Raw genomic sequence first — 530,697 nt, 5'->3', positions numbered from 1 at the left:
CCAAGTATTTGGTTGTTATTGTTTACTTGAATGTCCTTTTTTTGTTTTGTTTTGTTGGCTTCTTGGATTTGTTTTTGTTTTTAACTCTGTGTTCTTTCACTTAATGAGGTAACTCTTCAGAACGGAGTGAAATTTCTGAATATGAGCAAATGGTTTATGCACAATGTGACTCTTAGTTGTGATTTTGAACATTTCTAAGCACGTTGTTGACTTGACAACCAGGTGATAATGTGGGATTGAATCGGTACGTCTTGGGAGTAAGCTCAGAAGGAAGTACACTCCTCTACAGGGCAGACCACTGTTTATATCCTGTCAGCGCTTGTCTGTCAAAGATACTGTTTCTTGTTTTATGCATGAATCTAATATTTAAATGTCATAATATATCTGACCAATCTAAGCTTAATGTGTGTTGAGAAATAATAATTTCTGGTTGTTGGGCCTGGATTAAGTACTGGTGGGGAAGAGTTGTAAGCTAGGCTCGGCATGCTGTGTTCTGTAACTTTTACATAATGTAAATATGGAAAGGTTATGTCAGTGCAATTATGCAGGGTAATTCTTAAGCTTTGTATTTCAGTGTGTAGCATTCACATAGATTGTTTTTATTTAAGAGCAGCCACAGTTTTAGGGCTTCTATTACAAGTCTCTAGAAAGGTACTAAATTGTTAGTGTTTTCACTGTCAAAGAATAACTGATCATTTAGTTTTGGTTGCAATACTTATTTGCCTGTTGTACCAAACTCCATTGTTTGTTCCCTTTTTGGTTTTTTGCACTTCTGACTGTGTGTTCTTAACACAGGTTTTGTACCTGTCTCTTCTGTCTCTAGTGCCATGTTTCTTGGGTACTGTAAGTGTTTTTAAAACATCTGAGTAGAACTGCTTCTTGGTCATTGATCGTTACATTTCATGGTACACAGTTTCTAGTTTTACACTACAGGCTGTAGTTATGCTTCTGTTTGCAGGGTTTTTTTTAATTAAAAAAGGGATTCTTCTTGCACAGTTCTTCAAAGAAAGATCTGGTCCTAAATTTAAATTCTGTTTTACAGATGCTATTTTATAGTTCAAAATACTTTGTTGGTTTTATATAGTTATTTGCTATATAGAGAGAATGTTTTGAACTATAATACATAAAAATATATATAGTATTTTATATAGTATTATACCATACTATTATAATACTGTATATATATAAATGAAAAAGGAGGAAATGGTATGGATGAATTACTAGTCAAAGTACTTCTCATGTGAGTTGTTTTTTTTTGTTTACCTTGTTGTTTGGTTTTGTTTGGGTTTTTGTTTGTCTTTTGAAGTCTGAGGTCAGAGTAGACTCCAGTGGTACAACTGAAACAGACAGGTACTGTTCTGATATGATTTTTCTGTACTAAAATGGAAATGTCACTTTGTATCAAAAAAAAAGAAGTTAAAGAAACTGATTACTAAATAAAGGTCAATTTCTGTAACTTGACTTCTGTGTAAAAGGTGCATATAGCTAATGTTCTCCTTGATTGTATTTATTTTCTGACTACAACTGGTGCATGCAGGTTCAAGTGCTCGCCTTGAGAAGAATTACGTTTCAATTTTGTGGTTTTGACAAGCCTTTCATACATAGATACTGAAGATGCTCAAAAACCATAGGACAAAAGAAGGGAGATGTTGGTTTATGTTAACGTATTTTTAACATTCTGGTCCCAGTGGTTTTGAGGATTTCAAGTGGAAACGCAAATGACTGGCTGGAGGCTTCAACAGGAGAATGAGTCTACCACTGTTATTTTCAAGTGTCACTGGAAACCAGGGAAAACCTAACAGGCTAAGACATAATCATTAGCTTAAAGGCACATTGTAGAAATTTGTGTCTTAGTTTTTTACACTTCAGACAGACCAATCTGTTCTGTTCAGTGAGTTATCTGAAAGCTTAGGAGGGTAGTTGTTCTGTATTGACTTCTCTGCTTCATTACTTGCTTTATTTTCAGATGCCGATTAGTCAACTTCAGTATTAATTAGGATTGGTGGATGATCAGTCTTGTAATCTGCATACCTAGTAACAGCCTTCAGGCATGAGATGGGACTTGCACCTTACCTACTTGTCTTGAAAAAAAACCACTCACTATGGTGCTATCTTCTAATGAAGGATGAAGAAAATAGGCATGTTCTGGCAGGTTAGTAACAGCCATACCTTGTATATCTTCTGATCATAAGGAAGTAGAATTCTTTAGTGAGCTAAACAGTTTCCTGATACACTGTTTTGTTTTATAATACTACCTGTGGCAGCTGGATTTGACCATCATTCTGAAATGAGTAATTTTATTTAGATGTTTAAATAAAGCATATACTTCTGTGGGCATTTAAAAAATACTTTAGAATAGCAAGGGAACAAAAGTCTGAAATTTCACCCTCATGCTCATAAGCCACCGTGGGTAATATAAAGTGTTAGCTGGAAATCATAATCTTTTCATTTTATTTCTCCATAGCTTAACTGGCATAAAATGGCTGAAGCTAATTGCAGCCCCTCTGTTGTTAACATGCTCACAAGCATCTGTTTGCTTTCGAACCTTCCATTCTGTTCACATTGACCTGACTTGCTGGGCAAGTTTTTGCCACATCCAGAATCACACTCTGACAGCTTCCAACTTCTCCACTTCAGACAATGGTCCTTTTTCAGTGTCTGGTGAATTTGGAGGACATATCATAATCCTTTAGTGAATGCACAAGTTATCTTAAGAAGTTTAACAGCTTTCCTAAATACATGTATGTATGGTTGAAATACAGTCTTGTAATCTTTTCTGGACTTACGTTTAAAGCTGTATGTCATTGCTAAGATTCTTCACCTCCACTTCACAATGGATAGTTCTTTTTAAAATACACTGGCATTGGAAAAATGTGCACTGGTTTGGAGACTGAAGAGACTACTGTGAAAAATACAGATGCTGAACAAGGCAGACTTTGGTCTTGTGCAACAACTGGTAATGGTCCCAGACCTACAGTAGAAAACAAATGATATGAAAAAGGCAGCTCTTCCTGTAAATTCTCTTACAGCTCCTCTGACAGCAAGAGTAATGATTTCTTATATAGTAGGGTGCTCTTAAAGTGATCTTTTAAAAAAAAAAACCTTAATTCTGTGTAATTTTGCTTAGAAAATGTCTTGGTGTTCTTCACTGAGAAAATACACTTTTGATGAATGCTTGTCAGCAAACTTTATAACTATTCAATTTGACTTCTTTCTTAGAGATGCACAACCCATGTGTTGTGAGTGATCTAAAAACCAGTTGAGTAAAGGCTCCTTTTACTTAGGTGTGAACATACCAGCTGAATTTGGGATTGTTCAATTCTATTTTAACAAACAACTCCTTACAAGCTTTTGTAAGAATTGTTCATTTTTACTTTGTAAACTTTTTTCAGATGAATGTTGTGATTTGTGATTTTATATTTAAAAGCTGTTCTTTTTTTAAACTATGCATAAAAAGCATATTGTGACTAAAAGAATTCAAAACATTTTCAGTACTGGAAGCTAACTTGTTAGACCTCCAATAGAGAAAAGGTTGGGGTGTTTTGGTTTTTTGTTTGGTATTGTTGGTTTTGTTTGTTTGTTTGGATTTTTTAAAAATATATTTTATATTTAATCTTGTAACTTAGTTTAAAAACAGTGAGGAGTGTTGATAGTGTTCTGATTTCAGTAGATCTCATTCAAGTAAATGTTTGTAATTAATTTTCCTCTACAAAATGTTATAGGTGCAGTAAGTTTTTTCCCCTATGTATAATGAACTCCCTTGTGAAATTTCAGATTTCTTTAAACACACTCAAGTTCTAAAAATATTGTTTTTTTTTTTTTTTTCTAAAAATGTAGGAAGGAAAATGGCAGAGGTCTAATCATTATTTTAAGAAGCAAATAACCAAAATCTTTGTACTTCATAACTTAGTCACTTCATATTATGGCAAATTACCTGTTACTGCTGTGTTCTGTGGACAGTACATCATATGCTCAAAGTGTGTGTTCACTATGTCACTCGTACTGCAGGAAATGCCAGCAGTGGCTGGGGAAGCTTCCAGAGATATGGTATCTTGATTTATGACCCTTTCCTTTGCTTGTTCACAGTATAAAGAGAAGGTCCAATACTGCTTCTTCTAATTAAGAAAAATGAACAATCCAAAGCTGAAACACCACCACCTCTCCCCCCGCCCAAACCCAAAGCACAAACCAGAACTACCCTCTTGCCCCCAAACTCCCAAGTGTCCAGTTTGCTGTTTCTTATGATTTTCAGTTGTTCCCATCTTCCTAAAGACTGATGGCTCCTAAGTTGGAAACAAGTCTGTACTTGTTTTTTATTGTTGAAAGTATTTTATACTTTCAACAGCTTGAGAAAAAATATTTCTTGATAAATTTTCATTTATATTTGAAATGACTTCCTTCTTTTAAAGTTTTTTTTTTTCCAGTACAAATGTGAATGACATTTTTTATGCAATCCTCTCTGTGCCCTTCCTCTAAGGCAGGAGATGATTGGGTTTCTGAAGATGGTGACTTTGATTTTCAGAGAAAGTGACCTTTTCCCCCCAACGTTGCATCTAGTTTTGTTGCAGATTGGTTGTATCTTGTTAGCAATAATGCAAATCAATTAAAATCATCATAATTCCTTTATTTGCCAAGTGTGCCTGCTCCACACTTCCTTGGTATTTGAACTTAGTATTTAGATACTCTAATCATCTGGTTGTTTATCCTAATTAAGACTATTTGTGGCTGACCTATGGCAAACCTAAGATTTTATCTTTCAGCTTGTTTGGCTAGTGTCAGCCATAAAAGGCTGAAAATGCATTGAAAGGAATCTAAATGCAATTGTAAGTCTTACAGTCCTGTGATGAAAAAAGCTGGGTACAGCATTTTGTAGGGATCATTACAGTGGAGTCAGGCAGAACATCTGAAGGCAAAAGGTAGAATGATGTTTTATTAGACTGTATGACATGAGAGTGCCAGCAGTTGTTCACATCATTATAGTAACAGGTAGGTTTGTGATGCAAAGATGAGTAAGTGCAGTTACTGAAGAAACCAAACAGACTGAGATGAATTCTAGAACAGTGATACAAGCTGCATGTCTTTGGCAGCCCTTAAGGTTGGTCCCATAGTGCAAAGTCTGCGACTTCTACCTGGAGTTGGCTGTACTGTGTGGCCTTGCAGAGCTTCTGGCTGCAAACATGTTTCTAAAATCCAAACGAATACTCATACTTTTATATTCTCACTTGTACTGGAGTAAAAAATGCATGTTTAATAGCTGCAATTATGGCGTGATCTGCTGAGGCTTGCTCTGACTGATTTGCAGTTAAATTATTTAGAATTCATTTTTCTGGGTGGTACCACATATTTTCTGCCAGAGACTATTTTACAGCTGCAAAATAATTGAAATGAAGTTGTGAGAATCAGTTGTATATCCTTCCCCTCCTCCCGGCCTTGCATGTCAGAGATTCCTTCATAGCTGCAAAACTGGAACTCCAAGAGTGACTTAAATTCCTGTCTGACGCAGATGCTGCTGTGTTGTCCTTGCACAGGATGTGATCAAAGCTGTCTTCTGACAGCATGAAGTAAGGAAGTGTTGGGACTGCACTGGCTCCAGTCCACAGCTGTGATTCTCCTTGGAATGCTTCATAATGATTAAGTCCTGGTGTGAGTTAACCCTAGCAAGATGGTTCCAGTCCAGGCTCCACTGTGGCAGTTCTGTGCCTTCCAGGGTGAAAATGGGTTTCAGAATCACAACTGCTGCCACATTTTTCCTTTCAGTTATCCCTTTTCTTCTATGTAACCGCACACAGACATACAGTTTGGGCAAGTGACATTTTTCTCAGCATAGGAGTAAGCTGCTAGTTTGTGGAAACAAACCTTCCTGTTCTTTAACTGTGTTAGGTTATTCAGCTTTAGTTTCCCTTTGCTTTATAGTTTCACTACTGTTAGTAGATAAATCTTTCAAGGTGTCTCCCATCCAACTCAGCCTTCCTGTTTGCTCCATTTCCTTGCTTCATGCTTCACCTGTTTCATTGCTTCTTAACACCTTGCACATCTAAACTCTGAGGTATTTTTTCCATTGCTGATGCAACCTAATCACCCTCTTCCTTGCCCTGTTATCTAATACTGAAGTATTTTGGGATATTATGTAAAGTCTGTCTGTTTGATAAAGCACACTATGCAGTTGTGGAATAATTACAGATTTGATTCTGTATGCTTGTTATGATCATTGTTGACGATCTTATGAACAGCGGTGGCTGAACCGTTCAGTAGCCTGCAATTTCAGATAATGTTTTCATAAGGATTCTACGTCCGCAGTTTCTGAAAGTGATGCCTCACTGTGTTTCCAGCAGTGTCAGCGGTACATTTGTAAAAGAACCTACTTTGTAAGCAACAGAAGACGACTTGAGAAAGTCCACACACCTGCTGCAGGATTTTATGACCTCTTGCTGGCTTGCAGAGGCTGTAATCCTCCAATTAATTCAGATTTCCCTTGGAACTGTTCTGATTCTGTGATAACACAGCTACAAATTACTGAGATACACAAATGGTGCTTTACCTTCACTGGAAATCAACTGTCATTATTGGAATTTTAACAGGTTTTGCTGTAACTTGGGATGCAACTGAAGTTGCTAGAGATGAGTTTTTATAAAACGAGTTTGGGAACACTGGAACTCGAAGTAGCCATATATATTGTTTCTTTCCCACTGTGCTATTGCGCTGAAGCCCAATTTTAATTTTATACTCTCTGTGCTGTCAGTCATTTGAAAATGTAAGCAGTCTGTCATGCACGTTACGATGGAAAGAACAGCAACAAAGCAGTGCTGCATATTGGAAGTCATGGGCCCTTAAAGTCCGTCTCAGATCACTTACCTACAGCAAGAGATATTCAGGAAAATCCTTATGTGAAACAAGTTGGAGTTTAAAAGTAGTTTCCTTTCTTGCTGTCAGTACTCTGATAATACTTTTTATACTTAATACTTTTTATTTGAAAATATAATTTTAACTTCTCTGCCTCAGTAGATTTACTTCATGATGTGCAGAGCACTTCCAGCTTTTATTTTTGCTAGACTAAACAAACGTAACTTTTTAAATAGCAGTTTATTAATTCTTGCTACCTCTTCTCTGCATCTTTTCTAGATTGAATCAAGCTACTTTGCATAGTTAGAGTTTTACTACCACATACTTCCATGAATACATGGAAATGTTGCTTTCCAGGAAATAAAAATAGCTTTTTTTTTTTTTCCTCCTATCACAGAGCAATGAAATTTATTAGAACAAAAAAGAGTTTGTGTACAGATAGTTCCTAGCTCTGCCACAATCTTATCTTACTCTTACTCAAAGAGAGATGGTTTGTTATTTTTTCAGTGAATTCATACAGGAGGTCTTTAATCCAGAAACAACTTCCAAGCATGTTAGATGTAAGCCTGGTCTATTTCAGCCATTTGGGTTTTACAGCTTTTTGTCATGTCCTGTTTATTGGGTATGGATTTTGTTTAAATAAGGGTTTGTTCCATCGTAACCCATAGAGTCACCCTGCTTTCAGTGTGAATTTGTGGTCCTGTAGTCGTTCCAAACCAAAGCATCCTATTCCTAAATGGGGAAAGTAAAAACAATAGGTCAGCCAACCTATTCAGTGTGGGGTGTCCCTGCACTTTCCTAATGTGGTATTTGGGGTTGGTGGTTGTTTTGTTTGTGTAAAAACATTTTATTCTGCAAATATCGCCACAAAGACTGCAAATCAATGCTACTGAAGTAAGTGAATGACCAATGCATGGCTTTTAGTCACAGTGTGAAACAGAAATAGCAAAACCATTCAGAACAAGGCTGATGGGTTACATAAAACAACTCTGATGTTCTGGGTTTCAGTTATTTAGCCTTCTGTTTGATTTTTAATATACATAGCTGAAAAACGTGCTTCGAGGGCAAAAGTTACAGTTGGAACATGTAAATGAATTAGAATATAATATTTTATTTGATAAATGAGGCATTAAGTTTCAGTGAAAGGAATGCTTTTTATTTCCTCGGATTTCTCAGTATTTGCAATTTTCAGAAAAACATTTTAGTAATTTCTGGAAAATAATGTGCCTTTTAAAAGGCATCTCAAATCAACCAGTCAGCAGAAAAGTTGTAACTATGTAATTATTCATTGTTAAAACTTTAGTTTGGGGATTTTTTCTGGGTGTAGTACAGAATTTAATGCTTTAGAGGAAAAAAAATATTTCTGGTATGTGATAGAAACTAAATCTTTCATTTCCTAGTATGCTAATAGGGTCAGTACAAAAACATCAACAGGTGAAAAATAAGACATGAAAAATTATTTCTTCAGCAGAAACAATAATGCATGGAAGATGACTTGCATTTATCAAATTGTTCTTTTAAAATTCAAGAAACTCTTCCTTGATGAAAAGTGACACATCAAAGTATCTCTGACACTCTATTTTTATAGTTACAGTGTCTCATTTACAGTTTTGTTGTGTATAGCACTGACTGGGTTTTCTTGCAAGTTTAAGAGCAGAGTTTTAAATTATTGTCCTCAGGGTCAAAAGCATGGCAGAAAATACATCTCTTGGTTTTGTCTCTCATTAAGTACTTCAATAATCAAAACCACGGAAAAACTAGCCAATCATGTTTAGGTTTATGAAAATAAAAGAATATGTATTCTATGACAGTTTCTTCCATAAGACAGAAAATATTAGCAAAATCAGTGGTGAGAACTTGCAGCCTTCATGATGATTGTAACTCCACCGCTGTCAGACAAGACATGAAAAAACAAAGTGACTGTGTCTCAATGTATACTGAAAAGCATTGCATATTTCCAATTTGTAAATCTAACATTTCTAGTGTGAAATCCAAACACTTATTCAGGGATATTTTGTAACAATTGGTGAAGGCATACTAAGCCTTGTATGGCTGCAGACCTTTAGTTGAGACTAGACAATAATAATCTAGTCTCTAAAGTATGCAAAAAGCATGAGAGAGCATCAGGCTGGCTGGCTTGGTGTCAAGTCCTACTTGTAAAAGGTATGACTTAAAATGGAAAGCCTTTGTGACAGCGTATGCTGACTGACTCCATGTGTGTAGCCTATGCAGAGAGTTATTTTCCACCTATTCATGACTACAGAAGCAAGGAAATTGGCTTTAAACATAGAGGGGAACAGGTAGTTCTTTTATTTAGTCAAATATTTTTTGATGGACATTTAACTAGTTCTAATTTATGGGCAACAGATGTTTTTTCTTCATTAAAAATTGTGTTTTCAGAAGATAGGCCTGTAAAAGTTTCTGAGGATTCATGGGCTCTTTTTTCATAGGTAAATTTGTTCTTGAAACCACACACTTTTTTTTTTTTTCCTAATAAAACCCCCTGACTTCTTCAGAGCTCTGAAGTTTATTACTTTATTATATTCTTTTTCTTATAGGTAAAGGCTGTTAAATGTACTGTCCTGCTTTTTCCTGTGCAATAGGCACAATAGAAGTTCACTAATACTGCACCTGCTTTTAGTTCAGAATAAGATACAATGACATCAGATCAAGATACCAGATGTAAGTACTGAAAACTGATTTGAATCCATCTGTGTTCAAAAGTCAGTATTCAGAAGTTCCCAATAATGAAAAAGTTTTGGTTTGGGTCTAGTGAACTGTTTGGGTTTCGTCCCCATCTTTGTTCCAATAAAACAGACACTGCCCCTTGCTGTAGGAACAGGAAACTGAAGCCTTTCACATTACACATGTTCCTGCCAGAAGCATGTTCCTGCCAGCACATTTGAAACTGTGGTGGTTTGAAACTGTCTTTTTAATTTTTCCTTGCAAAGTTCAGAACAGAGAAAGTGAAAGAATGTAAATAAGTCACTATTGACATTCTCTTGCAAGCTGGTTTTGCTATCAAGCGAGACAAGGTGAAAGGACCTGCCAGAGAAATCCAGTTTCTGGGAGTGCGGTGGCAAGATGGTCGCCGTCACATCCCAATGGATGTGATAAACAGAGTCTCCACCATGGCAAATCCCATCAACAAGAAAGAAACTCTGCGTTTCTTAGGCATAGTGGGATTTTGGAGACTGCACATTCCTGGATACAGTCAGATTGTGAAACCTCTCTATGATGTGACTCGAAAGAGAAACAGTTTCCAATGGGGTCCTGAGCAACAAGCAGCCTTTGACCAGATCAAGCGAGAGGTAGTCCAAGTGATGGGCCTGGGACCTGTCCGAACTGGTCCAGACATTAAGAACATTCTGTACACGGCCGCGGGTGACAATGGTCCAACCTGGTGCTTATGGCAAAGAGCTCCAGGGGAGACACGAGGACGTCCTCTTGGTTTCTGGGGTCGTGGCTACAGAGGCTCAGAGGCAAACTACACTCCAACAGAGAAAGAGATTTTAGCTGCTTATGAAGGAGTGAAAGCTGCTTCTGAAGTGATTGGAACTGAGTCACAACTTCTTCTAGCTCCTAGATTGCCAGTTCTGAATTGGATGTTCAAAGGCAAAGGTTCTTCACCACATCATGCAACAGATGCTACCTGGTCTAAGTGGATGGCTCTGATAACACAGAGAGCTCGAATGGGAAATCTCGAAAGGCCTGGTTTGGTGGAGGTGATCACAAACTGGCCAGAAGGCACAAGCTGTGCTAAGCCTCCAGAGGAGAGAGTAGCTCATGCTGAGGAAGCTCCTCCTTACAGTGATCTGTCTGATGATGAAAAGAGATATGCTTTGTTCACAGACGGTTCCTGTCGTCTTGTTGGGAACAAGCGGAGATGGAAATCTGCAGTGTGGAGTCCAACGCGCAGAGTTGCAGAAGCGAGAGATGGAGAAGGAGAATCCAGTCAATTCGCAGAGGTAAAAGCTGTCCAGCTAGCTCTTAACATAGCTGAACGTGAGAGATGGCCAAAGCTTTATCTCTACACCGACTCGTGGATGGTAGCCAATGCCTTGTGGGGTTGGCTGAAAGACTGGAAGAAGAATGGCTGGCAGAGGGAAGGAAAGCCAATCTGGGCTGCAGATCTGTGGCAAGACATTGCTGCTCGCATTGAGAGAATCCCAGTGAAAGTGAGACACATCGATGCTCACATTCCTAAGAGCAAAGCTACAGAGGAACAACACCACAACCATCAGGCAGATCTAGCTGCAAGAGTTTCCCAAGTGGACACAAACTCTGATCCTGATCCTGATCTTGACTGGAAACACCGAGGTGAGCTGTTCTTAGCCCGGTGGGCCCATGACTCGTCAGGACATCAAGGCAGAGATGCAACCTACCGATGGTCTCGTGACAGATCCATTGACATTTCCATGGATGCTATCACACAAGTCATCCATGACTGTGACATTTGTGCTGCTATTAAGCAGGCAAAGCGGATCAAGCCCTTGTGGTACGGTGACCGATGGTCCAAGTACAAGTATGGTGAAGCCTGGCAGATTGACTACATCACTCTACCTCGTTCTCCATCTGGTAAGCAGTATGTGCTGACTATGGTAGAGGCAAGCACTGGATGGCTGGAAACTTATCCAGTTCCTCATGCAACAGCACGTAACACCATTCTTGGCCAGGAGAGACAAATCCTGTGGAGACACGGAACTCCAGAGAGGATTGAGTCGGACAACGGAACTCATTTCAAGAACAATCTTGTAAAAAACTGGGCCAAAGAGCACGGCATCGAGTGGATATTCCACATTCCCTACAGCAGCTGCAGGGAAGATCGAACGCTACAACGGTTTGCTGAAAACCACTCTCAAAGCCATGGGGGGTGGATCTTTGAAAAACTGGGAGAAACATTTAGCACAAGCAACCTGGTTGGTGAATAGTAGAGGTTCAGTGAATCGAGCTGGACCTGCCCAATCAGATTTGTTGCGAAAGGAGGAAGGTGATAGAGTTCCTGTTATCAGAGAAAAGAATCTGTTAGGCAAAACCGTTTGGGTATTTTCTCCTTCAGGAGAGGCCAAACCTGTCCGAGGGGTGGTTTCTGCTGAAGGTCCTGGTCACACCTATTGGGTGATGCAAGAAAATGGTGAAATTCAGTGTATTCCACAAAGAAATCTAACTTTGGCTGAGAGAGGTTAAATTCAGAGTGTTGCGCAGATACAGCATCGCGCCCAAGAGGAGAGTTCATGAGATCTACGGTGCACGAACCCTGAGAGCCCTGAGTCGCCTGAGAGTCCCTGTTCCTTTCTTCGCTCCATCTGCAAGGAAACAAGCTGTTTGCTGTTTTTCCTGTGATTTGACTCTTTTGAATCATCTACATCTGAAATAGCCGGAATGGACTATGGTCTTTATTCACCTATTGTTGTAGATATTATTTTAGATTAGATAAATGATAGTAGCAGCCAATGGAATTGTTTAGAAGGGGTGGACTGTGGTGGTTTGAAACTGTCTTTTTAATTTTTCCTTGCAAAGTTCAGAACAGAGAAAGTGAAAGAATGTAAATAAGTCACTATTGGGTGTAAGAAAGCAAAATAACGATTGTTCTAAACACTTCCATTGGATAGATAGAAATGTTTAAGAACTATTACCCAAAACAAAGTAGGCACTCTGCACATTCTGCGTTCGGCAGTGGGGGCAGTTGCTGGGCTGTCTGGCTGCTGTTTCTTCTTTTCTGGCTGAAGATAACACACTGACCTTGGCAGCTAAGTTAACAACTTTCTGCTCTAACTAAACTCTGCTTCTCTGTCCAAGGGGGTCTGGGGGGAAGCTCCTGGGAGAGGGAGGCCCCTTTGGGAGGGTCCCCTTGGGGGGAAGCAAAGGGAGATCGATTGTGCTCTTTCTGTTGATTGTATATATTTGTGAATGTTGTGAATTTTGTATATTTGTATATATTCATTGCATTTCATTGTAGATTTTAGACTCTGCTTGTAAATACAGCTTTTCATTTGCTTCCAGACTGGGCTAGCCTGGTTATTGTCGGTGGGGGGGGGAATTTCAGCTCACACCGACACAGAAACTTACTCAGTTTTGAGTTATTGGAGCAATAACAGAAAGTTTTAACCTTCATAACTGGTATGCTGGTTTGACAAGGCTTTCATAGCAGAAGTCACTGTTGTAAAAGCCTTCACAGATACAATGCTTTTCCCGTCATAGAAACATGTACAGCTTAAGTAGCATTCCTTTGATGACATACAGCTCTCTACAGTCTTTTAAGGTATAGTCACACAAATTCATGGAGGAAGTTCTCTGAGATGCAAGTAATTGGAATACTATGATTTAGTTATGTTGACTTTGGAGCATTGTATCTTAGAGGTTCAGAATTCAGTGATAAAAGCAGGGTTTTTTCTTGCTGATGGATAAATATTTTTAGGTGCCAAGTTCCAACATTAGACATACAGAGCTGCCTCTTAAAAAAAAGTAATGGCTTTGCAAGTTTTTGTTTAGGCACCAATGTAAGTAATACAGCTGTTCACTTGTCAACAAACTCCTCTGCCATGTGTTGCTGTCTTGTATGCAGCATATGTAAATTGTCTCAGTCCCTCACGAGAAGTGGCTACATATCTTTACTTTGGCAATCCATGCATTGGGCCATGACCTTTCTCTTCAAAATTTCCTTATTCAAGTTACAGACACCTCTCTCTACAGGTGGTGAAGTGATCTGTGTTGTGTTACCAGTGTTAACTTGTACCATCAAAGGACACAACGAACAGTCACTTTGGCACAAGAAGGAGTGGTACAACTTTACCTGCTCTGTGCTTGCTCTGGTTTGGGTTACTGTTACGTGAGGGACTGAGATGCTGGCTGTGTCTCTTCTCTCACTCTGGGGCCCTGGAGTGCCTATTTGCTAGCTTTTTTTTTTTTTTTCCCCCTTCACTTCTATCTGCTTTGAGACCATGGGTGCACTCTACAACTGTTTTAATTACAGGTGGCTTACCTGTTTGTACAAACGCTAGCAATATATATATAGAGTGGGGCAGGAAGGGGAGTGAATAATTAACTCTTATTTCAAACAGGAAAATAAGACAAACTTCAAGAGTGATCTGTGAGAGGCAGACCACCATGTTACTGGGCATTTTTTTGTCTTTGGTTCTTGAAAGAGCCCATGTTTTATCCCAGAAGATTATAGAGTTGTTTCTGTGCAGCTTAGCATCTTTTTACAGATGTCTTACAGATACAGAACTGTGTTCTGCTTTACAGATAGGAAGATGAGAGGCAATTTTTAAGAATTCATAAGGGATTTAAGCAAAAATTACTAGTATAATACTCAGTGTGGTGCCATAAAGAAGAGATATTTAAGTATGTAGCTTAACAGAACTGTGCTACATGACACAGTGTAAGGTGTTCAACTACCTTAGCATCGCCGATTTCAGTGCACTCACTGAGGCAAATAATTACTCCAGGAAATAACATTTCAGGATCTCACAATCAGCATTTCTCTGAGTTTACTTCTCACATGTCCTCTTCCTATTTCTTCTGATCTGTCAGGAGGTACTTTGCACTCTTGTTCTAGTGAAACTGAAGGCAATAGACTTTCTCCTGCAGCTCAAAGGCAGAACTTGTTACAGCTTTTTGTCATTGTTTAGCAGCCCAAAAATTTTTACCTTTGAGGAATGGGGTGGTACGGGTACAAATATGCTTTTTTTGTGTTTTAAATGCAGGAGAGACTGATGAAAGACAATTGTGTTGCTCCTAGGTTTGTAGTGGGTTTGGTGGCTTTTCTCATTTTTGGGGTTTTTTTTTTGGTGGTTTTTTTTTTTTTGGTTGGTTGATTGGTATTGGTTTTAGGTAAAGTTGAATTTATACAAGTATAAATCTGAGCAGCCGACATGAATGGGTATGGCTATGGCTTCCAGCCAGAGTTGGAGGAGTCATCAGTGAGTTCTAACCTGATGAAGGGCAGAGATGGATATAAATTGGCCTCTCCAACAAGATGTAAACGTTTTTCTTTCAGATTGCTTTGTTTTCCCTTTTGGAAAACTTGAAGAACAAAGGCAATCCTTTGAAGGAGAAAGACCTGGACCACATGAGTGCTTAGTTTCTTAATGGAGTTTGTTCTGATCTACCACTCTTTGGTCCTAGATTAGTCTTTGTTATGTATCCTCTTGGTATTTCTAGTTTGTGGTGGTTTGGCCCTGGCTGAGGGCCAAATGCCCACCAAAGCCGCTCTCTCACTCCCCATCTTAGACGGACATGGGAGAAGGGAGAATATAACAAAAGCCTGTAATAAGATAGAAGCAATTTGAATAATGTGAAGCAAAAGCCAAGTCTGTGTGTGGAAGCAAGAGCAAACAAAAACGTTACTCTCTGCTTTCCCATCAGCAGATGGGGTTGGTCACTCCCCGGGAAGCAGGGCTCTAAGACCTGTAGTGATTGCTCAGGCGCCATCAACGCATGTCCCCACACTTCCTTCTTTCAGTTAGCTTACATATCTGAGCTGACATCATGGCATGGAATACCCCTTTGGTCAGTTTGGGTCAGGTGGTCCAGCTGTGTCCCCTCCAAAATTCTCGCCCACTCCTCAGTGTACTCTTGGGGTGAGGAAATGTTGGCGAAGCACAGCCTTGGTAATTGGTCCAGCAGCAGCCAAAACAGTGGTGTGTTACCAACACTCAGCTACATCACTGCAAAACACAGCACTAGAAGGATGCTCTGGAGAGAATTAACTCCAGCTCAGCCAAACCCAATACATAGTTTTACACACAGGAAAGCTGAGAGGCAGTGAGATTACAGCCTTGATTGCCAACAAGTAACAGCAATATTGCACCCCTTCTATTAATGATGGAAAGGGATTCATGACTAGGAAGCCGCATCATACTATGCAGGTCACTACAGGATGAACTCTCCAGTGCTATCCTCACTGTGCTTGAAAATGGGAGGTACTCCTCATTGAACCTCTTTGGTCAGTCCTTTGTGTCCAGAACAAAGTGCCAGATGCTCAGCTGCTGGTGTGCAGCAGCCTTAAACACAGGCTCAATCTGGGGCACTTGTGACAATATGAAGGGATGTTGGTGCCTCTGTTACTGACATTCCCTACAAAGTCATTGTCCCTGTAATACAAGGATATTAAATGCAGATAGAAGCATGGTGACTCCAAGGTCAAAAGATGAGAAAAGGTAATTTGGAGTTTCCATCACAACTGATTATGCTTATGCTTCAGCTATTAAAAGTTGCAAGGTTGCAAGGTGGATGCTTGCTTCTAATTAAAGAAAATGCATGTACTTTAAGAACTCAAGAATATATTCCAATTTTTGTCTTTAACTTAATTTCTTAATTCCTTTCTAATGAGAATGCTAACTTATTTTCTGTGCAAATGTGGTTTGTGCATTTATTGGATGAATTTAAGATGACTTTTGTACTTACCTGATACCTTGAGAGACAAACCTTGCCCACAGCATGAGATCAAATGAGTCTTATAGTCTGTCCTTTTCTTCATCTCTGATGCATCTCTTTTCCCTTTCTTGTTTACTGCCTGCCTGTATGGAGGTGCTTCAGGCAGTTAATCTAGTCAGCTGAATTTAACATTGATTACTAAGACCAAAAGGGACACTGTGGATACACTCACTGAAGAACAGAGGCATTTTGAAATCATGAAATGAGTTACACTGCAGAAACAGAAGCTTCTTGAATTCTGATGAGAGCATTCCTACTGCCATGAAATATGCAAACACTTCAATTAAAAATAAATTATTTTTCCCAAGTGACTTTGCAAACACAAAGGATTCAATTCTCTTAACTCTGGCATCTTTGATAAAAGAATGAATCCATGCATTTAACTTTCTACTCCAGTACTAATCTCTTATAATGGAAAGATGCACAATTTCCCTTTTGCAGAAGATACCCTCTGATTTCACCAGTAACCTTGCTATTTTATTTGTGTTTCAATGATACCACTTGTACTCCTTGCCTGCCTTCCTTATTGCCCTCCTATTTATGTTTTCATTATTTACTGCAGATTGCATGTACTGCTTGATGGAGTGCTCTTTCTTGACGCAACTCTTTTATGGTGTTTATTGATGAGACATTTCTGAGAACAGTCTCGTATCCTGCTCAGTTACCATTTGTGTTTTGCCCTTAATGTGCTGCTTTTCAGAAGTCTGTAAGCTATATAAAATGAGACACCCAGCTAAAAGCCCTTCAGAACATCTTTTGGCATACCAGCTTTCTATTTTAATTAAGTGAGATTTAGTGAATGTACTGAGACTTACATGAATAAGAACATCTGAAGCTACACTAGCTTAGGATGAAGACCACAAGGCATGCTTTCAAAGAAATGCTCACCTATGGCTGTACATAAGGAAGACTCTATCAGCCACATGGTTTTGAAATAGTTAGCTTCTATTCTTTTTGAAGTTCTTGATGTGTATCATGAGGGAGGAAGGATAGTAGCTTACAGACTGCCGTTCGCTCTGTATATAACTGATATTTCTGCTCAAAGCTGAGGTTGCATTCAATATACTGTGTTGTCGGAAGAGGCAGAAATAAGGAAGAAATCGTAAGTTACTAGGTATGGGCTCAAAAATTATCTCCCACTTCTGGGAAATTGTGACTGTCTTTGATACTCCTAGGCAACTCAGTCTGGTTTGACATTGGGTATCACATGAAAATCTCAGCAGACTTGAAGGGAAAGCAGGAAAGTGCTACAGCCATGATATCCTTGGTATAAATCTTAGCCAACTTGGTTGAAAAATAATGCTGTCTACATTTCCTTGCCAATTTTGTTGACTTTGGGCTGTAGCTTTTGCTCTAAAATTTCTTATAACTATGGTCTCATTTGTGACCCCTGTGTTGTAGGCTGAGAATAGGAAAAATCATAGAACTGCTGTGCATGGAAGAAAATGTTAATGTAACAACTTCTATATAGTATGTCTGTCTGGTGAAAGGGGATGGTCTGGAGCTGCTGAAACCGCAACTGAGACACAAAATAGAGGGTGTTATTTGCTTGTCACAGGATGTTTGCTGCTTTGCATCACCCAGCTGAGTCTCAACAGCAAAATGACATGAGGGAATCAGCAGTTTACCCTGCTTTCTTCTCAGCTTTGCCTTGCTGCTTTGAGTCAAATGGTCAAATGTTTTTTCATCATTGTGAAAATTCCTTAGTCAGTCTGCACCCACTATCTGTCACAAAATCCCCTAGGTTAGGCAAACAGACTTAAAAATAAAAAAGGGTGCATGTGCAGCAATGGAATTTCTGATGTATAGGGAATCAAGCTATGCATTTTGCAGACACGTAACAATTTCCATGAGCTAAGCTGCAGAAAATTGGCTAACAGAATATGTATAAATTTAGTGCATACTTCCAAGCACTTAGCACAGTTAGCCATGTGTCTGCCCAAAGTTTTGCTTCTAAAGAGAACTTTAATGATTGTGGAGCAAATGTGTGCCCCTTCAGTCTTTCCCAGTAAAGACATGGCATTTTGTGACATGAGAGAGAGTGAAAGTTGATGTTTGAAAAGATCTCAGAGTGGTAAAGGCAGAGGTCAGGCCTGCAGAGGTAAGCTTTCCTGCCATCAGGCTGTCAAGTGACTATTAACAGCTGCAGCATCACTGGAATACACATCTTTTTGGCTATTTCTGCCAGCATCGTGAACTCACAGAGATGTTTTATAGCTGCAGAAGATGTATGCATGCACTGGAAAGAGCCCAGGGATTTCACCTGTTGACATTGCTATTGTGTTGGCACTTTGCCCATCAAAGTCTATGTTTAAAAGCCTATGTTGTTCAGAAAAGTGAGCTTAACTGCTTGGGTGAGGAGGGTGAGGAAAAACCTACACTAGATGAAGACCATCTGTGTTCCAAGGGCTTTGTAAGACAAATTAATATGATCACACTGCATATATTTGGCATCTTGCATGTAATTTTGGAAAGTAAATTATTTATTTCAGAGGATGTTACCTACTGGGAAACCCAGGACATTTCAGGAAGGAGCTGCGAAAGTGTCCTACGTAGCTCACTCCTGAGCACAGGCCCCAGGCTGTACCCATAGGTACAGATGTCTCTTTATTTGGTGGGCTCCTGTTCCTTGTTTACTTCTATTACTGACAGCTGTTCACTTCTGCAAGTATGATATCCTGGCTGATATTCTGGCCAAATTCTAACTATAATCCTTACAGCCTGCTTGACTTAAAATAGCCCATACATCAAAATTTCTCTTCTAAGAGAAGAGGTGGGTTTTAAAAAACAATTTCCGTTTTTCACCCCAAATATGGGTCTTTTAGCTTTGAATGTTTCTCTATTTCTAGCTTGTTAAAGTACTTGGAAGGCATTATGCATTGCATGCATATGACAATCTACTATAAATATTTAGCTAGTCAAAGCATTTGTGTGGTTTTTTTTATCTTCGAAGTTAGAAGTAAATGGGATACTTGTAAAGACTCTTGCATTTTTTATGGAAAGTTATCTATGTAAATCCTTCACAATAGTTTGGAACTTTTCATGGTGTGCTAAAATACATCGTACCTCAGTACCACTGGGATTCAGAAACTAGACAAAGTGTCAGAGATACTAAGACAAAGACTTGTACCTAGAATATTCCTAAATGACTCTGACAGCATCAGTGTTGAGTGACATTCAAAATGCTATTGCTTGTCTGTTCCTTTCTGCAGACCCTTCTCAGGTATTATCCTGTAACCTTCTAGGGAATGGTAGATGCAGCTTTAACACCCCCATATCTTCTGTTTCTTATTTTCAGATTTCCCATTTTCAGAATGAGAATCCTTGATTCCTGTGGCACAAGAAACATGACTTTCTCTTCTACCTTAGCAGCCTTGTTTTAACAGCCAGACAGTAAGGCCTGCTCAGTTCTTTCAAAGAACAGCTAAAGAGTTTACTTTGGGCAGGCAGTGGAGGTGGGGACACACTACAATATTTTAGACTTCTGCTGAAACCGAGTAAGCAGGACCCTGCAGAACAGAAGGACTTCACTCCCAACAGGGTGTTTAGTTCAAGAAGCCACCCAGACATTTGACATTTTTTTTTTTTTTACTGAGTAATTTCAAACAACTCCCTTTCTAGTGTTCAAACATGCTTTTTGAAGCATCTACTTTCCTAAAGCATTGTGTCCGTTCTGGGCGCTTAACTACACAGAGACTCATATCATCTGTGCCTGATCATATATAGCCATCAGACTTCTAAAGTGTTAGGAGCCTGTTCCTGGCTCCTCCTATTAGCCCATTTGAGCATTTGTCTATATTGTCTCTGTGTTTAATAGTTTTGACCTTGTTTTGAAGTAAATAGTATGACCGTCGTCTGGGTTTTCAGTTGCTTCCCTTTTGATGATTTTGGCCCCAGATTCTGGTCTGGCTGGGTCCCTATTTGGTACTTGAATTGTATGTTTCCTGTTAGTCTGTGATTTTTTAAATTACTACACCAGCCTCGCTACTGGTAGTTTACCAATGGCAATCTGTTTATATGCAAGTTTTTTGACAAGAAAAAAAAATTAGTTGAGTAAAATAGTTTTCCTTTTTCCTCAGGAAAGAGGAGAAATTCCAGTAGAGGCTGGGGTTGTGTTTTCTTTTCTGTTAAAACCTCTGGGCATCCCTAAAAGGCTGTATAGCCTATCTAGGCTTTGATTTAAGGCCGTAAGATAGGAGCATCAGTACATTCTTTCCTCATAGAAACATTTTCTGCATAAGATTGAGGTACTTAAGTGCAACAGTACTGGATTTTGCACAATAACTGGGTATATGTTGGTGGGGTTTTTTTAATTAATATCCTATTAACACAGATGGACAAATAACTGAAAGTACATTTTGTCTCTGTTTTAAGAAAATGGAAAATACTATCTATGAGAAGTATTCTCAACAGAGTATTTTAGCCAAGAGGTTTGAATAAATCTGTGGCGAAGAATGTTTATGAAACAGCTAATCCTAGGCAAATAGAAGTAAAGTATTTAAAGAAGGCAAATGTTGAACTCTAAGACAAAACTATTTGCTAAAGGAGCCTGGCTTCACTCAAAGTAATGGAAACAGCTCACATGAGCTATTTATCAAGAGCTCTGCAAGGCTAGGGTTTAGAAAAAATTAAATTGCTTAGAGTCTTTAGGTCAAAAACTTACTGCAGAAGTTACTTAGAGAATATTAGTAAATGGGAAAATCATAAATGTTTGAAGGCAATTCACAAACAGATTTTTCATTTTAGTACCTTTATCTCCTGGATCATTAATCCTGTTCATTTTTCCTTTGAGTCAGGCACAAAAAGAGGGAAAATGGAACTAAGAAAAGTATAGTGTTCAAGGTTATCTTTAAGAATATGGAAAAGGATCCCTCTAGAAGTGATTTTCAGACTATGTTTAGACCATAACCCACATACCCAGGATGGCTTTGAGCCTGAGCAGTGCTCCCCTCATTGTGCACCACAAACCACTGGAGAGAGCGTTACGCATTTTCATTGTGTTTTTATTTAAATAGGACTGCGTTTAAACTATGTCTAGATGTGCTTTCAGTAAACTGTGGCTTTCATTTTTTCATTGAGACTAATCATAACTAATAATTTATGGTTTGTAGAGCTGATGACTTAGCACTTTCCAAGTTAGATCTGGAGCCAAGCACTGCAGTAATTATTTGGCAGTGTATTTCTAATAAGCTTTTGAAAGCTCAGCCTGTGGATGGGTGAGGCTCTGAGGCAGTGCAGCAGAGGCACTGACGAAACAGCAACAGGGGGTCACTACCAGTTCATGTAAAATCTGAATCTTGCTGTTGTGCTGCTTCTCCAAAAGAAGCTTCCATTCTGTAATGAAAGTGACTGATACATCCCAACATGGATTTAGGAAGGGCAGGTCCTGCCTCACCAACCTCATCTCCTTCTATGATCAGGTGACTGCCTGGTGGACGTGGGAAAGGCTGTGGATGTAGTCTACCTGGACTTCAGCAAGGCCTTTGACACCGTCCCCCACAGCAAACTCCTGGCCAAGCTGGCAGCTTGTGGCTTGGACAGCAGCACTCTGAGCTGGGTTAGGAACTGGCTGGAGGGCCGAGCCCAGAGAGTGGTGGTGAATGGTGCCACATCCAGCTGGCAGCCTGTCACTAGTGGTGTCCCCCAGGGATCAGTGCTGGGCCCCATCCTGTTCAATATCTTTACTGATGATCTGGATGATGGGATTGAGTCAATCATCAGTAAATTTGCAGATGATACCAAGCTGGGAGCAGGTGTTGATCTGTTAGAAGGTAGAAGGGCTCTGCAGAGGGACCTTGACAGGCTGGACAGATGGGCAGAGTCCAACATGATGGCATTCAACAAGTCCAAGTGCCAGGTGCTGCACTTCGGCCACAACAACCCCATGCAGAGCTACAGGCTGGGGTCAGAGTGGCTGGAGAGCAGCCAGGCAGAAAGGGACCTGCGGGTACTGGTCGACAGCTGCCTGAACATGAGCCAGCAGTGTGCCCAGGTGGCCAAGAGAGCCAATGGCATCCTGGCCTGCATCAGGAATAGTGTGGCCAGCAGGAGCAGGGAGGTCATTGTACCCCTGTACACAGCACTGGTTAGGCCACACCTTGAGTACTGTGTCCAATTCTGAGACCCTCAGGTTAGGAAAAATGTTGAATTGCTGGAGCATGTCCAGAGAAGGGCAACGAGGCTGGGGAGAGGCCTTGAGCACAAACCCTATGAGGAGAGGCTGAGGGAGCTGGGACTGTTTAGCCTGGAGAAGAGGAGGCTCAGGTGTGACCTCATTGCCATCTACAACTACCTGAAGGGAGGTTGTAGCCAGGAGGGGGTTGGTCTCTTCTCCCAGGCAACCAGCACCAGAACAAGAGGACACAGTCTCAAGCTGCGCCAGGGCAGGTTTAGGCTGGAGGTGAAGAGAAAGTTCTTCACAGAGAGAGTGGTTGGCCATTGGAATGTGCTGCCCAGGGAGGTGGTGGAGTCACCATCCCTGGAGGTGTTCAAGAGGGGATTGGACGTGGCACTTGGTGCCATGGTTTAGATAGGCATGAGGTGTAGGATGACAGGTTGGACTGGATGATCTTTGAGGTCTCTTCCAACCTTCTTGATTCTATGATTCTATGATACTCCTCTGTGGAAAACAAAGCAAACTGTAGTACATATGCTATATATATATAGTTTACTGAATAATTTACTGAAGTAATTGCAATTTAATCAATCACACTTTCCTGTTCCTTCCCACAACCGAAGATCCATAATCACATTATTCAACATTCCTGGGATCTCTAAGTGTATTAAGTGTCACTTCTTGATTATTCTATTCAGATCAAAAGGCAAACTGAGATGAAATTTATTTCAGAAGGGAACAAAGGTGAAAACACAAAAGGGTGTTAAGGTACTGCTCAGACTCGGAGGTTATATGGATATTGCATGACACGTATCATGTTTGTATCTGTCAAGAGTTTCCCTGGAACACTGTATGATCCTTTTCTGGTTGGGAGAAGATGAAAACAGAGAAGCAGTTTCTAGATATACTTGCATATAGGAGGTAGTTGCCTGCCTTTCTGCCTCTACTATTTGCATTATATTCCATAGTAATTCTGCCAGTTTAATTTGTCCCGTATTTCTGTTTTGTAACGTAATGGGAACATTATTTCTTTTATAATGTGACAGCTTTGAAAATAACAGTTAAAAGAAAACTTCTCTGCAATTAGAATATGAGTGCTGCCCTATCTCTTCTTTCTTCAACTTAGAAGCCAGCTCCCACACTGAGTTAATAGCCCACTGACCTGTGTGCAGTTACCCCTGGAGGGTGCTATCATTTAGTGTGAACAGTTTCCAAGTACTGTATATGTGCTCAGCATGTCATCGTGGAGTTTAAGTGTTCTTAAGAATTCTAGTCCTCCAGAGCTGTTCAAACTTCACTAAAGTTGCCTACTATAGAGCCACGTTAGGAAACCAGTTATGAGATCATAACTTGCAACAGCACCTACAAAAAAATCTGAGATGTACTTAATGTCATAAATTGCATTGAGAAAGCTTAGAGGAGCGGTGTCACACATATTCTAAAATAGTGTATGTATGTGCGTAGTTATATGTGCAGCAGGACTGAAGTGCTCTGTGGCAGAGCCTTGGCATAGGAAAGTCTTGAGCTGCATGAAATGCTTTCTGAAGCTGGCAGAACCTTTTACTTTTGAAACAGATCTTTCCAAATGTCAGGTGCAATTTCATGCATTTTAAGGTAATGCAGGGTCTGCAAATCAAACTGTGATTGAAAAAGTCTTGAGCTGCCTCTTTCCATGAAGGTCTGTATTAAAGTATTCCAACTATAAAAATAAGGACAGGAGGAAAAAAGGGAAAAGCTACATAGTGCTTTAATTTCAAAGCCACCTTATTTCTGATACACTTTCTGATATACAGCCAGAATCAAAAAATGAAAGTTGCCATCAAAAAATCCAGTGCTTTTTGCCATATCTACCAGAGTTCTCTTCAGCTCCCTCTCATCAATGCATTGCTTCACTTCCCCTGCTTGCAGTGTGTGAAGACTGTCTCTGAAGCCTCTCTTCTAGTGATGTGTATAGATTGAATTACTCGCTTAGAATTGTCTTGATGTAGAACTTTTTCTCAGAAATACTTTTTTTTTTTATACTCTCTTTTGAACTTCATGGCTGCTTTTCATTACTGCGGGTTTGGTTTTTGTTCCCCCCTCCCCCCACTGAAATAAGCACTTTAGGGTTGGGGGGGTTTGTTAGTTCTAAATTTCATCCCTCCCACATGGGGTGTTTGCTTCTGGTTTTCCAATAGCATAGCAAAAACAGTCTCATTCATCAGCTACTGTTGACCCTTATTTCCATCCGTCCATGCTGAACATGGACTATGTATAACGTGTCTTTACCTGTAACGTTCTTCTCTTGAGCTTCCTTGTCTTCATCCTGGGAAGATCTGCTAATTTATTAATCTTTACTCCCTCTCTTTTCTGAGCACACAAGTACAGGAAGTGGTTAATATTTTTACCCCTTTCCTGAAGGATCTTGGTAGATAATGCAGAAAGCAAAGATTGGGTAGAGAGTTTAACTGCATCATTTAACTCTATTCATTCCGCAGGTATCATGCTTTGATTCTTCTTCTGGCATCTACTTCCCTGTGCAAGGATACGCTTTTGAAGAGGAAGATACACCTGTTTGGACACTTGTTTGGCATAACTAATTGCATGCAAAGAGTTGGATATATTCTCCCTAAGTTTTCCTTTCATGTGGATTTTTTCAGTTAAAGCTACCACCTTTCTAGCCTCCACAGTGGAGCACTCTTATGTCAGCTGTCTTTGACTATTGATCAATCTTATTTTTGCCTGCCCCAGTCTAGGCAGACCAAAAGGCATCTGAGGGCAGAAGAAATTCAGTCATTTCCAAAGTTGTGACGAGGATACGCTCCACCTCAGGTCTCTTTCTTACTAATTCTTGAATAGTTTATTTCCAAAACCATCTCTTTTGCTGACATAGGGCAGGAAGAAAAAAAATTTCTTGTATTGGTTCAGGGTCCTCCGTATTTTTTTTCTGACTCTCATATTGCAGACTGTTTCTTTGCTGCTTCTCTTGGCAGTCTCTTTTCTTGTGTTGTAGCTCCCACAGCTTTTGTTGGCCAGTACTTCTGAAATCTCCCCAGCTTAGACATGGCCTTTCTGTCTTTTGTTTCATCTCCCACAGCTGAAACCTGTAAATGCAAATGAAGGCCTCTGTAATCTTGACACAGATACCACATCTTAACTTCTGGTTAGCAAGGCTACACTCAGAGAGCACTGCTTTTTTTTTTTTTTTTTTTTTTCTGGTGCACAGCAGGACCTTACTGCTACACCTGTTCTCTGACAAACATGGAAGTGTACTCAGTCTTACTAGTGACCTATCTATTATAGCTCTTTATGCCCTTTAATGTGGCACTTTAATTACATCCATCTATCAAAATATAGCTGAGAATTCTTGCTCTTCCACATGCACTTAGACTGATGGGAGGGTGAATGTCACGCACAGGCAATGAAGCTGCCTTGCTCAGTGAGCTGAATAATTAGTAATTTACAAACAGCAAACGTGCTCTTGACCTTCCACTTGCACCAGCTGCCTGATGAGGCACCCAGCTGACACGTCCAGCTGCCTAATGCCTCCTCCCCATATGAAGCTGACACTGCCACTGGAGCTCCTGCTTGCTCTGTGCTGGTGTTTCAGAAGGCAGCGTGGTGCTGCCTACACTGCATTGTGCTTTCTGATTCATACTAATCCCTTCATCGTCCTATGGAACATTAAACATAATCATGATATTGAAAATGAAGGCATTGCAGATTTAAAAGTGGGATCTGCTTAACTAAAAATAGCATTAAAGCAAACCCTGTCCTTCTGTGCTGAAGGACTGGCTGGTATTTACAGTGCTGTACAGTCATCAGACTCGAGCATAGGAATAGGAAAGAATGCCAGCCAAGAGGAACTAGGCATTATAAGCTTGTCCTGTTTTATTCCAAGATCTACTGCTCCTTTGCTATGTGACCTTGAGCTTGACACATAGCATGCCCAAACCACCATTTATTCTTCTATAATGTAGGCATAAGGCTACTCCTGAGTGTGAATGAAAGAATTCATATCTGCAGTGTTTGAGGATCCTTAGAGCTGTAGTAGTGATCAGCAGGATACCACAGATATATTTGCTAGTCAATTCTCTGAATTCTAAAATAAAGAGATTTTTATAATAGAAAAGTTTATTCCTTGGGAAGAACACATCTTTTGTCATAGAAGATGAAGACACAGCTACAGTGCACCCTCCAATCTCTATCCCAGACTACCATGTTTTTTAAATTCACGTTGGATGTTGCTATGTAATTTGAAGCTAGTTTTTTACTGTGTACCAAGACGACTACAAAGGAAGGAAACAATAATATTACTGTTTAGCTTTCTGCTCCCCGCAACCTTGCTTTTTCCCTATATACTTACATGTGATTCTGTCGAAATAGTATTGATCCTCAAGACCATATTTACAGTAAGAAAGTTTTTGTTAAATTGTATAAATTACATGTCCCCTGAACTCTTTCCCCCTTTATAAAGGATTCACTATTTTCATTAAACTGATGTTTAAATTCAGAGAGGCCATTACAAATTTAATGTTGAAATGACCTGGTCAAGAGCTAGAAATATTTTAATATTAAATCGGTCTCGCTCCTTAGTCCTTAATTCTAAAAGCTGAGGCCCTAAGGAAAACACCAACTGTTACAAGTCTTGCCAATCTGCTTATGCATCTCACAATATCAGTTTTCCTTCCCTTCACTCTCCCTATTCTCTGCAATTGACTCAGGCTTTTTTCTAGGTCTTAAAGCCTATTTAAAACTCTACTGCTTGCCTCCCACACTCTCCTCTCTATAGTAACAAGCAGCTACAGTCTGCATTCAGATATCCTGTGATCTGTTTAAGGCCAGATCTGCAAGCTGGTCTGGATATTGTGCATGTTCAATATGGCAGTACAACCTAAACACCCAAACCTTTTTTTGTTCATATCTAGTGAGATTGGATTAAGCTAATTACCACAGGTGTCATTAGTGCTAGTGAAACAATTAAAACCCTCTTCCATTAGTTGGTTTTCCTCCTAACATTCTTTGAAGTAATTAAGAGCTTAAGGAGGAGACGTCTTTCCCTTTTATGAACGCTAACCAGTCTTTGGTAGACACTTGTGGTTCTAGGACTTTTAGAGTATTTAAAATACTAGGTCACCTTGGGCAAGTCTCATGACTGATTGCATCACCTTAAGCCAACAGGGTATTTCTTGCATTCTTATCTCTCAGCTTCCAACTGAGACTTTAACCCAGGAAAAATTACAATGTTAGGATATTTCTGCCTTTAGAAATGCTTGGTAAAGAGGATTCAAAATGATGTAGAATTATTATTTTAACTGTGTAGTCATGGAAAACCCTGCACTGTGAACAAATGAAAATGCTATAGTTAACTTTTTCATTATGTAAAGTCAAAAGAAGTGAAGGTTCAGGCCTTAACTTGTTGTTGTGACTTGTTGGCTATTATATTTGGTATGTCTGCCCAAAACTCAAGAGACAGTATGGTAAACAAGACTGTATGTTTCCCTTGTCATTCTTACTGTACATATTAGACAGGGAATGATTTCTGGTGATCATATGGGTTTGGTTTCTATGTGTGCTTGAAGTTGTCATTTGCTGTGTGATGCTATTGCCTTTTTGTTGTTGTAAAACTAAAATTTTTGAGAGGTCACATATTGTTTTGTCTTCTCTGCTGAGATTTATTCTGGCTTAGGTATTTTTTAGTCATCTATCACTGCTGTCACAGCTATAAAAGAGAGAGAAAAATAAGCAGGCTATAGGAGATGTTTCTGAACGTAATGGAATTAATATTTTTCCTCCTATCATACCGGATCTGCTCTTTTGGTAACACAGCCATAGTAATAAATCTGGTTCTATATCTAGTTGTAGATGGCAACAGCTAAGTTGCATATACACAGCACTGGTGATAGAACCCAGGATCCTCTGTTAAAAAGCTATAGGTCTCAACTACTGATGTTAAAGAACAGCTCACAGTACTCCCTTCCCCATAAAGGGGATGACTGTCACAGCCACATGGATATGCACATATTTAAAGTGATCTGATACCTTCTAGCAGAAGTACACATAGCTAGACATTTACATAACAGAAGATGGTAGAACTCTTGTAAAGTCTGTGTTTTATCTCCAACAGAGTCAAGCATACTCTTGGATGTTGCTAGTGGAAACTCAGATTTTCTGCTTATAATTAAAAGAGCATCTGTTTTCCATTGCCTAGAAAAATTATTCCAGGTTTAGAGACGCATCTAGAAAATAGCTGCTCCTCTAATTAGTATGCTGAATACTTATCTAGGAAGAAGAAATTAAATGGTTTTGTTATATTTGGTGTTCATTTGTGTCACAAGCTATCCAATGAATAAGAGATGTCAACCTGTATCACATAATAAAATCACGTTTTATGTATTAAAAAGAAAACAATGTGCTATTTCATGTCATATCATGATGTTTTACATAAAGGGCACGATGAGCACAATGCAGGATATGACATTCCATGCTATGCTATGGCTTCCCATTTTGACATGAGATATACTAGTTTAAGATCTAGCAGTAGCAGGGACAGTCTATAAAGAACGGTATTTCATGTAAGGAGAAATACTGAAACAAATACACTGCATTAGCATTTTATTTTAATGACCTTCAAAAGCTGATAGGATTGCACAGCAGTTGAAAGGAAATAAGATATTTTTAAAAGTCTTTCCAAGTAGGAATTATTTCCAAGCAGGCAATCATGAATAAACATAACCTTTTGCTAGTTAAAACTGGAGCATCCTGTTAAGAGATATGAAAACTAGTAACAAAATTTTGGTTTATCACATCAGAAACTGGGAAGATTTTGAGAGGTGTTTGGAACATACTTGATCCAGGCACAAAAGGAGCAGTCAGGGAAGATAAAAGCCATTGCTGAAAAGCTAAATGTATTGGTTGCATCAGTATTCAAGGAGAAGGTGATTGACGCTCTTCCAGCAATACGTTTTTATTTTTTTAATGAAATATTAAGTGGTGAAATCTTAATCTGAAGAAGCCATAGAAGAGGTGTGTTTTAAAGAAATCTGCCAGACTTGGTATTAAAAAGTGCCAGGATCTGAGATTATTTAGCTTCAAGTTGAAGAAATTGCTTGTGTAGTAATGTTGTACATTGTGTTTCTCAAAACGTTACCAGAGGCACAGAGGCTGGAATGTTTACAAGGATGGATCCAAGGATGACTGCAGATTGTCTAACAGCAGATGCAAGTCTGGTTTGCATATTAGGCAATTTAGTAGAAACTGCAATCAAGAACATACTTAGCAGACTCGTAACTATTGTACACTAGAGAAGAGCTGAGAGAGCCTTTCTAGATGTCAATAGCTCACACCTCTGTTTGTTAACACTGTCAAAGACCTTATGAGGTAAGGATTCTTAATTATTATTGTATGCTAGGGTTCTCAGAAAGCATGGAAGAAAGTCCTTTGTGAGGTCTATAAGGGCAGTTTTATTAAACTGGAATGAGAGGCAATAGTCCACTTCAAGATTAAGAGCCCAACAGCAGAAAACAAAGGGGAAGACTAAATGCTTCAGCTTTCACCAGGAGGTTGCCAGTAGCAAATTTCTATGTACTCTATACAAGAGAGAAAAAAATAGGGTGACCAAAGTTATGAGGTGTTCCCCTCAAAAGTTGACTACAGGGAGTTTTAGGATGGCAAATGCAAAGCAATATTCCAAGGGGGAAAAAATACATAGTTGTGTAGCTAGTGATTAATAGCTAATAGTTTAAGTCTGTTTATGTGTGTAGACTCTTTAGCTATCTCTACCTTTCTGAATACTTTTTGAGCAGTGCAATGTTTATTGTAGTTAAAATATAAGTAAGGAAATAAAATAGAAAACATTTACTGTACAAATCCATGAAACAGTCCTCAGTACTGTGTGCTTTGTCAGAGGCTCTGAGCCTCTTAAAATGGTAGATATAAGAGTTTTCTAGTTCTAATAAGGTATGCAACTACTAAGATGCAAAGCAGATGAGAAATCCATAAGGGAATACTGATTGCCCTGAATTAATGACTGATATAGAGAAGGTGAATAGAAAGAAATTATCACACATCTCAAAAGAGACTGATTTTTTGTGTGTCATGTGAACAAAAGAATTTTTTTTTTGCCTTTTTTAATATATATTCATTGCTGCAGGATTTGTGGGGGTGAAGAGCATGCTTGGCTTTGCAAATGGATCTGTGGATCTGGAGTCCCTCAGTGATTGCTGAATGTGAACTGCATGCCCTAAATCAAGCATATCTCAGGCTGTTAGTTATTGGTAAGAAAAATATAAAGAAGGAAGCCCCATTCTGGGCAGTGCTCTTTCATCAGCATTCACTAATTGCACCTGTGAGAGGAGGGAGGATGCTGTCTACAGCGTGGCTATTGCTCTCATCCAATATAGCCATTCTCAGGTCAATACTTCTGCAACAGAAGTAACAAAACAGCATCAAATACTAGAACACTTTAAAAATTAAAATATATATTCCACTGTGAAACAAGACATTAACTATTGTTTCTTGGAGCAATTTAGTTCTTCAGGTTTTTAATGTCAGGAACTAATGTGAATTTCTCTCATTAACCACTTCTCAAAGCAACGTTTCTGACAAGAAAACTGCTTCTGTTTCTGACAATAAAACTCTCATTCTACTTCCATTCTGGTCACAGAATTCTTCTCCTACCAATTTCATTCAGGTATGTGTCAGTATGTGCTAACATTACTGCCATCCTTGTGGACCTAACAAACTTCACAATTGGGCTTCCTGAGTCATGTATCTTCAAGGCTTCTTGTACTTATTTTCATGAGACAGTAGACAACTTGTTTTCTAGGTTCTGCAGAAACAGCTAATGGAATGGGAAGTAAACAAGGCAAGTAAATACAGTGTTTTGTTATTATTAAGGGATATACTCTGTAAGAATTCATAAGTTTAGCCCTTCATAAACTGAATCCAACAATTTACATACTGCTCTGCATAGTAGACAATAACACTTATGAGAATTACCTGTGTGTATCAAAAAGAAAAGAGCAGCTATTATGTGTAAATACTCTGTGAGTAGTATAGCCATCAATGTACTAAAACAATTCCCTGCATACTTTGTCAGCAGCCTTGTCAGCTTGATAATATGTTGGTTACAACATAAAAAAATATTTGTCCCAGGTACACTGTCATTACAGACTTCACTGGTAAAGCTGTGACTGTCTGTTAATGATAATAAATTCTTTCCAAAGTAGAGGAAGTTTGTTGATATCAGTTGTTACGGTTTGGCACACTGAACGCACACCTTATTAAAAGAGACCGAATAATAACAACAATAATGAATGCGTCTTTATGGTTGTGTTTTGCAGCTTTGTTGAGTTTTTCCCCTTTGCTTAATAGCACCTTCAGCATCTCCAGATGGTGTCATTATAAATGATTCAAGTTATAAATGATGACCCATATTTGCAGATGGTGTGAGCTGAAGAAGGCTGTAAACTTTATCACTTCTTTGTAATAAGGAATTTATTGTCATCTTCAGCTTCTTCCATTTCTCTGTTTTCAAAAGGCAAAATGTTGGCTATTTCGCTCAGAATAACAAATGAAGAATGCAGAAATTTTAGCACAGAAATGGAGAAAATCACTTATGTGAGGGCAAGGGATTTGCTATAATCAGTGCTGTGCTGTGACAGGGCTAACTAAATGAGAAACACTGATCTTCGTGGCCAAAAATTTGTCAGAACCCAGAAAGTTATTAGCATTATAGCCATTTTTTTTCTTCGCAACTTTCCCTGTATATAGACAGATCCCTGCATCTTCCTTTAAAGCAGTTAATTCAGACCACAGCCTGAAATAGGATGTACATCTATATCCATCAGTGGCAGCTTGCAAGAGATTGCAAATGGCAATTCCCCTGTAAATTTACATAAAATTTTACTACATGTTTTTATTTAGAAGCTTAGGAGCTTTTCAATTCAGAAACACCTTAAGGGGAGTGATTTAATTTTTAAATTTTTAATGTTTTGAACTCCAGGATCTATTGCATTTTAAAAAATATATGCTGGTTTTTTTGTCTAGCTGTGTTTGGTTACACAAACTATAATATTGTGATTATCTTCTCAGAGTGAGTGACCACGAGAAGGGAGAAATTGGCACTTTTGGAAAGGAACTGATGACGACAGATAGAAGGTTATGGAGTTCAATATCCCGTTCTTCATACTCACAGAAAGCAAGTCATCTACTGTCCTATGCCCTTACATGATCTCATTCTGTGACTGGGTGACCCACCTGGTAGGTGAGGGGAGGGCTGTGGATGTGGTCTACCTAAACTTCAGCAAAGCGTTTGACACAGTCTCCCATAGCATCCTCCTGGAAAAGCTGGCAGCCTATGTCTTGGGCAGGTGAACCCCTCACTGGTTTAAAAACTGGCTAGATGACCAAGCACAGAGTGGTTGTGAAAGGTGCCACATCCAGCTGGTGGCTGGTGACCAGTGGTGTCCCCGAGGGATCAGTACTGGGCCCAGTTCTCTTCAACATCTTTACTGATGACTTAGGTGAGAGATCAAGACTACTGTTAGTAAATTTGTGGATGACGCCAAGTTGTGGGGAAGTGTTGATCTGCTGGAAGGTAGGAAGACACTTCAGAGAGACCTGGACAGGCTGGGTTGATGGGCTGAGGCCAGTGGTATGAGGTTTAACAAGGCCAAGTGCAGGGTCCTACACTTTGGCCACAATAACCCCATGCAGCACTACAGAGTGGGAGGTGAGTGGCTGGAGAGCGGCCTGGCAGAGAGGGACCTGGTTGACAACCAGCTGAACATGAGCCAGCAGTGTGCCCAGGTGGCACAGAAGGCCAATGGCATCTTGGCCTATGTCAGGAATAGTGTGGCCAGCAGGTCTAGGGATGTAATTCTGTCCCTGTACTTGGTGCTGGTGAGGTATCACCTCATGTAATATGTGCAGCTCTGGGCGCCTCACTGCAAGAAAGGTGCTGGAGCAGGTCCAGCAGAGAGCAACAAGACTGGTGAAGGGACTGGAAGGAGTCTTATGAGGAGAGGGACCTGGGCTTGTTTGGTCTGGAGAAGAAGAGACTTATCCCACTCTACAACTGAAGGGAAGCTGTAGTAAGGTGGGGGTCGGGCTGTTCTCCCAGGTCACTTGTGACAAGATGAGAGGGCATGGTCTGAAGCTGCACCAGGGGAGGTTTACATTGGATGTTAGGAAGCACTTCCTCGTGGACAGGGTAATTACACAGTAGAATGGACTGCCTAGGGAGGTGGTGGAGTCACCAGCCCTGGAGGTGTTTAAGGAAAGATTGGATGTGGCACTTAGTGACGTAGTCTAGTCAGTGTGGTGGTGTTAGGTCATAGGCTGGACTTGATAATCTCAGAGGTCTATTCTACCCTCAACAATGATGTGATTCTGTGATGACACTTGATCAAAACAGATTTGAATCAAATTAATAGCTTAAAACAAACATTGCCTAGTTTAAACTCGTAACTACGTTATTATTTTGTATTTCAGTAATTAATCTTGATTTAGCTAAAAGAAGCTTGTCACTGGTCTTTATTACATTGATCTACTACCCCAAAAATTAGTCTATGCAGAGTTGTTTACACCTAAATATTGGTGTTAGTTCCATCTTTGTGTTGGCATAAATCAAGTGCTGAGATTAGTTATTAGATGGGAGGGAGATGACAATTTGAACAGTGGAACGTGTGTATTTCAGATGTGACCTCCTGGAGCAAGCCAACTGGGGACATCGGCAGAGTGTCATGCACTCAAAAAAAAGGCTGAGCACTTGCTAGCAGCTGTTGGTGTGGCAATGGAAAATACTAAGGGTTCCAAAGATTACAGAGATAAAATTTCACCTGCAGTAAAAGTAAGCAGAAATGCTCACTGAAAAGAGCTGCTCTGGTAATCAATGAGGTTTTGCCATGGGCTGTACTGAGAAAAGCACTAACACTATTGGGGGTTTGTGTACATTATTATTTCTACAGTATTTTAATAGGAGGCTTCAATGTGTAGCAGCATGTGTGCTTTTATCAAGACAGAATCATATCTGATGAGCAAAATTTCCCATTTTTGAGCTGTAGATATATCTTAATTTCATTTAGAATGTATGAGAATATAGTATGTAGTAGAACATAAGGGGTAAATGTTCTATATATGTAGAATATAATCAGGTGTTTGGAATGCTGTTAAGTTTTTAATATTTTAGTTTTAATTTTGAGTTCATTTCACATTCAAAGATGCCATTGTTTCATAAAGCCTTAATAAGCCCTCTAATTCAACATTTCATGCTATGTAAAACATAGTATAATTAACAGGAAAATATTATTCCCAGTAGGTGTAATCTTGAATTCTTTTGAAATCAAGAGGGAATGTCTTGTTGTGGCATAATTAGATGTCACTGCTGAAGGATCCAGAACAATGATAGATAAGGGGTTTCAACTTTACATAATAATTCTCATAAATACTAAATTGCAGAGCTGGTTACCAGGAGTACAGTCCATACGAACATTTAACTCCATAAGCTAGGTGGAGCAAGTCTAATTCTGATAGGGTTTGGAGGGAAGGGATCTTATCATTAAATATAATTTCTGTGATATTTTTATGAACAATTCCTTGCAACCAAAAAGGCCTGAGGGTAAAAAGTTAGATTTATTCCCCCACCCAGTTAATTAACCACACTGAGTAGTATCTTTAACACTTTAAAAAAACTTAGTTTGATATGGCTCAAATAAAAAATTCACTCCTGCACAAATGTGTAATAGCATAATTTATTTTGACAAAATATTTGACAGGCTGCTGTCAAATATTGATGTGCCATCTCTACATAGCTGTATAGGGAAAAGAGGTTAGCCATTATATGATGTATTCTTGTTTTACTAATTTTACATATTCTCCACAGGATCCCACTCCTACGTTGACCCTTCTGAGCAAAACAATCAGTGTGACTTCCTGATACATAGAAGTTTGCTAATGGTGTAGTTTTCAAGAACAGGATCTTGTCAGATATGACAAGGATATGTTGTTGTGTCACTCCTGTTTTCTGTGTCTTAGCATTGGTGTTGAGATAGATCAGGCAACAGACCTGTCCAAAATCAGTTTACAAGAGAAATTGCTCATTTCACGGTCACTTTCCCCAACAGACATGTGATAATGAAAAATTACTTTTTCTGTACTACATTGGCTGCACCTTTACTGTTACCTTATCATGACGGCAAAGTAGCAACATACCCACCTACCTTATCATTTTTATGTGTGGACTCATCCTTAAAATACATTAACTATGTGTTTATATTAATTTATCCTGCTGCTGTCACTATGATATGAAGTGAATGCTATCACTCGTAATGGTGAAGACCTGAGAAAGTAGTTATTCATCCTAAAGCTGTTCCCTGGTTATGGCAATCTCATTTTATTTAGGCAGGCACAGAAGGTTTTTTTGAGAGCACAATGTTATGCAGCACTTCATAGGCTGACATGAGAAACAGATCAAATCTGAACTGTAGACCATGATATGTTAAATTCTAGATGAAAATAGCCTCTGCTTTTAAAGTAGCCACTTGGAGAAGAGGTCAGACATTAAGAATGAAAAAAATGTCTCTTGATATATCTACACTTGGAAATCTGTCACTGAGGTTTATAGAATTTCTGAGAGCTAAGGAAAGAGCTTTATAGAGACAATACTAGAAAATGAAAGAATGGACCCAGTTCCCTAGCTGAAATATAGCATCATACTTTTACATTTTAATTCCAGTGGATTAAAACTGTCACCCCACATGCTACTTTGCAAATGCCATGTGGTAAAAGCATAAAACAAAGCCTTGCGACTTGGCTGAGAATATCTGCATGATCATGCCACAATTCACTTGTCTTTATTTGGAGTCAAATAGGATCATCCCAGAGACACACAGGATTGCAATGGAGGAAGTATTGAAGCTAGTCAAAGCACCTACTTCAAGCACAGTCCAGTTTCATTCAACATAATGAAATTTTGCTGGCACTGCAAACCATCCCCATTCAAATGAAGAGGAAGGTTCTTGTATATCAAGAAACTCTAAACATACCTTAGGTTTCCTTTCCCTTGCTCCTCTATTATTATCATGAAGAATCATTCACAGACTAAATTGTCATAGTAAATAGAAGAAAGCAAGAGAGAAAACACTTTTTGTGTAGTGAGGTTTCACATGGCAGATAGAAATTTGGGAGTGGAGCTCTTTTCCTCACAGATTTCCTGAGATCCTAGGTACAATCTTAAGAGCCTTTTGTCTCTGTTACCCATCAATAAAATGTTTGTTTTACTGGGTTGCACTGAAGATAAGTGCTTCACAGATACTAATGGGCAGTACAGAAGAATGAAAAATATCAACTACCTCAAGAAAGATGAAATTTAAGAAGTCTAGCCAAGGCAAATTCTTAAGCAGTGAGTAGACAACTGGAAGACTTACATCAGTGGATAATCCTGAAGTATACCAGTACCCTTATGTCATTTGCATCTTTATGCTTTGACTTTGTTCTGCAAAGTGGGTTGTACTTGGAAGTTTTCTCTTTACAGAGATATGTACCGCAAGTGAAAACTCAAAATATTTCTTATAGCTGATGTTACTGTAGCTCATTACACCTAAAGTGAAGGCAAGAGCAAGTTACAAGACTGCTGGTGTGCATTGCGTATCTGCCCTACTGCATAGAGGTGGTTTAGGACATAACTAGGTTACCATGGTAAAGGACGAAGAACAATAAAGAAAAGTACAGAAAGACATTGATTTTTTTTTTATTCCTTTTTTTTTTTAACCTTTACAGAAACAAGTTTTTGAAAATCAGGAGGTTTTGAGCTTTTCTTTGCGATAGAACAGAAACGTCTTACTGTGACATGGAGCAAGTTCTATCCAGCCATGCTCCTGCTTTGTTAAATTTCATCTCTCTATGTCCTTGGGAATGCTTTGAGAACATTATCTATAATAAGTTTAGTTTTTGAGACTAAGAAAGGACAAAAGTTCTGAAAAAAGTACTAGTGAGTTTTTGAAATTCACACTGAGTTAGAGTAACTTCACTCTTTGACTACCCCTTTTTGTTCCTTTTAGATCACAGTTTCTTTTTAAAAGTAACAGCATCAATAAGATCACAAAAATGGAATTTATCCTGTCCAGTCTGGTTGATTTCTGGTTGGTGTCAGGTTAGTTTTAACTGATTATTTCCTGTGTTATTTTACTAGTGATTGCTGATAGAAGAAAGAAATCTATTTGGCCTTGCTAGACTGGTGCCAAGCTAGAAATGTACTACAGCTACTGTCCAGAAAGATGAACAGAAAATAAGATCTTTACATGACATGCCACAGCTAGGGTCCTGGGAAAGTGCGGACAAAACTAACTTGAAATCTATTTCCAGGCTGAACATCACTGGTTAGTCAATTTGGGGTTTGGGTAGTAGAGTACTTTCTTCTCTGTCTTCTGCTGAAATCAGGTTTATATGCTGTTTAGCTAGAAATCTTTCAGCTGCATCTTTGAATTTCACATTTCCTATTGGCCCAAAACTCTAGTGATGAGAGCAGTAGCAACTCTCAAGGGCTAAGTTATTTCCTCAGGGTTGCACACCCTCTGCTCTGCCTTTGCAATTGCCACTAGATGAACCTTTTAGTTAAAATAACATGGGAAGAAAGGTTATTAGACTTTGATTCACAATTTGAAGTTCGTGATTCTCCATAGATGTTGATCTGAAGGTAATGATGGCAGCAGAGACTTCTCTAGGACAGGCTGTGTGCCTGCTCAGGTGGAGCTGTGTCCAAGTCCATCTCTTGCACAGGTGGCAGTACTGCAAACACCCAGCTTTGTGCTAGCCTTGGGCAGTACATGAGGGAAAGGGATTGCTGGTGTTTGTTTCCAGTAAAAACAGTACATTATGGGATTTGATAGATTGCTTTTGTAAATCTTTGAAGCAATTTCTTTACAGCTTTACAAGAAAAAAAAAATCTTTCATTTAGTCTGTGCTTAAGAACTACTGATATTAAAGGTGTTAATTAATAGCTTAAACTCTCTCTCCATTTAATCTGGATTTTTTAGCATTGCTTCTAAAGGTGGGGATCCTGATTGCCATGTGGAGCAATTAAATAATTTTTGTTATAGTATTTAAGATTTTGAAAAATCAGAGTCAAGAGTACTTTCAGTCTTCTATTTTCTACTCAGTTCCCTCTAATTTTGCAAAGGGTCCTGTTTCTCTAAGCCTATTAGCCTGACTGATATTTTAATGGGCTTCATTCAGTTTGCTTACACCTTCCTCAGTGCTTTGGTCCTGGCTCCTGTTTTAAGATTGTACTCCATTCAAAGCTTCATCAGCACAAAGCTAGGTGGAATACTTTAACATGTAATGGATCTGGTCATTTCATGCATTTAACAGAGCCCATATCATCAAGTTCTGCTCACCTAGTTGTCTTATTTTAATTCTGTTGTATTTTAGAGTTTAAAAATAAAACATTCTTAAGCTCTGATTTATATTTCCACAGGGCTCATGTTGCCAAGACAACTATAATAAATGTTCTCTTCTGGAAAAAACTCTTGTAGACATAAGAAGCTTTCCCAGATATTCTGCTCAAGCTGAAATGATTGTAAAATGAAATATGTAGTGAATTCACTAGCATTTTTCCATATGCTGTCAATTTAATTGACGTAGTGGGATTGTTCCCCATTCTGTGTTTGCAGTTCATGCTATTCTTCATCCTCAAATGATTAGTACAAAGGAAAGCTAGCCAATACATTTTTTTCTGATGTTTACTGAGATAAAAAGGAGCAGGAACTATTTCTGGTAAAATATTTTAGGTAATAGAAATGCATGTTCTCTGTGTCACTCTGACATTAATTGTCAGTATCTTCATGGGGAAAAAGTGGGGGAGTCTTCAGGCAGAAATATGTTAGCTGCTAAAGCAACTAAAGAAATTAACGTGATTGTTGTTAGGGTTTGTATTTATTTCTGGATTTTTAAAAAGGATTTTGAATTTCACTTTCTCACCACTATATAACATAATCTGTGTAGGGGCAACAGTATTGACCTCGTGGCTAAGGTGGCAAATGGTACTCTGTGGTCTATTAACAGTGTGGCCAGCAAGTTGAAGGAGGTTCTCTGCTCAGCCCTGGTGAGGCTGCACCTGGAGTACTGTGTCCACTTCTGGGCTTCCTAGTTCAGGAGGGACAGGGAACTACTGGAGAGAGTCCAGTGAAGGACTACAATCATTATCAGGGACTGGAGCATCTCTCTTATGAGAAGAGCTGGGAAACCTGGTACTCTTTAGCCTGCAAAAGACAAGACCAAGAAGGGATGCTTGTAAATACCTAAAGGGTGGAGGCTATGAGGTTGGGGCTGGGCTTTTCTCAGTGATGGCCAGTGATAGGACAAGGGGCAACAGGTACAAACTAGAACAAGGAAGTTTCACTTGAGCTTAAGGAGAAACTTATTTACTTTGAGGGTGATGGAGCACCAGAACAGGCTGCTTGAAGAGGTTGTGGGGACTTTCAAAACCCACCTGGATGCGTTCCTGTGCAACCTGATCTCGGCATACCTGCGATAGCAGGGGGCTTGGACTGGATGATCTCCAGAGATCCCTTCCAATCCCTGCCATTCTGTGGTTCTGCAAATTTAGAAGACCTAGAATAGAGTGAGTGGCTGCTACCATGATTTTAACTAAATTGATTAGACCTGTTCTTTAGTTCATTAATAGTAATTAGTCATTGATTTTTAGTGTGTTTAAAGGTTTATATTTGTGATAGAACCAAACTCATATCACATGAATTGGATTCCATATCACAACATCCATACTGAATAATTTCACCACAGAACATCTTGTTTGGCATATGACCGATGAGAAAATTTCCATAGTGAGTGCTAATGAAAGCCATAGGAAATAACCCATGCAATATTTTGAATGAAAGCAGCTCTATTTCTGTCTTCAAATGGATTGGTGCACTTTTTGTACAGCTGGCACATACAGCACTGGTTGCACACCGTAGTCACCTCTTGATAAGGAGTCTTGGCCGTTCTCATGAGTATTGGTTGTATGAAACACTGGAGCAACTCTTTAGAATTACATTCAATGCATAATTACATAGATTTCATATAAATCAATGTAAAATCAGCATTCTTGAAAAAATCATGTTTAACTGGTTATCTAAAATTTCCTGTACAAAGTTGTTTGAATTGGAAAATTTCAGCAACTCCTCTGTTTTCAAGGTAGAGTAACCTGAGAAAAATGGACTAAACTTGTGTTCACAGGAACTATTTTTTTTAGTGGTTTCCAAAATATAATATTTCTGCGAATGGGTTAGGATGCAACTGATAAATGTACAAAAGGCTCCAGGTCTCTGTTTGCTGGTTGGTTGGTTGGTATGCTGCTGAGGGTTGTTCTGTTTTACAACAGTTAGTTCACAAAGGTACAGAGAGATTTCAGAAGTAGAATAAGGAATTCAAGGCAGCAGCCAGGAACGCATGTAATCCTTTCCTCCCACCGGCCCTCTAGAAGATGCAGAGTGCTGAGAAGCTGATTTAAAAAGCTATCATTAGCTATGACTTTTCAAAAAAGGCACAAATCTTTACAATTATAGCCCTTCTTGTTCTAAACATGTTTCAGTCATCAGAACTTGGGAGATAGAGACATCTGAAAAGCTGTATAACATAATGGCTGATCAAAGATTCTGCATCCCCAAGAGTATTTGAATACTGCTAAGAGAAAATTTTCTTTCTTTTATAGAAACACATACACGAGTTCTGTATTTATGTAAAGTAATCATTGAAGATGAGTAAAAAGAGTTTCCTGGCAGCAGCGAAGTCTTTGCGGAGGAATATGTTGCTTTCTGTAGAGTGCCATTAACATATTCAGAATCAGTTGCTCTGCACAGTTCCCATTTATAACTGATATCTCATGAGCTTCATTAAGACTCAGAGCAGAGTCTGAGCTGTGGCATAAATGGGCACACGTTTTCTTGGTAAATACTTTAGAGAATTTTAAATAATAATTACTATTAAGAAAGCCTTTCTATGCGAAGTTAAACTGCACCCCAAAACTGAAATAAATGGGGGTCTTGAGTCTCACCAGGATTTTTCTCCATCGCAGATGGTCTTGGCAGAGGAATATGGATGCAGTTTCCCAGAAAATTGTCAAACGCTTTCAGCCCCCCAAACTAAGAAGTTAGACACCAAACTCAAACTTGTTTCATTGTATCTTGTACTATTATTTGTAGGTAAGAAACCATTCTTCATTTAAAGTAATTTTCTTCAGTCAAGGTTAGGAGGACCCAGATCAAGCTGCTAAGTTTCACTGTAGATTTCCATTTCTGTCTCTGCACAATCTAAAGTAATTTACAAGTTTCATTTATTAAGCTTTGTGTTTTCGCTTGACCTCTCCTGTTGCCTTCATGAAGCACATGACAACTGACACTGTCTTTTACTGTGGTACCTTTCTGGTGCCGTCCTGTACCTGTGCCATAGGTGTGGAACAGATGTTGTGTGGGTCTTGAACTAGACAGACAGGTTGCCTGAAAGTGGGAGTCCTGGCTTGAGTCATGTATAATCTATGGTTAGAATCACAAAATGGCAGAAGTAGGAAGGGACCTCTAGAAATCATCCAGTCCAACCCCCCTGCTAATGCAAGTACGCCTAGATCAAGGTACACAGGAACATATCCAGGCAGGTTTTTTTAAGTCTTCAAAGAAGGAGACACCACAACCTCTCTGGGTAGCCTGCTCCAGTGCTCTGCCACCCTCAAAGTAAATAAGTTTCTCCTTAAGTTCAAGTGAAACCTTCTGCATTCCAGTTTGTATCTGTTGCTCATTGTCCTGTCACTGGCCATTCCTGAAAAGAGCCCAGCCCCAATCTCATGATCACCACCCTTTAGGTATTTATATGCATTTGCAAGATCCCTTCTCAGTCTTCTCTTGTGCAGCCTAAAGAGAACGTTTCCATGGTCTCTCAGCCTCTCCTTGCAAGAGAGATGCTCCAGTCCCATAATCATCTTTGTAGCCATTTATTGAACTCTCTCCTGTAGTTCCCTGTCCCTCTTGCATTGGGGAGCCCAGAATTGGACACAATACTCTAGGTAAGGCCTCACCAGGGCAGAAGTAGATGGGGAGGAGAACCTCCCTTGATCTGTTCTCTGTACTCTTCTTAATGTACCAATGTACCTCCTTCTGTGTATCCTCTGCCACCAGGTCACACATCTTGTCCAGCAGCAGGGCTACATTTTTCCTGGTATTCCTGTTCCTGCTGATGCACTTGAAGAAGCACTTCTTGTTATCTATTACATCCTTTGCTGGATTTAATTCCAAGATTTCCTGCTCCTCTACAATCCTGTACTTCTATGCTCTGTATGTCCCTTGAGAACATTATCAACGCTGCCGTGACTGTATCTAACACACAAATAATGAAACTACCTTTAAACTAGACAAATGAAATACTGCTACCAACACAGCTGTGACAGACTGGAGCTCAGTGTGGGCTCACTACCTGAATATTTATTTAGCTTCCCAGGCAGGTTTTCTAGTTAAATCAGTCTGTAGCAGCTACATGGCTAGGAGAAGCTGAACTTAGCTGGGTGAACAATTGCATTAACTTAGAGGACAAGCCTAATGATTGCAAAAGAGCTGCAGGGAATGTAGAACAGAGATGATTGGCATGAACACAGGAGTGTTGGAGGTTCTTGGATAATCCCTCCCACAAAGTGTTCTCCAGTAATTTACTGCATACATTAGCTTTATGAGGTAGAAGAAATAACTTTCAACCACAGCAAAGGGACTAAAGCAATATGAGGGACTGGTGAAATGATGCAACTTTTGATTTGCTCTGGTGGTTGCAAATCTGCTTTTCTGTCACATACAGGGTAAAATTCACAGCTTATATCCCCAACGAAATGTTGAGAATGTGAACTACTAGATCCTACAACATTAGGCAAAGGAACTAACTCCCAAAGCAGCTGTTTTACAGGAAAGGGGAAGAAAGGAATACACAATTACCTACTAGTGTCACAAGTGTTAAAATAGATTACCTTTAATGAAAAAAGCTCAGTGCATTCTAATAAAAAGGAACGGCATTAGCAGAAGAGATATATGAATGGGAAACTTGCAGATAGTGGTAGATTCCAAAAATCTTACAGCTTGCTAGCAGCACAGTGCTAGGTGGCTATCAAATACATTGTGATACAAATTATAGACTGCAAGACCTGACCCAGGAAGCTATTTGATTACCAATGCTAAAAGGAATGGACAAAGCAGCCTTTAGGGCAATTAGGATCTCCAATACACTGCAAATTCCTGTTTCCTCAGGAATTCTTCTCATTTTCTTCAAACTTGGGTAAGTAAAATGTTCATGCAAGAGCAAAGCCTTTGTGATGCCTTTTGTTCCTTAGATATACCACATAATGTATGCCAATGTTAGGGATTACAAAGATTAGTTGACACATCTGTCACTTTGACACATTCTTGTGTTTTTTGAAGTTTTCCTTCTAGATATTCCAATACAAAATATTTACTCAATGCAAGAGATTAGAGTGATGAAATATAAACACTGTTCCAGATGAGTGTGGAAAATCTCAGCTGCTTCACCAATGTGTGTATATAAGTATATACATACAAACATATATCAACAAAAAGAATGTGAAATGTAAGCCAGACAAGGTAGTGTGAAATAGTTCTTTAGCTGTATTGCCAGTTCTTTAGCTGACTTCAAAGAATGGACTTTCTTCCTCTTTGACTTTCATTTTTCTCAAACCTCTGTAATTCACCATGGTCTTCTTCTTACTCAATTAATATTGTGTAAGGTGCTTTTGGCTCTGTACCTGTATTGTTTGAGCTGTTTCCCCTTTGAGCATTTTATGTTTTGATGCTTTTACACAATGAAATCTTAAGTGCTTAAGTAGAATGCAAAATGCCACCTAGAAAAAGGTGAAACAATGCTACCTATACAGTTAGCAGTTTATGGATTCCAAGGGGCATCAGATTGTGCTAGATTATATATTTGGACTGCAGGGCAAGTGGAAAGTTTTGAAACAGCATGTACATCTGGATAGTTTCTTAGAAAGTCAACTCTGTAGAGACCAAAGAGCTTTTTCTGTTGTAGTAAGTCCACAGACTATTGTTTTTTAGATGGCAGAATGTGAAGAGTTGTAGAGTGGTCTCTTTTGCTGGTACAGCAACAGGATCAATCAACAGGAACATTTCTCACATAGGTTATGCCGTAGTCTAGAAAATGTAAACTTTTATTTTAATCCAAATGAGTATTACTCTCACAGTTCAGAACTGGAGTTGAAAAGCAACTCCCCAGGCTAAAGAATCTAGAAAGAAAATAATTCTATAGAAAAATGCCATCTTTAAAACTAATCTCATTTTGCATTTTCTTTTTAATCCATACAGAATTTGTGAAGCACTCAAACAGTTGTTAGAAGACAGTGCAAAGTGCTACCCAGATTTTGTGGAGCAGTGCTAGCTTTTTCATAGAATTGTTAGGGTTGGAAGGGACCTCAAGTATCATCTAGTTCCAACCCCCCTGCTATAGGCACACTAGATCAGGTTGCTCAGAGCCACATCCAGCCTGACCTTAGAAACCTCAAGGGATGAGGCTTCTACCACCTCCCTGGGCAACCTGTTCAAGTGTCTCAGCACCCTCATGGGGAAGAATTTCTTCCCAACATTCAATCTGAATCTACCGTTTCTATTTTTGTTCCATTCCCCCTAGTAATATCATTACCTGACACCCTGAAAAGTCCCTCACCAGCTTTCTTGTAGGCCCCCTTAAGATACTAGAAGGCCACAATAAGGTCTCCTCACAATGAAAGGAAGAGAAGGAGAATCTCATAACCAAGTCAAGTCAGAGATCTCAAGTCTTAGATACTCATGGCTCCTGGCATGGCTCCCATGACTGGCCACATTGAGAGCTGTGAAAGAGAAAGCAGAAAGATTTACCATTATGTTTCTTCTTCTACTTCATTGTGTGAGTCTTTGTTTCATCTCAGAACTAAACTCAGCTGCAGTGGCAGTGAGAAAGGGTATGCTTTGCTAGACATAGGCCAAGTAGGAGAAAGCCCTCAGAGTTCATTCACATCTGGTGCCTTTGTGAAAACTTGAACTTGTCCTCGATAAGCCCTGTGCCTCACTGTCAGCAGATCTCCAGAGCTTTTCCCAACAGAATGTGTAAAGTGGAGCTTGAGCCACAGATAGGTTAATAATCAGCAGCAGAGAAAGCTGTTTGGGTTGCTGCCTTGACTTCTGTCTGCCTTTGGACTGGTTTTTAACCTTGTAACACGTATCTATACATGTATAACTGGAACATACTGATGCAACTGGCAGAAGAAGGTTTACTGAAAGTTTGTCTAATTCTCACACATCAGAGACTTCTGGCAGTGCCGAGTCCCGTATGAATTACACAGATTTTCACTACACAGGGTTAGAACTACATCAGCATACAGCTATTTCACATCCTAGTAGCCTTTAATATTCTTCTGCCATGTTTCACAGTCCAGTTATGCATTTATTTAGCAAATCAAGCTAAAAGGGAGAGGAAAAGCATTATGTTGTAGAGGATCTTAGCCAGTATGTTGCAGAAACTACCCTTTTCTCTTTTCTCATTAACAGCTGGTGTCTGGTATAAAGCTTTTTAGGGCTTTGTAGGTTTTCCTGCCTTGAATTCCTATACCCTGGTGGTTTTACTTAGCCAGCTCCTTCCATAGCCTCTGTTTTCAGATCCTCCCCTTTCTGTATGTAATGATGCTAGCAACATTTGTGCAGGCACACTAGAGGGAAAAGAGGAATATCAAGTAAAGCTCAAAGAATACCTTGCAAATGAAAACAGGAAGAAAAAGAACAAGACCATCCTGTTATTTCCCTAAGATGCACCTCCCAAGCAGAAGGCCAGAGAAACATGTTTTGATCTAATCTCAAAGTAAATATAAAAATCTTCCTTCGCCTTGCTTGTCAGCTTTTTAGTGGTAGAGGAAGAGAAAGAAATAAGAAATTTCTTACATGTCTTTGTTGTGTATTGATGCATGTGAAAAACAAAGAACTAGAATGCAGAGAACAGAAAATAAAAGATGAATGTAAGTTTTATAGGATTGGAGGAGGAAAACCATACAAGCATTTTCAAAGACTGTTGATGATTACTGTTGTTCCTAGTTATTTCTAAGCACAACCTGAGTTATGCCCATTGTTTGAATTCTGCTTTTGAATTAATCATCACTTTTACAGAAAATAGCTACTTATGAAGTCTTTGAGCCTTTTATTTTTTTTTTGTTTGTTTTCTTTTTTCCCCACTCAAACATGGAAATCTAAGAAGGATGTCAAGATTTACAGAGATGTAACTCCTCCTTAACCTTGCCTAATTAGAAGGCAAATTCTGAAGTATGCCTGTGATTTTAATATGTTACTGTACAGTATAAATGCGCAAGAAGGTTAAGAGGGCAGGAAAAAAGGCATGAAAAGTGTGGTTTGTTAAAGATCTTGCTACAAGACAATGTCAAGCCTAGGAAGAGTACATAAGCTTGAGACAATGACTCAGTGTCTCAGTAACTTGCATGTGCCTCCTCCTTGCGCTTCCTGCTACTGAATAGTTAGTGTTAAACTATGAAATCTTTTTTTTTTACACCTATTCAATTTTAAATTGCTATGAGCAAAATGGGGTATCAGAATTAAGTGAACTATTTTATACGTTTTTCATGTATTTTGGAAAAACTTGCATTAGCCTTCAAACTTTTCCTTGTGCATTTTCATTTCATAACTCCACATATAAGCAGTTATTGATGTCTCGCAGTCTTCTGGTTTGCAGAAAATGTACTGTCATTCACCATCCACCTAGTGATTTCCTAAAGAAAGTTGACTTACTATGCTATGTCGTTCCTGCCATTTCTGTTTCTTTCAAAACAATTCTTAAACAGTTATGTGATTTCATCTTCATTTGATAAAACTGAAAAAAAAAATTAAGCAAATGTAATTTTCAGATTTAAGATCAGGCAAAAATATAGGTCTACAATGACAGTTGTTTCTCTGGAGGAGAGACTGCAGGACTGAAGTTTTGCTAGTCCTGCTACCCATGGAACTATTCCCCTATTCTCACCCTCTGTTATTCCTGGTAACTCCTTTCTTACTAGTGAGAAAGAAAGCCCATGATGTTGGTGCTTTCGACATAAGCAATCACTCTAGTTGTCAGAAAACATTTATGGATTCTCTTTAGGTCAATTTTTTTCTCAAACCCTGATTTTGCTTTATATATTTGTTTGTTTTTCATGGAACTTCTGAGCTCTTTAGAAGAGCAGTATTTTTAGCACTTAGGTTTTTAAAGCTGTTTGTTTCCTTTGTCTTTCTTTTCTATGAGTGGAAAGATTAAATAAATAGAAAAGGTGAAAAGAAGCAGAAAAAAATTCCAAAATTAATTTTTTATTTTCTGTTATTTCTATTGAGATGTTCCCCCCAAAGTGTTCTTGTCATTTATGGAAGAACTTTTAGTCTCCTCTCATGGTTCAACCCACTAATTTTGGGAAGCCTGTGTGGCCAACCTAGCTTCTTCATGAGAAACAACTATTATTAGGAAAGGTTAAAACTTTTACTTTTCCTCTGAGACATAATTTGGCGAACTCCAATAATCTGTCTTGACTATATTGATTTGTACTTCTAATTTGAGAACAGTTTTTAGTTCAAGTATCTGTTTTGTTTCAACTAAGATATATGGTAAAAGTCACTACATTTTATTTTCTGAAACTAATGATGAAGTGTCCCTAATGTCTGAAATTTTTCTAGCAGAAATGAAATCTAAATCTGTCAGCTAATAATAACTCTCCCAGGGATTTGGGACTTTTGAATCCCTTTACACAGTTTTCCCTCACATTATTATTTTGCTCTTCTCTCTTGGCAGGTGCTCCAAGGCTGATATTTCACTTTTTAAGGTACTGTGAATAGTGTGAAGTGAATGACTTCAGTTTGCTCAGCCAAAGAGAAAGCTAAGGGCACTGAGGCATCTTGTCATATTTTAGAGCCACAGTGTTTACTATGAGATACCTTTTTTTTTTCAAGATGGATAAGATGTGACAGGGTTTCCATTAGGGCTATCCCTTTTCAGCTGCCTTTATTAAATTAAAATGCTGAATGATTTTAACTGCTGTTTCTGACAGGGGCCTAGAAATCCAATATTACGTTTCAGACTATGCACACAACCCTTTTCCAACATATGAAATGAACAATCAGATGTACCTCTGAAAAGAGAAAGCCATTAGCTTTTGTTTTCTGGAGGAGGAATGCACTCATATGTCCCTGTAAAGATTAAAGAAGAAACTTTTTTTTTTTTTTTTTAAGTTAGATCCATTACTTGAGTAGCAGATGCTTTAGAGTTTGAAAATAAATGGAGCAAAGAGCTCAAACATAGTGCCCAGAACACTACCCAAATGTACAAAATGACTGAGTATGGTGTTTTCAGCTCTATTTGTGATGACATAAGAAACCTTGAGAGAAAAAAATCTTTGGTTTGCTTTAGGGAGAGCATGTGGGCTCAGTGGAGGAGACGATTGCTGATCACAGATAACACTGTAATGACTCTTGCCAGAAAGTAGCTGGCTCCATTGGATAAAAGGATTAAAGCCTTTCCTTCTGGAAGAGCAAGCAGTGCACCAGAGCTGAAATGGCCTCTGCAAGCATGCAGTAAAAATTCAAGACTGGGAACAACTGTGGCACACAGTTCCTACTGCCACAGCTGAACAGGCAGCTTTACCCTCTCAATACTTTTTATGTGATCACGGAGTTTTTTGTAGATTTACAGAGAAGCACGGTGTTGGCTGCTAAGACTTATCTCCAGGTGCCCCCTTGCTTTGGAGCAGGACAATAAATAAGGCCTATAAGTGAAGAGACTTTTCTCCCACAGCAGGTGGCTCATGACGTAAGCTTATATTGCTGACCTGAAGGGATTTGGTGATGGGATGTAGAAAATGTCATTCTCAGTCACTGCTTCAACTCTGGTCTAACAGTTATTTCGGAAGATTTGGCATCACTGACTCAGTAGTTTATGATCTGAGGTGCTCTGTGAGATGATGTTGTGGTTAAAGTTTATTTCCCAATGTAAGGGAAAAAAAAAATTAAAAATCTGTGTTGCCTCTTTCAAAAGAGGACCTTGAATGAAGTGGTCTTAGAGTACTATTTCTTTTGTAGATAATATCTTTCCACGGTTATTTGCTGCATCCTTTCATTAGTTAAAATAACTTACTACACATATCAAACAGCATGTTCACAAATGTTGCAAGTCACTTTAGAAAGAAATTTGCTTGAAAATATTTCAGAAGCTTTTCTTATATTGCAGTAATATTTAATATAGTAAGGAAAGCGGCAATCAAAACATTCATACCAATAATGCTAATAACTTCCATTTTTTTCTTAAAAAATATATGTGGCTGGACATCATTACTACTACTGAAATCATTATGAGAACTTATTATATGTGAAATCACTTTAACCTTGTAAGTCTGGGGCTTCAGTATGTAAGTACAAAGTGGCCGTCAGACCCCATGCACATTTTTGCTTTTTATCAACTTGTCCCCGATTTAAGAGCTTGTAGTAAGATGGAGTTAACTGAGTCAGCCAAAGTGTTCCAGACTCTTCCTATAGAACATGGATTGTCTTTTCAACTCAAAACTCTACTTCTTCATTTGCTGTTCTGTTTTATACCATGTTATATGAAGTAATGGGATCCACACTTCTCAGACACCACAGCATTACTGGGATTTTTAAAGCATTGCAATGTCTTCTGAGGATCAGGCATCTTTAAAAAGCAGTGCCTTCTGTCTGCTACCTGGTCATATTTTCTGCCTTCTGATAAAGTAATGTTTTCTTTATGTTACCATCTGAGAACAACATTTCTTGGCGATCAGTTGAGTAAATTAATGCAAGCAATATAATTTGTCTGCCTCAAATACTATTTCTTGCACTGATTATGGAAGGAAGAGAGTTAAGGGAGGATTAATTCACAAATTCCCCCAAATTAAGAAATAGGGAAATGCTTTATGTTTACAATAGGAAATCATTCTTTCTAGGCAGTGATTAACCTAAATACTCTAAATTTGTGATATAGATTGTCAAATAAAGTCCTTGGGAGCATATTTTGAGCAATTGCTGTAAGTGGAGCTCCTTGTCATTAACCTGAGACATGCTCTTTGGTTGTTATGGCTGATGTTTCAAATGGTTACATAAATTTCCTGATGCTATCCTGTTTTGAAGGCAATGCAGTCAATAGCTGGGAGAGAGCCATGTGGCTGAAAGCAGTAACTGCCTGCCTGGCAAAAAATTATTATCTTTCCTTTAGTTCAAGGCACGCAGGGAAGAAGCAGCACACTGTAAAGAGTCAGAGAGAAAGTAGTCAGGGATATCTTTGCCTGAGAAGATTCAGGTGAATCTGGCCAGCCGAAGCCAGACTGAGCCTGCTTTTTCTTTATACTACATGGATATATCATGCCCCAGTGCTACAGCTACGTTTGCTTTCCCAAGCATGGTGGCTGAAGGGAAAATAAATGATGACAGCAGGTGAGGAGGCCTGCTGTTCCTACTTGGAGCCTTGCTCATAGGGTAGAGTAATGCACAATTAGAGAATGGATCAAACGTTGCAGGGCCATCCCCATTCTCTGTTATGAATAGACCTGTCACCATTGCTTATGCCATGTGTGAACTACCTATCTATCACACAAAGACGACTGGGGAAATGAGAGCCCTAAACCTGCACAGATTAAAAATAAGTTACACACCAGGTTATTTGTCAAAAGCTTTTTTGGTCTTGACTGTGAAACTGCACAGATTGTTATGGATTTCACTGTTGACAATCTGGACTGTTAGGCTAGCAAAATTTGGAAGAATAATCCAGGATATGATTTAATTTCTTTTAAACAACGTAACTAATCAATGGTTAAAGGAAATTGAATCAATGGATTGAGATTTGAAAACTGTCTGAATTAAGCAAACCCATTTTTAATGTATAGGTTAGTAAGACTACTATGAGCACAGTCCAGCTTATTAAGGACTCTGATTTTGACTGAATTTTATCTTACTCTCTGTACGCTGCAAACCTTGTTTGGCATTTCATTTAGCACAAGCTGATTCTAGTCTTTTCCACAAAGAAAAGACAGTTATATTTTAAATGCAAAATGCAGGTTTTTGTTGTTGTTTTTTATTTTTTTTAACATTTTTTTCTGCCTAAAGCAGTGCTAAAACGTGTATTAGGCTAAGTTTGTTTGAGATTTTCTGTAACATGTTTTAGTTCTAGTAAGTTTAGAGGCTAAACACATTCACATCAAAACTGAATGTTTAAAAAGAAATTGACAAATGTCTGTGCTTCACTTGTAAGCACTATGTATAGTGATGAAAACTATTCTTAATTTTTCAGGGCTTAAAGAAAAGGGAGAGAGATAAAGTTTGTTAACTTGCTTTGTGTTAGCATTGCTGCTATTCGCTTGGTTGCATTTTTGACTAAAATATTTTTGACTGAAATATGCTAGATGCTGCAAAAGAAACAATTCCTCACCATAAGGGTTTGAAATCATTGTATTTGTTGTATTATTGTATATATTACATTATTGTATTAGGGAGAGAACCTTTCTGTAGCTAAATACAGGTTTCAATTTTAGTTTTCTTGTTAGTAGTTGCAGTCAAATTCACTCAATTTCACTGGAAAGTGAAAATGTACATTTTATAGTAAAGAATCTCTTTTCCAGTCCAGCTCAAAGAATGATACAAATTACTCTTACTCCAAGTCCTTCTGTACACATACAGTGGTTTTTTTGACTGGAAAGAAAAAAATATGTGCTGTTCTGTTCATATTACTTGTCTCCTATGAAGACAGGCTGAAAGAATTGGGGGTGTTCAGCCTGAAGAAAAGGCGGCTCTGGGGAGACCTTATAGCTACATTTCAGTACCTGAGGGGACCTACAGGAAGGCTGGGGAAGGACTGTTTAGAAGGGCTTGTAGCAATAGGATGAGAGACAATGGTCTTAAACTGGAGTGGGGTAGTTTTAGGTTGGACATAATGAAGTTTTTTACAATGAGAGTGGGGAAAATACAGCAGCAGGTTGCCCAGGGATGTGGTGGAGGCCCTGGAGATACACAAAGTCAAACTCACTGCAACCCTGGGCAACCACATCTAGTTGCAGGTATCCCTGCTTACTGCAGGGCAGTTGGACAAGATGACCTTTGAGGATCCCTTCTCACCCAACTGAACCTGTGAATCTCTTAATTATTTCACGATATATTCAACATATATGAATATTTATCTTAATTTCATATCAAACTTAATTTGAGCTTCTATATAAAAATGTAAAGGTAAGTTGCAACAAAGAATTGATGACAAACTAAGCATAGGCATAACTCTAATTTAAAAAAATACCATGTCATAACTTAGTAGTTATAAATGGCTTTCATGTAGTAGAATATATTATCTCTCCTGCATGAGTTTATATTTTTCAGCAGACAGGCTGTAATTTGATACTCTCACTTTCTTGGAATAATGTGTTGTTATTTCAGAAATCGTATTTATTTTTTTAAAACTCAGTCAGCTAAGACATATTGCCCGCTCCCTATTATAATAAAATTTAATTCTGTATGGCTCAAGCAGACAGAGTATCTTGCGTGTAGGGAGTGGGTTGATAGCCCAGTGCCTCAACTGGATATTCTTCTAGTGGAATTATGTTGACTTCTTTTACCCCAAAAAGAAAATGCACAAATCACTAATTATAAAAGTCAAAAAATACAGAAAGGACCACTCAGTTGGGCTGCTTCTTATTTTGGGCATTTAGTACACGACCACTTGAATTGATTTCAGAATAATTTACTGGAGGAACTGTCATGTCTAACAGTGTCTCAGATTTGGCATCCTGAAGTGAGGGCATGGAAAACCTAACGGCAGTCATTAATGTTAAATCTGTACAGTCTCTGTTCCCGTTTCAGATGGTGTCCAGAGTAAGCATGCTGTTTACCTTCATAAATGGACTACTTTTGTGATACAACTCACCTACGTTAAACACATAGGTGACGTATATGTTGTACATACAACCACTTCCTCCCAGCTGTGTATCCTTGAATTAGCATACATTGTGTGTGCCAAATGCAAACCTCGAAGTCTTGTAGAAACTCCACCTCTATAGCCATGCTGTAATGTAAACCTCTTGGCATTTCTAAAACAGCAGTTCCAAAGCTGTGCTTGTCTCGATTTGTTTTCAGATTTTGTCATCTGCTCTAACAGCTGTCTCTTAAGTAGCACAGAATAGGCTCTGCAGACCAGTCTCACCATGGGAATTCTCCTCCAAGGGAAATCTTGTGCTGTGGCAATTAACAGCTCACATGCTTGGAGTGATGCATACCAGACATGTCACGCTCATGAGATGTTAGAGGGGCCATGGAAAGTTAACTTGCTTCAGTAATGGGTGTAGAACGGCATGTGTATACCTCTTCTACATAGTAAAGTATGCCAGTGCAGCACATAGAAAGATCTTCAAATTTGGTGTCATTGATTGGGAAGGAGATTTGGTGTTCTTAATTGCTTAGCTCACATTTGATTTTGTTGTTTTGTGTTGGTTAACCTACCTGTCTCAATGTATTCCAACTGTGAGCAAGAGCATATTTTTCATTTTCTACAGGTGTTGGGGGTCACAGTGAGGTCTGGATGCACAAAAGCTCTCTTAGAGTTATACTGAAAGCTCTACTGCAGGGAGCCTGATTGAAACCTTTGATGTAGGAGGTCTAATTTCAGAATTACTTCAACTCCTGTGTCATAATTCCCATCTGATAAGCAAGTGGTGTTTACTGATTTATTTATTTACTACTTTGGTCAGAAGTCCCTGTCATAGCAACTTGACCTTCAGCTATCTTTAGGTAGATACTTTTCATTTTCCAGGTTATGTATATTATTGTTTTGATTTTGTCTTAAATACTAAATGAGGACTTACTAACCTCTGACTTAATAATTGGATAAATAACTGAGTATGACCATCTTATTTAGTAAGCTGTTATACTTTATTAACATAATAGTACAGAGTTAATGTACACTTTTTTTTCCAGGAAGTGGAATAGAATCGAAATATAGTCATAATACATGTAAACAAACCAAGATGCACAACACAAAAATCTAATAATTGTTAAAAACAGTAGCTGCTTTAAAAATAGGACAAACATAATCACCCTAAGATAGCTCTAAGCTTCAAGAGAGCTTAAAACAGCTTGTAAAATTCAAGGGTTCTCCTCCTGTCCCCCCACCTACTGCTATTGCAGCTGTTCCTGTAATAGGTTTGTTCTGAGAAGTTAGTTTTAATACCAGTTGGAAAAGGAGACTAAAATATTTTTGCTGTGATCAGACCAGATGAATTTCACACCTCTGTAAAAGAACTAGCTGGGCCAACAGCAGTCAAGTCACACTTAATCCTTGTTTTGAAGGTTTAAGGGAAACATAAGCCCTGTGCTGGTTCTCGGCTGAAGAATAAATGCAGCGAGATTTCTTTCCCTTCCCTGTAGCTATAGGGATGTCTTGCAATAAATAGGAGGTAATAAAAGGAAATGCAATATTTAGCAATTTGCAGATCATTGAGGCTGACTCATCAAGGGCTCTCTCTGTATTACATTGTCATTGCTTTATGCCATGTCCTTTCCTCATCGCTTTGCAAAAATGAGTGTTCAAGTTACTGTTCCTGCTGCTGCACTGAAATGGTGAAAGAGACTGGCAACATCAAGTGGCCATGGAGTTCCCCAGTCCTTGGCTAATGTACTTGAGTTGGTCTTACAGGGAGGAGGTTTGGCATGTCAGTTCAGGCTAATTGGCTTGACAGCTAATTGGAGCTAATGAGCCTGAAATACAAAATAAATATGACATCTCTGCTCTGCCTTTTATAACTCTGGTATTTCTGTCATTTTGGTGAAGCCTATTCACGTCACATAGATTGAAATACCTAGTTGATCTTGTTACCCATATGATTGCCCTGAGCACATGGTAATGCCTCTCTTAATGCCAGGAAACATATGAATAATACAATTTAAGTAATTGTATTGTTAACATGGATCATCCCAATAGAGGCTCTCCCATTTATTCAGAAATATGGCTGAAGGATTGAACTAAGCCAATAATTATTGCTAAGTGGAAGGAAGCACAGAACTGTCTTCCACAAAATAGTGACGTTTTGAACTGGATGCAATAGGCATTGTAAAGGAAATATCTGTTAAAAATGGTGACTAAAATTATTAACTTCAAATTCACATGAAAATATGAATGGCTGATGTGCTGTGGAAAGAATAACCTTAATGCAGCTGAGCTGATTCTGCTGCACATTATGAAAAGATGTGCCAAGCCTTATTCTATGCTGCTGAAAGAGAACCATTGTCTTCAGTGTTATTAGCAAGTAAAATTACTACCAACAGCACCAAAAAAAAATTAATATATAAAAAAAACCCTGTCTGTTGCTTCACTCATAATTGAGATGCAGTTTTCCAGGTCTAAACAGGATGTCTGAAAATGAAAAGGCTTCCCTGAGATCTCCACATCCTGTTCTGGTGACAAAACCCAGAAGATCCACTGCATTACTACAGTATTTGTAAGGTGTCATTGAGTTCCATAAAGTTTTTAGGCAAGCATACTGCTGCCAGTCTTTTCCTTCTATGACTGATCTCCAGGCAATAGAATCTGAACACAATTGCACAGGCATTAAAGTTGTACATAGGCTCATTTGTTCTTTTTGTGGTTTGAATTTTGCCTTTCGGGGAGGCTTTGGACATGTGATGTCAGCACTTTGGCTGAGTTCTTGATCTGTACAATGAGGGTGGTTATTCTTCCTTATTCAATCAATTATTTAAAAGGCTAGACAAAGTGGAACTCTCTCTCCAAGTGTCACTTTTATTGCCACTAGTGAAAATAATGCTACCATATCAGGTTAACTTTAAACTCATTGTTGGTATATAAATGACTACAAACACTGCAGATGAATTAGGGACTGTACTTTAACTGTTTATGAAAGATACCACAATGACAAACATCACAGAAAATGTTAGAAACAGCTCTATGACTTTTCTGAACTTCATCAGGTCCATCAAGCTCTATTTTCAAGGTACTCACTTTATTAAGTAACCTTTTGAAAAGAAAAGGAGATGCAAAACAAAGGTTTTTGAATGGACGATAGTTATAAAGCATTGCAGTACCCAGAGCGATGCAACTGATCCTGATAAGGACATCCAAGTTCCATGACCAAATGAATAACATAACTAGATATGCTATTTCTATAGCTATGTTTAATGTATCTTTTTAATCAAGATTGTAGGGGAAAATCCTCACCTATATCCCTGTGTATCAGGGATGTACACACTCAGAGGCCATAAGGGAAGTATTAAATAATTTTTAAATTAAAAACCCCATTTCTTGTTTTAAAGGAAATTACTGCAGTTAAGTATGAAACAGCACTTTCCATGCCAGCAATTCACACTTCATGAGTTCACTTGGCCGGAATAGTGTAGTATTTGTTCCTAAAACTATAGCTAGAAGAGTGACGTGTTCAGTCTGGAAAGATTTCAGCAATATATTGATAGGATAAAGAATTCTAAGGTTAATAGGACCTTTTCAGGGGAAGGGAGGAGAGAAGTAGGTGTAGTTTTCCTGGATAATTGTTCTATTCGTAAAACCAGATTTAAGCAGCATGTGTAAGAACTCGAGAGATGAAGAATAGGTTAATCCTGACTCAGAAAACATTTAAAATCTTTTGCAGGGGAAAACCTTGCCCCAGCTTTCCTTGAATTTGTAGTCGTGGTTCCCATGAACTGGCTTCATTCTGTCCCTATAAGCAGGGTAGGAGGTATTTGAAAGCCATTGATTTGATATTGCTTGCTGCTGCTTTTTGGAGTTATTCAATAGGACTTACAGTACACCCTACTGTCATAGTACCACAACAGAGGCTATTTGGCTCACAACCATGAATGCAGGATTGCTTGTTTCTGATGACATAAAAGCTTTGATGTATTCAACTAGTTCCTAAGTAAATGAAGGATGTTTAGTGTGTCCTTTTAAAAAGTATGACAATATATTAGTAGTTGTACATACTGAAACAAAACTACCATTTCCTGGGATTAAATATGTAAAGAATGGATAGGCCTGAAATTAACTCATTATTTCTAGTGAACATCCCTTCCTTAAAGTAGTAGATGCATATTTCAATGTTTTATATGGCATGCTTAAATTATAATAGTTTTAAGACTAATTTTTACAGTCTGCATTATTTCCCTTTGGTAATTTCATGCTCATGAAAAATGGTAAAATTCAGGCTTATGATATTTCCCCCCCTGACCCTTCTATTAAGCTGCTTCGTCTCAAGAGGGGGGAATATTTTGTATTACACGAATAGGAAGATTTCAGAAATCTGTTTTGGGGTCTGTCATCCACCTGCTAGCAAATGATGTTATTATTCAGCATTGTCCTCCAATGATTCCGCAGTGCTTAGTTCATAAGCAAAAAAGACAAGACTTCATGCCAGAGATATTAAAGGAACTAATCTGTACGCCTACCTCATTAGGAGGAATTGCTCAAGAACACGTTGTCCTTATATACAGATTGCCCCTGTAATGCTGCCAATGTCAGCAAGACCTTGGGTGCATCTGTCATCCTCGTGAATGTCGACTTGATACGTTTTCTTGTGCGTATTTGTGCATGAGTGAAAAAGATTTCTGAACAACTTCGTTCCTGTGAGTTTACTCCCTTTGCTTCATGGATGATAAAAGATCAAGCATCTGGAATGAGGCCAAAGCACTTTTTAAAAACAGGTTAGATGGTAAAGTCTCTTTTCTCCTCTCTACAGGTACCTTTTCTGATAAATAAGTTCATGCTGAAAATCAACTTTTTGTTCGAGATTTCAGCTCTTGCATGTATTGTGTAAGTCAAAAAATAAATTCCTTTAAATATATTAGCTGAGCAAAAAAGGATTTCACAACTACAGAAACAATAGCTGTGCACATTGACAGGTCTTATTATTTTACTATCTTAGTATACAGATGCCTTTTGGATACTTTGCTAAAATGACTTCTTCAGGACAGGAGTGTTCTATGGTACTGGTGGTTGCTTGCATTAAATTATTCACTGGTTCTCAGGGTAGTCAGTGACAGTTGTCTTCTTGCTGCTGCTCTGACTATCACTGCAGCAGGCTCAAATGCTCAATTTTGTGCAAGAGTGATTTCACATTAAGAATGTTGACTCTGTCCAACGGATCTTGTGATCCTTCCTTAAATGGCTGCAGTTGCCTTTTGCCACCTCCTATTTGTTTTTAATCTGCTTAATGTATGCCTTATCCTGCAGTATTCCCAGAGCTAATACTTTATGAGACATCTTATTGTAGTAGGACTACATGACTTGCATAAATCTACTAAAATGGTAGTCTCTTGCCTTCAAAATCTAATAAGCATTCAACTTTGCTCTTCAGCCAGCTGGCAGACCTTTGTGATCTCATTCTGATTTTATGATGAAATACTGATGTAAGTCACTGATAACTGAATAAATTGAGATAACAAAACTGAATCAAAAACCAAGCAAAGGATTGCAAAGGGTTATACAGAATGTCTCAAAAAAACACGCAGAAAATGAGGGTGACAGCACTGATGAGGATGCTGCTTTGGGATCCCAGTCTATTCTGCTGCATTTGTGTGCATTCATGTTCATTCTGATCACCTGCCAGAAAATACTTGAGCACTGACATTGTTTAATATCAGTGTTTAGGACGGTAGCCGGTGTTCGCACAGAAGCGTTGCTGTGGACAAGACATGGAAGTTGAAATTGTTAATCCAGACTCCAATGTCTGTGTTGGAGCTCAAGAAATAATCTTTCAAAGTGAAATGCTTTCCTTCCACAGAGGATGCTCTTAACCAAGCAAAGTATGAGTTCTGCAAAGCATACATTTTAAAATGTGTGAAAGGGAAAAGTCTTCTTCTTGAAAGCGTATATACCAGTTGACCTAACAGATATTTTCCCTTCTAATTTCTGGATTTAATGAGAATATGATAATAATATTTTTTCAATAGGCATGCTGCTGTAGGAAAGAACTAAGACCCTTTTCAAAATTAGAGAAGCTGAGACCTTTGCAATCAATGATAACCAGCAAGTAATGCCTGGAATACTGTCCTTATTTTCCAAAAGATTAATAGAAGAAAGCATAATAACAAACGGAAGAAGATATCATGCCTCTCTTACAAATGTAAATTCCTTCAAAGAGGGCATTTCAAAAGGGAGCCCTCAGGATGGCAGGCATGTGTGCATTTTAATCAGAGCTTAATGGTTAATCACAGAAGTGGTTCATGGACATTGAAGGCCTCAATCTGAGTCCAGCTTCTACTGAGAAGCTGCCTTCCTAGCTAAACTTGGGCATGGTGGGTGTAGCTTCTGAATCTGTCAATCATAAGATCTCCAGCCAACCTAGTTCAAAAACCCAGACAGCTACCAGTAAGGACTGGTGTTAAGATAAACCTTGCATGTTTCACAGAGCCAGCTCTGTTAAAGGGGGTTCTCAATCATAATGACATTTCCCTGTGCTAAATCAGCAAAGGTAGAGAGAAAATACATTATCATTTTGAATTTAAGAGTTAAGCCACAGTTTTCATCAAACAACTATTTTGGGGATAAAATTTGGGTTTTGTCCTTTTACTACAAAAGAGAAATGGATGTAATTATGTCAGATGGTGAGATTGTGCTTTGCTGTATAATGGGAAGGTGATGCTGGATTTGGTATTTGGTGAATGCAGTTTAAGTTTATCAGATGGTTGACCAAACTGAATACCTCTACTGCCACCATCTTTTAGAACAGTGATACTATCAGTCTTGGGATTGAATGCAAGAGTATTCCATCTTTGTCATTGTGTCTAACACCAGTCTGCAAACTACTGTGGTCTAAAGTGGAGGGAAAAAAGGCATTGCCATGGTATTTATGGGAAAAGGGCTCTTAGTGATATTGATTTACTTCTGCTCTGTCACAAGATAACGTTTTGAAAATCTTCTAGCAGTGAGATGTATTCAAAGGCCTGTCAGCTTGTTTTAATGCATGTAGTGGAGGGAAGAAACTAATGTCCCTAATGGGAAAGAATTAATTATCTGAAAAACAGTAATGTAACTAATTTCTGAATATACCTCCAAGATTGAACCATTGTACACCTGCATAATTTTATGCATCCAGAGGCAGGCAGAGGCCGGTGACTCTCGACTTAGCATTCTTCCTTTCTTCCCCCCCCTTACTCCATCTGTTCATATAGCACCTGTATTTCTATGCCTCACTGACTCTCCATCTGTTTCTATAATTTGTCTTTCTCTGCTTGCAGCCCTTAACATTCATAATAGAGGTAGGGAGACATTAGGAATGAGTGCCTCAACGTGTTCATCCCACAAAGTCTTTACACTAATGCTTTCAGTTCCTGCCTGCTGCAACATCCCTCAAGCCTGTTTCCTGCTTCTCCAGGGTAGCTTTAGACTTTACCTAACAGCCCACCATCTGCTTCCAATAAGCAGTTAAATCTTATTTTACCCAGCTGTTGCTGCTGATGCAATTTGTACCTTAGTCCATGTATGTTCTCTGTTAGAGAATATAATCCATCAGCAGGATTGCTGTAGACCAGTGAGAACTTGTTGCTAGCTGCCAGTGACTGAGTGTCTTAGCTCATGGTACACCAACAAAGTAGATTTTCTTCTCAGCTGGATGTTACTAGGCCTAGAGAAAAAATATTCTTCTTTCTACATGGATACTGGCTAGTTAGAAATTTATTCTTACCCCTTACCTATCTTTCACAAAAGCCAAGCTAAAAACCCATCAACCAACCAAAACCAAACAAAAAGACCAACTGCCATTCAGTCTGAAATATAATGTTGGAAATTGATCCTGTAATACATTACAAGTGCAACACATTAAGTGAAGATTTAATTGCATTCATGTCTTTCATTAAAAAAACGTAAAATACACACACATAGACATACTAGAAATTTAATATAGAGTGAAAATTCTCATGCTTAATAATCCAGTAATACCACTGATACTTTAACAGTTAGAAACATCTCCCAAAATCATACATTATAAGCAAATTGGTACTTGCTTAATCTTCACTAGAGAAACCCTTGCAAATATTTTTGCTCATTTTGGGAAGACAGCCAAAAAACATGGAAAAGTAACCTGCTGTACAAACATAAAAACTCAGTGAAGTGTTTGTCTTTTCATTCTGTTTTTCTTTGGACTGTATTGTCCTGTGTTTGTTTCTCTTCTTCTAAAGCTGTCACTAGCAGCTTTGTCTGCTCCTGGGTATTTTCCATTCCTCTCCTTGTTTCACCTGTACCAATAGAGCACAAAAGGCTGCTTTCTGAAGCGTGTCTCTATAAATGCTATTAAAGTGACGCACATTCTCAGGTCCTGCTGCATAAATGCACAGTACTGAGGCCTCAAGAACCTCGGAACTCCAACTGTACTTTTAACACACATGACCTTAAAAGTCATACCAACAGTTAATTATAGGCTGCCACTGCGAGTATCCTGGCCAGATGTAAGGCCATATTCCTATATCATGCATGATCTGGTACAATGAGTGTTTGGTTACAGCTGCTGTTGTGCCACTGGTGGGAAATGTAAGGATTAGATGATTTTTAAAAGAATGATCCGGGATTCCTGAAAACCAGCATAACTGCAGATTGTAATGTCATTGTTGTAAGGGTAAAACCATGTTAGATCACAAGGAGGCTTTTTTCCAAACTAAAAATCATAGCCAGTTTCATAATGGAACCCTCCCATGTCAATCAACTGATTATCAAAATGGAAAATCTTCCAAAGGACTGAGTGTCTCTGCCATTTTTAGTTTATCATAATGCAATTCAATCTGTCACTGAATGTCACTTTGCTCATATACACTTTGCTTGTAATGCTTTCAGTGTAACAAAATATAGTTGCTCCCACCATTTCTTAATCTTCTGCTGGTGTTCAGGCCATTTTAAGAAGGTGACCTAGTATCATTTGCTCAGGCATTCAGTTAATCTGGTGCAAAAGAATTTTAAACAAGTAGTTGCTATAATCTGCTTTATTGGAGAAGACCTGAAGCTTTGTACAAACACAAATCCCCATGCTGGATACTTGAGACAAACTGGAAAGTATGTGTGTGTGTATATATATATTATTAATGAGTCGTGCTTTGAGCTTTTACAGTGCCTTCCATGTAAAGGTGTAAAAATGCAGTAGAAATATTAACCCCCACAAATACCCTCTGCACAGAAGTAAACATGAAACCCATGGAGAACATGTGGTTTATTCAAGGCCACAGAGCCAAGGTTGCCTGTACATCTTGGCTTTAGGGCTTTAGGGCTTCTGCTTTAGAACTAAGCTATGATCCCAAACCCTCAGAAAAAATTCCCAAATAAATAAATAATAATTTTCAGTGGTCAGGTAGGACTGGCTGGAACTCAAGTGTAGTTCAGAAGACTGCAAAATAGCTGTACACAGTTGTGTAAATCTTAAATTCACTTTAATTTCATATAGAATTATAACTGTAATGAAATGGGATTAAACTCAAATGAATAATGAGCTCTAAATTGAGAAATGGTGTGATAATGCTTTCCATGGTTCAACTAGTCAGCCATCTGTAGTACTTTCTAGTAATAGTTACACTGCCTGGTTTAGAAGATCTCTAAACACCCCTATCTAGCTTTCAAGAACATGTATGCATTATACAAGAGATATTGGGCATCGTGAGGAAAAATATAACAGGAAATGTGTGTGCATTGACCCACATCCAACGGAGTGAGGTTTAATAGAAAGCCAGTCATGAATATTCAAATCATCAACTGGTAAAAAAAAACCCAACTGAATAGAATTGAACAAGCACCATCAATTTCCTCTGTAACCAGCTACTAAAAAAAAAATATCTTGGACTTGCATATCCATGTCCATTGTGGAGTCCTTGACTGAATGTTGCCTGGTGTGTCCCTGCTCAGGAGGGCCAAGTCTAGAGCTATCTTCTGTCATATTGTAGAATGATTGAAAAATATCAACTCCTAATATACAGCTTATCCTCAGTATATTTTATCCTCAGTTTCTTGAGTTAAAAATAATTTCATCCTTCATCTAGGAGAGTTTAACAAGCTACAGAACTGGGATATTTTTATTATACTCAGACTGAGATGATAAGAAAAGATGTTTCTGTAGCACACTGACTAAGGTCAGAAATGGGTAACATGGGAGTTTTGAAGAAGTTGAAGCAAGGTGAACAAAGTAAAGAAAACCTGAATTCACTGTCCAAAGAAGAAACAGCTCTACCTTTAGTATTTCATGAGACCCAGTATTTATTCAGGGACAGTTGGAGAGATGACACTCCATGTTTCAAAATGGATAATACTGAATTTATTAAAGTCTGGAGGGCAAGAGTTTTTTTACAAAAGGGAAGGTAGAACACTGAAGAAGCTTGGCTGTATGTTTTAGTTGCTATTAGACAGCAGTTGCAAAATCACCTGGGAAAAAAGAGTAGTGGAAACTCTCTTTTTAAAAAATAAAGTTTAATATAATCTAGGTTATGTCTTTATTGATAATGAAAAAAATCTGGTTGAATCTATTACTTTGTATTTCTCGCAATGCACACAGATATGTATTGCATTGACACATCAATTAGGATTTAAATACATCCTTATTAGTCGACAGTGCCTGGCACTGAAAAGGCACTGACCTGATGTACAATGAATGAAGTGTATTGTCTAAATACTGTTTATTAAACCAGTGTTTATTTATATTAATGTTAACCTGCCCTTGACAAACTTTCATTGTCCTATTGCTCTTCTGCAGTTAGTAAATAATTTGCTCATGATTACCTTTCTCTACATAGCTGAATCTTTCGGCAAACAAAACAGAAATTGTTTTACGAACTTTCTGTTTAGATAAGGAAGGTGAGTTTCCTTCAAAGCAAGCAAGTTATCAGTGAGCCTCTTTTTTCTATCAGAGTATGTGTAACCATCCCTGAAATTCTAATTTAATTTTTCTTATTTTAAATTGGAATGAGTATCACATGACAAGAGTTCCTCCAGGACCATACTTAGACCACTGAAATACTGTTGATTCTATATTAAGGAATTTTAATGTGGCTGAAGGGTTCTCTAGTACTTAAAGTGTTGTCCTTTTAATTGTGGGTGATTAACGCCTTAGACATCTATGCATTTCACCTGTCTCGATCCTAAGAGATATAGATGCTTATAAAGCTTCATCAATTTATAGACCTTAAAAAGTTCTAGGTTACCTATTTCTTCACACAAAATGAAAATACTTGAAATACGATATTTTGAAAATTCAGAGGAAAAAAAAAAGTATTGATTACAAACTTAGTAAATGTTGTTATATTAAGTAGTATCTCATAATATGCATTTATCAATCACTATAATTAATGAAAAATCAATTATGTGCAACTACCATAAAACTTGCAACACAACCCTTATGTAAAAATGAAAAGTATTTTAACTACTGCAGTTGTCAGTAGACTGTTCGTATTTGTTTCTCACCTACTGCGGTTAGATGCACAATAATGTATTATCACATGTAGAGCAGTGAACTTCCTTCTAGTAAAGGAGATGCTGGAAAATCCAGTTGTGTGAGTTAGAGTAATATAATAGACAAGAGTTTATTGTCAGGGACTTTGAATGAGACTTGACTGAGGTGGTGACTAGGTGGAAGGTTTGTGATTAATACGTCTCAAGCTTAAATACAGTTATTACTCTATTGCCTAGAACCGCATGCTAATAACTAAAAAGTATCTGCAGGATATCTACCTGTGAATGTTTATGAAAATAGATGTTTTATTACGATTTTCCCCAAAGATATTGCTACACCGATTACAAATTAGCCTATTATTAGATAGTACATGTAAATTATTATTAGATATCTATGTGTGTCTTTCACTGGTGCAGCTATAGAGTTGTATTCTAAGGCAAAACTGCACCCACCACATGAAACACAAACAATCTATGCCTCTTCCCATATAACTTGGATAAGTTCTGACCATAGTTTAAATTAGTAACAAAAATTAACATCTGCCCAAGGATCAGATTAAATTAAATCCATGAATATGAGTAGATGCAGCATATGAGACTATTCAGTTAATAACTTTTGATTCCACCATCATTCAGAAGCAGTAGCTGAAGGTCATAGATGAAGTTTCATTTTGATTGCCTTTAAATATCCAAACATCCCACTGAATTTCACATTAAAAAAATTATAAGCTCTGTTGAAAATACTGCCTTTTTAAGGCAGCCATTCATTGTGGTCTTGACCTCAATTAGTTTGAATTCATCCTGAAGGTATTTTGGTTTATGGCCTGCTAGGGGCTTAGTACTGCATATGAGACTGCCACATTAGCAGAGCTCTGACATTTGACAGGTATCTGTGACTATTGGTATTTATTTGATCCTTAGCAGCACCACTGACACGTGAGAAGACATACTTTGGATCTATCAGTGAGAAATCAGAAAGTTATGTCTTTAGAAGAGTATTCTAGAGGTTCATCTTTTATCAGGAATACAAAAAATAATGTCAGTTAATCACTGATCCTTCCAAAATTGTGGCTAAATTGGGCATTATTTTTTCATGATGTTGTTAATTGAAGAACATATAGTTCCAAACAAGAAAAGGACTCCTAAAGCCATATTAATTCTGGAATTAAAGGTCACCTTTATGTTGCACACTAGCAAATACAACCTCAGTAAGATAGAAGTGCTGATGAAGTCAACAAGCAATTAAGGACATGACTTATACACAACCTCTCCAGCTTACTAGTCACTTAGTCATACAAGGTGCTGAGCCTTGTCACTCTGGACCTAAAACACATGCCTAATTTTAAACATGTGACCCGGTTATAGGATTCTGTCAGATTACTTGTGCATAACATTAGACACCTGTTTAAAGGCTTTGCTGGATCAAAGCAGAATGGCGTCTTAACTGGATTCTAGCTTTTCCTCCTATTGGAAAAACTCTTTGGTAGATAAACGCTTACATAGTGGGATGCGAACGAGCGTCTTCTGATTATGTTGAGATTTCAAACCTTACTGTATAGGTTGATGTTTGATAATGAAAATGGTCCTGATTTATTTCTGTTCTAATTTATTTTCAGTTGCAAATTTCCAGTTTTCAGCTATTCAGTTTCAGACATGGGTGAGAGACAAGAAAGCAAAGCAGATCATTGCAAATACTGCTCTTCCTGAAATGATGTCATTGTCAAAACCACCAAGTCACTAAATGTGAATATATTCCGGGGAGAACAAAGTGCAAGTGTCACAATAAACTGCAAATAAATGGAGTGACTGCTTGTAAACTTATTGTCTCACCTTTATGGTTTCAGTATGTCTGCTGTCTGATTTTTCAGGGTTAAGCAGATTTACACTATTAAATTAGCTAGTGTTCAGAGCTGATTTTTTCAAGGACTGGTTTCAGTATACATATATCTTCACATTTTTCTTTGTTCTTCACAATTTTCTTTGTTCTTCACAATTAACTGATTTCTATGAAGATTTCCATTGGCCTAGTTGGAGTAGGGCAGCAGTGCAGTCCTGCTACTATTACTTTGCTCTCCAAGTAATTTTTCAAAATTGTGCACCACAAGTTTTGGAGCCTTACAGTATATTAAGGCTGGTCTTCTGATTGCAATAGCAGCATCTCTCTGCAAGTGCCACATGGCAAAGCTGGCACTGGACTTAAAAGTGAATTGCCCAATGCAAATGGGCATCTTTCGACTTATGTTTTACAATGACGTTTCTTCTCCCACTCTTCTGTTCTAATCATGTCTTCTCCCACTTTTCTCTTCTAATCATGTCTTAGAAGGGGTTAGAGTCAAAGCTGAATGGTTCCTAGAAACAATTAAATAAAGATATCTGCCCTATGCACTTCCAGCATACAAGATAGCAAGTAAAATGAAAGGGAAAGTATTAACAGATGAGATGATAACCATTTATTCTTCCAAATTTATTACATTTTTAAAAATAGTATTGATCTTTGCAGTCACTATGGCAATACCTGAGTGGTTCTGGAATGATTGGCTTGTAGCTAATGAGTCATAGCCACAGTGGGAACACCACTGCTGTAAACTGCACAAAAGTATGGGAGACACTGCTTTGTGTTTTCATGATAGTGGTACATAAAGGACTTAAGTATCTGCTGTACTTCTATAATATTTGCTCTATTACTCCATTGGAAATATCTCGTCCTCTCTGGAAGGACGAATGCAAATATTTTATTAAGAACTGAAGAGCATCTCCCATAAAACAAAGTTGTGAAGTGGTGCTGAAGAACGTCCTGGTATGTTTGTAGGGTGATACTGTGGTCCTGGTTGGCTACGGCTCCACGAAATCAAAACAAAACAAAGTCAGAGAGTTTTACTTCTGGGTTGGCTCTCTGTGCACCCCTTCACATAACTTATTTCCTGGTTCTCTCACTATCATTCAGTACTGTGTGGAGGGTTTGCTGCTTCTATGGTTTGGATGAATGTCAACGACTACTGAAAAAAAGGGGAAATAATGGTTTGAGAGACATTTTAAAGGTCTCTTTATTTGATTTGCTTTGATGCATTGTTTAACTGCTGTTTCTGTCTTCTTTTTTACCCTACCTTTCTTTTAAAAATGCTTGCTACTATGTCTTCAGAATATGTCCTGATATCTTCCTGCTTTCTTCTCTCCAGTGGTAAATTCCCTGACTGGAAGGAAAAAATCATTAGTACAAATGCTAATAAACTGGCTCTGATTCACAGGACTCAAGAGTGTGTTTCAGTGTGTGGATTGCTATTTATTAAATACACGTACAGACCTTGGAGGCTACAGTATGGCTAATTAATATTGTTCCTGAAGTCATCATTTCAGCTGTCACCTTTTTTCATATCTTAGCCATGTCTTCTTAACATTCTATTAATGCATAACCCATACTCATTTTCCAATAAGAAGTGGTTCTACTGGCAAGAAATATCACATCTAACCAAACATTGTGTGGTTCAAAACATTTGGTAAGAAGAAAATTAAGACAAGGAAGTATGGTTAGGCCTAAGCATAAACAAAATACAAGACTATCCAAGAATCGCCTTATAAGAAAAAAAAAGTCAATACTAATCTTTATTAAATTTCTATGCATACTGTATGGATTAACATGAACAAAGGATTTCTTTAATATTTTATTTGGATGGACTGAGTGCAAAGGTTCCAGTACTCTGGAGATGATCACTTTGAATGACTGGGTGACCCATTAAAGCATTCTGCTGAGAGATGTTGTTGTCCTGCCAAGCTGGAAGATTTTGGCAGGGTTAAGTGCCAACATACATCTCAATATGAAAGTTTTAAGTAATTTAAGGAAATCGTTATGTAACCACACTGCCAAGAATAGTGTTCATATATACTGTTACAGAGAGATGTGATGAAGTTCAATGTACTCATATTTGCACAGTTCTTTGATAAGGTGTTACAGAGTGCAATCTATTATCATGCTAAATAGATACTTCAGTGTTTGAACAGTGATTGGATAAATGTGAAATCTCTAAACAGCATTTTCAATTAATATGCTTTGAAATAGTTTGAATTCTGTGAAAAGAACAAATGCTAAAGATAACAATTTGTCATATGCAAATATGTTTTTTCTATGCAGCCATGCTACTCTTACATGCGTATTAGTATCACTTCCTGAAAATATTTCCTCTTTAGAGTCTTTAAGACAAGGACAGCAGATCCATGCTTACACATGTTTTACATCAGCAGAGGATCTTCCTTGGTGTCTCAGAGAGCAAACGCTTTGCATTACAATAAAAATCTCTCAGAATTATTTCATGATACAATTTTGTTTCCAGTACCCATCTAATTACTACAACTGTATTATTTTTCACCCTTCTCCTAGAACAAAGTAGGAATAGTGAGGTATAGTAAAAAAAGTGAAGCTTGGAGTTAATTATGCAAGATATCTGTGATTATATATCTGGTTTATATTGTGTCTCCATCATATGAAGTCAGGACCAAATATCCCACTGACTCATGAAAACAGACCTAATCCCTTGACTACTAAACAATTTAAATTATTTTTTTATTTTACTTCTGTGTGTAAGTTCCTACTCTGGCACTGCTACTGACATTTTCTGCAGAGACAACAGCAATGTACAGAAGGAAGCTGTTCACAAACTAATTATTTATGCTGGTTAAACTATTATATAAGGTAACAACAGTGCATCAAGAAGCAGTCTTGAAGCCTGGTGTTGAGAGAATAGATACCTACCTAATTGTTGGAACTTTGATTTTTTTTTTTTTTTTTTACTTTGGAAGAGTATTTACCTTTAGAAAACCTTAAGCTGCTTGTTCAGCATTTAATCAAATAGGAAAGTTTTATATATAGCTACTGAAAAACGAGTTGTGGCAAAAAAGTTTGTTGTCTTGGTGTGTATAAAGGCTTTTAGCCTTTTCAAATATAATTCCTTTCAAGATAATGACATGTAATTATTTTCTATCATTTCTCCAGTCTCAGACCAAATGCCTTTCATCAAAACTGGGGAGTATATGATTAGGCTTTCACATTTAATTTCTTAAGGAAAATAATAATTGTATAATGTAGTCATTTAGAGGAAATATAAATTTTACATTATTAGTCCATCAATATATTTTTAACTGTTGTGCCAAATTAATCCTTGGTGCAGTATTTTGTAACCAGTGAAGCTATGCCACTTGCTTGTATCTTCAATTTTAATCGAAAGAATTACAATTCCAAAGAGTTTCTCTGTCTATAGTAGTTTGTACATGGATCCTTGGAAATCTTGTCTGTTTTACTGTTCTTTATATAGTGGGTTGTTTTTTTTGGAATGTGCAGAAGGTTTTCTTATATAAGCTAAAAATAACCACTGTGATTTATACTTGACTTATACAGGTACATCAGGAAACTTTATTTAGCTTTGTTGTGCTCATTGCCCTTAATTAAATAGTTTGCTATTGAAAATGCAGCTAAGTTATATCTGATTAAATGCAATAGCTCACTCTTCCGTAATTGCATATTTGATTGCTAAACCCAAGATTGTCCTGTCGTAAATGTTGCTGAATGGAGGGTGTTTTGGTTTTGGTTTTTTTTTTTTTTCACTGCAAAGATACAGGTTTGATAAATATTTTAAATATTTTATCTGTACACACAATATCCACAAGAGGGAACTGTTTTACATAAAGAGGAGTTATTTCCTTGCTGCTAAAACACTGCTCTATGTACCAAACCCTCTGGATTTATGTTGAACTGGCATGATTGCACCCTGGACTATACTTTATGGTAACAACAGGAAAACCACAGGTAAACACAGTAGTTGTTATGTTCTGTAAATAGCGTGCAGTAAAAGAAGTAAATTTTGAGCTCTTGCGTTGAAATGTTAAATAGAAAACTAATCTGAAAATGAACCCACCTAAGTTTTATATTTGCTCAGAATAAATCTCTCCAGGAAACAGAGAAAGAAGACCTTGTTTGGCTCAAAAGCAACATGAAATGCAGTTGTTGCCTCAGTAAACGAAGCATGCAGCCCCTGTGTGCTTTTTCAAACTCCACTTTATAAAATCTGTACTAGAAAGCAGGCCTTCACTTAAGTCATAAAGGAGTAAGCTCTAATAGTACTTTACTCGAATGATACTCATTGATGTATCATTTGTATCTCTGTCTACAAATTGGTGAAAAAAAAAATTACCTACCTTATATATGCTTTGTCTTTAGCAGATAATTCTGATTTAGCTAACTTCTCACTGGTTACGTAAGTCTCAGCAGTTGATATCACTGAGTTTACCTTTGTATGTGAGTTTAATCATTAATATTTATACAACTAAAACCTGTTTGTATAAATAAGATGAGTTTTGTTTATACAGGTAACAGCAGCAGATAAGTTATACAGATAGCAGAAAGGACTTTTCTATGCATATATAGTGTGACATCTATAAACAAGAACTCCTAATGTGTATGTTGGTTGATTTCTGAGCAGCAGTATTTTAAATCAGCTTTTTACAAGTGGTCATAATAAATCTCCTATCCCTGTTCAAATCTGTGTGAAAATGTTGTGTAAATGTATTCAAATTTATTTTAAAGTCTATATCCTGTGGTACACTTGGTTTGGTTTAGTCTGAATTTTTCTTTGGGACCATCCTTTGTATTTGTTGGTACAGTATTGCAGGGATGCCTCATGGTCCTTTTTGCATTTGGAGTGCTCATGAAACCAATGTCTGCAGTGCTCAGCTGCAACAGTACCTGGAGTACTTGCTATTTCATATCTTCTAAATGTATAAAGTGGGAAAACAGACTTTCAAACCACAGCCTCTCTGTCAAATCTTTTAGGCCTTCTCAAACTACAGCAAAAGAAGACATATGCCACAACTGTGGATTGAGAAACGCAGACATTATTTATCTACCAGACCAGAATACAAAAGAAACTGCACCATGTAAAAGCCTCTGAGATGTGCTATGCTACTGCTGTTCATTGGCCCAGGTCCCCATTCACTGCACAGAGCTTGTGGTGTCCATCAGCTGGAAGAACTTCCAAGTACTTGTGTTACGATGCTCCTGCCTTTGTTCCACTCCTGGTGTTCACTGATGGATGAAAGGATCTGTAAGCATGCGTTCAGATGTGAGAATGGTGCTCCTTGAACACCACCCCAGGAGCACAGACTGTCAGAACCAAGTTCTATGCCCATGTCCCAGGGGATGTAAACCTGTCATAACACTTTCATGACCCAGATGGCTTTGTAGCTCTGGGGAGGGCTGGCAATGAAAGACATGGGAAGGGGGTATAGCAGATGTGGCAGCACAGTTTGGGGTTGCATGTGGCAGCTGTAGCCAGTTTCCTTTCAACCTGATTTGTTTTCTGCATCAAAAAATCCTCTACTTAATTCCTTTACAACAGCCTCCTGGGAATGGGCTGCTTCAGGTGCACTGTGTAACAAACTTATCTGTTTCCCTCTGGAATAAAGTAAAGTAGTATTTTCCTACCTCCATGTTGTTGTCTAAAGCTTTCTCTATTCACAGAAAAAAAAAACTCCCTCTTGGAAAAAAAAGAAGCCCTACCTTGAAGGAAGGGACTGGAGGAATAGACAGGAATGAGGTGATAAACTCACAAAGCTGGACAACTGGTAGTATTACCGCACAAAAAAGTGGAGGTGGTGAAAATGAGAGTGTTAGAGAGCCCCATAAAAATACTTTGAGAACTCATAAAATCTCATTATGATCACTTCAGTAGAAAACAAAAATAAGCCAACCCATGGCAGATGTAGCAACAGGAACTACTACTAGTAAACGTTAAGAGATTACTATTTTATAATGGTGGCTCTTTGCATGTGTAGTGACCAGGTCAGATGGAGAAATGTCACACACACATAGGCTGTTGTTTTATTTTACCCTTGGAAAGATGTCAAGATGATCTGCGTAACACCTTGTTCAGACAACCGGGTGAGCAGACCATGTGGCAAATGGAAATTTTTGTAAATAAATAAATAAATAAATAAACACCACTGCTTTTCAATAGGAATTTGAAAAACACACAGGAGCAAGCTATCTAGATTTTCTTGCTGAATTTCACCCTCTCCCACCCCGTGTCATTTTAAGCGGCTATTTATATTTCTAAGGGTTTATTTCAGGAACGTTCTTGGGATGTGCAGCAATTTACGGTGCGTTTCAGTATGTCAATTAAAGACAACCCGAGACAGCCTTCAGCGGAAAGACCCTCGCCACAGATCCACGACATTTATTTCACGCTCCCTTACCGCGTTTCCAGCGCGGCACATCCCGTCCCGTCCCTCCCCGCCCCCCCGCCTCTCCGGGCACCTGCTGCTGCAACTCAGCCGCCTTCTGCCAGCGCGACCGTGCCACCCCCCCCACCCCCCCCCCACTGCCGACCCCAGAGAGTCGCCCTATCTCTCTCCGCGGTGGGGGCGGGATGGGGCACTTGGACAGCGGGGGGAAGCGGCGAGGCTGCGGGGGCCGGGGCCGTGACAGCGCTGTGCGTTAGCCGCTGCGTCATGACATCCGCCACACCGGCCGTGCGGGGGGGCCGCTGCCGTCCGCCCCCGCCCCACCGCGGCTGCGGAGAGCGCTGCGCGGCGGCGGCCATGGACCCGCCTGGGCCAGCGGGACTTGTTGGACCTGCAGCTCCCCGGCGCGGCCGGGCACCGCCTCGCCGCCACCTGTGAAGCGCTTCGCCACCACCTCCCCCCACCCCCACCCACCCCTTCGCAGCCCTCCGGAGCCATCGCTCGGTGCCTCGGCGGCCCCGCAAGGGGGACCGAGCGGCCGCGGGGTGAGGAGCGCGGCGTCGCCGCAACGGCGCTGCTAATGGGGGACCAGGAGCCCGCCTGAGCCGGCGCCCCCACCCTCAGCAGCAACAGCAGAGCGGCGTCCCGGGCCGGCCCAGCATCCCCTGTCCGCGGGGAGGGCCGCGGCTGCGGAGCCATCGCGTTCTCCGGCGGCAGCTAGGGAGGGGCAGGGAGCCGGTGGCAGAGGCGCCTCTGCGCGTGTGGGAGCAACAGCCTGAGCGACAGCCTGCGCCCTGGAGGGAGTTCCTGAAGGATGCGCGAGGAGGCGGCGGCAGCGGCAGTACACGCACAGATGGGCCAGCGGAGCATGAATTAGGAGCCACAGGAGGCTGCTGCCGGCACCGAGGGGGAAAGACGAGAGGAAGGGGCTGGACTTGGAAGAGGAGGAGGAGGAGGAGGGTGTGCGGGGGTACTGAGTATCGCTCATAACAAGTTAAAGACTATTAACAATAATAACAGACCACCTCGGGGAAGATCCGCAGCGGAGGCTGAGGAGATCCCCGCTGGCGCCAGTGGGGTTGCAGCGCTGGGTATCTTGGAGAGACGCTGCGAGACATCAGTTTGTGGTGGTGGTGGATGATTTTTTTTGGGGGTGGGTGGGGTGGGGGCTGTGTATACGGGAGAAGGAAGGGGTGGGAATCTGAGGAGGAGACCACCTTTCTATTATTTTGAATTTTTTAAATATTATTTTCGCCGTTCAAGGAAGACGCTCGGAATTCACCGGCCTGTCGGTTCCCGAGAGGGACCCGGGGATTGTGCCGTCGCTTTTCTACATTTTTGTTTGTTTGTTTGTTGGGTTTGTTTGTTTTGATTTTTAAAAAATTGCTATTATTTTTTCTTCTCCGCTGAGCAGCAGCAGCGGCAGCAGCAGCAATATGGCTGGTGATGGGTTTTTTGGGGGGCGCTGGCGGCGGGAGGAGCTCTCGGAAGCCCCTGCGCGCCCGGCTCGCTGTTAGCTATGGCAAATGGCAGCGGCGGCGGCTCCTACCCGGGCGGCAGCGGCGGTGGCGGCATTAGAATGAGTAACAATATCAACGCCAACAATCTCAACACAGACTCGTCCTCCTCCCCCGTCAATGTGCCCAAGATGGATGCGCTCATCATCCCGGTGACCATGGAGGTGCCTTGTGATAGCCGCGGACAGCGCATGTGGTGGGCTTTCCTCGCCTCATCCATGGTCACTTTCTTTGGGGGACTGTTTATCATCCTGCTGTGGAGGACCCTCAAGTACCTGTGGACTGTCTGCTGCCACTGTGGAGTCAAAAACAAGGTAACTCCCCCTCCCTTTTGCCTCTTGGTGTCGGTGATATTTTGGTGCGGTGGTGGTGGTGAGAAGTAGTAGGAGTCCAGCCTCGTAGACCAGGACGTTTGGGCGAAGTGGCTCTAGAGGAGACGCTGGTAGGGTAGTTGACGGATGGCACTGTGCTGTCTGCCGTTGCGGTAGGGTCGCCACAGGCTGTCGGCAGCCACATCTTGGGGGAGCGTAGCTGAAGGGGCCAGATGTTGGGTGCAGCCCTGAGACGTGTCCCCCTGTTCCTCCCCTCTCTCTCTCCCCCCACACAGGGACACACTCGTTTTCATACGATGGCACGAGAGTTGCACTCTGTGTCAGCTCATTCTTCGCGAGGTACACGCTGACATGGTGGGACGGTGTGGTTCAGAATTGGATACGCACCCCGGGACCACATTCGGTGACGGGGTGGGAAGTGTGTATTTGCTGATCAGAACTCTTAAGTTCTCTTGTGGAATGAGAAACTTTGGACATTTTTTATTTTTAAAGCTAGTTCCACTCCTTGAGAATCATTGACACTTGTGTTTGATTAAATTCATTGTAGATACCTAGAAATACTTAGTGCATTTGTAAGTAACACATTAGATGAGTATTCTTTTAGCCTAAGTGCAAAATCTTTGAGGCAACCTCTCTGCCCCTTTGACTTGGAAAAAAAAACCATAGTTAGTACCTGAAGTAAAGTTGGCTCCTTGTTTGAAGCGTCTCTTTTCACACCATGAGCTAAGAATACTAAGAACTTTCTTGGGTCCAGACTTTGATTTTCACTTAAGACAAAAGGGATAGAAAGTGTTAAGACTGTATTTGTGAAAGTGTATTTTGACAGACCCCAAAATAGACCAGCAGCTGGAGTTTCTCCCCTTGCCTTTTCACATTTTTTGGATTACAAATGGAATAATATCTGCTTCAGTTATTCCTGGCACACAGACACCCTCAAAACCACACCTTTTAATATATGGTTGCTAGGTTGCTGGCTTGCTTTGACCAGTAAGCTGTCATCTTCTTTCTCCGGTCCCCTCCTCCCTAAAAACACTTGATACAGCATATAACCCAGCTGTACAAAGGATCTCGTGTTTAGGGCAAACCAGAGACATGGTTAAGAGTGTGAGAAGTTATGGTACTTGTTTGTTGTTTATTTGGGTTTAGTGAGGTGAGCATTCAGTTCAAACTGCCTAAACAAACCTCATTCCAGTTGGAAGTAAAACAGTTGCAGTGAACTTGGCCTATATATGGAATAAGTGATTGCTAGAGAGAAGGAATAAATAAAAGCTTTTAACTTGGCCTTAAGTTTCATAAAACCTACCAGGCAGTATCACTTCTCTATAGGCATTTCTTTATTTCATTCAAGACCAACCTGAACTTTCTCAGAGAGGTGTTAGCCAAGTATGATGACAAAGCTCAAATGGATTTGTGATAATAAGCGTGCCCAGTAAAATACAATTTCCTACAACAGTGAAAGGTGATTTTGAAGAATGTGTGGATAGTTAAAATTTATGCAATTTCTTCTATCTTTATTTAGCATTTTTCTTTCCACATAATGAGACAAATCTGCAAGAACTATCAGGGGTCTTGATGAAAAAGAAAATCCTACAGGTTATTACCTCATGCTTCTTTCCTTGAGAGAATAAAAAAATTAGAGACTTGTACACAAGCTTCTTGTGTAGTGTCTTTGCAGGTATTGTTGGTCTTACAGTCCGTTGTTGGGACATAGTCAGTTGAAGCAGATCATTCACTTCTTAACCAGTACCAAAAGGCATATCCAAATTGTCTTTAAAACCTTTGCTAAATCACAGGTATCTTTGAGGGTTTCCCACACTTCCAGTTTGAACAATTTGACATACTGCCCTGACAAGTTTTGAGAGTTCATTTTGTTTCGTGTTTGAGACCTGTGTCCATCATTCCCTGGGGCCAGGAGGACTTGAAGGCAGGCGGAGATGTAAGTCTCTTTATAGACTGTATTTGTTCCACTTGTAAGGGTTTTCAGACCTCTGATGAAAAACAACTTTTCAGGGCTAGTTCTGCATTCCTTGTATGCTAAAATGAAGAATTGAAGGGAATTTTGTGTATGTAAGGTGTAACTAGTTATTCCAAAAGACTTTTCTAATGTTTATGGTGTACAGCCTGAATAACAACTGAAAATGCCTTAAACTTTGCTGTTACCAAACACCTGCTTTGTGCTGCATGTTTACTTGGGCAAGGCTGCAGGTGAAAATGTGAATGTAACTACATCAGACATGATAGCAAAAGCAATTTTACAAGAAGTAGCTCCTCCCACTGCAGGACTGAAGAAGTTTTCTGCCTGTTACGACCTTTCCTCCCCTGTGCTGCCTCATCTACTCTGCAGATTGTTAGCAGAGTTGAATTATCCAACATTTTCTCACTACCTACATAAAGAAAGGTCCCCTTGAGTGAGCAAAAAGAAATCTTTCCCATGTCCACTCGCTATCACTTCTTAGTAAATAATTTACAGTTACTGTGCTTACACCTGTGTCCATATATGTTATTGCAAAGAACTGCAAAAAGTTGCATTTTTTCCCCCTGCTATATTTTAAGCACATCAAGGGATTCCTCAGATTCATCAATGATTGCCGACTTGATTTTGGGATGTTACACTTTTTAATGGCTGCGTAGAAGGATTTAGACTGTGGGTTGTTGTGTTTGTTGGTTTGTGGTTTTTTTCTGCTCTCCTTAAGCCACTGAATTTAAGGTTGGAATTTAAGTCACGATATAAATAGTTTAACACTTTGAGATATGAAATGTTATTACAGGTTGTTTTTTGTTTTTGAGATACAGGCAAGATACTGGAAGTCAAGAATATAAAAACTTTTGGGAGCAAAATGATCGTTGTCCCTTAAAATTCCATATCCAATTTATGTCATATATGAATAGAACATAAATATTAATCATGCACTAAAAATGATTGGTGATGTTTTAGGGGTTTTATGCTCCATGCATGCTTTTTGAGTTAACATTTTGAAAAATCTGTCAAAAAGAAAAATGTAAATCTTGACTTATGTTGTCATTGTTTCATGTCATATGAGTCATTACAGTTGAAGTCCTTGTATTCATTTATTTAATATGGTATATAATGTCAGATGTAATTTTTTTAGGTCTCTATAATCACATTGCAGAGACATAACAAATACTAGTTTTCTCCTCAATGTTTACATGTACATTTTGAGGAATGCTTAGATATTGTTAAAGAACTTCACTTCTTCTTTGTGCCTTGACCAACTCGTTCCTCGTTTTTATGAAAAGTAGAATGTGAGACTGAAATTCAGTGGTCTGGACTCTGATGCCATAAGTTACATTTGTGTCTGGAAGTAGCAAAAATAAAATAAATATACGTGGTGAAGTACAGGGTACACAGAGCGGCTAAATGTGTATTATATAATCTGTAGTTCTTTTGATTATATTGATCCGCTACTGCCTTTCTTATACTTCTGAAAGGCATTTTCCACTGACATTGTCTGGTACTGTGATAAGCTGATACTGCTTTGAAGAAACTTATCATAGAATCAACCAGGTGGGAAGAGACCTCCAAGATCATCCAGTCCAACCAATCACCCAACCCTAAGCAATCAACTAGACCATGGCACTAAGTGCCTCATCCAGTCTCCTCTTGAACGTCTCCAGCGATGGCGACTGCACCACCTCCCTCGGCAGCCCATTCCAATGGGCAATCACCCTCTCTGTGAAGAACTTCCTCCTAATATCCAGCCTATACCTGGCACAATTTGAGACTGTGTCCTCTTGTTCTGCTGCTGGTTGCCTGGGAGAAGAGACCAACCCCCACCTGCCTATAACCTCCCTTCAGGTAGTTGTAGACAGCAATGAGGTCACCCCTGAGCCTCCTCTTCTCCAGGCTAAACAGTCCCAGCTCCCTCAGCCTCTCCTCATAGGGTTTGTGTTCCAGGCCCCTCACAGCAGCTTTGTTGCCCTTCTCTGGACACGTTCCAGTACCTCAACATCTCTCTTGAATTGAGGAGCCCAGAACTGGGCACAGTACTCAAGGTGTGGCCTGACCAGTGCTGAGTACAGGGGAAGAATAGCCTCCCTTGTCCTGCTGACTACACTATTCCTCATACAGGCCAGGATGCCATTGGCCTTCCTGGCCACCTGTGCACACTGCTGGCTCATGTTCAGCCTACTATTGACCAGCACCCCCAGGTCCCTTTCCACCTGGCTGCTCTCCAGCCACTCTGTCCCCAGCCTGTAACGCTGCTTGGGGTTGTTGTGGCCAAAGTGTAGAACCTTGCACTTAGCCTTGTTAAATCTCATCCCATTGGCCTCTGCCCACCCATTGAGCCTGTCCAGACCCCTCTGCAGGGCCCTTCTACCCTCCAACAGGTCAACACCTGGCTCCTAACTTGGTGTCATCTGCAAATTTACTGATAATGGACTCAATTCCTTCATCCACATCATCAATAAAGGTGTTGAACAGGACAGGGCCCAGCACTGATCCCTGGGGGACACCACTAGTGACTGGCTGCCAACTGGATGTGGCACCGTTCACCACCACTCTCTGGGCCTGGCCCTCCAGCCAGTTCTTGACCCATTTCAGAGTGAATCTGTCCAAGCCACGAGCTGCCAGCTTTGCCAGGAGCTTCCTGTGGCAGACAGTGTCAAAGGCTTTGCTGAAGTCCAGGTAGACTACATCCACAGCCTTGCCCGCATTCACCAGCCAGGTAACCTGATCGTAAAAGCAGATCAGGTTGGTCAGGCAGGACCTGCCCCTCCTGAATCCATGCTGGCTGGGCCTGATCCCCTGACTATCTTGTAGGTTCTGTGTGATTGTACTCAGGATGACCTGTTCCATAACCTTGCCTGGCACCAAGGTCAGGCTGACAGGTCTGTCATTTCCTGGTTCCTCTTTCAGGCCCTTTTTGTGGATGGGCATCACATTGGCCAGCTTCCAGTCATCAGGGACCTCACCTGTGAGCCAGGACTGATGATAAATGATGGAGAGTGGCTTGGCCAGCTCCTCTGCCAGCTCTCTCAGCACCCTAGGATGGATCCCATCAGGTCTCATGGACTTGTGAGGAGCCAGGTGGGTCAGCAGATCCCTTACTGCTTCCTCCTGGATTACAGGGGGACTATACTGGTCCCCGACTCCATCTGCCAGTTCAGGAGGCCAGTTGTCCTGAAACCAATGGGAGGGAGCAATGGAATAGGAGAGTAAAGGTTTGGGCCACAGCTGGCTCCTGAAGCTGTCCAGTACAGAATGAAGTGAAATTGGGACTGTTTGTAAGAATGTGATACCAGACCCTGTGTCATTGCTTCTTGCTTCCCTAAGAAGTGGCACCCCTTAAGTGCCTTATGCCTTCAAGGCTCTAACAGTTAGAATGTAATCTTTATTGCTATGCTCCAGTTGGAACGACTTCAGTGTTTTGAAGATGTTTTCCTCCTCACAACCCAGGACTTGTATACATAAGAAATGAAATTATGTTATTGACCACAGACAGCAGTTGCTAGCCTGAAATTACAAGCCATATTTGTCTTCTTTTATATTGGTCTACATATTTGGGGAAGTTTAATGAAGTACACAGTGCTAGATTTGGTCAGCAGAAACCAATCAACATTCCCATTTGTTTGAAGAGGAGCATGCATTTTTTCCGCTGGAAGTATAGTATTTGCAAAACTCTTCTTTGAAAAGGTAAGAATTCTCATCCAGACCTTTAAGGCCTGAGAAAATTGTAAGTGGAAAAATTTAAGTTTTCCCTAAAAGAAGCATTTCTACCAAACTGGCTGTCATAGAGCTAGGTTAGTTGATTTCCTAGCAATACATTTCCTAGCATTAATGTCTATATATATATATATATATAGACATATATATATATGTAAAGGGTGAGTGCCAAGATGATGGAGCCAGGCTCTTCTCAGTGATTCTCAATGACAGAACAAGGGGCAATGGCTGGAAGTTGAGGCATAGGAAGTTCCATGGAAAACATTTTTCACTGTGAGGGTGATGGAGCACCATAACAGGGTGCCCAGGGGGGTTGTGGAGTCTCCCTCTACTCAAAACCAGCCTGGATGTGTTCCTGTGTGATCTGTTATAGGTGATCCTGCTCTGGCAGGGGAGTTGGACTGGATGATCTTTCAAGGTCCCTTCCAACCTCTAACATTCTGTGATTCTGTGAATACCTGCATAAATGTCCTCTCCAAACAAAATCAAAGAAACAAACTCAGAACAAGGCAATACTCTCAATATACATGTTGAGAAAAGTGTAAGAGTACATCGCAGGGTGCCTGTGGACACAAAATGCAGGGGATCCCTTCAATTTGTGTCTGGAAACCTCACCTTGACTCTTGAAGATGTACTGAGCAGAGACACATGAACAACTGCAAGGCTCAGGGGATTAGCAGCAGACTGTAATGCATTTTGCTCATTAGTCACATGCACAGTCTGGCTGAAGGCACTGGATTGTTCCTGTCTCATGGTCTGTATGCAATTACTCGGAGAGCACCCTGTCAGACAGGTTGCCAGTTGAGAGATAGACATGGTGGAGTGGTCAAAGACTGAAGAAAAAGCACTCACAGCTCTTCGCAGGTGGTATTTTTACAAGTGAAAAAAGGCACTGGTATGGAGAGGTGTGTGCTGTTTTCACACTGAAAAATAACACACCTTTGGGTTTCTGGAGCTCAGAATGGATTTCACATTTTGCAGACACATGCTAAAATTGGTTATGCATGCAGAAGAAAGAAAATGTGAGGACAAGGATTTAAGCTGTAATCCAGAGTCTCTACCAGAATGTTATTTTGATGCAATATCATACTTATTTTTGAGGCTTTGCAACACATATATTTAAGGAGAAAATCTATGCTCAGAAAGAATTTGCAACTCTTACATGTTTGCAAATCTGTAAATGCTGGTTGTAAACCGTTAGATTTCACATTTTTTTCCAGTTTAGCTCAATAGAAGAAATGCCTGTAATACAGAACAAAAATCTTTTAAATAACAACGATCTACTGATGCAGTTTTGTTGTGGTGGAATTTCTGAATGCAGAATGGGGGCAGTTTATGGCCCTAGATATAGAAACACTGAAAATTTGGAGAGTGCTAGTCCTAAGCATAATCTCCACAGGGGCAGAATGTAATGATTATAATTAAAACAGCAATGGTGGTGCATGTCTGTCCTGCACTATTGAAAGAAAGTGGATTGGTAATTTTAGTCATTGAGTGTCCTTCCTGGGACAAATCTGAAAAAGCAGCAGTAATCTCTAGTCAGCAGGGAAAATACAGAGCACTGGTCAGTGTTCCACCAGAGACTGGCTCTGCTATTCTGTGGAATACAACTCCGACTCATAAAAGTTTATGTGTTTCAGAATGCCTGGTAATAACGCCTTGACAAGATCAGGATGGGTTCATTCAGCAGCAGTGAGACATTTTGTAGTGTGAGACTGTACAGCAGCAGTTTCAGTGAGCCTGGTGAGACTAAATTAGGGAATAGGGTATCCTTTTGGTTCTGTTATACCATGTCACGTTGCATAAAATCACATATTTCACATATATTAAAATTACTGAATTATCAGAAGTCTGAGCAGGACACAGTACTGCTGATGGAGATTTTCTAAAGGAAAGATTGCTGAAATATTATGTGTGGGTGTTAATGGTTAAAAAGTAGTTTTCTCCCCCACATATCATTTCAGTGACAAAAGGAAAAGGACTACGCTTTACAAAGCTATCATAAAATACCATGTTTCTGTAATGAGTTCATATGCTGCTACGTATCTCAAGTTGAAGTGAGCCATACATAAGGATCAAGTTCAACCAACTTGATCTTCTTCGCAGGACTACAGTGCCTGATTCTTCCACCCAGTCTGTGAAGCGAGTGCAAGGCTTCATTAGATCATGAGACTAGACTGGCATCTATGCTGACTTCACACAGGGCTAACCCCACAAATTCCAGATTAGATGGTTTGTATGAGTGAGCACTTAGCGGCACATAGGTCATTTTGGGTAACAATGGAAGATGGAAATGCAGCAGAAGTTTGTTAGCACTTTTACCACTAATATGGCTGGATGAATAAATAAGAAAGAAAGATACTGATCTTCCAAGCCTGTCTGAGCTATACTGGTCAGGAAGGGCCCATTTTGAATCCCGGTGTATTTATAGCCTGAGAACACATGGGCTTTGCGTCTTTGAGAGGAACGCTTTATTTCCATATATAGTATGCATGGCTTTGTTTAAATGAATGTGCTGCCACTGAAATGTGTTGAGCTCAGTTTGCTTTGAGATGATATATTGCATGTATTTGTTTGAGAGTTACAGAAATGGAGAGCATAATCTTAAGCCTGTTGAAATAGAGGGAGGCAGTCCTAATAACTGTAATGGTTTTGGAGTCAGGCCTAAATGTTCACAGTGTTCTAGATGAATCAGGTGTTTTAGTAAACAGAATCTTATGTTAACGTTTTTAGCTTTTAAAAGCTTTTTTTCTTTTATTGTAGGAAGGTGTATTTATTTGGCTTGTGACCTTTATGTCTGAGATTTCAACATTAGAAACATAATATTTAAAAATCATAGAAGGTATGTTTCCATTCCAGTCAGGACTTAAACCTTCTGCCAATTAGAAATAAAAAATTGAGTAGTTGAACTGCTGATAATATACTATCATGGCATCTTTCCTGCAAGCTGATGTGCAACAGTAAATATTGGCTCTTTTTTTAGAACTGCAGTACATGCACATTTAGTGGAACTGGCAAAGGTCCCTGGCCCCATGGATCACCTGCAGGACAGAGACACATACAGCTGCAGCCCCAAGTCCTAGAGATTATTCTGCATGCCCTTTGTTTCACTACCTAATTTGCATACCATATCTGTATGAACTAGAGAAAAACCCACCAAATCTTATCACCAGGCTGAAGAGCTGGGAAGTACTGTATCATTATCAACAATTGTGGTGTAACTGGGCCAGATTTTGAGTGGCTTGTCCCTATAACTGTAAGATATGAGTCTACTGTGTTGCATTTATTGCTTTTTATATAGAATCATAAAATCAGCCAGGGTTGGAAGGGACCACAAGGATCATCTAGTTCCAACCCCCCTGCCATGGGCAGGGACACCTCACACCAGATCAGGCTGGCCAGAGCCTCATCCAGCCTGGCCTTAAACACCTCCAGGGATGGGGCCCCAACCACCTCCCTGGGCAACCCATTCCAGGCTCTCACCACTCTCATGGTGAAGAACTTCTTCCTCATGTCCAGCCTGAATCTCCCCACTTCCAGCTTTATTCCATTCCCCCTAGTCCTGTCACTACCTGATATCCTAAAAAGTCCCTCTCCAGCTTTCTTGTAGCCCCCTTCAGATACTGGAAGGCCACAATAAGGTCACCTCGGAGCCTTCTCTTCTCCAGACTGAACAGCCTCAACTCTTTCAGTCTGTCCTCATAGGAGAGGTGCTCCAGCCCTCTGATCATCCTGGTGGCCCTTCTCTGGTCACGTTCCAGCATGTCCATATCCCTCTTGTAATAGGGGCTCCAGAACTGGACACAGTACTCCAGGTGGGGTCTCACCAGAGCTGAGTAGAGGGGGAGAATCACCTCCCTTGACCTGCTGGCCACACTTCTCTTGATGAAGCCCAGGATGTGATTGGATTCTGGGACAATACTGAGGAATAAATATATAATAGAATTTTGTTCCCCTTTGTCCAAGCACATGCTAACTAAATATTTGTCATTTTATTTCTTGTTATATTTAATTCATTTTCCATGATACCTTTTACATTTTTATGTAAGGGTTTAGCTTTTATTTGTTAAACTAAAAATCTGACTCACTTTAAATTTGCTGGTTTTAATGAGATTAGCACTGCTGGTGTTGGATTGATTGTATGTTTTAAGTATAGGGGAATCATTATTACAGCTAAGTATTTTAAAAAAGCTAAATAATTCTGTGGTGACCTTAATATTACAAAAATGAAGTGAACTATATTAGACTGATTCTTTGTTGTCCTGATTTGAGTTAGAACAGAACTAAATCTGTTCGGTGGTTTTACTTTTCAGCTCAGTCTTTACTAATGATCTGTACTTTCTGCAGTTAACAGCATGTTTTCACAGATAGTGTCTGCTTCTAGGAGTGATCATGCTTGGTGTTTCTAACTTGTGCCAAGGATTGCTATACAGACCAAATTCACCACTGAATCTTGTGTGTTACGACGAGGGTGCAGAAAGTAAAAGGCTGCACCTACAGGGAGGAGGGGAGAGTTCGGATGACCCTAAACTGACCAACAAGGTATTCCATTGCATATATGTCAGTATAAAGCTGAGGGATCAGAAGGGGTTACGTTCATTTCTTCAATGATTGGCACCAAGGAGTACTCTGCCTCTTCTGCCTTCAATCCCAATCCACATGTTCCTGAATCCGTTTCGCAACTGTTGCCAAATACAATTTTACAATCTGGGACTTCCTCGGTAGCTGCCCACAGCAGCAGTGGTAATGGTGAAGTAATTGCCATCAGAGGAGTTAGATTCAATATTGGTTTTGTATGTATTATTATTTTCATTAAAGTAGTTTTAGTTTTCTTTTCCAGTTCATACATCTCTTTCCCTTATTCCCTTTCCTTCTGGGAGAGGAGAGGGGTTAATCGCATATGTCACTTGTTTAGGGGCCAGCCCTGCCCTAACCTTTGGCATTTAAGTATCTTGTAGTTTTTTCTAGTATGGACTCTGTTAAACTCATTTTAGTTATGATTATGCATGGGTAAGTCTGCTGGACAGAAATTACTTGAAACAGGTTACTAGCTTCTTTGACCTATAATGGTCATAGTTGGCGTAGAGCATTTCAGATGCTTTCAGATAGGGTGAATCCTTCAGCTCTGGGTGATTTAACATCACTTTTTTTGAAAGTGAGTTTGCTGATCAACAGGCAGATGTGTGATATTTTTACATTTTCTATGTTATGCTATAAACATTGTTTCATAAGGCAGCTGATAAACTCTTTTTGGGTTTTAAGCACTGGAGGAGAAATACAACCTAGAAGAAAATATTGCAGTGTCTTTCTACATGTGATGCAAACATTTTTTTCCCATGAGGGAGATTTTAATACCTTGATTATACACTTCTGATAAATAGATTTGTTATGTGGGAAGTTCTTTCATCTTTTTGTGGTAGTTTTCTTCTATTCCCAGTACATTTATATCCAAAGGCTTCTGATTCTTTCAGCCTCAGAAAAAGAGTGGACTGCTGGTTTTATGTTTGCATTGTTTTGATATCACTCTGGGCTTTCAGCTATAATACATACTTCTCCCTTTGCATTCTTTGTGGTAATGCTATTTTTCTGCTGTCTTCAGGATACAGTTTTAGTCACTGTTTATTATGTTGTGCCTTTTCTAGAGAGACATGGATTATATGCTTAAGGAATGATCTCTCTGACCGAGAGAGGGTTGGGGTTTTAGTTTAAGGCCATACAGAATTTTACTTGACTAATGCTGGTTTCCTCCTCTGAATCTGCTTTAAATGTGTAAGTTACGGCACTGTCTTTTCGTGAGTCGGAAGAGCAGATTTTGTATTACAGATCTGTTGCCCTAAGAGAAGAAAACACAAAAATCTTCACAGTTCTGATATTTGCTAAAATAATTATAGTTACTCTGTTGGAATGTGTGATAAAATCTTAATGTTAACCTAGATGATAGGTACTATAGGAAAACCTTGGTGTCTTTGAGCTGCCAACTAAATGATGAGATGTGAGATGAAGAAAAAAAATACTGATTTTTCTGATTTCCAGTTGATGGCATTATGCTTGTTATTAAGTTATGCATAATTTTAAAAGAAAGGTCACAGAGTTGTTGTTTAGCACTCAGTATGTGGAACTTAGGTCAACACTTGCACAAACCAGCTTTTAGACGCTAAAATTTATATTTAAGGGCTGAATAAGGAGTATATTTTTCAGAATCAGTGATAATTTTGAGTGGTTTAAGCAAAAGGTATTGCTGTTATTGAAAACTTATTTCCTTATTTAGATGTCAGTGAACCTAACAGCTGAAATTCAGTCTCATCCTTTTTTCCATTATTGCACAATTTATATATGGTTTCCTACAACTTCTTCTAGAGAGCTCTTTCATTTAATATGCCAGAAGTTTGACTTCACCATTAAGCTTGTGCTTGTGGGTTTTCATTTGCCCCAGCTGTGCTGGCCCTGGTCAGCTGCTTTAGGCAGGCTGGCTGGCTATCTAGCTACTGGGTATGTGTCAGGAAACCAGAAGGTTGATGAAGATGATGGTAAGACTTTGGATCTTACTGCCTTAAAAATATCACAGATGTGGTGTGTGACAGAAGTATTAATTAATTTCAGAATGACCATATCAAAATGGTTATTATTTTTTTTCTTGTTTTTTTCTGAGAGTTTTGGCAAGCATATGCAGTCTGTATGGATAAAGGTATTATCCATAGGTCCTGGCTAAGGTAAGGGGGGAGAAAATGGATTTGAGATAGGTAGTTTAAAGCAGTTGCCTATTTGATCTAGTCAGAGACAATAGGTAATAAGAGTTTGGAGACGAGACTCTTTTCAGAGTGCTTTTCCTATCACTGAGAACTTGAGTTCTGGAGCCTTTATTTTCAAAACATTTATTAGAAGGGGAGTAAAAGGCAATGGTAGCTTCAATTAAAGGTAAAAATCTTAGAAAATATTCTGGTGAATGTTTATGAACAAGAAGTAAAGGAGTTACTTTAAATGCTGGAGTGGTTTATTTATTTATTTTAAAAATCTATTTATTTAGTAACTGTTTCTCAGATTGAATTTTTTTCCCCTTTTGACAAATAGCTTTGATTCTGGGAATGGCTTGTTTTCAGCAGTGAATATAACACTGTAGTTTCTGTCAGTTTGTAAAATACTCTTAGGATTTTAAATGGAATGTAAATGTAGAATATTGTGTAACTCCGACAGAAAAATATAATGCATGTGACTTTTTAGAATTGATGGCTCTGAGGTTGTAGGTGAATGAGAATGTGCTCCAAGAGCTGATGGAAATGCCAGTTCACTTAATCTCAGAACACATTGTGTTTTAACACTACAGTAGGGTTTTAGTCATTTATATCAGTGATAATAGAGGGTACTTCACCCCTGTAATTTAATTGATGTTGTTTCCTGGATGTCTGCATTTACATGATCATCTTATTTTGGTTTATTTGGGTTAATTTCAGTGCAGGTTCTGTAGAAAATGCTGTAGTGATGTAAAGTATTTTGAAAACAAATCACTAGTTGTTTCTTCAGAATTTAATTGCAGGTTGTTTCTATTTGTCTTCTGGCCTCAAGTTTCTGATTCGGTTTTGTAGTCTTGAGCCAACACTCTAAGTATGTCACCAGACTTCTGAAGGTAAAACCTGATATTCCTGTCTGTTTGTGTGACACTTGGAGGTAAAACTTCATGAAAATGTTTTAATATCAGATGAGACGCAGTGCATCTATTATGGAGACAGGCTTTGGAGAGGTGGCAGCACTTGTTTGAAGCTGGTTCGTATTGATATGTTTCAGAGAAAATTCATTCCTCTCTGTGTCAATGCCTCTGCACCATTTAAATGCCATTTAGAGGGCTGAAAGGCTTGTGGTTTTTCTAGACTTTTCACACTTGGAGAAAATACATTAATAGGGCTCTAGAATACTGTTTTTTAAATATTCCACTCTATACAAGGAGAACTGTGAATTCAGAATTTGACTTAGCAACTTAAAAGTTCTATCTGAACTCTTCTTACATTGTGGTATTCAGAGGCCATAGGATTTTGCAGGCATGGTTATGCCAGATCCTATTACCAGCTTGACAGAGGGGTGATCCTCTGCCTCATGCATCGTGTGATCTGAAAGCAGATAATGAGGAGAAAGCCAGGGGAGGGAGGAGGACTGTGAAAGAGCTGGTTTGCCCCAGTCCATATAAAGCAACCCAGTGATCAAGATAAGCAGATTGATTTTGGTAATGTACATCCACTCACCCCATTTTTTAGATTTATGAAATGAACATGGCTTCTGAGTCTATTAAAGCAGTTTGTTTTTTTTTTAAGGAGCTACAGGGGGTTTAAACTTGCTGTACCATAGTGAGTTCCCTTCTTGAAGACTGATTTATTTCTCCCTCTCCCCCCACAAACGAGTATAAAAGGAATAATAAAAGAAATACTTATTTTGGATGAAAAGAAATTTTAGCTGTAGTGTGTTGACAGATTTCTAAGAACAGCAAAATAATGTAGTGGAGGGAACGAAAACTGATTACAAGACAGGAAGCTGTCTAGCTCAGTATGTGGTGTGGAGTATTAACTGTATCTATATGCTGGCACTTTGAATGTGCTCACTACATTGCCATTAGAAATAAACCAAAGCGGTGTTTGGGAACTCATATCCACACTGGACTTGAAAAATAATGTTACTTTTAGAACCTAGGAAGGTTTCAAGTTAAATATATGCTTGTTGATTGTACTATTTTTAGCTTCTTTTAACAACACATGGTCTCCCCAGATACTCATGCGTGAATACTCTATTCAGTTATTAAAGGAAAATTGTCTCTGTGTCTAGATTCTTTTTTGGTATCCAAGAAAGGAAAGAAACAGTTCTCCTTAGTGCTTTACTTCTTTGAAAACCTGGGATATGGGGTAAATTAATTCATCTAAAATAGACCTATCTAGTGCTAGGAATGCCAGGGAGAACAGGTGAAACAACGTGAGCCAGAATAAACATATAGTGCATTATATAACCTGTAATGACACATCACAAGTATAAGATTAATCTTAGTTAGGCCATTTGCTTTTTGTATAGTGTTGCTTTTAAGGTAAAGGATTGATGTAATAGTTTGAAATGCTTGTTTCTGTTGCATTGCTAAAAAGCATTATTAGTAAGAAAAACGTATTTCATCTAACCTATAAACAACATAAAATTCCTCATGTGGGTTTGTTTGAAAGCAAATGTGTTGACATTGTTTGAAACAAAATGAAACAGTCAGTATTTCAGGAAAATACTATACCTTCTTAAAATTTGGAAAGCTATTATCCAAAATAAAAATCAGGAAAGGTACGCTGCCAACTATGTTTTGCCCCTAGATTTATATTTATGTAAGAAGAATACAAAGGTCCCTACACAGACATTTTTGTGGCCAAAGTTACCTTGTTCTTTTAACTTTTCTGCAGTTCTTTCAATGCAGTCATTGCATTACTGGGAATAGCAATGTAAAAATGACTGTAAAAATTGAATTGTATTACCTACTTTGTAAGGCATGCAAAAGGTAAACAGTGTAAATGCTAGGAAGAAGTGAATCAGATTAGAAAAGAAATGGCAATGAAGAGATTAAAGGGCGGTATCTATTTGCAGTTCAGGGTTTGTAGTTTGGCAGGGCTCCTTAGCACACATGCCCTTTTTATTATGGCACCAGACATGATTTCTTTGTCGTTGCCTATGTTATGGAGCATGCATCTGATGGAAGACTTCTAATGCATTGTCTTTGAAGAGATGTATATCATCAGGGCAGAGCAGGTGTCTGGGCCTTCTGGCATGACTTTACAACAAGTGGAGACAGTAGGCCATGGAGCTTTCTGTGAATTTAGGAGCTTAGTAGCTAGATCTTTATCCAGCTTAAAAACAATTAATTGATCTCATTACCAGCCTTTAAGTCAAATTCCATCCTTGTCTATCAATGGTTTTTGGCATCCTCACTGCTTTTGTTTCTTGCTACCCAAGTTTCACTTTATTTTTGTAGTTTAAAACAATCCTAGCAAACAAAACAAACTGCGCGGAGAGTATTTCATGTGACAGTTGGAAGACACATCTCATTGGTCTCACTTGAATTTCTAACTTCTAATTGAAAGATTCTAGGTAGTTTGTAAGGCTGCGTAGATGTTGATTGTCTTTTCATACTGCAGAGTATTGAATTCCGATTTTGATAAATAATTTTCAGAGTAAAGTATAGAATACTGGAATACTTACAAAAACTGTCAGTTTAACTGGATTTTTTTTAACTGAGGGAAGGGAAAAGATGGTACTGAAGCTTTTTTTGTTTGTTTGTTTTTAATGGGAAATAAATATTTCACTTTTTAATGTTATATTTTTATTTCATATTATAAAGTCAAAACCAAAGCTTGATTCACATTCTTCTTTCAGAAGTCTTATTTTGACAAGTCCTTACAGTTTTGACAATTTTTTCATATGTGTGTGGGAGTTCTTCCACATTAGAAATTAATTGGTTTATCTTAAATTCTATGCAAAGCATCCATACTGCTCTCTGACCAGCTGTATTCTCTGGATGTTTCCGTTGTTATGTTATAGCTATATAAATATGTACATGTAAAACATTTATATATATAAATATGACCAAATGTTACAAACATCTACACCAAAGTTAGACTTTTTAACAATGTGCTGGTATATATTAGATAAATGCGTTATGCTGATTTTTTAAAAATCTATATTAGATCGTGGAAAGCATGCAAGAGTAGGCATTAAAATATATTTTTTGTTTGCAAAAAATCTGATAAATTCTACACCCACCCTCAAATCAATTGATTAGATGACAATAAGGAAGGTTTTAACAACTAAGTGACTGTAAAAGCCATGGTCAGCCACTTAATATGTTTCATTATTCTATTTTCATGTAATTGTATACTTGTTAAGAATTTCATGTTGTTTATCTGTTGAGATAGCTATTATAGCAAAGACATGTAAGTATTCTGTAATGGGTATACTTACTGAATGATGAGTCCCTTGGAGATTTAACACAGATTTTCAAGACTGGAATGAAAGAAAGAAGTGAAAAGAAAATGTTCAATGTTACATAATTTTTTTAAGTGCTTGATACATTCGTGCTTTTCTAGGCCATTCCTTCACTGTTCTTTATCAGTGCTTGCTGATGTATTACAGAGGTCACTTAATGTTTCAGTGTAGTGTTTTTGAATTTGACTTTTTAATTCTGTTTTCTTTCATCTCATCTGAAGGTTATGCTGTCAACACAGAGTGAGGTATTCATGGCAGTATACCTGGAGACTATCATTCCATGTTTGGAAATTACTGTTTTTTTTTTTTATCCCCAGAGGTGAACATTAGAATATTGAAGCCTGTTGCTATATTGAGTGTAATTACAGAATCACAGACTGACAGAATGGTAGGGATTGGAAAGGACCTCTGAATATTATCTCTAGTTCAATCACCCTGATAAAGCAGGTTTACCTAAGAGCTTGCACAGGAACATATCCAACTGGATTTGAAGTTCTACAGACGAGACTCCCCGGTCTCTCAGGGCAGTCAGTTCCAGTTCTCTAAATCATAGTTCCTGGATAATGGCAGAATTTTGTCAAAGTTGATTACCAGAAGTTACAGAAACAGCATCAAACCTTCTCTATGTTTATGTGAGAACTAGATGGATGATACCCCAGGCTATTCTATTTTGCAAAGAGAAGTCTGAAAAAGTTATTTGCAATAATGCTTAGTGTCACTCAAAACTTTGGTATTCCCTGTTGTTTTTCAATTGAGTACAAGAATGCATGATACATTAAATCACACCAGAATATAGCAGTCTTACTTTAGAAATATGTGCCCTTAGGTTTTTTGGTCCACAAGAAAATAGCACATCTCACTTTTTGTCTCTGTTGCCTTCTCTATATGTCTCGTGAGTACTTCACTGAGCGTTTTTGTCTGAGCTGATCTAAACCAGAGAGACATTTAGGCTAGGAAAGAGGCTTCCAAGTTGGAACTGGTTGATCAGTGTAGCAGAAATAAGCAGAAGCCCTGAAGTCTTTGGCTGTGGAAGTGGTGAGGTGTTTGTAGTCTGGAGTGCTCAGTTTTAGTGAGAAATTATACTTTAACTGTTTAAATTTATCCATATGGCTTTCTGATTACCTTGGTGCTATACAGTGAGGTCCTGTTACCCTTTTGGGAAGAAACTTGTTTCTATAGAATTTAAGAAGTAAGCATTCTGTGTGTAGGTGCTTAGATCAGTGACCAGGTAACGTTTAAACCAGAAATTTTCTACTTTATCCTTTCCTGTAAAAAAATTGAGGCTAATCAAATTCTTATTTTACACACTGATAGTAGTAGCAAAGCTACATTAAAAAAGCTGATGCATTAAGAGATAGCATGTAAAAAAAAAATTGGTGTTCTTGTTCTTCCTAGTTTTATTTCTCTTTTAGTGCTAAGCACATCTCTAATTTTCCAATGAAATCTGTATATCACCACAGATTTGTGCCACCAAGTATCAACTCAGTTACCCACACTTTTCCTCTCATTTCCATGTTGTGCTCTGTTCCTTTAGCAAAGAAAACCATTTGTGGCTTTGCACAAATAATTCAAACCCAGCATATTAGAAGCTATTTTAAATGACTACCAGTCAAAGCTGGGGCATACTCAAAGTATTACATTACAATATGCTACTTAGTACCAGCACATATTCTTTGGTGTTCTAATGGTGTTGCTGCCCTGGGGTTAAGTGGTGAGTTCCAGATAATACGTGCATCATACAGGAACTGGAATAAGGTGATATCTGGCTGCAGGATTTTGGGGTGTGATTGTGGGGATCTATCTCGCCTTGGGTGCATCTTCCTTGGCAGTCTATATATTACTTTGTCTAAAGATTATTTTAGAATTCCTAATTATTTCTTCAATCATTACTCAATAATGGGGTCCTCCTGACACTTTGTTATGAAGTCTTCTTGTAAAACAGACTTAAAATAGGTTTCATTATTATGACAGTAGATTTCCCAGCAGTTCTTGAGTTGAAGTTCAACTCGGTGCAGGTTTCAGTAGAGGAGCCCTGCAGAAGCAGTCCTAGAGCTATGTGGGGCTGTCTGGCTGAAGGTCTTTCCTGGCAACTGAAGGTGGTAGAAGTTAACAGGGCTGTCTTCCTCGTTCCTGAAGATAGATAGCATTCTGTAGATTCAGAAGTGTCATCTCATTATTTTTTTTTCTTTTTTAATGCACTTATTAAGTATTCTCAATCAAAATCTGAACTTGTACTTAAGTAATTTTTGGCTGATTAGAATGTAAACATTATTCTGTGATATTCTGAGAACTCGTGGTTTGTATTGAAACCACTGTCAGTTGACATTCTTACAGCAGTATGAAATTCTTAACTGCATAATTTATTACTGTTAGGGATACAAATGGGTCAGTGCCAAAGCCTGAAACCCAAATATGGGGATTGAGAATGCAGTCCAAGTATTCTCTGTAAACTCAGTAAGTCCTTGTCCAGAACTAGCAATTTTCCAGCACTCCAGGTCCAAAGCCATTTGATGTCATCAGTGACATTCCAGCATTTGAAACTATTAGCTGTTTAGTAATTTTAAGTATTGGAAGTCCCCTGATAATAGTTGTAAGGAGGTTAATGAGTTTAAAAACCCAAGAATGATAGGGGTTTTGTGTTCCCCTGAGAAGACTCTTTCCAGATGAAATCTCTTCATTTTATAGAGAATTTTGGACTAGTAGAAGTTTATTCCATAGAGATGAATAATTAAAGCAGGAAAAAAAACAAACCACCCCAAACAGAAGTACTAAATATGCCTTACAATTACTGGAATTCTATAATACCAGAAATACTGTTACTCAGTATTTTATTTTTAGCTGTCTACAGATCCTGGAGCATAGTGTAGGATTACATAATGCTGGAATTTTTATTTAAAAAATGCTTCATATTGAACTTTGTTAATTTCATGTTTTTCTTTATTTTCCTTTAGAGAACATTCTCACTGAAACAGGAAAGCATGTTCAGTAAGTTTAGGAGAGATGTCCAAATTTTGAATAGCTGTATTTCTTTTCAGATTGAGTTCCTGCTAAGAAATGTGGAAAAAAAAATGTTTTACATAGTTGCTCTAGGATCACTGTAAAATACAGATATAAAATATCCACATGTGATCCAAAAGCAGCTGCTAAATTTTCAGTGTTACATAGGAATAGGAAGTTAGAGCTGGGTAACAACAAGTATGGGGGAAAAACATATATGGATGTGAAATACATCAGTCATCAGTTGAGTACAGCAGCTGTGTTAAGTGCACATGGAAGCACTCCAGGAAAGAAAGAGGAGCAAGGAATATTATACTTAACACAAATTTGGCTTCAGGTACTCAAAACTGTTTACCCAAAATGAAATTTGGCAAGAAGCTCAAAATAAAAATTACCTCAAACATAAGTACATATACACAATTGCTGAGAGTTGTGAATGAACCTAGAAAATAAGCCAGTTCTGTATTTTGATGGAAAGTTGAGTTTTGGAGAATAATAAAATGAGAAATGTCAGACCACATAAGAGCCTACAAAACACTTCTTTTCTTCTCCTCCCACCCCATATACGTCTATGATCCTTGTTGCATCCCATTAACTCGGCCCCTTCAGCTTCTATGGGGATCTCCCTTGTTTATATTGCACAAGTAAGATGGCATTTCTTCTTTACTTTTCCTGTGTCTGTTCTTCTAAAATTGTGCATTGTGTAACTTTACTCAAGAGGAGGCAGAACAGCAAAAATGTGCCTACAGAAAAAGAGATCCAGGGAGTTAGCTTTATCATCGGGATATGAAAGTCACCCAAGCAAAGAAGTTGTATATCTGTCATCCCAGAAAATGGAAGGGTAGAGTATTTGTGTAGGAGAGTGGTGAATGCTGAAGCCTTGGATGGAAGAAGCAGAGTGTTGAATGGGTACAACAGTAGGCCTGAAAATAATCTTCAGGCTTCAGCAAACCCAGCAATATCAGAAATTAATATTCATCACAGGCCTGATTTATAGGAAGACAAACTGCAATATACAGACAAATTAAGCAGCTTTTGTTCTTGCTGCCTAAGCAAAGAAGAGACTGAAACTTCAGTAGAAAAGGAGTGAAGAGTAATATCTATGAACATTCATGGGTGGAGTCTTTTCATGAAAGGAGTTTCCCTGAAGGATGAGGAGCAGACAGGGTGGGGAGGGGGGGGGGAAAGGTACAACATCATTCAGGATGAATGATTCAGTAAGGAGGGTGGGAGAGTTGGAAAGTCTGTAGGAAGGTTGCTGCTAGAGAAGAACTCTTTTTACATTTGCTTGGTCAGTGTCCAGTGCCCTCTTTTTATCCAGTGTAAATAGGAAAAGATTGTAGAATGTCACTATTGGTCTTGGTTTATCATCCAAACACTTCTTTCACTGACTTCAGTGGGAATTTTGCATTTGATCCAAAGTTAAATTGCTTCTCTCTGGTGTTAGAAAAACAGATCCTTAAATAGATTGCCGTTTATGTTTCTTTAGAGCATTTGAAAGCATTTAATGGACTGCTGTGAAAGTTGTGGGTTTTAAGACAGGCCTGGGATACCAAAGAAAACAAATAGATGTAGTGAAATGATAATAATTCAAGCCCACCAAAGGAACCAGAAGTTTACTTTGTAAAAATGGAAGCTGAAATTACGGAGTCATTGTATGTATCTTAGAAGACGCAGCTTTAAAAATTACTTTTTTATAACCTTTGAAATGGCAGCAGTATAAGGAGAGTATTTTTTCAGTTTGGTTTTGATGAAAGGATTTCCTAAATATAAATGACACATGTAAATTCCAAGAAAAAAGTATGAAAAAATATTGCTTGGCTTTACTGAAGCTTTAGGAAAGAAGCTAAGAATATAGTGGAATATTCTTAGTGGAATAGCTAAGAATATCATGGAAAAAGGAGACACCTCTCTGATGCCAGAGTACATTGATGGTCCTACTTGCAGCTGTCTCAGCTCTACTAGGTAATTGGCATTTTAATAGAAGCAGGTAAGCTTGGCACAGTTGTGGTCCTACACTGAAATACAGGCATCACAATAACTTTCCACTCCATTCCCCCCCATATATGTTAATGGCTTACTTGCTTTTACTTTGAAGTAAGGTAATTGGAAAGTCTGGTATGCTGTTAAAATATCACATTTTCTGGCAAATGGTGAGTTGGAGCACTACATAACGATTTTTCCATGTGAGATTTCCACATATTTCTATGAATCTTGCACCAGTATCACTTGGACATCAGCTCAGAGTAAATTAAAATCAACCCTTACTTAGGCACAGGCTTCAAGTTTTTAAAGCATTGTGGTCTGAGAAATGAAAGGTGTACCATAGAAAATTTTGAAGCAAAACCCAGCCTTGTAGAGTCTTACTATATGGAAGTTCTTGGGTGTATCGGTGTGAGCTGAAATTCCCCCCCCACCGACAATAACCAGGCTAGCTCAGTCTGGAAGCAAATGAAAAGCTGTATTTACAAGCAGAGTCTAAAATCTACAATGAAATGCAATGAATATGTACAAATATACAAAATTCACAACATTCACAAATATATACAATCAACAGAAAAAGCACAATCGATCTCCCTTTGCTTCCCCCCAAGGGAACCCTCCCAAAGGGGCCTCTCTCTCCCAGGAGCTTCCCCCCCAGACCCCCCTGGACAGAGAAGCAGAGTTAGTTAAGCAGAAAGTTGTTAACTTAGCTGCCAAGGTCAGTGTGTTATCTTCAGCCAGAAGAGAAGAAGAAACAGCAGCCAGACAGCCCAGCAACTGCCCCCACTGCCGAACGCAGAATGTGCAGAGTGCCTACTTTGTTTTGGGTAATAGTTCTTAAACATATCTATCCAATGGAAGTGTTTAGAACAATCGTTATTTTGCTTTCTTACACCCAATAGTGACTTATTTACATTCTTTCACTTTCTCTGTTCTGAACTTTGCAAGGAAAAATTAAAAAGACAGTTTCAAACCATCACATTGGGTCATAATGTGAAGGCAGATGACGCAACTTTAGAAGGATGTGGTTTACACAGAAGGTGAGATTTACACCTTAATAGTCATTTACAACTTGAGCACTTTTTCTGAGTGAACCACAGGTGGCAGAAGCTTTCCCAAGTCCATTTAAGGCTTGGAGCATGTAAACTAAAGCTTTAACTGTAAATCTACAATGTCATGGGCCTCTAGAGATCAGACTCTTCAGCATACCTATGTACCCCAAAACAGATGAGTAATGTAATTCCTAACCCGTTTCCCATAGTAAAATTTCTGTTGTGGTGGTGTCTGCTGTTCTGTGGAGACCAGAAAATAAAATATTGGTGCTTTTGACATCTGTAGCCCCACATAACAGACTTTGCATATATGAAAAAGCATGGAAATGTGTGCTTTCGTCAAGGTCTTTCACAGCAATGTGTGCCACAAAGAATTAACAGAGATTTTAGCACTGGTTTTAGTGGGACAGTAAAATGGCACACTATTTTTCATTTGTTATTAATCTGGAAGAAATTACCAGCCTTTAAATTTATAGTTGTTATCTCTAATAGTTCATTTATTGAGTCACGCAAAAACAATACCAAGTCTGACACAGGTTAAGCTGTGGCATCCCATGTACGTCAGATTATTTCTATGGAGCATCTTCAGATGGGTTTTTCTGCCTTCAGTCAGGCTGAAACAATAGTGCAGTGGGAAACTGAAATTGCTTGTGTGGGGTGAAAATGTGATTTTAATTAGAGGAGATGGTAGTACACACTTATCAAACTTATAACTTGCCTTGTGACATTTGACTGCCCCTTCCCCCCCCCCCCAACCCCCTCCCTTTCATCCAGTTTAATGAGAGGAGAAGGGGCTCGTTTAAAAGAGAGTGAACCTCTGAGACCACACACAGTTATACTGAGAAAACAAATTTGAGGTCTGAGTTCCTGCACTGGTCTTTTAATTTGTTCAAAATATGACTATCTCAAATATAAATATGGTTCAAGATGGTAAGCATGTTTTGACCACAGTCTACTAGTGACCAACATTCATCATTGCAGAAAATTTCCATTCCTGCATCAAAATAAGATGCCACCTAATGAAAAGTCTAAAGGTACAAGTAGGGCATTTTTGTTGTTTTTTTTCACCGCCTCTGCCAATGTGGTATATTGGACAGCTATGGGCAAGTTGCCCTGTAAGACTACCTGTGTGACAGCTGGCCCTGCCTAAATGAAGTGTGTCATCTACTGTAATGATCTCATATGGCCCAGCATGGATCAATAGCAAGCAGCTTAGACCCATACCTGTGAAAGTGAAGTCTCAGTGTTAAAAAAACTTCCATGATGTAGATGCAGGTATGATGCAGAAATTCCTGGACTATCTGGTTTATCGTGCACAGAGATGCTTGGTCATCCAAGCCCCAGCCAAAAGTGATCCAAGATAAGCATGGATTGTGTGGTTTACTGCTTCTGTTTTGAATTCTTTCTGGCTTTGAAAAGGAATACAGACAATTATGGCACTATCATTCCCATTATGTTTATTTTGTCTTCCATTATATATATGTATATATTTTTCCCAACTAGTTTTCTAAATTCCTCAGAGTTTCAACTTCGTGAGAGAGAGTTTAAAATTCCTAATCAAGTTCTACAAAATATGTTAAGTATTGTCATTTTATTCTGGTGAACCTAGTTAGGAAGCATAGCTTGTTTCTGACTTTCAGGGATCCTAGAATTGTAGCATTTCACAAGCAAGCTTTAAAAGCAACAAAGTCTGTGAAATCTCATCTCTGACTAGCATTGTATAGTATTCCTTTCTGCATTTTTAATAGCATCTGAATTGGGCTTTTTGCCAGCTTTATGTAGGAAGATAACAATTTAGGACAGCAAATGAAGCATGATGTTACTCCTGTTACTTTTTATGATCTCAGAAACCCAGGCCTATCACTTGCCTTCACAAACCTGTAAGGATGTTCCTTGTCTCTGAACCACGTGCACATTCTGTCATCATTGCAGCTGACAGAGGTGAAGTGCAATAGGTGAACATCGAGAAGGGACGTGACAAGCTCACTTGTTTTGCTTGCCATTTTGATTACTAAACTTTGACTGTGTTTGAAGTTCATGTCAATTCCAATGTTGCAACAGAGGCACTCGCAAAACAGACAGCAACAGCCACCTGAGAACTTTGGATTTATTGCAATTAATCTGCTCTCTTTCCAGCAGAATGAAATTACAGATTTGGATGCTAGTTGGGCATATACTGCTGCATAACTAGTTAAACCGTTTGGGGAGATGAAGCAAAATGTGCACACACTCACTCAGAAAAGGAAAATCTCCCAAAGGGTACCCAGGATATATGCATACACATTAAGTGGGGTGAGGACGAGGTCCTGAGTGGAGAAGATGTGACTGCCAGGCTGCTTCTGTGTGGAGAGAACTCAAGTGTCTCCATGGCAGGACTCCATTTATACCCTGCGAGCTGTTGTGCTGTGATCAGTTTCTTAATTAGTCGAAAGCCGAGTCCTCCAAGTAACAAAAGGACTTCTGGACCTGGAGGCACCAGTTCCTGTCTGGGGGCATCGAGGTGATCTTTACCAGGCCCTAGCAAGCTTCAGCCTTTGGTGCTTGCTGGGGAACAGTCATATCTGCCACAAATGTGAAACGCTTGCAGCCTACCATAACTCTGTTTCCAGATATTTAAATGCTATATGAATACTTGTCTACTAAATTTTGTTTCTTAAGTACGAATTGTTTAGAGGGAAATTAAAAGTTTGCAGCTTTGCTTTACAGATTTTGTTGGCTATATTTTGTAAGTCTTAAGGCTGCCTCTGTTAGCTTGCACTGAGTTAGCTATATTTGGAAGGTCTGTCCAGCACAGCGAGATGGCTTATGAAGTGTGTTTGTCCATTTATCTAGATGTTACATGCTGGTATGATGCCACTCTGAAGAGATATTTTATTTAAACATTAGGAAAGCAGTTATAGTGTATCAGTGTATAACAAGGGAAGTGTGGTCAACATCATACTTCTGTAGTGCAAGGGAAGACAGTTTTTAGTGACATGGACTAGATTTGACAATGAAAGGTGGCTTGAGAGGAAAGTACAGTAGCCAAATGAGTTGCATCAAGGATACAGGCTAGTACTGGTAATACTGGAGAGGGAAGTGATGAATTGATAGGAGGCTGATTTTAAGAGAAGGGAAGAAAAAAAATACTAGTGCTACAGCTAATACAGATCTTCAGAGTTTGCCAGTGCAGCAGGGCATATGTGAATGGATGCATGCAAAAGGCAAACAGGGATGTAATGCTGAGCAGGGATGAGAGGACTGAGTAATGGGGTGATTTTGCAGCTGTCATAACAAAAGATATGCTGGGTAATGCTATGAAAACAAAGTAATGGATAATACAGGGCTGCCTTTTTTTTTTTTTTTTTTTTTAGTGTCTGCATAGTCTGGTTTCATGTGTAATTTTTACTGTTTTATGGTAAATTCTCATATGCTTCATGGAGGTTCTTGTACAATTCTGGCTAAGGAATTCTGGCCTCAAAAGTGGATCTTAGACTTTAAAATTAATTGTTCAAGCTTTTGTAATTATGTGTTTAGGAAAAAGTAAAAATTGTGGAGAACTTCAGTACGCAGAATATCACCAGTAAGGCTATTTAACTGGATTTGATTATTAGCACATGAAAATAGTATTAGTTTATTTTTCTTTGTGTTCTAATTTGTGTCTCATTTTTGCTTTTGGAATGTAATCTCAAAATGCAGAAGCAATAATTAAAAACTTTATTTTAAAATGTCAGTTAAAATTGAGCAGGTTTCATATATGACTGTGGAAGCTAAGTAATTTGGTAGCAGGGGAAAAAAGGGTGCTGCTGTGTGTTCTTGAACTTGTGTTGTGGGAAATACATGTGCAACAGTATGCAGTCACTTCTATTTTTTTTTTTCTGTACAGTCTTAGATTTTTTGATCCTTTTTTCAGTACAAATCTGATACTCAAATATGCAGATGAAGCACAACTTTCTTAATATCATCTAGGGAGAATTTTGCAGTGTTCTGAGTGTGTTCCTGTTTTTCTGTCATGCTTTTTCATTTGATTATATGCCATGTTGCACATATCTAGGGCTCTACACAAAGTCTTGTTATGATGAGGCAGTAGTTGGATACTGAAAACAATAACCTACAACATTGCAAATAGCAGTAGCAGCCAGGGCTCAGACATGCTGTTAGTTTCCACTGGGTTGTGAATACTCACTGTTGCGTTAAAAGGCTCCACTCAGTTTCTCTTGTTGTGTGGCTTGTTAGTGTGCCTGTTAGTTGCAGGAGGTGGAAGGCAGTCCTCTTGAAAGGCTTGGAGTTCAGCCTGTGTTGCCTCCAACTCTGTCTGGACTAAATTTGCACTAATATTTTTCTGTATAAAAGCAGTCTCTTGAGTCATCCCTTGTATCTAAATGTAAACATATTTTTAGGGGATAGACTAACAGCATTGAGGTTTTACTCATCTATGCAACTGGAAAACCACATCCATTCTGGCATGAGTTTGGGGAAGCTATGGGCTCATGTCTTCTTGAGCTTTGAGTAATTGATCAAGAATTCATTGTTTGCTTCCTTATTACACTTGAGGTGGGTACTTGTTTTATTCATCCTTTTCCATTAGATCCTAGTTTGAGTCAGAGGGTGTGCACAGAAGTGCTGCCTGTAATCAACCCTGAGACAGTGAGGCTGCACAAATTCTTGCTCTGTATTTCCAACGACTTATTTCAGCATACTTTCCTAGTTGCAGCCTATTGTAGTTAGAGGGGTATGTGAAGGGTGCTTTTTCTCTTTATTTTTTTTTTTTACTTTAAACTGTGGTCATACATCTTTGGTCATACTGCTGACCACTCTTCTATTGTCGACAGCCGCTGTTGTATTCACTCTCTGAGGTGTAACAGTTAGTTATAGTAATTTGGAAGAAAGAGCAAGGTTACAAGGATGCTAATCTAGATACCAGGCTTTGCACTATAGAAACTACCATGACCATGTGTAAAACATATAAAACCACAGAAAAAGAAGTTCTCCTTTCCGGTATGCCTATGCATATATTTTCTGTTTGAAGGAGATAGTGTAATTTGCAGTATGCAGCATAATAATTTTTCTGTTGCTGTGTGCATTTTTTTTCTTCATAGATTAGTAGTTTTGAATATATGGGTGCAAACTTAACAAGAAAATAAAGTAACAAGAATAGGAAAAATACTTAAGTAAATTATCTTTCAGAAAATCATGAAAGTAACAGGAATTTTGCAGGCAGCATACATTTCTGTCTGCCTTTGTAGGCTGGCCTGCTTTTTGGAAACAAAATGGAAGTTTTTAAGAAAAAGAGTTGCAGTATTTCAGAGGTGTAGAGATCTGTTCAGTAGTTGTACACACTTACATATAATGTAAGTTGTGAGTGATTGGCAGATGGAAATGGTATTCTTAAGTAACTTAAATAGCATCCGTTGCTCACTAAAGGATATAATGTGGACCACAAGTAAACTAAAGTGATATAAGTATCTAGTCTGTAATTCCATATATGGGCTATAAGTCTTTACCACTGACAGCAGCACAGAACGTATTAGCTGTTTAGACTTCTTTTTATGGCATAAATGAGCAAGGATCAGTAGGAGCACTGGTAATTTATGATTGTAACCTCAAATACAGCAGAATGTAGAACAGGTGTTAGGTAATTGATTTATAGTCTCACTTTTACAACTGTGATGGTATGTCACAGATAACCAAAGGCATTTTTTGAAAGGACTTATGATTAAATATCTGATACCCATGTGTTTAATTACTGATTCTATATGAAGGCCATTTGGAAACACATGGCAAGCGAAAATCTTGTTGTGACAGGATACCGAGGGGGACAGTGATCTCTACTAATAATTTGGAGTCTAAATGTCTTCCCTGTGCATACTGGTAACAGTGACTACAGACCTGTTTTTCTTTTCTAGAGTTTTCAGCACCTTTTGTGCCTGTACTTGGTTGGTCAAAATGCAAATAATCACTAATCTTGGATCTTGGGGGCAGAGAGTGGGACAGTGAGGAGTACTGTAACAGCAGCATTATTAGTTCCATACAGCATGCTTCCTGTTATATGCAAATATGTATGGGGTAATGCATTGGCAGCACTTTCTGGGCTTGGACATTTTCAGCTGTTCTGTATGTATGCCCTATGCTTCTACCTTTTCACAGGTTTTTATGGTTTTCTTCCAGGAGTTTTTGCAGAACCTTATAGGAGTTTGCTCTCTGTGGGGTTTGTGTGGGGATATTTTTTTAGTTGATATTCCCCCCTTTCCCTCCCAATTTTTTAACATTTTTTTAACTTTAAAAAAAAAAATTACATTCTTGGTCTCTGCTTCAAGATTCCTTCCTATTGTCTAACAATAGAGTTATTCCCTACTAGGCAAATAAGACTAATCTATGCTAGGGATAAGTCTATAGTTAGTGAGTATAAACTGTATACTGCTGGACTTCTGGCTAGCATCATTAACTTTTTTAATGCTATAACTAAGATAACATTTTCTTGGTACTGAGATTCAGCCTAATGGGTTACCTGAAAGTTTTCTGCAGTGTTCATTTTGTTATCTGTAGTTAGCTGAGCATATTGAAAATGAGAGTTTAAATGCTAAGAAAAGGTGTTCCATTGGCCCCCAGAAATAGCTGGACAAGGCAAAACCAGGAAGGACCAGGGTTGTGGGAATAGTAGTGGTGGAACAGTTCTGTCTTCAGAGCTCACCTATGCAATACAGACTGGTGTGGAAGAACACTTAATTCATTCAGCAAGCAGAAGTCCCAGTGTAGTCATCTGGCGAACTGCTTGAGTTAAGATGACTGTGCATTAATGAGTCACCAACACTCCGTTAAGGGACCAGAATAATGGAGAAGAAAGTGCACTGAAGGTGAGTCACAAGAGCCCCACCAACAAATATTTTTGAGTGGAAAGAATGTATGTGGTGGTGAATCACCAAGAGCTCCACCAAAAGTCTGTGCCTGCTTGTTTTAGTGCTTGTGGGGTGATGAGTACAGGTAAAGAAAACCTCAGCAAGTAACAATCAGCACCTCTCTATACAATAGCCTATAAGGTTTTGGGCCAGTGTTTTAAACCTACATATGTTGTTCTGTCCACAAAAAAATACTTCGAAGAGGCATAATGTTTTGCTCTTTTTCTTAAGACCTTTTTGTTTTATTTAAGAGGTGTAGTATCTGGCCAGTTTCCTGCCTGTAAGCGGCTTTTGTGCAGGATGGATGACACTTGAAGTTTGTGAAGTAAAGTGCGGTTTTTGGTGTGTAAGGTGCTGTGAAAATACGAGATGGACTTAGGGACATTTTGAAGAGAAGGGGTAAAAAAAAAAAAAGCCAAGGTCAATGTTTTATTGGTTTATTAAGTAGAGTAAATCAATAACGTCATCGAAACGTTTGCTGTAAGAAATGTTGCTTCAAGATTGATACAAATTATATAAATCGTGATGAATTTAATGGGTGGTGTAATTAATTCTCACATAAACCTGTATCAAAATCAAAACCAGACCTGAGTAGCAGAATTCCCTAAGGAAAGACAGCATTGGTCAGATAAGTATATGAATTCAACCTCCTCATTTGTCCTTTCTCCTTCATAGGGTAGCAGTATTGCTTCCCTAATAGTGTTGCTTCTCCTCTGTCACTTTCAGTGGGAAGCTTCTGGTCTTAACAAAGGTTTGATCCATGAGAGGTTTGCTCTCTGTCTTTCTGCAATCTTTCCTTATGATGATTTCCAAATGCATAATTTGCAGACCTAACTTAAAATTTATAGTGACTTCTAGAAGAGTTGTCTAAAGAGTATGATGGATTTGCTCCTTAATGAGTGGCAGTAATGTTAATTTTTTTTTCAGTTTCCAAGAGAGTTTTCTTATAGTTTGTTAAATAGGATGCTGATGCATGTTAGCCTGTTCAGGTAAGTAGAGAGTTTGGAGGGTTTCTTCAAGGTAAGATAGAATACCTTAGAAATGTGAAACATCAAATATGCCTATTAATTATTGTGAAAATTGAATGGGCCTTATTAAATTCAATATATTATTAGAAATTACTAGAAAACCTGTGTGCTACACAACATTTGTTTCACAAGGAGAAATGGCAATTCTTCTTAAAATAAGGACTTTTTAACTGATGTAACTTTTGTGGCAAGAAATGAATAAAAATGAAGCAATGCCTGCATGTAAAACCAAACGCAAAGAACCAAGAAAAAGAGCACCCACATCATGACCAGAATCAATCTCCTTTGAAGAACAATGTGTTCATTATGATGAAAGATCAGATTTTCTGATCTTAGGGATCTTCTTGGACTTCAGTAGAGGGGATACAAGGACTTTAGGAATATCTAGAAAATCAGGAAGGAAGGCTTATGAAGGAGAAAACTTTTGAATGTGCATTTTAAGGCAAGTAACTGTGGTAGTAAGGAGTATGCATTGTTACCCAGTACGGTTTCTGATAATCTTAGGGGCTTTGTAGTGTGATGTTTGGGCAGCTAGTGTCCGTGTCCTGCCCCATTCAAAGGGAAGTTCAGCTTTTCTGTGAAGGTTGGCTATTGGATTTTTAGCTGTGAGGAACTGAGAAGATGCACTCGTGAAGTGTGCTCCGTTTTAGCCAGACATACGGCAAGTGCTAATAAAATTGAGATCGGTTTTATTCTTTTATTTGCAATGTGCCAAATACTGCTTTTACATCAGTTGGTTGGAAGCCCCTTTCATCTTGGAACTGACCTGTTTCAGAGGCAGATGGGTAATGCTTTCATCTCTTTCAGCACCCATGAGCTTGTGTAAGCTGATTCGGGTTGGAAGCATTTAGTCAAAATAATTAGTAGTGAGTTTCTGGGTCTTATGTCTGGCAAGTGGATTACACTTCAGAAGAAATGAACCTACTCTCATTGCATCAACTGTTTGTGGCAAAATGAGGGAATGGGAGATGAACAGAATTCCTTTACTGTACACTTCCTTAAGGTGATTCCACAAATGTGGAACTTTTGTTTCAGCTGCTCTTAGTATTTGAGTAGTGACTCCATAGCAAGTACTTTTATGAAGGTCATGATATAAGCATAGCATGCATGCACACACATATGGTAACTGTATGATCATGTATGTATGCTGACTTCGTATATAAAAGGTATGTGAACAAGTTATGGATGTGCTTTACTTGCCTAAAGACTATGTAGTATATTAGCAAGAGTTAATCCTATTAAATTTGCTTAATTTCTTCTGAAGCTGGGTTTTGTGACACCATTCTTAAACATCTTTTGAATGTTTTTTGGGAAGAGAAAGCTGAGGAAAACCAGGAGTTGTTTCTATTCACTTTTTAGAGCATAGTTGTACAGAATAAAGACTGTTTTTTCTTAAAAATAAACCAAAGAAACAAATGAGCAGTCACAAATTCCTCTTTCCTTTTGATCCTGTTTCTCAGTGATCACAGCTGAACTTATTTTAAGGAACTTACTTCAAATACCTATTATATTTTAGAATGACCAGCATAATAAATCTCTTAACTTTGTATATCAGAAGAAAATAGTTTGTTTTCTGGAAATAGGAGGAAAGAAACCACAGGAGGGGTTTGTGTGTGAGAGATTCCTGTAATGTATCTCTCACCTATATATGTTATTGGAGAGGAAATAGTATTTCTAATAAAACTTTATTTGAAGAGAGACAAGTTAGAGAATGGGAGAATGGAGGTAATTTTTTTGAGCTTTCAGTGACACGTAAAGCATTAATTTTTATTTAGCATTTTGTGGTTCCTTTTTTTACAACCTCCCCCCCACACTTTGCAGTAAATTGGGATTTCAGCATACCAGTTTTTAGCATTGTCTTTGTGTCCAGGTAAGCTTTTTTTGCAGGTTAATCCAGGCTGAAACTCACCGTTAGCAACTGGAGAGTTCATGTTGAAATTCTTGTTGAATAGACTCTAGGCAAAACCCCCAAATGTAACACATTTTTATGTATGTGTGCACACATATTAATGAAGGTCATTTCTATTAGTGAAAGCTTTTGAAATGAGGGGAAAGAGGGAAATCCTGATGTGAGCTTTTTAACTACTGTGGAATGTGGTCATTTTCAGTGATACTGGCGCCTTTCCTCTGAAATTACCATGTTTTTATTTCTAAGTGATGGGAGTTTGTTTCATGGAAACGGATTTTGCAACGTCATGTTGTTCAACTCAGGTGCTAGACCAGAGCATTGTGGACAAGACGTGTCACCATTGATGTGATGCATTTTCTTTGTGGGCACATTTCAATCTCAGCCTACAGTAAAACTACTGATATATGTCACAGGCTACTAAGAGACAGATGCCAGATAACGATTATTAGTTGTTGCTGCTGGATTGGAATTGATAATTTAATCCTGATCATGTTTAAAAAGTGCCAAATACTACTTTTCTAGAGAATGAGTGCTTATTTATTAGTGTTGCAGATCTGAAGAAATGATTGATGTAAGAGATGGAAAGGATTTTATGAATTCAGAAGAAAGAAAAAACATAACAGTTTCAAGTAAAATACAGTGTCTAATGTTAAGTTCAATTTTATTTCAGCAGTGTTTGATTTTTGTCCTTTTAACTCTAATAGTTTATTTTTATTCCAAGTGCAACTTAACTAATTATATCCCCAAAATCCTAATATAGGGTGCTGTAACTAGGATGTTTGACACCAGTGGAAATGCCATTCCCATCTTTTCACTCCATCTCATCTAACTTACTTCTTGAAGGTACAGTGTAAGATGGGACACAGAAGCTTCTCCACAGTCCCTGCTGTTTCTGGTTTCCTGCCAGTGGCTGAAAATCAGCGATTCTAAAGCTGGCCAAAAGTCTTGACTGAAAGAACTTCTAAAAAAACCCAAAAACTTTTAAAAAGAAACAACATAAATAGTTTGGATTGCCTTCACTGGAAGAGCTGATTTAACATATGAGCTGCTTTAATTTCAGTGTGTTTTAAGTTGCTTTGAGTCCTTGTATCAGATCAAACTGGTTGTCCTTTGGATAGTGCTTTGATGGTACAGAGGTCTGTTTGCAGCAGCGCTGTTATTTTATGCTTTTGGTACTGTCTCTTTCAAGTACATCTTGGTACTGGAGTGCAAGTCAGAAATCTAAGTTCATTTAACAGAGCTGCTGTGAAATGTCTTCTCTTCATCCTTAGCTGTAACATACAATTTGCATTCAAGCTAATTTAAGAATGCTTTTGAAGATATTTGTATATGTGCAGGTCATTTGTGTTAGTCCAGCTAGTATTTAAGCACATGATGTAATGAAAACAGTGAAAAAGGAATGAAATTATGATTCAGAATGAGCACACCCTTCACCAAACCAAAAAAGTAAACACAAAATGAAGTTTATAGGCACAGTGGCATGTGGCTTTATTTAAGGAGAAAGAAATTGCATGGTGTATCTCATGCATACAATATATCCTTTAAAGATGCAAAGAATTGGTAATCTAAGAAGCTGACTGGGTTAAATGCACTTAAAGCAATTTAAACAGCATGATGGAGCCATCTGTGTTTCTGATGTTAAGAGCATGTATTTTATTAGACTTGAAACACTGAAGTACAAAACACATGAACAGTTCGTACTTGTGGGATGCTTATGAAAAACTTGGTTTGAATGTGAGGTACCTATGAAGTATGAGAAAAGGGAAAGCAGTGTTGTAAAACAAAGGCTGCATCAGGATTTAATTACCTCAAAATGAATTATCTAAATACTCATTCAAGAAAAGCAGGTTGCAGCTTTAGGGAAAGTGAAATGCTGTTCGTTTAATGGCTGTGCTGTCAAAGATTTGGTTGTGGATGAGGGTAATGCTGTATACTTGCAGCACAGATCACTGTCAGCCTATGTAGAGAGGATTCTAAAGCATGTTGGTTTTTTTTTTTATTTTTTTTTTTTTACACCTTTTAATTAGATTCTGTTAGTATTCTACAGGTTACATTGAGAAGCATAGTGCAGAAATGCTGACAGCTTGTCCCAAATGCCAAGATGGAAAATAAATGTTAGTAAATTTTTTCTTTCTTTCTGTTTAATAAATTAGTCTCACGTAGTCATTAAGGAAACTGAAGAAAATTACACAGGTGTCACTAGGACAGCAAGGTGAGATGGGCAGACTGGATAGTTTAGATCATTAAGCTGCTGTAAATTATAGCATGCAAGTATAAAAAACAATTAAAGTGAGTGCCTCAAAGCTAGTGAAGCTTCTGTTTTTTCCAGTTACCGCAAAAGAGCGTTGGGTTCAGTATCACTGATGGAGTAGCTGTGGAAGTGAAGTTATTCTGTACCATAGTGGCTATAGATGGATCTTTGTGCTGCCCTAGTTGCCTTCAGTTTGTTCTCAAGAATTCAGCATTTCTTTACATGCATGATTGTTCTGAAAGTGAATTGTCTCTGATCAGCCAAAGGCTGACTCTAGGTAACTTCTGAAAGACTCTACCTAGGCAATTAACATGAGAGGTATACAATGATCTTCTGAATTGTTGTTGTTATTTGTAAAGCATTTTATTTTATTGAAAATAAGACAGGTGATCTGTTCAAGGCTGGTCTCTTACATATAACTGTTGATCGCAGTCATATTTTGATGATGAACTTGGCCCAGCTCTTGCATTGATTAGAAGATCAGGCTTGATTTAGAAGAGGGTTTCCTAACTGTCAAGCTCATCCTGTTTCATTGTGTTCTGAGAGTTAAGGCCCCCATCACAGTAACTGGTGTTTGCTTTGGGCTCAGTTCCCTTGCACTGCTGTCTGCCAGTCAGAAAACTGCCTTGGCAGCCTTTGCCCTTTCCTGGTCAGATACCACTGAGATATTCAGCTGGCCTTATCAGTCCCATATGGAAGGCAGGATAGAAACACACAGTAAATATTCCTTGATGAGGTACGTTTCTATAACAGTATCATTTCAGACTAAGTGTTAGAATACCGCTCTGGGCTTGGATTTACCTAATTTATTGTAATGGGAGTCCTTGAAATAACAAACTTGTCATAGCAGTAGTGCCAGCCTTCTCGAGAGCTGGTAACCTCTAGCCCGAGAACACTCAAATAAATGTTAATGCTTGAATATCAGGAGACTTTATGAAGTCAGAAATACCATTCTTGAAGATCGCTTCCAGGATCCTATTCTTTGTGCATCTTATGAACTGTTACCACTTGAACTCTTATGGGACAATGGAAAGGCTGATCTGAATAGAAAAAGAAAAGATGATTATTTTGAAAACTAAAAATGTTGCTATTAAGAAAACAGGCTTAAAAACACCTCTACATACATTATCTTATTCTATGTAAGGTGAAATAAATCTGTATGTTCAGAAGTAGTTACAGGAAATTTAATAGCAGCAGCATTTTGATGGGAGTTATGAAGAAGATAGTCTAATCAGTATGCAAAAAGTCAATATTATGTATTAGTCTGAGTGGCTTACAGACTAATTGGAATAGGCAGACACCCCATAAAGGAAAACATGTAACAGATCAACAGGACAGTGGGGTGGCAGGCAAGCACTCTGTTACTGACACTTTTAGAGTGAACTTGTTTATAAGAGTGTAAGCTAAGGGGTAAGAAAAAAGAAAGACAATACAAATAAAACATGTGAAAGAACAGGCTGGGGAAGAGACAAAGGACCTGAATCCTGGCGTTCTGATGAGGAGATGAGCCAGAGCTTTGTGGTTTGTTTTGGGGCTGAGGAGAGGAAGGAGGTAGAAAAGGCATGTAAGAGTAGGCCAGCAGTGCTGCTGTTGACAAGAGAGCAGGATCAGACAGTGGCTACTGCTTCGTGGGTCATCTCAGCAATAGCTGCTGCCCTTTGAACTCGAAGCACTCTAACAGATGGCAATAGCTGCCTGGCTTTGCAGAGTCAAGCGGTTAGTAGTGATTGCTCCCACGTGTTTACTATGCAGTTTGTCTGCCTTGTCCTTGACTAGAATTGACTCTGGTGGAAGAGGTTGATGTCCACATTAACTTGGACACTACCAGAGGCCCACTGATAAAATATTAAGGTTTGTTTTGAAATAGTGCTGACCCTCCTTTAATAAAAGCTGTAAAACAATGTAAATGGGAAATTTACAAAACATGATGGGAGTGTGCAGTGTGGCTAATGTGTGGTTGCTGCTGCTGGAATTTGAGTGTCGAGCACTGATGGTAGTATGACTAAAAAGGCATGAATATTTAAAAAGTATTAAATATGACTTGTAAGTGCAAATATCTTGAAGATGAAGCAGCAAGATTTTCAAAAAGCCGAAACAGTATTGCTTAGATACCAAATTCTCTGTCTGAGAGTATGCCACTTCCAGATTTTCATGAAAAGTTAGAAGATTCTCTTGAGGCAAAGCTACAACATCCAGGCTCGGCAAGTGAAAAGTAGTAATTTATTTTCTGCCATCTTAAGAACTGCCCTGTAACAGTGAGTGTGACATAATGAACCTGATCTGAGAACATGGTGACTGTACCTTCTTTCACTTGAATTTGTATGAGATTCTGGATAAGAGATTGTATTGCCTCTTCTGCTCCTAGTTTCTCAGTTGCATCACACTTACCTGTTGAGGAAGAGTTGCCTTTGGCTGACAAGGTGAATATACACATTGTACAGCAAACCCGCTGCAGGGATTAGTTAATACTTCTGCATATCCATCCTTAAATCTTTGGTGCCTTTACCCAGGCTACCTGAAACAGGAATATTACCAGTCTGGCAGGATACCAGCTGAGGCAATGAAATACATCATCAGATACTTACATAATGCTGCCACTATAATAGCTAAGGGTTTTTTTCTCGTTATCTGACCTAGCTCCTTGCATGGCATATAGATTAGTTTTATCTGCAATGTGTAAAATTAAAAGTAACAAAACCTGAAACAAAAGTAGCTTATCAGCTCCTGTTCCACAGAGACCAAAGTAAAAATTGTGTAAATATTGGCTATGTTTCAGCATCCGTATTACAAAACTTGTCATCCAGTGTGTACAGGAAAAATGAATGGGGGATTGTACATTTAAACACAAAAGGGCTGAGGGAAGAGGCACAGCTCTGAGGGAGTACCACCTGGGAGATGCCACCCGATTAGGTGGGTGTGCTTATCTGCTTGAAGGAAGTGAGGCACTACAAAGGGATCTGGGTAGCTGGATTAGTGGGTGAAGCCAATGAAAGGAGGTTCCATGAGGTCAAGTGCCAGGTCTGTACTTGGGTCACAGCAACCCCATGCAATGTTGAAGGCTTGGGGAAGAGTGGCTGGAAAGCTGCCCAGTGGAAAGGAATTAGAGGGGCTTGATGGAGATCTGGTTAAGTATGAGCCAGCAGCGTGCTCAGGTGGCCAAGAAGGCAAACAGCATCCTGGCCTCTGTCAGGAACCGGATGGCCAGTAGGACTAGGGAAGTGATTGTCCCCCTGTACTTGGCACTGGTGAGGCTGCACCTCAAATACTGTGTTGAGTTTTAGGCCCCTTACAAGAAAACACATGGAATTGCTGGATCATGTCCAAAGAAGGGCAGTGAAGCTGTTGAAGGGTCTGGAGAACAAGGCATAGGAGGAATGGCTGAAGAAACTGGGATTTAGTATGAATAAGAGGAGGTTGAAGGGAGACCTTCTTTACAACTACCTGAAAGGAGGTTGTAGTGAGGTGGTGGTCGGTCTACCAATCTATTCTCCCAACTAACAAGTGACAGGACAAGAGGCAACAGCCTCACGTTGTGTCTGGAAAGATTTAGTTTGGATATTAGGAAAAGTGTCTCTACTGAAAGGGTTGTAAAGCATTGGAACATGCTGCCCAGGGAAGTGGTGGAGTTGCCATCCCTGGAGATATTTAAAAGATGTGTAGTTGTGGTGCTTAGGGACATGGTTTAGTGGTGACTTCTCAGTGTTGGGTTAGTGGTCTCTTCCAGCCCCACAATTTCTTGATTCCATCCCTGCTAGGGCAACGTGGCACCTACTCTTGAGCTTGTGCAATTTGTGCTGTGCGTTTTTATGTCGGTCCTGAACTTTCTAATGATCAACGGGTTAAGCTCTGTGTTTTCAGAAATTATTCCCCTCACAGTTCTTAAATTTATAAAAACTACTAACATTCCTCAGTAGTGTTCTTTAGGGAGTATAATTGTTTGCTAGAATGGAGCTTGCAGGGAGGACTTGGGCTTCTGTGTAGCTGTTGGATCAAAGATAAAATTACTAGTCAATGAACTGGAAAGTTAACGTTGCAGCACTGGGCTAGCCTTCCACTTGTTCCTCTTAATAGGTTTTGCAGTGTTGGGGGATAATGTTTCTGAGCAGTACTAGTTACTGTTTGGGCCTCCATGGTTCAGTTGTGATAATGGTACATAAAAGGATGCCTTTAAACACATGGATCTATTGGATCCTGGTTTTGCCACTACTTAATTCTCTGTGAAATGTATGTGCTAGTAACCTTTATTGTGAAAATTCTGTGTAAATATAGGATGTTTCAAAATAAGGGAAGTCCTTTAATATTGTTAACATCTGTGGAAAAGCCCATGACTTTTTCTTCCTAAATAAGACTTAAAATAGAATTTTTGAAGATGGGTAGAATTAGTCACTAACAGCAAAATGGAGCTAGACCTATGGACCAGATAATTGCTTTAAATGGAGGTTGCAGGTTATGAAAATAGCCCTTGGGCCTGATCAAATTGTTTTCCATTATGGAAGACAGGCAGCTAACTTCTTTTCACCCTTGGGAATTAACTGTATCACACTGCTTTCAGAAAAAAATCTCATATGATCTCTAATTATTTTTCAAGTTTGTATTTGAGTATCTCCTTCATAGTTTGAAAGTAATTTTGAGTATACATCTCTATCATTCTATTGACTATTGTTCTTCTGTGTTGTGAGTTAGAGTGAGCCAGTTTGCTCCATGAGATCTCATTGTGCCAAACCACTTCTATTTATACATGTACACCGTCTTTAGAAATTCAGTAGGGTGTTTTTAAGGAAATGCCTGCTGTTTTGGCAGCTGGGTGGGGAGAAAAGGAGGAACTGAACCATGTATTTCTGTAGATCATGTGAAAATTACTCCTTGTGGGAGACCGGTGTGTTTTGGATAATCAGACTGTCTCCACAGCAGTCATAGGTGGGACTAAAGCTGGTGGGGACAGTGTTGCTAACTTTAGATAGTTTGAGTAATAACAACAGTGAAGCTTTGGCAGCATGTACCTCTGCTTGGGCTAGCTGCCAGGTCTGGAGCCCTCAATACAGGCAGGATATGGATCTGATGAAGTGGACCCAGAGGAGGGCCATGAAAATGATCAAAGGGTTGGAACACCTCTGCTATGAAGACAGGCTGAGGGAGCTGGGGTTGTTCAGCCTAGAGGAGAGAAGGCTCCAGAGAGACCTAGTAATGACTTTCCACTACCTGAAGGGGGTCTACAAGAAGGATGGAGAGGGACTGTTTGCAAGAGCCTGTAGTGATAGGACAAGGGACAGTGGCTTCAAACTAGAGAAGAGTAGATTTAGATTGAATGTTAGGAACAAATTCTTTACTGTGAGGGTAATGGAACACTGAAACAGGTTGCCCAGGGATATAGTTGAGGCCCCATCCCTGGAGATATTTAAGGTGAGGGCTCTGGGCAACCTGATCTAGTTGAGGATGCCTTTGCTTACTGCAGAGGGGGTTGGACTAGATCACCTTTGGTGGTGCCTTCCAACCCAGAATACTCTATGATTCTATGAAATGGTTATTTCTGGATACATTTGTTACATATTTCATTCAAAATCAATGTTGTTTTTTTTTCAGAATAAAATATTTGGCCTTAGTTATTGATAAGCTTAATGTTTTTACAAAAATGCAAAATTCAAATGAAAAATGTCCTCTTTGGGAATGGGGAGTAGTTTCTTAATAATTACTACTACTCAACACATGAAGAGTCAAAAATAGTTGGAGCTAAGCAGGTCACTCTGAGCTAAATTAGGGGAGTTGACTGTATAAATGTACATATATATGTATATTTGGCAATAGATTGTGAAACATTACTTATATCTATTTCTAACTTACTACATTTATTGAATGAATTTTTGGAAAGGTATGACTGACAAGAAGACAGACAGTAGTTCTGTGCAGTGCAGCCTGTGGTAGCCTGGGTCAGATCAAACAGCCTCTTCAAGGGAGGAGGAGACTTCCCTGGAAGCAATGAACTTTTTCAGGTAGAAGAGGCTTTGGGAGTGCAAGGAGGGAGTGAAGAGACTCACTTAAGAGGCAAGAATTAGGGCTGCTGACAGCAGGAAGGCCAATGAGGAAAAATTGTGATAAAGAGGGACCTTGCTTTCCCTTAGAGCCAATTGTAGAACACTTTAGTGGGAATGTGAAACTTGTTTTTGCTTGAGAAATAACTGGTAATGGGTCAATTAGAAAACAGGGCTGGCAAATGGGTTGTGTTCTTTCCTTTTTTCCATCTGGTGCAGCAGATGCCAAGTTACCATCTTAAAGGGGCTACGTTTTTCCAGTTGGTTTCAGTTATATTGAATCATTGTTTTAATAGTTTTAATTTTTGTAGCTACTTTTAGCATGTTCACTTTTGTAAATGAAGCAGAATCCATGGAAGCAGACAAATCTTGGTTCAGTTATATTTGCTTTGGTTGTGAAGTGCTGCTAAAAGCAAGGAAGAAATTGCTTATGGCCAGTATTTAAAAGCTGTTTGTGATTTCTTGGGAGTTTTGGGTCAATGGTGGGAAACCTGACTGTGTTTGCTGCTGACAAGGAAGAAATTGGTCATTCTTAAACTGCTGGTGTTTTGCTTTCAAGAAAAGCTGGTGCCATTCTGTCTGTTTTTCTTGTAATAGTCATGTCGTCTGCAGAGTTGCTCTAGTGTTACCTGAGAAATGCATAGGTACAGTAGTTTTTGAAAATATTCCTTTGCATACCAAAATGGAAGGTCCCTGGTTTATAACTACCTTCATTTTATTCTGTCTTCTCAAGGGACGCATGTATATTTTGTTTTACCTTTTTTCTGCTCAACTGGGAAACTAAAGTCTCATTACTTATTAATTTAGTTTCTATAAATTAATCAGGAATAATTGTGTTTATGTGGGCCTCAAGAGGACATTAAATGATAACTGATTTTTAAATATATTTATTTAGAAATCAATGGTAGTGATTTGAAGCTACTCATTGACATGAATGTGAATGGCAGTAGTGCAGCACATTGTAACTTTCGTAATAAATCTGACAATAAATCAAATGTTATTAATCTAGTTTAGTGAAGAGCAAGCAATTAAGCATGGTAAATTTGATAATCCATAATACTGACACTTGATGAAACTATTTAATGAAATTCAGATATGTTATTTGCCTTAAAAGGAATGTAGGTGGATTTTTGTCCTTTCAGGACAAAGAGAAAATGCAATCCTAATTAAGACCACAGCCTGCATTACAGGAGTCCCAGTCCCATGCCGAGAACAGTTTTCTGTGGCCATTTTTTGCAGTGTGATTGTCTTGTTGGATGAGCATGTATGTATGTGTATGTGTGAATATACCTTCTCAAGGATGTAAAGCATGCTTCAAGGTGTCAAAATGTGATAGAGCAGCATTATGAGAAATCTGGTTTCGTGGCCTTGGTTCAGAGAATTGAATTGCATCTGTTACCTACTGGTTTGCCTCTCCCCTACACTGATCAGGTTGCTCCTGTTCCATCTGACCCTCGTGTTTTTCTGCTCTTCGTACTGGTTTTACTGTTAGTCATTTTCACTGTACTGGGCCTTTTTGCTTGGCTGATAGGACACTTCTCTGATATGTGTTTTCTATGCAGTAAGTAAAACTGAACCCAGCTGAAGCCAGGTGGATTGATTTGTATTACTTACCTTGTTCTTGTGTGCAGTAAATACCCGTTCTAAAATATAGCCATCACAGATGTTTTTGTGTGTTTGTTTTCTAAAATTTCTCTAGTCCTTTGCCTTTATTAGAGATACTTAAAACCTTCAGTGAGGAATTGTATACTGGAAATTTGTTTGTGCTTTATTTCTTTTACCTAATATTACTGTTAATATATCTTATTAAAAATACAGGGCAAAAATGGGACAGATAATTTGATTATTACTGGTTCATCAGGCCTGAAACATGAATTAGAGCTAACTTCACTTTCAGATTCATTCACAAGGCTCACACAGAAGTCAGTGAGAGGCACATGCATATTCAGAAATCCAGATTTTGGCTCTTTGCCCAAGATTTTAGTAGAGCAATGTTCAGTGAAGGCTCTGAGGTAGTAGATCCTTTATTTACAGCAGATCATGAAACATTACTGTAAATTTACTTGGAGCTTTGTTACATAAAATCTTTAAGTTGATAGAGTTAAAAATACTCTCCCAATACATTTAAAAAGAATAAGGTAAACTCTGTGTCCTTTAAAGGAATTTATGTTTGGGTTTTTTTAGAGATGTTTTAAGTTAAAAAAGGATGGCAAAATGATTGCTTGAACTTCAGATTTTTTTGGAGTTGCCTTGAACTCTGGCTGCATCTGTCACATCTTTCTTCCCAGCAGCTCGTTGCTGCAGAAATGCCTTGTGGAGCTGGAAACTTTCAAAAATATTTCACGTTTCTTGTGGTGGGAAATGCTCCTCACCACATGTAGTTTTTGGATCATTGTGTTGAAAGGAATGACAGGAGTGTCCCTGCAAGGTAATACTGCCCTTGCTGATCCCAGAAGCAGCACTCAGACTGTACTGCATGAGTGGTGAAACCTGCTGCTGTTATCCACTCCCTGCATGCAGCTGCCCTTCACCCAGACCGGAGGCTGTGTCCACCCCAGAGAAGAACAGAAAATTTTATACATGCGTAAAGCATCATTTGGTGAGAGGCTAAACATTTATTTTTCCATAAAATGGTGTTATTTAAGAAGTTGGGTTTCTCTCCACTTTGCACTGTTAACAGAGGGAACAATAAGATTTGAACCAGGGAGGGGAAGAAGTACATACATTTTGCTGTTCAGTGTAGAGTTCCTTAAGTGATTATTTTTGAAAGGAGCTGTTCCTCAGTGAATAAAATCTAAACTGTTTTTCTCCTTGGGTCAGCATCAGCTTAAAGAGCAATAGAGCTCCCCCATGCCAGGTATGGTTGCGCCAGGTATGTTTTGATTCATCTTGAAGAGGTAGTGCAGTATTTCATCATCCTGTTCTGTGGTCATGTTATCCAAATAGGTGCTGTATTATGAATAATTACAGTCCAGATATCATTACACACTATGCAGCCACATCAATAAAATTACATCATGATGTCACTGTGCAAAATGTAGCAAGTCTGATGTGATGGCTGGGTTTGGCCTCCAGCTCTTAGGCAGGCAGTTGAATTATTTCCTCAACAAAATGTAATGTCTCCTTTCTACATCCAGAAATCACTTTAATGCTGAATTGCTTTAGTCTTCAGGAGGTTTTCATTTAAGGAATTTCCCCATTCTTGCCTGCACACTGGATAGAACAAAGCCCCAGAAATTAAAAGTCATGTCCAAAAGGGAGTGTTTGTCTGCCAGTGGTATGAATGACTGGTTTGGTGGTGAGTGTTTTAGAATTGTGAGCATGAATTTGATTGGAAAAATGTAAAACCTGGTATTTTCTTCTAACTTTAATACTGTCCCTCTTTATTTTCATTCTTGTATTGTCCCTTATGACTTTTAATAGTTTTAATTTACATCCTGTGGCAAGTGCATCTGTGGAGCTTCTCACCCTCAGTTAGGTTCTCTGTTGCAGATGTTGACAGACATAGCTGTTTGCCCCACAGAGATGTGTGTCCTGCTATGCATTTATATTACAATTTAAAACATCCCTCTTGGATGCTATCCTCAGTGCAGCTTTTAAATATCAGCAAGGTGTCTTGAGATCTGAGAAATCACAGAAATCCCTAGTTCCCCTGACCCCATGAGTATTTCAACTGAAAATGGAAACATTCTCTACCAGGTTGAGCTTGTGACAGACTGAAGGATTCAGGGAACATGTGGGTTTCTTTAAAAAATGTTTATCTTCACAAAATACGAAAAAAAATATTTTGTATGGAATGCTTATTATTTCCTTAACTTTCCTTATATGAAATTGATTTTAAAGTCTGTGATGCTGTGTGATGTAAATACTGTTGTTTTGTTGTTTTTTTTCTTTCCACCATTATAGCAGGGATGGCCTCTTACTTTAAGAAATAAAGTGCATCTGTGTGTTGTTTTCTTTTTTTATTCCATTTTGAGGGTTATCTGACTCAGTATGGGTGGAGAGGCAATAATGCTGCCCTCCGGATGTATGACATCCTCTGTGTCCCTCATTAGATTAATGGTTGAGTCCAAACTTTGTAGAGAGTGACAGTAACTGAGAAGCAGTGCAATGTGATAGAAGTGCTGGATGTCCTCTGTCTTCCTTCAGAGTACCATCTTTCAGCTTATGGCTGGAGGAGAGAGGGGAAACAAAGCAAACAACAACTCATAGCAGGACTTCTGCAGAAACATGCATGATACCTGTCAAGAAGCAGGAATGCTAAACCAGTAGGCAGATGCAAAAGTTAAGTTCCATAAATCCAGCTGGTACCTGAGAAGCCCAAAAGCACAAGAATACTTTTAGTATTTTCTTTTAAGTTTAATTTGATTTTAGGACTATGTACATTGAAATTTTTGAATGGTACCATGTTGCTACTCTGCTAGTTGCTGTAAGTGCATATCTTACTACAATGGACAAAAATCTGTAAGCCACCTGTCTGTGTTTGTTTTTGCTTAACTGGGGTGCATAGGTAAACTCAAAAGAAAAAATCCCTCCAAAGCTCAGCTTTTGAGTGGAAATACTATTCACTCAAGTGCTCTGAAGGAATGTAATGTTTACTATAGCATAGAAGCTGATAAATAATTTAGATTCAAAGGTAGTTTTGGTTTTGTCACTGCAGCTGAAATAACACTTTTTAAAATTAAAAATTTAAAACTTAAGACTTGTAAGACTGATCTCCTCCTCCCTCTCTCCTTATCTGAACATAAATTGAGAAGATCAAGTATCAGTTACAATTCAGGCTATCACTAGCTAATGCACTGTGTGTATACGTGCAACACTTCCATCACACAGACAAATCTTACATTGAAGAGATTTACTCATGCAAGAGCTATAGATATATGTGTTTGCTTTATGGAGCTCTAGGTACAAGTATTTGCTTGATGGTATCTTTACACTCTTAATAGTATATTTTTCTGGTTTCTTTACAGTTGTGTTTGTATCAAATAGCAAGAATAGAACAAAAATCTGTCCTAGGTATCTTTTGTATTAAAGACACTGATTTCTTTCACCTTCCTAGGGGAGAAAAATTAGAAAGAATTCCTGGAAAAACTTAATATAAGTTCATGGCACCATGAAGAGATAAATATGTTAACTCAGACAATTAAATAATTGTAATGCAACAACAGAATAAGTAGAAGAAAGAATTAGGTCATTTACAACAAAATTTTTAATATTAGATAACCTGCCAGACCAATAGTTTGGACTCTTAGGTTATTTGCTGTAGACATCATCACAATTATACCATTCCACTACTTCCTGTGGTTTTCAACTGACTATTAAAAAATTACACAGTTCTTTTGCATATCTGTCTAAATTCTGAGGTACTTAAAGTTTTATTATGTTATTTATTTTTTATTTTTGGAAATGTTTTCTTTTCAAAGAGGTGATTGAACCATGAAATAAAAGGAAAGACTTAGAAAAGATGAGATCTCAGCTTCAGCTAACTGGCAAAGAGCCTGCACATTCAACCCCAGTTTATAGATTATTGATTGGAGAGGAGATGCAGTGCAGCTCCTATTCTCAAGCCAAGCAGACTGCCTTACACAGAGTGCATATTAACTTTCTTTCTTAATTAATATGGAGTACACAATGTGTGCAGAGAAAAGGAGGTCTGTTAACAGGTCAGAAGAAGTTAGGTTAGCCTTCGTATTGCCTGTACCAATGAAGGCAAAGTGATAAAAATGAACCTAGAAATTTTTTCTGTTAGAAAATTATGTGTGTATATACTGTGTATACATGTATTTCCGTCTAGTACTTAATCAGGCTTAAAAAAACGAGGATTTTATAACAGAATTCTAAATTAACTTCAAGAGAAATTCAAAGCACTGAAATCTTCTAAGCCAAGTTGGTTCTGCTGAAAACAAGTGCTAAAACCAGGTTAAAAAAAAAATCCCCTGAACAACCACAAACAAAAACCCCTACTCCACCAACCACGGGCAGTTCATCCTAGGATATTGCAATCTGTTATTCTATTCTATTTCCCTGTATTTCTCTATTTAAGGGAGTGTACAGCCAAATCTCTCTCTCTCCGCTCTCAGGTTGGAAAGTGCGTGCTGTTATCTTACAGTTCGTGGGGGAGGTGGTTTTCTCTTGCCCTTGACTGGCAGGGGATTTCTGAGTCTGGGGGAGTGGTGCAGTTTTGCCTGCTCTTGGCCCTGCTGAGGCTGAGTGGGGTGGAGGTTTCTGGAAGGCTCTGGAAATGTTTTGTCCTGCTAGGCTCAGGTGTATGCCTTTTGAGCAAATTTGTAACTAGAATTTCCATTTAAATTTCCAATCCAGAATGAAGCATTTATTATTTTACTCGCTGGAAAGGGGTAAAGTATCTTTTCTGTCCTTTTGCCCTGGCCAGCTCGTGGCTCAAAACCAGGACAAATAAGCAAGTGTTAGATTGTTAATTAGTCTAATAACGTTTACAGTAAATGCACAACCTGGAATGACTGAATTCTAGTGTCTTGGGTCAGTTTTGCCTATTCACTCCATAAGCCACTCTCTTATTTTGCTTTTACCACCTTTTATCCCTCTATAGCCAGAATACTATGTCTTGAGTGGTAGCATCTCTGCTGGATTAATGCTGTGGTAGTCAGCAGAATGTGTTGTTTTGAAACCTCTTTTGTAAGGTTAAACTGCATCACTGACAAGGATTGACAGCTGCAGAGAATACAATAATGAGGATTTTATTCCCAGTGTCTGTGCAAATTTATCACTGAAGTTTATTTTCCTCATTAACCTATGGAAGCATTTACCTCTGATCTGCTCCCCTTGTGATTTACAGCTGTGCTCCTTTCCTTATCAAAACAACACTATATTAATATAAAATATAAAAATACATAGCTTGTGCAAGAAATCATGGTTATAAAGTGGAATGGCAAAGGAGACATTCCTTAAAAATAATCATGATCTTGCTGTCTGTTCTGCAGTGTTTTCCATAGCTAGATGTGGCCTGTGCAATACGTTTTGAAAAGGTTCAATGTATTTTGTGTATCAGTTGTTATTTATTGTTTCATCAGCAGACTTTTTGCTTCTTCCTCTCACTGATACAGATATTGGAGAGAGAGACATCAGGAAGTGGTGTTTGTAAACAGGAGAATTGTTCAAGGCTGAACCATTGGGCTGTTCCAACTTGCAACATTTTGCTAGGAAGCATCCCAGATGTGTTTGTATCTGCATTTCCTACTGTATGAATATGAATTTATTCCTTTTTAGGTAGTTTTTAACTATGAACTTTATGAAATATTTTGAAAAGTTACAGTACTGCAAAGGTACAACCAGTAACTTGAATCATCCTGCTGGTCAGTGCTGGTTTTCTTGCAGTGGGAGGCTGCCATCCATGCAATTTTTCCATTTCCTGGATTATTACTTCTACTGTCCCACTGACTACACAAAAAATGTGCAATGCTTGAGTTCTTTTCTCTTCATGTAGTTTGAGCTGTTTATTTGAATAAGGCACCTGTAGTATACAACAGAGAAAATAGCTTTTATTTTACTGCAGTCATCTATGTTAACATAAAGCAGGATAGCATACTTCTTTAGCACATGCTGTATGCTGTCCAGAATCCTGCTAAGGCTTTATATGGCATTACCTAAGAAATCACTCTGGAGTGCTAGGAACATGTGTGACTTAATTATACTACATGGAACAGAAACAGTAGCAATGTATGTAGAATTCTCAAAAGGATGAAATTAACACATTCCCAGAGTGGCAAAGCCTTATTTAGCACTTAGACTCATCCATGTAAATGACTCATAAGCAGGAAAGCAGAATAGGAATCACAGTGAAAGGAAATCGGTTTTGGAGTGGGATCTGGAGCCATCCTAACTCTAACTGAGCGGGACTTGCGGATTGGGCTTTTGTTTGTTTGGGTTTTTGACCATGGCAAATTCTTAGTTTTGTTTTACTTTGTTCTTATGTCAAGAGGTAAAGAAAAAAATTTCCCCCAGTTTTGATCCTCAAACACAAATGAAAAATTCAGAGAACTCACCACTCTTCCCTCCAAGTAATTGAAGTGTTATGGCTTTTTTGCTGTAAACTATGTAAAAAAATAATACATACAGTGTAAATCTTCTGAGTCTTATAGAGAAGTTCAAAAGCCCAGAGAGCTTTTCTTTTGTTATCATAAAGCATATCCAGGCTGCTAATATACATCCATATATTCCTATATTTCAGTCCTGCTGGCCTACTGATAGAAGACTCCTTCACACTGTTTACTGCTCTTTCTTGTTCTGTTTTCTAGTAGCTTGACAGCTTAACTTTACTTACATCAGTTTAAGCTAGTTTAGGTTAATATATTTGTTATAAAGAACTCCAATGCCTACTCAAAATCATTTAAACCCTACCAAGTATGAGATGACCTGATCTGCAACATGGTTGATAAACTAGCATAACTCATCACTCTGCTGCCTGCTGCTCTCAGAAAAGCAGTGAGTGGACAGATTCTCTGGGTTTTCCTGAGCTTCAGAGAGACATTGTTTGTAATGATACTTGTTTATTCATTGGAGGTCCCTGGTTTTAGATTTGGTTGGCATTTGAATGGTAGATTGGTGGGAATAGAGGTGCTGCAAGAAAAAAATGAATGCTGACCTTTCAGGAGAAGGTATCTTGTATCTTATATGATAATACTAACATTTAACTGCGATCTTGAATAGTGTATATATTGAATATACGTGTAAGTTGTTACCCAGCTGCGTGGATGCAGAGACTGCTTTCTCTGACTATTCTGGTGTGAATCTGCAGTCTGTGTGATTACCTCCACCTTCTTCAGTTTCTATTACTTGCAGAATACCAGCAAATAATTTCTGTTCTGTAGTGAATAAAGAGAGTGTGATACTTAGTGGTGGAAGGTCCTTGTGCACCTTCCACTTCACTGTTATCGTGGTCATCACTTCTTTCCTCCTGAAGTTCCACCTCTACCTAATAAGCCATCTTACTGGAGCACTTACTTTCTTTAAAAAGAATGTCTAGTTTCATGTGACTTGGAGCAGATGTACAAATGCCACACAAAACTAGCATAAATAAGAGGCAGAAATTTAATACTCTCAATTTCATTGAATGAAACTACAGATGTCTTAAAGTCAAGTTAAATGAAATTGTTCAAGGATGAGCTATTACTTAACATGGCCAAAGGTGGTATAATCTAGCCCAAGAGTTAGTTTGTGGCTTGTATCAGCCAAACATTAAAAATGGAATAGCTTAATTGGTACTTCTGGGATTTGCTGAAAATATTCTACAGAGGGAGGAATTGAACTGTATTAAAAATAATAACAAAAATGTCTGTGCTGTCATACTTACATTTGCTATGGTTAGATTTGAGGGACTACTTTTCCCCTTTTTTTTCCCCTATCTTCTTTGCTTTTCCCTCTGAAACAGTATTTGGGTTCCAGTGGGAAGCATGTACTTTATAATGGTAAATATGGTTTAGTGTGTCTTGACATTTTTTCCGGGAGATAATGTACCCAGGAGTGTCTCCTTCCTGGCCCAATGACTCAGAAAGCTCTGAAAATATACCACAGTGTGGGAAACTTCAGTAGCGTTGCAGGAGGAATTGCTGGTGACTAATTCAGTGACAAAACAGTGGGCATAAGCTGCGTTTTGTGCGTGTTGTTCATCCCACTTTAACTTGGAACCTAATAGTTTATTTCTGATGGACATCAGCGTGATTTGGAATTGCTGCTACCTTTCTTGCTATTTGTAGCCTGCAAGTACATACCTGATATTTAGCTAATATTTATAATCTTTCTTTCGGTTTCTTTGTATTATTGTATGTTTTCAAGAATTGTATGGAAACGAATGGAAACTGACTTCTGTTGGCTGTAAAATCTCTCTAGTTCGTTCAAGATCAGAGATTCTTTAAGCTGTTAAATGTGAATAAAGAACAGGCTGTTAAAATTTCGATATATGTTCTCTCTCCCTAGTTTTCTTTAGGCATGCAACTCATAGGCCAAGCTTAAGCACCAAGTTCTACAGCTCTAGACATAACAAATTTTAAGATAAAGGCTTAAGTACTTCTTAGCCCTGTTGTGTTTCAGTAAATCATGTTGTAGCAGTCCAGACATTAAATTATAATAGTAGAATATATTGTGGCTGTCAGAAGGATGAGAGGGAAGAGGCAAGAGACTGAAAAACTCAGCTGCTGTAGTGGCCCTCCATAAGGTAAATTACTGGAAGGGAGAGGGGATGATTCAGAGAAGGGAAGATGGGGTAACAAATGGTATGGAAGAAATTCTAAGCAGGCCAGAATAAAATGAAGTAGTGGAATTTGTACAGAAACCTCCTTTGTAATTTTTCACTTTAACCACAGAAAATCTAGAGTTGTTCAGTTTCCTACCTGTAGATAAAAGGTTGGATTAAAAAATAAGGATCATCATTTCAGTGGAATATAGTAACTCGAACCCTAGTTACTTCAGATTCCTTTTCTGCACCTTGGGCTGTGTGACAATTTGGAGAAGTTTTTGCTTTTCTGAGTTACAAAGATCCCAATGGAGAGAAACTCATGTAAAGCTTAAACTTTTTTGTGTTTACAGAACTTCAGGACTGTTGATAAGAGAGGAAGTTTGGCTTACCAAGTTAATATATTACTCACTTGTTCAGTATCTAACACTAAATGCTAACATTGTAAGATTTGTGCCTTTATACTATAAGTATCCATGTAAGCTCAGATTTCAATTCACAGCAGTTAGGATTTCAAGTTCTTTATTGAACTAATGCTGAAAATAAAACAATGAGGATGAAAGCTCATGAGCTTTTGTAGTTGAAGAGTATTTGTCTATAGACAGCAGCTCCATCAACTACTTGTTAACTACTACTTTTCCGGAGGAAGCCATTTGCCTAGCATATAGAAGAGTTAGGTACCTCACTTGTCAATGTCTTGATGAAAGAGAATGTTTCTTAATGTAGTAAACATCTATTATCAGTTATAGTTGGTAAGAATTAAGATCCAACTTGGATTTATGCTGTGTTTGCACAGCTTTAGCTGATGTTTGATAGGTTTCTTTTTCTTTCCTGTTGTTCTGGAAACAAGAGATGGCTACGGAAGGTACTGCTGATAAGATGTAATGCATGTTTAATGTGTAACAAAGTACTCTGCCAAACTGAAGGATTTAGAAAATGTTTAAAGCCATACAGGTTGTCTGTGGGACAGCTCTCAGCATGGGAGGACACAACACTAAATTAGCTGGATTTCCAGCTACCAGTGTAACCAGGCAGGCAGGGATTAGCTCAAAATAAAAAAGGGGAGAAACCATAAATCTTCTTTCCAAATTAAAACTTCTGCTAAGCGTTCAGAGAAAGATTGAGAAAGGCCTGTTACAGATTTCAGAGGTGAGAGTAAAACTAGCATGGTCTAACACAACTGCCTGGCTTCCTGTGCAGACGTGCAGCAGGGCTTGTGGTCTGTGTGCTGCCTGAGCCCTGGGGGACTGAATGAGAGCTGGTGCCTGGGCTTGGTGCTCTGTTTCCTCTTCATTCTCTCCCGGCTCCTATGATTAATTAAACTTTGAGAGAGCAGAGTGGTGTTAACTTCATCATCAAATGCTAAGAAAAGAGTTGTTGGTTATAAGCTGTATCCTAGTTTATAAAACTAGCAGTTTTCCTAGGTGTAAATGTCACAGAAATAGATAATAATTTAAAAGGTGGTTTTCTGCTAGCACCAGATTTCACCTTAAATCCATAAAAGTGGCTGATAATTGATGTCAGAGGGAAACCTACACATGAAGAAGGCCAGAAGACTGCCTTTTGCCTGGTCCTGCATTTAGCAAGTATAGTAATTTGCTGAAATGTTGAGTTCTTTCCTAGTGCTTATTCTTTTGTTACCATTATTGACAGAAACTATTTGTTAAAATTTTAGTCATTGGCTAAGCCATCATTCACCACCTGGGTAATTCCACTGAACTTAACTGAAACAGGAAACTTCTTATCAAAATGCTGTATCTTACAGCAAAGGTTAATTATATGTAAGACACCGAACAGTGGATTATTTGCATACTAGAAAAAAACCAAACTATGATCTATACAGAAAATTTGTTCATATTAAATTCAGAATGTATTTTGTTCTATTAAGTGTAGGGGGTCAGAATTTTTATTTCTATTTTATTATATAGCATGTTCTAAAACCCTTTAGGGAAAAAAAAAAAGTAGTATCTTCTTCCTTTGGGAAATTAAGAATGTCATTTATATCAGTTCTTACTGTTAGCCTTTCTTTTTCTCCTGTAACAGTAATCTGTTTTTCTTTACTGTGTAGTTAGTTCCTTGCAAGGAATTTTCCCCTGTCCCCCTGTATTAACATGTCTCTTAAAGATTGTAAATAGGCTCTTCAGACTACTTTCTTCTGGCTTAAAGACAAAGCATATCAGACATAACTATTTTTCCTTTGCTGCTCCTTGAGAATACTACTTATTTCCAGTTGGAATAGCTGTAAAAGGATTCCTGACAAGTTGGTTTATCATGCACTATTTCATCCTTGACTTTGAGAGAGCTACTTTAAGATTCAAACCTCTCCAGGGCATTTCACACATTCAAATGAATGATGTGGACTGTTAGGCTGCATAACTTCATGGTGCTCAGAGATGTAAATTCTGCTCTGAATTTTGCCTTATTTGTTTGATCTCAGTTATTCTTCATAAGCAGCTTGAAGGCTGAAAGTTGTCTGAGCCTTTTTTTTTTTTCCCTTTAACATCCTGTGGGTTACAAATTGAGTGCACAGAGGCTGATGGTTGGGTTTCTAAGGCATTTTCTGTGTTTGTTTGTTTTTTTTATGTTGCATTTATGTTCCTCTTTTTGATACGACAAAACTGTCAAGACACTGGTTAAGAATGTGAAAGATCAAGGATGAAAAGCCTAATTTTGATTTAAGAAGAGTGAAAAGTTATCTTTTTATTATCTTGAAGGAGGGATTTTGCCCTGCCTTGCCCTAATTAGACAGTAAGGGATGAAATATTTCACTTTTTATCCCTTCCCTTATTTAAAATAAATAATAACCCTCCATGCCACCAAAATTATTAGGTCACTCATAAATACTCAAATCTTTCCAAAGCCATATGATGGTGTGTTTCCCAAGCATTCCAGTTGTCCAGAGAAGACCGTGTCGATCTGGTGCGTACACCAGCTCCTGCAGCTGATGGGAGTATTTTTGCCTCCAGCAATGCTTCTGCTGACTCTAGGGATAGCTGCACAAAAAGTATTTCTTACTTTAGGCCACAGAGCAGGGAAGAGAACAGGAACGGCCTCCTTATCCAGTATTTTGACAGGCATAGCCCTTGTCTGAGGATTTATTAAAGTATTTTGTAAAGGGAGAGAAAAGTTATAGACAGTTTTATTATCCTAGGTCATGTAGGAAAATGCTGAACAGTAAAGGGTTTTAGTTGTTGGCTTTATTTTAACTATCTCAAAATAACTTGATATTTGCTCTGTGTCTGAAAATAGATGGCAATTATAAGCGTCTGTGAGCTCTGCAGGCAATTGCTATGGACAATAGATTGCACCAAGAACTTTCCCTTTTTTTTTTTTTTCTCAGTGTTCTTTTTCTGTATCTGTTTGCATATTGCAGAACAAACTGCTCAGGGGATGCAGAAGGTGTGATGCTGTATGCTAATGACTTCACCTTATTTAGTGTAGGCTGCGGTTAAAGAGACTGGAAAGAAAAACAAGAGGTAATTTTTAGCTCATTTTAAAATTTTAGGCTTCATGATCTACTGCGTGAACAGTAATATGTGATACCCACACTAGCTGGAAAAAAGTGGAATTGACCTAATTTTGATTCCACGATTGTGCATGTCTGAACTTGGCCCACAGTTTCTCCCTGGGATGGGGAAAACAGATACAAATATTTTCTTTGTTGTAACTTCATTTTCAAGTTCATTTTATTCAGTTGAAATATGTTTTTGTTAGGAAAAATAGTTTGCATTTAAGTATTACCTTATACTGTAACATAACAGTTGCAATGCTAAGCCCCTGTTTTCTTGCAGAACGCAACGTACAGTCTTTTGTGAAAGACTATGGGTGAAAGGTCACCCATAGTGCCCAAGTGAGTTTACATGTGCCAGTCTGAATTAGATTTAGGTGATTAATTTCTGATTTATACACCTAATATTGCCAATTCTCACTCTGATAATATTTGATGTGTATCTTTCACAAGTGATAACTGTGAGCACCCTTAATAAAAACATCCATACAAAGACTGCTTTCCAATGTAGCTCTAAATATTGTTTTTTTTTTTGTTTATTTTGTTAGCTGGGGAAAAAAACAGTGCTCAGTAACAATGGCCAGTAGTTTAGAATATAGGGAAATAACAAGTCTTTGAGGCTAAAAGTGAGTAATAAGGAAAACTAGGATCTGCCTAGATTTCACAGTTCAACTGTTCATAACAATGTAAATGGAAGAGAATTGTGCATTGTTATATATCTGTGAGTATTTGCTAGGAACCTTGGCTGTGCTCCTATTAATGCCTATTGGCATTTTGATGAGATCTGCGAGATAAAAATCTCTTAGGCCACATCTATAACAAATGTTTTTAGCCTTCTGAGGTACTGGTGTGGTTTACTAACAAAACAATAACAAAGCAGATGCCGTTGTACAGCACCAGCCATGTTCTGTGCTTACCAAAGGCTGTACTGTCTAGCTGCTTTCTGCTGGGCTTCAACAGCAGAGGCTTTCCTGGTACAGCATGTTAAGAACTCTTCCCCCCTGCCCTGCCATCACTTATCAGTGCTGATTTCAGCGGTCAGGCTGCTGTAATACAGATATTGCTGTTGTCTCAGCAATGTGTCCTAGGCCTCTTTTAGACTGAGCTAGTTGAGTTCTTTGGAGTTTTTTCTTTTTCTCACCTTTTTAATCTACTATGCTAACCCAGTGCTTTCCACTACTCAGAGATATGGGAGCATTTGTCCTAATTTCTATTATAGGTATGTGGTATTTCTACTTGGGTAAGCTAATGCTTCTGACTTTCTTTGGAACTGTTAATTATGGTAAGGAAGGAAGGAAAGAAGTGATGTTTACTATAATGGTGCTAGCTAAAACCATAATACAGAGTAATCTTCAAACTTTTGACAGGATACTGAAGTTTTTAACGGAGCCATATGCTAATGGTATCATTTGTGCTTACTAGTTGTTTCGGGTTCCTTATTGTTTGATGGCTACTTAAAAAATGTTGTATGCTAGGTATGTTGAAATATTTTATTCTTCCATAAAGATATCACCTACAGAAACGGTTACATGGTAGAAAAGCCAAAGTTTTACCAGGTTTGAAGCAGTATTAGAGGTCATATTGTGTCCTTAATGTCTGCATAGAGCTTTGCCTATGAGTGAGAACTGGCTTGCAGACCAGGGCAGGAGATAAGTGGCTTAATAAGGAGGTTATAAAAAGTGCTGCAGCGTCAACAATGCACAGGGGATTTTGTGTGCGGTGAATGCAGAATGCACCTTCAGACTAGAGAGGCAGGCATGGGCAGGTAAGCCGATTGTGGCAAACAGAGTAGAGCTGCTGCTGAAGCTCCAGGAGGTGGGTACTCTGCGGCCAATGCATTTCCCTGCTGGCAGACTGACTAAAGATGGGAATGGATAGATCTCTGCTGGCACCATCTGTGATTCACAGCCATTTCATGGCATTCTTGTTGCAGTGTGGGAGTATACTCAAGCTGGCCATTTTCCATGTAAAAGGACTGCAACATGAGGGCTAATGCAGAACTTTGAGTCAATTCAGCTGCATAACAACAAATGGCATGCATAATTACTAATCATATCAGAAGAGAACGGCTTCTGCCTTATTCTCTGACTACAGTCTGTTAGATTATGTATCTTGTATGTTTTTAATTGAGATAATAAATAAATTGCAAAATTGTGTTATTTTAGAATATTGGTAAGTGTGGACTTAACTCAATTTCCTTCTGTATACTTTCTCTCCCAATTTGTGATAATTTAGTGTTCTTGGCATCGACAGATTTTAGCTGAAAAGCTCTTTGAAGTCTTGTAGGATACTGTACTTGTGGTGGTCTGTGGTGTCATTTACCATTCACATTTTCCAGTTGTCTCCAAAATACCTAATCAGTAGACAGTTGCTTTACTGTTAGCAAGTCCTCTCTCAGCCTTACAAGAAAATTTCTCTCTTCACAGGATTTTTAATAATGTAACTTCCAAGTCACAAAAATGGGCCATCATATTTCAGGAAAAGGACATGCTAATTTTCTCTATTTCATGTGGTCATGAAATGAATCATAAGATGCAATACAGATGGAGAATTCCTAGTGGCATTCTGTCAATGTTCATTAATTTCACATATTTATTTTGAGGGATACTAATTTCCCTTGTTTATTCAGTGCTGACTTCTGTCTTGCAACAAATGTGCTAGTTTGGCTGTGGGATGATCTTGGAGATACTTGTAAGTATGTACCCTCTGCATGCTGAGTCCTTCTCAGGGGTACTCTCATCTCAGAAGCCAATACCTAATGACACCAAACCTCTAACTTGCTCTTGCGTCTATGCAGGAGGTGTATACCTCCTCAATTCTTAAAACCCAATTTGAGTTTTTTGGTGTCCCAAGGTTTCCCCCAACATCACACAGTGGTTTCATTACTACTGGAAAACTTTGGGAGTATGCCTTGTATGCTTGGCTTTACTTAAGCTATACTCAGCCTTAGACATGCTTAAAGTTAAAAACGTTATTCTGCTTTAGTAAAGTAAAAGACTTAATTTGTAAAATTTTGTGCAAGGTGTGTGAAGTTGAAAACAAGATTGCAGTAAAATGGAGCCTCATCTCAAGATTTTCATTATTGTCTGTTAGGATTCTGGGAAACTAATAGAACGACCTAACAGCAAAAAGTATATCAGAGGTTGGAAGGCACCTCAAGAGATCATTGGGTCCAACCCCCCTACCAGAGCAGGATCACTTAGGGTAGTCTGCACAGGAATGCATCCAGGTGGGTTTTGAAAGTCTCCAGAGGAGGAGACTCCACAACCCCCCTGGGGAGCCTGTTCCAGTGCTCTGTCACCCTCACTGTAAAGAAGTTTCTCCTCATGTTGAGGTGAAATCTTCTATGTTCAAGTTTGAACCCATTGTTCCTTGTCTTATCACTGTGAACCACTGAAAAGAGCCTGGCCCCCTCCACTTGACACCCACCCCTCAGATATTTATAGACATTGATCAGATCCCCTCTCAGAACTAACCCCTATTTAGTTCTCCAGACTAAATAGCCCCAGGGCTCTCAGTCTCACTTCATAGGGGAGATGCTCAAGTCCCCTATGTTTTAACTCCTTTTTCTTTATAAATTATTTCAGAAGATGACTAAGGTAGTTGAAGTAGTTTACGTCCCTTATATGTAGCTATACATTGTACTTTCTTGCTATTCAGCATACACTTATTGCTTTATCTTGTGCTATTCAGAGTCTGCACAGCTCATTAATACCCATGTTTATTACATAGAGCACTTCATTGAAGCTACTCCGAACTTACTGGTATAAGGCTTCATAGAATCACATCTGGACAATAACTGTCCTGCTCATACAGCCAGCAAGCAAATACATTTTGCTTAAGCCATCTATGAGAAACCAGCTTGAGACTGCTGAGTTTCTGAAGTGTGAGTAACGTACATGTAGTCTTCCAGTATATGGAGGAGAATCGTTTATAGCTTCTGAATAATTCAGTGCCTGATAACAGGTATTAAAATCTACCAAGTAATTTTAGAACAAGTATTTATAATTTCAGAGACTTTTCAATAGTATATGCTTAAAATGAGTATGAAAGGATTGAACTGATAAGCTACTAAACATTTTGATCCTTTTGTACTGAATATTTAAGAATAATTTCCTTTTTACTCAATAAAAGATGTGCTAGTACAAAAAAAGTTAGACAACCCACACTGAGGCTGGATGATTTTGAATCAAGTATCTGGCAGAGATAATGGTCTTAACTTCAGTAGGGGGCTGCTTCCCCTAGATGGTAATTCAGACTTACTTCTGTCACAGCTAGCTGAATGGCAATATAATTTTCAGTGAAACTATTGTAATTCAAACGAGTCTATGTGTATGGAAGAATTCAAGGTGAAAAATGCATATCTGTTTTTGAGATAAGATCAAATAAAAGATGACAAAAACATGAGAAGAGAGGAGTACTTCAGAAGATGTTAGATGTTACAGAAAATGCAATGAGCTGAGATAGTTTTAGTTTTTCTATTTAATGTAAGCACAAACTGCTGTGTTAAAGGAAGTATGTAGTGCATTTTCCTAAAATCTTTAACACATCATTTGGAGTAAAGATGTCTCTTTTATTTCTGAGAATATGTAGCTACATTTCTTTGAGTTAAAAATCTATTTAAAAAGTACTTGAAAATATTATTCAATATCTTTCTCTATGGTTCTGTTTTTAGTGGTTAGTGTCCTTCTTTCATACATTCCAGACAATTGCAACTTGCTGCCTGCGTTAAAGAGTTATTTCAAGAAATTGGACTAAAATTAGTGAAAGGCATTGCTTGTTGATTTGCTTTCTTTCCCATTACTCTTGCTTCTCTCCCTTCTGCAGAATAGCATTGATGGTGTTTGACTTATTTATTACCTTGTTCAGGGAAAGTTTACTCCTGTTAAGTTAATTCTGGTCCCTCTCCACTCGTGTGTGATCTACATACTGCACAAAAGTCAGGTCAGACTTTATTTTTATCCAGCTGTATGAACTAGTTCACTCATCTCTTTGTCATTTATTCTTAAAATGGCAGTGCTCTCTTCCCACCTACTTCAAATAGATTTGTGCATACTTAAATGCCTTTGACCTAATATATAGCAACCCTTTGAGAAGTATACTACATAAAGCTGAGCATGTTCTATAGCCTATAGTAAGCTGAAAAAAGTTTCAGGTACATTCAGTGTAGCTCTAGTAAATGAAATTAAGTGCCACGAGCAGCTGAGCCTTGTGTCCAAGACAAATACCAGAAAACAAAGTATGCACATAAAATAATTCACCAAATCTCTCTATAGGCATATAAATATGACATTACTTTTGACAGGATTATTTCATTTGAAGCATAAGTGTCCATCCTAGTGATGAACCTTTCATGATGACAAAGGAGAGAAGTTATAAATATTTCTCTGATGAACCTGCCTTATTGGGCAGAAAAGGGTGAAAGAAGACTATGTTCTGGGAGATCAGATTAGTTGTTTGGCCTTTTTTCTGGAGCCCCTCATTATGTTGGAGGAATGCATGAAGTTGACTTGTTTTAAGAACCATAAAATCATTGTCGTAGTTATCCTTGCTATTATCTGTGCAATTAGGAGGCTACTGACATTAAGCTCACTCTTATTTTTCAGACATCTTTATAGAGGCTATTTGAGAAGTCTGATTTTTTTTTTTTCTTTTTTTTTAATGCTGCAGTGGTTGGTACCTATATTAGTCTGGCAAAAGTGCCACGTGGTTGAGTAACACAGAAAGCTGTTAAATGGTTTCCCTCTCTCTCTTCCTTTTTTGCTGTGATGATGGTAATGTAGGCACACTATGTGCGTATGAATTTTAAGCAATGCCTGAATGTGAAAGATTTTGGAAGAGAAACAGTTGGGGACAGGAGCACACATTACTGTTCCCTAGCAAGTGTTCTTGGAATAGCTGTCAAGGACAAAGCACAGCTCCTTCTGGTGTCTGTCTTCTGTGGGGAAGATTTAATTTCAAGCATTCAAGAGCATGGTGCTTTAGTGAACAGTTTGTATTTTTACTGATGGCATTATCATTTGGTATGCATAAGTGGGATGTTTTAAGTGGGATCACTGTTAAGTTTCCTTGCTGGCTCATGACCAGTTGTTGCTAAGAGATGTTCACACATACTTGCTATGTGAGGGAGTTCATTTCTGTTATGTAGATTTTGATAGCACGATCCAGAAAGTATGAATATGCTAATGATTGAACAGTACAGAATGGGGAAAAACATGAAGCTGGAAGCTCTAAATGTATTTATTTATTTTTAAAATAATACTGTGTTGCAATTTCAGCCATTTTCTCTAATGTTTCTTCCGTCTTCTGAAGCAGAGCTTTCCAAATAATGAATGAGATGAGGCCGTGCAAACCAGAAATCATACCTGCATGAGAAGATGTCATCCAGAATGGCAGGTGTGGTGAGCCTTCATCACTGGTGTGAACCAGGCTCTCACAATAAAATAGTTCCAGGAATGGTTTAGTACCTGTTTTGGTAGGCAGTGTTGGATAGCTGCAGTGAGGTTAGCGGTAAAGGTAGTGTTTCTCTTATCTAGGGCACAGTGTTTAAGAATGGTGAAATACATCTGAACCCCCACTACTTCAGTGAGCAATGCCTGCTGATTTCCATGTTGCTATGTTTCTTATCAGTGGGTAGCATGGGATGGTTATAATATCTAATCAGAGAAAAACTAAGACTTACCTAAAAGGAAAATAGACCTCTAACCATGCATTTCAATGGTGTTTGAAAAAGGAAATGGATAAATAATACAGTATAATATGGTGATATCCTTCTTTCCATGTTTTTTACCTGATTAACAATAAATAAATTGAAGCTGTGAGGATGTTTTATAACAAAAAACATTGTTTACTTTTCTAACTTTAAATCTATCCAGTGCTTGTCATGAATTCCAACAGGATTTTCTCTGTTCCTGTAAATGTTTTTTTCCTATGTTCCTCAAATCTAAGATGAGTTGAAATGCTTTACTTGAACTGGAACTACCATCCCTGAAAAAATATTTATTGTAGTAATACTGATACTTCATAATAATAATGTTATCATAATGAACAACAATTTTACTTCTGACTGTTGAGGTGCATGAATATTAGAGTCTAGAGAACTAACAAGAAGGTTGCCTAGCATTGACCTTGTCTAATTTATGTGAGCCCTTTCTTTGTTTAGTATTTTTTTCTTAATCATCAAAATATCTTTTCAGTTCTCCTTTTCAGTTGGAAATGCTTTTGTGCTGTTTTTATTAATATAAACTCCATCAGTTCCACCAGTCTATCACAGTGCTATATCATGTCTGTTAGTTTCAAGTAGAGAAAACAATCTTTTCATTCAAGAAACAGTTTTCAGTTTCAAGCTTTGTCACAAACTGTACAGATATTGTTCTAATAGGAAAAATTACCTTGGTTGTCTGTCCTTAATTATTCTCAGAATGTTAGATAGATAATGAACAATTCAATATAGGCGTAAAAATAACTTTACATTCCAGTGGTTTGACTTTGAAATAGTCCTGAGGTACTTTGACTCTGGAAATCTTCTAAGTAGAAAAGGTCACTGAGGAGCTAGTCAATGAAAAATACGCAATAACTGCAGAAGAAACAGGGAAAAGAGGATGATTTACTTAGGTAGGAAAACATTCCAGTGTAATTTAAAATTGGGCAGTAATATTAAAAAGCAGATTAAACTATCTCCTTCTGGGCTAATGGTGCTGAAGTTCCAAAAAGGTTTTATGAAATTGTCTTATTTTCTTGTGAAGTTCTGTTACAGTGAATAGACTTATGGCTAAGTGAACAGTAGACCTGTTAGTGGGGCAGTACTTCAGTGGGGCTTACTGATGGGAATTGTCCAACAACATTTTGACTTTGTTTAGATAACTGTAACAATAATACACAGAAATACTTGAAGTACTGGTTTTTTTCTGTAGAACTCAGACTTAAAGATCGGTTTAAGCTTTGTTCTGAAAGATGGTTGTCATCTTCATCTGTGTTGCATGTTGGACAACATAGAGTTGTGGTCTTATATCTAGGGAACTATAGATTGTTTGACTTTTACATAATCACTTAACAATAAGTACACCAATCTTCGTGAGCAGTCAGAACAGGGGAAGTGTGGATTTCAGTCTTGCAAATAGTGTGGAAATAACTGATGTGTTCACTTGAAGTGATTGTAAGGTAACAGGGTACCAGTAGCAAGGAAGCATTTAGTCGTCTTCAGTCAATCATATTGATTCTAATCTTGTGGAACGTGTTCAAAACATCTGCTGTAATTCTGGCTTAATGTTAATTTCAAACCATTTAAGGATATTTCAGAGCTTGAACATTGTCCTTGGTTCCCCTGGTGTCTCACGTGTTTTTGTTCTCTCTGCTAAGTGATTTGTTTGTATCTACACAAACTAATGTCTAAGAACTATTCTGTTACGAGCACCAGACATGCTAATTGCTCTAAACTCCATTTTGAGACATAGTGTGGTTTGTTTGATAAATTTGCAGGCAGTACAGAAACTGGGATGCTTTGGCTCCAGAATCTCAGTAATGCAAGATAGGTGGTGTTTAATGAACAGATATTTGAGAGCAGTTCAAGGCCAAACTTCAAAAGCTGTCAAAGGCCCTTCAGTCTAGATTCCTAGTAGAGAATTCCCAGCGTTCCTCTTGGTGTGTATAGTAGGTTTTGGATGATCACCGGCACAGAATATTGTGTTAGACTGGACCAGAGAGTAGTGTTCTTGTTTAGTAATGAAGCTCTGCTCAGGTCTACCAATACAACAGAATATCCCTGTTAAGTAAGTATAATTAAAAATGGTATTTGAAAAAGTAGGTTTCTTTCTCCAAGGACTAAAGAAAACACTGTTCTGTGAAACCTGAACAGTACTTGTTCAATGTTTTAATCTTGCAGTGTTTCCCCAAGAGAGGAGAAATAAAATAGAGGCAATCAGTGCGGTCCTATTATATCATGCAGAATAGATTCCTAATGCTGGAGTGTCTTTATTGTTTAAAAAATTATAACCACTAGATGCCTTTATTCCCAGTCTTAAATCAGCTCTTACAGCTGTTAATATTGTTTGATATTTTGGCCAAGATTAACCAAATATATCTAGATATGAGGAAAATAACTTGAACAGCACCACTGAGAATGTTAGTGAAGATTGGTTAATACAAACGGGATAATTCAAGCAAATGCCTTTCCAAGGGCAGCTCTGTTTATGCTTAATACTACTTTTGTAAGCCCAGTAACATTATGGTAAAAGACCAATTTACATCAATGTAGAAAGGTCTGGCATTTTTATATTTGTGCTTTTAGGTGCTGTCCTGAGTTCAGCTAAGGATAGGATTAATTTTTTGGGGTGTTTTTTTGATGTGGGGTTTTTTGTTTGTTTAGTTGGTTTTGGTTTTCATTTGTGTATGTGTTTGGTAGCTGAACCAGACAAAGAAACATGGGCTATCAGGGTGCTTTGAGCAGGTGGCTGTGGTGTGGAGGGGCTGGGACAGGATGGGCCATTGCTGTCAGTGCTGCATTTTGTATCACTTGCTGTATATATTATTTCATCAGTGGTATTGTTCTCCCCTGATTGTTATGTCTTCAGGCTGTTCTGTTAACCTCTTCTTAATTCAACCTGTGAGGCTTCGCCTTTTTCTCTCAATTTTCCTTCCCATCACAGTGAGGGATGGTGAGCTGCTGGGGGAGGCTGTATGGGATTTGGCTGTGACTAGGCCTGAACCATGGCAGGTGCTTTGCTGTATGTGCTTGTGCTAGCAACCATTCTATTATTGTGTTTGGTGGCCTAAATTTGCCCAAAGCTAGTCCAGGGCTGTAATTAGCCATCACCAAGAATAAATTATGCACTTGGTAACTTCAACTGCAAATCATCAGTGTGTGTCTCTTCGTGAAAACTAGTTTTCATATCTTTGCATCCAAATGTTACAAATGTCCTCTCAGAAAACTAATGCCAGTATGCCTCTAAATAGGCCACTTAACAGTGGCAATATTTTTGGGGGTTTTTTTTTGGTTGTGTTTTTCTTTTTTTTTTTTTGTTGGTTGGTGGGTTTTTTATGTATTTGTTTGGGCTTTTTTTAACCAGTAGTGGAAAACTTCTGTGGGAATTTATGTATCTGACAGAGAAACAAATTAAGTGGAAAGGGCAGAAATAAAGAAGGAAGGGCACAAGGTGCTACTGAAGTGGAAAGGAGGGAAATGATGGGGGAAGCTCTACTAGACAAGAAAATTGCATTTCAAACTGTCTTAAGCTTTGCTGTGAACAGCTATTACTGTGGGACTGAAGTTCAGCAGAGTGAGAAGTCACTGCTCCCAGGGCTATACATACTTTCTGAAAGTCCTCCTTAGTTTTGTATGGCAGTTAAGAAATAGCAAGAACTATTTATAGTGTTTAGAGACCTGAAGATAGTATTTGGGTCCTGCTGAGCTAACGATACAAATCCTACTAGATCAAAATTGTGGCAGCAATTAATTTAATATTCTTGCATCAGGAGGAAGAATAGGTATGTGAGGGAGCAAAGCTGATGTAGCTAATTGCTTAATTCTCTTGCCGTATCCTTGAGTCTCTGCGGAGGTAAAAAGGTGGAACGTAAGTCATTGTGCATTTGTGGCTCTTATGCAGTTTTAATCACGTGAACATCTTTACAAAGGAAGCTGTTTCATTGTTGTGTTAAAACTTTTGTCTGAGAATACAGTACCTAGCTACTTCTGTCTTCAAAGCGCTGCATAAATGGAGAATTTATGCTTGCTCACCAAAAATTTATTCTTTTAACTTATATAAAAAAAAGGTAAATGAAAAAATTAGCAAGTAAGTAAATAGCATCTTGACTACTAAGTAAAACTACAAGTTTACTAAAGGACATCATGTCATATATGTCTTCATGTCATCGTATTCTTGAGTGGAATTCAGAAATTATGCGCCATCATATGTTCATTTCTCTTTTACGCTTCAAATGACAAAATTACATAGAGAAGCTGTATTTATAATGTATTTTCCAGCAATAAAAGTGTTTTCAGACTTTCTTCCTAATCTGCATCGTTATTCGTAACCAAAGCATAAGCTGACATAAAAAGTCATTAGGATTTAGAATCACAGAATGATTAAGGGTTGGAAGGGTCCACCTAGATCAGCGTTGCATGCAGGTAGGTTTTGGAAGCTGTCGGGGAAGGAGACTCCGCAACCTCTCTGGGCATTCTGTTCCAGTGCTCTGTCACTGAAAATAAAGAAGTTTCTTCTTAAGATCTCCTTAGATCATGTTTTTCCATCTGAGACTGTCATTCTAGTTAGATATTCCAAAACCTAGGTGAATTTCACAAAGAATATGTAACTTAATCATTACTAGAAAGCAATAGAAGGCAATATAATTCTAATTTTGTGCAGAATGCTCTTTAACACTTTTCAACCTTTGGTCTGACTGTCACATCATATCTTAGGATTCATGTAAGATTGTTTTTGTGGTGTGCTCATGGAATATATACAGGCTGCTACCTTCAAATTTTCATATTCATACAGACAAAAATGTTTTTCTAGTATACTGTACATACCTGCAAAACTGAGTGTTCTTAATCTCTGACTAGCTTGTATATTTTAAACATTGGTATAATAACAAATACCAGGCAACTAAGTACTGATAGTATGAAACTTTGCCTTTTATTTCTAACTGGGACAAGAACAGAACTGCTGACATAAATTAGTAGATTCCTTGGCTGGTGGTTTACTGTCTTCTGTGGTCATTTTTGACCTGAGAGTGTCTGCAGCAACGCTTTCCAGTTCTGTGTGTTTTGGCTCTTCCAAGGAGTACAGATGGATTTTTCTGGCGCCTGTTACACGTTCTTCCTCAGCAACATCCAAAAGGACTGACGTAACCTACTTGAAAAGAAGTAATGATGGACTGTGTTTCTCATCACATCTTAGCTATCCTTTCATTGTGATCCAAATGTGACTAAGGCTGTGGTACTAGTGTAACAGTACCAAGGCAGGGAAGAGCCTTTCAGTGAACAATGAACTACTTCACAGTTATATGAACAGACTACTTATTTTGTAATGGAAGGTTTCAAACTTCAGTTAATATCAGGCCCACATGCTAACTCAGAGGAAGGGATCTTCTGTCTCAACCCCACAAGGCTGGTTATTACAACTCTTAAGCATTTTGGTAAAGAATCCACACTTTTATCTTGAGTGGTCTGAATTTTTCTTTTTCCCTTCCCCTGAATGAAAAATGGGGGCTATGTGTTAGTCTGATTTATCTGTAATTTATCTGATGTCTTCAGAAATGTCTATCTTATAGACCCAGTCTGATACTGGTGTACATAAATTTTTAATTCTTACAGTAACCCAGACTGTAATGAATAACTCATTTACTGCTGTCTTTACCACAGAGATTTTTCTGTATCTGCTTTTCTGTTTTCTCCTTTTTCCTCATTGTTTTTTTCATAGCAACTGCTTAGTATCTGGCTGACTGGTCAGGAGCTGTTGACTTAAAAGCCTGTATGATGGTCGTTCTTACCATTTTAATGACGCTAGCAGCAAAAGCAATTACAGATTTCTGCCTGTAGGACCCTCTTTAACTCTAATTTCCTTATGTCCTGTCCCAATGTTAACTAAGATCCCACTTCTACTGAATTTCCTAGTTAGCCATATTTTATTCTCTGAGGTTAAACATCCTGCAAATACAGGCTTCTTTTAATAGGAGGAAGAACAGTGGTTTTAAACAGCTATTTGTATGAAAGCTGTTAGTATGATTTCTGTGTTTGTTAGAGGGTATTTGGGGTTGATCCTCACAGTTACACTACACATAAAATCCATCCTGGAAAAGTTTGTTGTCCTTCAGCTGCCTTTTATTTTAGAGATGTCTGTCACATGCAGGACATTAAAAATAACCTAGTGGTTAATAGCCCTCTCAAAATAACAGCCAGTGAAGTATTTAGGAGATGAGAACTAAAATTATGTTTCTGAAAAGTGTCACTTAATTACTGATTTATTTTAGCTTCTGGAATTTCTGCTTGACTGCTCATATTTGCTCTCTGTTAACCTGTATCTGTTTTAGCCAGTGGCAGTATGTCTAAGACTGAATGTACATTTGTATGTTAGATTGTGCTGTCTACAAAGAAGCATACCCCTGCAAAAACATTGGTCATGTTCTGTTGTACCATCAGGCACAGCTTTTCAGTGTGTACTGTCTTCTAAAATATCATATAGGATATTTATTATATACTACTGACAAATTTTGTGATTATTGTATTTCTGCAAGTCGCAGTAAACTTGAATATTCAGTAGGAGCCAACATTGTTCTGTGTAAGAGAACTGTAAAACAAAATCTGGGTTTGGTTCTTTGATGACTATAATTTGTTGGTAAGGGACAGAATACCTGTCTTGAAGAGATAAGGTAATCTTTGGCAGCAGGCTGGCTAACTTGATGAGGCTGTCTTTTAAACTGAAGGGCTCAAGGGGTGGGGTTCAAGGTGGCAATCCTCATGTCATTCCATCCAACAGGGGGACAAGCCAGGCCACCTGGAGCAGCAGTGTGTGTTCCTTAGCTGCCTTCTAAGAGGAGAGTCACAAGGCTGACTACCTCAAGGATTGTATGACTATGGTGGATCCTCTTGCACCCCTCTAGGGAAATCTTTGTATTTGACTACCCCTCTAAAATGCCTGTACATCATGCAACATGGGGAATAAGTAGGAAGAACTAGAGCGTGTGGTCACAGTGTCGTATCTTTGCAATTGCAGTGACATGGTGGGATAGCTTGCATGACTGGAATGCTGTCATGGACAGCTATATACTAAAGACAGATCAACCATCAGGGCAAGGTGGTGTCATTGCTCCTTGTGAAAGCAACTGGAATGTATTGAGCTCTGCCTAGGGGAGGGAAGAAGAAAGTTTTGAATGAGTATGGGTAAGAATTAAGGGACAGGCTAATATGGGTGACATTGTAGTGGATGTTTACAACAGACTATCTGATCAGGAAGAAGAAGCTGATGAGACTTTCTACATACATCTGAAAGTAGCCTCATGATCGTATACCCTGATATTTGATGGAAAGGCAATAAAGCAAGGCACAAACAGACCAGGAGGTTCCTGCAGTGCATTGGTGATAACTTTCTGACACAGGTGGTGAAGGACCCTGAGAGAAGAGGTGCACTTCTGGACCTTGTGCTAATGAACAGAAGTCTGGTTGGGAATGTGAAGGTTGGAGCAATCTTGACTGTAGTGGACATGAGATGGTTGAGTTCAGAATCACATGAGGAAGTAGCAGGGTACTAAGTAGTACTGCAGCCCTGTACTTCAGGAGAACTGAGAACTTTAACCTCTTCAGAGACCTACTTGGAAGAATCCCATGTGTTAGAGCTATAGAAGAAAGGGTTAATATTCAAGCACCACCTCCCACAAGATTAAGAGTGGTATATCCCCATGAGTAAGAAGTCAAGCAAGGAGGCAGGAGACCTGCGTGGATGAGCAAAGAGCTTCTAGATAAACTCAAGTGGGAGAAGAAAGTTCACAATATGTGGAAAAAGGGACTGGCCACTTGGGAGGAGTGTAGGAGCACTGCCAGATTATGTAGAGATGCAGTGAAGAAAGCTAAGGTCCTCATGGAATTAAATCTGGATGATCCCTTCTAATCCATACTGTTCTGTGATTCTGTGAAAATCCAGGCTCTAGAGTTTGAATGATATTTAGTTCTTGGATGTTTTTCTTTAGAATGATTTTTTGCTGGAAAATACCAATATAAATTTAGAAATTGTGGAGAAAGAAAGGCAGTTTACATGCACTGACCTGAAAAGCCTTCCATGAGAAAAGAAGTTTTGCAAGGTTCAATTTATTGCAGGCCCTACACAAGCTGCAGTTCCTGATGTAACTAACAATCTTGTAGCTATAGCTGTATTTACTTTGTGAAAGTTCTCCTGTGGCTGGGGTAAGAGAAATTAAACTGTAGTTTGATACAAACAGCAACTCTAGCCAGAATTAAAATTCAGTGACCTGTTTTTCAGTCCATAGCTAATTCTGTAGGGATGAGAAGGGTTGCATTTTTTTATTTGTCTTGTCTCTAAAACTTGAAACATCTTGAAAAAACATATATGAATTTCAGTGAGATGCAGGGATAGAAAATATATTTCTTCCTCTTTCCTTGTTTTTTTTTCTTTTCCTTTTTTTTTAATTTAGATAAACTTAATGCTGCTGTTGGTATGTGTGTGAGAATACGCTGTGCATCAGTCACAGGGTGAATGTGTTAAGGTGCTAACTGGAAAATACTTCTCTGCTTCTAGCTGAAAGGCTGTCAGAATACTAAAACTCAGGTCATGATGATGTTTAAATACTTGACTGGAATCTTAAGTTTGTTATTTTTTGATTTCTTAGATCATGTAACGGTTGTATGTGCACTGAGATGCATGTTTGTAAGCCCTTTGTTAAGCTAATTAGACAAAGACAGAAGGATGGAAATGCATGTAGTGCGAACTCTGATGATAGATCCTTCTGCATTATCAGTTGTGAGGGTTGAAGACAAGAAGTCTTCTGATAAAACAAAAAGCTGAAGTTTTCAACAGTGAGTGATAAATGGGATCCTTCTCCCACCTGTAACTTTTTCATTTTTTGTCATGTCTGACATCCCAGCTGCTTGAACTGATTAAAAGAAAGATGTAGCCAGTATTGATTGGTGTTATCTATTACTTGGTAAGTGCAATGTGCACAGCTTGCTATGCTCTGTGTCCTACCTTGTTTCTAGTAAATTAAAGTGTTGTCAAAAGCCACTTACACATATTGGGTTACTGTCTGCTTGTTAACATGTTTAAAGAAATAGTTGTTAAATGGTGTTCTAAATGATATCTGGATTCCACCTTCATTTGAAAGTATCTTAGAGTAAGAATGAGTGCAGTTATTTCTTAAGAGTGTTGTCTGTGGACACAAGTGGAATGTGAATATGTGACTTATATCAGTGCTGCTCTTGTAAGGTGTTAATTAGCTGTCAGAATGGGGCAAAGACCAACAAACCTGATTCAAAAATGGGAAGACAAACTAAAGTGTTACGCCTCTGCACTTCAGTCTTCAAATGCTCTGTTCTTGTTTAAAATTACCTACTTGTTGTCTGACTTGGCACTAAAATGAATGGCTTGTGTTTGTGTATTGCAAAGACAAATGCAACATAATCTGTTCTTCACGAGAAGATGTGGCCATGCATGTGAAGCCACACTGTAAAGGTACCTCTTGAGGCTCTGAGAAGATAATTTCATTTCCTCATCCCACTGGTTCTTGGCTTTTCCACTGAGGTTTATCGCAAAATTGTGTGTTGTTCTATGACCTGGACCAATTAGCTATGGAGGTTTAATAATCTCATGTTACTAAATAGGGTTATAATGAAACTCAGTGATATTCCTTTTAACAGTTTGCATATCTTCTAATTTATTTGTACATATATATTAAAAATTATATAAAGTTTTTAAGTAGGGGTGCTATAAACATTTGGTTGTAGTGACATGGATTGCACATAGTTTTCACTCTTAGCACTCTTGGGAGATATGGTGCTAATTTCCCCTGACTGTCTATTTGATGCCTTTATAATTATAGTAATTGGACAGTAACAGTTCAAATAGATTGAATCCTTTATTGAAGCAAAAGGAGAAGGCAAAAACTTGAGCAGAATGTCACAGATCAGCTATTTTTAGTATTACTATACATAGGCTCCATTAATGAGGAAAAAAATCAGTTTATGAACTGGATGTTTCCTTCATATCCCACTGTACCACAGGCCATGAAATTCTATAAACCTAATGCTGCTGGAGAAACTGAACATATATATCAAAACAAGACATTGATTATATGTGCAAAAATCTTGGTATGATGCTTTACTCAGATGCAGTTCTTTTCCAGTAATCCATCTGTTACTTATTTGTTGGTCAAAATATACTGGCACTGTTAGGGCTTTCAAAAATGGGATAGCATAGTATGGCCCAGATTCGTCCAGCCTAAATGCCACCTAATTCCAGCTAAGTCGTTTTGTCTAATGTTTCCTACTGGCTATATGCCTTTGGAAGGCCAGAGACAACCAATAAGAACCAACAGGCATGGGTCCTGTTGTGGAATTATGTGGGATTAAAACTGTGTAAATCTGAGCCATTGCTGTGCTCTTCTGTGTTTTTTTGTGGGGTTTTTGTTTGTTTGGCTTTTGTTTGGGATGTATCAAACAGTGTCAGCCTTATGCAAACCACACACTGTGCTGCTTCAGTGAAAATGCTATGGACTCTTACAGTGGCTTTTAAACCACTATTCAGAGTTTGTCTACTTCTCACCTTGGGAGTGTGGAGAAAGATTTGCTTGACTGCTTTCAGAGGATACAGGCACCTTGGGAAGGACATTGTTTAGATGTACACCTAGCTGGTGAAATATATGCAGAAATAAGCTGTGTATAACAAGTTATAAGATTCCTTTATGGGGTATCTTTTGAAAAAAATAGAAAAAGAAATACAGAAATCTATTTTATCGTACTCTGATTCTGTTCTTGAGCTTCAGGTCTTCATACTTTCCTGTGAGATGCAAGAAGTTTGCAGGAATAGCTGGACTGTGGGTGGGTTTGTTGTTGTGTTTGGAATTTTGTTTATTTGTTGTTTGATGGTTTTTTTTTGGGGGTGTTGTCTTTTGTTTTTTGGGGACCTTGGTTGTTTTTTCTGTTGTTGCTATATCAATGAGGTAAAAATACTACCAGCCTGCATTTTAAATATAAGAACAATGTCTGGGAGCATATTGTGCTTCAGTTTGGGATGTAATTTTTTGCCATTTTTCCTCAGTGGATGGTTCACCTTGACTTGCTCATTTCAGTCATTTTTGAGCATCCGCATTTCTGTCCTGTAGGTGTAAGTTTACTGGTACTTAGTGATGAGATGTTCTTCAAGTATTCTCATTATTAGAAAGAAATCCATTATAGGTTAATTATTTTTAGAGGAATGAGTAGTTGTTGTATCTGATGTCTAGTATCTCTTTATGACCATCAGAGACTTTGCTGCTTCATCTATACACACATTCGCAATGGGTACTCAAGTGCAGTGATTGCCAAGAGAAAAACGTTTTCCCCTTTTGAGTTCTAAGAAAGCATTCTTACTTCTTCTGCATGTTTTCTTGTTTGTTTTCTGTTTTAGCTCAAATAAGATGTGTAGATTTAGTTGATCTGGGTTCAAAACCAACCAAATCTAACAGTTCTGACATTGTCCCTGAGCAATTCTAGTGGCTGTTTCCTTGAGCAATCTTGCTTTATTCTGAATGTTTGTTTTCTCAAACACTTTACTATTGAATTAAATCCCAATACCTGTTGTGCAATTCACAAGTTTACATACTAAAACAAAGACCCCATTCTCTAGTTTTTCCTCATAAGGGAAATCTTCTAGTCCCTTAATAGTCTTTGTAGCCCTTTTCTATACCCTCTCCAGCAACTCCCTATCCTTCTTGAACTGGCGATCCCAAAACTGGACACAGTATTCCAGATGGCCTCACCAGGGCAGAGTAGAGGGGGAGGTTTCATCCCTTGACCCGCTTGGCACACTCTTCTTGATGCATCCCAATTTAAAATCTGCAGCTTTGAACACATGAAAATATCTCTAAAACTTTGGTCGCCTTCACAAAGGTGGATGGCATCAAAAAGTTACAATCTGACACTGAAAGTATAGGTTCCATATGTAATTTTACATGTTTTGACTGAGACTTGCTCTTATAATTTTTTGATGACTTCTTTGAAGTATTTCAGTTCTGAACAGAAAACACAACTAGATAGCATGGAGTACTATTTTTTTCCAAACATGATTTATGAAATGTGTATATTTGTGTAAGGTGGGCTGAATCTTTTATGAGAGTCCTAGTTTCATGTGTGTAGCAATTTGCTGGTGATATTGAAGAATTAGCAGTGTGAAAGTCACTTTTGAATTGTCTATAGTAACGGTTCTGTTTTGTGTAGAACATAAGCTATCTATAGTCAGATATAAATATTGCTCCAGTTGGGCAAGCCTTAGGCATTGGAGACCATCATGTTATATCTTTATTGTACTGTGAAGCCTGGCAGATTCTCCTAATTGTTCACAGACACATAAGTTTGCTTTGTGCTTTACCTTTATTATGAACTATGAAGAAAATAGGAAAAAAAAAAGTTGCTAGTTTAGTAAGAGTTACAAGCAGACTACATTTAAAATCCCACTAACAGTGCAAGGCAATGAAATACCATTTTTCTTCCTATTCATTACTAAAATGAATGCAGAATTGTGTGAACCTGATATGTAAGTGGATCCCCTCATTAGCTTTGTGATAAATTGAGACAGAATGAAATGATGATTGTGTTAACTTGCCTACTTCATAAAGTAGCTGTCAGCTACAGCATATCCTACTGTATATTCTGACAAGGATTTCTGATGCAATGGGGAGAGGGAACACCATCCAGGGCAGGGAGCCATGTTTAAAGACCTGATTGGACAAAATCCAAAACAACCTCTTTTGAATTCAGTATTGTCCCTCTTTTGAGCAGGAGTTTGGATGAGGTGACCTTCTGAGGTGCTTGCCAGCCTGAGTAATTCTGTGAAATTTTTTTGGGGGGAGCTGGGATTCAAAACTTGGTTTTGATGCATTATTAACACAATGCTTAATTTAATAGGCAATAAAATTTCACTGTCTGCTGACTACATGCATTAAAAGAAAAGAGGTGCTTTTTGAGCACTTGGTCAAATTAATTATATAAATGCTGTACGGAGTTTAGTGAAACTGGAAGCTCATCAGAAAAAAGTCACACACCTACCTCTGCTTCCTCTTCCTGTTGTGAAATGACAAGGCTATTTTGGGAGTGTTCAAGAAATTAAAATAAATTTGTCTCAGTTGGGATACTATTTGCTTTTTTATGTATTTGTAACAAAGAAGGGTTGACTTTGCAGTAAAGATTTGGTTGACAGAGCTACCAGGTGTTGTGAACCCTGTAGCAAGAACGTTTAGTCAGAGTGCAGTCTATGTGACCATGGGTGTCTCAGAACAAAGTCTGCAGGAATTTTTGGGGGATGAACAGATGAAACAGTAGAAGACAAAGGTTAGAAGCTTGCTTTGTAGAGAAAGTTCAGAAAAAAAAACAAGGTAATTTTCTGAAATGTTTAGTCTTGGTGGAAAAAAAACATTTCATGACCGAAAATGACTGTAAAATATAAGATTGTATGTATGACATACCTAATTTGTTGCGTCTGGAATATATAACAAAAATTTTGAGGGACAGACCCTCAAAATTGAATCTGGCTATACTGTTAAGAAAGTATGATTCCTGGATTCCACTCTTTTGATCGTAATCAGAATATAGTATGTGCAGATGTACTACTTAGTGAATATTCGTGCTTAGCCTGAAGCTTTGTGAATGGTCTAATATTCAGTATTTTAAACTAGCTGATATTTCTTCAGTGCCAATGCCCTTCAGTCTGGCTGATAGCATGGAAATGGGGAAGGCATAGGAGAAGCAAGTGAAAGGGCTATTACACTTCAGGTCATTATGTTATGAAAAATTTAACTATGGCTTATCAAAAATTTAATCCAGTTTGACAAATGAACTGTACAAATCTAAAATGAATCCTCTGCTTTGATTAAGTAAAATGGAGGGACTTAAGAACTCATTCCAGTACTGTAGAATAAAGTGCTTTTGGATTGTTCTGTTAACCTTCATTGCTATCATTCTTTCTGATACAAGTGTGTGAAGGACATGCATGTTCTTCCTGTCTTAGATCAGATCTGTCTAAATTAGAGTTGAAATACTGTCAGCAGAGGCAATTGCTACTAGTCTTGTTTTCAGTGTAGTATTCGAAACTCAATATAAAAAATGTTTAAATTACAGTATTTGAGGAAGGAGTATTGCATGCAGCTTAAAAATAGTTTAGTTTTAGAATTTTTCAATTCTTTAAAATTCAAGGACCTGGTGCAATTTTTGTCTTATACTCTTGTGTGTGTATTTACTATTACGTTTGCAGACTATTGATTTGAGGTAATTTCATGAGAATGGTACACTAATAGCTGTGTTAAGTGCATAGTAAACCTTCAAAGCTTAACAACACCATGGAAGGATAAAGCTGATTATACACACACTTTAAATTGATAATTACTTTAGAATTAAACAGTTGAATATGGATACTTTGAAAGCGTTGTGTTTACACATTCTTCAAAGGTGTAAATCATTAATCTGTCGTATCTTTTTGGTATGACTTGTGTAGAATGATTTGGTGCTGTCCATTGAGTTAATGTAAAAGTCAGCAGAATCACAACCACCTGTATTCTTTTTTTTGTCCACAAAAAGTAACTACAATCATAGACTCAAGGTTGGGAAAGACCTTTAAGATCATCAAGTCCAACCTGAACAGTCTGAAGTCTGCCCTCTGGAAGTCCATGGTTGTGGTTTTACTGACCCCTACTCCTTACTTCACCAAGAACTGAAAATTCTGTCATTTCATGGTCACTAAGCTCAAAATGGCGTCCAAACACTGTTTGTAAACAGTAGCTCTAGCGATACACCTTCCCTGGTAGGCTCATTTACCATCTGTGTCAGGAAGTTATCCTGTCAGGTGTCATTCCACCACCTCTCCTTCCCTGCCTATCTCTCCCTGCCTATCTCTTCTGAAGAGCTTATAACCATTCACTATAGTGCTGCGGTCACGACAGTTATCCCACCATGTTTCTGTGATGGCAACTATCTCATAGCTGTCCTGCTGCACAATGACTTCTAGTTCCTCCTGCTTGTTGCCTATGCTGCGATAGAAGTGCTTGAACTGGGCTGTTGATTTCACCCCTGACGTGGGCACTCCACCCCAGGCTTGTTTCTAGTGAACTTGGTTTACCGCTTCCCCCCTCAAATCTAGTTTATAGTCTCACCAATAAGCCTTGCCAACTCACGCACGAGAATCTTTCTCCCTTTTTGAGACAGCTGAACTCTTCTCTGTCCCCAGCAGACCTGGTCCCATATAAATGTTCAGAGAAACCAAAATTCCACTTGTGGCAGTAGCCCCTGAGCCACATGGTAATCAGCTGTGTTTGCCTATTCTTTTCAGTGTTCAGTGCAGTCTTCCCTGCCACTGAAAGTACTGAAGAAAACACTACCTGTGCTCCCTATCCTTCAATCAGTTGCTGCAGTGACTTGAAGTCTTTTTTGAAATGGGATGAAGTAGAACTTTTCTCTCTCACTCCTGTATTTTTCATAGGCTAAGGTGCATTTGAAAACTGCTGAGAGGTAAACCTAGGTTACCTATGTGCTTATTAGATATTGTTCTGCAGATAATACAAATAAAGTAGACTAAACATTAATATCTGCCTTTTGCTATTGACATAAATGGGAACAAGACTGTTGTCATGTTGTCTGGAGTATTTTCTCACTAGAAAATAAACTACATCATCGAAGGTATAAGAAGCCAGTGCCTTAGAGAGCAAGGTAAGGTAACATACACAATTACTTTAAAAAGAGATAGTGGATGGTATTTGGATAGTATTCAGATGGTAATGAACAAGTCATGCAGAGCACTGAAAGAAAAGGAAGCTCTGGGCTATTTGAAGTATCGCTGCTTCACCTTGTCCTACTGCTTGATCCAGTTAGATATATCTAATAATCAATTCCATCCACTTTGTACTTAACTGAAATTATGTGAGTTTTGCTTTTTTTTTTTTAACTTTCTTTGATGAAGATCACAAAGAAACATTCTATGAATAAAACTTTTGCAGTCCTAAGGATATTGCCATATCTGTCCATTCTATTTTTCTGTGTAGAAATATGAGGATTTCTGAATGCCCATTGCTTCTAATGAAACAAAAAGGAAGGAAAACATTCTTGTAGTACTATATGGCCTTTCCATGCTGAACTGCAAAACAGAGTCTTGAATTTTAGTGGCTTTGGGGGCTGGTCTCTTTGGGAAGATGAACTCTATTAGTTGCTAGTTTACTAACAACAGTATTCTAGATTATCACAGTATCAGAGAATGCTAGGTTGGAAGGGACCCCAAGGATCATCTGGTCCAGCCTCTTTAGTTGATAGTATAATTTAAATGAGATGACCCAGCAGCCTGTCAAGCTGAGTCTTAAAACTGTCCAATGTAGGAGATTTGTCCAATGTAGGAGATTTGTCCAATGTCTAACTGTTCTCCTGGTGAAAAATTTTCTTCTGGATATCAATCGGAATCTCCACAGGAGCTGCTTGTACTCATTGCCCCTTGTCTTTTCATGTTCTTGTAAAGAGGGAGTCTACATCATCCTTGTAGCTACCCTTTATGTACCGGTACATGATAATAAGGCCTCCCCTAAGCCTTTTCAAGGCTGAACAAACCCAGTTCTCCTATATGGCCGGTCTTCCAGTACTCTAATCATTCTTGTGGCCCTGCTCTGGACACTTTCCATCCTGTCTGCATCTGTTTTGTACAGAGGGGTACAAAACTGCATGCAGTATTCCAGCTGTGGCCTGAGAAGTGCTGAGTAGAATGGGACAATGACTTATTTCTGCTGGTGATGCCCTTGGTGCAATCCAGCATCCTGTGGGCTTTCTTTGCTGCTGCAGCATGTTGTTCACTCATACTGTGCTGCTTGTCCACCAAGGCCCCCAGGTTCCTTTTCACAGGGCTGTTCTCCAGCCAGGTGGATCCCAGTTTGAGTGCACTCCTGGGTTATGTATTCCCAGGTGCAAGACAGTTTAGTCTTTTTTTTTTTTTTTTTTATCCATTTAGTCCTGCTGTCAGGAGAACTCTGTTTTGTTATCTGTGGTAGTGAATGAGTTTCCCACATTGCTAAAGGGATCCCTGACATATTGAAGTAATCTCTGGATTACTAATACACTACTGTGCTCAGGGGACAAAATTAATCAATAAATAACTGTAGATAATAATGGTGGGGCAGTAGAAAAAGGTGCATCAGCACATGGAGTGACATGACAATCAGAGTTTACAGGAGAAAAGATGACTCCTGGGAAATATCAATGTTTGGGGAATGAAATGGGATCAAAAAGGTGAATCAAACGGCCTTCAGTAGTCTAGAGGAAAGGGTTTAGGATTATGTAGCAGATAAGTATTGGAAATGTAGTGAGTGGATATTAAATTCTAATGACAACAGCTGAGTTTAAAAATACCAGTCAAGGTAATTTCCCTAGAATTCATAATTCACACTATTTTTCTGCATATTGCTGTACTTCTTGATATGTGATTAAAGTAATGATAAGAAGACTTCGATGGATTACATTAATTCAAATATGAATGTATAGTCCACCTAGTTGGAATGGCATAAACTGGCTTTTCTGCTGAATGTTACTGGCAATAAGGTCTTTGTTGAGAACAATGCCTTTTGATCTAGTTTTAAGAGAGATCTTTCTGTGCAATACAAAGTATATTTATCCTTTAACATGATTGAGCAATCTGCGTGGCAGGAGAAGGGGTTTGTACCAATACAATATTAGTGTTCAGATAAAGCAAGTACGAACAGCTGCTTTCACAGTCTGACTTTGGGATGCTTATTTGATCTTGACCTTTAAACAACAGTTCTTTGATACTTGGTGATGAAAATAGAGAACTTGGAAAACCTTTAGGTTATTTTCTTAGGAAATTTTTGTTCCTGACATTATTCTTCACTTACCTCTAAAGTTCCATTCTTCTGAGATACATCAATGTAGAGGTTTCAGTCTTAATGTGATTGTTTTGGACTTTGTAGATGTGAGAGAGACTTCAGATATCTGTAGGAAAAACCCAGCCATGAGAATTTTGTAGGATTTAGTGTATATTGGATAGAAACGTATTAAAAAGGAACAAGCAAATCAAACCTGAAGAATTGTAAAAGGTGATATTTGTATAAGAAAGCTTATGACATAAATACCAGAAATCAAGTGCCACTTGACAACTACTTCAATAGTTTATTGAATGTATCATGCTTTGCAATCTGCATGTGTCCATGTACACAGAAGCTTTGTGAATTCTGATCTTGATGAATAATTTCAGTTATGTCTCTTGTTGGAAACAAATTGCTCTAATGTATGATGAGTTATTGTGCCTGCCAGCAGCCAACTTCCCCCATACCTAAAGACATCATTTGAGACTTTTGATCTAAATTGAATCTGTAATAGCTTGTCATGCTTACTATAAATATCTCCTTAAAGGCCAGCTAATATAATGATTTTAATTAGCAAATAGTTTTAGTATGATTGCAGTCCCTTGTTCTATTAATTGCTCATCACCGGCAGAGCCAACTCTGCTTTCCTGCAGTCCTTAATACTTTTGCTTTCCTGTTTTTCTCTTCCCCCTACGTTTACATAAGCTCCCTTTTCAGAAGTTAGAGGCATTACCATGTTGGCTCCACAGGTTTTTTTTTTTTTTTTTTTGTTCTGGGGGGGTGGTGGGTAATTTTTTTTATATCTGGTCTTAGCTGCTATTTTCTTTCTTACCCCTTTGTCATTCTCTCCTGTATTTCCAATTTTGGTTGTGAAATGGGCAGGCAAAATAAACTTTCTCTCCTTGCCCCTAATGTGTGTTACTTCTCCTCAGGTGGGCCTGCTTTATGTGTCTGGCATTTGTAATTCTTGGTCATACCAGGAGAGGTCATAGGATGGGCTGCTATTTACCTCCTGCTTCAAGAACTGCTTTAAAACATAGTGGTTGATTTTTATAATGTATTTTGTTCACAGTGTACTATTACCTTGTGTACTGTCAAAATCTGTCCAAACAAAGTATGTTATCTAAATGGGTGGCATGCTGCCTGGAACATCTGTTGGTGTTTTAGAAGAGGCAGCAGTATAGCTACAGAATGACAGTGGTGAGTACAGATAACGGTCAGAATTGCACTTTTCTCTCCTTGAAGTCCATATGGGTTTCTGTTAGATATTTAAGAAGAAAGGATTTAGTTTGTCTCACGCTTGATTCTGATCCTCTTGATGTTTCCAGGGAGGCAGTCCTTGTATCGTTGCAATACTTTTCCTCATTCTCTTCTTACTTGACTTCATTCTAAATTAAGGGTATTAATGCTGGTAAACCACATACGTTGGTAGGGCTGGAGAGAGAATGCAGAGCAAGAAGTAAAGGTGACCCAGTTCTGCGAAGGGTGATTGTGAAAGTAACCTTAAGGCCTTAAGAAGGAAAAATATAATCAGTTTTTATAATGAATACTCATGCTCCAGCAATATTTCCATAGGGTACTTAAACTTCAGATTTTGGAGCTCTCTTTGCATCTTGTGTAAGGGTGATATGCATGCTGTGTATTTTGTTTAATGCCTAATGAAAAAGAAATTTCAACACATGAAAATATGTGGAAATCTTTGGGGTGTGTGTATATATAAATATGAGCATGCATTGAAAGATGAAGGGTTCTGGCGTATATTTGGAAAAAGTTATTATCATCAACCCCCTTCTGCTGTCTGGTCTTTGCAGAGGAGTGCTAAAAGAGCTCACTGACTGAACTTCATGCTCTGGAGCTTTTCTCTCTAAGTGGAACGCTGAGAAATACCGTTACAAGAGCATGAATGTTTAATTTTTCTTTTTCAAAACTGCTGAAGACCTGCATGTATGGATCTGAAAGGATAAGGATAGGAGGTTTACCTCTTTTACCTGGAAGGAAACTGAATTTTCAGAACAGCTTATTCTTGATTTAGCTCAAAATGATGTCAGCATGAAAGCGGATGTTAAATTCTGTATTTACTGACTTAGGTTAATTTTTATAAAACTCATTCTGATTTACTTTAAAAGCCTTTGAGGCTGTGGAGCAAAGAGGTAAAAATGAATGGAACTCCAGAAAGAGGAAGTTGGCTCATACAGAGCAGAATTTTCCCTGGAAAATTGCTGATGTCTTTAACTATATAACCTGCATATTATTTTACTGAAACATGATTATGATATTCCTGCTTGTTTGATTTTCCTACTTGCTAGAACTTACAGAGTGGTCAGTCACACTTGAAGAGTCTGTGCAGTTTGAGAAGGAATTATAAGTAGTCCTTGTTGCTTAATGTCTCAGGAGCAAGAAAGTATACTCTTTTACCATAATCGCATGTCTTACACTTACACACCTTAAGCGGTTATTCTGCGTTTAGTGTTATTTAATTTTACTCATTTTTGTTGAAAGCAAAACGTGAAAGATGAGCAAGTCTAGTAGTTACAGTTTTACATGTGGGAGACCTCGGAACCTCTGTCATCGTCACAGGCTTCTTCATTGCTACTGGGAAGATTTCTATGGATTGGTGGCTCATTTGCAATTGATTGATATTATGATTTTGTCACGGTTTTATGAAGAAACATTCATGAAGAGGTCCTACCATAATGGAGGACTTCCTAATGCCCCAAATAAATAGAATTTATCAGATAGTTGGACAAGTAATTAATAGCGGAAACATTGCTTCCAATTTGCTTCTGCCAATAGTTATCTGATAACAACTTAGAACAAGTTAATTTGCATATCCTGTAGATTGCATGAATCTTACATGTGCATTAGAATTTCTATATCTCCACTGTGAAATGCAATCTTGAATATAGCTGTTTGTGTGCTTCTCGTAACTGTAGACTGCAAATCTTTATAGAATGATTTTGGTATGTTTTAAAGATGATGTTAATAACTACCAACAAGCCTTTAAGATAGATTATCTCCATGGGATTTTTTTTGTTGGTTTGTTTTCGGGGGGGGGGGGGGGTGGGCAGAAGGGGGGGTGTTGTGTGGGAATTTGTCACTGATGAGTTCTACCATGGTTTCTACAAAGCAGTCTCTTCATGACAGGCAGCTAAAGATAAGATTGATAAGAAAGATACTGGCTGGCAGTTAAGGATCATACAATTGCTGTGGTTGTCAGAAGTCAGAGCTGAGGAAGGAACCCAGTTTACTCACTGTGACAAAATGTGGACATATCTAAGTTCACTTTAAAAAGAAAAAGGGCAGGGAGAGTGGAGTGAATTTTGTTTCTATTAATCCTAAAAATAAGGCAAAACCATGTAAATTGTGTGTAAATACAAGGTTAATTTATTTATCTTGCATTTTTTAATTAATTTGCTGTAATCCAGAACTAGTATTATGAGTGTTTCTGAAATCCTCAAATGCAATGAAGTTTCTGAATCCCTTTCCAGGAGGAGTCAAATATTGATCAGGCAGTATATGTTATTTTGTGATCTCTTTAATTAAAGTGCTACAGAAAGGAGAAAAAAAATAATTGCTAGGCTTGGCCTAAGAACCAAACCCCACATTCTCGTTTTATTACTGGTAACCATGTCTTGTCGTTACTGAAAGGTATATGCAATGCTAGTGCATTGTTTTTCTCTTTCATAATCTGATTTTCGTTCTCCTGTTAATGTGTTTTTTATTAAATACTCAACAAGAGGTTAAAGTGACCCAATACCTCTAAGGGGAACCATTTTATGTTTCTCCACTATGTGGGTTCAGAAAACACAGAGCCCCTTTATGTGATGCTACTATATGAACGAACTACATTTCTGACAGCAGTGATGATTGCTCTTGGTAGCTGGGCAGCCTGCCAATGGCCTTTCCTGATCAGGTATTTCAAGGTGTTATCAACATGTAACCACACTCTGCCAGTCCTTTTGGGTCACTGCCAATATATTTTGATTGCTCTGTTCTTTTTCCTGATCTCATTTCCTCTCTCAGTGCTCTTTATTTCATCTGCCTCTGTAGTGTAATGATGACATTGTCATAAGTTTTGTGAAGGGTAATTTTAGGAAGATCAGTGAGGAAGCAAGTCAGTTGCCATTCATGCTGGGCCAGATCTCCAAACTGAGGAAGAGACAAAGAATCGATCTATTTTCTTCTTCAGCATGTCTGTGGTTTAGCATTGAGTCAATACTAAAGCAATTACTTTTCCCTCAGTATTAAGTACTTGGTAAACCTCCCCTTTGCTTATGAGAATAAATGCACTGACTTCCTGTTACATAAATTGAGTTCACATATTTTGCAAGAAAGTCATCTAATACAGTTTTACTAAAAACCAGCTAATAAATAACTGGAAAGAATTGCTATGGTCCATGAGTTCATGAACTGAAGTAATTGGGATTTGCACTGACAACATAAAGTGTAATGAATGGAAGGCTAAGAAAACAGAGCTAAATTTCAGGGATTGAAACATCTCACTTTTAGCATTAACCAAACTAAACTTACTAATAGCATCACTATTCAGTAACCTGTTTAGCATAAACGTGCTTCATCTGTGCCATCCCTTAGAACTTGGTTTCTAATCTGGTCACTTCAGCAACAACATGAAAAGAAATTAAGAGACACAAAGTAACTTCTGGTCGTTTTATTTCAAAAGGGTTTGAGAATTATGTCTCTTAAAACACTATCATCTGTTCTAGGAGATGTAACTTTTGCTCTTTTTCGGGCTGTTTATAAGCTTTCTTGCTAGCTAGATTGCATTCACAGCCTTCTTCAGTATAGCACTAGTTGGGCTCTTTTGGGGCAAAAAAGAAAGAGATTTGCTCTTCTTTTTCCAAGTCAGATTTGGTTTTGATCTCTCACAGTCTAATGGGACATGAGCCAGTAGGTAAGATAAGCTGAACTTGGTGTTTTAAAGTTGCCACTGGAAAGGATTCTTGGTACTTCTCTTTCAGCACTTTGGCATCTTCGATAAGACTGAACTTTTTTAAAACAAGATTATTTTCATATATTTTTCGATTTAGTAATGAAAGTAATTTCTGAACACTGAGGCTAACCTTGCTTATATTTAATTTGTATGTTTGTCCTCCTGCAAGTCAAAATTACTGTTTGAGTTCATTTGGAGATACTAAGCATCACCAGTCTTTAGGTAGTATTGCCTGAGAATCTTGACTGTTGATAGAGTACGCTTTACCCTTCTGCTGGCCATCAGTGGCTCAGCATTAGGAAAAGATCTGAACATACACATAGAGATGCTTGGATCTCTGTAGGAAATTGTTTTAGAAACATGAGCTATTTATGAAGTTATGTAGCATTTCGGTTCCTGCATGTATATGGCATAAAGTACATCTGTTTTTAAATACCAAGTGACAGTGCTGTGGCAGTATAAATGACAATATAAATTTATCAGAATTTATTTACGGCAGAATTAATTTCAGATGTTGTTCTTTTTAAAGTCTCAGTAGGCAGCTTGTCCCATTCCTCTGGATACTGTATTTCATAATTCTTGTTTATATCTTTCATTGCTTCCTTCAGTCTTCATTAAATCTATACTTTTATACACTGCCTCTGTTCCCACTGACTTGAAAAATTATTTTAAAAAAATCAGTGTATAATAATTATTGTTATTTTTAAATTAGATACAGCTAAGCCGTACAGGTCAATGATGCCTCCCATGCTAGCACATGACATGGAAATCTCTTAAATCAAGCATTACTGTGTGTTTAATGCCTGCCTTTACCTTTATTTCTTTTTTTCAAGTAATAAACCATTCCTACTACTAACTTAATTCAGATATAGTGAGTTATTCTCATTCTGTGTGAATTTTACTGTGAGCTGAAGAAGTTGAAACACCTTGTACATACAAGTACAGTAATTCCAGTGTTAAAACCACACATGTAACAGGCAAGAGACAAGCTGTTTCTGAATCCACAGGCATAGACAAGTAGTCTTGAAACATCCATACAGTTTATCCACTCATGACAGTGAGGACTGTTTCCCAGCATTCTATTTTGATATACATATGCTGGCAACCTATGTAATGCAGGGAAAAAGCTCAAATAGGTCTGTTCCTGGCCACCTTTCTAAGGCACAGAAAAGTTTTGTCCTCATAACCAGTATGACTATCTACTTTCCTGTGGCTGAAAGCAAACTCTATTTTGTTTATTTTTTCTTTCCTTAAAACAACAACAACAAACCCCAAACATTGCTTATAATCTGATACTTTTCTGTCATGTTTAGTTCAACAAAACCCCTCTTGTTCTAACACTTGTGTGGGGAGCTGGGTTGTTAAACTGAAGTTGAATGGATGAAATACATGCATGTTAAATCAGGAAGTCTGTGTATTCATCCAGTTGTATTATTGATTCTCAATCAGCTTTTTGAAAAAAATCTTGTACTAGAGCTCTGATGAGCAAGTGAAGCTTGCTAAGCAGGCAGACAGTACCGCAAAAGCAGTCCGTGACTGAGAATTACACATACATGTGTTGGTAATGAACTGAGGAACACGAAAAATGGGTATAGTCCATGGATGTAGACTACATTGTGCACTCAGTCAATATTTCATGTCCTTTCCTGTTCCTGTGCAAGGACAGAAGTTTCACAAGAACCTGTTTTCAGGAAATGAAACCTAGATTATTAATTCAGGCTGAGAGGGCAGGGAGAGAGAGAATGCTGATATTTGAGTATTTTCCATTTGAGGTCTGTCTTCAGCATCAGAGTCTAAAACTTCACAATTCCCTGTCTTGCATCCTAATTTGTCTCTGCTGGATGTTTGCCACTTTGCGTTTGATTCTGTGGAGCTTGCCAGTCATATCACCAGGTGCCTGTAATTGGATTAGATGGTTCCACTCAGCCCTTTTCAGAAGAAGAGTTCTTCTGGCTGCCATTTCAGAGTATAATTTCTAACTATTTTTACTTTTAGTTAGGATGAAAGGTATGAGATACCTGCAAAATGGAAGGGGCTTTGATCCTGTCTCCCTTAAAATATTTATATGGAAGAAAAAGCCCAGTTTTTAGAGCTTCTGAATCACAGAAGCCAAGATCTCAGTGGGTTGCCAATTAAATCTCTCCTGGCTTGCTTTCCTGTTTGCCATTTGCCCTTGTTTATGTGGACAGTACAGATAGTCTTGCTGCTTAGTGAATAAGCACTGTTATTTTATTTATTGTGGAACATATATAATTTATTCTGTGGTTAGAAGTATCAGAGTAAGGTGACCAGAAATTAACTTCTGTACATTTGTGATTGCATTATTTAACCCAAATATATTCTCACTGCTGCTAAGAACAATTTCTTCTATGACTTTTAATATGTGAAATTGACCTACACTTCTAGGTTAATGCCCATGCTTATAAATTCAGCTATGCATTTAGTTTTTTCACTTCGTAAGCTTGCATATTACTTCAAGATCTTAGAAAGCTCAATTACATTCATAGCTATTTAGCAGCAGTGGTACACATTTATTCTGCGTCAGTCCCCTAGATTTTTCTTCTTTGTATCATAACCAAGAATAAACTTTTCCATCTCCTACCATAAGGTATAAATCTAGGGAAAGTGTTTGTGGGGGTCTTTTTGCTTAGTTGTTTTTTTGTGTTTGGGTTTTTTTGGGTGTGTTTTGATTTTTAACATTCTGTTGTATTAGTTCTAAAACCTGAATAATTTCCACCCAGTCACTAAGAAGTTTATTTCGTATCAGTCCCTGTATTGCACTGTCAGAATATCTGCCAGGATAGCTACAAGCTTTTTCTGTCTTGCATTTTTACTTCTGTTTATGTAAGAAGCAATCTTTAGATAATTCAGGCAAACACCCTGATCTTTCTTTAGTGATCAATTAAAAATACAAATTGTATGTTTTTAAATCTTGCTCCTTAAGTAAATCTTTCAACCAGTTGATGATGAACATTTTTCTCTGAAGGCCCTTTCACTTTTGTCCCTGTGTAGAAACAGCCAAGACAGGTAAAATATCTGCAATTGAAACAAAATAAAAAGCAGGCTCACAAATGGCCAGGATTTTCTAAGTTACTTGAACTTTTTTTGACTTATTTTTCTTCTACTGAAGGTATATTCTTAGCTGTTTCAGTTTCTGGTAAACTAGGTCATTACAGACTAAAAAAATGACAAACTGTAGTGTACCTCCAGAGGTAAGTGTTTTGAAAATCTCAGCTAGTACTGCTTTCATGGCATTATAATAGCAGAACTCTGTAACTGACCAAGTCTGTCATCTTCAGAGTAATCTAAAGTTTAGATGTGTTATCCTCAAGTTATATCTGATAACATCTTAGGAAGCTAAAGAAAGCATGAAATTTTCCATTCCTTTGAAACCTACAAAGCACTAATGATCCCAGAGCACTGTTCCAGTGTCTCACCACCCTCATGGTGAAAAATTCTTCCTAACATCCAATCTGAATCTACCCATTTCTAATTTTTTCCATTTCCCCTAGTTCCATCACTACTTGACACCCTAAAAAGTCCCTCACCAGCTTTCTTGTCGGCTTCCTTAAGATACTGGAAGGCCACAATAAGGTCTCCTCAGAGCCTTCTCTTCTCTAGACTGTATAACCCCCACTCTTTTCAGTCTGTCCTCATAGGAGAGGTGCTCCAGTTAGTGGTTTTGTGGTAGGTTTGTTCGCTTTCCTTTGCTACTCTAGCATCTGCCTTCAAATCTCTTTCAGAGCATTTTGTTTAGAAATACAGCTTATTTCATAAGCTAACAGATTTGAAAAGCAAGTATTCAGTGCAGCTTTTATTTTTTGATGCATGACCCGTTTAGGATAGGGTGGTTTGTCTTTAGTTGTACCATTTATTTGAAGATGGAATAAATGTTCATTAATTAAGCCTTGTGAAGTAAGAGGTTTAGATGTATTTCTGAACTGAGTGGTAGTTTAAATCTGTTTGAACTATGCTTAACAATAATGAAAGTTTTAATTAATGTTGTGTTCTGCAAAAATAAGTTGCATTTACAGTAAAAGTGACATAACAGTTTATATTTTATTTAATACTTGGGGTTTTTTTTTTGTTCATTAGACAGAAAGAAATCAGTGAAATTAGCAAGAACATGGGCAAAGTTAAGTGTGAAAAGTGATGCCATGCTGTAGCTGTCTGTCATAAGAAAGTTTTTGTTTGTTTGTTTGTTTTAAATTTCCTTTTGTTCTGATTCAAACCATTACAGAACAGGTCAAACCAAACCAGTGGGTTAATCTGTCCGTTTTCCCAACACAGAAGTGAGGGAAAGGTAACACACAAAAATTTGGGATTGAGACAAAAAGAAGAAAAGTGTGATAAGAATAGAGTTTACTGATCAAAATCAGAAAAACATGGTACAAAACTGTAATTACCTTAGCCTATTTACAGAAATAGCACGGTGCAAAAGCAGCAGCAAGCAGAAGCAAGCGAGCCAAAAGCCCAAGCCAGAAAACTACTCCCTCATCTTTCCTTGTCCCACTGCCATCCCAGTGGAAACAAACAACACCCCAAAGAACCCAGAACCCGCAACTGGAACAGGAAGCCTCCCATGCTGCGCTCCAAACTTCAAGCCCCATAACACTTTGCTCCACTCAACACTTTCATTTTTTGAGGCTGACATGACTGCAGCATGGAATGAATAGCAGCAGCAGGTTCAACTCAGTCCATGACACCTTTAAATGCTTAAGCAAATCCTGAAACTCTTATCAACAGGTCTTTTGATGGAAAGTTCTGACTATGAAGATCTAGTTTAGCTTCAAAATTGTGAGGTGATTCACTTTAATCTTTCTTAGCGTCGTTTCTTAATTTTTTTTCTCAAGAGGAGAATGCTAGCAAGTAGAAAGTAGAATCTTACTCTGATTCAGAAACACCTATTTACTGCGAACCTCTCCCTGCATGTTTGGTTTAAGAGGGCTTGTTCTTAAGCCACTCACACAAAGTTTTAGAAATATAAATAAATCGAACTGCATGGTTCTGAACAATTCCTTGAAGTAATTTTTCCATGGTTTGAAGCCACGAAAGAATGAAAACTGAATGGAAAGAGAAAAACAGAGTTACATGAATGAAATTACATGACTTGACCTAGTTTTCATAGACTGTACAAGCTTGAATGACTGAAGTAACAGTTTAAAAAAAAAAAAAAAAAACAAACCAGTTTAAATGTGTAGAAGTTACTTGATTTTTTTTTAAAAAAACTTGTTTATTTTAACACCATCAAAGGCAATAAATAGTGTTTATTATAGGTTGAAGTTATTAACTTTCAATATCCTATTTATTATATAGTCCTCTTGTTTCATTGAAAAACATCTCTGTTCTTTTTATGGCCAGGTTTATAGTCAATTATAGCTATTGGTCAACTCGGAGCCAGCTACCAGTGAGGAACGAAGTTACCATTTCATTGCCTAGCTAGACTGGAATGGAGAATATTCCAAGGGGGAGAATAGGAGGAGATAAAAAAAAAAAAAAAGAAAAAAGGAAACCCTAAACAGTTATTCTTCATTACTGACTTCATGAGATTATAATTTGAAATACAGATTACTAAAGCCAGAAGTTTTATAGCCCCCTTGGAATTTATTTTATCCATGTAACTTGTAAAGACACTGGGCTGCTGTTACTTGTGCTTATTCTTCTTTTTTTTTTCCCCCTAAAATTTTGTTTGTGTTACTCCTCATTTACGCTCCTATTACCACACATAACAACATTTGAGAAAACATGTCATCAAAGGAATCTAGTCATGAATAAACCGATAACTAGGACATATCTTTGGAAAATAATTAGGTGGTTTGAGGACATTTTATCTTTTTTTGATGACTGTTGGAAGAACAGATCTAGCATGAGCGATAATAATTTGCAATTATAATAATACCCAGAGCTCCAAAAGCAAACCTTTTACTTTAGGAGATATTCAAAACAATTTTTGTAAGTTAACACATAGCCACTGAGTATCTGAGCCAGGAAGAAATTTTGTTATATCATTAGACTTCTTTTCTTCTGTTTGGGAAATGATATTTTAAATACTTTCATTACACCTGCATGGATGGCATGTTTTAGAGATCTGAACTTTTTGACAAGACTTCTCTTTTTTAATTAAAAAAGACAACAAAACAACATGTGCAGTAGTAGCTGTAATTTTGCTAATAAGCAGTATAGAAAAGCAAAACACAGACCAGTGAATGAAGAATATTTGGATGTGAATTATTTCTTGGCTGATAGTTTTCTTCTCTGTGTGGGCTTATGCTTTCTCAGGCTCTCACTTGTTTCTGTTTTTAACAATTTTCTGTTCTCAAAATTCAAGTTCTTAATGGACAAATATTATAATAATATACTTTTACATTGGCTGAATTTTTCAGAAACTCTGATTGTGCTTGGAGATTCTAAACACCATTGGTAAAATAATGTTTGAGAAATTCTCAGTTGAGGGAAGAAAATAAAATTTTGCCTGCTGTGTGAAAGTAAGAAATTTGTCTTGCCTATGTCTACTGAAATTCTAATTAGAAATTATTTGTCTGTGTTTTCTTTGTCTTCTTTTCCTTGTCTCTGAGTTTTATTTCTATGCTGTTTCTTACAGGTCATTTTTATATAAGCATGAGGAATATGTTATTTTAATACACTGTACTTATTTTAGAGAATGCTGTGTTAATATTTAGTAAAACCAGTGAGGCTAGCTGTGGTTTTACTGACCCACTGTACTGGAGAAGGAAAAACCGGACATTTAAAGGATCAAATTACACTCACATTTTTTGCTTTCATATAGGTCCATAGATTTTTCTAAGGAGTTATAATGAAATGTGACTGTGATTCTTAGGCAACAGCCTGTTCTTCCTCAAACAGCGCTTTCCTGGAAGTGCCATAGAAAGAACTAAAATTCCAAAGGAAAGATCTGAGAAATGCTACCTTGCCTAAATGTGTTTCTGGGGAATCTCCCACAGAGTAAAGCGACTTTACAGGCCTTTTTAGTATTTTAAAAAGAAAATACCTGGAGTTCCTCAGTTTCTAGACAGTGAATACTTTGTGTGTCTCATAGGTAAGAAACAATTGCAACTGCCTTTTGATTTATCTCCAAATATATGTGAATTACTTACCAAAGACAGAGAAGGAAAAAAATTAATTATTAAATTAAAATTAGTAACATTTTCTTGATTCTATTCTGTGTAATCTTCTATCCACTCACATTTTTGAACTGTAGCACATTTAAAAACAAGTGGGTAGTTTTTGCTCTTGGAACGCAGCACTGAAACTCAGTTACCCTAAAGCTGGGTATGTCTGAACTTCCTTGTGTTGCAGTTTCCCTGTTTCTAAGACAAGGATAATGTTTATATGAGAGGAACCTCTTGAGTTTTTATTGCACTAATTTTCACATTCTTACCTCAAGAGAGTATAGAAGATGGTTGTACACTGTGACCAAACTGTATTATTTGGTTGGAAGTGGTAACCTTTCCAGGAGTGTAAGTTTCTGTAGATGTCATGTCTCTATGTATTATTTGTTGAAAATTGTAGGTAAATGCTGGTTCATCTTTCTCTCAGAGATTTCAGTCTTGTGCATTTTCAGATTATATGTTGACAGCTCTTACTACTTTTCATCACGAGGATTGCCATAGAGACATGTTTTTACCTTCTGGTGGTATATGGATTCATCAGAATTTCATCTTTCACTTAAACCTATGTATTTCTAGTCTTCTTGATTCTGATTTTTCAAAAAGTAACCATAGAACATGTTAAAAAAAAATATAAACCTGTATTCAAATGTACATGAGGATATCTTCAAGATATCCCAAGCAGTTTGAATGTGCAGGACCAAGTCTTTTGAAACCTTATTTCTCATACCTTCCTTATAAATATCAGGGGTGTTATGATCACATAATATATCTAGGCTTTTTTGTTGATGGCAGCAGGCTTTAAATTTAAGAAAGCACTATAACTGTAAAAGCACTATAACTCCCACTCCTTCCTCTGTCATGTTTGTGATACAATTCTTGCAAGGGAACTTCAATTACTATTCACTTGTTTGTACAAAATCCCATGATAATAATACTCACTCCTAGTGAATTTTGTGATTAACATGCAACACCACAGTTTATAACATACAGGGAATTGCCTTTTTGTCCAAAACTATCCTGTTATTACGCATCATTACACAGCATTAGCTGCACAGAACTTTTCTTATTGTATCAGAATCTACAGAAGGTTCTGAAAATAGGAAACAATAATAAATAAATAACAATAAACCGTATCTAGAAAGGTATCTATAAAGAGTGTTTGCTGAATTGTGCCCTTTTCTGTCACTTAGAATGTTCCTCAGACTTGCACTTTATATGCTGAAATTATCCTGACTTGGCTTCTGTGAAGGACTGATTTTTGTGTTTAAAAAGTCAAGAGTATTGGAGGGATAGATGGGGAGAGATGAGACTTAAGTGGTTGTCCCCCCAGATCTCAGTGAAGGTAACTTAAATGTTGAATTATCACAGTTTGTAAAAATAGCTGTGGTTGCTAGGCAATGATGAAGATTTGTTCTATAGGAAACTAGATTTGTGTTGCCTAGGATCTATAATCGTATGCTTGTCCTGCCTGTGTTTATTTTTATGTATATACATGCATTTATATATATAAGTATTTACTAAATTAATAAATAATTATAAACTCAAAAGTTTACATACACTAGGATATGGGGTTTTTTGCATTTTTTAGATGTCATACATAAGTATGCCAAATACTCACTCATTCCAAGTCCTTTCATTCTGGACACATCTAGAGTGTCTCAGTTCCCCTAATTTTTTTCTCATTTTTCCATTTCCTGTTTACTGCCTGGCTTTTAGGTCCTCTCCTTTATTGTGCAAAAATCCCTCCTCCTTAAAAAAATCAAACCAAAATAACTCTTCAGGAAAAAAAAGGGGGGAGACACATAACTTAAATATGGGAATGCAACAGTTACAGGTTCTTCCACAGCTAAAATATTATAGATAGTTCCTGGTATATTAGTAGTGTAAGAATATGTTACTGTAGTGTCCCAGTGGAAAGAAATATGTATTTGAGTTAAACCAGAAGGATTTGTCTCCTTAGACTTGCTTTTCAGTTTTGTTCCTTTCGTTCTTGATTTTTCAACTGTTTTATTACAATTGTTCTTGTATAATCCACTGTTATGTATGGATTTAATAGATTTCAGTATTCTTGTACTCCTTTTACTTCTTTCAAAGGTGCCATGAGAAACATTGCTTTCACTTCACAATACTCAAATAATTCAAGGGTTAGCCAAAGCTTTAGTTTTTTCAGCTACCTTCTTACAGTTGTTCAGAGCCCAGGTAGGTTTTAAATTAATTACAGTAGCCATTCTTGCTGTTCTTAGAGGGAATATGAATCTTAGTTTGAACTGGAAAGTTCAGTCATGTATACAAAATAGTGAGATGTCTTCAGTGTTTATTTGTCTCTCTGCAGAGAAATGTGCTGCTATTACTCTCTTGTAGATTTATAGAAATATACAGCAGTGTGTACCCCTCCTCAAACCTAAACAGACACACCACAGATTTGTAAGATGATTTCTGTAAACAGGAAAATTAGAATTCCTTTTTGCATACAGAATAAGCTAGGAGCATGTATAAATTGGAGCATGTATAAATTTGGCTTGACAATGGCAAGACTAAGAGCTATAGTAAGGGACTGTTTTAGACTTCGTAAAAGGGAAGAATAACAATGGGTGAGGAGTGTGTTAAACATATTGCAGAGGGCTGGAATACATATTTATCGGTCTATTTGAAGGGGTTACTAGAGCTTCATTTTGCTCTGCTGCTATAAAGAAGCAGTATCAGACCGTGAAATTAGCAGTCAAGTAATACATATGCCATAGCCAAAAGCAAAACAATTAGCTGCATGGATCCACAGAGTTTATCTACTGATTCTGTTACATTTTCAGCTCCAAACTTGATGGTTTTTCATTCACTGAGCAGCAAAGGCAGTAAACAAAATTCATTTGCTGAAAAGGAGGCATTATTCTAGCCTGCAGCAGCAACTCAGCCTTGTAAGTTTAGTGGGCAATATGATGCATGTAGCATCTGTAATGAATGGTAAACATGTGGTGTTTGTGTACACCAGACTAAAATGAACTCCTGTTAAAATCAGTTGGAACTTGTTCTCAAACATGGATCTTTGTTTATATGTTATAGAAAACCATTCAGAAATGTGGTTCTGTATTTGAGACCAAAGCTCATGAGCGCTGACTTGTGGTCTTCAGTTACTCAGTGTGAACTGCATTTAGGTCAGGATTGGAGTTTGCTGCCTTTTAGACCCAGGAACGCTATCATGCACTGTTGGATTTTATGTAGTATCAGAATATGTTAAAAACCACAGTTCAAGTTAATTCTTTTTTTTCTGTGCTTTTGGTTATTGCACATTTTTGATGGCAGAAACAGTTATACAGTAATACAAAAATAAATAAATAATGTCAAGTGGCATAAAAAATGGCTAAGAAATAATTCTATTGCTCAGATGTTTTAGATTAAGTAAGGAAATCTTAAGGCTTTTGGTGTTTTTCCAGTCACAGGCATTTTGCTAGACTGTAATAAGGTGCATGGCATGCACTGTATCTCAGTTAATAACTATTTATAGTTTAATGATGTTCCCTGTAACCATGTTTTTGTTCTGGTTGTTTGCCTTTGTGGGCAGATACGGAGTAGCATCCACTGTTTTGTTAGAACAGGCACATATGGAAGACAAGTCTTAAGCTGAGGCTTTCAAATCCTTATGAATGGGGTTTTAATTCTGGGAATTTAACCTATAATCAGGGGTAGCAACATATTCCAGTGGAAAAGATCTTCATTTGACACATCATTATTACAGTAACAGCCAGCTGTCTCTCGATTACAGAATGAGACTTTCTATTTCAACCTTGGTAAAATGATGTTACATTACAATGTTTCCCCTAATGTTTGTCTAAGAGTTTTAAAAAGGAGCATGTGAAGAATACCAAACAAAAAACAGAAAAGCACCATATTCAATGCACGTTTCACATGACTTTTTAAAGTGATCAGGAATGTGTATTTCCATTCTGGTTTTTGGTGGTGTTCCGTCCTCCCTCCCCCCAAGATGTAGCAACAGAGCAAATGTTAAGCCCAGATGTGTGCAGGCCACGTTTTTGTTCATAAGCTTGAAGTCTCCAGATTTTTTTGAGTTTTTGTCTGTATTTTTTACCTCTTTTTTCCTTCTACATGTAAACTAGCTAATCCAAGGAGCATATTCCTTGACATAGCCATGTGTATAAATAACATCTGCAGCATCAACATTCAGTTTTTTGACTGAGTAGACTGCTGTCCAAATCCTTTTAAAGTTTTAAAACTTATCTATTATGTAGGGGTAAAGTTTGATACAAATCCAAAAATTATGCAATCTAAAATTTACGGCAAAGGTAATGTATACTAATGTTTCTGAAAACAAAATTTAAACATTGTGAATTTAAGGTTGTTCTCAAAAACTTGTATTTTGTAGGTGATTAATAGGTGCTTGAATTACCACGTATGAAAGGGTAAGTTTTTGCTTTTCTTTTGTTCAGGCTGTGGAGGTGCAGAAGCTTTATCAGTGTTACACGACTGCTTAAGAGGTGCAGATTGATGTTTTCTTTACTACGCAAACCCAAATCCCTGAGGTTACAATCAGAATGGGTAGGAAGTTGCTTGCATCCTGCCATTTTCTACATACATGTCTATATTTAGTTATCACAGAACATCTGTTACCTAAGCAAAGTAAAACTGGGTGGAAAGCATTCCATCAATAAAATTGAGCTGTTCTAGACTTTGGGTTTTTTTCCTCATCCTGTATGAAGGACTGGATCATTTTTTCTTTATGCAAACCTAAATGAGAATTAAATATTTTTCCTCTGGTAGTTACGTAGATATCAATACATTTATCACACTGTGGTATACTTTCACTTCAAGTTCCTATTTTTCAGATGAAGCTACATAGGACCTTTAGGTTATATTTCTTTTGATATGAACTCTGACCATACTTTGTTAACGGAGATTAAAATGGTTCTGGTAAATTCTTAAGTATTTAACTTAGTGATTAGTTAACTAGCACTTAACTATAACCCAATAACTACAATGTATTATATAGCAATTTGTTAAGACTTGGGGCAACTTAAAACTCTTAAAAAATTTTTATATGTACTTATGTTAGTATAGAAATAATCCTTGGTGTGGAAGTATGTTCAGAAAGAAGCCAAGGTGCAGCTAATTATAGAAGAGGGAACTTTCAAGAATGGATGCACTTGGGTGGATTTTTTGGTTTGTTTCATAATACAATCGCTTAATTGATCAATGAATTCTTCCTCAGAGATAGAATTAAGTTGAATCACTCTCACAGTTCTGTTTTATAGATTCTAAACAGCACAATTTCTTTTTCCATTAAAAAAATAAATAAGATTGCCAGCTTACCTATTGAGTGGAACAGCAATGTTAGTGACAAAGTAATATAATAATAATAAACCCCAAAACCAAAAAGCAAACAAAAAACCCCCACCCTCAACAAAACTAAGAACAACCCCCCTCAAGTAAAATTCTTTTGTTCATTAACTTTCTGAATATTGAATGAATACTATTTGAATTCAGTGAACCAAATCCTAGTGTCTGTAATTCAGTCTGATGCAGATGCATTGTATTATTAATTTAATCCAACAGCCAAAAAAATTGATGAGAAATTTAAAAAAAATATTTGAATAGAATATTACAAAAAGAGTACTAATCAGCACAATAAGAATTTAAAGATAGAAGCAATCTAATGTTCATAGAGCTGTTTTCCACAGTATGTTGATTTAAAAAATGTGAAAGTACTCAGTAGTAGATCTTCCATGAACAGCCTTCTCTGTTCTATAAACATACCTTTCAGAAGTGTTGCTGCTAAATATTAAATGAATTACTAATATAAGACTGTTTGGAAATTTCTATGTAACTTCTTATTTGTTGCTGTTAACATAGTAACTGTTAAAAAACTTCTTGGTACCATTTGAACCCTGGAGTAATGCTTCAAAAAATGCTCAAGGAGATTTTTACATTTTTCCATGACTAAATATCTCTTTTTCCTGGCATGCATTAAGGATTGGGCATATGCCCCTTCTGCTTGCAATTCTGTGGTTAAAACACTTAGCTGTTATTACACTGGTTGATGTAGGTAATAGTTTAGCTTATCGAATGCTGGATGTTAACAAGGCTGAGACATAAGGTGGGATCCTAACATTCATGGATCATAACAGATGGAAGCAGTTATTGCTTCTAATTGGTCTTACTCTCTAGACTCCCCAGAAGAATAGAACACATACTACTTTTGGATAGTTCTCAAACATTAAGCTGATCTTAAATTAAGCAAGTGTTGCTTTTATAGACACCACAAGTCTCTGAAGAAAAATGTTGCAGTACTCTGTAATTAATTCTGAGTTAAGTTCTGCTTTCTAAAACTCTATGTGGAAAAATAGATTATTATTTGGAATGCAAAGTTTTTATTCTCTCATCTGTGAGGCTGAATTTATTTTCTTCACAGACTGTAGTGATAGTTCTTTGGGTAGAAAAAAAAATATAGTCCTTGGCTGCAAGGTGATTGGACAAGATGACCTTTGAGAGTCTCTTCCAAGCTGATGTAGTCTGTGAATCTGTGAATTGTAGTACATAAGCAAAAAACTAGGTATTTGTATTATATTCAGTTTTAGCCACTTGAAATATTTTATAAATGTTGATGATGATCATAGTATGACAACTCTTCAGTTTCAGACAATACAACTAACCAATTTCAACTGTGTAAGTTATGTAACTGAGGGTGGCAAATTACCCTTTAAAAATTTTTTTCTCCAGAATTCTACTTCACCATGAATGAAGGTATTATTATAAGTAAATTTTGCCACTGGCTCCCAAGTAACTGTCTTTGGATTTATTTTTTTGGCTAGTGCTAGCTGGTTTATTTGCTCTGCTTGTGACTAGTTGAATGAAACACAGGCCTTAAATTGTTACCCGTTTTGACTGCACCATTATTTCTTTTCTGAATTAATTTGTTCATTGTTTAAATACAAACCAGCTGTGTTTTCATGCTAGAGACAACTATAATTATGCAAACCTATTGTAATGTTATCAGTGTTGTAAAAAAAAAAAAAAAAATTATGGTAAAAGTAGTCATTGTCTTTGCAGCCATGCTATAGTGAATAGAACTTTTTGATGGAATGAGTAAATCTTGTTAATAATAGATCAGTACTAACTAGTAGCTTATGCAATGTTTTGGAATATATATTTATTATTTTTTAATTTTAAAGTTAGTACGTATGTCTTTATACTTGAAACAGATGAAACTTTGTGTGAAATAATCATAAAGAGTTTTATGCGTAAAATTATGCTTACATAATTGATCACTTGACATTAATATTGCATGGTAAAAATGTCTGTAGTGTTCTGGAATATGAATCAGCAATGTAGTTGATATAATAAATGAACTGTAGAATTGTGGTTTTAGATTCCTGGAAAGCAGAGAAGTGGCAGTACAATTAGCACAAGATAAAAGGGGAGTTGCAGGGACTGAAGTCGAGAGGCAGCAGATATAAACCAGCAAAGAAAATTACATTTCTTTGTGCTTTTAATTCTACTCAAAGAGGAGAGGTATCCATCCTTAACTCATCTTTCCCTTGACCTGTAATGATGCTGATCTTTTGTCAGTTCATTTGTACCCAGAAAATGTTATAAACTGTCTCATCTGTTCACTGTACTTTGCTGGATTAAAAAAATAGCCAACAAACAGAAGAAATGAAAACCTCTAAACGATAGAACACCACCACCCCCTGCCCCCTCAAATAATATAGTAGAACTGCAAAAATCAAACATTTTTGGTTCATATACTGTAATGTTTTTAACTTGTACCTGGCAACAAGTTCAACATACTGATAAACGTAAAAATGATTGATCTCATCTCTAGATGATATAGGTGATAGAGATGATATAAAGGGCATGGTACTTGTAAAAGCATTGGCAGTATTTTGAATTGGAAAATAATCTCTAATTTATACTGTTGCAACACACAGACTGGCACTGTCCACAGAGCAGTAGATGCTTCTCTATTAAGTGTGTTTGGGCTTGAAATCATATATAAAATCTAGCAGAGAAAGACAAAGCTTTACATAAAAGAACAGCCTCAGTGACTGCAAGCCTACAACAGAAGGCTTTGCTACGTCACCATTTCTAAGACAGAATAGCTGGGGGGAATAGACAGCATTTTATTGCTAAGTGCATTTTGATAGGCAAAATAAAAGTTTCTGGATTTGACTCTGACCATGGTGGCATGCTTAACTTCCTTGCACTTGCAGAAACATAGTTTCTGTTCAGGAATTATAAGTAGCTGAATTTTGACTTGCTATATGCCATCTTAAAGTGTCTTTAGGAAACACTGAGATAAATGTTTCAAACTTTGCTAACACTTTAAACAGGTAGTGCTACCTACATCACTGGTTTCTTGGCACGTGCATTGGCCTGTATTTGAACTGATCCAAGCCCAAAGCTACCCTTACTGCTGGAGAGATCTTGATACATGCTGAAGCTGATTAATAGCTTCCTTGTGATCTAAGATTCTTGTGTGGAAAAATGATACTGACGTTGCAGAACTATTTTTTGGTACACTTTAACATAGTCTGTTAAGCCATGTCCCAAGGAATTATGGGGCACCAAATAAATTAATGTTTATAAATACTTTCTATTATTAACAGGCTTTCTTTTAGTACCTAAAAGAAACGTTGAATTAGCATTCTTGTGGAATATAGCTCTTGTGTTTTCCCTGGAATTTAAGTTACCTTTTGTGGTCTGCCCTATTACTGTGTTCAAACATTGGTATAGGCAGCAAAATTCAAGGGTAGAAACCCAGATAATTTTCCTTCCATTTTTTCCCATTATTTCTCTCCCAAGGAGAACTTAATGCATGATGGGTTAAGCAGAGTAAAGGTGAATGCACAAAGTCAAGTAACTAACTTGTTTACTTCCATTGAGAAGCAATAATGTACTTATGGTGTGTTATAGAGGCTATACTCTCCTAGTTGTGGTTAGTAGCAAAGGTGATTACATTTCAGTGGATGTGAGAGTGTTATCAAACATAGCTTTTACAATTAACTCACTCTTTCACATATACACACTCTCCACTTATTTTTTTGAAAATCCTGATAAAAATAAACTAAGACATAATTCCAAACTCCCACTGGAGGAAAGAGGCAGGGAACAATTTTGTTACAGTAAGAATTGCATGCAAGTTGTATGTAATTCTAACCTTAACTTTTTCTGTTAAGTATTTCATTTAGTGCTATATTTTTCTACTGTTTTGCTCCAGCTATCTCATAAACACCCTACCTAACAGCAGTTTGAGTCTGGTGTCCAACAGAGCTGACATTCTCATAATTGATACCCCTTTGCTGATGAAGAACTTCCCCCACTTGGATTCCAGCAAAACTCACTGATTACAGGGAGTGCAGAGCACAGCAGAAAATCATACATTTTTTAAAATGTTGGGTTGGTTTTGCCTCCTTTTTGTTGTTGTTGTTGTTGTTTGTTTTGTGGGTTTGTGTGTGTTTTGGGTTGTTTTGTTTTTTTTGGTTTTGTTTTGTGGGTTGTTTTTTTTTTTTTGTGACTGATGATAATTTTAATTGATATTACTGTTACTGGGCCTCTGAGTAATGAAGGCATTCTTCTGAGCTCCAGGATCTGGAACACAGCAAGCCAGTGATGCCACCATCATTGGGATGCTGGGTGGCTAAGGTGTCAGAAAGGAGTCTTAAAGCTGCATTCTAATAACCTAGAATTGATTATTAAAAGGTCTGAAAATTCCTTGCTAGCCAGGAACATGATTTGTATTCATACCTGTGATACTCCTCTTCCTACAAAGTGAGTCATGTAATATAGTTAGGAATCTCACTTGCAATGGGAAGCTTGTCCTACTTCTAACATAAATTTCTGGGAATTAAATAATTCTATTTCCCTCCATTCTTCTAGATGTATATGAGCTTGTCTTAAAGCTATTTTAAGTACCACTGAAAATGAAGCTTAGGATGAACTGAATAGAACATTGGAAAGCACTATATGAAAATGAAAACTGTGTGGCCTTTTTTTTCTAAAAAAAAGAAAAAAGTAGACATGCTTCAGTTTGCTTTTAGAATAAAATTGTTTGATTATTTGTTCAAAACTTATTAACACAAAGTTTGTCATGGCTTGGAAAAGTTGTTACAGTGAATGAGAAAATTATGTGTAATTTATTTTCTCTATAATTTAAAATAATCACTATATTGAGTCTATATAAAAGTTTTCAATTTTAATTCAAATTTCTTCCTGGAACTGTCATAATTTCAAAATACGTTTTTTTTTTAAAAATGTTCTCTGCTGGTATTAAGTTTATCTTCAGAAAAGGAAAACTTCACTACATAAACTAGAAATATGTGACTAATAATCTGTGAGAATTCCTGTATTGTTCAAATTTCCTTGTGTGAAAGAATGCAACTTTCATGCTCCTTCTGGACTCTGATTCCTGTATCTGGTAGCTCTTATTATTCCAGTGACCCAGCTGTGATAGACTTGCTGAATGCATTACTGGGTTTAGACCCTGTCTAATTATATTTTTAAATTGCAATCATATTTTTGTTTTGTTTTATTAAAAACAAAACAAAACAAATTAAATATTTCCCAACAAGCTGAAAGGCTGTGTAACTGTTTTGGTAATTTGGCATGTGTGCTCTTATGGATGCCTTTCTTAGTTAAACAGTGACCTCAGTGTCCATTGGACCACAATATTATTCCTACTGTCAGTCTTGCTTTCAGTTTTTGGCTCCTTCCCTGAGTTAGTATTGGCTCCTACAATATGTGAGGAATAACAAAAACATCTGCTGTCACCCCAGGAGGCTGCCTGAATTTCATCCAGAAGGATGTGTGCTGCTGGTGATCCTCTTTTCAGTACTCAATGCTGGCACACTGAGTGGCAATAGTAGAAGATGCTTAGACAGTGGAGGCTCTGAACCAAACTTGCAGAAATAAAATTGTTTTATAGTTTTTGAATCCTGAAAAAAAATGAGAACTGAATTAAGGTAATATTTTTCATTTGATTTTTCACAACTTTTTTTTAATTGACCCAATCAATAATAAGGAAATGTTGTTTCCACAGAAAGCCCTTTAAAATGGATTTGAAGTCAAGTATCAATAAAACACAGTACAAAAATCTGATATATGACTTAGTCTTAAGGATGAAGCTTTCTTCTTCACAGGAATTTAATTCTATTCAGTGCAAGCCTTTTGCAACCTAGGATGAGGATCTCTAGATGCTTTTAGTTAGTAAGACAAGGCAGCAATTGTGGCCAATATAGGCATCATCAGTAATTGGAAGTACACATCACTTTTAGCATCTTGAGCACTTTACAAGCATTAATAAAATCAAACACTTGAATTCTGCACAGTGCATCTTGTGACAGTGAGGGTTTAGAGAGTGACCAGGAAGAAAAAGGTTCTTGAAACCTCATCTTAGAGCCAAGTATCAGCAGACAAAATGGAAATCATGTTATGTATGGCTCATACTTTTTGAAGCCTGTAGATTTACGCTAAACTAGTTTGTGAAGATCAAAATCATACTTTTAAACTAGAAAATAAGCTGTTCTTACAGTTCATACTTTTTTTTTTTTCTGTTTTCAATGAACTGAATCTGAAATGTTTCAGTTTGTTTCTCCAAGTGCATTTCTCAAATGCATCCTCTGGTTGTTTGTCAAATCTCTATGTCTTCTAGCTGAAGAAACTGAAGTCAGATAATTTAGAAGATAAGAATTGCTGATATATGAATAATTAAATAATTACTAGATTTTCTTTACTAGAGCTTTATTCGTCATTCTATTTTTTTTCCCTTGTAAAAACTATTAAGGGCAAAATTTTAAACTTCGTATGATGCTTGAATGGGATTGTCAGTGACTCTTATTCACAGAAATTATGGGGGGCACCTGCATCTTAGGAAGCTATTTGAGCAAATTAGGAAGCCCTGTAAATGAAGACTTCAAGTTGAGGGGGTTCTGTAAAACACAGCTTGCAAATAGCGTGAAGTGTGACAGCCTGTTTTGATAAGCTGTTTGATCTTTATGCTGCTGCAAACTTTTTACTCGAATAATTTTTATAAATTCTAAAAGAAAAAAATGGAGTTCTGGGCCCTGTAATTACCAAATTATCACAAAATTACAAGATATAAACAAAGGTCATGGTTAATTTCCACCTGTCTTCAAGATTGCATTCTCTATAGTACCATTAACTTTCTTAGGCTTTGTTAACTTCTGCTCTTCTGAAGGTTAAGCACATTAAGACTCAGTATTGTCTGATGATTTGACAACTGTTATACTTCAATTTTATTTTTACTACTATTTAATGTGAGCAAAAGAGCTAAAAATTTACCTATCTTCTTACCTGTTAGCTATCTTTCCTGATCAGTGGACAATACCTGCTTGCATGATTTTATAGACAGAGTTAGTATTCAGAGATAATGCTTTTGTGATTTCTGCAGCATTTGTTAGATAAATCTTAAAGCCAAAACTTGCAAACTCAGGAGACAGAGCAATGTCTGCCTTTAAGCACCTCACTTGCCTCATGCTACTAATGCAACTGTGCTTTTAACAATTCAGGGCTCTGAGGAACTTCAAAGAGTTGCTGTTCTCATTTAGAAAATGATTTGTCAGACTAGGAGCTTCATCCACAAATTTTGGTACAGGCAGATTCAATCCTGCCACAAGCAAGACGACTTAGATAAAATTCTTTGTGTTATGACAGTCAAGAATGGAGACCATGTATCTTCATTTTCCAGTAGTCCAATTTCTAATTGCTCACAAAGGCTGTGTTCAATGTCACAGTCATGCACCAATTCCCAGCAGTTTATCACTGGTACACCCACAAGAGGAGTAGATGTTCTCTGTTATTTCTGTTATTTGAAGTGATGAGGTTCAGAAAGTCAAAGAGAATTCACTGACCTTGTCCTCATTCTGTATGGCATAATTAAAAATTAATGGAGCTATAGTATGCAGGCCAAGAATTTGACTTTCCTTTCTTCTCTGCCTTAGATTTCAGTTGGTGACTCTGAATTTGAAGGAACTGCACGTTAGTTACTTTCCATCATAAATGCACCAGCTGTGTTTGTAGTCTACAAGTACTGATGTTTGATAATTTGGATGCTGATATTTAGTGTCTGGGAAGTGAACCAAAGTATTGCATGTTACCTAAAAGAAATTTATCTACAAGGACTTTTACTTCTTTTAGGTTTTAAAACTTTTGTCTGCTGAATCATTTATGCAAGGGAGTTTTGAGGCTCAGATTACACAAAATTGTTTCCATTGCAGTAAGTAATGACTGAGATCATAGCTACTTGATTAAATAATAGCACTTATATATTTCTTACAGTGTGACATGGCTGGTCCTGTAGAGGGAAATGCTTTAGTATTCAATATTTTTGAAAATTAGAGCTGTATATTCCTCCAAATTCCTGCACATTTGTGTGCTCTCTGTTTCTCTTCTCCCCTCCTCACATAATTCCCCTGCCCCACTAGATTTTTCAAGTCTGAAAGATGCAATACACTCTGTAATCACTGAGGTGAGAACTGTTGTGTTCTGTTAAATATTTTTAATTACTTATTGGCTAACCTACAGCTCTTCAAATATTTGTGCTGCACACTGGAAATTAATTTCCTGTGTCAGTAAAGACTTAGATATCGCTTTATGTCCTACAGAGAGTTGCTTTTAATTCATTGTGATTTCCTTTTATTTTTTATTACAATCAGTGTAAGTATTTTATACTACCCTTGAATCAAAAAATGCCTTAGAGATGACTGGTCTGTCCAGTTTGGCAGATAATAGAATGATTCTCCATCAATTTTCAAATCATCATTGATCAGTGTGCTTTATGATACTATGTTGCCTATACTCCCACACAGTACTAATAATTTGCTATTTCATGTAAAAGAGGGATTAAGTCCAGACCTTACACATGAAAATATTTGATTTGAATCAAATGAAGACCTGAAATTAATGTCACTGAGTTTTCTAGGTTGTTCTACAGTTCAAGGAAGTGAGTTTTGAGTAGTTATTTTACTTTGTGCTTAGAAATTCTCTTAAATTATGTAATGCCTTTCCATGGAATCTTTGTGATTTTTGGGCATCACAGAGGTGATTTTGAGCACCAATTATTGTTCTGTAATACACAGAAGAGGAGAAGAATTTCCTTCTACAATGTAGTTTGCATCTCTTTCTCTCGGATACCTCTGATACCAGAAGTGAGAAAGTAAAATGAAGTTAATATAATCAAAGCAACATGCTGTTTGATAATAGGTAAAAGCTTCATCTTCTGTAATTGAGCAGAAGGAAGAAAAGTCTGCAACTGAAAATCCATTGCTAAGTATCCTCTCACTGACAAAGCGGTTGGATTCTTGTTTTCTATGTTGTATTTGTATACATATCTTAGTGAAATAGACCTTCTACTTTTGGAACCTTTTAGTGACCTTTTTGATGTTGAATATGCCTAGTAGAGAATAGTGGTTTTTTTCAGCAATTTTCTCATTTCAACTTCTACCACATAATTACTTTGTAAAAGCTATTCTTATAATTTAGATCATAAAAGATTTGCTGGTAAGTCTTCTCTTAAATTTGAGCAAAATCAAATGCATTATTTTTCGATGTATTTCTCATCCTTTCAGAGTAGTAAAAAATGTGCCAAGAGGTGATGATTGATAAACTTGAACTGGAGTTGGGTATTAATGTTAACAACAACAAAATTACAATCAATCATCTGAAGTACTTCCTGTAATCAAGATAAACAAGCTAGGTAATTTCCCCATTACTTTCCCCCTTATATTATAAGATCTCTTTCTCATATTCATGGAGTGCTTTGAGACTTTTGGATTGCAATGAACCATGTAGCATCACAAAAGTGAATTAAAAATGTAGACAGTAAGTGAAATGTGCTTTTACTCCTTGTGACAAGTTTTCATTGAATTACTGATATCGTTTTATCATCTTTGACAAAAGAAATTTCTACTGGATAGATTAGTCAATAGGATGTAGGTAATTTGGCAGTGTTCATTTCATGATAATGTCTGTATCAATTTTATTTTCGGTTACATGCTTTGATTTGTCTTCTATTAGGTAAGAGGAAAATGCACCCTTTCTCCCTTCTTTGTGTTTTACCATTAAGGATGTCTTCCCTTTCTACACATTCAATAACTCAGCCCTATGTGATATTATTTAATATAATTTTACAAGTTCAGTTTCCATCAGATTTCAGGTTAGTGATCTGGCATAGATACTCTAAAGGTCTTTTAAAAATACGTTTGGAAATACTCCTCGAATGACAGAAAAAATCATAAATTTTAAATTAATGTTCTGTCTTACATAGTAATTGTCTAATTTTCCCAATGTACATATTTCTGTGTTATGTAGGGACCAAAGAATAATGACATCTCCTTTTGATTTAAACTTAGTGTCCCTATTAATAAAACAAAATGCTTGTTTTGCCCTTTTGTCAGTACCTTTATAATTGAATGGGTTCTTTAGGGAGTATTTTAATGTGATAATAATTTGGTCTTCATAAAGGAAATTAATAAGAAATGCTTTTTTGACTATAGAAATGGAGAATAAATTTATGAATTTGAGCTAGATTGAGAGGAATGTTTTTAGTTAATACTACTAACGTGTACATCACACATCACTGACTTGTGCTGTTCTAATTATTTATTTATTTACTTTTTGCAGACAGTAATTTACCTTCTTATGTAGTTCTAGGCCAATTTCACCAATCACTAATAAAAGGGGAAAAAAAGGATTTTATTCATAAATCAAACTATTCATGCAAAGTTCTGAAATTAGGGTCAAAGCTTGTGTAACTCTTCTTAGAAAGCTTTGCTAACAATCACAATGTTTTAAAAAATACTCTGTTTGCATAAGTACATGTGATTTTAAAAACAATTGCTGTTGAATGGTCATATTGTGCAATCCTTCTATGTTCTCCTCTGTTTTCTTTAACTTCAGTGAGCACTGGTTTTATAATCTATTTTTGCTTGCCTTTTCTCATTACTAAGACTTTGGTTTTCAAGTTCATGCCTTGAGTTCTTAATTACTTTCCTTTTATACTTATATCTTTAGTTATTTTGTATAGCTACTCTTAACAATATTTATCAGTATCTTTTTAGTGTGTGTTATTTAATGATCCCCTGCAGTCGTATGGCCCACATCATCTCCCATTTGTGTAATAATGAAGCACTTAAAATCCTAAATATATTTGTCTTTATTAAGATCCCTTTTCAACAGAAACTGCTCTTACTTTTGTGGTATAGCTGTGGAGTAAAGACTTGAATGCAAGCGAGGACTTAAAAAAGCGTGGAACAGGGACTTAATATATCTTCCAATTCTTTGGTGTAGAAATCGCTCAGCCATCTTTCCAGTTAATCAGAAATACTGCTTTACATCAGTGGAGGAGTTACATCATAACATCTCCATTAATGTGTAGAAGTTTTTTAGCTTGGAACTGAATCTTTTTGTGTTTTCTTTAGCTTTCAGATAATGTACGTGTCTGCTCTTTCATGTTCTTGAGAACCATACCGAGGAACCATTCATTTGACAAACTGTTATACTGTTTGTGGGATCATGACTGGAACACTGTCTTTTAATAACCTAGTTTCCCTTGCTTCTCAGGTCAAGGTTTTAGAATGAATTCTTCTACTGTAGCGATTTTTGTCTGTCAAAACAATGATATGAATAGGGGATTTTATACAAGTAACCCATACCAGAAATACGAAGTTAGGACTACTGAAGGAATGCGTAAATACAACAAAGAAGCTGGTCACTTTAAAAAAAGAAAATATATTTGCTCTTGGAAACTAGGCATTTCATAGGGAAGTTGGGTTTTTTTCCAGTTTTGTTTTTGGGTTTTTTTTTTGTGGTAAGCACAGAAAGTATGGGTCTGGTTTTAAGTAAGAACTGGCAAGCATCTTCTCAGAATTTTTGCAGGTCTGCAGAGAAGAAAAAGAGTAGTTGTCTCACAGGAGTGTACTATTTCAGTCTTAAACTACTAAGAAAAGTTTCAGCGTTTATTTTGGACTTAATATTTTCTTAACCTGCCAGATTTGCAACTACCACGTTATTTTCCATTACATAAGACTGGCCAGTATGAAAGTGCTGTTGATCTGAGCCTAAAATGCAGGCTCTTGGAATGCAGTACTGTTAATTGAGAGACATGTAGTAGAGAAAAAATTGCAAGTTGCAGGCATCATTATCTAAAACAACTCTTTTCTACCTTCCCTAAACTATGGTTTTTTTACTGTATATTTCAGACTAGGTGCAACTGTCATTTGTGTAGCCTCTTTCTTATTTCATGTTCTTTAAGGATGGAATTCCAAAGCCAATACTGGGCTTGCTTCATTGGTGTTACTGCTTCAATTGAGTGTACTGCTTCCTCTTGTGTAATGTGGACATGATTTGTTAAATATAATGTCTGTGCATTAGTTCTAGGTTTGTATAGGTATTCTGGAGAGAGATACAGTTAAGCAAGCAGGACTACGTTTTCCAAAATAACAACTGGTTTTCAGTGTCTCTTCCTTTTTTGAAGTCTGCTTTTCTAATGTTCCAAGTGTCCCATCACTTCTTGTAATCTTAATCAGTATTTATTGTTGAAAATCTGAGATAAAGCATTGAAATTTCTGTTCCAAGTCCATGTCAAACCATTGCTAAAATAGCGAGGCCTCATTTGTATAAACACCTTTTATCATGCTTTATATTCCTGAACTTAATTATAAAATGGAAGTACACATTTCATAAAATACAACTTTTATATTCTACCAAAATGTTCCTGTCATCAAGTAATTAAAATAATGAACACTTTGTGAAACAACAGGTAAGCAGAGTTGATAAAGATGGTATTACCTTACTTGTAGCTGCTGAATCTATAAATAATTAAACAATTACCATCACAGTCGGGTTATTTTTTTAGGCCTTTTTCAGGTTGTGTTGGTTGCTCAGTGCTTAGAGTTGAAGAAATAACAATTGAACAGTACTCTACACAGTTAATAACAGGACTGATTTGTAAACAATAGCAAACAGAGTAAACAATAGCAATGTTTAAATCTCTGTTAGTGGTCTCTGCATGATGACATAGTGACTTGGAAAGAAACTTTTAATATTTAACTGACAACGAAGTAAGCTAAAATGCTGCCATGTAGATAAAAAAATAATGTAAAATATTCCAGCTGCATACAAATGCTACATAACATCAACTAATCTGTAGTTATTGTTGCAGTAATAGCAGGAGCTAGGCTTGATAAGTAGCTGATTATGAGAATGCTCCAAATGATGCTTTGCAGGGGATGATTGTTTAACTTTTATTTTAATTAAGAAATAATATGGCTGGGGGATTTTAATAGAGGTGAAACAAGTAGTATAAATGCAGAAATACAGCAATTCAAACGTATTACAGACTTCAATACCTTCAGAAGATCAAGTACTGAAGAGGTCTGTCACATCTTACTGCTCTATTCTATTTGCAGACAAAAGTCAATACAGCAAAATCTCTAGACTAATAGAACCTTTCGAAAATACAAAAGCTACCTTTTTTTTTCTTCAGTGAAATAAATTGTCTACTATGTTATTGAGTGTTTGGAATTCTTATTTCACAACCTTGTGAGTAATCATAACATTTAAACTCAGTTTGATATAGTGACAAAAAGGTTGAGGGGAAGGAAGAAGGATGTAAACAGTAACAGAATTTTCCAATTGTAATACTTTCAAGTTCACTACTGTAAAACTGACTTTTGTTTGATGTTCTGTTTAGTTTAGTGATCTGTAGTCCTTTAATGCCAAAATTCATAATTATGAATGGTTTTACCAAGATGTAAATCTCTGAAATTTTAAATAAGGGTGCTGGGTGTAAAAAGCAAGAAATTCTGTAGTTTATTTTCACTCTGATGATTTCTATGGTCATTGAGTGAGGCATTTAATCACCATCTCACTTCTAATCTGAGAGGAAGAGATAATTACACCTCCTTTACTATGAAAGTCATGTTAATACTTTTATTTACTATAAACTTGTACAAAGTATAAAAGTCTACTGTGCCATGTAGAGCTGGATCATGCAGTAAAGTCTGGCGTGCAGAGGTTACAATCTGAAAGAAAAGGTCTAACAGTTGTGAAAGGGGACTGCACTGTTACAGCTGGGTGAGACTGCACTCTAGGGAACTGGTGGCCTTGGTCTGGGCTGGAATTGCGTCCTGGGCCACAGGCAGGGTTGGGGTAGGCTCTAGGGGAAAGTGGCCATGGCCAGTAAAGCCTGTGAGTGTACCCAGGGTCTTGGAGATATATCTAGGTTGCCTAAACCTCAACGTTCTGTTACGTTCCAGTGTCTGGTATATACACTTGTGCCATCCGCTCAAAAACCCCAAAGGAACTAGGTTTCTCTTTGCTGGTTTATAATCAAAACACTAATGGTGGTCGAGGCTAATCTATGTGGGAACTGATCTATATGACTTGATGATGATGTGGGTCATGAATTGTCCTTAGCCAAGTGTTAACTCTCCTGCAAACAGCTTGTGCTGTAGCTTTTGTCCCTGCAGTAAGCAATAAGCTAATTTCTGTGGGTTGTGATCTGTGTGTGTGCAATACCACTTTCAATGCTGAGTGCAAAATATCTGATTCACTGTATTCAAATTTGTCAGGGAATGAAGTCCAGTTATGCAAATACAATGTTGCCTTTATATTCTGTCTGGTTATTTGCTTAGGGATTACTGTTGTAACTAAATAATTTGTTATTTTCAATGTAGCCACATTGCACACTGTGCTGTAATAATGAGTAAGAAGACAGATCCTGCATTTTGGGAGGGAAACTAACAGATGAATCTGATTAACTAATTAAGCTGCAATGCTGAGATTTTCTAACATCAACTGTTAGTCTCCGTATTATGTTTTTAGTCTTGCTCTGCTGTCCTTTGCTGATAGATTCAGTTAAACTGCTTTATTAGTTCAATATTGCTCTCAGGAAGTACCTTTATGTCCAGCTGGGTGCTCAAGGCTGTCTCACAGCTCTGTGTTTTGACCATGATGGTGTAGTATTTCTACTGTAGTAATCATCACTGAGCCAGCGTCAAACATCTTTGCTTGTGTAACGGATATCCTGAAGGGAATTAACTGCAATTCATTTCCTGCTTAGTGGCCTACAGGCAAAAATGAAAATTTTCCAGCTTTTGGTGTATGCAGAGTACTTGAAGCCCATAGGTGCACTTGAAATACTCAGTAGTTGCCTTAGCACTGGATTTTGCTGTCTCCCCTATGCTTGTTTAGTATACCTTGTCAAGTATTCAGGAAGTCATTAGTATGATGCTGTCACCAAAGGCATACTCATGGCACAGGCTGATACTTTGCATATGATATCTTTTAAATGTTGTACAATGCAGGCTGGCTTTTACTATCATTTCCCTTGTTTTTGTGCAGCATCCGTGACTAGCACATAGCAGGCAGTTACAGAGCACAACATCCTTGCTGCAGCATCCGTGAGAGACTGATATGAATTCCAGTGCATGTGACTCATCAGGCAGCTTGGTGCAGCTGAGGCACCTTTTTAATTTCCATCTCTCTGTTCTATGAGAGCCACTTGCTGACAGAAGAATTCCTATGATATATTAAGCGCTTCTTTGAAACACTGGTTCACTGATAGCATGGAAACTCCCTGCAGATGCTGTGGTGTATTTTGTTCCTCTCACACTTGATAATTCTTGTCGTGTTCCATTATGCTTCTCAGTGAAGGTTTACTCAGATAATTAATTCTAGTGATAGTAAATTAAATTTGTACATAAATTATGTTCACAGTATACACATTTTCAGCTAACATATCAAAAGGTCCTTCAGTGTATGCTGACAAATTCATTTATATGTAGCTCTGTAGCTGCCTTCATACCTCTTGACAATTATGCTGCTTACAGGAAAGGAATATAGAGCATATTTGATGCCAGATATGTGTTTCTAAGATGTAAAGTAAAGGAGAGTACTATTATCTAGTTGTTAGTCTGGCACCTCATAGAACATTTCTTTTTCTATTATTTCTAAGAAAATATGGCCAATTAGGAGCTTAATTTCATCTAGCAGGAATCCAGAAAGACTTATTTGCTTTTTGTTCATAGCATTTCTTAGCCACAACTGTAAAGTGACTATCACAGTCGAATTGCTAAACATTAACTAATCCAAATATGTATTTTGCAGGAGGCCCAGAAGATCAATGGTGCAGGAGATACACAGGCAGATGGGGCCTGCAAAACAACAGATGAAAAAGAAGAGAATGTGGCAGCAGAAGTGGGTTGGATGACCTCTGTGAAGGATTGGGCAGGAGTCATGATATCTGCCCAGACATTAACTGGCAGAGTACTTGTAAGTTTTCTTGGATTTTCTACGTTCTTGTTTTAAAGAACATTTTTTAATGAATGCCGTGTCCCAGCATTAGTGGTGATTGGTTTGTTGCATCACTCCCAATTTTCCCTTTTAGAAGTAAAATAATAGAGTAATTCCTGCTGCAGGGGAGAAACAGAGACAGCAAGTAAGAAAACTAACTGACTTTCAGCCCACTTCTCAGCCTATTTCAGAATTCTGGCACCATGATTTTGAACTGTGCTTGGCCTATTTTTCTGGAAGTAAAATTATGCTAGCAAAAATGGAAGCCAACTTGGACAATGAGCACAGTGTTAAAAACGTAGGTAGTAGTCAGAATATAAAGCAAAGGCAAATTTGAGTTGACCATGCCGGGGGATTTGTGATACTTTTAATAGACTAGCAAAACTTTTATGTTCTCCTTTTCTTTATTAACTTAAGAAATCTTTTAAACTTGTGAACAGTTTTATGTATCAAATAGAGTCACAGATCAGATACTGATAATCTGTGGTTTGAAGTTCCACTGAAAAAGCTTTACAGTTTTCACTTTATTTGAATATAATTATTTTATAGCCAGGTCAAGTCATACTTAAGTGATAAAAGTTTTCTGTGGAGTTCACTTCAATAAAATCTGTCTCCTATGTGATTATGATTAGTTTTGATGTTAGAATGCATGATCTTATAAGCCAATAGCTGCAGTGATTTATATCCCATTTAAAATTTTTGAGAATCCCAGTGAGACTTCGTTTCAGTTTAACCCAAGCTAGTTCCAGAATTTATATTCTTGATTTTTTTTTTTTTTTTTTTTTTTTTTTTACTTTGGTTAAGAGATATTTCACTGTGAGTCAGTTCTCATCTAGAAAACACAGACATTTTTTGCCTTTTTTGTTTTTGCTTAGGTGATTTTTATTTTTTACTTTAATTTTTAAATGTGTGAATTGGATGAAGATCTGTTTTCATAAAACAGTGAAATAGTTCACAAAAGTTAAAGCAACACTGGCGTTTCTCAGGATGTAGTTGAAAGATTTCAAAAGATGGACTAAAGTTTCAGTACAAGGCTTATTATTATCCTGTTTCAGGAGGGAAAGTGTATTTTTATTTTTCCACTTGTTAGTGCATCTGCTTCCAGTTCCTAGCATAAAAATGAGCTTTTACCTGAGCATTTGGCATTGTTAAACATTTCAAAGATGTTACAATGATTGCAAGCTAACTATCACAATGACCATTAATTTGCCTTTCTGCATACATCTAACTATGACAGAACAATAAGTAGCTGTTAATAAATTAAGTATGCAACTGTTTCTCAAGGCAGGTGACTACTTTTATTTCGTGGATGAAGAAAGTAAAACACAAAGCTTATGATGATGTCAAAGTGTAGAAATTAGGCACGCTCATACCTATGGTAGCAAGTATGTGGCAGATGAACTTCATTGTGTATAAAAGTATCAAGGGGAAAAAACAAATCCAAACCAGACTTAGATTAATCTGAAGCCAGAACTGGTAGATACAGCTGAGAAAGGATTTTGGTGTTATCACAGATAGTTCTCTGAAAAAAATGCTGACTCTGGATATGGTCAAGAACCAGACAGATCACATAATTTTGCTGCTTCAGAAATATCTTTATGTACCCCCATCTTGAGTAGCATGAAGTCCTTATTTTTATGTCTTAAAAGTGACAGAATAAAGGACAGAGAAAAGCAACAAAACCAGCAAGGATGAGAAACAACTGCCATACAAAGTAAAAATTGTGAGCTTTCAGTTTGGAGAAAGATCTGGTGTGGGATACTGGTCAGCATTCACAATAGAAGTTTTTTGACAACCTATGCTGAACTGTTACTAAACAGATGCTAAAAAGAAGGGTGGTTTATCAAACTTGTTAGAGATTAAGAGAAATTTCCTAAAAGTGGTTGTTTTTTTCTTTTGTGTTTGTGTTTTTTTTTTTTTCCTTTGTAAAGAGACACTGTGTAGGCAATATCAACAAGTTCAAAACATGGGTTGGACAAATGGGCAACAGATGCCTAACAGCTGTTGCAGAGTATGGGAAGGGGTAGTCTTTCTTCCAACATACCTATTGCAGACTGCAAGTGGGGTGGGCTACAGAACATTACTATTCTTTCCTGTCCTTCCTAGAAAGTGTCTCATATTAGTACAGTCAGAGGTTTGTCTCTGGGCTAGATAGACAACTGCACTGGCTCTGGACAGCTTTCTTAATGGCTTGCAGTCATACATTCTAATCACTAGATCAAAAGTTTACTCACTCTAAGTTAAGAGTAGAAAAAATTTTGGAGGCATTTACCTAGTTGGAAGAGAGTGATGGGAAAGCATCTTCCCTTTAATACACAGTCATTCAAATGTACATGAATCTTGTTTATTTAACAGTATCGGTTTTGGTTTTGGGTCTTCTGAAATGGCAAGAGTTGTGGTGTATATATTCTAGATTATATCTTACATATGCATATATAGTATATATTTCTATATGTATAGAAGTTTCCATTTTTCTCACCCTGGTAAACAAGAAAAATGTCATGAGGACTAAAGGGTGTATTCTGATCAAGGCAGAGGACACAAAGACAGTACACTCCTTTTCAGTGTCTTACTGCAACTGTACAGATCTGTTAATCACAATTATTCACAGGGTATGAACTGCTTGCTGATGTTTGTTACCTACTGTTCAGAAGGAATAGTTTGGATTCTGCTTCTCACTGTTGAGAAATGGCCTTTGTTTAGTTATTTTGAATCACTCATTGGCCTTGGTGGCACATCCAAGAGGTGTGTTCTAGATTGCTTTAATCTCCTGTGACAATGATGTGGGCTGTTTCCATAGCAATAGTAACAATGCTTCTCCATTTAAGTTCATGAGATACTGAATGATAATGGAATAGAGTAGGAAGTGTTGAGTAAGTCTTGCTGGTTTCTATGGTAACTGCAGCTAGTTTAAGTTCCATTTATGCATTTTCTTTTTTATGAATATTGATTTATTATTGACAGTACTAAGGATTGTTTTACAAGATTTTTGTTGTAGATCAAAGGGCGAGCTTCCGCCCACAGTCCTGTGAGAGAGAAAGTTCTTTTAGTGTATGTATTTCTTTATCATTGTACTATTCAATATTGCAATGTAGCTCTACCATTTTTGGTTATCAATACACCTGTAAGACAGCCATCATGTGTTTTGTGAAACTGCTGTAATTTCAACAGACCTTGTTTTATCAAAAAAGAAAGCATAAAATCAAGAACACATTAATTTCTTCATGTGAGGCAATATCAAGAACTGAGAAATTATTATCACCTGTAAGTTTGTAATATGGGAAGAAATTTGGCTGAATTTTTCTCTTTCAGCTTGCTTTTAGTGTTAATATATACCTTACTTTTAGTGTTAATACGTACCAAACTTAAACACTTATTTCTGTTAAACTTTCCATGAAGTGGCTAATCTAACATAATTAATATTTTTTTTTCTCCTAGATTTTGCCAGTTTTAAAACCTGCAATGTGGAAATGAGTTAGGTGAGCCTAAGGTAGATGTAAATGTTAAAATCAGATGAAGAAAAATGATAAACATATTTCATGAAAGAATGACGTGAACTATATTAAGAACTTGGTCTCACTTGGTTTTTGAACCTAGCATTTGAATTCTTAGCTCACAGAGTGAGGAAATAGAAAATGAAGTGTATAGGTCATATACAAGTCATAGATCTTTATCTTAATTAAAAATGCTAATTTTTAAAAGCCTTCTTTTTGTAAGCTGAATCTCAGTGTAGTCTACTGTCATCACAATAAATGAGGAAGTCGTCAGTAATCTGCTATGCTGCTTAGATGCACACAAGCCTGTGGGGCCAGATGGGCTACACCCAGCAGAGCTGAGGGAGTTGGCAGATGTGCTTGCCAAGCCACTTTCTGTTATTTACCTGAAGTCCTGGCTACCTGGGGAGGTCCTAGTGGACTGGAGAGTCACAAATGTAACACCTGTCTATAAGAAAGACCTGTCAGTCTGACCTCAGTACCAGGGAAGGTCATGGAACAGATCATCTCAAGCACCATTACAAGACATATAGAGAACAACCAGAGGATCAGACCCAGACAGCATGGATTTAAGAAGGGCAGGTCCTGCCTGATCAACCTCGTCTTCTTCCATGACAGGATGACCTGACTATTGGATGATGGAAAAGCTGTGGATATTGTCTACCTAGGCTTTCGAAAAGCCTTTGACACCGTTTCCCACAGAATTCTTGTGGACAAACTGGCTGCTCATTGCTTGGATGAGCACGTGCTCTGCTGGATAAAGCATGGGCTGGGTGAACAGGTCCGAAGAGTGGTGGTCAATGGAGTTAAATCCAGCTGGTGGCCAGTCACAAGTGGTGTTCCTCAGGGCTCAGTGTTGGGACCACTTCTGTTTAACATCTTTATTGATGACCTTGATGAAGAGATAGAGTGTGTCATCAGTAAGTTTGCAGATGACACCAAGTTAGGTATGAGTGTTGATCTTCATGAGGGTAGGGAGGCTCTATGGAGGGACTTGGATAGATTTGATCAATGGGCCAACATTAGTGGGATGAGCTTCAACAGAGCCAAATGCCAGGTCCTGAACTTGGGTCACAACAACCCTAAGCAATGCTACAGGCTTGGGGAAGTGTGGCTGGAAAGCTGTCTGGCAGAAAGGGACCTGGGAGTTCTATTTGATGGGCAACTGAATATGACCAGTGTGCCCAGGTGACTAAGAAAGCCAATGGCATCCTGGCTGGTATTAGAAATGCTGTGTCCAGCAGGAGCAGGGAGGGGATTGTCCCCTGGGACTCAGCTCTGGTGAGGCCACACCTGGAGTATTGTGTCCAGTTTTGGGCACTTCAATACAAGAGAGATGTGGAGGTGCTGGAGCAAGTGGAGAGGAGGGCAACGAAGCTGATGAAAGACTGGAGAATAAATCTTATTGAGGAGTGACTGAGGGAGCTGGGGCTGTTTAATTTGGAAAAGAGGAGGATGAGGGGAGACCTCATTGCTCTCTACAACTACCTGAAAGGATGTTGTAGAGAGGTTGGTGCTGGTCTCTTCTCACAGGTAATTAGTGATAGAACAAGAGGGAATGGCCTGAAGCTATGACTGGACATTAGGATTTTTTTTTTCCTAAAAAAATTAGAAAAGTTAATAAAAATTACTAAAATTATAAAAGAGTGGTCAGGCATTGGAATGGGCTGCCCAGGGAGATGTCCAGTCACGAACCTTGGATGTATTTAAAGGTGGTTTGGATGTGGTGCTTGGGGATATGTTTTAGGGGTGAACTTTGTAGAGTAAGGTTATCAGTTGGACTTGGTGTTCCTGAGGGTCTTTTCCACCCTGAATGTTTCTGTGATTCTGTGATCTGTTTCTGTGGTGTTTCAGTCAGCTTGTAGCAGCTGCTATAGAAGTTACCTACTGTAAGGTTATCTTCAGAAACAGTAAATTCTATGACCTCTTGATAGATGGCCATGCTTGAAGCATCTCTATGATAAAAGCGTGTGATTTTTTCTACAGTGGGAATAATTACACTATGCTACATCTTTGATATTTGCCACTCCTTTATTTCTAAATTAAGGCACCTGTGGCATTCTGTAATTAAAAGGGAGAAGAACAGAGAAAGTCAAGAACATTTAGACAGTTACAAGAAAACTAGCTTAGGAAAACTACTGTTGTAGAGGGTTGCTTCTGTTATACAAATCTGCAATGTTAAAAGATATTTGAAGACTGTATCACTACAATTATGAACATCAAACATAAGTTAGAAGTTCTTTCTACTTTCTTAGATACAGCTAGAAGGAAGGTATGTAAATACAGACGTGTGCCTTCTGATAATGCTGTGTTGCATCCTCATGATAAGAGTACGGTGCTGAGGAAATTTACCTTCCATCCATGGGCCACTGACAGTAGTCAGATATCAAACAAAAGATATTGTGACAACTGTTGCAAATAAGTTGCAAAGCTTCTCAGAGGAGACAAATGTCTTCCTTTTAGGTGTTTACACCATTCCCATGTTAAGGGCTGCTCTGATGATGCAGTTGATAGTATTTTATATTTTATCTTTGCATTTGCAATCAAAACACTGATGTAATCATGCACATTGTAAAAGAGAAATCTGCATATGATTTCTGCAGATTTTCCATCAATGACTTGTTCTGGGGTGTGTAGTAAATGGAACAAATTATTAAGGTAGTGGTTAAAAAACCCGAAACAAAAAAATACTGCTTTGAGTTAATAGTTAATTGCCATAACAAATATTGTCTACTAAAATGAATTCTTTATGCTTCTTAAATATTCAGTAATTTTTTTTAAGTTAAATAAGCAATGTTTGTGGCATATTCTGCTTGGCTTTCATAGTTTTACATGGCTCTGTAAATGTGCATTGCTTTGGCACTGGAGGTTCCTCTCTGTTGTAAGTAATGCTTTGTTTCAGCTTCAAATGCTGTAGCTGAGAGAAGTTCACAGCCTACCGCTAAAGTTGCTGAAAGTCCTGATTTTAAGTCTGATGTCCACTGGAAGAAAAGTATGTTATTCAGTCACAATCAGTTAAAATACTAGCTATTGACATGAAGTAGTCACAAGCCTAATTTTACATATTCCCTAGATAATTTTAAATTATTTTTTAAGGGTTGTTCTGATTGTTAAGGTTTGGAAGGCATGGTTCAGTCTGAAGAAACAATACTCAACTTATTTGCCTTTCTAAGAAGGGAGCAAGAAATCACAGACTACATCCAGTTGAAAGAGACCTCAAAGACCATCCAGTCCAACCCTCGACCCAACACTGAAGGGTCAACGCTAAACCATGTCCTTAAGTGCCAGGTCCACACACTGCTTGAACATCTCCCAGGATGGTGACTCTTGGTCACAGGGATGGTCTGCTCTGGGCAGACAATTCTAATGTTTGTAATATTTCCTAACGTCCAGCCTAATCCTCCCCTGGTGCAGCTTGAAACCAATTCCTCTAGCCCTGTTGCTTGACATCAAGGAGGAGGGGCTGGCCCCCTCCTCTCTCCAGCTTCCCTTCAAGTAGTTGTAGAGAGTGATAAGGTCTCCCCTCAGCCTCCTCTTCTTCAGACTGAACAACCCCAGCTCCCTCACATGCTCCTTGTAGGTTGTGTGTTCCAAGACCTTCATGAGCCTCCATTGCCCTTCTCTGAACACACTCCAGCACCTCTATGTCCTTCCTGTAGTGAGGGGCCCAGAATTGAACACAATACTTGAGGTGTGGCTTCACCAGTGCTGAGTAGAAGGGGATGATCACCTCCCTGCTCCTGCTGGCCACCGTGTTTCTAGTACAAGCCAGGATGCCATTGGCTTTCTTGGCTACCTGGGCACACTGCTTTCCAACCAGACATCCCCAAATCTGCATCTTACTGTGGGGTTGATGTTACCCTAATGGTATAAATTAGGATGAAATTGAGAAATCAAAGTAAACATCAGGGAATATTCACTGCCTGTTCTGTGTTTCACCTAGAGGCTGAAAACTCTCAGAGTCTTCTAGAAGTCTACAGCAAAGTCCCATGACTTTAAGGGAAAAACTTGTATGTCTGCTTTGTCTAGTCCTGCTCCCTTCTTCATAGTAAGACAGTCTTCATCCTGCAGACAATTCTTCTCAGGAGGAGAAGATAAATGTTTGAGTAGGGAAGATGGGGAAAAAAGGAAAGAGCTATTAATAGTCTCAGAAGTGGAAGGGACAGGAGTTTATAGAATTTTGAAGCAGTACTGTTGTGTTTTACATTGTTAAGATTGCTTCTCTTTAGTGTAGCTACCTAGGATAGATGGGTGAAACGACAATTTCTGCAACGTAATTCCATGCCTTCTAATGAGCTATAGAACCACTGACTGTGGTCATGGAGAGGGACTCACAAAATACATTTAATTGAGGCATGGTAGATACAGGATGGAAAGGGAAAATAATCTGATCCTTCTTGTATTTCCTATCCAAACTTAAAAAAAATATTATTTCAAACACAGTGTAATTGTTACTGCTTTTCAGAATGGGGATGCCACACTGGGAACTGAGGTGAAATACGAGACCCAATTGTGCTTTGTGTAGACAGATACTCGTCACTGATCTCAAACTAAGCAATCCAGTTCAGTCAGGTGCCCACAATCCTCTCATCTGAAAATATGCAACTCCTACGTACAGTTAAAAGAACAGTTTATGCCTGTCAGAGTAAAATCTTGCAAAAATTCTTTATACATAAGTAGATCTAGTAAGCCATCTTATTGCTGTGATGTACAGAACGTGATACTATCATGAGCCTGCTGCAGACAATAGCAGAACACTAAGTTTTTGCACGGAGATGCACCATCTTCTTTGTTATTGTCAGCCCTTGTATTTAATCCCATAATGTGCATTCTGATGATACTGAATGTACAGTGAGATAGTACAGCTATGTATCTTGGTAACAATCAAGAGTATATTGTCTGCATTTTAGTGTCAATGCAAAATGCAGCATCTCTGTGGGCTGTTTAATTGTGTAATTTGTCCTTTTAAAATCAGGAAAACAGAGTAAGTCTGGCCTTGTGACTTTGGCTGCTTTGTTTTTAATTTTTAAATCTAACCAAGCCAAATTCTGTAAAGTTAAACCTTACATGGGGAATTTTGAACTCAAGAATCAACAGAGTGTGCCATTAGGACAGTTGATCAATGTTTTGGATGTATTTTGGCTGTCTGAAGTGTTGCATGTTACCATTTTTACTCCATGCTGCAGTTCAGCAACCATGCATATGTGAACAGAATCTGACACAGTAGGTTCTGTTCTTTTAGCTAAATCAGAGAATTCTATGCTCTGCTCTAAGCAATGTAAAAAAGCTCAACTGTCACGTATGCCTACCCCTCAAAAGCCTGGCATAGTATTATGTATGGAAACCCATCACAGATGTGAAAAAAAGATTAATTCATCTGGATCAGTTTTGAATACAATCACAGTTTTCTCACTTTTTTTTTCCCCCTCCAAGACTGCTTTTGTTCTCAACTAATGCCTGAACAAATTTGTCATTGATGCTTATGTCTAAAGACGTTTCAACGAATGTGATCAAGCTGCACTCTGTCAGTGTAGATTTTTTGAGGGGTTCTTCAGCCTGGAACAGAATGCCCTGGGAGGTCTTACTGTGGCTTTTCAGTATGTAAAAAGGGGCTTATAAGTATAAGAAAGATGGGGATGGTCTTTTTTAGCTGGGTGTGTTGCAACATGACAAGACGTAATGATTTTCAATTAAAAGGTGGGAGATTTAGACTAGGTAGAAGGAAGAAATTTTTTGTGATGAAGGTGGTTAAGAACTGGAACAGGTTGCCCATAGAGGTGGTTAGAAACCCTATCCGTGGAAATATTCATGGTTAGATTGGATGTGGCTCTGAGCAACCTGTTCTGCTTCAAGATGTTTCTGCTTTCTGCAGGGAGAGTAGACTTAGGTAATCTTTAAAGGTCCTTCCAGCCAAAAACAATCTATGATTTTAAGTCTTTTTTTCTGCTATACTTAAAGGATTGCGCAGTATTATTGAAAATAATGAAGTACATGCAAATCAGAAGTTCTTCCATAGTACAAAACAGCAACATAGAAATCAGCATGTGGAACATAAGTCTTGCATGTCACACTAGCAGATGTTTGGGAAACATCTGCAGGTATTTTTCTGTCAAGCTCTAGAAAATTGTTGGAGAAAGGTTTTTGTATAGATTACTGTTTCTGAACTTGTTTCCTTTCATTGTAAATATGACAGTTGTTTCGGGTGAGTTTGATGCTTTTCATATTGCTGCTGTAGACAGCTCTGGAAAGTAACTGAGAAAACCATGCCAGCAAGTTTATATGTTTACAGTTGCTGAATGGTATTTTTAAGTACAACAGAAGATTTTTAGGAGTCTCTAGACCGGAAAAGATTGTCAGCCACTAGCTTAAATCCATTGGAGGAGTTAATTGGGCAGAAAACTGTCCTCTCTTTGAAGTGTCAGCTAGAGGACATACAATAGATGGTACAGTCCCTAACAGTGCCTCTTAATTTCCTAAGCATTTTCTGTCATCCTGGAAAAATAATATGAGCAGTGTGATTCAATAAATGCAGCACAGGACTGGAAGTTTGGTATGGTTTCTGTTCTCAGCTGTAATAGTAACAAGAGATTTTGAACTTGTAATCAAATTTGCTATTCTCCCTTTGTTTCTGTACGATCTAGGATAAAGAATTGATACTCAGGATTGTAAAAAAGTATTAAAGTCAGCTTTAAAAAAAAATGCTGAATTCAGAAATTTACTTTTTTTTCTTTCCCTCTTCCAGTGCACATTTTCATATCCAAAATACATTTTTGTCATATATAGTCAAATCCATTTATTAAATATGTATTTGTTCTCCTTATATAAATGCATATATCTATACACACACATATTCTATGTCTATAGGTATGAATTATTTTGACTTCCGTATTTTGAAATGGGACCATAGCATATTCATGTATCAAAATATTTTTATACTATACAGGTTCTATTTCTTTGAGGTTTTCTTCTGCACTTCTGCTTTTTTTTTATCCCTCTTGGGCTTGATAGGTGCAGGCAGATAAACAATCTGAATTTTTCCTTGCCATTAAGTCCATTAGACTCATTATGTATTCTCTTTTGGAAAGAGCCGTGGGCATCAACATTAGTTGCTCATAGTCTCTTTATAGATGATGGCTCTTGATATGAAAGACCTGTTTTTTAATCATACAGTTGTCTTGCATATCTGAACCCACTGTTTTACGTCTGCAAATGAAATGCCTGCCCATGTGAGATCTTTTCTTATTTCTTGTAAGAGAATGTATCTTTGGGTAAAAAACTGCTAAATCTGACTTAATCACATGAGTTAATTCACTGGTATGGAATTGCAGGTATATAGAGAAGCTGAAGTTTGAAAACTTTTTTTTCCCCCAAAGTAAGCATTGGACTGAGAGACATTCAGGTTTGTCTTACCCAGTATCGTGAAGAATATTGACATTAGCTACTTGCGCTTAGAAGGGAATTCTTTATTCTCTTTCTGACTGAGGAATAGGAATTGGAAAATGAATCTTCATTTTTGTTACACTTTCAGAGTTAGCATGCTAATTGTAAACAGCTTTATGACCTGCTACTAGGTTTCATTTACAGGTACTGTGATAAGTATGTAAGAATCCCGTCTCTCATTTGGTTTTAAATGTTTGATATGACAGCAATATCTGCCTTGGCATGAGAAGTGGCATTTCACTGTTTCTTAAGCAATTATGTAAGTTTACCTTTATATGGAATACAAATATTTTACAAATATATAATTAGCATAAAGTATCTTCACTGCAAATTAGGCATCACAATTTCACATGGCTTACAAAGTTGTAAAGAATATAGTATATCAAGAATAGGAAGATTTTTAAAAACAGTGTGAGATAAAATACAACACATTAAATAGAGCTATGTATAAAGACATCAAATAGATCATTTTACTGAAATTCAGATGCCCATTTGGTAAACCCTTGTGTTTTTAGTAAAAATGAACCTGTTAGCAACCTTAGACATGAAAATGACTCTAAACCCCAATAGAGTTAGTTAATAAACTGTGTCTAGCCCATAACAGGTTTAAATAATATTTCCATTTTTGTTAGCTGATGTCAAAGAACTGTTTCTGTGTCAGATGAGCCACTTTATTTGTAAAAGTGGTCCTTTATCTTATTTTTCTTACCTCAAATATATGATGGGTAAGAGGATTAAATTAGCAGTAGAGATTTGGTTTTTTAAACACTAAAAAAACATGGTTTTTATAAACATTAGGCTATCTCCAGACTAGGAGGGCTGATTTGAGAGATGAAAAAGGGATCTGCTTGCCAAGGAAACTTTTTGTAGGGAGTCCTGATCCACTCAAGAAGATAACCAGAGTTGTCTTCAACTGAAAGGCAATAAAATACAAGAGCTAGATCGTGTCTATTTTACTGTTTCCAAGTCCTCAGTAGGATTGTGAGGGTGGGGCTGGCAAGGACTGAACCTGATGTTTTATACATTGGCAGACTCTATGTGAGGACAACAAAAGGCACCTTTAGCCTTAAAGATGCAGTTAATGTATGTGATTTGTTAGTATGAAATGTGCTGTCATCTCTTGTGCTTTACCCATAAGTAGAAGGAAACAGTAAAAAGTGTACTTTGAGAAACTATGGCTTGCATAGTTTTTTACCCCCTTGGTAAATGACATGAAATAAATAGTGACCTGTTCCTTTTCCCATTTTTGTAGGAAGGTGACGTGAACCAGTAAGTGTCAGAAAAAATACAGTTTCATATACAATTGTCTGATAGTGTGTTTTCTGCTTACAGACTGCTGAACTGAAGGTCTGTTGAGTGTACAAATCTGGTTATGTAGATCAGTATAATAGTTATTCTTCAATAAGTATATTCTCAAAAGACAAAGGAAACACAAACTCATGATTCTGTGTGTTTTCTGTTTATTCAATGGGAGAAGAGTTGGCCACAGTATTAAATTATTTAAATGGTATGTGAGACTTTGATTAGTATTCTGAAGCAGTACTTGCTCAGTTGCACTGCAGTGACAGAAAGATATCTACTTTTTAATGCAGAATCTTTTTTTGTCTTGGTCTTACTAAACATTACACGAATACAGGATTTCCTTGTTTCTCAATCTTAGCATAATGCAAAGATTAGGGTACTTGTACATTTCTGTAGTGGATTTACTAATTTGATAATAAAATGCTGAACAGAAAATTTACTTGAATGACTAAACATTACTTTGAAGTCTCTTCATTTTAGAAAACTTGACAGTAAATAATTGAATTTTTAATTCCATTTCTCTGTTTATGAATGAGTTGAAAGCATGGTATTGCTTCTCACTTGAAACTGTTAAAAGTATTGACATGAAATCACAGGAAGGAAGTGCTTTTGGAATGACTGTGGTGATCTACATCTTGCATTTACAATCTTCCTGTTCTGTATCCTGTAGCACTTGACATAGGACAATAAGGATATTTCTCGTTGTTGCCACACAGATTACCCTTAAACTGTCCCAGATGAATCAATATTAGACAATAAATAAAGTGAATTTTAGTCTTGGCATTTAAGTCACACACATGCACAAATTAGATCTCTTGACAGATCCAGTGTTCTATAAGAATTTTTGTTGAACTGTTGCCTGCTTTCAGGTATTATCTCCTGGTCTATAGATAATTTTTTTCCAGAAAACTTTTTAATACAATCATGTAGAGATTTCAGTAATAAAGTGTAATAAAGCAAGTTGTAATGTAGAGCATAATACTGGGGTTTTTCCTTTCCTCAATGTATTTTCTTTTTGTAGTTACACAAACCAGTGTTTTTAATGTGACTATTGCAGCAATGAAGTCTCATAGTATTTCGCTGAGTAGGCACTTCAGAAATGAAAAGATTTTCTTGTGTGGGAGGCATATTTCAGCTTTATTAATGTCAGTTTGAAAAGCAAAATGAAGATGTTTTGTTTCTTGTCCTACTGTGCTTGAGTCTCCCCGGTTTATTCCAGGTTTATTCCAGGTTAAACCAGTCTTCTGGAACAGATAATACATTTTATCAGGAAAGCATTGTATTAGTGTCAGCATTTTATTTTAAAATCAATCAAATCTGGTAATGTATTAATTAACATAGTAAATTGCAAAACATTTCTTTAAGAGAAGTATTTTGAAACAGTAAAATGAAAAGTCTATCAATCCACTGCTAATATTATGAAATGTCTTGACAACATAATGGTTTCACTTAACTGTGATTGGAAATTTAACTTTCAGTGATGTGAAATGCCACAGAAGAGAAGTGGCATAACTTAACATTCTGACAGGTATGTAACAGTACTTTATCTGAGTTGTGTGTATGTCAGACACAACCTGGAAAATTTTTTCTAGAAGGCAGCAACATTTGACTTTTCAAAGCTACATTTTATGTGGCTGTGTGCCGCCATTTGCGGAAGACAGTAATCCACTGTGTGTTGTTCAGTTGGATGATGACTACAGACCACTGAGGCATGACTTTGGAATCCATGACTTGTATTAATTTCCTCCCCCATCCCCAGTATAGCAGGCAGGACTAGATGGCTAAAATATCTGTGCTTAGAGATGGACGTCCTCCTGAAGGTGCAGTTACTTTAGACAAAAGTTGTCTGTTTCTAATAGGAAAACCTGTTGCCTAGTACAAATGTTTTTACCAGCAAGAATTGCTATTGCATGGCACCTTCATTAGGGTAAGAATGTTTCATTACATAACTTTTGGATGTTAACACTGAGTAAATGATAAAGTTCTTTTGCATTCTTCAGTTTTAACATAAATACTCAAGTTAGACTTTGAAAGAGGCTAAGACTAAAGTTCTCAAGAAAATCAATTCTTCCACATACTTTTTCATATGCTCTGAGATGTAAAGGCTTCATGTGCAGGTTTGGAGCCCTCAATATAGAAAGAACATGGACCTGATGGAGAGGGTCCAGAGGAGGGCCATTGAAACGATCAGGGGGTTGGAGCACCTCTGCTATGAGGACAGGCTGAGGGAGCTGGGGGTGTTCAGCCTGGAGAGGAGGAGGCTCTGGGAATACCTGACAACAGCCTTCCAGTACCTGAGGGGAGCTTACAGGAAGGATGGAGAGAGACTGTTTACAAGGGCCTGTAGTGATAGGACGAGGGGCAATGGCTTCCAACTAGAGAAGAGCAGATTCAGATTGGATATCAGGAAGAAGCTCTTCACTATGAGGGTATTGGAACACTGGAACAGGTTGCCCAGGGAGGTGGTTGAGGCCCTTTCCCTTGAGATATTCAAGGTGAGGCTCAACGAGGCCCTGGGCAGCCTGGTCTAGTTGGGGCTGTCCCTGCTGACTGCAGGGAGGTTGGACTAGATGACCTTTGGAGGTCCCTTCCAGCCTGGACCATTCTATGATTCTATATGTGGTTTTTTTATGTATTTATTAATTTGCTATAGAGCTGCTCATTTGTCAATTCAGTCTTAACAAATGTTGAATTTAATTGTGCTTCTAATACAATATATTTTAAGTTCTTCGTGTTTTATTAATGCCCTGGGCAAGAAAAGATCAGTAAAAGAAGCCTTGACTAGGTTTAAAAAACAAATGTATAAAGAAACTGTAAAATTTTCATGATGTCTCATAAGTCAGAGCTGTGCTTTGCTAAGCACTTCAAAGACAGAAGCACATGATCAGATGCTTTCCTAGAGAGCTTTCAGTTCAATTAAGTTGGAAAGAGGATATAAGACTCAAACCCAGGAAGTCAGTATTAAAATTCAGAAAGGAATATTAATTCAATACTCTACCTGATCATTAAAAAAAGTTAAATTACCCGTTTTTAATGATCTTACACTACAACAGTTCCAGAAGCTCATGACTGCTGTTAGTCATTTAGCCCCTACTGTTGGTGAAAGTAGCTGGTAAAACTACTTAGCCAAGTTGTGCTGGTTGAAAGAACTCTCAAATTCTCGTGATTTCTCTTGTAGTACTAAGGAAAAGGGAGTTTATTTCAGTTTTTATTTTTCAGTCCTAGGCTTCCTTAAATGTGTTGTACCCACTATCTGGCTTTGCTTGGCAGCAGGATAAGTTGAGAGTAATTAGTATTGTCTCAGTTTGTATCTCAGGTGGCTAATTGATGATTAGTGTGGCAGGAAGCTGACTTGGATGAGAGAAGTTATCTCATGACCCATAGCCCAGGCACATTATCATAAAGGGCTTTTTCCTAGCCTTTTCAGAAGTGGTAACCTACCTTCAAATAGCGTTCCCTCTAAATAACATGCCTGGCCACTTCTGTCAGATGCTATCAAGAACCTTGTTTCCACCTTTGTTTGGAATAGAAGAGCGATATTATTGCATGACTGTAGATGTGCCTCCTTTTTGTCTCTGTGTGTGAAAAAGCAGTATTGCTATTCTGACTGCTAAAGCAATATTTTGAGGTTTTGAGATACACAAATTTATCCAAAAAGTTGCAAAAAAAGACAAATAACGCAAATAATAAAAAAAAACCATCAAACACCACCACCCCCCCAAAAAAAAACAAACCCAAACCAAAACCCAAACCAAACCAACCCACATGTATAATTCTTCACTTGTCCTTTTTTGTGGTTTTGACCTCATTCAGATTTCTATTTTTTTTTTTTTTTTGCGTTTATTGCAGGAGGATTGTTTGGGTTTTTTTCTTTGTGTTTGAAGATTTAAGTTGAAGAACTAAGTGACTTTTCTCATCAGAAAAAGGCATTTTCCATGTATTTTTTGCCTTTGATATCCTGTGTTGGAATGATACACAGATTGAACCAGATTTGGTGTTGGATGCAGTTATAATAGCACCCCACCAAAAAAAAAAATCCCCACCAGACTGAGATTGTTTAGAGCACTTAACTAATTCATCTGCCTCCTTGATACAGACACACAGATAGTAATAAGAGAGTCACTCTCTGCTGTCATACCTGTCTGTATGCCCTGTAGTAGTTCACACTGGCTTGTCTAGTCCAGCTGATCAAACGTCTACATTTTGTTAGGGAGATAAATCTATAATTTATTAAGCTGCAGCCATAAGGATGGACTGAATTTTATCTGCTGGCTAAGAAATGTATATATTGTCACTAAGCAGATTAAGGGTTTTTATATATTTTTATCTTTACATTTCTTCTATCGTGTTTAACAGTGATATGGGGCTGTGTATTCTATAAGTCTTAAGATTGTTGCAACTTCTAAACCCGTGTTTTTGTAAGAAAAGTTGCACTGCTACTGTGCAGAATGCTGCTCTGCTAACTACTCAACTTTGAATTAAGATGTAATAACAGGTGGAGGATGAATACATCTTTAGAATGGCTTTTATTACATAGTCTTGGTGCCACAGCAGCATAAAATTAATTTCCTGAACTCAGAGAGAATTTGGAAAAGGTGATACATGATTTTTGTAATCTAGCGGTATATTTTAATGCATAAGTGCAAAAAGACAAATTAAGGATGTAAAAAGCAATAATATAAGTAAACATTACAAAACACTAGATTTATTTGGTGTTTTTTTTTTTTTTTTTTAGTTTTCCCTGTTTTTAATATTTAACAATAGTCCTGTTGTCATTCTGCGTGGCAGGATAATAATTTGTGGAGTTTGCAGAAATCTTTGATGAGGTCTATTCCAAATGTGTAACAAAACTTGAAAAATCTTAGCAACTTGTCAGTTTTTTAGCAGTCTGGTATTATCTTTAAGGGATAACCAGTGTGATTAGTTTAAAACACTGACAAAACAGCGAGGAGGAATCTGCTAGTTTTACAAGGAGGAGGCAGGTCAAGGAGTTCTTTTAATATCAATACCTTCTTTTGCAGCAGTGACTATCAGAGGTACTTCCAAGTGGCTTTCTGCATAAAGTGGTGAGGCAAAGTGATCAGTACTCAGAAAATGAATAAACATGCCTAACGTATTCTGATACATTAGGGTCAAAAAAACTCCCTACCAAATTTCAGTGACTAAAAATTACAATTAAGTATATTCAACATTCTCATGTACATGTAAATACTATATGTCATGTATTCTTTAATAACAGTAAACTGGAAAGAATTGATTTTAACTTTAGTATTTGGGTTCCAGTTAAGTAATTAAATAATATTATGTATTGGGTTTTGCTGAAGTTAATTCTCCCCAGAGTATCTTTCTAGTGCTGTGGTGCACCAGCAGTGGTGTAGCTGGGTGTTGATAGCACACCACTGTTTTGAGAACTGCTGGGCCAAGCACAAAGTCTCTACTTCTTCAACATTTCCCCCTCCCCAAGAGTACACTGAGGGGTTGCAAGATCTTGGCAAGGGATACAGCTGGGCCAGGAAATTTATGATGGTAGCTGGTGTTATGACAGTACTATTTGTTTATCTGTTTAACCACATATTCAAATACTTCATTGTATGCAGAGAGTTATGTTGAAATCTTTGACAAATTTCTGCTAATTTTGCTTTTAGAAATACTGCACTGCATTAGTATCACAGATTTGTGCTCAAAACGAGTTCCTGAGGCATCAAGTCCTACTGCCTTACATTAGCACAGCTATCAGTCTCTCTACTAATCTAATTTCCCATCAAATATCTAATGACAGTTGTTCCTGGTCATACTTTTCTATTTTTTCAACACCTCATTTACTTTGCTGATTTATTCTTTTGTTTCTATCCATTCATAGTTTTCATGTGATTTTTTACTGTCAGGTGAGTCCCCATCTTGTTACATTTTATCTTTTTTTGGTGTACAGCACCAAAAAATCTCTTTAATCTGTGTAATACCATTTTTTTTCTACACTGTTTCTCTTCTATTTTTGTGTTGTTTTGTTTTTTTTAATTGCATAGTGGAGACTCTGGACTGAAATGCACTGAAAAGTTGTAGCTGTGAAGCTGAATAAATTTCAAACTTCCAGACTGAAAAAGGCTTAAAGAAGTCAGAACATTTTTAAACGTTTGAAATATCGTCCTTGTCTCAGGGGATTATGTACGTGGGAAGATACAACGAGGAGAGGTGGTTGTTGGGATGTGCTAGAATGGCAAAACTTGATGGCTTAATAAAGACAAAACACTAATGCTTGAGGAGAGGTGGTTGTTGGGATGTGCTAGAATGGCAAAACTTGATGGCTTCATAAAGACAAAACACTAATGCTTATAGGAGGAAAAGCCTAAGCTTATTTCTCTGGGCTTCTTCATGTGCCCTTTCATTGTGCTTTGCTGACAGCCACCACTCACATCACTGAGCTGCAGTGATCCTGAGATTGTTTTGTGAGGATCAGAAACAGTTGCGCAATAAAAGTTGTCACATTTGGCCCTTACGGATTTTTGATCCAATCCACTTCTTGAAGGTAAGGAAAAGGGGGATGATGCTTCTAACTGAAAATAATTAAAAAATAAAAACGTGGTCCCTATCCTAATCCCATGATGATTTTCTTTGGACTACATGTAAGTGATAGTGGAAGCACCTAAACCACGCACCTGTTTCTTCCCATTTGGACTAATTTAGAGAATCCTGTGCAATTTCTGGAATACACTGCTTTATTTGCTCTCCAGTCTGATTCACATCCTCAGTGGAACTAATTTAAATATTACAGCTTATTTATTTATTTTCCAGTTTGTGAACAGCTGGAGGATCATATCAGTTCCAGCTCCTGTATTCTACCTTTTTTCCCAAGCTCTACAAATTTGTAAATATTTTCAGTCTATTTGCTTAATTGCTCTTCATATTAGAGGAGGAAGGTAGAATTTGAGGTAAGCTCTTAATAAGAGTCTTAAATTTGAAAGCTTATACTGTCACATTATATTTCAGTTCCTAATTAGCATTAAAAATATATTATGTTTCTGAGGTGGCAGAAGATTCTCCCATTATGCTGAATTCATCAGGATCTTGCTGCTTGCTGTGGTGAAACTAAATTTGGCTTGATTGTTTTGATTATCAAAGCAGAGGTGATTGTTCTTAACAAGCAAATGCAAGGAATAGGTACTGTACTGAAATTCTTGAGTAGAAAGTGACATCAAGATGTGTTAGTGGATCACTAAAAGAATATGTATGTGTGTGTGCATATTTATGGTTTATATATAAAAACATTGGAGGAATATCTGTGTCTATATGTATACATTACATATATATTACACTTGTTAAGAATGTGTCTGTGGCTTAATCCTGCAAATTGGGACTGAGTGTTCCAGATGTGCTATGCAGCACCAATTACAGATCTTCCTTGGCCTTAGTTCTGGCTTTAGTGCTGCCACCTTCAGCTTTGTTTTGTTGCTTATCTAGACTGTAAAATGTTTAGAGGGGAAGGCTGCTATAATGTAGTATCTACAACAGTATGGCTTCCACATGGTTAAATAGTGCAACATGTGCTAAAAAACTTTTAGCTAAGTAAGTTATGGACTTGTGTATAGAAGGTTATCCACTGCTGTAGGTAGAAGTGGGTGTTTCATCATAGTATCTTCCTTGGCTACTGGAACTTACTTAGATAGGAATAAAAACTTAATGTTTTCCATATGAAAGAGTATATTTAATGTCTGAAATTCTATTTTACTTGAAAGCTCACTGCACATGTGAACTAGACATGTTCCCATTCCCTCTTAAATAAATTCAACCAAAAAGTTTTATTATTGTGATCATGTGCCTAAAAATATGTCTGAAATCACTGAAGATGATGTGTCTTGAAAGTATAAATAGAGTCATGGTTAAAACCCATTTGCACCTTACTTTGTAGTCATGTCTGAACATGTCTAAATATTCAGAAGAATCTCGGCTTGTCAAAATGATGCAAATTACTTTAGATTTTTTCCTGTAAATCAGAAGGAACACCACCTCTCTAATTTCACTCTGGGCAAAATGTAAGATGTAATGTTATAAAGAGGATAGATTTCAGATGGTGATGTACCTGGTAATAAGCCTCATTAGTCTTCAGTATATTATTTTCATGTTATGTGGCATTTATCAAGGTGGAATGATCCAACTGTACTCCTTCTAATCTGTAGTTTAGCTCAGTTTATTTAACCAAATAAAGAGGAAAAAGTGCAAGGCATTTTGCTGTGCAATGAAAATCCTATTTTTGTCCAGTTTTTACAGAGAAAGGTTACAATGAAACATCACTATGCTTTGTCACCCTTGTGAGAGAAAAGAAAGATGCTAGAAAAGTACAGCTGGCATTATAACTTGTCCTGGGATTTATACATAAATCCTATTAAATTTGATTTGACTGTAGTCTAATTAGTTTTGTTTATATCTTGTTTATATGCCATATTCACCTCTTTCCGCAAAACATGAATGATAGAAAATAGAAATAAATCTTAATTATGTATGTTCCTTGCATGTAAGGAACTGATGTCGATTTAACTTACTTGACATTTAGCTTAATTTAATTATGCAAAGTCTCTCTTAGTAACTATTGGGGAGTGCATGTGGATGCCTCATTATCTTGCTGTGAGAGTGTGTGGTGGTTGTGTTATTTCTATTTGTTCATTCTCTGATTGCTTGTTTGCTTATGGCCCTCAGGGAAAACAGTATTAAATAACTCTCCAATCATTTTTCCAGAAACAAGAAAAATGTTAGTGTTTTCCTGTGTTCAATGCTGATGAAAGCCACTGAAATTGAGCTACTTTATACTATAACTTCAGCATAGCTGGATATATATTGGTTTGTATTGGATTTGGAAATCCCACCTTAAGTTCCTATGAAACAAGGTTTTCTAGAAATAACGCTATGGAAGTTGATTTTTTTTTTTTTCATGTAATGAAATAGCATTTGAACAGTTTTTGGGAAGTCACTAAATCACAGTAGCCATCTGCGGGTGGTATGATGTGGGAACAGAAAGCTTTAGCTAATGAAAAAGCTAATGCTGCCTTAGTCCCCATATGAGAAATCTGTCCCTGTGTACCTCTAATAAGTTGCTGTTAGCCTGCTGTAACTGCTGTCATTCCTGTAATTTCTCTTGGGTTGTGATACCGAACAAAACCTTTCAATACCTGGAAGATGGTTGCTTGGTGTTCCAAGATGACACATAAACTGGTTAAAAGAGATATAGATCTCCTGATGTGATTTGAGTTTCCAGGTATTGCAGCTAAAATTCACATCATCATGACATAATTGGAATGGGTTATTAAAGAATCCTCTGGTTTTCAGGTAAATAGTACCACATCTTATAGAACAAATAGAGGCACTCAAATCTCAGCATTTGCTGTACACACATCTGTATCATGTGGAATATGTTTACTGTGTATTAAGATGGATATTTCTAATTTCATGGTCGAGACATGAGGATCTGAGCTTCCTTGCATCTTGTGGTACTATAAATCTGAACTTAATTGATTTCAGTGGAGTCCCAGTTGCATGAAACTACGTCAATATAAGAATGTGACTGAAATACTAAAACTAAAAGAGCCATATACAGATAGAAAAGTTCAATATATGTAGCACACTGAACATACAGATCGTGGCTTGAATTCAGATAGAAAATATAGAAAACAGAGCATGTTTAGCAGTTTGCTTTGGAGGAATGAAAGCTTTCTACTTTGCTGATCAGAATGTCACCTGCAGCTAGCTCACTTGCTTTAACCCCTTCTTGAACGTATTGAACTAGGCTTGATCTACAGTAGACATTGTGCTGGGTTAACACAGCCTGCTCTCACAGACCCCCCTCTCTCACTTCACAGATGAGAGGGAAAATAACATACTCAAAAATATCCCTTTGGGTTGAGATAAAGGGTTTTACTGGAAATGATACAATGCACAATTACCTTAGCCTATTGGCAGAAAAGTGCAGGAAAAAATGCAGACGCGGCAGCAGAAGCCAGCGACCTCCCCCCACGCCCCAATCTGCAGCTTGCCCAGCAGATTCTTCCCCCATTCCTTACCCCCCAACAAAAGCAAACAACATCCCCCCCCAGCATACCCAAAACTCAAACAACTTCCTTATTGTTTCACGTTAGCATTGGGTATTACAGTGTGCAATGTTTGAAAAGAGAGGTAATCCTAGCTCTTGCCTGATTTCTTCCTTGATGATCTAGAGTGTACATATGGACTACCTTCTGGAAGAATACCTGTGAGCATGATGATCACAGGATACAGCTCTGTGCCCTTTTTGTGCTCCTTAAAGGGCATTCATCCTCTGTGCTTCTGGCAGCTGGGAGGCCAGGAAACTAAGAAGAGTTTTATAGTTCTTCGCTTGCTTTCTACACCCTTAAATAACGTTTTATTGTTTTCTCACACAACACTATACCCCATTTTGCTTCCTACGACAGGCTGCAAAAATGATTTTCAGATTAAAGTTCATCACTAACATAATGCATTATCCTGGTAAATTCTGTTTCTTGTTAAAACGGTAGAGAAATCCTGAATTTCCCTACTGGTTCTTTAGGATTAGCATTTGTACAGTTAGAAGCAGTAAGTTGATATTTAACTAGAATGCACAGCAACTACAATCATGCTATCATTTGAGTACTTTCAGGAAGAATAACTAAATATCTATAGTTCAGTTTACCTTTTTTCTTTATTTGCAGAAGCTTCAAGAGCCTCTTTGGTAGTTACTTTGGAGATGCAAAATTCCTTGCTTCTATAAATACTGCCTTAAAACAATCTTTCTTTACAAGGAATTCCAGATCTCTAACATAGATACCTACAGCGTAGTGGATAACAAAACAGAAATAAATGACCTGATTGAGGCTAAAAGCAATAAAATTTTGAGTTATGTACCTCTACTGCCATTTTCTAAGCCTCCCAGTATTTCATGATTTATTTATCAGATAAAAGATTCATAGATTCATAGAATGGTGTGGGCTGGAAGAGACTTTAAAGATCATCTAGTTCCAACCCCCCTGGCATTGGCAGGGACACCTTCCATTAGACCAGGTTCCTCAAGGCCTCATGCAATCTGGCGGTGAACACCTCCAGGGAGGGGGCATCCGTGATATTCCTGGGCAACCTGTTCCTGTGTGTCTCACCACCCTGACTGTAAACAATTTCTTCCTGATACGTAGTCTAATCTGCCCTTCTCAAGCTTAAAACCTTTCCCTCTCATCCTATCACTACAAGCCCTTCTAAAATAGGAATTTTTAGTTTCTTCGTGGCTTTCTTGTAGGTCCCCTTCATATGTAAGGCTGCTATAAGGTCTTCTTGGAGCCTTCTTTTCTCCAGGCTGAACGGCTCTGATTCTCTCAGCCTGTCCCTATATGGGAGGTTCTCTGGCCCTCTGATCATCTTTGTGGCCCTCTTCTAGACCTGCTCCAGCAGTTCTATGTCCCTTTTATTCTGGAGGCACCAGAGCTGGATATAGTACTCCAGGTGGGGTCTCATGAGAGCAGAATAGAGGGGGAGAATTACTTCCCTTGTCCTGCTGGTCATGCTTCTCTTGATGTGTAGCCCAGGATACGGTTGGCCCTCTGGGTTGCAAGTGCACGTTGCCAGCTCATGTTGCCAGAACTTAGTAAACTTCTAAGCTTGAAAATACCTGGAGATACTATGCAACTGTATGCTATCGATGAAGGGACTGTAAATGATTTTTATCTATCCCACATTCTTATTTGATTAATGAAAACAGACTGAAATGTTAAGGGACTTTCAATGCCTCATTGGTCCCACCCTCAGGGTGTATGTATTTAACTCACTATTTAAAGCTATATTACTTCTAAGAGAGGAGTGTTCCAATCTCAACACACTGGTAGTACATGTGCAAATGATCAGATGTAGTGGTTAACTTGGGGAAGGTTAAGCAATGCTTAATATTCTTTCTGAAGATCTTGAGCAGAAGAAGAAATATTTAGTTGCTGAAAAATCTTTTTAAGAGCTAATCCTTTGAGACCATGCTGTAAAGCATTGAAAATACTGGTAAGACAAGACTTACCAAAAACTCTGTGATAGTGAAGCAGGCTTCCTCAAATATTCAATCTTCCACTTCTATCTTCAACATTAATTCAAGGCAAGACTGGTGTTCCTTGTGGAGAGCAAGGTAAGCCAAATATATTTGTTAAGCTGCATACTAACAAGTGTTTCAGTATTACATAACATTGTAATGGTAATGAAATATTACCTAGCTGCAAGGCAGTGTTTCCTTACCCTTGATGTTATATTAGAGTCAATCAGGGTAATATCCTGTTAATAAGAGTAGGAAATTTTAGATAATACCGTTATGAAGCATACAAAAATGTCAAAAAAGTAAAATCAATGGTGATGCATAAAATTTAGAACCACCCTTGATAAGAAGTCTTTTGTGTGTGAAAGTTCTCAGTAACTGGGCTGGGTTCTGAACTCCTATCTCTAATTACAGGAAGATTAGAGGACATGGAGTGAGTAAACCTATTTCAAATAATGTAACCTTTTCTGCACTGATTTCAGTATGAAAGGCATGAAGCAAATTTAAAATACAGCAATTCCATCAAGAAGCCTTAAAAAAATGTTTAGCTAAGCTGTGCTAGTCTATATACTTATATATACTAGTGGTGTGTGCTCAGTGTATTATGAATAGTTCTGATTGTGTCACCTATAGCCCTTCCCCCCCAAATTTAGCAGAAATGTAAAGCAGGGGAAAGGAAAAACAACCACAGAAAACAACTGCCATCGGCCTGAGGTAAAAAAAAGCCCAAACTTTTCAAGGTTAGATATTCCTCTGTTGTTTTCAAAGTTCCCCCTGAAGACCTTGATGTTGTCAGACATGAAATAATGAGGGAGCTCTGAAACTGCCCACTAATCTAATCTGATTAATAGCATAGTCCTTTGTTTAATACAATCTCTAGTTTTACCTGCTAGTTAAACTGACACAGCAGTGTGTGTGAATTGTGAAGCAAATGTGAAGTTATTATAGTTTAATAATGATTAAAGTGTCAGCAAAGAGTTAACTGTGACAATTCTCTATTGTAAATTTGAGTGAACAACAAATTTTACTGAGTAGAAAGACAGACATTTTCACTACAAGGTCATTCTTCTGTTAATAGAGAACTAATAGAATTTCCAAATGAATAACTCTTCTTTTCATGTTTGAGGAGAGGTGAGAGTATGAGGTGATGGAGCTGAGGTTGAATCGAGAGTTTAATTTATGTATCAAGATCCTTTGTCACTGAAAAGATAGTGAATGGACGATTCAATTTACAAACTGTAATGAAATCTTATTGAGAATTAATTATCTTGGGACTTAGCTCTTGAAATCAATCTTTTTTTTTTTGTCCCTCAAATGGCCATAAACTAGACACAGCTTCATACATTCAACATAATGAAACACAGAATTACTATTCTTAAGAAAAACATTTTTTAATGTATTGGAATAAAAGCATGGATGTTGTTCTTTTTCCCTTTTGAGTTTCAGTACATCTGAATTCTCATTGCAGTTCTTGAATAGCCTGACTGGACACTGCTGACTCTTGAGTGGATGTATGTGATGGTTTATCCTTTTGGGAGATGGAAAGCATTATTGAACTCTAATGTGCATGAGCATGTGGAAATGTAAAGGGAAGTGCCAGGGATGATCTAGAAGTTAAGGCAAAGAACAATAACAAAAGGGTAAAATCCTCAAATATTTTCACAAATAGGAGGAAAATCACTTCAGAAGCAGTGCCTGTCATGGACACAGAGATTCAGAATGACAGACTAATTAGCAAGGGAGATTACATCACTTGTACCGTTACATACATTACTTAGGCCTTCAGCATCGATTTTACCTCTGCTTTTCAATCTGTAATTCTACACTTAATATATGTTGTGGAATAAATCTGACCTTTTCTAGAAGTTACAGATGAAAAGTAGAGTTACTGTTCTCTGAAAGATGTTACTTTCATGGAAGAAGCAGCATTGGTTATAACTGCCATTTCCATTTTTGCAGGGGATCTCAGAAGTCCTGTTGCATCACTTTTTTCTTTATCATATATTTTTATATTACTGGTTACTGAACAATTGCAATTCATCATACATGGTGTGAAAACTGGAGAAATCTTGTGGAAATCAACAAATCCATCTAGATGACCTGTCAATATGTTCATATTTTGACATCTAAAATATCTTCTAAAATCTAAAATATCTGCTAGAAGAGGAAAGCAGAAAGATCAGAGAACTAAAGATCTCCTGTGGTTTGAACTTTGTTTTAGTTTGAGGAAAAAACTTTAAGGGGAAAAAAATGGGTTGTATTTCTCAGGGGGAAATTATTGTCAAAAGCAAAAATAGTTGGTATTTCTCCATCCTCAAATAAGTATAAATTTAAATGCTGGTGTCTATTTGATTTGAACATCGCAAATGTTGGTGTGCCAAGAGCATTCCTTTTCCACTTGCAATGTAAAAATAATTTTCAGTTGGGCTACCTAGAATTAGGTATATATTCTGTCTCCTTTTGTATTTGTGACAAATAAGCACCATACATTCCTACTCCACAAAGGTTTTGAAGGATTTTGACTAAATAAAATTCAACAACCTTAAATCACGTAAAGCAACAGGAAAAGTAGCATGAGAAGACTTATATATTTATACAGTTTTAATTTGGAGATAACACCTGCACATTCTTGAGTCAGAGAGATGAGGGCAGTGTCATTCCGGTAACTTAAAGAAAATAAATTTGAAAACCATATGCAAATGTGAACTAGGATAGGACTTGCATAGCAGCTTAATTGACTTACATGGACAGTTCCTATTAGCTTTGGATGTTTGTATGATCCAGGCAGTTTTGATATTTTTGACTTTAGAAAGAAAGGTAGTATGGAAAACATTGTTTAAAAGACTGTCTTTAAATCTCACTTATATAATTAAAAAAAGGAAATGCCAGTTGTTTTACACTTACCCTGCCTTGCATTCAGTTTTGTCACAAGTGTAGAGAAGAGCCTTTTTAAGAAGACCTTAAGTGTCTTTTTGTTATAGATAATTCAGTAATGTAACTGTTTCAGTACATTTACAATTTTTAATTAGCTTTCTCAAGGTAAATATCAAGGGAACTTTTAAATTCAAGGTAGAATGCCAAAGAAAAAACATCAGGCATCGTTTTTATGTGCTTGCCACATTAAAAGAACTTGATTTTGCAGTTTCAAGCCAATATAATCATACACTTTTGGTGGTAGAGAAAAAAAAAGTCTTAGTTTTTCTCCCCCCCCAACTCTGTTCTGAGTTGACATCACAATAGTTAGGCTTCAAGTGGATGTGCAAAATAAAGCGTTTTATTATGTGAATTCTGAGTCAAACAGCCTGAATTGGTGCCTCAAATTATTATATTGCCAGGATTTATAAGGGAGAAACTTACATTTTTAAAGAGTTAATTTATTTCCTGCCTGCCAATTCATATCCTTGCTTTCTCTTTTTCTCTCTTGTGACAATACTGTATTAGAAGAAAATTATAGCTGAAATTGCAGTGAATTCTGTATAACCTGTTTAAATTCTTTTAAATTGTTTAAGTTTAAAATTGACAGTCCTCTGAAATTTATTGGTTTTTTTCTAACTTAATCATATGCATAGACTTTAACTTGTAAGAGTTCTTTAACCTAAGGAGAGAAAGTAGAAATGTGTACTTGCTTTGGGAAAAGTTTTGTCTGGTAAGACTATTTTTCTTACAACCTGGTGATTGAAGCATTGGATTAGGATGTAGAAGACAATGCTTAATTGAAATTGCAAGCTGTCACTGATGTGATGAAAGGAATATAGTTTGTGCAGATGCTGAAGTTTGCTGTTCAGAAACTGAAAATAATTTAGCTTAGTTTTTCAGACCTCCTAGCATCACTTAGTTTTCAACAGGTTATGTGGTAAATGCATCTAACTTCCTATGGGCAACTGTGAACCTGTGGAGCTCCTCCTTCCATTAGCCATCTGTGATAATGCTAATAGGTGCTAAAAGGAAATTAGTTTTAGTATTAGTCTGTTTTATGGTGCAATTTAGCAGCTAGAATGGAGGAACCACCTTCTGTAATTGCTGAATCCTCTGCAGAATGTCTGAAATAACTGCTAGAACTCGAACAAACTACAGGATAGAAATGACTGATCTTGCAGGTGTTCCTTTTAGTAAGGTTTAGGTAACGAAACCAGTTAACGGTGCAGAGCCCTTATTTCAGTGTTCATGCAACAACCAACCAACAAAATGTCTTAATGGTATCTTTCTTTCACCTTTACAAATTGGTACCATTGGAAAAAAAAGGTGCTAGTGCTTAATTTTTTAGTAACTTGTTCCTAAACCAGTGTCATTTTCCTTTGGGAAATAAAATACACCATGATTCTAAATGGCTCTTGCAGAGGACTGTGCATTGACTGATAAATTCTATGAAGTATCTGATCCCCTGTATCCTAGTCCAACATCTGGGGACAGTTTTGCAACTATCTATGTCATTATTAACAAAAGTACTTTGAGTAGTGTGAACTGTAGTTGGGAGGTCAATATTAGACAGATTTAAGAGCAATAATGGAAGTGCTCTCCAGAGTCACAGCAGCAGACTGGAAAGTAATGGTATTGTAAATAGCAAATACTGCCACTCTTTTCTAGTAAGCTTAGACACTAAGTTTCTTCAGAATCAACAGTTATAAAATATATAAGGTAGATTCTAAGTGTGCTGTGTAGAGACTGTTTGTAAGTTATGTAGTTGCATGGTTTGGGTGAGAGGCCTGCAAGGACTGATGTCTCTAGTGGCTCACACGAAGAGGTTGTCATTAATGATAGCACAGGAATAGTTGTAAACTGTAGAATTGTATCTGAATATGCAGAAAGTCCAACTCCTGTCATTGAGCTGAGTCCTTTTCTTTTAATATTACCCTCCAGCTGTTTTGAAGATACAAACTTTAGACAATTTTAAATTCAATACCACTGAATTTATAATGCTAACACACAGCAGACTCACTTGCAGCTATCAAAATGTCACTTTTTTTACCTAGTTCTGTTTTTAAGAGAAAAAGAAACCTCCTGCATTTGTACCTTAAGTTTCTGAGCACAACAGCAACAGTAGGAAAGCAAAGTACACAGAAATTCCAAATAAATAAGAATTCTAGTGTAGAATCATAGAATAAATCATAGAATGGCTTAGGTTGGAAGGGACCTTAGAGATCATCTGCTCCAACCTCTCCACCATGGGCCGCAGACAACTCTCAACTAGAATTGACTGCTCAAGGCCTCATGCAGCCCAGCCTTGAACACCCCCGGGGAGGAGGCATCCACAACCTCCTTGGGCAGCCTATTCTGCAGTCTTACTACCCTCGTACTGGAAAACTTCTTTCTAAGATCTAGTCTAAACCTACTCTCCCTCAGCTTAAAACCATTCCCTCTTGTGCCATCACTAAACACCCTTATGAAATACCATCTAAACTACTAACTTAAAAATTCAGTAGTCATGCCTTTTCTGTTTTGGTGTATTTGTGGATAAAATCTTTATATATTAAAGGGAAAACAAAAGCTCATGTCAGCTTTCCTGACTCTCAATCAGTGATTGCGATCAAAGAAGACCAAATTGAAATAATAATAATAATAATAATTTAAAAAACCAAAACAAAACAACAGAAGACTTTTTGGTATTCTACAAGTCTATCATCAACTGTTAAAAGGTATCTCAGCATAAAGTATGTTCATTTTTAGAACGTCAGTAGCCATATATTGTTCCTTCAGTATTGCTGGCATTTCCACACATCAGATGGAAATTACTTTAGATGGTAAGCAGATGTAAGTGCAGTGTCTTTCCTGATACTTGTTTATAAAATTCTGAGAGCTTTCTAGATTTCTGAGCTTTCACAGTGCTGAACTGCAAAGCACTAGAATGTGAGCACCCATTTCAGAATTTGTATCTCCACAGATTATTGAACCCCCTCAACAACAAAGGGAGAATATTCCAAGTGTAATCCACCAAACTAAGTATGTGCAGAGTCATGTGTGGTGGGTTGAAATTACACTCCAACTAATTTGAGAGAATTACCCCCCAAAATAAAATTGCCAGACCAGCTCAGTTGGAAAGCAAATAAAGCTATGTTCACAAGCAGACTAAAATCTAGAAATATGAAATGCAATGAATATGTACAAAACTATACAATATTTACATGTATTTACAATTTATAAACAGCACAAGAACCCCTCTGAACAAAACCAGGGGGTTACCAGGAGCTTCCCTCTCCCTGCTCCCTTCCCCCACCCTATACAAGGGAAAAACGAAAAAGAACAGAATAACTTGTTAGTACTTAGCCACAACAAGAATGCAGCCCATGTCAGCAACAGCCAAGCAAAAGCACCAGCTAGTATCTGCTAGAGCTACCTTTGTTAGTTATCAGACCAATGGGATTATTTAGACCTTACTGTTATTTTCCCCTTTACATCCATTGGTAATTTATTTACATTCTACCACTTTCTACTCAATCTGTGGAAAATTTGCCTAGGCATCAGCCTAAAACTACCACAGTCATGTTAGGAGTTAGCAGCATGATCAGGAATTGAATCTGCAAATCATTTCATGACCTAACAATAAGTACTCTGCTCTTTTTGCAACGCAGGAATTTTATTACCACTTTAAAATTCCATTAAATTTAAGGCCTTTTCAGAGCACCAGAAAAGGGGTTGAGTTGTCCAGAAACAAATACCAAGTTTCCCTTGTGTAGTGTCTGCTTAACCTTGCTGAGTCTTTAGGTCTCTTGCAGCTGTGAAACAGACTTTTCCACCTCTGCTTCTAATTGTCAAATAGTGGTCATAGCTGGTGGTTGAAAAAAAGAATGAAGATGTTCTCTCATCCACTATGTCACTGGAATTACTGATTAAGTTAAATTAATTTGAACATATTTTTTTATATATATATATATATATAAAGAATACCTGTTACATTGTATTTTATTGTATTCTATTATACACATATATTACATGTTATTTATATTTAAATTTATAGTTATAAGCAGTGCTCCAAAATAGGCCTGCTAGTCCTTGGTAGTTGACATGATAGATCAACACGCTGCACAGAATAGGTGTTTAACCCAATATATTCTAGCTGTCTTGGGAATCCTGCCTGGTGTGATGTGTATGCCTTGCACAAATTTATCCTTTAAACTGCTCCCTTGGTGACATTCCAAAGCTTGTTGCACTGTGTTTTGGAATCTGCTTTTGCCAACTTAATTTCCATTGAGAGGAGCAGAAACTGATAGCAAAGGGGATGAGCATTGGCGCAGTAAATCCTGTGTTGTTGTGTTCAGGTTAATAAGCATCACCAGCAGAGATCATTTTATTAAAGCAACATCTGTTACAATTGCAGTGTTTGGATTAGGGTTGAGAAACATTTGCAGCCAAATGAATTCATAAAAATAGAACATATATGTTTGACATGGATTAATGCGTTATTGGCTTCCTAAATTCTTAAGGTTTGGCATAGCACTTTCTGGATGCTCTTTGTATTTATTGTAATGTAAATATGATCTGAATCATCAGTTTTCTCAGCTTACTTTGTAATTTTTACTCCTCTTGCTGCCTCAGGATCCTTTCTTTACTAGCTTTAATTGTGAATGGGTTGGTAATTTCTGTATTTATTTGAACTTATTTCTCACACTGAATCGAGCTGATAGGACATAGCAGTTGACTCCAATGACAACATTTGCCTATGGACAAGAGAAAGCAGTTTATTTTGTGTTGCTCCAGAATCTACTCCTGTAGCTTTTTAAACTCCCTTTCACTAATTGGAAGAGGTCCAGATCAGCATCTCAAAGCTTCATTCATATGAGTAGACATTTTAAGTGCTGGGGGAAACTTTTACCTAGGAAAAATATAAATAAAATAATCAGTGCATGTCAAGAAATGAATGCTGCCATGCATCACATAGAGAGAAACCTTGTGGTCTATGTTGCTGGTCATAGTGTATTGATTCAGTGTGTTGGTTCATTTGGTGATAAATACATATATTGAAGGCAAATCATTGGCACATTTAATAACTACGTTGCAGCTCAAGAGCCCCACCTGAGACTGGTGTCAGACAAATGCAGAAAGCTGAGTACTTTGCTGGTTAAGAGGATCTTGCAGCAAGTACAAACAGAAAATTAATACAGTCCTATCTGACGTTTCCCCCAAACTAATTGAAACATATCTGTGCTGATAGGGATGTTTGCTCTACTCACAATTCCTCCGTTTTCAAACAGCAAGGCAGAAATCTTCCCTTTCTTACCCAAGCTGCATTCTTGTTCAAGGGAGATCTGCTAAGTAGCATTTATTTTATTTTTGGTGAAATACTGAATGAATGTATTGTTAGCATGGATAGGTTTTTTTCTAATTAATTGCTTCTGTACACACCTATTAAATGGCTGACATTCAACCATTTGGAGAATAGGTGGATTTTGTTAAGGAAGAGATGTTGCAGGTATTTTGCGGTTTAATCTCTGTTCAAACTTTGCATAAGTTTAGAAAAGAAACAGACTCTTGCCATTTTCTTGTCTCATGGTATCTTTGATAGCCTATACGGGAGGAATTCCTAAAATTCCTCCTGAGCAGGTGTCTGTATATAGATCTTCCATGTTAAATTGGCATTGTTCTACTTCAGTCATCCATATAAATCCCAAGGCTCTTAAAAAGTTAAAAATCAATTGTTATCAAGAAGATGTTTCTTGCAAAGTGGAATATTACCGAGAGGTAATGATAATACATTCTATGTCTCAAACAGTGCAACTCGCCCTTGTTATTGGGCATTAGTTTGGTTCTTCAGCAAAAAATAAAATTTCTCCTTTTAATGATTATTTTTTTCTCACGCTGATACCTTCAGATATCAATTTTATTTTAACTGAAGGAACATCACTGAGAAAAAGATTGAGCCAAAGCCGTTGGTATCCTTAGTATTTGTTCACAGATATTCCCTTTCCATTTCAGATGGGGAGATGGTCCAACACTTTATAAAATGGTATAGAGTTTGTGAGACATTTATTTTTGTCACTTGCAGTGGGCTTTGTAAGAGACCTTAGATGAGATACTCAACTGCTCTGTGTGCCTTCCCCCCTCTGAAGCTTGTTTTACAGCATTTTCTTACCTTGTGGAACCTGCTGTTTCACATAACTGGTGGTTAGATACTATGGTAACGGGCTATAAAAAGTAAGTAGGATACTTTAATGTGGAATTTCTGGTGCAGAGCAAAGTTATAGGGCTAAAAGAAAGATATGTCAGAATCATCCGCAGAAGGATTGTAGATGACTCCTGGGGTGCTCTCCCTCCTTTACCTAACAATGCTGCCTTTTTTTTTTTTTTTTGCTTTCCTTGACAAACTCCTTAGACACTTTACTATTATTTTGCCGTAAATCCAAGAGTAGACTGCAATTTAGTCCAGAAATATTTCTCTCTGTTTTTTCATGCTATTTAGCTCTGCTCTGTCCTCTGTCTTTCCTCTGTCCTTCCAGGTCCTTCAAATACTTATTGTAAAATGATAATCTTAACTGTAGAAGAATCCTGAAAAGTGAATACACTTGTTGATTCAAAAAGTTACTCAAATACTGACAACCCGCCAACCTGACTCACCCTGTACCACTGTGATTAAGTGTTAGAAAAATGATGGATTTTTCAGTTTTGTGTTTATAATAACGCCATGCCTGTAATATAGTCTAATATCCATGCTACAAAAAAAAAAAGAAACCCAAACCAAACAAACACAAAACCCCAAAGCAACAACAAAAGACATTTCATTAAATGTTTTTGTCCATTTCAGACAGGAGTGATGTCTTCATAGTACAAGTATTTTTTATATAATCACTTGATGCATTTTGGTTAATTGCTTATAGAGAGTAAGAATGTGTGGCTGAGGAGTCTTAATAGCAAATGAGACTCTGGAGTGTTTAAAGCTGAGAAACACAAATATTGTAACATTTTGGATTAGTTTTACCTAAGTGTTTCAGGTGTTCACTGTAGATGGATGTATCTGGATCCTATACGGGATTAGTTCTGCAGTCCATACTTGGTTTCTGTAAGTCAAGTACAAGTTACTGAGCACTATACAGGAATGCATAATGGATGAAGCTTTTATGGATTATCCTGATGCTTTTGAATTTAGAACATACATACTTGCATAAAAGTTGTTGTATTAGATACAGAAACTGTGTTTTAACCTGTTTCCAAACACATTTCCACTGCAAAATGTATGGGTGTTATGAAAATTGTTTAATTTCTAAACAATAAGGCAAATATGGATAAAAATATTAATAAATTTTTATTAATATGAAAATTTGCCAAAAACATATTAGCTAGGTTCGATGTACGGTTAGAATATATATTTACAATGGAAATGTACAGTATTTAGGCAAATATAACAATTCTAACAATTTTCTGCAAACCAGGAGGAAGTCTCAGGGAAAGAGAGAATCTCCGGGAGCGAAATGGTGTTTGGCCACAGTGTGTGGGGGGATGACTTGACAAGAACTGTTAAGTCAAAGAGGCAATGAATTAGTTACTCCAAGTGGGGAGTGCTGCTGCTGTGTATTAGTTGTTGAGGCTTTTGGGGCACTCTCATGTGCCAGGCACAGCAGGCTGCTGGCAGGAAGGCCACGAGGTCTCAGGACTGGTTTGGCTTCAGCAGGACAGCGGGCAGTTCTCAATGCTTATTGCAACGGGCACTTGCTTCGTCCTGGGTAAACTGAGGCACAGCAAAATTGTTTGCAAGGGGAAGCAGGCTTGGCTCTGGCTCCTAAGCTCGTGGCTTCTCTAGCTTGCAGTGGGTAGGCTCATGGCTTTTATCTGAGGCTCTGGACCAGGCAACTTGAGGCAGCTTCAGGGAAGACGGGTCCAAGACGGCAAGTCAAACAAGGCAATTCAAGCGAGGCTTAACCAAGACAAGGTTACTAGAAATCAGCCTCTATATATATCTTGTCCGAGATTCAGTTGGGCCAATAGGGCAACTGAAGCCAGCACATATTTACCCAATGAGAAGGGGTTCTGCCAGGCTGTGGCCATAAAAGGCAGAATCACAGGCTTGGTCAGGGATAAGCAGAGGCCAGTACACGTGCTCTTACCCCAGAAACAGGCTTGTTTACCAGACACCCATGGTCCTGTCTCCTTTGTTCTTTTTCCTGCGTTACGCCAACTTTCTACAGGAAGGAGGGGAAAGAGGGAAACCATGTCTAGACAAATCAGAGTCTGTCTGGGTTTTGTGCTGGGCTCGTTTGGCCCTACCATGACAGTAGGTCAGGGTAAAAAGTGATTTTAATGTGAAGAGTGTATTTCTTCTTGCAACTGTTAAGAGCCAGCCATTGGTTGCAATCCTAGGAAATGTATGTGTAAAGGATGGCTCAATTCTGAAGAGAATTTGACATAAGACTCTGAAAGAAGGACAAAAATAATTGCATATCTCCTTTCAGAATGAAGGTGTTAAGAAAATACAATCTATAGAATGTAAATCCTTAACATCTACTATTGTATTAATTTGTTTTAAAGAAGATGTAGTTAAGGCAACATTTATTGCTTCTTCTCTTCCCCCTCCCAGTTCCTCTATGCTAAAGTATTTTAATGCTTGTCATCTTTTGGTATGCTAGTAAGTGTGTGATATATGAAATTACTACATTGGCCATTATAGCAATCAAGAAATTAGTACCCAAAAATTGCTAATAATTTCTCAGTTAAATAATAAATTTAATTGATGACCTAGAGAATTTTTTTCAAGTAAATTTAGTGGTGTCAATAAACTCACCCTAATCTGGTAAGTGTACCTCAAAGTATTAAAAATATAGGTATTTTATAGTAATATTTTCTATTTATGAAATGCTGCAGTCTTCCCTGGATTTTTTGTTTAGCAAGAAGAGCAACTTCTCTAGGGAAAAGTGTTATGCATCGTTCTTATGTAAGGCACAGGATTTGGGCTGTGAAAAGCTGATTAATAATGTAGAGTTTTATAAGCAATATAAATAAATGTTAATTCTGTCAAATGTAGGAATGCTTGTCATACCTGGGGGTGAGGGAAGGAATATGATTTGCTGCATTTCTACTTTTACGTTTGTGAAATTTAGAAGCAAGGATAGGCTTACCTTAGCTTGTAAAGGAAGGAAGATTGATAGATTTCTCTTATGATTTTTAGAATTTTTCATCATTAGGTGATTGCCATTATTGAAAACCCTGAGGCAAATACATGCTCTTGAAGAAATAACATATGAACTACTCACCTGTTAAGCAGATTTTAGTCCATATAGGAGGAGTTGTGTTACATTCATAGTTTGTCTTAATGTGTACTTTTTCCTGGACCATAGGAAACCGTCAATTTTATTAAATAATAGCAAAACTGTTATTGTCTAAAGTCAGTTTTGGTTTAAACATAGTATCTTTTATCCTGTGGCAAACATAAACATGGAATATGAAAACTGCAAAAAATGTGTTGAATAGATTCTCCTAGCAATCGGTGATAACAGGGAAAATTAATGAATGCGTTGTTACAGCCTGCTGTGTTGGCAAAGATATAAGCATTACACTATTTCATTATTGTTCACTTAATCTGCATTAAGGGTTCTTTTTTTTAGTTTATAAATTCTTTTGTGTTTATAGAGAGACATAAGCCAGAGTTCTGAGATAGCTTAGAAAAATAGAAACAGAGTAAGGCCTCAGTAGATGTTGCATTGAATGTGTTCTTGTAGAGTTAATATAGCCCTCCTAGTGGGTATTAAGCCTCAACCATGTAATACAGTGAAAACCCAAGCTTCAGATCGTCAGAAAAAGATTGTACTCAGTGTCTTAAGTGTTGATGCCTTGTAAAATAGTTAAGTCAGTCCACTAGACTGAAAGGCATTACTTCCTAACACTGATGCTCGTTTCACTCTAAATGGCACATGGTTCTCTCACAGGGAATGTTTTTCAGAGTCTGACTATATCTGCCACGGTGTGTAGCCTTGTGAACTGGTCTTGTCCTCAATCTCAGATCCTTTTTGAAGATGCAAACACAAAAGCTGTGACTTTTCACAGTAGTTGCCATTGTACGGGGATGACTTGGCTGAAATGGAGTTCAGAAAGTAATGAACAGTGGGCCCTTCTGCAGCTGAATTTTTTCTCTGTTGTAGTTCAGACACACGCCCTCAGTATCTTATGTTTTTTAATAGCCAAATGACGGGCTGAATCATGAGTTGACTTGAATTATACTGAAGGGAAGCCCCAGAAGAAAATTTGGCTTAATGCCTTCCACAATTGACAAGGGAATTGTATGGAATATATAGCTGATGTAACAATAATTTTTTTAATTATACACTTGTTTCAGCAGATGGATGTACTATTTTGGAACTGAATAATAACTGAACATTGACTCTAGTGTCTTGGTTCATGGAAAAAAAGCTTTTTCAGTAATGACAACCTGACCAAATGTGCTGCAGCTTCAAGAAGCTAATGCAGCTGATGGCGGCAGAGCTCACTGTGGGCTGGAAGCTTGCTGTGCTCCAAGCCCACACCTTTTTGTGTGACTCACTTTTTGTTCCTGCTCATGCCTAAAGCCCAAGGCAAAGCATTGATCTGATTATGTAGTAGGAGTGGACAGAGTAGGTTCTTTCTGTTTTATCTGCACATCCAAAATACCAGACAAATGATCAAATGTAAGAAAATCCACCCATGTATAAGTGTTGGGTGGACAACCCACACAGCCTTAGGAATATTTGCTTGTATGATAAGGCTATCTGGAGTCACTTTATACAGTTTCACTTAAATCTGTCCTCTATGTCAATCATTTTTACTGGTGAAAAACAATACCCTTTTGAAGCTGTTTACAAATTGCAATGACATCTGCACTGTAAAATACCCACTTACTTTTTATCTGATCTAGATACCGGTTTCAGCCCTATGTCTTACTAATCTAAATTTTTATTAAAACTAAATTTAAATTTCTTTGAATATGCTAAACTACAGTATCAAGGAGGATATCAAGTTCAAACCAGTTTTCTATTATAAATTCTGAAAGCTCATAATTTACCTTTTCTTTTTGACTTTCACTTAATTTTTCTTTCGTGGATTCAGTAGTGTATGATAGTGAAATTCAGGTCTGCTCTGCAAGCAGCAATATGATAAATCAAGATAACATAAGGTTGTACTTAGTGTCTTAAATGTTGATGCCCTGTAAAACAGTTAAGTCAGTTTACTAGACTGAAAGGCATTAACTCACTTCCTAACGCTTTGCTATTGTTTCTGCTCATTTGATGCTTCAGTAGGTTTGGAATTTTACATGACTGAGTGACTTCTAAACAATAATTAACCTAGCAGGCTTGAATAAAACTCAGAAGATGACAGCCATGATTGTAACATATCTTTTTCTCCATTTTTTGGGGGTGATGGTGATTCACTCTCCATTAAAATAGTTTTGAAACTAAAAGTTCAATTCAAAGTTCTACTTTCAAAAAGAATTTTTTTTTCTTCTAATTCAATTTTCTCAAAGGAAAAATTCTTCACAAAAAAGTGAAAAGAAGATCTTCCAAAAGAAGATACTAACATAAATTTAACTACGAAACTATTTATTAAAAGCACAATTTGTAGTGTTTAAATTTATCTATGGTCATTTATACTGAAAAAAATTTCTTGCTGTTTCAGTTTTATGAATGTTATAATATTTGCTTGTACCAAGTAGCTTCACCTAAATATTCAGGTTTTCAGTGATTTGCTGCTACCTCTGGCAGCTAGTAAGACCACAAGGCAATACTAAATATCTATTAAGGATGGCAAGAGAAAGAATATGTTTTTTCACACTAGGAATTTCCCAGGACATCCCTGTCACCACTTTATTTTGCACAGAAAATTGCATTATCTTTTTTATGGCAACAAGTAGTCAGAGTAATTTTCAATTCAAAACAAGAAGTTGTTTAATAGGAATTTCAGTATAATAATGCTGTGGGGGTTTGGGTGGTTTAAGTTTAGATTTGCAAGTGTGTGCCCTCCTATCAGAAACAGAAGGTTTATTTTTTTACTGGGTTAGTTTTTGAGCATATTATTGTGACTGAGCGCTCCAGTTAGCATATAGATGTAAAATAATTTTAAAGAAAAACAAACAAAATATTTTATACAACATTTTCTGGACAGAAGGTCTACCTTAAAAGTTTTGAAGTTTATGGTTCTCTTTCAATTTAGGTTTTAAAAAGTAGCATTTAAATATATCAGAAAAGCGTTCCTAAAAGACATCCATTATTTGCTTAAAGCCTTAATTTTAGGTGTGAGATGGATTTCTGAATTGTTAAAATTCATTAGGTTCTTTTTTTTAATCTCCATTTTAAAACTTTGTTGTGGTAGTAGGTGCAGCTTTTTGAAATTACAATCTATTTATCATCATTCTGATCATCTGTTTTGATCAATCTATTTATCATTGTTTTGCAAATGTTACAGTCAGGACTGAATTGTAGCAGTGTCTTTTGTGAAATTCTTCTTTGTTGGGTTTTGATGGGTAATGATTCACACACAAATGAGTTGTCTGTTTTTTTTCTTGTTTTGTTTGCACTAAAAGTAGAGTCAATCTACTCAGGAACAGACGGACTGCATAAGAAGAAAACACATTTCACCTTTATTGAATATCATATGAAGAGTGCTTTAAATGTTTAATGAAGCTTCTATTCTACTATAAACTGTTGTCACACTACTCTTTTTGTTAAATGCAAAGTACATAATTTTGCTTGCAAATATACTTTGGTGCATAAGCAAGTTCTGTCTACAAGTATTGACTGTGTGAAGCCTAATCTTTGAACTAGTGTTGCTTAAGAAATTAAACAAGCTACCTGTAATGGGGATTTCTAGGATTTCCAAATCAGTACCTCCAGGTATGTCTATTTTTTAATTCAACGTTTGGCATTGGCATTCATTACACTAAATTTAAGTTATTTTTGTCTTGTCACCATACTTCAAGGGACAGCAACGTTACAGTGTCACCTATACATCAGTCAGTCAAATTTGTGTTCTTAGAAGTCAGTTAAACAGAGATGTCCTGAGTTTCATCTAGAGTTTGAAAGTTGGCTGTTAACTATGAATTTGACATTGCCTGGAATATGTATTTTTTTGTGTATATAATTGTTAGTGAACCTCAATTGAATACCTAATTCTTTAACTTAAAGAGTTGGTGAGAAATGGAAAATGATGGTATTAGGTACTATTCTTATAAGGGAAATAAACTCCAGTTATTTGGTCAATAATGCTAGACAGCTGCATCAAAAGTGATTTACCAGTCTTAAGCATGCTAAAGACAAGGCACTGGGACTCTTCCTGTCAGACACTTGTCTGGAAGGTCTTAACTGCTTGGGAAGAGCTTTCAGTGCCTAATGTGAATTAAATTCATTGCAGTTAGCCATAGCTCAATTTTTCTCATCCATAAATCATCATAAAGATTAAAATCAGCTGATAAAATGGAGTACCCCAGTTTTTCTTGATCTTAGGTGCTTAATTTTCCAAGGTACTTCAGCTTTTTCTTGTTCTGATTGACAGTAGTAATCTAACTTACAATTTTTCTTTGTTAGATGTTAATGAAGCAGGGCCCCACCAGCAGCCTATTGTCAAACCTATTTTCTTTATGTGGAAATTATTTGAAAGTTAGAGTAATTTCTAAATCCACTGATGAGTATTCCGATTGTGTTTTATTTATAAGAGGAAGTATCCATAATTTCCATGTCTATACTGAAGTGCAGCCAATATCTAAGGACAATAATAACAAAAAATAGAGATCTGACAATTAGAGCCCAGTGGTAGGGATATTCACACACACTAGTAGTTGCCCTTAATGGATTAAGCCTGAAATTATTATTCAGAGATAACCCACTTAATTCATTTTTTGGCCTGTAAATAAGGACTGGAATTCTAATGCCTGCAACAAAAAGATCCCACAAATGTATATGACTGTGAATGCATGTTTATTCACGAATCTCAAAAACACTTGTTAGGCTAGAAAAGTACTGAAAACGCGTGTAGCATTCTCTATTATGTATGAATAACATGAAGTTCAAAGAGACTAAGGATAGAACTGAAGTCATTAGTGTTTATTTTTACCGATTTTTTTTTTTATTTGATTCTTGTGAATCTGGAGGGCAGCCTACCTTTCTTTAAGTTTCTGCTGGGTTCAGGAAAGACAGTTTAATGAAGGGTTTGTAAAAAACATATATCTGAATGCCAGCCTCACAGAAATCTTTATTTCTGTATTGTTTTCTCTTCCTGCCCAGTCTACTTGAGCCAAACTAAACTGTCAAGTGGATTTTGCAAAGTTGAGATACGCCACAAGCAGCATTATTTATTTCGGTGTCAGGGTGGGTTTGTTTACTGTACTTGAATGTATGATAATACTTTTCTTGTATGATGTAATTTAATCTGATTTGCATGAGATGAAGCTTTTGATAAGCAGAAATCTATTCAAGTATAAATGTGTATATATATATATATATATATATATATATATAATATACATGTATGGTGGCTTGCTCAGTAGTTTCACTGACACTGAGGAGGCTTTTGTTTGCTTTTCAGTAAATAACAATTATTTGGTCTGATGATGCTGACTCCAACCAGAAAGCATAGCACTGAGGTGATTCCAGTACTATTTAGCTTCACTTTGATTTGATGGAAAAGAATGGTAGGGGGAATTTGTTTCAAATGACTGACAACTTGAAGATGTGGATCTGAAACTGAATTAAGTACATGGAGTCTCCAAGTGTGAACAAAATGGAAAAGAAATTACTGTGGAAGATGCAAAACAAGTTGACAGGGCTTCCTTCACAGGGCAATCTCTGCTTCTTGGTTTGACAGCAACGTCCCCGGGCTCCCACTGAGACAGTAAAAACTCCCAATATAGTAAGCCCTGTCAATTTAAATACAGCATCAGGATGTTTTGCATCCTATTACAGCATCCAGACACAGTGGCTGACATCATGCATTTCATTATATAGGTCTGATGTTCTTTACATGAAGTGCAAAAGTCGTTGCACTTGCGTTCAAAAGTCATGAATAAGACTGGGCTCCTGGTTCTGTTCTGCACATGAACATTTTGATTCAATTTGTGACAAATCCAAAATCCAAAATCTTCACAGATACTTATTTTGACTTAACAGTCAGGTCTTTAGTGAGATATATAATTAGGTGCATGTTTGATCTCAGGAAGTTAAATGCAGTCATGATACTATTTTTCATCCTTTTTCTTCCTTGTAATTCTAGAGAAGAGCACAAGATTGACTGTTGAGAAGACTGAAGGCCTGATATCACAATACAAATGTAATAAGGACACTGAGCATATGCTGCTCAGGAACTGCTTTCAACCAGTGCTGTCTCATTTTCATGGTTTGTGAGGACACTAGCAAAAAGTTTGAGCATTAACACATAAGCGAAGATGTGATGCAGATGGGCACTATGTTATACCAGAAGAGCTTCATTTGCTGTCATTCATTTGCTTCATCCAGAAGAGCTGAATGTGGGTTTTGAAGGTGGAATACTGGGTTGGAAGTTTCTCAGTTCTAGATTTTTTCAGCTGTTGAATTGGTGGTAGAGGCAAAACTCCTTTTACAATAACTATAATTTTCAAGAATCGCGTTGAAGTTCTCCATTTAATCTTGTTTTATGTGTCTCAACTTCCATAACTGGTCAAAGTGTCTTAAAACACTTTTTGCATTGACTATAAATTCCAAAACCTTGCTATTCTGAAGGGCTGGGCTTCCTTCATTCTTCCTCTCTCTGTCACACACATGCACTGTCTCTTAGCCTTGTCTCTTGATACTTACTTTTTTTTTAACACTTAAGGATGGAATCTGTCTGTCATATTTTACAGTCTTTTAATTACATCCAGGCAGTTGATGCTTGAAAAACTGTCTTAATATAATGGGAAACTTGAAATTATACAATGAACCGTATGCCACAGTGGAGGGCAGATGAACGTAAGAAGCCTTAAAGTGAATTATATTGCCTAGTATGAAGAGGCAGAAACTTGGTGAAAATAAACTTTGTAATTTGTTCTGTGGGCTAATATAAAAATATTTAGGACATACTTAAGAGATTAGGTGTCTGCTGAATGCAAACAATTTGAATTATCCATGAACAGCTCTTAAAGCCCCTCACTAAGAAATGTTTTACATGTCTGAGCTTGCAGTTCTAAAAAGTAAATTCTTCTCGAGGTTGTAATATAATGAAAGGGAGGAAAAGTTTTTCTTTGTGATTCTTCCACACTACCACCTACTTCATTCTGTTCTGCTAGAATCTGACATTAGGTTTCTGGGGTTTTGAAAATCCAGTTAATAAAATAAAAATATGTCCAGTGTAATACTAATATTTGTAAGATATGCTCCAAAGGGGTACAGTACTGTTTCAAGTAAAGGCAGGAATGAGAGTTTAGTGAGTGGGATCTGATGTAATTTACTTTCTCCATATACTGGTTGTGCATTTAAAAAATTGCTTTCATCTATGGATAATGACTAGTGGAGAAGGTATGGTTTGTACTAGATTTTTGGTGATTGCATATGGGCAGAGCAGGTGGTTGCTAGAGGCAAATAAGTTTTTATTGGGCTTTCTGTTGTATGAATGATTTTTAGACTGTGCTTGATAGATTTCAGCTTGCCTTGGGCTTTAAAAATCCTTGAGCTGGCAACAGTGGTGTTACCACTGTTGACAAGGCCAGCCTCTTCTTAAGTATTAGAAAAAAACAACTAAGAAACTTTTATTCTTTAAACATGAAAACAATATTTGGGGAGTATTTCTTTCTAACGTTATTTATGGCTATCTTGTTTAAATACTGAAAGTCTTTCTTACCCAAGTTTTATATGATTAGCATTTGCAGCTGCCTCTGTGTTTCTCTTCAAATTCTGCTAATGCTGTTTCCAAGAACAGAGCCATCAAGTACTTTCTGTAGAACTTAGTATTTTGGGACTCAGCCTTGTTCCTTATTTTTCTTGTGAATTTTTTGCTGTGGGGTTCAATCCATGATAGGCATAATCCAATTATAAAAGTAATTCTGCTTGAACTTTGAAAAAGTGTATCAGCATACTGAATTTGAACTCTTCATGAAATTTTTGTCACATTTTTGCTTTGGAAAACAGATTGCTGTTCATATTTATGCATTTATTTGTGGTTAAAGTCTTTATGAAGTAGTAGATAAAAAGGAAGGTAGAATGTCTTCGATGTATTTTTTTAAACGTATTTAAGCGTTTGAGACTTACCGATTTTTATGAAAGTTCTTACATGCTTCTGAAAAGCCCAGTCCTTTTTCCACTGAAGTCCAATTTCATATCCATCCATGTGTGTGCTTGTGTATATGTGTGAATGTTTGGTTAGCAGTTAATAATTAGACTTCCGTAATTTAAAAAAAATATGTGCATTGGCTGATTGTCTCTAAATGGAGTGATATTTCCGTAATTTCTGTGGGCTTAAAATCCAGAGGTAGCCTTTATCCTGTTCTGTTTTAAAACATTCCCTGTTTTGTATTCAGGAAGTTGCCTGTTATGAACAAGAAAATGATAGTTTATTTGGCAGTGCTTTTTATTTTTATGATGATGTGAAAATGGGAAGTAAGTCTATGAAGTATTTCCCTTTGCCACTCTGCTCCCACCTCACCACATCACATTAACGTTGTTCAAATCAAATGCTTCAGGGGTACAGTGGGAGGTGATTTTTAGAAATAAAACCCACAATGACTGAAGTAACTGGTCAAAGTGAAACATAACACCAGCACTGAGAAGATAGTGTGTATTGTTCAAGGTTCTATGTACTCATTTCCATTAAAGGGGAGGCCTTTAATAGGAACTGTTAGTAAGACGGATAGCATTGCATCCTTTTTTTATCTTTTTTTTTTTTCCCTAATTACTTGGGCTGAATTTATGAAAATGAGTGTATTTAGTAAAAATACAATATAATAATTAGTAACAGGAAGGTTTGGTTTAAAAGGCATTTTTATTTTCTTGTGTTGCTCGTTATAGTAGCATTGTGGTGCATGGAGCCTGGGAGACAAAAACTGAGTGAAAGGGCAATCATTCTTGGACTTACCTGTTCTAAGTGTAAAATGGAATCTTGCCAAAATGATTTATTTATTAACTTCAGTTTAGAAAGCTCATTGGTTTGTGATCAATAGTCTTAGTAAAGATGCACTTTCTTTAGTGTAATAACTTACCCAAAATAAGACTCGTTATTACTGTATTTACAAGATAAACTGGTTTCATATGTGCAGGCACATGGGGTAGTCTTTTAATTGTTTTGTGACTAAATCGTTTGTTGACTGATTTACCTTGCAGTGATGCCCCTCAAGTCTCTCAGCAATAATACCAGACAGGTTATATGTGTTTTCTTTAGAACTTCTCTTATGTCTAATCACATACTTAATTCTTTGAAATGTTTAAAGTAATAATAATTAATATATAATCAGTTACTATCTTCAATTCTTATCTCCTTTAGGGAAACAAATAGAAATAAAATAGAAGAGCAGAATTATAGGATACCTTAAGAAGCAGGAAGGATTTTTTTTTCTCCTCCCTGTCATATTCTTTTTTTAGTTGTTTCCCATTCAGCATTAGCTTTGCTAACCAGACATAATGAACTTTCTAGCACATTTCATGGTATATAGTGAACCAGACAGATGCATGAAGGGAAGAATTGCCACGTTAGTAGAATAGCATCTGCAGGAGGCCAGATTTATTAGTTCTTTAAAGGCTGAAGCTCTTCTGGGCACAGCTCTCCCACAAAGCAGTGTTTCCTTTCCTGTGAGCTCTCTCATGTTTCACTCTAACCTATATAGCAGGATTTATTTCTGGATCATGCAGAGAGTCTTGGAAGCACCAATGCCAAGCTTACAGTGGTTTGAAATGAAGATAGGTCTACAATCTGCCTCACACCCAGTTATAATTGCTTGTGAGGTATTAAAACTTCCAGGATCACTAAGTTGCTATTTTGTGGAATAGATTTTAGAAACTTTTTATACATTAACTCTACTGACATTTAAAATCATTATATAATTTCTGTTCACAGATAAAATACACTTTAAAGATACCTTTTTCCCTGGGGGTTGGTGAGAGTGCAGTTTGCATTCAGTGTTCCCAAATTTTGTGGAGTCCTTTGTTGCTATTGCTTTGTTCTTGAGTACCCAGATAAAGAGGGTGTGATAGGCAAAAAGGACCACATAAAGATAAGAACAAAAGTATAAAAGAAGGAAGTCCTTTATAGGAAAATAAACAAAATTCAAGAATTCACCCTATTCTGTGTCATATTGTGCATATAAATAAAATATGCATTATAAAATTTGACTTCTATAAGCTAGGATTTTAGAGATGTTTGGAATGATTAGGGGATGTTGCAAATTGCCTTGTTTTAGACTTGAAATTCTTAATGGAGTTAAAGCTGTTCATTTCCAAACACTAAGCTGCGAATTAAAAGCCAAAAATGATCTCATTTGTGCTAGCTGACTAAACCAAGATGTAGCTGGAATATATTGAAAAATTAATACATATACACTTAAATATTTCTACTGGCAGTGCACTTGAATATTTCTGTTGGCTATCAGGGTTTGTTAATGTGAAAGTCCATCCATTTTCTGTGACAGGTTGTATGGAATCAGTGGAATTGAAGTGATTGGCAGAGAAAACACAGGGAGTAAGTCAACAATTTAATGATTTCTGTCAGTTTAGGACCTAATCCAAAGCCAAATGACATCCATGGAATGACTTCTATTGAGTTTATTGGGTTCTAAGTCCAGACTTTTATATTTAAATGTAAACTGTGTTAGACAATTCAGGTATTGCATGGTGCATGGATTGTTTACAGGGAGGGAGGAGTGTACTTGATGGTGTATTTCCAGGCTTTTAGAAGTTTTTGCTGTCTTTTGAACACATTGTCTGACTGTACCTCAGAACTTCAGCAGATCAGGAGCACATAAAAGATGGAGGTACACAGACTGCATCACTGAAATAATTTTGAGAAGTAGCAAGAATTTAATGGCAATAAGTTTGTTTAAAAACAAAACCTGATAATGCAGATGAGCACTGAAAAAAGGAAAGTACATTCTGACAAGAACATCACTTTCAGTAGTGCAAATACTTAAAAGAACTATAGCAAAGAAATATAAAAGAACTATAGCAAAGAAATATAAAAGAACTATAGCAAAGAAATATAAAAGAACTATAGCAAAGAAATATAAAAGAACTATAGCAAAGAAATATAAAAGAACTATAGCAAAGAAATATGAACAGAGAATGATAGTGTGTCAGTAAGGATTTTAACTTGCTCTTCTTGTTTGCATATGCATACACATAGGCACAGTTTGGCTTTGAAAATGATTTACAGTTGCTTCTAGACCACTGAAAGGGACAAAAAAAATCAGAAGAGTTCAAACAATGCAGTTGAAATAGTATGTTAAAATAGTGTGTTTGTCATTAAGGGACATCTATTAATATATATTCTGGATGAAGGACAATGCTATTAATTTTTTGTGATTCTCTATCAGTAGTATGTAAGATCATCTGTAAAGGAGAACAGTTAAATGGTGAAAGTAACTACAACCCAACAGTGCTGCATTTTTAGTAAATCCAGGCATATGCATTTGTTTACTGGAGGCTGTATAGGATACATGCATGTTAAGTTATTGCAAGAGACAGGCATTTGAATTTCTTGCTTCTATTTGATGAATCACCATTACCTTGGGAGGAACCTGTTTAAAACTCCTCCATTATGTTTTACTTTTCTCCTGAAATTTGGTTTTGTTCAGTTGATTTTTGTCAAACGTGAAAATACGCCCACATATGCAGAGAAGACATTCCTCCATATGTATGGAAGAGTGTAACTGTTTAACGTATTTTGATTTAGTTTTTGAGATAGAAGGCTGGAATTTGAAGGCAGTAATGGCTAATAATTCCAAAACAGCAAACCCTCTCCCCATATGAAGCTGTTCTCCAAGCCAAATTATAATAGCAGGTATGATTCAAAAGATGCCTGAGTCATAGTAGGGTGACATTAGACACTGTGTCAAGAAGTTTCTGTAGCTCTCCCAACTTATTTCTTTTAAATAGGATGGTAAGCCAGAATGTCCACATCTGTGCTATTCAGTAATATTCAAGCTTATTTCCAGGTAACCAGTGCTTCTCACAGTTGGTTTGTTTTCTTTGTCACTAACGTGATGACCCCATCTAATTTTCTGTTCCGTTCTCAGTCCTGAAGCAGCTTCCCTCATTTAGCAATGTTAGTGATTTTTCTATTCTCAGTTTCATTCTGCTGAGAAGTAAACCCTAGATTTTTCCAATAAGAAACTAAGCATCAGTGTAAACTCTGGCTGGGCAGTTGCAAATGTTTGGTTTTCCCTTAGCATATTTCAAAGTATTTGTTTAAGTTTCTTTGGTTTGGTGGGGGTTGGTTGTTTGGTTTGTTTTGTTGGGGTTTGTGTGTGTGTGTGTTTTTGTTTTGATTTTTTGTTGTTGTTTTTGTATTTAATCATGTAACTTTGATGTAGAAGTATTTCACTCTTACTGGTTTAGACAGGTTCACAGATTTAGACAAGTATAGTCACATTTTGCACAGTTCTTCCGTGAAGTAGTCTATACCAGAAGAGTCTTTATTTGGTTTTGATTCTTTCTTGCTGCTACATTAGCCACCACTAGAAATTCTCATTGCACTTCCTTCTCATTTATCAGGCCAGTGTTTGGGACCTCACATCTGTTTCTTTTATATAGTCATGTCACAGTGTTTATGTCACGGTGGATTGCTCATGGACTCCAATGTGGTGATTGAAGACAAGTTTATTAATGCATCTGAGGGCCTTATATATGCCCAAAATAGCTGATGTAACATATGGGCAAGGACACCAAAAGCAGAGCTGTACTAATTTAACAAACACATACTCTTTTTGCTACTCAAAATGTTTTCTACTTTCTTATCTACAAGGTCAGGTTGATCTTGGATAGCTGACTTTCTTATACAGCATTCCAGAAATTTCATCCCACAGTTTTGAATTTACAAGCACAACACTTCTTTACCTGCCTCATCCCTTAAAGGGGATTTAGATTACGCTAGTTCCAATTCCTACATGTTTACCAATCACCTTATGATGTTATAGCAGAAGTGCTGAATGGATTTTTAATGAGGCTAGATTCACTGGAGGAAAGGAAGTGTTAGCTATGGAAAAAAACATAAGGTAGTATTTAATCACAAATATGCAGTGCAGTGAAAGATACTTTGCCTGAGCTGAAGCACCTTATAATAAGGCAGGAATGCTATGGGGAGAAAATGCACATGTTCCTGTCCATTCTCTGACTGCCACTGCTTTTTTTTTATTATGTAAAATAGAGTAATAGTTTATTTGTACATTTTACAAAAGATAGTGTAAAAATATACCATAAAAAATTGATCCTTTATTTGCAGATCTTATAATCTTTGCTTGCAGGTGTCTAAAAAATTAGATGAGTGATACCACCACAAAAATCCTTTTTTTTCAGTCTACATATCGAGATTTCAGAAAGTCTTATGGATACTTGTAAAATAACTGAATTCTTCCAACAAACTAGAATGACATACTGATCACTCCATATTAACTCATTTTTTTTATACACAAAACTAATTATCAATAGCCATGTTGCCCTTGAAATATTTTTTGTAGTCTTGTAATTTGCAGTGTTGGGAGTGTGATACTTTGGCTAGCTGGTTGCATTTTGGTTTAAGATTATTTCATAAGCCATGTCCTTGACCTCTGTGTGTCTGTGAACAGATAATGTGAAGAAGATAAATTACACAATGAAGCTGGGCTAATGAATTAGTAAGTTTTGTCTTGAAATAATATAAAATATACTCTTAAAAAATATAGGACAAATCACTTACCTTTTAAATAGTTTACTGTGGGATAAATAAGGAAAGTGATTCCCATAAGGGTTTGCTGACTGCTGATAATAAAACTAAAGATTGTTCAGTTTTTTTTATTAACTAATATTAGCATAGCTCTGCTGGTTTTGACTCTTATGTTGTCGCCAAAAACTGAACATGTCAGTTCTTTGGTCTGTATTGGCCTGTAATAATTTCCCTCCATTTTGGAACTTTACATGTCAGTATTAACTCATCTTTGATCGAAGGAGATAATTGTATTACCTTTTCAAGACCTGATCTTTTAGAATACCTGGGTGATGGATTGTTCTCATATCAGAATGATTTACTAACGAAGACTTTACTTAAATACATATTTGTGTAAAGGCCATCCTCAACTGTGTTACAAATATGACAGTTTTATGTATCTAAGAATATTTTTTCCTCTTTTTCTTCTTCTTAAGATGTTCAGCGTAATTTAAAATACAGTGAAGAATCTCAGGGCCAAGCCTGAAATCATGATCTCTAGATAGGTAATTCACATGAGAAGATTACTAGAAAGAAAACTGAATTTTATTTTAAAACAAAGAATTGGTAACTGTAACCATGTTCAGCCAAGATTTCAGATTCTCAGATGAGCTATGAAGCAGATTGGAGATGAAGCTGGGAAATGTCAAATCTGTGGGGCAGGATCAGGTTTTGGTCCATGATACGCAGAGTCAGGCATAGATTCAGCTGCAGCAGAGCTCAGGCTAAGACCAGAGCAGGGATTGTTCATTCTGTATAAAAAGAATTCTAGAGTATGCAGTATGCCCTTAATTAACATTTTGCTTTCCTTAACCTGATAAGCTAATATTATCATGTTTAATAGCCTACAAGTCTCACCCATGAGTACAGTTTCTGGAGGCTACAATAAAAATGAGCCAAATTCATTTTAGAAAATACATAAAGTTCACTCTACTAGAAAATAATTTGGTACTGCTGTTTTGGTTTTCTTTTGTGTCTTTTGTGTTTTTGTTTTTTTGTTTTTTTTTTAAGAGCAAATAATCCATACCCACCCCCCCTATCCCCCGATTAATTTTGTCATTTTAATGATACCAGATTATAGAATTCAGCATTATGTTACATTTATCTTTTACCACAGGCCAATTATAATAATTGGTGCTTTTTACTTAATGAATATGTTCCAAAACAAACATCATTCTGAAATTCATGAGTTTTCTGTCTTTCACTTAAGATTAACTAATATTGTCTGAGACTGCAGAAAAATGCAGAGATGAAGGAGGTATATGTAATATTCAGCTGCTGAGGCAATGTTACCATGTTCCTTTAAGTTCCCTTTGTGGTAATTGGTTGAGAAAGCTCTCATACCAAGATGTTTTTTCAAAAGTGTTGGAAGGCTGTACATGATATTTTAGCTTGAACCTGTTAGGGAACTAAGTAAAACATTAATTTTATATCATCCATGTATTATTACAAAAATATATGTATTATTAAAAAAAAAGTTTTTTTTTTCTTTCCTAAGAATGTTCTAAAATCAGGTGATTTGTCATATGCTGGGCAGGAAGTCCTCCTGACACAGGAAGAAAGCAAACAAGCTGATGGGTGCTGATGTATGCGTGATATATGTAGCACATTCTTGCTTAGAACACCTTTGCTATAGTGTCCTTGGAGTTCTGAGGAGAAGAAAGGACTACTTTTAGCACTGCTTGTTGTTTGAATGCTAGAATATGTTTTTCATTATAGGAGATCCCTAGGCCCAAAGCATTATAGAGACAATGTAACTGGTTAATGGATGTGCTTCTGTATATGCCAGCTCTGGGTTTGGCATGTGTATTTCCTTTATTTAGGTGATTTACTGTGAGTATGGGAATGTGGTCAAAGCTTTACCAAGCCCAGGAAGTGATAGAAGTATTTGAATTTGGACAGAAGTTGAGTCAAAAACAAGCTGTTGAATGAATAGACATTTTTCTTTTTAACTTTATCAGAACGCTGACATTTCAAACATTTTCTGTGATCTTATAATATATAGGTAGCAATTCAGATATTTAACAAGGTGAATTTGCTCAGTCACCCCTAATTTCTCTATTTATTTTAGCTTATTTTAGTGTGATACAGTGTTGTTTTCCACAGTGCATGTTAGAAGGCTAGTAAAAATGTACTCAGGAAAATAGTTTCAAAGAATCTAAGCTCTGCTCGTCATTCTTCCGTTCCTAGTTTCCGCAGTGGTATCCTTGATCTCCACTTAGAACAAAGGGAATTTGTAATCACGTTTTGTTACTCAAATTTCCATGTCTCTGTGTTTGAGTGACATTCTTTCCTAAGAAACTATATGTATTATTTTAGCTAGGTTATTCTTCTGGTTCCTATCACTGTTGCTCTGTCTCCTTGATAATGTGCTGACCTCTAAAGGCTATTGCCAGAAGAATGAACTGGTGTGTAGTTACTGAGAAGCTGGATGAAATAGAAAAGAAACAGAAAACAAAATGTTAATGGACTTGGCTTCAATATCGTATGAATTGTAGACTTCTAATAAATTAGAACTTATACATAATCCTGTATTTACAGAATAGAAGTATTTAGAAGATAGTAAGATTTTAACTATATTGAGCTAGTTTTGACAGCTTGTATTTGTCCCAGCAATTTTTTGATGTTGTGTGCAGTGTGAAGCAGATAGCACTGTGCTAATTTTCCTGAGTAAATGGCAATGACAGTTAAAGAAATCAAAGCTCAGACTTTGGATCTCAGTTAAGCAATAAATGATGCTAGGAAGCCATGTAATGCTCAGGTCCTAGTTCAAACTGATAAATTTGCAAGTATTTTCAATGCTATGGCCTCATTAGTATAAAGTAGAAGACTCTGCAAGTGAAAAAATAGGTTTACCTTAATCTGTATTTAAATAGTCGAGTCCCTCAATAACCTTATTTTAAAAATAATTTCATTTTTAAAGCGATTTCATAATGGTAGTAGCTTTTCTTTCTGTAATACATTTACTGCACTTGTAGCCTGGCTACATCTTTGCAATTTCTCATTATAGAATATTTTCTCCTCTTCCTCCATATGTAACTAGTGCTTCACATTATACTTGATTTATCCCAGTGCCTTATCAAATGTGCTGCCCATTAAGGGATTTGTTTGATTTCTGCACCTTTTCCATGGTAAATTAACTTGATTTGAAGCAAGGTGATTATGCTGCTTCTCTTCCAGCAGAAGCCTTATGCTTTAAAGTGATACAGTTAAACTATGGGAAAAATACATGCATTATTTTCCCAACTCCTTTAACCAGGATAGAATAGGCAACAAAGAAAGGCAAAATGATTTAATTTAAATAAATTATTATTAAATTTAATTTAAAAATGCAAAAAAAAAAAATCAAATAATATGGAGAGAAGACAATTGTTTCCTTTTGTGTGGGCTTTAGGTAGTGCTGCATTCTAAGGCCCAAGTCCTGTTGCAATCAGTAAGTTGAATAGGAAGTGCTGAATAGGCTAAGGAGTGCAATTAGGTGTCATTAGGAATGGCAGAAGTTATGTGTGCATTAAGAGGAGAATACAGCCCTGAGTGTTTGTCTGGCTTTCCATTCAGTGGAATAGAACATTGCAAAGTTTCGTGAAGCACATCCCTGTTACATATGGCCCTCACTGACTGAAATCAAATATGCTGAGCCACACAGTTTACAAAAAACTGGTTGAGAGGAGTGCTGTTTTTCTTGTACAGATACCTGTTCTAAATTAACATGACGTTTGTGTTAGATGAAGGTCATAGTTTGGTATGAAATGTTATTACTTGTCTACTCTAATGCTTTAAAGGTAATGCTTTTAACTGTAACCCTTTAAGGGCTTGCCTAATCTCAGAATATTTAGGTCAAGGTCTATTTATAAGAACTGCAACAAAGACCTCAGGGCTTCCAGCTGAAAAGACTAATTAAAATTAAAATAGATTTTGTGATCATGTATCTGCCAAACCCCTTGATTTTAAGGGAATATTACTATGAGAAATGACATCATATAATTCGAAAATACCAACCCACCGATGTTATCATTACCTTGAAAAGGAAAGCCTAAAGAGTAATTTTCAGCCATTATATTTTTGTTTCATTTTGTAGTTTATCTGTAGAGTAGTGAATTGAACTTACTGTATTTTATTTTCCAGTCATTTCAGTTTCTGCTTTTATCTTACTGATAGTTCTATTGGTCTCAAGTTTCAAATTCATGTTGTAAAATATATGCTGATTTTCTTTACCTTTTCATGTAATAATTGTTTTCATGTTTTTTTCCCCTCATCATCTTATCTAAAATAAGATTGTTCTGCACTTAACTGTGCAATTCTCATGTCTTTCTGTTTTGCAGTTTTGATAAATAAAATAATGTCATAGCTCTGATATAAATTTTAGTTTACTCTCCAGGTTAACAATGACTATTGTCAGCCGTTCAGACTCCTTCAGTTAGTGACTCCCCAAGAGATTATTTTAAGATGTACTTTAGAGAACTTTGTAAAGTTTTTGCATGAATGAATCCTTGCCGTGGTGAACTACAAACCAGATTAACTCAGCTGTGGTTTTATTTAGCTGAGTCTTTAAAACCATAATCTCTCTGGGAAGTTTCAGTGTTGCACTGACCTCCTATGGATTTTTTTCTTTTTAATGGCTTGCAGTGGATATCTTAGAATACTATTCAGCTTCCTGGTAAAATTTTGTTTTTCAAACAATATTTTTGTGTTTAAAAAGTAAACACAATGCAGTAAGTGCCTAATTACTCTTGTGTCTTCCTCCTCGTATGTGGTCTGATTCTTTTAATGTAAATGTCTAAAAAAAACCACACCAAAAAATGAAGTAAATGAATTGAATAGGAATTCCTACCCTGATTAATGCATATTTATCCCTTCACTATGTTTGTGTACCAAGTAAATTATCAAACTGCAGAAAGCTAAGACACTTCCTTATTCCAGAGTAGTTCTATTTACTTATTTGTTTATTTTTCATTTCTTTTACTGTAATATGAATTAACGAGTTGTTGAATTCAGGTGAATGTTCTGAGTATGGAAATCTGACTCAGCAATTCATGCCTTAAAATTCTCATGGCATTCCAGTGGCATGAATAGCTCAATAAAGGAGGAACTTTTTTTAAAAAGGTGAGATGGATATTGGAAGAAATGACATAGACAGGAAGCCACAGCTTACTCAAAACTGTATGTCATCATTTGCATTACTGTCTCTGAACTGTATAGCTTGCAGTGAACAACCACATACAGTATTCATGTAGGTTGAGTAGCTTTGTGTGTGTGACCTTTATGCATATCTATCCCCAATTCAGGTATTACACACTGTATTCTAAATCTTTCTGATTTAGAAATTTGGTGTATAAAGTAGTATTTAATATGAAAGGTGACAGTATTCAGTAGTTGCTTGAGCAATGCTCTTTGATGCTTTTATTTTATCCTGTAAATCCACTGAAACACATTGCCATTATTAATTTTAGATTACAACAGTAGAATGTTACTTGTACATCTATGTTATGCATCCATTAGCACAGCACAGCTGTTATTTTCAAGGTTGTTTACAAGATATTATCTGGTTCTGAATGAATCAGATCTGTTCTTTAAAGTCTAACTGGTGATACTAAGGCATCAAAGCTAATTTTATGAAAACCAGATGAGGTATTTATGGCAGTATAGAAAGTGCAGATAGAGCTTAATATATATTAGATGCCTGGCCATTTATCTGGTTTCTTGGGAAATTTTTGCCTTATGTGCCGTGCTGCCATAGACCTGCTGTCATCTAAATGAAATAAACTTCTGTGTGCTGTTAATTAACAATAACAAAAAAAACCTATACTAATATTATAGTTGTCTTTGTCAGTAATTTCAGACAAGTCAAACAAACACTCATCTGATGCAGCAAAGCACTTGAAGAGGTTTTGACACACGTGTGATGGTAAGATTTTTGTCTCCTTCAGTTTGCAGGCTGAAATACCAGGAAGCTTGGAGGTTTAGACATGCTCAAAGGAGATTATGCTAATGCCCTTACATGAACTTTCTTTTAAAGCAAGTAGATCTCTGTGTGCCAAACCAGAAAAACAGCTTTCATTTAATCAAGTTCTTATGCAGCATCCACTGCAAAATAAGTTCAAATGCTTCCTTACTGCTTCATAATCAATTAAACCAGGTCTCCAGGTAATTTTTTTCTTAAAGTTTGCTTTGTGTCTTGAGTATGTGCAATAAAATAATCCTTATCCTCCAGTATTCTGAATAATAATGGAATGCTGAGTCCTATGTTTATCCATTCCTTCACAGAGTGTGAAACTGGGTAGTGCTTAAATCATTTGCATTAGGATGAAGTAGACAAGACTCTGGTGAGATTGTTGCAAAGACTTTTGAGTAGGCTCTCAGCTGCTGACTTTTTGAAAAGGGAAGCTCTTTGACTATTTTTAGGTCAGGATATGGTAATTAAATGTTTTAAGGGTAAATAACTGCATTCAGATCTCAGACTCTAGTGTGATGTGTCTTATCCCAGATGCCCGTCACTCCACTTTTCCCAACCAATATATTAGTCTTTCCATCCACCTTTAGGTTTTTTGCTTCCTTGAGCTATTGCTTTTGTCATTAATTTTGTGGACTTTCTGCTGTGAAGTTTTATTGGGAAGTACTGTAACTGATGATAAAAAAACAGTTCATCTGAGATTATTTTAGCACAGCTAATGATGGCTAAATAGGAGACTTGGAAACGTGACTTGACGAAATTCAGAATAGTTTCAAATAAGGAATATCAAATGTAATTTGCAGGGAATATCTCATTCTCCTATTCCTGCAAACTACTAGTGAACTCACCTATTTACCCCAGCATCTTATTGCACATCTCCACATACTGCATCTTTAAGGTAGGGCCCTAAACTATTTCACTCAAGGCACACATGGTTTTCCTTCCTTGTTTTCCCTTTGTTGCTATGTCTAATGCGTTCAGGTCCTGCTTTCCTGTTTTCTCCAGCCATTCATGTGCTCCAGAAATCTACCACTTCTCAATCCAGGTCTAGTATCTGTGTAGTCACTGATCCATGGCTTAGATAAGTGTCTACCCAAATAATTACTTTGGATAGGAGGTGTTTTCCATGTGGAAGCTCTTTTGTGAAAGTTGGAACAAGCATGTTTGCCACAAGCGTTTATAGCCAGTTAGCCAACGGTGGAGAGGCAGGGAGGCAAGTGAGAATCTTCATGCTGGCAAAGTCAAGCACTGTCCCTAGTCATGCCAAACAACCCAGGTATACCTATTTAAAGTTATTTGAATGCATAGAGCACCTTCTTACCTAGAAATCTGAAGAACATTATTTGTGAAGAACAAAATGTCTATGGGAAAACTGTGGGAGAATGTAAGGTGATAAAAGAAAGGAGAACAGAATCTAATAGAAAAAAAATATTTATGGAAGTGAGAATAGAGAATAGCATGTGTACTGTAGTTTATGATGACAAGAAAGTTGCTAAAAATGTATTATATTGGTATGGGGGTAAAATTCTGTAAATATTTTTGCTTTTTAAATTTTCATACAAGTTTAGAAGATATTTGCTGGTGTAAGATAAATGAGATACTGCTTGACATTAGCATTACGTTAGAATAAAGATACAGTTTGTTATTCAGTCTAAATTCAGGTTGGATCTTGTAACTTGGACTTGTAGCTTTAATGTAACTCCAGACATGTCAAAATCAAACAATATTAGTTTCTCCTTACCCCTGTAGCAGCTATGCGGGTTTCACAAAAAGACATACACTGTGACAGAATTCATTTGCATAATGGAAAGTGATCCTATTACTACTTATGCATATACATAATTAGATTGTTATGCTGTGACACCATATTGGAACTAAGAACAATAAGCTAAACCTGATAATGTACTTTCTGTTTTGTTACTTACTTATTGCATACTTCAGAAGGTTTATTTATTTTCCTTCCCCCAACAGCACTTTCCAATGTTTACTTTGGGACAAAGCAGTAAACACTTTAAAATGTGAAATCTAATGAGTGCCTTTGCAAATGGGAAACTCACTGAGGAAGTTGGTTATTGTTAGTTAGTAAATCAGCAAGGCCCTTGAGAGGAAGATGCATTTCCAGACAGATAATACTGAAACAGTAATAAGCAGCTGCACTTTGAAACAAAGTAATGACTGTAAAAGAATAACTAGACTGATGGAAACAGATAAAAGGTTAGGTTGTTTTTGTGATATCTGACAAGTTGGTGCAATTTAGGTTACATTTGGTACTATTTTAGGTTTTGCACAGAGCGATAATTTTCTTACTTAGCAAATGACATCTATTAGAATACAATAATTTCTGAAATAAAATTTCAAGTCAATTTTTTTTTCATTCATTGATATAATACTTTGACTTTCCTTTTCTACTCCACATAATACAGAAAAAAAAATACATGTTTTAATACCAAATGTGTATTTTTAGAATGAAAGTATACTGGATGAAAACAGCATATTCAGCTGATGAATGCAGAAGGTCAGTAGTTGATGCCATATGATTTATCCTTAACCATAGTTGAAATTAGCTTTCTGAACTGAATGATGCCAATAAATCTGTCTTTATTTCTAAGTTGAAAAAGTAGCATATAAAGATTAATATTTTTAAAATTATTTTTTCAAGTGTTTTTAGTCTTGTTGAATGTTGTTTTCTACTCTCCGTTTGTGTGCAGCAGTTTCTTAGAGGTTTGGGAAACTGATCTGATTGAACAGGTGTCTCATTTTAACACTGCTGAATGTGCATGATTTCCATTATCTTCAGCATCCAAATTTGACATTTTTTTTTGTATCTGATTTACACTTCTTATTGTCATATCGATCAGCTTTACAGGCCTCTCCAAATTTTAAGTCAAGGAAATCATACAAAACTATCAATGAAAGCATGCAATATAATTTAACCAAAAAGAAGGGACTTGATGAAAAAGTTCAGTCTTGGTTGATTGGTAGAGTAGCAAGTTGCTTCCATATGGTGCAGAAAAATACACAAGGATTTATCACAAACTAGAGTCCATGTAATTGCAACTGAAGAAGCTCTCAAGCTCATAGCTAACACAACGTTATTGCAGTCATATCAACAAGAAGCTCATAGATAATGCAACTTCATTGCAGTGCCATTAAAAAGCTGACTAATGCATGCGGCTGCACTGTTGATAATTATAAGTACAGAGCTTGAAGTTGTAATACCACTAAAAATAGGATCATGAAGCTGGATGAATGAAGATGTTGGTTCAAACTAGAAATTTATTTACTGCAGGGAAAAAAAAAACCAAACAGGTTCTATCAAGTTCATTGTTTGAAGTGGAAATGAAAATTGGAGTGGATTTTAGCCAAATATGCAATGGACATAAAAAATAAAAAAAATATTAGCTTTATATTTATTTTAAAAAATAGATGTATGTGCTTAAATCAAATTCTGTTTTCACACAATCAAGAGTAATTATGGTCTTCCAGGAAGTCCAAAGCACATCTTGCTGCACAGGTACCAGCAGAGGACAACATGAGTCTTTTTTAAGTACACTATTCATGCAAAACTTGTATGGCCTACTTTTCAACTGTGTCAGCCCACATGGTGTGAAAGCAATAGTGTGAAGAAAATGCGTATGTTATAAACAAAAATTTAAGAGGTGTGGGATTTTAAAGCCAAATAGAAGTTAATGCATCCACTGAGCATATTCCATGACTCCTTGTTTAGCTCTGCCTGTGCTTTGCTTCCTGCCTCCTGTGCCACAAAGAGGGCAGTAGATTTAAAGTACAGGGTAATCAATCCCCTTCCAATAGGGCCACACAACTCTGTGGGTAAAAATATAAACTGAAAATTGTAGAATTACTTGTGATACTGAACCTCCAGTACCTATAATGTTTGAACAGAGTTGTTATCTATGGAGAACTGAATAATACATTGTGCCTAATGTTCTGCCTTGTGCTAGAGAAAACATCTAGAATTAAAATACAGGGAAACATATTACAGTAGTCTGAAATCTAGATACTGGAAGATCATAATCTCACAGAAGTAAAGTTAAATGCAAAGGAATTGAGTTGTTTCAGGTTTTTTGGTAAGTTAACCTTGGCTGGACACCAAGTGCTCACCAAGCCACTCTATCACTCCCCCTCCTCAAATAAGACAAGAAAGAGAAAATATAATGAAAGGCTTATGGGTCACATTAAGGACAGAAAAATCACTCCCTAGTTACTGTCATGGGCAAAATGGACTCAGCTCAGAGAAACTAATTTATTGACAATCAAATCAGAGCAGGGTAGCGAGAAATGAAAGCTAAATCTTAAAATTTTAAGTCTTTTATGTCTTCCCCTGACTCCTTCCTTCTTCCCAGGGTCAGCTTCACTACTGATTTTCTCCATATTTTCCTCACCAGGATTGGCACGCTGGGATGGGGAATGGGGGTTGCAGTCAGTTCATCACACATTGTCTGCTGCTCTTTTTTCCTCAGGAGATGTACTCCTCACACTCCACTCCTCTCCAGTATGGGTTCCCTCCCATGGGAGACAGTCCTCCACAAAATTCTCCAACATGAGTCATTCCCATGGGCTTCAGTTTTTCATGCTCTAGCATGGGTCCACTGTGGGGTCACAAGTCCTGCCAGCAAACCTGCTCTGGCACAGGTTACTCTACTCTCTCCATGGGTCTACAGGTCCTGCTAGGAGCCACAGGCTTTCCACAGCCTCCTTCAGGCATGCACCTGCTCAAGGTTGGGGTCCTCCATGGGCTGCAGGTGCCTATCTCCTCCACTGTTAATGTCTGTGAGTTGTCAGGGGACAGCCTGCCTCACCACAGTCTTTACTATGGGCTTCAGGGGAATCTCTGCTACAGTGCTTGAGCACCACCTCCCCTTCCCTGTTCACTGACCTTGGTGTCTGCAGAGTTTTCTCACATATTCTCACTCTTTTCTCCTGACTGCTGTTGTGCAGCAGGTTTCTGCTCCTTTCTTAAACAGAGGCACTACTGTGCTTGCTGGATGGGCTCAGCTGTGGCCAGCAGAGGATCTGCTCGCAGCTGGCTGGCATTGGCTCTGTCAAACATGGGGAAACTTTTAGCAGCTTCTCATATAAAACACTCCTGCAGTCCCTCGCTCTCCACTACCAAAACCTTGGCACGCAAGCCCAGTACAGTTTTACAGCAGTCTAGATCCTAAACTAACGTGTGGTGTGAACTTGGAAATCTGAAAATTTCCCTGAAAGTGTTTGGTTTTCACTACCACATCAGAGCGTTCTTGGAAATAGTGTTTCAGATTCTCTTTTCAATTCTGCATCACAGTCAAGCAGCTTCAGTTTTTTTAGTTGAAGGCAAGAGCTTTAGTCCATTAAAATGTTTTCTATCATTGTGAAAAAGATGAAAGCCTGGACTATTCATCGGTCTGCTAGAGGCATTATTTTGAGGACATGAACAAGTGCAGAGTAAACAAACCTGAGATTATAAAACTCTCGTATGTTTAGTCTGTCAGCATGAGAAAATGCTATTCGTGTGTTGAAAACATGTTGGTGTAACAGAGTTCTAAAAAAAATTCCAGGTTATTTAGTGGTAGAGGTACTATGCTACTATATTAATTATAAAATTTTATGTGACGTTTTAAATTATAAACTCGGAATTTTGTCTAGAGCAATTGGATTTACCTAATACATTTTTTAATGGAAGGTTTGCATAATAAAATAAATTTGACTGTGTAAAGAAACCACAAAAATTCAAACCAGCCAAATAATGCAGTTTGCACAAATCTGATTAAAATGGACAACTACTTATCAAAGCTTTATGCTGGAGGCACTAGACTCTTCAATTTGTTGCATAGTAAATGGAGGTGGGCTTAAGCTGACTGTCTTTTGATGTGTAATGTATCACTGGGTTTTTTTTTGGCAGTCTTGTGCAATTTGCTTTCATGAAATGAAGTCCTACATAATTTGCTAGCCTCAGCACATTATCAGTGCTTATATTTCCTTTGGCAAAAACAATAATATTTTTCATTTCCAAAAAGAGATAAATGAGCAAAAATGGCCACTGCAAAAAAAAAAAAAAAAGGAACTATTTCTTCCTGTCATCTTACATAACACCCAGAAGTTACTCTTTGCTGATTACTTGACTTCAAAACCTAAATGCATGAAGACCTACATTTATGAAAGACCAAATGCATGTGAATGTTACATATTTTTAAAACTGAATTTAAACAAACTAGTAATGTTAGTTCAGGGATTTATCAGAGAAGAAAAATAATCTTTCATGGATGTGGACAGAGATGTTTTAAAATGCAGAACACTGAAGTCTCAGCAATAGCTTTCCTGACACAGAATTGTCCTGCAGTGCAGCTTGAGTCCTTGAAGCAGGCCAAGGTATAAATTACTTGATTGTTCTCATATTTTGCACAAAACTGCTAGTTAGAAAATTCACAGGAGTTCCTATTCCTGTTTACACCTGAATGGTGCAACTCCCCCTATCTATCCTCGTATAGCTCTTGTACTTAAGAAAAAGCTGCAGCTTTAAAATCAAGTATGCAAGCAGGTATGGATGTGTATTTGGTCTTCCTGATGCCTAAGACACCTGGAACTGTGATATGAATTCAAGCTATGAATTGAGAAACTGCTTAAACAAGAGATCTCCAAGGAATACATCAGTGCTGTTGGCAGTCATGTTAATGAATCAGTAGGTGGACTTCCTTACTGACTCAGCAGTGTTCAGTCGCCTTGGCAGACTTTTGCAGAGGTTTTTGTTGCAAGATTGTTGTGATCAGAGAGGCATTCTGAGGTTTTAGGCAATCAGCAAAAGGAATTTTAATTTAATGTTTGGAATTATGAATACTGAGGCATCTTTCATCCAGCTCTGTCTGGGAGTCAGAAAGAAAGCATGCCAGCCAAACTTTTGAGAAAACAAATTAATTGTTAGTATTAGGACTTGATAGTGTTTATTCATGTGCAGTGTTATCACCAGAATATAAATGTTTCTGAGATTTGATATAAGCATTTTTAAGTGTAATTGGACTAAATTTGATTGTCTTGTTTATTTTTTTTTTTTGGTCTTGTGCTGGAGGTTCTGTGAATATTGATCTGGTGTGGTGGAAGGAGGAAGTTGTTGGTGGACCCCATTTTCATTTGATGCAAAACCAAATAGCCCACTCGCTGTTGGTACTACTTTTCTTTCACTTACTACGTTTTCCTTCAATGTCTTTAGGGGAAATTAGGCATCAGGGGAATGAGTTTTGTAATGCAGTGCAGTGGAGGAAAGAATCTGGGCCTGTCACTGGGAGAGAGAAACTTCTCATCCTGGGCTAAAGGCTTAAACTGTTGTTACTCTAAAAAGCATGTGGTAAAAAGGTGAGTTCCTCACATATGGCCATCAAAATTTCTGCCTTAGAACAGACTCTAGAAAGGTGACCTATTTAAGAACCTTTTTTGAATAAAGCAACCTAGGACTGAATCTGTAGAGGAGATAAGCTGTAAGTAGTTTCGGGAAGGAGGGCAGAAAAGCATATTAAAAAAAAAAGGAAGAGATTTTATACCTCATTGGCATACTTTACCTGGCCTGAATCTTGGCCAGATTCTGTACTACTCATTCAGAGAAAAAAAACCTTTTTCTTTCACAGTTTGCTGCTAGATTTCCTTTAGTTCACACAAGATACACTTTTTCTTTCCAACACACACACACACACTCTCCTTAAAACACTATATACTTTCAACCTCTACCCATCCCATTATATGGTAAAATGTGAACTAAAACTGCATACAAACATAAAGACATTGTGTTGCAGCAATGCTTCTTACAAATCTCTTTGGCCAGGATATTTCTGTGATGAACCTAGTGGTTTGTCCAATTTTGGTTTTTGTTGGTTTTCAGAATAAATGGTCTTATAGCTTCTCAGAAGAAGAATATAGGAACATAAGCTTAAGTTATGTGTTTCTCATTCTCCACCCTCTTTTTTTTTTTTGTGTTGGTTTTTACGGTTGTTGTTTTGTTGTTTTTTAATGTCTATGAATAAGAGCACTCCAGAATGAAGCACAGTAGTCTTGCAGTCTTAGACCTTCACAAGGGATCATATAAAATATGCAGGAAGACAGGCAATTTTCTAGGTCTCCACTCTCAAGAGAGAATCTGTGAGAAGAAGGAGGCTAAGGGGAGATAGCACAGGCTAGCAAAGCCTATGGACCCAGAGGAAGGGATGACTTTGAAAAGTTATCTTTGAATTAAACTCTTCCTGTTATGTAAAGCAAAACAAAACAAAAGCAACACCACCAGAGGGTCGAAGTTAAAGGACCTGACATAGTGTTTCACTTGCAAGAGGAAAGGGTCAGCTGAGGTAACATTTGGGTTCAAGGCCACGTTATTGGCTACTGCTGTAGGATTTTAAAAGCTGCGGTAGTATACAAGATAGAATTACACTTGAAGTTGGTTCTGCAAGCCTTTAATCATACAATTTTATCTTTAAACTACATTTAAAAGGCTCATTAAAAAGTTTTCACTTTTAGAATTATGACCACATAGCAACGCAGAAAAACTAATCTGCAGGAAACATTTGCTGAATAAACCAGCTTTTGTGTCCTCATAGAGAAACTGCTCCTCAAAACCCAGAAAAAACATTCATCAAAAGTAAGGGTTTGTTCTGTGAAAACAACTTATTTCCCTTTCCTTGCCACATTTATTGCCTACCTCTCTGCTTACTACATTGTTTGTTTTCTGCATTAGTCTTTGGTGATAGTTGCAAAGTGTTGATTTCATTTCAAACCTCATGTGAATTCCTTACTTGGTACATGATGTTGAATCATAATTCCAGATTAGCAGTACTGACAACATACCGTCAGCATTTCCTTCGTGATTCAGTATGGAAGTCACCAATGACTGTGATTGATGGTATCGAAGGCTTCTATGCCTTTTTCTGAAATACCAAAGTGTGAAAAACCCTTCCATGTATCAAAGCAGCCTTATACCAGACTGTGAATCAAGATTTTGCCTGTAGTAGCATATAGCCTGTATAGATTTTGTGTAAGATGAAAGGAAAATTTATACTCATGTGTTTTAAAGGAGTAGAATCCACTTACTATATGAATATTTGTCCAGTTTACTTCCACAGCCCATCAAGAATGGCTTTCCTCCCTGTAAACCAAGATCACCACAACCCTGAACATTTGTCTACTTTAGGTTTAGCTGCTTCAGTGAATTTGCTAAATTTTATTATCTAATTACATAGAGATCTCATGTCACATGACTAATGACTATGTCAAAGAGTTAATTGGCAGGCTTTTCAGTTAAAATTAGTCTAAAATCAAAAGGGCTCTCATTGTCTGTATTTCCCTGGGCAATTAGGAGGTCTGATTAAAATTTTATTTGGAGGTAGCCCCTGGAAAAGTTTTCTGGTTTCCAGTATGATGAGGTGTATGCTCTTGTGTAGAAGTATCAGATATCTTAATTTAGTACAATGACTGAGATTTAGTCAATGCTACAATTTACAGTGATTGCTCAGATTTGCTCTCTATATAGCTTCCTGCATGCTAATTAAAGGCAGCTTTTTGTATTCCTTTTAGACATTTCTTATGACATCAAAATAAAACTTGAAGTTCCTTTAGCAGCAGTGTTAATATCTATAGTATGGTAACAACAAACTATGGATAGCAGAATCAGGCCTAAATACTCGTAAGGTCCACGTTTGCAATTTTGTTTGTTCCTGGGAGCACTTGTTAGTGTTTGTTTTTACCTTGAACCCTTACTTCTGGATGTACATTTCAGATTTCATAATTCAAAAGGCACAGCATTTTCCTTACCCTATTATAGTACTTTTTCTGGCCTTTTTATCACTGTTTTTAATTTCCATCTTTTTTTTTTTTTTTCCTTATCAGTTTCTTACATGTTCTCTTATGTCATTGTTCAGTTAAATTGTTGATGGGAACTGATGAACAGTATACTATATTGAACGGAAGAGAAGAGCAGTGAAATTTGTGTGGGGTTTGGGTTTTCATTTGTTTTAAACAAATACCACTTAATAAATCGAAAACTGCTTAATTTAAAAAGATGACATTTATCAGCACTATTTTTTAACAGTTTATTAATTTTCAGTGCTGTATTGTGGTATTGCAGATACAGGCTTGGGTTAACTGTTGGCAAATGATTATTTTAATGGTATAGACCTTATTTGATTTCCTTTTTGTTTCTGGTGATAAAATTCCCTGTTCTTGAACTATTGTCATTAGATTTTTTCTAAATAGAGTATACAGATTCTGGTTGTGATTTTGGGGGCATATGTTAGTGGCACTTCAGTGCTTTTCAAGATGTTCCATGCTCAGGTGGAGATGTTTTTTTGTATAGACACTATACCAGAAAGTGCATGAATCTTTCCTTGCTTATTCATCTCACTTGCCTTGATCACCTTCTTATCCAGAGGTGAGATGAGGTAATATTAGAACAGAGTTCCTTCTGAAGTTATTTCCTTCAAGTTCTTTATCTGGATGTAAAAAGACTTTGTCACAACTGAAAAATAAATACAAGTAAAATATATAGAGAAAGTGCATTATATGGAGGTTTTTTTCTACCTTTAATGGTCTGATTTGGATGACTACTAAGTAATCAGAAGGAAGGATCTTTTTGGTTGGAGGGAACAAAAATAAACCCCAAAACACCACCTTCCCATATACATAATATATACATGCACACACATATATATGTGCACATACACACATATTTACATACATATAATGCTGTACAGTTAGCTTTAGAAAATAGCACATTGTGATAGGAAGTATTGCTGGTTTTTTGACTAATGGAATTAAATACTGAATTGGAAAAGTTGTGTGCACTTTAATTGGTCATATTGCCAGGCACTCTCCCAACAAACCTAATTAACTTCACGCTAGAGAACACTATTAACAGATGGGACTTTCTGTCTTGTATTTTTTCACTAATTAGAAAATCTCAATCTTTTCAAATTTATGGATTAAACAGAATTTTTATTTTGTTGTCAGTATGACAGAGGAAAGCTGAGGGAAAAACAATAATATTTTTTTTCTTCTAAAAAATAAGAAAAAAGCTGAAATACTCATAGAATCATAGAATCATTTTGGTTGGAGAAGATCCTTAAATCATTGAGTCCAGCTGTTGTCTAACTCTAAAATGTCTGGTGCTAAACTATATCCCTTAGCACCACATCTGTGTGGCTTCTAAACATCTCCAGAGATGGGGATTAAACCACCTCCCTGGGCAGCCTATGCCAGTGTTTGAGAACCCTTTCAGTGAAGATGTTTCTTCTAATGTCCAATCTAAACCTTCCCTGGAGTAACTTGAGGTGATTTGCTCTCTTCCTGTCCCTTGTTACTAGGGGGAGGAGATTGGCACCTAACTCACTACAACCTCCTTTCAGCTAGGTGTAGAAAGGGAGAAGGTGTCTCCTCAGCCTCCTTTTCTCCAGAATAAACAACTCCAGTTTCCTCAGACACTCCTGTTCCCCTGACCCTTTGCCATCTTCGTTGCCCTTCCCTAGATATGCTCCAGCAACTCAATGTCTTTCTTGTAGCAAGGGCCCCAAAACTGAACACAGGACTCAAGGTGTAGCCTCAGCAGTGCTGGAGTGGGGTACGGGGCACGATCACTGCCTTGGTCCTGCTTGTCACACTATACCTGATACAGGCCATTGGCAAACTTGAGGGTGCATTCAGTCCCCTCATCCAGACTGTTTATAAAGACATTAAAATGAACTGGCCCCAGTACTGAGCCCTGGGGAACACCACTACTGACTGACTGACAACTAGATTTAACTTTACACTGGCCTTTGGGCCTGGCCATCCAGTGTCCACCCATCCAGGCCATGAGCAGCCAGTTTTTTCCAGGAGGATGCTGTGGGAGACAGAGTCAAAGGCTTTACTAATGTCCAGGTAAACAATATCCACAGCCTTTTTTCCTTATGCGGTAAGTGGGTCACCTTGTCAGTGAAAGAGGTCAGGCTTATCAAGCAGGACTCGCCCTTCATGAACCCATGCTGACAACGTTTTGTGTTCTAGCAAGCATGGCTCTTGACACAGAGAGCAAATTCACTGCAAAATCTGTTTCCCTCTGTTTTTCAATAAAACTTAAATGACAGGAAATTTCCCAGTTTCTTAGAGTCCTTCTTTGAACTGTTCGTTTATTTATTGATGCTGGGAACAAAATGGAATGTTATTTTGCCTTTTCATTATTTTTTCATTTTATCTTGCTTTCCCCATTCACCCACTTCGGCCCTTGCCCGCATTTCTTGGTTTTCTCCTGTAAGGTGGCTCATGAGTACTGGCACATGGTTAGATAGTTTCTTTTAAAAGAGAAGCTGGCATTGCATGCAGTTGTTCTGGAAGGTATTAAGAGAGCATTTCGTGACCTTTTAAGAGTCTGTGGGAGTAAGGTGGTGGATATTTTGAACTTTTGCCTTTGTTATTTTTAGTTACTTATATATTGGCCTGGGAGGGACCAGCTAAAGAAGCAGAAGCAAAAAAGACTGGAGATGGGGAAATGTGTTTAAGCCCAGAGAAAAGTGAGTGTACAGTTCCATCCGGAGCATAGCATAAGGCTCTCCTGATGGATTTTAGAGGTCTTCACTCCTGCTTTACTCCTGGGTATCAGAGTATGGTGGGAGTTCACTGTTGATTGCTGCAAAACCATGTATAACATTTACCTTGACAATCACAAAGTTCTGAAGACTGTGTTTTTGGATGAACTAATATGAATTGCATAATTTAACATCACACAGCTGCTTTAGTTTACTGTGATATATTCAAAGGTAACATTAATAAAAACAGCTTAATGAAGTGCTACCAAAAATAATCAGTGGAAGGCACTGATATTTTAGATCAAGAATCTGTATTGTGTCATAGTAAATAGTACTTACTCCATTTAATTTATAGTAACCTAAGAGATATTAATTGCTCAGCTGCTTATAGCAGCTGCAGTGCATAATTTAGTAGCACTTACATCCTTGCCTACATGGAATGCTTTCTGAATTCTGTTGTTTGCATAAAGGGTACCAGTTAATGAGATTTCAATTTAAGTAAGCCATTTTGGCTCTTCTGTGGTCTATACTTGCTAAAGTCTTACTTTTGTTATACTGCGATAATTTCACAGATTCTGGTGCATGTCCTAGAGTGAACTTGCAACTGGTGTGTCCTTAGTAATGATTTCATTCCTAACAGTCCAGACAAGTAAATTCTGCTTCTATGGTAAAGAAATAGCCATAAAAAGGGGAATCAATTGTAAAGGAAGCTTTTTATTTATATTTGAAGTATGTAAATTTTCATTCAAATTACACTGAGATCTCAGGCTATTGACATATTACTAAGGCAAACTGATGTTAGTGGATTCTTGAGGATGTAGCTTTATGGTCATAAATAATTTGTATTCTCCTTAAATATTTTGAAATATAAAAGCTAATAAAGCCTTATTTGAAATCACTATATGAAAAAAATAAATAGTTCATTAACAGAATTTACTGTATTAATTTAGAAAATTAAATTGACATTCTAAAAACATGAATAATGAACAACTTAGTATATTCTAAGAAGTATAGAAGGCTTAGGGTTGAAAAATTTAACCTTAGAATAATAAAAGTTTCATACGGACATTTCTGAAGAACAATACACAACAGATTGTCATCAAATAACAAAGGAAAGACTCTCTGGAGTTACAGGATTCCTGAAAGTTGCTTCTTTTTACTGTGTACTTCTTATTTTAATACTTAATTTTAAAAGGAATCTAACAATAGACAACTTGGGTTTTTATTTCCTACTTTACTTCTTGAAGTCTATGCTCTTTTATATTAATGACGTTTGTATAGTTCTATATGTATAAGGAAGAATTTGCTTTTGATACTTAAGTGAATTCTGTTTCATGTTCCACAGAACATTCAGACGTTACAGAGTAACAAGAGAGTGAAGCTTCTGCTGTAGTGTTCTTCCATTACTCGTTGCTGTGGATGTGTTAACTGTAGCCCTCCTCTAACGTAAACAGCCTTTCCATTTTCCAATGTTTCTTCAATAATGCCGGGACGAGTGCAGTGCAGTTGTAAAGGGAAACAGTGCCACCCGTTGGATTATCACTGTCATCCCTTTGTAACGTAGACCTAGTAAGGAAATGTGTGCAGACTTAATTCTGATAGTGTTTCCTCAATGCCTATACTTCTTTGCAACCCAGGTTTTGGGTTGCCTGTTCTTTTGATTCGTTTAGGTTTTGTTTAGGGTTTTTGTTTAGTTTGTTTCTTTGTTTAGTTTCTCCCTCCTCCTCCATCCCCACCCTCTTTTCTGTCTTTAATGTGGATGCATAAAGCTTTTACTGCAGTTTGACTGCAACAGAGCAGTCAAAACTTTTCTGGAGCAACTTGCTAGCAATGGAGAACAAAACATTTTTGCAGTTTCCTTTAAGTAGCTTTTACAATTTATCTGACTCCTGCAAAAAAAAAAAAAATGTATAGTTTTGTTGTACTCTGTGGCTAATTTTAAAATATATATATATTTTTTAAGCAAACATTTAAGGATATACAGAACTATTCCATGGTTTGCTTTCACCCTCCTCTTTCCTTTAATCAGATTGGTGTTTATTTTTGACTTGATACTAAGTGTTTAGTCAGCATAGCTGCTAGTATATGACTTCGCATTTCTCAGGCTTAAACAAACAGTAAGTTATTATAAATTAAAAGATTCTTTCCTGCCAGAGAAGTTATAATAGATATGTAGCAATTGCAATGTTGTGCCAAATGCACTGGAATAATAAATGGAGCAAGCAACTTCTCCCCATGGCCTACTTAAAAAGGCAATAATTCGCATGCATATGTGCCTTTTTCTTCCCTTAGATTCTAGTTGCTGGGAGTTTGGGCTATCAGTCTGTTTATGTTCATACATTTCTTCAAGCATCGTAAATTCCCAAATTAGATGTTATCTCCCATGATAAGACTCTGACAAAGATTCTAATCCAACTCTAGACCTAGACTCAGTAATTATCTCTCGTGGATTAGAATAACTAGGTTGCATTCAGCTCTTTTGGATGGGAACATGGGAAAAATACTGCATCTGGGGATCATTTTGTATAGCATGAAAGCATATTAACTATCTTTTTTATTTAATTTTAATATTACATTAACCTGATTGGTTCAGGCCCTGCTTTTCTTCATACATTTGATGTATTCAGGTTCAGCTCAATGCCTCTGTCACTTCACAAAGGAAAACCAGCTTTCTCTGCCAACAGGATAAAAATAGAGTTCACGATTCCATTCTCTTCTGATGCTCTTTCTGTGATTTTAGATGATGTGAATTGTAATGTTAGGTATGCGTTTTAGGGCACCAGAGGAGAAAACAAGCCTTGATTTGAAATGAGGAAAGTTACAGCAGAGATGTGATACAATTTTGCATACATACCTACCTCACTGTTTGGTGTACATTGGTATTTGGAGCTTCTTGCAAAATGTATCTCTTCGTATTTTAGTGGCAATTATATGAATTGTCATAGATGTGTCTTGGAAGATTTTACCCAGAGTCTATATAGCATTTGTTAAGCAGCACAGTGATGATTATTAAGGGATTGGATATAACTAAAATGTAAGGCTTGTACAGAGTTATACTATTTTTTTTTTCTAGAGGATTGCTTTGACTAGTAGGCAGTGACTGAATGTTATGATCTGAGACTTGCTATGTGAAATGGAAAATAAAAGTTCAGCTTTACTTCTGTGCTTTGCAAAACTTGAAAGAATGAGTAGAATGGAATGCTGGTGGACAGCAAGTTCTTCATGAAACAACAATATGCTCTTGTGGCCAAGAGAGCCAATGGGATCCTGGGATTTTATCAAGAAAGGTGAGTCCAGCAGGTCTAGGGAAGTTCTTCTACCTCTCTACTCTGCCCTGGTGAGACCACACCTGGAATACTGTGTTCAGTTTTGGGCTCCCCAGTTCAAGAGAGACAGAGACCTGCTGGAGAGAATCCAACAGAGAGCTACGAGGATGATTAGGGGACTTGAGCATCTCCCCTATGATGAGAGACTGAGAGCCCTGGGGCTGTTTAGTCTTGAGAAGAGAAGACTGAGAGGGGATCTGATCAATGTCTATAAATATCTGAGGGGTGGGTGTCAAGTGGAGGGGGCCAGGCTCTTTTCAGTGGTTCACAGTGGTAGGACAAGGAACAGTGGGTTCAAACTAGAACACAGAAGATTTCACCTCAACATGAGGAGAAACTTCTTGACAGTGAGGGCGACAGAGCACTGGAACAGGCTCCCCAGGGGGGTTGTGGAGTCTCCTTCTCTGGAGAGTTTCAAAACCCACCGGGACGCATTCCTGGTGGACTACCCTAAGTGATCCTGCTCTGGCAGGGGGGTTGGACCTGATGATCTCTTGAGGTCCCTTCCAACCTCTGATATACTGTGAGACTGTGATATGTGGTAATAGAATCTGAAACACTTTATAAGTTTACTTTCTCAGATTTTGTTTTCAGAATGTATGAACATTTCTTCAGCTCAAAACTTCCTCTATAGGGTGAATCTGTTCTGGTTTGGGGTTTTCTGTGGGGTTGGGTTTTTTGGTTGGTTGTTGGATGATTGAATTGTTTGCTGTGCCTTTTTGTTGTTTGTTTGGGTTTTTGTTGTTTGGTTGGTTTTTTGTGGGCTTTTTATTTTTTTTAAGATATTTGTGTTTTATAATGGTTTTGATGGAAATGTCAGTATATGAATAATTCTGCAGAATATAGACTAAAGCATCACCACAGTACTTTACTATGAAACATAAAAGATTGAATAGCTGTGTTAAAACCAGATTTCAGTAAATCAAAATTTTCACCAACATGTAAGTGCTGCATTTCCAGAATGTGTGGCACATTGACTATTTTTAGAAATATAAAGATTTCCCTTGAAATGTACTGATAATAAATAATTGTAGGAGCTAGGCAGCATAGCAGATTTGACTGAGATCCAAACTGATTGTGTGTGGCATGGTATACTGCAAGGGGTGGGACAAGGTGTGTACTGACAGTCTCATTCCCCGTAGCTTCATCTGTATTAAAAACGAGCCTTAACATCACTTCAAATCATAATTTGGGGTATATTGCTAGAGAACAATCCACAAGTTCTATTCACCACACTAATTTCTTAAGAGTTAGTGAGACTCTTACTAATATATATGCATTTAATAGTATATTTCATCTTGCAGCCCCTGTACACATCTGATCAATAATGTAGTTTAATGAAAGAAGATTCAAACTCTAGTTGATAACATTATATTAGACTTCAGCAGTAAAAATATTATTTGAAGAATTTCATTCTTCAGTTCTGGAATTTGACTGACAGATCTCACCGATTTTGGTGGTAATGCATCAGATAAGACAACAGATACCTGTACTCAGGAAAAAATACTCTTTCTCAGACACTGACAAAACAAAAACTTATGCAAGATCTAAAAGGAATACGAAAATAATTTACAATTTCATTTGAATAGAAATTTTTGAACAATTTGTAGTGATTACATAATATTAAGCAATCTATGAGTGTACTTTATTGGAACATAGGTCCACATACCTGCAGTTTGGTTATATGATTGTATATATTTATTCAGATATTGCCATTGCAGCACTGCGTGGTAGCTGAGATTAGAGATTTTCTACATTGTTGTTTCAGTAAGTCTGCTTGGAATTAATACATTGCATGTTCCCTTGTATTGATTGCGTTATGACTGTCAGGCTCTTTCCTGATACAACAGCTTCAGAAAAATGTCTGAATCCTGTACTGAATGAAAAAAAAATCAGTGCTCATCTGTTGCTTGAACAGCTGATATTGTCAACAAAATTAGTAATAGTCTGGGTAGTATATATTAAGTATGATATTCATTGAGATTAATCGACTTGTTCAGAACTTAATTGACACCACTAATTTACTTCACACATGCAGTTGTTCAGATAGTGTCTTAAATTTTAGCTACTTCTGACCTAAGAAGTTGTATTTTAACTGGCAGTTTGAGAAGCTGCAAGTCTCCTTAGTTCCCTGGTTTACCCAATCCTCAGTGATCAATTCTTTAGGTTTACTTTAAAGGATGTTCTTCTAAGCAGCTAACTGACACATGCTTAGCAGAAGAGTAAGGGACAATTTGGTTTGATTCTGTAAACCAGCAGGTCAGAAGATTCGCAGAGACATAGTTTCCCATTGTGTTTCCCATCTTAAGTGCAGCAGACATGAATCTTTTCTGATTTCTTCCAGAAGAATTGCATTCTAACATGCAAAATACAGCTTGTGGGACTTTTGTTTTCAGATTCCAAATTACCCAGTGCATGGCATTGTTCAAGAGACAGAAACCTAGAACAAGGATATTGAAAATCTAAATCACAGTGGGTGCAGAGACTATTGTGTTCTTCATGATTCCTCAAGCCAAAATTTGAGTGCAGAAATTTCATTTGTGCTGTCCTGTGCAAATGCACGATGTGAAACTAAATCTTCCCAAAATGTTGAAGCATCTTTGGGAGCCAGTAGAACAGACAATTGTATTCATTTTACGTTCAGAAAAAAAAATAACATTAGAGACAGATGGAGATGTGATTTATCCAAGTTCTGCTGCAGCAGGCAACAAAGCAAGTTTCTACCTTGTTAATAGGGGCTGAATGCTAGACCTAACAATATTATTCAGTTCAAAAACTTCAGATTTAAAAGGGGGAAAACGTTGAGACTGCAAGGTGCCCAGGGTGTATATCAGTATGTGCTGCATCAAACTACTGTTTTAACCTGTTTGAAAGCTAACTATAGTGTCAGTAGACAAAATGCGGAGTAAATACATATTTGTATATAGCCTTACTTTTATTCTATGGACTTCACAATTATGTATGTAAATGGAAATTCAGTCTAACCTGTCCGCTTTCTTGGCTTACCTAGCAATGAGCTGGGGCTTACTGCAGTCCTGAAAGGTATATCTGATAAACCTATAGTGTGATTTGAATGCCATGCCATAGGAATTGCTTGCTGTTTGAAATTAAAGAATATAGGTTAACAAAGGTTAGGATCTGAAAGGTAATTGTATACCAGGTTTCCCAGAGCTAGAGGTCAATTTATGTATCTTTTTCAATGCAAGAAAGCATTCTATGATAATATATGATGTTTGAAATTAATGTAAGAGTAGCTTTCTAAAGAAAATGAGAGCTGAAATAATAAATAAATAGTGATAATTTATTATTTATTTTCATTGCCTTTTTTGATTTGTTAAAGAATACATATTTCACTCTAACAGTGTTAAATAATCTCTTCTTTTATTTTGTAGGTTGTCTTAGTCTTCGCTCTTAGTATTGGTGCTCTTGTAATATACTTCATAGATTCGTCAAAGTGAGTATTCTACTACAACTTCCTTTCCCTTCTTTCTTACAGCAACTGCACATCTTTAAATTGCTCTATGCATCTACTTCAAATCAAAGCTTGGTCTCATCACCTGAGTGCGAAGAGCCTTATAATAGTGCATGGTCTACCAAAATAACTCAATAATGAGAAAAAGATCTTATATAAACTACACTGAACACAGTCACATTGGATTTGTGGAATGAGTAGAGAGACAAACAACTTTTATGTGTTGAGAGTATGCATACTGTTGCAAAATTATAGTTTTTATGTTCATTGGGTATAGGTAGAATCTTTCAAATTCAAGACTAGGATAAGAAACAAAGGAAAGAATATTTGCCTAAAAAGTACAGTTTGCAGGCAAAACCAAGTCTTAGGGGACTGACAGGAACATCTCTGGAAAACTCTGAATGAATTCCACCGCGTGAGCATTGTATCTTGCATGTCTGTTCACATTTCCGGCTCCTGGGTTTGATAGATTTCTCACAAGATAAGGTGAGCCAGTAAAAATCTGCAAAGCATCAAAACAGTTTTTTTTTTTTTTCAGATTTCTACCATCATTATCATATAGTGTTATAGTTTTGGCCAGGGAATAGGAAATTTCATCCTGGCATTTTGAGCTATGTGGTGGTTTGAAATAAACCAGTGTAACTCAGAATATCCTCTCTTTGTTGAGATTCATACTCCAACCTTGTTTTCATATCAAGCTCGACACTGTCAGTGGTGTAATAGGCAGATCAGTAGCCTAATGCAGAAGAAACCATTAAAAAGGGACTTAATGTTCTTCTTTTGAATCCAGTTGTTGTTGGGAGGATGATTTTCTGAAGATACTTCAGAAATAATAGCATTTTAAAGCTCTAGCACTACATACTGGCTGCTTTTTGCCAAATTACTTTTAGTATTGCCGATAATGCAGAGGTTAAGATAGTATGCTGAAGTCGCTAACCTAGGTGTCTGTAATGGCAGTGGTCATGTTCTAAAACAATCCTTTGTGACTCAGAAAACCAGACATTTCACTGTGGGCATCTGTACATACTGGTATTTACATAGGTGCTAGCACTAGTAAAGGCATTCTTGAATACCTGAATGCTAGCTCTGTGTTGTGTGAGTTTCAAGCAATACCATTGTAGCCTACATGTGTGAAACATAACACAAATATCTGAGGCAGAGATTTTGTGAAGAGGAGCCAAGTGGTGAGAAAACTCAAGGTCTATCTTGAGCTCTCTTGAGGTGCAAACAATATTTTTTGCTTCTTACCATTATGATGAGTGTTCTTACAATTTTAGCAAAGCTTCTGGGTGCCCAACATTTCTAGGTCAAAAGTGTCAAATAGAATAAAACCTATTTCTACTTCCGTTTCAGTTTCAGACCAACAAATGCAGCTATTTGTTGGAAAAATTGTCTTTTGTGAAACTAATGGATTATGTGGTGATTTTAGGTACTGCATTGTGGAAATCAGGAAAACTGACAAGGGACATTTCTCTGGTGTGCCACCTAATCCATATACTGCTACCAGCTTTTTGGCTGATCTTTTAATGGGGGTAGAGCAATATTTTAACTACAGGTTTCTGTGGGGTTTCAGCTAACATTTAACTCCTGGATGCAATTTAAGTTCAGCAACCTCAAGTTAATATACTCCAGTTGCACGCTTTTGCTTTTTTTAAAAATCCTTTCTCTTACCCTTTCTCCCCACACATCTTTGTCTTACTTTGTTTTATTTTTATGTAGGTGGGGTTTTTTGTTACATTTTTGGGTTGTTTGGGGGCTTTTTGGTAGGTTTGGGGTTTGTGTGGGTGTTTTTTTTTTTTTTTTTGTTTGTATGTTTTTTTTTGGGTCGAGTTGTTTTGTTAGTTTTGGATTACTTTTTGGTTTAGTCTGAATTATCAGCTCACCTGATACCTGTTTCATCAATGTGGAATCAAATGTAGTCATATATCAGTCTATTTATGATCCACAAGTGCATGATTAGGCCATAAAATAGTCCAGTTTCATCAGCATTATAGCATCCATACCAGTTAGTCCTACATCTCAGCAGAGCCAATTAAGCAGCTCTTTGTTGCTGTATAATATGTCTGTACTAATTGTGGTTCTAGCACAAACTTGGAGATCTCTGCACCACACTCCATTATGAAATATGGGCACAGTTATGAGCCAATGCATCTGATCTAATTAGATTTGACTTTTCCTAATAAGAAGCAGTAGTTATCTTTTATGAAACGTTCTAACTTAAATCATAAAAATAATCATTCTTAGTGGAAAGAATGAAGATTATTAATTTTGAAGATTGTGGATTATTTCAGTACTGTTCATTAAGATGATTTAGTTGTTTATGAAATGCTTCTACTTTTTACAAGCCACCAGCTTGAATCATAGCCTCCTAGTACTGCGGAATGTATATAGAACTTTTTTCGTTAAAGTGAATATGTACGCTTTCAGTGATGCATAGTAGCAATTAATGGAATATTTCAGTACTAAAACTGAGAATATATTTAGCAGAGAAGTTACACCTGGCATCCTGTCAGTTGAATCAAGTCACATTCTAGTAGGAAATCTTTCACTTTTTACGGAGGACTAGAATCTTTCCTTCCTTTATTTGTAGAATCTCATTCATAAAATACTGTTTTCTTGGACAATCCTACTTTTTCCTACTTTTGAATACTGGAAATAGTAGTTAGTCATCTGGCAATGAGTGTAAACAGCTGGATGTAAGAATAACAGTGGCACTATGACTTATACAAATATACACACAGATATATAGATTCATGCTGAGCCCTGAGCTTGTTCTAAACTGTTGTGTTCTTAATCAGACAGCCTTATTTCTTTTTATATGTAGAAAATAAAGTAATTGAACTGATAGACAACTCTTAATTTTTAATGTAATTTATTTCTTTGTACATCTGAGAAGATTTCAGAAGTACTTGCTTCTTTTGCATACTGATAGTATAAAATCTCATTTGTCTATATCTGATACCCAGGGAACCTGAGTACTTTTGAAATGTAAAACTACCAAGTTTGTCTTCAGTATGCCATAAGGGAAACGTCCTTTTTCTGATTCATAGTTTAATTTCTAAACAGATTTTTTAAAAATCACCTTTTTGTGTATTCTATACTTTTCTTAGACCTTTTAATGTATCAAAAGCAGTCAAAAACTACTCTCCCTGCCCTCCTCGTCTCCCTGCCCTCCTCGTCTCCCTGCCCTCCTCGTCTCCCTGCCCTCCTCGTCTCTATACCCATTTTATCAATGACAAAAGAGAGAGCCTGAAGATGTACTTGCAGCCATCACAAACTAAGATTTCATTGACACTGATCATGTTCTCTGTGGGAGTATGAGACCTTGGTGTGTTTGGGATTGCAAGCTAGTTCTTGAAGAGTATGAAATAATGCAGTTTAAAAGAGTATAGGGATCTAGTTAGGCCATGAAGAGAGAACATCAGAAAGGCAAAAGCCCAGCTAGAACTCAGCCTGGCTACTCCTGTGAAGGATAACAAAAAAGATTTTTACAAATACATTAACAGCAAAAAGAAAGCCGAGGAAAATGACCACCATTTATTGGATTCAGGGAGTGATACGGTCTTTCCTCCAGTCTTCAAGTCACCTCTTGTTCTTCATGACCTTTCAAAGATGATGGAGAGTGTCAAGCTCCCTCAGAACTCACGGGTGCATCACACTGGGTCACATGGATTTGTGGGTGTCCAGCTTGCCTAGATGGTCTCTAACATAATCATCTTCTATCAGGAGAGAATCTTCCTATCTCCAGGCTTTCTAATTTACCTTCAGAGATTGAGGGCTGGGCTGATGCTGCTGAATTTCTGTACTACAATGACAGGTGGCTGGCTTATAGTCAATTTTTATACCAAGATTCTCAGGTCCTTTTCTGCAAAATTGCTTTGTAACTGCTGTCAGTTGCGTGCTAAGGAATCACTGAAGTTCAGGATTGTATCGCTTTGCTGTTCCAAAAATAGTTTTGTAATTTTAAAAAACAAAACTTTAAACACACAGTGATATTTAGTGACTTTATTTGTATTAAGATGTTACCTAATAGGTCTCTATGTGTAGATGTGTCTCTTGAATTAACAGTGTTTATACTGAACATAGCAGGTTTAAGTATGGGACTTCAGGAAGCTAAGTCCTCATTTTTGCATTCTTATGTAGTTTAAATTTTCAGCATCTGTTAGAATATTAGCTGGATAAATGACAGTATCATATTCCAAGAATCAGATACTTCTTCTTTTAAGGGCTAGGTGGAATTTGCTAGTGACCTTTTGGAGCACTTTGCTATTAATTTTTCCTTGTCCAATTTCTACTGAATAACCATAAAATTTGTTTCAGTATTGACAAAAATCTGCATCACTGGCATGTTTACAGGAGAGCATGACATGTTGCTCTCTAGTTTAGGTGTAAAAATTTCAACTCTGATTTGAGTGTTGTCTAATTTGAAAAGCCTGCTAGGTACAAGGCTGTTAGTTACATAACAAAACTTTTCCAAAGGAAGGAGGATTTTACACTGAAGCCTGGCTTATTATTTTTTGTGCTGAGGAAAGGAAAAATTTCACAGCAGTACAGTTTCTAGACTAATACCAGCAGAATATCTTAAGCCTTGGTAAGGACTCAAAGCATGCTTCTTTTTCTACATCATTGTATCAAAAATATGTAGACAAGCTAATGAGAGTGTCTGGAGAAAAACAAGAATGATGAAGAGTTTAAGAAATTTCTTGTGACAGCTAAGTTGAAGGAATGAGGAGTGATTGTTGGAAAAGGATTTTTTTTAGCCTGGGGAGTTAAAAAAACCTCCACTTTGTGGTGCAGGGAGAGCAGATATGGCACCATTCCAATAAGTAAATGGAAAGCTAAACATGAAGGTCATCTTTTGTGGTGTCCAAACTATAAAATCTGTATGATTTACATCTTTGCAGATTTAGTTTGGATCTTCAGGAAAGTTTGATAGCTGTGACAGCAGTGAAATACTGGAATAGATAACCTATAGCGGTTGTGGAATTTCCTGCAAAAAAAAGAGCTTTGAAGAAAATAAAATACCTGTTATCTCAATTGTACATATATTTGGTGATTGCCTGGTTGGTAGGATATTAGACTATTTGATTATTATGTCTTCTGTAATGTAAAGGTGAATGTGTGGCCTGGGACACTGAAAGGAAAAGACGACCATGTTGTTGCTCTATCCATGTCTGCTCATTTCTTCTCTGATTCAAGGCAGGAATTGAAGCCACTGCTAGTATTTTCCTTGTCTTCAATAGATACCAATATGAAATGTGCCTCTCATGGAATGTGCTTCAGGGAATAATCATATGGTGTTCTCATAGGATGAAAGAATTCTTGCAATAGATCTTCTCAGTTTCTCATTCCTGTGGTTTGATGGTCTTGTAAATCTGTTTATTTTGAAATTAATATTTGTGCTGCAGCATCACATGTTATCTTGTACCGGAAGAGCAAACCATTACCTTGTAACTCTAAGTTAAAAATTACTAACCATGGTTGTCTCTCTGAATAATAATTTACTGTGTATAGCAGCAATAAAATAATAAGTTTATTGACACGCTTATATACACATTCTTTGATAGTGACTTGGATCTGAATTTAAGAAATACGGGTTAAAATAATTTAGACTAGCATTAATTGCAGTTTAGATTCCAGTAGCTTTCACTGGAACAAGTTCTCTGAAAATCTGTCCTGTGTTTATTTTCACCACCTACTGTATGCAATAATTTGAAGTTCAGTTTGTGTATTGAAACTTCATAGATTACATTCATTGAATGCTCAGTTTCACTTCCCTGTTTTTACAAACTCATACTGTGCTGCTTGATACATTTCCATTATTGCCATAAGAACATAAATTAAATTTTAAATTCTTTCAAAAACCACATGAGTATATAATTGATATGCTTGGAGCCTCTCTTTAGTTTTCATCCTTTTCCTCTTTTCAAATGAATCTGCATTTTTTTTTATTTCATCCCAAAGCTTGTGATAATGCATCTGCAAATATTTCATTTCATCGTTTCTTTCCCTGTAGACGGATTAGCTGTGCACACTGAATTAAAGGCATTGTTCCTTACCACTAGACAGATTTACAAATCTGTCTAATACACAAGAGGAGATAAGTTAGATGAAGTTTTAAAAATAGCAGATACCATATAGCTGTTAGCAAAACATGGCTTGCTTAGAAGATTCCCTTTCAGAGTGGAATTGAATGTACAGTGTTTTACCCTCTGCTTTTCAAGCTACAGACATGACCTCTTTTCCTTTTTTTTCCTCCCTTATCCCTGACAGCTTGACAAATTGTAGCTTTTGGGACACCCCAGTACTTGATGAGTCATTTCTGCTTGAAAATAGAATTCCTTGTGGCAAGGACACCCATTCCACTTTTGACGCATATGTCATTTCTGACAAAGTCACAGGGCCAACAGTCATGTTAATTATGCAGCTGGGGAAGAAAAAAAGCTGTCTTCAGTAAATACCAGAGCTGGAATCAAAAAACATTGGAAAAAAAGAAAAAAGAAATCTCATCTATGTGAACACGAATACCTGCATGCTTTCCCCTTTCCCCTGTAATTTGCAAGCATTTTGAGCCATTTAATGGACATTATTATCCTACTTTCTCTCTCTTATTTTTTCCCCTCTCCTCCCCTTTTTTTTTAAACCCTCTTGAGACCTGACAACACCAGCTTCACAAAGGGAGTTGTAATATCTGATTAGTGTGCACAGAAGCTGTAATGGACCATTATAATACTGTTATCCTTTTATTTGTGAGGCACTTGAAACCTGCACAGCCAGAGGGGACTGCAAGATAACAGTGATCAAATGATCAGCTGTATTCAGCTTAAGGTATATGTGAGACAGTACCATACACATGATTCAATAAGATAAGTTAGAATATGAATGCAGTTGTTACACTGTAGTAGTTCTTGATCACTTTAACACTCAAAGTTTGTATTACTTTTATCAGACCTTGGCAAACTAGAGGCAGTGGACTTGGTTGTTCTTTAGCAAAACTTTCAGCTTGTGTCATGTTTATGCCTCTGGTACTGGAGGGAATTATTTGGTCTCAAAAATGAGGGCCAGCTGCTTGTGTAAAAGATTGTGATTACACACAAAACTGTGTCAATGCAATGTTTTTTTTTCTGGATATTTGCTGATGATTTTCTTACAGGATCTGCACCTTGATAAGCATTTGAAATAGTGGATTCTGTGCAAGCTGGTTTCATTGCAACATCCATAAAATGATTAATTCTGCAATTTTCTACATGATAAGAAGTTTGCTAGGGACCGTGTGATTAGGAACCTCTAAGATTCATTAGACAATGTGAGTCTGATAGTCTGGTGCTAACAGCCCTAAAATATATTTTATCATCCATATGGTTTTCTTGTTACCTTTTTTAATTTATAGTTTTGTCGAAACAAATACATTTTCTATTCACATAGAATTACTGTATTTACTATTGATTATACTACATCTCTACTGAAAAAAAGTAACAGTTTTAACAGACAGCTTCTTTAATTCATTCTGAATTAAAATCCACTTAATGTAAATGAATTCGGATAACTAGTTCTGCTCTTTGTATTAGCCAAAACACTCTTAGGTAATTTATATTTAAAAAACAGAAGCCAATACTGCAATCAGCAGTTGTTACACTCTTATGTACAGAAAATCCATTCTTCACTGTTCATATTTTTTCTGAATGCTAATACTAATGCATGAAAAAAATCTTGTAAAACTCTCGAATAACTTAATTTTTACTCTTTTTTTTGAGATGTATGTTCAGTGACATGCTTTATGTTAATCATAAAATTGAAGAGAAAAATAATTAGTATTGATAAACTTCTCTCAGAGTAAATGACTAGATAATGGGCTGAGTATCCATCAGATTACCACTCATTCTGTATAAAGCCCATTTACACTTTTATGGTATTTTACTGTAGATCTCAGGTGTTGCAAACTTTTTCTGTAACATTAAGAAAAAGTAGAATAAGAGTAAAAAAAACCAGACTGAAATTGAAAGTAATTTCAGGATTATTTTGGTATGCCTTAATTGCAATTAATTGCTGACAAAGCACTGGGGAAATTCTTTGAACTGTGAACTTTAACTGGAGAAAACACAAGCTGAAATGGATCACACTTAATTTTAAAGATGTGATGTGTTAACAAAGTTTCCATTTACTTAGAGAACTGATTTCAGTGGTTAACTGACCTTGATATCAAAAAGTATGTCAAAAAATGACAACTTTCAATCCAAACATTTTTCTTCATCTTCCACTTACCTTCTTTTGTCCTATTAGTGACCCTTCCACTTTAATATTTTGTAGAGATATCTCTAGACATGTGCAAGTCACATTTTAATCCTCTCTTTTTTTTTATATTAATTGAACTTACTGGCCTCATTTTAATTTTCTTAAAATAGTACAAGCTTTTAGACTGAATCATTGTAACAGCCTTTTTTCCCCCCTGAGCTCTTCAGCATTTCTGTTTTATTTCTAACAATCCAGTTCAAGCATTTTGCAGTTTGATTAGGTACTACTGTACATAGTATTCCAGTGATTTTGAGTACTTACTGCTACCCATTAAGGCAAAACAAAAATGGTATCATGCTGTTAATTGTGAAGAAAAGGTTTTCTTTAGTTCACATTGCAGAAGCTTTTAATTATTTTGACTGAAGCCCAGGATTCAGTTTCTTTCAATGTGGTGAAACCTGTCTTCAGTGCTAACTATTTGTGTAGGTAAGAACATAGTGCATAATTCTTCATTTTTGTGTGTATGTATGATAAATCCAGTTCCTAAATATGTGCTTTTAAACTTGAATTGATCTGAATAGCCTGTGCACATAGATCACAGTACTTTGCTGTAGCTGCTTATGTATTTCTGTGATTTATTTGCTCAGTTTGTCACAGAGCTCCTGTGATGTATAGAATATGAAGAAAAAAGATGCAAAGATTTTAATGGATAGAATAAAAAACCTGTGTTTCTTTTTTTTATTGGACAGTTTGTGATGGCTTGTAAAATCCTGTAAAAGGAACAGAATAGTACTAGACTCTCAGTGAACCATTAGAAAGAGGCATTATTCTTCCTGGATATGGATTTTCTTTTTTTTATAGTAAATTCATATGCTGCTTGACTTTATGATGTGGAAGTAAATAATCTTTATAGAAACCTTCAGAAGAACAAATATCATCTCATAGAAGTCATCTGAATGTAATATGGGATGTAGACCAGTGAATATAAAGTGTTCTCCAAACACTGTTGCTAAGTCACAGGGTTGTGAAAAATATGTCAGTACAGGATATCTTTTCCAGGACATAAATGGAAATGAGTCTATATTCAACTTAAACTACTGGATTGCGGAAGCAGGAGGGAGTCACTTGTTTCTGTCAATGCAAAATTTTAAACAAAGATGTGTGGGATTAGTTGCCTTTGAAAAGAAGTTCAAGGGTTGTGGTTGGTGGTTTTTTCTTTTTGTTCATTTGGTTGTTTTTTTTTTTTTTTAATGCAGCTGATGCATAGGCAGGTATGGCAGCACTGAAACAGTAATAAAATGCAGATGGGATAAATATAGCTCAGAACAGATTAGACAGTGTAATTATTAAAAAGATTTGATGTCATACATTTCTGTAATGAACTTCAACTGCAAAATTCATGATTTTTCAAGACAAAGTATGCTTAGATTCACTTCAAAGGTGGGACACAGATTGCTTACATGTCTGTGCTTCCAAGAAGATCTAAGTTTTAGAATTTTTGTGTCCTTCATTTTCTTAACTATGAATACATATCTGTATATGAGTATAGATTATATTTAAGATAAAATAAGCTACTTCCTGGAGTTCTAAAAATTTTGCATGTGAGATGTTAGGTGCAGGTACCTACTGTTTATTTCCTTAGATGATTTTTTTTGAACCTTTGGTGAATGTTACATTTGCTTTATTTTAAAACTGCAGTTTAATTTTGAAGTCCTGTTTACAGGTTACTGGCAAACAAATATATAGGACTTAGACTATACAGGGGTTTATTTAGCACATATGACTTCATGAATCAAATGCTTGTTTTTCTCCTAGTGTTGACATGCATGTCTATTTTTGTTGAGACATTTATATAGTGCTTGGGAGGACTGCAGACAATTTGATAAAAGCACTAGTAAATCATGTAAGGTAGATCAGAGATTCATTTTTCATAATCCTTATCAGAGCAGTTACAATTTCCTGTTTCTTCCCTTGAAAACTAAGAAGAAGTCTGGAAAAGGTGTGGGTTGGTTTGGTTGGTTGATTTTTAGTCTTTTTTTTTTTTTTTTTTTGCAGGGGGGAGGAGGAGGTGGTGGTGTTTGGTTGGGTTTTTGGTTGTTTTTGGGTTTGTTTTTTTGTATATAGGTGTTGAATGATATCCCTGGGTTTTGAGGTTTTTTATATTATTTTGGCTAGCTTTTTCAACAATTTAGTATTTTTTTTTTCTCGTTTGCCATTTAAAATCAGAGAACACTGGTGGTTAATCTCTGGATATTAATCTCTGAGTGTTCTTCTCTTCAGAAATAATACTAGAAATATTATTCCTATTCAAAACCAGTAAAAACTTTACTGTACTAGATTATTTGTGCAAAATGAATGACCCCCGGTGGTCGTGTTGTAGATTACCTGCTGACTTTTACCAGTTTGTTCCGTAACAGTGATAGAAATGGAAATGTTTTATGTGGGGCACCTTTCATACTGAGAAATTACTTTCAGTGTGATATTGCAACTGGTCTGTCCTGAAATGTATATTGAAACAGCTAAGCAGAGTGCTACATACAGAAGATAATTAGAAGACAACAAATATAGCTGGAGATTGTTCAGTTAAGATCCATATGTAGAAAACCAGGATAAAGCACTCAATTGTGTTTAGGCATGTCATAAATGTATTGTTTCTTTGTGGTTTTAGGAGAGATTAACTAAAGATCCTTTTAAAGCAAAATTAAATTGGACCAGGAAGACCTTATAGTAATAGGCAAATAATTTTGATGTCTGCTTATTATAATGCAGTGTTCTGGATTTTAAAATGTTATTCCCTTAATTAGTTATCTATATATTAATTGCAGACACAGAACCAAGCCTTCTCTATTCAAACACTTGCTCAAGTAATACAAAAGGAATATTTTATGGTTCTGATTTTATTCAGGTCAATAGGAAATGAACATTATTAGCATGTTAGTGGTTCAGATGCTGTACACTGCACATACAGATCTTTGCTTAGTAGAAACATTTTTTGCTATAGCATATAATAAGTCTGAAATATGATTATATAGGTTATGCTACCTGACATACTGCTGTCAAGTACAAAATACATATTAATGTTTCTGTTCTGTTTTACATTGGGGGTTTATAGTAAACTAAGCTTTATAGAATGTAATACATAGATATGTTCTTTTTTCTCTATTTCTATGTGTGTATGCATATATGTGTGTATATGCTTAAAACTTACACGTTCTGTAGGCAACCACCAAATGCAGGTAAAGCAAAGAAGATTTGCAGCCACTCAGTTCTAACAGATTCAGGCCTCAGTCAAAAATAGACAGAACAATAAAACTCTTTAGGCTGATATCCTGCCCTCATTTTCCACATATTAATGAACTCCATTTGTACTGAATTTCAGTTCACATCAGTCCTGGAAGCAGCAGTAAGAAAGAACTGCAGATTAGAAATATAATTTAAGTAGCAGGTCAGATTCTTTAGCAAACCCAGACTTAGTTTCTATACAAATGAAAGTGTCACTCATTGCTGCATTTTGCATAGTGTCCTTAGGCTGCTTACTCCCACTCATGCCAGCTGTCAGATCTTTTCCATCCCCCACTTGGCAGCTTTTACATCAAATGCTGACAGAATGCAATATACTTTATGTGGACTAGGGAGACCACCTGAGCGTGTGGAGTCTGAAATAAATCCCATACAAGAGGAAAGAATCATGATGTGATCATGGTATAATTCATAAGGGATTCTCTCACATAAATTCAGAGTCAGTTCAAAGAAACTAATGTATGAGCACATGACAGACAGAAATCTTTAAATCCTTGTGTCTGAAAAGGCATTATAGGGAATGAGGAAGGGAGGATGATGATATCATATGGTAGATGCAACAGAAACAAGTTAAGCCCTGACACATTCTGTATCAGACATACAAATCTGTCAGAAGCCAACATCAGTAGAGAGGAAAAAGAGAAATTCAGGCCACAGTATTCAGACAAATACACAGATCCACAATTTCACCAGGAAGTTATAGAGGAAAAGGCCTTTCAAAAAGGGGGTGCATATATAAAATATCAATCACACAATTTAAAAGGAGTAAGTGTTGATTGCATATTTACTTTTAAGTTATATGTTGCCAGTGGTGTGAGAAAAGAATCCTTTTACTTCTTTGCACTAGTCCAGAAAAGAATAGTAACTCCTCCAGACCCACTCTTAGTTTTTCCACTGGGTATTTGAATTGTACATATAAACAAAGAGGGCAACCTACAACTTTTTACTATGGCTGAGAAGGAAGTCAGAGTTACACTAATATAAAAAGTGAGTTCATTCTGTGTACTCCTTCCTGAAGAATTATTTCTGTGGTACAGTTTTAGTGTTTGTAGCATGCACAATACTCTAGAGAGTCATTTGACTTCAGGTCTCAGAGCCAGTGCTGATGTTAGAGTCATACAGGATTTGGTTCAATCTAACAACAAAGTACTTTTCATAAACTTTATGAAGAGAAAAAAAAGCTTTCAAAGGAGTTGGTTATGGTTTGCCCTTTTTAAAATGTGTTTTCTTAAAGTTACAGTGATTAAGTATGTAAACCAGCATGTTTAGTTATTTCCTATTTCCTTGACCTCTATATAAAGGCAATAGTCATACTGCTTATTTTCCTAACCCAAGTGACTTTAAACAGAGCTAAAAATAATAATTTTTAAAATGGAAATGATTTTGTATTATTCTTTGCAGTGTTACCCTCATTTTTAATAAACTGCTTTTACCGTGTAGCAAAACCACACAAAACTCATCTGTGTTACTTGTAGCATCAGAAGATAAAAATACTAGCCAGACCTGCCACATCTACATAAGCTTTGATAAGTAAGCTATGGCTTTTTTCTTTTACAGTCCAGAGTTATTACCATGTCCCTTGGGACAATTTAGTGTACCACATTTTGCTGCTGCTATAGAAATGCTATATTATGTACATATTTATAAATGTGTAATAATTAATTTGTCATCTTCATAGACCTCAATACATCAGCTTGATGTATATGGAGTATCCTGATCCAGAACTGTGATTGTGGCTTATCTTTATATATTGGAGTGCTCTAGCTGAACTGATGGGACCTGAGATCAGGCAGGATAGGATCCCTGGTGCCCAAGAGGAGATTGTCCCAGGAAGACATGAAAAGAAGGGAGGAACGTCTGATCTGCAGTCTTTATAAACTAGAATTTTTCAGACCCTAAAGATCTGGAGGTATTTTAGAGGAATATTTTGTTCCATGTTTAAAAAGGACTGTGTTGTCATGTTTTTTTTACTCAAAGTAATAGGTGATATAATTCAAAACCTGAATGATTTAATTAATTGATTCCTTTGTTTTTCACATTCCTTTGTTTTCAAAATCTTTGCACAAAAAGTTCTTGATTGATAGCTTCCTTAGTTGGTATCCTGCATTATGGTCAAAGACAAGTTGGGCGGGGCTTTGAGCAAACTGATCTAGTGGAAGATGTCCCTGCCCATGGCAGAGAGGTTAGAGCTAGGTGAATAATTTTAAGGTCCCTTCCAACCAAAACCATTCTATGACAGTACTTTTGATTTTCTTTGAGACTTTACATTAAAAAAAACAATTGAAGTTGTGTGGTAATTTTTTCCTAAAGCTGTTAAACTGTTAATGAGAATTTGCAGATTTTCATCTGTTCAGATTTTTGGATTATGCTGTCACATTTCAATAAATCTGACCTGTTTCTTCCATAAAGAAGATCCTCAATTCTTCTCTCTCTTTTTAATGTAGTAGGTCTTGTCACCTTCAAAAAACTATGCAAGTAATACATGATGCTCACTTACTTCAGTAGAACTATGAATGATTTGCAGTTGGGTTGTGAGTGAGGTGGGAAGGAGGGCTTTAATACAAATGCACTATTTTTCTTTTGCATGGTTTGTCTTTGAGTTGTATTCTTTTATCTAGAGCTGCATCTTTCCTCATGGGAAAAAGGAAAAATGGTAGAGAAATCAGATAAAATCCTTCTCCTTGCACCCAAAACAAAGTATGTTATAAGAGAAGGAAGCTGTAGTAGTCAAGGTTGGATGTCAAATGGCTGAAAATGTGCAGCATCTCCCAGTGTTTTACAATACAGGGTTCCCATTCCCAATTGTCTTTCCCATACCACTTTCCTTATGTCATGCTCTGACATTTCTTTTGATTTTCCCATCTGTTCCTAGTCTTAACCACTTCTCACCTGAAGGATAGTAATCCATTTCTCCCAGTTGAGTTGAAATTGAAGCTGTCTGGAGTTTTGTTAAGAAATGCTTGAAGCATTTGAAAGATATTTAACTGATTACAAGAATATATACATGCATTAGTAATCAAATTATTTCTGTAAAGGTTATTTTAATATTGACGAATATGAACCATATCAGAATATCAAAACCTGGTTGTAGACAAAAGCTTTGATGTGGTAACTTGCAAAATGGATGGGAACCATAAGTGCACTCTGGTACATGTGGTTATGGTTTCTGCTTTAAAGCAATTTAATAAAAACATAATTTTGACAGTTAATAATTTAAGTCGAGTCATGTGTAGCAATAATAGAAACTAAATTCTTGATGTAAGACCTTTATATTCATGCCAATACTTTCTTATCTGGTGGAAACATGAATCCCTTGAACTGCACATTAATGAGTCACATTTTTACATAGTAATTGTTTCCTTAGTCCTCTTATTTGAGTGTAATGCAGTATGTGCCATTTAAAATCATATCAACATCTATTGTTAAAGAATTCATAACAATATTCATCAGTCATGTCAAGACTGAAAACTCTTCACTTGAGTAATGAGGATGCTATTTAAGATTAGGACCATTCTTCAGTTTGTCAAAATTGTTTATTACCATTTAACAAATTACATCAGAGAATTGGCAAATAATTGACTGTGTATCACACTGTACACTAGAGTTCATTTGTGGACTGTTCCTTTTGGCTGATGTAATTGCTAAAATTTTAATCTTTTCATTGCAATGGAGATTGGAATCTTTGCAAACTAGGGAAACAGTGAGTCATTCTGCTTTGGTGGGATTACCTTTCTTTTGTGTGAATAGAATGTTTTCAGAGAACTGCTGCTCTGAGAAGAGAAGGAAAAAGAGCTGTGTTAAGTGGTTTAAATGCAGGTGGCTAGCTAGCTATGTACATTTCAAAACAATACTGGCTAAGATCTTTTATAATTTTTGTGGGGTTCAATGCATTAGCTTCCTGACTTGAGTGTCTCAGATTGTGATCACTTACGTTAATGTTTTGGTGATCCCTTGTGGTCTGGCATATATGCAACTGTAGTACTAACTATATTTGGAACATTATTAAATGGATTGGAAGTTATTAGTTCCGTTCATAGCAAGACTAGATGAACAAATTTGTTTAACTGAAACAGAGTTTTCATGCATTTGATAGACATATTGGGATCTGATCAATGTCTATAAATGTCTGAGAGGTGGCTGTCAAGTGGAGGGGGCTGGGCTCTTTTCGGTGGTTCACAGTGATAAGACAAGGAACAATGGGTTCAAACTAGAACATGGAACATTTCACCTCAAGATGAGGAGAAACTTCTTTACAGTGAGGGTGATGGAGCACTGGAATAGGCTCCCCAGGCAGGTTGTGGAGTCTTCTTCTCTGGAAACTTTCAAAACCCACCTGGATGCATTCCTGGCAGACTATCGTAAGTGATCCTGCTGTGGCAGGGGGATTGGACCTGATGATCTCTTGAGGTCCCTTCCAACTTCTGATATGTGAGATGGGTAGAGCACACAGATGTTTCTAATCTGAAAACAACCACTGTCTCAAGTTCAGTGTCTGTGGTCTGGAAATTATACTAGAATGTTTTCTTGTATTTGTGCAAGTGCTGTAGTGTGGCACATGGTGGATGGCTATAGTAGACCTGCCTGCATGATGTCCATGCTGTTTATCTTGGCAGGAAGTCTGTCAGCTATGGAACATGTGTTGCCTCTTACTGACACATTACACATAATGACATTTGTTGACTCTTCAAGTATTGTTAACAGCAGAGATCAGAAACATGTGGCATGTTAAGGTACTCGTGGCTGCCAGCAACTCAGACCATATTATATAGCAGGCTTGAAACCTCTGTTGGGTGTCAAACTATAGGTGACTTGAGAAGGCTAACTGAGGAGTTTCTGTGTAGAGAGCTGAAGGATTTCTCCCTGCTGAATTAAGATGTTTTACAGTGAGAACTTCAAAGTTACGGACTTAGAGCAAAACTGTCTGCTGTATTAAGGGTGATGCTCATTGTCAGGGAACCTCTCAGGCTTTCATTAGCTCACTGGCTGGCAGTGAGTTTTTTATCAAGAGAACTCAGTAATTCCATGACTCCAGTAAGCTGTCACTGTGATGGTGTATCACTCTTTAAGCTTGCAGGGAATCCTAATATGTAAAATGTTAGTAAGGGGAAAAGTTGACAAAAAAAAAGGCTAATCTCTTTGTAATTGATTTCTATTAACAGATGTTGATAATTATGTAAATATTTGTAAAATGTTAACATGTAAAATGTTAATAAGGGGAAAAGGTGACAAAAAAGGCTTATCTCTTTGTAACTGATTTCTATTAACATGTTGATAATTATGTGTTTGAAAGTAGGAGTACGATACTAAAAATTGATAGTTAAAAATTAGACTTCTTGGGGGGCTAAAAGCTATAGGCGGTTCAGGAAACATAGTCAAGGAGTTGGTTTCTGTAGGTTTTGTTTCAATGGTTTTCATTTAGAGGTTAAATCTATATAAGATTATATAAAGATTCATAAATGTTAAAAAATAATAGTAGAAATCTATATGTCCTTCAGTACTTATGTTAATATCAGTATTAAATTAAAATTTTCTTAAGTTTAGCATTTAAATCTATGTAGGAAACAGTGGACCTATGAACTTTTGTCATGTTTTCCAGGAAAACCATGATGTAATTTCTGCAGCCTAGTAGTTGTTCTAGAACTTTTGTGAACTGATTTCAGAATGTTTTATTCCTACATGTATTCATGTTGTTTTTCTTTGTTATCAAAGTACCATTTAGCATTTTACCTTGACTTTCTTTCACATTGCTGTTATCTTTTAATATTAGAATAACTTTTGTAATATTTATACAAATATGTTTTACAAAAATCTACTCACATCCAAACAATAGGAGAATTACATTTCTTTATTTATAGACTTCTTCTGAAACAATCAAGGTAGCCTTATATTATGTGATGAATCAGGAAAATGTGATCCCTATATTTTATTAATTTTTGTGTGATGAAACTACAGCTGCATGTTTGCCAGTGCCATCAGAAAGCATTGGCTACATAGGAATGACATTTTCTTAATTATGCACATCTTTGCAATTACTTTTTTTCCTTTAATGGAAAATAACACTAGGTAGTGATTACAAAATAAAATAATGCATATAAATGGTCATTTTGAGTTTGTTCCATCTCGTTTATGTGGGTATAAGAGCCGCAAAATGTTTTTTGTTGTCCTTTTCTTCACTGCTTAAAGACCTGTAAATTAATTCTTAGTGCAGAAGCCAATTTTGAGAGCACTTACTTGAGGAAGACAGATTAAGAAAGCAATATCACAAATAATACTTTGTAGCTTTTATTTTAAAGTAAAACCAGCAATTTATGATCTTGCAGCTCCTGGATAACCTTCTATACATAAGCCTGTGATAATATTTTAATCAAAAAACTCCTTTTCATCTCAACCATTAATATTTTCCACAGGATTGAATATTCCACTTTCTAGATTTGGGCCTAGAAAAAAAATTCATTTTGGCATCAACATGCCTTAATGAATGCCCTGACAGGCTGCCTAAGGATCTCTCACTGCACATCACCCAGGAGGCAAGTTATGCTCAGCCCAGGCCAGGCTGTAGAGGTGCTGCCCCAACCTGGTTTTCCAGCATTAGCTGGGATTTCTTAGAGTCCAGCAGACGACCTCCGTCTCTAGACCTGCTCTACATATCTGTAAAACTGAGAGAATGGCCACTGGACTTAATATATTAACAAAAATACTTTCAGTGTATCTTCCTTTATTCTACTTGGTTCTGAAAAATTCTCTCAGAAACTGTGAAGAAGGCTGAGAAGTCATTCTAACTAGGATGTTATCCATATAATGGTATATTAAGACATCTCTTTCCCCTTTTAGACTTTATATATTTTAATGGACTGGTTTTCTTCACTGATACATAGAGCTACATAAGTTTATTTTTCTACTTCCAGTCACAAGGGTTTATTCATATATCAATCTTGTTCAGAAGATGATGCCAACCCTGCCCTACCATTCCACCATTCCTGCCCCTCCTTCTTGCCCTCCCACCCCACCCACCACTAATGAAGCTGTTAGGATGAATTCTTGCTGTTGTCTTGAGAGTTAGGCAAAATTCCCTTTTAAGTATTACTTTTATAAAGTTGTTTGAATTTCTACCCTTCTAAATATTGTCTTAAATATTTGTCTAAAAATCAAGAGAAAATTTGTAAAACACAAAGTCAAGTCTGTAATGGTTGCTAGGAATTTGTCTGATTGATGGTCACTATTGGTATGGTAAACTGTATTGAAAGTATTGTTGAGATACTTGTTATTAATGTCCTTTGTAATAATAGTTAATGCAGCTGTCAGTGCAATAATTTTTGCACTGTTGGAAAAGTTGATACATGCGTGAGTTTTAAGAAAGAAGTTCTCAGACTCTGGTTGATATGGAGAGAGAAAGGTTTTTCATGTGGCTAACAACGAAAAGTAGTTCAGAATTCTTCTGTATGGATTAGGAGTGTCACTAACAGTTTTATCAGATTTGCAGAGATGAGAATGAACCTGCTTGTGTAGATTATTCAGTGGAATAACCTCTCAGACAGGAGGGAAATGAAAATAAATGGCTTGGCTGCATGAGAGCAAGGTCTCTTGAGAGTGGTCTAGCATTGTCTCTCATTCAAGGGGTAGTACCTGGTGAACATTTGGTGCTTTCTCCTTTTCTATATGCAAACAAGGAAAAACAAAACAAAAACACCAAAGTCTGAATGGCTCCAGGACTGTCAGAGAACAGGAAGAAGGGAACAGAAAATTAAATCTATAATTTTAGTAAACAAGCAGACAGGTGCAATTTAGTGGTAAAGGAGGACCACATGAAGGAATAGGAAAAAAGAAAGAAAGAGAAAAAGATAGCTTTTGTCAAGTTGACAATGTTTATTTCAAGACAGATTTTTCAGTCTCTGAATTTTAGATCTTAAAGTTGACAGGCATTACACTGAAGATTGCTTTTTCTCAATTTTTTTTTTTTTAAGCAGTCTTTGGAGTTACGTTCTTTTTGGCATTCACAGAGGGTAGCTGTTGTAGGTGATGAAGTTTGTAAAGTATATACAAATGCATTTTTTAAGCCAATCTTCCCTTTTTAAGAAAAGGTTCAAGGTGTGAAATTTGCCATGTTTCATTTTACATATGTACCTGGAAGCTTTTGGAAAAGGCTTGGGAACAAGTGATTTAAAATGTGTATGTGAGGATCTGCAACAGTGTTTTTTAATGTTTACTGCTTCCTAACCCATATGAGATGAGATGCACACTGTATAAAGCATGCCATCAATCTCAATGCTGCTAGCCATCTTGATAGCAGTTTTCCACTGGAAAAAGTAACTTTTATCAAAGAATTTTTGTAGAGCTTTGTAGGTTCTAAATACCCAAAGCTCTGTGAAGCTTGGTTTGTTATCTTTATTCTGTAGAATCATATATTGGAGATTGCAGATACTCACACTGTAGGGACACAAAAAGTGAATGGTGGGGAGCACAGGAAACTTGGCAGCTTTGGCTTATTGAGGATTGTATGATTTGGTTATATCTTTGTGGAAGATAGAAAAAGATTTAACAATAATCAGTATCAAGCTGATTCTGGACAAATTCAAATGGAAAATAAGGCATAAAATATCAATAGTGTGAGTGATTGCCCACTGAAATACTCTATGAGGATAAAATGAGGACTTTTCGATTATGTGTTTGTTCACATTAGGAATGATTGTGGTTTTTTTTTTTTCCTGAAAGATGCACTTTATCAAAACAAAAATTCGACTTCAGTTAAAATGCCAATGCTTTGCTCCTATCCGAATCAAGTTGATGTAGCTCAGTAGCTTGTGGTGTACAACACATTCAGCCACATTAAGAGCTTCCACTTAAGTGTTTATCTTGAAATCTTACTATATTTTCTTGATGTACCTGTATAAACAATTATGACAATCTGTATTTCATGGAAACATCTATGTGGAAATTGGTTATCCAAGATCCCTTCCTTTTCAAAACAGAGTATTTAAAGGCAGGAACTATACAGAAGTGAAGCTTGTGCCTTCTAAAGCGTTGTTGGTTGTTTGGTTTTTGTTTGTTTTGTTGCTGTTGGGTTTTTTGTGTGTGTGTTTCATTTGTTTGTTATGTTTGTGGGCTTTTTTGGGGGTTTTGTTTTGTTTTGTTTTGTTTGCTTTTACACTCCACTAGTAAAAATTGAAGTGGGAACATTTTATCTCCCAACCTGCCCCTACTCATTTGTTTATTTAGGGTAATCCAATAAGCGTAGAGCTAGGAGAAGAATAATGTTTTATTTCTTGATCTGATTGAGCTTCTAAACTGCTTTTCTTCCTTTTTAGTCTCTCAAGTGTCCATTGTCTAGCACTTACATATCATGCAAAGGTCATGCATGTAGTCAGGACTAAATCAGTAGTGTTCTAATGTAGCTTATGTTTATTTCAATACGTATTTCAGATAAATAGCATTTTTAATCATATGTATAATTTTTACTTTGCATGAGTGCCCTCAGATGCATGAAGTGTTTACTATTTATACAGTTCTGTTTTCACAAATACTACAATCCATATTTATGATGTTACTAACATGGGTAGAATTTCCATACAAGTCAACCTAGATGGAGTATACCCATCAACAAAAAACACAGCAGACTATCATGCTACCTCTTACACTTTCATCTGCCTCCTTGTGAATTAAAACAGATAGGAGGAAAAGTGAGTGTGTACCTTCAGCTCAACAGATTTGAGCATTGTCAAGTAAACTGAAAAAATTAATAAGAGAAATCCCTCACAAAAAATTCTGACCATCAAAGTTGTCAATCATCTTGACTAATAATCTCATAAGTTTATATTAATATAATACCAAAAAAGGTAGTCTGTTAGTACATCATTAACCTTTTGTCTACTTTCTTAAAATAAGTTGGAAGGCAATGCAGGACTTAGAGCATGGATGATGTGTATTTTTATAATGTAATTTATGGGAACATCATGAACTTGAAATGTATTTAATATTTAAAAAAAAAGTTTATATCTGCCTCTCTATACTTACAATATAAAAAAATATTACTTAGAAAAGGATTAGATTTTTAAAAATGCATGAACCTAAAGAGAGACCCTTTAACAGTGAAAAAATACGGAAATTTCTTTCTTATGGACTGTTTAGACTTTGCTGTTCATCCAAAATGAAAGTAGTGTAACACATTTATATGAAACCCAAAAACTATTTTGATACTTAATTTCTGTACATAGTACAGTTGAACGTAATACAGTTGAACATAACAAAATTGTTACACTTCTCATTATAACTGCTTATGTTACCAGTAAGATAAAAGCATAAGCCATGATGGCATATGTCCAGTCTATATCACAGCAAAATCATTGTCACTCTAGTAAAGAAAAAAATTTTCATACTTTTCTGGTACACAGATTATTTCAGCTGTGCATGTATTTGAGTATCTATCACTCTTCAGTTATGCATTTATATAGTATTAAATTCTTAGATATGTTTAACTGCAGTGTTCCTTGATGCACACACAGAATAGTAACGCTGGCATGACAACTTTCCTCAGTTTTTCTCAAAAATTTAACAGAGGAGGGAGTTTAAGATACTTTACCACTCGAATAGACTAATATAGCTTTTAAAAGTAAATGATACAGGAAACTTTAATACTTCTGGAAGCATAGTGATTGCTCTGTACGTATATGTTTGTTTACTGGTATTGAACTGAAGTCGTGTCACAATCAGTTGGGAATATACCTTTCAACTCCTTTTTTTTCCTAAGGCTCACCATCAGACAGTATGAGTGTAAAATCATGTCTGTCAGTGAAGCTGCAATAATTTGTAGCCTCCAAGATGTTACTGCCATTATGTATGATAAATATAGTCCATCCTAAGGCCTCAGGGATGCATGCAAACTGCTAGACAAGGTTGAGTGAATTACAGGATACTGGGTTTGATAGTCTGTTCCATCTAAACAAGCAGCAAGAAGGCATGGAAGAACCCTATGGGTTTATCAGGCCAGTCTAATTGCTTTTATTCAGCTAGTGCCAAGATTTACAGTACTAACGGGTTGATGGTTCTGTGAGTAATGAAGTTTGGAGATTATTTTCCTTGGTATTCAAAATGCTAATTCTTCTAGCTTTCCAGAGTGTCTCCTGTGAGATGTGCCAAAGAGGTAGTAAAGAGTACAGAGAATTAATAATAGAGTTATAAGTGAAAGAACTACCACGCCATGAATTAAATGTAGGTGGCATGCGTTCTGTTGTATCTGTGTTGTTACACAGATAGGACTTCAAGTACTGCAGCATTATATGAACATACAAAAAGCAAGCTTTGCATATTTTCTCCCAACTGAGGACTTTTTTATAGCTTGTGATGAAGCAATGAAATGATTCAAATGCTTGCATAATTTTCTATGGCAGTAGAAGTAAAAATCCCCTCAAACGATAATTCACAAATAATTGTTACCTATGGAAATTTTAAATGCTAAAACTTTATTCAGAAATGCTGCTGAATTCAGTGGGATATGAAGGTCTGGCCCACAAGTGATACTGCTTTGGAGTCAAATGCCTAAACTTCATGTGAGAGTTTTAGTTTTCAGATGTTCTTCTAAAAATAATTGTAAAATACTTTTAAATAATGAAATCTTATTAGAGGTTGTATTACATTTTTTTTCTTAATAAAACTATTGTGAAAATGTTTTTCAATTAGCTGCAACTCCTCCTCAGCTCTTAATCAACACAGAATTTTAGGTCTGTCAATGTGACACCTTTTTTATAAAACATGCTTAGGCAGTGTCATGAAGAAAATAGATCTACCCACACAAATTTTCATAAAGCTGCTAGGATTTTTGCAATAGTGATGAGATGGTGGGTGTTCTAAGATGCTAATCAATAATACTGAGCAAAAGTTTGTCATATGTGGTTTTTAACTTAAGTTTGTGATCAATATTTAAGGTTCTGAATGTTCCATAAGCAGAGTCTTGATAAATCTTCCATAATATTAGTCCCTTTGATGGCTAATGATCATTGCAGTACACTCTTTTAGATAAGCAGATATTGAATAAAAACATGTTCTTTAGAGCCATCATCAGAGATTGATTAGTAAGGGCATATTTTAGTCCTTACTACCTTGTCTACTACTATGCTATACTTGCTTTTCCCAGATATCCTAGGATGCTGCTCCTTCCTAGTTCTCCAACAATTTTGACTTAGTTTCTTCCTGTTTCTGTCTAGACATGCATTTGGGGATTTAATCTATTTTAGTATTCTAGTAATAGTCATTATGGTATTCCCAGACAATATGTTCTAACAGAAACTCCTGTTACTTCTGTGAAGAAGTTGTAGCATTCAGTTCTCATCTGTTCTTTTTCCTGAGCTTCCTTAAGTCCTTGAGTAGACAAGAATTTGTAAGCTGAGCCATTGGGTTCTGATGTCACTCCTGGTATCTCTAAGCTTCCAGTATATCAGTGCTCTACCTTGCCAAATGTATTTATGCAGATACACTCCTTTAGGAGGATGTGAAATTATTTTACTTATTTTAATTATTGTTTTTTTTTGTAATGTTGATTACTGAAAATAGTACATAGTCTATTTTGGCTGTACCATCTTTCATAAATTAAAAGTTCAACACCTGTGAAGTGGTTATGCATCTTGTCCCAAATGCACATGCTCAGAGCCAGAAGTTTTGTTGCCCTTGCTTTAACTTAACAGCTGGTAATATGGTAATATTTGCTGTGCTAATGCACTGACATGGAAACACTAATGCAAGTGTTACACATTGGGAATTAGGGTTATTTTCAAATTTTTAGTACAAAAGAAAACACACTGTATTTTTCACTCCTGTTTGATGTGGCAATGGGAATAGGAGGAGGCTAAATATTAAATGCAGGGGGAGAAAGAATTGTTCTGTAGGAGGCAGAAACTAACAGTCTATCCTTTCAACACAATGACCAATGAATGCTCTTGACCAGCTCATTTGAGTAGATTAGAGGCAGCTGCAGCTTTCTGGTCAGAAGATAGCTGGGTCATGCCTCCTCCTAATGTGTGTCTTTAATTAACCTTCTACAGCCTTGAGAAAAAACAGGCACTGTCAGAAATAATTACAAACAAATATACAAGTGTGTTACAGAGAAAATCCTGTGCACAGAGTGACAAACTGTAGTGTGGTCCATAAATGGTGTTTATAGAAAGAATCAGAGAGTTAACAGGATAGTTAAAAATTATTTTTAAAATAGTTTTTCCCCTTTCTGTGTGAGAGAGGCTGGGAAGAGAGTGAGTCTTGGAAGGGAAATGTAATGGGCTTGATGGAGTTGGGGGAAAGAGGTGAGCTATAGCAAGCAGAGCAAGCCAGTTGTGTTCTATCCTTGTATGTGAAAGGATGACTGCTAAGTGCACTCCCTGAGAACTGTTTTAGCACGATATCTTAAGGCATATCTCAAGGCACTGTCAGTTCATGGAAAAGAAGGCTTTTTCTCTAGACCAGCTCTCTGTCATAAACACGTCTGATGAGAATTGAATAACCTTAGCCGCCTAGGGAAAATCTGAAACTCCAATGCTAAAATGCAGTGGTGATGTAATTGTTCAAATCAGCATGGATTAATGGATATGAATCCAGTCACTCTGTAGTTCTTGTGACTTGTTTACGGCCATCTTCAGTCAAGTAATTTAGAAGTGTTATTCAAACTTACCAACTAAGCCACCTGGTTAAATGAAACCAAGTTGAAAGACTTAAAGGGGTCATACAGATAGTAACAGTTATGTTAGCATACGGCTTTGCAGAATATTTTTTCATACTGCTTTTATTTACTAATTTGACCACTGTATCTCTTTTTGAACCTGATCTCTCAAGACTAGCTATTTTTATAGCAAGACAGGACAATAAACTGTTGTGAAGATGTATGTTAAAATGTAATTTAACATGATCTTCAGAGGTCCTTATGTGTATTATTCTCTATTGCAGTAATAGCAGATGCCAAGGACATGACTCTTCTCATTTTTGTTTTTACATTGTTATGGTCAGACTTAGAGTGATGAAATTGTAGGACTAAGGACAGCTCTGTGTTCTGTCTGTGTCTTGAGGGCTTTCCATTGTAGTTAGATGAAAAATTACCTGTTGATTATTTTCATCAAGAATAAATATTAAGGATTGTTGATTGGTTAAGGGTGGGTAATTGGTTGGACTGGATGATCTTGGAGGTCTCTTCCAACCTGGTTGATTCTATGATTCTATGATTCTATGATTGCTTTTCATCTTTTGCTAAGTCAATGTTTGTCAAGTGAGACAAAATAGATTATTTTATTTCCACAAAAATAGGGAAAGTATACACACATAATATGTTATGTTGTGATACATACATATATGTTATAGAATTTACTGTGATGCTGTAATTCCTATTACTGACTGTATTCTACCTATTTGGATGGTACACCTTTACAAGCTCAGTTTCTACATTTTTGGGCTCCTCATCTGCTTGCCTTAATTTACTAGGTTACTACTAGGTGTGTCAGTGGTGCTTAAATCTATCTTGACTCAGTAACCTTTTTCCTAGTTGATAACATTTGCATGCACAGTGCAACAGTTTGTAAGTGCATACCTGTATATCCAAGAAAAAGTTCACATCTTTCATTTACAATAAATAAAACATTCTACTAGCCTTGTTAAACAGCACATAGTGGCCAAAAGAGGTATGAGTCATGACTGCAAGTTCTGTCCTGTGAAAAGGATGGAAGTGTGTGGCTGGAAAAAGAATATGTATTTCACTATTTAAGAATAGTACAACTGGAGGATTTAATAGCTGGGATGTGTAGTATTTCTTTATCTGTCAAATTAAAAGATGCTGAAAAGTTCTTCAAATTTTCTAAGCAGTTTCAAGATTCCAGAAAATAATTTTACTTTCAATCAATAAATTTCTCTAGCAATTTGCTAAATAAAAAGTTTTTAAAAAGTAATCAGTGTATAAAAACAGATACCAAAACCAGTTGTTCTGCAAATGGAATAACAATGAATTCTATTTAAATATAAATATACAGTAAGTGAAATTCTAGTTTTCTTGATAAAATTATTTTTATTGTGTCTTGAATTGTTGCCCTGCATAATTAGTTGATGTATTTAGGAAATGTGATAAAAATAGTAGCTACCTACAAAAAAGGCTAATTAAGTGAAATTGTTTGGAAATAGAATACATATTGAAAAACATGGTACACACATAATATGTTACAGTGTTACAGTATCATACTTTTTACATCACAGGGTAGGTTTTCTTATGTAAATGTTGCATTAAAATAAATTACTTGGTCAACTATTTCTTTCTTAGCTTACTGGAATCATGGTATGAAGTGCTGGGCCTAATGTACATGCCTTTAAAACAGGCTAGGTGAACTCCCTGTTGTTCAGGTCACATTTTTACATAGAGAACAGCTATGAAGGTGAGTAAGGTAAAGGCGATTCAGAATAACAATAATTTTTGCAAAAAACCCTGCTTTATTCAGCAGAAAGATGTCTTTTGCATAGAGAAACAGCAGAAGGTGGCTGAATAAATCACTCATATCAATGCATTCCTTATATTACCCATATTCATTCAGTGCAATACATTATGCATTCAAGTCAGTGGAAGCTATGTGTTTTAGATCTTGTGCACTGCTCTGAAAAATGCACTTCTGCGTATCTGTGTGTTTATTATCTTCAGTTATTCATGAGTTACTGAGCACTGTGGACATTTTAGTTACCCTGTATCTCATTATGTCATCCATTGGGTTTTTTTTGCAAAATGCACTGAAAATTGAGGTTTACTTTCAAAACTCAAATGAGATTATTTTAAATTAAATAACAGAATGCTTTTTAAAAAGGACCAATTGGATTTCAGACTTGTTAATGTAATTTATAATTCCTCCTTTCCCTTCTCTTTCTCATCCTTTTTGTCCTCTCTACAAGCATCTTTTTCCCCTCACAGTAATACTGGTGCTATGTACAGTATTTTGTTTACAGTAATATAAACATTTTCAGCCTGTGACTTCATTGCTGAAATAACTCACCTTTTTCATATCAACTCTTACCTAGGAGCCGTACAGCAGACTCATTGATGTAGGTTTTTTTCTGCATGGCAGCCCAGGCCAAACTGTGGTTTCATTGCATGATGCAACTTCACCTTTTTCGGTTGTCTATGGGATTAATTATAATTTATTCTTGTATTGCTTGTGCATGCCAATGTGCTTCCCATAATGGTGTATACACTGAATGCAGTCTACAGCATTAAGTGCATGAATTGGAATTAAAAATAATCCATAAAATTAGAAAGCTTGAGCAAACTTAAATTATGCTTATTAATATCTCTAGTTAAGCTTTTCTAGAATGAATAGGGTATAATATGTATCAGATCTATATACTTAAAATTTCCTGTATATTAGAGTGTTTTATTGATGAGATAGATAATTGCAGTGTGATCAAAATGTGGGAAAGAAGAAGTGTTAATAACTGTTCTCTTCTAACAATGACTGAACGATGCCAGTTGTGTTCAAAAAGATAAACCTTTCCCTGCTGTCAACTTTAGCAGCAGGTGACAGAGAAAAGAGGTAAGATTATAAATAATAAGTTCTCAAAAGTCAGAATTTGTGAAGAATTTTGAAACACAATGGGATTTTATAATATTAAATAGCCTGCAGAATAATTCAAAATGTATTGATTTACAAAACACCATTGAAATAAAGTTTTTTTTATGAAGAATTGTACTGCTGCTTTCTGTTCATTTACAAATGACTTTGTGACCATCCTAAGCAACCTGTATTTCATATGTTCTTAAATGTATTCAAATAAATCTTTCAGAAGAAGATACAATTTAATGCTGAACCTGTCCTGATAAAATGACAAAACAGCACTTTGGAAAGTGACTTGAAACATTGTGTCTGAACACAAGTTACAATTTGTGCTTTTGGGGCATTCAAACTCGATGAATAAACTTTATTCCATACATTTAACTTCAATATAAAATGCTATGATTTTTGAAAAATTATAATTGTGAATGGATGGATATATATAAATATCTCTTAGTGTAAACTTCTAAGCAGGTAACTGAAAAAGTGCATTATTTTCAAAACAATAAACAATATTGCCCTGAGAGTGCTTATTATTTAAGATTACTTAGGTTGTGCATTTTATTTTTTTAATGTTATTCCTATATTCCACATAATGGCAGTTACTTTGTTTATTTGTTTGTTTGTTTTTCCTTATAATGAAGGAAAAGTCTTTTAAGACTGTAAAATTGATCAGGCATAGATACATGCCAACATGGAGTTCTTTCTCTTGAAATAATTGCAAAATGGATTATTACACCAGGCCTTTTGATTTTTCTAGTGGCTCAGTATATAAGCCTAGCTACACATCCCACGCACAGAAGCCAGGATGATACAGGTGCAAACCAGCAAAGGTGGATGTGATACAGTGCAAACCATTTCAAAATAATATTGGAAAAAAAGGGGGCCAATATATATTAAATTTTAACGTTATTATAATCCTCCTCTTACACTGATGTAAAGTAACTGTGTATCAGGCTTGTGATAATTGATCTGAGCAACTGCTACAGGTGTCAGCAATACCTTATTCCATTTGTTAATGGAAATAAGTGACAGCAAAGACAGACAGACATTGTGTCATTAATCTGCCTAAAAGGGGCATTGCCTGTCCTGCTTAGAAAAGCCACTGTGATTGTGACTGTCACTCAGGGTCCAGGCTAGTTTTCTTGTCTGGAAAGTTAAACTAGGAATGAGCTGACGGTTTGGGGTTTTTTGTTTGTTTGGTTTGGTTTTGGTTTGTTTTGTTTTTTTTCCATTTTTTTACTGTTATGCTTTCAACTGTTTCTATTCTTTGGCAATGTAAATGTGGCTATTCAGCAAGTCTTTCATAGAGTCAGCATTTTTTTGTGTAAGAATATGGTAATTTGCTCTTAAGCCAGTTCTGGTAAATAACTGGGTCCCACAGCTGGAACAGCTGCAACATGAAAATTTCTAAGGACAATTTGCTAGATTGAAGGTTTATGCATGTGGAAAGTAAGCCACAGCAGAGGAGCATATGGATAAACTGTGTATGTGTGTTTTAACTTAAAAAGGTATGTGTGATAATACTCCACGAGTTCAGGGAAATGAAAAGAGATAGGATGGACTGTCATAAGTGTTCATACCTGTTGAGAATGAATAGTACCTGGGTTATCCCAGCAGTTGGTATAACACAAAGGAATTTAAACAAAGGTACTATGATGCTAAGAATGTATTTAGAGATATAAGATGGTTACTCTTCGTAGCTGAAAGGTTTTTTTCCTTTGACTCACCTCTTCACTACTCTTACTAAACTGGAACAAGTATTAAAATACCAACTTCTTCATGATAATTTACAAAGATACTAGATGTATTATAGTTTGTATTGGAACTAGTAGAGTTCCATGACCTATGGCACCCTAAATGTATCTCAGGTATTAAATGACTAGGGTGCTTAACAAAACCTCTTAAGATGATGAGGCTAAAAGACCCTCATGAGGAATGAAAGCGAATCTGAAATAAAAAAAAAATGTTTGTGACTATATTTTCTGGTTTTATGCAGATTATTCGAAGGAATGTACATGGTTGATGTTTACAGTTACGTCTGTTTGAAATGTGAGACAGTATTTCCTGCTTGGTGTAACTGTTTATTAGGACTGAATTAGAATTACCACTAACATAATATGGGTAGCTTTTTATCAATAACAATAGATTGGGTGCATGCACTAAAAAGCCTGACAAATAGCCTGATCCAATAATGTAATGTCAGTTTTATACCACTTGCAGTACTTCTGGCTTTGAGTGCTTAATTACATTATTCACTGACATTTAGGTAAAATAATACAACTTAGGTTCAAGTTTACTACTACTCAGTAAAAACTAGATAGTAGCAAGATAATTCCATTAAAGTATTGCAGAAAGAAATTTCAGAAAAGACAGATGAATTAATCTGGTACTCTTTTAATTTTCAGTCAGGATAGTTCCATTTAGACTAAATTTCATAGGACAAGATTATCTTTTCAAAATTACAGTCTGTAAAGAAGTGAGAATTATATGAAAAGAATACTCAATCATCTGGAGTAATCTATTATGCATATCAAGCATAAAATTAGAGCTCAGCTTTATGGTGATGCACAAAAGGAAAAATACTAATCTTAATTTAGGATCTAATAGGATAGGTATGTATTTTTGAAGATTATACGTGTTTTTTCAGAGTGCACTCAGATGATGGACAATTTTTAAACTTAGGCAAAGGTTTAACTACATTTGTTAATCAGAACAGTTTTTTTGCTTCTGATACGCTTCTCTTAAACTTGATCCATTTCCATTTGTTCAATTCAGTGTCAACGTGGAAAAGGGATTAGTATTCTTTTTGCAGCATCATATGATGTGTTTGCATTTTCATGTCACCAATTATTTTCTGTTCCCTGGAGAGAAAACAGATACAACAACTTATTACTCCTTGATAAAGAATATTAAAGAACACATTAAATAGTAAGAAATTAGAATTAATAGAAAGAGGTCTCATTATGAAGTGGAATCATGGAAGATGGTCAACTTTAGTAAATACAGTACACAATTTGACAGAATCTGTAATGCAGTCAGCATATTGGGTGTGTTTTATTAAGTGTTTGCAGTTTATTAAAATGTTTATTGAATGAAGTGGTTTATTAAGTGTTGTCAAAAAAGGTAATAATATAACTCCATTTGAAGCAGAATACTGGTGTCTTTTTTCTTTAATATGTTAGTAGTCTCACCCAAAAGCCTTTGATTAAAAAGGTGATCCCTGGCATTGTTTCTCTGTTGCTCTCTTAAAACTGGCTTGTCTTCAAAGAGATTCTGTCAAGGTAATGTAGTACTTTTTATAAGTTGTTGGTGTTTTCAGCTTATAGTAAGCAATTAAAATACCTAATGCTAAGTAAAATAATATATTCTTCCTACTTACCTGTGTGGTTCTCAGCAAACCTTATGAAATGCAGTTACCTTAAGCCAAATGAAGATCTTAATGGTGTGTTTTGCAAAAAAGCACATGCTCTGTGTTCTGTCCACAACTGAAAGAATCCCATTTTTATACTCCATCCTTTTGCCATGTGGTCCAGAAGAATGAAAGAACTGTAAGGAAAAACAATATCTTTGTCTCCGTTTCTTAGGAATATCTTTACTAAATGATGCTGTTGTATCGGTGTGTGACTGATGAATCTGGTTTTGTCATTGCTTTTTTCTTCTCTCAGTGGGTTTTTTTTATTTTACACCAGATGTGTCTAAAAGCTTGTGTGCTTGGGAGAGAATATAGAAGTACTTAGTTGTAGAAGGCATCTGCAGAACAAATGAGTCATGATGCATTCTTTAATTAGGCGAGAAATAGAAGGGTATTTTTCTAATGCCAGTTTGTGGTCTGTCAGACTTTAAAAAGAATGACAGAATATGTTGTGGTAGGAATTAGGAAAGGGAAGGTAAGGACAGGCATTTGTACTGTTCCTGCCTTTTTTTTTTTTTTTTTCCTGTAGAGCAGTTCCCTTGTGGTGCTTTCAATTGATAATATGTAGATTAAACAATAGTCTAAGAAATCTTAGAAGATAGCTTTATTTCACATTATGTGTTAATTAATATTTTGTTTTGATCAGATGGATATTTTTCTTGTTTTCTTTAAAATTGAATAAAGAGGATACAGATTGTTGATATAACTCAGAGGTGACTTAGTATGTGTGAGCTTGAAGTCAGCAATGTATTTTCAAAAGGAATGTGAAAGAGAAAGATGCCTTTCAAAGTAAGGCATCCACCTGTAGACAAGGCAGGAATAGATTTGGAAACAAGACAGTAAGACAGAATAATCCAAAGTGAATTCATCACATGATGAAGTCAAGGAGTTTTTGTGTCTAGAAAGAGAAATACGGCTTAATTCATTAAACAAAGACAGAGAAAATTAAAGAAAGGTACTTCGCAAAGACCCACAAAGTTATGCAGGAATATTTCTATGAAGCTTTTTTGAAGAAGAGAAGGACAAAGTAATAGGCAATATGTAGTCCAGATAGAAGGAAGGTACAAGGAAAAAAGGTGAGAGAGACCACCAAGTATGATCAGCATCTTGGCTATAACTATAAGAGAAGCTTCAGGATTTGACACTGAAATGTGTTGGAAACAAAAAGTTCTCTTTTTCCTATGCACACACATGTACACTGCCACAGTTAGCTAGGGATTTAAATATAAGAGGTTGAGTGGCCAAAAATTATTTAAATAAATCTTTATCAGTGACAAGAAGATTCAGGAAATAGTCACAGCATCGTCTTTAGCTATTAAGTCATAACCGTCTGCGGTCTATCCAGTGAGAAAGGGATTGTTCCTGCTTCACTCACTAGCTCCAGGTATGCAGAATGTCTTAGAAAATATCTGTAGCTAGGGATTCTGAGGAGTTTTATGCATTGTAAGATGCAGGGATGTGAAGGCAGATTACACTGAAATTCTCTTATAGGCTCTTCCCCTTGCCTTCACTGTGATCCAATTGGATGTTACTGCTTTTGGGGGAAGGAACCAACTTAAGTCTTCCTGCATATCCTGCAGTTCTAACTGAAAATGCTAGTAGGAAAAGTTCCCTGGTTCATGTCAAGGGAAAGTGAAGTAAATTAGAAGACATTTGCCATCAAAAAATTAATTAGCTTATTGATGTTATGACTCAAAGAGTCAACTCTAAATTCAGTCACTTTTCAAGGCATCTTCTGTTTAGAAGATAAATATACTGCAATAAAATATTTATTTCCCCCCCCCCCCACAATGTGGGGCAATCCTGGTTAATAAATGAAAGCCATTTGGCCTAAGAAAAATACTATCACTCTGAGATGCCTGAAACCTTTGATTCTCATTTATTCTTCCTGATTTATTTCAATTATGATATTTGTTTTATTAGGCTGACATTTGATCTGCAGCCATGTTTATAATTTTGGTCTGTGTTCATGCTTACTCCCTTCTGAGCTGTCCAACTAAACCATGGTCAAAGGTCCAGGAAGTATTCTGCACCAAATAAACATTGCTTTTACCAAAAGATACATCTGGCTTTTTCTTTAGTTTTACTTCAGTGCTATGTCACTGAAATACAGTTAAAAAGCCTAACCATGAGCCCCCTTATTTTTTCTTTCACTCTACTGTTATAAATATGTATGAAAGGAGTAAAAATAGACACTATCATGTGCAATTTGCACAAAACTTTTTTTACACTAAACTTTGTAAAATTTGGATTTGCATATAAATAAATTTGAGGGACATCAGTATTACGGTGGAGCTTTGAGTAAAACAAAATAGTTTTTTAAACAAAAAAAGACCACTGTAGACAGTTTTATCAACAAAGAAAATTTACATTACCAAATTAATAGATATTAGTTGCATTCAAATATAATTTGAAAGTTTGAAGTGGTGAATAGAATGTCTCTAAATTATGAGATACTAAAGAGTTTCTAAATATTGAGTGGTTTCTCTCAATTATTTTTTTCATTTTGTGTTGATTATGTTTTAGCCATCTGTGTTGCTGTTTTTGTGCGTAGTTACAATTCTATTTTAAAATTCACTCTCATCAGTGGACATTCCTTCTGACAGAAACCACACATTTTACTGTTTTTTTCATATAATGCATTATTCTGCAATCTAAAAACAGCCATGAGCAAAGGAAATAAAAAGCTCCCTAATTGTTCATATTGTCAGGTAGTTGTCTTTCTCATGCACCTTAAGTTTGTAGCAATTTTTTTCTTCCAAATTTTTTCAATTTTACATCGTATATAATATTAAGAATTTAAATTTATTTTATCTAATTTCAGTAATGGATTTAGCATTTGTACCACCCCTCAGAAGATAACCTTGCTTCCAAAAATTAAAATTGTAAATTGGGACAATTCTCTGATTTTTTTTTTTTTTTCAGTAGCATCTTAAAGTTCCAGAGGTGTAGCAGCTATAGTATGATACTAACATGAGTTCCTGAAGATTTCTTGTGGTGTTTTTTATGGGGTTTTTTGGGGTTTTTTTTTGTTTGTTTTGTTTTGTTTTGTTTTTCTTTTCTTTTTATCTTTGAAACACTTGGCAAAATTGTGTTTTGATATAGAATTACACATAGATATAAATTTGCATCCGTCTTAGTCTTTGCAGGCCTTGTTATTAAAAAACGGCAAAAAACATAAGGAGCAGACTGATGTGACGTGTCAAAAATTCAAGAGTTCACTTCCTTAGGAAGAACAGGGAACTTTAAGTTCTATTTGGATGCAAATTCTGTGTTTCAGATGCCAAACTGGGTGTCTACAACCTTTCTTATTATTGTGGGGTATTTGTTGTATAAAATAATTCAGATAGATGTCATGATGATTGCAAAGCTGGCCTAAAGTTTGAATGAATCGCATTTCTTTCCCTCACTTCTGTGTGGTCATAATGGCACTGATTATACTGTTGCATTGATAAGTCATGTCAAGGCTTTGATCTGGCTTTACAGCTCCTGTCAAGAGGTCAAATGATATGAGAGAAAACACTCAAGATACTTTCAACTCTGTTGCAATTGCAGAATCCTGGAAGTACTCTATGAAGACTGCTTATGTGTGAAGTTTCATATTAATGTACTCACAGAAACAAAGTATTAAAATGTGTGCTATTTTTTGCCCTCTCCCACTCGTTCTATGGCTATTCAAAGAGTAATCCTAGTAGAACCATTTCAAATGCATTAGAAGAATTTCAAATGAAGCAGAAACAACTGAGAATAATAAATACATGAAATAAACTTGTGACATTTTTAAACAGCACTGATTTCTTTTGAAGAGAGAAAGGGTTTTCTCATTTTTTCAGCTGTGATAAAAGTGTCATGTAAAGTGTTGCTTCAATGTTGGTTGTGAAAAGTGTTTAAAGATGCTGGGAACACCTTGTCAAAATTTTGCTCCATCTGTGCAAAGTTTAACTGGAGTAATTTTATTACTTCTCTTGTAATCACTCTTGCTCACTGGACTGCATGATACCTGTATAACTGGGCTTTATAACTACTAGTATTACTGTAAAAGTACTGTAATAATGAACAGGAAAAGTAGATAGATGTAATGTGAATCTGAAATGAATAGCAGTGTTTAAAAAGCAGGAGAAGAAGGAAAAAATCAACAGTGTACTCTGTGCCTGAAGAATCAAATAAGGCTTTGTCTGATTAGGCAAACTAAGTCCACTGTTATTTCTCTAGATGCAATTTTTATATTGAATTGTAGGACAGAGAACACAGTTTCAGCAAACGATGACTTGGTATAAATGTTGACCTGAACAAAACTGTTAGTCTCAAGTCTTGCTTGTGTCACCCAGGCATGATTGCAGCATTTACTTTATTTACATGAAAAGATGGCAGGGCAAAGGAGAACTAGACTCCTTGATAGAATATCAGCAGGATACCCCTATGCTAGGTTAAATAAAATTAGTGCTATGAGTTTTTATTTTCAAAACAGAAGTAGTCATGGCTAGAGCAAGTATGTTTTTTTGGGGGGTTGGTTGTTTGTTTTTTCTTTCCAAGTTTTGTGTAGCGAATTAATGAGGCTCTTTCAAAGCATCGTACATGCATATATGACACATATGTATTGCATTTAGAGTTACCTGGATGCATTCCTCCCTACCCTACGTGATCCTGCTTTTGTCAGGGGGGTTGGACTTGATCTCCAGAGGTCCCTTCCAACTTCTAACATTCTGTGATTCTGCAATTTATATCTAGTTATGTTAAATCTTTCCAATCATTGATATTATAATGTTATTCCATTGATTTCAGTGTATTTTATTCTGGGTTTTAGCAATATAAATGCATGAAACCACACTTAAAACGAAGCATGCTTATATGGAAGAGTAATAAAAGCGTTTCTAACAGTCTGTTACTTCCTTCAAAAGTGAAAACTTTGCTGATCTAAAGGGCTGAAATTACATAGGACAAGTGGATTTTACTTTAAACCAGATAATACATTATTGATCATGGAGATCTCAGCACACTGTCTGGAACTCTTAAGAACTAGAGCCCTTTTCGTTTTGGGAAATTCAGTGTAAAGAGGAGGTTCAAGTTTGCTTCCTTTCTGCAGCAGACTCAATGGTGCAATGAAAAACACTAGTGGCCATATTTTTCTCTTGGCTTGTTTGTTTGCTACTGGTGAAAACAAAAATTTCAAACTGAAGAATATTACGAAAATTTAAATTGGAGGAATTTCAATCTTGTGTAATGCATCCTGCGAGTATAAATAATACTTTCTTTAGCCTCAGTGGCATGTCTTTCTGACAAAATAATCATTAAAAAACAACAACAAAAAAAAAACCCAAAACCCCAAAAACAAAGGACATTTTGCTTGCCTTTGAAGTGGACATGAAGGATGCTTTAGGCATATGACAAGCAGAGGAAGCTGCTCTGGTATTAGCTAAACCAAAGTCAGAAATCAGGATTGTGGTCTACTGTGCTAAGTGGTTTGCAAACAAGATGAAGATGTGTTATGGTTTAGCTAATTTCAGATCTTGTAGGTTTTTGTAAAAGAATGGTACAAAAGTATAGTCATTAGCTGCAACATTAGCTGACCTTATCTAACAATCATGACAAGTACTAAATAACTGTGGAAAGGAAGATAATGAAGCTCTCTCTATCCTGGTTATAAATCTATGGAATACCATTAGCTTCAGTAGATTTCTGCATCTTTTACAGGAACCTAACATGGAATTAAGTGTTCAAGCCTCTGGGTTGGTGCAGGGCTGTTCATTCTGTTTCTCCTGTGTTTCCTGTGATTTCTGTTGGCAGGGTGCATAGTGGCTCAGTGGGTAGCCTACCTTATTTTGACAAAATCCTTTGTTCTCAGTAATGGCATACAGAAAATGATCCTGTTGGGTTCTCAAATTACATCCACTTTATTTGTAAAGTATGAGGTGTTGTCTTCTGTCCTGTATGTTAACGTTTCACTTCTCTTCCCTTCTGCCTGCTTTTGTAAATCAATTTTGTTTGAACTATAACAGAAATGTTTCATAACTTTGATAACTTTGCAGATAGCTTAAACATTTATTTTAATGTAATTTCCTATAGCACTGAAGCTTCATAAAATATAAAGCTATTGTACATCAAGGAGAATTTTGCTGTATACATTCATGCATCTAAAGAGAGGAAAGGGCATGCTGTACTTAACTTGTTTGACCTGTAATGTATACAAGGAATGGAAAATTTGGCTGCATGCGTAATGGCCTGGTAGCCCAGGTAGTTTCCTTTATGCCTTCAATTAGGTAACTTACATTCATAACGCATAGACTCTTGCTTGTTGAGCAGTCTAGCATTATATTTGCAGAGCTACTGCTATACTAACTGGTATTATGTTCACATTCAGTGATTTATTTGACCTGGGAAGCCAAAGAATTTCTTCTTTCCTAAAAGAATGTTTTCCAGGGCTCCAAATGATCAAATTTTCTATGTCCTATTTTTCCACTTTATTACACTTGTGATGAATACATGATCATTTGCAATATATGTGTGTATATATATGTATATATGGTGGGACATTATGTATATATAGTATATACATCAGCATATATTGGGACGACTTTCAGTTTCGTCTGTGACTTCAATATTGTTCTGTGGCTTCACCAACCTATTTTAGAAACCTCACAAATAAATCACTAACCATACTTTTGGAAATTATCTTCTTCCTTAGATAAAAGTATTAAGTACCAGTTTGTATAGAGTAGGCTTTGGACTTGTCTCACTGTTAAATAAAGCACAATATAATAAGCTAGAATTTGCAATGGCTGCTTGACACACACAAAGGTATTTAAATTAACCTGCATGCAGAAATTAACCCTTAGAGTACTGCTTCAAATTCCTCAATTTATTTTGTTATTTAATTTTACCAGTGGGCTACGCTGCTTTTCTACTCGGTTCATAGTACTGTACATAAAGTACATTAAATAGCTATACACAAAAAAGAAGTGAGAAAATGGAGAAAAAAACAAGCCGAAACCAACTTCTTATAAACAAGGGATTCTACAAGACTAAGTCTCCTAGGTTGCTAATGGGTAATATATTCCTAAGCAACTACTTTTCTTTTAAGGTTTCATATAATGACATCAATTAAGGACATGTTATGTTTCACTGTGACTTTGTGCTTGTTAGGCTTGCTGCTAAAGTATCATAGGTATGTCTCCTATAGAAAGAAGTCAGTTCTTTAAGGGTTAATATGGGGCTAAGGAATCCTCAGGTATTCTCCTGCTTGTCCCTTCTTAAAGGTACCTGCATGTTAATTCTCACATATTACCTGAACAGGTGAATATAAAGACTGTATGAATGACTAACTGAATGAATTAATTTGAAATGCTTGCTTGTATCTTGTAAACAACTGGAAAACAGAGCTATGATTTCTGAATCAAGGTCTTTAATGAAATGCATAAAAAATTCAGTGCGGTAGAAACTAGTATACTGACAATTCACTCTGATTTCTTTTTCTTTCAAATAGCCCAATAGAATCTTGCCAGAATTTCTACAAAGATTTCACATTACAGATCGACATGGCTTTCAATGTGTTCTTCCTACTCTACTTCGGCCTGCGTGTAAGTAGTGCATCTTTGATAGCATCAGAAGAGAAGGAGTATAGCTAGTTAGAGAGTCTTTGAGTATGGGCTGACTTTACAGTGGCTGGACAAAATTATTTTCTAAATTGCATGAGCAAAGCATTTAATTGAGAACATTAGGTAAGCAACAAAACTAAGCATCTAATATCACCAAGGAGACCAATAGTTTATAAGCTAAGCTGTCTGTTGCAGAATGTTCTTGTGCTGGTCAGTGATGCTAAATCTAGTTTGTATTCTCCATGGAGTGATAGCTACCTCAGCCAGGCCAGTGAATACTGGATCCCTTCCTCTGCAGCCAGATATGTCTTTGGCAGTTGAAGGTTGAGATAAAAGCTGATAGAGCTGCTATATACAGTTTTATGTACATCCAGTTACCCAGACTACTGAGGAATGCTTTGAAGAAGCATTTATTTTCTTTGCAGAAGTAAATACTAGTTAACATACTGAAATGTGTATCCTTGGAATATACTTGCCACTTTCTGAAAATGCAGTAGTGCTGTGTCAGGATCTAAAATCCTGGACATCTGAAACAGTCACCTGAGAAAGTTTGGGCCAGTAATGCTCTCCGTTCAAGATGTTGGGGTGTTCTGGGGTCGTTTTTTTTTGTTGTTGCTTGTTGGGCTTTGTTGTTTTTTTTTTTTTTTTCTTTTTAAAATATATTTTGAAAACTACCTTTGCTTATTGTTAGTTGGAAAATCAAGGAAAAATACCTCAAACACAATAGAACCACAAGAAAAACCTCATGTGAGCAGAAAGCCTGACACATTGATCTTTAAATTTGATGCAAGTATGGCCTCATGATCTTTCTTTGTCCAGAGAGTACTGTGGAGTATACTCTGATCCTGGAGACTGAGCTCACTTTAGCAGTTACAGTATGTGAGACGAACTGCTAGAGTACCTTCTTCACTTTTAGTTTCAAACAAAAGGAGCCTTTGTTAGCCAAAACTGAAGTATGATAAGTGGGGCTGATATGGATTCACCTGAGATTGGTAATCCTTATCTAAGTTAAAATACTGAAGTATAACTTCAGTTCTCCAAGAAGTCCTGCTGAACTAAACAGGAGTTCCCGAGGAAGGGATAATATGCTGATGCTTGGGTGTGTGGGTGAGTTTTCTGGTTATGTAATGAGCATCTCATACCTTTAGCTATTTTAATTGTTATTTGTTGGTTTTTTTTCTTCTGAAAAATACCTGCTGTGAGATCTCACCAGTAAATTAAAGAGAAGAAATATTTTACAATCCCATCCTTCTCTGTCTCTTCTCCCTGAAATTATATAAATATTACCTTATTTTCATTTCTAGAAAATATTTGTGTTTGAACACACACACACACACACACATTTTAAAATCTTTGTTGGCTAGCATCCAGTTATGTGAGGACTCAGAAGTGAAGTCTGCAAACTGCTGCTGAAGTTAAAATTGCATAGGTCGGCACATAAGCAAGTGGTAGAGTCTGGCAGAGATACACCAGATATGGAAGTAATTCTTCTTTGGCAGTGATGGAATTATGCTAATGCTCCTAGAAGAACATGATGGTCAAGTATAATAGCATTGCTTCTGTAATGAAATTGGCTTTTCTTAGTTCCTAGTTTCCTTAGAAAAATATGATCAGCCTTTGCATTCAGATGACTTTAATTGTTAGGTAGCACCCTTTAACCTGTTTGAAAGCCTAAAGGTTGTGTGCTGTGGAAAGGTAAATGCTGATTAGAACATAGGTTATGAAAATATTGGTTTGATATCTTAAAGAGCTTATACTTCCAAATATTTTGACTACTTTTAAATTCAACTCAAGTGAATAGAAAGCTTCTGCTGAAACTGGATATTTTGTGTGCTTTTCATGCTGCAGCATTGATATTCAGTAAATACAGGCTAACAAAATGTCAGCTTATTTTGGGGGTTTACTCTTTTCCAAGGCAAATGCTGCTCATGTTGTCTGTCTTCTTCATAAGTATAATTTCAGCATTCTTGATATCAGTAGAGTCCTCTTTCTATTACTGTATCTGGGATTCCAGCAAAGTTTGTATGCACCATAAAATTTTTCTGTTAAGATTTTAAAGTAATTCTAAAGCCAAATAGAATGCCAGTATTTTCTTTGAAAAAGAGGCAATGCATGTTGTCAGTCAGTAATTAAAGCAAAAACAAGCACAGTTTTGAATTATCTTAGTCTGTGTTTTAAGATGAACATGAGTAAAATTATCTGTTAAATATCTGTGATGCAATAATTCTTTTATTTGTGCTTTTATATTTCATATGTATATAAAAGCATGTGTTTTAATTATTACTTGAATGTGAATCTAATCTTGTCATCTAAGTTTGCCAGTATTCCCTACACTGATTTTGTGGTCAGGAAAGAGAAATGACTTAGGCCTGAGTTATGCCTTGTAGAAGTCATCTGGTGGTTACCTCTGGGGAGGATGATAATGGGACTCTTTGTAAACTATTGTGTATTTAGAAAGTTAAGAACAGGAAATACACAATAAGACTGCTACCAGCATATTTGATACACTACAGCAAAGGTGATATATCTATACTTTTGTAATATTATTGATATGTTGTTAAAATGTAGAGAAAACGTGTTTTAGTACAGATACTACAACTCTTCATATAAATGATCTGTTACCAAGCAATGCACAAGGAAGACTTTGTGGTGACACATGTTGTTTTGTCTGAGCTGACCTAAGGCATCAGTTACTTCCTCACTATCTTTGGAGTTTAATATTTTAGAATGGAAAACATTGCACATATTTGACACCAGCATCAGCATAATCTGATTCTTTCATCCCATCATCTGTTGTTTTTTCTTTTTCAGTTCATAGCAGCCAATGACAAGCTATGGTTTTGGCTAGAAGTTAATTCAGTAGTAGATTTCTTCACGGTTCCTCCAGTGTTTGTGTCAGTATATTTAAACAGAAGTTGGCTTGGTAAGTAAAACAATATTTCCTTTTAATTTCTGTTACAAAAATACTTAAACTTTGAACATTTTAATGGAGAACTTCTTCATCTTGTGGCATTATGTATGGCAGAATGTTACCAAGGTTGGCTTTGCAGTAAATTTGCCATGTCAGCAGACAGGTGGGTTTATGTCAGAAGCAGCACTTCAGTCCACTTTATTCTTCATTCATTAATATAATCTCCCACTCTAAGTGGTGGTGAGCTCCAATTTGAAATTACTGTGTAACATGAGTCTGGTTTTGATAGAACTGTGAATTTTATGTAGTTGTCTCAGCTTACAACCTGAACAAGTATGCACTGCACTGGTTTGCCATGAATTGCTGTACACAATAAAATAATTTTTTTTCACGTTTTGAGCCAATGTAGGGAAATTTTAAAAGCACTGATACAATATATTTGGAAAATTTGTTTAGGTACCTACTGGGCTTAGCTATCATGTATTTAGAAACTTGTAAGTAGCAAATACATAAGACTTCTACCAACATGTTTAATGTGCTACAGCAAAGGTGATATCCCTATACACTGTAGAAACACATTAGAAAAGAATATGCTATATGTAAAAGAGAACACAAAATGAAGCTATGCAGACACATTAATTCAAGAATATCCATAATGCAGCATATTGTTTCTTGTAGATATTGCATAATCTCTCTAGTTAAGTAAAATGAAGGTAAAACCTACAAATGGCATGCTTTGTAGATGCTATGTCTTTAGACAACAGATGAAGCATCACAATTTGACAGTGCGTTTCTCCAGAAATACAGGCAATTATTCCTGAGAACTAAAGAAGGCAGTTTGTGTTTCACATGGAAAGGAAAATATGGCAGCTATTTTTATAGTGCTATATTTTCAACTTGATATGGAACTGTAAAGATGCAAAAATTATTCATGAATTACTGTTGGAAAAAACCCCAGATTAATAAATGTATAATGCATTAGAGTTCAGTGGTTATTAGTATGCCAAAGAAGAAAGTGATAAAACAGCCAGAAAAGTTCACTGCAGATTCTCATGTGATTATCACCTTCATCACATACTTCTGCTGAATACATAAAACAACGTAATGCTTTCTGAAGGAGAAAATCTCATACAGTTCCATATTATGATAGGAAATAAAATGGAGGTATGTAAATATAAAACAAGCTTGTGCTTAAAAGAAAATTGCTGGTTTCACTAGCTGTAGTTTAATCCCAGATTCTTTGAATTATTTTAAAGAGATATATTTTCATACTTGATTGTGATTTAACATTTTCCTAGAACTTTGATGTTAAAATCTTTGGAGGTAAAAACAATCTAAGATCAGAAACTATAATCACAGAATCTATAGAAGAGTAATATGAAATGAAAAAATAGGAAACCCGCAAAATTTGGGAAATGGGGCAAAGAGATAATTATGTGAGACAAATAACCCTTTGTCAAAGTGACTGACTGCATAATCGACTGACTCATGGTGACACAGCAATCTAATTAACAGTGCCAGCAGAAATAATGAATTTACCCATTTAGCAGTTTCTGCTGGATAGTTTTTATAAGATTGATGTAGTTTTGCCAGCAGAGTTAAACATTGTACTTATTCATAGAATTGAAAGGATTTCTTGTTTATAAAATCACTTTACCTGTTTTCTCATGGAATCCTTCTGAGAGATTTATCACTGGCTGAGGCACAGATTTTTTTTTTATTTATTTATTTTAAAAATGTAATCATTTTCAGAGCGACGTATTTACAATGTTTGAGCTTTGCACCTGCTTCCACTAGGTTTATTCTAAAGGGGTTTTCACTTTAAGGAAAATCATGCTTAGTGAAATAAATAACTAGTTCAAGATTTATTGGCATTCCTGTAATCTAGATCAGCAAGTTATTATTTGGAGATGCTGTGAAAGAGTTGAGATGCTGAAGTGTACTAGTGAAGTTTTTCTATTCCTTGACACCTTTTAAAGAAATGGCAAAATTTACTCTGCCTCTGGAGCTCAAATACTTTGGATGTAGTTGTGGATAATACAATGGCAGGACTGGATGTGTGAGTGGAAGGGAAGGGAGGATGTTTGAATGATATTACAGTTTCAGGTTAGATGCCTGTTTTCCCTATTATATAGTTTTTGTAATTGAAAGAGATATCCTTCAGAGTAAGTAAGTTCTGGTTTCTCCATCATGTGTCTCTGTGGAAATAGGGTTTGCACAGAGGGTAACCTTTTAGAGAGGTGAGTAAATAGAGTACTTGATCTTAGGCAATGTGAAAATCATTTAACAGGTCAGGCTTCAGTGTATCCCAATAATCCTTTGCATGTTTTAAGAATTTGTTATTGATTAAGCAGAATTCCTTTATATGCCTTAATTTCAAGATAATTTAGGAGCCCAAATAAATACATTGTTGGTATATATTAAGCATCAGGGTCTTTCCAAGTTTATTTCAGTATTGGTTGGTATCAGTAATTTGTGATGAGTTCATCTGAGTACTAGACAGAATTAAAGTCACCAGAATGTGGCTTTCTGAATTCCTGATTTCACAGGAACTGTCCTGGTTTAGCTTACTGATAATAAACTATGAGCACACAGTTTAAAAAGTATTTTTAAAAAATCAAACCATCCTAAATGAAAAATAAACTTTGCCTTTGGAGCATTAAATGCTCATTGAAAGATGTGAAGCAAAGGATATGTGGTCTGAATGTATAATCTTTTAATGTACTATAGTGGAAAGCCATTGGATTTTTTTCCTTACACTAGTTCAAAAATGCCACCATTCAGTTATATGTAACTCTTAGCATGTGAAGCCTTCCACCTTTCCTGCTACTTTTTTTTGCTTTCAGTTGTTCATAAATATATTTTAGTATCTCAAAATGCTGATTCTGAATAATTTTTTTTAAATCAGTATTCGGATTCAAATCTAATCCTTCACCTAGATTCCACTATGCAAACAAAATTGAACATGCAAGAAAGATAAGATGTTGCTTTTCCATCAAGAAGTTTCTGGGATTGGTTGGGTGATCACTGTCTAAAATACAGTGGTGGGCACAACATCGCTTTAAACCTTCAAAATATGAAATTTTTAGATTTGGTAAATCCATTAGAATTTATGAGGTATCATTTTTGCTAGAATAGGGTACTATAAGAAAAGAAAGTACATGAGCAAAATACAGTTGGCATGTGGAATGATCTATATGTTATTGAAATAATAGGTGGAGAGTAAGAAGAACAAAGTAACCTGTAATTCAATATATACATTGCTTTGACATTTGGTATAAAAAAGTTTTATACTCTGACTTAAAACTCCGCGGATATGAATGTCAATGTGTTTTCTGATGTTTTTCCAACACTCTTCTTCAAACAGTAACATTTGTGTAGATATTGACGCGTAAACTAAAGCTATGCTTTATAATATGGTAGATACTTTTTTGCACCACACAGTACAAGAAACTTTTTGATAGTGACAGAAGTATAATTCTCCACTTCAAGTGCAGGATTCTGTGGAGTGGAGAGAATCTTCCCAAGGGAAGAATGGTAACAGAAAGGGTGGAGTTACTGGCTCTTGAGATTTTACAGGTCATTTTGAGAGTTAATTTCAAGTGAATGGTGCATTGCTGAGTCTGGATACTGTCTTTATATTCTGAGTGAAGGTAAGCTAAGAAAGTTGTTGGGTGAAAACAAAAAAATTACAATGGGAGAAACAATGCTGTGGTAAAAGTCTGTGACAGGAAAACGTTTGTTTCCTGAATAACCAGTCTGTAACCATATTTGAATCTGCAGAACTTGATTCCTTTTAGAAAACATATATGTTTTAATGGAACTTAGAGCACTACCTTATTTATACTTATGCAAAGAAGTGCTCTGGTAATTAAATTGTAGGGACACCAGTGTGAGAGAGGAATTGTGAGCTCCAAAACTTTATAAATGCATCCAGAGTTCTCAAAAGTATCCCTTTCTTAGCACCTTAGGTTTGTTATCATTAGCAAAGATTTTGTTGGTTAAATATTGTGTATTTCTGCCATCTATTGGTAAAAACTTTGAATGTGCATCCAAATTCTGTATTTCTTACAAAGCTAGTGTATTTTTTTTAGCTTTAAAACATTTGGACTAATTTACCAGAATTTATATGTTATTTTTACATAATGGAAGCTAAATGCTGTAAAATTTCCTAGAATTGTTTTTTATGTATATATGCATAGGCACTACTTTTCTTTACAGTAGCATTTCTTTGTATGCCTTCAAGCATATATCAGAAGGAATTTAGTGAAAATAGTTCTGAATACTCAATCTGCTTGGTGACTTGTTAATATGTCACTGAATGGACTATATGACATTTGTATTGTATTGAAGACAGCATTTTTTTTGCTTTCTTCTAGGTACTTTAATCAGTTCAGTTTTCACAGAGCAGGCACATTTTGATAGGGTACCAGTTAAAGTGATACTCACAACAAGCATTTAAGTTGTCACAATATTAATAGCAAAAGATAACCTTGTGACAAATATGTATTTGTCATAACATTCAGGAAGTATTCTTAGGAATATTGTGGCACACAATTATGATAACATGCTGCTGCTTCTCTCCCCTCCATTGATGAGAAGTTAAGCAAGTTAGGCAAAAGGCACTAGGGCAGAGAGGACAGTACTGATCTCAATTGTCATTGCTTCCTGTTGCCCCCATGGGTAGGGGGCATACCTTGATTTTTCCTGAGTGAGCGAGTGATAGGCTTAGCCCAAATGTAGTCATACTCTGAATGCTGAGATGTTACATGTTCCTGTGCCATGGTATGGGTAAGATCCCAATGCCTGCTTGTCTTGGATCCCCAGGACTCTTACTGAGACTGGCAAAATTAATGTTTGCCTTTTTGTCCCTGCCTCAATAAGGACTTGCATGGAAATGAGTTCAGAAAGTTAAAGTAATATATAGGTTTAATTTATTCAAGTGACATATATAACAGATTCAGGATTGCTGGTGATAAACACACTAACTGCAAATGTCTGAGCTTGAGTTAATAAATCCTGGGTAACATCCAATAAAGCTGGGGATACAAGCCTGTGCAGTAATGCTAATATATAACAAAAATGCTAGCAAAAGTTAAGCTGTGTAACGAATACAAAATTCTTACCAAAAAGGTGTCCCTGTTTTGGTGAAGAAAATGGAGCACAGCCTATGAACTCCTCTCCTAAATTCAGTCTTTTACTCCCTGAGAGGTATTCCCGTCGTGCTTCTTTTATCTTAGCCCTACCTGTCTCTCATTTAGCATAATCTGGATGGAGAGATGAATAATGTAGCCGTGTTTAGCATGTACCGAGGGATGTCAACTTCAGTATTAAAATTGCTGTTAATTAGGAAAAGGTCTTTGCTTGGGCACTGTAGGCTTGAAAACCTGTTTTGAAGCTGCATCTTTTTGTTGTTTTAGCCTTACTTTGTTAGTTTTAGCTGAAACAGGGCTGTCTTCACAAGACTCTTTCAGCCACTTGGCAGGCCAGTTTCATGGGTCTTCATTCCCCCAAGCAACTGTTACCAGTTATATTGTTTAAATAAAAGTGCTTCCTAGTTTATCTGTCTGTCTGTACTACTTTGATTTCTTGCATCTTCTGTGTCCTGGGAGGAAAAACTTGATGGAGCAAGAATGCATCTTTAGTGAGGGGGGGAAAAAAAAAAAAATCTAAAGTTTCATGTTACTTATAAACAAATGCATATAGTTTGTTGCTATCCTGCTTTACACTAGCTTGTTATCTTCATTATCAAGCATCAGGTCCTCTAGTATTATTGATTTACTTTATTAGTTTTCCTCCAGAATATTAGTAGAAGTATTAAATAATCTAAGGTCAAGAACACATCCCTGACAAGTTTCCCAGATTCATTTCAAGACTTAATGGTTCTTGGTCCATTTAATTACTGCAATGGCAATGCTGAGTAAATTGCATTAGTATTTATAGCTTTATCACTCAAACATAACATTTAATGGAAAAGCTGATGGGATTGGATGTTTTTCTAAAATGTATACATAAATATAGTTCTCTATCTTGACCACTTAATTTTTTGTTAGTAGAATTCTTTATTTTGTGTAAGGTGTATTAATAGGTCCATGGTTTTTTTTTTTAAACATAGGGAAATAACATTAACTTTCTTAAACATTTCTGGAACTTCTATAAACCAGATATGCCAGGCTCACTGGAATCCAACATAAAGCAGTCCACATAATTTGGTTTTAAAGCTATTGGATGTAAGTTACCCAGACGTGATGACTTCAAAATGTCCATCTGACACAGGTGTGTTTATTAGCTTTCTGAGTCACGTTAGGCAGGAAAGTCATCATTACATAATTGGAATTTTCTCAGTTATAAAATAAAACATATAAGACACTTTCAACTTTTCTCCATTATTATTGAAATGCCTGTCTTGCTGATAGTAAACAGCCTAAATATGAATTCCATAATGAGTTTTTCCTTTCTTGCCAAGATAAAGTCACATAGACAACCCTCCTTTCAATGAAACACAGCATTCTTTCACAGTTGTAATATTTAGAACTCCTAAAGCTATATTAATACTCTTCAGCATAAGTTATTTTAATAGACATTTCCATGGTGTAAGCTAAAGTGATATACCCAAATTATCTTTTGTCATCATCAGTTAATACTCTATTTCATTTATTGCATTTAATCTATTCATTATACATTATCCAGTAGTTTTTCCCCTTGATATCTTCTTCAATTGATTTCTTGGTAACTGCTGTGAGTTTGGTTTTTTTGTTTTTTTTTTTTTTTAAGTACATTGAATTCGAGTAATGTTACTGGAGAGTGTGATATTCTCAACTTTGACATTTCAGTGCTTGTTGCTTACACTATTTTATACTTAGTAAGTAGTGTAATTAATATCTGCATATCACCCAAAATATCAGTGCCTATAACTAGATGAGAGTTTATATTCTGGTAATTAATTAATATAACTTAAGTTTTGTAATTTCTGATGACCATTTCTGAGCTTTAGTCAATTTTGTATTTCTAGGCATATAACTTCTATAACACAGTTTAAAGGATCTCATTTATCTTTAGGAACCGGACTAAATCTAGTGAGATGCCTGTGTAGCTCTCATTAATTCAACACCAGTTGTCTACTGTGCTCTGTGATGCGTGAGGCTTCACTTATGTGAAATTAAGGAGAGATGCATTATGCAGTTTAAGTAAATTAAAAAGAAACTAGTTAGCCATTTTCCTCCTGACCTTTTTGCAAGATCAAATTGGTCATAAGCAAATCCTGTTGAGACTGAAATTGATATAAACTGATAGAGATAGATGCGATCTTACTAGAAAGATTAGAAGTTAGGAGTTCTGTATGAAACTTCAGAAAGTTCATAAAGTGGTTGTTCTTCGTAAGTATAGGAGAGCTCTGGGTGAATTTATGTACTCAATGGATGCAAAATACTGACTTTACTGCTTATGTGACATTCCAGAACTGATCCTGGATGGATAACTGTTTGTAATCTATTCCTTGATCCACTCTTCAATTTTTACGATTACTGAAATTTACAACACCGAGTCAGGTGACATGTAAAGAAGGAAAATGTGGGATGTAATGTGTTCTTCCAGCAAAAGTATTTAAGGAGCCTTCCCTCCCCCCTCCCCCCCCCCCCAGTTTTTGTATTGCAGGATACTTATACTGTCTGGCAGAGTTTCATACAATATTGACTTAAATCATGAAGACAGTATCTTTCATAGTTTACCGCTTTTTGCCACTTGTTTCACAACAATTTCTTAGTGCTTAAGATTCTCTGGTACTTCTGTATTTATAATGTTCATGCTTATATTACAGTGGCTTATTCTTGATTCACTGTTGACCTTGTTATCACCTTCCACAGTGTTCAGTGTCATGCCATCTCAAATTATAAAGAATAAAATAAAACCAGAAATACAGCAGAGTAAATCCAGTCCATAAACAGGACTTTTCTCTGCATCACAAAAGTGCTGTGGAAGTTACTGACTCCTCCATATCTGCTTGCATTAGAGTACTATACCGGACAGATTGCCAGAAAATCTTGGCTAATAATGATCCTCAGAGAGCAGTATTTATTTGTTCTTAAGTGCATGCTTTTGGATCTTTGTGCTTCTTTTCCCAGTATCTTCTCTTCAGGGAACTCTGTAGTACAGAGTGGTGTTAAAGAAGCAGCTACTGTTCTTTGGAGTGCACTTCTTTAATTCGAGCTTTTTAAGTTTTAGTTATTTTTGAAAAAAAGCAGTACATTGTGCTTGCAAAATTCATGTAGGCTTATATTAGTTGTGAAACATTTTGCTCTATATCTATCTATTTCTCTGATTTGATATGTATGAAGCCAAATGAAGCCAAACAATTTGAATTTTCTTGGTATTTTAGGTTCCAACTATCTAAGCTTATCTTGTCTTCAGAACTTCACAGGCATTTGGTGGAAGAAGCTTTTCTTATGAAATCTCCTAAACTGCCACTTCAGGTCAAAAGTTGAAATATTGGAAAAGCAGCCTAATTGACTTTACCGTCTCTTTTGTTTGTTGCTAGTAAAAATATAGCAGATCATAGGTAAAGATAAAAAACAGAATAATGCATCTTTTAATTCAAGAATAGCATTTAGACTTAGAAAAATGTGGGGGTTTTCTACGTAAGTAAAACTTCTACTATATACATTATTTTTTTCTTCTAAAGCCATTTTCATGTTTCAGGGTTAGGCGATTTAGATGGGGAAAATATTTTACCTTCTTTTTACGTCAGCTTCTATAAAGTAAGGCAGATGGAAGCTTGTTGTACAGGGTCAAGTCTAGTACACATAATTTTGTTCATGATTCTTCTGCAAAGAATGCTGTTTTAATTAAAGATAATAATATTATAGCATCACTGTGGATGTTTAGCAGGAAAGAATCAGCTAAGTGCCAAGTTCAGTTTCAAGAGATTTGTATTCAAGTCAGGATATCTGAAGACAATAATTTGCATAATGAAAAGCAAAATGTTGTAGTCCTTTATAAGCAAATTGACTGAGAGCAAAATGGTTTAGTCTACTGCATTATGAAATTCCCAAAGTAGTAAAAACTCTCCAGTGGTTCTTTCTCCTTTATCATCTCTGTATACGTGGTAGCAGTTACTCTCTGAATCAGTATACGTTATCTATAAGCTTTGTTGTCTTCCTAGTTGCTGGTTACTTTTCCTTTGATCAGCCCCTTACTCTGTGGAGCATTTCCCTTCAGAGCTGTCAAAGGTTTTGTACTTATTCTGCAGTACAGTTACACTGGTTCCTTTCCAGCCACTGTGCATCCAGCAGTGAATGCCAATCTCATTCATCCACACTGCAGCCCCTTGGCTGTTCAAAGTGTCATGTGCTTGAAGATGTAGAATAATATCTGTTGATGTTAGACTTGGGGAGTGTAGATGCATACCTCCATAGCCTAACAGAGAGCAGTCTTTTATTGCTCTGAGCTAGCTGTAAAATTAGTGTCCAAGTATGACGTTGGCACTGTGTGCTGATTTAATACTATTTTCACACTGTATGGGTTTGATCACTTTTACTTATTTCTGCTCTGGGATGCTTTTCTCTGAGGTAAGTCAAGTGAGTCCATGAAGTTCAGGGATGTAATGACTCTTCAGCCTTGTGACAGAGGAAGAACTAATCACATTGGGGTAAATATAAAGTCCTAATATGATTTGAATACCTTCCACAACCTTCATATTTATATTTTTAAATTTTCAAACTTTGTGACCCTATTCCTATTCAACATCCATAGAGATTATGGAAATTCTGAATGGGTTCTTACCAATGTTCTGTTACATAAAGGCTGCTGTATGTAAAAGTTCACTTTTTAATTATGAACTTAGGTGATTATGTATGTTATAATATTAAGATAATCTTTATTAAAATATGTACTGTAGATACTGAATTTTTATATTTTTATATAATTATATGAAGTTTAGTTACTTATGATGAAAGTATCATTAATGAAATGATTAGTAATGGCTAGATATGTAGTTAGGACAAGGCAATAACTCATAGGTTATTTTTATAGTGGTAGCAGGCAGTAGTTGTCATGATGATGTAGCCATCAATGAACATCTGAGTCTCTAAATGTCAAATACTGTAAATATAAATTGAAATGAGTTAGGATAATCTATAAAGAAAATACTGCAATCCCAGATTATGTTTTCTGTTAAATCCATGTTAAGACTGAATTTGGATTCTGTTTTAATGTTTCACTTTCCTTCCCATTGTGGGTAAAATGTAGTTATCGGCACTATTGTTACACTTATAAAAGCAAAGAAATATAGAAAATAAAACCAAACCAAGATAGGTTCCTCTGAATTCTCTTGTGCTTACTCTCTATCTCGGAAATTCATCTAAAGAAAATGATACGCAATTGCAGGCAGGGCAAATCATATAAGAAATATGTTGCATTCTGAGTAAAATAGCAAATGATACCCAGATGAGGAAGAACAGCATCTTCTAGGAAACATGAGACATCTGCTTTTCTAGGCACTGGTTCTAATGTACTCTGATGGTGCATAGAAATTTTGCCTAGCTGTTCTCTGTGATTTGGTAACTGGCCAATTAGTGCAAGCATTTGTATGCGCTTGAGGCTGAGAATTTGCTTCTTGGTTGGTAGATCACAGATTTTCTGCCTGACATGAATTTGAAGAGAGAACTTTTTAATGCTACTCTCTTTACTGGATTTCTTCTTGATTCAGAGTTAGTGCTGAACTGACTTGCAGTTCTTAGAATTTGTGTTTAAACAGGATACAGTACTGAGCAAGTGAAAGCTAGGGGTGAAACAAGGGACACTGCTAGATGATGTATGGATTTATATAGCAGCTGTATTTCCAAAAAACAGTTAAAAACACTGTAGTCTTTGATTTCTATGAAATTTTCTGCCTAAATTCCTAATATGATGGGTGGTACAGTGTTCTGTTCCTTGTTATCAGAATATTAATTTATAGCACATGCAAGGAATTGTTCTGTACATTCAGTAAAAGGGCATCCCTTCTCTTAGGCATAAATATTTTATGAAGCTTGGATCTGGTCAGAAAACAGAATTTTTTTTTTTCACTTGGTTCATAAACATATATAGAATTTCATGGCATGGCATTTTTATAACCAGTTTTTCATAATTAATACCTGCATGTATCTGCTCATATTTGTCCTTTATATATTTTCTTCTTAAAATTCAATGCCTAAAGCAGTTTCAAAGGCTGGGATCCATTGTATCATAATAATTGATTAGAACTGATATATTGGACTCCTTTTCCAGTCTTATTTCATAGTATGCTCATTGTTTCTTTGGCAGTTATGGCCTGTGCCTTCTGAATCACAGAAGCAAGGACATGCAGAATTGCACGTCTTTTTTTAAAACCAATGTTCTGCAGCATGAGTCAGGCTTTAGATCTGGCCTTTGTCCTTCCTTTGCCTTTGTTCTTCTCATTTGTCCTGCCCCATGGTTACAACCTCTGAGAATAGCATATTCCTGTGCAGTTTGTTCCTGGTGAATGCAAGGGAAAATTTTACAAGATGATAGTTTGTAATTCTTTAGGAAGTAAAATTACTTTTTATTGAGTTGTAATGGGCACTTAAAAAAACAAACCCTAAGCTTCCAACCTGCAGTGCCTCCTTTCTGCAAGGATAACTTGCAGAGGTGTAACCTCTTATTTCAAGGGTTGTCTTGATTTTAGTAGCATCATCAGTAAAGTAGCCACTTCTCAAAACACTTCAGTATGTGGAAAGGATTACTATAGCATTAAAAAAGCAAACCCCAGAAAAACAAAAGGTGAATAAATTTCTTTTCTCCCTAGCTCTTCTTTTTTCCCAAGAGGTAAGCATGAATGTTTTTTATCCCCCCCTTCATGCATTCAGTCATTTGTTAAAAATGGCACCACCATAAATTTGGTGGGCTAATGCTTCCTTTATAAAATACAGTGCTTACAAGATAATACACTCTGATTTTATGTGAAGACCTGCTATTCATTCACTACTGGAATATGACATAGTCATTGCCTAAAGTGGTATAAAGCAGCAAAATTAATGTTTTCATATCTAGTGACTGTTTTTGTTATCACTAGTGCCAAGATTTCTCTTGTCAAAGTCTTTAGACTTCAAGACTGGGAGACTTAAAAAAAAATAGATACAATGACATGCATTTCTTCATGAACTCAAGTTTGGATTATGAATTTACCTTTTAAATAATTACATTAGATTAATAAGTAAATGCTTTGTGTAATGAACATTAGATTGTTCTGTTTCTGTCATAATCCACAGACAGTGCTACAAAGCTGTACCAAAAGGTAGTTTTTGTGACCAAACACACAACCATTTTTAGGGTGTTGTTTTGTTGTCAGGTTTTTTTTTGGTTGCTTGTTTGTTGTTGGTTTTCTGGGTTAGTGGATTTGCTTGTTTGTTTCCTATGAATAATACTTCTAAATGTTTTGAAATAGGACCATTGCAAATTTTACAGGCCAAGCACCTAGTTCCTGCGTAGCCAAAGCTGGAGCTCAGCTGCTGAGAAGGCTTGCTTTCTTCCCCTGCATACGTGATTAATAGTTTCACATATGAATGGACTTTGAAAACGAGTTTTTATCTAATTGTAGCAAATCTTCCATAAGTATATCAATTCATTTGTATGGCAAGTTCAGGAAGGGTCATGGAGGGATATGCTCCAAGTGTAAACTTCTGTTAAAAATATGGAAAAGTTCACTTGTGACATGGTTTAAATAGCTTGGCTTCTCTGAAGTTACAACAAATCTTAACAAGGTATCCTAGAACTTGCTAGAACAGAATGAATGTTCTTGGAGTAAATGTTTTAGAGCAGACTGCACACATCTCCGTTGTTTCTGACAACACAGAGTTTAGAACTTTTTAAGTCTACCTCAGACCCGGAGACTGTCTACTGCATCCTTCACAGAGGTAGGCAAAAGTACAGAAATACTGGAAACAACACTGTTTTTGTAATGACACACTTTATCATCTTTGTTAGGACTTCAGGTTTTCACTCATGCTAATCTGAGCTAGATGATGGGCTATCTAAAAGGCAGTTTTCTCAACAACTGAAGAAAAAATAGTTTCGTCTACAGAGAACCACTTTCTGTAATCTTATTTTACATCTAATAAGAAAAATTTGGTCAAGTAATGGGTAATATAGGTGGCAGAGAACTGTACTCTCACTGAAAACAATAAGTTGTTTGGTGTAACTGGGTTGCAGAACAAAATGCTAAAAAAAAATGTTCCATTGGAAAGCAGAAACATCTGCACAGGAAGGTAATGCAAACAACTCTGTGAGGCTCTGTGATTCTGAATACTTCTCAGCACAATATATCATCATCCTACTGCTGCTACAATTTAGATTTTTTTTTTTTTAACCTGTGGAACAGGTTTCTTTTAGATTTATTTCCAGGTTTTGTCATTTAATTTGTGTTTTCAGATTTTGATGTATGCAACAGATTTATCAATGCACTGCAAGGAAAAGGGAGAAAATTTGTAAAAAAATTGGTCTGTCAGAAAGCTGAGAGAATTAAAGGAATACTGTCAAATTACTAAAACTAAAATACAGATTATGTAAACTAAACTGCTTGGCTCTTGTTATTTATTACTTGGGTACTTTTTTTCTTTAGAGATGTTCCAGGCTCACAAGGTAAACGGATTCTACACCCAAACGGTTTTATCCATAAAATTGTATAATAATAAGATTGTAGTACTATTCACGATAAAATATAGTAAGAAAGAAAAATCATATCCCTTATATAGTAAAAACAAAGTAGGACATTATTTCAGTTTGAGCTGTGGAAGATGTGATTAGTAGCACAGATAAGTATTGCCTTGCTCAGGCTTTCCTATTTGACAGGAATGATTCCAGTGTTTACAGATTTATTATATATATATCTGCATGCACATGTAAAGAATCAAAACCAATACATACTAGTCTAAGTGGAGTTTTACTATTGTGACCACTGGCAATATGACTGAGTTAGTTGTAAGAACATAGTGTGAAGGTTACAATGCAAAGGAGTCACGGAAGTGGTTTGCATTTGATTACTTGAAATCTGAAATTTGTTGGTACTGTGCTCCCCATTTCTATATTTGTCATTGTCACCCTTTAGTAACATTTCCAAAATGTTTTGAGATCCTGAATATTTCCTATAAGCACATGAAACAGTCTATTTTTGTGTCTGCTTTGCATTGTACTCCAGATGGCATTGATATATTTTTAGCATATACAGGTTTGTGGCTCCTCTGGGGACAAAAAGTAGCAATGGTAAAGCACATTCCTTGAAATGAAGGCAGCTTTTTCAAGATGAAATTTGTATGTTAAGCTCAAGCCAGAACATTGATTAAGCAAGCATATTATATATTGTGGAAGGTAATATCCCACATTTACACATTTTTTAAAGAGCTTTTTCTAACTGAATGATGGGAGATGACTGAACAAAAATCCAGTCGCTATTCACTGTGCTCTTGCTTGCTCTGGCTAAGTTGTTGATGTTTTTTCCTTTAGTAATACGGCTGTCATTAACTGGGATTAGATGAAGGGTTGTGTTTATTTGTGTTGTTTTTTAATTTCATCTGGGATAAATCCTGTAAGAGTTGGCTGATTATGTGACCTCCGCCTTCTGAATACTGGCTTTAACTGAAAGGCAGATATGTAAAATTGCCAAAGAAAATAATACACAGTAAACAATTCCATTTATGTACATAAATTACAGGAACTATATGCTTTGTTGAGAGTACCTGCTCATCCAAAGTGAACAGCATCACCTTTGTGGGGTTTGGATCAATGCGTGTGGTTGTTTGGTGTATCTGAAAGCAGCTTATGTGGTAATATCCGGATAGAAGATGCCTTTTAAGCTCTAATACATCACAGATCAGAGGAGCATCTGCACTGCCTTCCTGCTTCTGTGATTTGTTTTGTCCAGCCAGTTCGTCATACTCTTAGTCTGTTTTGTGAGGCTGAATTTTGGATGTGAATCAATTCTGTTTGTTTTGTGCTAACACAAATGGACTAGTTTATCCTGAATTATCTTTTGGTGACAACATGTGAAGGTGAATTTTTCAATAGCCTGTGTACAGTTGAATAAATCTGCTTCCAAAGAGAAGTTCTGTTAAAGAAGGAACTCTGAGCTGTCTCTGCATGTTGATATTAGCAAAAAGAAGGGTAAATATATGACTATCTTCGCTGTTAGTGGATGCTGTGACAGAAGACTGGACCACAATACTTAGGTGCAGTGCTCCTGAAGCTGAAGACCCATAGTCATGATTCCCAGCAAGATTTTAGTCTACCACAACACTTCTGGGGGCACACGTACAGAGACTTACAAAACTACTAGAAGGCGTAAGAAATCTCCTGGAGAATTGTTCCAAAATGGATATCGTATCAAAGCTGGACATAATGTCCCTGAAAAGGAAGAACAGCAAACTTTTCGAAACTCCTTGGTGTCCTGTTATAGGGTCGGCTCATACTGGGGTAAGGTCCAGCTGTAAACTATTTCTTCAGAACTGTAGTTTGCGAGTCTGTCTCTAGTGCTAGTATTCTTTTCTATTAAAAACATATTTAATTTTTCAGCTTCAAAATAATGCTACAGTATTTCAGTTGCTTTATAGGAAAAATTCCTTCCCAAACTCACAGGCTGTGATGTGCTCATATCTCCCTTGTCAGTGGAATTTTGTGTTGACCTAGAATCAAGTAATCCAGTCTTTATTGAAGGATAGATATAATATTCTGCAATGCTGGCATTCTGAAGAAATAATTTTTATAATGGTTGTTGCTATTATAAAAATTGTACAATTTAAAGACATGAAGCAGAGAGATTTATTAATAAGTCTTTGATCCAGCACTGTTTGAAAGCAATTAGTATACAATCTATGTAGATTATGAACTTGATGCAACTTTACTGTCCTGGTTCACAGAGTATTGTTGTTTGTTTTTTTTTTTCATATTGTGGACCGTTTTCCCTGCTTGTACACTTGCATAACAAAAGCAGACAGATGTATCAAAATATTTTGGCTGTGTTGCTTGCAAGTAATTGCAGATTCTTTTCCTCCCTTGCTACTTCTTCTTGTCTTGTTCTTTGAGCTTTCAATTTCAAACCTATCTAAAGGAAGTGAAATCTCAGGTTGCCCTGTTACACTATGTGAAGGCATTCAGAATAGGATTATTTTGCTTCTTAAAAATTAGCTCTTTATTACATGTGTCTCAGAAAAGGTTCTGATTTCCTAAATATGGATTTCAGACTTAAGTAAACCATATGGTGTTAATGAGGTACAGGGTAGAAGTAGATATTGAAAGCTTTGGTGACAATCTCATTCTGATGAATGGGTGAATGGTTTGTCAGGAATGGTATTTGTAGTCTCTGTTTATTTAATCCTTACACCAGTATTTTGGACATGCTGTTGTCAGTAAGCAAGAAAACACAACATAGAGCAGTAAGAAAGGGATTATATATCTTATTGATGATAAATAATGTAATGCTTGAATCTGTTCTGGTAGATTGACCTCTCATGTTGTTTGAAGAAATATTTCAGTTCCTGTTTCTGTTTTTTAGAATCTTGCTAAAGACAAATAAATTTGTTGTGATTTCCTCCTTTTACCCTTCATAGATATAAAATGTTAATTTTCCTTTTGTTCGGGGGTTTCTAATTTATGGATAATCCTGCTTGCATCTGTATATGAAGTGGAAAGCATCAGTCAGTAGACAGACTGAAAAACTGTCAGACAGGAAAATACCGCATTTCAGTACCTTTTAAGACTGTAAAGTCAGTTAAAGCTTAAGATAATGTTGTCTGTTCTGTTGTAAACTTTGCAGAAAAATTAATTAATTACATTGCTTCTGGCAGATAGTTTATTGGTCATGTTTAGGTTGCTATTCTGGTCTAAAGCACCCATTTTACTAAGTCCTTAGTAAAGAGTCAGAAAGCAATAGCACCTGACTGTACAGAACTGAACAAATACGTAGTGAAATGAATAAAAATACTCCTGCTATATTCTAGATCGAGCTCAGTATCTTGTTTCTTATTGCAAAAATCACTGATTTTTGTAATATTTAAGAAAGATTTCATGTTTTGGTCAGTATTTGGCGTCTCTTAATGACCCTAGTGTGAGTGTGGATGTGTCAGATTTTCACATCTAAATTTAATGTACAGCATATCAGGAGGTAGGTGTTCTCTGGGAGTCATGTAGGGCTCATGAGGGCTTTTTGTTGTTATTGCTGTTTGTTATTTTTAAAGATTCCAGGTTGAACACACAGAATCTGAGGTAAAATTACACCATATATGTTATCCAGGAATTTACATAATAAACATGATAGAATGCATTGCACACATGTTAAGTTTTCAGTGTACTTTGGGAATGCTCCCTTAGTTGTACAGGCAACACAACTATCTAAACAAATACTTTCACAATAAGAAAATAATCCTGTGGTATATGTGGAATTTCATACCTGCAACTCCATTTATTGCAGTTGACATGGAAACTATTGAATAAAATTACTTGTCTCATATTGATAAATCAATCTGGCTTGATAATCACAAATTTTTTTTACTGGTATAGAAATCTGTGAATCTCTTAGCTTTGTTCAGGGCATTGCAGCTGAAATAAACTCTCCTCAGAAGCATACTGTAGTCATCAATTTAGAATCAGAAGACTGACAAACTGAAGGGGCCTTTCATTTTATCTGTGTATTTTCCCGCTGTTAGAAGTCTTTTCTAGGTAAATAAAAGTATTTTTATATTTTTCATATAAATTATAGTACAGAACATTGTATCCTATTCCAGTCAGATCCCATAAGAAAGTTTTGATAGAAAAACATTTGCCAAGAAAAAGATGAGTGACATGATAGTGACAAACCAAGTATTTCCTGAGAATTCCATCCAGCAGTTTGCAGTTAACTTTATGAGGCAGGATTCTGTGAAATGTGCAAAATTCGAATAGACCTTACTGTAATACATAAAAAAGTTATCCTATCTCAACTACCGAATGTATCATTTAAATGTAGAACAGTTTTGGAGTTATTTCATATTAAAGAATTCTTCCCCCCATGTATAAAATACATTCTCGAATACTGCTAAGGAAAGAGAGATGTAGGCATTTGTATATCTCGCTGAAACAGCTATGGGAAAATGGGAATTCTTGTTAGTGCTCCTATTATGGAATTTTGCTTACTGTTCTAAATGCACTGATAAACATAAAAAAAATTCTATTCTTGCTGAGTTGGTAGTCCTGAAAGACAAAACATATTTTTTTCAGTCATGAGTCAGATTTCATTTGAAAACAGAAAGAGAGTGTAGCGTGGGAGATTGTGTTATTGATTAAATGAGATTAGTTTTCAGAGACAGGTTATTTTTAAAGGCGTTTTGTCAATAATTACTCTTCAGTTAGACCCATCAAAATCTTTCCTATTTTACTTGTTTTGATTTTATGTGCATTTATAGGAAGCTACCTACTGAATAATTTATGTTGACTACTGTTTCATTGTGACAAGGTTATTGCTGTGAGGTTTACGGTGTGATCAGTTTATAGATGCATGTATGATTGCAAGCACACTTTCATGTTTCACTGATATCAGCATCAGAATATATTGTTTGTGGACTTTTCTTTTAGGAATCATTCAGTTAATTCATCATCCCTTTGCTGAGTTCAAGGTTATACAAGTAGTCATACTTTTAGGGGCAGAATAATTTCATCTGAGTTCTAAGCTTAGTTTATTCTTAGCAGCAGTTTTTTGTAGTCTGTTTGAAGAATAAGGATGAAACCTCTGAATTAGCTTCAGTCTTTCAAAATGCATGTAATTTGTTAAAGGGTCAAGCAATCAATGTGATGGAATATTTAATAGTACCAAACAGATTCATTGAAATACAGCACCTCTTACCTCTTTCACAGTCAAGCTTTAGAAGTAACTACTCAAGAATAAGAATTCCTTTCTCCCTTGTTTTGGTTCAGCCAGTATTGCTGGATATTGCCAATAGACCACACAAGGTTTCCACGTGTATAACCTGCTATTACAGGAGATGTGCACTCTGGTGCGTTGTATAGCAGAATTTGTCTCTACTATGTAGAGTTGTTTTCACTGACTGACTCTTGGTGATAATAGTGCTAAGGAGGGTAAACACTGCAGGCATGGTGGGTTTTGCTTGCAAACGCTGTACTGATGCTTGTATGTTCAGTCCTTTAAAACAAGACACTGAGCACCTGTAAACAAAGTTACTCAAACCTGCTGTTGCAGAGGCACCCACAAAACAGACAGCAGCAGCCACCTGAAAACTGTGGATTTATTGCAATTAATCTGCTCTCCTGAAAGAATAAAACTATGGATTTGGATATTAGTTGGGAATATATTGCTGCACAACTAGTTAAACTATTTCGAGAGAAAAGGAGAATCTCCCACGGGTAGCCAGGATATTTACATACACACTCACCAAGCTGGGCTGAGGACTCCTTAGACAAGATCCTGTTCTAAGGAGCGAGGATCTGGCTGCCAGGCTGCTTCAGTGTTGAGAGAACTCAACTCTCCATAGCAGGACTCCGTTTACATCCTGTCTGAGTGTGGCCTGGGTCAATTTCTTACTCAGTTGGAGGGCTGAGTCCTCCAAGCAACAAAAGGGTTTCTGAGTCCTGAGTCACCAGCTAATGTCTGGGGGCCTTGAGCTGGTCTTTATCGGCTCCTAGCAAGCTTCAGCCCTGGGTGCTTGTTGGGGGTGGGGGGTGCAGTTGTACCCGCCACACCTGCCCTCTGCAGCTCTGATGTCGTCCAGTTCTTTTGTCCGGTTCTATATGTTTTGTTCAGATGACTTTTCAGAGTTGTTTTTTATACTGTCTGGAGTATCTGTCTGGTGGCAGTCAGGTGAAGTCGCTGGTGACTGGTAAATAATAAACATTACACCCATTTTAAGAAAGGGTACAAAGAAGGACTCTAGAACTACCAGCCTGTCACTCTCACCTTTGTGTCTCGGAAGATCATGGAACAGATCCTCCTAGAAGCTGTTCTAAGCACACAGGGAGCAGGGAGATGATTACAGATAGCCAGCATGGTTGTCTGCAGAACTTAATCTATGATGATTTTCTTCTCTCACAAAAATTACATTGACGCAACATAGTCGTCTTGTTCTATCGTTTGATGTCTCAGCAACTACAGTCTCTTTTATGCATTTTAAGAGTTTGGATATTTGCAAATAGATATGAAGTTTATGTTTATTAAACATAATTTTGTTACTTTTTGTGTAGATCCCTAAATCCAATTTTCAAGTTGTGATTGATCTTCAGAGGTCGCATAGTAATTAAAAAGAAACATTAGATTCATGTAATTGGAGTGATATTTTTTCTACTTTAATGCTACTTATGAATCTTAGCAAGAGTAAAAATTTGATACAACTTTCCAAGAAATGTGGAAATAAAGCCTTGATTTAAATGCATCTCAACATACGCATCTTTACTCTTGAGGGAAACCTCTTAACTCCACTGAGATGATGAAAGTTGTGACCCGGCTTATATGCTTGACAGAACCTTTCCTTAGGTTTCTAGACATAAAAGGGGTTTATAGGGCTGGAATTGGTTAAAATAGAGTATGTGTTAGAAGAAGCTGTCTTGGGCCTAACTGTGTCAGTCACAATACCCTGTTACACAATTTTTATATAACTCCTGGCTGTACTGTCTAACAAAAATTATTCTCAAAGCCTTATTTTATAAGCTGTGCATGTGTATGATACACAATGTACTTTTATTCATATGCCAAAGATCTGCAGGCAAATTATTTACTATCAGCATAAGTCTCTTTTAATAATTTAAGCCCTTAATCTTCCATAGTATTTTCTCTTGCACACTCTCTCTGTGTATGTCACGCTGGCTTTGTACGGCTGTTCACACAACCTGATTTCAACACCAAAATGCTGTTTCTTTGTAAAAATAGTTACTTCTTTAATAGCCAAAGTGTCACCTATTCCTGTCGTCAGTGTCTGATGGAAAGAGTTATTGCAGATTTGCTGTTTTAAAGAGAGAATGGTTCATTTCTCTGTTCTGCTTGAGATTTTTTAAATTCCTGTGGAGATAGGGAGTATTATTACAATAAAAGATTTTACGTCATTAAGATTTACCAATTTAATCAGGCATATATCCAGGTTATCAGATCTCTTGCCCATAATCTCTTAGTTTTCACTAAGCAATGCAGGAGCCTGGAGAATTAAGGCGGTTCATATCTGTATGTGTCATTGACAGCCTAGAAGAGAAGGACATGTGCAATAGATCTGCCAATAGAACCTCAGTGATATTTTTTCCCTGTAGCTTTTAGCCTGTATGCTAAATCTCATCCCATGGCTGCCTACATAAACTAAAGCTTTCTGGTAGGATACTTCAGCTATTAAGGAAATAATTTTAAAACAATTTGCAAGAGACCTGGTAAGGATTTTGGAAACATTAAATATGGAAGAACATTTCAAAGGTATGCTACTTATTTTGATTTAATTGATCACTGTCATTGTAAGTGAAATGTTACTGTAATTTGAATTATTCTTTACTAGATTTATTTTCTTCTTCTTTATTGCAGGTTTAAGATTTTTAAGAGCCCTTAGACTGATACAATTTTCAGAAATTTTGCAGTTTCTGAATATTCTTAAAACAAGGTAAGACATTTTCTTATGTACTGAATTAGTTGCATTGGTGACAACATAAATGACTTAGGTTGTTGGTTACTTGAAATACTTATGTGCTGATAAATTAAAAGCAGAATGAATTACAGAGCCCTGCACTGATTAAATATTGCTTCTTTCCATGTAATCAGTCCAGAATACAGTTAGAAAGCATTTTGAGAAATAATCACTGTGGCTTTATTTTTTTTTTTTTTAATGATCACCCTTCTTCACATCAAAAACATATTAACAATTAATTTCACGCTAAACAGTCTTTAGATTGTGATTATTGTCATTAGCATTTCTTTCATTTATGTACTCCAAGTAATATTCTGGCTTTCATGGATTCTTTGGGCTATTAATACACAACAGTTGTGCAGAAGCAGTACAGTTGTGAAAAAATACGTAACTTTGAAGAAAACAAATGGGAACTGTCCCATGCTTTGCAGCTGAGGACACATTGCCTTTTGAATCCAACTTCCAATAATTACTGTAAATTCAGTTGCATGCTGAAATCCTATGCTCTCTTCACCAGTTGATGGTGCATGTATAAGGGTTTTATATGCAAGTAACTCCATTTACTTGCTGTATTAATTGTCAGTGATGGGGAAGTAGATCCTTGAGATTTGTAAGCCTCATGTTTACCTCATGATAAATAGCTGTTTCTTCAACACTTGAAACTAAACTCTCATACTATCTGTTGTCAGCTCTGTGACTATAAGGAATCCAGTTCTTGTCAAATAAAACAATTAAAAAAATGTACAGAGAAAAAGTAGACCAGTAGCTAAGAATACTACCGGTATGTTAAAAGAGAGTAATTTGTGCAGAAGCTTAGAATATTCGGTGAGTTTGCCTTTAACACACAGAACCACCTCACCAGAAGAAGTGACAATCAATGGAGAGCTCCCATAAACGGAAGGGATTTTGGATAAAGGCTAAAATCCCCCTCAGGAGTGGTGGATTTGTAAACTTCATAATGGAACTTTGCATTAATCACATTCAATGTATTTAGAGCTAGCTTCATCAATACTGACCTGTTCAAATTTAATTTCTCCTTGTTTAGAAATTTACTCCTTGCTTAGAAATCATCATCTCTGTGATTACTTATGTGAATGTCCAAATATCTGTAAACTTCAAATGTTGATATCAGAAAGCCTGTAAAGTTTTCTTACATGACTGTAAAGCTGACTCTGTCAATTTACTGAATTTACTCGACCCCAGCAGATCGTCACTAACACCATTTATTTGACTTAAATCTTGTCAGTGCCTTAAAAGATATCTTTATGTCTCTCCCTGTTCCTGATTTTGAAACAGAGATGTGTTGGCTCTATTTTGCATCTGAATTAACTTGAAATTAATTTAATAATTTGGTATACTGTCAATGTTCACAGAATGTCCTTTTTTTTTCAAATGGATGAGTCAAATTAACACATATTAACATAATATGTATTTTAGAAGAATTTAGATACACAAAACTAATTTGACCATCTGAGTGCCTTGGGTTTTTTATTATCTTGCAATAAAGAAAATTTAAAAGCAAAAAAATTAAAAACTCATTTATTACCTCAATGAGAAATTACCATATTTTCAGCATGCTCTTAAGTATCATCACAAAAAAGAACTATGGCTCTTGTGGTGGGTGTGCTTTTTCTGTTACAGTACTGAAATATGTTTTAATTGAGAGTTTCTCAATTAAAGAATGCTGATGACTTGTTAATGAAGAATCTTTAGTAAAATTTTGCAAGAATTAGAACGGTTAAACTACTAATCTCAGTTAATTTATTTTTAATTAAATAAAAACTGCTTTCCTAAATTTAAGCAGTGATTTCAGTTACATACAGTGGTCTTAAACTGTTATTATTACTATAAACTCCAACACTGTATTGTATGGTTTTGACTAGCTACTGCAACATTGTTTGGCTCAGGGGTGGGTTAAAAAACATAGAATAAAGATATTTTAGCATTTCTTCCAAGCTGCTTTTAAGAATGTAACAACATTTTCAATGTAATATTTTGTTTGTGAGCATGAAGACAAAAGGTTAATGTTAAGGCTTGAACTATTGAACTGAGATAGCAAATTCAGTATATTGTTATTATCTGAAATAATAGTAGAGGAAAAAAATACACTTTTTGTTATTTAAAAATTTTGGCAAAAGATTATGTTTATATGAAAAAATAGGAACTAAATCAACTAGAGGCATTTCAGGGTGCATGGCATTAATGACAAGTAACGACTGAGGAGAAACTGATAGGCTATAAATGGCACTACTGTGTTTTTAATATTTAGTGTAATCAGAGAAGAAATTATGTCCTCCTTTTCCTCTCACCCAGTAAAGAAAAGATTTTATTCTAACCTATACATTAGAATTACTCCTGGAATTAGTGACTGAGATATGAGGATTAATGGAGCATATATTTTTTATACAATGGGTAGAAAGGCCATTCCAAACACTGGAATCCAAAGGAAGAGGCAAAACAATGCAAAAATAGAGGCAGTGAGGAGACTAGCAAAGTAATGTGGGAAAATTAATGTAATTATTAAAATATCTGAAAAAGTCTTAATTATGTTTGAAAACAATCAATAAGACAAAACTTTACAATGTCATATTAAAAGACTGTACCCTGCCAATTTGAAATTAAATGTATTTTTGTCAGTGTTAGGTTTTTTTTTGTTCCTGTGTTTGGTGAAAGAAAAGAAATTGTGTGGTGTTCAGTCAAAAATTTCCTTCACTGTTCTCTGATATTTCAACAAAGCTATCAACAAAACTACAGAGGCTTAAGCAGGGCTCACAGTAAGGGATTTTGTACAGATGTTGGAAAGAGCTTAAAGAGGAGGAAAAATTTTGGAGCTAATCCTTCATCTATATTTAGACTCTGATGGAAACAGAGTATTTCATAGAGGAGAGAGAAGATACAATGTTTAATAGATCTGCAAAAACTGTGCAAAACATATCATGTAAATACTTATTCTTAACGGCTGTATTGCAGTAATATGTGGAGACTGACACGTTCTTGTAACAGGAGCCTCTCCTGTTCTAAGATCAGGTGGATGATGCTTAGCCTTTCATAATGGAACTTTGCATCAGCATGACTTCTGTGATTTCGTTTACTATACGAACCTATTGGTTAGGGTCCTTTGCTGTCATTGAATGTTATCATCAACAAAATATGAACCTTAATCAACCAAACATTAAGAAAGAGAGAAATAGAGAAGATGTGTTGATGTAGGTGAATGTTAATTATTTGCAAAACTACTGGTATATTATCTTATTTTTGAGTGCAGTATTCATTATAGTATCTGTCATATTACCCAATCATATTTCTCTTGTAAGACCCACAGATGCCCACTTTGCTAACTGTAACTCTTAAAAATATTTTTAATGGATCTGGTCTTATTAATTTTTCAGGCTATTTTTTTTCTCAACTTTATTTAGAAAAAATGCATTTTTATTCCTCCTTAAAGTAAATGTAAGCAGAAATATTAATTAATTCTACTGCAAAAATACTACTGCTCACAGTGATAGTGATAGCACCACATCCAGGTATCTTTTGAATACCTCCGGTGATGGTAACTCCACCCCTGCCCTGGGCAGCCTGTTCCAATGCTTGATAACCACTTCTATGAAAAATGTTTTGCTAATACCGAGCCTGAACCTCTCTTGTCACAACTTGAGGCTATTTACTCTTGCTGTGTCATGTGTTGCATTATGGGAAGAGACCAACCTCCACCTCATACCAATGTGATTTGAAGTAGTTGTAGAGGGTGATGAGGTCTCCTGTCACCCTTCTCTTCTGAAAACTAGGCAACCTCATTCCTTCACCCACTCCTCTATTCAAGATGTCTTTTCAAGACCCTTCGCCAACTTAGTTGCTCTTCTTAGGGCACACTCCAGCATCTCAATGTCCTGTTTGTTGTGAAGGGCCCAAAACTGAACACAGCACACCGTTTGGACTAAACAAGAGTTTGCAAAATTTGGCTAGTGGGTATATATATACATATTTAAAAATATGAAATGTATTTAAAAATTGAATGCAAAGTATTAAATACTCTGTCTTCATAGGAATTTCCACTAAGAAGTCCATAGGACTTCATGTGCACAGAATAACACAGAAATTACTTAGGACTTTACACAAGAACTGTAAAATGTCTAAGTTATTTAATTTGGGAATTTTTTTTTTCCATAAAAGCAGTATGGCTTTTACAGTATGGTTTTTACACACTATGGCTGTGATAATTCAGTAATTGTTTGCAGTAGCTGTAGGAAAATAGTCTTGCCATGTGGTCATACCTGCAACTGTTAATATGTAGCGAGTATGCAACAAGAACAACTTCTTGTGATTAATTTTTAAAGCCTCCGCAGGTTTGAGGTCAAAGCACAATGAATATAGAAGAATCATAAAAAAATGAAACAATCTTTTAAAATTAGTGGGTTTTGTGTTCAGCAGCCATTGGTAATTGGCATTGCTCGGTTTAATTCATTGGACCTGCAAGTATGTATGCTAGAATATTTACATGTTACTAATTGCTGAAGTGTATAGTAATAAAAAATACTGAGAGATTATTTGTGAAAAGCATTATTTATTTCTATTTATTTGTGAGCATAGGTGTAGCTAAGGTTTCTATTTCTCTTACTGCTCTCAAATGCATTGGGATTATCCTTTCAAGCTATGTATGAAATGCAATCTCTGCCAAGACAAAACAATACATATTTTGCATAGGCTTTTGATTAATTTTTGTTTTTAGGGAGCCTGCTTCTCTTCATAAATTGTCATCAAACTCTTTCACTCTGAAGTATGCATTCGTATTCAGCTACATAATAAAAATGTGTGATGAATTCCAGTCTTAAGTTCTTGTTGCCAGAAATTAACCTGGGTTTTGTTTGCTTTCAGTAATTCCATCAAGCTAGTGAATCTGTGCTCTATATTTATCAGCACATGGCTGACAGCAGCTGGGTTCATACATTTGGTAAGTATATTTGAAAATACTTCATTGACTTTTCCTTATGGAACATCTGTTCTCTGAACTACTTTATTACCTGAAAATGCCATGCTCTGGATAATCCCATTACACAGGGTGCAATAAAAAAGACATCACATCTTCCCAAATTTTAGGCTTCTATTCAAAACTAATTCTGAATAGTAAGTAATACATCATTAACCTCAGTAATAAAATATGAACCCTTGGAACTATTGGAACTTCCAGACGGATTACAATGTACCAGTAGATGGCAATGTTTCCTAAACAACTGCCTGGAGTACTTCCTGGAAGGGGATGGCGGAGCCAAAGTTATACTGAGGTTCTGGGTAATCAATGGTTGTGCCAGAGGAAAGCAGTTCTGTTGTATTACCATGAGAAGTAACGGGGTTACTAACACTGTAGGTAAAAATTTTGTAGAGATTATTTCCTTCTTTTTTTTTTTTTTTTGGTGTGGGTTTCAGTTCACTAATAACATATTTTTATACTAGATTTTTATTCTGCACTTAACAATACCTAAAAAAAAAAACCAAACCCTAAGTTAGATAGTGTAAAAGTCCATATCAATTCATAAATGTGAATACACATATGTATGATAGGCATATGTCAGTTGTGTAGTTTTTACTGATTTATTTGGTAAATATGTTTGTTTTCCTTTAAGTACATTTTATGATCAACTTAGACTCAGGAAAATGTCACTCTGCTAGCAGTGATAACTTATTTAGGGATGATTTTGGACTGGTGGTGTAATTTAATGTTATTGATGTTAGTCCTGAGCAATTTCGTAGACTTTAGTTGAATTACCTTGTGCTGCATTCAGACATAAAAGATTACAATCAGAATGTTTATCTTCTTGTTATACCAGTCACTTGATTTTTCACTCCTATAAAGATGCATTGAAATTTTTTGTTTAATTTATGAAATACTTCTCCTTCATAGATAACCACATTTTTACAGTCCATTTGACAAATATCTCTTTCTCTATTTTTAAACAACAACAACAAAAAAGACATGCTAATTTTATTTTCTAAGGCTTGGATTGTGGTGGGTTTGGGTTGGTTGGTTTTGTTTGTTTTGTTTCGTTTTTCTTTTGGTGGTTGGTATCTTGCTTTTGTGGTGGTTTGACCCTGGCCTAGAGGCCAGATGCCCACCAAAGCCACTCTATCATTCTCCTTCTTAAATGGACAGGAGAGAGGGGGAAAATATAACAAAAGCCAGTAATAAGATAGAAGCAATTTAATAACAATAATAAGCAAAACCAATAGGCCACAGGGAAGCAAAAGCAGAGAGAGAGATGTTAGTCTCTACTGCCCATCAGCAGGATGATGGTCTGTCTTGGGAAGCAGGGCTCCCTAAGCTTGGTGGTTCCTTAGGAGGACAGATGCCATGGGTACATCCCCCACTTCCTTCTTTCACTTCGTTCTTATATCTGAGCTGACATCATATGGCATGGAGCACCCCTTTGGGCAGTCTGGGTCAGCTGGCTCAGCCATGTCCCTTCCCAAGATCTTGCCTGCCTCTCAGCGTGCTCTTGGGGCAGGGAAGTGTTGAAAAGACACAGCCTGGATACTTATCCAACAGTAGCCAAACCAGTGCTGTGTTACCAGTTACTGCTGCAAAACACAGCACTAGAAAGATGCCGTGAGGAGAATTAACTCCAGCTCAGCCAAACTCAATAGAGGATTTTTTTGTTGTTGTTGTTAGGTTTGGGATTTATTTTTTTTTTTAAATTAAACTTCTCTGTTCTTGCATAAGTTTCTGTATCTACTGTAGGAATCCTCAGCTTCAAACTTTCTACTGTGGAATAAATTTTAGAGGGTGTGCTCTTTTCCCACTGATAAATTTATAACTTTGTCACATACAGTAGCTGGCTTCTTGAAAAAGAAATAGTTATCACTGAATTTAGTGTGTCACTTATAGCTTTAATAACTACATAGTGCTTTAAGATAGAAGCAGTAATTATATTACAGCTAAGATTCACTCTTTAAAAGTTCCAAACAAGTTATAAAATGAATTTACCTAGCTGCATTAATAAGTTGTATTATTCAGTGGTGAATGGAAAAGATAATTCCCATAAATATTAAGAGTGGCAAGGCTATGTATTTTGGCAAAAGAACTGTAGTTCTATAATTGGGACAGGGTTAGATACTGTATTTGTTCAAAATAAATCATAGGAAAGTGTCCAGAGATTATGTTATATGCCAGATTTTTTAAATACATGCATATGCACAAACACATACATGAATAGAAAGAATTTGTGGTACAAGTCTACTAAGTAATCATATATTTTCTTGTATAATTTAGGTGGAGAACTCAGGGGATCCATGGGAAAATTTCCAAAATAATCAACCTCTGACATATTGGGAATGTGTTTATTTACTGATGGTTACAATGTCCACTGTTGGCTATGGAGATGTTTATGCAAAAACAACCCTTGGGCGCCTTTTCATGGTCTTCTTCATCCTTGGGGGATTGGTAAAAACTTTTTCATTATTATTAATAATAATTATTATTATTCCAGTTACCTTCATACTTGATTCTATGTAGCTCAATGCTGTAATTAAAAAATAGTATCTGGATTCATGAATTAAAATTAATTATAAAATATTTATATGTGTTTAATGCACCTTAGTTGATTTGTTGTTATCTTGCCTAGATAAATATTTTGGCAGAGCTTGTGAAATTAGTCCGATTTAGTCAAGTCAGAATTATTCTAATCCATTTAAATGAGTAATGCATGTGAATACATCAAGTGCTTTAATACTTCAACATATAACGTTATTTGTAATGTCGTACATTTAGTGACTGACTGTAGTGCATTTTATGGAGGCTGCTATTGATACTTAAAGGCACTTTGCGGTTTCAGATGTCCTACCCATCCTTCTGTGTTCCTTCCCAGAATTCCAACAAACACTGTGGCTTTGGACTGCCTTAAAGAGCAGCTTGCCTGATCAAAATGATGGCAAACTGCATTCTTTTTAATTTCAAACATCCTTTCATGTCATGTAGGCATGATTTCAACTCACAATTTATCATGTGGCCATAACCAGTGTCCTTTTCTGTCACCAAATTCTAGTGTCCTTTGTCATTTCTACCTAGCACAAAAGTTACTAATTGCTTTATGTCAACTTTTGTATTATTTATCGGTGTTTGTAACGTTGTAGGACCTGTGGTAATGTTAGTCTCTAAACCAGCAGGGTTTATTTTAATACTTACACTGTGCAAGGTAAGTGCTTTATAGATGACTGCCGGTATATATCAAGCTCATACATATGTATAGTGTTACTTCACTCTCATATATTGATTTCCCGTATACATACATCTTCCAGAGGTGGTATGTATATCATTAATGTTATGAATGCTATATTTGAGGCACATGGAGATGCATATATATGACTGTATATATATGAGCATAAATATATGCATTCTCATATATGTTTATTTACATATGAAGACTAAGACAATGTCAACTGGCAGTAGCTCTTTGATGTATCCAGCCACAAGGAAGATGTTTGTTGGACAAAACATGGCAGAATATTTTTTATTTTCTCCTCAAAACCTTTTTTTTTTTTTTTTCCTATTGCATGTTGTTCTAGTCCTTTTAAAAACAGAAACTTTTGGAAAAAATATTTTTTGGGGTGGGGGAGGTGACTATTTTTGTTTCTTTACTGGGGGTATAACCCCCTGATTCCATCTTGTTTTTGTCTTATTTTGAATCCTAGTAAAGTGTGGGGGGGATGACTCTGTCTTTTAAAACACAAATGCAACAGTAATGATAACATCTGTGTTTGTTTTTTATAGTTTGGATAGGTTTTTTACCCTCCCCTCTATAAGAAGAATTAGACTTTATTTTATGATTAGATACCAGTTTGAATTATTTTTGTTCTTGTTTTGTTTGCCTATTTTTCCTTTTTGACCATTTTCTTAATTTATAAGGTGTGTACCTTCTCCAAGATGAACTTTTCCATTGACGTCTCTTGTTTTGGTTGATAACAACTTTTACATTTTTAAAATTTTCTTTTTAAACAACTTCATGGATCTAAATCTTTTGAATTTTCAGATCTTAAAGATACGTATCTTCTGAAAATATTCATCATCCCCCTTTCTTTGGCCTCTCTTTTTAGTCTTTTCTTCTGTCTCCTATCTTCTTCTTAGGCCATGTTTGCCAGCTACGTCCCTGAAATCATAGAGTTAATAGGAAACCGCAAGAAATATGGTGGTTCCTATAGTGCGGTTAGTGGAAGAAAGTAAGTATCCCAAGAGGCTCTGCTGCCTCTGCTGCAGTAGAACACTCTCTGCATGCCATTTTCTTTTTTTTTTTTTTTTTTTTTTTTGTGTTTTTGTTCCATGCATGTAGGCAATGTTTGCTCGCTACGTGCCAGAAATTGCTGCTCTCATCCTTAATCGGAAGAAATACGGCGGGACTTTTAACTCAACCCGAGGCAGAAAGTAAGTCAAAAAAGACCAGGTGTGGTTGTGTGACTTTGAAGAGTCCCTGCAGGTGGTAACAGCTGACTCACAGCTTTATAAGACTGTATTCCTTGACTTCAGATGTTACCACTGAAAAATTGTCACACTATAATTAGAGACCTGGGCTATGCTATGGTACAAGTCACAACATTTTGTCCCTACTTCAGGAGAACTTGGCTACCACTAACACAACACTGATATGTCTTGTAGAAAATGCTGCTATTGAGTATGCAGTTAGCTTCTGGAACAAGGATGACTTACTGCTTCATAGTTTGGGGCATCAGACTATCATGTGGTCATCTCTTAGTTAAATGACAATGATCATTCAAATGATTTTCAAAGAACTCAGTTCAGAAAACTTGGGTTTACTGGAGTGCAAAATACGAGATTTATGTTGGTCAGGTTATTCTGTTAGAGTGACTATGTCAGAATTCTGCTTCTTCTCATTGTTCAAACAGCAGATACACATCTCATACAGCTCCTTTTGACTTCATAGAAATGCTGCAAATACTTGTTATTTTATAGTCGTTGACCAGGGATTTTAAAGTTATTCTCTTCCACACACGATGGAAAACTCATCCTAAGAAGGGGAAGTAGTAGCCTTAGTATCGATACAGTAAGGGAAAAAGACTATTGTGAAAAACACTGGTTTTACCTGGTAGGAAGAGTTCAATTTTATTGAACCATATTAGCTCATTACGTTTCTGTTGAAAGCGTGCTTGGTTTTTTGAGCAAGCTTAAACCAGCTCTTTCTGGCATTCTCATTATCTAGACCTGCAGGGATACATCCTTTAATAAACTACTTGATGATATAGCAATTTCTCCTCTATATCACCTTTAGCCTTGCCATCTTTTGTTTCATTACATATCATTGTGACATTCACTGGCAGAGATATATTTGCCCTAAAAGACTGGTCATATAGAATCCTTTACATATAACATAAAGATGCTACTTCAAGGAACACATCTAATTAATTATCCCTCTCCTGACTTTACAAATACATGATTTTACTTTATTGATTTTAAGTCATTACCTGTGAATCATTTTATAAATGTGGGTTATGGCTTTATCAAGTCTGGGGAGCAGAACGACTATAAATGTCCCACAGAGCTATAATTCTGGAGTACCATTTTACATCACTGGGTAGACAAATAAAAGTTTTTTCTGTAGATACAACATATTATATTGTATGTGCAGTAATATTCCAGCAATTAGATGACACAATTGAAAACGTCAATACTTTCCTTTTTTTGAGATATTCTTAAATACCTACATTTTTTCTGTAAACACTAATATTGGAAACTTGCATCATAATTCACTTCCCTAGATTTTTAAAAAGCCTTAATATATTTCTCAGACGGAGTAGTATTATTAATTCCCCTAAATGTTTATTTGTGACAGAGGCCTACTCAGTTTCGTATTGTATATATACTTGATTTCTGAAAAACAAACCCTTTTCAAACAGAACATACACCTCTGTTTTTCAGGCTCCAAAGGAGTTATAGCAGAGGGAAATAGAGAGAAAAACTGTTTTACATACACAGTTGTAGTTTCCTCCCTTCTCCATTGTCACTAGTACCCAGCATTGCTCAGTCATCTCTGAATTTGGACCTGATCTTTAGTCAGAACCTCACACCCTGAAAAGCTCAATTCCAGATCAGAGGCTTCTGCTAGCTTCGGGGCTTGCTTCATTTTATTTTTTTTACCTTTTGTTTTCATCTTTATTTATACCTGCTATCTGTTTGGTTTTAGCTCACTGTTGTCAGGGCTTTCTCTGCTCATCTCTACTTGCCCATTTAACTTGTCATTTGAAACTCATCTCTCTCATCAGCATAGAAGCTGTTTGAGTTATTTTATGTATTGTTTTCTGCTTCAGTTATTCATTGCTAAGTAGTTTAAAGATGTCCTTTACTCATGTGGGTCTAAGCTTGGGAACTGCACAGTGAAAAAATATTAGCACCCCATGTTTGATGTTGCTTTTGCAGTCAGTAGAACAAGATTAATGAGATGTTATGTTTGGCCAAATTTTTTTTTTTTTCATTCATAATTCCATGTTTAGATAATGAATTGTCAGAACCAATGTTTTCCTTTACTTGGGATATGGACATGTGGTAGTAATTAGTAATATAAGGTCTTTAGTTGAGCAACTAAGCATAGATTCTGGCAGCAAATGTAATGAGAAATTACAGTTGTTCTATTCCTAACATCACAAAGTTCCCAGATAAAATTAAATACATGTACAAATTAAAACAACGAAATTGAAAGAATTGTTGAAAGATGTAGTTTCATTTTTTAAAATAACAAATGTGTACAGTTTTTAACTTTTTCCAGAATAGATAAATATATGGAATATGCTTTGTAGCATTTATATATAGATGTGTTTATGCATGTTGCCTCATGAACTATGTCTGTGGAATTACATGCTTCTGTATGATGATCAAACATTTAGGTGGGAAGTTAAAATTAACGTGATTATCTTTTAAGAATTACACTACAGCAGTACTAAGTCTTTGTATAGAATTTTAACTTCTGAAATATCTGGAATTCATAAGAATTATTTCTACAAACTACTTACTAAAGAAGATATAACCAACATGCCATCAAATTCAGTCTTGCATTTCATTTTGCTTTCCAGCCAACGGAGTCCTTAAAGAGCTCATAAACTTTAGAGGAAACATTTTGCACAATAAGGAAGCTTACTTCTCTCATAGAAGAGACATACAGATTCAGAATTTGGAATAGAAGTAGTTTATAGGTGGAATTGCCAATGGTTAGATTTACTAGATACTAGGTAGTATTGTTACAAAAGTAATGGGGAATTTTTAATTTCAGATGTAATCTATGGTCTCTGCTTTGCAACATATTCCTGTAATGAGATTTCTAAACTCTTACAGAATGCAAAACAGGAATTTGATTTTATAGGATTTTTTAATTAAGTTTCACCAAATGACTATATTCATGTTTATATATGTATACACCAAAATACATACAAATAAACCTATACAAAATGTGAATGAGACCAAACACACACATTAAATGATCAGCAGGGCAATGACTTTGGCACAATCACAACCTAGTGCAAAAAAAAAAAAAGTTACAAAAATGTAACAATCTTCTTCTTGAATTTCAAATGTATAAGCAATAAAATCTGCTCTATAGGTAATGAAAGTAGTGCTAAACAACTTTTGCTGCTGTTACAAATCACCTTATCAGAAGCCTAATGATTTTTACTATGTGCCTTGATACATTAGAGTCAGATGGTCAGTAAACAACAAAAAATGGCTTTCTTACATTAGTTATGCACAGAACAAAACCCAATTGCTTCTTGCAATGCAAATGATAAAGCCATAAAAAAATTTTCCTGAAGAAAACAGAAACTGAAAATGAAATTTTCATCAACAGCTAAATTTAATTGTGCAAAGTGCACCTTCAGTTTTTCTAAAAATCAGGATATAATAATTCTGTTTAAATGTGTAACGTAGTTGAATGGAGAAAGAAAAACCCATACCTTTTATTACAGTATTATAAAAATTCTATACACTTCGATTTAGAAAATAATATATAATTATATATATAATCAGAGGAATTGTGATGCTTTTTTGTTTGCTTGAGCTTTTTCATCAGTTAAGAGCTGAAATGGTATGTACCTTGAGTATTAATGACATTTTCTCTTAGGCATTAGCTAGTTCCCTACACCCTATCTATGTTTAGCTCATTTCTTCTTTAAACTTTCAATTTGACTTCCTCTGTTTGGGCTCTTCCTGTAACCCATCTGTAGAACCTATCTATAGTGTTAATATTCAAGGGATCATTTTAAAGTGGTATTTTTAACTTGAAGTAACACAGGAGGATGAAAAGTTATCTGCCACTGTTACCACCATAGCTTGTAGACTATCGTTTATTTTAGGATATAGCAGTAAACCTACAGATTATTTCATGCATGTGTACCTCTGGAAGGCTGGCAGAGGCAGTGACCACTTTGGGTTTGGATGATTTTCTGAATCACTCCAACTAACCTCTTAACTATGAAATTCAGGCAATAAGTCTTATGAGACAGGATTTTTCTTCCAGAAATTTTTCGGTTTGAATGCATAGAATTCTGCTGTTGTACACTTTTTGTGATATTTGCAAGTTACACATTCAGTCTTAGACAAAACAGGGCTTAGAATGTCATCTATGTTATAACTTTCTTTAAGCAAAAAATCCCCCAACAACAACCAGGGTTTGTTTTGTTTATAAAGTTTACACAGGTCAGATCTGAGATTTAGTTAAATATCTGGATTTGTTTTACCTATTTTAATTTATAATTAACTTTTATTCTGTGTTTACTAATTGAGAATCGTTCTTGCTTGGTTGTTTCATTTCTGTATTCACATGTTCATGTGATCAGACTGGATTTTAATTCTGTTGAAATTTCCAATTGAAAACATTAGCTTACTGTAAATCAGCCTGCACAAAGCTTTGCAAAACATATGGGAAGAACAATTGTAAACTGCTGGCCTGAAAGAGGGATTGTATAACTTAATGATTTTTTTCAGTATTTACATTGAATTATTGACTCTAAATTCCATGTGTTGTTATTTTTCCCCTTTGTGCAAACTCCTATCAAATCCAATGGAAATTCTTCGGGAGCAGCAAGCAGAACACAGCTTTACATTAATAGATATTGGCAGAAGGAGAGATGATTTATTATTTTATATACATGTATGTGTATATACAAACTACTTATACTATACTAAACTGTTAAATTTTTAAAATGTTTGCTCAACACAATCCAGAGGCATTACTGTAGCTAATGTATAGGATTCAAAACTGTGTTTTAATTAAATCACATTTCTTTACACTAAAAGCTATTAAAAACTCTTGTTTCTCTTCTGTCATGATCTGCTCTGCTTCCCAGAGATTTCTTCATATTTCTTATATTTACAAGCCATAAATTAGCAAATCATCAACATATCATCAGAAACAATCATCTGGTAGAGATTCCTTCCAGAAGGAAACATGGGATTCAGTAACTAGACTTCACAGGGAAAAATAAAAACTGTGGACAGATAGATATGATAAACAGAAAGACAAACAGATAATTTAAGTTGACAGGCCATCTTGGACTCATTAGATGTTTGAAGTTGATTAAAATTAGAAGAAAAAAAAATTAAGACTTATCCAACTAGTTTGGCAAAGGTCCATTTGCTGCAGTAATGAGAGGCATAGCTCCAGTGACAGTGACATATATTATTATATTAAATAATTCAATACAATATATGAGATTATTTTCCAGTGGGATGAGAATGTAGTAAGAGAATGTGACATGGATTGCATTATGGTTCCCGAGGTGTCTCTATTTCTCATCTGCTAACCATTCTCCAAATGAAGTCTCACTTAATGATAAAGAAAATCTGAAGAGTGTTAGACTGACAGAGCTGATAGGACAACTTTTTTTACCTTTTTTTTTTTTTAATTTTGCATTCACATTAAACTATATCCATTCTTATGAAAACAAGAAAGGAAATGTGGGAGGTGACATATTATGACTTAAAAAGAAAAGTGTATTCCATGTCTCAAATTACATTCCATTCGTACAACAACACATTTCTACAACACCACAATACATTTCTAATTTAAATTATAAGAATTTCAATTCTTCACTCTGAAGAATTTTTCTTCACTCTGCCTAAGCTTTAAAGAAACTTTTTTTTGGCATCAAAAGAGCAGTTGTTGCTGTCCAAATTTTGACCCAGGAAATATTGAATCTGCTTTATAAATCTGCTGATCTAAAGTATTCTGCAAAAATATATAGGCTATGACTTTAAGTGGGGACATTCCAGGCAGTGCATTATGAGAAGGCAGAACTGGTGAATGGATCAGTAAGTTTTAGTAAATTATCATAGAATCACAGAATCTTAGAGGCTGGAATGGACCTCAAAAGATCATCTAGTCCAACCCTCCTGCCAGAGCAGGATCACCTATACCAGGTCACACAGGAACGCATCCAACTACACAACTCCCCTGGGCAGCCTGTTACAGTGAAAAAAAATTTCCTCATGTTTACATGGAACTTCCTATGCCTCAACTTCCACCTGTTGCCCCTTGTTCTGTCATCAGGCATCACTGAGAAGAGCCTGACTCCATCCTTCCTTGAGGAGAACAAGTTGAACGTTACAAGAACCTGCTTACTTCAGCCATTGCAGTCTGCTACTGGCAAAACATTTAGATAGTCAATAGATGAAGGCACGATCAGAACATTAAGCAAAAAGACCATAAAGAGATTTGTGCATATGTATTTGATATAAATATTATAGTTTTATACAGACATCTGGTTCAATATGCATCACACTTCATTTATTTACTTGACAAGTGAACACCATGTATTCAACAGCATGCTGCAGAGAATTTTGTGTTTATTACCTTTGATTTATTATGACACACTAGTTAGAGTGAGTTTTTTCAAGTTCTTTATACTCATTCCAATAAAATGGATATAATTTCTTTCCAAATAAACAGATATGCCTTTCGTATTGCGTCCTCTGAAGGAAGAACCATGCAAAGATAACTTTTTGAAGAATTCTATTCACAATGAATCTGTTTTCATTTACATGGATTAAGTGTATGTTATAACATGTCAGAATTCTAGATGTTTTAGTTTTTGCTTATTTCATCTTTTTTTCTTTGTGAAACTGTTTGCATCTGTGGTAGCTTTGGACCATTTGTCACCATTTTTGTTGACTTTATAAGAAGCTAGTGTATTTGTAGCAAATATATCATTATGCCAATACTTGAATGGGAAAAATAATAGGTGCTATAGGGAAAAATAATAGGTGCTATAGAGAATTTCAGTTGTGCAGCTTCACAGGTAAAATCAACTGTGTAGAACTGAATTGGTTTTTCATCTTTGGTCACTAATTTTGAGAATGATAAGTAGGAATGTGAGAGAATGAATTAGTCTGGCTTTATTGGTTGATAGAATATGGGTCTGGATAAGCTTTTGATTCAGTAAAGGAATTTTGTTTTTGCAGCATCACTATCATATAATTGGGATTTCCATTGGTACATTAAACCTGTTTCACCTCTGATACATGATACCAATGACACCTAACGGCGACCTTAATTCTACTGAATACTTGTCAGCAAGAAAAATGTCTTAATTCCTGAATTGTGGTTTTTAATATTGTAAAGGAATTTCTAAATTCTTTTATAAAGAATGAAAACAATCAAAAAACTAAACAAACCAACAAACCATAAAAAACCCCAAAAAACTAATCATAATAATTTTACTTTTTGAGATTTTTAATAAACAAAAGCTTTGTGCAGATTGTTGACCCAAAAGTATTAATACAATATTTTCCTACCAACCAACTCTAGCTCAAAGCTAAAGATACCCAATCTGGTGATTTTACTTCTCAGTACATGGAAAAAAATGGATTGTATGTGGGAAGGGATTGGTTATTAGAACAAACAGAGGAAGTTATAAATCTTCAAATCATATACAGGGCAAATTGGAACAATATAAACTCTCCAGATTTTCTTAAGCAATGTACCTAATAACTCTCTCTGGGCAAGTAGGAAATCTGTTTGCAATTTCTTCTGCTTCTGAGCAAAAATATAATGTATATTAAAAGAAGATTTTTTTTTTTTTTGAGGGGGGAGTGGTAGTTTTCAACCAAAAATTAATGCAAGTATCTTATAAAAAAATTACTGTTTGAAAATCAGGAGTTTTTATTGCAGTCACTGGTCCAGACACTGTTTTGTACTATTTAAGAACAGCAAAGAGAACTGATCAGATCAGATCAGAGAACAGTCCCAGATCAGAGTGCTAAAATGAAAATATGGCACAGATGCCTTGTGGCACTTTCAAAAGAATCAGTCCTGATGCAAGAGTATGTGACAGCCAAATGGTTTATTTTCACTGGAGCAGGTTGCTGTGAAACCCTACTGAATGAAAATCATAATAGGACTGAATACCAAAGGCATCTACTTCTACTGGGATTTTTTTGCAGTAGATAATCTGTGGAGATCTTTTCCTACCTTAATTACCTTGTAATCTTTTTTTCCTATGACAATTTCTTCTGCAGCACAGTAATTTGGGTTGCAGACTCTCTCTGGCTTGTAGTTTTCTCTTCAGTTTATCCATACTTTTAAAATGTTGACTCTAATTAATGACAAAAAACCCATATGAAGTGAAATCTCCTAGCAATGAAGTAAATTGTCAGCACAGGAATCCAGTGTAGCATTCAAGAAGAGATTGTGCTAAAGCCAACAGTCAGGATCTGTACAAGAAGAAATTATTTCTATTATTAAAATTAATTAAAAATCATTCACATCATCTGAGCAAATTGAAAAGTTTAATTTCTTAATTGGTAATAGATGGAAGCATTTGATGAAAATACTACCCATAGTTTCAAATTGCTCTTCTTAGAAAGGAATACAAAAGAGTATTTTTAGTTGTTATTTACAATTTTCTTGAGCTTCTGTGGGTTTTGGTGCTGGATGGCTTTACACTCAGGAAGAGTGCTGAATACCACTGAACAGCTAGAACGTCCTAATATATTACTCTAACATAGTCTACCAAACGCAGCGTCTTCAGAATTTAGATCTAGTAAAGCACAAAGTTTTAAAAATCCCTTTAGAATCTGAACTACCTTAGATTTTTTTTCATTTACATTGATCTGTTGTGTGGTGAATCATCCTTTTGGTGAGGAGTGTGTCTCAGTGCTTGAAATCGTATCTTACCCTTTTCTGTCGAAGGTTATTTTCTTGACCTATCTGTGAGTGTAATAACGCATAGGAACCCAGTGTTGGCAGCTCAGGAAATTGACTGCTAGTGAAACTGAGCAAGAGAGCTTCAGAAGGGGGTAGAACAGACATGATTTTATCCAGTACAGAGGTTACTCCAGACTCTGTCAAGCTGCAAATATCCTTGGGGCAACCTCTTAACGACCTCTTACACCAAAAAAGAAGGAACTAACATGTTTCATATTTTGTTTTCTGACATTTATACTGACCACCTCATAAACCAGGAAATCTTTAACTTGGGGATTTTTGTATTTTTAAGTGTTTACAGTCCCAAGAACTCATTGCTCTATACACTTACTATGCAAATCTAAAATCTCACTAAAGCCAAAGCAGACACTCTGGATAGCTACTTTAGTAATGAATGTTCATACTATTGACTCCTATGTCTGTAAAATCCAGCATGCTCAGAGTCTCATATAAACATATTCTCTGTCTGTTAAAACGAATTAAACTGCTGATATTTTTGATTGCTGTTATTTCTAAAATTACACCTGAGTCCCAGTGATGTCAGCAAGAACTCTGTCAAAAAGAGTTGTGTGAGTTTATCGTATCTCAGAATAAAGCTTTGAAACTCTGTGCTATGCTATTTAAAAAGTGGTAATAGTAAACCAATGTCATAAGGTATGCTGGACTGGTACAATATTTTATTGTGATCTGCTTTTCTAGTCCTCATCTGAACCACTGCAAAATTAACTGTACATGGTGGTGATATTATTCACTGCATAATGCATATTATTGATTTATTATTTGTTCTGCATAATTATCCCTTTTCCAATGAATTCTGTGCACTTTTCAAATGCATTTCATCAAGCATCAAATTATGAAATAAGAACAGACTCTTATAATAGCCCATTACATAAGTAATCATTGCTACCACCTATTATTTGTTTCCAGCCAATGAAATTTCTGTTATTCAGTTTTCATAGAACAATTATCAAGTAGGTGAAACATGGATGGTCTACTTCTTGGAATAACTGTACTTCACATTTGGCCATTTGAGTGCCAAATAAATTTGTGAAATTGTGTATTTGTAGCGTTTGTGCATAGATTATATGACAAATTAAATTTACTTGCTGTTAGAGCTGGATGTGTCTCCATCTCCTCTTTCTGACTTCTAAGAGCAATGTGGTTATTGGTTAATGGTTATCAAAAATGGTTATCAAAATCATCATCTATCTTAAACTCTTGACAGTAGTGAAAGCTGGGGTTGAGTTTATACCATGAAGACAGTTATGAGACAATGTAGAATATTCTAATCACAAAATTTTGGACTTTGCTTTACAATAATAAAGGAGGCAAGACCCCTTAAGGCAGGAAGGGTGCAATATCCTAGGCCTTCTCTTCAGCCTTTCAGAGTTTAAGATGTAGAATTGACAAATGTGTGCCTAGGCATATACTGTGCTTCCATCTTACACGGTCAGATACATCTGGTAATAGAAATGTAGAGCAATAAAAACAATAACGATGTCATAGGCTATGCAGACTTTGATTATTTATTTTTTTTAATCAGTCTGTTGCATGATGCAATAGTGATTTTTTAATTGTAAAGTTCTCTCATTGTAGGAGTTATGATAGGAAAAAGATTTCTTTTTTTGCAGATTTTGGCCTTGATTGGCAAGCTTTCTACTGTCTTTGTTGGCATAAGTGACTAGTTCGAACCATGATAAGATATGGAATCATATTAGGGAGATTTGCTGTCTTATTATGTCATAACTCAAGAATTTAAACAGTAAATTCCAGTAGAGGAGGAAAGATGTGAAGAAAGATGTGTAAAATAAAGAAACATGACTTGGAAAGAGTCTGGTTAATAGTGTATAAACATAGATATATATAAATTATGCTACTTATTGTTAAATGTGTGATATAACTTGGCCAAATGTTTTGTTAATCGTAGCAGTCTTTGCAGGTGTGTATGTATTTGCAGTTGCAAAGCACCCATTGGAACTGATGTTTTCACTCTCTGACTTCATGGAATAGGATCTAGACAAGACTAATGCTCTTTTTTGGCCAATAAATTACTATTTCCTTCTCTGCTCTCTTGCTTGCTTATTTTACCCTTTTTTGCGAGATTAACTCTTATTTTTCTGTAACAGGCACATAGTTGTCTGTGGTCATATAACACTTGAAAGTGTGTCCAACTTCCTGAAGGACTTTCTGCACAAGGATAGGGATGATGTCAACGTAGAAATCGTCTTTCTGCATAAGTGAGTAATCTTTCAAGATTAGTTTTATATAAAACTCATTAAATGAAGCTGTATCTTTTTTGAGAAGACAGAGGATCTTTCAAGGTCCAAATAACTGAAAAATTAATTACTTTGTTAACAATGTGTTTTGAGAAAACAGTTGTTTTCTGCAATTTTTTTATAAACCATTGCTAAGTACAGGTGTTTAAAGCAGAGTTCAGACCCAAATGTCACAGTTGTGAGGTAGATACCTAAACACGGAGTTGAAATGGAAATAGAATGATGAAATGAATAATATTAATAAATATATGTGATAGTTTTCTCTAATGGCAAATATTTCTAGTGACATTTTCTACCGAAAATTTTGAAATCATTAAATTTATTGGAAAATGCTGTGTCCTATGAATGCATGCTATCTGAAAATACATTTTGACCTTTGATTCATTAGGAGAAATTACTTTTTTCATATTGTAAGATATTTATCTAAAGAAAAAAATTAGGTGCAGAATTTGTTTTAATATAGAGGAGACACATCACAGGTATTGTGAAGGTATAGTGTTGCAATAATTAGTACTAAGGATCAGTAGCACTTACACAATGATTTTATTTAGTCCTTTCAAACTGAACTACAGATAATATTTTCAAGGAACTTGCATGCTTTCTTCGTTTCTCTAAGAAACAGCAAGAACTGACTGTGAGAGGAAAGTGGAGATCTACATTTCCAGAGTGGAAATACATGGTGATAGTAATCAGGAAAGTGCATATGTACATGAAGGGAGTTTAGCAGCTGGCTCCTTGTTTGTGCCTGCTTTCTTTGGTACCTTCATAGACAAATGTTTGTGTGCATCTCTCCTTTTCTTATTAAATTTAGCGTTTAATATCTTTTTATTTCTAGCAAAATGAAATGAGGCAGAAAGTCATAGCATAATTGTTTAATTGTAGCTCATATAGGCCCTAGAGTCCATATAGGGTTTGTTTTCTGGCTTTTAGTTAGTTTGCATTGATCTCTCTTATTTGAAGCAATCAACTGCCTTGAGAATGGTGGGGACATGCAGAGGATGACTGTCTTACTAGACAATTTATGTGAAGAATGCTGTGTAAGGATATTTTCAGATATTTGCAACAATTGTTCTGGGTTCAATTCTGTGAGAAACTGACACATGATGAGTGTGCAGTGGCAAAATGAAGTGAGTTAGGAGCCCTCTAGACAGAAGTAAGGAAGTGAAAGCAGTATAGTATTTGTATTTTAAGCACTGAAGGCTGTTTTCACACCACAATAAAAGCACCGGCAGAAATCTGAACACCTAAAATCTCTCAATTAAGGAAATGGGGCAGATATGGAAACTGACTTCTTATTTGCTCTTGTGTCTACAGTATCTCCCCTAACCTTGAGCTGGAAGCTCTTTTTAAACGACACTTCACTCAGGTGGAATTTTATCAGGGTTCAGTCCTTAATCCCCATGACCTGGCGAGAGTGAAGGTAACAGCTATATTATTCTGTTGTCCTGTTAATTGAGTTTTGGTTTTTTTTTTTAAAGTATTCATTGCATTATTTTGAAAAAAAAAAAAAAAACTAGTAAAGCTTTTCTTCATGTAACCCCAAAAGATTTTTTTCTATCTCTTAGCTTGCCTAATAAATAATATCTTTTTTTATAAACTCTTTTTAATAGAATCATAGAATTGTTAGGGTTGGAAGGGACCTCAAGGATCATCCAGTTCCACCCCCCCTGCCATGGGCAGGGACACCTCACACTTGATCAGGTTGCCCAGAGCCACATCCAGCCTGGCCTTAAAAACCTCCAGGGGTGGGGCCTCAACCACCTCCCTGGGCAACCTGTTCCAATGTCTCACCACCGTCATGATGTAAAACTTCTATCATCCAATCTGAATCTACCCATTTCTAGTTTTGCTCCATCCCCCCAAGTCCTATCACTACCTGAGACCCTAAAAAGTCCCTCACCAGCTTTCTTGTTGGCCCCCTTAAGATACTGGAAGGCCACAATAAGGTCTCCTCAGAGCCTTTTCTTCTCCAGACTAAACAGCCCCAACTCTTTCAGCCTGTCCTCACAGGAGAGGTGCTCCAGCCCTCTGATCATCCTCGTGGCCCTTTGGACACATTCCAGCACCTCCACATCCTTTTTCTAATAGGGGCTCCAGAACTGGATGCAGTACTTCAGGTGGGGTCTTACCACAGTGGAGTAGTGGGAGAGAATCACCTCCCTTGACCTGCTGGCTATGCTTATCTTGGTGCAGCCCAGGATGTGATTGACTTTCTGGTCTGCAGGTGCCCACTGGAGGCTCATGTTGAGCTTCTTGTCCACCAGCACCCCCAAGTCCCTTTCTTCAGGGCTGTTCTCAAGCCAGTCACTGCCCAGCCTATATCAGTGCTTGGGATTGCCTCAACCCAGATGCAGGACCCTGCATTTGGTCTTGTTGAACCTCATGAGGTTGGCTTGTGCCCACCTCTGCAGCCTGTTCAGGTCCCTCTGGATGGCATCCCTTCCCTCCAGCATGTCTACTGCACCACACAGCTTGGTGTCGTCAGCAAACCTGCTGAGGGTGCACTCAATGCCACTGGCCATGTCACCAACAAAGATGTTCAACAAGACTGGTCCCAGGGCTGAGCCCTGAGGGACTCCGCTTATCACTGGCCTCCACTGGGATGTGGAGCCATTGACAGCCACTCTTTGGGTGCAGCCATCAAGCCAGTTCTTTATCCACTGAATGATCCATCCATCAAACCTAGACTTTACCACCTTGGAGACCAGGATGTGGTGCGGGACAATGTCGAAGGCTTTGCTCAGGTTGAGGTAAATGATGTCAATTGCTTGGCCTTCATCTATTAGTGTTGTGACCTTGTCATAGAAGGCCACCAGGTTTGTCAGGCAGGATTTGCCCTTGGTGAAGCTGTGCTGATTGTCCCCAGTCACCTCTTCATTATTCTTCTGTCTCAGGAGTGCCTCCAGGAAGATCTGCTCCATGATTTTACCAGGCATAGAGGTGAGACTGACTGGCCTGTAGTTGCCTGGGTCATCCTTCTTTCCCTTTTTGAAAATGGGAGTAATGTTTCCTTTTTTCCAGTCAGTGGGGACCTCCCTGGACTGCCATGACTTTTGGAATATAATAGAGAGGGGTTTAGCAACCTCATCTACCAGTTCTCAGTACCCATGGGTGTATCCCTTCAGGTCCCATGGACTTGAACACTTTCAGGTTCTTCAGATGGTCACGAACCTGATCTTCACTCACAATGGGCAGTTCCTTCTTCCAGTCCCTGCCATTATCTTCCGTGATCCCGGGAGTGTGGTTGGAGCCCTTGCCAGCGAAGACTGAGATAAAGAAGTCATCGAGAACCTCAGCCTTCTCCCTGTCATTTGTCACCAGCTCCCCTGTTTCCTTTCTGAGGGGGCCCACGCCTTCCCTAGTCTTCTTTTCACCATTAATATGCCTATAGAAATTTTTACTGTTCCCCTGGCTGGATGTAATTCTAACTGAGCTTTAGCTTTCCTAACCAAGTTTCTTGCTGCTCAGACAGCTTCCTTATACGCCCCCCATTCTAGCTGTCCTTTCTTCCACTCCTTGTAGAGTTTCTTTTTGTGTGATAGCGTGTCCAGGAGCTCCTTGCTCATCCAGGCAGGTCTTCTAGCATTCTTTCCCGCTTTCCTCTTCGTGGGGATACTTTGCTCCTGGGCACAGAAAAGATGATCCTTGAATACTGACCAGCTGTCCCAGGCCCCTCTTCCCTCTAGGGCTTTGTCCCACAGTACTTTGGCCAGCAGATCCCAGAAGGGATCAAAGTGTTTTCCCTTGTATCTTTATATCTTCTATTTGTAGATCTCAAAAGTTACAGTAACAGTGTGACTTAAGATACGTTGTCTGCCATGCCATTGAACTCTGTAAACTTTTCATTGGGGATTAGTTCAGGAGTCTACTTTAACTTAATATATTGATGTAATAGAGCACTGTCTTACAGTAATTGCTTAAAATACCTTCATCAGCAAGATTAGAAAATATTTTTTCACCTGTTAGACCCTTTTTCTATTGTCTAGAATCCTGTAAAAAAAATAAATACAATTTAAGATTCTTTGCTAGCTAAAATGAGATTATTTTGTTGTCTAAAATTCTCTGTGGTAAATTATTTTGTATGCTTGAAGCAAAGCATGAACCTTAAATAAAAAATAATAACAAAAAAAAGATAGCAAAATGTCAGTTACAGCATTAACTCTTTTATGTTCCTTTTTTTTTTTTTTCCAATGGGATATAAAGCAGCTGCGTAAGACAAGAATATTTTAGTGCAATATTAACACTTTCTGGAGCACTAATCATGTCTTTTGTCAGTTTTGGCTAGGGAAATTATTTCCGTTCATCAGAAGAAAATGTTCTAATTATGACCACATAATTCTATGTTGGTATTTTGTGTTTTGTATTACTGCACTCTTCTTTGTGTTGGTATTGGTGGTATACACTGAAAAATGCTTTTGTCATCTGCTTTGAGTTAAATAGAAATAAGGTTATTGAAAGCATAGAGATCCCATGAGCAGGTCAGTTCTCCTCGTGCTTTCTGAAATTGGTGCTCAGATTCTAAATCGTCAGTTCAGCACCTCATCCTATCTAATAGGAGGGTATGTAAGTTCCCAATCAAAACTGCAGGACTTGTGGGAGCACTGTACTGATATTTAGAAACTTCCTATGGATTTACGGGTATAAATTTTAGCATTTTGTTACAAATGATGCATCCATTAACACCTTTATACCTCAGCTGACTTAATAATTGAGCTACTTTCTTGCTCAGAGCCGCATCTAACATGACCTTAAATGTTTCCAGGGATGATGTATACACCGCCTCTCTGAGCAACCTATTCCAGTGTTTCACCACTCTCCTTGTAAAAAAAATTTCGTTAGATCTAGTCCAGGTTTTCTCTCTTTTCATTTAAAACTGTTACCCGATGTCACAACAGGCCTTTCCTCATCTTTCGTACAGGCTCCATATAAGCCCTGAAAGGCTGCTCTAAAATCTCTCCAGAGCCCTCTCTTGTCCAGGCCGAACAATTCCATCTCTTTCAGCCTTCCCCCATAGCAGAGGTGCTTCATCCCTTTGATCATTTTTGTGGCCCTCATCTGGATCACATGGGTCCATGTCCTTCTTGTGCTCCAGAGGGCTCCAGAGCTGGACACAGTACTCCAGGTGAGATTTCACTGGAGTGGGGCATCAGAATCGCCTCCCACAACGTGCTAGCCAAGCTTCTTTTGATGTAGCCAGGACAGGGTTGACCTTCTGGGCTGTGAGTGCACATTGCCAGCTCATGTCCAGCTTCTCACCCGCCAGTTCTGTTAGAGTCCTGCTCAGAAGGGCTGCTCTCGATTCCTTTATACTGATACCAAGAACTGCCTGAACCTGGGGGCAGGACCTTGTACTTGGCCTTGTCGAATCTCATGTGGTTCACACAGGCCCACTTCTCAAGCATGTCCAGGTCCCTCTGGACAGCATCATAAACAATTTTCAGGAAATTGCAACGTGTACATGAGAGCTGCTCTAATCACTCACATTAACTCAGGTTAGCCAGTGAACAGTTTTTATTAGCAGTATTAAGAACTGACATTCACACTTGCAGTGTTAAATTCTCTAATACTTTATGGTGAAAGAAGAGCTGGAAAGAGATGTTGCTGTTTATGTTTGCTTTTTTCTTTGGTGTCTCAGATAGAGTCAGCAGATGCGTGCCTAATCCTTGCCAATAAATACTGCGCTGACCCAGATGCTGAAGATGCCTCCAATATTATGAGGTAAACTCCCAAGTTTTCAATTTTGTTTTTTGTTTTTTAACTCTGATTAGGTAATTTCTGGTGTCCAGATAGGTGATAGCCACACATGGCTTTAATGCTCATCTGTTGCACTCGAAGAACATTGCAGAATTAGTTCTGGCAGACAAATTATCTCAAAAGCTCAGAGATGAGGGTACCTTAAATTCTTAACCTAAACTGTTTTAATTAACTGCCTTAGAAAGAGTGTTTCAGAAGGGTAGCTTGGAGCACAAGTTTTGGTTCTCTTACTCATTTTGCAGGAACTAAGGTTTAAGGTATGTAGTTGAACACAGTCCCAACAGGGATCAAGGCAAAGGGAATGGAGTCAATTTTTTACAATAGTTTATGTGAGTGCATGTACTCCATGGGCTTCTGTCAATGATGGGACAGAAGGACCCTTACTTGCTTTATACCTCATTGCCTCTTGGTGTATCTACTCCTGCAAGTAATGCACTGCAGTTACAGGGCATAGCGAGGTATACACTTCATGATAGTAATGATACAGTGGTCTCCTAGCTCATCCTTAATTTTTACACTGAAGATCAAAAGTTGCTTATTTTGATGAACAAGGCATTTACCACATTAGGGATCACCAGATCTTGCTCTGCTTCTTTCCTTATAATTTCTAATGAAAGGAGATGAAAAAGTCATTCAGGAGACGACAGCCAGACTTATAACAAACTGAAGCCATTCTTATTTTCGTGGTTTGTTACATAACTCAAGTTTTAATGATCTCTCCTTTTTAAAATAAAACGTCAATGAGTTGCCACAAATTATCTAACATAGAATTGGCTAGTGTTAGGAACCAGTTTTACTGGCCTGTCAGATGTTTGCAAGCTGTGAATATAAAGAAGAACATTAAAAAAAATAATGAAATTACTCCTCTGGAAAAAGTTCACTGTGCAAAATTGATCTAGTTATCTGTGGAAGGTGCATGACTTAAATATGCCTAATTTAATTTCCCAGATGTGCTTTTGAGTTGCAATGTGAATAACTTTATTTTGACACTAATTACATAAATACATTAAAATATTTCAGTTGCAGATTAGTGCCTTCTTAACAGATTTAATAAATCCAATGTAATAAAATGCCGAAGTGCAATTTTGAGAGTGGAATTCTCTTGTGTTTTCTCACATGTATATGAACTTAATTAAACAAAATTGGATGTTTAATTAAGTAATTCAGCAAGAAGTGAAAAATTAGAAGGAAGACTTGCTTTCTCCATCCAAAAGATAACATAAATTAAAATCACACACACAACTTTTTGTTGTTTCATACTCTAACTTTGATATGCTTCAAAGTACAACCCACACTAGGAGTTTACAAGATACTGCAAAACACCAATGTAAAGATGGAATTCAGTCTTCTGAGACTGATGATTCCATAATAAATCAGGTTTTGTTTGTGTTGATTCTTGTTTTCCTACCATTAGTTTGTATATACAGAACAGAGTTTTTTTGGCCTTTTTCTTTATTTTTCTCAATACTTTTTTTTAATTTTAAAATGGTATATTTCTCTTCTTTTAACATATCATGAATCCACTCATTCTCAAACATTTTTTCTTTCCAGCAACTGTTAATCTGTAAACAGTTGAATGTATATTAAAATCATTAAATAATTAAGTCTGCAGGCAAGCTGCAGATTATGGAAGTAGCTCCATAATTTATGATGAGTTTTGGAATAATCCATTAAAATTAAGATGAAATTGCATTTGAATTTTTTCAAGGTATTTAAACATGATGAATATCTAGGAACTATATATAATATGTGGTGGGGCAGAAAAGAGATTTTATTCAGATACTTATAATTTTAAAACTTGATCAGTTATGTTGATTTGAAGATGAATATAATTGCAAATGTATTATTTGACTAACAGAATGAGTATAGTATTTGAACACAGCTGCCCAGACAAGTCTCTTTTTCTGCAAATTCCATTAAAGCAAACCATTCAATTGAATAATTTTTGAAATTTGATATTCTCTAGTATTAGCCGATAATTATTAACTGAATTTGATTAGGTGTGAGTATTGCATAGGTTTGACTTCAAGCAATATCCTTTACAATCAGATGGATTGTGCAATTTTAATTATGACACTTGACAACACAGTAAAGTAGAGGTACTGGAAAACATTATCTAAATACTCACAATCTAGAAGTTATTTTAATTGTTTTTTCCTTTATTTTTAGAGTTATTTCAATAAAGAATTATCATCCGAAGATAAGAATTATCACTCAGATGCTGCAGTATCACAATAAGGTAATGTGATGACCAAAAAGTGTCTCTTCCCAGACATGTTTTTGGCTGCATGACAGTCACTCATGCAAATTTTTTCTAGGTCCTCTAATAGTGTTTTTCTTTCCAAACAAAAGCATACTAATAAGCCTTATGTAATCCAGTAACAAGGTGATTCAGTTTTCTTATGAGCAAGAGACCTTATCAAAATCCAGGAGATAAATCATCTAGGATTTAATTGCCAAAGCTACGGTGTCCATGATGATTATTAATTTCAGGTCACCTTTTAACCAATCAACTTCTATAAGTTTTGCTCATCTTATTACACTAGGGCTACCCAAGATGAATTGGTGGCCTCTAGGCTAGTCATCTGAAGTCAGTTCTATGTGGATAGTAAAAAAAAAATGCATAGAATTATTGTCTTATTGTGATTTTTTTATTATTTTTTGCATGAAGATATAGACCTGAAGTTACCAAGTAGCAGGTACAAAATAAGGGAAATTAAGTGTTTTTTCATATAAAACATTATTTAGTTGTGGAATTTGTGCTAAAAATACTGTGGAGATCAAAATGATAAGTCCACTTCAGAAAGAAATTTTCTAAGTTTTTGATGGTATATTTGTGGCCTTTAAGCACAACAAAGTTGATTCACTCAGTCCTGAGATGTGAAAGATCATAAACTGCTGATTAACAGAGCTACAAAGAATGTGTCAGAAGACTACTCATATGTGTCCTACTTTTAAAATTATTTCTAAAATCATCAACTACTGGCCAGTGTTGGAGAAGCTTGGCTGAGTAGACCTTCATTCAATGAAATACACAATAATCCTGGTACCTGGAAAATTTGACTGTTAACAGCTCCTTATACCTATAAACTTGAATTAGAACAAAACCAATTACTTTTTGCTTGTGGTGTGCTCTTCCTGTATGTGAATGGAAGGAGCCTGTTGTTCTGTAGAATAAAAACAAGGTGTTTTTCTACTTTATATGGGTTCAGAGGGGAAGATCTTTAAAATGCTGCATTTTCTCTTTTTATTTCCAATGAACACATCTTGATTTCAGAAAGGCATTTGACATTGTCTCCCACAGAATCCTTGCAGCTAAGCTGAGGCAGTGTGGTCTGGATGATCAGGTAGTGAGGTGGATTGAGAACTGGTTGAAGGGAAGAAGTCAGAAAGTTGCGGTCAATGGGACAGAGTCTAGTTGGAGGCCTGTATCTAGTGGAGTCCCCCAGGGGTCAGTACTGGGACCAGTGCTGTTCAATATATTCATCAATGACCTGGGTGAGGGCACCGAGTGCACTGTCAGCAGGATTGCTGATGACACCGAACTGTGTGGAGTGGCTGACACACCAGAGGGTTGCTGCCATTCAGTGGGTCTTGACAGGCTGGAGAGTTGGGCAGGGAGAAATTTAATGAAGTTCAACAAGGGCAAGTGTGGAGTCTTGCACCTGGGAAAGAGCAACCCCATGTACCAGTATAGGTTGGGGACTGACCTGCTGGAGAGCAGTGAAGGGGAAAGGACCTGGGGGTCCTAGTGGATAGAAGATTGACCATGAGCCAGCAATGTGCTCTTGTGGCCAAGAAGGCCAATGGTATCCTGGGTTGTATTAGAAGGGGTCAGTAGGTCAAGAGAGGTTCTTCTCCCTCTCTACTCAGCCCTGGTGAGGCCACATCTGGAATATGGTGTCCAGTTCTGCGCCCCTCAGTTCAACAAGGTCAGGGAACTGCTTGAGGGAGTCCAGTGCAGAGCCACAAAAATGATTAAGGGAGTGGAAGATCTTCCTTACAATGACAGACTGAGGGAGCTGGAGCTCTTCAGCTTGGAGAAGAGGAGGCTAGGGGGTGACTAGGGGAGACTAAGGGTAATGCTTATAAATACATAAAGGGTGAGTGTCAAGAGGATGGAGCCAGGCTCTTCTCAGTGATGCCCAATGACAGGACAAGGGTCAGTGGGTGAAAGTTGAGGTGTAGGAAGTTCCATGGAAACAGGAGGGAGAATTATTTTTCTGTGAGAGTGACAGAACACCGGAACAGGCTGCCCAGGAGGGTTGTGGAATCTCCCTCTCTGGAGCTATTCAAGACCCACCTGGATGCGTTTCTGTGCGATCTGGTATAGATGATCCGGGGGTTGGACTAGATGATCTCTTGACGTCCCTTCCAGTCCCTAACATTCTGTGATCTTCCGGAATAGCTGTTACCAAAGCACTGAACTGTGATACTAAGTTTCAAAGGGAAACAAGCAGGAAGGGCCTCTGTGTTTCCTTGTGTCCATGCAAATGTACAAGGTAGATGGAAGAGAAAATCGGTAGAATTATGTCAATAACTGAAAAATATCCATACCTAACTGACCAATGTCAATACTAGAGGTCTGTCTGGGTCAGCTATTTTCTTTGTTCTTGTAAGTACTGTAAGACTGCTTGTAAGTAGCACTCTTAGGAAGAAGTTTGGATTTTCACTATGTGCTGTTCTTCAGGACAGAAGGAATAAAATTGAAAAGACAGATGATGTTGTATAGTTTATTAAATGACAATGTCATACAACAGTTGCAGCATCACATGAGCTGTAATCTAAGTTATACTGGATTCCTGTATATTATGTATGTGCCTTATTGGTCAGAGAGTAGCTCAAAGTGCTGTAAAACAGTCTGTGGTTTGTTCAGGTGTGAGGATGGACCTGGCAGAGTGTCACGTCCAGAATATGGCTTGAGAAATGTATGGTTTTGTGTATAATAGGTAAGATTGAAACATTTCTTACCAGGTAAGTTAACTCTCAAATATTTGGAGTGCTTCTGCCTACTCAGAAAAAGTCAAGCCAGTAATAGAGAAATAATTCACTGCTCTCTCCTTCTGTATTGTACTGTTTTCCAAGAAGCATATCTGGTTCTTCATGTATGGGATATTTTTGTTTGTTTCTTTCTTTCTTTTGCAGGCCCATCTGCTAAATATCCCAACATTGTTTGTTTTACAGGCCCATCTGCTGAATATCCCAAGCTGGAACTGGAAAGAAGGGGATGATGCAATCTGTCTTGCTGAGCTCAAACTGGGTTTCATAGCCCAAAGCTGCCTGGCACCAGGCCTTTCAACAATGCTGGCCAACCTCTTCTCTATGAGATCATTCATAAAGGTAATGTCTTGTTTCATTAGAATGTATTAGTCTGGAATTCAGTTTGTCAGAGAGTTGAGTAGAGAGCATGACTCCAATGTGAAACAGATAGGAATACATTAACAGATTTTGTAAGACAAAAAAACCCCCAACAAACTAATGCACACTTCCATACAAAAGTTTTCTGCTGCAAATTGGGCTATGAGCCATGTTCTGTCAAGTTATAAGTTTTATTTAGCAAGTGTTCAGCCTTTAAATGATTTTTCACAGTGTCATCCATTTCCAGGGAGATATTTCTGGTGGTTTGTGTTTTAAACAAGCCACATATTTGTTTATGAGAAAAGCCCCTGCTGCTAAACCAGAAATATAATTTATATATGTCCCATACAGCAAAAGTGTGCCCAGAAAAAAAGAACTTATCAGCTTAGTCTTTCATATCACGTAAGCAGTGGATTTCTGATTGTGAGAGTAAATAAGGAACATGTGTTGTAACTAAAGCCTGAACCTCCTTTTGTATATTTGTATATATCTTTTGTATATTTGTTTCTCCTCGCTCAAAAGTGCTCTTCTGGATTTACATGACACAATATAAACCAAATTATTCCCAGACTTATATGGTAGCTCTGCTCATTCACTGGACCAAAGCCTTAATTGCAGCAATCAGTGCAACCTTCCTCATCCCTTTTTGGGACACTGATTCCAAACATAAATGGTGGTCAGTTTCCAGTCCCATGAGTGTTATTGATGGGATGGGAAACACTGCAGTACAAGGTAGGCCATGGTCCACTTCAAGTCATTTGTGCAATGTCTGGAAAAAAAATAGCCATATGTCTTCAGATGAGAAAGGCAGGACTGTTTTCATTGAAGTGCACATCAGTGCAGGACAGTGATTCTTTATTTACTTATTACAAAGTTCTTATTACAAAGTTCTTAGTACTTATTACAAAATTTTAAGGTATCCTCTGGAGACAGCAAACTCCTGTGTGTCAAAGATTTTCCAAACTATTACATACAGTCACAAAAATGACAGTTTTCATTATAGAAACAAGCCTGGGCTCTGCACTTTACACTAATGACAAACTTAGGAACTGTCTGTGTCTATGTACTAGACACACGCATTTTTGGCCTCCATTTGTAGTTAAGGTGTTTAAATAAGTCAAAAACTGCAAACATAAAGGCAACATCTTTCTAGAGAATGTGTCTAACCACTTACGTCATTATCTCACTCACCTTCAATCCTGTATTTTCTTATTTTATAAGATATTCTTCTAACTTCTAGTTTAAGTACAATGACAAGATTGGATTGTCTCACTGATGAGCAGTTACAAGCTGAAGGTTCAGCTTTGCAAGGCATTGCAGTGCTTGGATTATATCTTAGTACTTCTTTATACAGAGAGTAAGCATAAAATTAGCGATGGTTTTGGAAGGAACTATTAATATCAGTTTTTCTCTTGTATCTGTGATTATATACAGTTATAAACAGAGTCATGTGCAGACATACCTCAACTTGTGTTCAGATGTCATCTTCAGATGACACTGAAAGAAAAAATGCCATAGATTAGTGCATTGGGAGAATGCAAGACTCTCTTAGTACTGGTCAAAAAATGTCTGCCAGTTAACGAAGCATGAATTTTCCAAGTAAGTAAAATGCATGTCATCATTTCTGAAGATCTCTGAGTGTGTTGAATTCTAAAGCAAAATAAACATACAAGAACTGAGACATTTTTTCATGAAAATCCTACTTGGTTGGTGACAACAATTTTTTTCTTTATCTGGTTGAAATACTAAATGGTGGCTGTGAATCAACAGTGGAGGGCAGCTACGTTGATTAGAATTGTTAAAAGGGGACTCTGTTTGAAAAGATGTTCACTCCCTAAAAGAACTAACACCCCTTTTCATTTAGAGCACTGAATTTAAGTACTGTCAGACCTTCATAAATTCCTCAGGTTATTAGTGGAGTCTCCCGCAAGTTAGAAAACCTCAAAATATTATACTTGTTCCTACTATTTTCCTTTTGGTTTTAGCAATGTGATCTCATGGAATCTTTTATGTTCTCTTTGGCACTACATTGAGCAAAGAGGAAATCAGCTCAGAAAGATTCAGGTTCTGTAAAAGCTCAAAGGAAGAAAGGTCGATTGCACAACAAATGATATATTAAGAAAAAAAGCAAACTTTACACCCGTAAACTGTTTCTATTTTCCAGACGACCTGCTGTCATTCTATTAATAAAGGAATTGCCGCTCTTGATTTCTTCCAAATGTTAGTGTAGCCTGTTACCAAGGACATCATCCTCTAAGAGATCTGCCTGAGTGTAATTTTAATCATTGAGTCTGGAGATTAAAAACTGTTGTGGTTGAAAACCTGTTTGCTATTTGCAAATAGTATTGGTGCTTGTGGTAATAAGATGTTTGTTGTGAGAACTGAAGTCTACCATGGAATGAATTTTTCAGTCACCCATTTGAATAGATCAACACCAATGTATCTTTTGCATTATGATAGGATAGAAATGCTGCCCTGTTTTGTAAATGCTGGAAGTATTAAAAGTAGAGCCTGTATGCCTTTGAATCAAACTCCTCAAAGCCAACATCTTAAGTAGAATTAGTTGTCATGGTATTGCAAGAATATGCATCTTCTTTGACCTGATACAAGACTTATTTGATGTTTTATAAAGCATACTCTTTTAATACCAGTTTTAAAAAAACATTCTTGCATGCAGAAAGAACTGTGGGAATAGTTGCTGAGGCTGTAAATTTTTTATACTGCTAAGGATATGTGTTAGCTTTAAGCAAACAATGGAATTGAGTAAAGAGGTAGTTGATAATTTTTAATACTTAAGGAAATTCAATTATGACACTGTAAATTTAAGAAGCATCACTCTTTGCTAGGAATGTATGAATTGCTTTCAGACAATTACTTATCTGTCAAATTTTGGTATCCATATCTAAAGGTATCTTAAAACCAGACATTCGAATAAGCAGTTTGGGTGGACTGGAAGGGTATGATAGGGGAACATGAGGAAATATTTAAAACACATTCCTTTCTTGTACAACTTCTTTTCAACTATGAATCAAGAATTGATTCTGAGGCTCTGGCCAGCCTGATCTAGTGTGAGGTGTCCCTGCCCATGGCAGGGGAGTTGGAACTAGATGACCCTTGTGGTCCGTTCCAACCCTGACTGATTTTATGATTCTATGATTCTAATAATATGTGTGTGCTTTCTTTTTATTCTCATCTGTGTTATTAGTAAAACACCTACAATGCTGTGGAGAAGAGCATTATAAAAGTATATGTCAGGAAGCTCTGGAAACCTGAGGCTAGGGGGAGGTGGGAGTCCCTGTGTTAGATACAAAGAGATGAAAACAGCTTGGTAAAGGCTCAAAAATATTGCTCTGGTGAAGATGTTATTTTCTAGCATTTTTTGTAAACCATTTCTCTCTATGATCTTCTGGGCATCTTTCAAGTGACAATTTTATATAGAAATAGGTAGCAACTTTCATTTTGTTTACATAACACCTTATTTATTTTTTTGACACAGACTTTATAATTTTGGGAAGACAGTTCAGAATTTCTGAATTGCATGCATGTAGACAAAATACTGCATAGTGGGACACATGCAGTGAACAAAAAAAAATTAGACCATAACGCAAGATCACTTTAAGAAGGTAACTAAAATACTCAGGTGCTATTCTACAGAGATAGTGAATAGAATTAACTCAGTAATTTGTTGCACTTTTTGTGAGCATTTATCAAATAAAACCATGTCTAAAATATCAAATGGATAATCTTTTTCCAAACAGCTGAAATTATTCTCAAAGGCATTGTACTGTCTCGTGCTCTTTCTGTGGTGATGATGAGCTGCACATACTCAAGCGCTAGCAATTTTACAGCTGCTTTCATTGTGCTATAAAGGAATTTTCATTATATTACTTCCTTTCACCATCCTTCCTCTGTTTTTCCTTGAAAAATTTAAAAGAAAAATTCTGAGTCACTAGTGTTAGATCTCTGTCTTGATAGTGAGACTTAAATCTAGACTGAAAAGATTATATATCATTATCAGGTTCAGATATACTCAATCTCTTTCGTGTAGCTATTTGCATCATTACACTGAGAAGGACATACTATGAACAAGATTGATAGGTTTGGGCTACAGACCTCCTGATAATTTAACTTCCAGGGGGTAGACCTGGGTCTCTTAAGTTTAGGGTTTGTTCCTGATAGCACTAATGGTTGTGCTTGCAAGATGTACATTGCTTTTTCATATCTTTGTCACCATGTCTGACTAGGAAATTACTTAGGCTCTAACTAGGAGTGACTTAGGAAATAATCCATTAAAATTATTTTTTTTTCTCTTCACTATATTGTTTTCCAGCTATTCTTCATATAGGCTACTAAATCAGTGGACAATTTGTATTTTGACTATCCAGGAGAGAGAATTATGGTGTAACACAGGGAAAGACAAACATGTGCTTAGAGTGCTAGAGAGCAACTTGGAAAATATAGCTTCAAGTCACTGTGGTGGTATGTCTCATTCTGTGTGAGGTCCAAGTTACTTACTCTTTAGCTTTCTTCCTAGGAATAACTTAAATTTTTGTTGCTATTTGTTAAAATTTCCTCTTGGGTTTATAAGGTCTCTGAAAAAAATTACTTCTTACTGTTTATACCAACCAACACAGCATCCTGCTATGATTTCATGTCAAAGTCAAAAGAAAATGCTGTGTACTTAATAATTTGTAATATGGTCATCAGTAAAAGGTAGTGCATAATTCCTTGTTGCTGCATCAAACACCAATTGCAATGTCTTGTCTTTTTAAAGTATTGCATTTACTCATATTAGCTGGAAGTATGCTAGTTACTTAACTTGAGTGATAAAAACAACAGAATAACGTGCAAAATTTTCTCCTTTGGATCACGCAGAGGAAAGTTTTTCATAAATACAGATGCTGATTTTAAGTAAAGAAAGGCATGTGGAAATGCCTTTTCTCACTGCCTGGTGATGTGCTTGAGGTGTACAATATTTAATGAGTAAAGGAGGTACAAATTTAAAAAAGGGAATAGAATTGAGTAATTAGTATGTTCTTATTTGGGAATAGAATTGTCCTTGATTACTTATCGTGTTCTTATTCAACATTTATACCTTCATGAATGTTGATCTCCTCAAACATAGGAGTGTTCTGCAAAGGGATCTAGAGAGGCTGGATCCATGAGCTGAGGTCAGTTGCATGAAGTTTAGCAAGGCCAAGTGTCAGGTTCTGTACATCGGTCACAACAACCCCATGCAACACTACTGGTCTAGGGAAAAGTGGCTGGAAAGGTGTCCAGCAGAAAAGGACCTGGGGGTGCTGGTTGACAGCTGGCTAAACATGAACCCGCAGTGTGCTCTGGTGGCCGAGAAGACCAACAGTATCCTGGCTTCTATAAGGAGTAGTCTGGCCAGCAGGAGGAGGGAAGTGATAGTGCCCCTGTACTCAGCTCTGGTTCGGTTTTGGGTCTCTCACTACAAGGAAGACATTGAGACATAAGATCTAACAGAACGTACCTGAAACTTTCCAGGCTCTACATGAAGGTTAATTTAACACTAAACAGTATCTATGAAGCTCGATCATTACTTTGTGGATGAGTTTGTTTTTTTCCAGTCCTTTCTCGGTCCTTGACTAGGAACTAGCACTTTAGGTCTAATCTGCAATTCTTTCCTCCAAAACCATCTGCCTAAAACCAAGAAAGCAAGGGAAGAAAGTAGAAAGGAAAAGCACACAAGGTATTTGTATTTTTTTGTTCCAACTCCATGTGGCATTAATCCAAGAATCCACAAAGTAGATGAGAGATTACAAACATGGTCCTGCTATATCATTACCCTTACTTTTTACCAAGCCTGCAATTTGGTTTTTGTGTATAAAGAGTTGCTGATCAGCAACATTTGCAAGCCTCATGTAAAAAAAAAAAAGGGTTATAAAAAATGTGTTGTAACTTCTCTGTGGTGGAGAATAACACAATGAAAATCCCTTTTAGCATCCTACATGGTCTCTGAATGGTGAAACAATTTCTATGGAAGAAGTTTCTCTTGATTGTTTGCAGCCCACTTGTCAGGGAATGTATGATTTGGAACATCTCCATACTGCAATTTATTCTTGCAGTTGTTTACTTCTCAAGGACTAAAGTATCTGGTTACTTGGTGGCCTATCAACAGGAGAAGAAAATTCAAAATAAATAAATAAATAAATTTATATTTCACTGGTTTCTTCAAAAGTTTCCAGTTTTCTGTTTATTAGAACATGCACAGTGTCACAGAATCACAGAATGTTAGGGGTTGGAAGGAACTCAAAAGATCATCCAATCCAACCCCCCTGCCTGAGCAGGATCACCTAGAGGATGTCACACCAGAATGCACCCACGCGGGTTTTGAATGTCTCCAGAGAAGACTCTACAGCCTCTGTGGGCAGCTTATTCCAGTGTTCTGTCACCAGCACAGAGAAAGAGTTTTTCCTTGTGTTTACATGGAACCTCCTATGCTCCAGCTTGCACCCGTTGTGCCTTGTCCTATCATTGGTCATCACAGAGACATGCCAGGCTCTGTCCTCCTGACACCCATCCTGCAAATACATTAATGAGGTCACCCCTCAGTCTCCTCCAAGCTAAGGAGACTCCTGAGGCAGATGTTCCACTTCCTTCATCATCTTTGTGGCTCTGTGCTGAGCTCTTTCAAGCAGTTCCCTGAGGTCCTTCTTGAACTGAAGGGCCCAGAATTGGACACAATATTCCAGATGCAGCCCCACCAGGGCAGAGTAGAGTGGGAGGAGAACCTCTCTTGACATTCTTTTGTAAGAGTGCTTTTTTGGCTAGTTGAACATGGGAAAAAGATAGGTGAATTCCAAATTGGTACTCAGCCTTCAGGATAAAAATGTAGCCACGTGAAATACTATACAAATTGTGTCAAAATAGCTGTGAAATTCGGATTTTTTTAATATTGGGAAATTGTTTGTCCAAGTTCTGAGGAAAGTTATATTATACTGTAAAATAATATATAAAAGTAATAGTAATATTAATAGTGTAACATAACAATATAATAAATTCTGTTTAGCATAATAACAAAATTATCTGAATTTTATTTTTATTATTTTAACTTAAATCATTATGTCAAAACACACTATTGTTGCTCTCAGCTTTGTGCTGTTCAGACATGCTTAAGTATGTCACAATCAGTAGAGAAGGTCGGAGTGCTATAAGTGAGTTGTAGATCAGGCTGCTACAGGGGAGAGGTGCTTTTAAGTTGTAAAAGAATTTGGTAAGCTCAGCATTGAGTATAGCATTTCAATACAAGCTATGTGTGGAAATTGTATGAAGTTGATTCTTTTAAGTTATACAATAAGCAGAGCTGTAGCTCATGTTTATTTCTTGAATACTGCAACCATAGATGTTCAGCTATTGGTGCCTTTCTGAATCCTTTTATTGTGGCTGTTACTTTATTTCCTGGTAATGAGTGACGTAATCCTGGTTTTACTCACTAACCTTAGTATGCGTGACAGTACTGTGTTATTTTTCTTCTCCCCCTGATATGTCAGAAGTTCCCCCCAGAAGTTCTTTTTGCTGTGTTGTAGAATCCCCAGCATTACAGAGTCTCAGAGTCCCACTTAACAGAAGTAGTCCAGGATCCCTTAACAGACTAAGCAGCTGACAGAAGTCCTGAGCATATCCCTAGCAGCATCCCTACACCGAAGCCCTAGCCAAAGTAGCAAACAGCAGCAGAAGTCCCTAGCAGCCCTAACTCCACAATCTACCTTATAGCTCAGAGTAGCTGTTTTTATATTCTTTGTCAATCCTTAACCAGTAAAACCCAACCACATATATAAATAAGCTAAAATCTTTTCCCAATAAGAGGTGCCAGCATGTCAACGAGGTGGCTTCTGCAGCACGTTCCAATCACAGGGTGCCAACGTGAGGATATTGGTTTTGGCACACATGGAATGTTATTGTTTTGCTTTTTGCAGTGTGCAACTGGTCAGCTAAGGAATCCTGCACTCTGCATGTGTCCAGCAGCTGCCCTCAGAACAGTGGCTGCACCAGTACTGCATCCCTCACTTTTTTGGTACTGGTTATCCATAAGATGTTAGTTGACATGGAATTGGTCTTACTGTCTCTCAAAGCTTTTAAAGATGAAATAATTTTTTGACCATGGTTTAGATATTTTTTCACAGATTATACTGATTAGTGGGAAGACAAGAATTCGTTCTCATTCAAGCACAGAATAAGTGAATGTATTGACACAGGCAAAGAAAATAACCTTGTTATGAGCCTAAAAGAGGAGTCTGAAAGAGGAAGTGGGAACACCACTGAAAGGGACGTAAGATAAAGAAGTCTCAGTGAAAGCACTGTTGGTTGGTGTCTCTACATTGACTAGTACATGTCCATTAGGTATGCCTACATTTCCATTTGGATAAAGGAATTAAGAGGAAACTAGAAGGCAAGATTTACAGAAAGTTAGCCTAGAAGAACAATTTTCTTGGCATTGTGGGTGAGGTTAGGTAATGATATGGCAGAGAAATGAAACAAAGAGGCAGAGTTAAGGACAAACTTATGGACCTACAGACAGGGAAACAAGGTTGAAGACAGCTCTCCAAAAGAGCAAAAAAGGGAACAGAAAGAGAAAAATCACTGTATTTCTGTAGAATTCTTATTTTTATAGGGTTTTGTAAGCTTCATGATTTGAAACTGGACTAAGAGTATGAAATACAGAGCTATAGCTTAAAACATTTAGAAAATACTAATTATTTAATAAAAAACTTCAATCAGGAACAACAAAAGTACGTTCTAAACTCTTGGGGAAGGAGTAAGACTCCATAACCATTATAACTTTTGTTTTAAAAATGCAGTTTACTTGAACAATTTGTGTTCATATAATTTTATTTCCTAAAGCATATAACTTAGAATTTTAAAATATCAGTTACTTAGCTTAAAAGTTCTGTTAAACGTTTAAAACACTTCATCTTATTATACCTTGTTTAGAAGATAATTTAGAATAGAATAATAATTACAACTAATGAAAGAAAAATATAAAAAAAGCAGTTAAAAGAAAAACAGAAATAATATCCAGGAAAATAAAGAAGTCTTGAATGATAGCTGTTTAGGCATGAGTTCATTTTTAAAGCATCAGAATGCCAGTTGCTGGATACATTCTAGATGCATAGACTATGTTGTTGGTCACAGAACTGAACTATCTGGTGATCAGAGTATATGCTTTTTTAGTATATGTTTTCCCATCTTAAATGTTTGTCCTTTTTTGAATTTGCATGGTAGTATTTTCTTTAAGTTCTGTGTGCTATACAAGAACTTTTCGTGTTAATGCTGTTTTAAAACAGCTGTAGTTTGACACAACAAACCCAAATTTTTTACTTAAAGATGGTTTTATCCATTTCATTTATTGCTGAATAGCTAAAAATTTAATTCAGACACCTTTACCCAAGTCACTTGCATCCCACGTGTTACCCTTTTTCTTGAATACTGACAGACATGTACTTTTATAGTCATTTCTAATTTATGTTCATAACAGCCCTCATACTCCTCCTGCCATACTGTGATGCTTTTACCAACACATAAGCCTACGTTTTGCTGCTATATGGCATTTTATACCATCGAATCAATGGCTGGTTATTATTCAAGGCAGTAGCAAGTTGTTTATATTTTTGGACTGAATTAATTGTTAAGAACTTCTGAAATGCTGAGAGTTCTCTATGTAATGGGAAAAAAAATCTGTCTCATAAACAGCTAGTTTCCATTACACTCTGCGACTTCAGACAAGCAAGAACAGCGGTATAGATTAAAGCTCTTGAGTCTTACCTGCACTGATGTATGAAGCATACCTTTTTTCTCTTTCATTGGTTCTGTTACAGCTCTGTTTCCTGCAGGATTAGTATTGTCCTCTCTTTTCACAAGACAGGGTCAGCTTTGTGAAAATCTGGAGGTATGAGAAAAAGACAAATTGTGAAATGCTTAGGAGATCTATAGTTATCCAACTCTTTCTCTAAATCCCTTGGTATTTGGTACTTCAATGTTTTGGGTAGCTTTGCAAATCTCAACCAGTAGTTTTGTTAAAACTACTTTTTTCATTATGTTAGATTTTTTGGCTATCACATCTAACTTAATTCTGTCTGACTTTCTTCTCTGTAAAATGTATAATGGGCCTACCTAAGCACCGGAATTAAGAGATCCTTTATATTTTTGCAAAGAATAAAATATAGCTGTTATATGTGAACTAAATTGCAAGATAAATATTTCCATGATCTTAAAAACCATGTGCCTTTTTAAAGAAAATGCAAATCTCTCATCTCTCAATCTCTTTTTTTATTGTTTGTTTTTGTTTCGTTTTTAGCATTTAATCAGATAGACTCTGATTAATGAAAATGTGATAAGGCAAATTGCAAAAAAAAAAAGAAATATATCCATTGTTTTTCCTAGTGTGGTATATTTTTCTATAACTTTACACAAGCTGAATTATTATACATATATTTTTGGTGCTGTGCATAATTCTTGCAAATATGAAGTTCTCTGTTCCTGCTATCTAGCACAGTAAGTGAATAAAGCCAAAGAGGTCCTATTGCGGTTGAAATTTTTGCTTTGTTTTAATGTGATGTAATAAATAGGGAAGCAACTGTTTAATGTGAAGCCTTAGATATTTCAGGCTGTGTGTGTGTGGTAGTTTGCCTAAAAGAGTCTCATTGGTGATCAAAGCAAGACCTCAGGCAAACTTCACATGAGGTCACCAATAGCAATGTAGAGAGCTGGGATTTCAACAGCGAACAGCTTCAACATATGCCACATTCGCCATATCATCTAGCTTTTGTATTTGCTATTCTGAATTATACTGCTATTCCCACTGTTAGATACTAAGGGACTTGATCCAGTTGCCTTAATATATGTGTTTGATGCTAATTGAAAGACATTATAAAATATCTCAGACGAAGGCTTTTTAGAGATGCCATGGCATCCACAGACCCAGGAGAGCAGCTGGATTCCATGCAGATCTCAAATATCACCTGAAACTTCTACATAGAAAATATATTGAGCTTTTGATGGTAGTTCTGCAACATTCCTGCCTTACTGTCCTTCATATTTTCAACATTAAAATTGAATTTAGCAGTAAAGGTTTTCTCCAGTTGACCCAAAACACTGGTGACCATCAAAGAAACTGGTTTAATTAATTTCTCAAATTTTCTTGTTAGTTATAGATGCTGAGGAGAAAAAAAGAATTCTAATTTTAAACAAAGAATTTTGACTGCTGATCAGCATCTAAACAAGGTGAAAATGTTTAACTCAAGAGACTCACTTAACAATATAATGCAACGATTTAACTGGAGAATTTTCAGGAAGATGAAACTGAGAAACTTTTTTCCCTCGAGAGCTCTACAACCTTACTTCACCTCATGCTGAATATGGTTGCCAAGCTTTAAGTGTATCATTTTTACTTAGGATATGTGATTTTTGGACTACATAGACTCTTTAACAATACTGAAAATCCTGTAAAAATAAGCACTATTAATTGGTGTGGCAGTCTGCTGACTTATTTGTTAAAATCTGATTCATGTTTAAGCAGTTGTTTGTAAATATTAAAGAAAGCTTTTCGTTTTACTCAGAACTGTGCATCTGTGTTTCTGTGTTTTAGATTGAGGAGGATACGTGGCAGAAATACTACTTGGAAGGAGTTGCCAATGAAATGTATACAGAATATCTGTCTAGTGCCTTTGTGGGTTTGTCCTTCCCTGCAGTTTGTGAGTAAGTAGAAATACATATAAATGCACATAAGTTTTTACGTTCTCTCAAAGTGAAATCTAAGGTTTCTGTACAAGACTTTTTCACTCTGCTGCAGTCCTAGTGTTGCTACATTAGATGGGATCCAACAAAATAAACATGGAAGTATTCCAAACACTGTAATGACTGTTTCCAGAAGAGATTTGGAATTAAGTGATTGTAAATGAAAGCATAAATGTTTCCAATGTTGAACAAATTCATTAGAAATCCATTTCAACTGATTTATTTACTCATGAGTGCTGTCCTATTGTTTCTTATAATAGTTCCCATTCTTTGAATACTGATTGTTAGTGTCACTGTCTTGGCTTATGTTTCATCTTTGGAACTGGTTGCAAACCACTTCTAAATATTGTGTGTGTCAGAAAAAATATGTCTGTTCTGAAATGATAAAAGTTTACTTGAAGCATAAAGTATATAACCATAGCATAAGCCAGTCTTGAGACTGAAAATCCTTATATTTGTCTTCGAATGATTTCCTTGTGAATGAGCGGTTTTCATGCACACATTTTCTGTGATAAGTACTGTGGCTGCAAACATAGGGTAGTTTAGGATAGTCATATTTCCTCTTCTCCTGGCAGTGTTCAAACACTTAGAAAGAAACACATTCTGCTCTGAAGAGCTTGATGTCTGACTAGATTATCACAGAAAATCTGCAGATTCTGTTCTTAGAAGAGGAAAGAGAAGTAACAAGATACTATCTGTTCTATAAAGGAAAATGATGTTGCTTGAACTCCTCTCATTTCTCCTAACTTTTCTGATTTTGCAGTAGCACAAACGTGTTATGGCATAAAAATGAGGAAGAAATGACAAATGTTACCTGTTTATAAATCTGTCTTTTTCTGGGATGTAGCTTTTCTATTTCCAGTGTGATGAACTACCCACAAAATACATAGGGTTTGAGAATAGCTTTTGTATTTTAGCTTTTAGAATTCATGCTGTAAATGACATTTTAAACCTCTGAAACTAATGAAGATGTGCTGCTTTCTCAGGTTATTGATCTTAATTCTACTCTAGGAATGTAATTCTTCGGTAAATAAGCTGCCATGCAGTTTGTATAACAAACACAGAGTCCAGAAACATCTCTTTCTGTGGGGATGGTACACTCATTATTGTTAAAGTATTCCAAACTTTGGATGTCAACATCAGGGTAAAGAATGACATGGAAAAGGAAGTTAATATCAGTCTGCAAGTTTTATTTATAACTATGTGTGTGCATTGTGTGAACATATTCCCACCAATATATTTTCAATATATGAATGTCATTTATATTATTCTGTTCACTAGCAATATGTTAAACTAGGTGTGGATGATGCTTATTGAAGAGTAAACTAGATCTTACATTCTCTCTCTGCTCCACGGAGAACAGATTATTTATCTTCTGAATATATTCTGTAGTAGCACTTCCTAACCTGAGAGTGACTCCAAATTAAACCAGTCTTTCACACAGTAAGGACAGCCTGGATAAACTGTAACGGTCAGGTTCTTGCTTCTATGTTTGGATCATTCTCTCCAATTAGATTTCTGACTTGTCTTACAGGGTGAAGTAAATCTTAGGCACTTTTCGACTCTGGAGACTTAAACTACACATAATGTGATCAGTAGAGTTTTTCTGCCTCTCTGAAGGAGTGAAGCTGGAGCAGTCCTGTTAAATTAAGAACTTTTTCCTAAGCCTAGGATATTATTCAACATTGCAGATATGTGTCAAATTTTAGATTCGACAAACCTAATCTCTGCTCAGGTAATGGCCAAGTTGTAAGACAGCCTCTAGATTGTCATGACTCTGATATGCCAAAAACATCTATATTTTACACTTTCCTCCAAGTGCTCTCAAAAACTTTCCTCTGGGTCTCTCCAGCAAAAGATTGGCCACCCCTACAGCCTGCAAATGTATGCTAAGTGATCTCTTCAGGCACACCTGAGAGATAGCAAGAGCTAACACATGAAAGCAGATGTTGTAAGGTCTAAGTGTGCCTAATTTCATCTCAGTGGACACTAGCCTTTTCACAAATACAAAAAGGCTGCTTCAGAGAAAACTATCCATAGATCTGCAGAGAGGCCTTACAGCTTCCCACAGTTCTTTCTTTAATGCATTTTAAGTATGGAAATGAGTTGCTATGACCAGTGCTTACACTGTGGTTTTGGATAATCTGTTTTTTACTACTCTTGGCACAAGCTATAATTACTGGGTTAGTAACTACTTGACAAATTTTGGTTTATTCTTTCAAGACTATGTGGCAGATGTGTTTTCTGTCTATACCTAGAATAATAACATTATCCACTTTTATAAAGCAAGCTTGGTTTCTTTGTGCTTAAAATTGTGGTGGGTTGAAATACCACCCCCCGCCCCCCAAAATAAAGTTGCCAGACCAGCTCAGTTGGAAGCAAATGAAGCTATAGTTACAAGTACAACTGCAATCTAGAAATATGAAATGAAATGAATATGTACAAAATATACAATATTTACATGTATTTGCAAATTATAAAGAACACAGGAACACCTCCTGGACAAAACCAGGGGGCTACCAATAGCTTCCCCCTCTCCTTCCCGCCAGACGACAGAAAAAGAAAGGGGAGAAAAGCAGAGAGTAGCTTCCTAGTACTTAACCACAACAAAGAAACGCAGCCAAGGTCAGCAAGCCAGCAGAAGCAACCAGATAGTATCTGCTAGAGCAAAGAGCTGAGAAAGTTGTATAAACTAACTTTTTTCTCTAACTTTATGTTAATTATCAGATCAACGGGGTTATTTAGACCTTGTAATTATTTTCCCTTTGTATCCAATGGTAATTTATTTACATTCTATCTCTTTCTGCTCAATCTGTGGAAAATCTCTTAGGCATCAGCCTAAAACTGCCACAAAAATCTTTAATAGAGCTCTTTTAGGAACTATGTCATTACTTAGTTTTCTTATTCCAACATGATGACCTTTAATGGGAGCCAGAAAAAACAGTGGAACAATAGTTTTGTATAGTAGAAGAGTACACAAAAATAAATATGTATGAAAATCCCTAGCCGAGTGTGGGTTGGAGTAGGATCTATTCCTACTTCACAACACTTCAATTACAATTTCAAATGAGGAACCAAGATAATATTTGATATGGGAAATACAGAAGAAAATAAATCAGTGTAGAGTTCTATATTGACATTTCTCATAGTCGCTGTTTTCATAACATATTGACAGGTCAGCAGCCAAAAACTGTTAAATACTCAGCTCACGTTCTTGCTGCCATCCTAGTAATGGTAGTGGTATCCACTACTGTGACTAGCAAATAGGCTTGCTCACCTGCTTTTGGTATTGTTAGCAGCCACTAACTGAAACTGGTACATAATATTAATTTGTGTGAAGTGCTTCTATGTGTATATATGTGTATATACAGAGAATAATGGATGTTATTGTGGGTGATATATGTCATGTTACTGTGAGAGACAAAAGTCACATAAGTGAACCTTACTATAGAAATGGAGTATTATCAGCTCAGCAGTTTCTCATTTTCTGCTAAGTATATGACTGACACAAAATACGCAGAATATTGCTTAATTTGCTTGAAGAAAATTAATACTATTGTAATTTTTTCAAAGATGCTAATAACACTTAAGTAAGGAAGTTCGTAGAGAAGCACTGAGCACTGGAAAAGTTAGTGTATGACACAGAAGACAGCAGCCATCTAATGGAAAGGGGAGCCCTAGAATAATTGGTGATAAATTCATAGAACAGGAACTAGCATTTAGTTTGCATACACTTCAGTCACAAAATTGGAAAGTGGTTTTGATTTTTTTTTTTTAAATGGTTAGTTTATTCTCACAGACCTATTAACTTGAAATGGTGGTGTGCTGTCACAGTTCTGCAAGTCTATGAACATCATCCTTGAGGTTTTTCTTGTAAATAGATGCTTGTACAGACTTTTACTGAAAAAAATAAATAAACCTATATTACAGTATTGGAATGTACTTCCTATATATTGGTCAGATATTACTTCCAGTCATGTTCCTCTGTGACTAGCTGACATTAATAGCATACTCTCATTTTAGTTCAGTACCTACACATTTCCTAAGGAGTGAACATTGCAATCAAGATGTCACTGAATTCCAGCAAAGATTTGAAAACTTACTTTAAGACATCCGTAACTATAGACAAATGCAATTTGTGTTTTGTATTATGAGCTTTGCTTTTAAGACATAGTATGTTGATGATTGTGCTACTGTTCCAAATTTGGCAGTTTTTATTTTTAGGAAAATATGTGTCCATTATCTTCAGAATGGAAAGACCTTAATATATGTTCTGTGGAAAGACCTTGATATATGTTGTGTGTATATCAAACTGAAAAAATGGGAAACAATACTGCTTTAAGTCCTCTAAGAAAATACATAACCCTGCACCCATTTATATCCAAGTGATGTTGATAGTGAAAAAGGACTGATTCTTGGTCTCTTCTTTTCTTTCAGACTGGTGTTTGCGAAACTAAAGCTCTTAATGATAGCCATAGAATACAAGTCGGAAAAACGAGAAAGCAGGTATGTCCTATGCCTACAAATTCTGACATTCTGGAATGCACTGTTAAGAATTTTGCCTCCCTTTTTTACCTTTCCCCCCACCTCAGAATGAACATAACTATTCTTATACCTTTGAAACATTTCAGAGTATAATTAGCATGCCATCACATTACATCATTTCATATAGCGCTAAAAGGCCTTTATTTCTGCCCTGCTCTTCTCCCCTAAAATTAATTCCAGTTAGAACACTTAGTGGAAGGTTGAGGGACAGTGATACATATGTCCCATGCCCAGAAGTGCATTCATTTTTACTTTAAAATTTAGAATGTTTTTGTTCATAATCCATCAGTTTGAACGTGTTTTACTGAAAAATGGAAAAGCAGACAACAGATGTGTTATTAAAACTCATAGTAACTATGTCTATTCTCAAAGTAATAATAATTTCATTTAAATGAGTTTGGAAGAACCGGTCCAGATAGGATACAAGACAAACAAATATAGGATAAATGTAGTATTTGTATGGTATCCATCTGATGAAACTTGCTTATATATGAATAGCTTTATGAAACTGGAAAAGATTAATTTAGCCTTGAAATTACCAACTGGATGACTCCTTTCCACAAACAAAAAGAAAAATATTGTTAAAAGTATAGATTCATAGATAGGAAAAGTGTTTTATGTGGGTTATTTTACAAAAGTCCATAAAAATCCAAGGGTACGTTGATCTTATCAGCTTGACCATCAGGGCTTTACAATACATTAATTTCTGTATAACAAAAATGTTATAAATGTGCTCTGCAACAGGTGGAGGTGCTTATAATAAAAATATGACAATGATGTCTCTGAGCTGAATTTTATTTACCACTGTCAGAAACTGTATTCTGTACTGCAGTAGTAAAGCTGAAATGCTGATGGAAGTTCATCTTACCTTTGCCCACAAATTACTGAAACTTTAGAGGGCAATTGTTTTTCCTCACAGGAGAACCAATTATGTCATTGGAGATCATGTCACAATTTCTGAGGTTTAGGAGTTTTATTTTCATTATGATTATTAAATATTGTAGTGTTTACTTATTAATACCTATAAAACATGGAGCATTTGACATGGAAAAATTCAGTGTTGCAACCATATATGAGTATTTCTATGCCAAATAGTTGGTTTTGCTTAATTCTTCTATATATTATAAAATAATAGGTGGTGTATGCGCTATTCGATATTATTTTCATCCACAATATGCTGATTAAGAAATCCTTTCTTCTGAAATGTCAGTTTTGCAATGTTTCCAATTTTCATAGACTCTTAGAATACTTTCCCACTGAATGAACTTATTCCACATTTGCTAATGTAAAACAAATGATTTGTTATTCTTTAGTCTCTGAACAGTTTAATGTCTTCTAAGAAAAAAAGAAAATTACGACAGTAACACCAGTGGAAGTACTTTCCAGATTTTGTATTTCCACTGTTAGAAACTATTAGGTTTCTGTTGATTCTCCTGAGAATTATTGCCCAACTTCAGGTTGTCATTACTTCAGTTATCTTTTACTTACATAAATGCTAATACTGCAGTCTTTTTTTTCAGTAATAACAGCTAATTCAAGGCTTCTATATCATTGTTTGCACTAACTTCAGTGGGAGTTGGATTGAGTTCTTAATCATAAGGTGATGCAGAGGATCTCACAAAAAAAGTAACAGAGTGTGATACAATCACATATGCCTTCTTACTTAAAGTCATGCAGGTAACAGTTCGTAATTAATTGATATGGTAGGAAAAAAGGGCCTAAAAATTCAGGAAGCTATGCTAGCGAAGGGATGTTAACAGCTGGATTTTGTGAATGTGTTTTTAACGACAACATGTAAGCTAGATATTCACATTTTCTTATAAGTCTGATCCACAGTTATATTTGCGGTCTTTATTAGTAAGTGACAATTTTATGGTCACTGTTTGGTGAGTCACATAGCTACCTGCATAATATCTTTCCTGTGCTCTTCATCCCAAATATGTTAAGTACATATTTGTGGGTTTTTTGAGCTGGAGCCTAACCAGAGTCTAACCAGAAAGGTAATGGAACAAAACTTCGGTTCCTCACTTCTTGGGTCTACTTGCATTACCTTATTTCATAATAAATGAAAAGATGGAGAATTAAGATAAAAAATAGAATGACATGGTTTGCAAATGGAAGGTGTCTTTGCACAAGATCAATTTCTTATTTGCCAATTATCTTTATTGATGTTGACTTGGGAAATACTTTATTTGATTTTATAACAGAATCATAGAAACATAGAAATGTAAGTTCTTCATTGGCATTTCTTCATAAGGGTGAAAGAGAAACTGATTATGGTTCACTTTTAAAACTTCTAGTGTTCACATTTTATGAGAGTGACCAAAAGTAGATATATGCTGATTTATGTTATGATTATAGTTTAGATTCATATTCTATAAAATATCAAGGGATTTTACATATGTTGCAATTTAGAGCAACAATGATAAATATAATTAAAATTTTAGATTATTTCAAGCTAGTGTTCCCTGACAAAGATGAAACAGGTCTAGGACCAATGTATTCAGGAGCAGAGGAAGTTTTCAAATCATTCTTTCTGCCTAAAGGATAAAAGACCTTAACCCCACCAGTTAATTTTTGTTAACTAGTAATAATAGAATATCTCTATAAGTAAATTGTGTGCCTAATTTTTTTTTTTTTACATTGGGAATTTCCTTTTAAGATTAGTTTCATCTGCTTCACACTCATATCTGCTTCCCATTACACTCAGAGCTAAAGCAGCACAAAATTAATTCAGAAGCATCTGAAGCTTTCAAAAGTGGCATGAGGCCATTCTCAATTTCCTAATCCTCATTTTAAATTTTTACTTCATTTTTACTGATAAATTCTTGTACTATTTTAAGTCATGGGCAGAATTTTAATTCACTTTGTTAATGTCCTTATTACATTTAGAATGGCGTATGCACATTTTTTTTTTTTTTAATTTCCAGGCAGTCTTCTAGATGACAGATTTCTAAAGCTTTCTGATTTACAGACAAATTCTGTTATCTCTACCATGGGAGATTTGAGATCAATAGCAATTAGAAATCATCAAAACCCTACTCAAGCTAATGCTGATGAACAAGTTAGCAGTAGTTGAACTTCCTGCTTGCAGTTGGGTTTCTCCTTTTTTCCTGACTCTGAATAAAGCTGTACAACACAGTAAGCACACCTTGATAACAAGTTTTGACAGTATTAGATTGTGAATTGTAAGCAGAATTAAAAAATTTTCTAGGCTAAATGTAGGAAACGTAGTCACAGATATGATAAATACAAACTTTTTTTGAAATAATGGGTAAAGATTTTGTACCTGGGCAACTGTTTTTCATCAAGGTATCTTGAAGATTAATTAAAACTGATTAGATTATTTAAAAAAAATATATATATTTAACTTTTGTGTGTTTAATAATGTTTAAATTGCTATTCAGTTATCAAAGAAACCACTGAGGTTACAAAAATGTAACTGAATTTAGAGGATTTCTAACCAGTTACTATTTTCAGTAGTTGCAGGTGATAGCGTATTAGCCATTCCTTCATCTTCAGTTCGTATCCGGGAATATTATTAATCAGTTGTTAAGAGCAGAGCACACTTCTTAAATAAGATTTTGTGTCTCTGATACAAACCAAATACTTCAGCTTTAAAAGTGCTCTTTCTTAGCTCATTTGTAGAGGGGTTTTGGTTCTTTGTCTGTAGAAAAATGTTAAAAGAACATGGAGAACATCAATCTGAAAATGTCTCAGCAGAGCTTGCTGAATACTTCAAAATACAGACTTTCAAAATCCTTACTTGAAGTCTCTTTCAGAGATATTTTTGCCTTTCTTTTTCTCCTATTTTTTTGGGTTTTTTTTGTTTTGTTTTTCTTTTCACATTAGTAAGCAAGAAGGAAAACCTAACCAGAATTCTTCCCTCCTGCAACCTTCACTTACTCCTCTTGTTAACTTTTCTCTTTGTCTGTCCATTTGTTCTCATTCTCAGCAGAAAAACCTTTGAGCCTTGATGACTTCTAAATAAAGGTTTTTTTTGCTTTTGCTTTGGTGTCAGTACATTTCTTATCAAAGTGTTTGATTTGCAATTTTTTTCTTGTCGTTTGCAGAAGCCGAAAGCGGTATGCCCTCTTCGTTACCTTTCCTTCCAACCTCAATCCTACCTCCACTCCTTCTAACTTCAGGACTAATTCCTTGCCAAGAACACAGGAAGATAACATCTTTGTCTATCTTTCTCTGTATACACACACACATATATACATATATATATATATTTATCTGTCTATGTGTGTGTGTGTATATATATATCTATATCTGTGTGTATATTTATATATAAGCCCCCAATCTCAAAAAGGAGAGAAAATAGCATTTTATCTCTCCATTGGTTCTTGTGACTCATGCACTAACTTCTTTGCAGGAAGTACAAAATAAAACAGTATTAAGTTTTTTTAGGCTTTTTTCTTTCCCCTTGTGGAGCCATTGGTGTATCAGACTGTTATATTTGAAAAGCAGACTTTACAGATCTCCCCTCCTCTTTTTTCATTTGTTCTGTATCATGACGATGTGTATTTTGTCTTCGACAGCCCTTGTGCGGCCACATTGTCTCCATATTCACACCGTCACTGATGTCCTTCTTTCCCCAGAATCCTTCTCTGAAACATGTCTTAAAATACAGTGGTTTGTGTTCTCTGGTAGTCTCACCTTCCATTAACAACAACAAAATAGCTTTTTCTTTGCGTTGTTGGTCCTGTTTTGAGCCCAGTACTTCATAATACAGTATTCATTACAACTGTTGTACTGTTGCAGTGAAAGTGTCATGGATAGTTTGTACTATATGTCACATTCATTTTAATGAGGGTTATTAAGCTCGTTTATGAAGATGTTACCAAATGTATTTGTTTTATCAATTTTTATTTGAGATGGCATGTTCTGCATTTTCTTCTTGTATCCCATCCTGTGAACCCTTCCCTTGTCTACAATCTGTCTTGCTGCTATTGGTTTCGCTGAAGTAAACAAGGTGTGCTCTTTTATGTCCTCTCCTCTTTTCTCTTCTCAGCTTTATCTTCATGGTTGCTTATACAAGTCTGTCTGACTGTCAGTGTTTCTCTTTGGAGACACATTCTCATTGTCCAGACATTTCAGTTTCCTTCTTTGACATACTCTATAAACTGTACTTTCCATATCTGTTCCCTTGTGTGTGTTGTATATGTTTTTTTTGTGGTTTTGTGGTTTCTTTTTTTTTTTCCTCCTGTGGTTTCTGGGTAGATGTGTGAAAAGAGAGGTGGCTTCCTGTCAGCTTGGCATTACTGATATCCAACTGCAGAGAAGTTACTGCAACACTTAACATCTTCAAGGATCTGTAGTTGTTGCACATCTACTTTGCTTCTTGCTTTTAAGTATATATTATCTTGTGGTGAAGGCATGTTAATGCGGCATGATGAGCAATATGAGGAAGTGTTGTACCAAGTGAAGTTGCTTGCTCCCAGAATAAAATACATTGTGCTGCTTCATTGTACTTCTGGAACCAGAAGGAATAATTTCATTGTTTCAAAGTGTATTAATTTGCCAGCACAGTTGAACTAGTTTGGACTATGCCCCAGTAAAATACCTCACATACATCCTGTAGATCATGACTTTTTAGTTGATGTTGTAGAGAACTTAACTCCTGGGAGCAACCTTTTATATGCTTATAGGAATTAAGCTTTAATATACTGTAGCATGTAATGTGCACTGTGTCTTTTGCCTTGTACTCTTTTAATTGTCTTACTGGATTTTTGTGTGTAGAGCAATGTGGATCTGAATTAATGCCAATGATAGAGCCCAGAAGAAAGAAGCAATACTTTAGAGTTACGATCAGTGTGAAGCTGGTGTGTACACAACTCCCATTGTGGGATTTGTGCACCTACCTTCACACTCCATGTCAAAACATACCCTGAAGCAAAAAATTCTGTCTCAAGCTAATTTTGTGATTCTAATTCTCTGGTTGTATGAAGGACATGGTACATTTTAAGTGGCAATTATGCTAATAGTAGTGCATTTCATCTGGGCGTGGCAGAAAACAATCAAGAATAATAGTTGGTTTTATTTTAAAATGTGGTAGCTATAGTCAGTACTACCACACAGTCCTGTTTTCCATAATATATTAATAGCAATTAAACAATATTATATCTTCCTTATTACTAGATGATATTGCTACTGTTTAAGTCACACGGGGAATGGTACAGCACATCTACCACAAGGTTTAAAGCAGAGTTATTGCAGCTTGTGTCATTTGTTTAGTCAAAATTTTCCCATTTGTCTTACATTTAATTCAACAATTGATCTTTTTTTTTTTTTTTTTTTAGACAAGGATGATGGCAGTTACAAGGGTAGCCATAAATCTGAAAAATAAATAAAAGTGGAGGGAGTTTTACTGAATCAGAAAAGTTTCTTTGATGCAGGGATGTTAAGTTGGTCACTGATAATGGGATTCATCTCACCTAACTATCAATCTCAACATTAGATGTCTAATCTCCTTTCAGTTATCCAAGCTTAGTCCATGATTGCAAGGGAAGAGAGAAATTTCTTGAAAACTCCTTCCATTCTGAGAGAGATGAGCTGAATCCCACCTTTAGTGCTTTGTAAAATGTAACTTTCAAAGTAAGAACAAACAAAAATAATACAAAAATGAGCCTGTTGACAAAGAAAATTCTTTAAAGGATTCTTTGAGTGTCTCTACAGATTGACCTTAACTTTATTTTCCATTTTTCAGTCTTCCTATAGTGCTGTTAAAATATTGTTACCATTGCTTATTTTCTGTGCTATACTAGCTGGGCATCTCCACATGCCTTTGTCAGCAGTTTTAAGACCTTCACTGCACCACTACCATCTTAATAAGAACCCTATTTTTCTCTCAAAGACTGACAGTTACACAAACCCTATAGTCATCCACTGTATAAATGCTGTGTCTAGATTAAGAGTTCAGCAGTAATGGAAGCCTACTCACTTTCAAGCTGTGCAAAGCAAATTGCAGTGCCAGATCGCTTAGCAAGTGGCTGACCACTACACACATACAGTGTAATGGTGATTCAGGCGCTAAAGCTGATTGTTGTGTCTGCAATATTGACTCACACAGAAGATAGCTCAGTATTATAGGAAGATATACAATTTTTTTATATACTTAAAAATTATTAAAAATTGTGATTTATGTATTCTAATAGCATGAAAAAGATATTAGCCTTCAAAGCTTCTAATGCTGTTTCAGCCCAAGAAAAATATTTTGAGTCCAGCATGTACGATATTTGAAAGCAGGAGACAAATACAAAACACCCAATAGCAGAAATTAGTAGAAAATAAATAGTTGGAGGGAATTAGTCCTGCCCCATGAATTGTTCTACAGTGCAAACCTCCAGCTGTAAGGTTCTCCATCAAATGCCTTCAAGTTCATCAAAACATAGAAGACCTGCAATTAGTAATCAAAAACTTAGCTTACTTTTAATGCTTTAAAGGAAGACATAATATGGTATTTATCTAAGTCATGATATTGTTGTATTATGCAGCCAATCAGCTAGCCTTACACTACCAAAAAGGTATTTAGCATACCTAGGCTAGTTTCAGGTAAAAAAAATAATTGCTTAACAGGTATTTATATGTATGTCTATTTTACTGACTGTAGTGTGTATACTTAAAACATCAGAAATATATAATCCATCCAGTGACTAAACAAAATTAACACTCTGTCAGAGATGCTAACTGATCTCTATCCTCCACTGACATAATGTCCTATCTTAAATTTGCACTGGACAATGAAAGAGATCTTTAAACGCTTGTCTAGAATTTTCATGATTGCATTTGAATTTTTTTTTTCTTTTGCCCTTTTTTTTTTAACTGTATATGTCAAATACACATCAATTCCCATTTGTCCTCCTCCTGCTAGTATATCATGGTCTGGGAATTCAGTTTCAGCTGTATAGATACTGTTGTTCCTGAGTATTTCCTGAACTTTAAGAGTTCAAGATTGGGTTGGATGTAGCTTTGAGCAATCTGTTCTGCTGTAAAATATTCCTGTCTAGGTTGGAACTAGATGATCTTCAAAGGTCCCTTCCAACCCAAAACATTCTGTGATTTATTCATTGATGCCTGAGAGTAGAACTAAATTCAAGGGTGATTTCTAATTTTTTTGATGTGTGACATTTTCATTATTCTTAGATGTGTGATCTTGCTTGTAGTCACCATGTGAATCTTGTTTAGCCAATAGACTAACTTTTGCTAGATGGCATGTAAGTGTAAAGTGGAGATTTCCAAACTTCATATTCTGTTCAGAATTGGCTTGCACATTGTCATAGTATGATAGACTAATGGAACTGGCTTCTCTTAAGTTGATGCTGGTGAAGTACATTAAATTCCTCTTAAACACATTATTTATATGGCTGTAATCGCCACGTATTCTAAATGTTCATGCGTGAAGAAGCAAGAGAGAGTGATTTGTTTGCAGTGACATGTGACCTCTGTCATGAAAAGCTTTGTTCTGAGGAATATTTTTCTGAAACTGGAATTGTTAAGGAAATTATGACTAAAAGTTTTTGAGCTTGCTATTACTGTTAGTTTCTGAGGTAACCTAAACTAGAAATGTGAAAAAATGATACATTTTTATCAGAAATCTTAGAAGGTTTGAAAATATTTGATTTTCCTTGCTTAATTTCATGAGCTGATTTAGGAGACTTAAAAATCAAATTATATTTTATGATGAAAACATGTTTGGAAAAGTCAGGGATGTCACTTTGAACAGCATTTTTTCCAAATGTGTGGCACAGGGTGCATAAGGATTAGCTATATGTATATAGTTATTAAACATAATGAGTCCTTGTTTCCCTTTTCCTACAAGTTCCTATATCTGCAAAACTCCTCAGCCTTGGAGATGCATAAAAATGAGACATTAGCTGAACCTTTCTCTCTTAAAACTCTGATTTATTTGCCTTGTACTTATCTTCTCAACTGTGGGGATATATATATATATGTTCATATTTTCATGACCTGCTTAAATGGATACATGTGTATCTAAGTAACTGATGAATGCACTCTTCATGGTATGCTCATAAGCCCATTTTATTTTTCTCTGTCCTCTTTTGTTCTCAGTATTCAATTCTTTTAATTTGAAACATTTCCCTTGCTGTACATATTAGAGTGAGTGCTTATCAAAGCATAACTTTAGATAATGACACTGCAGGTCTCATAAGAAATAATTCAATGGCTGCTTTAATAAGCAGCATATTTAATAAATCCATATAGACTCAGTAGTAATTACTCATGCTTTTGTTCTAGTTAAGTATCAGTGTGTATATAAACCCAAAGCTTTATGAGCCTTTGCTGTAACTCTGCCAGTAGCAGTGATGGGGCAAATTAATTTCTGTTCCCAACAGAAGATTTTGCTGCTTAGGTCATACTGTGACCACATCCATATTTTGTGGCAATAAGTACTATGTATTTGTGAAAATAAGCCTATGTGAACGAAGTATAAAATCTGACAAAAAATAAAGTCTCTACACTGACCCATCTGAATTAATTTCATGTGTCTCAGAAAGCCTTGAGATACAAAATCATGCTCACAATATATTACATCTTAAATGAAACCATTTACTTCTGATTTAAGATTATGTTCACTGCCTCTTAAAAGAACTGCTTCAGTTGCTTATTTCTTTGTAAAATTTCAAGTTCTGTGAGGGGGAGTGAACATTCACATATCCAGTGGTTACCTCAGGTTGTGGAGTTTAAGTGCTTTTAGTGGGATTTTTGACTGTTTACATATGTCAAGAAGGGCAGGAGGGAGGCATGTGGGAAAGGTGAGTCTGATTAAAGAAAAGTGTTCATCCATTTTCACTGAAAAGCTGTAGTACTTCTGTGATTAAGGACAAATAATGAAATAAGGGCAGTAGCCATTTGTACCTAAGAAAAACACCCAACCCAAACTATAGTACAAGTCTGTGAGTATTTTAGAAAGACCAGCACAGTAGAAATAAATGAGATTAGCATCTGTAGAATATTTTTGAGTTTAACAAATAAATTTTCAGTATAATAGGAGATTAAGTAGTAGCAGACAGGGAAGAGGAAAGTCTCCACGTTTTTAGTGGAGACGGAAACGTGGAGCAGTTGCAGACATGATAAAAGGTTTGGACACTAAGACTCTCTGAATCTGTTTGAGTGCTATAATGATGAATACTGAATAAAAACACAGAAGAAAAATTTGACACTGATTTTAAAAAAAGACAGACTACAAGAAGCCATACTTTGAATAGTGACAATAAAATACCACTTTATGAAGTTGCAGACTGTGAGAAAAAAAGTAGTTTGTGGATATTGAATTAGGAAATATGTCATAGCATCTACTTAATGGGGGCTAAATTATGGCTGCATGACCATAATTCTTAACTCAGGAGCACTTTATTTTTAAGCCTGCATATTCTTTCCATAGCGCCTTATGGGTGTGTGTAATCACACAAAACAATGTGCTCATAAAGCTTTCAGGTAGATTTTTTTTTTTGGTCACACTAATTTATTAATAACATATAAATGATAAATGACACCTTGGATGAGATATATGCCGAGAACTATTATTTTCCCTCCTAACAATAACATGAAAGACTTTTGGCTTTCAAATTTTAATATCATACATTTGTTCAGAAGTGTGCTTTATTTTTGTATAAGCCAATTTGTGCTAAATCCACAAGCACTTAAATTGCTGGTACTCTTTATTTACTGTAAATTGCATATGTGTCTGATTACTACATTCAGACTTACAAAGGCTGAGCTTTCATAAAAGATTAAAACCAGAGAACTTTTGACAAGCATTGTTAAGTTTTAACAAGTCAAAAACTTAATTGAATTACACATTAATAAAATTTATTACATATTAATCAAATCTATTACACATTAATAAAATCTATTGGTGAATATATTTACATCTATCTGTATATTCATATTTAACTTGGTACTTTTCCAAGTGCCTCACCTAAAATATATTTTTACATTTTTGTGAAAACAACAATCATACTTCATAGAGAGACATGGACTACCTCAGTTTTTGATAGTAGTTTATGATTTCCTTCATCAAATTTAGATGAGGCTATTCTGTCAGTGTGGTTGGGTTATTTTTGTTCTTTGATGGCTGCATAGCAGTGTTTTAAAAATTTTCTATTCATGTTTATGTTTTTTCAGCTGTCGTGACTGGTTGTCTTGTACCATTCCCCTTCAGTGTATGTGTGCATTTATTATTTTAAACAATAACATTATATGTTCAGATAGGGGTCCCATTAACATTATATTTCACTAGAAATTGGCAAAAATTTGCATCAAAGGGTTTAGTCTCATAGATTATTTTTTATTGTTATTAAATGGTGGTTGCTTATTCTTCCCTTTCCACCGTGCTGTGCATTTCTCACCACTTTGTATGACAGAGCAAGAACGCTGAAATACTCAGGTTCACACACCATGTTTTAGAGATTCTTTGTTATTTTGTATAGTCTATATTTAATGTAAAAACATAAGAAAACAGATGTAAATACTTAAATGATGTGATTATAGGCAGAGGCATGTGAGTGTCTCAGATAAAGTTTTTGTAAAAAGGATGTAAACCTGCTATTCAATTAGAAATTTCAAGGAAGAATGGTTTGAAATTTCTTTGCAGCCTTTCCTAACTAGTGGGTCCCCTATAACAGATTCAAATAAGATATTTTTGAACATTCAGTTTAAAATAACTTAAGCTCATGGTCTGTTGTTTTTGTTCTTGTTTCACTGAGCAGTATATTAATCAATCCTGGAAACCATGTCAAGATTCAAGAAGGTACTTTAGGATTCTTCATTGCAAGTGATGCCAAAGAAGTAAAAAGGTAAAACATATATTATCTTTAAATTTAAACATAGTGTATTTAATTTCTGCTTTTCCTTAAGTTGTAAACACATCACCTAATTTTCATTATTTTTCTTTAAAGATTCTTAGGGGAAATTTAGTTGATACTCTACTGAACCAACTGTATGTGCACACTGTTTTTTAACTACAGTCCCAAATATCAAGGAAACAAAATAATTTTATAGCAAATGTGAAGAGAAATGAATGTATTTTTTTCGTGAATCCTACTAGAAAATGTATACCAATTTGTCTATAATTAAGTTGTCTCAATGGAATTACTTGGAGAGAGGACAGAGATGCCGTTTTGTCTGAGTTTCAGATTTGGACTGTAGCAAATATTTGATGTGAGCAAGCTACTGTAGTCATTCCATAACTGCGTTAGCAGAATAATAATTCTTGTAATTTTTCCTTATTGGAACTACATACTCTATGGCTTCATAGTAAAAAATATTGAGCTACAGCAATCCCAACCATTGTGGACAACTTCAGGGGTTCTTTCAGTTGGTTGTATTAGATTTGGGTTAAATGAAAAGGGGATTTGTGGTATTGTGTTTAGGACCAAACTTGTATACACTTGTTAGGATTTTAATATGCTTAGAAGCAATAAAAGAGCAATGTGAGAAAATAATTCTAAAAAGAAATAATTATTCAATGTGGGTAAGATTCATTTAAAAAAGAAAAGAAGGAATGTTTGCAGCTGAGTGCTTCCTTGTGGATTTGTGTTTTTATTGTAAGGCATACTACCAAGAATCTGATTTTTACTTAATATTTTCCTTGATTTAGCTAAATCCTATTCTTAGAATAAAATATTCAAATTTTAACTTAATTTTTTAATCATTAAATTACAGTGAAAGTAGTATGTAAGCAAAGCATATTTGCTACAAATATTTAAAGGAAGTCAAAATGTCAAAACAGTGAAATCACTGAAAATTTGACTTCTATTTTCATTAAAGAACTGAGATAATTTTTGGATAAGACAAGCATAGTGACCAGCACAGCAATGCTCCTGTCCTCTCATATTTCTAACATCATCTTTGGAGTATTTGCATCCAGCACTGCCTCAGGTATGCTGCTTTTCAGCATATAGTTCTTTCTGATGAGAGGATGCACAACTCCATGTGAATACAGAACAGTCTTCACATTCTTTTACTGAGATGCTAGGGTTTTTATATTATTATTTATAAGATTTTTATACTCTCCTATGAAATAATTTCATGCTGTAAGTAAAAATTACCTGACATATTTTTAACAAGGACAAATTTTCTATTATTAATGTAATTCAGAGAAATTTTACACACCATCCATCTAGCATGTTTTACCTAATAGTAAGCTGAAACAAAATTCCTAATTCACTTTGGTTTCTGCAGAAGGGTTTTTTTAGAAACATGCTCCCCTCCTTTACCACATTTCTTAGCTGTTCTGGTCAAAGCAAATGATTATCATGTGTGTTTCAACTAACAAAGCCAATTATGTAAAGTCTTGATTTCACCCTTTTGAATTATGAATTAGAGTTAGAAAAATACTCTAAAATTGAGGTATTTTGGAGTGGGGAAAAAAAAGGGTTTTTAATCAAGTAAAATATATCAAATTCAACCAAACTCAAATGTAATTATTATGGGTTTGTGTTACACCCTAATGGAGGGAATTCTTCTATTCATATTTATCAAATATATATTCCAGAATGAAATATAACATGCAATGCTTAATTGATCTTTTTGCTAGAATTATTTTTACATTTTTAGAACAATAGAAAGAATTGTACCTAGAAATAATTATGCCTAGCTAAATAGCTTCATGTAAAATGTTGAGTGTTTAAATAGAATACAAGCTGTAGGAATGGCATCTTTATTATTCTTTCTTTGTTTAAATGTTAGTAATAACATCAGAAATCCATATGCTTCAGATTCATTTAATTCAACCCAGTCATATAGAAGGATAATTATATTACAGTAATCACTGCTTCTGACTTTGCACATCTTTAGGCCATTTGCCCTGCTGTGGACTTCAGAAACATGATCTGTAGAAATTGTCTGTATCCAATTCATGTCATGAAGTTTGAGGGAATGTTAGTGATAGTGGATTCTTACTCAATAGAAGGGCTTACAGCTGGACTGGGAAGAAGTCGTAATAGTTGGAGATAGTTTTCTCCTCCTTGCCTTATGTCTTGATGACAACTCATGGTTTGTAAAAAAATAAATTATTCTCATTTCCTTGGAGAAGATTTGCTTTCTTTTTAGTGGAAGGAGATTTTGAAGACGACCATCTCCCTACATTGTCTACGACTACCTGAAAGGAGGTTGTAGTGAAGTGAATGTCTGTCTCTTCTCCCTAGTAACAAGGATGAGAGGAAATGGCCTCAAGTTGCACCAGGGGAGGTCTAGGTTGGATACTAGAAGTAACTTCACTGAAAGGGTTCTCAAACACTGCAATAGACTCCTCAGGGAGGTGGTTGAATCCCCATCCCTGGAGATGCTGAGAAGACGCACATGTGGTGCTAAAGGACATGGTTTACCACCACATGTGGTAGAGTCTGATAATGGTTGGACTTGGTGATCAAAGGTCTTCTCCAAACAAAACCATTCTATGATTCCAAGTCCAGAATGTTTTTAACAGAAAAGTATGCAAATAGCTCAGAGAAGGCTCTCTCACTTTACATTCTGCTTCCTTGAAATAGTAAGACAGTTTCACAGTCTGAAACAGTAATCTTCCTCAAAGCTTATTAGCAAAATTAAGTTTGTTACAATTAGGATTTACATCTTCTGCTAGTAGCTAGCATAACATTTTGATTTTAGAAATGTTAATAACATTCAATGAGGTCTTACTGCAAATTTAAATTTGTATTCTCTGGTGCATATCTCATACGCTAGACTCTCCTGATGGGCCACTTAATTACCAGGGTTGTTATTCAGATGTAAAAATAATTTAGATAACTATTTGAATTAGGTATCTAGTTTGTGTTTCTGAACATTACTTTTAATATAGTTACACCTGGGATGGACATTAATTAGTCTAAAAAGAATTGGTAGCAATCATTCTAGCTGAACTACCAAAGGTTGTGTTTATTCAGAGGCTGTGTATTATTATTATTTTTCTTTTTTATATTTTGGACTACAGATTGTTCTGTTCCAAGGATCTCCCCACTGTTGCAATCCAACCATCCAGTACTGTCGCCAAAATCCATGGGTGGTTGCATAGCAGCAATTTTGGTTCTTACTGCCAATTTATATTGAGAAGCGTGCAATGGGAGAGGGTTGGGAAGATAGGCATTGAGCTGCCATATCTTGAATATGGATAAGCACAGGGAAATTTCAGCAGGTTAAAAAGTGTGTATAATTTGTTACACCAGCAAGAATCCTAGTAAACTAGCTGTCCAGCTAGAGGCTAGCTTGGTGATCCTCATGAAATCTGTCACAGCAGCCTTACATGACTTGATATCTTGACAGGCATGATTAACCTTTCCTGTGGGCAGTCCAATGGCTCTTTATTACATTGGAATTCTGTTTTAATTATATATTAAAATCAAATGTTTGCCCTTTTTTACTTCCTTAGTTCTCCTGGTGCTTCACCTAGTGGCAAGCCATTTGATAACAGGAGTAGAAACCTAAATGGTACACCTTGCTAATTATGTGATTTTGTTTGAAATCTTGGCTGTCACTCCAAACCCAAAAGGATTCTGCTTTATTCAGATATGAAGGACAAAAAAATAGTCTGAATCAAGATTATTTTGGTTCTTTCATTTATTTATTCCTTTAGGAAATTATTTTGAGTAGATTTTTCCCTTCCTGGTTTTGTGTAGATAGCATATCTATTGTTACTGTCACATTGCAATCTCTCATTTTATTCATAATGAAGTCCTGCTTGTGACCAGGATGAAAAATTGGCCCAGGGTGCTAGACAGTCTTTGAAAAAAAATAAAAATATGATATGTCTAATAAGAACAAATATATATTGGCAACAAAATTCATTGGATGCTCTTTTTTTCTAAGATAAAAGACAAATTAACTGATACGCTGTGTCATAATTATCATCCTTTCTCCTAATTACCTTTTAAATAGAAGTATATTAAAAGAAACACTAATTTGGAGTCTTACATTTGAAATTAATGTTCTTGCAGCAAATATTTTGTACTTTCGATGTTTAAGTGTTTTTTGAGATGAAAGGAAATTAATGCTGGCATGTTTCATTAATTTGGCACTGCAACAAGAGGAAATGTGGGACTGATTTCATTTATATGTATTAAGAAATGTGTCAGTTTTTCCATTCTGTCTCTCTAGGGCATTTTTTTACTGCAAGGCCTGTCATGATGACATCACTGATCCCAAAAGGATAAAAAAATGTGGCTGCAAACGGCGTAAGTAATATTTCTATCACTCCTTCTCCTTTTCATGTAGTGTTCATTTTAAAGAGTATCTGTACATATGTTTACACATTTTACATGGTGGTAAGAAAAGCTAAGAAATAAATACACAGTAACATAGCAAGTACCATTTGTATTTCTGAAGTCCTTATACTTTTATTACATTTCACACCACTCACACCTGTTTCTTCATTAAAAGGTTCATTATGATCCAAAGCTACCAAAATATGAAGAATTAAATCTAGTTACATCTAATTGTGGAGGTTTCTGAGTTAAGACTGAGGTAACAATGAAGTTCTGCTCTCATTCATACCATGCAGAAGTCCATCAACTGCAATAGTTTTCTGTAAAGAACTTTTGCGCATCTTGTTCAACACTATACTGTGAAAGAACCCCCCCACCAAACAATAATATTGCATCATATAACTATTGAAGTAAATTACTATTGAAATAAAGACAACAAATTTTACTGGAAGGAGGGATTATCTGGAAGAAATTAAATATTAGTGCTTCATACATATATTCTTTTAGAATATTCAATAGCTGTGATGCTGTGGTTAGTTTAGTTAAAGTCTACTCTAAATTGTTTGGAACATTTGCATGAAGAAATAGTTGAGTTATGGAATTGTCATTAGACTTTGTATTTTTATAAATACAGAGGGATTACCATTGTATCTATATATACTTTGAAAGGACTTTTTTCAGGAAATGTCAAAACCACATTTAGCCAAAGATGTGTTTGACTCGAGTATTTGTAAAACTGATCTCAAAAGGACTTAGGGATTCATCTCTCAATGAGCATCGGAATATTTATGTACATTTCATAATACTCTGTCATGAAAAAGATCATTCAGTTCAAAAGTGCTGATAAGGCAAACTGAAAGATTTCAGAAGAGTTTGATCATGTCTATTTTACCTTTATTTTTAAAAGGGAAAAACTTCTTTATAGGTTCAGTCATAGTCTTATCACTGTACTGTCTTAGAGGATGGAAGAAAGCCTGAACTGCACATTCTCTGCCTTTAAGAGGTGTCTGAAATTGAAGACTTCATGAAGATGATTTTAGAAATAAAAAATACATCGCTGGAGTTTTTAAAGAAACTCCTTTCCCACCTCTCTCCTTTTGTGCAACAAAGTATTAGACTTGAGAGAAAGCAGCTGAAGCACTATGTTTATTCTCCAAGTAGCCATGAGGAGAGGAAAGCACATGGAAGGCATGCCTGATGAGGAAGGCATGTATACATTGTCTAAAATACTGGAAAAAAAATTTGTCCAAGAGCAGTTCATCCATGTGAGAATGTGACCCATGAACTGCTGCCAAAGCCAGTGAGGCTGCTGAGTAAAACCAGTTACAGATGCCTCAAATCTTTGCTCAACGGTTAAAGAGAAATATGTTACCTGTTAAATAATTCAAACAAACATTTTATTTGTATGTTCTTCTCTATTCCTCCTTCATATAGTGCATGCTTTTTACATGTGCTGTATGAAAACAGTTCCCAAAGACTTCTAATCTTCATTCATAGTATAAAAGGCAAGAAACTTTTATCATGCATCAGTGAGAATCAATGTTACCTCCTCAGTACTAGAAAACCAGGGAGAAAATAGTATCCTTTGAGACATCAGCAGTAGGGCCATGGAGGGGTGAGAGAGACAGCTTCTATGTGTAGCACAAGGAAATGTCCCAGATGGCATGGTCGCATGTATCAGTCCAGTAAATTAAAGGGTGTTGGAAAAACAAATCAAAAAAATGGAGTTAGTGAGGCAGCAGAAGAAAGAAGCTCTCAGAGCTGCTGCAGTGGGCAGTGAAGGAGGGCACTCCTCATTAAGGAGAGAATCCTCTGAGTCAGCTGAAAAAGAAAAAATTGGTCAGTGAGAGTAAAATCTTAAATTTTCCCTTTATTGTCTTCCCTCTCCTCCCACCTACCCATTCCCCTCTGCTTTCCTACACACACAAGGGTCACAGTGCCATCATAGCTGGCAACTCTCAGTACCACTGAGAACATCTTCCACTTAGGAGCATGCTCACAGCTATTAGGAATAATACAATTGCATTGTTTTTAAAGTTTGGTCAGTGGGCAAAAAATGTAAATGAAAAATTTCAACACTAATAAGTGAGGTTTTATCTCTCAAATTTTGGTGCCAGCCTTGAGATCTCTTTCACGGGACCTGATTTTGATGCAGTCTACTAATCACATAAAATGTCTCAGTTTTAGCTTTCAAACCACTAATCACTTTTAAAAAATCTTTACTGTCTTATCCATCTGTAAGCTATGCAAATCATGGGGCTTAAAGATGCAGTCTAACCAACACAAAGCATAAATTAAGAAAACTCCTTCCCTGTTGAATTAGGAAACTGTCAACTGATCTGTCAACAGCTAGTATTTCAATTTGATTTTCAAAGACACTGCAAATAGTTACACATGTGTATATGTACACCTATATGATAGATATCTTTTAATTACCAAGTAACACAGTAATTAGAGGCAGCTGAATGTGGAAAATGTGTAAGATGAACTGAAAGGTTGGTATGTAAACATATTGACACATTCAGGTGAATTAAATGTGAAAGAACATCTTTACATGGAAAACTTAATTATGGTGGCATTAATTAATGCATCTTCCTGTGACACTTGAAAACTGCATTCTTTAATAATGCATCTGAGGTTGCACATCAATTTAGAGAGTGTCTGAAGACTATCTTGTGGTTATGTTGGGGTCTAAACGTGAGTATGACCTACATAGCCATTTGTCCAAACCTGTTAGGCCTAATATTAATAATTCAGGGCAGATCAGTACTTTTCCATGAGGATAGAGATAATTGTAACCTTGATTTCCTTTTGCAGTTTCTTTGCCATCCCTTTCTCCTTATCCATCATACTCCCTGAATAACCTGTGAATGCTGATGTCACGTTGTCTGGGGAAATGCTTATGTGGAAATTTTATTTACAGATTGTTAATATTTTTAAAAATGTTTCCAGTCTCTTTCTTATTCCATTTAACTACAGTTTTTGCAACAAGGAGCCAAATACATACATATATATATATATATACATTTATATAAAACTGCAGCCATGTTGGGATGAAATCTCTAAACTGGATGACCTCCTACTCCTGTTTCTTTCATTTTGTGCAACAGCTGTGGTCTAATTCTCTCTATATTTTTTCCAGTGACAGTGCTTGCTGTGAGCGGTGGGGGTTGAACCCCAGAGGGGACATATCATATGTACATTGATTTGTTTGAAGGAATTTCTTGTAATCTATGACAATTGACAAACTTTTGATTTATTTTTCCTCTTGCTGCCTTGGAACACGGCCCCTACTATATTTTAACTGCACACTGATAGTGATCTATTGTGAGTAAAAATGGGTTCCCTGTAGCCCAGAGTGCGGTCCAACCTGTCTTTCTCTAGCAGAGAGTATTTTTGTTCAGTATTTTGGTTCTTTTCTTTATTTATGTTGCATGTAGCAGTGACGTCATACCCACAAGTTTCTCATCGTTTACACCCATGGACATTAGGGTGACGTTGAAGAAAATACAGCAGTTTTCCCCTCTTACACCTTTTTGCCCCCTTTTTTCTACAACCTTATTTTTAAATCCCTATTTCAAAGTGATATCTTGGCAATATTTAAATTATTTCCTTTAAATTATTCTAGAGATATCTCAAGAATTTTTAGGAGTATCAGTTAGGCTGGGACAAATACCAGGTTAAGTGCAATTCATTATCCGATCTGTGTTCAGTTTTTTTGTAGTTTCTCTTCCATTGCATAGCTGACACAGAGCGCAACACAACAGTCTCTTACGGTCCTCCTCTAACTCCTTTCTCCTCATTGGCAAATAAGGAGATTAGAGGAAAGCCAGACAGAATTAAACTTGTGACTAACTTTCAATGTATAAACCTACAGGTATTTTCGACATGAAACAAGCTGCAGTGATTATTTTCCTCAGCTTGCTCGCTTTGAAATTTATTAGATCAGTAGAGCCACACTGACTTTTCAGTACCTAAACTGTAACATTTTACATTATTAGTATTATTATGTATAGAATATAAACTTTATAGACCACTTCATATCAATCTGAGTCATACCACTTCTAAATATACAGAATCTATGAAGGCTCTTGTCAGACATTTAGTGTGTACAGTCATGTTAATTTAAATTGAAACAGCATTTGAGACATGGAAAGTATTTTCTGCTTAGAAATACAAGCACTGCAAAGAAATGTACTGGATATAAGGCAGTGTTGGTATTACATGGGTTTGTTCTTTCAAACAACAAGAGGGATCAAATATTTCGTAGCTACAGTGAGGCATTACTGTACCAGACTGAGACTACTAACCATACCATACATCTGCAGCTATTCTAACTAAGTGAAACAATGAGACTTTTTCACTATTACACCAAATACTCTCAGTTTATGATTTGTTATCATTATTCACTATTTAACTTACTGTGGTGTCAGCAAGCTACCCTAAAAGAGTGAGATGCTCTTGTGGCAGAAAGGATACAAAGAATGAAGAGGAATGTGTCCAAAGATCTGTTTTCAGACGATAGAATGACATGGCAGAAACACAGGGCAGCACAGAAGACTGTGAAACAAGTCAATATGATAAGAATCAATACCGAATAATACACCAGAAAGAAACTAATTTCTATAGATAAATGATGAATTCCATTGCTTTGAAGCAAAATACTAGAAGAAATTTGGATTTATTTGAAGCAATGTTTTGCTTTAAAATATGTTTCTATACTGAGGTCTTTCTGGTCCAGAGAAATTCGTTTAAACAGTAATATATAAACAAATAAGCTCTTCATTCTAAGAGAGTATTAGAAAACAAAAGGCCATATAGTTTGACTTAGATTTTTTTTTTTCCCCCCCCATTTCCCAAATAGCTTCAGTTTGTTCAGAAGTACAGTTAGTTTTGATGGCTGGGAGTCTTCTTTAAGGGCATAATCAGATTTGAAATTTAAAATGAATTGGTCTATAAATTTGCCATTGCTTCAAAACTTGCGAGTCATTCTTATAGCTACTAAAATAGGGCAAAATGTCCACTCAGGTCACCTGCTGGTTCTACAGTTTTGACAAAGAACTGTATGAATTACAGCAAAAAGACAAAGTAATGAATTGCCTTTGCAAAAATTGCAAGGTAGTGAACAAACTGTCTTTATGGTCTTGAAGTCAATTTGTAAAAATTAAATAATGGTGAGATAGCTTTGCCAGTTGGGTTAAGAGAAAATAAATTCTCACAAATGGTTTAAGATACGCTGCTGTATTTTTCAGGAAACTGAAGTTGTGCTGGGGAAAGTCCTTTCAATATTTCAGTCTCATGATGCAAACCAGCATTGCTAAAAGGCGATCAGATCAGTCTCGTCGTCCTTTAATGCTGCTGTTTTACTTACAGTGTGAATCATGAGAACCTGACGAATTGAAATGACACTGTAGGCATTTCAATTCTGAAGTGTGGTGGGACCTTTTTCTGCGTTATGCTGGTGTAGAAACCTTAGTTCGTATTTTTCACCAGCTGTTATCTTATAGAGACCCACTAGATGTCCTCGTAGATCTACTTTTTGTTAGTGTTATGGTCAGAAGAACTGCTATGGAGCTGAGTGGAATACGAGGATTGGGTAGACTGGTCTAACTTTTTTTTTAAACCCACAACAACAGCAAAACAAACAAACAGATAAGGAGAAGGCATACTTCATTCTGATTGCCTTTTTTTTTTTTTAAAAAGTAGCTGTTCCTTGACATCTTAGGTAGTTTCCTTTGCTTTGTTTCCTTTGCTTATTTTTGCAGCTGGAAATATTTCCCATTATGTTTGTGAATTCTAAGTAACACCTCAGATCCAGACAATCTAGAAATTTTTACTGAAATTTTTGAGGTTTTGATATAAAAAAGCAAAGTTTTTCCAGCTTAGACATCTAAAGCACATTCCTTCCTTATTAGAATAACGGAGGGCCTGAGAAAACTTTCAGAAAAAAATACTTTGTTTTGTCAGTAAATTAAGTAGTCTGATTTCCTTGTCCATGATAATTTCCCATTATATTTTTACTAATTCATATTATAAATGCTGTGGGATTGTCATTATACCAAATAGAAGGGTCTGTTCTTCACGTCCATTTATTATTCAGTTCAAAATAGGGAAGTAATTTCCTTTATGTCCCAACTTGCATTTTCACTAGTTGCAAATAACAGTTCTATTCAAAACCTGTAACATTTCTACGAACAGAAATGAGTTGATTCTTAGGTGCTACAGGTGTCAAATGAATTGAACACCCACCCAAAGGCTGTTCTTAAGGTCCCCTTGTCTTTCTGCTGATTTCCATTTTTTGTCAATGTTTTTGGAAGTTTTATAGTAAATGGTGTATATGTGGCTGTACCATTTAAAATCATTACTGTCTGTCTGACCTTGTCACTAGTCATCCCTACTAATAATCCATTTTTTGTTTTATTTGAAAGAAAATAAGTATTGTATTTGGTATGAATGTAACAATGACTGTATAAAAGGAATGAATAGCCACAGCATGTTTTCTTTAAGATGTATTGCTCTGATATGCAGTTGCTTATATACTGGTTTCTGCTACTTATACTTCCAGGTCCAAGCCTGTTTCCTGCATGTTAATTATGTTACATATTAAAATGATGCATGATCTCTGGAACAACTGATAATAATAGTTAAAAACAGTCCCTGAACGGGCATTTCTTTTGAGAGGCACCACAGAGTCCTTTCCCTATTGAACAGAAGGGCTTAAATTTCCCACTCCATTAGTTAAAATCTCATGAAAATGGTACAAAAGTTTGCTTTCCCAACTGTCTTTGTCCTTAAGGATGACTTCTTTTAATTATCATGAATATGTCCTATCCTGTTATCGACTGTTTACAAGATGTGGCTACAAGTAAACAAAAGTCAGGGACTGTTACTAACCAGTGACATAGCAGTTGAGAAGTTCTGAGCAGTGTGTTTTGCTACAGCATTTGGTTATACAAAGTCCTTCAAAACAGCTATAATTGTAAGAATATGGGCCCGCCTTTTACCTCATCTATCGTTAGTATGTCTCAAAGATGCCGTTCTTCTTTCTTTTATTTTCTTTTCATTTCTTTAAAGGGAAAATAATAAAATAGGCATAATGGAAAGACTTCCACATTTTTAGTAACATATTTCATTTTTCTTTTCCTGCCCAACTGTTCAATTTTAAAGAATGTGTTGGGAGGAGTTAGACCGAGGGAAACCATGGGAAAACAAATGCTGTTTTGAAATTCCTATGTACTTTGAATGTTTATGCATCAAAAGCTGCAGTGGAAACCTTCTTACTAAAAGCCAAGCTCTGAGGAATGATGTACAATGCAATGAACAAGCCTGATGCTGCATGATGACTTTCTGAACAGCTGTAAGATAACTCTTCTAGGATGCTAAAAGAACATGGCATTAGTCATGTGGGCAAAGTTTTAGAGGAATGGAGTCGCTGCTGAAGAGATCACTCATTCATCTCCCTCAATGCCTGTTTTCCACAACCATAATGTTACCCTTGCTTGACAAGTATACTGTATGGCAAGTCATCAAGGCCTTAGAACAGGACTTGACCCATTTGAGTGATTTCAATCCCTCTTCCCAGGTGACTGTGGCATTAAGAAACTGGAAAAAAAATAAGAGAAATTATTCTGAATTTAATGCTATTACTATAATGCAAAAATGCCACCCTAAATGGAAGGTACAGGCCAGAGAAACATTACCTTTTTTTTGCATTTGCTTTTAAGGTTTGTTTTTGCCTGTCCGTGTTCTGTTTTGTTTTCAGTATAATTGAGTCAGTTCAATCTAAACCATTACCAAAAGTGTTGGTTCAGTGCAACATGTGAAACGATCTAAGTGGCTTTTGCATTTCCTCAGACTGAAGCATACCTGTGATTGGGTAGCATACAAAATTGTACAATAGTAATTGCACAGGCGTTTATGAAATAGGGTGATGTATATTTCTAGAAATACATGACCAGGGCGTTTGGATGACTGATTGGTGTAAATGTTCTAGTCTAGCCTGTCATTTCATTGTGAATTAGCCCCTAATTCTATATTCAGCTATTTGGTTCTTGATCTACCTTTCACTGCAGAGCAGAAAACATGCCAATGATTGGTTCAGCATGTTTCAGTGGACCAATGCTCTATGTGCTTTTGGTGATGCCTTATTTGTGAACTGATTTTAATGTCAAGCATATTTACCATTACTAGTTGTGTCTCTTATTTAGACAATTTTTGGTACTCTGTCAAGACTCAATCTGAATTCCTGAAGATATACTATAAAAAAAGTAAATTTTTCAGAAAATTTTACTAATATCTTGTAACTCATTAGTAATGTGTAATTTGTTGCAATAAAAGTGTTCCCTGGCACAGATTAATACAGAGAAATATATATTTTTATATATGTATATGTACATATGTATGTGTATAATGTATATGTGTGTGTGAGTGTGTGTATATCAGAATACATGTGTAAGTGTGTTTTTGTGTGTGCATACATACATATGTGTATATATACATATGCACACATACACATTAAAGTTTTTATTTTTCACAGGAAGCAGGATAGACCAAAAATACCTAAACAAATTAGCAACTTAAGATTTTTCTTTTCATTTTAGCCTGGTAGTATTAATTGTGCCAAGGGAAAAAGGTATTCTTAGGATTTTCTACTTTTACCGTGTTCTTTTTTGATCCAAATACTTGACTATAAACAGTAATTCTTGCCCATGTCTACGGTCACCCTGTAAGACTGAACAGAAATAAAGAGCAATTTATCTTTTGCCCTACTTTTTATGTACAGCCAAAGTGTTATCAATAATTTCATTGCATTTTTTTTCCTGGGTCAAGACTGTTAACATAAACTAAGGCCTGTGTTAAATCCCTTAAATTACCTTCCAGCTGCCTTGTAATATATATAACCTTGCCATTAACCTGCTGCTCTTCCTCTCCTCCCATCCAACACATGTTTATAGCCAAGATGTCCATCTACAAGAGAATGAAACTGGCATGTTGTTTTGATTGCGGACGCTGTGAGCGTGACTGCTCTTGCATGTCAGGCAGTGTACATAGTAACATGGACACCCTTGAGAGAGCCTTCCCACTTTCTTCTGTCTCTGTTAATGATTGCTCCACCAGTTTACGTGCCTGTAAGTTTTAACACCAACACATGCTGTTCCATGTCTGTGATGTCTGTGATACCATCCTCGTCTTGTGTCGTACATTGTAATTCTGTGAGTTTTACTGGGCTGATGCTTTCTTAATAAGTCAAACCCAAATTTTAATCCAGCTCTGTATTTATACTTCTGGTTTAGTTTATTTTTTATACAAAAAATTGTAATTCTCTGTTTTGCTTTGTATGCTCTTTATGGGGCATGCTCTTGCAATAGCATGCAAGAACTTCTAGTAGAGCAGTTTGGTGACATTTGAAAAATTTAATTCATACAACATAAATTATCATTAATTAAACAATAAGTTCTTCAGTGGAGGGACCGGCCTGTGTCTAAATCTAAGACTTGTGCTAAGCAGACAGCTTTAATAGTTCTGGCACTAGAGCAGCATACAGTAGACAGCAAATAAATATGCAGGGTGCAAGTCAATAACTGAACTGTAGGAGCTGGAATTCTGTTCTATATTATCTTTATTTTTGTCTGCAATGTTCTCCATAAAGCAGGACCTTCCATCTAATAGTGAAACCACAAATTCTTTGTAAAAATCGTTGTACTTGCAGTGCCATTTTAGGAGGACTAGCCTGTGTCCTAGTGCAAACTTCCCGATGCAAACTTTTTGAAAATAACTGTAGAATCTGTTCCATAGACCAGTGCCATTCTGGAATATGTCCCAGAACCTTTTTTGAAAGATAAGAGTTGAGAGGGAGAAGACAGAGAATTTAAATCAGTTCTGCATAGCCATTAATTTATGGGGCAAACAGTAGGGTTTACAAAGCTTGTGTTGTCAGTATGATATCAACAACTGAGGAAGATTGTTAAAAAAATAAATGGTGATTTTTTTTTTCCCCATTTTTTGATCCTCTTTAGACATTCATAACAGGCAAAACTATGACTTGGCAGAAGAACTGTTTTCCTTTCCCTACTCAAATGGTGCAGAAAAACTCTAAAATTGTTCAGATTCATCTATACGTTTTGATCAGGAAGTGTGTGCACTTTACATTACAAGTCATCACAGATAAAAATGCCTTCTACTGCTAGGAGTATAATGTATTTAGTAGATGATGCATCTGGTTGTCTTTTGATACCATGTGTGTATTGCAGTGTATTGTCCAAATGGTGAATGACTTTTGGCATTTGAACTATTTTTCCAGACACAAGTGTGGAGCATTTAATAACATGATTTCTGTTAGCATTTTTTGTCTGAAGGCTGTCAATAAAATGTCATAAAAAATATAATAGAATTTCTTAGCAATTTTAACAGAAATATTCTCTCAATATATGTGTATGAGCATTCTGATTGTCCTTGATTTTATCTACTTGATTGTAACTCACACATCACCTCAGGGAAGGCAACTCTCTGTTTTAAATCCTACTCTAAGTTAGTGGAGTTTTTATGCTTTAAAGATTAAATAATGAAGTGTATCCTTCGTCAGAGTAAAACATAGCAAAACTTACTTTGTTAAGAAAAGTGAAAAAAAACCTTCCTGGATTGAGAATTAGAGCAGACAGTGTTACTTAGAACAACAGCCTCAGTAACACAGTGCCTGGTATAATTTGCATATAGTGGCTGTTACACAGAGTATGTCTTCGGATCCCGGCACTGGTGTTAACAGCAACCAGACCAGGCTAAGTGAATATGTGCCTTAAAAATGGGTAAAATTTCTGCTGTTAGCACTGCTTGGTGAGGAAAGAAAAACCATAATTTGTAGGTTTACCATAACTTTCAAGTTCACTTAAGACTCTATAGAGGCATATAAAGTAAACATTTCTGATTGTGTTGCCTGCTGAGCCAGAAACCTCCACAATAATTGTATTATTTCCATGAAAAACAATACTTTTGGGAAACACATTAGATCCGTGTTATATTTTGAAGTATAAGTGATATTGACAGCTTTGTGGAATGTTAGCATCCTGTCTTTCAAAGGCCTTTTCCCCCTTTCATCACTCTATCAAATCAAAAGGGATCTCACTCTTCCCCTTGTGAGACTAGTCACCTTTGTTAATAATACGTACAAAAATCAATACCAATTCACACTCTTTGCAAAGCAGCATAAGCCTTTCTTTTCCAATTAATATATATACACACACATGCAACATTTCACTGGCAGGGCTTCAATAGAAATCACTGTGTTTTCTTTGCAGCTCACAGGGGTTGTATGATGCCCATCTTGACAGAGCTAGTTAACTCAAAGAATAGTGGTGAGAGTCAGCTTTTCATTAAATATGGGCAGATGTGAAATGTAGAGTGTTTGACAATTAGAAATGGCAGCAGCAGGGCCCCAGAATCAAAGTGAGGTCAGATTGGTGGATCAGATTACCTCTCTTACATTCTTTAGTTGTTCTGAAAATCATTTTGAATTAGTGTCAGTGGAGCCATGATGGGTTTTGCCCTTTGTCTTTTATGCTAGGACTGTATTGTTTCCCCAGACACTCATTAAAGGTCATTATACTATTACAGAGCTTGCTTTGGTCGTGGTGCCCCAGTTGGGTTGGTTTCCTTCTACAATTGCTTAATGCATTTCTTTCTTTCTTTCTTTCTTTCTTTCTTTCTTCTTTTTTTTTTTTTTCCCCTCTTGGTTATAAAAGTAGGCTTTTTTTCAAGGTAAATAAAATCAGAAACCATTGTATGAAACTTGAAACAATCAGTAGCTTTTGTAAGAATGAATGCTGTTTATATGAATCTGATGTCAAGTAGGTGATATCAATTTACGTGTTTAATGGTGTACACAGGATTTAGTGTACTAATTGTATAGTCTGTAGAGAAAGTAACAGTGGGGTGTATTTTTCACTGTGAATGAGTTCCTCTGTTATTATATTGTCGCCTGTACTTCCAGCAAATGAAAATCATGTTTTGATTTAATACAATCATATTAAAATAGCTTTCAAGTTTATAGGCTGCTGTCTGAAGGGAAAAAGAAAAAAGTAAGGAAATAGAGTTTAAATATTTTTGTGGGTCTAAATTTTTTTAGGTTTAGATTGCTACAAAACAGCAGTCAGATGGTCCAAGCATTTTTTGCACTTGAGAATGAAGAGAGGCACTTAGACACTGAAAAACCTGGGGTGGTTTATTCAATTAAATTATATTTTAATAAGTGTGATACTTCTGCTTAGGTCTGTTCCAAATCTTGGGGATTGTCATGCAAATGATTAATTGATACAGACAGAATCTTAACCTGAACCATTTAATTTCTTTATTTCTGTATCACCATATGCCTGTGCTTCTCAGGAACATCAAAGGTTATGCTACAAAAGAAAACCCTTTTCTAAACTTGTCGCTGTGCCCATTGCCATGGGAATCAACATTTTCCAGGACATTCTTGATACTAGGCCCAGGCATTTCTAATTCAGCCAGTGAGAAAGCATGTTTTGGCATGGTCTGGTAGTCTGTGTGAAGACTGATGTTAGTAAGTGTAAGCAATCTCCAGAGACAAAAAGACAAGACTAGTTGTCACTGTATTTTGAATTCAGGGTTCAGCCTAAACTCCTACCCATCTTATGTGGAAAGAAATACTACGCTAAGACAAGCTGAACTTGTGAAAGTAGCACATGTACCACTATGTGCCAAGCCCAGATTAGAAACATATATCCCATGTGGTCTTCTAGTGCCATCATTTGGTTTGTGCTGAACAGACTAGTTAGCTGCTGAGTCTTTCTGAAAGGACCAAAAAAATCATATTCTGCAAGATCAGACGAACGTTTTGAGTAGCTTGAATAAGTACAGCAGTTGAACCAAGGTTGGTACACTGTGCTGAAGTTATGTCTGGCATCGTGGTTTAACAAGTTAGGTCAAGAAAAACTAGCTTTTTCAATGACCTGTGCTATTTAGGGCAATGTGGACTGTCTTTACAACTTAAAAACCTGAATTCTATAATGAAAGTTGAAATGACATGTCATGTACTCATTTAGATAGGGAGAACACATAGCACGCACATTGGTCAGCGTGTCTTACACTCATCAGTGGTGTAATTATGCTTGGGGTTTTCTAAATGAATTGACTATTAAGCCCTTGATTCCTAAATTACTAGCTAAAGACAGCATAGCCTTTGTTTCTCCCTAGAATGCAAGAGCCTTCCTACAGAATAAAACTAACCTGTGACTTCTCTAGACCTGCTGTAGTAGCCAAGACAGAAATACTTGCTTTTATGGATAAGCTAAGGTGCAGGAAGGGCCCTTATATGCCCTGCCAAAGGATAAGTTTCAGTGCTAGAATTTTCTGTTCACCCTTTAGCAACAATGGTTTCCCCTTTACAGGATGAGTATACCACCTTGTGGTGATTAGAGACTTTGAGATTCTTAAACCAGCTATAAATGTGATCCATTTACCTTATATGTGTAATACTCTGAATATAAAATGTTGGGATACTACTATTGCTTTCTCCTACTGCACACCTTTTCTGATCTGTGAGAATTCTGCTGTGGCCACAGGAGGGTTGGAGACCATTTGCTCTGTGATTCTTACTTTTATATATGCTGCAAAAACACTTTTCTCTTTAATATAACCCATTGATCTTCCTATGGCCACACTGTCTCATCTTTGTCCTGCACAAAAAGCCAATTGCACACCTTTAATATTTTGAGGAAAAAGACATTAAAGAAGTAAATAAGCAACAGGGTCTGCTTGGAAAGAAAAAACAGATGTTGCCTCTCAAGGATGAAATCGTAAGTTCATAAGTAAGTGATTAAAATCATATTGTTATGTTTTTTACAGCTCATTTCTATGGAATGACCCCACCTCAGTATACTGGAGGATGATACAGCATTATATTGTGTAGACTTATTTTTAAAACTGTGATTAATGAAAATGGAACATTAGAATGAGATATAGTGCCACATAAATTCCTGTTAATTCAAAGCCATAGCAATATAAACAATAAACACATGAAGCACACTGTGGGTGATATATTAATTTATGTAAAACTAGTTTTAAATATTGTTCTTTCTTTTAGAGTGACGGATTTTTACTTGTTACATCAGTTCCCATGTATCCGGGGTTGTGTTTCTAGGGACTGGCGTGCTTATGATCTTTCCTCTAAACACCTCTCAATACTGCATGTATCCCATTTCAAATTACTGAAAATAATATAAACATGTTTTAGTGTTTAATTTTGAAGAGAAAATACTATTTTTGGTACCTCAGTTAAGATAAAAATCCAGTAGAGCTGGAAAAGACTCAGGCACATATATCTTAATGTAAGTGTTGCTACTGAGTAATGAAGAAAACATCCTTACCCACCTTCTCAGAATGAACTACTGTCAAGGAAGCTGTTATTACCAAAACTGGACAAAGGGGTTTAGAATCATATAAAACCAGGTAGTGGAACAACTGAAAAAATAAAATACCAATGCAGGAGATTCCTGCACTCTTCTATAGAGGTCCTTATGTTGTAGCCACTGACATGAAGTCAATGCTTGTACATGCTAGAGATCTGCCACATTTTCAGACAGCACCGCAGCCTGTGGTATGGCAGGTCAGAAGCCAGACTCCATAAAATCTGCTTTTTCTATGAATGAAAATCTCTTAATTACTTTTCCCCCTTTCAAGTTTAGTTTATATTTAAAATTCTGCCTTACCTACTTTCTTCCAATCTTCCTCTCCTTTTTGCAATCATACAAATGTCATATGCAGGCATTTGCACTAAAGAAAATAGGATGGACTGGCTCAATATCTTCAATCACAGTCTTAACTAGCATTCAAGAACTGCTTGCTGGAACAGTGGTTTCACTGAACCAACCCTTTGATTTGTCTGCCTTTCTCTTACTCTTAATGTGCAGACCTTCAAATGATCCCCTCCTTCATGCAACTGTGTGTGTTTTTCTGCGTTGCTGACAGAGAGATAGAAGCAGTGATTGGAGTTGGCTGGTATATGCCCTCCTGAGGCTCTAAGTATCTGTTCCATAGTATTTTCTCTGTATTGAATGCACTGGACTTTTCAAATACTGAATAAATATTAGTTACAGAAGGGGGAACATTAACATGAAAAATACGTACTTTACAGCAGATGACTTAGTTTGGCTCTAACACTCAAAAAATTAATCCCTTTTCATTGTTCTTTGTTTTAAAAGAACATGAGTGCTGCTACACTTTTTAACTTTCTTTTGGATATAATATGATTGTATAGATGAATATAGATGTAGAAATGTAAGAGTAGAATAGAAGCAATACGAGCCCCCAAACCAAGCTGTTCCTTTTCAAATGATAGAATGGTAAAAGTGAGGCAATTTCACTCACTATTCATGACTAGAAAATATAAATAATGAAGTGTATGTCTTTTCATATGTGTTTTATGATGGAGCATGTAACACTAAGCTGATGAAAGGGAGCTCTGCCTAATTTGCAGTGTCTGTAACAAGGATATGAACTCTCATATCACCTTGGAAGAGAGGTACTACTAAGTTTAGCAGCAAATCTTCTGAAGAATTAGGAAGGTGGGAAAGACTGCCTGTAATTCCTTTAGGCCTTTACATTGAGTAATGATTCTTACCAGGGTCACAGAGATGGGGACAAGCTAGAAAAGATGCTGTCTGCATCCTGTGGAGTGAATTTAGCAGAGGGTCTTATGCAAGGTGACATGGAAATTATGTTTGCATTTTTAGTTTCTGAGTGTGGCTGGTTGTCATGAAACTCACCATGACAGTTTCTTACCACCAGGCAGCAGATTCTTCTGTTACCTCCTTGGTGTGGGACAGATGCTAGCCGGTTAGGTCTCCTTCTCTACTGTTTCCAAGCTATTTCAAGCGACAGATGCCAGAGCTGGCTCGGTTTCAGCTTGAGCATTTCTGTCATAGTCCTGCCTTGAGCCCGAATTCTGACCTTTACTATATGAAATAAAGTATTTATGAACAAGCAGTGGCTTGATCCAGAGCCGGCTTAGAGCAAATGTCAAGTGTCAAGTCAGTCTTCTGCCTCTTTATACCACCGGCACTGGGAACCTGGATTAGACCCTAGACTACAGCACCAACTGCCTTAGGCTTTATGGGTCTGGAGAGACATAACTTATTAACAAAGAGTTATTAAATTTTTATCAGTTTTATAACACAATGTAAATGCCTTCTATGAATCTACATTGTATTCATTATCATTTAAAACGTTAATTAACTCAAAGTTGCTTTTAATTCAGTTCTAAATATGCCTTTGGGAGGAAGCTTTTAAAAACAGCTGCAGGATTGAGAAGCTCATTGATGCTGGGAAGTTGTTAGCACCACTTTTCAGGATAGGTCCCCGAAGCTGATTGCCATTTTGAGTCTTAGCTAATTTGCGTTGATGTTATTGGGCAAGGTCTCAAATTAATACTGAACCAATAACAGCAGAAAGCTATCAGCTCATGCTAATCATAGATACACTTCAATGCGTAGTTCGTGTTCTTTTCAAATTGCTTCCAAATTAAAATGAACAGTTAATTCATAAACCATGTACTTCTCATACTCTTGTATTATATTTTTTTTTTTTGTTCATTTGATATCCTTATTGGTTGGCTCTTTTTATAATTCAGGGAAGAACAGGTTCACTGATTTGGAATATTCTCCCTTCCACTCATAGAAAATTAAGTCCTCTGGCCTGTATTTTCTACATTTTGTGTGATCTGAAGTAATTGTGGTATATAGAAGGAGATTCTTATCAAAATATATACCAGTCTACAATATAGTATCAACATATAAAGTAGAATGCAGTTTATTATTAAACAAATAGAATACAAGCTCTTCAAACCAAATTAAAATGTGCTCAGCTTTTTATGAATGAGACTGTTACTGCTTTTGATTCATTTTGTACAAAAACAGGAGAATGAAGGAAAAAATCAAGCAGTGTTTCCACCATCTGATTATTCCATTGAGATCCCTAGCATATTTAATATATGCATAGCTTTAATCAGGTAAATAATGACATAAGCTCTAGTGTTATCACTAATGTCATATCGCATGATTCATACTTCTAGAACTGGAACCAGAGGCAACCAACCTAAGGCTTACCTTAAGCAGGTGCATCCATTAAATTAGAAACAGAGATCTTCAGATTTTTTCAGATTCCATGTAGGTCCACAGAGTGATCCAGCCCCCAGCCTGGAAGCTGGAAGCTACTTGCAGGACCCATTTTTCTGGGTCATTGTGCTTTCTACCAAGTACCTAGAAACTTTCCAGGTACTTGTGCATGGCAGAATACATAACCTCATAAAATTTTTATGTGCTACATGAAAAGAGGAGATTGTTGTTATGTAGCTCCGTATGTGGTTCTCGAAGTGTCACTGAACAAGCAACCATCCTGTATCATTGCTTTGACTAAGGTTATGGCAGACAGGAGGGAGTTGACTTTTAATTTATTTGTAAGAAGTCATAGATACATTTATTTTAGTGTGGAAGTTCTTAAATACTTTAACGTTCAGTTGTACTTTTACTGTTTGAGACTAATCTCCAGCTTCTGTTAGCATTCCTTTTAATAATACAATAATATAACTTGTGATGTTTTGCATGTTACTGAATGCTGTAATGCTGTGATTCACTTAATATCAATGACTTTAGGAAACATACTGTATGCTACCTCACACATGCTTCAATGATACCAATCAGATTTTGTTAGCACAGTACAATTACTCTGAAAAGGAAGGGTGGAAAAAACATTATTACTGTGTAAGAAGTGGCCAGTGCCATCTGGTTAAAGATTAATTAATGTAGACATTTTAGTTTGACTGGAAATTGACCCAGGCAAATATGAAAAAAGGTGGCACAAGGCAAAGATCCCAATCTTGACTGTGCCACTGACTTAGTAAAGTTCTTTTTCCATCCAGAGTATGAGACTATTGTATTCTCAATATATTATGTTATGTTTTGTGTAGGAAGTGCTTTGAGATCCTTACATTTTGAAGTAGTGAATGTAAGACTAGGTGTCCTTTGATGTAGTGATTCCCTTGCAGAGGCTAGTTTTCTGAAGGAGGTCATAGATATACAGCAAGGATAAACGTGAAATGTGTACATGCTATAAAGGAGGAATGGGGAAATTACCAGAACTTGCTACTGTCTAATTTAGGGAGGTTTTGCGAGGGGATACTATCTACAAAGATATGTATAGCTTCTGTTTGTCTGCTTCCAGACTTCAGGGAGAAAAAAAAAAAAATTAAAAAGTCATCTGCAGCTTTTAGCTGCTTCTAAACTTTAACAGGAGTGCAGACCTTGTTTACTGTGAAGAACTGCTGAAGGAAATCCAAAAAAATCATTATAGCGCCTTTGATCTTTGTCGTGCAATTTCCTTTGTTCGTTCTTGCATAAACAGTTTTGCTTGCACTAAGCATGTTGCTTTCTCCATTCTCGTGTTCCTGACATTATCTTCACTCTCTAACTCAGTGGTGTTAAGTGTTGCCTGACATAGCATGTCTGACAATATGAAGAGAGATTTTACATCATCATAACTGTACTGTGGAGGAAGACAGGCAAGAAGTGGAGGTTCTGTTCTTGAGCAAACTCTTGCTCAATGATCAAGTAGGTGTACCATCTAGCAATGTAGATGATTTGTTCTACAACTAGCCCCTCTTCTCTGGTTCTTGCATGATCCTGTGTAAGACATGCTGCTTGGATTTCTAGTGAAAATGGAAGTTGTTCAACGCAGAAAACAATTGAGCAGTCAAGATAAACACTTGCCTAGCTGATAAAGTGCCATCAGCTAATAGAGCTAGAATTCTTCTGAAAGTAAAAACAATTCCAGGTTTTAAGCCTAATGTAAAGATGATGCTTATTCCTGTTCCATGAGTAACATGGGGTAAAATTCAGTTGCAAACTGCTAACATGTTTCATTAACAAGCCTTTGCCCAGTGATTTTTTTCATTCATGCTTTATTGCAGTTGTTCCTGATCTGCCAAAAAATGCAGGGACTGACAGGTTCTCGCTGGTCAGTCTACAAGGTGGGTGGCAACAAAGAAGTGATACAGTATTTATTTAGAGTTGCAGGTGTGAAAATGAATACAATTCACAGAAGGAAGCAGCAGAAGGGTGAAAAATAGTGACATTAACTTCTGCAAAGAACAGGATGTACTTTTCTGGCTTCCACTATATACTGTCTTTTCCAACATATGGGAAACATCTCCCAAATTATCAGATGACTTTCTAGTATTTCTCACTAATACTGAAACTGGACTTACAGTCACTTTTGTATTCTGTCTTATTTTTCACATGAAATACCTCTTTTTTAATTGGTTCTAAACAAAGTCAATAAACTGTCTAATGTCAAGATAATCAATAAAATACCAAAATACATTGTACTATGTCTTGGATGCCCAGGCCTGCTTTTGGTATGCCACAGAAAAATATTTATCCTATTCTGTGAGGTTGCACCTTTTCAGAGTGTTATTCAAATTCAATTTTAATTGTTGACAAATTATACTTTGTGTAAACTGAGAAATGGTTTCATTTTATGTAAAAAAAAAAAAATCATCTGCTGAAGATTAAATCAGTTCTTATTTGATAAAGGTCTAAATTTTTCCATAGTTCTTAAAAGCTAGGTTTTTGCACCCAGATCTTATGTTCCATAGAAGAATTGTCAATGGAAAAATGAAGAAAAAAACAAATAATGTTATTGTGTGTATATATTGACTGGGTAATAAGATATACCTTACTGATTTCATTATTCAGACAAAGCAGGAAAGACGAGTGAACAGTAAACTTGGGACAGTCTTTTCATCAGTCTGAGCACAGATGCTGTGTTAATAATCATAATGCAAGGATCTGCAGAGACTGTAATCAGTAATGTAATCCTAGCTAGTAAACAGGATCCTTCCGTACAAGTAGTTCAACTTACAAGCATCTTACACTTTGAAGAGTTATATGACTGAGCAAAATCCTTTGGTTATATCAGGAAGAGAAGACACTGGTTGCAGGGACAGGGAATACTCAAACCAAGGATCTGTGCTCATGTAGTCTAAATTTTTCTAATATTACCTCAGTCTGGAATTCTGTAAGGGCAGGAACTGGCATTCTTTTAACCCATTGGCACCAGATCCTTCTGCATGTTGATTTATGCAGTATGAATTCTGTGCCGCATCTGTGCACTTCAATATGCCATTATTAGATAATTCTGCCATTCTTAGAACTCCCTACACCTAATGTTGTCTCTTTTCAAGCATGAGATTAGTTTAATTTTTGTTTCAGATCTCCCTTGTGATCACTACCACATTATTATTATTATTATTGTAGCCTGATCTGTGGAACTTCCCTTTTTTTCTTTAGTTTTCTGAATAAATTCTGAAGATACTATCTCTTACTTCAATGAAAATGTGTACTCTGTTTTTGGATTCAGGATTTCTACTGTTTTCACATTTAGTATCTGATCAAACTTAACGGTCTTTTTGAGTGCCTGATGGAATCTTTGAATGCTGCATCTCATTCAGTTTTACTAATATTTCTTCTGTTAATAGATAGATAAGCTCTTGTTTTGCATTTGAAATCATAGCTTGAGGGAATGCAAGAATTTTAGTTTTACACTTATGTATTCAGCCTCAACAGTCAAGCCCCACAGATTCCTCGAAAAATATCCTGAAGTTGTCCCTTGGGTACCACAGATTTCTTCAGCAGTATCCTTGAGTTCTGCCTATGAGGAATGTAAAACATGTCAAAATATGCATTTGTTTTTAATCTGACTTTAGCATATGAGTCTTTTGTCTGCCCTCTTCTTTCTCCTCAAGCAGGACAAAATAGAATCCTTAGAGGTAGAACTCCAAGCAATTTGCTTGTGGAAGATGACTTTCTTGACAGCTGTCAGTGTCCCCTGAGCATTGGTTTTCTGGATGCTTTCAGTATCTGACTCTTAAAACATCTGGCAGCATTACTATTTCCAAATATATTGACATCCTGTGGCATTTGTGGTTGATGTAGTTACTTTCATTGGAGTAACTGACCTGCAAATCTTACAAAAACTTATATATCAATTTTTATTTTGTTGGAGAGAGTTCCTTCTCCTCCTGGATTGTGGACTTTATTGTGAAATCGGTGTGATAATTATAGCAGAAATACTGGCAGTTCAGTGGTTTCCTGCAGAATTTTCTTTTTAATTTCTTCTATTAGTCTTCCTTCCTCCTTATCATTCTACTTGCTTTGAAACTGGACATCATCTGTATTTAATTCTACACTTATACTATGTAAGTTATTTCCCTGGTATAACACTGAACACACCAAGTGTTCTGCAGGACACAACTAAATAGCCTTAGTAGCAAATTCAACTCTGAAAGGCTTCTCTTCAAAATTTTCTTATTTCAGTGCATTATGCACTAACAGTGAGGGTGCTGCTGTTAGGCTACCATTGTTTGCGCTGGTAATGTCCATATTCTTGGCAGGATTTGGTTAATGAAATGCATCTACCTTAGGTGAAGTTGTCATTCCAAAGCCATCCCTGGTTATGATCCTTGTTGTGAACTAAGCAAGCTTGACATCCATGTGTAGCTTTAGTAACAAACTGAAAAATAAGATGAAAAAAACATATTTAACCTTATGTTTTGAAAAGCTGGCTATGAGTTTAGTTTGGTAGATTCAGTATCATTGGCTTTGTTGTTAGTCTGTATGCTTTTACAGTTTGACTTACATGAAGAGAATGTGAGATACCTCTTACAATAATTGTGAATAATTCAACCCTAACTTCTGCACTGTTATCAGTGCAGTATTTTTTAGTATTAGAGAAACTAGAAGGAATTTGTAACAGTATTTTTTTAAAAAAAATTTGTGTGGAGGTATTTTGATGCTATTTTGGTTTAATTCAACAAGTATGAACCTTGCTAAATATATCCATCCTTTAGAGTACACTATCTGTTAGAGATTAAAACACTGCTGTAAGTAACAGTTATTAGTTATTGTAGTTTTATTTCTTATCTTATGCTGTATTTTCCACTCTTATGATATTGCCAACCCTTGCTTCCTCATGGCAATAGATTTCAGCCAAACTACTGATTGCTTTGGCAGAGATGTAAGTATCCATTCTTCTGTGGGTTCTTTTGCAGATACAGTCAGACATCACATTTACATTCCTTTTTTGTAAATAATTGATATTGTATTGGTTTACTTCCTTTGCTTTGCCATTGTTTAGCTAGAAATTATGTTGTACTTCCCTAATTTTCCATTGCAGTGAATTATGTTCTATCTCCATTTATGCTATTGCTATTTTTACTATTATTTTATAGATTTAATCTTAGTTATTTTTACCTTGGTTGTTTTTTGTTGTTGTTTTAATATTAATATATTTACCAGGTGTTATTGTGTTTTTGGAAACATTTATTCAGAGAAAACCAGAGCTTTCCAAGAATGAAGTACATTGTAGAATTCCCTAAAGTAGAAATGAACAAACAAGCAAACAGATTTCTTAGCATTTTGAAGTGTATTTAACTGTAAATGATAAAACCAACATGTAATAACAGCTTTTTAAATACAACAGGTTCTCAGTCTATTTGATTAATTTGGGTATTTGCCCTGTGACTTACAGTACTTTGCATAAGAGAGTTGGTTTAACAACAATTAATATTCCCTGCCTTTATGAAAGCCATACTTCAGGTAACAGTATTGTTAAACTGCAAACAATGTGCTAAAACTCCATCTTCTGGCAATAACATTTCTGTGTGTAAGAGCAGCTGAGAACTACTGTTCTAATGGATACACATAGATTTGTAGAGAGAAAAACAGCACTGGGGCTTGAAGCCCCGTGTAACCAGCAGGTGGTGGTGCTGTCTTAGAAATAAGTGGTGACTAAAAGGCTTCCAAAAACTTCCTTATGTATTGCTTTTGTGAGGAAAGAATTTTATTTAAAAAGCACCCCAAGTTTCTAATATTTCAGATGACTTGTTTTGATTATATAGAGGTGTTCCAAATAGATATATAGAGTGTAACCACTTGTATGTAAAACTAGTGTGTTTGTAGACGTGTTCAGCTTTTTATATTTACATGGTGGTGGTATTATGACCTCACAGGTAACAGTTGTGTGGTGACTTCCATCCAGGAAGGAGTATTACAGAGGAATATTACAGCTGAACCTGAAAGAGTATTGAGAATCACTGTGCCTGAGCCTATTAAAATTTAATAAATGGAAGTTTTTCCCCTATGTGGATGAAAGTTGGGTAAGACCAGCTATAAGGAAGCCAGAGTTAATTGTGAAGATTTCAGTTCTTCACAGATACTTCTAACCTTTTTTTTTTTTTTTTTTTTGTTACAAAGGTAAACAACAGCCAAAAGGGGGAAGAAATTCAATGGTAGAGAAGTTTTAAAAGCTTTTTGAAAAAATAGGATTTATCGGTGGTATATTAACCACGCAGAAAAACAAACAAACACACACAACACCCAAAACCCCCGGACAGTGTATGTCCTCTAGATTGTGTGTTTCAGAATCAAGACAACTCATGAGGAAGCAGAGGAAGAATTAAAGTAATATATCTTAGAAGTCCTCTAGATTTATAAGAAGTTGATGAAAATCTGATCCTTACTCTATAATGCTGTGCTGGTAGGGAAATGAGCATGGGGAGCTAGTGTATCTTCTTCAGGAAATGTGTTAATGAAAATGCTTTAATCACAAATGTATGTTTAAACTTGAGCAGAGTAGATAAAAGATTATTTTAAAGTGTCAGAATATGCAGGTTAGAATGACACTGGAAATGTGTATCTTTAATATATTGAGACAAATTGGCATTTTGAACTGTAAAACAAAGTAATAATTCTAATTAGATTTCTACAGGCTGAGGTATGTTCTCAGGAAGGAAACAGCTACACCAAGACCTAGCTCCAAAGACCAAGTTCTGCTCCAAAGAAGTCAGCATATCACTCTCTCTTTCCTATGGGCTGAATTACTCTCTCTTCCTGAGGAAGAGTACAAGATTTCAAATCCTAAGGAACAGAGCAATCACCAAGGACTCCTGTGCTTACTTTTTCCTTTAATTACTTCTAGGTTTTTTATATTTTCCCACTGAATTGGCACAATGATGAGTTGCCTTTTAAAAATATCTTTTGTCTTCACTGGTTTAGCAGATAGTGAGTATATTCATTCACAAAGAGGAAACTTCCCTTGCTTTCTGGAAACAGGACAGGGTCTGAGCAACTCTTTTTTGACACACAAGGGTAACATTTTGCTGTTGTTCTTCCTTTGTGTTCATACAGCAGAACAGCTTGCCATAATCAAATAGCAAAATTTAAAATTTAACTCTGAGACTATTTACACTTGCAACACCTGATGCGAGATTTTGAGCTTCCTTACTCTCCAAAGTGCACAATCATAAGATAAATATCAGTTCACTTTGATGTTTGTTTGGATATTTTACACCCATGAACACAGCCCATGTTCTGTTTCAAGTTCTGCAATGTAGACACATCTCCCTTTCTTCACTGTTTTCCATACTTTACTTTCATAGGATCATGCAGTTGTTTCCGTTGGAAAAGACTTAAGATTATTGAGTCCAACTGCTGTCTGACTCTACCAAGTCTGGTGCAAAATCACATGCCTTAGTACTGCATCTCTGTGTCTTTTAAACACTTCTAGGAATGGAGATTCAGCCACCTCCCTGGGGAGCATATTCCAGTGTTTGAGAAACCTTTCAGTGAAGAAGTTTCTTTTAACATCCAATCTAAACCTCTCCTGGCACAACTTGAGGCCATTTCCTATCATCCTATCGCTTGTTCCTAGGGAGATGAGAGCAACACCCACCTTGCTACAATCTCAACCACTTTACCCAAATGGTATTCTGTACGAGTGCAAGTCAGTTGGACAATTAAATGGACAGAGGTAAAATAGGCCTCTAATGTGGGGGTGTTTTAACTTTTGTTTTGACACTTCTCAAATAAGAAAATAATTACTTGAATAAACAGTTACAGAGTGAATCATGAAGTGAAGAGGCAATGGAGAATGGAGATTAAAAATCAACAAAACCATATGGGGAATAGTAATGTCTGATTAAGGAAAGATGTCAGTGGACCTATGACAATCTAAATACAATTTAGGATTTGATTAGGAAATATATAAAGCAGCTTTTTTTTCTACTATGCACATTTGTCAGGGGAAAGCGAAGATGGTCCTTACATACAAAGTGTCATAACGCATGTATACTTTGGTATGGAAACAAGAAACCAGGTCTATGAAATCTGAAGCTTTTCTTCTCTAAATTGCCCAAGCCAGCTGTAAAATGTTATGTATAGGAGAAAGGCTTTCTTCCTGCCCCATTTTATCAGCTTGTGCCCTGACACATGAGATATGAGCAACTCCTGATCTGCAGTCCACTGAACTAATTGTGTTTTCTCTGACTTCAGTGGACTTTAGATCAGCCACAGTTTGAACAGCTTTAAACCATTTTGCTTGATGAAGTTATAGCAATAGAGAAGTGATAACAACTGGTATATCTGTAAAGCATCTTTAATAATTATGCTCTTGAATGAAACCAGAGTAGCAAAGGAAAAAAAAAAACAAACCCATAGTTCCACAGTAAGCATAGGGGGTTGCTCCTACCCCTAAAAATAAAGTAGTGTGAAACCATACCCTGGACTTTCTTAATGAAAATATTGTGCTGGATTTATAAACACCTTTGCAGTCAATCTTTTGTTCTATAGACATTTAACTCTAAAAGCTCAGGAGCTTAAGTTTCACAGAGTAATCAGAGCAGCTGTCTGGAATACATAACAGGATCTAGCCTAGCAACATTCTGCATTTTCTGTTGACTATTTTTTTACATCATTCTAGGGAAAAAAAAGGTGAAGAATATATCTGTCACTGAGTTTCAATCCTTTATGCAAGAGGAGAATTAAGACTAAAATTTATGCATTGGATGCCAAGAGGAAAAATAGGAGTAGAGCAATGCTTTTGTAATTCAGTTTTATAAGCCTTTAGCTAAAATGTGCAAGCCGGGGACAAAAAGAGGGGGGGAAAGAAAAGAAAGCAAAAAAGGTGTTTCTTGGGCTGCACTGTTTCAAAGAGCGTATCTCATGTAAGCACCATTCAGTATTTGTAGAATGTTCTGAGATGTGTTCTTGACATTCTTGGATCTTGATGTTTTCTTATCAGCTTCAGATAGAAGATACAGCAAGCAGAAGCCAGTGATCCTCACCTGCTTTTCTAGTGGTACTATTATGTAGAGATACGCAGCACATCTGTTTCTCTTTATATACATGTAATTTTATACATATATATCGTTTTCTCTTTATAATTTCCCTGAGTTTGTAATGCACATAGAAACCAAAACAGCAGTCCTGATTAATTTGAATTACCATTTCAGACACCAAGCAAATACTGCTCTGCACTTTCTAAAATCAAAATTCTTGTATCTCATCAAGAACCATTGCATTGTAATTTCTTGTCAATCATTTTGTTACATCTGTTACCACCAAAAAAAAAACCCAGGTAAATCTGTAAAATAAATAGTTTATTGGTATAAAGTGATTTTTTAAAGGGGATGAATAATATTTTTGTTTCCCAACAAATAACAAATGTTCTGACTAAACCATATCTCAGTACCTTGCTAAGGTCCAACCCCAACTGATTAGGCACATTTTCTTTTCTGAAACTACCTTTGATAAGAAATGCATTACAAACTCATCAGTTTAGCTTCCTGTTAACAAAGAGACAGCAGCCGTCTGGATTATTCTAGATCCGCAGTGAAACTGCCACACTATGTATGCTCAAACTAAAGCTGTGCAAGTTTGACAAGGGGCAGATGAATCCAGGAGTTATTGTGCAGGGGTTTAAGTCTATGCGGCAGCTGACGGTTGAAATAATCATCTATACATCGCTCTGAGCTAGCTGGGGAAAGGTTGAAGCTGTATATTTTCAACATATCTAGCCTAATGGTTAATCTGTTGTCTTGTACAGGGGCTGCTGGGTGGAATCAAAGCAATAGCTGACAGTTTGGAGGAATTGCTGTGGGTATTTTCAGTTGCCTTATTCACAGAGTGGTAGGTAGCAAAGTCTAAACAGGCTTGCCTTTGAAAGAGGTACTGCCACTCCCATCAAAAGAACTCTGGTAGCCAAAAACTCAATTAACGTATTGATTATTTCCATTTAATAATACAGACCTGCAGCTTGTCTTTACCTCCCCCCCCTCCCCCAAAAGCTGAGCTATATGGAAGACATGCCAGATTGCAGAATGGTGATTGCTCCTTTGGAGGTCAGCTAGGAAGATGCTTAGGAGAAAGAGAAGAGTGAAGTTGGAGGGAGAAATAAAATCTTTTTTCAAACCAAGATCATTTCACCGTTGAAAACGCTCTCGATACGGCTAGTGCTGGATCTGGCATATCTGCACAGTGACATGGCATTACTCACTACAGAGATTAAGGGGTGCAGTATGAATTAGACTGAAACAAAAATGAAGTATCTGCAAGTGACAGCTCTGGCTGATGGCTGACTATGAAGGAAAACACTGTGCTAGTGTCTGGCGAAAAACGGTGCTGAAAGCCTGGCAGCTGATAGAGATGGGGGAGGAATGGAGCAGTGGGTATCAGTGGTGGTTGTTTAGAATGTCTGGTTTGGGTCAGGATATTTTTTCTCCTTTAGAACACATTTTCATCTTCCCTTCCAGGCAAATCATGCTGAAGCCAGTTTCAGCCATTTTGTTGAAAGCACTGTACTGGTATTCTGCCTTGTTACATTTAAATTAAAGCTCAGCCCTGTTTTAAGTTATGGCAAGTGTACACTCACAAAGAATAAACAGAGATTGCCGTAGGCATTAAATTAACTGTATTGGTTGTTTTAAAAATGTTCAGGGAGTCGCAGAGTGCATTTCAAATTATCTTCATTATAATAAATAAAATGTATAGAAATAGAAACAGGCATGATACCCTAATGCAGTCTGTAGGCAAGTGTATAGCCATTGAGCTTGAAAGGGAGTTCTGCAGGGTGGGAAAAAGAATAGGAATGCATGCAGATTCAAAGCAGAAATCATATTTATATCTCACATTAAGTGAAAACATTATTTTATATCTGTCTCGATACTGATAACTTTCTTGGGCAAGTTCTGTACAGCATTTACCAAAAGTGTAGTGTTCACCCAGGGTACAATTAAGCAATGCTGCAGAAAAAAAAAGGGAATTTCTTACTCTTACTCTCTCCTTTATTGTATACCATTCTCAAAAAGCTATTTAAAATTTGCTCTCAAAATGACCAGTAAGTGTCTCTATTCTTAGTTAACAGTAATAATGCCTTATGACTACATGACAAGTGTCCTGAAGAGTTCTAATGAAATTTGGCACAATAAACAATGCAGGCAGCACACTTGTCCTGTGACCATTTGCATTGAAAATGAAGGCGTATATCATATTAGATGAAGAAAAACTAATGTAACTATGATTAGAAAATTATTTTCTTTTAGTAGACTCACTGGTGCTAAACTCATCACTTACTTGGAAGAGAACTCTTGTGGATTTAGAGGCTATGGTTTAACATTGCACAGTGGTACAACAAATTACCCGAGTCCAGACAGTTTGGTTGCCAAACCTAGTGAGGCAGTGACAGTATGTAAGGATATATTAGTTCCATATGATTAACAGCAATCTTTGTTTCCCAAATATATTTTCTTTGGAAATCAACCCACATAGTGCTGCAAGCACCCAATCAGATTTTTAAGAAATTATAAGAAAAAGAAACTGCCTTTGCTGAACAACAGGATGCCATAGAAGCATAAATGTTTTGGTTTCTGCATATTATAGTACATATCTGCAGAAGTAATTTTGTTGGCCTGTATTTTTCACCTAGTTGTACAATACTGCTTAATCTGAGAGCACAGCAATGTCATGTGTTCAAAATTGCACCTGTGTGCTTGTACGTATAGCTCCATATATGTCCTGACATGCTTGTGGCACAGTGTGCATGTACAACTTGGCAGGCTATTTACACTGAAAAAACCCCAGTTCTACTCTTCCAGGGCAAAAAATACATTATTGCACTAGAGGAATAGAGAAAGAGATAATTATCTCTACCAAAGTTAGGTTATTCAGATATTATACTGTGGTCATTGCTTTTCAAGATGTAGAAAAAAGACATGAGCCATAAGCTGTTAGAGCTAGAAAGAAATCTGTCCTATGAACAAGGTATTTCATAGTCATTCACTGTGGGGCTTCTTCCATTTTCATCAGAAGCTGGTGAGCCCTTGTCAGAGACAGGAGGTTAGAGTTCATGGGATCAAACTGGTAGTTAGAACTTTAAAATATGGAATAATTTGACCCAAAAATGGCAACGCTGTTATCCACATGGTTTAATGTTTTGCTTTCCAGTGGCAGTTCCTATCCACACTGTTGGAAATAAGGGGAAGTAGGATTTGTATTAAGCAGATCAGTCTGCCTTAATCCTGAACAGGATCATGTGACGCTATTAAATATGATGCCAAGCTCAAGCTAATAAGCCATAACAAAAGACAAGGTACTTTAGTTCTGGTTCATGCTATGCCACTGCAAGCACAAAATCTTGGGAAAGCTTGCTTATGTCTGCATTGAATGTGCCATAAGACATACACTGTTATGGAAGTTTAGTGCTTAATAGTCAGGTCTTGTATCTGAAACCATCTCCAGAAGAGACCGTAAAAAAGATTTTGATGTTTCTTAACCCACTTGGAGGGTGAATAAACATTTTTCATAGATTTTGGTCTTCTACCATTGCATGTGAAGATACTTTGATGCAGATGTGGATTTATAAAGATTATTTCCAATATCACTGTCTGTAGTTCTGTCTGTATTTTAAAAATGGAGCTGAATCAAACTGCATTTCAAAGTGTTTAAATACATGCTTGACTGGTGACTTGTGTAGGGATATAGGTTTCTGCAGATGTATTTTATCACCTGGAAATTGTTTCAGTGGAAGAATATAAAAGATAGAAGTATAAGATTTTACCCCAGTAACTCTGAGGTAAGATTGGTAATTTTTGAGTATCTGATACGATACACAACTTTTTTTTTTTGTGGCAGTTTTGCTAATCAAAGATACATGCCATCTTCCAGTGATTTAAAATCAATGTGAACTCTCACGAATGTGTATTATCAACATTACACTTTAGATGTTGCTACTATTAGCAAAGAGCAGAATAACATTGTGAGTTAGACTCTGGTTCTGTTCTCACTGATTCATTATGCACCTCAGTCGTAGTAGTAGCAAGGCATCAGTTTAGTTGAGCCTGTCTAAGAAGTGCATTCAAATTACTTGTGTAATTCAAGTATTATCTTTTTTTTTTTTTTTGATGAGAGAAACAGATTTTATGCTTAAACACAAATGGCAAACCTGGATGCTATTTATCTATCTTCCCAGTTACCAGATGGTGTTTCTATCTGATGGTAAACTATACCAAGATGCCAAAAAATATGCCAGTTTCTTCAAATAATTGGGAGCTACTGTCCACTTGAAGTTCTACATGAAAACTTTAAGGCCATTGAAATATATGGAAATAATTCTACCCTGCCTAACTTCCTCACCTCATAATGTGCAACAGGGCATAAGATCTCAGTAGCTCAGTAATATACTTTATTTTCTACAATATAGTCAATAATCTTCTGATTATTACTGCATATTTTTACCAGCAAAACCTTTTATTGTTATTTACAGAGGATGACATGTGTTAGAGATATTAGTATGGCCTTTTTTTTGTTGTTTAATTTGCTTTGATATATTGGATATGAAAGACTAAGAGCCACTTTTTTCTAGCTAAATCCATATTTAGGAGATATAAATTTATTAGCTTTTTTTTCTGAGGTGCTGTGTATGACCTCTGGAATGTACAGTATTAGGCTCTTCTGAATACCCAACAACTTTTATGTAGGCTTCTAAACGTCAGTTTAATTCCATAAGTATGTTTGCACAATTTGGAAGTGTTGACCTGACTTTTTTTCTACGGTTCCTTATTTATTTTAATAGCTGCAGAGTGCTCTACTTCCCCTGTCATTTTCAGTAGATTCAAAAGAATAAACATCTTCCACAGCTAGTAAATCTCAAAACCTTTATCAACATGTGGGAAATAAGCATTGCCTCAGATGCACTTACCCTAGGATGGGATTATAGCTTAAAGATGATAATATTATGGAATAATCCTTTTATAAGTATTCTTTTATAAAAAGCCATTAAAAAATCATAAGAAAGCTGCAGGTATAAACCTTTATTTCATCTGTAAAAACCTATACTTTAAGCTTTAAAGTCTGTGATTCCACATAATATCAAAATGGATTCATGCCTGTGGTTGGAAATAATTTTTAATAGTAAGACATTAATTTAAATTTTTTCTTATTATTTAGAAGTAAAGAATGCAGCTAGATCAAGTTACCCAAAATGTTCAGATCAATTCAAGAATGCAACTACTAATGCACTGGTTGGTGCCAAGTCCACTGAAGGAATCCCGGAACCTGTTCCACTTGTTAATAACCGTAAAGGGAGCCTCTTCCTACCCAACAACCCCTCGCTGCTGCAACTTAACTCACAGAGTTCTGTTGAACAAGGAAAATCTACATACTGTAGATTGCAAAGGGCACTCAGCTTGCCTGTAAAATACCACCAGCACTCCCAAAAGCCTGGGTTGAACCAAGATCTCCGTAGGTAGCCCAGTAGTTGTATGCATAAAGCAATATAGATTGGTTTGTGCATGGTTTTGCAGTCTGTTTTCAATGTGACTATGACATTACTAATGCTCTGTTAAGTGCTTACAGATGTGGGTTTCTCCAGATGTGGTGATTAATAAGTTAATTGAGATAGCTAGTCAACTAATGTTTCTGGGTGGTTTGTGCTTTACCTTCACATGGCTTATTTGCTCTGAAGGATTTACGTGCTAGGCAGAAAGAGTTTGCCAGGTATTCCAGCTTCTGTGATATTCAGTAACATAAATGTTATTTCCAATTTCTGGTCTACAAAGCAGTGTCTGTAAACTGTTCTGCTGGTGACATGGGAGAGGCAGTGAAGGAGACAGATTTATTTAAAAATAAAGAAAAAAATTATGAACTTGTCCACTGTCTCTGAAAGACATTCCCTTTATTTTGCTTAAAAAACGAAATGAGGATAAAAGTCAAGTAATATGTTGTTACAGATGTTCAGCTCCACATTAAGGCTGTAAAAATTACCAGCACATCTTAAATCAATTCATGGAACATAGTCTGGAGGTTATGTCATTGAAATAATGAATTCTCTTTACTCAAGAATAAGCAAACATGTTAAAACATCGATGTAACTTTAAATTAAACTCCAGCATAAACTGGAGCATCTGAAGCCTCATTAGACTCGCCTGACATTTTTCTAGCACAGAGTTTTCCTGAACTGCAAAACTATTAGATTCTCTGCCTATTAGACAAGTGAGCACTGGGTTGTTACAGCAGTAAGTTAAGTGTTATACTTAGGGATCTGCAAACAAGGTCTTGAATTTTATTATAACTCAGAGGCTGGATTAAGTTCAATTCTGTAAAATTCTGTGTCTGTTTCTTGAACTTATCTTCATTTTTTATGAAAGCTGGTAAAGAAAGTCTGCATAATATAATGAGACTATATTTTAATACAAAACCTGTAGCATAAAGACATAAAAAAATACTAAAAATGGTGACTCATTAACAGAAGCACTAGGTCAGACATACAGCTTCAGTGTTGAGTTGTCATGTATCACAGCCCATTATTCAAATACAGTTGTCTTTCATAAGAAAAAGCAAATTTAAGACTCCTTTTTAAATTAATGCAGGCACAGTAACCATGAAACTAAAAGGATACTTTATAGCTTTACTAAAAATTTTGCTAGATCTATTTCTTTGAATATGCAGGAAATTGATAAGAATATCTGAAGGACAAGAATTAAATATGGTTTATATCCTACTTACTATGAAGAAGCCACTTGTGATTTATTATTGCAACAAGTTTTGGGAACAAAGCCATAAGTAATGGTGTCCGTTATATACCATTCACATATTTCAGCTTCATGAATTCCCTTCTCCCATTCTTAGGGAGCCATGTTTCTTAGTTGCAGGTGCCCTGTAAAATCTGACCACAGATCTCATTGTAAAACAAAATCTCCTTTGGATGTGATATAATTAAGATAGATCACCTTTTATTGCTGCAGTGATAATAAATGGCCTCCTTGCTTAAGCAAAGCAGCATTGCGTTAGTACCAAATTGAGACCTGTAGAAGGCTTTGTTCTAACAGATGTTAACGAATGAGTCACATTAACCTTAGACTTTCCAGGCATAGTTTGAATATGACAAGCACATGTCTCATTTATTGTTAATATAGTATCAAAAATAGGTACAAACTGTTAGGAATCTAGTTCTAGAAATTATTATTCTGGTTGATTACTAGTAAGGATCTAGTTCTAGAAATCATGATTCTGGGTGATTACTAGTAAGGCTTTGAGTTTTCAGTTGGCCAGCAGTGTAGCACTACCTGGTAGCACTGGAGAGCAAAATGTTGGACCATACAGTACAAAAGGTCCTTATCACATGTGCTAACTTTTAGTAGTTAGAAGGATCAGACAGGAATCTTAGATAGCTGAAAACTTGGAAAAGTACCATATTTTAGTAGTGTTTGCTATTGTTCACAGAAATATTTCTGGCTATAATGTGATCTACAGTTGACTCTGTTAATGTAAGATTTTGCAGGTGGTCCTGGTGGCTATGTATCTCCCTTAAACTGTGAAAATAGCATTAACAATACACTTATGGTGCAGCACTGAATCTCTTGACAAACATTCTATAAGCCCATGTTAGCAGAATAATCGAGTGAAATTTAGAGTTATTACTACCAAGAAAGCAAAACATATCAGTTGTGGCCGGTTTCTGGAAGTCAGATTTTTGCATGCTTCTTGTTCCTTTGATCTTTGAAGTGGTGGATTCACAGATTGGAACTGAGTATTTATATCCTGTAAAGAACAAGAGAGCACACTGTATATCTTGAGAGCAGCCTATTGTTTGTGTGGAATAGTATGCAAATAACATTTTTGATAGACAAGTTTAAAATAAGACTAGGCCATTTCCAAGAAAGTGATTTGCAGAGGGTGTTCTGCATCTTATTAGAACGAAATAGTAAGATTTTACTAACAAAATAATTCTGTGCATATTCACTTCATGTTAGAAACAGCTAAATACTGAAGTGATCTGGTTTAATCCAAACATACTGTTAAAGAAACAAAAATTCAATTTGTGTGTTTTTGAGAATTTTCTATGGTCTTATTTGTCACAGCTGAACAAGGAATGGTGCTTGACTAATCATCAAGAAGCATTTCCACCATAGGACTCAGACTTGGAAAAAAAGAAAAGTCGAATGAGAATGAAGTGGCTTTGTCTTTGGGGTTGCTGCCCGAGAAGGAAAGAAATTAAGTGAATCATTATTAGACAGTCATTGCTCTGATCTAAGAATTACCACGTTTTGGGGTATCTATTCTGGAATTAGATTTTTTTTTCCCCCCCCCCCAATTCTTCTTTTTGTTTTGATTCCATTGATGTGTTACGTGATACCAGGTTGTTTTACAAGACACCACATCTGTCTTTTCAGAGTCCACTCCTTCAGTCTTGACCAAGGCAAAATGAAGTTGCATAGCAGACTTGGGCAAGCAGGCAGACATGACAGGCTAGATTCTAGTCTGTAATAAAACAGTGTCAGAAGAGGGTTATAGAAGGATATTACTTCTTTTCTTCCCAGATGAGACTATGTCAGATGAAATATATCCAGGTTTTGTTGCTGTTCTTATGTAGCTCATTGCAATTAGATTTTTTTTCCAGCTTCTGCTTGTGCACTCCTAATGTGTATTAAGCTCTTTTTAATATAGCTACTACTACTGCTACTAATCTCTTTCCTTTTAGTCTTAAAGTAACAGCTTCCTAGGCATCAGTTATCTTCTAGTTAATTTTTCAGATAACAACAGGATGGGAAAAAAACTTTATTTTTCCTTCTTTATATTAGAATAATTCAGCATTAGTGTGAATTTGTAAAAGCAAGCATAGGATAATTCCCTTTGATAGCCCATGTAAACTTTATGCACAGATTATCAAGTGCTGTAACAATCTTGAAACAGTAAAGATGATGGTTAATTCTTACAGATGAGTTATTAGGAATCTGCCTTTGTTTAAGCAGTACATATTGTGACATAGGTTATCCACTAGTAGTTTGTGATTGGCAAAACCATAAATGATTTTACCTCTGGAAATTGATCTGTCATTGAAAATGCAACTCATCCTCGTTAAAAGATTACATAACACACGCATCCTCTGTTATACAGGTATTGTCTTCCCACTTCCATTTAACCTCATTCTGTTCACTCCTGTTAAAACTCCCTTTTGTGAGAAGGGTAGAAGGATGAGGTCTGACTTGTGCTGGAGATCTGTGCACAATGGCAGGCTGCATTCACATTCCCAACTAACTGAATCATTGAACATCAAGGCATTGAATATTTTACATCTCTTCATGAAGACTCTGTTGTTTGGCATGTGAGGAGCAAGAACCAACTGGTGTCTAGTTCATTAGCAAAAGCAGGCTGGCAGCTGCTATGTTGGTATTGCAAATAGTACTTTATCTTTCTGGGAATATAGCAAAGCACTAATTCTACTTTTCTGTAGCACAGATTAACTGAAAATAACTCTAAGAATAACCCAAATGCAGTTCCCTCTCCTTTGTTTTTGAAGTATGAACCCAATTTGAACGCCTGTGTTCAAAGCCCGGTATTCTTCCCTGCTTCTTCAAACCAATCTCTTCAACTAACATGTATTTGATTTTTATTACTGTTGGGCCTATGTTAGCAATGAAGTATCAGTGCGTGAATGGACATAGAGTGTGTGTTCTTTGGTACTTCACTTGTATTTCATATTGCACTTAGGGCAGTACTTAATCTCATGAGTTCCTTGTATTTCCAGTTGAAGATGAGCAGCCATCGACACTATCACCCAAAAAAAAGCAGCGAAATGGAGGCATGCGAAATTCACCCAACTCCTCACCCAAACTGATGAGGTAAGACTGTAAGAAACTCATATCTTCATCTCCTTTCTTCTTTCCTTCCTCTTCTCCTCCCCCTACATCAAAAATAAGGGGAGGGGGTGGAAAAAAGATTGTTAGATGGTTTCTGAAAGGCTGAAGTATTTATTCTGTCAGCTTGTCAGCAGTTAATGATAGAGCTGAAAAAAATTCTGTCATGAAAAACAGTTTGAAAAGCTGTTTGAAAAATACATAGGCTTTAAAGTCTTAGCTGTCACCCTGTCCTGTCCGTGTGTAGTTCTTAAACAGCAGTGGCACTAATGATAGCACTAACCAATCAGGGGAACTCATGTGGTTAGTTTGCCTCAGGCAATTCTCTTTTTGTTGGATTCCCTCTGAGTACTGTTTTCTGTACTTAAGGCCATATGTGAGATGTATCATCACAATCAAAAATGAACCTGAATATTACCTTCCTTTTATCCTGTCGATTGAAATCAAATTTCTGTTAATTGATTTAGACTGATAAAAAAGTCTAATAATCTATGTACTTGCCAAAGCAAAGTTCAAAACTAATGCAGTTTTACTCAGGCTAAAAGCACATTAATTATGAAATACAGGGATTTTAAAAAGGGAAGTGTATACTCTAAAAGTGGATGATGAAAATATCATGTGATATTTTCCCCCTGTTGCCTTTGTGTAGTTATGTAGTTTCCTTCCATAGGACAAATTACCTGTAAGATTTGTTAAAACTGTATCAAGAAATTGGAATCTATTGCAATAATATGGCGTTTGCATTCTGTCTCACTGTGCTTTACCTTTTGCTTGTTGAAGTGAGACAGAGCATGGTCAGATAGTAGACATGGAGTTTTCTACAAGGAGGCTGTTCCTGCTCTGGTTTTGCAAATTGAAAGTTAGCAGGCTAGAGGCTTGGTCCATAATTGTATCCTGAACCGAATACCACAGCAGAGATTTTCCAGTGCAGCTATATGTTTGCACAGAAAAATGTAACCTTATTTACATATGTAAACAGAAACCTTTGTGCAGTTTGGGGTGTGAGTGTGTGTTCTGCATTCACAGAGGTTAACTGAAAAAAAAAAAAAAAGAATATATAGTTCCTTCCATATATAAAATTGCTTATGACTTTGGTTTGTTGTTGACAATGATTTTGTTCCTTTTTGATTATTCTGGATACAGCTAGTTAATATTTCTGTCTGTATTTCAGTAAATAGACTGAAATTTTCTTCGACCAGTTAGAGAAGCATCCATATTTGTTTACTGTTACCACAATGTAGGGCATGTTCAAGGACGTAACTTCTACAACTTCATCTTCATCTCTGTTTAGACTACAGAACCAGAAGACAGAGTGATTCACACAGGAAAATGCAGCCAGCTGTGGATTTTTTTCTTATTGACCATCTATTTCTGTTAAATGTATCATTAAAAGTTCTCTGCCTTCCTGTTAGCTCAGTTTTGCCCATATGACACTGATTTACATGCTTGTTTACAGTTCATGAGGAAGAATAATTCAAACATTCTGGCAAGCTTCTCATTTTTATGGTGCCAGTTGTCATTCTAGCATTCTTTTCATTTTACTTACCTTTGGACAGTCTTATCTGCTGCTAATAGTTTTAACCACTTACTGTTTTAAACATGTGGCAGTTTCCCCCCCATAACCAAGTCTTAATTTTGGGGAAGTGGAAATAAAAAGAAAGGGAGGGAGAGAGAGAAAGAGCTGAAACATTGGGAGCTGAACACACTGTCCCTGTTTGCTATGTAAAGTATGCCTCATTTCTTTGATCTTGAGTAATAATAATTCTGGGGAGTTATACTGTTTTCATATGCTTCAAAGCAGTGTCAAAGTTTTGCTGCTTAAGGGTACTTCTTTATTCTATTGGCTCTTGGGTACTGAGATGACAGGTCCTCTGTACTAGGTGCAGGCTTTTTCAAGTCATAGCCTTCAGCAAAACATCAAATTACCAAATACAGGGTAACATACTTCTACACAAATGCCTTTCCTGTAGATATATTATACCATATATATTAAATACTTTAGTGTTACACGGTACATTTTATGTGCAATAGAAAGTGATGGTTTGAGGTAGCCTTAGGGGTACTTTTTTTCCACAAGCAGAAAAAGCTAGTGTATACTGTATCAAGTATGGTTTTTACAGGACTTTCTGCCCGAAGGCCTTTGTAAATAAGTAATGATCAACAGATTGGCTGTGGGTTTTTGAAAAGCATGCCTGTGTCAGTTTGCATGATGGGGGAAGATTTTCAAAGTAGAGCCTGCTTTCATTGCCTGCTGAAGAGGGACTGAGGGAGAGTAGTCATCCTGAGCCTGAGCTGTCTGCTCAGTTGCACATCAGAATTGCTAAACACAGGTCGAGCAGCGACTGGAGAACTTGCCAGGCTTCCAAATCCAGACATTGTTTTCTTCCTCTTCACCCTTGCTGCTAAATTTATTCACCAGCTCTGTGTTGGCACTCTCAGCCCCTCCCCAGACCAAACTGTCTCTTTGTCTTTCCCTTTATCTGCACTGACTAAACTTTGGTTCAGGGTGCTAAATAAGACAAAGTGGATTGAATTAGAAAAGAGCTCTGTTAAGCTTTGTGTGTAATGGCCAAATGTTTTTTTCCTTTCTGATAAACAAAGGTGGGTTGTATTATCTGCTATTTTGTATCCTTGTAAATTACCTGAAGTGACAGGTACTTGCTTTCCTGCCCAGAAATCTTTAGTGTATGTCAGCTAAAAGTGCACAAGAGGTAAATCAGCTAAAGCACTGTCATGTCTGTAGCTGATATTTATCTTTGCAATATTTTTCCTAAATTTACTTTAAAAGCTTCTTTTCAAAGCCATCTTCACCCTTGTCTCTCCCACAGAAACAGCAGGCTACATTACAGACTTTTGCTGCTAAGGTCCTGGATCTAGAGAGGACGTGGAGAACAAAAAGTCTGGAACATGTAAAGGAGGAATACGTGAAAAGTTAATTTGTAAATTGTAATCAGAGCTGTGACTTTAGAGTCACTTTCTGAGCAGTTCTATAGTTGAGATAGTGTTGAAAATGCTCTGTGGATTTTAGGTTTCCATGATGGTAGGGGCAAATCAAGGAAGACGTTATCAAGCCATGAGGTAAAACTTTATGACTAGAATAGAACATGAAAACAGAAGCTATAGCTGTTCAGAAAGTGGGAATTTCTGAGGTTTATTCACACATAAGTAGAAAGCTTATTTTTAAGCTTTTATTTATAATCTTATATATAAGATTACCAAATATCATCCAGATGCATAGAGAGAAGGCATCTTTTCAATGTAATCTTTTGATGCTATTGTCCCTAAATGCCAATAAATTACTCTCTGAATAAATAGATGGTAGGCATACAAATGTTCTTTGTATGTAAATGATCTAGATTCACATTTATAAAGTCACTGTTCTAACTGAATCCTGCTTCACATCAAATGACATAAGCAGAATCCCACTGATGCAACAAGGAAGAATCTAATCAATCAGAAATTAAACCTTCCAGTTCCAACTATAGCTACAGATGCAAATTAACTACAAAAATGTTTTCTGCATTGTCATGGTTATTTCCATCTAGTTTACATCAACAGAAGTCTGTCCCATTAAAACCACAAGGGCGTGGGTATTATTTAAAAATTATTGACACTCCTACAGGAAATAATGGATCCTTCTGTGGAGATGTGAACACAAGGGCATGTCTTACAACGAGAAGTAACATTTAAATAGTAAGTGGAAAGAAAAGGAAGGAAAGCTGTGAGTAGCAGTAATTACGTATCAGGTCTCCCTCTTCATGAAGTGGAGAAGAAAACTAGAACCATTTGGCGCCTCCAGTGTCATGCAGTGATATCAGACCAGTCATTCATCATCTCAGTCACAGGTTTTGATGTATGTTATTGATGAACAGTCATGTTAAAAATAAGGTGGCTATGCTGCCTGAACATCAAATAGCAAAGCTAGCTTAAAAAAAAAAAAATGTCATTTTGGATTCCAGGATGACCAGTAAAAATGTGAAAAGCCCTGGATATGAATCAAAAAAGCCACTTAAAAGGATTGTTGCTGGGGCTCAAGTCTGCACTTACTGCTCTAGTAGCTGCTACTGCATGAGTGGAATACACTGACTTGAAGGAAATGTCAGCCCAGCTGAGTCAAACTACCTCTTAATGCAAGAACAAATAGCATATGACAAGGCCCAAGGGGCCTGAAGAGCAAACAAATAGTTTGTCCCTGTCCACTCTGAATGTAGTGGTGTAGTTGACATAGGCCTCTAGACAAGTAGCATACTCAGCAAAGGGTCATTATCATTAGTGTCCCTGATCACATAAGAATCAGAGGCATCAGAGGATGCTGGGTTTTCAGTGCGTTGCCAAGGAGAATTTTGTAAGCCTGAGGATTTTCCTTGATCAAGGATCTAAAATAATTCTTGACCAAATGATAAAACTATCTCAGAGCCTGTCAAGACCCAGCAAAGTGACGTGGGGAAAAGTGAGCTTTTTGGCACGTGTTTCCAAAAAAGTAATGAGATTGTCTTTCTGAAGTTGAGGGGAAAACATCCTGTCTGTTTTTCCGGAAGTTGTATATGAACAATGACTGTGCATGTTTATCTCCTCATCTGCTCACCCAGCTACATACACTCAAGCGTGCACTCTGCTTGTCCTACTTGCCCCCACCACTTAACTGTGGATGTATTTTTTCACAAATGATTTTTTTTTTCAGGTACATCCCCCTATCCCTCAAATTTTGCAAGCTCTGCAGCTTGGGTAGATATAAATAGGAAATACTAAAACCAGAAAATACATTGGCTGCATACCTTGTCTATCCCTTACTGAATTGCTTGTATAAAAGTCTAGAAGTTAACTATTTTGTTACTTTAATGTTTGAGAGGATTCATACTTGATAAGCATATTCTGAGTATGTCCTGACTTTCATAAGCAAGATTCTTACAGTAAAGAGCTCTGTATCAGTGTCCTTAGTACTCTTGATAAATGAACATGAACTCTTCAGTAAGGCTTTCTGATAAAAACAACTTCAGCAACATCTGAGGAGGGCAAGAGGGAAGGAAGGGGAATTTTTAGCCTTCTTAGCACTGTAATTCAGCCCACAAGCTAGCACAGGGCACTAGGTACCAACCAATATATTAAGGTATTTTTTGCGGGTTTTTTTTGTAGTTTTAGGGGAAAAGTCAGACAGTGTGGGCCAATATTAGGATAGCTTCTGTATATGACAATGAAAATAATTAACTGGGAACTGCATGTTTTCTCTCACTTGTTGCACTGCATTTTCATTTCTAAAATCCAGTGCATCTGCGCACTGAATCTTTACAAATTTCATTGGTGATTAACCTGTGAAAGGAAAGATGAGTAAGAGAGTGTCATTAGTGTAACACATTTAGGCAACAAATTCTTGTTACAACTTAATGCCATCCACACAGACTGCAGAGGGTCACAGGGAATGGCTAATGGTAGCCGACAAATGTTGGGTGTATTAGTCACAAAACATTTGCTGGATTCCATCAGAATGTCGTGACAACCTTCACAGCTAGTCCCAGTGAGCTTCTGGAGTCAGTGGAGTTTGCCTGTGACAAGCCGTCACTCTATCTTGGTTGAGCTTTATAGCACCAGTCAAAGCAGTCAAAGAAGATTGAAGTGACAGAGGCCCACTGAGTAAATAGTGAAACATGCAGCACATCATGAAATATTCAACCAGGGTGTAAAAGCTCTAAATGCTTTTTCAATTATTAGCACCTGCACTGGCTGCATACATCTAACACTAACGGCATGTTAATTGCCACAATTTGTTAGGGTAGTTGTAGGAGAAATTTCAAAGGCATGAGACATTCTCTAGCATGCCTTCGATTTCTATCTTACCTTCAGCAAACCCACTCCTTCCTCCTAAAATTAAGTATGTGTGTGCAGGTACTCACAAAGACACATCCAAAGACTTGAAGTTCCTCGTCTACACACAAGGCAAGTTTGAGGACTCTGAGTCTTGAGCAGGAAATCACTAAACATCTTTTTGTTGGCAAAAATCTACCTGAGAAAGACATAATTACAGACTTAAGCATGGGTTAAAGATGAGTGATGGTGTTTCCAGGGATATTGCAGTTGATTTTATATAAAGATAATTTTATGGGAGGGCAGAATATTGTTTTCAAAAACAGTATTATTTTCAAACAACACCAGGGTCCTCATTGGTCATACACAGTATTCTTATTCCCAGTGCTCAACGTATGGAGTAGTTCCACTGCAGATAATGAGGGTATATTGCTCTAATTCTCAATTACATATGATAATAGCAAGAAGGTTAAGACAAAAGTGACAGAATACAAGGGTACACTAAACAATAGTCTATGAGGCAGACATTTGGCCCTAGATGGTCTTTTCATGAGGAGAGGCTGAGGGAGCTGGGACTGTTTAGCCTGGAGAAGAGGAGGCTCAGGGGTGACCTCATTGCTGTCTACAACTACCTGAAGGGAGGTTGTAGCCAGAAGGGGTTTGGTCTCTTCTCCCAGGCAACCAGCACCAGAACAAGAGGACACAGTCTCAAGCTGCGCCAGGGGAGGTTTAGGCTGGAGGTGAGGAGAAAGTTCTTCACAGAGAGAGTGGTTGGCCATTGGAATGTGCTGCCCAGGGAGGTGGTGGAGTCACCATCCCTGGAGGTGTTCAAGAGGGGATTGGACGTGGCACTTGGTGCCATGGTTTAGATAGTCATGAGGTTTAGGGTGACAGGTTGGACTCGATGATCTTTGAGGTCTCTTCCAGCCTTCTTGATTCTATGATTCTATGATCCATCTCCAATCATTACTCAAAAGGTCCAGATTTGAAAACTCCAAGTAAATAAATTTGAAGTAGTTAAAAATGTGTGCTGGGAAAGCAGTGCTCTTTAAAATGTAATGTTGATTTCCTTGCAATAGGTTTGCTGGAAGTGGGATTTGTGGTTTTGCTTTAGGCTGTTGTCTTCCAGGCATGCTTTTTGGGGTTGCAGCAGTAGCATGGCATTTAGTGTCGTTTTCAAGTCTAATTGATCATAAGTGGCATTATATGCACTTCAAAACCTTGAAAAGATGGTATTTTGCTCTTCATTTTAAGTCATGCGTATGTAATATCTGCCATAAGAACCAGAGAAGCTGTTTTTAAACTGGGGTTATGGATGAGGTAAATTTAACTTTTGCTTCTTTTCTCCCACACGACTTTTCCTAGCTGCAGTGACCAAATGCTTTGGTAATCTCAAGCCATAAGAGCCAGGATCTCGATTAAAACAAACACTATGGATTTTAATTGATTGAAGGTGGTTTTCTTCCTATAATTTGAATTTTCAAGCAGATGACTTTTCAGCCCTGGAGAACATCATAGCTGCAGCATTTCTACAGGAACCTGCTAATGTGACTCAAGCAGGGCATGACAGGGCCATCTTCAAGGGTGAAGAGGGCAGAGAGGCTTGAGAAACATTCAGTCCATGATTTAGCTCTAAGGGCAAGCACTGTAGTGCTTTGTGTAATATAAATTTTAATGGGAAGAGGGTGTCCAAACCCCTTAGGCAGATTTGACAGCCTTGGCCTCTGTGTGTCTGTCTTAATTATTTTTTAGTATTTGCAAACTGGGATTAGATCATCAGTTTAACTAGAGCATATATGTCCAAAGGAGTAATACTATTTTATTACTGTATTACTTCATGAGACGACCATGTTTTTATTAAAAAAAACCCAAGAAACTCCAAAGATCAATTCAGTTTTTAAGTGCATAAACCAGTGTATCTTCTAACATTTGAGGAGAAAGTTCAACCTTAGTAGTGAGCAGTTTTCAATGTTCGTAGACATCTTCAGGGATCACTTTACTGAGATTGCAAAAAGAGAGATCAAGATAATATCTTATCTCAGATGTTTTAAATTGTATAAGCACACTTACATGTAAAACCCACAGATTCTGAACCACAAAGTGTGGCTAGTCTTATTGCAGTTTTCTTCTCAGGCAATAATCCATTCTCCTCATGTAAAAGTGGTATAATAGTATCTGCTAGCGTAGTTGTGTGTCCCATCTTGTTTGCTTCTTTTCAGACTCCCATTTGCTGTACTCAAAGCAGTGAAGCAGCGGATCCTGAACAGTTTATCATATCACAAATAACTGCATGTATTGATTTAAAATAAAATAATTTTTTTGTTATTACATATTGTTACCTAAAACTTCAATAGGAAGTTGGATCTGATGATTCACGTTCTTCATCCCTTCCATAGCACTGGTTTCTTTAAACCTAAGGTGACTAGAAAATATAGTATTGAGGTAAATTTCTAATAAATCCTTGGCACAAGCTACTTTGAATATTCCCTTTTAGGACACAAGTCCCTTACCCAAAAGAGAACTATGCTTAGAGTGTGAGACACTTTAAGCACTGACACACTGAAAATTACCTCACGCCTCATGGCAATTGACCAAAATTTGATATCAGATATCTGTGATCACCAACTTTGTTACAATTTTTGTGCCTGGAATTAGAGTATTGCTAAATACTTACTTGTGTGAAAGCTTCAGATGACCTATTGAGTTTTAAATCTAAGAGCAGAAAAGAAACACTGATTAGAAAATTAAAATGTAACATCTTTTACAAATTGATTTATTATAGTTTCTCTGACGAAGGGAAAGGGATAAAAGACAATTCCTAATTCCTTCCTGTACATATCTGATTTTTGAAAGGACATCAGGGAACTTTGCTTTACTTTCAGTGCTCTGCTAGGAAAGCTCACACAGGAATGTCTTGTGAAAGTTTTGGAAAAAAAAAAGCAAACACAAAACCAACAGAAAGTAAAATATTCCTCAGTGAATCTTCTCCTGGAGATTCCTAACCTTTTGGCAAATTTTCTTATTTTGAAACACATAGCTACACGTATGTTAGCTATGAAGAAATGGCTAGGGCAGAACACCACTAAATGTCTCAACAGTAGTACAACCTTCAAATGAAAGCCTATCCATGGTTGTAGACCTTACAGTACCACATGCAACTATGAACAGCAAGGAATGTCCTACGAACAACATCAACAGTTAGGTCTCAGACAAAACTGCCATGGCTACAGCTCACTGATGAACAGAATAGAGAATGCAGACTACATATTTTTCTAGAAATAAATGAATCAACACAAAAAAACCCAACCAAAATCCCACAGCAAACCCCTTTACTACAGCTTTTGCACCAAGTCACCTCTGCTTCCCACAAAAGAGGGAGCATATTTCATTCTTAAACCTGGAGTAGGGTCAGAGCCTGCAGGTAGTTCCCTAGAGACTCTGCTGCCAGTGGCCTGATAGTGAAATGCACCGAACGGTATCTCTGTGGAGTAAAGGTAAAAAACTTTGAAAACAAATTATTTCTGCTTCCAGATGAGTCTGATTTATGCCTTTTCCATGTAGTATATTACACTTCCTGAAAACATCAAAAGATTCTGTTTTAAATGGAACGTTGCATTAATAGTTTCTCGAGTTCTTTTAAGCTACTTCCTGTGGAGTTGACCCTGTTTGAGTGAAATGAATGAACATTTTCCCACTGATTTAAATGGATAATCAGTGGCCATAAAATTATACAAATTAATCACTCCAATGTAATTAGAGATTATACCTGATTAGAGATTATGCATGCAAGCATAAATGTTTTAAGTACGTAATTTATCATACTATATTCAGAGTAAATTAACTTGTATCATACACAGTGTTCACCAGTCTCTGCTGCTTTAGTAGGCAATGCAAAAGAGAGGTTCATAAAGTTGTCTGATGTGCTTTAAAAGCAGTAAACTTTCCAGTTTTGATTGTTCAGTTAATATATGCATTTCTTTAGCAAGCTTCAAAAGGCAAACTACTTTAAATTTGGCTATCTGTCTGAGAGTACTATGTTGCTAGTATTTTCTTCTTTTAAATGTTAAGGTCTTCATCAGAATATTTCAAGCATTTGGGACAAAATCTTACTACTGTAATTTTGCTAGACAAAGCTCTGTTCCATCCTGAAATTCAAGATCTTAGGGTCAATTTACCCTGTCATGTAAACAGGGTCCTGCTTATAATGCTAATATACAATGCAGTTATGAGTCCTCACTAGCATCTAAGAGTATTGGAGTCACTTAGTACTTTGCTTAATCTTTGATTTTAGCATATCAGGAGCTATATGTGTCTGTAAATATAATGACACCATCTTTTGTTTGCTTCTCCTTTGAGAAGCTTTGCGCTTTAAAATCTTGCTGCAAAAACACTTAGAAGGTAGAGTTATAAGAGAAAGTGGACATTGTTTTTTGGTATTAAAATCATGTATTCCAGATGTGGGCATTTTTTTAGTCAGTCTGCTCTAAAATGACATACTGTTGAATCTTTAAACGGCTTCAGTTTGGGAAAGCAAAATATGATTGGGCAAATTGCTAAAATATTTAAAGTGCAGCCTGTTAAAGCTTTTACTGTGAAGAGCATCACGTCAGAAGTTGTATGTGGTAAAAGCAAGTAATTGGCTTTCCATACTTATGCCAGTCAGTCAGCATGGGGTTCTCTTCTTATCCCTTCTACTTCATTGCAGATGCTAATAACAACTCTGATATTTATTTTGGGGGGGTGAGACTGGAAAGAAAAATAAAATTATGAATGTGATGGTGTCAGAAAGCCCTGATTAAAATTAAATGGTTATCAGTGTAAAAAGAGTATAGAAATTCTTCAGAGCTGCACCTAAAATTTAAGAATTAACTTTCTTTCTCATTTTAGTTTTTGTTTAAAAGCGCTGTGTTGGAAGCATATTAAAGTGTAAATACACTCAATTTTTAAACTCTTATCCCTCTTCATACACAGCTCTTGGGATATCTTTTTATCCATAATTCATAATTTTTTCCACTTATGTTGTCCTCCACTTGTTTTTCCCCAGGCATGACCCCTTGTTAATTCCTGGCAACGAGCAGATTGACAATATGGATGCCAATGTGAAAAAATATGACTCTACAGGGATGTTTCATTGGTGTCCAGCCAAGGACATTGAAAAGGTCATTTTGGTAGGTATTAATGATGAGTTCTGCTTGAAAAGAGGTTATTCAAACTATAGAAGTGATGGCTTAATCTCTACTATCACTCAGTCCAGCAAAGTGAAATCAGAAACAGTGTGGTAAAATCAAAGTTAGCATTTTCGTTGAAGAATTATTATTATATAAATCTGTATTCCAAGTGCAACAATAAAAATTGCCCCAAAATAGAGAATTTCTTTTTCATAAGGTGAAATCTGCATATTTAATTCAAACTAGAATTTGGAAGTAGGATCGAATATATTTAAGTGCTTACATACCCCATGTATCTCTTTACACAAAGCAGTAGTGATTCTATACAGGCAAGCGTTGCTTTGCATTATCTCTCGTTTATTGATGTGAATTTGCTCTCTTAGAACTTCTCTCTTGATTTCCAACATTTCCAGATGCACAAATAGGCCAGAGGAAGTAGTACTGCAACTCTGCCTTTCTAGCACATTGCAGTAAGCCTAGTCTATGTTTGTTTTGTTTCTTTAACTGGGGAAACCATCAAACTGACTCAAGTAATTAAACATAATTAGAAGGCCTACCACACTGTTTTGCTCAGTGAAAGTTTGTGCCACTTGTGCTCATGTACTCCTACCTAAGGGTAACAAGAAACTAACCCCAGATCTCGTACGCAAAACTGATGGTATTTGAAATGAACTCCCTGGTGGATCTTCATTTTGTCGCATTTCATAAAGCTTTTCCTGAGCCTGCTCTCTCAGATTTTCCTGTGGTGTGGCATAGCTGACAATGGTGATAGTTCTGGTTTTTATTCTAGCAATCAGAGGTTAAAAGCTTGTCTTCTCATCTCCTTGGGGTTTTCTGTAATAATTGTGATATTGCCTGGAATTGTAATATTGGTGTTTAAACAGTGAAGCAAGTAAATTCCAAATTCTAGAGACCGAGCTGTGAGACAGAGGTTGGCTGAACAACATTAAATAGTATGTATTTATAAGTATTCAGCAGCAAAGAGGGGAAACCCTGCTGTAAAACACTTTATTCTAGAGATAGAAATCTGCCTTCATGGTCTGAACACATTTTAGCCAACAACTTTTACATGTTGTCCCACTTTGAAAAGTGCTGTAAAGTGCCTCGTTTATCGTCTCTTGGTGAAGCTGTGTCAGTTTTCTTCCCTACTGGCCTGTGAATCTATACAGCCTGACCAAGTTCCTTCAGTTTCTTGTAGTATCACCAATGAAGACACTGCTAGCAAAATGCTTCCCTGCACCTTTTCAAACTCGCAATCCACAATTTTTATCTACATCCATATCCATGCAAATTGAACACTGTCCCTTGAGACCATACAAGTACAAATTATATAATCTGAAGGCAAGTGTATCTAGCAGATTGAGGGAGGTTCTTCTCCCCCTCTACTCTGCCCTGGTGAGACCTCACCTGGAATATTGTGTCCAGTTTTGGGCTCCCCAGTTCAAGAGGGATGAGGTTCTGCTGGAAAGAGTCCAATGGAGAGCTACCAGGCTGATTAAGGGACTGGAGCATGTGCTGTAGGAGGAGAAGCTGAGAGCCCTAGGGCTTTTTAGTCTGGAGAAGAGAAGACTGAGAGGGGATTTAATAAATGTTTATAAATATCTGAGGGCTGAGTGTCAAGAGGGAGGGGACAGGCTCTTCTCAGTTGCACCCTGTGACAGGGCAAGGGGCAATGGATATAAACTACAGCACAGGAGGTTTTACCTCAACATGAAGAGGAACTTCATCACTGTGAGGGTCACAGAGGACTGGAACAGGCTTCCCAGAGAGGTTGTGGAGTCTCCTCTGTATCTGTTCCTGTGCAATCTGTGCTAGATTCTATGGTCCTGCTCTGGCAGGGGGGTTGGACTCAATGATCCTTGAAAGTCCTTTCCAACTCCTCACATCCTATGATCCTATGATCCCATGGTGGGATGTCCCTGGTTGTCTTCTAATTGATACTTGATAATGCCTCAGTCAGAAAATAATTAATTTTTCTTCTCAAGGTCTGTTTTGGCTATGTGAGATTCCAGCTGTATCAGGTGGTAATTTTTTTGGATAGTCAAATGACTACCTGACATTTTTTACACAATTTATTTCAAAGCTTGGTCTCTATCTTGTAAAGTCTGAGTATTCCTAGACCCATAGGCAAAGACATGGGACAACTTATATGCTTCACTTGAGCTTTGCTCATATATTCTGCCGTTTGAAGGGCCAAGACCACTCTCTTGGTAACTGCCACAGAAAAATTGAAAGCTTTTGTATTTTTTAACTGATGAGAACTTCTAATCAGAGTTCTCATTCTTCTTACATAGTGAAAACATCTGCCACATTTTCTAATCTGCATTGCACATTGGCATACTTCTAAAATTTAGGAAAATAACATATTCAATGGATAAGTGAGGAAAAATTTTGCCGTTTGCCATTGTCTTAGTTTTATTAATTTGCAAAACTTCTATGGTACTGAGTGGACAACTTCTTGACAATGTATCAGTGCAGTGCATCCTGCTGCAGTGCAATAATGATGACTGGCTCCAGAAATTAAGGTAAGATTTTACTAATGACTTTATTTAATAATCTTGGAGTTTGAGATGCCTGCTGAACTGACGTTACTGCTGATGAAATTAGTGCAAAAATTTATTCTTATCACTGATACAAGAAGGTAATTCTGAACATCATTCAAATGTTCTTCATGAGACTTTCTTCTTCTATGTGTTCAACTCAGGAAGTCCACTTGGCATGAAAAGTTAGCATTAGTCCTTCTCTCGCATTCCAGTTTTCTATTACTGAGAGAAGCTTTGTGCAGTACAGTGGACATCCACCCTAAAGTAAAGCAGTGTAGAGCATTATTTGCTTCTCAGGGCAGTAGCAGGTTGTCGTAAGAACTTTGAGAGAATATGGTCCTCAATTCACCAGCTACCACGAAGGCCTGGTAAGACCATTGATCATTTACATCTTCCTTTTCAAATTGTTCCTGAAAAAAACTGCAGTAGTGATTCATCATCTAAGGCATGTTTTTGCCTCTGCTTTCTGTTACCATTCTAAAGGCTAAATGCATAGTAAGTCAAACTCTATTCTTAGGTAAACCTGTAGTACTTTGATTTTAGCCAGTCTTAATCTGTGTATGTAGAAACAGACACAGGATTACAATTTGGTCTAGTACAATGTCATCTTGAATATTGAAGGATTTGCAAACACGAGTGAAGTTTTCTTCTGCTGAGGGATGAATAAGGGTAAAATGAACAATCAAACCAATTCTTTGTGTATGAACAGTACTGACAGTTGTGTATTCCTGGTTTAAAACTTAATATATGATTTAAGCTTCCCTTTGTTTCATTTCTCCCTTGTCTTTGTTTTGTTTTGTTTGTTTTGTGTTTTTTTAGACTCGAAGTGAAGCAGCGATGACAGTTTTAAGTGGGCATGTAGTCGTTTGCATATTTGGGGATGTTAAATCTGCTTTGATTGGATTAAGAAATTTAGTGATGCCATTACGAGCCAGCAACTTTCACTACCATGAACTCAAGCACATTGTGTTTGTGGGGTCACTTGAATACCTGAGAAGGGAATGGGAGACACTGCATAACTTCCCCAAGGTTTCAATCTTGCCTGTAAGTCCAAAGCCATATTATTGATACTTTGTTACTTAGCTCACCAACTGGACAGATTCGTATTGACTTTGATCTTAGACTTTTTTACTTTTGTCTACTTATATGCCTGAGGACTTAGATTTTCCCTTTACTCTGTTATGAAAGCAGAGCCCTGTGAGACCTTATTAGAAGATGTTTGGTTCGTTGTCATCCTCATTGGATGGATTTCAGCTGTTACCAAATGTATTAGCTGCATCATACATTGCACATTCACGATAGTGCACTGCAAGTAACCAGTTTCTGATGCTGTGATATCCCTGACAGAATGACAGTAGTTATTTATGATGTTATTTATAGCCACAAAACTTTTGAAAAAAAACAATTATTGTTGCTCTGTCTACATAATATCTGTCTGTTTTAAAAAAAAAACCCTTCCTGTAAGCTGGCCTGCTTTGTAAGGAACATTGACCTAGCATTTCAATTCAGAGTCCTGCCATACCCATGTATGGAAGTGCAGCAAAACCCCAACCTTTTTGAAACTGATGAAAACCTTCTCTTGATTTCATTAGGGGCAAGCAGTAAAACCATAACTCAGAGGTCCTTCTTCTGCTACATTTTATTAGCATTCACTTGTGTGCCCAAAATGTAGAAACATGAGCTCCAGGACAAACAAGTGAAGCTCTCCAAGCTAGAGATCTTATATCGTTGTGTCTAAAAACGACCTTCAAAGATATAGGCAGGAGGGAAACAAGCCCATGGTACCAGTATGAAAGTGAGTGCTGTCTTCATTGCAGAGTAAAGTTACTTTGGATGTTTTTATCAGAATTAAAACTTAAGAATTTACCAGTTCTTAGTAATTGCATTTCAGAAGTTAAATAAATCAATGATGATGTAATCTAAACTGAATAGTTAGGAGAAGAGCTATAGAATGGAAGGACTGCCTTCACTTTTTGATTCAGACTGTAGGCCTTTGTTACTGTAAATGCAGTTTTAGTGTTAGCCCTTGGCTTTTTTCTGTAAACTGATTCAACAGATGGTGTCACAAGATTCTCTGCTGTCACAAAAAGGGTGTCAATATCAGATTTAGTCAGTGAATATCCCCATCTTCCTGCCAGTCCCTTTTAATTCCAGTCACTGTGAAGGCTAAAGACTAAGGAATTAGAATTAATTTAATAATACTGTTGAACTGTGTTTCAGAATAGAATCCAACTACTACTTCCAAACTATCCAGTGTATAATGTGTATCCATTAATATAATGCATATTTGTAAAGTTTTGATTCTGAAATATTAAGGAAAAGTACACCACCCTTACATTCCCCAATCACTTTGCATCCAAATGTAGTGTAGTTTTGGACTAATTTTGACTTAAACATCTTAAATAGTCAGTGAATGCACCTTTAAAAACACAGAATGTATTAAGGAATTTTATCTTGTGCAGTAATCGGGGATTCTGAAGACCACAGAGACTTCATTACTGGTTTGTTTGTTGTTGTTTGGTTTTTTTTTTCAGCCTATCTGGTTCATAATGGTGATATAAAGTTAAAAATATCAGCATTGTTCTATTGTTCTAATCTAATTATCCTAATTTAAAAGTCTACAAGAGTTTCTGAGATTGTAACAGTAGGAATGATGTGTAAAGGGAAACCACTCAGACTAATTTCCTACTTCTCTGTGCTTTGGTTTACAAGGCAAAAATTGCTGCTGATATCTAATGGGGATGTGGTTATAGCTGAAAATAAAAATATTTGTTTTGTTTTGTTTTTTAAAAAAGGGAAATTTCATTTATAGTCTATATTAAAAGAGGCATTTAAGCTGCTGAGTAAACTGTTAAAAAGTAGGCAAATGTCTATTTAAAATATCCTCAAGCAGCCTTAATTCTGTCCCTTTGCATGAAGTCATTAGAAGTAAGCCTTTAATTAATTACATGATTGCATATTATTTTTCCCCACAGGAATCCTGCTTCACTTGGTGCACAGTACAGACACAAAGGGCAGAATTTAAGTGGCAGGAATAATCATATCCTGACTTTTAAGTACTTTATAACTAAGTCATATCTGTTTGCTATAGTCTGTTTTCCACAAGACTCCATGTCTCAAATTATTGAAAGTATTGTGGAATAGTCAGGCTGGTATCTGAAACTAGATGGCAGTCCCTGAATAAGGCTTGAGCTCTGCCTTCTCTTTGCATATTTTAAATTCACTACTGCATTGAATATTCTCAGGGGAGTTCAGGAGATGTTCACCATGAGTGATCAAGAGATGGAGGATTAGGGTCTTGACTTGTTTTTATGAAAGTTGCTATGTGACAAGGGGACAACTTAGTCTCATCATCATCATTATGGTCTTTGGATACCAAACAATGTGAGGCAGTAGAGTAGAATCCAGTTTCCACTGAAAAAAAAACAGTTTTTTTCCCTGGACCTTGCAGCCCCTGTGACATAGACTTAATATTCTGTAGCTAGTGATGTGGACTGTTGGGTGTGAAATGCAAGTGCTAACTTTAAACAAAACATAATGTGTTAAGTGTGATGTCTTGGTTGTATTAACTATGAAAAAAACCCATGGATTACCAGAGTATTTAATTTTAGTTACTACATTTTCTGATTGAGAATTGTAGAACCAGGGAATGTTGCATAAGTTGTGTCCATTAAGATGGAGTCTTGTTTCTGTTTGAAAGGGTTTAATCACACATCTTTGAAGGTCATTGTGTTTTCCTTGTACAAGCACCAAATACATGTGTTGAAAAGGATTAACCTTTTTTGTACACTGCTTCAGGTGGAAAAAAAATAGCTTTATCCTGATTACATTTCAAATGTGTAGGCCACATAATGCTTTCCTGTTTAAATTGCTCTTCCTTTGCCCAAGACCATTGCGACTTAGTAGTAGATAAATAGACATTTAAAACACACCCCTTGCTATATTCAGAGAGCCAGAGGTTGCCACATGACAGCAACTTAAATCAAGACAATTTCAAGTCACTGATGAGATGTAGAATGCTGGCATTATTCCTGCTTCTTGTTTGTTAGTAATAGCTTGACTGAGTATTGAGACTGAACCTAAAATGCTGCCATCAGCACCAACTACCCTTTAGATTAGCACACATCTCCTATTCCCTGGCACATAGTTAGACCAGCTTAATGTCAGAGCATAAAAAAGATACTTGTTAAATAATTTCCCAAAGCTCCTTCTCAATCTTTAATTTGTTTTTTCTTTTTTCCCTCTCCTTCCCCCCCCTCCCCCTTTTCCTTTTCTCTGTGCCGAAGGGTACGCCATTAAGTCGGGCTGATTTAAGGGCTGTCAACATCAACCTCTGCGACATGTGCGTTATCCTGTCAGCCAATCAGAATAATATTGATGATGCTTCGCTGCAGGACAAGGAATGCATCTTGGCGTCACTCAACATCAAATCTATGCAGTTTGATGACAGCATTGGGGTCTTGCAGGCTAATTCCCAAGGTAAGGACTGCCCTATAATACTTCTCTGCAGTGCCTACAGGGGACAGGACCTGGCAGGAAGAATATCCCTCACTCAGTAATTCAAAGAGCCCTGCATCAGCTTGCTTGACAGTTAAACCTGCTGATTGGTATGATGGCTTTTAAAGGGACAGTCACGTAGTTTCTCTGCTACATCACAAAGCACATCTTGCAGAGGAAAAATGAATGAACATGAAACTGGCATTTTTAATAATTTTAAGATTTTTCCTTAAAAATAGATAAAACCATTGCTTTCTCACCCTGTCCTGTTCTGTGGCTTTCTTAAAAGGGCAGTTGCTGTCATATAGCCAAAGCTAATTCATACTCTGGAATATTTGAAGCTTCTCTCTAATAGGATTTTTATTTTATGTAAAGCACATTGCAACCACAGAGAAAACGAGTTGAGTAACAGAAGCCAAAAAGTAAAATGAAAAAAACCAAGAATTTAAATTGTCTTTACAGTTCCTTTGCCTTCTTGCTCAAAAAGCTACTTAGACTTAACTCAAACCTGATTTCTTCCCATAGTTTGACATGTACTCATCCCATTTAACAACACTGGATGAAATCTTTCAGGCTTTGCTGGGTAGTGGACTTATTCATAGGTAGCCAAAGGCTATTTTACACCAACTGTTCCTGTGCAAAGCAGCTGCAAAGCATTCATAACCACCCTGGCAAAGCCCATCAATGTAAAACCAATAATTTTCCCATCCCTGAAGGATCTTCTAGCTTATGCAGCTGAATTCCTACCTTTGATAAACATTAAGTGCAGCAGTAAATATTCCCTGTGTATCTAACCCTGCTATAAATGTAGGTATAGAAAGGAGAGTGCTTTGGTCTGCAATTTCCCTGTGAGCCTGACCTGCCAAATGTGTATTTTCATGAGCAACCTATTGGCTGTTCTCTGGTGAGTCTCAGTCTTCTATCACATATGCAATTAAAATCATCAAGAAATAAAATCAGTTTGTCTCACCCTTTTTGCTCCTTTCCTTCCTGTTGTTGAGCATGGACAATCTGAGAGAGTTTCCTTCTTCTGCCTTTAGTCAGAGGTTAGTGGTATTTCCAGCACTTGGCTGTTGTATTTTACTTCCAGAAGTACCCTGGATCTTAGACCATCCCTGAAGGAGGATGGAAAATCCTAGCATAACTTGTGTTCTGCACCAAATAAACACCTGTCATTTTTTTATTCTCCATCCTTGGAAGTAATCAAGACCTTACTGCATAAAGCCATGAAGATCCAGATGTAACCTCATAGTTGACCCTGCTTTGAGCAGGAAGTCATACTAGATTCCCTCTGATGTCCTTTCCAATCTGAACTATGAGTTCTATGAGTCTGTGTTCTAAGTATTCTGTGTTCTATGATTCTGTTATATCCTGGTTGCTGCTATAGTCCCTATATGATCTTAAACTTCAATTGAAAGGACAAAAACAGTTAGCCACTCAGTTTCAGTATAGTTATTTCGCAATCCATTGATTAATTCTTAAATTGCTGCAATTTTTGGTGGACATAGTCTTGCAATCGGCTGCAAGAAATTTCCTATTGAAACAAATCTGAGATCTACATTCCATTGTGTCTGCAGGTAATACATTCCCTGGGAGCACTGACTAGGGAGGGGTTCTTTTAAAACCAGTTGCTTCAGAAAATAGTGATCTTCACAGTAAACTCTCTGCTTGTAATATCCACAACTTCTGGATTGGTTGCATTGTTTTCAGTATAGTAAGCTTTCTTGAGGGACCTTGAATGCAATGGTTAGACTTTCAGAAGCAATTAGATCAGTAGATACCACAAACTTTACTGGGACTTATGTCCAATGTGACATTTGTATTTATGAAATCCATCTTTAAAGTATGGTGGACACAATTACAATGACAATTATATAAACCAGATGATTGAGCTTTTGCTGGTCAACAATTAGCATGCTAGAACCACCTCACAGCTCTTTATTGGCAATTAAGTACCTTTAATCTACAGAGTGAATTGTCATTTTACTTTTGCTTAGACATGTGTGTGTTAGTTGACATATTTAATCAGCTTAACACATTAGTTGGTACGAATTTTAAGTATTGCCAATCTGAATTATTCTAGCTCTAAGTGCATCACTCCTCACTGGTACCATTCTTGAGTGTTTTCTGCTGCTTTTTTATGTGACATTAGAAAATCTGAGTTTGTGGAAGAATGTCAGTTGACCTGAGACAGGGTGTTGAAAAGAGAAAAAAGAAACAAAACCCAAATATGTGAACAGCCTGAGAAATGTATGGGCTAAGCTGTGAGGGTTTTGGTGAGGAAATTAACAGTGTAATCTTACCCTTGCTGTTGTAAGCAATAAGATAGTATAATTCAGTAGCCACTAAGCAGTGGAATCTGATATGAAAATCTGATATAATTTATATTTATGCCTCTGAGAAAGAAAAAAAATACAGTCATTTGATGGGTTATTGAATGCACAAGGTTCATTCCAGTTTTTATCTGTGATTATTTTACTCTACTGTCAGACAAAGATGACAACAGTATGAGAACTGCACCATAAAAGGCAGGATGAAAATTTATTTAACCATCAGATAAGCCATAGTCACTGGCCAATGCTGAAGTGCTTTCTTCTAGGTTGGTAGCAAAAAGAGAACCCACAAATTCGGTGATTTCATTCCCTTTTCCTCAGAGCCTCACCCTCATCACCTGCTTCAATGTTAAAGTCACTTCTAGTCTTAGGTGTTCATCAGTAGCCAATTCTCTGTATCCATCCAAACATGCCCTTTCCAACCAGGAACATACCATTACACCAACAAGTGAGCCCAAGTGCAATCTGAGCAGAAAGCCATGTAGAAGGAACAGAAGGGTGGACATGTGAGAGCAGGGCTTCCAGACTGGGAAAGTTCTGTAGCAATACAGCTTCCAGTTCTCAAAGGAGTATGTTAACTGCTGAAAGAAAGTCTAGTGTATTAGACTGGTTTATACAACAAAAGATTTTCTCATTACTAGTTCAAGATGAACTTAACACACAACCACCATTCTCATGCAGAAACAAAGATTTCCTTGTGTCTCCTTATAGCATTATCATATTTCTAGGCTTTTGCACTGACTAGCATTAATTATCTGGACCTTCTATAAGTTGTCTAAAAACACTTCTGTCCTCTGGTCTGCCTGCTTTGAGTTCAAACTGGCCCTGTGAGAATTGCATCTTAACCAGACAGAGTGCTCTGTCTTGACCTTCTGAAGGGAAAAAAAAAAACAACAAACCACCAAACCAAAAAGCTGACAGGTCTAAGGTACAAAACCCACGAACAACTCTGGACCAGAGCTTACAAAGGCCCCTGGAGTACCCAAAGTGGATGACAGGAAACTAAGTTGTCAAATGAATGCTCATCATCAGCTGTCTAGCAATACATGACCAAACACATGACTGTGCAGAACTGTGAATGCAAACAAGGTGCCTTCCTTAGGAGAAAAAGCTTACTAACTGTTCTGGAAGGGTTTGCTAGTCTCCTTTCCATAAAATTTGTAATTCTACTCCACAAGTACAAGAAACTCCTTCAAATTAGACTTCTGTTATTGAAAGTTCTAATGTTGGAAGCACTCTCATGGCTATCTGCATTGAACCTTTCAAAGCTAACTGTGCAGCTCCTTACGCTTGTTAGTGGTTGGAGGTGCAGACTCCGATGTTCTGAAAATGAACTTTTGGAAATCATCTGGGCAGTATGTTGCTTTGGGTGACCTGAATACCAAGGACAAAAAGGCCACAGTGTATCCCACTGAAGCTGCAGCAAACTGTTATTTCCATTAAGACATCACAGCTTTTGAGATACAAAATGCTGTGAAGTGGAAGCTTGGCCCACGTCTTCACAAAATTACTCATAAACTCAGATGTCATATTTGTGACAAGGGAAATCCTGTTTTTGTCTTGCCATTCCTCATACAGATATTGACTGATTGTCTTGCTAGAAAGATTTGTAAAGATGTATGTTTGTGGTAGAGAAAAAAAGGTTACCCTTAGGTAACCTCAGGTAATCCTTCCTGTTTCGCATTCTGTCCACTCAAATACAAAGTGACATAATTTTATCAAGAAGTATTGATACCCAGGAAGATTGAGTCTGGGATGGCTTCTGCCTTGGCAGTTATGTTGGGAGAGCTCCAGTAATTCTCCCTTCCTTCATTCTGTTGACCTTTCCATTATTTATTCTTCAAGTAGCATCTATTGACAGTTCCCATTTAGTTTTCTGTGTTTCTTGTATTTTCTTTCAGAGTCTTACATTGTGGGAATTTTACTTATTTTACCCACTAGATGAATAGGGCCCAACACAAAATATTTTTCTTCAGTTAAACTAGAACTGCTATTTGGCTTTCTTCCCAAAACCCAGAAAGACAATTATACTTAACTGTTTAGAGATTTATAAATACTCTACCAGAGTAGCCTCTGGGTAGTAACTTTAGATAGCCAACTCAATAATTTTCTTTTATTGGATAGTGATTTAGATCTTATTTTGAGTCCCATAGAGTAAGAGCAGTACATTTCATTAAAAACCACTTACTAAACAATAAAGTAAGGCAATCTTACAGCTCCAAGCAGTTCTAATGTTCAGAGAGAGGAGGTTGTATAGTAACATTATTTTCTATGGACATTACAAGACAGATCACAGTACAGCAGAGTAGATGTATTTCAGCATAGTAACAATTGCAGCTGTTTTCTAAATGACTTCAACTTATGAGAATTTTCCCTAGGAACACTTTTTCAACACATGAAAGATCCTTTTAGGGCCTTCATTTACACTTCTTGTAATAGATCTTCCAAGAGGAAGGAATAAAGAGAAAAGAATAAAGAGAGGATGAACTCCTGGGTAGTACATCTCATACTTCATGGCAGTGTTCTTCTGGGGAAAATCCTATAAGATCAAGCAAACATAGTCAGAATTTTACACACTGACTTTCAAGTGTAACATATTACACAAGCTAAAATAACCTTGTACAAGTTCATTTTTGTTTGATCCAGATCCTTTAAAAATCACTTGTGGATTGGTCATAATTTTTTATTTGATTTAGCTTAAACTTCAGTCAGAAGGACAAAACCAGTTAGCCACTGATATTTATTATATTTGTTTCACAGTCTGTTGATTAATTCTCAAATTGCTGCAGTTTTTGATGGACTTAGGCTCACAATCTGCTGCAAGGAATTTCCTATTAAAACAAATTTGAGATCTACATTCCATTGTGCTTGCAGGTTATATATTCTTTCTTTTTTCCACCTCTACCAAGCAATAATTCTGGATTGTTTTATCTCTGAAGAGAGCAAAGGAGACAGAACAACAACAGTATTATCAGGATTGGAAATGAGAGAAAAATTTTAAACAAGGGAAAAGGATAAATACTACCTGAAATCCTTGGTTAGCAAAGGTTTTGTGCCACTTGCAGAGATGACTGTGCTATAATGCTGTTAATGATATTTGTTCAAAACAACACTTTTATTCGTGAAGGAGAATTTGGTGAATCTTATTTCTCTTACTTTACAGTCATAAAATAAAGTTTTTCAGTGAAGATTGCAGAATACAGGGTTTGGTTATCATCGATGCAATTGGGCTATTATGGAATTCAGTATTCTCTGGCAATTCCAGCACAGTTTCCTGTATTTAATTTGTTACAAATACATGAAAATACTTTCAAATGCAGCAAATCCAACTCTACTTAAACCACAAGTAACAATAGTAGTAAAAACAATAATATCAGAGTTTAAGGAGTTACTTAACTTCCATGGGAAAGCATATAAATGTAGGATGCTAAATACTGATGTAATATTAAAACAAAAACAAATAATTAATGCTGGCAAAAAGTGAATATTTGAGGTAATTATTTCAAGTGTCAAAGTGAGCTATAACACTAACTTTAGTCTTTTCAATGCTTAGATTTCCATGTTTTTTCAAATCAGTGTACTTTAGGCTGCAGAATGCTTGTTAGACTTAAAGATTCCCTAAATCACATAGATATTTTTAAAGTTTTCTCAGAGGCAATATCAATCCTACCAGTGACATTTGCAAGAATGACAAGTAGTTTGCATTGACATCAGAGTTGTTGGTTTCTCAGGGTTGTTGATAGTTTTGTGTTGTAGGGGTTGCACCTGCTTAAGGATGCTGTTAGAATGTGTGTTTCTGATGTGCCTTGTATTTTTGCTAGCATCAGTTGTTGTAAATGCTAAAAATAATAATACAAGTAACAGAATTTTCTATGAGATTGGTTGATTATTGTTTAACTGAATTTTGAACTATTTGTTGTAGTTCAGTCTCTATTATTTTTCAAAACAAAAGCTCACCATCCTAAGTAATGAAGTTAAGAACTGAAAAATGAGATAAGGGTATCTTAACTTCCCAGAACATATCCCACATCACCATTTGGTCACAGAAAAATACAGTTTTTGAAGATTAGGTCACTGTGATAAATAACTCAGTATTACCTTTTTGCAATATGCACATAATTTCTTATCCTGCTGAACTAGATGGATCAGCTGATAGCTGTTATTTATTTTATGGTAGCATACTGGAGCTCTAGATGGGATTAAGGGCTTGTTGTCATAGTCCTGATATATACAAGAATAAAATACGGCCTTTGCCCTGGCAAGTTTACAATCTGATGCCTTGCTTGTTCCAAGACTTAAGTTATGTACTCAATGTTATACAGGTTAATAAATCTCTCTGACTTCAATGAAACTATCCACCTGTGTAAAGTTAGATTGTGTGCAAGTCTTTGCAAGATTTGGACTTAAATAAACTAGAGGCTAGGTGGGAGAGAAGCTGCTCACTTGGCTTTGTTTCCTGTGCTATAAAAGCAATTCATATCAGGCCCTCGCTATTATAGAAGCTATTCTTTCAGCTTTCACAAGAAACCCATGACAGAAAACTTCCCACTCAGCACCATTTGCATTTCTTGTATTTTCCTTGCCTCTAGAAGTTAACATTATCTGCTGGAATTTGCACATGTGGAGAAGAGTTTCTTATCTCTCTTAAAGGTTTCCTAGGAAGAGAAAATAATTATTAAGAAAAGAGGATTTCAGTTCTATTGCTTATAGACTAAAAATTTGTTGGGGAATGGCTGGAAAGGCATTTTTTTTTGACAGTTTCCCTGTATCTGAGAAATGCTGTAAGTTCCTATCCCCCATACCTTTATGCTTTCACAACTGCCTCTTTCTCTTCTGCTTTCGAGATACCTCCTGCTTCAGCCAGAAAAGGATAAAACCAGGCAATCAAGCCTGTGATTTCACACAACCTATAAATATATTTAACCATCCCAAGACTGTTATAAATTCATGGTGACCCTATTTTATTGTTGTTTGCTGTTCAACATCTTGAAAGCAAACCCCCTATTATAAAGGTGTACTATTTTGTGCATTTCTGATGCTGAGGAATAAAAAAAACTCGCTCTTTTTATGAGCATTAATTATACACCAGGCAAGGAAGCAATTGCCTCTGTGTTATGAAATATTAAATCAAAATGCTTCCTGTTCCCAGATGTCCCAGAGATAAATACAGCAGTATTTTGAAGCCCCACTTGGAGCTATTTTGCCTGCAAATTTATAGTTTTGTCTCCATTTTCAGAAAACCCTGTTTTATGTGAAGTATAGCACTCTTGATAGTTTTTAAGGAGCAAACTCCTCTGGAGTTGCCTATGTAGGCAACAACTCTTATGTAGATTGCACACAAGGGATCTGAAGTTGAAAGGCTCCTTTAAGATGACAAATGGTTTGAAAGTGTTATTGTCTTTGATTGCATGCCTTACATCATCTGTATGTAGGAATAAGAGAGCTATACTTTTTCTTTAGCCATTTTATAAATATTTAAGTCCTTATAGTTGCCTAAAGATATTAAAGCATATTTTACACTAGTTGGAATATAAATATTATATATAGCACAAGATACCAAAGTAGTTTAATGAATTCATAATTTTCTGTTCACTTTTATTAGAATGTGTTTTATGTTCCAAAACTTCCATTTAAAGAATAAGAGCCCATTCTGTTCCCTGAAAAGATGTGAGCCAATAGTGAATGCTACCAAGGTTGCTTTAAATGATATGGGACTTCAATTAGCAAGAATAAAGGAAACATGGGTGTTAGAATATACTGCCCCAGTCTCTGTGCTTTAACTTAAAAAGAAGTCTTTGTAAAAACAATTTGTCTTCTTAAAGTCTTTAAGAAACACTAAGGGTGGTTTGCTTCTCTGTAGCTGTCTTTTTTTGAAAGTTCTTGCAGAAGGAAATACATATTGAAGGAGATACCTATAGAAGGAGATACCTATCTAGATCCAGTAATACAAGAGTAAATTTTTTAAAATTTGAAGTTTAGTTTCAAAAATAACCAACCACAAAATCTTATGACATAGATTGTATAAAAACTCTGTATTTTGTGGTCACTTAAAGAGAAAGATGCGTTGAGGTTATAATTGTGAATCTTAAAAATTCACATCAAATAATAAAAAAAAAAAATCTTCTAAATATTTCACAGTTTCACTATTTCCCAATGGGAGTCCATGCTGGGTAATGTTTGCTAATTACCCACAACAAAAGTAGACACACAATGCTGGTAAATTACCTGACCCTTTGCATTTTAATGAGACAACAAGGATTTCATGAAGTGATGTTGTTTCAGTGGTTAATGGTGTCAGCAATGTTGTAATTGTAGGCTGAGGCACATTAGCTGCACAACCACATGTAGGAAAGGTTTCTCTTGACAGGCCCTTTGGAGAATAGAACAGGGTATTATCATTAAGCCTATGTCATTTGCATGCTGCTAATCACTTACTTTATTATCTTGTGTATCCATTGTCTTTCTTTAATTGCTTTTTAAATGAAAATTAAAAATAGTTCCAATGCCCACGATGCTTGTGATAGCATCTTGATTATGAAGATAACTTCAAGAAAATGGAACATATAGATAATATATTACAGGATTACAAGATAGCTTGAAATGTATATACTATAACAGGCATCCTCATGAGTGTAATTCTGGTGTCTGTCTTTGCTTCAGTATCTATTGTTTGTTTAATAAATGGTTATTTATATGAGTAAAGGTGATAGTTTTTTTTAAAGGACATGTGAATTCAGAGATCAATGTCACTGGCTTCGCTTTAGTGTGTAAGAGATACAAAGCATCAATAACCAACAGATTCCACCAGTCTAATGATGTTACAGGGTATGCTAGCCTTTAGGTCTTGGTTATTTCCAATTAAATCCTAGTCTGTGTGTCACTAGTTGGCTGCAGAACTTTGACAATTCTAGGGTAAAACTTACAAAGTAGTTGGCATTCTTTTATCAAGACAAGCTTACTGATTTTTGATTTTGACATGGGTAAGTTTGAGGAAGCCCCAACTTTCCCTAGTAAGCAGTCTCTAAAAACTTAGTAGCTTCTGGTTATCAAGAATCTTCCAAGCATTTCAGCATCTACAGAGTTTGGATATTCAGGCTGAACTAAGGCACAGCCTTCATTTGAGAATTAGTACTGCTCCTAATACTGTATTTTTGCAACTTTTCTCTTTAACCTCTGAATAGATAAACCTGAAAAAGTAAATTATGAATTTTTATTGAAGGAAGAGGAGGAAACTTTGTTCTTGGCTAGTTACAGTGATTTACTTTTCTTCAACACACACTATTCCACTAGCTACAAAAATCCGCATTGCAACTTGAATATTCGTTCTTAGAATCCTATGAAATAACAAGAAATAAGCTAAAGACATTCAAAAATATTCAGACCCCATAGCTTAAAGCACATCTGTTTCCACTGATACAGGTACTACTGAAATTCAAACAAGGAAGTAAACATTTTTATGTTTTTACAACCCATTTAACTCTCCAGTAAGTGATAATGGATACGAAAGCTAATGTGGTGTTTAAGAGTTTATAGAGATTATGCCATTTTGCAATCCAACGGTAGTATTTGGATGGATGAATGACAGTAAAACGTCAATATAATGCTGAAAAAACCCCTTGCTTGATGGAAGTTTTCAGTATGACTGTATTGTACACTGGATACCATTGCTTGTACTTTATGGTTGCCACCTGATTTTCACGACTTAAAGAATACCACTTTACATTTTACTGTTATCATAGTTTTTACTGGCTTAGTTGCTAGTGTAATGGGGTTTGGATCCCATATAAATAAAATAAATACGGAGCTGGTATAGTGACTCTTCTGCTGGTACTTCTTTAAATATAAAAAGATATTTGAACTGTGAGAGGCAGGCATAACCCAGAAAGACTTTAGCAAAAGCTCTAATAAAATAATATAAGTCATTCTGTCATGATAATGAGTTACTTTCTAAGAGTAACATTCACTAAGAAGGGAAAAACTAGCAGCTTAGCAACAGGAACTTCATCTTTTCTTAAGAGTAGGCAGCATCTCACTGGTTTTGTGTGTACTTTTCATTTTTTCATTATATATTTGAACAGATTGTCTATTTATTTATGCCAATAACTGTATGCTTTGGATACTCTTTCCCTTAGAATGGCTATCAGAGGCATAAGTTACTTTCTAGCTCCTTGATTCTGGATCCTGTACAGAATGAAGCAGAGGTTCTCAAACTTTACAGGTTAACTACTACCCAGTAGTACCTCTGCTATTCTTCAGACAGTTGTAGCTACACAGTCTTAGAAATCGTTAGTAGTTAATGTATTGTTACAGGTACATCACTCAAGAATACACAATTAGAGAGTTGCTTCAGATTCATCTTGATTCCATAACTGCAATTTCTATTTAGATTTCTTTTTCTTCATGTGTGAAAAGAGGAATACAAAGGAAATTAAATCTTCACTGTCTGTTTATTTCTGGAGTCAAGAGTCCCTCCAATAAATCAGCCAATTTTGGTGTTTGGTAGAGTTGTATTGAAGCTGGAATAGAATGTGGCATAATGTATATGTGACATATAAACCAGGGATAATATACTGTGCTGAACAGAGCATAAGACTGGTTTGATGTGTGAGCTATTCCTGTGAACTTCAGTATCAGAAGGTTGACATTTCTTTTAATGGAGGTACATTCTGGAGATACTTACCTTCCTATCACTTTATTGTGCATGACAGGGATGGTTTTAATACTGTTGAGTAATACCAATAATTCTGAAATGCAAGTAATTGTGCTGATGAAGTGTTGTATGTGTTTTGAAAATATACTCCAAACCATAGAATGCTGTTTTCTTATTCCTATTTCAAACTGGGCACCATATGTTAAGATTAAACTGCAGCGAGAATGTAGCAAGCTACCTCTTTTGGATAAAGGGGGTTTTGTTTGAAGAAGTATACAACTACTCCTTAGGCAATTATTCCCCACAAAGCTAACTGCCCCTGAGTGCAAGTGATTTATTGTGCTTTCTATGGAAAAGCTGGTTGAGCGTTATGCTGACTGGCATAGCTGGAAACAACTTGATGCTTATTTTCACACATGATATCTACTAAGATGTCTTTAACAGACATGCTTCTCTGAAATTGTATCTGTTACAGAAGACAATATTTGAATGACAAAGAGCATGATTTTTTTTGTCACCCTATTCATGTTGTTCAGTTTGGAGTTCTAGTAAGAAATTTTGGCTTGCAGAGAGTTTTTGTATTGGTGCACTGAAAGCATGAATACCAGATGGAAATTCTCTGTTAAGCCTCTTTTTAGAAAGTATATTCACACATGAACACAAAATCCACTGTCCTTTACTCTGGGCATTTAATCAAACCCTGAAGTTTTCAAAATATGAATTGACTGTACACTGTCACTTGACTATGTGCTTTTATGACAACCTGTCTACTAAAAAGTTGCGACAGGATTTGGTGAAATCTGGCAGGACTGGACTGGGTGCAATATGCTCTGTGGTCATCAGGCTTTGCCAAGAGTAAGATAGGAGAGGAGCTTTTGGACACTTGCAAATAGATTAGATTGCAAAGGAAATGTGAAGGAGGCTTATGGAGCATACCTGCCAGATAAATTAGAGGTGGTCTTGATCTGACTCCAACCTGTCTCAGAGCTTAGCTCTGGGAATCCAGTTCAGATTTCTGTGATAAAATGAGGCCTTAGCCTTCACAGTTAAATCTTTGATCATGCAGACAGCCTTGAATGTGGGATTTTAGTTTTGACCCGGCCTATGGAGAACTTAATGACATTTTACCATAGGTTTCCAGCTCAGTTCCAGCTTGAGTAATTTGCAAGTCTGCTGGCACTATTTATCCCACACAGACCATGAAGTCGACCGTAAGTAAGTCCAAGCTGATGGAAAAACAATATTGCTAGAACAGACTGACAGATGTTGATTATCAAAAAATGTCTGTTTAAGCGTTTTATATGGATCCATTTCCTCACTGCATACACCTGAAATTTTTGTAGGAGTTACAAAGTAATTGTACTTAAAGACATGGAATCATCTGCTAAAGAAATTGTCGGAATACATATTGCAAAAAATGACTGCTGTGGTTATTACTGTTGCTGCTCAGGGGAGCTATTCAGAGGCCTCATTTATTGGAGCTTAATAGATTAAAAGTCCAAATTGAGTCTCATGATATAAACCTAATCAAATTCTAATCTGCATAATTTCCCCATAAACAGCAATGAGAAATTTGTTTAATTTATGTTTCAGTAGTTGCCAATGATGTGTTGGACAACATTGTTACTTTTATTTATCAAAGTCTTTTTATTGATTGCTTGCTATGACATCTGGCTTTGCTCTTTGTTTTTCACTAAGAAAGAATTTATTTGGCATAATGTAGGGTATAATGACATAATGTAAAGTCTCACCTAACATGCAAATATATAATTTTTAATAGTGACCCTTCCATTTTATTTGTAGTTATTGAATGCCTGTCTCTCTGAACTAGGTAGTACTGCTTAATATATTCAGTAAGTTTTATTCAGCATATTTATTTATTTTTGCCTGAGGTTTAAATATGCAAGATTGATTAATTATTAAGCTAAAAAGAATTTGACATCATTTTACACTAAATTCTTCTAGCTGCAAAGCAATGCTACCAACTTTGTGCCCTAGAAGTACATAGTGTAGAAGACTATTAAATGATAAGTAGAGAGCAGCGATAATTAAAAAATATTTAGTAATGAAAGTGGCTAAGCCCCACAAGAATTATAATTTCTGGTGTTACTATGAATTTAAGTGTGTTCCATAATAATTACTGAACGAGCACAAGTTATTATTTCTTCTCTCTCTAACCAAGTATTTGTGTAATTCTAGTGGTTCTTTCTTGACAAAATAAGAAAAAGCAGAGGAAAACCCCAGTCTGTTAGAGGTAGCCAAACTAGCTTCTAGCACCTAGACACTAGTATCAGGAGTAGTTGTAATACCTAGAGTTGCAATCTACCAGAAAGTGAATAGTCACTTGCCACCAAGAGATAAATTTCCACTAGAAGAACAATGTGAAGGAACTAAATTATTTCCTGACTGGAGGAGGCTTTGGAAAAGCAAGGTCATGACAACAGAGAAAGGGAGGGTAAGTAGATGGAAGATCAAAGATGATATTAGTCACAAAACAAAACAAGAATTTGACAAATCCAAAGCCCATCCAGAACCACAGTTTGGGTAATTTTCACATGAGGTTCTGGAAAACCAAACCAAACAAAAACCCCACAGAAACCCACAAAAGAGACAGTTTCGAAAAGTATAAATAATGTCTAAGTACCTGTGAATAAAAACTAAGTTATACATGATTCTGCACTATGTTTAAAATGTCATGCTTTTTTTACATATTATTCTGTTCATAATTAAAAATGTATCATTCAATGCTAGATCTCAAGGTGATGAAACTCCAGTCCTTCTTTTGATCTCTGCTTTTACAACTCTTGCTGCCTTGCTAAAACAGTCCAAGAGCCAGCGGACCTATAAATCCTTTACAATTTCAGCGTGTGGTACCACTAACCCACCCAGGGTTTGGGTTGAGGAAACTAATTGATCCCACTGCCTTGTGCTTTCATTAGAGCTTTGATATGGACATTTCCACTATGAGTTTCTGTAATGCAACAGTATGGGAATGAAAGAGACATTACGGGAGAGTATTTCCTTGGGAGAAAGATGGCAGTTTGTTCTCTATCAGCATCTCTCAACATTTAGTGCTCCAGGGACTGTTCCAGTTCCAAAGCATTGGAGGGTTGTTACAATTCAAAAAAGTATTTTTCTTCTTTCTCCATTCTCCGAGGATATGATGTGTGTTTGCCTGTATTTGCTCCTAGAGCATCTCTGAAGATGCTGTAGCCTCTGAGACAGCTGGTAGTTTATGCAGTCACATCTGCTCTCCCACATTCCTCTCCTTTTCCAGAGTTTAGAGATCAGCTCCAAAAGATTATTAGATCTTCAGGCACAAATTACAGTAAAAGTCAGAACTGAAACCTGAATGTAGGATTTCCAGGTTCTGAGGCCAAACTGCAGCTCTGTCTCAGACCACATGGGATGTTGAAGTTAGAATTGTTTCTAAATTGAATGGCTGTAGCAGATTCCCATGAATGTCAGCAGCTCTTTAGCTGCATGACTGCTGCTGAACTTTCCAGGTATACCCAAGTGGATGTACTTTGAAGAATAACAGGTATAGTCTATCACTCGATTGAATTCACTGGAATATTAATGGACATTGTCAGTGAACAGTAGCAAAGGGATATAGTTTTGAGGTCCTTTTGTGCGAGAATTATTTCTTTTTGGCTCGCTCTGCTTAATGAAAATCTTTGCCCTGTATTCCTGCATGATGACTTGTCAGGGGTGTGTTTAGCAGTTCACCACCTGTGTGTTATTCATATAAGCTCAAAATATGATTGTTGTTTCATGCTTCTTAGGAGACCCAGAGCTAGTTAATAGTATATATGCTTCTAAAATTGTATGGAGAATTCTAGTGCATGTGTTACCCATGAATCCATAGCATCTTTCCCTAGAATAGCATAATTTAAAGGACACTATCAATTTACATGGCACTTTAATGACAAGGTTACAATCTTTAGTTCTGCCAAGTGGATTTTCGTTCTGGAAAACTGCATCCTGCCTCCGCAGAGTTCCAATTTAGTAAAACATAAGTCTTTGAAAGGGAAGGGAGGCAAAGAGGAAAGGAGCAGGGGAAAAGGAAAGAGAATCATAAAGGATCCATTATGATCCTTTAGAACAGAAGATATTGTGAAACAAAAATCTGGTTTGAGAATATGACCATCTGTTTCTCAGTTAAGTTAGTGGAACAGAAGCAGTGATCATTCAGTCCCAAATGTGTTTGTATGTTAAAATCCCAGTAAAATTTTACTGGCCCCTGAGCAAAGTGAAAGGATATATGTACTGCTATGCAGAGCAAACTTTCCTGCATTTCATAGAATCAGAGAATCATAGAACTGTTTTGGCTGGAAAAGACCTCTAAGACTGTCAAGTCCAGTCACTGATCTAACACTACTATGGCCATCACACCATGTCTCAAAGTGCTCTGTCTATATGATTTTTGAACACCTCCAGGGATGGTGACTGCACCACTTCCCTCAGAAGTCTGTTCCAATGCCTGACCACTCTTTCAGTGAAGAATTTTTTTCCTAATGTCCAATCTAAACCTCCCCTGGTGCAATTTGAGAGTATTTCCTCTCATTTTATCACTAGAGAGTATCACTGATACTAGGGAGAAGAGACCAACACTCACTTTGCTACAACCTCCTTTTATGGACATCAATGAGGTCTCCCCTCAGCTTCCTCTTCTCCAGACTAAACAATCTCAGCTCTCTCAGCTGCTGCTTTTAAGACTTGTTCTCCAGACCCTTCACCAGCTTTGTTACCCTTCTCTGGACACACTGTGGGGACCCAAAACTGAACACAGAATTCAAGGTGCAGCCTACCAGTGCTGAGCACAGGGGCATGAGCACTTCCCTGCTCCTGCTGCCTGCACTACCTGGTACAGGCTAGGATGGTGTTGGCCACCTGGGCACACTGCTGGCTCATGTTCAGCTGGCTGTCACCCAGCACCCCCAGTTTCTCTAGAAGGGTGCTGTGGGACAGTGTCAAAGGCTTTACTAAAGTCCAGGTAAACAACATCCAAAACCTTTCTCATATCCACTAAGCGGATCACTTTGTCATAGAAGGAAATCAGGTGTGCGAAGCAGCACTTGCCTTTCATGAAACCGTGCTGACTGGGCCTGATCACCTGGTTACTCTGCACATGCTGTGTAATGGCAGTCAAGATGATCTGCTCCCTGACCAGGGCACTGAGGGGTTTGCAGTTCCCCAAGTCCTCTTTCTGGCCCTTCTTGTAGATGGGCATTGCATTTGCCAGTCTCCAGGCAGCTGGGACCTTGCCAGTTATTCAGGACTTCTGGTAAATGATGGAAAGTGGCTTGGTGAGCACTTCCATCAGTTTTTCAGTACTGTCAGGTGTATGCCATCTGGCCCTGTAGACTAGTGTATGTGTAAGTGGTGCAGCAGGTCATTAACCAGCAGATCACTTGGTCATCACAGTAGTTGCTCCAAACAACATGTAATGAACTGTAAATATTGCTGGAGCTTTCAGTGGCATGTTAAGCCATTCCAGCATTCGTTAATTTTGAACTTCATCACAGTGCCACTGTGGCTCATACAGAAACTTTGTAAGTGGTGTTTTGTAAGAAACAAGGAAGGATGATAGGCAACTGACCCTGCTAGCTCTTAGTTGGACAGCAAAACATTCCTTTCAGAGGCACGATATACTCAGTGCAGTTTGATAGCATGCTGTTTCACAGAGGGACAGGGGCTTGCTGTCTCCTGTTGGAAGTCCAAGTCACTTCCTCAGTTTGACATTGTGGTGGTTATCACTATAGACAGCCATAGTGGGTTGACCCTGGGTGGCAACTAAGCGACTACCTGTTTTTTTGCTTATGGGTGGTAGAGAGAATCAGAAGGGCAAAAGTGAGAAAAAACCTCATGGGATGAGGTAAAGAAAACAAATCAAAACAGAACAAAAACCGGTTGTGCAAAGGAAGTCACCACCCAGTGCAGCAATTTAGTATCAGATTGATATGATTGTGCTGCACCTTACCTTCTGTTTGTTCACAAAGAGAATTCCCTTTTCTAGAAGCCCCACTGTAACTCACTTAGGGATCATGCTCAGGCTTTCTCAGCCCATGTGAATTTTACTGTAGCAATTGTAGCCACAACTCCCTTAGTTGTTTGTTGAACAAGAAGACATTGTGGTTATAAGAAGATCACAACTATCAGCCCTGTTTTATGATTTTGATGAGCGTTAATGGAGCAAAGTTTGAGGACTGAGGAGAAAATGGAATATGAAAAGGAAAATGAAAAGAGGCTGTGAGGAAAGCATGTCATTTCTAAATGAATGCTCTGTGCTGAGGAATTGAATCTTTTCATAGCTGAAAATGGATCTTAAATCTGATGCCTTAGCTTGTTTCAGCTTCTGTAATGAAATAGAGTTTTCCTAATACCCTGTGACCTGAATTTCTCCCTGCTTTATGGGTGCTATTCCTTGACGTACAAACCTGTATTTTCTCAAGTCAGCATTTGATGATGGATGTCAAAATACAGGTCATGTATTATGCATATAGCATTACCGATTTAAGGTGTTTACTTGTCAAGTTGAAGAAATTCAGAAATGTCACATTCACTGAATCTGCACAGCTGTCACTTGTAGTTTTTCATACCTTTAAATGAAAGTTCTGATAAAGCAGGTTACTTTTCCTGCACTTTCCCCCTTTCCCCCCCCCCCCCCCCCCCCCCCCCCTTTTCTTTTTTTTCTCTTCTGGAGGGAAAAAGTAGAGAGCCTATGTACAAAATTTACATTGTGGCTTGGGAATAGGAATATGTCCTGAAGGTGTACGATGCCTTGTGACCCAAACATAGGCACACAAAATCCTTAAGTACTCATTTCCCTGAAAATAGTCCAACATTTTTATATTTTTAAAAAGATAATATGTAGAGCTGTCTGAATTAAATGTGGGCAAGGAAATTAAATTAAAATAGCATAGATTTCTCACATCTTTCAAGACCAAAATCATTTAAGGCATGAGTCTGTTTCTCATTCAAGGAGAAAACAAAATGCCTTTAACATGCTTCCTCCGTTTCAGACTGAATGCACTATGTGTGCAGTGTGCAATTACAGAGCTCCTGACAGTCTGTGTCTAACAGAAATGCCACATTTACTTCAATCTTCTGACACCATCATAGGAAGACAAATATTTGAAGGGTTAGAGAGAGGTGGCTACAAATAGCTTTTGATGGAGAGTGTGTGTGTGTGTGTGCACATTGCAGTAGAGGGAGGGCAAGAAGGACTTACAGTTAAGACACAGTTATGCCAACTTTCTCCAATTTGCTTTTAGCTAGTAGAGAAATGCTAGTGTGCTCTTACCATCTGAAGAGCCTGATTCATTAAATGATGTCTTAGGGAGTGCATCCTGAGATGGAGAGGGAAAGGCCTTCAGGAAAATGAGAAAAGCAGAGCCTCTACATATGCTCCCAGCATACAACCTGCAGGGGGCATGGGAACAAGATTAGTTTTCTCTGCTCTCAGATAGCGAGTGTAAAGACTCTTGCCATTTTAACTTGTTATTCTGTAGAGGACCCAACTGGCCTGATATTTCAGCTGCTCAAGGAGTGAGCCTTTTATAATATACTGCCACCAAAGTCATGTCTTGCCTTTCCTATAGCATAACACAATGCAAAACTTATACATCAGATCCTGCTTCAGAAGTAGAAGTGACACTAATACTCACCTGTCCTAAGACAGCATTCCCTCCCTTTGGAGTCTCACTTCAGTTTTCCTGCTGGTGTGAGAGTGTCAGACTTATGTCTAACTCATGAGATTGTGCCTGATGTTAGATTCAGTTTGTGAGTCTGAGAAATCCTAGGTTCTGCCATGCAGAAGTAAGCATTCAAAGCACCAATATGACTGTCAGTCACAGTGCCAAACTGTGACTGCAAACTGATACCAGTTGGGAATGCAACTCACTGTCATTCCAGTCTTGCTGAATTAGTTTCAGCACAACGAATAGTATTAAATCACCCACATTTCTGGTTTCCTCCTAAGAATACTGCTTTCTAAAGATTTTCTATGCACTGGCTACATTAAGTATAATTGCTTTACTGTCTTAAGTTTGTCTGTGGTGATGTTTTTGTCTTGCAAGACTGCTGAAGATACCACATCTACTTCCTCTAAGGAATTCCTGGAGAGATTTTTTCATTCCTTTTCACTTACCCTGTTCTTACAAGCCTCATGTTGTAGCTAGCTTTCATGCTGTAATCAGAAGGAAATTCATGCTAGTACCTTCTGGAGGGCTAAGTCTCTTTTCTCAGTGATTGTAGTTTTATTACCTATATAGGCTATGTAATACAGACAAAACATGAGGAGAAATTAACTGATTATCAAATAAGATTTTAAATATAAAAAACCTTAAATCCCATTACATCAAGTAGTTCAGACCTGATGGTCCTCATTTTTCTTGTTTAGGGACAGTTTGAGTGTGACGATATTTATCACTGAGAAAAATCATAAATGCCTCAAACTATATAAAACCAATACCACGTGTTAACAACTACAGTTTAGTTTAGAGATCTTGTGGTTTGTAAATTAGAAATGGGAAAGGTAAAGTAGAAAATGTCATGTCTTCTTTTGAATTCAGTAGTGGATAAATATATCGATGAATTTAATGCAGTGAGAGTTTCTACACTGCAAGAAGATAATGAAGTTACATCAGGAACTAATTTGGCTGTGATTAATTTAGAATCAGTATATGGAGAATTCAGAATTAGTTCAGGCCAGTAGTAACAGAGGATCAAAAGTCTTTCCCTGGATGTCAGGTTTGACATCAAAAATGGGCATAGTGTGACAAAAAAATGAATGTTTTCTCAAAAATATGTGTTTTTAAGTTAGCTTGGCTCAATCCTATTCCTAGCAGACACACATTTGCTTCAAATTGCTACCTTGGCATTGGACTACAGAAAACCCTAAAGTCAAATTCTGGCTTCACCATCAATTCTGCAATAATGACATTAAATGAACATTCCTATGCTTTCCGCAGCTTTAATGAACAAAGGAGGTGGAATGCATTAGTCTCCCCTAGTGTGAATTTCCAGTCCCGCTGTTGCACCAGCTTCTGTAGAACTGCCTACTTTTCAGTACTTAAACTCCAAAAGGCTTTGCCTGGGTATTTTTTATTTAAACAACAACAACAAAACAACAAACTAACCAAAATTTTAAGAAGCCCCAAAGACTAAAAAATGCTCAGTGTCAAGAGATCCATTTCAAGCTGTGTGTAAAGAATCAAGCTGAAAACACAATTTCTTTTTAGAGGCAAACCTTGCTGCTCTCCAGATCTTTTTCCCTTTGAGTGCCTGCCGATATGTTTCCTCTCCCACCTGTTTCCTTTACCTCCCCAAAGGTATAAAACTCTTTCTAGTTTCTTTTCAAACATTCCTCTTATTTACCATTTGAAAACCTGTGTCTTTTGCCTTCCATCCTGTCTCTGTGTTCTGTTAGAACACGTCCTTCCATCCCAGTATTCCTATAACTGTAATCCTCATCAAAATGCATATTATGAATGGTACATCTGAAAACAATGAAAAAACCCACAACTCTGTGTGGGTTGTATTGCTCCTGAAATACAGTTAGAAAATTCTAAATCCTGCATGTTGATCAAACCTAAAACCTGCTAGTGGAAGCAATTTGTTCCTCCTGGTTGTCCTACTGTTTACACACAATGCTGCTTAAAATGTTAATTGAGGTTTAATGAAAGGTGTTTGTTTCAGGATTATCTTAAATATGAATTGGACAAAATTAGATCTCTCTTAACACAGAAGTCTTTATTTATGTTTAAGTAAGCATTGCTCTTTCCGTTTTATATGTTTTGATGCTATCTAGGATAACAAAATAGATATCAATTTCTCCATTAGCTACCAAATACTTCTACCATAGAAATGATCCATGTATTTGTGAAGGAGTATGCTTCTAGGAAATAACTGTTTAAAATTAAGTCAAATATTTTTGAATTACTTTTTTTTTTTTTTTTACCGTTTATTTCTGGAAAGAATAATAGAGATGGGAAATTCTCTGTTGGTGGGGATTTATTATTTTTTTCTATATAATTTGTCCTGTATAAACTTGGTTTTGTTCTCTCTTCTAGGCTTTACACCCCCAGGGATGGATAGGTCATCTCCAGACAATAGTCCGGTCCATGGCTTGTTACGTCAACCTTCCATTACAACAGGAGCCAACATCCCTATTATAACAGAGCTAGGTAAGGAAAGCTAACATTTATCCTTTCATGTGCATTCCCACTTCCCATGTTATTGAGTCTCAAGAAAATCAGTTATGGTATATCTTACACTGCTATGTTTTCTCTTCTGAAAACTGTTTTGAATTACTCTCTCTGCAGAAAGATTAGTAACAATTGTTTCACTTTATTTGAATAACTGAAATAGATTTCTTTCACTGGGTTCTCTACATTTTCTTAAATAAACACTCTATCAGACAAGATACTTTTTACGTAGTATAACAAATAAGCAGGATACTTTGGGTTAGAAATGGGAAAAAAATCCACAGTAAGTATGAGCAGACATTTCCTGTGCATTTAATCAATAGTAAGAGGCCATTTGTTTATTTCTTCATGGTCCAGAACTGTTTAATCATGTGTAACCAAACTCTATATAATAGTATGAAACATTTCACTCCTGAGAATACAATGAGGGTAGGTAACCAGGCTCTGATTTCCACTCTAGCTGTGGGTATTTATGTTGTCAAGTGGTGTGATGTGAAGTGCAGAAGCTGTTCTGCTTTTTCATGGCAAACACAAACTTGATTTGTGGTCCTTTGTCCTTTTATTTTCTTTTTTTCAGTTTTATTTTTTAGAGCCTTACCTGTCTTTTTCCCTTACTTTATTATCTTTCTGTACTTTCTTTTCCCCCTAAATACTTTACTTATTAGCTAAGCCTGGCAAACTTCTGCCTTTGGTTTCAATCAGTCAGGAAAAAAACAGTGGAACCCACATTCTAATGATAACTGAACTGGGTAAGAAGTGCCTTTTTCCTTCACATCACTGTCTTATTTTCTTGTTGTTGTTCTTGCTGTCATCAGCTTTTCCTTTATTTATCTGGCTGTATCAGAGGGGCTACCCTCATGGCACTGCTTTGAATGTGTTTTATTTGTGGTTCTGGTTGGAATTGACTGTCTTGTTCTGGGCTTTCTTAATGATTTTTTTATTCACGCAGCATCAGTAAACCTTTGATCACACTCGCCTGACCTGCCAGCTGTTTTCATAGCACCTTCTCACCAATTCATTTTCTTTGGCCTGGGTCCCCACCTCCCAGGCCCTCACTTCCCCACACCAATGTTTCTCTCCTTTTCTCTCTCTCTTTCTTTTTTTTTGTTATTTCAGCCTATTGTCAGTTTGGTGGACATGCCTTAGCAGTTCTCACAGGAAGTCCAAGAAGGAGTAAAAGATTGCAGAACTTCCCCCACCCCAGCATCATACTTTCCCTTAAGCTATTTTTTTTGTTATGTAAAAAGCAGGCCTTTTCTCAGAAGCTCAGTTTTTGAAGTTGTAAAAAAAAAGTAACCAAGAGAGCTCTCACCAGATTTTGTGAGCAGTGTTTGAGGAGCATTTCCTATGGCACAACACCACACGTTCAAGCCTACCTCACCTAGCCCAGAGACCTTTTGTAGAAATCCCAATGTGCTAACATGCATCAGGAAGATAAAGATACTGAGGATAAAACCACACTTGCAGAATTTACATTAGATTAACAGTACCTTGAAAACTGACACCACATACAGCTGGCATTCTAGTGTCACTCAGGTATTAGTCTAACAGATATAAGTGGAAAATGAATGCTGCTGTCAATAGTGCCTACTCCCAACTAGCAAATTAAACAAAGACACAAGCTCTTCAAAAAGTACATTTTGAAATTATATACCAGGCTTTCAAATAATACTTCACTCAATAATCTGGATAATAAATTGATACCCATTGTGCAAAGAAAGGAGTATTGTGGATACTGGCGTTTTATAGGATGAAATTCTTCTGACTCCTTGGGCGGAACACTTCTCCCTTTACAATGTTGAAGTATGATGTTTTTGTGGTTAGTTTAGAGAGAAAGAAAGAAGGAATTTTAAATCCTACTTCAGCTCAGATGCTTACTGAACGATCATGGCCGAGTACTGGCTCAACAGGGCTCCAAATGGAGGATAACAATTCTTAACTCTTTTAAGAGACAGCTAGTGTGAGGCTTTATCTGTAGTTACTCATGTTGTAAGGTAAGCATGGCAAGCAGATTGGAAAAGGAGTGGGTGGAAAATTAAACTATACAGGGAGGAAGGTCAGAATAGCAGACAGAACAATTTCTGATCAAAGAAGTTCAGAGGCAAAACTTGATCAAGTTAACAGCAGCTCTCATGTTTTCAGATCTCACTGGTTGGCTTACAAGATGAATTTGCATGAGAATCGGGACAGAATCAATGTATGCAGTTTCAAATACTGGAAAAGTTTCTAATTTCCCTTTTTCATGGGAACTGAAATTAATTTGTGATTTAGTAAGTTAAAGGGTATATTGATGGCATAGCTAAACAGTCTGTGCTTTCATGCCTGAGGATGACTGATATGGAAATGAAATATTTAATGAAATATGATCCACTTGATACACTGATCTCAAGAAAACAACTATTTTTAGTGGAATGAGATGGAGGCAGAGAGCTTAACTGTAGCAATGAAATGCCAGAGCAAATCTAAATGACAAATATTGTTTTATTTGGACTTTTTCTTTAAAATAGCCTGATATGGATTCTTTTTCACACTGGCTCATATAGAATTTGTGGCTAAGGAAGGGAAGTTATGGAGACAAATATTTGACCAAAAGGCAGTGCTACAAGAAAATAGCTGGAGTATTGCTCCTTCATTCAGATAGATGCATGCTAAAGGGACAGTTTATCCTCTTTTCAGCTGTAAGTGCATTAACACCACTCCAGTAAGGATCACGGCAGCACATCTAACAGATGCCTGTGGGCTATATCAGAGTTTTATGAACAGCCTTTATTTTACAACAACATTCTGACTTGGTATCTTGTGATAACATTTCACTGTACATGCATACAGCCTTAGTCTCTGTACCTGACCAATGCCAAGATTGTCTCAATTTATAGAAGACCATCATGTATCTCGTTCTGAGTGTAGGTAGCTGGTGTCATGAAGCTACTTTTACAGCAGACTGACAGTCACCTCTCAAGAGCAAGAGTCACCTCTTACAAACAATATAACGATCAACAGATTTTTAAATGCGCATTTTCGCATCCATCTTGATTTCATTTTCAGTGCCGTCAAAGACACGAGTCTGTGTTTCCAGACATATGCCGTTTCTTTTTCTTTCTAACTAACTGTGTAATGTGTAAGGTCACGTATTGATGACCCAGAAACACCTTATGATTTTATTATTATTTATTATTTTCAGTAAATGATTCAAACGTTCAGTTCTTGGACCAAGATGATGATGATGATCCAGATACAGAATTGTACCTCACGCAGCCCTTTGCATGTGGAACTGCATTTGCTGTCAGTGTGTTGGACTCTCTCATGAGCGCAGTAAGCAAACGAAACCTTTTTCTTTCCTTTCCGTCAGACTTACCATGAAAGAGTATGAAAGCATAGACGCCTTTCCATAGATAGTCTGGAGAAGACACCTCTTAGCATCAAAAGAATTTCAGAGCCTAAACTAGGTCATTTTTTAGTTTTACACAGAGATCTTAGTAACTGAGATATCTAGTACTATCAGGAGTGCACAATTTTAAAAGCAGTCAGGCTTTAAAGATAATATTTTCCAAAACATGTTGTATCTGCCTCCTGAAACCCAGACCCAAAATCATTGTGTTGATCCATATGCTCACCATTCATGTCAGACAGCATAAACCGTGTTTCCAGCTTTTAATTTCCTGTAGCCATGAACAATGCTCAAAGTATGAGAGCTGAGGGACAGTGATAGAACTATGCGAATATCACTGTACGTACTCTGTGAGCTCTACTTGTGTGAAGAAAGGTCATAATCTCCTTTTCACGTGTGTTGTCTTGTGAGTCAAAACATAAGTGTAGGCCAGAAACTACAGATGGTGGCTTTTGGTTAAGTCTACATTTGTGGTTTTGGTTTACAGCCATAGTAAGGTTTTGAAGCAAATGCCTCAGTCATAACTCCTTTTTATCTTTCCTTGCTTCATATTGTCTAGGTTTGCAGACCAGTCTTGCTCTGTATGAGCTGCACTTCTTTCTTAAGCTCTGCTAGGTATAGCAAGGACATAGTCCTCTTGAAATCTGAGTATCGTCTTTCTGAGCTCCTCACAGAATACATTTTGATAGTGCTGGCTGTGATCTGTTACAAACTGAAATGAACAAATGGATTTCTTTAATGGAGCCAAATCTGACCTTCACCTAAACTCAGAATGAAACTTTATATGCTTAAGAAAAATGCACTATGATCTTTATTATTTAATATTTTACTTGTATTTCATATTTATGTATCTGTATTTCACATTTTTATCCCCTATGATATTCCTCATTTTTCAATCCACAGAAGCATAATATCAGTCTGCACTGGTAAAATTCTATTGTAATGCAGCCTAGGACTTTGCAAAAAACTTTTATTTTTTTAATCATTATTATTTACTGTATTTTGCATATGACATTCAGAAAACATAAGCAAGCACACTAAACTCTACCATCTGTAGTCAAAATCTTTCTATATAAAATATTTAACATTTTCACATTATTAAGGGAAATAATTTAACATCAAAGTGTGAAACTGTTGTACTAGAAGCTGTTTGTCTCCTCACATCATTGCTTAAACCAATGATCCTGAGTGAATCATTCAGGAGGGTACTTCCATAATCTTGGAAAAAGTAGGGTTAATTTTTCCAGTTGCCCCTGGCATTGCCACAAAAAAGAGAGCGAAGTGTTGCGGACACCATGGTGGTTTTGTGCAAAAGTATGTCATGTAAATAACAGTGACGCTATAAGAAACGTGCGGAACATGGCTGTGCAGAAAATTTCACTGGGAGCTCATCATATTATCTTCACAATGGTTTTAGTTATTGCTAGCTTTTATTAGCTTGTAGTTTTTGACAACATGCCCCTCCATTTCTGCAATTTCTTTCTCCAACAGTCTTTTTTCCAAACATTTTCACATCTAAGTGGTCATATTATATGTCATGGACAGTGCAGCCCGAAGCCACAGATGTAGATGTGATAACAAGAGTAGAAAATTCTAACTTAGAAAAAGTACTAATCAAAATGACAAGCCAAGGATTCAGTCAGTTAGAATTCTTCACCATCCTGTCTTTTCTTTCACCACTTTGCTGATTGGTGGCAGTGCTATTTTCTCTTTTATTCCTCAAAGGCCTAGTAAAGAGTTGGAAAAGTACAATTCTTCCTGGTGCTTCAAAAAGTGTAAGATGTGTGAGATGGTTTCCCTTCGCTATCCCTATTATTATGGAAAGAATGTATCCTCCTTTCATTTTTTCTCCAAGGAAAAGAGTGTTTCTCACACAAACTAATCTGCTCACACTATATTTTCTCTTCTTTTTTAACCAGAGTATACTTAGTTTTAGGGATGAGCTTCTCTTTATTCTGCCTAAATTCAAGCCGATACCAACAACATTTAGTCTAACTAAATTGTGATTATCTGCAGTCAGGCTCTTATCCTAGGAATTGTACAGGAATATTCTGTAAGAAGCAACTAATTCACACTGTGCTGGTCTGTACCAGCTCACTTTGAGACAAGGATATGCTCCATTATTCAATCCACTTAATGATTTAGGGTGGAGTTATTTTTATTTTCTAAATTTTTTAGAAAAATTCAGATTTATTATGTCTATTGAAATCTCTGAAATGAAAATTCCTTATATGGTCTTCAATACAAAAGTACAATGTATGAATTGCTTAATTAAGAATTAATCTCTTCTCACAGTAGCAGGGCTTTGTAGTAAAACAGGTATAAGAAAGATCAGAAAGTAGAACAATATCCATGCAAACAGTATTCTTTCTGATAGTTGGAAAAGACCTCTAAGGTCATCAAGTCCAAGACCACTTATGGACATCAAACCATGACGCAAATTGGCATGTTCACACGTTTCTTGGAACACCTCCAGGGACAGTGACTCCATCACCTCCCTGGGCAAACTATTCCAATGCCTGACCACTCTTGCAGGAAAGAAATTTTTACTGATAACCAATCTAAATAGAAAAAGAGTTACAAAATCTATTTAAAATAATTTCCTTAAATATTTGCCTATAGAATAATAGTTATTGAACAGTATTAATAAGTGTTAAATTATTATTTCTCTTCTGTAATTTCATTATATATAAGTAATGAACTGACCCCTACTCATGAATCACAGATTAGAAAATGTGTTGTTGCTCTTATTCAAATCTGAATGCTGAAGATCATTACATGCCGCTTGTTTAGCATTGTTTCCTATAAGAAATAGGAAATTAGATATTTTAAGTTTGAAATTGTCTGTTATTTTCTTATTTGAAAGATAAAAGGCTTAATGAAGTTCAGTTTTTAAAACGCTTTCTACAGGCTATCCACACATCATTTTTTTTCTACGGTAAAGGCAAATGTTCCACAACCCTATGATTCAGTGTGGTAGTTTGAAGATTATTGCTCAGAAGACAATAACGAGCTCACAAACTGTACTGTCTTTCTGATGAGTTGGTAACAGTGGTCTCTGCAGGCTTCAGTTACTCTGTGTGAAGGCGGTAGGCATGGTTGATGTTGAAAGTGTGGGAGTTTTGTAAAAATACTATTTTCACCTATAAAAGGGATTTCTTAAGAGAAGGAAATTCTTGAGAAGTACTTTATCCTTTTCCAAATCTTCTTGTGATAGTTCCGGAAAATTCTGTGCATGCAAAGAAACCATTTTTATTGATGAACAGTTGGCCGAGAGCCAAAGCTTCTCTGTTTCTTATTTTGGTCTTTAAGCTTGGTCCTTAAGCTATGAGAACCATAGAAGTTCTGGTGGGTTGGCATCCCTTCCATACATACCATTGACTATAAACTTGATATATGATCAGAGTGGTGCTATTAGAGGCAAAGATCTTCAGAACCAGGTGATACCATTTAACATTTCTTAATCCTAGAATTTATTTCCTTGTACTACAACTTTAGGTCTTTATTTTTGTTCTGTAATACTAAATTCTACTTTTATTCAATAAGCAAAAGCAGAGAATGGGAGACAATAGTTAAACCAGTCTGATTTATACAGAAAAGAAACTTCTAGTCTATGATCCAGACAATTTGAAACTTAAGACCAATTTTTGTCCAAGTCTCTTCAGGGGAGTGGCAAGTAGCATCTTATAACTGAAAGTCTCCCAAATTTCTTTAAAATTTGAATAATATTTTGAGAAGCAGTAGAAATTTAAAACACAAAATGCTGTTATTTATTTTCTGTTGTTAATTCTGTCTCAAAGACCTTTTTATTACTGGTATACATTACTGATGTTAGCTCAGTCATTTCTCAGGTCTGCGTATATGTTATTCATTCAACAGAATTCTTTAAATGTAAAAAGAAAAGCAAGTTAAAATATTTGTTTGAAAGCAATGTTAAAAAGCTGCATGCAGTGGTGTAGGTGTCTTCTTGAAAGAAATCCACAACAAACCACTAGCAAACACAGGAAAATGGTAGATAGGACAATTTTAGAGTAACTATAAATGAATGTCAAAGTGCTATTAAAATTAAAGGAATGTTATTAAAAAATGTGCTAATTTTCAGTTAAATTTTCTGTAAAAGACCAATTAGTTTAAAAGGCTTGACAGCAATAACTGCAAAACATAAGCACGCTGGTAATTATATTTTAAAAAATGATTGAGGAAATGGGAAAGCATCCCTGACACATTTGAAAGAGCTGCTTTACAATTCTGGAGCATAGGCTAGGTGGCACTGCTACCTCAGATATCTGTGTCAGAATGTTCTTGCTATTTGCCCCGTTTCAGTGTCTATGATACATTTTTTTTTCTGTGTTTATACTACACCTGTTTCATATTCTGATTCTGGAATTATAGTCAATTATAGTGATGTCATACGGATGTCCAGTGTGGGATTCAGTTAATAGCAGTAGTAAACAAGTATTTCTTCAGCTGCAGTTTTAGAGTCAACAAAAGGGATTCACTGCCATCACTGCAAAGTGTCTTGTTACTTTAAGTACAGCAGCACCTTTCCAAAGATATTCTGTACATTGGTTTCTTATAAGCACTGGCATATCCAGGCCATGTACCCTCCCACAGAGCAAGTAGAAGATCACTCTCAAATTAATTTCAGGGTATTATTATTCCAAAGGAAATGGATATCAGCTAGTTCAGCTCTTCAGTGTCCCCCTGTTCCAAACTAGCAAGAGGTAAAGGGGAGGGGTTTGATTTTGGTGGCAATCAAAAGCATGGACAGGCGGGATTTTCCTGGGGAGTATTAAATATATTAGTACAAGAGGAAGCAACCGCATTTAGCAGAAGGTGACAACTTGCAGCATCCTATTCACCCATCCTTTATTGCTTATGGTTGGACATTTTCTGATCAGTTGCAGTGCCAGAGCCTGAAAGTTGGAATCTTTTTACCCACTGATGACAACACCCCAGACCCCATAACCGGGCTACACTCATCCATCTGATTAGATGGTGACATCCACATCAGTCATGGTGTGAAGCCCAAATGAAGCCATTGTTCCAAGATAAATGTTGCCTCCTTTGCTAATAAGTGTGTTCACTTTGCCTTAACATTTGTCTAGCAGTGGGAGGCCTTTCTCCAGTGACAGCATTCTGTTCCATCAACCAACAGACCTGATTCTTTTCTCAGTTTCATTATAGAGTATGGCTCCCAGAGTTACTCCTGGTTGGCACATGATAGAAGTCCAAATTTGGCCCATTGCATTGGGTCTGGGAGGAGTTGTGTATGTGTGCATATTTTATTTTATTTATTTCATTTTATTTTATTTTATTTTATTTTATTTTATTTTATTTTATTTTATTTTATTTTATTTGTATTAGTGAAGTTGTGACTTGATATGTTAATTTCCTACTACTTTCATTTCTCAGTTTAGTATGAGATCTGTAGCAAAATGAATTATATGGCCACAGGATAATTTCTTGGTAGATCACGCTCTACTGAGTTAAAACTGAATTTACAATAAGGGGCAATTGTGCACTTGCACAGTACAAAATTCAGAGTGTATCTGTTTAAATCTAGATTTCTGGCTACAGTTGCTATGATTTAATTACAAAGTGAAGAAAGTGCTGGAAGCCAGTGAAAATATGGCCTAATGATACCTCCTAAAGAGTAATAAAATTATTAGTACAGTTTTAGTCTTTTGCCTGTTTAATAACTGCAAATCACCAATCTGTAAAACCAGGCTATCCTGCATGAACCAGCATTCAACAGTCTTAGAGCAGGTAAACATTTACTATAGCTGGTCTCATTGTAAACCAGACTTGTAAAATCTACCAGTAAAGATACGCTTTTCTTTTCTTTCATGTTTCTCAATCTGATTTACAGTTGTAAAACTGAGAATAGCATTTTTGCATAATACTAAGTGTCATTACTTAGAGCAGAAAAAGGAATCAAAAATACTGAATAAAAGAGTAGGGAAGGCATACGAAAAGATACTGTTGCAGAAGATGGTATGTTTTTGTCAAGTTATGTGCTTAAAGTGTCATATAGAATATGTTTAAGCACATTTTTACTGATGGGCTTTTCCACCTTCTGCAGTTGCAGTGTCTCCCTCCATCAGAAACCTTTCTTAATAATATAGAAAAATCTTTATATATCTGTGAAACTGATGTCAAGTAACATTGCTGCCTAACTGCAGGAGCAATTGTGTTAATTATTTTAGTTCTGCATGGTATATAGTATACAGGCAAAAGCTAAGAAAAGAGGCTGAACTTAATGCCAGTTTCTTTATTCTGAGTACTTCAGTGTTGGAAAAGTATAACACAGTGGGAAGAGTTGCCAAAGAGGGTAACTCTCTCACCTCAGGAACATCAAGGAAGAAGTAATTGAATAAACAATCACGTCTCAGTGTCTTCTCCCACTCACCACAGCAATTCCTATTAAACATCATGTAATCACTCCAGGCTTATTCTCCTGAAAGAGGTCACATTGATTTTTCTATATATTAAGAAAGGTTTGAGTATTACTCTTGAATATGTAAGACCTGCTTTGAGATTAGCTATTGTTTTAGAACAACTGAATCCTCCTGAACTCCTGCTAATATCAGACAGCTCTTTACAGTACAACTTGTATTTAAAATACATAGCCTTATCCAGGCTAATTTAAAAAAATTGGAGTTGATGAGATGCAAGTATTTGCTTTAGGGCATGTATAACAATAACAATATGTTCCTCTCATTTTAATTTAGTCAACAGGTGAATGGTGTTTATGCCTATGTTAATAAGCAGAGAATCTTGAAGTTAGGAAACTTCCACAAAACAGTGAAAAATGTTGCCATGTGGAATTCATTTTCTCGTGTTTTATTGGTCATCTCAAGTGAACAATAAAACTAAAGTGTCATTATAAACAGAAAGAATATTAAAGTAATATTGATAGAAAGCCAATTCTGCTTTTTGATCTCAGGAGAAAATATTTCAACTTCTACCTCAATTTACCCATGTATTAAATACAATTACATTATATGGATAGAGCAATGAATTTAATTTAAAAGTGTGATTTAAAATTATCTTTGGACTACACACGCTGTTGGAGAATTCAGTATTCATTTTCAATTGAGTGGATTTGTTCCTAGTGCCAAGCTCAACAAAAGTCATAAATCTAGTAATGGAGTCCACAAATATAGTAATGTCAATCCTGTGTTCTCTACAGCGAGCTCTTTTTCTTCTTGTACATTCCCCACACTTGCAAAGCTTTGGAAAACACAGGTATTAGTGACATTGTAAGTGATGGTGCCCCTTTTTTTTGTTCAACATTATTTTTTGTCCAGTACATCACATTGCAGATAAACTGAGTATCTCCCAACTATACCAGTATACTTGTAAGTGAACTTGAAAATCATTCATCTGGCATTAAATTAATATTTAAAATACCCATTGTTTGCCTGACAGATCAGCAATGCTACAGACACTGGAAAAATGTCAGTATGAAGTAAATCTTCCCTAATAAACCACACTTACCCTATACCCTAGAGTTTTTTAAAAGGACCACCAGGATCCCAAACTCATCATACATTTATCTGGAATGAACTCAAGATGTTTAATTGATACATGCTTATGTCTGAACACTGTCAAGTCTCGTAATAAGATGTTTAGTACAATACATTGGTTAGACTGCTAGAGTCCAGCCACAGTAATAAGTAATGACATTTGCAGCACAAAGGCAGCTCCCCAACGAATTGGTGACAAGAGTAAAAAGGCAATCTAGCCTGTGTAAGCTTTAAATGTGGTCTGAATTTTACAATTACATGTCCTAAAGCCCATTATTAGACATGAAGACAATGAGAAGGAAAGCAGTCATTGCATCACTACTAACACCAATTATAGGAAACATAAATCATTCACATTTTTGTACTTTAATAAAAAGCAGCCTAAATCGGTGTTTAAAAGGAAAGATCTGGTATAGGAGCCTAATGGGATAGAAGAAAATAGAGTAATTGGAGGCTGCTGTCTTTTCACTTTCTATATAAAATTATTTGAAGAGACAGCCAAGAACTTTAAACAGCAGAAACCCAGAAAAGTTGTAATTTGGATGTCTTCAGTTGTGACTTTAATGGTGTTTGCTTAAAGAGCTCTCTTTTATCTCTGCAGACATACTTCAATGACAATATCCTCACACTGATACGGACATTGGTAACAGGAGGAGCCACACCAGAGCTGGAAGCACTGATTGCTGAGGAAAATGCATTGAGAGGAGGTTACAGCACGCCCCAGACACTTGCAAACAGGGACAGGTGTCGAGTTGCTCAGTTGGCTTTGTATGATGGGCCGTTTGCAGACCTAGGGGTAAGTATGAGGAAAAAAAGTAGGACCAAGGCTGGTCTACACTTACTTGCTTTCTCTCATACAGAATTAAAATCTATTTAATTACTGTAAAATTGTTATTATTTAATTTAATAGAGCTTTTGATTCATTTGACAGTTCACAGCACAGGGTGCCAGGTTTGTCGGGTTTACTCTTACACTGTTTAGGAAGCTACATGACTTCCCAGACTCCTTGCCTGGATATTTCATACAGAAAATCCTGTGGTTCCTCCTAGTTGTCAGCTAAAGAGTTGGATGAGCTGACTTGGGTGATATAACCATTCTAACAATAGTCCATTTTAAAAATGAGCAATACCTTTACCTTTGTTGTTTTTTTTTATTCTTTCCATGGAGCTTCCAGTTCTTGCTTAAATATGCTTACTGCCTTGAAAACAAAGATGAAAGGTTTTCTGCTGTTTCTGGATAAACTAATATTCTTTTGCGATCCTAATTTTCTGACATTTTAACTACACTATCCTGAGTGAAATAAAAAAACCCAAACCAAACTAAACCACCAACCAACCAGAAAACCCCCAACCCCATAATTTCATAGACCAAGGTTCTCCAAAATAACGATCACTTTTCATCATTACTTTTTTAAAATAAAACACTTAGATTATCATCTCCTTGGGTAAAAGATTCTAATTCATAACAAACAACAGACTCTCAATATGTTGTCTTTTTTTGTACAGGCTCATACTGAAAATCCTCTTCCCCAACACTGTGTTTACAGAGAAAATAAAGGAAAAACAAACTGTACCGTTCTCTTTTGGTTTTGACCCTGTCCTTTCTTATCCTAGGATGGAGGTTGTTATGGAGATCTATTTTGTAAAGCACTGAAAACATACAATATGCTTTGCTTTGGAATTTACCGATTAAGGGACGCGCATCTAACTACTCCCAGCCAATGCACTAAACGGTACGTCCAGTCTTTCAGGGCATCTCTGCTTCACTGCTCTTCAATGAGGAACTTCTCAATGAGGAACATGCCGAAGCCTGTAGTAAATCTTAAAAAGAACTTTTTGTATTTTTTACATAACTTTGCCACAAAAGCTAACTCTTTGAGGACTTCGTGATGCCTCTACAGCTGAGTTTAAATCATAAGCTGAAAATCATAGCACAAATTTTCAGCAAATCTAAATCAAGAAGTTGTAAAGTTAATTTTCAGAACATACCTTTGTCTTGTTTGATTTATGATCATCCGTGGTTTGCATATAAGAAAATATCTTCAGCTTTAAGTTACTGGATAATATAGAATATAGTAGCTAGACTTTCTTTTTCCAAATGTTCCAAATGCCGTGGGTGGAAACCCTTCTCTTGGTATGCTACAATTTTTCTTCACTATCACTAATGATGACCTCAGTACTTTAAATAGAGCAGACACATTTCAACCTTTGCAAACTGAAGGCCATTTAGCAGCTTACTCGAAATGTGTCTGAATTAAGTGCCTACTTGAAATACACACAGAGACTCATAGACAACAATCACAAAGCTATTATCTGTTACTGTTTCCTTTTTTACAAAAAAACATCATTATTGAATGAACATGGCAATCAGCAACCCAGCAGCCCACCTTCTGTAAGGATTTGGGCAAGTTGATTAAAAAACTGCCTATTTTCAGTTTAGATTTTTTACTATACTTGTGATTATTTGTTGAATTAGGAGATGTCCCTGAAGTAGATAAGCCAGATTTCTTATGAGCAGTGAATTAGTTTGACAAGAAGTTGTGAGCTTTGTGATCAATTTTTACTTTTCTTGAGAGTACAAAACTGCCTCTTGCCTTGCTCGAATGTGTCTTTCACATGCATGAGAAAATTTATCAGCAGGTTCTATACTCCATTCCTATGCTGAAAGTGGGTTAGTTAAAGTTGAGGATTCGTGGCATTTGATAGACTGTTTAATTCAGGCCTGGGAAGTGTCCTTATCAATGCTGGATTCTTGCAGATTTCTCTTTAAATATGCTCTTTGAGGACTGGAATGTACATAAATGAAATCAACCTCACTGCAAATTTGCTGGTATATTTTCCTTATTTTGTATACAATCACGATACAAACAATTATACACCTCACTCTATTGACAGTATAATATTTACTAAGTATATAGTAAATATATATTTAAATATAACTGCACCTAAAATCCTCTTCTCCCTGCTTTTCTGCCATTCTTCTAAATAGTGTTGCTGGTAGGTAGTTACTGGGTTTTGTCAATCTGTTTGCTAGAGTCATTGCAATACAGTGCAGGAGGAGGGTGATTTGTATGGTGTCTTTGAAAAATTGTGAGATGATTCACTTGAGGAACATCCTACTTAGACTGTATGTCTCTTGCAACAGAAAACATACAAAAAGTGGTATCTGTTACCAGAAGGTCCTAAATCATAATGGATATTATGTGAGCTAAAACTAGGTGCACACTGAAGGAAACAGAAATGCAAAAATATGGGTATGTTTGTGATATAACCCTAGAGTAATTTTTTTAGTACAAACCTAAACCTACTTTCTCTTTCTTTCTTTCTTTCTAGTTATGTTATCACAAACCCACCATATGAATTTGAGCTTGTGCCGACAGACTTGATCTTCTGTTTGATGCAATTTGACCACAATGCTGGCCAGTCCCGGGCCAGTCTTTCTCATTCCTCCCATTCCTCCTATTCTTCCAGCAAGAAGAGCTCATCAGTTCACTCCATCCCATCAACAGCAAACCGACCGAACCGCACCAAGACCAGGGATTCGCGGGAAAAACAGAAGTATGTGCAGGAAGATAGACTTTGATATGTGTACCTGCTCCCACTGTGTGTGAAACTTGCATTCACCACCCATTCTCCCCAGTTAATGTTTCCAGCAGTAATGTTACCTGTTTTCCCATGGAGTGCTCCCTTTTTGTACACATATTTTGCATATGTATGACAGTGTGCATGTGATTGTCATTTTTATTTCACCACCATAAAACCCTTAAGCACAACAGCAACAAAGCAGACGGACCAAAAGTTATTTATGACGCTAAGGGAGAAAGAAAAATTCTAAACCCATAGGCACACTGAAAACATAAATAACTCACTGCAGTTACTCTACATATCAGAAAAATAGAGTATATTTAACATGAACACTTGCTCCTGATGTCAGTTACACAAAAGAAATTTTAGTGCAGAAGCATTGATGTATGTTGCGGTAGGTTTTTTATATTCATATTTACAGGCATTGCTACATTTATTTAAAGCTTATAAAACTAACCCGTTTTTTAAAAAATCATTTTAAAAAATCCCTACTGATTTTTCACTCTCAAAGTTTATATTTCATAGGGCTTACACTCTTTGTATAGATTATTGCTACGCACCTGCTTCATACCAAAGAAATGTCAGGGACTTTTCTGCTTGTTTAAGGACTTTCTCTAAAATATTAGCCTTTTGGAGATAGTGTCTTTTCCCTTTAACACTGAAATTGTCTAGGCATGAAGTTGTAAAACTCCAATGGTTTAATTTAAGTTTAGAAAGAGTCTAATTACATATTAAATTATTATTCTGTCTATTTATACTGCCACATGAATAGCTATATTTTCTTTCACTTTTGACATTTGGGATAAAAAGCCATATGTATCATAAATATTGGATGTAAGTCATTAAAAACTGCCTTCCTGGGACTTTTACATCTTTAAAAGGTGAATTAGTCACCTTATGTACAGAATAAATAATGTTCAGAAAAGAGCAAGCATTTTTTTATGCCTAAGTATCAGCTCTCGAGGGACTTTGTTCCTTTCCCCAGATGGCAGTTTAACTTTCCAAGTTAGAGTGGTGGTATAAATCTTCCAACAACGATCCTCATACAGAAAGATCTTCCAGGAACCCTGCTCCATGTTCTAGCTGTTTCTTTTCAACATTTGCATGCCAGGAATACAAGGGAAGACAGCTGAGTGCCTTTGAAGTCTCTCCCATTTGGGAAGAAAAGGTGCTGAGCCCTAGACAGCTACTGAGAACAAGAGGGTTGAAGCAGAAATCTTCACTGTGCTGAGGCATAATGTTCTAGGTAGTTGCCAGAGTTTAGTTTTTGCAGTTTCTCACCAATGACACACATAGCCAAACAAAAACTGTGGCTGGGAATTGAATGAAGTGGTGGAAAGGAACCCATCCTAGGCAGCCATAGAAATTATACTTCCAGCTAATTCTTTTAAGTTCAAACGCCAGCCTTTTGAAATACAGAACTAGTTCTAGGTCATCTGAAGAGTTTCCCAGGGTAGGGAGGCCAGAAACACATACCACCTTCCCTGGATGCCCATCAAGAAAGCAGACAGACAGAAAATAACTATGTGGATATGGAGGTGATTAGCACTGTAACTGCCAACCCAGACAAGGTGCTTTTATGGTTAGTGTTGTTTTCTACCTTCCCCTTCCCCAAGCATGATAATTTTGAAGATTTGCTTGCTGTGTGAATTGACAATGAAGCCAAGCACTTTTACTGACAAAACCTGGAACCATGTAAGTGGGCTACAGAGAATACCACTGTGCAGTGTTATGCATAGTGATTGGAATACATTATATATGTGCGTGTGCATTCAAATGCAGCTCTATCAGTGAAATACACTGCAAATTGTGGATGCTGCTCAGCAAATGAGTCTATTACAGTTGCTCTTCATCGTAAAGACAAATTCATGTTTCTTTTTTGCAAAGAAAGTTATTGTGTTTTGCCCTAAGAATATTTATTACTACAAGGATGTGCCAGTTAAAGTGCTCAACAGGAAATATGACAGTTTAAAAGCATTGTAAAACTTACATAGCTTACTTCTTTTTCTAAAGTGCAACAAGGATGAATAGAATGGGCCAAGGTATGACAATTAATGGTTCTGCATGACCTAGCAACTGCTGTGGGTTTCCTTCTATAACTTTGTCCTTGTGAAAAGTTGTGAAATTAAAAACAAAAAAATAGTTACAAACTTTATTCAGTTATTGGTTTGTTTGTTTGGTTGGTTGTTTTGTTGGTTTTCTTTTGCCTTTTTTTTCCCTCCAAACCAGAAGTAAAACTGGCTGCTGCTGCTGCTGCTGCTGTTGCTCAATCCTGTTTTATTTTTTTTATCCTCTCATCTGCTTGCCTTTCTAATTGCACGTGTCCTTTTGTAAACACTCAGGTTCCTGCTCAATGAAGATGCCTACCCTGATGCAGACATTACTTTTAATTTCACATTCCTCATTCCAGTTCCTTTCCTCCCTTTCCTTCCCTACTCCCCTGTCCTCTGTGTATGTTCACGAGCATCTTTTTATATTGGAAATACTGGCTGAACATAGTCAAGAGGAGTTATGCATTTTGGAAGAATGTTAATGGCTTTGACACCAAAATGCTTTTCCATTAATGTTTTATCTGTTTTCCATTTAGCAGAGGAAAGAAGGGTGCTAATATAAAGCCGCTTGTCACGTATGACATAATGATTTTATAAAAAAAGAAATAGTATTTGTATAACTCTGCAGCTCAAATAGGAAAAAAATAGTGTACATAAGAGAAGCAACTTGTTTACTTTGTGAACAATGTAAGAGAAATATTTAATACGGATGCAAATCTGAACTCTTCAAATCGTATTGAAGTCTGTTTCTCCTCTGCCTTTTTCCCTAAGGTTGGAATTCTTAAAGTTTTGACTTTTAGTTATGTGGTGTGCAATTTTCACTACTAACTATAGTTAACTGGTCAAATAATTTGTTACAGCGATGAAGATTTTCCAATATGCATATACTAATGAAATTAGGACATTGGTCATTACAAGGAGAGCAATGTTTACATCAACTATGCTATCTTCGCAGATTTTTTCTATATTCAAAAGTAACAGGAAACCTCTTTTTTATTCAGAAACTTACTTATCCCAAGTCAAACATTCTTAATAACTAGCCTGGTTAGATTTTTTAAAGTAGAAGAGCAGCATCAATGTCAAGAGATGGTATTTCAGAGTCTTAAATAGAGGTCCTGCCACTTACATCACTCATCATGGCTTCAGGAATGGAAACCAGGTTCTTAGTAACTTTGTTGATCTCAGTGTTGACGTAAAACCATATCTAACAAATCTGCAGGTTCTTGGCATGGGTGCTTACTGGTCTAACTGCCAGTTAAATTCCTGTTGTCAAAAGTAAGAATTTTGCCAATTTAAAAAAAAACTAAAATCACCAAGAGCAAGTCTGGAATACCATTTTTGTCCCAAAGCTTCAGTTGCCTTGGAGCAAAATAAAGACTTTCACAGAAAGTAAGAATCATTTCTTCTCTCTCTCCCTGAAAATTGCTTACTGCCTGTTGCATGTAAAATATTCAACTGCCAAGCAAAGAATTGCTGAGCAGATGGGTGGAGAAACTTTGATTACATTTTCTTATACAGGAAGAAATTGCACAGGATGATTTTCACCTTAACTGTAAACAAGCTTCCTGTGTGTACACACACAAACACATACATGCAGACTTATCTGAAACTGTGTCACTAAATTAAAAAAAAAAAAGTTTGAAACACTGTAAAATAGTCCGGTATTATGGTGAGAATACCGATTTGGTAAATCTCTGTGTGATATTTAGCTAGTACTTTCTTTGCCTCTGGTCAGAAGAGAGGGTATTTAACAGTGACGTATTCAAATACAATTCCTAAATCCAGAATTAATGACAGAAATTTTAAAGCACCAGAACAATAAACCTGTTGGAGAGAATTGTTAGTTTTACACAAGATGAAGAAATCTGTATTTTGATATTTTACTTTAGGTCTTTATATTTTTTATGCTGCAGGAAACAGTCATACAGAAGATGTTATTTTTTATTTATTTGTAATAAAAGCATGAAGCCTTTATAGCTGTCATGGATGCACTGGGATGCTGATAGCCCATTGCAAGCACAGGTGTTTGAGAGGGAAGTAAACGTTTTCTGCTTTCTACTATGCGAAGTTACTTAGCTGTTCCCACACCTCTCAGGTTATGCTGTCAAAAACAAACTCAATCAAATAGCACAGGAAGACCAGGAACTCTCTTGAGCAGCTCTTAAAAAGTAAAAAGAAAATGATGCCTCTTCTCACTAAAACATATCAATACACATGGTAAGGCTCAATATACATATGCCCAAAGGGAGGGAAACAGACTGAACATGACAGAGAACTGGAAAAAACAAAATGTTGGTGACTATAGCACTATAAATACATTAAAAAAAAAAAAACAGTTTCTAGATGATTTAAAGGAAAGAGTAAGTAGTTTATTTAAGACACGTATAAATCTGTGCTAAGACTTTGGAAGACATATCAAAGTTAGACTGTGAGCATAACAAAAAAGATGGAAAATCGTGTAAGGAAATTACGGACATTTAGTAACTGGGAGCACAATGTCTTAGGGGCCAAGAGAAAAGATGAGAAGCATCACACTCACATTTCAAAGGTAAGTATAGAGTTCCAAGAACTGTCACAGGAGCTATGTCATTGTGTGCTCAAAGACAATTTCAACAGCAGAAAAGTGTAAAGTCGAGTGTAAGCATTTGATGCTGGAGATGATAATGCCTGGTTCAAGGTTTCAATACTGGCAAAATAAACGTAAACATTTCAGTATTTATTTGCCAGGTAAAGGCAAAGAGATACTTGATGGCTTCCTTTTGATGATCAGATCTGTAGATATGAGCCTTATTGTAAAGATTAACACATAGGTAATTGCCTTGTTTTGAAAATCATAGAATCGTAGTATTATTCCAGTTGGAAAAGATCTTTAAGATCGTAATTCCACGGAAAGCAGGGGAGCTGGTAGTGCTTTACACTGGCTGCTGAGAAGAGTGTAGTTAATCCCTGATCCTTAGCACTCATGCAACTCTCCTTTTTCTTGCTACTTACATCAAGTTCTGTTTGTAAAGAAAGTTTGTGCACTAGATGTTAGAAGGTAGAGATAAAAGTTCACAGTGCTTAGCTTGCCTCAAAATCATTTTAAACACAGACCATTAGAAAACCGTTAGTTTGAAATTGTTTATGTGATCTTGCAAGGCTTTTAAAACATGATAGCCATCACACTTTACACCTCTCTGAAAGGTTGGTTTAATTGTAGATCACATAAAATTGGTTTCCACAAATGCATAATGGTTCATGTGTCACACTTGAACTAAATGGTTTTTTAAATGGAGCTGAAATTATTTTGATGTGTACACATTTCCAGATTATTTTTTTTCCTACAACCTTTCTTAAACCAGCTCCCATCAGGACCCATTCCCTTAAAGTCTCATTAATAATTCAGCTGTTCTGATGACTTTAAAAGATCTATGGAACTGAGGCTTTTTTTTTTTTTTTAACTGCTTGACAAAAAGATAAATGAATGTGGAAAGAAGCGGTAGGAGTGTGGCAAGCTGTAGATCATCTCTGAACAGATTGTAACTTTATCATTCTGTCAGGAAGAATAATTTAAAGCACTTAATCAGTTAGCTTCAGTGTGCAGGATGTAACATTATGAATTCCTATCGTCCAATCTGTTCAAATCAAAGGGAACTTAATTACAATAGGTAAGAGAGAGCGAAAGAGATGGGAGATTGAACATTGTTCAGACTCAGGGAACTTTAAGTGGGCAGGGAACTATTGGTTCTGATCACAACTGAGTAGCATATTCTAGAAAGAAGTAAAATGCGTATTAGAAGATAACAAGAAAAACAAAATACTTCTGTTTAGCTTTGGGAATAAGCCACTAATGAATAGCACCATTCCTTTTTTTTTTTTTCAATTTACATTTTTAAAAAGCATAAGCATAGGTAACATCTGAAAAATAAAAGAAAAGGATTAAATCTGCAGCAATTTGAGGATTGTTGTTGGGGGGGGTGGGGTTGTTGCCCTATTTAGTGTACATGTTTGAATTTCATATTCATGGAAGTGACTGAGAAATCCAGTAATTCTGGAAATCGATCCACTTCTTTCGAAGCCCTAACTTCAAAGCTAGTTACTTATTTCTATGCATGCATGCCCAGATATTTGTCCTTCCTTCTTCCTGGTTTTCCAGTTTCTATTATTTTCTTCACCTCTGTTGCGAATAAAGAGAGGTAAGGTGATAAATTAATAAAAATACAAATTACTGAGCTTTTGTGCTCAGCACATGGGTTTCCAAGGTGGAATTTGCTTTGCTTATTTTTATTTATTTAAAATGAGTACCCCATCCACTCCTGCCTGATTCCAGCCCAGATACAGCAGTGCTTCAGTGGTAAGCAAAGTGACAGTTTGCATTATGCAGGTGTGACACTAAAGCTTCTTAAGTGGTTTGAGTTTCCCACTAGAATGAGAAGTAGTGCGTACATGTAAGAGCAGTAGTTCTGATGTGACCCAGTCTCAGAATCCCATCACCAGAACCATTTGTGCCCACTGGAATCTAGGGGTAGAAGAGAACAGGAATCCCTGTTCACAAATACTTGTCAAAGTACAAGCACCTAATTGCTATAAGCTACTCTAAAGACCAGAAGATTCTAAGTCTTTGAACATAGCTATCTTGTGAAGTTGTACACCTGTGATTAAGAAATGCAACAGAAATTGCTTTCTAAGGGGCTAAGAAAAATCTTTTGCCTTTTGTTTTTCTCTTTTGTGAATTTTAAGTTTTTGTCAACATCTGTGTATGAACAATGCAATATAGTGGTTACAAACGGAAGCAGCTAGGGAGCGGCTGCAGTGCTGCAGCCTCTCAGAATCCTCACTCCCTCTCACATTGGTCCCAGCAATCCTTAGATCAGTACCGTAAAATTCTTCCTATGATCACAGAAACAGTCTCTGGCCAAAGATATACAAGGAACACCTTCACCAGCCCATGCTTGCTTTGCCTTGCTCTCACATATCACCGCCAGCCCATTCAGGACCTGAACCCCTACAACAGTCATCAGCATTGGGTGTGTTCCATGCCCCTTCCCAAAGTGGAGAATTCAGCAGCCCAAGCAGTCAGGTTGCTAAGTAGCAATATAGTGGTCATCCCATGCAGGAGTAGGACTTGGTGATCCTGCAGGTCTTTTCCAACCTGAATGTTTCTGTGACTCTGTGACTAGCCATCTGGTAGCGTGAATGCAAGCTGTGTTTATTTTAGCACCAGATGTGGGAAGTTTTGCATGATTCCTGAGCCAGAAGTAGCTACCACCCTGAGGATGAAATGGCTCAGAGAAGCCTCTGACTCTTTAGATGCTCCTCTGTATATGGACTCGTGATCTTTTCTGCATTACCTTTATTCCATCAGCTCTTCCTTGCTTCTCAGTTTAGCCTTTTATTTGTTTAATTTTTTAAAATAAATGAATCAGAGGGTATTAACCTAAGCATGAAATAAAAAAAAAAAAAACCAAAAAGCTCTTTTATGATCAGCAAGCAAGATAGCATATTGACAGTTTTCTTTAGCTTCTACTATGGAATCTTCAACCATGTCATCCTCCTTTCATGAGAAGTATATTCATAGGTATTAATCTAATGCACTGTACTACTAGTAATTAGTCAATGTCACCTTCTATTGATTGCCTTTTCTCTATAAACTTTACCAACTGCTCCCTCCTTCTCCCCCTATCCTCCTACCCCCACCCCCCCTGGTGTTTATGTATATATGTGCTTCACTAATTAAACTCTCATTTTTCCCTTCTTATTCTGTCTCTACCCATTTTGCTTCTTAGCAGAAAAGAAATGGTTTACAGATGAGCCGGATAATGCCTATCCCAGAAACATTCAAATCAAGCCTATGAGCACTCACATGGCCAATCAGATCAATCAATATAAATCGACAAGCAGCTTGATACCACCAATCAGAGAAGTTGAAGATGAATGTTGACTCCTTCGAGGCCAGAATTATTTTTTTAAATCCTGACAAACTTCATGAACGGTGACGTGACATTTATTCCTCTTACATGCTGAACCACTGGTGGAGAAGTTAAGAAGGGCAAGCCTAATGGGAAAATAAAGTAGACAGATCTTTGTTTGTCTGCCTTTAATATTGCTTCCATGTATTTTGGAAAGTATTTCATTTATAAATTAACATAATCAAAATTAGTCATGTATAGCCTCTAGTGTTTTAAATTATTTTTATTTATTAGAAAAAAAATTATATTTTTCTTTTTTTTTTTTCATTGTCAAAGTATTTTCCCTTTTAAAAAACCTGCATATGTGGCCAGACTCCTAAGAATTAAAAAAACAAAAACAAAAACAAATCTCAGTCTTTGGATTAAAGGAGAATGATGGTCACAGTTATAAGGACATGTAATTAAGGGAGACAAATCATATATTTACAGAAAGAAAGAAAAAAAAAGGTCCAACTTGTATTTTAGTAAATCAAAATGAAAGAAAAAAAAAAAGTTCACCAAAATGTTTCTTTACTGAAGGATGTGTATTTTGTTCAGCATTGACACCAGCTCTTAATAAACTGAATTTATTTATTTTCAAAGTTGAAAGTCATATTTTTGTACATGTAGCACTCTTCTGAAATATTATTTGTTTTATTACCATATACAGATCATCTTAATTGCCAGTTATTTTAAGGTCCAACCCCCATGCCCCCACGCAGACACATACACACACAACACTGTGCCCTGCCGTGCAGGCACACATGCACACGCACACAGAGAGAAGCCCAGCGTCCTTGATAACCTTCTGCTACACTAGCACAGTGGATATCACTGCCCTGAACCGAGGGCCATGTAGACAAGGCACTCATAGGCAGCACTTGCTATAAATGACAAACCTGGCAATTCCACTCTGCTTCCCACTGGCCATCAGCAGTTGCTAATTTCAGGAAGGCAAACTTAGCTATTCCTCTTCTTTTTCTGTGTATTGCAGTGCTTTAATCCAGAGTGCATAAATAGTGCATGAAATCATAAGTTATAAGCCTTCTCATCTAGCATATTTTGTTGGTTCCTTACTTCAAAAGTGCTGATGGCCTTGCGTTAGTCTTACTTGGTTCCAATTTTTCCTGGTATGTATAGAGGTTTCGCTCTGATCTTTTTGCACTTTGGTGACAGCTCAAACCTTGGTAAAAGGCACACCGTGCTGTTCTCAGTTAATTCCTGCACCAAGCAACATCCTGTATTTTAGCAGTCAATTTTTTAAAATTTATTTTCATTTTGCTGGGACACCACACATAAAACTACAGTAATAACCAAATCAAATTGAAAGTAATGAATGTATTTATGATAACTTACAAAAGGCCTTTGATGGGTGCCTTTTGTGTCAACAGTTTCACGAAGTTGCCAACAAGCTTTATAGCCATCAGACAAAAATGTGATGTTTCATATCTGAGCTGCAATATCTATCCACCCAAGCATTTGATGTTCTAAATGACTAAGTAACTCTCTCTGGCTCAAATTAGCAACATCTGACACAATTCTGTGAAGAAAATAAAGAAAAGGCTGTGCTAATAAGGATTAAAACAAAACCATAGGACCCAGTCACATGAAAATCAGGTTTTTGTTGTGCAAGTTAACTTTAGGCTTTGTAATTTTGCAGAACTGTTAAAAACCACAATAAAACATACAGTGGTACTTCTATCATTAGAGAAATATCAGCAAATAAAACGAATACAAAGCAGATTAATTTACTGTTAAAACAATGATGTCCACTATATAGTCGAACATTTAAGCTAAACTATCTCTGCTTTAATGTTTGTCCACTGGCTGCAGTACAAATATAACCACACTAATACCTAAATAGGCTTCATTCTGAAGTGACTTCTTGGACTGTGACCACTTTGTTGTTACATTCTGTAGAATAGCTATTTAAAGACGATCACAAAATGGTTAACACGGTATCTGTAAAATTGGATTATTTAAAATATTTCACTCTTCTCCAAAGTAACAAGGCGATTAAAACAGTTTTTCATTATTATTTAGACCATATTTATCCTATTTTTCACAGTCTGCAAAACAGAAGATGATTCTGGTGAGTTCTTCCAATCTATGCTTCTTCAGCTAGTGACACAATCTACATGGAGTTTCTGCATTGGGTCATGTGAAGCCTTTACTTTGAAGTCAGTGCTCCTTTTTCATTTATGAACTGCATTCATGTTATAACCAGAGAGAAAAAAGCTGGTCCTGAGCACAGGAGAATGTTTTCAACAAGTACATGGTTTTTATTGCAGGGATGTAGAACATTATATCTTATATTTTATCCTATCCAATGCCATTTCAGAGGGTCCTTCCTTCAGAAGTGAGCATTCAGTAGATAACCTAATGCATCAAATGCAACACTCCTACATAGCTAAGATTTGTGTATGTCTCTGTCCAGTTTAACACTCAAAATTATCATGCTGCCAACTCTGCATAAATAAAGGAAAAGATGTGAATACACTCACATTCTCTCCCAGAACAGATAGTTCCATATGTAAGGATAACAGCCAGAACACCTCTAGAAAGCAAGAGAAAAACAGGTATAGGTGTGGGTTTGCATTTCGGGTCTATAGAAAAGATAAAAGCAATCAATATTCTTTTAATGCCTTTTTTTGACGATCGAAGATGCAGGACTGACTTCTGGTAATTAGATGGAGGAACATTTGGAATACCCATCTAAGATCTTTGACATTCAGCCATAAAAGGCTATAAAGAGACCAGCACCAATATTTTGATATATGAAGTTATAGCAAGCCAAGTGGTTGGGAAAGTGGCCGAAGTGACAGCTGACAGACCACATGATGATGGATGTAGAAATTAGGTTTTGATCCTTATTAATGATTCTTAATTCTTTCTCAAAAGAAAACCAAAGGAGGCAGGAGGAATTGCAGCTTTTTAAAATTAATTTCATGAACAATAAATGCAGGCTAGCCATTTTGTTTGTTTGGGGTTTTTCTCGTTTGTTTTTCGTAAGGCATACATTGGATAGAGAGAGTGTCTGTGTGTGCCTGCATACGTGTATGTCCACACACACGTATGTATGTATGGCTGTATACATATATACCTTTGATATAGAGTCAAGACAAGATGGTGGTTATTGTGGGAAGAGTGAGATGAAGGAAGACACAAAGAAAGAAGAAAAATTATGTGACTTACAGGCTAGCATACTGAGGAACTATACATACTGTTTCCTCCTGATTTGACCAAAAGTAGCCATTCCCATTGGTTATATTAGGGGTTCACTGACAGAGTACACCACAGAAATCCATCCAACAACTGAAGAAGGCTGGCCCTGGCCCCTCCTTGTACTCAAGCATATGCATGCTCCCACATTGCCAGAAAGTCTGCTGCATCTCTCATGGCTGTTAACTTTTATTTGTCCCCTGAAGATCATAAGCACCACGACAAAAGCGCAAAGGCTCTGATGGGGTGTTGCTTGGATGGAAAGTGCCAAGCATGCCAAAAATTCAGCTGTAAAGAAAAGAAACTACTCAGAGTCTAAATGCAGTTTTTAAAGCCCCAGTGTGACTGTCATTCTATTACTTCTAAGATGATAATACACAATGCATTTTTTAATAGGGGAAAAGAATTTAAAAAAGCAAACCTTTGCTTGTACTTTTCAAAAACTTTCTTAGACTGCCACTTCCACTTTAACAGTAAGTCTTCTTTCAGGTTAGCATCAATGGCCTAACAGTAGAATCTGCATGTGGCAGAATGTACAAACTCCTTGACTTGGTGTTTGATCAGTTGTACAGTGCTACAGCTCATGGACAACACTGTTATTCCACAAAGGGACCCTGCAAGCTCCGCTAGTCCAAAAGCCAGGAGGGTAGGGGGCAGAGGTCACATCTAGGTCCTCAAGCAAATGTGAGCACATAGCTATTTCCAAATCATCTGTGATGGGAAAGCCAGTGTTGCTTGTATGAGATGAAGGCCATGCGAATCCCATGTAGCCTTACTAAGTCGCATGGTTGTCTTGAAAAGGTTGATGAGTCTTCAGCAGCATACAGGCTGTTAGAGCAGCTGGGGCTATAGAGGAAGGCAGGTTTAGCCAGGGGGTGAGGAGGTACTCTTTTTTTTTTTCTTTAAAAAAAAAAAAAGACCACCCAAAAACTCAGGCAGTATGGATGGGAAAAGGTGTAATTTGTCTCATTCAAATATGGAAAAGGGGAAGAATAGTTTGCATGTTATGTACAAGCCCTACTACAAAAGTATCATCTGTAGCCTTTTATTATAGGTTGCAGTGTGGTGAGGTGGTTGTTGGTGGTGGGTTTTTTAGGCCAGTATAAGGAAGATTTGCATCTTCTAAACTCTTCATAGAGCAGGAGAATGGGAAAGTGTAATAGCATGTTCTCGTTCGGAAAGGAATTTATGTGGGGGATGTGTGTGTACAAACTACATCTAACAACTGCAATAATTGGATGCATAAATTAATGCATAACAAAAAAAGCAATAATTTACTAATGGGTAATTATGCAAGTTTTTCTGCTTGGTCATTCACTGGCAAATCCATGAACATGTTAGCAGCTGCCTCATTCTAGCTGCTCATATGGGCTCAAAGCGAAACACAGTGCAGGTGCTTCAGTGGTTTTATCAAGTATGTTCATAAGGGCTTGTGGATCCCAATGTGTTTGAAATAGACATATACTGAGGTCAGGGCGTGTGTATGGTATTTTGTTTTTGCAGCTGTTATCATTGTGAATTTCTTTAGCACCAAGAGAAGTGTGTCTCACCTCTCATTTCCCGTTTTAAATCTGCTTAAACAAAATAACCAAGTGTGTGGAAAGGGGATGAATGAGACAAAGTGAAAACAGAAATCCTTTCCCTGTGTGGCAGTGGATTGGCCTGGGAATATGTGTCAAAGTCAATGGCAGATGCACAGAAAAATTTAGGGGAAAGGAAAGTTCTTTATATTCTTTCTTTGTTTTTGTCTCCCTGCCATCTGAACCGCCAATATCTCCAACATATGAAGAAATACTTTTTTAGGTTTTATTTCTATTTTTTTATTCTAAGAGTGTTTGAGCAATCAGGCTTAGGGAATACAGTTTTTTTAAGAAATCATTACATATGCAGATCAGGCCTCCTAATATTCAGTTAGCAGGCGTAATTTCTGTAGTACTTTTCTATGGAGCAATACTAATAGGTGCGAGCATAGCCCTCATCTGACATAATGAAAGGAAAGGAGTAGCTGTTCAGCTGTGGCCACTGCCTAGTATGGTACATAGTCCTGTAGTATTGACAGTTCTACCCCAGCATTTATAAAAGCTCTATTTATACAAGTAATGTATCTATTCAGCACAGATATTCTCTGCTATAGAACATGCAGCCTCATTGATACTGTAGAGTCTATAACGTCTGGTAGTCTGCATAGGTGAGTAAATGCCACTGAAGATAGGACTGCTGGTCTTATGTATCTGTTTTACATAATGGTGTACTACAGTTAACTGTCAAAATGAGAAAGGGAGAAAGGAAGAAAAAATAAAATATGAAATAATTTTTGTTTTATCACTTTGGGTCTAATTGAGAATAACATCTAACTTAAGAAGATAAACACAGTTGCACTGCATCTAATTAGAACCTTGCTACTTCAGGAAATGCATTTTAGAGGAGATCTCTATAACTTAAAATAAACCCCACAACACAACATACAGGATACATGTAATAGAAAACATAGATTTTTCAGAAACCATTTACATATGAACACTCTGTTGACTGGACAATAAGAGGAACTACATGAAAAGGGGCAGTAGAAGTTATCTCAAATTCTTTAGCAGCAGTTTAAAAAAATGCAGCTTCTGCCATGTTATAGCTTGGGACACACATGCTTAGCCGATGCAAACAACCTAACCTCTGTTCAACAAAAAGAAGAGCTGATATAACTTTACCTTTCACATTTCTGTAGAGTTCAAGGCTGATAGGTTATTTTCTTCTTTAAACAAACAAACATTTCCTTAAAAAAAAAAAACACAAACACACATGTAACATATATACCATATATTTTGATGGCTATAGGTTTCTATTTAGTTATAATTTGGGAGTGGAGATGTGAGGTATGCTGAGAACCAGCTGTCATTTTAACTTAAAAGTTCATCAAGAAAAAGGAGTATGACTTCATCATTTTACTTTTTACCATTATGGGTTGGTGAGAGAGAAAAAATGCTGGTGCTCAGAAATGATCTACCTGACTTTGTCATATGTAATATCCAGTGAAAAATATATTGTCCTGTAAAAAAAAAAAAAAAAAGTTTGTACATAACTTGTACATGGTTTCATTTTGTATTTTTCTCAGATTAAAATTTATGTATTTGTGTTCTAAAAGAAGGAGAGTTTGCTGTGTTTTCCTTTTTCTCTTCAGGACGGGCTATGTCTCATAAAATTATGCAACATGTATCATGAAGTCATGAATAGTACTTTAGTCATGAAACCAATGCTGCTAATACTTTGAACTAAGACTAACCCAGCTGCCTTTCTCTTCTGCTCACTCTCCAGAATAAGCCTCTTCCTAATAGTAATTAATACCAGCTGCCATGGAGGGTACTGTGAGAGCTGTAAGTGAATAATTCTGCAGCAACAACAAACATCATGCTACCACAAGTTATATAGTCAAATGTAAGCTGGTGTATTTTACATACTTAACATGGTTGAACAGAGCATCTCATGGCGTCCTTAGCTCTGATAGGTCAGTTTATGGTCAACTGATAATTTTACGACACAGTCCAAAGATCTTCTCTCTTATGACCTTAACCATCTCCTTAAGCACTCATGGGTGCATCCTATAGGGCCCCATGGATTTGTGGGTGTCCAGCTTATCTACGTGATCTCTAGCACAGTCCTTCTTGACTAAGGGAGAGTCTTCCTATCTCCAGATTTTCTCTCTTACCTCCATGGACAGAGGGCCATTCTTATCAGTAAAGATTGTAGCAAAGGCGGCATTCAGTAATTCCATCTTCCCTGTATCCTTTGTCGCCAGGTTGCCTATCTCCTTCAGCAGCAGGCCCACATTTTTCCTGGTGTTCCTTTTCCTGCTAATATACTTGAAGCCCTTCTTGCTATTTTGTTACATCCTTTGCCAGATTTAATTCCAAGGAGGCCTTAGATTTCCTTGTTGCCTCCCTACATACTCCAGCAACAATCCTATGTACCAAGTGGACAGTCCCTTTTTCCACATACTGTGGACTTCCTCCTTCCATTTGAAATTTTTCAGAAGCTCCTTGCTCATCCATGCAGGTCTCTTGCCTCCACTGCTTGATTTCTTACTCATGGGGATGCACCAGTCTTGAGCTTGAAGGAGGTGGTGCTTGAATATTAACCTGCTCTCTTCAGCACCCCTATCTTCTAGAATCCTAACCCATAAGATTCTTACAAGCAGGTCTCTGAAGACGGCAAAGTTGCCTCTCCCGAAGTCCAGGTTTGCAATCCTACTTATATCCTGCTACTTCCTCACATGATATAGCATTTCCCTTTGAGATTGCTGGATTCCATCTGTCACCAGCAGGCTCAGTGCTGTGTAAACCCCCTGTGATCAAAGAAACCAGAATTCCATCAATGGTGTCAGCCTCTCAGCCACACGTTAATCAGGTGTGTTTTCCTGTTCCTTTCAGTAATGTTCCCCACCGCTGCTTGTGCTCCTGATTATTCAACCAACAGCTCCAGCACCCTGAAGGCCCTTTTGATTGCTTTTGGACTTCTCTCCACAAACCTATCTCTGCCAACCTGCATAACCAATAGTGGGTAACAGTCGAGGGCTGTACCTGACAAGGCAGTTTTCTAGCAGGCTTTGCTGGTTCTCTTGTGTATAATTGCATCTGGGGAAAAGCTGCGTAGTTGAGACCTGAACTTTCTTAGCCTGGATTTGCTACCAGAGAGAATTTATCATGCAATTACATTGTGATGAAATAGATAAATTACAAATGTGAGTGAAATCAAGTGAGAAAATCCTTACAGTGTATCAGAAGAAAAAGAGTTGTGCATTCATGGTTAGTATTTGATAAGTCTGTGCAGGTTTTGATCCTGCCTTTGCCCTCCCTTCTCATCCTTTTCAAGAATGGTGACTGACAGGGGATTGAAAACTGTTACTATCCCTATCAAGGAACCAACAGATAGAAAGTGATAGCTTCATGTATATCTTCTGTGGCTTATCTGTCTCACAGATTCCTTTTGAAGTCGGTGCTGATTTCTAAAATGCAACTGCACTGCCTTACACTGGTCTTTAGTAAGACAATTGCTCTGAATTAATATTCTTACTTTTTTTTTTTTTCTGTAATGGTTCTATGTCATCTTTTATACAGCAAGTGACTTCACTGTGCCAAAGATGTTTCAAAAGCTAGAACAAAGGCCTAAGCTTTCCAAACAGGTATTATTTATCTAATAAACTCTAGCTGTGAATGAAAACTGGGAAGGAACAACAGAAGCAAATAACTAAACAATATGCAAACATAACAAAATGGGAAGTAACAGATTCAAATGGCAAAGATTTCATTTAGTATGTGTTAGGTTAGGAAAAAACTCTTTAATTACCTGTCCCTGAGGACTTGAAATACGTAGTGTTTCTCCAGCTAAGCTACATCATAAGCATGATTTCTGGCTATATATACTTGACTGGCCTCTTTTAAAACACTTCCCCTGCCATTCCCCTAGGCCTGAAACCACATGTGTGTTATTTTCAGAAGACCCATTACACAAAAATCTTTTGGATGAAGTTTGTCTGGTTTTACTTTCTTATTTATTTCCAGCAACTATACACTAGTGTATTATAACCAGACACTTTCAGTCTCTGTCAAAAAGATCTTAAAGTCAGTGGGACAATGAGTTCAAAGTGTCCCACTGGATGTGTTAGAATGAGATGAACACTCCAGAGCACTTTTTTTTTTTTTAAATAAAAGACTTTGATCAGTTTCCACTTTATTTTCCTGCTTATTTCCAACATCTTTGTCATTTTAGACTCTTCACAGAAGATTGTTTAGAATTGTTTAGAAACTCTAAACATATTTTTTTTTTTACTGTGCTCTTCAAGTGTTATCCAGCAAACCCTTCAAATTATATGTCAAACACAATACCACATGTATTTTTTTAAGTGCATCTATCTCAAGGGACAGTGCAAAACAAATCAGTAAGTGTTGAGTTTATCATGGATCAAAGACTTTACATATAGGGTGCATAAACCATGCATTCAGGCTGCATTAAATACCACTCTACCACAGGCCTACAGCTTGAACACAAAGCTTTTTAAAATGCTAACATCAAAGTGGATTGATGTTTGGAATTGATGGAAACAGGACTGGTTCTTCTACTACAGAGATACCAGTTAAAGCCATGAAGGGCCACGATTTGCACATATATAATGTTTTCCTACTGAGGAACAGATCACATCAAAGATAACTTTTCCTTATGACAAGCTTCTTGAAGTGTGTTGTAAAATTAATTTCCTATCCCCCTACCTGTACATGATCAGCCATCTCTGTTCTGTCTTTTCATAATGGTAAACTTCATTATTTCCTCTGCAATTTTCTAGCCAGATAATGCAAACTCCCATCCTTTCATCATGTTGTATAGGGACACAGCTGCAATGAAGAAATAAAAATGTGCAAGACTGGAATTTAGAGAAACCCAGAAAGTCATAAGATTACCCTACCATATAATCTTCCCTGTTGATGAATTACTTCTTGAGAAACCGCATTTTACAGAATCAAAGATCACAGGATGTTAGGGGTTGGAAGGGACCTCTGGAGATCTTCAAGTCCAACCTCCCCTGCCAGAGCAGGACCATAGAATCTGTCACAGGTCACACAGGAACACATCCAGCTGGGTCTTGAAAGTCTCCAGAGAAGGAGACCCCACAACCTCTATGGGGAGTCTGTTCCAGTGCTGTGTGACCCTTAGAGTAAAGTTCCTCCTCCTGTTGAGGTGGAACCTCCTGTGCTGTAGTTTACATCCATTGCCCCTTGTCCTATCACAGGGTGCAAGTGAGAAGAGGCTGTCCCCTCCTTCCCTACCCAGCCCTCAGATATTTATATATGCTTATCAGATCAAAGCTAAGCTGATTATTAAAATTATGAAATTATTTTAAATCTTATGAACTGACTCAGAAACCTGGGGGGGAGATATGTTCTCATTCACTGGGGTAGAATCATAGGCCAGTGATGGTCTGCAGGCCATTAGCAGTTTCAACTCATTCAGGGCAGCTGACCCCAGCTGGCTCACAGGTGTATCCCATACCACAGATGTCACATTATAAAGGGGGAAGTTTGCTGAGGACAGGAGGATCTCTTGCCTCTGTCTAGAGGGGCTGGTTTACCATTCTGCTCCTGAGGCTTGCTTTCCTGTTCATTGTAACAATTTATTGTTTGGGGTGAGTATAGTTCTGTATATTTTATATTTGCATTAATATTAGCTTTGCTGTTTTGTTATATCCATCTTCATTGCAACTTGTGGGTCTTCTCTCCTTTTCTCAATTCCTCTTTTTGGCTGGGGAGCAGTCATCCTGTGATACAACAACTGTTTACAGTTTAACCTCATATGTGGGGACATGCTTTTAAGTGTGTAGATATTTACATCTGACAGTGGAGCTGGACAGGCTTATTAAAAGGTGTTAGGAGCTGGATGAGGAGTTTGGGTAGCTGGGTGACTCAGCCATTTGAATGGATAGCAAGTATGACAAACATTCAAATTCACTGATTCCTTCAGCATTCACCTTTTCTTGCAATGTTGCATCAATTTCTGGAAGGATACTTTACCTTGCCACTTCAGGTTCTGCAAATGTTTTCTTGCACTTGGACTCTGTCCAAAGATTTTGTAAGGACTATCATTACACCAAACAATTAAATTCTTTACAACTGTTTGTTGAATTTGTTGTATCTGAACTTTAAAGAAATAGTCCCATTAATGTGTGTTTGAATGCCTGCAGGGTGTTTTGTAGGGAAGTCAGCAGGCTGGGATTTGGAATACTTTTTTAACATCTCAAATCTTACTGAAAAGCATTGTTTGCCAGGAAGAAACCAACTGCTTGGTGCAGGAGAAGCTCTGAGGATTATTATCCTTTCTAGTTTACATTCCTTGTTCAAGTCAGTTATCAGCCTCATGCTCTTTGCCTGTAACTAGCAAACCAAAACTGTCTCTATAAACAATGTGAAAATCTATACTTGTTGTAAGTGAGGCCTTTCATCCACCTTTGTGAGAAATATCCACTATATGCCTGGAGAGCCCCTTCAGAATGAAAAGGGTTGGGGTATTATATGCCTAGTTACCACCTGCCTTTCTCATGCAAATAGCAGCAAGTATCAGTGGCATGCTTAGTTTTAACCCATGTGACTTGTATGAGATAGTTTTAATATTTGCATTACTACTTCCTACAGCTTGGATACACCTGAAGAATACTCATCAGAGAAACTCTCTGAAATCTTTTCCACCTCAGCTGGCACAGGATGAGTCCTGGAAAAAATGGATGCAAATTTCACTCCTACTGCCCCTTTCAAACATTATGATGTGCTATGCAGTGACCACTGGAAAGTCTATATGTGGCCTGAGCTTTGATACAACTGCCCCAGCCCCCTCTAAAACAAATAACAAAAGTATTTGCAGTCATGCTGAAAGCTGTATCTGCAGTATGATTTGCATAGTTATTAGCTGGAAGGTTGGGGGTTTTTTCTATAGTCACTTGTAATCGATTCAGTGCTGTTGGAGGATGCAGGATCAGGTCACCATTCTCCACCATTTCTCTCATTAATATACCTCTGACCTAGAGGCCTATTCTTAGTAGGACAGAGACACTCCAGACTGTTAAATCACCTGTCCCTTGGCTATAAATGCTGTGAAGACATAATTATAAGGCTTAGACTGAGACAATTAATTTAGAGCAAAAATAATACTGTCTGTACAACTTTGAAGATTTAAATCCCTCAGACTAAGTAGCACAATCCTGCTAAAGCTTATGTTGTTGGACAATGATCTATTGTGCCCAAGTCTCACAGAGCATGCTCCAAAGGTGTGTCTGCTTTCTCTGGACTCTTCCACTGTCTTATTTCATAATATGTTTTAGCATGCTTAGTAAACATGTTAACCATGCTTGTCTTAGCAAAGAAGCAGCTATTTAACAAAACCTGCCTTTTGAAGATGGTTATCAGTCTTGATTGTCTAGAGAGGGAGCCTAATGTAACTGGGTATCTGAGACACTCGAGTTTAGGAGGAATGAATGTATGCCACATACTCTGTGACCCCTTTATGAGAGACCAGTTCTGATGTACTGTGATGAATGACCTTTTTGTAAGGTGGATGGATTGAGGCCGCCTTCTTTTACAGCTCACCTATTCAGGAAAATGTAATAACTGAAGCACAGAACACAAGCTTGTGTCCTAACAAAGGACAGCTTAGAAAGAGGAAGAATCTCTAAAACCTATGACACCTCTATAGTTTCCATGCCCCTGTTCCTCAAAAATGCAGCAATTTGCCCAGAAACCTTTAATATGACAAGGAACTCCTTTCTCATGTACACACTGTTCATCCTCTAACAACATAATTCTCTTGCTATACAGCCACTGGTTTTTTCCTTTTTTTTTCCCCTCCAAATCAGATGAAAACATCTGATAATAAATTATGGCCTATTATCTTGCCCTGGTACTCTACACACTTTAAAATGTAGTTCCACTTACCTTTTTTTGATCAGACAGCTTCTTTAAAGGATTCCTGCTTGCATGCCCTTGCTCCCTTTTCCCCATCACAGACATATCATCACCGAATGCATCAATATGAATAAATGCACTTGGGAATTTCAGCAGTGGCTCTGCATGTTTCCCCTTATCTGAAGTCTTAAGTGGAGCCCCACAATATGAATCCACTTAGGAACTCAGCCATGGGGCACAGCTGAAGGAATAAATATGTATTCCATGTTTAAGTTAAAAGCTAACCTGAAATTTAATTACCTGCCATCTTCTGCTATTTATTTGGAGAAGTTAGATTTCACATGCTCTGTGGAATAAAAAGAAGTTGTAAAAAAAGCAGCTTATGAGAACAACAAAGAAATAAACATTGTTCTAGACAGCGAAGAAAGGGGTGAGAGAACTAGGAGGCTGTCAAATGTTAGGTCTGGGCCAGCCACTAAATAACTGACAGATGCTCTCTATTAACCTCTCTTCCCTCCCAAAAGGGAAGAGAAGAGAGTACAGGAGAGAAACTTACTGTTTGGAAAACAAAACTAAAACTGCTTTAATGAAAACAGTAATGATAAAATACACACAAATATGTAAAAAGCCAGTAGCAAACCCAACCCCCCTGATGACAGTTAGTCACCCTCACCTCTGATGCTGTATCAGAAGTCTCAAACAGGACTCAGCAGCAGATGAGAATTGGATTCAGGAGCTGGATTGGGGATCTCCTGGGTTGAGATTTAAGGCAGAATGGGCAGAGTCCTCATCAGATGCTGCTTATTTGAGGAAGAAGAAGCAGCTTGATGCTTGTGATCCCTCAAATTTGTAAGACATATGTGGGATGGAATGCCTTGTTGGTCAGTTTGGGGTCACCTGAACTGCCCCTGCAGGTGCAGCCTTTTAATTTGCATAGTAAACAAGGTTTAGCAGTGACCTTGGTCTCAGTAAAGATCCTTGATACGAACTGGAAACACAGAGTGTTATCACTAATAGAAGTAGACACTGTCTGCAGAAACTTAATTTCAGGAAGTGCTGTTAGTTGGAAGAGACTGAGTTGAAAACTAAAATCACTGAACAGAATTTGTTCTGTTTTAACTCAAACCAGAACATCTCATATGAGAAACATCATTAAGAAGGAGTGTGCTGGGGAAAGCAGTACTGTAAAGAGAGACCAAGTAGCCAAATATTTAAAACAGAAAAGCAGAAGTGCTATCTTGGAAAAAGAAACCAACTGAAAAGACAAGGAGAGGGGGAAACCATGCAAAAGACTTCAAGAGTGGTGCAGAATGATCAGGCTAAAACTAATGAGCTTTTTGTCAGGCTCTAAAATCGACAGATCCACCCTGTGCTTCAGCGAACTGTGGTTTCTTTCCACAGCAAGGCAAATGACTTTTTATCAGATGTGTCACTTGGTGAGATAATTGCCAGCAATAATGGTGCAATAGCAGCATACTCAGAGCACAATTTATCCATGTCTGTTCTATCTTTCAACTTCAAAGGTTCTACTGCCTCACAGATCACATCAAAATGACACCTCTGTCATTAATGACAGTGGTCTAATGCAATACAGGGAAGTCAAATCACTTCTTCAGATAGGCAGAATGCTCTCATACAGAAACCAGGCATGTGCATGGGTCCTGACATTCATATTCAGATTTGTATTTATGGGGAGGAGGGTGGGTTTGACATACAGATTTATTCATATTTGAAACAGCCTGATTTTATAAAGCACAAAATTCACTAGAATTAGAATGAGGGGGGAACAAGAGTAGCATGCAGGAATATAACTAATGCACTATGCGTGCCTGGGTGTAGGAAATTTCCGTTTGCACAGCTTACAGCATGGGTTAGCCAGTGTCAGAGGTCAAGGATGTGTGTTGTCTTTCTTCAAAGAAAGAAATAAACAAACAAAGGAGTCAAAGATAAACATACCTTAAAACACATACACTGTCCTCGTAAGCAAAACCACATATTTTCTGGATATAGTAACAAACCAGGCTGCTGTGAAGCCCTTCCTGGTGGTCATTATTCATGTAAAGAAAGCCAGCAAACTGCAGTCCTTGAAAAGAAAGGATTGTCTGTTTATATTCCAATGTTGTTTGGAAATTACCATATAACAATAAATTTCTAAGTATGAAAAATATTTCTTTTGCTTTCACAATATACATAAACACATATGCAACCAACATAGTGGCAGGGATGCTATTTGTTTAGGCTTCATCAAGATGTGTAGTTAAAAGCCTTATTAAAAGGATCCATTTCTCACTTCAGTGATTATATTTATTGTTGGAGGGTTAAGTAATGCTTCAGGGGAAAAACGAGTTTAAGAACACTGTTGCATTTTACCACTTTTCCAATGGAAACATTTTCTGTAATGGCTGCTTGGATGGTGGGTTGAAACTTCACCATACTGCATGGTTTTGCAGTGTTTTATATTAAAAACTCCAGACAAACAAACATAACCAGCTCTCACACCCACCTGACCCCTCAAATTAAAAAATGGGGGGAAAATAGCTTCCTTGGAGTAAAAATTAGTATTGCTATTTCACAAAGGAACTGGGGAAAAATAAATACAAAATTTTTCAAAACCTGTTTTTCAGTTTAAGTGTTTGGATGGTGAAAAGGAAATGTTCTTCCAGAGCATTAGCTGTGTACTGCCATTTGAATAGTGTATATAATATAAATTACTAACTGTATGTTAGTGTGCTTTGTTTTGTGTGCTGGTGGCCTTGTAAGTTATTAACTGTAAGTGTATTTGAATTTAGGCAGCCTAACTTGAAAAATCTGTGAATCAGATTTTGCTCATAGAGCATGATTACAGGCCAGGGGACTGTAATGTTTTAATACAACTGTGTCACAGGAAGGGGAATTTTACAGAGGTACAAAGAGGCTGTGTACATCTAAATGCAGTGCACTGCAAACTGCAGTGGTTATCTGATGATCTGTTGCTTTCTTGTTTTGATTTCTTTTTGGTTTTTAATTTGTGAAAGTTGTCATAGGTAAGAAGGAGACAGCAGGATGATTGACACCCCTGCAGTTCCTGTATTACCCTCTTCAGCAATGGAAACAAATTTCAAACAGCATTCAGTACTTGTTTCTTGATGGCTGGGCAAACCAGAATGCAGTGGACTATATATATGCATGTGTATGTGTGTGTGTATATATATATATATATAATGAAATTAGTATGACATTCAGCTGCTTAATATAGAAGAGAGAAAAATGGAACTAGCAACAGACTGAAAAGTTAGTTGTAGGCCCCTCAAACAGAGCCTGAAACCCTGTTAGAATCTGAGACTGTTAAAGCCACCTTCTGTCGTAGTTACTTAAGTTAGGGACAGCTAAATGTAAGCAGCTGAAATGATGAAGTTCAGCATGCAAATTTAGTAAAGGGTGATTGCAGAGGAAGCAGGAAGGAAGGAGGATAATGACAGCACACTTGATAGACCTTGCTTTGGGATGAAGAGGAGCGAATAGGGTTGAGTACTTTTTAAGAAATAAGAATTAAATATATATGAAGTCTGTGGCTGGGAAAAAGGAGAGATTGAGTGACTGCAAGCTTAGGGTAAGGTCACCTTTCAGGTGTAGCTATACGAAAAGAAAATTGGAGGTGAACAATAGATGATGCAAATGGAGCAGTCTGGCAGTATTCATTCCTAGTACATTGTGTCTTGCCACATATGGTTTTGTGCTATATGAAGACCTGTTTCATTCTCAGTCCTTGTATCTTCTTCAGCACTAGTGACACAACTTAATTCTTTGTTAACACTCTCTTCACTTTCTAGACCACTTGTCAGCTGTAGTACTGAGGAAGCACTAGGACATACTAACTTTTTTTCCTGTTGTTTAATAATATTACTTTCAAGCCAACTTATTTATGCAATAACATTATGAAGACTAGATTTTGCCATCTGCTTGTACTTACACCTTTTATATAAATTTATGTCTATGACCACAGACCCTTCTTCTCCCTCCCAGCAGATTTCACTCCTGCTACACTTGAATCAGGTTTGAATCAACTCTTTCATCTTCCTATGTATAGACTCCCCTCTGTCAGAAATAGCTCCTGTTTGTGCTCTGAAAGGTGAGTAGAGCAGGTTTCTCCAAAGTTGTCATGACCCATTAGTTTAGTGTCAGTCAGCAAGAAAGTTTGGGAGTAATTTTTTTTTCCCGTAAACTGACCTACAATTGTAATGTAAAGAAACTGCCCTGGATTTCCTTTGGTTTTGTTACTTTATTTTACTTTTTTCACTTTTTGCCTGAGTTGGCTTGCCTTATATTCTATTTTTTTTGTATCTGTTTCATCAGCAATAAGTTTCAAAGTAGGTGGATGGAGTTGCAACAGCAGTCTTTTCTGAGCATTTTCAGAAAATATGGGGTGACAATGTTGGTTTTTTTTTTTTTTTTATATCCTGTATAATGCAGTATTATCACACAAGTCTTTTCTTTCTTTCCAGTACCTGTCATTATATTGATAAGAACTAATTAAAAGATTTCCATATAGACAAGCTAGGAAAAACACCTGAACAATGCTATCTCCAAAGAAGCCCCAAATTCCTTGGAATTCTCCATGAAGGCCTGTCCTTCTGTGCCTCTTGGCTTGGATAACTGTCATTGAGCAGATTGAGCCTGAAACAAGAGATGACAAATAAAAGCATGAAGATCTTACATTGTTTCATCTTGGGTTTAATTTATTTAGAGAGCTCCGACAACCTAAAACCTCTGGTTTTGCCTGGGTCAGGAATAGCACATGAAGAAATATTGGAAGTTCCTCTCACCTGCCCTGCCAACACAGTTCATCTATAACCCATAGTGAATGTTGTCTAAGGCCCAAGCAATAATTTGTTTGATGTTTGTACTCAGAGTTTCTAATTTAACCTTCATACACTCCCCACACTGACATGGTATTTATCCTGTTCCAACTCGATTGTGCTGGCTAGCATATTTCAGTGTCAGCTCTCACACCTTTTGTGAAATAGTAGTCATTTTCCCTCCATATTGTGTAAATGCTGACTACTAAACTTACTGGGAAAAATCTCTGTCTTCTCACACCTGTGCCTTGTACTTATCACAAAATCATTTTCTTGTTTGTTTATATATATATATCTCTCTAGGTAATATATATATATTCCCTTTTTTTAATACATAAAAGCTTTCACTTATGTAGAAAATGCCAAAAAATCCAGTTGCAGGGGTTTTATAAATTGTCTGCATGAAATTCTCTGGATAATATTTATCTTAAAATTCTCTACAGTTTTAATACACAAAAATTTGCTTTCCAAAGGAAAAAAAAAATAACAGGACTGCCGTTTTTTCCTCATTAAAAATTCATAACATTCTGGCTAAACCTCTATAACAAATGCAAAATCTCTTGTCTCGAGAGACATTGTAACAAAGTGTAAAAGCACTTTGAATTTTGTACACGAAAAATTTACATTTGATATCCTGAAGTACTCCTCTCATCCTCTCAGGTATACTTAAACACACAAACCAAGGAATAAGGCTCTGATCTGGAACTTTGGGAAGGTCAGAGAACATCTGTCTGCAGAGAACAACTTCTGCAGAATTCAGACCACTGCTGAATTCCTCACACAGACCCTCTAAGATTTTTGTATCATCATTTGATGACTTCATCAACTTCTGTGCTTTTTTGTTCAATTTTTTATATTTATGTACATAAAGACCCATTCTTGTAGAATTAAACAAAGAGTTAATGACACATCACACTTTTGACTGTGAGTTTATTTCCCTGTAGTTCAGGAAATTCTGTATGAACTGCACATCAGAGGTGGCTTACATGAAACATTCTCTCTATTCACCCTCATTTACACTCAATACCTTTCTACTGTTTCTTCAAGCATTAAATGCTAAGTTTTGTTCAAAGCAGTGACCATCAGTAGCTGTTAAACAAGTGTATTTTTATCTGTTTCAGATTCTGGATTACACTGGTTTAAGTTGTTGTAAGTTCTTCACTCCACAGTAATAAACATAGACCTTTTTTCTGCTCATGATGATTGTAAGAAGAAATACTGCTCAAACCACTGCCCTACAATCATCCAAAGACCCTGCTTCAAAAAAGTGCTTTTAGAAAGTGCAAAAATATAATAGTCCCAAGATGAATCTGACCTACAGTTCCATTTTCTGCCATAGAAATGTTTGGGAGCTTATCATTGAAGCCACATTAGTCTTGATTTAAGGTCTTTTGACACATTATTACAGCACACTGCCATCACTTCACACCTGCCATTCTGTCAGTCAGAAGAGAAGGAGGGGAAACAATTTTGATGCCAATCAACAAATCCTTTGGGAGGTGTAACCTGTTAAGACATATTACCCTTTGCCCATTGCTATTTACAGGATTTGAATTTAAAGGACATGTGACAGAAATAATTAAAGACTAATCTTTATTGTACTCACTTATGAATGAAGGCATTTAGCACCACCAGCACATTTATATTGTCCAGAGGAGGAATGAGAAAGATGATCTGAGTGTGGAACTACTGCTCTTTCCTTTTCTTTGAATCAATTGTTCTGGCTAGATGTTAAACCCCTCTGCCCTCACAGAGCAAATAGAAAAGTAAACATAACTATTACACTTGTATTAATGTCTTAGCAAAGTATAAATCATTCTAGCATGATTCAATGCCCACAACACTGTTTATGAATCAAGACTTTTTATTTAAAAAATAGAACAAGTGACATGAAATTATTGAAAAAAAAGTAAAAAAAAAAAAAAGAAAACAAATAGTTCCTTCCCATTAAATTTAATGGCTACAAAACCCAGTCTAAGTGTGGACGTGGGCATGTCTTTGAAGCAACTGCATTGTTGTAATTTATTCAGAGGCATCAAAGGAATAACATCAAGTTCAAAACCTGAATCTAGGACCTCAATCATGAGCTGAAGGAGACTTTTTTACTCCCTGAACTACATTTTATGAATGACACAGAAGAAAAGAAGCATTTACACAGCCTACTTCTTACTGTTCACAACTCATCTCTGGAAGAAACATCTTGTCCTTAGCCTGACCTTAGCGCTACAAGCTAAAGGAAATAGCTACAAAACAAGAATAGCTATAGAGTAAATAAAACAACAGACAGGGACTATATACCCCAGAGAGAACTAGGATAAAAAAAATTAATTATATTGTAAATTTTTTTACACTATTGCACCATATTACTATACATACAGCTTGCTTGGGTTAGAAATGGGATGGAACTCTGGAAGTTCTGACTTGCAGTTGCCACCACATATTGCTAAACCACTATTATGGAGAACAGGTTTGGTAGTTAATCTGAAAAAAAAACCTTTAGTCACATTGTTCAGTAGGTAAACCCTACGTCACTAACTCATCATCCCTGTACTGGAACAATAACAACAACAAAATGTTCCTTTCTTCCAAGGAAATGTGCTCTTTTCTACATGTTCCTGCCTTACTTCCCTCCTTATATATACACTCATACATACACAGGCTCTGGTAGAGACAAGGTGGAGTTAAGAAGAAGAAATCAATTGCTGTCAATTGTGCCACAGACCTTTAGGGGCTAATACATCACTGTCTTAGCGAAGCAAATACAACGTGGCATGGTCTACTGATAGATGTTGTGGGTATGAAGATCATACAGGTGATCAAGAGATACATAGTACCCTCATTTTATACTTACAAATCATTTACCCCAGGAGGGTAGAGATTCACACATGGAGAAAAACATTACGCACACAATTGTGTGTTAATTTGATCCAAGCGTATGGAATGGATAAATTATTTTTAGTTGGAGACAGTGACAAAGGTGTGCACAGATAGCTGTTAATTTTCCACTTCCCAAAATATAGGAATCATCTTACATATGAAATGCTATGCCTTCTCAGCTCATAATTTAGAATCATAGAATCAGTCAGGGTTGGAAGGGACCACAAGGATCATCTAGTTCCAACCCCCCTGCCATGGGCAGGGACACCTCACACTAGCTCAGGCTGGCCAGAGCCTCATCCAGCCTGGCGTTAAACACCTCCAGGGATGGGGCCCCAACCACCTTCCTGGACAACAGAGGTACTCTGAGGAATGTGGGAATTTCAAAGACAGGAAAGTAAGAATGAGAAGTAGATTTTGATTTACCATTTTACACAGAGGAAGGAAGAAAAGAAGTGCTTCTTCAGCATCTGTTTCCCCAACCTGCCCTGCCATCTGTCTAACTAGATACTTTTTGCTCCTTTTTGCATTTTCATGGTACCTGAGTACCTCTAGCTATGTTTTTTTACCTCCCATCTGAGCTACTTTTCTCTCTCTCAGGAGGTGGCCAGAGATGGCCATGGCAGCCAGCCCTTTTGCCTCAGATTCAGTGTACTGCAGCATTTGATAACACACAACATGAGTAACTGCCCTTCTACTGTCAGCTAAAGCAGAAATGAAAAATAGAACACCAGTTCTTACACAAGAATCCAGGAATTTCCAGTATAAGCCAGCACTCCTGATTTCAGGAAGCATCAACACTTGTGGCCAAGCATAAACCAGAATCTGAATAACTACATCTAATACAAGAGCAAAATACTAAAAGCAGTGTCTTGTCTCGTATTTTGTGGTAATAACAACATAAAGAAGCTGTGTGCTTCCTGCTGGCAGCTGATTGTTGATTCTGCTTTTACTTTCACAGGTGTAAAGCAACACTGGCAGTAGAGTAAATCTGGTAGAAAATGTGATTTGAATCAGTTTCCTAGTTTGAAGGTGGTCAGAATAGAACCTTGTCAGCCCAGAAGACTGTCAAATATGCTGTGACATTTAATCAACTGTTTGACTATAGGCTCACCTCTAGTGCCTGTGGTGAAGTGAACATGATTCCCCTCACCTTGCTTTACATCACACATCACTTTTCAGTGCACTGCTGTAGATAGCTGGGTTATAGCCTTTTTTTTTTTTTTAACCCTCTTAAGAGGAACACAGTAACAGAGGTCAGCTACAGTCATGAATTTTATGAAAGGTTTGCTGGGAAACCACATTAAATGGCAACATCAGTCCATCCATCAGCTCTGCAGTGTTCTTATTCCAAGACTCTGCAGCTGAGTGATTTGCAATGTACTTGCATTTCATGGCCATCATTTTCAAGCAATGTCATTTGCCTTGGTATCAAACACTTCAGCTGCACCAGAATCCAACCAGCTATTCATGATAAATTTCCTTCAAGAAAAAAAAAAAAAACCAACCTTCTCCAAAAACACAATTCCAGGATTCTCAAATCCCAGGCTTACACCCAAGGAAACCTTGGATGTAAAACCATGCATAGACACTGGCTGTAAAAGCAAAACTGAGGACAAAATTCCTATCACAAGACTGGGATAGTAACGTAACAGTTGTGGTATCAGAAATGAAACTGGACAATTTCTGTGTGTTTAACAGTTTGTGCTAACCTCTACTTCACTTAGGACAGCTTAGCAAAATCATGCAAAACATTCACACCCCTGAACATTGATCATCCAAAAAAATCTCATCACTGTCCCAACCCAGAGAAACAGATATTTTAAGCAAACATGCAAACACTGTCTACCACAGAATCACAGAAACATAGAATGTTAGAGGTTGGAAGGGACCTCCAGAGATCATTAAGTCCAACCTGCCTGCCAAAAGCAGGATCACCTAGGGTAGTCTGCACAGGAACTATCTAGTGCTATTATTTCCGGTAGAAATCTCCAGATCAGAGGCCTACTACAGTAGCATCCATGTGCAAATCAACCAGGAGGCTAGATCTTCCAGAGCTGAACCTATCTTCAGCTGTTGTTATGATCCTAATCTTGCCATTTATGATACAGAGCCATTAAATTAATATGACTGAGGTCAATAGGATGCTAGTTTAAAGCTTAAGATGAGGTCTGTATCATCAATATATCAAATTACAGTTTCTGATGGAAGATCAACAGTAGTGATTCCCAGAGAATATTGTTTCCAACAACAATATTGCCTTTATTCCCATATATTTTCTTCTGTTTTGTATCATATTATTGATATTGGATGCCAGTAGAAGTTTTAGTATTCTAAAGTACTTGGTTACAGAAGTAATGTCAGGTCAACTGCATCAGAGATACACTAAATGTGTTAATATAAAAATGTGCTAAAACAACAGGCCTCTTAGTTCCTGCTGAGAAAAGGGTTACTGTAAAAAAGTAACAATAAATGTTGAAAAGCATTTGAGTTCCAAACATCAAAGGAATCTCTAGCACCACGAGTAAAAGAAAGATTAATAAAAGTAGTACTCCTACTAGAATGTCTCCAAGTGCTAGAAATTAGGCTGTAATCTTAAGGTGACCTTCTTTCATATTTAAAGCCATCTTTACTGTCATATCCAAGAGGGTTGTCCATGAAATTTGCCATTTACCCCACATATAAACTCATTATTGTAACTGCAGACCATGATGTATTTAATGGTCATGTTCATTTTAGACCTGAGCATTACTCATGCTGCAATACGATAGATATCAAAATCTCTTTCATTTGTTCAGAAAGCTATTTTTCACTGCAAATTTCATGTTTATTTTAGTTTGTGTAGACTGAGATGAGTCTATCTCCACAGGACATAGGAGAGTCCAGAACCTCAGTGGAACTCTTGGTTGGTAAAAATTATTTTCAGAAGCCAGTAAAACGAACTTACCACAATACTACGTTGAAGCACCAACATTCAGAATGAGATGTGTTAGCTGGTTACTGCCATCCTGAAACACTGGAAAGCACACAGAAGACACACAGATTGACTCAGAAGGCACTCCAAGAGCCTAGGGCAATACTAGAGGGAGGAGGGTCAGAAGCAAATCAAACATCTCAAGAAGGGGAGGAGTTAATTATTCTCACAACTCAGGAAGCTTGTTCCCAAAGTGGCTTCATAATCTTTAATTTTTCTTGTCAGGTCTTGGCAGCAACTGTGATAATTATACATGGGTACACAGTCCTCCCAGTTTCACTTCCAGATCCTTAGGATAGAAGTCATGTCTGTGACTTGAACCAAACAGCTAAGTGTTGCAGGTGTTATAGTAACGCAGCATCTGGCCCAGTACTTATTCAAAAGGGAAAGAGGAGAAAGACGTCTAATAGCCAGGGACCCTCCACAGCTGGGAGAAGCAGCTCTCAAAGTTTTCTGTCTTCCTGCTCCCTGCTTCCGTGTGTATCATTTCTATTGCAGATTTTGCAATAATCATTGTAACTGCATATCTGCTACCCTGAATCAAAGTTGCTTTAGCAGAAGGGCTTATGTGGTCCATTATCTCCACCAGGTTTGGTAGGCACTGTATCTATGACAGGGAAAACTGCACCACTGATTTTAACTCCTATGAAAAGTTTAATAGATATGAAACCCTACTTCTAGCAAACCTGTATACAGATGTGGTTTACTGACTTGCCTTGCTTTTGTTCATGTCTCTTTTTGACCTCACTGACTTGGCAGTTGTTCCACAGAGTGCCTTCACAAGGAGACTGTGAGTGGTAGAGCACAGTTCATCATCTCAGTATTTAGAAAGTAAACTTGTACACAGAATTACAACAGCAGATAGCACAGCAAGAACAGAGAGCTACACCCCTACAAGATTCATTTTTTTTTAGGTAAGAGATGAAAAAAATCACAGCAAGCCTCCTTTCCATTTGTATCTTAAGAAGCTTTGTATAAAGCAGAACTGATATCCTCAAATCTTATCTGTATCCTGGCTATGGATCAAGAAAGGACTGGCTGACCTCTTGACACTTTTGGCAAAGATAAGAGAAATTGTTTACATGAGAAGATTGAATCTGTGTTATTTGAACCAAAGGAACTTGTACAAGAAATTTCAGTGCATTATAGCATCTCTCAGGTGTTAATTTGTAAGTCCCAATCCCTTCCAGGTCATACTAAACCCCACTGAATTGTCTTGCTTCTTTTTATCATACAGTTCTCTAGAGCTAGAGAAATGCACTAGTCTCCAGCAACGATGTCGTAATGTTGTTTGCAAAAGAAAAGATGCACATCTGCAAAAATCAGCAGTATGAAAAGTTTAAAAGTGCTGCCACCTTCTTCACTGTGTATACAGCTTGGTGAATAAGAAAGAGCATGCTCTTGGCAGAACCATTGGGCATTCTGTCTTCAGCATTCCCTCCTGAAATAAAATACAAGGCTAAGTTTTTCACTTTGGTGGTTTGATGTATGGCTCTGTTCTACCTCATCATTCTAGTATGATTCAACAAACATTAGAGAGAAATTCTTCCATTCAAATCCTTTACTGCAACCGAAGTAAATATCTTACTTTTAGAAAACACGTTTCTGAAAGATAAAATACAATTCTGCAATATTCTTTCAGATAGATTTGCCATAAGTCAGATACCCTTGTTCAAATAATGGACTATGAACCCAATTTATCTTGTGCCTTCAAGAAGTACAGAACTTGCTCTTATTAAGGTGCTCCATTATGAGAGTCTGTAGCTGATACAATGAATTGTTTTTCAACTGTGCTGTGCTTGCTATTGTAAGTCTTCTTGTGGAATGAAAAGGCCATTGAGGAGGAAAGTATTTAACAACAGACCAAAACAGACTGATACAGTTTTAAGAACAGATCATGATTATGATGATATTTAAACTGTCTTTCACCTAAAATAAAATAATAATATAAAACTGCTTGGGACTCTGGAAAGAGTGACGGGAACAAACCTATTCATTTGGGAGGAAAAAAATCCCAACCCACTTCATGCTGCAATAATACATTTGAGTCAAGAACATTTGTTTTTCACTGCCCTTTCAGTCCTCCATGAACTACAAGTGCAAATGGGACTAAATATATAAGTTCTATATTCAGATGAAGTGGTCAATCTGTAGTTGGAAATCTCATATACCTAGATGCAATTTTTAAATCTGTTTTTCAAAGACAAGTTTTCTTTGCGTGTTCCAGAGTTTTAAATGTTTTAATGTAAATTCTAGAAAAGTCTCTTCTTGCCTATTCCATCCCACCCAAGTTCCACTCGAGTTATGAAACTGGATAGTTGTTCACACTAAATAAGGGTCACATAGCACAAATCTTAATGACTAAAAGACTTTCAGGTTTACTAAAACATGTATGTTTGTTTCAAAAAACATCTTGCAAAGAGTTTGACTCACAGTACCACTGACATGGGTTTCACACCACAGATCCTTAACCTGAATTGCTACAGAGCAAGCAGAGGGGAAATTAATTCTGATTGCAAAAGCGCCGGGGGACCAATTCACATGTGACATGAATCAAGTTCTACTGCAAATCTAAGAATATCTCTATGAACACCGGGTATGGTATTTCATAGGGAGTAGAAAGACCTTTTAAAACTATTTTCTTACATGGAATAAATCATTTAAAAGTTGGGACATTCATATAAAAGTGAACTACACAGCTTTAGTAAATAAAAAATGCCTTTAAAAAAATGTTACAGAAACTACAAATCAAAGAGGTAAGGGACAAGCTGAAATTTTATTTACCCTTATTAAGAAAAAGATACATTTAAAATGAGTTTTCTAATCATGTTGGGGTATAACACACTGATCTGGGGGTTGTTAAATCTCACAAATTAAAAAGAAAAAGCTGAACCGCAACCCAGAGTTTTTAGAGCAGTCTCAGAGCTTGGAGAATTCATAAACCAAGTAAACCTTCTGACATAACTATAAAATGTGGTATAAACCCTAGGAAAAAATAGCCATCTTGAAAGGGTAACAGCACTTTTATGAGAATTCCAACTGCACCATGGCAACATCAACCCGTCAAAGCAAATGAAGGGCAGTAAAAGTAAAATTAAAAATGATGAAGGAGACACCAGCTTGCTAACAGCTTTCCAAGCTGTAAAGCTTTCAAATGTTATCTCTTCATTGGTTTGTTCAATCACACATGCTGGTTACAAAGCTTTATCATATTATGTATCTTTCCCATAACTGCTGGCTGCCGGGTTTTGATGGACCTATGCATGATTCTGTGATAACAAAAAAAGTAAATAAATCTTTTCCCTCTTGGCGTACATCCCTCTTTCTTTTCCCTTATTGCTTCTTCTATACTGGTGCAAATGATGACACCAGTAATAACTAATGATATTAACTAAAGCTACAAAAATGATGAGAGTTCAAAAGACCCTTAGCTACTTCAGCTTCCTATACTTCTTTCCTTCTTCTACCCATGTGCTTCAGGTTCTGCCCTTAACGGTTTTCAAAACCCAAACTAGGGGTGCCTACTCTCACGGGTGAGCCATGTGCCACAGCACCTACTGCTTAGACATTTTCTCTTCAAAATGTTGTATCAACTGTACAAGCAAATGGCAGTTCATTAACTCTCAACTCATTCATTGCATTGTAATCAATTTGTTGAATTGTATTGAATTCCTTGAAGCATTTTGAGACAGTTTTAAGACTCAAATGAAAATGCAGTGTCCCATGTCTTGCATGCATCTACTCTGAGTATCTTTCCTCTTATGTAAGCTTTGGCAACAAGTTGGAGTTGTTCATCCTGGAGAAAAGAAGGCTCTGGGGAGACCTTATAACAGCATTTCAGCATCTGAAGGGGACCTACAAGAAAGCTGGGGAAGGACTGTTTACCAGGGCATGTAGCAATGAGGGACAATGGTTTTAAACTAGAGCAGGGTAGATTTAGGTTGGATACTACAAGGAAATTTTTTACAACGAGGGTAGTGAAATACTGGAACAGGTTGCCCAGAGAGGTGATGGAGGCCCATCCCCAGAGACATTCAAGGCCAAATTTGATGGGGCCTCAGGCAACCTAATCTAGTTAAAGATGTCCCTGCTCACTGCAAAGGGGTTGGACAAGATGGCTTTCGAGGGTCCTTTCCAACCCAATGTACTCTATGATTCTATGCTAGAAAGTCCTTGCATTCTTTTGTATAAAAGCTATCATTAATGGAAAGGATTTGTGACTAAACCATCGCATGTACCGAGTAGCGAATGCTTCATTTCAAGCCCAAAAAGTCTCTGACGGTGTCATGACTAAATACTAACAATACTACCTCTGTGAACTTTTTTTTATTTCTGGAAGGAGAGGAAGTTTGTGATGTTTTCTCCCACTGATCAGATCAGTGTGACTACTATGGCAGAGTATGAATGAGAGCAAAAAGAAATGCTGCATGTTTGTACAACTCCATCAAACCAAATGGGGCAAAAATGGCCTTTTTAAATGATGGTCCTACAAAGTGATAACCTGGGAGCCACAAGAAGGTTTATTAATTGTAAACATAAAAGAAAAGAATGTAAAGAAGGACTGAAAATTTAGCATATGGCTCCTGCTTCAGGCTGAACTTTGTTGCACTGAATTTTACCACATAAGATTTATCTCAGCGAAGCATTGTCTTTTTCCCTTGCAAATTAGGAAAAAAACCCAACCAAACAAACATCTGACTGTTTCTTTTCAATATTTTGGATTGACTATTGACATCCAGGTAGACCAGGATCTGCTCCTTCATGATCATTCTACTCCTGCAGAGACCTAAGAGCACGTATTCTTATTACACTTGCTACTGTTCCAAGTATGCTTCATCAGTTAGCCTAAACAAACCTCCATAAAACTTTTGCAGTGATGAAGAACTATAGAATGGTCCCAGAGGTCTGAAATGCAATTTCCTTTAACAGGTTAACGAATAGTGCAAACTATTAACTTCAGTATCAGTGTATTTGTATCAGAAAAGTAAGGGAAACCTATTCTAATCTCTTTAATCTATCTAGAGGTAACATCTCCAACTATTAGTTCACACAGGGTGACTAATAATCCATCAAAGATATTTAATGAGATAATGAATGTTCAGTGAATCCAATGAAAGTTTGCAATTGCTAGGAAATACATTCAGGAATCTGTTTCTTGATGGTTTTACATTAACTTTTAAAATTAGACAAAATTCAGCTGTGTTTTTTTTTACAGGTGCTTATTACAAACCTGTCCAATGCCACAAATATTAGTATTTTCAATAAACTTTGAGTACAAAAGAAGTTTTTAAAACACTGCTTTGATGAAGATCTCCATCAGAGATAAATACTACATTCAGATTTCTGATGTAAGCAAAGGATATGACAGAAGAACTTTTAAAGACACTATTTTAAAATTGAACAGATTCCACAGTCTTTTAATCTTATTCACTATCCTATCATCTTTATCCTACCTTCTTTAATTCTCACTGCTCTTTGGCCCTCAGTCCAAATTCTGTTAAACTACACAACAGTGGTAGAGTTCAGTGCAAAAAAAGAGGTTGAAGTGGCTCACACAAAGTAAAACCCGTTAAAATACAGCCTAGGATAAATAGCTATGCATGCTAGACAACAGTCTGTGTCAAAATGTGTCAGGATGTGAATAGCATTGATAGGAAGTTCAACAAATGTTGATTGATCAAAATTAAATTATAAATGATCAAGTAATGTTATTTAGATCATCATCAAAAAGTAAAAGACTTAAACTAAAGTAAAGCAACAGATGTATCTCGAATTAGATTGGCTTACTTGACTGATACAAACAAATTTTACCACCTACTATTATTTTACTGATAATTTGTGGAAGTACAAATAACTGCCTATTAACACATTCCCCTCTCACAAGAAGACTAGTCATTAACCAGAGCTGGACAAACTAGTCTGTGCCAGGGTTTCATGAATACCTCAGCATTTCTGCTAACTGACACCATTGCTTTATTAAGCTTATGTACTAAGTTTAGGTTTTTTCAGCCTATACTGTGCTTTCAGGACTGCATTGATCAAAACTGCTTTGCATATCTTTGTGCTGTACTGAGTTTGAGCTGCATAACTGTCCCAGACTACCTTTTTTCCTGCTTCCTTTACCCCAGGATTATGACGAGCAGACAAGTCCTTGCTTTGTAACATCCTCTTCCCTATGTCTCCAAGAGACAGCTTTCATGATGGTCGTCAAGTGTCAATAGCCAGGCATTCCATATGCAAGATCAAGTGAACAGATACTGTAAAATCATCAGGATTGTCATATTAAAACAACACTAGATACCAGATAGTAGTCTGCTGTATCAGAGAGAGAAAGCACAGAATTTGTGAAGACTATTGGCATTATTAAATTTGTGAGCTGAAAAAACCAACCTTAGTCATAGGTAACGTTATTGTTTCTATTGTTGTAGATCCTGGGACTTCTAGTCACAGACCAGGTGTCCACACCATGATATCATCTCAGGATCCAGAACATTAGTACCTCTATAGCTAAGTTTTATAGTACCCAGTAGAACTATTCATTCTAATTCTCCAAATTTTCTTCTGAAGACATTTTCACAAAGAATCAGGGTAGCATGATCAGGTATTATACAATCTAAGTTATGATTTTTGTAAGTATATTTGCTTCAGCAATAGACTATTTTTTGAGCAACTCTAATGGAATGTACAGATTTTCATGATTCTGAGGTGGTGAAATCTGCCACTATGGTCATGGAGACATGCATTGACTGCATCTGTAGCTTTCTGTCTCACGGGAATTTTTCAGCAGCCACAGAAGGATCAAGTAGAATTAAAGATACATAGCCTGATCGTGGTCCATGGAACTGGGGTAAAGATCCACAGCATAATTCCATGAAGGGAATGGGCAGGCACTAAGTAGCACGCATAATGATATCAATTATCTTCTTAACTAGGTGTAATATATTTCCCCCTGCTTCCTATTTTTCTAGCTCTGAATTGAAATAATTCCCCTTCCAGGAAACCATAACCGTTTGTGCAGTTTCTATCTGGTACTCAGCTCAAAAACTGCCATTACAAATATCATGATGACAAATGAGCTCAGGGATTTTGTGGATGATCAGATAGTACAAAATGCATTAAATAGAAATCAAGGCTAACACTGACAAAAATATTACTTGTGTGAAAACGTGAGTTGACTTATAAGACCAAACAGTGGTCATCTTGCTTGTGTAGCACAAGCTTGTCATACTAGCAGAAGTAATTTAAATAGAGCACCTTTACAGATGCAGCCAACAGCTGGACCAGCTCTGTCTGAAAATAGATAAAGAGGATCTCCTCCTTCAGCTTGTCCTCTATCAGCCCAGAAACAGCTCACTTATCTGCCAGAGTAGTTTCTCTTGTTTGATGACTTAGATTAGAAATCAATGAGCTCTGGCACAGCTTCCAAATTTAAATACTATCAATCTTGCCACAGTTTCAGAGCATCCTGAGTGCAACACCTAAGGACATGATTACTCCATTTTCTTATGTTTTGCCCTCTGTGGCAAAGTCTCAGGAAGACAGGTGCACAGCTTTTCACTCATCTACCCTGTAACAGATTGCTGAAGATAATTTCTGCAATGTAGAAAGACGAGGTTTCTCACGTTCCATGAGACCAGTGGGCAAGGAATGGCAGGATTCCTGCTTAGAAAGGAGAAGAGACCAGGTCCTGCAGCTTTAGTCTAGAGGCACAGCCCATCAGTGACATCTGAATGACACATAAATGGCTGTTAGCAAAGTACACGTAAGAGGCATGTCACTTAAATTCCTGACTCCCCAAGTTTTAATAGTAACACAGTGCATTTGCAGGAGATAGATATATAGGCAGAGTAAGACAACAATATGGATTACCAACTGATGCTGTCTTATTCATATTCATCACTTTTTTAAAAAATAAGTAAGGCTGATGAAACAGACCAGCTGCAGAAGTTGGACATGTGGGCTGGAAGATAAGGAGATATACAGACATATTAAATGTATGAAACCTCCTCACATTCAAACCCTGTAAGAGAGAGAAGCTGAAGCTCCATACTCCCTGTGACTATTCTACACTATTTGATACAAGTTAACTAACTGAATTATCTAACAATAAATGAGAGGATAACAGAGGACTTCAGCTGATGTTAATCAAGGGGAAATTAGGTCCATCAAAACCTGAATATACCATTAGTTTCCATGCAATGACATGAGGTCTTACTGAACTTTTATTTTGACTGTACTTACAAGAGTAGGATATGTGTTTGATATGCAAGTCTCTGAGAGGCTTTGCATCAAAACTAGTAACTAAGCAATTACCTTATAATCAGACACAATGTTGACAATGCAATCATGTGGCAACATGTAATTATGCAGCATAACATTGTACACTGTATTTTGAACTACGCCTTGCAAACAAAACGCTGCCATTTTTTTTTCTCAAGCTGAATAAGACTCTAGAGATTCTAAACAATGCACACAATCTGAAAATATGATTCCCACAGCTTTTTTGTTGACATAAGTGAAATGATCAGACAGGCCAATAAAAAAATAAAAAATAATAAAAAAAGAGGGCAGAATATACCTTCTCCACTCTCTTTTATTTAGGTTAGTACGAAGCGTCTTAAAGGAAGAGTTTGGAAACTAAGCCATATATCTGTATCTCCCCCCTGGGGCAGCTTCTCCAGCCACTGCCAGCTGAAAGACCCACTCTCTGCACAGCCAAAATTTAACAATTCATCATGTCAGAGAATAAGGAGAACTTCTCTGACTCTGGGGATCGATCTTAACACCCAAGGGGCACAAGGGCAGGATATAAAGTCTCTGAGTTACTGTTAATGTTGCCTTCTAGTAATAAAGGCTATCCATTCCATCAATTGTTGTTAAAATTCCCAACCTATTGTTTTTCCCTATGAGAAAGCACCCATGTTTTTGGGATGTCTGAAAAGTGAACTGATGCATATGAAAAAAAAATTTTTTTAAATAGTAAGAAAATCACCAGCACCACCAAATACTTACAGGATGTAGTTAAAAAAAAAAAAGTAACAACCTCTCCATAAATTTAGAATAAATGTTTGTTGCACTTCTAATTTCTGGAGTGCTACAGACAGACAGTTTAAATTGATGGCTTGTTAGTGAGGACTGGCCCCTTTGTGAGATGTTTTCAGAATGATTGATTTACAATAAAGTGGCTCCTGGTGGGTGCACGCAGGTGGAACTGATTCAGATCGATTCCACAGAAGCTGACTAATCAGCTGTTTAAACTGGCAGAGCGCTCAATGACAGAAACAGTGCAGCTATCATTTTCTATCTAAGATTACAAATTAACTTGTTCTGTTTATCCTATATGCCATCAATATGGAGAGAAGCAGCTGAGAGGGAAGTTGGATTCTGGACTGATTGTATAAAGCCTTCCCTGCGGATGTGCTATCAAACATTGACAATAAAGGCACGTGAGGAAATTTCATTATATATTAATGAAACCAGTGGAGAGCACCACCAAATGAGGAGGACTCCATCAATTAATTAACTAGACTGGGAAGTCAACAATATTTTAAAAATGTGATCACAACAGGATAAATCAATGCCAAAATGGCCAAGAGTAATTACATACCATTTTTTCCTCCCTTGTCCCACATACTCCTACACACCCTATCAGTCTGTATCTCTCCATGCATATTATATGCACATCAGAGGACTAGCATCTTTAGAGACTGGTATTTCCAGAAATGATTAATGCTACATAATCAACATTTCAGCCTCCACAGTCATATCCCTGAAAGTGTCATTTTTACAAGACGAAAAACTCCATGGGGAACACAATGGATGTGAGTAAGTGAAAGGTGTCAGAGAAAATGTAGGTAAGTGAAAGGAGAATAGATATTCCCTACCTCAGAGCTGATAACAAGAGCAGGGGCACGGGGGAGTGGGGGCTTAGCAAAATAATTCTAACCATCTCTCATCCATACTGCTTCCTTCATACAACATCTCTGGCATTTGAAAAGGCTGTGATTTCTTTCTCATCCTTCCTCCTCTAACCCCACATAGACCATATCCCATACGTTAACTACATTTGAAGCTACAGAAAAATACCATGTATGCCCAATTGCAAAAGGGCACTTCTCCTCTTCTTTACACTAAGTGGGTAGAGGTGACAGTGCTAGCAAAAGAGTTTTTACCTAACCCACCAGCCATATTCCACTTCATCAGCCTTGTCAGGCTTACCTGCAAAAAAAAAAAAAAAAAAAAAGAGAGAGAGAAAGAAAAAGTTTAACTTCTCTGAACTTGTTCACTTCTTAGTCTCTCTGCACATCTTGACTAACAGTGTAATAATGGGTAGCAGTTTTGAGGGCCATTTTATGTGACTATTCATGACCTTAGAGCAACACATGGCACCTGGACTTAAAAAAACAAAGTAGCCCAATCCACTTGACAACTGTCAATACCTACCAAACTGATTCAAACTAAAAACAGTCATTGAAGAGTGGTACACTAACACCAGTGTTTACCTTAAAGAAACATAGCACCTGGATACATCAGCCCTCTAAGAATTAAGATCACTATCAACCTGACTTACTACTTGCACACGTGTAAGGAGAGACCCCAAGATACGCTCCATGTAAAAAAATATTATTTAAATATTTGAGATGCATAATGTGCATTCTTACTGTCATCTGCTTTCTTCTGGTACAGATAATAAAGAAATTAAATCACTAAGCAGATCCTGACATTAAATTTGGTGACCGAGGTAAATATTTTGACAGATGTACTGCAAGTGTGACTTTTATTGCTACAGAAATTAAAACTTGAGTGCCAGAAATAAAGGAAAACAATATATTACCTCTACTGCTATATGCATTTTTAATCAGTCAAGCATGTCATTGTCATGAAATAAGTTTGTGGAGGGCAACATGTCTGTCTAAAAGAGTAAAATCAAAACAAAACTTGAGCTGATCATCCCTGTCTCTGAATACACAAAGAATAAATGCTACTCTGTGCCAAGAAAGGAAAGGGATCCAAATTAAGAAAAAGCAATTATTAAATAGGATATTATTTTTTATTATTATTTATTATATTTATTATATATATATTATATATATATATTTATATATTATTTATATTATATATATTATATTTATTATTATAATAATTAATAATTAATTATTAAATCAGGAAGCCACATGCAGTCTTTGGATGTGTCACATTAGTTTCTATGATCATCTGTTTTTGAGATTGGCCTCTTGAACGTCACTGTTTTAGCCTTGAAAAATGTTGAATGCCTAGCATACTGAAGTAAAATGTTGCTGCCTCATTGCTGGCTACCTTCAAAGTCCTCAACCCTGACCTGAAGGGATCTTTTCTGACTCTCTGTCTCCTGAGAGAAGAAATAATTCAGTGCTTCTGCAGATGTAGGCCTAGTTCTCTCCTGAGCAAACTGCCAAAGCCAGCTGAATTATATGTGCTGGTATTGTGATGTGGGCTGCTCACAGCAAATTGATCTGATAGCGCTGAAGTCATTTCACTTCAGACCTCAGGTTGATGTGCAGTCTCAGAGGTGAGATAAGCTACCTGGTTCTGAACTGAACAAGACATGTTTCTTCAAGATAAGATTGGCAATTTAAAAACAGCCGCTGCTTGGACAGCCAAGCACAGGTATTGAGCATGATCTATCACACAGAATTTGTTTCACATGTATGTAGTATGGAAACAGAGACACACTTCAAGCTTCTCTTGCCTGAATATCTGAAACAATTTACAGATGTATTGTACACATAGAAATCTAGTGGGAAATCTCGAGAAACAGCTTATCAACTATCCAAGTAATGTGGGATGATGAAGTCATGAGAAGGGAAGAATCCCAAAGCACAACAGTTTAATTCTGGACTGAGATGAGAGCAATGGCAGTTCCAAACCAAACCAGTGCATGGTGCTGGTTTCAGTTTCCTTACACCTTTATATCTTCTGGATATGGGTGATATCACTTGATTCCCACATTGACTGCAAACTCTTCTCTGAGAACTATTTTTTAACTGAACTATGACATACTTGGGGAAAGATTTTAATTTTTCACTGTGAAAAGTCCTTTGCAGTCTGAGTACATATTATTACTAAAAAAAAAGTCAAAATTCATGTTCAGTGATTCTCATTACACTTGCACAATTAGCCCGCACAGGAAAATCTGTTCTGAGACAGAGCTGAAGTTCTAAGGAAATCAGCAGCAATGCAACTTTTACCAAACTTGTTTCCTGTGGGTATACCTGCAAATGATATCAGACAGTCTTTTAGTCATGTTCCTGCAAGCTAAATGGACTCTTTTACTAAAAAGCATATTTTCTAATCCTTTAACTATTTGTCAACATTTGTTTTCACCTTCTCCAGTTTTTCTCTTTTGCTCTCTTCACCTTTTCTAATGACAAGAATTCTTCTAGCTCTCTGGAACTTTTGCAGTTTCAAAGTCTACTGAAAATCATCCTTTGCTGTGTATAGATCTTAGCTAGCTTTTTTTGAATAATAAGTCAGTAGATAGGATTTTTTCCACATACTTTATGATACATACATTGTGCACATACAGAAGCTGATTGTAAATTGATTTATTGCCACAAAAAGGGACCATAACACCAGTTTTAGACCAGAATAACGTGTCTTCCCCATCATCTTGCTGAGTAATATTTGCATTGCACTTGCTTAAGAAATTATTAGTGTGGTGTAATATACCAGCTGGTGGATATACCAGCACCAATTCAACTGCACTGGCCTGTGCCACACGTTCTATGTATCAACGGAAGAAGCAGGGACAGAGAATGATATCTCAAGAGGTACTTTTCCATCACAAATGAAAATGTAGTTCATGACTCTCTCTAAACTTGGGTTCTTGTTTTTGTATTAAAATACACCTTCCTCAGTGTTACCACATTCTTTCACAACCAGTCCAGTGCCCCCAGGAATAAACAATCACAGGTATCTTTTCTTTCCACCCAAAAGTATAAAGATGATTGAAAGCATGAATATGTAAAAATAAGCCACATCTCATTTGTCAGCAGCAGTTGTATGCTTTGAAACATGAATTGCAAATATAGTTGAAGTCTCAAATGCTTTAATGCAAAAGCTTCAACTGCTGCAATTTTCCAGTCATACACCTAGTGCATATCTTTCAAAGTGAAGAACTTGTCAACTAAAAGTCCAACTCCAATGACATCTCCCTCACCAAATCTGCTACTGTGGGCCTGATTAAGAAGCAGGCTCTGAGCTACCACAATCATATGACTAGATGCAATAAATCTAACTGTATATTGCTAAGCCTTGCTATCAAACCAGATTCACATCTATGAAAAGTCTGTTTCATCCAGTAAATTTTTTTTTACTATGGTTCAGAATTGCACAAGAACAAGGCAAGTACCAGCACTACTACTGTGCTGTGGCTTGGAGTTCCTTTTCTCTTGTTCACAGTCCTTTAATGTATTTTGAAGTTGATTCTCGTTATTGAAACAGTTGGAAGCACCATCACTGTCAGATTTCACAACTTAGGATACACATTTCATATGCTCTTTCCTGAGTACTGTTTAAATATAGTCTAGTACAATTTGAACACTCAAAGGATAAGCCTGAGCATGCTAAGCACAAGTAAAAAATAGAGATAACACAGTCATACATAAACCTGTGCAAATGGTAGCAACTGATGCAAAATAACTCTAACTTTTGCAGAAAGGCCTGGAAAAGCCAGCAATGATCAGTATGATGTTTCTGGTCAAGAGACTGAAGGAATTATCCTTATGATAGTTCCATTTTTCACTGACAGGTGTGTAGGTCCTCAAACAATAACTGACCATTTATCTGAGATAATTTCCCATTTAAGAAGAGTTTCTAGAACTTTTGGTAATGAAAAGGTGAGAGGAAGAGAAGGAGGTAAGTAATTTTTTTAAATACCTGAAAGAAAACTGCATGTCAAAGATATTTCTTTAGATGTGTATAAACTGCTGAGCAGTCAATCATGAGTGCTGCTTTTAATCTTGAAATTGTATCTGTACAGCTTAATTCCCTGTGGGCAAGAATCGAGGGAGTTGTTGGCGTTTTTATTTAAAGAAAGATCAGATGTCTTCTGTATTAGAAAACAGCTGGTCAACCCAAACCTTTCATTTAATATTTCTCACTGTGCTGTGTGTACAAAAGACAGGAGAAAAGAGAGAGTAAGTATAGCATTTTTATCAAAGATACTTACTCCAGGGAACCAGCTTTAGATCTAAATCTAGTCAAGAACATAATAGGGGTTTCTTCCCAGGTGGGGAAGAGGATAATTAGCATAATTCAGGGGAGAAAATTAATTGTGATAGATTAGAATATTTTATATCAAATGCAAAATTTCCATCCATTTTTGTACTTGAATTCTAACAGATATAATATATTGAAGATAAGGAAGTATAATAATAATAATGATGACATTAATAGCACTCTAGCATGAAGAATTATTAAGACTTAAATGTGATACTTTTCAATAATGGTAGATGAACTGAATTTGAGTCATATTTAAGAAAATCTTCAATCATTGATTTAATTTTGTTTTATACCCAGTAAATTAGGCTAATATAATATTAGCCTCCTTTAGCTTGAAAAGTAAGAAGACTGAACAATTTTTGTTTATCTTTTTTTCCCCTCTGTATTTATTTTCTGTAATTAAACTGTTTCTGGTACTACCTTTACTATAAACAGCATTATGACAGAGTAGTTAGGATATATTGTTTTGGCATCAGGAAGGAAAATATGCCTATCTTCTCACAAATGCCCAGAATGTAATACGTTTCATATTGCATATGATATGTAATGTATATCACATACATGATATAAGGCTGAGGTACTTAATACCTTTTTTGTCTCAGTCATCAGTAGTAGGACCAGTTGTTCACTGGGTACCCAGCCCCTTGAGCTGGAAGATGGGGATGTAGAGCAGAAAGAAGCCCCATAATTCAAGAGGAGATGGTTAGCAACATGCTATGCCACTTACACACATAGGGCTGAGAGTACTGAGAGAGCTGGTGGACATGCTCATCAAGCTGCTTTCCCTCATTTACCAGAAGTCCTGGCTAACCAAAGAAGTCCCAGTAGACTGGAGATGTGATGCCCATCCACAAGAAAGGCCAGAAGGAGGACCTGGGAAACTACAGACCCATCAGTCTGACCTCCTTAGTGCTGGACAAGGTCATGGAGCAGATCATCTTGATCATCATTACACAGCACATGCAGGGCAACCAGGTGATCAGACCTAGTCAGCATGGGTCCTTGAATGGCAGACCCTGCTTGACAAGCCTGATCTCCTATGACAAGGTGATATGATTAGTAGATGAGGGGAAGGCTGTGGATGTTGCTTACCTGGACTTTAGTAAAGCCTTTGACACTGTCTCCTATAGCATCCTCCTGGAGAATCTGGATGTTCACGGCTTGGATGTGTGAAGGCAGGGCCCAAAGAGTAGTGGTGAATGGAATTAAATCCAGTTGGAGACCAGTCACAACTGGTGTTTTCCAGGGCTCAATACTGGGGCCAAGACAAGAGGATTGAGTGTACTCTCAGTAGATTTGCAGAGGACACCAAATTGGTCAGGAATGTTGATTTGCTTGAGGGTAGGGAGGCTCTACAGAGGGACTTGGGCAGAATGGATGGATGGGTTGAGGCCAGCTCCATGAGATTCAACAAGGTCAGATGTCAGGCCCTGCACTTTGGTCACAACAACCCCATTCAAGACCACAGGCTTCGGGGAAGAGTGGCTGGAAAGCTGTCCCGCAGAGAAAGACTTTGGGGTATTGATCAACAGCCAGCAGAATATGAGCCAACAGCGCATCCAGGTGGCCCTGAACTTCAATTTCTCATGTGCTAGAGATACAAAAAATATTTGTCTTGTGTCAGCCAAATGGGCTGGCCTGACTGGGAAGATCGTTTTGTGTTTTGTCAATGAACATTAAAAAAGTTAACCTTACCAAGGTTTTATGAGACTCTGTATGTAGTGCATTAAAGTTCTTTACCAGAAAGTATTTGTCATATAAAGAGATAAAAATAATATCTGTGATATTATAAAAACAATTTAGAATATTTTCATCTCCCTTGAACATTTTTGCATAATACTTTAAGAGACTCCTCCTCTTTCCTGAAATGAGTAGAAAAGGGAGGACAAGTTTAGAAACAGAGCCTAAGTAGAACATCAAGTCCTGAAAAAGAAAAATTAACAGGGATTAGCAGCAAGAACAAGAAACACCATCTACTAGTCACTGTTTTTATAGAATTTGAGTTATACCATATGAGCTTCATGAGAAAAAAGTAAACACAAACAGATCTTAAGAGTGGTGCAAAAGCCTGTGTTTTCTGACATGGGTCAGCAAGAGCAGTATGTTACTCCAGTTGCTACAAGACATGAGAATAAACTGCCCTAGATTTGCTGCCTTGTTTTATCCCAGAGAACAAATACAGTTTACTTCGATAGGGAAGCAAAGTTACGTTCGTGTTAGGTTTCCATGCCCAGCATCAGCAATGAAAGAACAGAAAAAATCTTTGCCTCTCCGCAGGTATTATCCCAACATTAGATCTCAAGGTGGAGAGTCTGCATAAACCCCTGAGTTCTACAGCAGAACACAGAGGGGGACAAAAGGCATGATATATTACATATTTTGTATTCTTAACAGAGTGGGGAAATTCTTCTTTGGTTTTAATCTTACAAATATAAAAGAAATTGTACTGTCTGGCAGGTACTGTATTATTATTTCACATTCAACTGAGGCCAACACAATTTCCTCATATCTGCCTCAAGCAATTTACTGTCATGACTTAGAGGGATTATTTCCCTAGCAAAACAGTAAGAATCATTTTTTTTTTTTTTTTTAAATGTGGTTCTTGAAATATTAGTGAGGCTTCAGCTATGGAAAACTGAATGGGTTTTAGGGTTGCATTAAGCTTCTGATGGGGGAAATGAGACCTCTACGGTTTTGGGGGGTTTTGTGACTGGCAGGCTGTAACAGCCAAGGACTTCAAAATGGGGTGGGCTGGGGCAGGGGAGGTTAAGAGTTCTGGTGGAAGAAATTACAGGAACAGAATGAAACAAGCCTCTATGCTCACTGGTTGAAGATGCTAACCTGTGGTACCAAAACAGGCTGAACCATACCATCCATTTTGGGGATCTGTGAGGAGGTAGCTTGCCTCTGTCTGTCATGTTCCACCTTCTAAAAGGAACTGGCCAATTCTCTGAGTGTGTTAGTCTTCCTGGAGTAATGAATTCACACAAATACATCTTTTTCCCTGTATTAAATGTGATTTTGAGAAGGTGACAGGCACATTAAGTACTCAGTTCAGGCAAAGTGCTAAAATTTACTACTAGATGAATTTCAAGTGATATCTGAGTTCTTTGTTTCACTGAGGGATGTTGTAGAGCCAAGCCACAAGTGCTCTAAGCCTGCTGGCTCTGTAGTGAGAGGAAGTTTCTTTTATGCTTTTGGTTTGGTAGTTTGTTTTGGGTTTTTTTTTTTTGTGGTTTTTTGTTTGGTTTTGGTGTTTGGTTTTGTTGTTGCCTTTTCATTGTTTTGTTTACTGAGGCAATATTTGTAGCAATATTAAGAGACATTGCAGGGCAAACCATCTGTATTTCAGGTGGAAAATCGACCTCTATGTAAACCAGATGCAATTATGACTGAATGCAGACCTGAAAATGAACAAGTTGGAGTTTAAGAGCACTGAGCAGGAGACCTACATTCTTAAAAAACAGGAAGTATTTGAGATCCAGGACAACTAGGATCTAGGCTGTTTGGGACTCTTAACTTGGGAGTGTAATTCCCTGAGAAGATTTGTCCCCCACCAAGGTCTTACCAGAATCTCTGCATTTCCCAGGAGATGGCTGTGAGCTCAGTCACTCAGCAGACCTGCCACCAGGAGAAAGCTTTCAGTTTTGTCTGGAATCTTCATGGTCACATGCTCTAAGATCCCACTCCAGCTTTACAAAAGCTGACACCAGTTTCAAGGAAGGTCAGAAAGTCAGGCAGGTGCAGCTCGCTGGGTCAATTCTTCAATTTCAGCTGTGAAGTTACAATCCTGCATTGCTGCAATTTACAGTATTTACTTCCCACTTCAAATAACAGGATCAGATGCTGAGGGAAGACTAGTATATTCTAACTTACAGGCTAAATAGGAATCTCAATATCTTGAAAATGTATTTAGAATTAGATCTTATCTAATATTGTGATTAAGAACTTCCTGGAAAAATTACCGACCAGTGCTTGAAACTTGTGATTTAAAAAAGTGGAGAGTAGTTGAGACAAAAATTTTGAAGCCATTGAAATAAAACAAAACAAAAACAAACCAAAACCAAACAAAACAAACCGAAGCTATACAGTATAAATAGTGTATAATTAATATACAACCTTTTGAAACCGGTAACTTGCAATCTTCCTCTTACTAAGTGTGAAACAGAAGGCCTATACATGTTTTTCCACAGTATAAGCAGGTGGCTATATGGCATTTGTCTGTAAATAGCATCCTTTTGTAATATTATAACATTTGTTAGTCAATGCTGATGTACAGTACATTCCTAAATGTACATAAAAATAAATCATATAATCAATGGGTATGCTTATTCACAGCAGCTGGCCAGAGAAGAAAAGTGAATAGGTTTTCAAGCTACTTTACAAGCTATTGCATCAATATGAAACAACTTTAAAAGAAAAAAAAAAATCCTAGCTATTATTAACTTATATTACTTCCAACTATATACTGAATATGAAAGCAATATAGGCACAAATTAATCTCACCTAATATAAGCCATTTAAAATTAGCCAGCAAATATAAGCTAGTTTTCAAGTCAACCTTCCAAAAATAAGATATAAAGAGAGATACTGAGGACAATTATCATTATTTTCCCCTTCACCTTAAACACTTCTTTCCAAAAGAGGTCAATTAACTTTTGAAAATTCTCCTTTCTTACAGGTGAAACCTGAACTCAGTTAAATAAAGCACCTCACCTGTACAATAAACGTCACAAAAGTGGCATGCAGTTATTTCATAATACCAAACATGTATCATTAACATTTCATTTTAAACTCCCATAATGTCAGAATTTTTATTTCTTACCATATGCTTGCAGCTTTTCCTGAGGCAAATAATATGATCCCTAAGGCATGAAAATAAACATCACTTTTATTCGGCATTGATAGAAATTACTTTTAAAAAACATTTTATTTTGATATTTTAAAATTAACATGCTGTGTACAAAAC

The 530,697-nt window shown here is 36.8% G+C and overlaps 1 protein-coding gene across 4 annotated transcripts; it reads left to right on the top strand.

The window, feature by feature from the left end:
• Positions 1–74,579: 74,579 nt before the first annotated feature.
• KCNMA1 (potassium calcium-activated channel subfamily M alpha 1) lies at positions 74,580–487,990 on the top strand. Of its 4 annotated transcripts, none has more exons than XM_054382054.1 (28): positions 74,601–74,891; positions 187,174–187,338; positions 262,607–262,668; positions 301,661–301,754; positions 304,584–304,695; positions 326,210–326,285; positions 331,182–331,257; positions 333,571–333,741; positions 335,422–335,513; positions 346,621–346,731; positions 348,085–348,190; positions 352,406–352,488; positions 354,694–354,763; positions 357,709–357,864; positions 369,494–369,603; positions 374,080–374,148; positions 385,926–386,012; positions 390,307–390,383; positions 426,336–426,429; positions 437,288–437,411; positions 440,774–440,998; positions 444,241–444,433; positions 465,511–465,624; positions 468,827–468,957; positions 477,167–477,361; positions 478,179–478,297; positions 479,898–480,122; positions 487,969–487,990. In XM_054382054.1, the coding sequence occupies exons 1-28, from the start codon at positions 74,640–74,642 to the stop codon at positions 487,988–487,990; spliced, it is 3,411 nt and encodes a 1,136-aa protein (XP_054238029.1). In that variant the 5' UTR covers positions 74,601–74,639. The 4 variants fall into 4 exon arrangements, with proteins under 4 accessions (XP_054238027.1, XP_054238029.1, XP_054238028.1 ...); XM_054382053.1 differs by lacking the exon at positions 487,969–487,990 and adding an exon at positions 399,368–399,541 and having other exon boundaries at positions 479,898–480,147; XM_054382055.1 differs by lacking the exon at positions 487,969–487,990 and adding an exon at positions 393,732–393,740 and having other exon boundaries at positions 479,898–480,147.
• The last annotated feature ends 42,707 nt before the right edge of the window (positions 487,991–530,697 follow it).

The sequence above is a fragment of the Indicator indicator genome, chromosome 7 (assembly GCF_027791375.1).
Source record: "Indicator indicator isolate 239-I01 chromosome 7, UM_Iind_1.1, whole genome shotgun sequence".
In the NCBI taxonomy this organism is placed as follows: domain Eukaryota; kingdom Metazoa; phylum Chordata; class Aves; order Piciformes; family Indicatoridae; genus Indicator; species Indicator indicator.
Note: the sequence above shows the minus strand (reverse complement) of the source record. Positions and strands in the feature narration are given on the sequence as shown.

Bases quoted from the DNA above. Each gene is read 5' to 3' on its own strand.
- KCNMA1 (XM_054382053.1), top strand. From the start codon at position 74,640: ATGAGTAACAATATCAACGCCAACAATCTCAACACAGACTCGTCCTCC. The intron at 335,514-346,620 runs GTAAGTATCCCA...TTTCTGTAACAG, and splicing joins AGTGCGGTTAGTGGAAGAAA to GCACATAGTTGTCTGTGGTC. The intron at 386,013-390,306 runs GTAAAACATATA...CTGTCTCTCTAG, and splicing joins GATGCCAAAGAAGTAAAAAG to GGCATTTTTTTACTGCAAGG.